Here is a 576716-nt window from a genome sequence, read left to right on the forward strand (position 1 = left end):
ATCTTTTTTTAACTCTCCCATTTTTTAAAATTAAAATTAAATTTTATCCATCCTGTGTCTGCAGTCTTTGGAGAAATGTCTATTCAAGTTAATTGCCCATTCTTAATTGGATTCTCTGTCTTTTTGTAGTAGTTCTTTTTTGTTTGTTTTTTTTTTTTGCGGTACGCAGGCCTCTCACTGTTGTGGCCTCTTCCGTTGCGGAGCACAGGCTCTGGACGCGCAGGCTCAGCAGCCATGGCTCACGGGCCCAGCCACTCCGCGGCATGTGGGATCTTCTCGGACCGGGGCACGAACCCGTGTCCCCTGCATAGGCAGGCGGACTCTCAACCACTGCGCCACCAGGGAAGCCCTGTAGTAGTTCTTTACGTATTCTTGATAAATGATTTGGAAATATTTTCTCCGACGCTTTGGTAATGTTTTTTGATGTACAAAACTTTTTTTTTTTTTTGCCTTCAATGAAGTAAATTTATTTTTATCTTTTGTTGCTTATTCTTTTAGTGTCATATCTAAGATCCACTGCCAAATCTAAGGACATGAATATTTACTCCTATGTTTTCTTTTAAGAATTTTATGGTTTTAGCTTTTATATTTAGGTCATTGATACAATTTTAGTTCACTTGTGGATATGGTGTGAGGTAGGGGTCCAACTTCATTGTTTTGCATGTGGATATTCAGTTTTCCCAGTGCCATTAATTGTGCTTTGCTTATTCTTGTACTTCGTAAAATGGAAAGCATATAGTATGTATTTTTTGTGTCTTGCTTCTTTTGTTCAATACCATTTTTGTGGGATTCATTCATAAAAAGTTGTAGATCATTTGTTCTTTTTGCTGTATAGCATTTCATTGCATTAAGAGGTACCACTTACTTGCCCATGATACTGTTGACGGACATTTGGGGAGTTTCCAACTTTGGTCTATCGTGAATAGTGCTGCTATAAACATTCTAGAACCTGTCTTTTGGTGAACATACATAAGAATTTCTGTTGGTTGTACTTGTAGAAGTGGAATTCCTGGATTTTAGGACCTGCTTATCTTCAGCATTAGATACTGTCATAGCATCTTTTTAATCAAGAAAATACTAAGAGGTAATTGTTTAAATGTCTCTCTTTATGACTGGGTATTCTACCTATTTTTATTGAATATGGGAAGTAAGGCAATGGGGCAGGTAGATATGTGGAAATTGAGTGAGCTAGAAATAAAGGTAACATTTCCCTACCAAGTGCTTTAATTGCCAGCCCAAAGGTTCCCTTCACTGTGGACTTCTTCAGTTACAAAATGAAAATTTTATAAATCAACATTGATCCTTTCCAAAAATGGCATAAGTGATGCTCTCAAAAGCAGCACCTCTGTGGATAAATTGGAATGGTTTAAACACCCTCCTTCCTTTACCTTAGGTAAATTCTGCCTTTATGTCCAGAACTTTTCAGTCTATCCATCACAGAATCACTAACTATAAAAAATGAAAAGGTTCTTAGAAACCTAAATTTCATACTGTTTTTGCAAATGAGTAAAGGGTGATTTCTCAGTAAATGGAGATTTTTTTTCTTTGTCAGTTTTTAAAAATTGAAGTATAGTTGATTTACAATGTTAATTTCTGCTGTACAGCAAAGTGATTCAGTTTTATATATATATATATACACACACACACACACACACACACACATGTTCTTTTTTAAAATATTCGTTTCCATTATGGTTTATCATAGAATATTGAATATAGTTCTCTTTGTTAGTAGGACCTTGTTGTTTATCCATTCTATACATAAAAGTTTATATCTGCTAACCCCAACTTCCCACTCTATCTCTCCCCCAAGCCCCCCCACCCCGCAACTTGGCAACCACCAATCTATTCTCTATGTCCGTGATTCTGTTTTATAGATAGGTTCATTTGTGTCATATTTTATATTCCACATATAAGTAATATCATATGGTATTTGTCTTTCTCTTTTCTGACTTAGTTTGCTAATCTCTAGTTGCATCCATGTTGCTACAAGTGGCATTATTTTGTTCTTTTTTATGGCCGAGTAGTATTCCATTGTATATATTGGGTGGGCCAAAAGGTTGGTTTGTTTTTTTCCATAAGATGGCTCTAGTAGCACTTAGTTGTCTTTAACTTCATTTGAAACAATTTTGTTAGACTGCATGTGACAGTTGTCATATCAGCGCGCATTTAAAAAAAGACTCATCAAAATTGGTGGATTTTTGTGTAGCCATTTTAATATTGAATATGGAAGAAAAAGCAACATTTTTGGCACATTATGCTTTATTATTTCAAGAAAGGTAAAAACACAAGTGAAACACAAAAAAAGATTTGTGCAGCGTACGGAGAAGGTGCTCTGACTAATCGAACATGTCAAAAGTGGTTTGCGAAGTTTCGTGCTGGAGGTTTCTTGTTGGACGGTGCTCCACGGTTGGGTAGACCAGTTGAAGTTGATAGTGAGTAAATTGAGACATCAGTTGAGAACAATCAATGTTATACCATGTGGGAGATAGCCGACCTACTCAAAATATCCAAATCAGGCATTGAAAATCATTTGCACCAGCCTGGTTATGTTAATCGCTTTGATGTTTGGGTTCCACATAAGTTAAGCGAAAACAACCTTCTTGACCATATTTCCACATGTGATTCTCTACTCAAACGTAATGAAAGTGTTCTGTTTTTAAAATAAATTGTGATGGGCAATGAAAAATGGATACAGTATAATAATGTGGAATGGAAGAGATCAGGGGGCAAGCGAAATGAACCACCAGAACCACACCAAAGGCTGGTCTTCATCCAAAGAAGGTGATGTGTATATAGTGGGATTGGAAGGGAGTCCTCTATTATGAGCTCCTTCTGGAAAACCAAACAATTAATTCCAACAAGTACTGCTCCCAGTTAGACCAACTGAAGTCAGCACTCGAGGAAAAGCATCCGGAATTAGTCAACAGAAAACGCATATTCTCCCATCAGGATAACACAAGACCTCATGTTTCTTTGATGACCAGGCAAAAACTGTTACAGCTTGGCTGAGAAGTTCTGATTCATCCAGTGTATTCACCAGACATTGTACCTTCGGATTTCCATTTATTTTGGTCTTTACAAAATTCTCTTAATGGAAAAAAATTCAATTCCCTGGAAGACTGCAAAAGGCACCTGGAACAGTTCTTTGCTCAAAAAGAAAAAAAGTTTTGGGAAGATGGAATTATGAAGTTGCCCAAGATATGGCAGAAGGCAGTGGAACAAAAGGGTGAATACATTGTTCAATAAAGTTCTTGGTGAAAATGAAAAGTGTGTCATTTATTTTTACTTAAAAACCAAAGGCACTTTTTGGCCAATCCAATATATATATCGCATCTTCTTTATCCATTCATCTGTTGATGGACATTTAGGTTGTTTCCATGTCTTGGCTATTGTGAATAGTGCTGCTATGAACATAGGGGAGCCTTGTATCTTCTGAATTATAGTTTTGTCCAGATATATGCCCAGCAGTGGGATTCCTGGATCTTATGGTAACTCTGCTTTTCTGAGGAACCTCCGTACTGTTTTCCACAGTGGCTGCACCAACTTACATTCCCACCAGCAGTGTAGGAGGGCTCCCTTTTCTCCACACCCTCTCCAGCATTTGTTATTTGTAGACTTTTTAATGATGGCCATTCTGACCAGTGTGAGGTAGTACCTCATTGTAGTTTTGATTTTCATTTCTCTAGTAATTAGCAATGTTGAGCATCTTTTCATGTGCCTATTGGCCATCTGTATTTCTTCTTTGGAGAAGTGTCTATTTAGGTCTTGGAGCCTTTTTTTTTTTTTAAAGATTATCATGAGAGTTGTCTTTCCCACACTAACTGGTCAATAGAAGATAGGGTAGTTAGAGAAGTGGACATATTCCGTTCTCCTCATGGGTTTGGAACATGGCCAGTGCCATGCCCAGAACCAAGATTCTGCTAGTCATGGAAGGCAACTTTTGGCAAAAAATGCTCACTTAGCAGCAGTTATGGTACAAATTGTTAACTTGTTCAAGGGAGTGAGGATAGTACAAAGACGATGATATCTCTAATCAGGTTAGACAAGAGGCATTCTGGACAAGAAGGAGAGTACTGGTTAGGGAGGCAGACCTGGGGCTCTGTGGCTGCGTGATGTGTAGCCCTAGAGGATCTCCTCCCCAACCCAATCTTCAGTTTATTGTTTGACAAATAAACTAAACACAGAAAAGCAAATGTAGCATTTATACTGACACTGCCCTTTCCATTTCCATGATGTGCAGCTATGGATGAGGAAAGTTCAGAGAGATGACTTTCCCAAGGTCACATTACCTTTTCTCTGGAGCCTGGATGTGTTATAAAAAACCCTTCTCCTCCCAGCACTGCAATCACTACCAGTCAATATGTGTTGAGATTAAGTTAAAACAATTTCCATCCCTGGAGTATTTAAATAATTGGTTTTGGCTTAAACAAACTTAAGATAATCATGAGAAGAGAGAATCAGTGTAATGTAGTGTTTACACTTCAAAGAGATTGGGACTTGATTTGGGGCCACTCACTCACTATGAACAGTCACTTAAACACTGAGGCTTAGTTTCTTTCACTTGTAAAAATGAGACTCATGATCCCTAGAACAGTACTTTTGTGAGAATTAAAAAGAGAAACTAATCTGCTTCCATGTCTTAAAGAAAGACATCCCTTCCCTACTCTCACTCCTGTTGTTATCCTTTTGAAGTACAAGCTAGAAAGTAGAATAATACTGATTTTGTTTTTTAATTTGTCTTCACCCTGGGCCTGTTCAGTTTCATGGGCGAGTAACTGAGATTTGTCATTTCACAGAGATGGAAGCAAGTTTAATACACTGTACAACCTCAGGCCTGGTGGTGTAAAAGTGATATACATTTTCTCCATGTAAATACTGGAGAACTAGGCTGAGTGTATTGTATCTGTCCCCCTACAACCTCACTTCTCCTGGAGAGTGCTGCTTGCGATGGGAGTCATATTTACCCAAGGATGGGGTGGAGAGGTATACTGAGTGCCTGCTATGTGACAGCCCCCTGCTGGGTTCTTTACTTAAATTATGATATATTTTCCTTAGGACAGCCCTTTTAGGACAGAAATGATGAATCCATTCTATAGACAAGGCTACTGAAATATAAACAGGTAGAGAACTGCCCAGGATAACATAGCATATAAATGGCTGTCGTCCCAGATCCCATCTGACTCTATTCTGATGCCTTCCCCAAAGCCACCTTCTTTGATCTTAAGACATCATCATGACAAAACCACTGAGAGGTCATAAGGAATATTACTTGTATTTCCAGACCTACACACCTGATCACATGGTTTTATATTTTCAGATTTCGTGATAGCTGATCCTAGAAAATAGCTAGATTTCCCTGTCCCAATATATCATTATTTAAAGAGAAACCTAATAGGAACTCTACTTTCTACTCAATTCATCTGTAAACACAAAAATTCTCTAAAAAATAAAGTCTATTGATAGAAAAAAAATTTTAATAGCAGAGTGAATAGTGAATAGCAGAGGTGTGTAATGACTTACTAGAATCACAGAATGTTAGACACTGAAGATCATTTTGTCTAATATCACCATTTAATAGAATGGGTAAAATCCTCTGTCCACCTACTGTCACCACTTTCATCCAAACAGCCACCATTTCTTTCCTGGACTACACATTGTCCTCTGACTCCCTATATCTGTTCCTAGCTCCCTCCATTTTCTTCTTCACACTGCCACTTGAGGGGTCTTTCTCTATACAGCAGTTCCTTATTAGTTATCTATTTTATATATAGTAGTCTGTATATATCAATCCCAATCTCCTAATTTATCCCTTCCCCCCCTTATCCCCTAGTAACCATAAGTTTGTTTTCTACCTCTGTGACTCTATTTCTGTTTTGTAAATAAGTTCATTTGTACCATTTTTTTTAGATTCCACATAAATTATATCATATGATATTTGTCTTTGTCTGACTTATTTAGTATGATAATCTCTATATCCATCCATGTTGCTGCAAATGGCATTATTCCATTCCTTTTTATGGCTGAGTAATATTCCATTGTATATATGCACCACTTCTTCTTTATCTATTCATCTGTTGATGGATACTTAGGTTGCTTCCATGTCTTGGCAACTGTGAATAGTGCTGCTATGAACATTGGGGTGCATGGATTTTTTGAATTAGAGCTTTTATCTTTTCCACATATACTCCCAAGAATGGGATTGCTGAATCTACTTTTAGTTTTTTAAGGAATCTCCATACTATTTTCCACGGTAGCTGCACTAATTTATATTCCCACTAACAGAATAGAAGGCTTTCCTTTTCTCCATATACTCTCCAGCATTTATTATTTGTAGACATTTTGATGATGGTCATTCTGAGCAGTGTGAGGTGATACCTCATTGTAGTTTTGATTTGCATTTCTCTAATAATTAGCTATGTTGAGCATCTTCTTGTTTTCTTTATTTTTTGTGGTATGCAGGCCTCTCACTGTTGTGGCCTCTCCCGTTGCGGAGCACAGGCTCTGGACGCGCAGGCTCAGCGGCCATGGCTCATGGGCCTAGCCGCTCCATGGCATGTGGGATCTTCCCAGACTGGGGCACGAACCCACGTCCCCTGCATCAGCAGGTGGACTCTCAACCACTGTGCCACCAGGGAAGCCCTGTTGAGCATCTTTTAATGTGCCTTTTGGCCATCTGTATGTCTTCTTTGGAGAAATGTCTATTTAGGTCTTCTGCCCATTTTTTGATTGGTTTGTTTTTTTGTTATTGTATGATCTATTTGTATATATTTTGGAAATTAAGCCCTTGTCTGTCACATTGTTTGCAAATATTTTCTCCCATTCCATAGGTTGTCTTTTCATTTTGTTTACTTTGCTGTGCAAAAGCTTCTAAGTTTGATTAGATCCCATTTCTTTATTTTTGCTTTTATTTCTATTGCCTTGGGAGACCGACCTAAGAAAACATCGCTATGATTTATATCAGGGTATGTTTTCCCTATGTTCTCTTCTAGGAATTTTATGGTAGCATGTCTTGTATTTAAGTCTTTAAGTCATTTTGAGTTTATTTTTGTATATGGTGTGAGGGAGTGTTCTAACTTCATTGATTTACATGTGGCTGTCTAGCTTTCCCAGTACCACTTGCTAAAGAGGCTGTCTTTTCTCCATTGTATATTCTTGCCTCCTTTGTCAGAGATTAATTGACTGTAGGTGGGTGGGTTTATTTCTGGGCTCTATATTCTGTTCCATGGATCTGTATGTCCGTTTCTGTGCCAATATCACGCTGTTAGACTTAATTGATATCTACAGGACACTACATCCAAAAAAAAAAAAAAGAAAGAAATTAGAATACACATTCTTTTCATGCGCACATGGAATTTTCTCTAGGATAGACCGACCACATACTGGGATGCAAAACAAACTTTAAGAGGATAGAGATTATTCCAAGCATCTTTTCTGACCACAACAGCATAAAACTAGAAATTAACCACAAAAAGAGAAATGAGAAAAAAGATTACATGGAGACTAAAAAACATGCTACTAAAAAAACAGGTCACAATGAAATCAAAGAGGAAGTAAAAAGTATCTTGAGATAAATGACAATGAAAACACAACCATAGAAAATCTATGGGATGCAGCAAAAGCAGTTCTAAAAGGGAAGTTCATAGTGATACAGGCCTTCCTCAAGAAACAACAAAAATCCCAAATAAATAACCTAATATATGACCTAAAAAAATTAGAAAAAGAACAAACAAAATCTAAAGTCAGAAGAAGGAAGGAAATAATAAAGATCAGAAAGGAAATAAATAAAATAGATTTAAAAATAGAAAAAATCAATAAAACCAAGAGCTGTTTTTTTGAAAGGATAAACAAAATCAACAAACTTCTGGCCAGGTTCAGCAAGAAAAACGAGAGGACCCAAATAAACAAAATAAGAAATGAAAGAGGAGAAATAACAATTGATACTGCAGAAATACAAAATACTATAAGAAAATATGAACAATTATATGCCAACAAAACAGACAACGTAGAAGAAATGGATGAGTTTCTAGAAACATACAGCCTGCCAAAATGGAATCAAGAAGAAACAGATAATTTGAACAGACTAATCACTAGAAGTGAAATAGAATCTGTAATTTAAAAGCTTCCTGAAAGCAAAAATCCAGGACTCGATGGCATCACTGAGGAATTCTAGCAAACTTACAAAGAAGAACTTGTACAGATCCTTCTCAAACTCTTCCATAAGACTGAAGAGGAGGGAACACTCCCAAAGTCATTCTATGAAGCCACCATCACCCTGACACCAAAACCAGACAAAGACATGACCCAAAAAAGAAAATTACAGGCCAATATCTTTGATGAATAAGGTGAAAAAATCCTCAACAAAATATTAGCAAACCGAACCCAACAACACATAAAAAAGATCATACACCATGATCAAGTTGGATTTATTCCAGGGTCACAAGAATGGTTCAACATACACAAATCAATCAGTGTGATATACCACATCAACCAAAGAAAAGCAAAAAACACATGATTGTCTGAATAGATGCATAAAAAGCATTTGATAAAATTCAGCATCTATTCACGATAAAACTCTTGCTAAAGTGGGAATAGAGGGAACATATCTCAACATATAATAAAAGCCATTTATGACAAACCCACAGCCAACATAATACTAAATGGTGAAAAGCTAAAAGACTTCCCACTTATTTCTGGAATAAGAGAAGGATGCCTACTCTCCCCACTTCTATTAAACATAGTATTGGAAGAGCTAGCCACAGCAATCAGACCAGAAAAAGAAATAAATGGCATCCAAATCAGAATATGTAAAATTGTCACATGGTGATGAAGACTCCACACAAAAACTATTAGAACTGCTAAACGAATTCAGCAGGGTAGCAGAATACAAGATTAATGTACTGAAATCAGTTGCATTTCTTTACACCAACAGTGAAATATCAGAAAGAGGAAGTAGAAAAAAAAATAATCCTCTTTAAAATTGCATCAAAACAAACCCTGGGAATAAATCTAGCCAAGGATGTGAAAGACTTATGCAATGAGAACTGTAAAACATTGATAAAGGAAAAGGAAGATGATTGAAGCAAATGGAAGGATATCCCATGCTCTTGGATTGGAAGAATTAATATAGTTAAAATGGCTGTACTGGGCTTCCCTGGTGGCGCAGTGGTTGAGAGTCTGCCTGCCGATGCAGGGGACACGGGTTCGTGCCCCAGTCTGGGAAGATCCCACATGCCGGGGAGCGGCTGGGCCCGTGAGCCATGGCCGCTGAGCCTGCACGTCTGGAGCCTGTGCTCCACGATGGGAGAGGCCACAACAGTGAGAGGCCCGTGTACCGTAAAAAAATAAATAAATAAATAAAAAATGGCTGTACTACCCAAAGCAATCTACAGATTTAATGTGATCCCTATCAAATTACCCATGACATTTTTTCACAGAACAAATTATCCTAAAATATATAGGAAACCACAAAAGACCCAGAATTGCCAAAGCAATCCTGAGGAAAAAGAACAAAGCTGGAAGCATCACTCTTCCAGACTTCAGACAATACTACAAAGCTATGGTAATCAAAACAGCGTGGTACTGGCATACACACACACACAAAAGACTTTCTCTCTTAATCTTTCTATTTGGGAAATATTTGCCTCTTTTCATAACTATTCTTTAAATCTTGTTTCAATCTTCACAGTGAATTGAATTGAACTGAGAAAAACGTTCTCTTTAATAATTTATCTAACTTTAGAAATGGCCTGTTACCTGGTAGAATTTAGCAATGACTCTTGTTTTATTATTTGGTGCCCTCCCTCATGTCTCCCAGTGGCTTGTGTTTGTAAAGAGTCCAAAAAACCTGCTATGGGTAGTTCTTGACTTCTCTCCCCCTGCCCTTTTATGTAATTCACAATGATGTCCCCAAACTACTCTTTTGTGCAGAATTCAACATTTCAAGTATCAGCAGATAAACCTATATTATGGTGGTACTGCCAGCCCATAGCTCAGTGTACAGTGCATGCAGTGCCTGTGCAAGTACTTGAATGCTTTAGTGAATCTTGTTTTTATGCTTCTAAAAAACAAGTAGATATTAGAAAAATTAGTGCATTATTAATATTTGTCATAAGCAGCTGTATCTCATAATAATCATGAGTTAATATAATCTGTGTCTGGCACAGTTCTAAAATCTTTGCGTATCTATCTTAGTTCACTCCAACAACAACTTCATGAGATGGGTACTTTTATTTCCATTTTACAGATAAGAAAACTAAATTTTAAAGCAATTAAATAGCTTTCCAAAGATTGCATAGCTACTAAGTGATCTCATGAAAAATGAGATCCAGTGGGCAGCTCAAAAACAGCAAAACTTTGGTCTCAGCTGCCAGTTCATTTGATAAACTGGATGACTGAGTATTCAATTATCGTATGAAGAAAATAAATGAAAATAATGAATATAGTGAAGTTGATCATTGGAGAGAGCATCAAAAATATTAGACATGACTGGAAGTGATATTCGTTTTAGCTCCCTGGAAACTGAACTTTCTTATAACATGTAAGAATGTTTTTCAGTTTTTGCATATGCAAAGTGTAGATGCCTTCAGGAATTATTTCTGTAGAAGATTGGGTGTATATTAGATTCAACTTCCTGCTACCATTGATCTTCTAATTCTAGGCCCTGGGATTCTCTTCCATGTTAGTGTGTATATGTGAGAGTCTTTTAGATTTCCACAAGAGACAAAAACCACACCACTACTTTTGAAGCATACAAGCTATTATATATTTTCATAATATAGAACTTTAAGGTATAGTAATCAACAGTGGCAAAATATTTCTGTCTTTGACATTATTTTTTTGTGAGACCTAACCTGTAATTGAGACCAGAGAAAACAGTATGGAAAAACAAATCCATGAGAACAGGATAAAAATATCATGAACAGCAAAATATGTCTGAGTATTTAAAACCGTATAGAAAAAATAAATTAGATGAACAATTGTGTAAATATAAATTAAAAAAGATGACATTCTTAATAAATAAAGTTTACTATTTACATTTTTATATATTGCTGAAAGACTTAACTTAGATCCATAAAAACACATAAACAGGAAAAAATAAAACCCAAAACAGGAGCAGCAAATTTATGCGCGTGAGGTACAGAAAAAGGATTGGAATTGTGTTTTGTTTTTGGTGCTTAGATTTTCTTTTTTTCTTTTTTTTCTTTTTTATAGTAGGCCAGTAGAATTCTCTTGAGAACAGATTTTAAGCCCATCAATGGAAAGTCATTTTTTGGTAGTTTCCAGAAGATGTGAAACAGATTTCAACATCGTAATAATTAGAAATATCCATAATAATTATAACAATAATAAAAAGGTATAATATGATACATAAATATGGAAGAGCAGTTTGTAATATGAATACATTTTCTCTAGACGAGATCACAGTTTTATTTTGTAAATATTACATTTAAGTATATATATACACACATATATGTACAACTATATATACATGTGCATATATATGTAAATTTATATTTATATATAATATCTTTATATAGATAGATATCTGCGGACAGGTTATTGATTATAGAGACCCAAGAAAGCAAGTCAATAATTGTTCAAACTTCTCCTCAATGACTGCTGGTGTAGAGTTTAAGAAGCCCCGACTTTGCACTTAGAATGCTGTATCTTTTTTTAATGGAACACTCGATGTGGAATTTTAAGTCTGAGAAGAAAAAGAGATTTTAGGGACTCCCTTCCTCTATAAAGTTGGAAATGGCCCAGAAGTCTTGAACAAGCAGTAAGCTGACTTTTACACTGTAGAAAGTCACTGTTTTCTTTCTTTCTTTTTTTTTTTTTTTTAATCAAATTATAGAACCGGTAAAGGCCAGAATAAGGGGGAGAAAGTCCAATTTATCTACAACTGAAATATTCTCAAATGCAAGCCTCTCTCTTAAGGTGGATTCTAATCTAGGAGCTCCACCTTTATTCCTTGATATATCAAATGAGCACTCCCTGTCTTTCTTAAGTGGCCAGTGGGCCTGTGCATTCTTGAAAAGTAACCCATAGACTTTGTGTCAAGCCTTGGCTCTCACAGATTGCCACAGCCCCTTTAAAACCTCAGGGCCTCACAATCCCCGCCCTCCCACTGTGAGGTAGGTAAGTAGTATTATCCCCATTTTGCAGCTGGAGAAACTGAGGCAAATGGAGAAGCAATATGATGACTTGTTCAAGATCACTGAGCAAACTGCTGCCTGGAGTCAAGGATTCTGTGTTCTTACTCTAGGGACATAATTCCTCTCTTGGCTATTACACATTTCTTTTAAAACAATGGGTAGGAATTTGGCGAAACTTGAGCAAATTACAAGAATAGGCTTTTATTCCTTTGCTTTTTAGTTTTATGTTTGTTGTTTGCTTTGTTTTTTCTGTTTCTCAAAAACCATGGGAATTACCTGTCTGGTCATGTAGCAGCTTTTTAGGAAAGTGGACTGTGCAGTGTGATTCTAAGTGCAGACTTTATAAAGCCCAGTGCTCTAATGGTAAATACAAACATTTTATAATGTGAAAAGTGTGACACAATATGTCCCCTTAATATTTGGAAAAACCAGTTTCAAGCCCTCCCCATTCCCTGCTATCACTGATTGACACCAAACAAATAGACAAAAATGCATCCCCCCCAAACAACAACTACATATTAAGGGGAAGATGCCTTATTTCCTGGACCTACCACAATGTACAGAAAAAAACAGACAGCAATATAAAATCCCACTCTACTCCTGCTAGGGAAACCTTTATGCTTGTGCCTACCTACTGAGTCTGTAGAATAAACAATGTTCTTCAGAAAGCACAAAAATAGGTTTTTAAAAAAATTCTTATTTTTAATCATGCATTTTATTTACTTTTAATCTCCTTATCTTCTATTAATCTCTATCTGTACAGCTCTGTCACCATCAATTTCTTCCTTTTATTTTCCCACTTGAAGTAGTTCCAGAAAAAAAAAAAGAAAAACACAAAACCTCAAAACTGTTCACTTGAATTTATGGTTTCCTTCCTTCCTTTCTCTATCTTTCGTCCTCTCTTTCTTTCCTTCCTTAACACAGGTAAGACCTATAACAAATTGACAGTTAGAACCAAGTTAAATCAAACCTGGAAGGGAGGTAGCCGAAATCTGTCTCAAAGAATTATTTTCAACAAATAGCATTGAAGCATTGGCCAAGGTGGGAAGAAGACCAAGAGAACTGTCTAGGCAGTGACTCAACATGCTGAAGCCAGGAGTAGCAGCTGATACCCTCCATCTTCAGAGCCTTACTATTTACAGTCATTGATCTCTCCCTTTCATAACACCCCAATTCAGCCACCAGAATGGACTTCCCAAGGACAGTCTTCCCTTAAAAGGTGGTTGGCACAGAATCGGGGGGCGGGGTAATGCAAGTCCTCTGGCAGCCAGTAGGGTTGTGGCTTGGAAAGTCTTCCTAAGAGAAGGCTTGGAGAACTGTCCACCTTATCTTTTCTTTCTTGCTGTTAACAGGCTAATACTTCTTCAGAACTTCCAAGTTCTGAAGAAGCTAATACACCTTCAGAACCTCCAAGTGCTTTAGGACCTCTGAGCTGCTGACAGACAACAGTGTTTCAGAGCTTCCTCCTTGTGAGTACTCCACTGTCCTAAACTGGAGATGATGATCAGGGGATGAGATACTGAGTTTATCCCCAGAAAGAAAACGAAACCGAGAATCAGTGCGTTGCATGAACAGAGCTGACTGTCCTCCACTAAGGTTTGAGAAGGGCCTATTAATGACACCTTGCATGTGGGCCCAAGGCTGGCTGTCAATCAAGCAGCCTCTCCCATGTAATATCCTTGGCAAATATGAATTTGTGAGTAACAGGTTTGAATGATGGCAAGGAGGAGACTGGAAGGCTCTTTGCTCATAAGGGCTCGATCAACCTGAGAATCTGAAGGTAGAAGTCAGCCTTCAGGAAACTTTTCTCAGCTGAAGTGTGTGTGCAAGTGAAGGAGGAAAGAGCATGAGAGTCGATCTCAGGGAAGCTGGTGAGGTTCTTCTGTGATTCCTGCCACCCCACCGTTAGACATGTTGTCTTTGGGTCTCCAACGCTTTGCACTACTTATTGATGTAAAAAAAGCAACTGGGAAGGCTGACTGTTATCTTTCTTAGTTTGTTCTTCCTAGCTAGCACCACCCAGGTTGATAACTCAGCTAGGGCAAAAGAGGGGCTTTAAGAGTTCCCAAGAGTTCTAAGATACTGGAGAGGGGTACAAAATGGGATCAATGCTTATATAATATTATTTTGCCAAGGATCGGTAATTAGAGGGAAAAAAAATGCCCTGAATATAAATGAGATATAAGTTTGTAAGAGGAAACATAAAGGATCTGAGCCAGGCCTTAACAGTGGAGAGCCTAGAACTCAATCTCAGAGTTTGTAATATGGTACAAGCCACACAAAACTACCTAAGCACTGCATCCTTATTTGTGGGCACCTGTGCAAAAAGCACCTTGATATATGTCTTAATATAACAGACCACAGATGGCCAATAGATATCTTCTCAAGTGTTCTTGATCAGTAGGTAATTGCTGTTGGGAGTGATACAGTAAGGTTTCTGAAGTTATTTTTGGTCCCTGGAAAAAGGGCTATAGCTGATTCACAATGCCTGCGTCAGATGCAGGAATAAGGAGGGTCAGCCCATGTGCCTAGTATTTTCCATTTCTACGCTAAACTTTGTTTTTGTTGCTTGTCTTCACTAGACTTGAGATGATCTGTAGCAATCTGTACGTGATATATCTAGTTTAGACACTCCCATCACCTCACTTTCTCAGTTTCAAAAATCACGTCAAACTTAAGCATTCTCTCCACCTCATTCTGGATTCATCTCTTCCCATATTAATTCAAAAGGAGTGGACAGGTTAACTGGCTGAACAGAGGCAAAGAGGACCCCAAAGAGGTGGAGGCTTCTATGCATGTTTGGCTAATTTCCTCTTAACTTTTGGAGGCTGAGCACAGGAGAGAGGGAAGGGCTGCCCAACCACAGGTGTGGCTGGGGTACCGGGAGCTGGAAGACTGTGGAAAGCACGATGGCCGTGCTGGGGTGCTGGGGACCGAGGCTGTGAACTCTTTGGCTTCCCTCTGACAGCCCCTCTGGAACACAGTCCAGACAGATCCCATCCGAGACGGCTGTCTGTTCCAGAACTCTAGCTACTCGGGGCAACAGTGAGGTCCTCAGACCCAAAGCCTGCTCTAGCCTGGAGGGGCAGGAAGCCTTGGGTAAGGATGATAACTCGAGTCCCTAAAATGCCAGCAGTCTCTGGAGCGCTCCAACACCATAGAAATTTAACACTGTTCCACCTGGTTATAAAACCTAACACTGGCTTAGACATTCTGGACTCTCAGGGAGGGTTCCAGCATCTTAAGTCCCTCTGCTCCCTTCCAGAATGAGAGGCTCCCCCCCTCCATGGGGGACTTCACTTCTCACCATGTGGGCCTATGAGGGGGTCTTCTCTTGCAGAAGGGCTAAGAGGTGAGGAGCTGTGGAAAAATGTGGGTCACTTTTAAGGCAGACTGTTTGGTTGTGTGGGGTTTTTCCTAACCTAGTCCTACCATCTTGGGGTACTCAATGTATAGGATAGAGCAGCTGGAAAAGTAGCAGCAAATGTGGTCCCAAGGCAAGATTTGGGGAATGGGAGGGATATTATGGCCTCAAGCCTCAAGCAGGGGGCTGTTATAATACCTTGACATTGCAATCCTAAACCATTTCCAGCTTGGCCTCGAACCCTGGAGTTGGGGTAAAAATCCCCCATGGCAGCGGAAGAATTTGGGGGCTTTGCATACCTTGGATTCTTTACCTCTTCCTGGGTCCTACTTCCCTAGAAGGTAGGTGATCAGAGACCATTTCACTTCCAATCCCAAAGGACTGCACACTTGTGCACACCTTAACGTATTTTAAGCCACAGGGTGTGAGCTATCTTAGCATTTCAACACTTGGTCTTGGCAGTTTCTGTAACTCTCTTTCTCCCAAGAACAGTGTTGGCTAGGAGCTTGGGAGAGGAAAGACTGAGTCTGCCCCAGTCTCTCTCTGCTCAGTCTCCAAAACTGCCCTCACGCGGATGTTTGCATGGGTGCGTACGCAGGCATGCCTACCAACCACAGATGGGCACACTCCTAGATACATAACTCCTAGATACATGTTTCTTGCTGTGGTCGTGTGACAAACGGTTAGAATTTTAGGAGGCTCAGGGACTGCACGCCGTATATGCAATCCATCTAAGACTTTGGGATGGGATTCCATTCCATCATTCAACATGGCGAGACTTGGTTCACGTGCCCCCACTACGAGTCCTTCCTGGGTGAAATTAAAGGCAGACCGGTTGGGTGCTAAGGATCCCTGGTGTGGAGAGGCCATTCCGTTGAGCAGCTGACTGTGAAATCAATACCAAAGGGATGCGGGTCCTGGCATTGGGAATTCTTCGACAACTCCTTGTCCTTCCTTAGCCATGGCTGTATCCTCGGAGGTCTTTCCGGCTGTGTTCTTGGGCCTGGGGGTCGCGACAAGCACAGTCACCCTGTAGGTCACAAGACATAGGGAAGGGGGTGACCTGCAGAGAGAAAGGTAGAAGAAGTGAGCCAGGTGGTTGAGGCCGAAGCAGCAAATTCCAGGGAGGCAGTGCAGGGCAGAGGGCAGATCACTGGATTTGGGGAGCAGCAGATTCAAGATCAAGACATGGCTCTGCTTCTTACTAGCCCTGTGATAACTTTTATCAAGGTCACCGTGGTCATTCTCATAGCACTTCCCATTTTCCGGGGCATTTATTACAGGTCAGGCAAAGTGCTAAATGCTTTCCCAACAGGAAAACACTGAATCCTTTGACAACTCTATAAGATAGACACTAAAACAATCACCCTTTTATAGAAGGAGAAACTGAGGCACAGAAGGGGCAGGCATTTGCCCAAAGTAAAGTAATAAGTGACAAATCTAGTATTTAAAGTAGGCCAAGCAACCTCCCCCTGAGCCCCAGGTTCCTAGCTGTGGAATCAGTAGAATAAGACAGACCTTGCACTGTGGACTCTGAGGGCCGAAGGAAATCATGGGTGAAAAATTGTAATGTACTACACCAGAGTTGGTTCATAGACTTGTACAATGGAGTATCTAACTTATAGGGCTGTTGTGGTGATCAAGTGATATAAAGGATGTGACAAGGTCTTTTAAGAAAACATAACTCTCTGCATATATTGGTAATTTTGATTTTGAGAGGCAATGATGAAAACAACAAAAGCATTTGTCAGTAAGCTCAGACGACCTTCTAGGGGGCTGAAATCCTGGTGGGGAACATTTCACAGGGAGACTTTTGCAGAAAATTTGGTTGAAGGATCTCGGGAGCAGATTTCAGCATGAGAAAAAGCGAGAGGCATACAACATGACGATTCGATATATGTATATATTACGAAGGTTGGCAAAAACATTTAAAAAGAAAAAGTGAGAGGCCCAAGTTTCAGTTCCCAGTCCATCCCTTCACACGCGGTGTGACCTCGGGCTGGCTGGCCTTTCTAGAAACCGCGAGAAAGAGCCCAGTAGAGTCAATGTCCTCCCCACCCAGCGGAGGATCTGTCTTTCCAAAGAGCACAGTGCTGTCCCTGCTTGAGCCCCAGCCTGGGCTGACGCGAGTGGATTTCACCTCATTGCATCATGACATTTGCATATAACTTTCCCCAGAGGGTCCCCCATCTGCACAGATGGATTTAATGACCTCTTTTGCCTCCTGCCTGGGGAAGGGTCTCGAGTGCTCCCACAGGCCTGGAGAGCATCTTTGTCTCTCTAGCTTGTGGGCTCATCTCTATCATTCTTCTTCTCTCTGCCCCTGTGCCCACCCTCCCTCTTTCCCTCCCTCCCATCCATCTTTCCCTCCCAACCTCTCTCCACCCTGCAACTTTTCCACAATTTAAAATGTAGGAATGAACAGGAAGATTGAAGTATAAGCCCCAGCTCGCTAACTGACGTGTGACCTTGAGCATGTGACAATTTCTCTGAGCCTCAGTCAACTCCGTCATGAAATGGGAGTGATGAAAGCACACACCTCCACAGGTGGTGACAAGGGGTAGTGAACTAACCAATGAAAAACCCCTAGCAGGCAGTGCGTGCCGCAGGCCTGGCGCTCCGCTCTCTCACTTAGCGAGACGGGGACTGTGTCAGCCTTGTTCATTCTTGTTTCCCCAGGGCCTAAGCCACAGAATACGAATGCAGGCCTGTTTGCTTCTCCATCTCTCTCCGACTCTCTCACCGTGCTCAGGCTAGTGCACTTGTTTCTCTTGTCCATTTAAGCTCACAGGTGCGTGATGCCGTGGTGAGTATCCCCAGAGCTGCTTCCATGCAGAGCCTGCCTTGCTTACAACTGCTCACTGTGCCCTATTCAGGACACTTCCTAGCCTCCATGCCTATGCAGAGGTGGTACCGTCTGATCTAGAGTATTCTTCTGCAATCTCTTCATCTCTAAGAGAAGCAGAGAATGTTAGAATAGGAAGAGACCTAGAGAAAACCCTCCAGTCCACGTGGGGAAACTGAGGGCAGAGCCACGTCCAAATCTAACAGCTGAGGTCCAGTGGGGAGACCACCACCACGTGAGCCGAGAGGCCTGGATTAGCATCCTCATTTGCCTCATACGCGCTGAACAACTTCGGGAAAAACTTTTGGGCAAAACCCCTTCACCGCCATCCCCCTGAGTTTCTGCGTCTACAAAAGGGTGATTGAAAAAAAAATGTATTTCATATGGTCGTGAGCAAAGATGAAAGAGGCAAAAACCCGTCCTCCTGCCCATGCTAACATTAAGATGACCCAGTTACCGCTCATGTCTTCTGCACAGTTAGTTTTCTCTGCAACTAAGTCTTTCCCATTGGGCTCCTCGATTCGTTAGGGACGTGGCTTCACATCTGGTCTCTGTCTTATGCTCCCTGCTGTGCCTCGCACAGGCAAACGTGCAACAGATTCTCTCTCTCAGAATAAGACACAAAGTCCTTAGCAAGAGTTCAAGGCCTTGCATGCTCTCCACACACTTCTCGGACCTCACCTGGTTCCCTTTGCCCCCTCGCTCTCTGTGGCTGTATTTACTGGCTCCTCAGATACTCCCAGTGTTTTCCTGCTTTTTTCAGCCGTTCCTGTTCCTCCCGGCTCCTGCTCTTTCCTGGCCAGCTCCCCTTCCTGTGCCAGGTCTTATCTCAAGCACCACCTCCTCCCTCGTCAGTCTGACCAAAGACGGCACCGTCACGCTCATCCCATATCCCATCCTCCTCTCCTTACACCACGCTTGTATGGAATCACTTCTGCACTCGTATGCCAGGGCAGTCTGGGCAGGGACCATGTCTGTCTGTTGTTGAACTGAGTCTTTATCTACCATATGGCAGGCATTCGGTGGACCCACAGATGGAGCGACATATGAATGCAGAAATATACAGGAAAAATACAAGTCATGGGGCCTCTGTTCTTGCACGCATGTGCTGTGTGACTTTGTACAAGTTACCTCCCCTCTCTGGGCTTCAGGTTCCCTATCTATCTGTACATTAAGAGTTGATTTTAATGATCTCTACCTTCTCTTCTGTCTGAAAATCCTTCACAGTCTGAGAAAGGCAGAAGGCAATGCCCTGGGCAGAAAAGATGGAGAAGTGCAGACTTTCTCCACAGCTTTGTGTCTTACACGTTCCCCTTTCTGCCATCCCCAGTTCCACTGGCTTCTCCAAAGCTACCGGCTGGCAGGGCCCTACACCCGTTAGCTTCTTAGGCCCGTCTGGCCAGTCTGGCTGTGAGAGCATAGTGTGACCATTTGCTTTCCTCCCTGCGCCAGCCCAGGGAGTTTCAGCGTTTCCCTAAAGAAATGGATCTGGAACCTAAGGGAAGAAATTTCAGTCAGAACACAACGAAGTCTAGAAGGTTTGGTCTCAGGGAAAAGAAAGATCCAGGTTCTCCTTGTGGCCCCCCCACACGCTTGTAAACGCAGCTGCGTCTACTGAGCCCTCACTAGGGGCCTGGGAGGCAGCACTGGTGGAGGTCCCCGTGCAGAGGACCCGCACCGGCACCTTGCCCTTCCTCTCGCTTCTCCGTGAACTGCCTGTTCAGGGCCTGCCTCGGTGGGGTGGGGGGGCGGGCCTCCTCTCCTCCCAGGCATCTTCACCGAGGGCCTACAATGGGGAAGAGAGGGTGGAGATCGCCAGCCCCGCCCACTCCCCCAGGTGCTCCCAGATCTGACCTGGAAGAGACGGGGAAGCCTGTCTGTCCAGGTTCGAGGCTGTGAACACCACGGTACACACACACACACACACACACACGCGGGCACCTCCGGAGGCTGTCCGCGTCTTGGGTGATTCCCATGTGCTAGCTCATGGGTTCCACACAGCCTCGGAAGGCTTACAGATGGGAAAATAGAGGCTTCAGAATGTTTAAAAAGAAAGGAACTTGCCCCGGGCCTCACTTAGTAGATGCTGCAGGATTCTAACCCCCGCTCCAAACACTGAGAGCTTGTCAGCAAGTGAGCGTAAGGGGAAGGCACCTCTTCACACCCCGGCCAGGCTGACTGCCCCGTGGTCTGTTTAACAGCCACTGGCCTTTTATCCCTTATTTAGTGCCCAGCACCCAGTTACTCTTCCCAGCAACACTAATAAGGCAGCTATTCTTACTATCCTTGTTTTATGTCTTTTAGAGGAAACGAAGATGCAAAGCGGTGAGTCACTGGCTTGGCAGGGGGCTTGGGATCTGCACCCATTTGTAACCGCCCCTCGGCACCACCCCCACAAGGCAGGTAGAACAGGAGTCACAGGGTCCCCTTTTCATAGAGGGAGAAACTGATATGGAGAGAAGAGTCCCATCCCGATAAAGCCGGCTCTCAGCCCGATTCCCAGATTCCCCAAGCAGCTTCCCACCTTATCCCCCAGACGGCCTCCCAAGAAAACCTACCACCCACAGCACCGATGCCACGGTGGCCAGTTTGCATCTGGGATTCCCAGCACCATGCGGCCAGGCTGTCCCATAAATGGCTTGGCCACCCACTCTGGGATTCTGTCAACAAGCCCAGGTCGGTGACTAAAGGCCAGGATTCTCTCTTTTTCCTCTAGGCTGGAGATGGTGCTCAGCACAGGGGTTTCTCCCAGTGGGTGAGCTGCCCAGGATAACACCTCCACCCGCGTGTGTGAGCGGCTCAGGAATGCAGCCTGGCAAACGCCACAGGGCCCTGGCTGAAGGTCTGTCTGAGGCTGGATTCTGACTCAGACTCAACAGGGAGGTCACAGGCAGAGACAGTGCCGTGCGGGGCAGCAGGAGGCGTCCTGCGCTGACGGTCAGAAAGCCTGGCTGTCCACCCACCCACCGTGGGGTTCTGCGTGAGTCACTTTACCACAGTGAGTCTGGGGGTCTTCATAGTGTTGGTGGAAAGACTTGATGACATCAAGTAGACCAAGGCCTGATGCTGAGGATGAGGGCTCCCCTGCAAGCTCCTTTGGCGTAGGGTAGATCTGTGCCTGGCACGGGGCATGCAGCAGTCAGTGAACACAGAAGCTTGTTTAAACGTGGATAAGTGGAGGAGAGAATGGAGAAAAAGCATGGGTAAAGTGGAGGAACACACCAGGCTAGATGAGAAGGAGACTTGGGTTTGATTCCTTGCACTGTTAGTCATGTAGTAGTGTATGCTAGTAGGCAAGTTACTTCTTTTGGCCGGGGGGGGAAGGGGGGGACTTCAGTTTGTCTGTCTGTAAAATGGGGGAAATAACAGTCCTGCCACAGAGAAGTATTTTGGATAAAGTATAAAATTCAAGTAAAAGCACTTGCACAGTGCATGGTGTATAGTATGTGCTCAGTAAATAATGCTAGTGGTGGTGATGGCATTGACAATGGATAATAATTTGGGGGGGGGGGATAGAAAGGTCTGATTCCTTTCATAGGATCAAGTTGAAATAAGTGTTTAATTCACCCACAGGAAAAAGTCAAAGCTACACCCCAAATGGGGGAAATCATAATACTCCAGAAAGCAGTGAATTTTGGACAAGGAGATTAGTCTACTTTGCTTAGTCATTTGCCTGTTATCTCTTAGTAATCTTACAAGTTGAGCACAACCGTCCCCTCTTCCAGGAAGCCTTTTAGGATCCTCTAGGCTGGTTCAGTGCTTAAAATCACTGAATACCCCCACTGCTCCCCGGATATGGTTCAAATTCCCCAGCATGGTGTATAAAAGCCTTGCTCATGCCCCTAGTCTCACCTCTCACCCGTTCCCCTCTTGCAGTGTGCTCTAGCCACATTCAGGGATTAGGGTTTCCTTAATGTGTTCCCTTGTTCTGGGTTTTTCACAGCCTCTGCCCTCTACCAGAAATACTCTTTTCTCTCATCTTTATCTCTGGCTCTCCTCCTCCTCCTTTTACCTGAGTAAGACCTACTGCACCTTCCATGTCTCACCTCTGATGCTGCCTTCTCTAGGAAGCTACGTTGACGCTCCTCAATTGCTGTGTCTCCATTAGCATTTACTGTGCTCTTAACGCCTGGCCACTGGTCCCCAAGATATGAACACAGCATGGATAGGCCCAGGTCCATCTTGCTCATGGCCTAGCACAGTATCTGTCACACAGCAGGTTCTCAACAGTGGGGTACACCAGAACTTGGGATATAACAGTGATCAAAATAAATGCACCTTCTTGCTCTCATGAAATTTTCATGCCAGCAGCAAGAGGTATAGAGATTGCCAGACAATAAATAATAAATACCTTTTACAGTATGTGCCCAAGTGATGTGTTATGGAAGGAAGAAAGCATGGAAGCCAAGGTAAATGGGTGTGGGAGTGCCAGAGGTGATGTAAGGTGGGTGGTCAGGGTGGGGCACATTGAGATCACAACACTTGGGCAAAGACTTGGAGTGAGTCATGAGGATGAATGGAGAAGAATGTTCTCGGCCAAAAGAACAGCTAATGGTGAAGACTGGAAGGTAGGAGGATGCCTGGCCTGTGTGCGGGACGGCAAGGAGTCCAGAGGGTTGGGGTGAGGTGGAGCAAGGCACCCGTGGTGGGGGGTGAGGGCAGAGAGGTCTGGGGGTGGGCAGGCCATCAGGAGGACTGGTTTTCACTCCGGTAAAACGGAGGGGCACGGAAGGGCTGTGCATAGAGGCGTGAGGCTGCCTGACTTCTTTTCTGATGACCATTCTGGCTGCTAAGCTGAGATGTTAGAGCTGTTGACGTATATCCCCAACTCTGCAACTCAACATCCAACCCTTTATCAGCTCTGCTAAGACGGCTGCTTTCCATCTGATGCTTTTGATTATCTTCCCATATGTTATAGGATCGCTAGCCTCCTTGGACCAATGGGCTACGTTTGGGTTTCATGCCCTTTCTCAAGAAACCAGGTTTTCACTCAGATTAGCAAAGGCACGTGGCAACCCTCCATTTAATGTCACCAGTTGGGTGTGCCGTCCTGTGCTGAAACATGCTCCTGGGCTTATTTCCTTCATTCTGCCCCGATCAGCCCTCAGGCTCCTGTTCACTCACCACCTCACCCAGGAAGCCCTGTGGAGGGTCCTTAGACATGAATCTAATCCAAACATCAAGAGAGAAAAACCTAAGGTGAACCTGGCCTGCCCAAGGCCTCAGAGCTAAGTTGTCGAACTGGGGCTGCATCCCGACTCCCCAGACATCTTCCAGAATCAGTCTCTGCAGCCGCCCAAGACATGACCGTAACCAGCGTTCCAGGCCACCACGCCTTAGAAAGCCCTGGTATGTCCAATATTTTAAGGTTGTCTCTCCTTCCTCCCTTACACCCCCCAACACATGCTTACTTAGAATGATTCCAATTAGAAATGAATATGTTTTTGTTATTGTTACGAGGGGAAACTGTTGAAGCAACCGTTCTGGAAATGTGCTCTGTATTCTAGACTCGGGGCTCCAACAGGAAAATAATAAGCTGGCATGTGAGCAGCTGAGTCCCTCCTCTTCCTGCCTGCCTTGAGCTGCACACAGGTGTCTGGGCAGGAAGCTGGTCACCCCTGTCGGATGGAGTTTCCTGCACTGTCTTGCTCTTGTCGGCTAGCGGGGCCCAGGTCACCCCACAAGGCAGACGTGGGGAACAGCTGGTGTCTATACAGACAAACAAGGGGAGGAAGGCTGGAGAGAGCAGACAGACATCATTCTGGCCCAAGTGACAGGGAGGAGGCCCCAGCTCTGGGGACTGGGGAGAGGTTTAGGGGGAGAGGAGGCAGGAAGGAAGTCCAGGAGAAAGTGCTTAGCTCTGGGGCTGCAGTTCATACCTAGGACCCAGGCCAGGAGGACCAGGAAGCAAGAGGCCCATCCACTGAAGGAAGGGCACGGTGCAAGCCCATTGCAACTAGATGCTCAGAACGGGGGTTAGAGGCAGGTGCTGTGCGGCGCGGAGTCCCGAGCTTTGTGTCTCAGCTCTACCACTTACTGGCTGTATGGCCTCAACCCTTCTAAGCCTCAGCTGCATCATCTATAAGGTGAAGGTAAAAAAGACCACACCTACGACAGGGTTACTGTAGTGATGAAATGAAATGACACACGTAAGAAGAGATGACACTATGCTTGGTAAACAGTAAGCTCTCGAAAAACAGTAACTGCTGTTATTTGCTTGGAGGCAGGAAATCCTAAATCCTACACAGAGATCTGCCACCTGTACCAGTGATTCCACCTGAGTCTCAAATGTGTACTTTGTTGGATGGTTCTGGAGTCTAAAGGGAATAATATGCACAGAGGTTCTAACCCATGGCCCAGCACATGGTAAGTGCTCCATTACTGTCATTTGGGAAGGTGCATGAAGTCAGCCTGTGCTGTCAATGAGATTCTGAGCACCAGGCTCGGAGTTTACGGGCAGGGAACTTCCCACAATATGGAACTGGGGCCAAGGGTACAGGTGGGAATTGAACAGGCTAGCAGGTGAAGGGCAGGGGGAGGAGAGGAAGGAAGCCTGCCTGGGGCCCCTCTCCTGCCCTGAGAGGCTTCCTGCTCTGGAAGCGGGAGACAGAAACCAGGACTTTTTTGTGTTCAGGGGAAACTCCTATCTGGGTAGTCAGGATTGATTGGTAAGGCTGGGAGCCTCAGCTATTCCACCACCCTGTCGCTGCTGCTGCTGAGAAAAGCTGCTTTCTCCTTCTCAAGGGGAGGGGTCCCACACCCAGGGCTCCCTGGCTGTCTGGGTCCACAGTGAAATGTCTCCAACTGGAACAGGCAGGGTCACGCCCAGGCGCCCTAAGGACAAGGTTCTGTCCCCACCTGCTTTCCTCTTCTGAGACTCAGCCCCGTGCAGGAGAAAGAAAGAGCTGGGCTTGTGAGTCAGACAGAACTGGGTTCGAATCGGGGCCTTGGCACTTGCAGCCAATGAACTCAAAAAGTCCTGTAAGTAGTCTGAGCCCGAACTGGCTCCCCTGTGCAATGGGGCTAACAGCACCCTGCTGGGGTTGACATGAGCATTAAGAAGATAACAGAGGATGTGTGTCTGGCAGTGTCTGACGTGCGGCCGCTCACGTAGGGGTGTTCCATTTTATTATCTACTATCTACCTCTGTACAGCAGCTCACCGCAAGGAGAGTTGGTTGTGGATGAGAGAGTAGCAAGGTTCCAAGAAGTTGGAGTTTATGTAGACGTTAGATTGGGAAATTTAAATCGTAGGAGTATGACTATAATTCGAATCACCTTTCTCCTCCAGAAGTCAGATTTCCAGGAGCCTTGAATCTGAAGAAAGTTCCAAACACTTCTGAACAACAGCTAACTATGACAAAGCCACATGCACCATGAGAGAGGTCATCAGCCTAATACACAGGTCACACATAGTTCCAACAGCTGTCTCCACTCTGCCCCTAACCACTACTCCCCTTCACCAGCAAAGTTCCTACTCATTCTTTAGGTCTCAATGTAAATGTCTCCTCCTCAGGGAAGCTTTCTCTGACCTTCACACTGTTCTCCAAAAGATCCCACACCTCTCCTTCATTGTCCCTTCTGCAAAGGTAATTAAGTACATAGCTGTACACCTCACTGCTTAAAATCTGGCTCCCAAAACATACTGCGAGCTGTACAAGGGTAGGTATGGTGTCTGTCTGGACTCTACCAACCATGTGCACACAACCTGGTCCAGTGCTCAGCCCATAGAGATACTCCATGAACACACATCTCCTTTCACGGAGGGAGCCTGGTCACCGGCACTCTGAGGCCTAGGCCGACAGGAAGAAGCAACAATTTAAAGTGGGAGAAGGTAATCTTTTAACACAAAAATCCAAAATTGCATTTATAATGTGAGTCGAAAAGAAAAGGGGGGGAAAAAAAAAGACTAGGGAGCATATTCAGAACTAGCAAAAAGCTAACTAACTCTGGGTCCCTTAGTAAAGAGACAGCACTCATCTCAGGGCCCTGGAGCCTGAAATTGCTGCAGCTGAACCCAGTATAGAAGTAGAGTCAAAATGGCCATTTGAGAGCTATATCTATATCTATATATTCAAATGACCGTAATAATTTGGAATCTGCACCTGAACCTCAAGCATGACTTCATGTCCCTACCACATACTCCCTAGAAAGAACAATCCATTTAAGGAAGTTCCCCACTAAAATTAAATTAGTTTTATTTTTTAATGTCTTAGCATGTAAGTTATAGTTGGTAGGAAAATTCTTTTCATTGGAGCTGCTCTTTCTCCAGCCGATGGTGTCAGGTGAATAACATTTCATAATTCTACACAAACTTCTTTTTAAAACACAAACCCCATTCATTGTCTGTTCACTGTTAAAGTGGCTGACTCCAAGGGAGTGAAAGAGACACACTGTGTTCCTTTGGTAACAGGTATCAAGGGCCTTAAAAATGCTCACACCTGGAGGGGGGATGGAGACAGTGGAAGAGCAGGACGTGGAGCTCACCTTCTCCCACAAAACATTAAAAAATACATCTACAAGTAGAACAATTCTCACAGAACAGCTACCAAATGTTGACGGAAGACCTCAGACTTCCAAAAAGACAAGAAAACCTCCACATAACCAGGTAGGACAAAAGAAACAAGAAAAAGAAGGAATCTGGATGGGGCCTGAGCCCCAGGGAGGGAGCTGTGAAGGAGGAAAGGTTTCCACATGCTGGGAAGTATCCTCCCCAGCGGGGAGAGCAGACTGGATGGAGGGGGTGGTTCAGAGCCTAGGAGGAGAGCACAGCAACTAGTTTGCAGAAGGCAAAATGGAGCATAAGCTGCACAGAAGGTCAGCACCACCGCCTTGTGATCCGTAGCCTAAAACACCTCTCTGTTAGTGCAGGTGGGGGCTGGGTGCAGAAGCTCAGGCTTCAGAGGTCAGACCCAAGGAGAGAACCAGGGCTGGCTGTCTGGAAACAGCCTGAAGGAGCTGGACTGTGGCAACCAAGGGTATACTCAGAAGAAGACTGGGCCCACCAGAGAATCAAGGCACCATTATTGGGGGGGGGGGCGCATGAGGAGAGGGGTGGGACCACCATAAGAGCTTCTTTCCCTGTGAGCATTCCCAGGCAACAGGACACCACCTACAGGAACTCTGGGGGCAGGTGTGATTCACTGCCACCATCACGGGCTCCAGAGGCAGGCACAGGCCACCACTACGAGACCTGCACGCAGGAGCCTGGCCCTGTCCCCGATGTCCCAGGAGAACTCAGCACCCGCCCTTAGGAAATCTGCGAGCAGGCACCAGGCCCTACTGCCAGTGTCCCAGGAACGTACAAGGGCCGCTGTACCTGCATACCCGATATCAAGGGAATAACGGATAGCATATTCTGAGGAAAGAGGCACCAAGCATCCAAACTAAAAGCAGTCCCTCGACTCTGGAAAAGAGGGTGGAGTAGAAGGACTTGAGCTCACCTCCTCTCATGAAAACACCAACATCACAACTAACTGCTGGACAACCATCGATAAAGAAAGACTGGAACCTACCAAAAGAAGATATTTTACATTCAAAGACAAGCCACAATGAGACAGCAGGAGGGGCAGTTTCACAAGATAATCAAATCCCATACCTGCCAGGTGGGTGACCTACAAACTGGAAGGTAACTATATTGTAGAGGTTCTCCCACAAGAGAATCCTGAGCCTCACATCAAACTTCCCAGCCTGGGGGTCTGGCATCAAGAGGAAGAATCCCCAAAGCATTTGGCTTTGAAGGCCAGTGGGACTTGAGTGCAGGAGCTCCACAGGACTGGGGGAAACAGAGACTCCCCTTGGAGGGTACACACAAAGTTTCATGTACACTGGGACCCAGCACAAAGCAGTAACCCCATAGGAGCTGGGACTGGACCTTCCTTCGAGTCTTAGAGGGTCTCCTGGGGAGGCAGGGGTTCGCTGTGGCTCACTGGGCGGGGGTGGGGGGGAGAATAATATTGGTGGCAGAAGCCCCAGAGAATACTGATTGGTGTGAGCTCTCCCGGAGGTCCCCATTTTGGCATCACATCCTGGCCCTACCCAACAGCCTACAGTCTTCAGTGCTGGAACACATCAGGCCAAACAACCAGCAGGATAGGAACACAGACCCACCCATCAGCAGACAGGGTGCCTAGAGCCACCTATAAACACACCACTTGACACAGCCCTGCCCACCAGAGGAACAAGACCCAGCTCCACCCACCAGTGGGGAGACACCAGTTCCTCCCACCAGGAAGCCTGCACAAGCCTCAGGATCAATCTCAACCACCAGAGGGCACACAACAGAAGAGGAGCTGTAATCCTCCAACCAGCAGAAAGGAGACCACAAACACCCAAAGTTAGACAAAATGAGATGGCAGAGAAATGTTTCAGATGAAGGAACAAGATACAAACCTACAAGAACAACTAAATGAACAGGAGATAGATAGATAGGCAACCTACCTGAAAAACAGTTTAGAGTAATGACAGTAAAGATGATCCAAGATCTCAGAAAAAGAATGGAGGAACAGACAAAGAAGTTATGAGAGTGATTAACAAAGCGCTAGAAGGTTTAAAGAACAGACGAACAGAGATGAACAATACAATAACTGGAGTGAAAAACACACCAGAAGAAATCAACAGCAGAATAACTGAGGCAGAAGAACAAATAAGTGACCTGGAAGAAAGAATGATGGGAATCACTGCCATGGAACAGAATAAAGAAAAAGATGAAAAGAAATGAGAACTGTCTCAGAGACCTCTGGGACAACATTAAACACACCAACATTCACAGTATAGGGGGTCCCAGAAGGAGAAGAGAGAGAGAGAAAGGGCCTGGTAAAATATCTGAAGAGATTATAGCTGAAAACTTCCCTAACATGAGAAAGGAAACACTCAAGTCCAGAAAGTGCAGAGAGTCCTGAACAAGATAAACCCAAGGAGGAACACTCTGGGACATATTAATCAAACTGACAAAAATTAAAGACAAAGAATAAATATTAAAAGCAACAAATAACATACAAGGGAACCCCCATAAGGTTATCAGCTGATTTTTCAGCAGAAACTCTGCAAGCCAGAAGGGATTGGCAGGATATATTTAAAGTGATGAAAGGGAAGATCCTACAACCAAGATTATTCTACCCAGCAAGGATCTCATTCACATTCGACAGAGAAATCAAAAGTTTTACAGACAAGCAAAAGCTAAGAGAATTCACCACAAAAATCAGCTTTACAACAAATCCTAAACAAATTTCTCTAGGCAGAAAAGAAAAGGCCACAAAAAGATACAAGAAAATTACGAATGGGGAAGCTCCTGAGTAAACGCAAACATAAAGTAAAGGTAGGAAATCATCCACACACAAATATGATATAAAAATCAGCAGTCATGAGAAGAGAAGAGTACAAATGCAGGATATAGGAAATGCATTTGAAATTAAGAGAGCAGCAACTAAAAACAATCTTGTACATATAAAGACTGCTCTATCAAAACCTCATGGGAACCACAAACCAAAAATCTACAATAGATACACATACAAAAAAGAAAAAGCAATCCAAACACATCACTAAAGATGGTCATCAAATCACAAGACAAGAGAACAGAAGAGGAAGGGAGGAAAAAAGACCTTCAAAAACAAATCCAAAACAATTATCAAAATGTCAATAAGAACATTTATATTGAAAATTAATTTAAATGTAAATGGATTAAATGCTCCAACCAAAAGACATAGACTGGCTGAATGGATACAAAACCAAAACCTGCACATAAGCTGTCTACAAAAGACCCACTTCAGACCTAGGGACACATACAGACTGAAAGTGAGGGGATGGAAAAAGGTATTCCATGCAAATGGAAATCAAAAGAAAGCTGAAGTAGCAATACTTATATCAGACAAAACAGACTTTAAAATAAAGACTGTTACAAGAGACAAAGAAGGACACTACATAATGATCAAGGGATCAATCTAAGAAGAAGATATAACAATTGTAAATATATATGCACCCAACATAGGAGCACCTCAATATATAAGCCAGTGCTAACAGCCATAAAAGGAGAAATCAACAATAACACAGTAATAGTGGGGGACTTTAATACCCCACTCTCATCAATGGACAGATCATCCAGACAGAAAATCAATAAGGAAGCACAGGCCTTAAATGACACACATTAGAACAAATGGCCTTAACTGATATTTATGGAACATTCCATCTGAAAGCAGTAAAATACACTTTCTTCTCAAGTGCATATGGACGACTCCCCAGGATAGATAACATTTTGGGCCACAAATTAAGCCTTGGTAAATTTAAGAAAATTGAAATCATATCAAGCATCTTTTCCAACCACAACACTACTGGATTAGAAATCAAGTACAGGGAAAAAAACCTGTAAAAAACACAAACACATGGAAGCTAAACAATATGTTACTAAACAACCAATGGATCACTGGAGAAATCAAAGAGGAAATTAAAAAAAAAAAAAACCTAGAGACAAATGACAACAAAACACGATGGTGCAAAACCTTTGGGCTGCAGTAAAAGCAGTTCTAGGAGAGACGTTTAGAGCAATACAATCTTATCTCAGGAAACAAGAAAAATCTCAAGTAAGCAACCTAACCTTACACCTAAATTAACTACAGAAAGAGGGACAAGCAAAACCCAAAGCTAGTAGAAGGGAAGAAATCATAAAGATCAGAGCAGAAATAAATGAAATACAGATGAAGAAAACAATAGCAAAGATCAGTGAAACTAAAAGCTGGTTCTTTGAGAAGATGATAAACAAAATTGATAAACCTTGAGCCAGACTCATCAAGGAAAAAAAGGAGAGGACTCAAATCAATAAATTAGAAATGAAAAAGAAGTTACAACTGGCACCACAGAAATACAAAGGGTCATAAGAGACTACTACAAGCAACTATATGGCAATAAAATGGACAGCCTAGAAGAAATGGATAAATTCTTAGAAAGATACAACCTTCTAAGACTGAACCAGGAAGAAATAGAAAATATGAACAGACCAATCACAAGTACTGAAATTGAAACACTGATTAAAAAACTTCCAACAAACAGAAGTCCAGGACCAGAGAGCTTCACAGGCAAATTCTATCAAACATTTAGATAAGAATTAACGCCTATTATTCTGAAACTCTTCCAAAAAAATTGCAGAGGAAGGAACAATCCAAAGCTCATTCTATGAGGCCACCATCACCCTGATACCAAACTCAGACAAAGATACCACCAAAAAAGAAAATTACAGGCCAATATCACTGATGAACATAGATGCAAAAATACTCAACAAAATACTAACAAACAAAATCCAACAATACATTAAAAGGATCATACACCGGGATCAAGTGGGATTTATCCCAGGGATGCAAGGATTCTTCAATATCCATAAATCAATCAGTGTGATACACCACATTAACAGACTGAAGAATAAAAACCATATGATCATCTCAATAGATGCAGAAAAAGCTTTTGACAAAATTTAACACCCATTTAAGATCATGCTCTCCAGAAAAGCGGGAATAGAGGAAACTTAACATAATAAAGGCTATATATGACAAACCCACAGATAACATCATTCTCAACAGTGAAAATCTGAAAGCATTCCCTCTAAGATCAGGATGTCCATTGTCACTACTTCTATTCAACATAGTTTTGGAAGTCCTAGCCATGGCAATCAGAGAAGAAAAAGAAATAACAGGAATCCAAATTGGAAAGGAAGAAGTAAAACTGTCACTGTTTGCAGATGACATGATACTATACATAGAAAATCCTAAAGATGCTATCAGAAAGCTACTATATAGCTCATCAATGAATTGGGTAAAGTTGCAGGATACAAAATTAATACACAGATATCTCTTGCATTCCTATACACGAACAATGAAATCTCAGGAAGAGAAATTAAGGAAACAATCCCATTTACCATCGCACCAAAAAGAATAAAATACCTAGGAATAAACCTACCTAAGGAGACAAAAGACCTCTGCTCTGAAAGCTATTAAGATGCTGATAAAAGAAATCAAAGAGGACACAAACAGATGGAAGAATGTACCACATTCTTGGATTGGAAGGATCAATATATTCAAAATGACTATACTACTGAAGGCAATCTACAGATTCAGTGCAATCCCTCTCAAATTACCAATGGCATTTTTCACACAAGTAGAACAAAATTGTTTTTTTTTTTTTTAATTTATATGGAAACACCAAATAGCCAAAGCAACCCTCAGAAAGAAAAACAGAGCTGGAGGAATCAGGCTCCCTGACTTCATACTATACTACAAAGCTACAGTCATCAAAACAGTATGGTACGGACACAAAAACAGAAATATAGATCAACAGAATGGGATAGAAAGCCCAGAAGTAAACTCACACACCTCTGGTCAATTAATCTACGACAAAGGAGGCAAGACTATACAATGGAGGAAAGACAGTCTCTTCAATAAGTGGTGCTGAGAAAACTGGACAGCTATATGTAAAAGAATGAAAGTAGAACACTCCCTAACACCATACAGAAAAATAAACTCCAAATGGATTAAAGACCTAAATGTAAGACCGGATACTATAAAACTCTTAGAGGACAACATGGGCAGACCACTCCTTGACATAAATCGCAGCAAGATCTTTTTAGATCCACCTCCTAGAGTAATGAAAATAAAAACAAAAATAAACAAATGGGACCTAATTAAACTTAAAAGCTTCTGCACAGCAAAGGAAACCATAAACGAAATGAAAAGACAACCCACAGAATGGGAGAAAATATTTGCAAACGAAGTGACTGACAAGGGATCAATCTCCAAAATATACAAGGAGCTCATGCAGCTCTATGTCAAAAAAACAAGCAACCCAATCAAAAAATGGGCAGAAGAGCTAAATAGATATTTCTCCAAAGAAGACATACTGATGGCCAAAAAGCACATGAAAAGATGTTCAACATTACTAATTATCAGAGAAATGCAAATCAAAACTACAATGAGGTATCCTCACACTGGTCAGAATGGCCATCATCAAAAAGTCTACAAAAAATAAATGCTGGAGAAGGTGTGGAGAAAAGGGAACCCTCCCATACTGTTGGTGGGAATATAAATTGGTACAACCACTATGGAGAACAGTATGGAGCTTCCTTAAAAAAATTAAAAATAGAACTATCATATGATCCAGCAATCCTACTCCTGGGCATACAGCTGAAGAAAACCATAATCGGAAAGGGTACATGCACCCCAATTTTCATTGCAGCACTATTTACAATAGCCAAGACATGGAAGCAACCTAAATGTTCATTGACAGAGGAATGGATAAAGAAGATGTGGTACATATATACAATGGAATATTACTCAGCCATAAAAAAGAATGAACTAATGCCATTTGCAGCAATATGGATGGACCTATAGATTATTATACTAAGTGAAGTAAGACAGAGAAAGACAAATATCATGATATCACTCATATATGGAATCTAATTTTGAAAGATACAAATGAACTTATTTACAAAACAGCAACAGACTTACATATACTGAAAGCCAACTTATGGTTACCAAAGGTGAAATGTGGGGGGAAGCAATAAATCAGGAGCTTGGGATGAACACACACACATTACTATATATAAGACAGATAACCAACAAGGACCTACTGTATAGCACAGTGAACTCTATGCAATATTCTGTGATAACCTATATGAGAAAAGAATCTAAAGAAGAATGAATATATGTATATGTATAACTGAATCGCTTTGCTGTACACATGAAACTAATACAACCTTGTAAATCAACCTTGCCAATAAAATTAAAATATTACAAAAATGCTCACACCTTTTATCCTACTCATGTTAATTCCAAGAATCAGTTGTAAATGAATAATTAGATCTATAAAATATTTCTGTGTAAAGATGTTCATTAGCATCATTATCATTGTGAGAAAATGAAATAACCTAAAAGTTAAAATCAAAGTTGGAGATAAATGATTACATAAATTATTGTACATCACAACCATATACAAAGTATACTAACTATGTACAGCAAAAAATGCAACCAAAGAACACTGGAGCCAACCAGGAGATACAGTTACCGTTTTCCAATTTGAGTGTGTTTCTTGGGTCTTTCCCTGTTCACCCCTGTATTTTAGAATAGAGCATCTTTCTTGAAGGAACAAATTCTCTTAAGGACGCTACAGTATAAAGGGACTAGGATAGGAAGCCAGGAACCTTGCTCTATTTCTATCACTCACTATGCTACCTTGGACAAATCATTCCTCCTTTACGGGCCTCAGAGCCCCCATTAAGGAAACAAAAAGTTGGGACTAGATCATCACAGAGCCTATAGCCAAAATGACTGTGATTCTTTGCCCTTCACATCTCAAAACCAGTTTCCCCTCTTTAAAATGAGAGATAAGGTCAAATGTTTTTTCAGCTTAGAATATATATGAATATAAAAATAGAAATAGTTCAGAGACCTTCAAGATGATGGAGAAGTAAGACGTGAAGATCACCTTCCTCCCCACAAATACATCAGAAATACATCTACATGTGGAACAACTCCTACAGAACACCTACTGAATGCTGGCAGAAGACCTCAGACTTCCCAAAAGGCAAGAAACTCCCCACGTACCTGGGTAGGGCAAAAGAAAAAAGAAAAAAACAGAGACAAAAGGATAGGGATGGGACCTACACCAGTGGGAGGGAGCTGTGAAGGAGGAAAAGTTTCCACATACTAGGAAGGCCCTTCACTGGTGGAGACGGCAGTGGGTGGGGACAGGGTGGGGGGGGGGAAGCTTCCGAGCCAAGGAGGAGAGCACAGCAACAGGGGTGCAAAGGGCAAAGAGAGATTCCGGCACAGAGGATCAGTACTGACCAGCACTCACCAGCCTGAGGGGCTTGTCTGCTCACCTGCCAGGGCGCATGGAGGCTGGGAGCTGAGGCTCGGGCTTCAGAGGTCAGATCCCAGGGAGAGGACTGGGGTTGGCAGCGTGAACACAGCCTGAAGGGGCTAGTGTGCCACAGCTAGCCGGAGGGAGTCCGGGAAAAAATCTGGACCTGCCTAAGAGGCAAGAGACCATTGTTTCAGGGTGCACGAGGAGAGGGTATTCAGAGCACCACCTAAACGAGCTCCAGAGATGGGCACGAGCTGCGGCTATCAGCACGGACACCAGACACAGTCATGACACGCTAAGGCTGCTGCTGCCGCCACCAAGAAGCCTGTGTGCAAGCACAGATCCCTATCCACACCTCCCATCCCAGGAGCCTGTGCAGCCCGCCACTGCCAGGGTCCCGTGATCCAGGGACAACTTCCCTGGGAGAACACAAGGTGCACCTCAGACTGGTGCAACATCATGCCAGCTTCTGCAGCTGCAGGCTCACCCCGCATTCTGTACCCCTACCTCACCCAGCCTGAGTTAGCCAGAGACCCCTCATCAGCTGCTCCTTTAACCCCGTCCTGTCTGGGTGGGAACAGACGCCCTCAGGCGACCTACACGCAGAGGCAGGGCCAAAACCAAAGCTGAACCCAGGAGCTGTGCGAACAAAGAAGAGAAAGAGAAATTTCTCCCAGCAGCCTCAGGAGCAGTGGATTAAATCTCCACAATCAACTTGGCGCACTCTGCGTCTCTGGAATATCTGAATAGACAACGAATCATCCCAAAACTGAGGCAGTGGACTTTAGGAGCTACTGTAGACTTGGGGTTTGCTTTCTGCATCTAATTTTTTTCTGGTTTTACATTTATCTTAGTTTAGTATTTAGAGTTTATTATCATTGGTAGATTTGTTTACTGATTTCGTTGCTCTCTTCCTGCTTTTATATATATATATATATATATATATTTCTTTTTTCTTTTTCCTTTTTCTCTTTTTGTGAGTGTGTATGTGTATGCTTCTTTGTGCAATTTTGTCTGTATAGCTTTGCTTCTACCATTTGTCCTAGGATTCTGTCTGTCCGTTGTTTTGGGGTTTTTTTTTGTATAGTTTTTAGCGCTTGTTATCATTTTTGGATTTGTTTTTTGGTTTGGTTCCTCTTTTTTTATTACTTTTTAATTTTTTTTACAATTAAAAATTTTTTTATGTTAATAACTTTATTTTATTTTATTTATTTATTTTTTCTCCCTTTTCTTCTGAGCTGTGTGACTGACAGGGTCTTGGTGCTCAGGCCTGTGTCTCTGAGGTGGGAGAGCAAAGTTCAGGATATTGGTCCACCAGAGACCTCCTGGCTCCACATAATATCAAATGGCAAAAGCTCTCCCAGAGATCTCCATCTCAACGCTAAGACCCAGCTCCACTCAACGACCAGCAAGCTACAGTGCTGGACACCCTATGCCAAACAACTAGTAAGATAGGAACACAACCCCACCCATTAGCAGAGAGGCTGCCTAAAATCATAATAAGATCACAGACACCCCCAAACACACCACCAGATGCAGTCCTGCCCACCACAAAGACAAGATCCAGCTTCATCCACCAGAACACAGGCACCAGTCCCCTCCACCAGGAAGCCTACAAAACCCACTGAACCAACCATACTCACTGGGGGCAGACACCATAAACAATGGGAACTACAAACCTGCAGCCTGTGAAAAGGAGACCTCAAACACAGTAAGATAAGCAAAATGAGAAGACAGGGAAATACACAGCAGATGAAGGAGCTAGGTAAAAACCCACCAGACCAAACAAATGAAGAGGAAACAGGCAGTCTACCTGAAAAAGAATTCAGAGGAATGATAGTAAAGATGATCCAAAATCTTGGAAAAAGAATGGAGAAAATACAAGAAACGTTTAACAAGGACCTAGAAGAACTAAAGAGCAAACAAACAATGATGACCAACACAATAAATGAAGTTAAAAATTCTCTAGAAGGAATCAATAGCAGAATAACTGAGGCAGAAGAACGGATAAGTGACCTGGAAGATAAAATAGTGGAAATAACTAACACAGAGCAGAATAAAGAAAAAAGAATGAAAAGAATTGAGGACAGTCACAGAGACCTCTGGGACAACATTACACGCACCAACATTCGAATTACAGGGGTCTCAGAAGAAGAAGAGAAAAAGAAAGGGACTGAGAAAATATTAGAAGAGATTATAGCTGAAAACTTCCCTAATATGGGAAAGGAAATAGTCAATCAAGGGCAGGAAGCACAGAGAGCCCCATATAGGATAAATCCAAGAAGAAACACGCCAAGACACATATTAATCAAACTATCAAAAACTAAATACAAAGAAAAAATATTAAAAGCAGCAAAGGAAAAACAACAAATAACATACTAGGGAATCCCCATAAGGTTAACAGCTGATCTTTCAGCAGAAACTCTGCAAGCCAGAAGGGAGTAGCAGGACATATTTAAAGTGATGATAGGGAAAAACCTACAACCAAGATTACTCTACCCATCAAGGATCTCATTCAGATTTGATGGAGAAATTAAAACCTTTACAGACAAGCAAAAGTTAAGAGAATTCAGCACCACCAAACCAGCTTTACAACAAATGCTAAAAGAACTTCTCCAGGCAGGAAACACAAGAGAAGGAAAAGACCTACAATAACAAACCCAAAACAATTAAGAAAATAGTAATAGGAACATACATATCGATAACTACCTTAAATGTAAATGGATTAAATGCTCCAACCAAAAGACACCGGTTCGCTGAATGGATACAAAAACAAGACCTGTATATATGGTATCTACAGGAGACCCACTTCAGACCTAGGGACACATACAGACTGAAAGTGAGGGGATGGAAAACAAAAGAAAGCTGGAGTAGCAATTCTCAGATAAGATAGACTTTAAAATAGAGACTATTACAAGAGACAAAGAAGGACACTACATAATGATCAAGAGACCAATCCAAGAAGAAGATATAACAATTGTAAATATTAATGGCCCCAACACAGGAGCACCTCAATACATAAGGCAAATGCTAACAGCCATAAAAGGAGAAATCGACAGTAACACAATCATAGTAGGGGACTTTAACACCCCAATTTCACCAATGGACAGATGATCCAAAATGAAAATAAATAAGGAAACACAAGCTTTATATGATACATTAAACAAGATGGACTTAATTGATATTTATAGGACATTCCATCCAAAAACAACAGAATACACTTTCTTCTCAAGTGCTCATGGAACATTCTCCAGGATAGATCACATCTTGGGTCACAAATCAAGCCTTGGTAAATTTAAGAAAATTGAAATTGTATCAAGTAACTTTTCTGACCACAACGCTATGAGACTAGATATCAATTAAAGGAAAACACCTGTAAAAAATACAAACACATGGAGGCTAAACAATACACTACTAAATAACCAAGAGATCACTGAAAAAATCAAAGAGGAAATCAGAAAATACCCAAAAACAAATGACAATGAAAACACGATGCCCCAAAACCCATGGAATGCAGCAAAAGCAGTTCTAACAGGGAAGTGTATAGCAGTACAATCTTACCTCAAGAAACAAGAAAACATCTCAAACAAACTAACCTTACACCTAAAGCAATTAGAGAAAGAACAACAACAACAACAACAACAAACCCAATGTTAGCAGAAGGAAAGAAATCATAAAGATCAGATCAGAAATAAATGAAAAAGAAATGAAGGAAACAATAGCAAAGATCAATGAAACTAAAAGCTGGTTCTTTGAGAAGATAAACAAAATTGATAAACCATTAGTCAGACTCATCAAGAAAAAAAGGGAGAAGACTCAAATCTACAGAATAAGAAATGAAAAAGGAGATGTAACAACTGACAATGCAGAAATACAAAGGATCATGAGAGATTACTACAAGCAACTATATGCCAATAAAATGGACACCAGGAAGAAATGGACAAATACTTAGAAAAGCACAACATCCTGAGACTGAACCAGGAAGAAATAGAAAATATAAACAGACCAATCCCAAACACTGAAATTGAGACTGTGATTAAAAATCTTCCAACAAACAAAAGCCCAGGACCAGATGGCTTCACAGGCGAATTCTATCAAGCATTTAGAGAAGAGCTAACACCTATCCTCAAACTCTTCCAAAATATAGCAGAGGGAGGAACACTCCCAAACTCATTCTACGAGGCCGCCATCACCCTGACACCAAAACCAGACAAAGATGTCACAAAGAAAGAAAACTACAGGCCAATATCACTGATGAACATAGATGCAAAAATCCTCAACAAACTACTAGCACACAGAATCCAACAGCACATTAAACGGGTCATACACCATGATCAAGTGGGGTTTATCCCAGGAATGCAAGGATTCCTCAATATATGCAAATCAATGTGATAAACCATATTAACAAACTGAAGGAGAAAAACCATATGATTATCTCAATAGATGCAGAAAAAGCTTTCGACAAAATTCAACACCCATTTATGATAAAAACCTTCCAGAAAGTAGGCATAGAGGGAACTTGCCTCAACATAATAAAGGCCATATATGACAAACCCACAGCCAACATCGTCCTCAGTGGTGAAAAACTGAAACCATTTCCACTAAGATCAGGAAGAAGACAAGGCTGTCCACTCTCACTACTATTATTCAACACAGTTCCAAAGTTTTGGAACTTTCAGCCAGAGCAATCAGAGAAGAAAAAGAAATAAAAGGAATCCAAATCAGAAAAGAAGAAGTAAAGCTATAAGTGTTTGCAGATGACATGATACTATACATGGATAATCCTAAAGATGCTACCAGAAAACTACTAGAGCTAATCAATGAATTTGGTAAAGTAGCAGGATACAAAGTTAATGCACAGAAATCTCTTGCATTCCTATACACTAATGATGAAAAATCTGAAAGAGAAATTAAGGAAACACTTGCATTTACCATTGCAACAAAAAGAATAAAATGCCTAGGAATAAACCTACCTAAGGAGACAAAAGACCTGTATGCAGAAAACAATAAGACACTGATGAAAGAAATTAAACATGATACAAACAGATGGAGAGATATACCATGTTCTTGGATTGGAAGAATCAACATTGTGAAAATGACTATACTACCCAAAGCAATCTACGGATTCAATGCAATCCTTATCAAACTACCAATGGCATTTTTCACAGAAGTAGAACAAAAAATTTCACAATTTGTGTGGAAACATAAAAGACCCCGAATACCCAAAGCAATCTTGAGCAAGAAAAACAGAGCTGGAGGAATCAGGCTCCCGGACTTCAGACTATACTACAAAGCCACAGTAATCAAGACAGTATAGTACTGGCACAAAAACAGAAATATAGATCAATGGAACAGTATAGAAAGCCCAGAGAATTACCCATGCACATATAGTCACCTTATTTTTGATAAAGGAGGTAAGAGTATACAATGGAGAAAAGACAGCCTCTTCAATAAGTGGTGCTGGGAAAACTGGACAGCTACATGTAAAAGAATGAAATTAGAACACGCCCTAACACCATATACAAAAATAAACTCAAAGTGGATTAAAGACCTAAATGTAAGGCCAGACACTATAAAACCCTTAGAGGAAAACACAGGCAGAACACTCTATGACATAAATCACAGCAAGATCCTTTTTGACCCACCTCCTAGGGAAATGGAAATAAAAACAAAAATAAATAAATGGGACCAATGAAACTTAAAAGCTTTTGCACAGCAAAGGAAACCATAAACAAGACGAAAAGACAACCCTCAGAATGGGAGAAAATAGTTGCAAATGAAGCAACTGACAAAGGAACAATCTCCAAAATTTACAAGCAGCTCATGCAGCTCAACATCAAAAAAACAAACAACCCAATCCAAAAATGGGCAGAAGACCTAAACAGACACTTCTCAAAGAAGATATACAGATTGCCAACAAACACGTGAAAGAATGCTCAACATCACTAATCATTAGAGAAATGCACATCAAAAGTACAATGAGGTATCACCTCACACCAGTCAGAATGGCCATCATCAAAAAATCTACAAACAATAAATGCTGGAGAGGGTGTGATTACATTCCCACTGTTGGTGGGAATGTAAATTGATACAGCCACTATGGAGAACAGTATGGAGGTTCCTTAAAAAACTAAAAATAGAACTACCATACGACCCAGCGATCCCACTACTGGGCATATTCCCTGAGAAGACCATGGTTCAAAAAGAGTCATGTACCACAGTGTCCATTGCAGCTCTATTTACAGTAGCCAGGACATGGAAGCAACCTAAGTGTCCATCAACAGATGAATCGATAAAGAAGATGTGGCACATATATACAGTGGAATATTACTCAGTTATAAAAAGAAATGAAATTGAGCCATTTGTGGTGAGGTGGGTGGACCTAGAGTCTGTCATACAGAGTGAAGTAAGTCAGAAAGAGGAAAACAAATACCGTATGCTAGCACATATATATGGAATCTAAAAAAAAAAAAAAGGTCCTGAAGAACCTAGGGGCAGGACAGGAATAAAGACACAGACTTAGTAGAGAATGGACTTGAGGACATGGGGAGGGGGAAGGGTAAGCTGAGACGAAATGAGAGAGTGGCATGGACATATATACACTACCAAATGTAAAATAGATAGCTAGTGGGAAGCAGCTGCAGGGCACAGGGAGATCAGTTCAGTGCTTTGTGACCACCTAGAGGGGTGGGACAGGGAGGGTGGGAGGGAGACACAAGAGCGAGGGGATATGGGGATATATGTATACATATAGCTGATTCACTGTGTTATACAGTAGCAACTAACAGGACATTGTAAAGAAATTATACTCCAATAAAGATGTGAAAAGAAAAGAAAAGAAAGAAGAAGAAGTAGCCCCCTGTGCGCTCGTTCGTCACAGGAAATACTTTTCAACTCACATTGGCCAGGTTGGCCACCTCTCTCCCAACTCTTGGCTCGGGCCCCAAACTCTGGTCCCAGCTCTCATCAGGAGGAAAGTGGAGGTGGCCACTCTTCTGTGGGTGGGTGAGATGCATCTCAGCTGGATGTTCCAGTTTCACTATAAATACTCGAATCACTCCTGTAACATCCTAATACACTAAGGAAGACAATGGCAACCAAGACCACACCCCCTAATTCTCCAGGTGTAAACAACAAAAGAGATTATAAAATGCGTACAGGCCATAACTGACCTCGCTGGGAATGTCCCATCTTCCATCTTCCCCTAGACTTTAGCCATACCCCCTGAACGTGTGTGTTCTCTCTCGGATTTTACATGCCAGTCTCCTGCCCCAGACACTTTTCCTGGCCACCTCTCTGCCCCTTCTCCTCATCCCTCAAGTTTCAGCGTTGATGCAAATCCCTCTGCAGAGCTTTCTCCAACCCTTTGCCTGGGCCCTCAGAGAACTCAGTCTTTTCCTTTAAAAAGTATTGCACTTTAGTTTGTCTGCTTCCATAGCTGACTCTAAGCTTTGAGGACAAGGGACTACATCTACAAAGATCATTCATGAACCTCCACATCTAGTTCAGGGATTAGCACATGATCCTAGCTCAACTACTGACTAAAAGAATGAAAAATACAATGGAACGTAATACAATAAAGCTTGTAGGTGAGTGTTGACACAACCAGGGCAATGGGTTGTCTAGCACGTAGGGGTGATCCTGGCCCAGTAAGCTGGAGAGGCCTGCATAGGGGGGCACGCTGGCCTACCTTTTTGGTCTTCACTGTAGAAGCGCAGCAATCCCCACCGTCATAGTTGCAGAAAGCTCGGTTGTTGATGGCATCACAGTAATTGTCTCCCATGAAGGGCTGTACATGAGGAGAGAGGCAGGAAGGAAAGGAGGCCTGGTTAGCATCCTGGAGTAAACGGGGGCTGGCCTCTGTAGATATTTAGCTGTATCTCATCTTCTCACAAACCTCCACAGTCAGCCTACCTGGCTTCAAATCCCTATACCCTTCTGGACAAATTACCAGTCCTAACATTTTTTTTTAAATTTATTTTTTGCTGTGTTGGGTCTTCGTTGCTGCATGCGGGCTTCTCATTGCAGTGGCTTCTCTTGTTGCAGAGCACAGGCTCTAGGAGCACGGGCTTTGGTAGTTGTGGCTCACGGGCTCTAGAGCGCAGGCTCAGTAGTTGTGGCGCACGGGCTTAGTTGCTCTGCGGCATGTGGGATCTTCCCGGACCAGGGCTCGAACCTGTGTCCCCTGCATTGGCAGGCGGACTCTTAACCACTGTGCCACCAGGGAAGCCCACTCCTACCATTTTTAAAGACTCTTACCTAGCCAAGTTTTTCCCAACTAAACTATGGTTATGCTAGGAGACATACTCTTATATGCTGGGTATGCAAAGGCAGCAGGATAGACCACTGTGTCCTCCTGAAGCAGGGGGCTCATTTCACTTGAAGAAATGGTAAGAAAATTTGAGCCTCCTTTCCCCCACTTTTCCTGGTAGTAGGTAACTACAAACATAATTTACAATAAATATATATGCAAATATATTAGGAAGCTGAATGTAAACTACTCAAGAATTGTAAAGACTGAACGTAAGAATCCATAGGAACTTGGCATGATGGTTGGTGTATGATTATGGGTGCTTTCTTCTCTAACACAGGAGTACAGATATACTCGATGTCACACACTTTCCATGTTTGCTTTCTTCTTCTGTTCTCAAAACACATAAGGTAGGCATTGCTCTTCCCACTTCACACATGAAGACCCTGAGGCTCAGAGCAAGAAAGGGACTTGGCCAAGAGCAACTGGCAGAAGCAGAGTAGTGATTTCAATCTAAGTTGGTTTCTCATTTTTCTTTACCCTTCTAGGCTATACCTAGCATATGCTGATTTCTTTCTTTTCTTCCCTGTGTTCCTCCAACTCTGTGATGCTTGAAAGATGAGGAAAAGATGATGGAGTTAAATTATTACCGATCTGAACCCAGAGTCATCTTAGGGAAAGTCAGGGGTCTCTGCAACCCCCCAGCACTTGCATTTCCCACCTGAACACTTAGCATGCTGTCTTCTACAGTTTATGAACCTGTAGTTGGTGCAAGACTGTGAGCTCCTCAAAGACAAGGCCAATATCCGGTTCGTCTCTGTCTCCCAACCGCCTGGGAGTTTAATGCTGGGCACAACTTGGCTCTTAAAGATGTTTTAGGGACAGATCATAATCGCACTGGTGTAGTGGAAAGGCAGTTGGCAGGGCTTTAGAAAACCTGGGTTCTAGTCTTCCAAACCTCAGCCACTGGTTGGTTACTTGGTAATTTTGACTAAGTGACTTATCTTCTCTGGGTCTCAGGACTCACAGTGGTGAAATAAAGAGGCAGAATTAGACCACTGATTTCTCAAAGCAATGAACATACCCCTCCCCTCATCAAAGGTAATGTTGTGTGACCCTTTAATATAAAAAGCAGATGAAAGTGAAGCCCCTTTGATTAAAGTTCGGGTTGGGGGTCTCTAATGCTCAGTGACTCGTCAACTTTTTGTGGGCTCCCATGAAAAACCCTTTTGTGGGTTTTTATGGGGAGAGCCAAGTTCACGAGGAGTCCGTCCTATGTGGCATCCCTGTCTCTTGCATCTATGCTCCAGATTCACAGAGTCTTTGTGCCCCCAGCTCATGATGCTTGATGCCATTCCATCACTGCCCTATTAGGGTCTAAAAAAGATTTTAGGAAGGCAGGGCCAAGAACAGAGAGAGAGCTGTTCTCAACTGTAGGTACACATGCACATGGCCGTGAGCACAGGTGTGACTCTGCCGTCTGACTGCCATAATGAATACGTTACCACATTCGTATTAAAGCAGAGAGGCACAAACAACTAAAGGATAAAACCCTTTGCTCTTTCTGGGCCTTAGAAGATTTGTCTGTGGGCTCTGTTCCCTATGTTCTTTCTCACATTATATATAAAGACTAATAAAGGAAACCAAATGTGCTTTTTTTTTAAATAAAAGGAACTGGCTTGGTAAAGGAGTAGCTGGAGAAGAAGAGAAAGAAGAAAAATAAAATAAAAAAGATTCTTTTTCTATTTGGTCACTGAAAAATATCTCCAGTCTCATTACTAGCTACTTTCTTCTCTGTACCCTTTCCTGCTGCCACATCCATGCATCCATCCTCCCTTCTATCCATCCACCTCTCTTTAACCCTATCTGTTGAATGCCTACTATGTGTTACACATTGTGCTAAAAAAAAAAAAAAAAAGGATGTAATAGTGAGTCAATATAGACAGAGCTCCTGCTACTTTAAGACCTTACATTCTAGTAAGGAGGCAAACTTTATTCAAATGATCACTTATCCTATTGGCCAATTTCAACTCTGATAAGAGTTATAGAGGAAAGGTATGTGATGCTGTTACAGTTAAGAGTAGGAGGATGTGACCTAATCAGAGGGCTCCATGCAGAAGTCCCTGAGGAGATGACGTTTCAGCTGACATTATGAGTAGGAGTTAATTAGGTGGGGGGTGGAGAAGGGAGACTTTCTAGAGGGAGAGAATAACACGTGAAAAGCTCTACAGCCTAGAGATTGCTCCCGTCTCTGGTATTTCTTATGTTGCTACTTCTACTAATAGTGTGTTTTGGAAAACAATTCATCCTTCAAGATCGAGTTCAAACATCACCTCTCCAAAATGTCTTCCCTACAACCCCTGAGATGCCACGTACTTCTGCAGCTTCTTATACCTGCTTTGGTTATACCTCTTGGTATATCAGTTTAGGATTCTTCTTTAACCGTTATCTCTTTTACTATACTGTAAGTTCCTTATGGACAGGGAATGTACGTCATCCATTTTTATATCTTAGACTTCTTAGCAAAATGCTGGCAATGTGAGCAAAACTTTATTAAATATAGCTTCCTTAAATGTTTATCTAGTAAAATGATGGGTAGATGGATGGATGGTTGGATGGATGGATGAAGGGCAAGAAGATATCCAGATGAGTCAGGGAGAACACAGTACTGTTTTCTCTTGACTAAAACCATTGTACTCTCAGTACCTAGGGTAGTGCTGGGCACATAATAGGCACCCAGCGGAGCTTTGACGAACAAGTAAGTAAATGACTACTTTGAACACAGCTTGGGGCAGAGAGCAGAGGCCTAAAGGGCCCCAAGACCCTTTATCAATCTTGGCTCCTGCAGACATTCCAGGTTGATGGCTCCTCCCTGGACCCAGCAGTTGTATCTCTTCTAAGCATACTTTTCAGCCCCAGATAAGAGAGAAACTATTAGCTCTAAGTTAAGCAGGAAAGGAGACGAGGGGGCACCTGCAAGGGCAAAGGCGATAAGCATCACTGGCAGAGCTCAGAGCCTGACAGGTGTGGGTCTCTTAGGCCTTAGTGCTGAGTCAAAGAAGGGATTGAATTCTGCTGTCACACTGGTTGCCCAGACCGCCGACTCAGCAGAACGAGTGCCCAGGTAATCCAAGCTTCCTTTTTCTGAAATCCTGGACTGATCCAGAGAGATGTAAGGAAGCAACTGCCTCGGGTCCTTGGCTTTGGTTTTGTCACTCCTGCTGAATCTTGAGAGAATGGGAGCTTTTAAAGACTGCAGTGTCCTGTGCCCTGAGAAGATGCCCCTGGGGATTCCCTAACCAATACACAGAAAGAAATGTGACCCAGGGACTGTCCTGTGACATTTACAGGTCAGGGGATGGTTCATGGGCAGAAGGTGGCCTAGTGGAGGAGAGAGATCACGGGCCTGGAAGTCAGGAGACTTGGGTTCATGCTCTGGCTCTGTGTCTAGTATGCTGTGCAACCTTGGGCCAGTGCATCCCCCCTCTGGCCCTCTTTTTCCAGTCTACACAACGAATGAGGATGGTAGATCGCCTTAAGAGCCGTGCCAGTTGGCATTCTGTCAAATGTTAGACCCGGCTGCTGGCTGGGTGTCAGTTTCCCCATCATCTAGAAGAACAGTCTGGTTGTGACAGTTTAAGAATTTCATCAAATACAAAGTTTTCTAGAGCACAATCTAGTCCTTTTCACCTGGATTTTCCTGAGGGGGGCCTGGGGGCACCACAGAGATTTGGACATCCACCTGGATGTGATTTGGGACCTCCTTTTCATGCCAGCTAAAAAGATTCACAGTGGGCACAGGGGTGCACAGAATGTCTCTGAGTTCCATGGACAGCAGCATGCCCTTGAGAACACAGGTGACATGCCAAGTGCCCTGGCCCTCCCCCTCCCCAAGCCTATCACTGATACCCAGGGACAGAGCTCCAAAATGCCAAGTTCCAAGGAATGGCTCCACTGCCAAGTGAGAGAACTGAAGGGTCAGAGGGGATCTTCCACCTTCAGCTCAGTGGCTGAGTCTAAGGTGTCCAAATGACCTCTGGAGTTGAAGAACGCGTGAATGACAAAGACGTGTGGCAGAAGGAAATGATGTGCAACTAATGGTTGCAGGAAGAGTAGAAATGAAAAAACAGAAACTGCCTCATGTGGTTCTGTAAGAGTTAAATAAGGCAATGTTGGTAAAACACCGGGCATACTGTAGCTGCTAAATGAATACGGCCTCGGCCCTCCCATCCTCCCTTACAGATGCAATATGATGCTGAACACAGGCTTCGGAGCCAGAAACACCTGGCTTGGAATCCCGACTCTGTTAGCCATTAAATGTATGTTTGAGTGTGTTTGTTGATATCTCTGTGCATCAGTTCCATGACCTATAAAGTGGGATTGCTGATTCCTGTCCAAGAAGTCTGTTAAAGGGATATTTATAGCACTTAGTAGGTACAGTAAATGGAAGTCATGATTAACATAACAATAACAGTAATGGTTGTAGCACCATTTGAGGGACTCACCTCGCAGCCTTTGACACAGTGAATCAGAGTAGGGTGAGGATACCACTTCAGACCAGCTGTGCAGACAACTCTCTGCAGAGAGAGGAAGAAAGAGGTCAGATGGGTTTGGGGCTGGCAACACATTCAACCATCCACCCCTCTTCTTGGATCTTCCAAGTCCTGGCCTCACCCTGGCATTTCCACGGAGAATTTGCCCAGGTACCTGCAATAACAGGATCCATAAGACTAAAATAATGTTTGTGTTCACGGTAGGTGTCACGATTCTGTATTTCCCTGGCAGGAAGAAGGTCTGAGGAGAAGAATTGGGGGACCGAGACATGATCAGAAAGGCACTTCAGAAAATTCCTGGCTGACGTCTGCCCCATGGACAGAGTCGGGGATAAGGTGGGAGGAAGGAGGAAGGGTAGAGTGCGTGTGTGTGCACACGTGAGTGCGTGCACGTGCATGTGTGTGTGCACGCGTGTGTGTGTGGCTACAGCAGGAAGATGGAAGAATGGTGTGGGACAGGGCTTCCCAAAGTAGGCGCTGAGGACCACTCTAATCACGATCACATGGGAGCACACAGAAAAGGCAGATCCTTCAGCGCCGCCTTGGGTCTAAAGAGCCCGAATCTCTGAGGCCAGGGCCTGGGACTCTGCATTGTAAAAACAAGCCTCCCAGATGATGCTGATACACATTACAGTTTGAGAGCAGTGGCCTGGAGGATGCATGAACTAACCTTTGGTTCGGAACCCTGGAGATGCAGAGAACCCTTTCTGCATCCACCTGCCACCAGGCCATGCGGGCTAGGCTCACGGTTCCTGAGGCTGCCCCCACTCGTATCTCTGTGACTTTGTTCCCGCCGTTCTCCTTCACTGAAAGCCCTTCCTCATCTTGTCCCCTGGAGAATCTTTACTTATCTTTTACATTTCTGTTCAAGACTACCTTCCTCAATACTCTGTCATTGTCTATATGGGAAAAGAATCTCAAGAAGAGTGGATACATGTGTATGTACAACTGATTCACTTTGCTGTACACCTGAAATGATCACAACATTGTAAATCAACTATACCCCAATAAAAATTTAAAAAGAAATACATAATATATAAACTTAGAATTATAAAAGAAAAGACTACCTTCCTTTGTGGTGATTTCCCCAGCCCTCTCAGGCAGAGCTTAAGGTATACATATATGTATTTACTTACAGCCTCCCGTAATAAAATGATAATTATTATTATTATACTAAAATGTATTGAGTGCATTCATGGTGCTAATTACTTTATTCATTATCTTATTTATTGCTCACCACCATGCAGTGGGGTGGGCATTAATCTTGTATCATAAGGAGAATAAATTCCCCAAGCTCCATAGCTGTTAAGCAAAGGAACCAAGATTTGAAACCAAGCAATTGTTTTGGGAAGGATGTAAGGCAGCTCATAACATAAAATCCAACACAATAATTTCTTTTTAAGTGGGTGAAAAAAGAAAGATAAACAAAACTAGGAAGATAAAATAGCATCAGGACTAGGGCTAACATAACAATCTTAGAAGCTCCCTTTTCTATTCTGCCCTAGATGCCTTACTTTTCATGCCATATTACAATGATTTCTTAAAAAAAATAATAAAAGCAAATTCAAATAACCTGGAGGCAAATGCTTAGATTTGCGATGACAGGTAACTGTGCCAGGGAGCAGCCATGGAAGTCTCTATGATCAGGGCTCTCTATGCTGGCTAAATGCCAGTTGATTAATTTTAATTAAGAAATGAACATTCACATGGGCTAGAATGTGGAAAATCCATGTGACCAGCCCATTTCCTCCCCAAGGGCAGACCTATATGGGAGCAAAACTGTAATTAGGTTTCTTGGTGAACTTGGAATCCCGTGACTCCAAGATCTGGCTGGGTTGGGTACCTTTCTTCTCTGCCCCACAGCATCTCTGGTTCACCCTTGGGTTTTCCATGCCTAGAATGGTGCCTGGGACAAGGAAGATGACCAGCAAATATTTATGTTATAAATGAATGGATCCATTTCAAGACAGAGATGACTTTACCAAGGGACAATTATTTTCTTTACCTGCCCTCCTCTCTTCTAGAGCATCAGAAGAGCATTTATGATGCCTAGCAAAGCATCTAGTTTAGAGGACCAGTTTAGTGTGGATTGAATTAATTAAAGATCTTGGACAAACAACTTAATTTGAAGATCTGCCAACCAGTCTCACAATGTGAAATTTACTCTTTAGCCCCTACTGCCTCTGTTGACACTGTCTACCTTCTCCTAAAACACAAGAAGGTGATGTATGGGAAAGACTGAGCAATGAGGCATGACAGACATGGTTGCAATTCTGACTTGAAATTTCCACTCTGAGGTTAGGTTTTCCCATCTGTGAAATGGGTACTGAAAATGTCACAGGCCTGCTGTGATGAAGCACTGAGATAAATGATGTAGAAATGGTCCACCCAGGACTAACTCCTACAGGTAAGAGGGCAGGCCCTGGTTTTAGACATCTGTCTCCCCCCAGATTCAGGACGGAGCACAGCAAACAAATACATATTGACCAAGTGAAGGAATGTGAGAACTCTAGTGTCGCTTCCTTCCAGCTCAGCTACTGTCTTGCCCCTCTGCTTCCCAGCCATGGGGCCCAGAAGCAGAGGGCATCACCTGCTTTCATCCTCTGAGAAGCTTTAACCAGACTTCCATCTCTGGGTCTGAGCGTCTGTTCCTGGCCAAAATTCAGGGATGTTGGAGGGGCACTTAGGTAATGGTTCAAGTAGTAGAAAACATCAGAATTAGGATCCACGAGGGACTCGATGCCCATCCGTCCCCCCTGTTTATTTGAGAGCTAATTTAATCCATCCGTAGGAGTGTCTTGGTGTGGTTGCACAAGTTTCTGTCAGTTGAGGTTTACCTGACGTGAGTTCAGAAAAAGGACTTTTATACTATCTGCATGAGCCTATTTATCTTTCCAAGTCTTTTGGATTTTCCACTATTCCTCAGGGCTGCACGCCCCACCTGTCTCACTACAGGGCCCCTCTGTCTGCAAGGAGGACTGGGAAAGGGGACAGGCAGCAGGGGCTGAAGGAAAGACTAGGCTGTTTACACCGTATGTTGGGAGATCCCAGTGGGGCCCCTCAAATGCCAGCCTTATTCCTCTTGATGCTCGTGGGACCTCTAGCCCAGTCAGAGCCCTTTCAGACCAGGTTTTGTAAGACAGCTTTCTTTTCTGCCTTGCTGCATAGGAAGAATAGACCGTCTTTTCTTCCTGGCTGTAATGACCAGCAGCATCAACACCATCTGCACCACCACCACCATCGTCATCAATAACACCAGGACCAGCATCATCACCACCGTGACCACCGCCACCATCGTCATCAATAACACCAGGACCAGCATCATCACCACCACGAGTACCACCACCACTATCCTTATTGTCACGGTACCACTAACAACCCATCATCATTATCCTTCTCATCAACACAAAACCCTCTATTAAGGGTATATTATGCTCCAAGCCTTGTGCTTGGCACTTTTATCTCATTTCATTTTTACCATAACTATGAGATAGGTACTTTTTTTCAGGTGTACAACAAAATGATTCAGTTATTTTTTTTTGTTTTGCGGTACGCGGGCCTCTCACTGTTGTGGCCTCTCCCGCTGCGGAGCACAGGCTCCGGACGCGCAGGCTCAGCGGCCATGGCTCACGGGCCCAGCCGCTCCGCGGCATGTGGGATCTTCCCGGACCGGGGCACGAACCCACGTCCCCTGCATCAGCACACGGACTCTCAACCACTGTGCCACCAGGGAAGCCCTGATTCAGTTATTCTTTTCAGATTATGTTCCATTATAGGTTATTATACTGAATATAACTCCTTGTGCTATACAGTACATCCTTGTTGCTTATCTATTTTACGTATAGTAGTTCGTATCTGTTAATCCCATACTCCTATGTGTCCCTCCCTCCCTCTCCTGTTTAGTAACCATAAGTTTGTTTTCTATGTCTGTGGGTCCGTTTCTGTTTTGAATATAGATTCATCTGTGTTATTGTTCGGTTCCACATATAAGTGATTACCATACAGTATTTACACATGGTGTTTGACTCGGGTTTACACAAGAGGAAACTGAGGCACAGAGAAGTTAAATAACCTGCCCCAAATCATACACATAGGTAACGACAGTCAGGAATTAAACTCACATCTGTCTTATTTCCACGTCTATACTTTGAAAACTATATTCTCCTTCAAATTCCTCCAGCACTCGAACTGGTAAAAGCATAAAAAAAGGTTACTCTTTTGACCGCTGGAAAGACCAAGGTTCAGATAGGTCGAGAGGCTTTGAGACAAATGTAGTAGAGGCAGAGTGTCTAAAAGCTGAAGCCCAGACAAGTCTGGCCCCAGGCAGAGCCAAAGACATGAGAAAGTATCTTCAAAGGACCCCCTCATCCTAAGGCCCAGACCTGACTCCCCTTCTGATGTCTTCTGGGATGAGTCCTCTTTTCCCCTTTATTTTTCCTTGATTTATAGGACCTTCTATGAGTGAATTATGTAATTTATTTTTGCTTTTGTTATCTGTTACGGAGTTTCTGGCTTTCTTCTGGGTAAGCTTTTTAAAAACCTAGGCATTTTCCACTCTGTATCCTTTGTTTGAAGAATACCTACCATTTGGAGGTGCATAATCGATATTCATTGAATGAGTTAATGACCAAATGACCAAATGAGTGAATGTCTGAGTGTGTCCAGGAGTGAACAAGGAATCGCTGGTCTCTGCACACACCCCTCCGTCTACGGGCTTCCCCTCCAGGGCACAGGACAGCTCCTTCAGCACAGTGGACAGGCTGGACTTCGTATGCAATCAGAACCATTCTACCTCGGACCTTTAGACTCTCAGCAGGGTTTTCCATACCGATGCCTTCTCTTCAAGGAATGAATTTCACATCCTTTGTCTGATGTATTGCATACGTTTATTATTTATAATGTGTAAGGCAGTTTCCTTGCAGAACAGAATGCATGAGATTTAGCCCTGGGTTCTAATCCTGATTCAATCACATGAGTTATGTGAATTGGGCAGTGACAACCTCAGAACCTCAGCTTCTTCATCTGTAAAATGGTGACAATACTTATCTCCTTGGAGCGTGAAGACACATGAAGGTCATATATGGAACTGCCTCACAAACAGTGCCTACATGTCACAGAGAGTCAATAAATGGTACTTTCCTCTCCTTTCCTTAATTCCCTCTCTTCCTCCTCCTCCCTCCTTCCCTTTCTTCTTCTCTTGTTTTTTTTCTTTATACATTTATTTATTTATTCATTTATTTAATTTTTGGCTGCACTGGGTCTTCACTGCTGCACGCGGGCTTTCTCTAGTTGCAGTGAGCGGGAACTACTCTTTGTTGCGGGGCGCAGGCTTCTCATTGCAGTGGCTTCTCTTGTTGCGGAGCACAGGCTCTAGGCACGCAGGCTTCAGTAGTTGTGGCGCACAGGCTTAGTTGCTCCACGGCATGTGGGATCTTCCCGGACCAGGGCTCAAACCCGTGTCCCCTGCACTGCCAGGCAGATTCCTAACCATTGCGCCACCAGGGAAGCCCTCTTCTCTTCTTTTCTTTCCTCCTTCCATCCCCCTTTTCAGAAGCTCTTTAAAAAGCCAGGACCCCAGCTACCTAAAGGCACGATAAGCCTCTGAGGTTGTGAGTGGCACTTCCTGTTGGGAAGCCTTCTCGGCACCCTGAGCAGGGGCAGTGCAGGGCAGATTGGAGGTGCTCCTTAGGAGCTGATAGAAGAGAAGCTGCCCCCCTAAATTCTGGATGTCCAGCCTGGAAGAGTCTGTCTCATCCAGAGGTTGTAAGCCAACAGCTTCCGGGCTATACAGCCCACAGAAATGTTTGGTTTGGCACACAGAGTGCTTAACAAAAGTCAAAATCAGTTGCCAATATATAAAACATGAGAGACTTCGTATTTTAAAAACTCCAGATTTCTTGTACTCAAGGAAAAAAGAAAAATCTGGCCACACTGAATCCACATTTCCACACTGTCACACTCAGCTAGAGGCTCCCCCTTTGGCAGCCAGCGTGTTTTCCACAGTTGACCACAGTCTCCACCATTCCCTGCAGTCTCTCCAGCATTGAGCCTGAGGGGTGTTTCCAGCTATCATTGAGAGTTTGCACTGTCTTGCTTATTAGATTAGAGGAAGGTTTCTCTGTATCTCTACTTCTTTCAAAACTGCATACGTGGGAGGGGGCTTTAAAGGGGGGAGAACTTAAAGGAAATAAAGGACAGAGTCTTTTTCTTTATGAAGGTAAAACATATGCCTAAAAAGAATTTCATCAGATATATACTCTAAGATTCCAGTAACATGAAGTTCAAAAATAAGCAAAACCAATATCTTGGTGGTGTGGGTACTGCCTGCCATGGAGAAGGGAAGGCCTCTCTGGGGAGTTGGAAAGGTCCCCACCCTGATCTGGGTTTCACGAGTGGACACAAACATAAAAATGGATCAAGCCTAATGCTTAAGATTAGCATGTGAGCTTAATCTCAACAGGAAAAACTTGAACTGCATTTGTAATATCTCATTTCTTAAGCTGGGCAGTATGCACATGGGCAGTTGTTTTATTTTCTTTAAGTCCCTCTGTGTCTGTCTGATGTATTTATAGTAAATACTACTGCTACTGCTACTGCTACTGCTATGGGTTGGCCAAAAATTTCGTTTGGGTTTTTCCATAACATCTTATAGAAAAACCCGACCAAGGTTTTTGGCCAGCCCTATACTATGCCTCAGTATTTAAAATACAAAATCACATGCTTGGGCTGCTTCACCCAGTTATCGCACCTGTCTGGTTCCCATCGGTGTGTGAGTTTGTGACTCTTGATTTCAGTCTAGCTGTTGTTTCACAGATGGGGCAACTCTGGCACATATAGCAAGCAGGTGTTGAACCCTGGTCACCTGACTCAGCCACCATAAACATTTAGGGAGCATCTACTGTGTGCTGGGCACTTGGGGGGTGCACCAGGGTAAATAAGGTGGGCACGGGCCCGCCTTCACGCAGGCCACCCATCCTGCACGCGATCTCAGTGCTGACATTCCACTCATCTAGGTGGTCCTCGTTCTCGTCATATGTGCCAATACCCGTAAGGTGCTTAAAACAGAGCCTGTCACACGGTAAGTGCCAGTGGTGGGTCGCAGCAGGCTTGCGTGGGCTTACGAGAGGCAACAGTGTTGATCTCGTGCTACTTGTGTTGAGCGACAGCCATGTGGAAAACCAGAAATCTGCTATGCTGAGAATATTTACGCCTCAGAAATTGGCAAGTGCTACAAATCAGAGGGCGTATTTTTGTGGAGAGCCAGTTGTGAATTATTTACCGTCTGGTAAGCGATCGTAAACATTTTGCCTTTATTATTATTATCGTAGAGGCAGCACGGGTAGCTGGAGGAGTCAACGGCAGCATCAGACTGACCTGGTCTCTTTTCAATTCCTCGTAGGCAAGTGGCTTCTATCTCTGAGATTCCATTTCCTCTACTGGAAAAATGGAGTCTAATTCCCACCTCACAGGTGTGTGTGTGTGTGTGTGTGTGTGTGTGTGTGTGCAAATCAAGGTGGGAAGGTGTCTGATCCAATACCCGATTCACAGCAGGCATCCATTAAACGTCAGCTGTCATCTCTCACTCTCTTATGCTGGGGACAAATGTGACAGTAGCTGGAGCAGAACCTCGGCCCCGACCGTCTACCTTGTGCTGGCGCTCAGAGGTGAACCCTCGGAAAGCAGATTAGCGATCCAGGGCCTGCTCTGGCCTGGCAGCGCCTGCACCAGCAGCTCTGTTTCTGCAGCGCTCACCACAGAAGGGGCAGGGGTGCAGCAGAGGCCAGCTTTTCTGCCTGATTCCTGGAAATCATCAATCTCTGCCTTTCGCCCTCCTCCCTTTTTCTAGCACATTTTTTCCTCCTGGATAATGAGGCCTCCGGAGACCAGTGGAGGTCTGAGCCTCGTTATGGCTCTCTGGGTAGGCCGGCATCAATAAAGGCCGGCGGACCAGGGAACTGGGTGGGGGGCTGGAGCAGGCAGGCAGCGGGTGGGCGACTGACGAGGGGGGCGCTTTGCAGACTTTCAAATCCCTGGATTTATTTCACAGTGAATTATAACTGAACTCTTTAGTGCCCAGGGCTCACAGAGGGAAGGGTGGGGATTCACCCGGGGGCAGCGAGGGAAGGTCTGAGGGGGAGACGGGTCGGGGAACCCGGTGTGGGTCCCAGGCACACGGGATGTGAGCGGGGTCTCCTGTGCTCTGTGTAGAGTGTAGGTCCCTGCCTTTGCTGGGTGGAAGTCAGGGTGGACTAGAGGCAGGGCGGGATGGAGCGCAAGGAGCTCACGGTCAAGATCCTGGCTCTGCTTCCTGGGGTGACCTGGCCCAGTCCCCTCCCTCTCTGAGCCTCAGTTTCTCCATCTGTACAATGAGGGGCGTGTATCTGATGATCTCCAACTTCCCTGAGACTCTGACATACAGCCTCTGTATGCGTGCGCCTGGGCGTGTACAGCCCATCGGAGTACATGGGTGCTTGGGGAGAATCTATCTGGGGACTCTGGGTCAGGAGTGGGGAGAGGCAGGCTGAGTGCATGAGGTCAGGGAAGCAGGGTGCGCTCGTGCAGGTCTGGGAGAGTCAGGCAGAGAGAGAGACGGAGAGAGACGGAGAGAACAGCGGGGATGGAGGGAAAGAACGCGGGCAGGAGGGAGGCAGAGCCAGGTCACAGAGGTATCGGGGAGAAGGGAGAGAAAGAGCGTGAAGAAAGCGGCAGGAGAAGGAATGAAGCTGGAGACGGGCAGAGAGCGGTAGCGGAGGAGGACGAGGAAGCAGGGGCGGAGAGCCCTGGGGCGCACGGGGGAGCAGGGGGATGCTGGCCAGGCCCAGCGCCAGGTCCACAGGTGCAGAGTGCTGCGTAAGCCCTCAGAGCCGTGCTCTCGGCTCATCGGGGAACCAGTGCACCCGGCATCGGGATCTGCAGCGGGCGGGCAGACGGCAAGGCCTCCAGCGCCCCGGCAGAAAGGCTGAACCCGCCCTGCAGCCCTGCCTCTCTCACTTCCTCCAGCGTGAGGGGCCAGTGCCCAGAGCTGGCACATGAGGCCTGGGATCGTGCTGCCCCGGAGGACAAGAGTGGGGCCCCGACTGATCGGGTGACACCCAGGAACGTGGGAGCGGCCAGCCCCAATGTGAACATGGCCTTCCAGCCGGGGCCACGGCAGCCTGGCACCGTGGGAAGAGCACAGCCCTTGGATGCAGGCTTGGGGTCGAGCCCTCACCCCGGGCCATCGCCCGCTCCTGAGGTCTCAGTGTCCACAAGGGGAGAATGCAGACAGTGGCCCTCACTCCTCATAAACATCCTGAGAGACCAGTGGAGGTCTGAACCTCGTTCGGACCTCGTATGCTAAGCTCCGGGTGCACAAACACGGTAGGTGCTTCGTACACAATTGGTGTTACTAGTTCCCCGTATCACATATTCATTGCTTTCCACCAAATAAGCAAAAGGCACGAGAAAGATACCAGAAGCCCAGGCTATGGAATATCCGAGAGCTTGTATTAGAGAAGCCAAGAGCACCATCCTGACAAGTGAGGACTTTCCAGTCAGGCAGACACAGGTTTGTGACCTGACTCTGCTCTTTCTACCTAGGTGTTCTCGGGGCCTCAGTTTCCTCATCTGTAAACTGGGCACATTAGTCCTCTGACTCCTAGGCTGTCATCAGGATTCAGTGGGACAGTAAATAAAAGATCCGTAGCACAGGGCCTGTCAGAGGGAAGGTATTAAACACTCAAGGGCTGGAAAAATGATGGTGAACAAGTCTGCACTCCACAGAGCAGGTGTGACCGTTAGATGCTTTCACGTATGTAGAGGGACTGAATCAGGACCAGAGCGTATAAGTGGTCAACAAGGTCATTTCCCTCCCTGAGCCGCAGGTGGGCGGCCCCAGTCACTCACCTCCACCCGTGTGGGGTTCAGCCAGTGGGGGATGTCACGGACGGTCACGTTCGCTGGCAGGATGATGGACTCGCTGTTGTGGTCCAGGCACGAGGTGGCACACTCCGACCCTGAGGGGAAGCCGAGAGTGAGGTGGCGGCTCAGCCCACGTCTCCTGATGCCAGGGGCTGCCCCACCCCCACAGTGGACCCTGCCGCTCTCTGGTCCCCAGTGAGTGGGGACGCCCACCCTCAAGGGCAGTGGGCAGGAGTGAACGCCCCAGCAGCGCCATCTCTGGTCTCCCTGACCGTTCTCTTGTCTCCAGTGCAGCTGGCACGCACCACCGCGCTCAGCAGCCCTCAGCCCAGGTTTGTCTTGCTCCTCCTCTGCTCAGAAACCTTTCGAAGGCTCCCCACATCCAGGACGAAGTCCAAATCCCTTTGCTCAGCATCCATGGCCTCCCACGGTCTGGTCAACCTTATCTCCCACGAACCACCTTCACACCCTCCCACTAACCGGACTGTGCTTGGTTTCGCGTCGGAGTTCCACTTCCTCGCCTCTTTTGTTCCTGTTCATCCTGTCTCCCGAATCGGCCCCCCGATCTGCCTCTGCAGGGTCAAATCCTACCAGTTCTTCAAAGTCCAGTTCAAATCCTCCAAGAAGCCTGCCCTGATTTCTGCAGCTGAGTGAGAGCAGCGCTTGGCACTGAGGAATCTCACTCCAGTGCTGGTCTCACCCCGTCCCTCCTTTCCCCGGTAACAGGGATGCCCTGGGAGGGCAGGGATGGGATCGGTTCCTCTCTGAGCCTAACCCAGTGCCTGACACACAGGGTCTGCTCAGCAGGCGTCAACCCAATGAACGGTGAGCCTGTGAATGCAGCATCCATGTCTCAGCCCCACACCTCCTCCTCCCACACAGCTTGCATTCACGCCCTCCTCTGTGCCCTCAAGACCATCCCCGCTCCTCTTCAACTAGCGTATGACCAGTTAATGACCCTTCAGACCTCAATCCACGTGTCGCTTGCTCGGAGAAAACCCCCATTCCTGACAGGCCAAACCCTCTCATGGGCACCCATCACTGATTTGTCACATTGGCTTGGTGACTGCTGTACCAATAGCTCTCTTCCCTGCTCGACTGTCAGTCCGTGAGGCCAGCACTGTCTGTGCTCCCCCTTCTAGGCCCAGAGCCTGGCACTGTGCATGGTGGATGGTAGGCGCTCAGTAAGCATCTGCGAAGCGAGTGAAAGGGACAAGAGTGCACGGGTGCACAGATGGTTGAGGAAATGAAAGCGTGAATGCATCAACGGGTGACTGGCGCAATGAGTGAACGATGAATGAGGCACCTCGTGGTGGAGGAAGTGGGTACCGAGATGGATGAGTGAATGGATACACGACTGGGTAAGTGGATAAAGGGATGAAAACGTGAATCAGGCAGTGAGTCGGTGAAGGCGCCACGACCAACAGCGACGCGGTGAGTACACAGAAGCCCTTGGTCCAGGGACGTCTTCAGTTGACTTTCAAGCTGTGGGTTAGCACGATGACTGTAATGGAACTCATACGTTCTCTGTCCTGACCTCACTGATTCTGAAGTCTCCTAAAAATCAAGCTCATCCCCTGGGATGTCCCCAGGACTCCAAAAAAGGTGCTCATTCATATGGACAAAGAACTGATGTGTCAGAATCTGACCAGGGGCCTAAGGAGGTCATCCCCCTGCCTTAGTGCCAAGACCCCCTTGAACACTAAATGGTTTACAAGAGTCAACTCTCTCTTTTTTTTTTTTTTTGCGGTACGCGGGCCTCTCACTGTTGTGGCCTCTCCCGTTGCGGAGCACAGGCTCCGGACGCGCAGGCTCAGCGGCCATGGCTCACGGGCCCAGCCGCTCCGCGTCATGTGGGATCTTCCCGGACCGGGGCACGAACCCGTGTCCCCTGCATCGGCAGGCGGACTCTCAACCACTGCGCCACCAGGGAAGCCCAAGAGTCAACTCTCTTGAAAAATATCCTATGCTGTGAGCCATTCTAAAGGCTCCCTTCCAAACGTGTGTGTGGGTGTGTGCATACACACAGTATGTATACATGTTTATGCATACGTGCGGCTATATGTACACAGACGCTTGTATATGTAGATATAGCTTATCCAGTGCCCTTCCTGTTGCCACCTTGTCATCCTCTTCAATCTAAGAGACTCACAGAATCTGAAGAGGTAGCAAGGGTGGGTGGCGGGTCCAGGACAATCTCTGGAACCTCTTTAATGTAAACATGGGGCCACTGAGCCCAGAAGGTGGGCACGGGGGTCCTCCCGGTCTTGCCAGGTGGTTTTCACCCGTCACTCGTTCCCCTGCACACCCAGTGTCATCGCATCCGTCTCAGAGGGGACAGCGTGCAGTGTGCGGGCTCGGGTCACAGAGCTGGCGAGAGGGGGCCGTGAATGAAAGCCCGCGCCTCTCCTCTCTGAATTCCAAGCCCAGCGATGGATACGGCGGAGACACAGAGGGAAGAGAAAAGAAAGCAGCAGTGGAAGGGGACAGAGAGGGGTGGAGGGTCAGAAGAAAGAAAAGAAATGGGGGACACACAAAAAGACAAAAAAGATGAGTGATGAGAATAGGGGGATCCCTAAGCAGTCAGAGAGGCTCAGTGGTGCGTGTCTGTCACGAGATCAGTTCTGAAGATTTTAGGGAGCAAGGATGGAACAAGGCTGCGAAGATAAGACCCTTTTGAGAAAAGAAGACGCAGCCTCTGAGAAGCAGACGACGGTTATTTATCCCAAAAGGGGGAAAGAAAAGATCTGGTCAACACAGGAGGCCACCGCCGCCTTACGCAGCAGTCACATCCTAACTTCTCTTTCCCCGCACCTTCCCCCTCAGCACTTCCCTCCCCCTCGGCACTTCCCTCCCCCTCGGCACTTCCCTCCCCCGTGCCGCTGCTCTGGGCCTCAGGACCAGGCTGCTGTGTTGTGATATATGAGCCCTAACCGGCATCACTACAGAGTGGTGACCTCGGCACCCCACCCTCCCCTTCCCGGGAGGAGCACCGATGGTGGCAGCGGCCTTGGTGGCAGTAATAAATTTCTGAGGACCCCTCACTGCCACAGAAGCCTCCCCAGGCTGCTCCGGGAGGGACCCTGGAAGAGCTGCTCTGGGTGGCTCCAGCACGTGGCCCCCAGCCACCAAGCTGGACACATGCGTCACCCCTGCCCTGCTTACCAGGCCCTTAGGCGAGTCCCTCTCCTTGGTGAGGTGGGCTCTCCCCAGGGAGGGGCTCAGCCTGGGGACGGGGGAAGAGAAGCCTCTCCCCTCCGTCCGCTGGCCACCCCGCTCAGTGCCCCAGGCCGCTCTTACTCTCTCAGCTCTCCCCGTGTGCCCTCACCTGCCCACCACCCATCCCGGGTCACCGTGTTCATAAAACTGGCATCTGCATGGCCGTGGGAGCAGGAGGAAGGGAAGGAGATTCAGGTTCCGATGTCAGACAGCTTGCTTTCCCTTTCTGCTCTGACCATGCAAAAGCTCAGTGGGTAAAGCAAATGCTACCGTCACCCCCTCCCACTACCTCTTGACCATTCTGCGGGCCAGCAGAGAGCCAGGCATTCTGGCTCATTTTCATGTGCCTGTGACAGGTACACACAATACAGGTACAAAGGGGCCACGAGGTGTGTTTGTGTATGTGTGTGCGAGCTACACGTAGGTTTATGGGTGACGAATTTGTGTGGTGTCTCGCTGAAGTGTACGTGCTAGGCATGGGCTCACCACGTGATGTGTGTGTTTGCATCTGGTTGTTAAGCATTTGTGCATATATGAATATATGTGCTTGAATGTGTCAGCGGATGCAGACATGCAGGAGGTCTGTTTATCATCAGAATTTTTTCTCCCAGGGTTGCTCAAGGCCAGTCGTGAGTGTGACTGAGTATTCACGTGCATGCCCTGACTGAGTTGGGGACAGGGACCCCATCACAGACAGAAGTGTCCAGAGCCATGAACACCCCTCAGGGATAATGGAGGAGAAAGCCTTGGCCTTGGGATGGAACAGCCAAAGCTACTGGCCATTGCTACACCTGTTGCCCCAACTTTCTAGAAAGCTTATACTGGCAGGCCCTATAAACCCCACCTCTCTGCAACCCTCCTGGTCAGGGTCCTTTGGATCGGTGGCTCGGCAAGATCTTAAAATACCTCTGGAATCAGCAGGGACAGCAACCATGCCCGTGGGTGTTTTCTGAGCCGTCCTGGACTAACACAGGAGGGTTGATCCCTACTCTAAGTTCAGGTGAAGAACCTCTGTACTTGGAGGCTACATGTTTCCATCTTTAAGAGGAAGGGGTCAGGCCCCCTCACGCCTCTGCTCTCCAGCCATGGCCCGCCCTTCTGGACATGAAACGATAACTCGTTTTACTAGGTGAGGGACACATTGACTCTGTGGCTGGGAGTGAGTGTCTGCACAGATAACCTTCTGCTCCAGACATCCCTGGTGACTGTCCCAGGATTGGCCATGAGAAAGGACATCCAATACCCTGGGCTCTTCATCATGGTCAATTAGGGAATCAGCCCAAGAGGTCAGTATCACTGACCTCAACTGAGATTAGACTCAATGCACACCCAGCTCCCCAGAAAGCCGCGGGCCTGTGATTAATGCATCTGTCCAGACACCTGGTTTCAACCAGGCAAACTCCTGGCATCAAACCCCAGGTTGTCTCCCTTCACTTGGCAAGCTGGCCTATCACCAAGCAAAGAGTATTCTGAAAACACTATTCATCCTTATTTAGGAGGCAACTGGAATGCCATGGAAAGAACTCAGGCTTTGGGGAAGGAGAGGTTGCAAAGATCCCTTTGAGTCTCAATTTCCTCATCTGTTAAAGGTTATCGAGAGGCTGCGAGATAATGCCTCTAAAGTGCTTGGTGCAGCACTGACCCACGGTCGGTACTACGAATGGTCAGCATTACGTAAACTTTAAGATTAATAACAAAGGCCGCCACACTGGACCACTACTGCTTCCCTAAACAGGATGCATGTTTTCATACCTCCCTCCCTCTGCCACATGATTCCTTCTGCCTGGAATGCCATTTCTTGCCCCACAAGCTCTTGCAAATCCCTGTATAAGAATCCCTTCCTCTGGGAGCCTTCTGTGTCCCCGGAGGCACCGGTCAGCTGTTCTGTACTCCAGAGTAACTGTGCACGCTCACCCAACACTGCTTTGCCAACATCCATGCCCTGAACTCTCTCTCTCTGGGAGGACAGGGTCTGGTCTCATTCCTCTCCATTTCCCCAGTGCCTCATGCAAGGTCTCACATAGTACGGCTGCCCAAGTCCTCGGCAGGGGGTGAGCCCCGAGCTCCTGGAAGGACGTGCCCTCCCACCGCTCAACCCGACACGCCCGTCGTACCGATGGCATAGCCTTCAGGGCACTGCAGCTTCAGGTTGCTGTTGAGCAGGTCCGGGGCTGAGCACTGGCCTTGCATCTCCTGGCAGACGTGGAAGGAGCCGCTCCAGGTGCCATCTTTCCGGCAGTGGATGACGTTGCTCCCGTGCCCCTGAACGCCACAGAAGCACAGTCAGGACCAAGAGAGACCCCACCCTCCACAGAAGAAGCCTCTGAGTGTTGCATCTCCCCAGAGCTCTGAAAATGTTAAAAAAACAAGTTCTTAACAGTGGTGGAAACCCAACCACCCTCAGACAGAGGAACTGTAATATCTCCATTTTACAGACAGGAAAACTGAGGACTCAGTGTGGGAACAAACTTGCTCAGAGCATCCTGGAGAGTTTAACTCCCAGGTTTCCTAAATCTCAGTCGTGCTCTTTCAGAGATTTCAATCGGAGAAATTTGTTCTGCTTGTTTGTTTGTTTTTTTTTTTTAACTGAAAAGGTGGGGCCCACGTGCACCCCCAACGTGTACCATGAGTAAACATGGGTCCTGGAGCTGTTTGGAAGGAGACAGACATACACCAAGGCTCGCTTCCTCTCAACTGATGAGAAAGCGTCCCAGGCCAGGGCTCTGCCACGTGCTAAGTACGCAACCTTGGCTCCGCTGAGGAGCTTTCTCTTCCAGGGCTTCCCTCCTCTCCTTCCCCTTCCATTCCTCCCTTCTGCTCCATTCCATTCCAGCAATAATGTCACCAATAGGGTTGGAGGGGGATACTTCCATCTGTGCCCGCCCCCCTGATTCTTTAAAATAGGCAACGTTTCCCATTTCTCAATCTTCTGCAAAGTCACGGGCAAAGGCAGCCTGCAGACGTGGTCCTTCCCCCAAACCGCTTTGCACATCTAAGATTCTAACGGGAGGTGTCCAGCTTTGTCGAAATTTCAGAACCACCCCTAAATCCAAAGACCGTTTCTTAGTGTCCACTCTGGGTTCAGGACCGTGGGGTCGTGAGATGAAGTGAGCCAGCGTGTGCCCCAGGAAGCTGGGAGGGAAGACACTCCCGTGAGCCGCCAGCCACGCCAGCATGACCGTGCTCAGTGACTGCGCTGTGTGCACCCGGCGAGAATAACCGGATGTGAGGGGCAAGCTGGGAGGGCCTCTGAGAGGAGATGACATACGGAAAAGAGTTTTCAAGATTCTGTGTGGAATCAGGCAGAACAGGGAGGGAAGGACAGCTGTGGGCACGTGCAAGTTCGAGAGGGAGGGAGTCGGGAGGAGCTGGTACGGCAGGTAAGGTGTGGAGCCTTAAACAGCCACTTATGGAGGCTGGACTCTACCCCGTGGAATTGCAGAACCACGGGTCGTCTCTGCACAGTGGGGCCTCCTGTGTGAGAACGAGCTGTACAGCGTCTCTCTCTTTCACGTTTAGGATGAGAAGAGAAACTCTACATGAGGCCAGAGCAGCTGGCCACGCTCCACCGATGAAAATGTCTGCAGAATGGCTCCCATGCTCTTCAGCTGCCACTCAAGCCCCTGCGTCTGGCCTCCAGAGCGCTCAGAGCCTTAACTCTGCCTGATTCTCCAGCTCCCTGCTACTCCGTCAATTGCCTGCATTTTTTTTTTTTTTTTTTTTTTGCGGTACGCGGGCCTCTCGCTGTTGTGGCCTCTCCCGTTGCGGAGCACAGGCTCCGGACGCGCAGGCTCCGCGGCCATGGCTCACGGGCCCAGCCGCTCCGCGGCATGTGGGATCTTCCCGGACCGGGGCACGAACCCGTGTCCCCTGCGTCGGCAGGCGGACTCTCAACCACCGCGCCACCGGGGAAGCCCTGCCTGCATTCTTGAATGCACCACGTGAGGTGTCACGCGGCCGTGCTTCTCCTTCTGTCTGCGCTGTCCCCCTCCCCTGCCCTCTTGCCCAAACACTGGCACAGACCTTTTCTGGCACAAGCCATCCTGTCCTAATGCCACCCCGGTCCTGCAGAGAACAGTACCTGAAGGTCTCTGACACCCACTGCCTCTCTATCATCTGCTCCCGCCTAGACGGTGAGCTCCTTAGTCATCCCTGCATCCCCGGGGCCTTCCACGACACTTAATAGGTCCTGGCCTCTGGTCCATTCATTCGTCACTCAGTATTTTTGTTCACTCAAGAACTGTTTAACAAAATATGGAGTCAACAGGTGACAGTTATGGAAGGAATTGGTTTAAAACACAAGAAGAGAAATGAATGCGTGAATCAAGAAATGAGGAAATGAAGAAATGAATGAATATGAGAATAAATGAATGAGTGCACATATGAAAAAAATAAACTCTTGGAAAGGGTTGATGCAGGCTGAAGCTCCCCTGTCTGAGGAAACAGCTGCAAGGAGAGGGGGTTTAGAGAGAAAGGGGGCCCCTCTCTGGGCCTCACGTGGACCAGCATGAGGAGGGTCCAGTTGTGGTGGAAGCCTCTGTGGCCATCGAGAAGGGTGGCCCATCCCGAGCACGCAGCTGTGGGATGATTGCTGAGTCCACCCAGAGGTTCCATGTGAACTCAGGGAAAGTGTAGGCAGCTTCATGTGGCTTCAGAGAACCCCGACTCTCCCTCCCAGAGCCCCAGGCCCCGTGATTCTGCTGGGCCCTCGTGGGAGTAGGAAACTGACCCCAATTTCCTGGAGCCTTGGCCTGGGCCTATGATGCATTTGGCCTCCAGCCCCTGAAGGGCTGCAGACCTCAGCACTATGTGGGCCAGAGCTGGCTGGAGAGCTCGGTTTGCAACAGAGAATGTATCAGAACTGACTGGAATCTGCTCAGGGCATTGCAGACTGGGGAGGCTCCACTATAGAAGGTGGGGTTATAAAGGTACTGGTCTTGCTACCTCTTGACTCTCTCCCTCCTGCCCAGTTCATCGGGCACTTTCTGCTGCTGACCAACTCAGCGTTACAGAGGACGGGGTCCTTCTGGACTGGACTTTCAAACAAGGCTTACTTGGGGGCTGGCAGTCCAGGGCGGGCTTCTACAGTGGAACCCAGATGACACGTCCAGCCCCATCTCTTGCTACACACATGTCCTCCCTGCTACTCTGTGGTCACCTGTCTCTCCTGAGCACTTCTCTTGCTTCCCACCACCATACCTTTGCCCCTACTGTGCCCTCTGCACGGCAGACCTTCTGGAGCCTCTCCAGATTTTCGAATCCTCCTTTGGGAATAGATCTCGGTGCACTCAGGGCTGCCTACCACCTGGTGCAGACCCTCAAGTAGATCCATGATGCTGAGTCCAGTTTGATCAGAGATGACCTGACATTGAGGACCCCATGTGGGAAGACCAGAGACCACGGGCAGGGGACCCACTGTGCGTACGTGGCTCCAAATGCACAGTGCTGCATGCCAGGGTGAAAATTCTCACCAGGGGGCTGAGCATCCCTCAGCAAAGCATTGTGCCTCTCTGCGCCTGTGCATCCATCTGTAAAAAAGCATACTGTGCTCTCTCGACCCCTCTTTAGCTACACAGGTCCCCAAAGGGCCGAGCCGAAGGCATAATATAGTATCAAATACCTAGTAGGTGCCAAGTGTTCTATGCACATTTAAAAATGCTTTTAACAATGTAGTTAGTGTAGAAATTATGTCCCTTTTACAGATTTGGAAACTGAGGCTCAGCTAGGAAGTGAAAGATGAGTTTTTAAATGATATTGGTGTAATGGTTAAGAGTATGGACTTAAGCCAGCTGCCCAGGTTCAAATCCCATCTCTGCAACTTTGCCACTGTGTAGACTTGGGGAAGTTCCTTAACTTCTCTCTGCCTCAGTTTCCTCAACGGTTAAATAAGCCTGCAGTTCACGGCCTGAGAAAGTCACCACGAGGATTAGGTGAGTTAGGTTATGTGAAGCATTTAGAGCTTAACACACACATCAAGCTCTCTAAGGGTTAGCTGAGTTCTTAACCACCCTGTTGCACTGTCTCTAAGGGAACTTCAGAATCAGCCCAAGCATCACCCACATTTTAGAAATGGCAGCCACCAAAATAGGGAGACAGCAGGCCCAAGTCACGCAGGTCATCGGGGCCAGAGCCAGACCTCTTCCTGTAAGCCTCTGAGCTTTACTACAATGCAGGGGAGGGGAGGTGGCGAGGAGAGGCTGGGGGGTGAGTGGAGAGGGAGACCTAGACTTTTTCTACTTAGCAGAAATGAAAATAAACATAACAACGGCAGAGAGAAACATGGCAACATCAGAGCAAGGCAGAACCGCAAGGTGCAGTGCAGGATATAAACAGTTAAGCTTTGGAGGCAGCCTGACCTAACAACTGGAGTCTCATTTCTACCTGGACTTCCTAGTTGTATAAGGTGGGCAAGCCACTTTACCCCACTGAACCACACCTTCCTCATCTTCAAAACGGAACAGTAATGCCAGATGATGCGGGGCTTAAATGAAGTAGTCTGTGTAAAGCACTTAGCCCAGACTGAAATGTAGTAAATGCTCAATAAATCACAGCTGCTGTTCACTCTTTGCCTATGTGTCCAGTCAATGCCCTTACATGCATTTTGCTTCCTCCCAGTGAGATACAGGGGTGACACGCAGCTCCAGGAGTAAGGATGGGCAGAAAATGTGGCTTGTGCAACGACTTGGTTAGGAGATCTGAGACTCTGTGTCAGATGTGACTCTGCTGGTATCAATAACTTGCTGTGTGACTTGAGGTACGTTGCCTTCCCCTCTCTGGGCTCCAGTGGTCCCATCTATAAGGTAAGTGGGTTGCAGTAGAAAATCTCTGAGGTCTGGCCCACCTCCAACATCACATGGGCCTGGGATGTCTCTGACTTCCTCTAGGAAGCCCTGCGTTCTCGGGCAAGCATGTGACAACCCTGAAACTAGAAGCTGCCCCTGCTCTGGGAGGCATTATACATATGAGAGCTGTGCTGTGTCCAGAGGAGACCCAGAAAGGCAGGGCCATCTGCACATCACTAGTGGCAGAAAGGCTTTTACATCCTTCCTCTGTGATCCGTGCAAAGAACTGGGTGCATTCCTGGCTCCACTCCCACCCTTCCTCTCTGGCTCCTGCTGCGTTGCTAAAGTCCACCACTGAGTGCATTACTTCATTCCGAAAGCACCTTTAGCTTCTTCCTCTCCTGCTGAAGCCCCTGTGCATGCATCTCCCACAGACCCTGTCTCCATCCCAAGACAGCCCACTCCCCTAATCACCTACAAAGCCCCCCACAGTGCTTTTCACTGTGTTATCACCTCGGACAGCTCAGGAGCATCTGAGTCAGATTAAATGCTGAGACAATTAGCACTTCTCCCCAGTGGCCTGGAGATGGAATCCCTGTCCTTTGCCACTTGGCTGCCCTGGAAATGTCTGGAGACAGTGGGAAAAGCAGGGCCCTGGAGTCAGTCAACACCACCTACTAACTCATAACCGTGGGCAAGAGCTTGGCTTCAGAAGCTTTCTTCCCTTATCTGCAAAATGGGCATATTGCTTCTTTTTCAGAAGTTTATTATGAGGTGTTAAAGTGAGAGAAAATCTGTGGCTTCAGTGTGGCAGTCAGGAAATACTTAAAAAATTTTTTTAAAGCTGTTATTGTTAAGGTTCTCTGTCTTGGTTTACAGGGATAATAACACTACAAATTCTAGAGCTGAACTGTTCAATATGGTAGCCACTATACAAGTGTGGCTGTTTACATTTAAATTTGAATGATTTAAAATTAAGTGAAATGTAATATTTAGCCGTTCAGTCACTTAGCCGTGTTTCAAGCGGTCCATAGCCACACATGGCTGGAGGCCACCCTATTGCACAGCACAGACATGGAACATTTCCATCATAGCAGAAGGTTCTACAGGGTAGTGCTCATCTAGAGAGTCTATATATTCTACAGGTTTACGTGAGCTAGAGGTCAGGTTCCTGTGCTTCCTATTGGTCTCCCCAACCTATATCCTGGCCTCATGCATGACGGTTGACTTTCTGGGGCTAGCTGCCGACAGAGGGCTAACTTTCAAGCCACTGCCTTTGTTTCCAGGGTCTGTAGGAGCCCACGTGGCACACTGTGATGCATGTGGCATCTCTCCACTAGAAGTGACCTTAAAGGCAGGCTAGTTCATTTGTGCCTTCCCCAAGGCTGCCATGCACGGTGGCATAGGTTGTACACTCTACAATTCCAGGGGTTACTCATAGACATGCCTTACCTTCATTACCTCATTTAACCCTCACAAATAAGCTATAAGGTAGGTAGTATTATTTCCCCTCCCCCATTTTATGAATGAGTAAACTAAAGCTTAAAGGGCTAATAAACAACTTGCCCAAGTCCTCCAGCTAGTAAGTGGTGAAGCCAGGATTCACACTCAGAGTCCAGATCCAGCATCATACTGGCTCCCAAGGCATGAATGAAGCTGAGGATTGATTTGCTCATTTGCTTTTAGTGGTCGTGGGAAGGAGTCTGTGAACCTCCCCTGCAACAGTCCCTGTCCTCTCTCGCCAGGATCTGGAACTTGTTTGGAAAGCAAAGAGTTCTCGCTCCATACAAGCTGTTTGATTCAAGATACTCTGTGCCGTACGTTTCAGCTGTGCTTACAGGCAGCAAGAGGGGATCTGAGGTGAATACTCGATTTGGCTCTCAGGCCCCTGGTCTGAGGGTAGAGGAAATTCATTTGCAGTACAAACTAGAAACGTCAATTGTATTAGGAGCCCATTTGGCATGCGTTCCCTCATTCTTTTAGCCGGCAAGCAATACCCTCTGCTCTTTGTGTCTGGCCTCTCTGCCAGTTGCCAAACAGAACTGCTTGAGTCGTCTGATAAATTTACATTTTCCTCTCCTTTAAATACAAACTGGCCATGAAAGGTACTTGGCAGGCCACAGGCAGACTGGGTTTCGGTTTGATAACGTGACCACGGCCAGAATATTATTCGGCTCAGTAGTTCTGGTAACTGTTAGCAACAGTTTTACGTAAGGGAGGGAGAGGGAAGTTGATCGGCTGCGTGAGGCCATGGTAATCTCTGGCCTTTGCTTGTTCTCGGCACTGGCTTCTGCTTCCCTGGCAGCCGGGGATGGGAATGACTCGGGTACACAGACATCCCTGAGTTTTTCAGGTACTGCCTATTGGATTCAGCCTGTCCACAGTTGGGGGTGGGGTGGGGGACCTGGGTTCCGATTCTGACTCAGCCGACACCAGCTATGTCACCTTGGGTGGGTGAGTGACTTTCTCATCTGGAAAATGAGGAGATTGGCCTGGATGTTCACTGCAGCTCTTTCTCATGCCCTGTCACTTCCTGAGCACCTATTAGGTGCTTGGCACTGTCCCAAGTGCTGAAAACACAGGGAAGATTAAAGCTGTGGTCAGGCATTTCAGAACCTGGCGGGGGGGGAATGTGAAATGAATTACAATGCAGTGTGGTCGATGCTGTGAATGGGGGGACCCCTAGGAGGGGCACGGAGCCCACAGTGGAAGGGTCAGGAAAAGGTCCTTGGAAGGAGGGCTACCTGGGCTGAATGGTAAAGGATGGTTAGGAGTGAAGTGGCTGGAAAAGGTGACAGGGACTTTTTCACAGAGAATGCCCAGGTGAAGGGGAGATCCGTCTTACTGGTGATGGGGGAGACGTCCTGAATGCACAAGTAGGATTTATCCTAAGGGAGATGGGGATCGCTGGTTCACAAAGGGCTTTGAGCAGGGGAACTGTTATGATCACATTTGTGCTCTAAACAAACCACTCTGGCTGAAATGCGAACAGTACACTGGAGAGAGGCGAGGAGAAAGCAGGGAGATGGTCAGCAAGCTGCATGGCAGCCCAGGAGAGTGAGGCTGGTGGCCTGAGTCAGGGTGGTGGCACTGGAGCCAGATGAGAACAGTTCAGGAGCTGACTGAGAGAGAGAATGGGTAGGACTTGGTGGCTATTTGGATGTGGGAGCGGGAGTGAGACGAGGTGAGGATGCTGCTTTGACAGTGTCTGGTATTTGGTAGATGCTAATAAAGACTAAGGACTGACAGGGGGAGAAACTTGCACTGGGGCCCCGTGGGCTGAACCCTGGCCTTGCACACCTGTGAGTCATGGGGCTTGAGGTGTCAACCCTAAGTGGTTGGTTCTCTCAGGGTTGGAGCTCCATGTGGACTTAAGTCTTCCCTGGAGCCAGCTGGCTCACCATTCTCTTTCCCACTCTTGATTCCCTACCCATCTTAGTGGGTGGAGGCGGCGGGGGCGTGTGTGTCAGGAGGAAGGAAAATGCATTCACAGAACTCCTTCCGCAGGGCCGGCGGGAGTGTTGGGCTTTGTCTCAGTTACATGTGGATTGAGAGAAAATGCCATCTCCCTCTGTCCTTCCTTCTTCCATAGTATTCTCAACGCTGTACATCTAGTCTAAATATGGTTCCCTTTCTCTTTATGCTCGAGGAGCCAGTTGATGTCTCAAGATAGTGAAAGTCATGATTTTAAGTACTTCAGGGACCAACATAAGTGGTGATGGTGGTAGAAAGTTGGCCAAGCAGCCCTGGTCACTCCTTAACTCAGATCGACTTCATACCCTGGGATTCCACATGTGATTTCTTTCATAGGGGTTCAGAGCTAAGAATCTCTGAACCGGTAAAATGCAGTGATACAGGTAGGACAACGAGGCTCAGAGAGATTACAGAGAAAGATGGCGAGAACCCAGCTCCTTACGTCTGCGTTGCTGATGTTGCTATTATACAATTCTGCCATCCGTAGAGAGTCTCCTAGAGGACGTGGGCCTTAAAACACTGGCCGGTCTTTGGTAAGCAGAGAGGAGCGGGACCTAAGTATAGACCTCGAGTTCAAGGAGTCTCACCTGGGTGCCATCGCTGTCTTCACACTTGACCCTGCACTCGCTGTTGAACTGGAAGCCATTAGTGCACTGGTAGAGCCCGTGGAATTTCGGTGGAGGAGGGTCACAAGTCACAGGAACACAAGCCCCCTCCTGCCAGCTGCCATCTTGGGTGCACTGGGTCTTGAAGGCCCGTCTTCAAGGAAGAGATAAAAGAAGAGACATCTCAAGGACCAAATGGCTGGAGCCACGCTCTGCACCCACGTTTCTCTGGAGCTGGCTGGCCTCACGTCTCCCTTTCCCCTTCCTGATTCCCTGCCTGTCCTGTTGGGTGGTAGGGGTTAAGGTAAACGTTCCTTTCTCAGGGCCAAGCAAGAGTTACCTGTGGACTGAAATAAAACTCAAGCCCTGCTGGCCCATCTCCTCTGATGGATCCTGGCACAAGGACGGTATCAATATCCACCATCTACTATATACCAAGCACTTTGCAAGCACTTTACATATACATCCTCATTCATTTTTCACAGCAATCTTATGTGGTAACTGTTATTATCATCCCCATCTTATTGCTGAAAAATAGAGGCCCAGAGAAGTGAAGTCACTTGCCTGAGGGCACACAGCCAGCAGGCAGTTGTTAACAATATCCTTCTAGAGTCCCACCAAAGAGGATGGGAGGAATGGTGGGTACTGTCTCTAGCAGAGAAGTGAGCACTTCCTTCTAACCAGACAGCCAGACCTGGCTCTCCTCCCCCCAAGCACATGTGAGTTTGCCTTTGCAGCCCCACTTACTTCTTTGACTTCCGGGAGGAGCCGGGCACGTGGTATCCAGGTCTGCACTTGTACTTGCAGAAAGAGCCCACCTTGTGCTTGTTCTCCCGGCAGCGGGCCGTCTGGAGGTCTGCGTTGGGCACCGGGGGTGGGGCCAGGCACAGGAGCTCGCACAGGGCCTCTGGGAAGGACCACAGCCCGTCCTCCATGCAGGTCAGGAGACTGTTGTTGCCTGGAGGACACAGGCAGGCAGGGTTAGCGGGGCGGCGGGGGCGGAGGGTGGTCTCTGATAGCCCAATTCAGGCACTGCCTGGACTGAAACCAACTTGAAGAACCAGAGGATCTTTCACATGTAATTCCAGACCCTTCCACTTACAACTGAGGAACCTAGGGAGAGAAAGAGCTGCCACAAAAAAAAAGGAGATGCAACCTGGGGAGTGACGTACCCCATGTCTACAGTGAATTAAAATTCAAGGCTCCTGACTTGATTCTGAAACCTCTTATACTGCATAGAAAAGAGAACTCCATAATCCTTTAATCCACCCTCCCTCCTTCGCCATGGACATTTGAGCCCAGAGGGGAAGGCACTTGCCCTCTCATAATTGGCAGAGCAAGCTCCTATCAGAATCATCTCCGACCTCTGGGATCAGTGTGCTGTGTGACCTCTAGCTGCCGCTCCCTCTCTGAGCCCTGTACCCCTGTATTTGTCCTAGGCCCCCCTTATGCCTGGAAGTGAGAGCGCTGTGGTATCTGGAGGTTTGATTTTCTTTTCAGGCCCCAGTATTCAGTGAAGCTTTGCCAAAGCGGCTGAGAGATGAGCACGTCCCCCATAGCCCGTGCCAGCTCCAACAGACGTGCTGATTGCCATCAGGAAGCTGGCCTGATGGGGAACGTTACACATAAAAGTAAAACACGGGGAGTCAGGCTTTTCACTGCCAGGTCATATATTATCGATGCACAGCCTGCCCCAAACCTCCCCAGGACAATTAGAGATGGACCTGAAACTTGAATCTCTCAACCAAATTCTCCTCTTCACCGTTATTCTTGAAAGGTGTTGACAAGCAGGACTGGAATCACATGGGAGGCTCCGGGATTTGGAGGTTGGAGAGGGGTGATAGGGATGAAACTGATATTTACTGATCATTTACGACGTACTGAGTACTTCTGCTATGTGATCTCATTTATTCTCACCACAGTGCTCTTAGTAGGATGACTCCCATTTGGAAACAGAGACTTAAGAGAGACAAGTGACTTGACCAAGTTCTCCTGGTTAGTAAAAGACTAAAGTCGGGTTTAAAGCTGAGTTTGTGTTTGTTTGTTTGTTTGTTTTTTGCGGTACGTGGGCCTCTCACTGTTGTGGCCTCTCCCGCTGCGGAGCACAGGCTCCGGACGCGCAGGCTCAGCGGCCATGGCTCACGGGCCCAGCCGCTCCGCAGCATGTGGTATCTTCCCGGACCGGGGTACGAACCTGTGTCCCCTGCATCGGCAGGCGGACTCTCAACCGCTGCGCCACCAGGGAAGCCCTGATTTTGTGGGTTTTAATGGCAAGTTGGCTATACTTGCTCAGCAGAGCTCTCAGGGTCTATTCTGACAGAGCCAAGCCCCAGGTCTCCTATCTACAGAGAGAAAGCAATTGCTCCTGCCTTTCAGGGTGATGAGAAGATAAGATGAAACAACATTTACGAACTGCGCTGCCAAAGAAAAAGTGCCGTCAAATTCCTTATTCGCTGCTTCTCTCCCTCCTTTTCTTCCTCACCGGCCCCGTCTCCCTCCTAACCTTTGCCTTCAGTAGCAGACCTGAAAGGACCATAGGGGTCGCACGGAAGCCTTCATTCATTCAACAAGCATCTATTGAGTGCCTATTATGTGCCAGCTACCCTTGTCTACGTTGGGATGACGCAGTGAACAGAACAAAACCCAAACCCTGCCCTCTTGGAGCTTATGTTCTAGTGGAATAGGGAGGAACGCATAAAAATATCCTAAAAAAGCAAAGTATTTAGTAGGCTGGAAGGTGGGAAGTACTATGGAGAGAAATAAAGCATGAAAAAGGAGAAAGGTGGGAGGGTATGTAGGCTCCTCTCTTGCTTCTCTCCCTGTTCACTTTCTTCTTTCTCCTCCTGTGTCTGTGTGAGTCATCTGGGGAGTACAAGACAGTTTAGGGTCTGCAAGCCCCACAGAGGATTCCACGTTGATAAACTGTGACACTGCAAACTACAGATGTTTCTACATCAAGTAAAAAGAAAAAAGGGTGTGAAAGGATGACTCATTTGGCTTCCACAGAAGCAGAGAGGGCTCCAGAATACCAGAGACCATAAACTGCTTTTTCGCTTGGCCCTTGTGACGGGGGCAGTTTGCGAGAGCCCCGGCTTAGCAAGCACTTAGTGGGGAGGACAGTCACAAAAGATAAGGGAAGCATACCCTCTCTAAATTTCCCAAGAAGGATCAAATACCTCTGGAGAAAGGGTTGAGGTGCTTTAAAAATATACCCTACCAGCTATGCAAATCATAGATCGCGAAGCGGAAGTCATGGTTCCTTTGTGGCAAACTAACATAAAAATCGCAAAATGTTAATCAAGAGAGAAAATGCAAACCAGAAATGTACATTCTGGGAGAGGGTAAATAGGAGTTAGCCGTGCACCACAGTCAAAAGAAGCAGCACGCTAAAGCAGGAACCGGTGCTTCAGGACCATGGACATGCCCCACCTCACAGCCAGCACTGAACTGTGCAGAATCAGCATTTCCACGCCCTAGCTGTGGCCGCCACCCTGCAGCCACCCTGGGGCTTTGAGGAAAGTAGGTAGGACACCGCTATCCGTGCCCTGCCCTCGTCCCCTTGGCTCTGACCTCTATACATTGAAGGATGCTTACTGCACCCGCAGCCATCTGTCTCTGGAGGCCTTTTGTTCTGACCAGGGAGGCTCTGCTGCACACAGGGCAAGCTCACAGCACTGAGGTGTCAGTGCTCCCGGACGTAGCACTCAACCAGTGAAGGAGCTGGGGCATTAACAAGACGGTTTCCAGAGGAATGTTCTACCCTGTCTCCCACTCTTCCCCAGCGGGATTAAGCTCCAGCTGCCCACAGAGGTAACTGGCTTTAGAAGAGATCCTGACGCTTCTATCATTTCCATGCCTCCTTTTCTCATTCCTCTCCCTGTGTTTCCTGGGAGAACATGACTCAGGACACGAGGTGAAGGCATTTCTGCGCCTGGAATCCCTGGTTAAGGGGAAGAGTGCCGATGTCAGAGACGGTGTCAGAAAGTTATGTGACCCTGTACTTTTGTTTGTTCATCTTTTAAAGTCAGGAAAATGAATCTTGCTCAGCCTGTCTACAGTCTAAGGAAATTTCAATCTCCAGTGAGTATTAAAATAATTATAAATGTACTGTCAAAAGAAATATATCTATTTTTATTATTGTATTTTAAAGAGTATCTAGAAGACCCCATTTCTTTGAGAGTGCCTTTAAGATTGAAATTAACCTAGGGTAGAATACAAGGAGGGAAATGCCAGGAGACCTATGTCTGGTTTTCTTAATGCCTTGTATACGGTGTTGGCATTGCCCACATCCTAAGGTCTGGGACTTGGTCTTGTTCATTCTTTTATTCCCAGAACCTACCCTGTGTCAAGCACATCGTAAGCCCTCAGTATCCATTTGTTAAATGCGTGGAGTGTTATGAATGTACGTGTGACCTTGAACAAGTCACCTAACCTCTCTGTCCCTAAACCAAAGCCGTCTTTAAGTTCTTGTCCAGCTCTAATATTTTAGGATGTGGAAGGATATTAGCCACTGTATTAAGAAAACAAAAATGCAGCTAGCTGGACCAGGATAAGAACAAACCAGCACTCAGGAGGTTGCATTAGCCAAAGGTAGAAGTGGGAGGAGATTCAGCTTCATTGCTCCTGTTAAGAAACGGACCTTGACAGGAGTGATAGTGCAAGAAGAAGAAGAAGAAGAAAAAGGGAGACAAATAGAGAAGAAGCCTCACCCAGCGCTAGAGCTGCATCAAGTCAGGGAGACGCTGAGGCAGGAGAAATGGAGGTACCAAGAGAAGCATGCCATCATCTGCCGATTTCAGTCCTGAAAGCACATTTCTAGGCTCCTGGAATCCCAAGGAGTTAAAGAGAAGATCTGAGCTGGGCTTGACAGTGCCAGAAAGCATCATTTGCTCAGTAAAACTGGGCTCTCTCAGCTCCAGCCTGGGTGAGTCAGATCACATTTTGATTATTTAATTGTCCATCTCCCCCCCTAAAGGTCTGAAAGGAATCCTACCAATAGCTGTCTGTTTTTGAGTCTACAAGGCAGGCCTAGGAAGAATTACTGGCGCCATCGCCTTGATCTTCCTAGTAACCCAATTTGTCATTAATCCCATTTTGTAGGTGAGAAAAGTGAGTCCCTGAGTGGGAAAGTGAGCTGCTCAAACTACAGCTGGGGCTCACTCCAGGGCTGTCTGACTGCTACATGCTCACTTGACCCTGCTACAGAGCCTGCACCCAAGAGCATGGCCAAAGAGGAACTGCTGTCTAGAGAAAACCTCATGGAATCAGGACTGTGGACGAGTGGAGTATCCCAAAACCAAAACTAGTCCTAGAGTAAGATTTCACCACTCCCTCCCCCTCCCCGCTGTCCAGAATTGTGTCGCTCACTTCCGAATGTCTTTACCAAGAGGCCCCATGTGTTAGACACAAAGAAAAAGAATGCGCTAAGACGCAGTCACAAACACGGATAATTGATGGAGAATGTCCTAAGAAGAGGGAGCAAAGAGCCTGGACTGTTGGACACCTGCCATATAGGAGGGGCTGGGGAATGCAAAAGTGGGGTGATTTCACCAGGTTGGTGGGAATGGTGCACCTAGCAAGAGGGCACCATTTCTAGGGTCAGGACCCCTGGGTGACCTTCTGGCCCCAGTGCTGATGGTAACTCATACGTGACCTTGCATAAATGCCTTCCTGTCTTGGACCTCAGTTTCTGCATTGCACAATGAAATGATTAGCATTGGTGACCTCTAGGCTTCTCCCAGCTCTGCCCTCTGTTTCAGGGTTTGATGGGAGTTCTGGATTGAGGGGCATGGTTTAGAAAAGGCCAAAGGGATTCTGGGGCAGCAGCTAAGAACCCTGAAGTAAGACTAGGCTTGACTCCCGAAGCCTGAGCGACCATTCAGAGTGGAGTGGGGGTGAGGGAGTGAGGGAGACAGGAAGAATTATCTAAGAGACAAAACTGCTGCTTGGTCTGTATTCTTATCACTGCTCATATCTGAAGGCGGCTTCCTAAGCAGCTGTGTGATCTTGAACACGTTTCTTCTCCACAGTGCTCAGGCCCCCAGGAAGGGTTTGAGTCATGCTTTATCATTAGCACCTAGTGGTGCTTTGGACCCAGTGACATCCTAGACCCTGTTATCTCCAAAGTAGGAGGATGATAAGAAGAAGAAAGCAGCATTCTCTTAGGAGTGGTATGAGAATTCCTCTTTGGGGGTGACCCTGTTTTTATGAGGAAGATGCCCCAATGAGATCCTTGGGATAAAGCAGAATCCTCCAGGGCTGGCTATCTGCTTCTGAGAAAGATGAAAGGGTCTCTGCCTGAGAGAGGATGTGAAATTCCTAGAGGAAGGGAGGTCAGGACAGGATTCTGACGGAGAGGGTAAGGGGTGAGGAACAGAGCGGAGGTTGGGTGGGAACCTGGACACTGCAGGTTGTGGGCACTCACCTCACGTCCCTATCTTCAGGAGAGTCTAAGAGATCAGAAGATGCTCGATGGTATGAGGTATCTTCTGCAAACTAGTGAATAGACTGAGTTGAAATCTGAGGTTAGACAGAAGTAGACAGTGGGCCTTTTAGAAAGATTTTTTTTTTGGGGGGCCGTGTCATGCATCACGCCGGATCTTAGTTCCCCCACCAGGGATCGAACACATGCCCCCTGCAGTGGAAGCACAGAGTCTTAACTACTGGACCACCAGGGAAGTCCCTAGAAAGATTTTTGTAGGATGAGCACATGCTTGCTTCAGAAGCCCCACTCCAGAATCGATATCCAGGGCACCCCACATGGTTGAGGTGAGGCGGACGAGGTCATGGAAGTAACGTTGCAATTTTAGCCATTTAATTAAACATTTATGATTTTGATTTTGAAGTTATTTTTTTTTAACTTGAGACTATTTTTTCCCTCGTGCATGTCTGTAGGTTTGGTCTGCGCTTTTAGTGGTCATTTGATAAAGGACCTTGGCGGGAGTGATTCTAGGGCTGTGAGTTCGCAGGGTATTTTGTGGACACCTGGATTCTAAGGGGGCAAGTGAGTCTGTGGTGCTACCTGCATTATAGCAGTTTTAGGGCCACACTCAGTGCTTCTCCTGGGCGGTGGCTGTTTGACTGAGGACACTAACCTCCAGGTCCTGAGAGGAGCATGGAGGATGGATCGCATCTCCACAGCTCCCAGGACTAAGGCCTCGTGGGACAAAGAGGTCAGTGGCCGAGAGGGTAGCCACAGCCGGGATTCTCATAAGGATGCCCCTTGGAGATGAGTGTTTACTAAGCACTTTCTCTGGCCCTGGCATTCTGTACACACCATTTCTTTTAACTCTCAACATGACACTTCAACGTGGCTGCTCTTACAGCCATCTTACAAATGAGAGTATTGTGGCTCAAGGATGTGAAATTGCTTTCCTAAGATCAAACAGCTGGGGCAGAACCAGGAGTGGAATCCCCGTCTGTCTGACGAAAGCTCACATTCTTTTTTGCTTAAATCACGCTGCAGGGAAAGGAAAAACGAAGGGAGGAAAGGGAAGCAAACAAGAAATGTGGTAAAATTTTGTTTTGATCACCTCTTTATCTTCTGGCTTAAGAAGGGAGGCATCATTAACAAGCTCAAGAGAGAGGTAAAAGGACCTCTGCCCAGTTTTCACTGACAGAAGATCCAAGCCAAAGCATCAAAACCTGGAATCTGAACATCAGGTGATGCTGAGAACCAAGGTCATGGTATGCCAGTGGGTCCTGGTGGGTCAGTGTGGCCCCTGGCGAGATGCTGCCCTGTGTTTTCAAGGGAAGAGCAAAGTGGGTATCAACAACTATCAAAATGGGGGTCCTCCTGGGGCCATGTCTACATGGTAGGGTCACCCCCTCCCCCAGAGCCAAGCAGGGGAGCAATGGCAGAAGGGCCCGAATCATTTTGATTAAGGATTATCATTAGCCACAATGAGGGCTGTACTAATCAATGCTAATTTATACACCTCCCTTTCCCAAGGGCCTCTGATTGAGAGGTGAAGTGTGATTTCCTAGTCTGGAGTTATTAACAGGTCTCACTTCTGGGCAAAAAGGGAAGGGCTCAGGTAACCTGAAAGATGGAGGGTTTACAGTTTCCACTGGTCTCTTCACCTCTTTCAGATCTCCATCTCTATAGCAGCTCAAATAAAATGATTTTACATTCAAATCTTCTTGGGTTAAAAAAAAAAATGAGGGGACCTAAAGGATGTATCCCAGAAGTGTTTCCTGCTTTTCTTTTGGGGCAGTTTAGTGAGATTGCCGGGTCCCTCATTCATTTCTTTAAAGAAACATTTCTTATGGTATTACTTTCATCAATTTATCCAGCCACTCAGTCTATACACTTCATTGAGTCTTACTATGTGTAGTAATCTTTTGAAGTTCTATATTTCCTTGAAAATGTGGGGACACTATTGACTTTCTCTAATCATCAAAATGCCTGAACCTCATGAATTTGCAATATGACATCTAAGTTAAAGGGGATTTACACACCTCCCTCCAAACTACCCCCCCCACTCCACAGAAGTCCACTCATTCCCACTCTACAAAATGATGAACCCCAAGGTAGGACACCTGCTTAGTGAGATATCATTTGGGGTGTCTGATAAAGGGGCAATGTTTCCTCCGATAAACCAAGCAAAGGAGAGAGTCCTGGCACCTGTGAGAATTGAGTACAATGTCCAAACCCAATACGCAACTAGAAGCCCAGAGCGTCGTTCGGATAATGCCGCTAACTTGCTCTGCGATTTTGTACGAGGTCCTTCCTTCCTCTCACTGGACCTCAGTTCCACCATCTTGCCAATAATCAGTTATCCCTGACTCGTTTGAAGAGCCCTTTAGTCTTGACAGTCTAGGTCACCCAGGCCAGCCTCTCACCCATTTCCAGCATAAGTCCTCTTCTCCAGTTCGCCAGGCTCTGTCTTACTCACCCAAATACCCCTAGCACGCTGCCCACGAGATCCCTGTAAGCACTTTCCGCCCAGAACCACTCCTCTCTGAGCTAGCCCTCCCTAAGGAGAAGCCGTGGCCTTTGGAAAAAGACAGACCTGGGCCCCATGCTGGAGCCCCCCACTAACAGCATGATCTTGGACAAGTTCTTTCACCTCTCTGAGCCTGGATCTCCTCCTCTGTGCAAACGAGACTAGTAATACTACTTACCTTCCTAGGCTTACTGGGCCCTAAACCTACCCAGTGAACTAGTCACATCACTTCCAAATGTTACTTTCTTAGAATCCTTTCCTTCCTTCTACCCTCCTTCCCTTCCTTCTTGTCTCTTTCCTCTTTTGCAAGATTTGAAAGATCTTACAGATGCCATACGTATCCATACTCCACTTTCCCCTCAGCTGCGCAGCAAGGCTGTCTACATAAATACAATGGGCAGAAAGGCATCAGAGGCACAGATGAAACCCTGTCCACCCCTTGGTGTTTTTTTTTTTTTGCGGTACGCAGGCCTCTCACTGTTGTGGCCTCCCCCGTTGCGGAGCACAGGCTCCGGACACGCAGGCTCAGTGGCCATGGCTCACGGGCCCAGCCGCTCTGCGGCATGTGGGATCTTCCCGGACCAGGGCACGAACCCGTGTCCCCTGCATCGGCAGGCGGACTCTCAACCACTGCGCCACCTGGAAAGCCCCACCCCTTGGTGTTTGAGCCCCAGGTGGAGGACCTGGGAGCAGCCTCCAGGTCTCCCAAGGGAAGGGCGGTACCTTTCAGCTGCGCTGGGTGGCGGCATTGGAAGGAGCACTTGCTGCCGAACGTGGTGCCCTCAAGGCAGGAGAACGAGGCAGCGTAGACGTGGTGCTGGTCCGGGACGCCGCAGTCCACCGGCTCACACACCACCTGCTTGTTCCACTTGCCCTCCGTGCAGGTCACCGTGACGCTGGGTCCTGTCTGAAAGGCGGGGGGTGGGCACAGTGAGCAGCGGCAGATGGAACCCCCCAAACGTGGCGAAACCCCCTTCTCCCCCAGGCTACGGCGCAGGCTCTTGCCAGGCGCCCAGAGATCAACGTTTAGCGTTTAGCTCCCTTTCCATGATCCCAACGACTGTTTGAAGGAGGTGTTTCAGTTCCGACTTTACAGCTGCAGAAACTGAGGCTGAGAGACGTTAAGTGATTAGCTCCAAGGTACACAGCTGGAAAAAGGATGAGTGGGAACTGAGCCCAGGCTCTTCACTGCTGTCTGGAGAGTCTCTCAGATCATTATTTCCATTCTGTGGCTGAGAACCTTAAGACTCAGACCTCTCGAGGCCTGAGGGCTTCTTTCACGAAATAGCCTCTGACACACGGCACAGCAGTGGGACACTGGCTGTTGATCTTTGTATCTTTTCTTGGCCCTGGAGGGGATTGTGTGTTTCATCCTCTAGCGCTTGGCACAGAGTGGGCACCGCCAGGGGAGAACGGAGAGCTGGATTTGGTCCTTTGTGCTATGAGATCGTGGGCAGGTCCCTTTCCTTGAGTTGTCCCTTTGGTGTTGAACCCAAGGATTGCTCTAAGAGCCACTCCTTACCCTGAGACGTGATGGTTCAATAGCTGGGAGAGGTAGACGTGAAGAAGGAACGAGCCTGGGAAAATGAAAGGGTCGACAGGGATTTGACCCAAACTAGAACATGGCAGGGCTAGGGGTGGAAGGGGGAGGCCACGCTCCAGAGCCAAGGGAGGGACTGGCATCGGCAGCCGGCACGGAGGCCTCCATTCAAGGAGGGAGCTGCCAAATCCCAGGGGACCGGGGATGCCAAATGTTGAGTTGGGATTTTAAAAGCATAGGACACGTTTCCCCTCTTAAGCACACATCCAAGGGAGGAGAGGCCCCTCACTGCCAAAACCTGCTTAATTGTTTCCACAGGACTTCAGACCTGCCGTGTCTGACACACAGAAGCAGGTGTCTAAGACAAGCAACTGAGGGTCCAAGAGGTCCCACGGGGACTGTGCAAACAGGTGTTCCCAGCAACAAGGAACGTGCCCTGTGTACCTGGAGCACGAAGTGGGAGTCCGCTGGCAGGCCCCCCAAGAGGCTGCACCTGGAATCCCCAAATCTCAGGACTTAACTAACTGCCACTCCCCTCACGCACCTGAGACCCCGGAGCCACACTGGCCGAAGCAACGTTCTGCTACATCTCAAGTCCACTCACTGCCACTACCCTCATACAGGACTCAACCCCCTTCCACACGCTCTTCTGATGACTTCCCGATGGCTCTCCCTGCGGCCAGTCTTCTGCCAGACTCCAAGCCACACGCAGGTGGGCCACTGGAAGGACCTTTATAAACCATGATCTGACCACGCCACTTCCTTCAACAGCTCCCTGCTGCCCTAAAGATGACCCTCAAACTTCTGACCAAGCTAACAGGGCCTTGCACCAGCGCAACCTGCTTGCCCCTCCAGCCTCGTTGCTTGGGTGAGTTCAGTAAAAGAAACATCTGTCTGTGGCGTGCTCCTCTTACCAATGGGCATCCACAAACCATTCCTGCCTGTGCCCAGAGCCTGCCTCCTTCCCTCCCCACAACACGCGCCCCTCTGTCTGTCTCTCTAGTTCTCAGTTTTCATGTCGCTTCTTCCAGGGAGCTTTCCTTGACTCCCCCTGTGCTTCCACAAGACCCTGCACTTCCCCTTACAGTGTTTTGCACACTGTGAGGCCATCCCTCACTCATCTTCTGCTCGGGGTCACTAGTCACTAAGCTCCTTGAGAGGAGGAACTGGGTTTATCTCAGTGACCTTTTTTCTCTAGCACCTACTATAGTATCTGGTTCCCAGTGTGCAGATGTTTGAATGAATGAATGAGCACCTCACTGACAGAGGGTTCACCTCTTCTGAAAGCAGCCCATTCGACTGTAGCAGAGTTCTGACTGTGACGGTTTCAGTCCAAAATTCATGCTCAGCCCATGGTTTTCCAGATTTGCAACCTATATGGGGACTCTGGTACACGTTGTATGCTCCTCTGCACAGGAACCACTGTCTCAGAAATCCCAGATTGACTCCCTCATTCATTCAATCCACACCTATTTATTGAGCATCTACTATGGGGCAGCAGTACTTTAAGTGCTGAGAATTCAGCAGGGAGCAGGTTCCACATCTGCTCAGCCTTTCCTGGGCTGGAGAGGAGCCCTGAGCCCGGCACCTGCACACACCTGGCTTTTGATCAGCTCATCATCCCGCTGTATCTGGAGAACATAGCCCGTCCGGCAGCTCACAGTGCACTGGGCACCGTGGTAGCGGTCACTGCTGGAGCAGTTGAGAGAAGCATTCTCCACAGCCAGCTTCGGGCAGTCAGCGGCCTCACAGGCGAAGTGCACGCAGCTGAGGAGGAAAGAAACAAGAGGGTGAGTGGGCGCTTTTTTGCAGGACGACTTGCACTCCAGCTGGAAGACAAAACCTCATGGGCTTCCTCTCCAAATCTCCGGAGGCTAAAACTGGAGACACAGAGAGTGGACAAGACTCTGGAGGCAGTGGTCAAAGTTTATCGCTAAAAGCACAGGTTATGGAAACAGACAAACCAGAGTTCAAATCCTACAGCTTGAAAACTTTATATGTTATGAATCTTCAAACCTTGCAGAACCTCAGTTTTTCCGTCTGCAAAATGGGGATCATTATGATTACGGCAAGTATTCTTTGAGTCTCTTATCTGCCAGGCACTGAGTTGAATGAAAGCCTCTTCATATTTTATAATAGTACTCACTTCCGAGGGTCGCTGTGAGAATTAAATCAGATAGTTCGGCAAAAGCACAGAGTGGGATTCCTGGCACATAAAAGCACTCAATAAATGGTAGCTAATGGTATGAATAAATCTATGCTCTATTACCTAGAAGCTGTCTAACTTAGGCAAAGTACATCATGTCTCTGAGCTTCACTGTCCTCTCAAATTCGGCCAACCTATAGGTCCATGAGATTCAACTGAGGTACTGAAAGTAGAAGTCTTTTATAAACTGTAAAGTGACTTGTGAATTGTTAGAAAAGTTGTGCAGAGATCATGCTATTCATCTTCAAGTCCGAGCTCCATGTAAGTTTCTACAGGAAGCTTCCTCGTGTCCCAGGCAAGCTCCTCTGCCGTACTGGGCCCTCCTTTCTCTAAAAGCCTGGTCTCTTGCTTCATGCATTGAAAACACAGGTCCTGGGTGCCCACCATGTGCTGGAATGTGTGCTAACCCTTAAGGAAACGGAAAAAACATAAAACCCCTGTGCTTAGGTGATCTTTCCCCTCATATTACTGTCATGCAGACGCTTAATAACATTAGTGACTATTCACCGACTGCTTATATACATGAGCTCACCCATCCTCGCGGCAACCCTATGAGCTAAGTGTTATTCATTTTACAGTTGGAAAAATCGGGGACCTGCAAGATCAAGTTACTCGTTTAAGTTCCCATCCAGATGTGTGACTCCAAAGTCCTTGCTGTTAACCTCACCTCACACCTGGACTAGAACTTCCCTGAGGGTAGAGATGATGCCTGTTTCATCTCAGTATACTTCGCACTGCCAATAAAAATGCCTTGCATGAAATAGCTGTTTCCTAAATAGCAAGAAACAAATGGTGCCAGTGTCTTGCAATAACTCTTAAGCACTTTGCAGACGCTGAGATGTTGATTTTGAACACTGAAAGCTTCCAGGAGGCAGTTCTCTCTAACTTGCCCCTCTGACTCTAACACAACGCCTGGCATACAGTATGCACAGACAGCTAGACTGCCATCCAGAGCCCCAAAGCTTCCTTTTTCCTGTTTCTATCTAGGACCCAAGGAGCGGTGGGTGGTCAAACCAACTTAAGAAGAAATTCCCAACTTTTTTCTTGGTGCCAGTTTCCAGGATACCCCACTGAGGATTTTATAGGAACATGGTTACTCAGCCCCACTCTCTATCCCCTGCTCAAAAGTATGGTAAGAATTAAAGTGGGATAAGTGGGGTGGGTGGTGCGGGGGCGGGTGTGAGGCGCTAACATCTCTAAAACTTATCACAAACAAATTCACTTTTAAGATACCCAGACAAGGGCAAGCCTTAGCTTCAGGTCTCAGACCCGCACCGATGTGAGCTCTGCAGTCTCCACATACCGCTCCCCCCCCTTTCAGAAATGCAGGGTGAGTGGGATTAAGTGACACTTGCTGAGCTGTACTGATTCTCCGCCCTTTTTCCTGCCCCTGACAGCCTCTGCGGGGCTCCATGTGGAGACTGTAGCTGTGGAGTCAACGCAGGGTCTTTGACACCAAACAATGCATCTGTTCACGTTGTGTAAGCGCTGGGGGAAAGAGCCACATGGTTCCAATTTAAATAGATTTACTCTGTAAGCTACCAGCTTCCAAGCCAGTCTTCTGAACTTTACCTTACAGTTTGGCCATTCTCGCTCTGCACTCCCAGGAGGTCCCTGGGCTCCCATCTGATGACCACCAGGGGGGCTCTGGGAACCCTTTTTGAAAGACAATGGCTCTGGGCTTCTCTGGGGCCATTAAGATAAAAACAGCACCCTCCCTCCTTCTGTGCTTATTAAGGTTCTTCTTTGTAGGAAAAGGATAAACTGGAAAACTTGGTTTCCTAGAATGGAAAGAACCTACAGCTTAGCAAGTGGGCAAATCTGGGAGCCCCAGCTTGCCCTTTATCAGTTGTTTGATCTTGGAAAGTTATGTAACACCCTGAGCCTCAGTTTCCTCCTCTGTCAAGTGGAGGTGATAAAACGATCCACCTCTCAAGACTGTCAAAACCAGGGGACATGTGAGCCACTGGCTCATCCATTCAACACACTTGCCTGGGGCTCTCGCTGTGCAGCAGACACTGTTCTAAACACTAGGGCTACCGTGGAAGAGTCCTGTCACCGTGTGTATTTGAGGAGGGAGGACATGTGCCCCAAAAAAGTAATCGATAAGCTTGTTTTAGATAGTGATGCATATCGTAAGGGCACTAAACCCAGGTGACTTTATAGAGGGTGACTGTTAGGGGAGGGGTGGTCAGGGCACCACGCACAGAGGGGTCAGGGGAAGCCTCCTCGGGGACACCTGAACTAAGACCTGCATGAGATGAAGGGATTAGCCATACAAAGGTTTGGGGCAGGGCTTCCCTGGTGGCGCAGTGGTTGAGAGTCCGCCTGCCGATGCAGGGAACACGGGTTCGTGCCCCGGTCCGGGCAGATCCCACATGCTGTGGAGCGGCTGGGCCCGTGAGCCATGGTCGCTGAGCCTGTGCGTCCGGAGCCTGTGCCCCGCAACAGGAGAGGCCACAACAGTGAGAGGCCCGCGTACCGCAAAAAAAAAGGTTTGAGGCAGAAGGAATTCCAGGCAGAGGAAGGGCATGTGCAAAGGTCCAGCACGGGTTGGAGGTCAGCGTGTTTGCAGAGCTGAAAGGTCAAGGCATGAGAAATGCTTTAGCAGCTATGACGCTCCACGAGAAGGCGATCTCTCTCCTCTGGCTCTTTCTACTATGAAGGAAAACATTCACTGGTCAGATGAGTTACCTGACCAAACAGGTCTATGCTCTAACGGGGAGGGCAGCTTTGGGTCAATGAGACCAGTCAGTTTTCTTCATTGCAGGACTTCTCAGAACCTTGAACGTTCTACTGCACATGGTGGGTTTTCAGAAGGGACTCGTGTGCGCATCGTTTTCCAAGCTCGGATAGCCTTTCTTCGCGGCATGTTTCTTAGGACTAGTGTCCTCCAGAACACACGTTAGGGAATGTGGAGTCCCTGCTTTTTCAGCACATTTGTCTAAACCTGGCCTACAGGAACACGAAGGAAAGGGGAAAAGGAATTAAGAGTAACAGGTATCGGCAGCTGTGTTTTACCTCCATTATCTTCTCTGCATCCTCACCATAACTCCATGAGGTAGTGTTACTATTCCCATTTTTGAGAAGAAGAGATTAAGACTGAGCGAGTTTAAATTGCTTGTCCAAAGGCACTCGGCGTGGACAGAATTCCAGCACGGATCTGCCTGTCTGTCCCTAAGTCCCTGCTCTTCCCTTCGCTGTCCCATTAGTTGGAAAGGGTTGTGTGAACACATTGTCCAAAAATGATAAACATTACCCCAACCACCCATCCCAGATAACTCCCTGACGCAGCTCTGTCATTTCTGAAACACAAAAACAAAAATCAAAACAAGGAAAACAAAACAAAACAAGAGGCTCTGCCTTCATTAAAAAAAAGTGGGGGGAGGATTTCATACCAGTGATGGGCTGTCACTAAAAATAACAAAAGAAGGGGAAAAAAGAAGACATTCCTCAGAAGGGAGGAAAGTGGCTGATGCCAGTGGGGGAAGGAACCCAGGTAAATTTTACCCAAAAAATTCTCACAACCTGGGTGAAGGTGGAAACACCCCCTTCTCCCCATGCAGAGATCATCAGATACTTATGAATTTTCTTTTCTTCTTATATATATTTAATTCATTTACTTAGAGACTCAAGTTCCATGTAGAGGTAGGTCCTTAAGTGATCCCACAGTCAGCCCTCCAACTGCTGCCCCTGTGGTCAACTGAAAGGGCCCCCAGTCGTGCATAACGGGGGACAGTATGTACCCCTCAACCCCAGGACAGAGAAGGCCAGAGGTTAAAGGGCTGGTGGGGGCTCCTCTCCTGGCTCTGTCTCCTGACCCACGGCTTAACTTCTGTGGCTGCTTAGCTGCAATCATGCCATGGGCTGTGGAGATAATAACAGGCAGATTGTTTATAAATCCTTCTGAGCTGCTCACATGGGGACAGCCAGAAAGACAGCACGCTCGACACTGGAAAACGAAGGGAAAACTACTCTTGGCACACCAGCTTCGGGATCGCTAGAGAAGCGAGGCTGAGAGAATGATCAAGATAAGACTCGTTTTCCTGCCCAGCAACGAGGCTCCTGCGGGAAGGGACCCTAAAAGGCTCTTCTACCTTGCAGTTCTAGAAGCGAGCCGGTGATGTGGTGGGTGCAGCCCTGGGAGGCAAAGTCAGCAGCTGCGGGTCCGGCTGACCATTCGAAGGGCCAGGTGAGCCGAGAGGGGTGCGGCCAGTGGGAGGCCACCTGCCGGCCAGAGCAGGTTCTCTCGTCCCACATTGCCAAGCGGGACCGAGGGCCTGGTGTTTCCAAATCCTCCGATGTGTTTAAGAGGAGGAAGAACTGTGGTCTTTAATACTTACTCTTCTGATAGTTAAATGCTACAACTAATTAAAGAAGAGGCCGGATGAGGGCCAAACAAACACAAGTTGTTGGTGGCCTAGTCTGGCCTCCGGGACACAGCTCTGTTTTGACACCTCTGATGGGGAGGGAAGAGCTTTGACCTGCAAGTCCTGAGAACTGGATTCCAATGCCATTGGGTTCTGCATCCTAACCCACTGGGTGATGCTGGGAAACACTTCCTCCACCTGGACCTTTGGTTTCCCATCCTCCAATGAGGACACAGAACAAAAGAATCTCTTCCAGCCTCGCAGCTTTCGGGGATCAGGTTAGCGTCAGGACAAAACAATATATATAATATGTAATTCCAGAGCCCCTTGGAATGAGAACACATAGACTTTGATAATCCCAAGATGGCTGCATCTCCATCACTTAGCTCAATCTCACTGACTAAATGCTCACCAGTGAACAGCCAGGAAAAATCCCTTTCTCTCCTGGATGTGCCTGGTCCTGGTGGGCAGGGTGTGGCTCTTAGGGGCAGACAAAGTGGGATTTTACCTCCCATTGCCTGGATGGCCTTGACACGCTCCCTCTGTCCATACCTCACTGGACAGGGGTGATCATGAAGCCAGTGTGGGTCCCTTCCTCTTCCCTCTCATCCCTCCTAGTTCTTGAGAATCACAGACTGTTTGAACTGAAAGGAACCACAGAGAACACGGACCCATCGCCATCGTTATTTCACACGCGGGGAGACTGAAGCCCAGAGAGGAGGAGGGCCTGGAACGTTCCGCCCCAGTTCAATGGTTTTCCATAGCAGGGCAAAGAACTCAGCACATACTTATTGACGGACTTGCTTCCAAGGTTAGACACGTCTTACTGTTTACTTCGGGCACGGGAACTGCTAATTAAGGATTCAGAGAAGCCAGTGCTGGGCTCAGTGAACTCGGGGATGGTCTGGGTGGCTGGCTGAGGATGAGAAAGCATTGCAGAGAAGGTCTGATGGATTTGCATTTTCCGTCGACATTGTTTCCCTGGGTTCTGAGAATTAACTTACTTTTACAGCCTGGGGAGCCAGGGATGAAAAAGCCCTCTCAGGGTGAAATACAACAACGAGTGATATTTAAGGAGCTCTTTTGCCTCTGAAGGATTGCGACAGACTTTGCACAACAGAAGCTAGAGACAGTGGGTGCAAAACGATGTGGGTTTTGCAACCACCTTTTGTGTCCTCTGTGGTAGCAGGGGCATGGGAAAGGCTGAGGTCCTCCTCCCCACTCCTCCTTCCTCTCCTCCCAGGTATACAGGTCAGGGCTGAATTACCTTTCAGAGGGCCTCGCTCGGCGGGGAGCCCACAGAGACCCCAACTCTTTAAACAAATGTCAGAGATGATGTGGGACCCTGAACCAGTCCTTCCGCTTGTGAAAACCCAGAGGGTAACATGGAAGTTTGGACACTGTGGATGTACCAGATGAGCTCTGGGGCTTCTCCCAGCTCAACTCTAAGAACTTTATGCGGAATTCTGTGCAGAAAAGCACCACCATCGCATCAGAAAGTGGTGATAAATACTCTCTATCAATACATCATCTTTGCACAGTGCTTAATAGTTCGTAAGAGCACTTCTGCCTGCAGTGCACCATGTAATCCTCACGACCACGCTATGGGGTAGATATTATCACCCGTTTTTATTCCAAAACAGACAACTGAGACTCAGAGAAGTGAAGTGCCTGGTCCAAGGACACAGTCAGGAGGGGCAGATTCAAACCCAGGTACGAGTATCATTAAAGCTCATATTCTTTCTAGGAAACAGCATCCTCTCTTAGCTCCAAACTAGGTGCATGAACAGATGCCAGATCAAAGGTACTGATGGAGCAATGTCACGCAGTTAAAAGACAGACGCCGACGGGCTTCCCTGGTGGCGCAGTGGTTGAGAGTCCGCCTGCTGATGCAGGGGACACGGGTTCATGCCCCGGTCCGGGAGGATCCTATGCCACAGAGCGGCTGGGCCCGTGAGCCATGGCCGCTGAGCCTGTGCGTGTGCTCCACAACAGGAGAGGCCACAGCAGTGAGAGGCCCGTGTACAACACACACACACACACACACACACACACACACACACACCGAGACCACGGGGAGAATCTCTCAGGAGCTAGGTGTGGGGAAGACATAGAGGTTTACCCAACCCTGAAATATACAGTGCAGTGGCGTGAAGCAAATAGTAGTCCCCCGGCATCCCCCCCCTAAATGTAGGAGGGTTATGACGCTTGCCTGTGCTACTTAGGAAGCAGAACACATTCCAGTATTTCAGAGCTGAAAGAGAGCTAAACCACCTCTCCTCTCTTCATTCAAATGAGGATGCTGAGGCCCAGAGAGGGAAAGCGATGTCCCCAGGTCATCCTGCGGGCCACCGTCAGCTCCGGGACTGCGAGCCAGGTGAAGGAGGGCTTCTTTCCACAACATGTTCCTGCTGCCCTCCCTCACCCCTGGAATTCAGAGACGTGTGGGCCTCCCGAGCCCAAAGGCAGGGTTGACCAGAGGCCAGAGGGTAGGGAAGGGAGAAACACACAGACTTTTTACTGCAACACATATGGCTGCCCGGTTCCAGAATCCCTTCTTCTCCACTTGGCTACAAAACGGCCCAGGGCGAGCCGACCCAGGGTGTCTTACCTCTGCTCGGCAGAGCTGTAGGTCTCCCCTCTCTGGCAGCTGCTCAGGGTGACGGGGTCAAAGTTGTCGAAGGAACGGAGGGCCACCCCCGAGATGGCGACCAAGGGTGAACTGAAGCTCACACGTACCGCCTGGCTGTGGTAGAAGGGCTGGCTGAGGTCGTGGACCACAGGGATAATCAGGGGATTGTTCCTGCAGCTCAGAACATGGAGGCCTGTCAGGGGAGACAGAGGGCCGAGGGGCCAGGCTCATTACTCACGGCCAGTCACGCCCTCCCCAACGGGCCCTTCCCGAAGCCCCCAGACCCTTTCATGTCACTGCACAAAAGCACCATTGGGTGGCCGGTGGGGATTTTGAGTTTGATTGAAAGTTTCTTTGTCTGCCTTTTTCTCTTGGTTCCAAATCTTTCCAAGCCCCTTGCCTCACTGCCCCCTAAGCTTTCCCTTCACCTAGGGCTCACAGCCCCTCCCCCTCCCCCCAAATGGCCACCCCTTGGCCAAGCACCACTGGCCCTCACTTCCCTCCCACATTGCATGAGGGCTTGCTGGTCTGAGTTGCTAGTTTTCAGGCTGCCTTCCCGGTCTGTCATATAAATGATGGAAATAATTCACAGAAATAAGTCATTCCTGGGGTAAAAAGCCTACCCTCATTTTTAATCTAGGAATCTGGGAGCAGTTCTTGTGAGGTAAGGACCTCTGTACCCCTTCTGCAAAGAGGAGACAGAGAATCGTGACCAGGAGGTGGCTGTCCAGAGGGAAACAGAAAAGCAAGCCATATAAAGTCCAAGGAAAGTCCAAACTTGCTTCACTCAGAAGCTCTCAGTTCTTTCTAGAAGTCCCCAGGCTTCAAAAAGGAAGTGGGGAGGGAGAGGGACAGGGAGAAAAGGTACATCAGAAGGGGAGGGAAGGGAATGACGGGGTGGGTTGGAGTTCAGTAAAACTGAAGCTGGCCTTGGTGTTTGATGGACGTCAGTTCAATTTTTGGCTTAGCCATTTCTTTACTATGTGAATCCACTGAAGCCCTAACACGCACTCACTCAGTGCCTGCATCTAAAGAATGGGATGATCCTAACCGTGTCCTGGGAGGCCTGATCTTTTGGGACGTGAGGCTCCCAGTCCAGCAGGTCCCCTTCTGTGGTCTACTGTCTTAGAGCTGCAGAGCCTCTGCAAGGGGTGCCAGGATGCTGAGGACACAGGACAGGAGACCCAGTGGGGAGGGACATGTGGACACCCCAGGCATCAACTAGCAGGGTCTCAGGACCTTCGCTGGAACGTGACTCTTCCCCACTCCTCTGAAAGTCTCTCCGCAGAGCCCTTTGTGATGCCAGGACAGCTATGAAAATATTTGCTTCTCACTTAGGGACATTTCCCAGGAATCCAGATAAATCCAGAAGGGTTTTCTTCTTCTTGCTTATTAACGTGTTCCCCCTTGCCTTGAAAACTAACCAAATAAGTAAACATAAAAACAAAACAAAACCCTTCCTCCTGCCTTGGCTTCTGCTTGACCCTGAAGTGACCCCTTGCATGCTTGCTTCCTACGGGTCTTTGAAATGAGCTCCCTGTGGAATGGTGCGGGCACAGCTTTGAAGCCTGGACTTCAGCACTGGCTTGGAATTCCAAACTCCTGGCCTGGCTGCCCAGAGGTAGACGGGGCAGGGTGTCTGGGAAGTGTGGGAGGGGGTGATGGGACTTCCTGAGCGCTGGGTGCTGTGCTCTGCACGGGTCACAATGTCTCAAGTAACGGCTCGTTTACTATCACGGACACCACGGCTATAGGGTAAATAGCAGCAGGCGATGATTCTGAAAACCTGGCTCCCCGGCTGTCCTGCTGGCTCCTCCCATGTGGCCCGGGCCTCTCGAAGCCTCTCTTTGGGTCTCGGGTGATGACACACATAATGGGAAAGAACCTTTATTCAGTCTCCTTCCCAGGGTCTTTTGAGGATCTCACGGGATGCCTGAGGGTAAAGGCGCTGGGTAGAAGGCAGCTATTGAAAGGAGGACTTGGACATGAACCCCTGATGCCCATACCTGTCAGATTCGGGCTTCTCTGGATACACAAACACATCCTGATTTGAAGGCAACCAGAATGGCAAATAGAGAAGCAGGAAAGAGGAAAGGGGAGGAAAGAACTCATCCTCAGCCGATTCTTACAACCACCCGCAGGCATATGCAGAAGCAGGTACCGAGAGCACGCCGCACCTGAGGGCAACGCTCACCTAGATCGTGGCTCTGGTCTTTGGTATCAAGCAGCTGGACGCTGATGGTTTCCTGCTTTTGATCCCCATAATAGGTCCCATCGGTCACCAGGTGGACAATGACAGCTGCAGCAACCATTGGCTGAGAAAAGTACGCCTGAAATGCAGACAACATAGGAGGCTCACTCGTGCAGCCAGGCACGCGGTGCGGAGGCAGCCACGGGGCGGGGCTTTTGAGGAGAATCTTCCATTTCAGGAGCTGGACTACTTATCACGGTCCCATGATGGGAACAGGGGGGCAGTGAAACCTCAGAGTGAAGAGCACAGGCTCTGAGGTCAGAGATGGTTCTAACGTTGGCTCTGCTCTTTCCAGGCTGTGTGACGTCCACTGGTGGCTGTGCTGCTCTGGGCCTAAGTTCCCTCGCCTCCAAGTGATGGATACGTCAATAGCTACATCACAGGATGGCTGGGAGGCTCCAGTAAGATACTGATAATAAGGGGTCTGGCAAACATTAAAACCGCGCAAAATCGTACTTATTATTATTCATCACTTCTCCATGCTAACTAACCTCTGTACTACGTGCCGAGCAGACAAAGGTAAATAAGATATATGCCCTTGCATTTCTGTGGACGGTGGAGTTCAATGCAGGTCAGTAACACACAAATCAAAACTTGAAACAATCACAATCCACTGTCAGGAAGATGGGCCCATAGACAGCTATGGAATACCATGGCACTTGACAAGAGCCATCCAATAGATGACCACACATGGAGGACTAGAAGGGAAAGGACAGTCCCTTCTCTCTGTGGGGGTCAGCGAAAACTTCAAGGAGAAGGCAATTTAAAAGGCCTTGAACAATGATGGTCTTCCAGGCAGATAAATGGTATCTAAACTCTTGGCCAAAATAAGAGTGAATGAAGGTATCCCATGAGCAATTAAGGGATTCCACTCCAGGAAGCATCCCGCTGCTAAGTGTTTTCTTCTCTGTCCTTACAATTAACACCCTCAGTGGGTAGACAAAGCCATCTTGAGAAAGGGTCACAAGAGGCAGTGCCTCCTGGGGGCCACTGCTGGAGAATCTAAGGCTCTGAAAGCTTTGACTTACCCGGAGCCAGAAAGTGGTCTGAGCCAGCTGGGAGTACGGGTAGCTGATGGTGCAAGGGTACCAGGCATGCTGGGAAATGCCTTCACTGAGATCTATCACCTTGGTTCGACACACCTGGAAAAAGATAAAGGGAAACAAATGTTTTAGGGGGTCTCAGAGGTTGAGTTAAATTCAACTCGACAAAACTTTACTATCCACCTAGTTTGTTCTTGACACTGCAGGAAGAAATAGGGATGAACTGACAAGAGTCTATTCCAGGAGCTCACATTCTAATGTAGAAGAGAAAATCTTCAATGTTATTAAGGAAAGAACAGGTAACACATTTTGGTGGTAGAGATGTCAGAGACATTCTCGTGGGGACGAGTCCTGGAAGAGTTGACATTTGAGTTGGGTCTGGAAGAATAGGGTAGCTACGAAAGGAAGGGCATTGCACATGCAGGGAATAGAAGCAAGGGCTCAGAGGAAAGCAGAAGCCCAGAATGATTAGTGACTAGCTGCCTGGTATAACAGAGCTTGGGGAAAGTGGCATCAAAGGCAGGCCTGAGGGCTTGGATCTCACAGACTCTTGAATGTCAAGCAGACCACTTTAGAGCAAATCCGTAAACTGTGCTCAGAGCTATATTAATGACAGAACAAAGACTATGACAATGTGAGCATTTGCTTTCCCCAAAGAAAATCAGCTCTACCATTTGTATAGATTTGCACATACACACACACACATTCATTCTCAATGATAGATATTTCAAATGGTATTAAAAGAAACATGAAGCATGTATAGACAAGTAGTATTGCTCAAACTGAGGAGTATCTTGTGTATCCAAATGTCATCTCATTCCATTGGTTCAATCATTCATTCCAATAACATTTATTGAGTAACTGCTATTTGCCGAGCACTCTGGGACAAGATGGCAGACGGGTCAGATGCTACGGAGCTTAGAGTGACACTGTGTACAGACATTCATCAAGTAATCACATATGCATACATTACTATAAATTGTAGACTAGAAAAGAGCTATGATGGAAAAGGAGAGGAACAGCTGAGATGTTCTTGAAATCGGTCAGACTTTTTGCAGAAGGTCATCCCAAGTTAGAGCTTTTCCTTGGCCCTCTGATGTGGCTCCTCTCTCCAATCTTCCCCAGGAATTTGGGCCTGTCATTCCACACCTGCAGGTCTCAGGCTATGGATCTAAAAAGTAAGGCCAACCTAAAGAACTCTAAGGTCTTATAAGCTATGAAAAAAAGTGAGATCATCTAATCTCAATCATGTAAAAGAAACATACACGTGTAAAACAAAAAAAAGAAAGGGAAAAAAATATATATACAAGGATCAAGACTATCCGTTCCAGCCATATCTATAGTAGCAAAAGATTAGGGAGAGTTTATATGTTCACCTGTTGAAGAAGGGATGAATAAAATATGATATATTTATATGATAGGATTCTGTAAGCAAAAGAATATTAAAGAGGACTGAATGGGATTCAAATGTAGCAATGATCCTAACAATACGTAACACCTGGTTCAGTACAGACCCCGGCCAGGCAACATGGAAGCCCTATTTGTGAGTTCATAGATCCCAACATGGGGAGACTGCAAAAGCATAACACTGAGTCACTAAAAAAGAACAAGGTGTAAGTGCATTATGACTCTATTTATAAAAATCATGCAGGGCTTCCCTGGTGGCTCAGTGGTTGAGAGTCCGCCTGCCGATGCAGGGGACACGGGTTCATGCCCCGGTCCGGGAGGATCCCGCATGCCGCGGAGCAGCTGCGCCCGTGAGCCATGGCCGCTGAGCCTGCACGTCTGGAGCCTGTGCTCCGTAATGGGAGAGGCCACAACAGTGAGAGGTCCGCGTACCACAAAAAAAAAAAAAAAAAAAAAAAAATCATGCAAAGCGAGACTATACCCAGGGATTCATATACATGAGTGTAGAAGAATTAAAACTAGCATGGAAAAGTTACACATCAAATTCACTTATCAAAGTCAAGCTGAAACACATGGCTGCACTGTAATCCACACTTGGAAGATGCAATGCTTTTTTTTTAAATAAACTTTTTGTTTTGGAGTAATTTTATATTTACAGGAAACTCGCAAAGGTAATACCAAGAGCTCCATATATGCTTTACTCAATTTCCCTTAAAGTTAACATCTTCAGTTTATTCTTGAAACCTCAAATGGAAGAAGAAAAGTTTTTTGTCACCTGGGAAGTTCTGCAATGGTGAGCTGGATTAGAGACTTGGTTCTTGTTCACACTCCCTCACAATTTGATGTGTGATTATGGACTAGTTATCTCCGCTCTGTGGACCTCGGTTTACCTTTCACATCTGAATGTTGGATTGGGTCATAGGTTTTCAAGGTGTTGCCTATGGATTCCTAGGGTTGCTTGGAGGTGTCAGTCTAAGGGTCAGGATGTGAGAAGATGTACTTAGCTTCTGCTCCATTGTTTCAACCAGAGCATCTTCACTCAACTGTTTTATATATCAAGCTGCCTTGTAATGTTTCATGAGAGCTTCGCTGCTTTAAAAACATTGAAAAGTACTGAAACTTGTTCATTGCCAAAGTTTCCCTCCCCCCTCCCCAAGGTGTCAGTGGGTCCTGGGAATACAGTATTAGTTTCCTGAACGTCACAGGTAACGTCCTAAGGAGAGTAAAAGTGCCAAGAATCAGCCATCTCACTGGCCAGGAATTAGGTGTCGGCTTTGGTTACTCACATCTCTAGAAGCCTAATACCGAAGAGACTACGGGTAAAACAAGCCACTTTAATGGGCTGGAAGACGTTTTTCAAGTTTATTTATTTTTTCTCGAAAACAACTGAGACTGAGCTCATGCAGCTCTGCCAGGGGATTGTGTTACATTTTTACAACAGTGCGAGACTTTGCATAAACTATCTATGGCATTTGAAATCCAGGCCAGCAATTTGACATGTAGCATTTTGGAATTCTTTCCCCTTGTGTACTTAGCTGCCTGTCCCCCAGTAGAGAGTGGTGGAGCACATCTCTGGAGTGCTAGAGCAGGGGGCTTATCTCTGCATCTACAGCATTCACAGTCAGAGAAGTCTGGGACTTGAACAAAGCCCTCTCGCTACTTAAACACAGTTTCCTCTTATCTTGTCAGCTCTATCAACACCAGACAGGACTTCAGAGGAACGTGCTGCTGTTATTTTATTCTCCTGGTTTCCTATTTAGCTTTGTGTTTGTTTCAGGCTGGCTGCGATCCTGACCAGGGACAGTCAAAGTAGATCAGAGAGGAACAAACAAATCCAGCTGAACCTTTGCCCAAAGCCCCAGCTGATCTTAAAACCATCTGTGCTCCTGGGGAGGTACGGGGAGGCTGCAAACACTCACAAGCCCCCAGCTTTTACAGACCTTGCATGAATTTGCTCATTCAGCAGCCATTTATGGAAGACGTATGGCACACCAGGCTCTCTCTGAGAGGAAAAGAGCCTTGCCTTTGGCCAAAAGGATGGTCACATACCTGAGTGTCATCCCAAGGTACCTGATTCTGTGGGGATGCCCCGCTTTCATCCACCCACTTTTGTGCACCTTCTAAAAAAACAAATCCAATTCCATAAAATATTACTGAGCAGCGTAGACTTGACTGAACATTTTGTGGGGGAGCGAGCAGGAGAGTTACATCGCGCACCCCACGTGGACTCAAGCTCTCACACCATCACCCCAGGTTCCCCCTCACTCACCATCACCTTTGCCCAGTTTCTTCAGTGACCTTTCCAAGCTCTCCCACTCCCTCTCCCTTCCCGATCCGCACTTCTCTCAAATCCCAGGCAGAGCTGTTCAGCTCTCCCTCCCATTCTCTGACACACAAATCCTTCACACGATGCCAAGGGCTGTACCTTGCCGCCCCCAGCCCCAGAGAGGTCAGGGGGGTGATAAGAGGAACCTTTTTAGCCTCTCTGTCATGCTGCTGTGAACAAGATCTGCTCCTTCCCTATACATCACGGAGGCTCTAGAAACATATTGGCAGCCTCTAGGCTTCAGGTTCTTCTAGAAAGGTAAGGAGGGGGTCTCCTCTAGCTGAAACTGATCTTTCTGCACTGCGTACTCCCATGTTCACTGCAGCATTATTCACAATAGCCAAGATGTGGGAACAACCTAAATGTCATCAGCAGATAAATGGATAAACTAAATTTGGTATATGCATGCAACGGAATAGTATTCAGCCTTTAAAAAGAAGGAAACCCTGCCATATATGACCACAGAGATGAATCCTGAGGTTATTCTGCTAAGTGCAACAAGGCAGCCACAAAAGGACAAATACTGCATGATTCCACTTATATGAGGTACCGAAAATAGTCAAACCCATTGAATCAAACAGTGGAAGGGTAGCTGCCAGGGGCTGTGGGGAGAGGAAAAAAGGAGTCGCTAGTCAATGTATAAATCAACAAAAAGTTTCAGTTAAGCAAGATGATTAAATTTTAAAGATCTGCTCTACAACACTGTACCTATGGTCAATAATATTGTATTGTACACATAAAAACTTAAGAGGGTAGATTTCTTTTAAAGTGTTCTCATCACAATAAAATGAAATAAAACAAATATTGTTTTGAATGACTCAGCTACTGACATTTACTGAATTATTGAATACATTAATAAATAAATGATCCAGTGAAGGGGCAAAAAGAGAAATTCATAGAACATTGCTAGGCCAAGAGCAGATGTGTGGCTGGGCTTGCCAGCATCCTCACTTAGGTCTTTTCAGGGTTGGAGGAGGAATGATCCAGCATCTTCTTGATTACTTCATGGACAGAGAACTCACTTCCATTTACAAACAGCCCAGTTTACCTTTGGGCAGGTTCTTCCCAACAGCCAGGGGAATATGTCTGGCTGCACTTTCTCCTACTCTTTTCTCTAAGCAGCAACACTTACACGCTTCCTTATTTTAGAGTTTTAGAGTTAGAAGGACTTCAGTAGGTTATCTGCTGAGACCATTCCCTTTTCAGTGGTCAAGGGAGGGCAGGTGTCTTGCACAATATAAGACAGCTAGTAAGTGGCAAAATTGATATGAAAGTACAAATTTTTCTGGTCCCCAGAACTGATGCCCTGCCCTCACCTATGTTCTGCACCCTCTACATCGTACCTTTGCTGTGCAGAAATATCTCCAGTGAGATTTCTACCCCTCCCCCAAGAATTCATGGCAGGAATTCAGGTGCCCATGTTGCTCTCTTCTGCAGGAAGCCCAGCCCTATGTCTTGGACGGAAGCGGAGAAGGTCACCACCTTTCATCCCTATCTTAGGGCCTGCAGGAACCAAGGGGTGAGCAACCCCGTTTTCCCCTTGACCTTGAGGGGGAAGGTCTCGTCTTTAGCACACTCCCTTAGATTCTCTGTCATCTTCAGAGATATCTGTGCTTACTTCAAATACCAAACAAGAGACACAGGGGACCTGGGCTGTTTCTGGCTGTCACTTATTAGCTGGACATCCCTCCCACCCTGTCTCCCCATCTGTGAGGTGTAGTGGTTGCCCCCGGTGCTTAAGGACACCCACAGTAATACTATCCACCAAGGTCTCACGGTCACAGTATCATTTAATCCTCTCAACTACTCTGTGAAGTTGGAATGATCCCGTTTTTCTGATGAGGAAATGAGGCAAAGAAGCTTTAACGAACTCTTTCAAGGTCATATATCCAGTTGTGTATGAGCACTGATGCTGGACTCTGATCCCTGCGATTCCACGTTCTGTGTACTCAATCACATGGCCCCACGGCTGCTGTTGTCTTGGTTAAAACCTCCGCTTCCGCTGATGGAGAAGAGGGTACCGATTGCCACCCTCTTCGTCTCTAGTCACTCCACACACTGCACTCTCCCTGCTCCAAAGGTCCCCATAATTAACTTTCCAGAGTGAAAAATTCATCACATCGCCTTGTTACTTATCACACCCTCCACGGCGGTCCATGGACCACAGGATGGAACATTTCCTAGACACGGCTTACAGAGGCCTTCGGGAGCTGGTTCCAGCCGTATCCTCACGTTCACGGCCAGCTGCGCTCCTGCCTCACGCGGCGGGCAGGCATCCATGCAGCTACACCGTGGTGCTCACTTCCCGCTGGAGGACCCTTCCCCCCAACACGCCGTGGACTCCACCAGTGTGATGCCGTGCCCAGATTTCCACCCCACTGCAGTGGACGGCCCATTCCGTGAAATACTACACACACTTCAAAGCCAGTCTCAAATATCAGCCCTCCTCAGAAAGCCTTGGCTCACCCCCCAGGCAGAATTAATCGCTCCCTCTGATGTGTCCATATAGTTCTTTATATATACCTCAGTTACAGCACTTGTCAAGTTGGATTATAGTTGTTTAGAGCCTAGTCTTATCCCTTTAAACCCTGAAGGCTTCAAGGTGAGAACCATGTTTTATTTATCCTCAAATAAATCCTAGCAGATTGCCCAGCACACAGGACACAAGAGGTACCCAGTGAACAACAATAACAATAGCAGTGTATATACCGTACTGACTGGCTGTTCTATGCTGGCCACTGCTTCCAGGACTCCATATGCACGAGATCACGCAACCTTCAACTCTGTGAGATAGTACTGCTATTATACCCATTAAATAGATAAGGAAATATGAATATAATATATTTATAATATAAATATAATATACCTATATTTATAATATAAATGTAATATATTTATAATATAAATATATTACAAATATAATATATTTATATTATATAAATATAATACCCATTTAATAGATAAGGAAATATAAATATAAAAATATACTTGTATTTATAATATAAATATATGCTTATACTTATAAATATTATACTTATATTTATACTATAAATATATATTATAAATATATTACAAATATATTTATATAAATATAGTATAAATATTATACCCATTTAATAGATAAGGAAACTGAAGCCCAATAGTTCACCTAAGGTCACACAACTAGTTAGTAGAACCAGGATTCAAATCCAGGCGCAAACTCCACTCTTACCTGTAGATCCAACCTGAAAAGGGTCTGTCTACACATTGCTCAGGGCTGTTCCGGAAGATGGACTTGGGAATTTTTTTTGTTGCTTCTCCGGGAAGCCTCTTCAGCAGACAAAAGCAGGGCCTTACAGCTCTGCCCTGGGGTGGGGCTGTTGGCTGAAAGAGCCCAAGATGGCCAGGCTCCGGGGACCTGCCTCCTAGAGCTGACTCAATGGCTGGCTTCCTCTGACACTCATCCTCCCCACTTGTAGAAGGACAGAGTAAGATGGATCCCCAAAGGGCTTTTCTGTTCTGACATTCTGCCAGTTTCTGATGTCCAGCTTCTTCCAGCGAGAGCTGCTGAAGAGAGTTGATTCTGCAGTGAAGTGTGATCCTCCTGTGGGCCTGAGCTGACTCATGGATCCCATGTCTCTGGTCCTCTGAGGCCAAAAGCCAGCTAATATCACAGCCGCCTTTTCTGTCTAAGACAACTGGAGAAGTAACCTAAAAGTTTACTGCAGCCATTCCAGCAATGTGTTTCCTGTTTTTTGTTTTCTTTTCTTTTTGTGCATGCTGCAAAAGAGCTGGAGGGTCTTCTCCCAAAGTTTTGACATCATTGGATGTTTGAGCCGGGAAGCTCCTCGGGGATCTGATTCTGCCATCACATCTGACAGACAGGTGGGGGATAGAGCTCAGTGGGGAACAGAGAGACTGGCTTGAAAGAACGCTGTAGGGTCCTCTGGGACGGGCCTCGGCTGACAGCAGCAGAGGCCTCTGCGGCCCCAGGACGTGGGCCCTTTCGTCCAGGCCAGGCACCGCCAGCCACTACAGCCAGCACCCACCTCCAAACCTCCTCCCTTGCAGAAGACTGCTTTCAATTAGAGGAGTTAACGATGTCTTGCTTTCAAAGGGTTTTTAAAATCCAGTTTATCTTCCACCCACACACGATGTACACAAAGGCGGGGGACGGAGAGAGAAGAGGGGGAGTGGGAGTTCTGGTATTTTCCCACACAGGGGAGATGCCTTGAGGTTTCTATTGAATTTCACTTTTACAGATTTACATGCCCTTTTGTCAATCACAGGAGGGAGGAAGTGCCCGTCAAACCTCTAGCCCATCCTCTCCAATTTCCTCTTTCAATTCAAAGGGACCTGGGAATGGGCCTCACAGAAAAAGAGAGGAAAAGGAATAGGGAGCGGGGAGGGTGGGGTGCGTGCTGACAATAACAATACACGTTAGCGTAGAAGCGCATGCACACGCGCGCACACACACACGGTCCCCGGGCAGCCTTTCCAAATATTTCTACTTAGGCCACATTTTAACCTCAGGTTTACAGGTTCAATGCCAAGTTATTTCCCCAAGAATTGCAAGGTTGCAGAGGTGGGCAGGGTTCCTTGATATGAAAACTGCAGGAGGGAAAGCCTGCCTCAGGAGACCTGGACACAGAGGGGTCCAGGTGAAATAAAGCCACCTCTGTAAAGCTGGCTTGGCAGTTCCTTCAAGAACGTACTGCCCCCTCCTCAGAGCTCCTGTGGGGGAGGGAAAGGGCACCAACTCTTAAGGACAGCCTCCCAGTACTGGCGCTGCCCGTGTATTATCTCCTCTGGCCCTCATAATAACCCTGAGGAACAGGCGTTTTTTGTCCCTCTTGTAGAGATAAGGACTCTGCGGTTTGGAAGGCACTGGTCACTCCCCTATGGCTGAGAGGTCAAAGTCAAGTGGGCTGCCTCCAAGCCCGTCCTCTTCCCACCCTGCGGCTGGACTTTCCGAGAACTCTCCGTCACAGCCTTTGTGCAACACACTGCATTGTGGTTTCTCGTCTGTCCGTGTGTCTACAGGCATGAGCTTCGAGGACAGTGCCTTCCTTAGTGACAGCTAAAGGAAGTACAATGGCCCTTGAGTCCAGCGGACCGGTTGAGGCAAACGCATGGGATCATTGCTGCCGTTCCCCCGTCTCTTGCCCAGCACAGATATCATTAAACAGTGCCTGCGGTTCCCCTGGGTGTAGACCTCTGAAACCATCTTAACAAAACGATAAGCCGCTCATGATGGGTTCGGATTGCCCTATCTGCAATCCTTGAACTTGGCTGTTAGCTCATTGAGGGCAAGAATGAGGTCTTACTTGTTATATCTTCAACACTAAGAGCAGAGGAAGGTCTGGAGTAGGCGCTAAGCCTATTTAGTTGAATGAACTAACAAAAACCACAATAAATGTTATTGATCCTTTACTATATATCAGGCTTCTAACATGTGCTCCACATACCTGGTCTCCATTAAGGTGACAGGGACACAGGCACCCAAATGCTCCGACTCCGGCTCAGGGCCTCTCTCACCAGCTGGGAGTCCTGTAGTCCTCTCCCACCTGGGTTCTTCTCCCCACCCCTCTGCCCATCCTGACCTCCTTCCTATGCCCCTTACTCCAAACTGACCCTCTGAATATGACGACAACAAAAATAATTTTAAGGGCGGGCTTCCCTGGTGGCGCAGTGGTTGAGAGTCCGCCTGCCGATGCAGGGGACACGGGTTCGTGCCCCGGTCCGGGAGGATCCCACATGCCGCGGAGCGGCTGGGCCCGTGAGCCATGGCTGCTGAGCCTGTGCGTCCGGAGCCTGTGCTCCGCAACGGGAGAGGCCACAACAGTGAGAGGCCCGCGTACCACAAAAAAAAATCCAAAAACTTTAAGGGCAACCGAGGGTCAACATCACATAACACATGTGTGTGAGTGGGCGCACACACACACTTTCAATCCCCTCTTCCAACCTCCTTTTTACACACTTAATAGTGAGAGAGACAGACAGACAGAGAGAAAGGAAGGAAGAAAAGCCAGGCTTTCTTTACTGACCATTAGAAACAATGATCACTTTCCCTAGGCCCCTAGAGCAGTTTCCCCTTTGATACCTGCCTTAAAAAGATAGAAGGGAGGGGGAGGGCTGGATTGCCTCTTTCAATTTCAGGATTTATTACTTGGCATGGACAATCAAGCAAAGAGGTATTTCCTGTGCACAGGGCCGGTGCATGGAATGTAGGGATACCTCCTCCTCTCACCCAGTGATCTGGAAATAGTAGCAGACCTCAGGGCCTCCACCCAGGAGACACTTCCAGATAAGATAACACGGCATTAGATGCCCTCCAGCCTTGGGGCTCAGCTCTGGGGTGATTAGTACCTCATTGCTCCCAGGGTCTGTCCCTAACACATCAGGCATTTCACACTCCTTAGGGGTCTAATACCCTCCTGGCCTGCACCTCCCCACACGTCTGGAATCCTGTGGTTTGGGGTTCAAACTCCTGGCCTGATCAAATGGTCATGGAAAAGAAGCCTAGGCTCTCAAGGCGAAAGGAGCAAAGAAATCATTTAAGAAACCACTGTTCCACAGCATACTGACATTTTTACAGGTGGAGAAACTAAATTTCTTAGAAAAGAAATAGGATGGATGGGGACTGCTCATTCAATGGCTTAATTTTATAGACAGAAGCTCAGGATTTCTAGGGGACAGAAATTGGATGTTCCAACCCTGTTCTAAGGGAAACATTTATGCAAGGGGCCTGAGAAAGCATCCATGATAAACGGCAAAGACAAAGTGTGTTTCTTTGCCAACACACTTAAACCAGTAACTATGACCAGCAACTATGTTCCAAGTACAGAGCCTCTCCTTCTTGTGTAAGGCAGGAACTGCCATCCTCACTTACCCTACAGGTAACGAGCCCAAGGTCCAAAGGGGATAAATGGCACCCCAAAGCCGCACCTGTCAGGAATGTGAAGTCCGGGTCTGATTCCTGCCTGTGTTACTATAAGCCTACCTCCTATGACACAGATGAGGAAACAGGCCCACCTAGCGTAAGTGGTGATGCTGAGAACTGCAACAGTAACAGTGGTGACGGTGAGCACCCAGCTGCCTTCATCTCCATCAATTCCATCCTTGTGTCCTTTGTGAAAGGGAGATTCCTATTACCCATTTATGGGTGGGAAAACTGAAGCCAAGGGAGAGGAAGAAATAATCACCACCATGGCAGTGGTAGCCATAATTAAAATAAGGACACAGGTCAGCCACTGACTTTGTATGAAACGCAGAGTTCTCACCACTCCACCCCATGGGGTCAGCATCATCTCCGATCTCACAGACGGCACAGCCGGGCATCGGGCCGTGCACATCACCGGAACCCAGACACCCGTTCTGAGGAGGCACTGGGCAGGGGGCTCAGACTCCTCCAGCTAGTAAATCCTCTAACAGGGGAGAGTGATTAGTGTCGGATGTGGCGGTCGGCTTTTGTGCTGCTGACAACTCGTCCCTTTAAAGGCCTGGCTGGGCTCATTTCACACGGGCCCTCCGCAGGCCTGTTCCCCATCTCCCCGTAATTACGCCATTCACTAGTCACCCAGGCCCGCCTCTGAACTCCTGACCCAGCACTGAAAGACTTGGGATCTCATTACTAATCTCTTAAACCACCTAGTCCTCCAAAATACATCCATTTAAGTTGGAGGCCAAGGCTTTGGGGGTGGGAGCCAGAGAGAGGGAAAGTCCAGCACGGGCCCTTCTCATGACACGGCCATGTACCCACTCTGGGGTCTGGGGCCCTAGCCACAGGGCAGCTGGCCTGGCTGTCCAGCTCAGGGCAGTGCAGGCCTTGCCAAGGCTCGGGACTGGACTTAAGAGACCAGGCCTTTGGACGGGAAGGGCATCTGGGCCCACCTGTTTGTAATTTCAGGGGTGCGGGGAGGGGGTGAGGCCTGTGTTTGTTTTAATTATTATTATTGTTGCTGAAAAGGGAGGAAAGAAATGAGCAGAAACTGCTAACATCTGGAGGCTGCTGTCCAGCTTACGTAATCTCCCGCAGCAGAGGAGGGACACGGGATCCCCGGCCAGATGGTCCGTGGGTGACTTCATGGCACATGCGTCTCCTCCGACAGTAAGATGCTGACAGGGTTAGAAGAGTGGGTTGCAGGACCTTCTTAAAATTCTTTAGGGGTGAGGGACAGGGGTTTGGGGGTTCCCAGAGATCTCAGTTTTCTTGTGGAAGACAAATTCTCTTCCAGCCAAAGCTCAACTTTTTCTTATATTTATCTCTCATTAACGCATTCATCCATTCATGTACTCATTCAATGTACACTTACATAGCACTTATTACGAGCTAGGTTCTTTATCTCCCATGGTCTATATGAGGAAAATGGATCCCAGAGGGAGAAAAAAGGCAATAAAGATAAAACCCCTTCTCCCAAAGAGCTCCCAGACCCCTGGCGGGATGTGATGGAGAGTGAAGGATTGTCCCAGCAAACACCCACACAACAGCGTGGTGGGTTCTGTATTCGAGGTCCGTTCAGGTTGAGAGGGGCATGGAAAAGGAGGGACAGTCCATGCCCAAGGGCCGGGCCTGAAATGCAGAATCTTAATGTCAAGTGGGCTCTGAAGAGCAGGGGCTGGAGAAAAAAAGGCAAGAGAAGAAGAAAAACTGGGCCACAGCTGAGCCATGACAAACCCAGTTTCCCAGATGATGTCAATAACAGAGGCATGAAGGATAAAGTTCAAGATGTAGAATCTTGCTGCAAACACAGTTCTGAGCACATTATATTTTAAAAAACATATTGCTAACCTTCTGTGTTTCCAAATCTCTTTTTTAAAAAAATCTGTACTGAAAGCAATTAACAACATTTCACGAATTCTAGGTCAGGATGTAAAAGCAGCGTTGACTCTGGATCAGATCAAGAGGGTGCTGTTAGCTTCAGCCAGAATGTTCACTCAACTCTGGATCAAAACCCAAAGATACTGCCAGCACAAGATGAAAATCTTGCGGCATTGCCAGCTTCAGATATGAATCCTGAAGCATCGTGATTTGTAGTTCAGAGCCCAGAGGCATTGTCAGTTCTAAAACAGGACGCTGAGCATGGAAACACTTCCGGTTCTAGACCAGAATACCAGGATATCATAATTCTAGAATAGGAGCAACCAATGCTTTCTGCTCTAAATCCAGCACCCCAAAACTTCCTGTTTAGAAAACCAGATACCGAAGACTGAGAACACAAATCCAGTTAGTTTCACTCTAAAATGCCCTTGTTACTGGCTCTAGAGTGGAATTAGGAGACACGGCCAACTCAGGAGCAAAGCACTGAAGCACGGAAATCTCCAACACTCAGCTCAGAGCTACTCAACTGAAGCAGGATGTTTTAAGAAACCACCAGACCTCTTCTTTGCCTACTCTGGGAGCCCTGAGATGTCTATGGGTTAATCAGGAAAGTGGTGACCACATCCAAGCTTGGTGCCTGGTCACCGAAACCCTTGGTTAAGGATAGCTGAGCAGTGGTTAATGGCAGTCTTGACCACGCTGGCCTATTCAAGAAAGGTCAAAGGAGTGATTTTTCACTTAAAAACATCTGTGTGTTAAAAGAACAAGACTCTCAAGTTCATAAAACTAGGAGTTTCCAGGTTGTTTTTGTGTTTTTTCTCCCTTCTTCCCCTTTTCCTCTTCTCCTGCTTTCCTAATCAATACCTGTGCGTTCCAAGCTGTGACCAAGATGAAATATGAGTCACACTGCCTGCAGGGAAGCCCACTTGATGCCAAGGTGCCTTGTCCTTGGGTTCTGCCTTTCACTGCAGACCTCAGGGTTTTCTGATCCCCTCCTATCATCCTGGAAACCACTGAGTGATTGCCTCTCCTCTTTCCTTTTCGAAGAGCAGGCGGTCATCTTGCCAGGGCTGCCTTCAGTTTGCTTTCTCCTAGGAAGAGCCTCCAAAGGATGCAGTGTTCTGACGCATGCAAGGAACAAGAGGACAGGGATCACCTATGCTTTTATCGGTGTCCTGCTGACCTTCCAGCTCAAAGAAGAGCTCTCATTCTTAAGGAGAAGGGTGGCATTTCTCTCTGGCCTCCCTCTCCAGATTTCAGAGGTAGGGATAGTGACCCTGATATGCAAACTGGGGGCTTTGGCCATCAAAGGCCCAATAGATACTGCTGACGTAAGTGTCCACCACCCCACCAGCAGATTCCTCTGAGGCACAGAGACTATCTGCAGTGATGCTTTCCCCTAGTGGTGCCCTTGGACAAGGCGGCACACATCTGCAAAAAAGGCAGGGTGTTGAAGCAGCTGTTCTGAGACACTGTTCACGGGAACCATCCCAGCATGATCGGGGATCCACGATGTGATCTCCTCAACAATCCTACACCTGCCACTTTCCTGAACTTTCCACAAGCAGTGGAAGTACACGCATTGAAGAGATGTGGGCTGAAATCTCAGATTCTGCCATTTATTGACAGCATGACCTTGAACGCTTCAAGGAGCCTAAATTCCTCCACTGCAAAATCAGATGACGGCACCTACTGTGAAGGGTTGTTTCAGGATTGAAAGAGCTCTTGCACATGCAAGTGTCTACACACAGCCCTGCACGCCAGAAACACACTTAACATTTCCCTCCTTCGTCCCTTCCTACTTCTTTCCTCCTGGCTCTAGAGGAAGACAGTCTTGGGGTCGAATTCTAGATTTCCTTGCCCCACCCCTAGGCTAGTTGTAGAAACTTGGGTAAGTTACTTAACCTTTGTGAGTCTCAATTTAGTCCTCTGTAAACCAGTGAAAGTTAGCCACTACCTCGTAGAGGGGTTGGTGGGTATAAATGTGCTAAAACAGTGTGAACCTCTGGGTAGAGGTCCTGACACGGAGTAACCGCCTTGAGAGCTGGACCATTCACACTGCTCCTATCATTATTATCAACTATTGTTAGTACTATTATGTCATTGGTATTACTGTCATTTATTATTGTTTAGTCATTCCTTTTCAGCTCTCCCTTCATTATTTTTATTATCAAGCAACATTCCATTATATGTATATACCATAGTTTATTTATCCAATTCACCAGCTGATGGACATTTGGTTTATTTTCAGTTTTTGTCTATTACGAATAAAACTGCTATGAATATACATATACATATATACATATATATGTATATATCTCGACCCTTAGTATGGACATGTTTTCTTTTAATACCTAGGAATACAATGGCTGGATTACACTGCCAAATTGTTTTCCAAAGTTATTGTACTTTTTAAATTACTACCAGCAGTGTATGAGAGTTCCAGTTCCTCCATATCCTAACCAACACTTGATATGGTCAGCTGTTTTAATTTTAGCCATTTTAATAGATGTACAGCAATATCTCACTATGGTTTTAATTTTTTTTTTTTTTTTTTGCGGTACGCGGGCCTCTCCCCGTTGCGGCCCCTCCCGTTGCGGAGCACAGGCTCCGGATGCGCAGGCTCAGCGGCCATGGCTCACGGGCCCAGCCGCTCCGCGGCATGTGGGATCCTCCCAGACCGGGGCACGAACCCGCGTCCCCTGCATCGGGAGGCAGACTCCCAACCACTGCGCCACCAGGGAAGCCCCTGGTTTTAATTTTTACTTCTCTCATGACTAATGATATGGAGCATCTTCTTCGGTGAAGTGTCTGTTCAAATATTTTGTCCATTTGTCAAAATCAGTTTTCTTTATGTTAGGAGGTCTATTTTCTGGACTCTCTATTCTGTTCCATTGATCTGTTTGTCTATCTTTATACCAATACCATGCTGTTTTGATTACTGTAGCTTTGTAATAGTTTTTTTTTTAAAGTATAGTTGATGTCAATACAACGTTGTGTTAGTTTCAGGTGTACAGCAAAGTGATTCAGTTATACGTACATATATATATATTTTTTTCAGATTCTTTTCCCTTATAGGCTATTACAAAATATTGAGTATAGTTCCCTTAATTTTGTATTCCTCTTCCCTTCTCCCCCACCTCTCCTTCCTCCCTTCTTTCTCTTGCTCTTTCACACCTTCCTTGGCTGGGCCTCTCACTGGGAGGCCTGTCTGAAGGCGAACCATACATTCTCAAGCCAGACAGACAGCCCTTTATGTTTCCATCAATATCCATAGAAATCTAGTCACGAGAACATCCCTAAGACCAGAATAATAAGAGGCAAAAGGGTAGAGCCTTTTTCCTGGGGCCTGGCCTCCAGTAGCTGTTTCCTACTTTCTGTGCAAAGCTGTTAACAGAACAAAGCGCAGATTTAGTTGTAAGTATTTATCACATGCCTACTGTGTGCCAGGCCTTGTTCTTCATCTTGTAACACACAGCAGTGACCACACATTTAAAAAAAATTCTTGGGGAAAGTGGTGTGTATCCTGGAAAGTGCATGGGCTGTGGAGCCTGAAAGCACTGGCTTTCCTCCTGTTCCACCACTTGGGGGAGGGGACCCTGTGTGGAGCTTTGCTTCCCTATCTGTGAAATGGGAACACAGTTCTTACTACACAGATTGGTCATAAAGGTTTAACGCAATAACTGAATAGAATACATGTAGATAGCCGTTATTATATGCCAAGCAATGTTCCAAGTGTTTTATGTGTGCAAATTTCTGGAATACTCACAATTGCCACTTGATTTTCCTATTTTACAGATGAGGAGACTGAGGCCGAGAGACCATGTAACTTGCCCTAGATCTCACTATAGGTGGCAGCACTGGGATGTGATAGACTCTAGACCTGCTCCCGTAGGGTAGCTCAGTATCTCCCTGTGACTATTTAATTTTAAACTAATTAAAATTAAAAATTCAGTTCCTCACTTTCCGGAGCCACATTTCAAGGGTTCAAAACAATAGGTGGCTAGAGGCTACAGTGCCAATATAGACTACTTCCATCGTCACTGAAAGTCCTATCAGACAGCTGAGCTGGAGCCCGGGCTCTCAACACTGACACAGTTCTGCCTTCTCTGGAATATAAACTCCTGACCATAGCTCCCTGATGCATGTCGGTTTATCTCCTTCCTTACATTGCTCTGCATTGCTTTCCTCTTCCTGGACCCCTTGCCCCAGGAGGCTACATTGCAGACCTGGGCATCACCCAAGCAGCATCCACATTCCTGAGAGCAGTATCCTCCCAGCAGACCAGATCTCTCCCAAAATCATGCTCTTTCCCAGGATGGAGAGAAATGCAGGCATCAGCCAAGCATCCCCTTCAACCAGCTGCATACATAGGTCCAGTTTGGGTAAAGGGTTCCGGGGTGGGCAGGAGCCCCAGGGAAGTCTTTGTTGGACCACCCTGGCAGAGAAGCATACCTCTCAGCACGGGTACCTTTCACTTGCCTCTCTCAGTCCATCTCTCCCTGAAAAATGAACACGCACCAATATATCCAGGAGCATCTGGCACTTGGATCTGGCTGAAGAATCAGGTGCGTTTTAAGAAATCCGTGCCTAGGGTGGCAGAGAGGGTAGAAAGCCCTTTTTGGTCTGGTTCTATAGATAGCATATACAGGTTAATTTAAAAAGTAAGGATGTTGGGATGGAGAGTAGGGGGTAAGGGGTTTGAAGAACAAACACAAACAAATGAACATACACACACACACACACAACAAAAGCAAAATCCTATGCACAATCAACATCCAACTCCCCTTGGAACCTCATCCTTTGGGCCTGGCTTGAGAAAGTTTACTTCCAGACTTAGAGAAATGAGCATGTGGTTTGGGGGCCAGAATCCAATACCGCCGAAGCAGCGGGCTCAGCAAGCTCGACCGGCTGCTGCTTCCTACGCGCATTACAGTGTCTGAGAGCGAACGCTGTTTACATATTTTACATGTTTCTTGGGTACAGGACACGAAACTAAATTACACAGCAAAGGCCATGCTGGCTAAACACCGGTGCCCCTGCTTAAAACAACAACAATAATTTAAAAAAAGAAAAGGAAAGGAAAGGAAAGACAAGGATGGGAAGGGTCTTGAGGGAGCCTGAGTGGATGGCAGGGATGGAAGGCAGGAGTCTGGTCCTGAATGGATCAGGAGGGAGAGATGACGTGGACGATACAGACAGTGAGATGGGAGTGGGTCAGGCTTGGAGAAGCAGGGAACACAAAGGCCTAGGGGTCTTCCTAGAGGGGCTGTGGAGTAAACTGGCCCAGCTGTGTCTGCTCTCCGTGAAGAGCCAGTGGAAGCAGCCCTGAACCACAAAGTCTTGCTTGTTCCTGGGCTGCAAGACAAGAGTCAACTGGCAAGTGAGAGCCTTCCCTGCTCCATGTGGCACCTTCCCTGGTAACGCATGCATGTCTGCTGCAAACGCCAGGCGTTGTATTCATGCACACCCATCCCCCTCAACCTATGTCCCTCTAAGGGTTATTCCATGTGTCCATGTATCACAGCAGTTTGCCCAAGTTTTTCTTTTCTTCTTAGAGGTAACTATTCCTGTGTTCCCTTTCCTCCGTGGGCACTACAGACGGCTTGAGGGCAGCAGTTGAATTATTCATCTCAACCCCAATCCCTTGCTGAAGAGGATGCTTTGGACATAGTAGGTTCACAAGAAGATTACAGTGGGTTTTGAATCCAAATATCAGAATCCTTTCATAACAGATAGGGGATGGAGGGCTTTAGGGAAGTTATTTAATCAAAGCCAAATCTTAATTAAGTGAAGTAAGACCAAGAGACTTTCAAAGTCTCTCTCTCTGCTTAGATTTCTATGTCCCAAAGAGTGTTCCTTTAAAAATCACAACAAAAAACTCAATTGTTCCTAATTGGATCCCACAGTTGTTAAGCTTCATGGACAGAAAGAAACATTTCTTTAAAAAGTTTTCAGCTGCCATCAGAAGGAAAACCACATTTGTGGATCAACTGTCTCATCCTTGACAAGCATCTGCCATATGGATGCTATCGCTCCTGTTTTATAGATAAGAGATTGGGCAGAAACAGAACCGGCTTGCCCAAAGTGACAGAGCTGGCGACCCTAGAACTGGAAGCCAGGCTGAGCTGATCCTAAAGCTCATTTTTTTCTATAAAACTCTCATCACTCCAAGTTTTCAGGGGGCCAATCATAGCATCTGACATTTCGTAAGTTTGAATAAATATCGAAAGAGTGAAGGAGTTAAGGAGGCAGAGAAGAAGAGGGGGTGGAGGAGAGTCTGTTAGAGTCCTTTGCTGGGGTCCTGAACAGTTTAGTAGATTTAAAGGCCCTCCCAGCCCACGTTTCCAGGACAAGTTCGGGGAGTTACAGCCACCAGTGCCGGGGGCTCCTTTCTGATGCAGGAGCTGGCTTTTGCTTTCTTGGAGGGATTTCTGGGTGCCCCACACCAATGGGACAGACTGTAACAGACCATGGGACTTTCTGTTCCGTCTCCTTAGATGACTCACACATGTGCTCTTGAAAAATTATTCAGAAACCACCAGAAGAAAGCAGATCCCTTGGGTATTTGGGAAAACTGCTTGGAATCTTCTCTGACATTTTGGCACATCCCCTTGGCCTCCCTCCTCTCCCTCCACTGGCAGATGCTGTCCCATTTCACCAGTGCGAAGACCTGCATACACCGGTGAACGGGCACGTTTCAGCAGTGACCTCAGCACTGGGTGCTGAGACCACGATTGCCCCCTGCCCTTTGCCAATACAATCATCTGAAGAGCATCGGAGAATTGCTCGTCCGTGCAAACTTTCCACGTGGGGCTGTTTCAATGCAATACCAGTAGCGGGTGCAAGAGAAGAAAGAAGTAGAAGAAAGAGCGGCACAGGGGAGATCCTTCACCTCCCGCACTGAAGGCAGTTCTTCCTCCTGAGAGACGAGAAGCAAAACTTCTCAGTTTCAAACTGTGCTTCGACGCACTCGTCCAGGGTCTGACACCCAGGAGGTGTTCATAGATGTCAGTCTTCATCCTCAAATGAACATCTGATCTGTTGGCCCCCTGCTTAGAACCTCTGAGAAGCTCCCCCTCGAGCTCGGGATAAAGGCTAAATTTCAAGCATCTGAAGGACATCCCTGCATCATTTTCATAGCCCATGTCTCTTGACTTCCCCTGAATTTCTTATTGGCCTTTTGTTGGATGTCTGTATGTCTATCTGTCTGTCTGTCTCCTTCTGTCTGCCTCTATCTCTCTCTCTGACATGCTCTTCCTTGCACACCCCTCTCCTACCCCCAGCTTAACCTTCCAGTCACAGCTCAGCAATCACTCCCAATGGAAATATCTCCCCACCCTCCCCGCGGTTCCCCTGTCCCAGCACTTCCTACACTGCGTTGTGGGTGCTTGTGGAAAGACTTCTTACCCTTATGTCCAGAGAACCCGGTGGATTTCTACTCCCTTCCTCTGGACACAAGGATGCAGAAGACACACATAAATGGTCCCTGCTCTCCAGGCGAGCCATCAAGGAATGCACACATCTTGCGATTCCCTTTCTGACATCTCAAGGTTTCCTGGGTACAGCACATGGTTTGTGACAAACCTGTAAATGGAGCAAAGTTTCTTCTTCCATCTACAATTGTCCCGTTTGTGCTTTTCTTCATTTTCTCTCCCAAAGCCCAGAAGTAATTAGACATGGATTGGATCCAAAATCTAAGAAATCTTTTGTTTTTAACACTCAGGGTTTGGCAACTTAAAACATTGCCTATGTTTCTCCCATATTTTCATGTACGCTTTTTTTTTTTTTTTTTTTTTTTTTTTTGCGGGCCTCTCACTGTTGTGGCCTCTCCCGTTGCGGAGCACAGGCTCCGGACGCGCAGGCTCAGCGGCCATGGCTCACGGGCCCAGCCGCTCCGCGGCATGTGGGATCTTCCCAGACTGGGGCACGAACCCGTGTCCCCCGCATCAGCAGGCGGACTCTCAACCACTGCGCCACCAGGGAAGCCCTCATGTACGCTTTTTAAATGACTTTCTGGAGAGGGCAATACTTAACCCAAAAGAACGACTGCCCTTAGACAGAGATGTAGGAAGCATGGCAGAAACAGCATGGCAGTATTTGGGGTCCTGGAGATGGGGGCTCCCACTTTCCTTGTGTTCCTTGAAAGCACACTACGTAAGAAAAGATGCAAAAGACAACTCTCCTCTCTTATTTTCCTGTGTCAGCCATGGCAGCAGGCGTGAGCTGCCTCGTCCTGCACCTGGGCTCCTATGATGAACACAGTGGCCTGAATCCGGGTTCTGCCTTTGCCTCTTAGAAGTGTGAACCCCCAAACTTGTCAGTCACTCCACTCCCTGAGCCTTACAGTCCCAATCTGTAAAGTGAGAACAGTGATTCCTATTCTTGTAACAGTTTAAGTAGGATTCAAGGAATGTGATGCAGAGCCTGGATGAACTTGGTAAATGTTATTTTTATAATTTGTCCAGGACCTTCTGAAAGTGGGCAAAGGACTTTTCCATCCCTGCATGCTGGCTTTCATCCCTGCTGGCTGAGTAAGCTGATAGCAGTGTGGTTTCTTCCTCAGGGAAACTCCCTCTAAATCTCATACTCTTGGGTCTTGGCTGCTATTTGCAGTTGGACACACCCCTCCCATGCAATAGTGAGCACTTTGAGGGCTACAAAAGGACCAGCCCTTCTTTGGAGTTTCTCAAAATGCCTGGTACAGTCCTGAGCACGCAGGAAGCATTTGTTAATGCAACTGTGCTTATTCACTCAACCAGATGTTGACTGAGCTTCTGTGCTGTGTGGGTCACCGTGGGTGGCTCTCGGGTGAGGGTGTGCAGCGGCGTGCCTAATGTGAATGGAAGAGGGAATTAACATTTGCACTACCCAGTGAGTGGAAAACCAACAACAACAGAACAGTTTTCTCTGCATTTACTCCCTTAATCCCCACCAAGTAGAGGCTATCATTCCCCCTTTCTAGAGGAGAAAACTGAGGTCCCTGAAGGAGTGATTTGCTCAAGATTCCCAAGTAAGAGGAAAAGCTATGAGGGCAAAGCCACATTTGCACGATTTCCACTTGACCCCATGAATGCCCATGTTCTCTACCTGCTCACATTTCTCAGCAGAGGATTCATATATATTTCCATTTAATCAAATGAATAAGTGAATTAATCCCTAAAGGCAAATTATGATTTGCATTTCAATAGAGGCACACAATCTTACGGACATGCCAAGGAACAGGCAATAGCGACTCAAAGTGAGGTGGCAAAGAACTGATATGCCTCACCATGGGTTGGTGGATACAAAGTCAGAATCAATCACAAAGCAAGGAGAGATGCTCAGGCCTTGTCCTCCTCCTAATGCAGGAATCTCCTGTGCAATCACCAGCTCAGCATGAGTGCCTCGTGATGGGGAGTTTACTGTATCACAAGGCACTTCATCTCACTGTGGATAGCTCTCATTCTTAGAAAGGTTTTCTTAACTGTGGCCCTTAAACTACAGTCCTGGAAATGCTTAGTCTAAATGTTACCCTCAAAGGATCAACCAAATACATTGGTTGGTTGACTGAAGGTCTGTAATCCCTGGGAGAGCACTGTGTCTTCTGATAGTCTTCATGCTTCCAATGCCGCCATAGGCCATTGCAGGAGGAGGGAGGGGCCTGTTTGGACCGGAGGAAATGGGCTTGGGTGGAAATGCAGGCGGTGGGGGCAGCATGAAGGAATATCTACAACTCACTTTGGCAGCCTATGGTGTAAAGCACCGGAGAAAGGTGAGACGTGGAGACAAAATGAGAACAAGATGAGATCTTTGCAAACACTTAAACCAAATAGGGCTGAGGTTCCCAGAAGAGAGATAACTCAGTACTTTCGACTCGTTTCCATTTTTGTTCTGTCTCAGGGACCTCTTGAATTCCAGTTGTGCCAGAAAGGTGCAGGGCCAGAATATCCAAAGAATGTCTCTTATTATAGAATGGTCAGCTCACTGTGCAGAGCTGGGAAGTTTTGATACTTCTGATAACATCTGGATATAAGACTCAATGTTCGGGGTGGAGGAGCTTGGCTCTAACCAGATTTGGGAATCTTGTTTCAGGAGAATGGACAAGAGAGACCGGGAACTTTGAGAAGTGGAGGGCTCACACAAAAATGAAAACGGAAGTTTTAACCATTTTCTAGACCCATCCATCACAAAGAGTGAGGTGTCTCTTCAGTAGTCACAGTGATCACTTGCCCTCTTATTCTGACAGGGCTACTCCTCTCGATAGCATCCTCACACTTATGTCTTGCAATGCTAACAAGGTCAGAGTTGGGTCTTTTACTTCTTTGGTTTCTTCCGCGGGCTCCAGCCCAGACCTCGGCACAGACCTCCAATAAACACCTGCACTTATCATTTTTGCAGCATCAGGGAAAGACAGAGAGTGGGACAAAACTGTTTTGTAAAAAGGAAACGGACACAACTGAGGTCATTTCATCACTCCCCAACCTGATGGAACATCCTAGCGAACACCAGGGTACCAGGAACAGGGCCACTGAGACAGGGCAAGGGAGCGTCCTGAACTCAAGGTGTGGGCAGTGCCCGGGAAGTCTGTAGGAGGAGAATTCAAGCACTTCATGGAGTGTGCACAGTACCACCAACACAAAGATCTGTCCATCCACGACTCTTTCTGCTTGATTCACAGTGATATTTTGCAGGAATCCAGTTACTTGCAGCTCTTGGACAGGACCGCATATTCCCAAGCTCCCAATGTCACCTTCCATGAGATCCTTTTAATCCTAGATTTTCCACTACGGGCTGTGTGACCCTGGAGAAAACACTCCACCCCTTAGTTTCTCAGAGGTAGGTAATAATTCTTTCCTTGAAGAATGGCGAGAGGGGGCTTCCCTGGTGGCGCAGTGGTTGAGAGTCCACCTGCCGATGCAGGGGACACGGGTTCGTGCCCTGGTCCGGGAAGATCCCACATGCCGCGGAGCGGCTGGGCCCGTGAGCCATGGCCGCTGAGCCTGCGCGTCCGGAGCCTGTGCTCCGCAACGGGAGAGGCCACAACAGTGAGAGGCCCACGTACCACAAAAAAAAAACAACAAAAAAAAGAATGGCGAGGGGGCTGGCTATGAAGTGTGTATGAGGGCCCAGTACAGTGGCTGGTGGACCTCGACAACCACTGGTTCCCTGTCCCACTCTCCACCCTGTGCTTTGGGACTCACTCTCTGGATAGGGGCCCCTGCATCTACACGGCCTGTTCCTGTAGGGTGTTCATGTGTTTGTGCATGTGTGTGCCTGTCTGTACATGTGTAAAAGAAACAGAAAGAGAAAGCGAGAGAGGAGGGAGGTGGAGGACGAGTGTATAATTGTGTTGAGGGAAGTTAGGGGCACACGGTGCGTCTAAAACCCCCCAACTCCCCCTCTCAAGCCATCAACCTCTTCACTGGAGGCCCTGACAGGGTGAAAATTAACCACCAGCCTCCTCTAATCACTGCACAGGGTAATGAAGGCCACGGTTAGACTCCTTCCTCTTCTCTGTTGTCAGAAGGGAGCTATGTTTACACTCCAGGAAGAGCCTTTACTCAGAGTTATGCAGGTCGCGTGTGTGTGCGCACATGTTGGCTTGTGCATGACGGGGGTGGTGTGTGAATGACTTCTAGGTACTTGCTTTGAGACAGGGAACTGGGGGGACTTTTGTTCTGCAGGCCTCTAGGCCGCCCTACCCAGCCCTCCACCCAGACGGCACACACATCCCCTACCCTGACCCTGTATTCTCCAGTGAGTTGATCTCATTATGGCAAATTTAGTTACAGCTGAAGTCTCCTTGTAACAAAGATTATGTCCAAGCCCAGAGTAATGGAACCTAGTCGATTTCATTAAAATAAAATTGGTTACAATGAATAATTCAATAGGATGATTTTGTTTCCTCATCTCCTCTTTGTAGATCGAAGAGCTAGTATTTATAATGATTTTTTTTTAATTGGATTTTTGTTTAGGAAGAGATAATCACCCATGATTCCTGACAGCCCCCTCCTTAGGAGACTGGAATAATTGCCCCGCAAAGTCTCTTTTCAAATGCTAAGACTGGAAAATTCTTTTCTCACATTAGTAGCAATAAACTTTGGGTGGTTTTTAAGCACAGCTGCTACCTCAACACCTGCTCATGTGAGATTCTGAGTGTGTTCATAATACCCTTGGTTTGAATGATGTTTTTTAAACATTTCTAGGAACTGGATGGAGGTGTTGAATTTGGAATTCCTGGCTCTATTGCTGGCCAGCCCTGCTGTTCCTGAAGCAGGACACTCTGTGTGAGAGAGGTAGCAATATGCGTGCGTCTCTGTGTGTGTGCGTGTGTGTGTATCTACAGTAAATGAAATACACATCTCCTGAACTCCTAGTCTTATCTAGACCTGTGCTTGAAGATGGCAGAACAAAGTGAATAAACCCTCAAAACTGTTTTCACAAAACTAGCAGTCGAAAGGGGGAGCCAGACACAGAAACAGGTAACTAGAGTTCAGAGCACGGGTGTAACCAGAGATGGATACAGCAAATACAGAGGTGGCACGGGGGCAGGATGAGGCCTACACAAGCACTCATTTATTCATTCATTCGTTTGTTTGTTCGTTTGTTCGTTCATTCATTCATGCACCCGGCTGGCACTACACATGGGAAACGTCAGGGGATACCACGCTTCCATTTCTTTCTATCCTCCTTGGGGCAGTGAGAAGCAAATGAATAAATAAAGAATCTAATGCAGGTAAACACAATCAGATAAATGAAAAAATGATCAAATAAACACTATAAGTGAGGTTGGACTCCTTTTGTACCTCTTCCGATGATTTTCACTGGGCCCCAGAAGGTCACATTTCTCTTTCATCTAGAAACCAGGCCTTCCCCCAACTCCCCCACCGACCCTGAGTCAGGGAAGCAATATTAGAGAGGAATGGCTAGGAGGAATGGCTCATCTGCAAGGCCAGGAGGGAGGCCGGCCTCAGAAACGGCTATGGGGCCAGGCAGTAGGAAGCACTGAGTCGTGTCTCTGGGAAACAGGAATCTCGGAAGAAGGCAGGTGCTTGTTCAGCAGGGTAATTGGAAAGGGGGCTCTGGGGACAGTATGGCCATCCCTAGAATCACATCAGCTCTGGTGGCCCCAACACTCTTGCCCCCTCAACTAACCTGACAGTCCCTTGGGGAAGAACCTTGGGACATAAATAGTGCATTCGGGGACTAAGGAACGAGTCACAGCTTTTTAGAGTTGGGAAGGTCCTTGGAGGTCATCCAGCTCAACTACTCTCTAACTTAAAGATGGGGAAAATGGGGCCCAGAGAGGTGGGAAGACTAGCCCAAAGCCACACAGCAAATTCACGGCAGAGGCGCTGTTAATTCACGGGAGAGTGCTCAAGGAGCACACAACTTGACACTCTGCCCCCCTCAAAAGTGAGACTCTCCCCAAGAATTTGTTCTTATCCCATTGAATTCCAGTGGTATATCCAAAATGGAGAGCTTTCCCCAAATACAACTTACAATAGGTAGGGACACAGGAGGACAGTCATTACCCCTACTATGCTGATGTTTCTTGCCCTTAACCCTTCCATGTCCAGTCTCTGACAAACAGGTCTCATGAGACCTTAGAATTGCATTTGGCCATTAGCAGCAACATGGATGGACCTAGGGATTATCACACTAAGTGAAGTAAGTCAGAAAGAGAAAGACAAATACCATATGATATCACTTCTATGAAACAGAAACAGAATCACAGACATAAAGAGCAGACTTGTGGTTACCAAGGGGGAGGAAGGTAGGGAAGGAAAAGATTGAGAGTTTGGGATTAACAGATGCAAACTAGTATATATAGAATAGAGAAACAACAAGGTCCTACTGTATAGCACAGGGAACTATATTCAATATCCCGTGAAAAACCATAATGGAAAATATTATGAAAAAGAATATATATGCGTAGAACTGAGTCACTCTGCTGTACAGCAGAAATTAACACACCATTGTAAATCAACTACATATCAATAACATTTTTTTAAAAAATGACTTTATAAAACATTTTGATAAAAGCATTATAAGCAAAGTCAAAAGAAAAATTGCAGACTGGGCGAAAATATTTTCAACATAGATCACAAACAAGAGCTCATCTCACTGGTCTATAAACCACTTTTAACTATCAAGAAGAAAAAGACCAAAGTCCCAATAGAAAAATGGGATAAAGAGACTGCTCATAGAAAAAGAAAGGAACATGACCATGACCATACCTACAAAAAGAGTCTCAATTTCACTATAGTAAAAGAAATGCAAATTAAAACAACATGAGATGACATTTTCTTACCTATGGAGACAGTAAAAATCCAAAAGTTGACAATACACTCTGTTGTTAAAATTGAAGAGAAACAAACACTTTCATACATTCCTGATAAGAATATAAAATGGTACAGTCCTATGGAGGAATATTTGATAAAAATATGATAAAGTTATATAGGCATTTTTTTTTTTTTTTTTGGCCACGCTGCGCAGCTTACAGGATCTCGGTTCCTCCACTAGGGATCGAACCTGTACCCTTGGCAGTGAAAGCGTGGAGTCCTAACCACTGGACTGCTAGAGAATTCCCTATATATGCATTTTAAAAAAATTATATTTGGCTAGAGATATGATCAAGTGGCCATGTCCAATGACACTGCCTTTGTGATGGGCAACCTTCAGGGACAGAGCAGAGAGTCAGAATGTCTGCAGGAAATGTTACATGTGGCTGGGAGCTTACCTGGGATGCTGCTGGTTGGCCGATGATGACCCAGCCTGGGCACTGCTGGTCTTGATGGGATACGGAAGCATTGGATGCCCATTGATCCAGGAACCCCTGGGGCGTGTAGACACCACAGTCTTTGATGCTAGTTTTTTGTTCAAACTCCTCACATACCCCATCACCATCATGGAAGTAGCACCGGCTGGGTTCATCTACAGGAGATAGACATAGAAAGGAGAGACCAGATCAATGTTTGTTCTTTGGCCTCATCTATCATCAGCAGCTACGGAATCAGATCAGAAGAATCAACAGCATGGTCAAGCCCATCACTGAGAGTCACAGTTGAATATTATTCAGTCTCTAAAAAGAAGGAGATCTTGCCATATGTGACAACATCAATGAACCTGGAGGACATTACATGAGGGACAAATACTGTATGATTCCACTTATATGATGTATGTAAAACAAACTCATAGAAGGAGAGAGTAGAATGGTGGTTGCCAGGGGCTGGCAGGAGGGGGTTGAGATTTCAGAGTTACTGTTCAATGGGTATAAAGTTTTAGTTATGCAAGATGAATAGGTTTTAGAGATCTGCTGTACAACATTGTGATTACAGGTAACAAAACTGTATGTACACTTAAAGATTTGTTAAGAAGGTAGACCTTGTATTATGTGATTTTTACTACATACACACAAACAAAAGTTGACAAACATTTCCACCTTCATTACCCCAAACAAGCCCCACAGCAAGCTTGTGAGAAAGATGGTATTATTTAAATTATGAGTTTAGTCTTCCAGATTAGGAAACTGAGATCCCACATAGCTTTAATTATTTGCCCAAGGTCATTCAGTGTGTTCATGCCAGATCCTAGTTTTAAACTCAGGCTTTCCACTGTCCAAGTTCTGGGTACATTATCTGCCACCACAGAACTTCATAGTCTCAAACTGAGGTTTATTTAACTCTAAAGAGGATTACAGTTGGACATAAAGAGTGCACTGATACACGAGAGACTCTGGCTTCAGTCCCAGGACTGTAACTAAATTGTTCTGTTCCTTTAGACAAATCTCTTTCCCTCTCTGGGCTCAAACATCACTGAAGGGGATGAAACTTCTGAGACTCCAGGAGCCCTTCCTGTCTAATGTGCTAGGCTTCTAGGGCCTTGTAGGATGTATTAGGTGTTTCAGTTAAAGGCCAAGTGAGTTCTTAAGCTCCCATGTAATTCAAATCCCAGCAAGGAGTTCTGATTGGGACAATTTAAAGCTGCAGCTGGCTGCAGTGATGCTCACTTAGCTGCGAGAACAAAGATCAGAGAAGCACAGAATTAACTGGATGCCTTCTAAGTAAGTAGGACATATACAGGACATGTTTCTTGGTGTTGCAATACAGAACCACACAAGGAGAAATCTGGAGGTAGCCGTCCAAAAGAGATCACCCTGCCCAACTTTTAATAACTTGAATGTCAGGTATTCTGTGATACTTCCCCAATTCTTCCAGGAAAAGCTAAGTGCCCCCTCCTATGTGGGTTCCTGGTTTACAAAGATCCCCATCTTTACACTTATCACACTGTGCGGCCATCATGTTTACATACAGCAGCTCCTTCAAAAGGCAGTGAGCTCCTCAAAATCTAGTTCCTATCCAGTGTTTTGGAGTGACCTTATAATTTATCATCCAAATAATGCACTTTGAGAGTGAGAGAGAATGCTAGTAAAAACTGTCCAGGCAATAGGCACATATCCTGAGAAAATCTAAATACCGCAGAACATATGGTCACCCTGAGGATACTGCTTGATCTAGGCCATCCTTCCCCTACTTACTACAAAATAATGGAGTGAAGCCCCATTTCTAACCAGGGTTTGGCTTCTGCCCCTTATATTAGCTACGTAACTTTGCACAATTAGCGTCACTTCTCAGCTTCTGGCTTCCCATCTGTAATACAGAAATCACTGTCCCAGCCAGGACAACCTCTCAAGACAGCCATACAACTTTCATTAGAAACGGACAGGAATGAGCTTTATTCTAAAATAATGGTCAAGGGACTTCCCTGTCGATCCAATGGTTAAGACTTTGTCTTCCAATGCAGGGGGTGTGGGTTCAATCCCTGGTCGGGGAGCTAAGATCTCACATGCCTTGCGGCCAAAAAACCAAAACTTAAAACAGAAGCAATATTGAAACAAATTCAATAAAGACTTTAAAAATGGTCCACATCAAAAAAAAAAAAAAACCCTTTAAAAAAAAATAATGGTCAAGAGAAAAAAATACTCTTCTCCTAAGGGTTCAATTTATTCCTAAGTGGCTGAATTGAATCAGCTTATAAAATCAGTACTCACTTGAAACCCTTTCAAGCAGCATTCCCCCAAATAGAAAGAGCCCGGGTCAAGTAGAAATAAGACTTGGATTTCTGTGATGCTGACTATCTGAAAAAAGGAATCATTGAATTCAGGGGCAGCAGAATGTTGAGCCCCTTCCAAGCTCCAAAATCCCTTGTTTATTTCTGCAAACAGTTTACATAGTGAAATACTATCAAAAGAGCCAGAATAAATCAATCCATTATAATTCAATTATTTAAGGATGAGTTTGAGCCAGCTGAGGACTCCAGTGACCAGTAGCATGCCTGGCAGTTCAAGCATGGAAAGAATACAGGCTCAGCACTTCTCAGTAGCTCCAACCTCTTGGTGAATGTAGCCAACTTACATATAATAAAACTCAGGCCCAATCCAAGAGGGATGAGCCATCAATCCAGACTTTACTCTTTAGAAACCCAATACAGGGAACTGCATAGGGCATAGGTTTTGGCATCAGACAAAACTAGGTTCAAATCCTAATTCTGCCATATACAAGCAGCACAGGGCTTACATAACCTCACCTCTCTGAACTTCATTTCCCTCATTAAAAAAAAAAAATGGAGATAATATTTATCCAGCATTGTTGCAGTGGTTTCATGAGATGATGTGTACAATCCCAGCCCCTTCACCTATTTTATCAAATGGAAAACTAAGAGCCATAGGAGGTAAGGCACCTGCTTCCAGACAACAGAGAGAGTTGGTGGTAGGGCTAGAAGTAGGATCCTGGACTTTTGATATCTAGCAGAGAGGTCTTCCCCCTGCACACAGAGGGGGAATTCTACAGAATGATGAAGGCACACCCTCTTGAGGATAAGGTCACGGGGTTGCCGGACTCCTGGTACCACCTTTCTTTTCCTCGAATATGAAGACAAATAGGGTTCAGATGATCATAAGATCACCCAGGATCTGCTCTCTAAGATAAGTTGATTCGTTTCCTCATCAAAGAGACCTCAGAGTGGCAGGAACTGGGGCTAGAGTTGAGTTCTTGTGAAGGCTAACTTCTTCCTGATTACGTTGAAGACCTCAATCTATCTGTCTGCTTAGAGCCAGTGGACCCTGGAGGTTCTGGAGGAGAGACAGAGGTAGACATAGGTAGGTAAATATGTACTTAGATAGGCAGTTATATGTAGTATGTAGTTGATATATAGATAGATAGGCAGAGGGAGGGTTAAAAGAGGGATAGGAAATTGGGGGAAAGGGGAGAGGGAGGGAGGAAGGAAGGGGGGAGGGGGAGAGAGAGAGAGAGAACTGTTTTCTCCCCCAAGATTCTGCTGACAAAGCTACTGTGAGTCCCTTTTTTTGAATAACATTCCTGCACTCTGCTATTCAGTTACTCTTGCTACTAGAGTCCCAGGCGCCCTTGAGCTGCATCTGCCAGTCTTCATCTGGGGAATTCTCTCTCCCACTCTACTCCCATGCCCCCAGGACTGAAGAAAGGAGGGTGAGGAATGGAATACAAATGTGTGGCCAGGAAAAACAAAGGCAGCAACAACAAAACAATAAAACAAAACCAGGCTTCCTGTTTTCATTACACCATTTTATTTGGTGCTTCTTGAATGCTTTATGCTGGGAGCTGAGCAGGTTTCAGGGAAAAGAGTTTGAAGTCAATACCAAGGTCCACTGAGCATCCTGCCCCCTGCCTTCTCAGGTAGTAGCTAGGTGGCACTGGTAATAATACATCCCACAGGGAGGGGTATTGTGAAAACAAATACTTGTTGAATGAATGAATGAGGAAAATTCAGCACCCTCGATGCACATACTCTCGTCCAAATATAGTTTAGGCTCTGTACCCTTTGAAACGTTTCTTTAGACTGGGTCTCGGGGTGAAGGGAAAGGAATTGGGACACCAGTGGTGACCAGCTTACAGTGGAATTCCACCGGGCAGTCCAATTTCTCCATCTTACCCCACCTTCCCCTGATACGAGGGTACTCCTCATTTCAGATTCGCTCTCTTTCACGTAGTGAGACACTTAGAAATCTGCTCTAACCAGCTAGGAGACTTGATGTAGGTGGAGAGACACTGCCAGGTCTGTCTTCCCTGGTTGAGCTTTCAGTTGCCAGAGGTGAGCTCAGCTCCAAGAGCCCAAGGCAGATGGACACTCTGTAACTGGGCAGACACAGCTGATGCCGATTCTCAATGACTTAATTTTCAATTTCCATCTGTCTGGAGCATCAGGATGAACTGCCATGCCTCTGCACTCCTGAAGCATGTCTGAAGGACACTATCTGAGATAAGCAGGGATTGTCACCCCTGTTTGAAAGCTTGGAAAGCCAAGTCTCAGGGAGATGAAACAAGTTTGCTTTTAAGTATAAGCAAAGGCTGGCATTTGAGCTATTGTTAAGAGTTCTCATCCTTGAAGTTAGAAGCCTTGGATTCAAGCTCCTTATCTGTCCCTGATTACTGGATAAGCATGGGCATGTTATGTCATCTCCCTGTGCCTCAGTTTCCCCATCTGTAAAATGAAAACAAGATTACCTTTTAGACTGCCTCGACAAAGTGCTGGGTATGTTCAAACAGCATAATAGACTTAGAGATGGAAAGTGATACAAGTCTTAAAGGAACAGGGCTTATTCTTAACCATGATGATACTGGGGTGAGGTAGGGGTTGGAGGAGAAGTCTTCTTAATTAGAAATGTCTACTTTTGTTTACCCAGCCCTAGATCCTAAGGAATCTTCAAGAATAGAAATGATTGAAGAGAGTGCATGGGCTATTTTCAATATAAATACAAGGAACCAAGTAAACCAAAAAAAAAGGGGGCGGTGGGGGAGCAACAACCTGAGGAAAAAGAAAATAATTACTTACAGTGGAACTATTTCAACCCAACTGGGGGACGCTGATTAACTTACCTTGATTAGAAACTTTGGTAATTTGTGATACCACTGGAATCCTGAGGATCCCACAGAACTTATAGACTAACGGTAAATGCAGGTAAAGCATTTAATAATATAACAGGTGATCAATAAATGGTCTATGATGACGATGATCATGATGATGATGATGATTTTGGAGCCGAGCGCGATTATTTCATGTTATGTATGGGGAAACTGAGGTTCACAAAGTTGAAGTAATTTTCTGAAGGCTTTAGAAGAAAAGTTGCCAGAACGTTGGTTCTTAAGCCCATAATACAATGCCTTTTCTACTGCACCGTGCCACCTTACCAGATCGGGTTTCCAGTATATAATTCTGGAACAAAATAGTTTGTTATCTTTAACCAAGTTTCAGTACTACTTTTGGGAATCTCTGATTTCACTTTTCACAACAGCCCCTGGTATGGGCTAAGTATAACAAGTCTGAGAAGCTAATGGGGCTACTAAGTCAAGAGCCCACTGAGAAAAAAATAAGACTACCTGCAGGTGGAGAGATGAGAGTTATAAGTAACAGGAGATGGATTTGGTTTAGAACTCAAGGAGGACACACAGAACTTGAACACACGCTTGTTTTAGTGGCCTGCCTTCCAAAGGATGGATAGATTTACCTATCTTTCTAAACTTCTTGTTTATGAAGATGGGTCAGCTTTTGAGAAGTTAGCATCTGTTTCTATTTCCAGCTGAGAGAACAGGACTGGCATTAGGATATTCTCTTTTCGTCCAATGATTACTATTTTTTTCTATTTTTTAAACACCAGAAAAAATAGTATTTTTTAAGTTCAGTTGTTTGTTGAGGATGGGTCCAACCACAACAAACTTCATGTCGTGTAACAATTCATCCAAACAGCAACAAAAAGAGACCAAAAAAATGCACAATCTTTGGGTCCAAATAATAGCTTCTTGGAACAGGGGAAACTGGGTGGAGTGCTTAAGCCCTGAAGGTTTATAAAGGGGAAGCTTGAGGCAGGGTGGCGGCTGTACTGGTAAATGTTTCCTCTGGAACAGAATATCTGGATTTTACATTGCCTATCTTTTAAAGGCTTCAAGGCAAACCCACATCGCTGACCTCACTTAGTTCTATTCAAACCAAGGTTTGTTCTTAACCTCCGCCACCGGATCAGCCTGCCCAGAGTACAAAAGACAGGGTGGTGAAGGGCTTCTAAAGAACCATGAATCCGCTAACAAGCTTCAGATGTCGATTAGGTCTGCTGAATCTGAGGAGTTTAAGTGGGCTTCTGGTTCCGTCAAGGGCTGGCCACATACCAAAGTGGGCCAGAAATTCCTTCTTGTGCTTCAGTGTGACAACCAGGTGCCACCTAGCAAACCCAAAGCACTAGGAAAAGAAGAGTGAATCTGGACGTAGTCTCAAATGATCGCTCCAACTCCACGTCCACAGAGAGCATCCTCAGGACAGCCTCTCCTCTGTCCACTTGCCCCCTACAACCCTCTCATAATTGGCTTTGGGTCTTCCCCACTTCAACACCTTCTCATAAAGCAGCCTATGAGTGATTAACCTAAATCTGACCATGTCTGAAATTCTTAATTGACTCCTGCAAAATCGGAGCTTCCCCATCTAGCACTCAAGTCCTTCTGTAATCCAGCTCCAACTTCCCTGTCTATTCTCATTTCCAACCACACCTCCACTCTAAAAGCCTAGAGTTCCTTCCCAGAACTCACGCCTCAGAGCTCTCCACTCCCCTCTTATTTCCTTAGCCTGAAAGGCTAGTAGTCCTCACCTTTGCGTCTTCCATCAAGATTTAACTCTAGCATCTTCAGCCCCGTGAAGCCTGACCTGTCACTCTTTTGCATCACTACTTGTCTAGCACAGACCATTTCCCTTTATTCCCTGAGTCACGATTCTCTTTTTCCAAACCAGCAAAGCAGGATATGGCCTATGTAAAAATTGTTAATTAACAAAGTGAGCAATGTATATTTTAAAAATTAAAAAACTTAAAGCCTCCCTTCAGTTCACATATCCTTACCATTCTGTCTTCTACTTCACATTTCCCTTTCCATGATTCATAGTGAAATTTACTGAGGGTTATCTAAATTTGCATTTCCCACTTTCCCTCCGACAATTCACTCTTCAGTTCACTCCCATCTAGCTTCTGAACTCACCACCCCACAGAAATCAATCTTGGCAAGGTCACCATTGACCTCAGCATTGCTAAAACTAACTATGACGTCCAACAGTCCTGAAACATGTGAGGAAATCGCCCATTCCTTTCCTCCTGAAGTACTCCCCTCCTGGATTCCACACCACCACGCCATCCTAGTCCCTTCTGGCTCTCAGCTCTTCCCACACAGACTCATTTGCTGTCTTCTGCTTCCCTCTGCTAAATGCTGCCAGCTTTCAGGGTGAGGTCTTGGGCCCTCTTTTCCTTATCTATCTACAGTCTCTCATCCAGTCCCAATGTTTAAATAAAAATGTTAGAGTATGGATGTGCCCATGACTCAAACATCTCTTTAGGTATGACCTCTTCTCTGAGTCCCAGCTGCCTGCAATGCCATCTCTACTTAAATATCTATTTAAAGTCATCACAAAATCAACATGTCTAAAACGTAAAATAGATAGCTAGTGGGAAGCAGCCGCACAGCACAGGGAGATCAGCTCGGTGCTTTGTGACCACCTAGAGGGGTGGGATAGGGAGGGTGGGACGGAGGGAGACGCAAGAGGGAAGAGATATGGGAACATATGTGTATGTATAACTGATTCACTTTGTTATAGAGCAGAAACTAACACACCATTGTAAAGCAATTATACTCCAATAAAGATGTAAAAAAAAAAAAAAATAATAATAAAATTAAATTAAAAAAAAAGAATTCTATCACCCAGTCATAAACTTACATGAAACCTCTTTCAAAAAGAAAAAAAAAATCAACATGTCTAAAATAAAAGTAATGGTTTCTTCCCACAGTCCTTTCTTCCCCATCTTAGTAAATGATAACATTGCCTGACAATGGCCAGACTGAAACCTTCTGAGTCATCTCTATTTTTTCCAGTTCGTCCTCCAATACCACATAAAGTCCATGAGCCCATCCTGTAGACTCTTTTATCTCAGGATATTCCCAAAAGATCCACTTTTGCTCCATCACTACCACCCTAATCCAAGCCACCATCACTATGGCAATGCTTATTTCACCAGTCTCTCTTCTGTGTCTGCTCCCAACCCTCCCTCCTCCAGAGCACAGCTAGAGCGCTCTTTTAACAACATAAACTACATCAGGCCACTCTCCGACCTAAAACTCCTCGCATGGAACAAAATCCAAAGACTGTATCCCAGCCAAGTCCCCACTTTATCTGACCATCTCCTACTATTATCCTTCTTACTCACTGCCTTCCATTCATTTACTCATCCGTCCATCCAACCATTCAACAAGGATCTATTCCTTAAATAAGCCAAACCTGTTATTGTTCCAGAAAACTCGAACTTGATATTTACTTTCCCTGAAATACTTTTTTTCCCCTGGCTTTTTTCACAATCTCTTCTTTTCTGCACTTAGGGTTTAGTTCAAACATTACTTCCTCAAATAACAACCCTGCCTACTTACAGTAAGCTCACATCTTATTCTTCCATCCCCATTAGAAAGTAGCACACAATCTTATTTTATTTCTTCACAGTATTATTCACTATCTAAAAATAAATTGTATTTATTATTGTTCTCCTCCTTCTAGATGACATATGTTTCATGGAAGCTTATCTCAAAATGTACTCCTTTCTTTAGGATCAAGATAACTGCCTCCCCATATTATGTAATTGATATTTAAGAATAAACAACTGAGGGACTTCCCTGGCGGTCCAGTGGTTAAGACTCCGCACTCCCACTACAGGGGGTGTGGGTTCGATCCCTGGACAGGGAACTAAGATCCCTCATGCAGCACAGTGTGGCCAAAAAAAAAAAAAAAAAAAAAGAACGAACAAATGAATGAGTGAATGGGTGATTGTGTATAGCTCTTGGATTGTAAGATATTTCTGGGCTGGCCCCAATCACACTTCTATTTGCACCCCTAATTCTTAAGACAATGCCAGTCTCATAGCAGGTACTCAGTAAATGATGAATGAACAAAGTTCTTTCGAGTTTCAGAATCTCTGTTATTGATTGTATTGAAGAAATCTCAAACCTGATTTGAATCTGTTTCAGTAGATTGTACTGTAGAAAGATTTTAATGAAAATATTAATTATAATGATATCATATTATAAATCCTAGCACATACTGAGGAGGAAAATCCAATTCTATATAAAGCATCCCATGTTATTTTTTTCCCATAAGACATCTCACCATCTGTCCTACATATTGTTTTATTTTCTTTCTTGACTGAATCTGCAAAGAAATGGAATATCTGGAGAGAAAAGGCGGTGCACACTAGACTGAAATTTAATAAAGAGATTTGATGGCCTTATGAATTGAAACTTGAAGATACATTTACATCACCTTGAATTTAGTATATTTTTTTGAATGGCCTAAAAAGATTGTAAGCAAAGATAATGATCCTAATAAATGAAAATACATCCAATGTGCAGAATGTTCAAAGCCCTGAATGATTTTCAGCTGGGTCTATTTTGGTTGCCAGCGCGATCTCATAATATGAAAGAGGAGTAAAATTCAGTACGGCAGTGAATGACACAGTGGCCATGAAATAGGCATTCTAAGCATGGACAGGAGGAAGGGTGATACCTAGGACCCAAAGGCCTTTAAAAGTATGAGCAGGAAAGTAACAAAATGAGATTTGTTCTGCATGATATAAGCTAATAATAAATGCAGAAGAATAATCTGAAACATTCATATGCAGAAAGTAGGCAAAAAATGGTTTTAAAAAAAGGTGATAAAAGATAGCAAACTACAAATGGAGTATCAGTGGTTTTAATGTGATCTCATCAGTCCACACCAAACAGAGAGAGAGAGAGAGAGAGAGAGAGAGAGAGAGAAAGGAAGGGAAGAAGGAAGGAAAGAAGGAAGGAAGGAAGGAAGGAAGGAAGGAAGGAGGGAGTGAGGGAGTGAGGGAGGGAGGGAGGGAGGGAAGGAAGGAAGGAGGGAGGGAGGGAGGGAGGGAGGGAGGATGGAAGGAGGGAAGGAAGGAAGGAAGGAAGGAAGGAAGGAGGGAGGGAGTGAGGGAGGGAGGGAGGAAGGAAGGAGGGAAGGAAGGGAGGGAGAGAGGGAGGGAGGGAGGGAGGAGGGAAGGAGGGAAGGAAGGAGGGAAGGAAGGAAGGAGGGAGGGAGGGAGGGAGGGAGGATGGAAGGAGGGAAGGAAGGAGGGAAGGAAGGAAGGAAGGAGGGAGGGAGGGAGGGAGGATGGAAGGAGGGAAGGAAGGAGGGAAGGAAGGAAGGAAGGAAGGAAGGGAGGGAGGGAGGGAGGGAGGGAGAAAGAATGGGACACTTCCTCAAGGTCAGCAGCCTGGTCAAGGGAACTGGAGTCTAAAATAAATGTCCACTAATATACCCATAGCTTTGACCAAGTCATTTCCCTCTCTGGGCTACAGTTTCCCCTTGAGTAAAAAAGAAAGTTAAATCAAACTTTTATGATTCCCTTCAATTGATTCATTCTAAAATGTATTTGCGGGCTTCCCTTATGGCGCAGTGGCTAAGAATCCGCCTGTCAACGCAGGGGACACGGGTTCGAGCCCTGATCCGGGAAGATCCCACATACCTCGGAGCAACTAAACCTGTGTGCCACAACTACTGAGCCTGCACTCTAGAGCCTGTGAGCCACAACTACTGAGCCCACGTGCCACAACTACTGAAGCCCGCGCACCTAGTGCCCGAGCTCTGCAGCAAGAGAAGCCACTGCAATGAGAAGCCTGTGCACCACAACGAAGAGTAGTCCCCGCTCGCCGCAACTAGAGAAAGCCCACGAGCAGCAAAGAAGACCCAGAACAGCCAAAAATAAATAAATTTAAAAAACAACCAAATGTATTTGCTTCTTGATTTTTGTACCTTTCCTTTAATCATTAAATTCATTTTTCAGTCTGAAGATGGGGAAATGGGTTCAGCAAAATTAAAACAGAGAAGGGTACAGAAGAACTCTCCGAAGAATGTAGAAGAGAACTATAACAAAAAGCAGATGGAACAAATCAACATCTGAAGCTCAGCTTTGTCACCAGATTATGTTTGGTGCCGGGCAACATACATCATCACTGTGGGGTTCATTCTTTTTGTCTATTAAAAAAAAATGACAATACCACTTTTCCTACCCATTAGAGAAAGTGGTTGTAACGATCAGATAAAATAGTGTTATGGAAAACACTCAAGCATGTTGTTGTTCTACATTTTATTATCACTGGTACAATCTAGAACTCATCTCTCAAATCATCACATGGGCTTTCCAATTCACTGAGTCAGTCTCAGCTCGATTATCACCTGCCTAATGAGGTCTTCTCTAACCATGCTAACTTCACTCCAGTCTCTCTCTACTCTACTAGTCTATTTTATTTTCTACATAGTGTTATATTGCTTCTTCAAAGTTTCCTTGATCATTGCATTCTCTCTAAAGCAAAATGGCAGCTCCAAGAGAGCAGAAACACGGTCTGTTTTGCCCACTAATGCATTCCAATCCCGGAACATAGAAGACAGTCAGGAAATATTTGCTGAATGAATGAATGAATGAATAAAGGTTTAGCACTGCAAAAGTCTTCAGAAATTATCTAGTCTACATGCTTCCTTTTGCAAATACAGCAAGTGAAAGTTTCAGAGTTTCAGAAAGGTTAAGTAACTCGCCGGATGCTGCACAGTTCATTGTTATGGGCCAAGGGTTTGACTGGCTAATTAAGGCTCATTCTATAAATATTGGGAATACACGATATTAAACAGAAATTGGTCTGTGAGAAATCCATGTATGTGAGCATAAAGCAAAAGAGTGCATTCAAATAAAAGTCAGTATATGCACATATGCGTATCTATTCTTCAATCCTGCAAAACAAGCAGCCCACCAGTCTGTTAAGGCATCCTCAAGATGTCAGAGAAGACAGACTTTTGGACAAGCGGATGCTATGTTAACAGTAGCCAAGGAATCGAAGGCACCACAAGAAAACCAAGCCAGTTACCCCAGTCTGGCATAACTGTAGTGACGAACGTGACCACAGTGTGCTGGGTTCTTGGTGGGCTTCCCATGCAAGAAACTGGAGTGTCAACGTGGATCCCTCTCACCCTGAGCCCTGGTCGGTTTGGCCAGCCTTGAAGACCGTCCTCCTGCCAGATGGTTAAGATAAGACCAAAAAGATGAGGCCTTCAAGCCACAGTTTCCTTATTCTCCAAGTTCTAACACATGCTGCAGTGCTCTAAAGAGCCGAAGCCCAGTCAAGAGGCAGAACTGCGCTGAGGTAGGTTTTCTTTATCTTGCACGATGGGGTAGAGGCCACTCTTCAGTTCCTGGAGAAGATTTTACGTTAATTTGAATCTATATGTTTGGTTTGTATTATTGAACTGTATTTTTTTTTGTTTTTTATAGAAATGTGTGTATATGTCTTTCCCTTTCCTCCCAATAAGGAAAGAAGAGAGGAAAGAAGGAAGGAAAGATGGAAGAGAGAGAAGGAGAAAGAAAGCAAAGAAGGGGAATTGGTCCTAAATCTTAAGAGTTAACCTGGAATATTTGAAAATATCAATCAAAACCACTGTTGTTTTTCATCAGAGGTGACAGATAAGGGTCAGCATAACTATTCATGCTCAAAAAAAGTCCCAGAGAGTAGCAGTCTCGGGCTTCCCTGGTGGCGCAGTGGTTGGGAGTCCACCTGCCAGTGCAGGGGATGCGGGTTCGTGCCCGGGTCCGGGAGGATCCCGCATGCCGCAGAGCGGCTGGGCCCGTGAGCCATGGCCACTGAGCCTGTGCGTCCGGAGCCTGTGCTCCGCAATGGGAGAGGCCACAGCAGTGAGAAGCCCGCATACCGCAAAAAAAAAAAAAAAAAAAAAAAAAGAGTAGCAGTCTCTCTGAGATCAGTTTCTACCAACTGGAGAAGGTGTTGGCCCAAACAAGAATGTGAGATTGCAGATTACGTTACTGAAAAGACAGTCGATCCTAGGTCAGAGAAGCCCCCTCTGATCCTAGAGATGGCTGGACAGATCAGTTCTGGGCCACCGATGAACTAGGATATGGTCAGAGGATGGGGCCCAAGGTAGGCGCCATCACTAAGCAATGCTCATAGAGGTATGGAGTTGCTTAACCTGAGGGAGAGAAGGCTCAGAGGGGACACAGCGAAAAACTCTTCTAACAAACTACAGTTGGCCTGAAAATGAAATTGGCCACCTCAGAAGGCACTGAGTTATTCATTCAGCATTTTCTGACAGAGGCTTGATGACAATTAACAAGGCATCATCTGGTCCTTGTCTGCTTCTGCAGCCTTCTTTCTAATGTAATCTAATTTCAGCTCCAGGCAGGCTGAACGGACCATGTTCCCTCTCACCTCCCCACCTGTGCAGAAGCTCCCCCCAGATTCACAACCCTGCTTTTCCTATGACTAGTCTCCATTCATCCTTTATCCATATTTAACCAGACACTACTCTGGAAAATCCCTCTAGCAATCCACTCAGGAGGGCTACTTAACCCTCTCTTTGTCTTCCAACAGAAGACTACTTCTACTGTACTTCTCTACTTCTCTAATTAAAATGATAGTTACCGGGCTTCCCTGGTGGCACAGTGGTTGAGAGTCTGCCTGCCGATGCAGGGAACACGGGTTCGTGCCCCGGTCCGGGAAGATCCCACATGCCACGGAGCGGCTGGGCCCGTGAGCCATGGCCGCTGAGCCTGCGCGTCCGGAGCCTGTGCTCCGCAACGGGAGAGGCCACGACAGTGAGAGGCCCGCATACCGCAAAAAAAAAAAAAAAAAAAAAGATAGCTACCATGCAGATGTAAGCTATTATATATAGAATGGATAAACAAGGTCCTACTGTATAGCACAGGGAACTATATCCAATATCCTGTGATAAACCATAATAGAAAAGAATATAAGTAAAAAATATATATATATATATATATATATGAATCACTTTGCTGTACAGCAGAAATTAACACATTATAAATCAACTATACTTCAATAAAAACAAACAAACAAAAATGATAGCTACCATGCAATAAGGGTATTTGCTAAGTGAATGAATGGATGACCTGGTCCGTGCCATGCACAATGTTAAATGTTTTTAAATATGTAATGTCATTTAATCCTAGAAGAGTCCTATGTATTTGCTGCTATTATTATCCTCATTTAACAGACAAGGAAATTGATGTGTAAAGAGGGTAAGGCATCACCTAAGGTTTCAGGAATCAAACCCTGGCTACTGTGATTCCAAAATCCATACCCTCCCATCCACCCCTGCTGCCCAGTTCATGTCTTTTGTGTGGATGTGGATGCTGAGGAGGAGCTAATGAGACAAGCTGATCTGATTCTCTCTGAGATGCCCTGCGATTTTGTGGTACTTGGGGGCTCAGGGGTCTGATGGAACTGCGGGCACATCCCTGCTCTTCACTAATTAGCCGGGTGTTGATGAGCAGCGCACTTCATCTCTGAGTCCCAGTTTCTTCTTTGGCAACCGGTGAAATAATGACTCTTCCCAGACATTAGGGGGATGAAAATGAGAAGCGGTACAGAAAACGCCTAGCACGGCGGGCATCTAACATGAAAAAAGATTCTGTGAAGTATCAGGAGTCTCCCTTCCCTAAAGGAAACAATCTGTCTCGGCTACCTTGTGCCAGTTAAATTGCACGGGCTCAGTAACTCATGTTTTGGTTAAACCTTTAAAAATTTTTTTTCAAGGGGAATCTGAGTTTTTGTTGGCAAGGGATCGAACAGGCGTGGGCCCAGCCTCTGGGCCCACAGTCCATTAGGGAATTTATGAGGGGAGATGAGGGACCGTCAACTCAAGTACTCCCTTCAGAGGCAGTACTTACAAAGCCATCAATTTCCTTAACAAAGACCATTGGCTTAAATGCCCCTTAAAGCAGTGTTATTTACACAGTTCTCCACTTCCCTTTGAATTCTCTGCCTGGGGGGTGGCCTACCTGCAGTTCTTTCCAGCTACTAGTTAATTAGGCTCCCGCCCAGAAAGGAAGCCAGCGGAAACTGGGACTTGGTTTTGAAAAGCAGCTCGATTTGGGGGTTATCACAGAGTTCACCCAAGCCACTGGTACTGCCTGCCGCTTCTGCTAAAGTTCTAAAACGTGTGGACCTCATCAGAGTTAGGACCATGGGTGGTATTGTGAGATAGAGAAGGAGTGACCATTCCAGCTGTCTCTGCTTTGCAAGAGAGTAAAATAAAGCTCAAAGAGCATTAATGGCAAACACTCCTAGGGTGCTTTCTAGCTCTGTAGCATATCAATATGGTAATACTGCCGTTTTATAGGTGAGGAAACTAAAGTAGCCCACACCCCTTTTTGTGGCACAACTGGGATTTGAACCAAGCAACCAAGCTCCAGAGCCTGGGCACAGAACCACCATACTGAGCTACTCAAACTGAGACGTCTGGCCCGAGATGACAGCTAGGAAGTGGAAAGGCTGTGAGTCCAACTGAGGTTTGTCTGACTCTAAAGACCAACAAAGCTCTACCATGCTTTGTTGCCTGAAGAATAAAATTGTCTCTTAAGAAATATATCCTTCTTTCACTCATTTATTCTATATTTACTGAGCTGCAAATTATGTGCCAGGTCCTGGACTGAATCCCGGGAAGTCGGATGAATTAAACTGGGACTCAGCACTCCAGGAGCTCAGGGGCTACTAAGAGAGGCAAGTAAGTAAGTTGCTGACTGCACAGTAGTTTGCTCTGAGGTAGGAGATGCTGCAGGATCACAGAGGAGGGACCCCCACCCCCACCCCACCGACCCAATCTTACCCAGATTTGAGAAGGCTTCCCTTAGAAGGCAACTCCTGGGCTAAGTCTCTGGGAGGAGGAATGGGGGTGGGGCATACATTCCAGGTTGGGGCGGGGGGCCTCTCTGAGCAAGTGAGAGGAAGCTGGAAACAGGATGGCAGGTGCAAAGCACAGAAGTTGCTGAATGCCACAGTAAGGAATTGAGACTTATCTCAAGGGCAATGCAGAGCCACTTGATGCTTTTAAAAGGAGGTGGACAAAACGACATTTGCATGTTAGGACGCTTGCTCGCATTATACTGGAGGACGGATTGGTGCAAGCAAAGATGGGGAGGCAGGAACCTGTTCGAGTTCTCGTACAGTAGTCCAGGCAGGAGCTCAAGTGAGGGGAGTTGGGGGACTCAGGTAGGGAGAGAGAAGCAGGACTGATTCGGGGGGGAAAAAGTGTTCCAAGTAAAATGGGCAGAATGGCGACTGTTCAGATGTGGGAAATGACAGAGAGGGAAGGGTGGAGGAGGTTTCCCAAGCTTCTAGTTCAAACGTCTGCTTGGCTAGTGGCATCAGCAGTCGAGATGGAGAAAAACAGGAGTTGCAGCAGGTCTGGGGAGAAAATGGTAAGCCTTGTATCAGATATGCTGGGTTTGAGTGCCTGCAGGGCATCGGATAGAATCATTCGATATACAAGTCCATAGGTCAGGAAAAAGGCCTCAGACTTCAGACAGAGATTTTGGAGACTTTGGTTTTGAATGATGGGGTCAGGGAGAGGGTGTGTAGAAGGGGTAGCGAGCTCATCATGGAACTTTGGAGAAAGAATATTTAAAAGGTAGGCAGAACATGTCTGTGTAGGGATGGCCAGAGAGGTGAAGGAAAACTGGAAGAAGGTAACATTTCAGAGGCCTTGGAAGTTAAGTTCGAGAAAGAACCAGGTAAGCTGAGGGAGGAAAAATACTGGAGTGTGTCTATTTAATCGTCTGTTTAATAGAAGCCCCTTCATGGCCTCCCTGAGTGATGGCTCTGAACTTTCTGCTTGATCTCTTCCAGGGACGGGGTGCTCTCTACTTGTAAGAACTAGGTTATTATTTTTAATAACCATAAGAATCGATACATATATTGATCACTTTCTGAAGAACAGGATCTGTCCCAAGCCCAGCATATCTGGCACCCTCAGTGCCTTAGCGTGAACCTGACACATAAGAGGTGCTCGACAAATATGTGATGAATAAATTCATAAATGTATGAAAGACTGCATCACAGCCACCGTATAAAGTAAGGAACATAGCTCCCACTCCACAGCTGGCAAAAGATGCTTGGGGACCAAGCCTGGAGCTAGAAGCGGTCCCCTGTGCTGCTGCGTCAGGTCAACGGGTCTACTCACAGTACTGCAGAAAAACCCTCATCCTGGACCTTTATATCAGCAGAGACCCCGCACCTGATCTTACTGAGCGCAGCTGTCCAGGAAGCTTTCACAGACTCACCACCCCCAACCAGGGGTTTTCCCACTCCTTCTGGGGGCCCCTCACACCGATCCCTGCACATCTTTAAGGACCACTGCCCTCTGGAGTCCTCCAATGAAGGACTTCTTCTTAGGCCAATTGCCACTCCCATCTGCATCCTGCCTAGTACATAGCTTTGTATGCAGCAGGAGCTTAACAGAGACAAACACTAGTGTGAGGTGGATCACATTTGCTTCCAGCTGTCTTTCCAGGACCCCTGAGGCTGTTGCCCTGAGGCCAGAGAAGGCAACCCTAGAGTTTGTAAGGGGAGCTGCAGACACTGGGTGTGGAATATTTTATCTTTCTTCCTGGCAAATTAAAATTGAAAATCCAGTCCCTTAAAAATTATTATAATTTCAGATTTTCTTTATCTTAATTTCTCCTTGGTACTTAATCAGTAGCAGCCAAGAAAAAAATCGCTTTTAGTTCGTTCTTCCTCTGTTGAGGAGTTAATGATCTGTAAACAAACACTTCAGACAGCGTCTCTTAAAGAGACCCTCGGATCCTTTTGTCATGTGAAATTCCTTTTGCACCTTGCGCTGTTTCCCCTTCTCATTATCTGTTTGCTGGTAGGCTCTTCAGCTCTTGAGAGTACACATTTTTATTAGATAATCTTAATGATGAAGAGGTAGCATAAATTAGTGGTTCAACCTGAGGGGTTTTTTTTGTGTGTGTGTGTGTATAATTTATTTATTTATTATTATTTTTTTAACGTCTTTATTGGAGTATAATTGCTTTACAGTGGTGTGTTAGTTTCTGCTTTATAACAAAGTGAATCAGCCATACATACACATATGTTCCCATATCTCTTCCCTCTTGCGTCTCCCTCCCTCCCACCCTCCCTATCCCACCCCTCTAGGTGGTCACAAAGCACCGAGCTGATCTCCCTGTGCTATGCGGCTGCTTCCCACTAGCTATTCGTTTTACATCTGGTAGTATATATATGTCCATGCCACTCTCTCACTTTGTCACAGCTTACCCTTCCCCCTCCCCGTATCCTCAAGTCCATGCTCTAGTAGGTCTGTGTCTTTATTCCCGTCTTACAACCTGAGGGTTTAAGAGCCAGACTTCCAGGGCTGGAATCCCTTACTGGGAGCCTTGGTTAATTACTTAACATCTCTCTGCTTTTTCCTTATCTATAGGGTCAACACAGTTAGTCAAAGGAGTTAACAGAGGAAAAGCATTAAATTCATAACGAGCAATTTCTACTGTTATGACTACTATTTGAGATGAAGAGATGGAAGAGGGCTGGAAGCACATATCCATATATCATCACTTCTACTGGTTCAGAAGGTCTGGTATTTTGGAGGAGGGCGCTGGCTCCTCTAGTTTTGAAGTCGGGCAGTTCTTGGTCCAGATCCCAGCTCTACCACTTAATAATCACCTGCTTTAAAGAAGTCATTTCATCTCCCTGAGCCTCAGTTTCTCTTTGCGTAAAATGGGAGTAATAATCCCTGCCTTCCAGCAGCCCCGAGAAGATTGAAAGAGGAGAGAGGAGAGCCCCGTGTGTGGCACACTGCTGGCATGGGATGGGACACTTGCAAAAGTCTGTGTCCTCTTGTGTTGGTTTTCCAGCTCAATAAACATTTACTGAATGGAGGTCACTTTCTCAAAAGTCACTTAAACACTGGGGGCTCTGCTGTGTCATCTGGAAAGCAGCGATGAGAATGCCTGGTTGTCAGGGATGCTGTGGGTTTGAAATGAGACAACGTCGTGGGTTCTTAATAAACATGAACGTGCCCCCTTCTACAGCCCAGGGAGGATCCAGGCCACTGTCTGAAGCTTTAGGCAGTAAGCTGCCTGGGCTCCTCCAGCCACTCTTTTCCGCTTTGAAGTATCATTTGATTCAGTGCATCAGACAATGCCTGGCTCTAGCTGGATGCTGGGAACACAGGGGTGGGCAGGATGACTTCTTTCAAGGGTGAGGGAAACTGACGTGTACACAAAAAATGTGCGGAGTGAATATAATTACGGCTATGCTGCTACAGGCTGAGGGGCGAGATGGATGAGGTGATATTCTCACCTCTCTGTCTCATCTGCCTTGACCTCCCTAATTGGCTATTCTTTCGCCCACCTACAGACTCATCCATCTATGCCAGCGGTTGGTCAGCAACTCTTCCTGTACGAGGCCAGATAGTAAATATTTTGGCTTTGTGGGCCGTACAGGGTCTCTAGGAACTACCCAACTCTGTCTCGTTAGTAGCAAATTTCTAAACCAAGGGGCACAGTTGTGTTTCAGTCAAACCCGATCTACCCAAATAGGCAGCACCTGGGGTTTGGCCACGGGCAGTAGTTTTCTGACCCCTGATCTAGGCAAGCATGCATTTGCATCCTGTGCCCAGTACAGGGTGTGGCTGCAAGTACAGACAGCACACAGAGGACATGCCTTCTCCTCCTTTCACGCTGGAGGCAGCAGCCTCCCTGGGGTCCTCAGGGACCGGAGGAGTCGAGCTTGCGGGGTCCAGCCTCTTCTCTCCCCTCCCTCACTACCCTCCAGCCACGATGACTTTCTCTGACCCCCTCGAAAGCTCGTTCCTGCCTCGAGGATGTAACGGTCTGCGCTTCTTGCAATCCTCACTCCATCACCCCGCTCCCCATCACCCTCATTGGTCCACTTCCTATTCAACCTTCAAGTCTCAGCTTGAATGTCTTGTCTCCAAGCAGGCCTCTCCTAGCCCTTCGACGTGAGGAGGTCCCTCACTTACAAACCCGCATGTATTTCCACTTAGTGGCATTTCCAACAGTTACATTTAAATAATCATTAGTGTCATTTCCTTGGCCTCCCTGGCCTTCCTTGTTCACCGCCATTTCCCTTGCAACTAGAGCACAGTGCTCGGCACACAGCAGCCATCAATAAACGTGAAATAAATGGCATGACGTGACCCAGCAGCCAATCTGCACCGTCCTCTGCCTGGTTCTGATGGCATATGTTAGAGCACACAGCCGCTTTATCCTGCAGACCACAGCAGTGGGGTTTCACAGGGTCCTGACTGCCCATCCATCATTTTATTTTAAGCACATTACTTCTCCGTCCAAAAAAGAAAAGGAGGCTACAATTAGGCCTACATCCCTCACTTGCTTAATATTTCAATTTCCCCCAGGGCACTCCCTTCAAGTGGAGATCACAGCTCATGAATATTGAATGTCTCTTCCAACCCACCACGGTCCCCAAGAAAGAGCAGAGAGTCAGGGTCTAGGAAAGGCCCCTGCCCCCCAGGCCTCTCCCCTCTCCTGCGCTACCTCGGTCGTGACTGCACAGATGCAGATGCACATCAAGGCACCTGAATGGGCAGGTGGATTTCTGGTCACTTTAAATGCCACAAAGAAGCCCCAGTTCTTGGCTACCCAGATTCACCTGCCTTGGACGCTGTGTTTCAAATGCGCACATCAAAGTTTGGTCTTGATTCCTTGAATTCAGGAAAGCTCCGAGCCCTCCTGAGCCTGACCCCTCCCTGGGAGTCAGGAGGCCAACCCGGACGGAGGGCGAGAATTCCTCCCTTCTGGCATCTGAGGCCATCCTGTTTCTTTTCATTCCTGACTGGCCTCTCTGTGGGGTAGGCCTCCCGGGCTTCTAAAGGAGGTGGTAAGCCGTGGTCTGAGGCTGGATGGCAGGCTTGATCCTAACTGGTGCTGACTCAAGGGTGTTTGAATGCGTCCATCAGACCTCCCGGTTGAGGACGGCAGACCTTTGGGCCCACCCTGCACAGCAGCCTTCCGCCCTATCACCTCCCTTCCCGGCGTCTTTGTCCCCTCGGTGACCCCCTCTGACCCTCCGGGGGTAAAGGAATTCCTTTCTCCTCCCCAAGCCCTCATTTCTTTTAAAATGCACAGTTTAAAAACAATAACGATCTGGGATTTAAATTCTGGCAGTCGGGGCTGGAAGGGCCTGGGGGAGCTCATCTAGCTCACCCCCATCACGTTACAGCTGGGGAGACTGAGATCAAGGGGCCTCAGCCACTTCTCATGATGGCAAGATGTAGGCTCAGGACCATTTTTCCCGGAGATGGACAGGAGGCCTTTGCATCCCCCACAACTGAGATGGGAAATGAGGAAGGGGAAGATAGCAGAAGTGTCTACTAACTGCCAGGCACCGTGTTAGACACTCTATAGGTGCTATTTCCATCTTTCTCTAAACATAACTGTGTTGTGATTACGTCCGTTTCCCAGAAGAGAAGACTGAGACTCAGTGAGTGGGTGGGAGATGCCCAAGATGACCCAGGTAGTAATTACAACCAATAGACCTTTGAACTCAGGCTCCTCTGTCGCCAACACATTGCCATGACAACGGGACAAAGTGTCAAACTCCTCCTAGGCTAAAAAACAGTGTGGCCATATTCAGTGGAGGGTGAGCTCTTAAAAACAAAAATACAACCCAAAACACAGAATGGCGCTAGGTCAAGGGCATGGGCTTTGGGCAGCGGAATGTTCATAGGGGGTTAATAACTGAGAATTGTCTTCATGACTCATGAAAAGGCACAGGAAGGATATATGCATTCACTTTTGTTTCCTGCTGTGTCAATGGCAACAAAGCAGGAATAGTGAAAAAGAGAGGCTATCTACTGCTTTTGGGAGGGTTCATCTGGATACTGGACACGGTCTTTAGAAGCAGGCAGACGGGATTTAAGGTCTCCTTCTCTGAGCCTTTTGCCTGTATGAGTTAGGGCAATTCACCTCAGTGTCCCAGTTTCCTCATCAGCAAAATGGGCATTCTTATTCTGACCAAATGGAGTTGCTGGAAGGGTAAATGGGATCATTTGAAAAAAGAGTTCTAAGCACAGAAGTTGGTACAGTTGGGTGCCTGATAAGTGAAATAACTTCATGGTTAAGTGCGCAGACTTTGCCTAGGTACTGTGAATCCCATCTCTGCTGTGTGACCTTAGGCAAATTATTTAACCTCTCTGAGCCTCATTTTCGTTCCTCTACACTCCTGGGATAATAACATTATTTATCTCATAGGGTTCCTGGGAAGATTGATATAGCTTTCAAATGAATGATATTAATAACAATACTAATCACAGCATTAGCAAACACATATATGACACCTACTAGGTGCCACTGTTTTAAAATGCTTTACCTACAGAGCCTCATTTCACCTTCACAACAACTGTGAGAAGCAGAAACTATTACTAACCCATTTCACTGATGAGAAAACTGAGGCACAGATAAAATGGGTTTGGGCCTGGCTTCTCACCCCAAATCCATGTTCTTAATCATTACGGAATGTGTCACCATGCCAGTACTAAGCATGTCACCCATGCTAGCTGACAGATCACCACCAACATCACCTTCATCACCACTCCCATGATTACCACTAACATTTCTCTTTTCTCCTTTCAAGACCTGTCTTCATGTTAAAAGAAGCTTTATTTCAAGAAGGTATTTTGGTGAAAGTCACTATATTTTCCACAGAGGGAGGTCTGAAGGATTATGTGCAGCCAGGAGAAGTTTTATTTTATTTTTTTCAATTTCAATTTTTTTTTTTAAGGTGAGAGGTGGATCATCTATTATGGTTTCATGTTGTTAGAAAGAAAAATAATAATAAACGCAACTCCCAGCAGAGCCCATTCTTCCTCCGCTTCCACTCCCCCTCCCCCTACCAGATGCTGTTTTCCTTTTCAGTCACTGTTGTTCTAAAGTCTCATCAGAACATCCACCAAGAAGACATGGCGATCCATCTTCTTGTTTTCCTTTCTCGCCTTGGCTCAGAGCAGGCCAGGGCAGCCTGACAGAGGGGCCACAAGGCTCGGTGACCCCCGCCCCTCCCAGTGACTGGTGGGGAAGTGGATTGATCCCTCCTCCTCCCCCTTATCTGCTCACAGATAATTGAGTTATTGGCCCTGGCTCTAGGACAGGGCTGGAGATGCTGTGTCAGACCAGAGACAAAGTAATGCTAATGGCAGGGAATGGGGGAGAGGAGGGGAGAGGAGAGGGAGTGGGAAAAAGAGACAGGCAGGGAGTACGTGTGTGTCTGGGAAAGACAACGTGGGGGTCCGGCTGCTTTGTTTTCTTAACTATATATCAGCATCAAGCAGGATTTGAAACCCCAAAGCCCTTAAATGGATGTTTGACAGATGGAGGATTCCTCGCTGTCAGACACGGAAAGAAGCCTTAGGGCCCTCAGCACGATCACTCTCAAGTCACAAAGGGAGAAACTGAGGCTCCGAGGTGAGATGCAAAGCTGCAACCCAGGCTCTCAAGTCTGAGCTGAGACCTGGACCCAGCTCTCCTGAAAGACACAGGGTGCTAAATCAACACAGCATGAGAAGTCCTCCACAATCGCATCTCCTGTAATGGATTAAACGCCATCTCTGAGGGTAGCACGTTTCCAGCACCCGCTCAAGATATATTACTGAGTATAACCCCTTTTGGGGATGCTTCACATTTTGTCTGACTAATTTGACCATTACCTTCCCTCCTTCAGCTTTTATCAGCAGCCTGTCTGTAGTTTATGACTCAGTGCTTTAGAAACAGAATTCCCAACGCTGCGAACAATGCCTCCAGCCAGAGCCTGTTGGGATGGGGTGTGGGGAGTTATCATTTCACTGATACCACATTTTTTAACTGAAACTTCAGGCCTGGTGTATGTTATATTTTAAAAAGGGGGGAAAAGGACAAGATAAGTTCCACATTGCCGGGGATGCAGCCTCATTGCCTAAGAGGTCTTGTGGGTGGTGTTCCTTTTAACAAGCAACTTATTATGTGTTGGGGATGAGGGCTCTGGGGGTGGGAAAGTGGGAAAGGGAAGTCCCAGGGTGTTGCATAATAACACATTGGCACCTTGGGAATACTTCCGGATGTGTGGGCTCCTGCGAAGTGAATGAGAATGCCACCATAAATCTGTCACCCACCCTCACACTGGTGTTACCAAAGCCAGGGAAAACATCAGCCCGACTACATGGTCGGTGACAAAAAAATAAAAAAGAAGAAAAGGAAGGGATGAAGAAAACACGGAAGGACGGATGGAAGGGAATCATTCAGCTGGGGAGGCCGAGTTGCAGGGTAGAAAATGCTGAGGCTCTCCGTCTGGAGATGGGCTCATAGCTCTATGAACTGTGTGACCTTGGGCAAATTCAGGCATCCTAGTAGGTCTCAGATCCCTCATCTGGACATAAGAGACCTCACATAGGCTCACATTAAACAAAGGTGCATGACATAAGGCATGCCACCTGGTGGGTATCCATACATGGTGGTTGTGGCCGATACTCACCCCCCCCCACCTCAACACACACTGAGGGAAGTAATGGTTAGTGTGCAGTAAGCACACGCAACTTGCTAGGTATGGGGCTAAACCTCATAGCATCTTATGACAACAATCTTCAGTAGGGATTCTGAGTGACAGTCAACAGAAACCAACTTCGGCTAACTTAAGCAAAACAAGCAAACAAGCAAAATCTATTCAAAGCATATTGGATACTTATGGAAGACTCCCTAGGAGGGTTGGAGAGTGTTTTGAAGCCTGATTCCAAGCTCAGGATTAGCCCCCAGGACTGCTCTCGTGAAGACATCTCGGAGCTGTGGCCACACAAAGTCATTTCAGCACTAATGCTAGATGCTGTCATTGGTACTTTGGAAACACAGGGGTTGTGGCCACTCCCGCCATCTTCCATCAAAATGATTTCTGCAGGGTCCCTATGTCTTCCGATTCAGTCTTGGGTTCGTGTGTATGATTGGGGTTCAGGGGGGAAGTGTAGGTCACATGCCCACATTCAGCTACAAGGGAGACTGGGAGGAGGAGATGCTTGCATGACCAACTTCTGTCGTGGGGCTCTGACTCACTGTTATTACAACAAGGAGAGTTCTTTCCTAAATCTAGGAAAGGGATTCAGATAATAAGTGTCCACAAATGTTGGTAAATATCTTCCACAATTAAGTCCCAGGACTGTTAACATTTTCTGGATGAGAACACTAAAGCTTAGCCAAGGTCACATGTCTAAGCCATGGTATCAACCCAAGTCAGTCTCATTCAAGCCTGTTCTCTTGGCTACCATCTTGATCACCGTCTTGACACATGCAGTGATGAGAACAACATCCGCCCCAGCAAAGCCTCCCACACTCCAGTCTCATTTCTCTGACTCACTAAACCTGGATCTTCTGGGAGCCACAGATTCACTGTCTAGTTTTCAACTATTCTTCTTTAAGGAAGATGCCTTTCTAGACTCAAAGCCATGGAGTTCGTCCTTGGAATATAGTTCCTAGGCACTGGGATCTCTGGACAGACTTCTTTCTTCCTGGAATGTCCTGAATCTCTGTGTCTCTAAAATGGAATTCTAAATGGTGAGCTGGGGGGTGCATAGCTGAGGTCCTTCCTCTAACACAACCAAACTCAATACGCAGGGGGAACAGACAGCCTTCCCTGGACACCATCCACACCACCGACAGTTCTGTATTCCATTCCATTAATTCATTACACGAATTGTGCCACAGTAGTATGTTCCTCACTCACCGCCAAAGCCCTACAAGACCAAGAGCTGTCCTGTAAAAACTATCTTGCAGGAAGCTCACCGCAGCAAGCTCTGGAGTCAGACTCTCTGGGTGAAAGTCCCAGCTCTACCACTTCACTGCATATCCTTAGTTCACTTCCCCATGCCTCAGCCTCCTCTTTTGAAAAGCAGGCACTAAAAGAGTCGCTAGGAGAATGAGAGTTATAAATGTGCTCGGCATACAATAGGTGTTCAGTACATATCAGCAGCAGCGGCAGAACACTTATAGGATGTACTACAGAATAACAGTATGTAAAGTGGACCTATGAGGCTCCAAGTCTCATCCTCTTGGTAACTCCCTCATCTTCACTCCTCTCCTCTTAAGCCTTTCAGTTAACACAGCTTGAAAATCATGATCTATTCCAGTCATTCTGGCCAAAGTGTAGGTGGGGAAGGAATCCCCAAAGAGCTAAAGCAAGATAGGATTGGACTCACTGTCTCCTAAGCCTTACCACTCTATGTATAGAATTCAGTTATTTTCCTAAGAAATGGTGAACCATGTCGTAACTTTCACCTCCTCTTTGCACTAGGCTCCAGCAACCAATAGTATCAATGACCCCCAAATCCATGGACCAGCAAATGTTGTCTGTAAAGGGCCAGCTAGTAAATATTTAAGGCTCTTTGGTCCATAGGGTCTCTGCTGCAACCCCTCAATTCTAGGGTCGTAGCAAAAAAGCAGCCATAGCTAATAAGAGATGGGTGTGCTGTGTTCTAGAAAACTTTATTTACAAATATAGGCAGGAGGCCAGTTCTGGCCCAAGGATTGTAATTTGCAGATCTGTTCCATGGACAGTACCATATCCTAACTTAACCACATCGTACCTTCTTCCCATAAGCGCTTAAGTCACATGCCATCTTAGGGCCAGTAAAATAGGTGGACATCTTCCAGCAAGATCTGACAGTAATGTTGGGTGTCATGAGGATGAAGGGCAGGAGTTGGTTCAAGCAGAACTCACGATTATGAGAAATCGTCACTCACTTTGGAAACCGTACAACAAAAGTGCAGATAAGGCTCTGAGAGACCACCTAACCCAATCCTTTCAATTTACGGGAGGTAAGCTGAGGTCCAGTCTAGGGGAGTGACTTGGCCAGCTTCAAGCAGCAAGTTCTCAGCACAGCTGGGACCAGAGATCCTGGTTTTCTTAAATTTAGTCCAAGGCTCTTTCCACCCCTACCACTAGGCTCATAGCAAGGTTTTATTAGGAATCATTCTCAAATCAACAAAGAAGAGAAAAAAAAAATCTTCTGCCCTTTAAAAACCCAAGGCCCTGACGGGAAACTGCCTGTTCTTCCTCCCTCCATATCTTCCTTTCTTTCCAGCCACGAACAGTTTCGGGACACCTCTATTGTGCTGCTCAGCCCACACTTGGTGCCAAGGAGATAGTAGGTGCTCAATAAATGTGTCTGAGAATGGAATACAAGGTAAATGATACATGGTAAAAAAAAAACCTCACAGAGCTCACAATAGACCAGGGGAAGAAAGGTCTAAAAGCTCGCCTGCAATGTGCTGCAAACGCGAGGAACCGATGACATTTCCTCCCCTTTAGTCCTCCTAGAAAATTGCCTTTCAGTGAGAAATCTTCCCACTGACGTTTTCATCCCTTCCTTAGATGGAACACCTCTCTCTTTTGTACTTGCAAATGAATTGTGATTAGTTTTCACCTCCAGCCCAGGGGATTAGCCAGGGGACCTTTGATCTTCAGGTATCGATTTGCATCTTAAAGGAAGCATGATCTCATCTGGGCCAGCTCAAAATTCCATCCCTGCCCCCCAGCCCCCCGTCTGTTTACCAGCCCCGGGCTGACCAGGGCCTCCCAAGTGGGGCTAAAACAACAAGATCAGCCAGACTCCTAGGGAAGGCAGAGGAAAACAAATTTCCCATCTGACTCCATAAAGGTGGGAAAAGGACATTTGCTTTCTAAACACAGGCTGGTCTGCTGGTCTGCTATTTCTCTTTCCTCAACTCAGAGAGACTAGATCCTGGCTAGAGGTTGTATAGCAAAATGAACTGAGCTTGTGTGTGAGAATCGGACAAAATCAGGTTTCGAGTCCTGGTTCTGTCTTCAATCCTAACCTGTGTGATTCTGGACATATTTTATAATCTCTCTGGCTTTTGATTTTTCTCATCTCTAAAGTAAGAATAAAAGCCTTAAAAATCTATGCTAATAATTATCCTGGAAGTTGGCATGAAGAAGAGCCATAATGTATGTAAGGTAAAGCTTGATCAAAAGGGTTGCCCAGGGCTTCCCTGGTGACGCAGTGGTTCAGAGTCCGCCTGCCGATGCAGGGGACACGGGTTCGTGCCCCGGTCCGGGAAGATCCCACATGCCGCGGAGCAGCGAGGCCCATGAGCCACGGCCGCTGGGCCTGTGCGTCCGGAGCCTGTGCTCCGCAACGGGAGAGGCCACAACAGTGAGAGGCCCGCGTACCGCAAAAGAAAAAAAAAAAAAAAAAAGGGTTGCCCATCATCACCATCATCTAGGAGGTCATAAGCTCCATGAGGGCAGGGATACCTGCCATTTGTTTGTTTCCACTGCTGTATTCACTAGTACCTAAAACAGTGCCTGGCCCCCTAGGAGGTACTCAATACATATGTGTCATATAAAGGAGGGAATTATCATTTAGTTATAACTATTGCTGTTACTGTAACTGACTAGCCATTCTGCACTGTCCACTTCTCCAGCCAGGCCCAGAGAAAGGACAAAGACTTACCGATGCAATTGAAGGAAACTTCCTGTCGGCAGAAAAGGGAGCAGCCATCTCCGTTGATCTTATTCATGTCATCACATTCTTCACCTTGGCTTCTGCAGAAGGGATATAGAGGGGAAATTTGTCAGATCAGCTTCAGACCCACAGCTGGACATGGAAAAGTCCCTCTCCGGGGCCATGAACTTTCTGGTGAGGCCTCGGGCAAGTCCCTTTCCCTGTCTGAGTCTCCTGTTTCTTCCAAATGAGATGCGTACAAGGTGAATTTGTGAGATTCTATTATGTTTGCCTTACTGTGTTTCTGGTGACAAAGTAGAATTCCTGCTTCAAACCCATTTGCTGAGATCTCCTTAGTTAAGTTAGCAAGTCAGATGGGAGTAACGGGAGGATGACTGAATGAACAAACGGATGCACAGACTTTGCTCCAGTGTATCTGGGAAATCTCACTTCCATTTTATTTTTTTAATTTATTTATTTTAAATATTTTATTTATTTCTTTTTGGCTGTGTTGGGTCTTTGTTGCTGCACGTGGGCTTCCTCTAGTTGCATTGAGCAGGGGCTACTCTTCGTTGTGGTGCGTGGGCTTCTCATTGTGGTGGCTTCTCTTGTTGCGGAGCATGGGCTCTAGGCACGCGGACTTCAGTAGTTGTGACACACGGGCTCAGTAGTTGTGGTGCATGGGCTTAGCTGCTCCGCGGCATGTGGGATCTTCCTGGACCGGGGTTCAAACCCAAGTCCCCTGCATTGGCAGGTGGATTCTTAACCACTGTGCCACCAGGGAAGACCCATCACTTCCACTTTAAAATTGAGGATTTGAAGGAAATTTTGGAGTCTCTAAAGTATAAATGCTGTTCTTCACTATGCCCTGCCTTAGCCCTATCCCCATACCCCCAGTGCACTTAAAGGTAAAGATTTTTTCCATCCACGTGTTCAGGTTTGATCTTCCTTAGATCAGAAAACACTGCCTTCTCCATTGGGTGTGTCATTTCATAGTGTCAAGAACTCTAAGGCCTGTGTCCTATGCTGTTAAGAAATAAAAATGCCTCCTCTCGTTTTTTTTTTTAGGAATTATTTCCATCACCTAAGGATGATTCTGCAGTGGTTAGGATCGGCAGAAAATGAGCAATGCTCTCTGAATTGGACCTAGGGAAAGAGAAGGAGGAGTAACAACTGAAAGTTTGGATGGGTTACCACTTTCTGGAAAACTCCCATCCATTAATTAATTTATTTATTTAACTGCATTTTGTCTGCGTTGGGTCTTTGTTGCTGCATGCGGGCTTTCTCTAGTTGTGGTGAGCGGGGGCTACTCTCCGTTGCGGTGCATGGGCTTCTCATTGCGGTGGCTTCTCTTGTTGCGGAGCACGGGCTCTAGAGCGCAGGCTCAGTAGTTGTGGCGCACGGGCTTAGTTGCTCTGCGGCATGTGGGATCTTCCCAGACCAGGGCTCGAACCCGTGTTCCTTGCATTGGCAGGTGGACTCTTAACCGCTGAGCCACCAGGGAAGTCCCTCCCATCCTTTTAGTGACAGAAACTTGGGTTTAGAGCCCCATGTTCCAAACTGTGTGATCTCGGACAAGTCCCTTAATCTCTCTCTCTCTCTCTCTCTCTCTCTCTCTCTCTGATATTTCTATCTTTGACAATTTACATCAATTAAAATAAAAAATAATTAAACTTTCCATTCCTTAGTCACAGTAACCACATTTCAAGTCCTCCATAGCTGGATGTAGGGAGTGGCAAATATATTGGACAGCACAGAACCTATTTCCAGTATTGTAGAAAAATCCATTGGACAGTGCTGTTCGGGGCATTGAATCTCAGTCTTCTCATGGGCTAAAATGGAGATAATTACACCTACTCCTTAGCGTTGGTACAAAAATGGAATGTAACTTAATGCGGCTGGCCCGGCGTGCGACATACAGTAGATGCTCAGAGAGTCACAGTTCCCATGCCCACCCACCTGTCCTGGGAGGTCTCCGTAGAGTGTGTGGCAGTTGCCCCTTCATCCCCAGAGACCAGCTGGGACCTGTCCCAGCATGGAAGAAGCCTCAGACTTTGCCTTTCACCCGGGCAATTACACTGGGAAATGTTTGTTGCTTTTAGGAGGTGTCAGAGTAGCAGGATGGTGCCTTGTAATCAATCCTTACAATGACTAGGACATTGCATTGATCTCTGAAGAGCCACCCAATTTCTCTCCTGTCTGCAAACCCATGAGAAAAGAATTCTGTTGATATATTCCAAGCTGGGCCCATATTCTAGTCTCTGCCAGTAAACCTTGCACAATGGAAACTGGTGGTGGCCTTGTGCTTCTTAGCTATTTCATGGGTTATCTGGGGAGCTTTTTTTTTTTTTAATTTTTTTAACCTGGGCTGGCTTCCCTAAGCCACAAAGAACACTTCTAACCCGTTCCCTCACCACCCAAACAATATGTTCTATTGGTTTAAGCAAAACATTAGGGTCACCACAAATATCTTCTAGGCATGACAGATCTGTCATTAGATAGACAGGTTCTGAGAAACCTTCTCTGACCTCCCAGGCTGGAGTGGGTGGCCATCTTCTGAGTCCAAAGACAAGGGGCTCCATCTATCAGAGCACCTGTCAAACTGACTGCCTTTGCCTGTTACTTGAGAGCACTCTATCCTAGGCTTGAAGATGCCAAAGGATGTGACAGAGTCTTTGTCATCCTAGCACCCTGACTCCTGGCACAGTGTCTGGGACAGAGCCGATAGCACGTGGTTACTCCTTTACTTGTTAGTTTTGTAGGGCTGTCAGTCACAGCAAGGCAATGGTAAATCCAGATGTGAACCTGGGCCCTGGGCTCACATCTTGGTCTTGCTCCTTACTGGGTGTGTAAGCTTCAGAAAACCATTTTAGTCTTTGTGTGCAAGGTGTCTCTTTCGTAAAGTATGGTAATAAGACCTATCTCACGTGGTTGTTGGAAGGACCCAAGGAGATCATAATGTAGCACAGTGCCTCCTGCCTAGTAGAGTCTCAATAAATATTTATAATTATCATTATAAGACTCATCCAGTGCTTTCATTCATCAGGGCCCTCACTGAGTGTTGAGTCTATCTGTATTTATTTGTAAATTCCTTTGCATATGTACAGTAAATTAGCATGTATCATCCCATGAAAAATCCAGTTAGCGAAGACGGCATCCTTTCTTTCCTTCAAAGTTATTTATTTATTTATTTATTTGCCTAGGGAATCATCCAGAAGCTGCATTCAGTTTTCTGCAAAGTACGTCAACAACTATTTGGTACCTGCAGGCCATTCAACACGTATTTGATGTCTATGCAGGATAGTAATTCTAGGTAAAAAAATACTAAAAATCTTTGTTAAGAATACTATTTAAATTACTACTACTAGTACTACTAGTAGTAGTTTTAGATCAGTGAGAAGAATAGTATTGTTTGCAGTGTTTTACCAGTGCACCTATATCTGATTCGAAAATGGATAGACTGAACCATAGATCAGTTCCTACATCTAGTGAGTTTCTTTTTTTATTCCTCGTGCTAAATTAGAAAATCCCAAATCACAATCATGCGTTGTCAGCAATGACCGTGACTGTTCCCTGGATATTCTGGATATGCAGCTCAATCTTGTACCCACAAATGATAGGGCACTTTCCCTGGAGACTGTCTTGCTCAGGGTTCCATCAGACAACAGCTGCATCAAAAGCTAGACGTCAATGTCTTAATGTGGGAGAAAACAGTGACTATCTTCCCTTTGCCCACTTTTGTTACATTAAGCACCAGAAACCATATCTTCATGTTTGCTTGTTGCATTTGGAGGAGGATCTTAAGTACACATGACAGCACGCCATCAATTTCATTCTCTGACAAGCGAGGAGTTTTATCTTCTATGCTTGAGGAGTCAAATTCTTGGCTATCAGGTGGTTTGCATCACAATTCAACCCTTAAAAATCCTTATATTATCTCCTCCGTATGGAAAATTTAGATAATTCAGCTTTGAAATTATGGATGCAGGACATTTAAGACATGAATATATATCCCTGAGATACATCACTTCAGCAAGCCACTTGAAATTGTGCAAATAATCATTACTGGCCTTTATCGATGTCAACATTAAAAAAAAGTCATTCGTTATTTCAGAAACTTGACTTAGTACCTTTCTTGTAACAGCTGGCATACTTCAGTGTGTATGGGGGTGCAGAATCTTACACATACTGTTATCTTTTTGCACAGTAAGTTGTGCAGTTGTAACTCACTGGCCCGCATCTGATCATATTCTCGACATCTACTTTTCCCTTCAATGCTGAGTCACGATCAGAAAGCAAACTGCTGGCCAATAACAGATGTCTGTGCAGATGGGTATTCTTGTACAAACTCTCTCCTTGCATCACTGTGTCATCCTTGCTGTGTTCCTATCTGGTCCTTTCATTCCATAGCAGGTTTCCAGTGTATATTACACACCACAAAATCTTCAGCACCAAATTAAATTGCTCTTGACCTCAAGCACTAGTGTCAATGATAAACTAAAAGAAATAGTCACCAAGCCCTTCTCTTTCATATATGAACTATACCTATGAGCCGATTCATGTTCTGTACATCAGTGGTTTCATCCAACTGTGAAACAAATTCTCTTTAAGTGCCCCTCCCCCTACAGAAATAGTCATTGCAATTCCATGTTGCATAGATATTATGTGACACCCAACAGTGCCATTTAATAAAGGAATTTTGCCAATAGCTTGTTGTGTCATCTCCATACGTAACGTTTATCATTAAATCTGCCAATAGTTTTAAAAGTCCCTTAGCAATAGTGTGACTAGTAACTATATTCACAATAAAGAACACAATTTTAGCAATAAGGAACTTAATTGTGCATGATTCTTGGTCTCTTTTTCATCTCTAGGGAGAAAACCATTCAATTTAGTGACCGAAAATACTTTTGTGCTTATTCTGGAGGAAAAAAACCTCAAAGATTTACTTTTTTTTTTTCCAACAATGCAAAAGTCTTGATGGCTTCTTGCAACTATTTCTCAGTTGCATAACATCTTGCCCTGTGGACAGGGGATGGATGGACTGATGATCCAATAAAATCCATTTTTTAGACACACAGCTTTATATCTTCTAATCACACTCTTCCTTTTTTGGCTGCTCGTGTGGAATCTTTACACTTGCCTCCCTGAACTTATAATCACATTCAATATTCACTCTGGAGTACTGTTTACTATTACGGTTTCAACATTATAGAGAGTTGAAATATTTTGCTGTTTTTATAAGGCTCTGACCCAGTTTGTAAATTGTTGATATAACACAACAGAAATAATAAATAAGCATGCAGTTTTAAGAAATGTAAATGGTAACCAGCAAAGAATGTAAAAGTGTTTTAACCTAGGTGCACTGTGTCCTGTTAAGTGAATGTGGCCTGGGGTGGAAAAAACTAATAGAATCCTTGTAGTACACATAAAACAACTAGGAACAAGAGCATACTGGTAGTAAGTGCATAATGGTAGCTCTACGGAAATCTTATATTGTATTACATGCTTGAGAAACGTGTTTGTTCAAAAAAGAATCATTGCTTTTTCTCTGAGGCCAGCGAACTGCTTGCAGACAAATTGGCAGACTGCTGAGGATCCCTCGAAACTCACAGCTCAACCCTGAAGAGTATCCCATAAGCTCTTCTATTTGGCACCCTGACCATGTCTTGGCCTACTTAACATCACTCCCACTCCTCTCTTTAGTTAGGCCTACTTACTTCTGGATGATGCCATCACCGCAGTACCCACTTCCATGGATGTAAGTGGCAGCAGGTGATGGCTCACTCTCTTCGTTTCCTGAAATAGTGATGACCCAGTACTGGTACACACTGCCAAGATTTAGATCCCTGGAAAACATAAAGAAGACTATTAACTATACAGATGCAAGGCTGGGGACAGACAAAATGGATCCCCTTGAGTACATGTCTACCAGTCTTGCTTGTTTTTGATATCACATGCACATTTAATTATCCAATAATTTTATTTTATTTTTTAAAATTTTACTGAGGTATAGTTGATTTACAATGTTGTGTTAATTTCTGCTGGACAGCAAAGTGACTCAGTTATACATATATATATTCTTTTTCATATTCTTTTCCATTATGATTTATCACAGGAGATTGAATAGAGTTCCCTGTGCTATACAGTAGGACGTTGTTGTTTATCCATCCTATGTATACTAGTTTGCATCTGCTAATCCCAAACTCCTAATCCTTACCTCCCCCACCCCCCTCCCCCTTGGCAATCACAAGGCTGTTCTCTATGTCTGTGAGTCTGTTCCTGTTTCATAGATATGTTCATTTATGTCGTATTTTAGATTCCACATATAAGTTAGTTATTCAATAATTTTTAATGTCTACTGTGATTAAGGCACTCTCCCATGCATGATGGACTACACTAAAATGTAGTATCTAAATGTCACTAAAATGACATAGTACCGTGAATATTACTAGGTACTTTTTAATCTTTAATTTAACCCTTACACTAACCCTGGTGGATAAGAACTGTATGGTATGTGGCCCATAATGAAGGTGTTTGGGAGAACGCCATCCAGGAAAAAATAAATGGGAGAAGCAAAGGCACAGAGGTAGGAAAGCACCATGTGAGATTCTGTGGGCACTGTCTGATCTATTGCCCTCTTTTTAAGATCTGAGCAGAAACCCCATTACAAGCAAGCAAGCCCTTTCCTTACGTTTCACATCCAGTGATTCTCCACCTCCCTGCCACTTGCTTCTCCCTGTGCCTCTCACTCTTGACTAAAATAATAATAATAGCAGCGTCTATTAATTGAATGTCAGGACTGGGGCTAAGCACTTTCCATGTGTTTTCTCATTTGAGAACCAAAACAATACTACATGTGTACTAGTCGTTTCATGTTTATTTTACAGATGATGGATCTGAGGCAGAGAGAGATTAAGCAAAATGCTTACAACCATATGACATTAAATTACATCCTGCGGTCTGCCTCCCTAATCCCTAGTTCAGGTTTAACAATCTCACTCCTTACAAAGGGGCATCTTGTCCTGGAACCGCAATTCCAGGCATTGGTTCCTGCTAGCTTTCCAATCTGCCTAGATTGCATCTCTCCTTTGCTCTCAAGACCTCCTAGAGCAATGCCTGTTCTACCTTCCTCACACTCAACCTTACACCAGATTACCTCCCTCCCCGTCTTATCCCCTCTCATCTCCCTGCTTGAATTCCCCTGCCATCAAAGGAATCTGGCTACTGCCAATTATCTTCCAAGGCAAAGATACATTTATCCACATGACCAGATCACCATCCTCATTTCCTTTTTGACCATTTTCAAAAGGAAATGCTATTCTCTTTCATCTCCCTCTACACCAATTATTTACTTTTTACTAATAAACATGTGTCATGGGAAAAAACACAAAATGGTCATCAAGAGAATTCCTATCAGATTCCAGAGTTGAGGTGAGGGGGGATTCCATAAACAAAAGGACAGTGTCAACAGCATCTCAAGTTCTCCTGCCCATCTGTTGTTTCAGCTGCTCTGAGGGCTAGGGCTGTCTGGATAAGTCCAATAAGAGAGCAGGTGCAGCGACAACAGTCAGACAACGTCTCCTGACTCTCAACACAAGGATGAGCTGGAGTTTATGAGCACTGAACGAGGCTGGTGAGGAGCACAGCCTTCCTGAGAATGTTGGGCTTATTACCCAAAGGAGAGTTTGTTTTAGCAGTGCTGGAGCAGACAGGAATATTGAGGGTAGACCAGAAGTCCCTGGGGATTCCAGCAGCACTCTGTCAATGAAAACTAAGTGGATGAAATGCATAAAAATCTTGAGATACTGTACGTATGAATGATGAATAACCGGTGCCTTGTAAACCTCCGACATGCTAATTTGTTGATATAATTATAGGCCTTTAAAAAAGTTTACTGGATATTTTAACCACCTCTAGACTAATGAATGTATACATGTTCAGATAATGCTTCTAAAGCTGGAACATTGTGGCAGGGGGAAGAGTGATTTTCCCAGAGACACATGAAGGTACAAGATAAAGATGACATGTATTCTACTGTACATTAATTTTCTCTAAAATATGGAGGTACATTTTATATTAAACAGTCATGGCCGTGTTATGGAATAAAATAAAGACGTTTCTTCAGGCTACCTCCCAGGCCACTGGGGGCATATGGTCACTGTCTGAAGCCGACGGAGCACTTCTGTGGAAAAGCGTGAGAGTGTGAAAATTACTTCTCTACATTGCGCTTCTCATTTGTGGTGTGTGTCCAAATGATTTATGGATGATAATATTTAGGTGCTCTGCTAATATTTGTGAATGCTCTCCTCCTCCCCATACCTTGCCCTCCCTCCTCTCCCTCCTCCTCCGTCTCAATAAACACCACTGTGAGGCAAGCAAACATGTGTTTCCATCCTGGCTTCATCATTTGCCAGCTGAGAAGTCATAGGCAGGAGCCTATTTCAAATTAGTCATAAACCTAGTTTCACAGCATTTTCCCACAGATTGAATGTAAGAACATACACAAAGCACCTATGTGCCCAGCCAATGACAGATAGTTAACAAATGTTAACCCGTTACAATTATTGCTGTATTATCAACATTCTCACTCACTGGAATTATGCCAGGCTCTCTTTCCTAGAAGGGAAGAAGTGACAGATAACTATCTATAAACTTGGTTTGGTAAACCCATGAAGATGGATGAGGCCACCATCTAGCATGTGTGCCATAGCTTGATGGAAAGTCTCTTTTCTACCATATCGTTTGGCTAGAACACTCTCATTGCCTGCAGCTTGCTCTCTCTCTAGGTGGCTACTCTCAACGTCTGCAATTTCTGGATCCCAGAAGGTTTGTCTTTACCCTGGGGCAAAATCTGTCCCCCAATAACTTCCACTACTGTCTTCCTTGTTACCCACCAGCATCATATAGAACATATCTGATTGGTAGAGAAACCTTAATAACCCTCCTTACAAACTGTGTGTGCATGGCACATGCATCATTATCTCACAGAAGCCTGAGAGTGGCTCTTTGAAGCAGGGGTTGTTATCCCAAGTTTTCACATAGGAAAACAGAAGCCCAAGTCACTCCCTTCATAAAAAACTAGGGAAGAAAGAACAGGATACAAATGTTATTAAAAAGATTATATTTTTCCACTGAAGAATTCTTGTGATAAAACTACATGTTCTCCAAGTTCAAGTTACCATTAATGCTAAACTAGGGCTCTTTTCTCAAGAGCCTAAGGTAGAAGAGAGTTCTTTCAGAAGGACAGGGTAGTGGCTTCTGAAGGCTTTGCTGGAGGTTAAGACCTATTTCATGGTTGGTCTAAAAGTAGGACATTTATGTCAAGTTGTTCCTTTCAGCTGCTCTGAAAACCATCTGGAAAGTCTTATGCTGTCACTTGAACTCCTTCCCCTCCTGAGCCTCCCACATCCAGGCAGACCCTAAGCCTTGTCAATTTCCCCCACCCAACAGCTTCCATGTCATTCCCTCTGCACCCGTGCTGCCACCTACATCCCAAACTTGATGGCTGAAGCAGCCTCTGGCCTGCCCTCCTGCCTCTAGCATCTCCCTTTCCAGTCTTTCCAGAACCATCAGAATATTCTTAGATCCAAAGCTACTCTCCAGCTCAATATCTCCCCATTTAGTGCAGTGATGGGAGCATGCTACCAAGCTGAAACTTCCTATTTACTCTGTTTGGAACTAAAATTTTACCACTTCATCTGAAACATGATTAGTTTCATCACTTCTAATTTCTCTCATAGAATTCTGAGGGCCATTTTATTTTATCTTTATTTAAAAAGCTAACCTCCACTAGTATGTAATCATTAATTCTTCACACTGCATCTCACATTAATTTCATGTTTTTAGCTAGTAAATTTAAATGACAGTATTTAAATGTGATGAGATTATTTTGAAGGGTTGTTTTTTTGCAGCCTTGGTATGACTTCTTTTTTTTAAATGTTTTTAATGTTTAACCATCATTGTTTCACAAATGTCTCAAATGACATATCTGCCTTAGGTTTGCATTTCTGGCAATTAGAAACAAAAATACTGCCATTCCTAAGTGGTATGATTTTTCAGTATTTCTCCTCAGAAAATGTATTGATGGTAATATGTATCAAATTTGGAGCACAACCTTATAGAAAATTTAGTTACATATTATAAAATCATTATCTTAAGAATATGTATGTTATTAAGGAGCCTAAGTACCCCATGACTTAGCTTTTGGCAAAAACATCTATTTCTTAAAATTATGGTGTGTAATTAATATCATGATAGGTCAATTAAAAACCCCTCTGAAATCTACAGGCAAGTCACTTTACTTCTTTCAGTCTGTTTTTCTATCTTTTAATTAAGATATATGATTCTTCTCCCATACCAATGTGAAGATAAAATGAGAGCTATGAAAGTACAATAGGAGAAGGAGGGAGAACCTCACTGCACAATGGAAATATTCCATTTTGCTTCTTCTAGGAAACTCTCTCTGAGCCTCTTGATTACTCCTTATTGGCCTCCTATTGTTTCCATATTATAGCATTCATTTATCACACTCTATGTCTCCAAATAGTCTGTGTAACTGAACTGTGTTATACTTTTTTGATATTCCACCTTCTGCAATAATTATAGCAATTGTAGTTTCCATTTGTTTCCTATTTATCATATGCAAGGCACTATGCCTTCATATGAATACTATCATTTAATCAAAACAACAGTCCTTTGAATAATTACTATGAAAAGTTTTCAGATAAGGAAACTAACACTTAGGAAGGTTAAGCTATCTGCCTATAGTCACACTGCTTTTGTCAGAGGGCAGGGACTTGAGCCAAGTCTAATTCCATCCCAAGACAGTGCTCTCTGGAGATGGAAGCCACAGCTGTTATAAACTGGAAAATACAGCAGAATAGAAGTTAAAAGACCTAGTTTTGGAATCAAGTAGAGTATCCATACAAAGGCCAGTTGGAAAGTTCTAGAAGTCAGGAGAGACACACATCCTTTTAAACACCACCACTGACTCACTAACCATGGGCAAGCCATTTCTTCTCTCTGAGCATCCATTTCTTCATCTACAAAATGGGAATCTGGGAAGAATGTGACGAGCAGCTCTAATTTAATGAGGAATGTAGTGCTGCATCTTTCTGCCGTGAGATTTTCTACAAGCTAGAAGCTGCCTCAGCAGTTAAAATTCTGCACTGAGAATGGGTGTCGTTCAAGATCTACCACCCAGATTGACTGAGCTGGGAGACACAGTAGGGGGACCACCTAGGATGCCTCTGGCTTAGGAAGAGCCCAAGTATTCCAGTGCTGCCTTGGACTAAGGGTGAGAGGGTAATGCCTGGGCACTTTGTATACCACCAGCCAAGAATGGGAAGAGAAGGAAACGATCACTTTTTGAGCCTGAGATGATGTGCTAAGGGACTTTATACATGCCGTTACAATTGTTTTAAATAGAAAATATATTAATCGCATAGAAGAGTACAAAGAACACTATAACAAATGTCTGTACGCTTACTCCCCAGCTTTGTCAAATTGTAACCTTTTGCGATATTTTCTCCATATCTTTTATTTTTGGTGTAAAAGAAATAAAATATACTGTTTTATATATTTGTTTTCAACCTACCCGTGTGCTCTTCCTGTATCCCATTTCCCTCTCTCCCATGAACGTTTTTATACTTCTTGAACGTACGTATTGTCTTGCATGTTTTGAACTTCCTAGATGTTTTAATACTACATTTATTATTATGCATCTGGCTTTATTTTTTCTTAACCAAGCATTGCTTTTGAGATCATACATATTGATCACGTAGATGATCAATAGATCTGCACGTGGATCTAGCTCATTATTTTCACTGACATAAGTCTTTTACTGTATGATCATAACATACTACATCTGACCATTCTTTCCTGAGAGGCACCTGGGTTATATCTCTCTTATTAGTAGTATCATTATTATGTAATCTTTTTTGTTATTTCCAATAATGTTGCCTTAAACATTTGTGTTCATGTTCCTTTGCATATAAAGCAAGAGTTTCTGAAGGAAATATATCTAAAGTGGTACTGCTAGGTTGAAGATAATTGCATCTTCAGCTTTATTAGATATTGCCAAATTATTATCCAAAATCATTGTACCAATTAACACACCTACCAGCAGATTTCCCATTGCTCCAGGTCCCTGGCTGCACTTGATTCCACCAAACATTTGATTTTGGGCCAATCTGAGGGGTATTAAATGGTATTTAATTACTATTTTACTTTGTGTTTCCCTGATTACCAACAAGCCTGGGTATCATTTCATGTGTTTGCTGACCACATATGTTTCTAGCATGCTGATTGCTTGTTCATCACTTTGGCCTATTTTAAATCGGGTTCTTTTTCTTTATTGATATGTCATACATTTACAGTTACTGGATACTAATCCTTTGTAATGAAAAGTTCTGCAAATACCATTTCTAAGTCTGTGACTCCTAGTTTTGTTTTGTTTTTTTCATTCTGTTTAGGTTGTTTTGTTGAATAAAATTTTTTAATCATTTCCTTCTTGATTTGTCTTTTTCATGGCTTGTTGAATAAATGTTTCTTCACTCCAAGGTATTAAAATAGTCTCCCCTATTTCCTTTCAATAGCTTTAAGTTTTTATTTTTATATGTATGGCTTCAATCAACTACAAATAGTTTTTAAAATGATGTGTGATAAGGATTGTTTTCCCCCCAAATAGGGATGAATCATTTGTCTGACGTTATTTATGTGAAAGTTAATCCTTTCACTACTGAATTGTGATGCTGCCTTTGCCATATATCATTCAGAACTTAGATAAGTTTTTTTTTTCTGGGTTATCTTGTTTCATTAGTCTATTTTTTTCCTATTATCTTATCAATAGCAGTCTGTCTTAATTTCCATAGTTTTAAACAAGTCGATTTATGCTACAAGTCCATTCTATACTTTGGTTTTCTCCATCAAAAGACCCTTTTTGCTCTCTCATGTGAAATTTTAGTTTCATTTTTTGAAATGCCTGTTGGGATTTTAATTCCAATTTCATTGAGTTTATAGATGCATTTGAGGATAAAAGACTTCTTTATGACATTGTATCCCCCATTTATACACACAGTTTATCTATTTATTTAGGTCTTCTTTTATGATTTCAGTGAAGTTTTAAAGCTTTCTTCATAAAAATTGTGATGATCTTTTATTAGGGATATATTCCTAACTCTAAGCATTTTATAGATGTCAGTACTACAGTAAATGAGAGCTTTAATCTATTTATCCATCCACACACATGTACGCACACATGTGCATGTATATCTATATTTGTATCCTCATGTCTTACAGCTGACAAAAAATAATTTATAAATTGATATTCTATTCATATGTTCTCATAGACTGGTTTATTCATTCCAGTAATTTGTTGATTCTTATTTTCTTTGTAGTCTCTTACAGATGAGGATAATGATAGTTTTGTTTATTTACCTATCTATCTATTTATTTATTTATGGTTGTGATGGGTCTTCATTGCTGCCTGCGGGCTTTCTCTAGTTGCGGCGAGCGGGGGGCTACTCTCCCTTGCGGTGCACGGGCTTCTCATTGCGTTGGCGTCTCTTGCCGCGGAGCACAGGCTCTAGGAGCGTGGGCTTCAGTAGTTGTGGCGTGTGGGCTCAGTAGCTGTGGCTCGCGGGCTATAGAGTGCAGGCTCAGTAGTTGTGGCTCAAGGGCTTAGCTGCTCCACGGCATGTGGGATCTTCCTGGACCAAGGATCAAACCTGTTTTCCCCTGCATTGGCAGGCGGATTCTTAACCACTGAGCCACCAGGGAAGTCCCAAGTTTCTCCCTTTTCAATCCTCAGAAATTTTGTTGGTATTTCTCACCAAGCTGGTTTAGGTAGAACCAATGGTGTTACTAGTTTTGTTTTGTTTTCTATCATGAAGGGAACTGATTTTATTAAGAGTTTTAAAATTCTGCATCTAGTAAGACAATTTTATTTTAAAACATCATTTCATATGCTGGTATTGTGAATTACATTCATAGACCATCTAACTTTAAAGTCTCATCTTATTCTAGGAAAATCCAGCTTTGACACAATGCGTGTGTTTGTTTGAGTGTGTGGGTTTTAATACATTGATAAATTCTGTCTGCTATTAACTTGTGTAAGATTTTTGCTTTTCTGTCATACGTTTAATTGACCAAAAATTTTTATCTTCTTCATTTATTTACTTGTCCACTTGTTTACTTGTTTATATATTTATGTGCTGTGTTGTGGACAGAAATACTGTTCTATGTGATACTGATTCTTTGATATTTGCTGAGATCCATTTTTTGGCCTGGGACATGGTAAATTAAAAAAAAATGTTCTACATATCCTAGAAGAAAATATTTATATTTAATTCAGTAGCAGGGTTCTACATATTTTTATCAGATGACATATTTTTTGTGTTGTTCAAAATCATCTATATCATTGTTTTAGTTTGCTTGTTCTATTAATTATGGAGAAAGGTATGTTAAAATATCATAATATTATGGGTTTATCACTTTCTTTTAGGTAAGAGTCATGTTTGATTTATATATTTTCAGGTCATGTTATTTGGTATATCCAAGCTCAAAATCATTATATAACTTCCTTTTATCTTTATATGGTGAACTCTTTATCTTAGAATTTTTTTTTGTCTTAATGTTTCCTTTGCCTGATAATAATATTAATGTAACATTTTGGTTAGTATTTGTCTGGCAAATATTTTGCATTCCTTTACTTTTTATCTTTCAGTGAACTTAGCTTTAGTTAAATCCAACCTGAGAGTCTTCATTTTCATAGTAGACTTTAATCTGATTAGTGTAATGACTAGTATATTAGATTTCTTTCTCCCATCTTCTTTGTGCTTTCCATTTATCATTATTTTTCTCTGCTTATTTATTTTCCCCCTTTCTCACTTTCATTTGGGTGTATTGGACTTCTTTATTTCTACTCTTTAGCCCTTCTTAGTCCATCCATCTAATTTTTGCAGACTATATTTTCTAATTATATTTCTTTTTTTGGTTATACTAAAATACAAATATGCATACTTATTATCAAAATCAAAATTTAATAAAAACTCTGATGTTGATTTCTGACCCTTACTCTTATATTTTTATGTTTTTTTAATTTTGACATGTCAACTCATGTTCATTGGGTTTTAATCTGTGACAATCATGTGTCCCCAAGGTCAAGTCTATATCCTCCCTCAGAGGATAACTTCTAGGTACCCTTGGAACATTACTTGTCTAGAACAATTTCTTCTTCTTCTTCTTCTTTTTTTTTTTTTTTCCAGTTAGCTTTTCAGTTTAGGCATTCCCAGACCATACGAAGCAGTGTAAACTCAAACCTCAAATCTTTCTGAGGTACAGGACATAGACATAGATATGTTTTCCCTAGTATACTCTTTCACTAAGCATGTAGACTTTCAGAGGTCCTAACCTTATTTTGAAGCCTTTAGTTATAAGTCCCCACCCTGCAGAGTTTCAGGGCCAAATCTCCACTCCTAGAATAAGCAAGCATATTCAATCCACTCAGTTGCCAAAACTGATGGCTCTCCCTTATCCAAACTACATCAATAAAACTAGATTCAGGGCTTACCTGTCTAGTTCTCAGTTCCATTTTTTTTTGCCTTTAGCAACACATTTTTTGACTTCTCTGATCTCAGTCATGCATTTTAAGGGATGCTAGTTATATCAGTTGTATTTTATCTGGAATAGAGGTTTGTACTGGAAATATTTTTAGTTTGTTAGTCTACCATATTTCCACATACAATTTCTAAAATATACCTGTAAGGTAGAAATCATTTGCATTGTGCACTTGAGGTTCAGTGTAGTTCAGTGATCTGCCCAAGGTCAGGGAGATAATAATTATAAAGCAGAATTTAAATCACGCTGTTTGACTCTAGAACTCTTGACCTTTCCATGATATTGAGATGACTCCTTGGCTAAGTACATGCTACTGAGCAATGCATTAATATCCAGTCAAGTACAGAACACTGCAACTATCTGAAGATAAGGCAAGCTCCCCCTTATAGTCCTAAAGTCTTTTAGGAAGCTGCACCTCAGACTAAAGTAGATTTTATTTCTTATGTAGAATTATAGAGCAAAATAGCTTAAGCACTAACATATTGTTAGGTGACAGCCGATATTTTTTTTTAATTAAGAAGGGATAGTATATTATCCCAACTGCTTTATTTTTTTTCTATCCATAAAGGTTACCTATACTTGCTTTAACAAATTAAAGCACTATGTAAAATAATTAAAATAAAGTAAAATTATATCAAATTCCATCACCTTGAGGCAGCTATCAAGAACATTCTGGTCAGCAACCCTTCATGTATCTTTTTATGTATAATCATACACAAACACATATAATTTTCTATGAATATAAGATCACAAATATGTCAATATCACTTCATCTTTAGTGTTCATGAAAAAAGGAGCATAGGAGAAGTAAACCCAGCTAGTTAGCTTTATGCTAGCTAATTACTTTCATGGCTTTGACTACTTTTTCAAATTCTGGATAAATATATTTATATCATTTCATTTGTTCATCCATTCATTCATCCAAATAGCATTCACTGGGTTGTCCCAGCTTTTCCTAGGTTTCTTGGATTCAAAGATCAGTAAAATATAGTCCTGCCTTTAGGATGCTCATAGGCTTTTGGGGAAGAAAAGACATTAAAATGAATGGCTTTAACGCAGCCTAATATATACAATGGAATATTACTCAGCCATAAAAAGAAACGAAATTGAGTTATTTGTAGTGAGGTGGATGGACCTAGAGTCTGTTATACAGAGTGAAGTAAGTCAGAAAGAGAAAGACAAATACCAGATGCTAACACATATATATGGAATCTAAGAAAAAAAAATGTCATGAAGAACCTAGGGGTAAGATGGGAATAAAGACACAGACCTACTAGAGAATGGACTTGAGGATATGGGGAGGGGGAAGGTTAAGGTGTGACAAGGTGAGAGAGTGGCATGGACATATATACACTACCAGATGTAAAATAGATAGCTAGTGGGAAGCAGCCACATAGCACAGGGAGATCAGCTCGGTGCTTTGTGACCACCTAGAGGGGTGGGATAGGGAGGGTGGGAGGGAGGGAGACGCAAGAGGGAGGAGATATAGGAACATATGTATATGTATAGCTGATTCACGTTGTTATAAAGCAGAAACTAACACACTATTGTAAAGCAATTATACTCCAATAAAGACGTAAAAAAAGAAAAAAAACGTGTAGGGGTCTGTAGGGAGCACGAGTAATATCAGACACAGGCTGAGGAGTCTGAACTTCTCAAAGAAGGTATACTGGCTTGACAGGAGGGGTAAGGAGAAGCCAAGCCATGAGAAGGGGGACAGAAATGGCTTTTGAGTCAAAGGGCATAATAATATTTGTTTTGTGGAAGACCATTTTGGTAGCAGTATAGATAACTGGTTTGGGGGAAAAGCAGAAAGACCAAATATCTGCCCATGGGATGGACTGATGCAGGAATACATTGAGTTCCTACCAAGTTTTGGCACTATGCTAGACGTTGTCATATTCTATTTTGATTAAAAAGAACTAAAACTTACAACAAAATATCCTTCCTCACTGAATGACTGAAGCTGTGTGTAGTCTTCTCCAAAGAATTTCTTAACATTCATACATTAAGGTTACATACACTGCTTTTTCCTACATGTGATAACAATATACTCCTTAATTCCAATTTTGTTTGGGTATCACCCTGAATTCTTAAGAGAACACTGTACTTTTGTTCTAGGTTGAGAGGTACTTTGGTCTTATGTTTTATTGGAAGAGGGCTGTTGTTGATTATTTGAAGGAGAGAATATCCTCTGCCCTTGGGAAGGGACAACACGAAAGGCAGTTTGACATCACTGTGGATGTCACCTGGACCACATCAGGCAAAATGACTATGGTTATTCCATTAACTTTGGTTGTGATTTTTGATGAATTAGTTCTCCTCTCTGGACCTTGCTTTCCTTGTGCAATTCAAATAAAAAGCATGTATGGAGCTTCTGGCAGGAGTCATTCCAAAGATGAAGAAGATACCACCATCACTGATCTCAAATAGTTCAATGGGCAAAAGAGAAGGATAAGCCAAGTACAGTTTGACTGTAATTCAAGGCAGAGCTTGAAGAGCACCAACAGAGAGGAGAGCCCAATAGTGGTTAGAAGGATGAGAAAGGGAGAGTCCTGACACCTAGATTAGGTTGATTCCTTGTACAAGTGTCCATATCCCCCCATACTTTATTATAAAACTCACACCCTTTGTTGTAATCAGATGCCTGTCTTCCATGGTGTACATTAAGCGCTCTAAGGACAGAAAAAACCATTAGCCTTTCATTGCTACATCTCTCTACGTAGCACAGCGCTTGGCACAGGCTAGGTTTCCAACAATATCTGTTGAAGGAATTCATAGTCTGAGACAGTGCACATGGGGAAAATGTCAAGACATAAGTGATAAGCATGGCATTCTGGGCAGTAGGAACAGCACAGAACAGGACACAGGTTAACCTTCTGAGATAAAGAACAGTGCATTAAGACTGGCCTGCAGGGTAAGCCAAAGGAAGTGCTAAAGTTTTACGAGAATGGTCAGTTGAGAGTGTAAGGTAGATGGTGGAAAGTTCTGAGGTGAGATATCAGGGCTTGAGTCATTGAGGGATGGAAACCCACTGTTGTAAAAGCAGGGGACTGGATGCAGTGATTTCCCAAGTCCCACACCTCCAGCTGTAGAAGTCAGAACTTAGATGTGTTAGCAGTAGTCGAGACACTGAACCAGCACCCAGGTCTTTAGACAGCCTGGCTTCCCTCCACTGCCACCTACCCTCCTACCGGACCGGCACTCAGTAGACTGCGGCCCTTTCCATTCACGTGGAAATCAAAGCTTTGCTTTAATAAAATCTTCATCTCAGAATGGTGAGATTCCATTGCCAAGAAAAGAATCTTTGTTTGGGAAAATGGACTTTGGTCTTACAATATCCATCCACTATTATTCCTGGTGACCACTGTGAGCTCCAACCCATGGTCTGGATTAAATGAATGAAGAATGAGAAGGCAGGGATCTGAGAATCCACTGGGCATGTGTATCCCTCCCAATGGGACGAGGGTCCACCCCTCTCACACAGGTAACACACAGCTCATTCTTTTCAGACTGACAGTGCTGCCCTCACTCTGTAGAAGGCTCAGGAAGGAGCAAATGTATACATGCAACTGATTAATTCCAGCAGCCTTGGATATAATTGTACAAAGATTTGCCCTGGTACCAATTTAAAACTCAGTAGCACATTTAATAAAACTAACAGTTTGCAGCCAAGGCCTTTGTTATTTTGTTTTAATCATCTTTTACCACCAACTGAAATGATTTTCTACTTTCTTGGTGCAGTGAAATAAAATACAAGAGAAAGAATGGGGGGACAATGTGGAAATTATAAAAGATTCAGAGTTTCAAATCCTGGGATAAGGTCACAGCAGCCCTGAGAGTTAACGGGTTGGTTGTGTCAGGCTGAGATTTGAAGGGAAGACATTTACCAGTTTGGGGGAAACGCCACACCTGTATAGCATTAAAGAAAGGAGAGAGGAAAAGAACTACAAGGGACTCTTGTTTTTCCTGAATGCAACCAAAGGTGATGTGTGACAGCTTCCCCAAACACCCCTGCTGGTGATGGACGGGTCTCTTGATTGCAGAGCAGGGGCTTGTGACAAACTGACCGGTCGCCAAGACCCCTGGGAGCCAAAACACCAGATATAGTCGGAGGTAAACAAGGCATGCAGCACCGTGTGAAAATGGAGGCCACACGGGGGCCAGGAGTCAACAGAGGGACCCAGTGACAGCTGGTGATTGAGCGGCACTAAGTGAACACAGTTGTTGAGGACCAGGGGCCAGTGGAGAAAGCAGCCTCCCTTCTCCTTCCTGTGGCCTCTCTGGGTGGCCAGCGATTTTATTACTGGCAGAGGGTGAGCCCAACAGCATTTTTGAATTTGGCATCACATCTAAAACCATTTGGGGGCTGGGCATCTCTTTCTTCGCCCCCCTAGCCCCACCCTCCCCACGAATGCTTTGGATTCGGTGAAAGTCGGCATGCAGTTAGCAAACTACACTTCCCCTCGAATTTTGAAACCCATGTGCGCTTGGGGAAAATGTAATCCTTATGTTTCTGATTCATTTACACTTAACTCATCAAAACGCTATTTTGTAAGAGCTATTTGATGTCCGCGAAGTCTTCTGAGCCCTTTTGTAAGCCTGGCTTCTTAGAAGCAGGAAGTCACGTTTCTGACGAGAGGGGAGAACTTGAACTTAAAAGATTGAGTTTGTTTTGAAATGAGGGCTCTTGGAGGGTCACGTGGACCCGGAGCTTGGCCAAATGCGTTCTCTCATTTCCTATACCACCCCCCTCACCAGCACCAGCTGCCATGACGTTACTAATGTCAGCGCGCTATGATTTCACCCTGAGCAGCCAACGAGACGACTTCATGATCAGAGAGAACTGAGCTCAAAGCTGAATCCCAAGGTCTGGCCAAACTCCAGCACTCCGCGATGTTGGGGGATGCGCACCTGGATTGGGAATCAGGAGCCCTAGGTTCAGTTCCCTCTTCTGGCATCAAAGGGCTGTGTGACTGATGAAGTGGGCTCCCCTTTCTGGGCTCAATTCTCTCATTTGTAGAGTGTCAGTGCTTCAATGTTCCTTCCAGGTCTGAGAGGTTTTGAGTCTAATTCCTAGACAGGAGGAGGTGTGAGCACCTCAAAATTCTCTCTGCTAAAAGCTTTTGGGGACTGAGTTTGTATATGAGGAGCTTAGCTCAAGAAGGAAACACAAAAATGTAGAAATCAGGCGTTGGATATTGGTGGCTCAGTGTCTCATTGTGGGATGGATGCTAGAGCCCAGAGAAGGAGGGAATACGTTGCCCCAAGTCATGCAGAAAGTTCATGGCAGAGTCCAGCTTTCCTGGCATTTTGTGACTAACATCCTTGGATGGAAGAATTCAAACTTTTCCATTTATAGGATATTGAAGCTGAGGCAAAAAACCTACTTCCCACTCTGACAACAAGAACGTGAAAGCAGCACTAAAATGGAAGGGGCCACTGGCATTGTTTTGCATGAGGCACAGTGACATGGTGTCTGGCTTGTATTAAAGTCCATGAGTGAATGATTAATCCTGGGTAGAAAACAAAGCCCATGCCTTGTAATGTTATAGGTATTAGTATGGCAGAAGATTAACCCCACGACCCCAACAGGGGACCTTGAAGAACACTGGACAACACTTTGAGAATCGATGCATGATGAAAACAGGTGGTCTCACAGGTCTCGTGTGCCCACCCCCCAAAACACACACACACACACACACACACACATACACACACGTGCACATGCACAAGCTCGCCTCACCTGCTCCTGAATCTGTACACAGAAATGTTATGGCTCAAAGCAAACTGTAGCTGTCTGCCCCCACCAATCCGCAGACTGATAACGGGAAGACAGCTTTGAACTCCTCCTCCTCTCATCCCAAACCAAACATCCCTCTATCTCCACATTATGCGTTTCAGTGACTCCAACAACATAGGCACTTCTAGGACCCACTCACTTCCCTCCTCCCTCTGACCCGTCATGGGGCACATCCATCCCATCAATACTGCTCAGCCCCATCCAGTTCTCTCCATTCCCACCTTGACTACCCTAGACCAGGGCCATCTTCTACTTCAGTGCTGGCAACACTGTCTTACCTGCCTCATCACTGACAGTCTGTGCCTCTATCCCTACATCTGCCCAGATAGCCACACAGCCAAAGAGCTGTCCTAAAACCAAACCTGATCAGGATTCTCTCTTACCCCTAACAGCCCCTCACCACCCTCAGGATGAAGTCCAGACCCTTCAGCATGGCCCTCTAGAACCGACGTTGCTGGCCTCCTCTCAACCCCTCTGGCCTCTTTGCTCAGACTCTCCTCCTCAGAATTGACCCCTCAACCGCCATGAGCAAACAGTCCCCCTTCCCTGGCTAAATGGTCTGGCCTTAGTGTAGACGCCACCTTTCCCAGGAGGATCTCACTGACCTTTTAGCTGAGTGAGGATTTCCTAGTCCTTGTGCTTCTCTTATCATAACACCTTTCTCACTTTTGTTACCACTTAGGGGTCCCCTTCTCATATGAATTAGATGAAGCTCCCAGAGGGTCGGGACTGTTCTTCATTGCCCAGCACGGGGCCCATTACAAAGACAGTACTAAATAAATGCCTGTGGAGTGAATGGTAGACTGACGGACATTGTCTGGCCCCATCCCTTCCCTTTAGGGGGATTGTGGTCCCAAGAGGAGAAGAGACCATGCTGTAAGATTTTCTTTGATCCTTTTGCCCCTCTGGTAACTAATCCATTTCAGACGTTTAAAGGAAGACCTCCAACATACCAGCTATCATCTGTATTACCACAAATTTCTGACCACTTATTGATCTGCCAAAGCATTTACTCATTCATTCATTCATGCCTTTATTGACCTGTTTATTGACCATCTACTTCATGCCTGTCCTTGCAAAGAAGCTGAAGATAATATGGCAAATGTTACCTAGTTCCCATCTCTGGTATCTCACTGTCAGGTCAAAATGCCGCTGAACAGGAAAAATACACCAGTACATTGTGAAATTGTCCCAAATGGAAACAATCGGTAAGCCCTATGAGAGAGAGAAAGTAGGTCAAGAAGGAGCTCTGAGGGCCCCAGTGCACCTGGAAGGCTTTCTTTACAGATGGCCAGTCTCTGAGCTCGCACGGGACATGTAGCCTGGTCCCTCTACTCTTACTGAATTAGACATACTCGGGGCAGGTAAGAACTCCAGGAGGGTCTGAATAGAATGTCAGAGCTGGAAATGACTTTCAGAGTCATTTACCTAGGCCTTCATTTTATAGAAGGGGGACTTGTGCCCACAGATGGGGAATCATGAGCCAGTAATATAGCAAAATCTCAGGAGATCGGTACTTGAAGCCATGTCTCCTGATTCCAGGGCCAGCACTTTGATGGGTTTTCTCTCTTTTTCTTTAGCTCAGCTACAGAGATTAAAGTGCAATGGCCTTTTCTTTCTTCTAATCCAGCACTGAACTCTGCGTAGAGTTGAACGGGAAACTGTTTCATGAGTGTGTCTGTGCATGTCTGTGTGTTTGTCTTTCACACATACTCTCCGGCCTGGCCAAGAACAAGCCTAATGAAAACCAAACAATAGGAAGAATCATGAACATTTCAATCTTTATAGTTCTCCCACATTGCATCATGTTCTTGCAAGTCCATTAGCTCATTAGTTTTTCAGGACACCCTTTGTGAGACTGTATGGATAGGAATCATCACCCACTTTGTTCCAGGGATAGGAGCTGAGGTTCGAAGCATTGAAGGAATCTGCTCAGGGTCATGCAGCAAGACAGTTGTGTGCTGGCCTGAGAATCAGATCTCCTGATCCCCAATTCAGCATCTCCTAAGTAATGTCTGAGGTTCCTGCTTTAACAGATACAACATCAACCCACTATGTCCTGTCCTGAGGATTCTCATCATCTCTGAGCACAGACTGAATGGATTTTGTCCACTCCTCTTGCCAATGCCCATGGTGAGATCAATTCCTCCATTATTCCCACATCTGTAATTACTCCGACGGCTGTTATTTTCCTTCTCGTTCCTATTCATCTACTTGTTTTCTTAAAAATCAGGAATCGGTGCCCATACAACCAAGTCCAGTCCATCCTACCCACCCACAGGGAGAAAGGCAAAAGAACAAAGAAGCAGGTGACATCAGGACACCCACTGCAAGCCGACTTCACTAACTCATTGTTTTCCAAAGGAGCTCTTGATCTACCCCACCCACTAACAAAACACTAAATTAAAGTCTATTCCTCCATTTCAGGAAATAACATTTCCCTCATTCCAGACACTCAAACCAGAAACCCGGGAGTCATTGGACAGCTCCTTCTCAGAACCCTTGCATCCAATACATCTCCAAGTCCTGCTGGTTCTACTTGTAAAACATTCCTCCAATTCATCCACTTCTCCTGCAGACAGATAATCATAATCTCTGGCTTGCACTTGAGCAATAACCTCTAAATGGACTTTCTTACTCTTCCTCGATCCTCTCTTTACTGAGCACCAAGAGCCATTTCATAGAAACACAGATCTGATTGGTTTAGTCCTCTAATCCCAATGAACAAATCCAAACTCCATAACAGAAACTCCCTTCACAATATGGCCCCTGCCTACAACTCCAGTCTCGTCTTCTGTATGTCCCCCCTTAATTTGAGGGGGAATTATGCTCTATTATAACCTCACATAATAATAAATCTTCAGGTTGTAATTATATTTTTATTTGGGCTATTATTCAGACCAGCCCTCCTATCCAGTTATAAGATTCACAATTACAGTGCCAGCATGGAGACTGACATGCAGAAGGCACTTATTCTTAAAAGACTGAACAAATGAATGAATAAATTTATCAACAGAGGCTTGGGTCCATCACTTAACTTCTGTGAGTCTTAACTAATATCTGTAGAAGAGACACTATCATGTAGAAGAGACACTATCATGGGCCAGTAATGCACCTGACTGATCCACAGAAATTTAGATAAGTGATCTCAGTAGTGTTAGCACCAACCAGGGGCCCTTCACACTTTCAAAATCGTGAAGGTACCTGGAGACAGTCAGCACTTCTACGGCTACTGCTGACCCCAGAGATCTGTGGATTTTGCTAAACCCTTTTGTTTACCCTAATGTTCCCAGAACCTGTATTTCATTCTGAGAGGTACTTGGCCTAAGACTGATGAGAGGGAGTTGTAGGTGGATGATGCCCGGCTTCCAAAAATAGAGGAAGACTGTGCTGACTCTGTACACTGCTAGCCTGGGCTAGGAACAGAAGTATTTGTTCGGGACTTGGAGAAACAGCTATCAGTCCTGATGCTGCTCATGTGTCCTGGTGGACATCAGAACACAGGCAAGGCCACGTTGGAAAGGTGTGGGGAAAGGCCCTGCTCAGAGAGGGGTCCAGCCTGGAGCATGCATTTCAACAACAAGTTCCTGGAAACCATGCTGGTCTGACCAGGCCCACACTGTGCAAAGCTCTTCCTCCTCATCTGCTTAAATGTCCAAAACCTAATGAAAAAAAAAAAAAAAGTTCTCTTCTGTGTGTTTATTCTGTTGCTTCTTGGAAACAAGAAAAGCTACTTTTTTTTTTTTTTTTTTTGCAGTACGCGGGCTCTCTCACTGCTGTGGCCTCTCCCGTTGCGGAGCACAGGCTCCGGACACGCAGGCTCAGCGGCCATGGCTCACGGGCCCAGCTGCTCCACGGCATGTGGGATCCTCCCGGACCGGGGCACTAACCCGCGTCCCCTGCATCGGCAGGCAGACTCTCAACCACTGTGCCACCAGGGAAGCCCAAGAAAAGCTAGTTTTAACATCTACTTTCTCCATCCATCAAGGTGCCACCTTGTCCTTTTCCTGTCATAGCAATGATTATACTCTATAGTTGGCCAGGCATGTCCTTTGGGGTCAGGCAAGGAGATGTAAAACTTGACTCGAGCATCTATTAACTGTGGGACCTTAAATGAACTTTACCTTTTTGAGTCTGACCTTCCCCATCTAAAAATAAAGCATACTGATAACTACACCTCATTGGTAGGCTTATAAAAATACTGAGCATATATGAAGTATTTACTACACGGTAATTATTAGCAGTAGGGGTGCTAGTATGGCTAGTAGTAAATGCTACCTGCATAAGTGATGGTGGCTAACACAGTGATGAAATTTACACTCCACTGAGGTCAGAAACTGGGTTGGTTTTTGGTAACCATTGTATCTTCAGAAATGTGGCATGGTTCCCATCCAAGGAACATTTGAGAAATATATCAATGAATAAATGATTACTAAGAGTAACTTCTTCATAAATGCTAGTTCCCTCTTGACTACCCATTTTACCCTAGATTCCAGTAACACTGATGGATATGCAGGAGGGCTGACATTAAAATCCCAATTTAGCAGATGGGAAAACTGAGGTGTGAAAAGATGAACAACCAGACACCACTTAAAGATATTAATAGACAAGTAACAGAAGAGGGAATGTAAATAGCCAGTCAATATTTGAAAAGATGCTCATTCATGACGCTCAATCCCAGGAACACCAATGAGAAGTCATGTTTTACCCATCAAATGGGCAAAGACAAAGCACTTCCATTTTGTTGAGTAGTCATGACCATGGATACACCTAAATAACCTGCAGCAAATTCCTATTGTGGAATGTTATATAGCAGTTAAAAGGAATGAAGTAGATTTAAGGACCAAAATGGATAGATAGCCCAGATTACTACATTTCTACATTCGATCTGAGACTGAACATGCTCTTCTGCCATGAAGTAGAGTAGGTTGGTTCATTCATTCTTTCGTTTATGCATTCATTCATTTATCAATTTTTGTTAAGCATCCACTTGGTTTCAACCCTCCATCCTATGGCAAACTTTTTCAGTGATCAACTTTTATTCATTCTTCAGGTCTCAGCTTAGACATGACTTCTTCCAAGAAACCTTCCTAAACCATCTCAAGCTGGGTTAGATACCCTTCTTGTGTTTTAGATACCCTTCTTATGATCCTCACACCATACACCTTTCATGCTGCAGTATAATCACCTGATTTCTTTGTCCGTTTCCCCCTTTAAGCTGTGTGCTCATGAGACTAGGGATGTCTAGTTCCAGCACAGAGCATGGCACAGAACAGACACCTAGTAAATATCTGTGAAATAAAGAAAGTATCACTGAAGATTATTAAATTAGATTTTCACTATTTGGTTGATGAATGAATGAAAAAATGAACACCTACAAGAACAAAGAATGCATGACTAGGTGACATACAGAAAGAGCCAGGAAAAGAAATGTGGCTGAGACAAAAAATGAAATGGTGACTCACCTGGAGAGCCATAGAAACAGCATGAAGGAGCCACCTGTGCTTCAGTTGACCCCGATTTGGTCTAACCTTTCCCAACCCTCTGAGGCTTACTATGGCATCGTGTGTCAATACTATGGCTAAGATGTGGAAGCAAGAGACCCTTTTTCTGAGAGGTTCTACTGCTGACTCACTCTTCACTCATTTATCTGAAAAGCATTCATGGACCCTTGACCTTGTTACGAATGGGCATGCTAAATTTTGTATTTAAGAATCTGAACCAGGTGAGAGAAAAAAACGCAGGCCCAGTTAAATCTAAGGTAAGCCAAACAGTGATCAAGGACCAAGGCTCACGTTATAAGACATCTATGTTCCAAATAGGCTAGGATCTCAATGATGGCAGGTCACCCAGCCTTTATTATGAGTCACTAGGAGACTCTTCTAGTCTCTGTTCAAATGTCACCTCATCACAGAGGCCTTTCCTGACCACCTATCTAAAGTTACTAAATCCTACCCAGTTGAGATATTATGTAGTGTTTTCTGGTTTGTCTCTTCCAACTACATCACAGGGATCAATGAGAGCAAGGATCTTCTCTGCTCTGTTCACTACTGTGTCGCTAGTGCCTTCAAAGTACTTGGGTTCATGGTGGAAATCAAAAAATATTCACTGAGAAAATGAACTGATGAGTGAACTAGAAAGTTTTTGAGCTGATTGATTGGGGTTTCTGAGTATGTGGAATCCAGAGGAAGAGATCTGAGATCTGATTTGTAAAATGTGGGCTCATATTCGCAACAATTTCCACCCTGATCATATGAATATGTCCTTCCTTTATGTTTATTCATTTACCTCAAGACTTATATTGAGAATACTGAGGAGGTGAGGTGAAATAGAGATTATGTTGGCAGCTTAACAGGTCTGAATGTGAAAGAAGAATCAATAGATTAATTAATTGGGACACACAAAGAAGCTCGTTGGGAGAGATGACTTCTAAGAATATTTCTAGCTCTAAATCAACGATTCTAAGAACAGAGAAGCACAAACCAAGTAGGCAACACAAACATAGTTGTCCAACTAGAGAATGAATAAGAGCACTAGGTTTGGAGCTGATGGATCTATGTGCAAACCCCAGTTATAGTTACACAGTTTGATAGTCATGTAGTCTCTGAGTTTCAGGTTCTTCTCTGTAATTTGGTGATAGGACCACCTATGCTGCAGAGTCGTTGTACAGGTTAAGTCAAATGAGATTACTTAAATAAAGCCCTTAGTTAAGCATTTGACACATAGTAGGTACTTAGTAAATTACCGCTTCTCCATTTCTCTTCAACTGCTAAACTCCTTCCCATTCTTTACTCAAGAGCCATTCAAAAATATTTACTGAGTGCCTACTTTGTGCCTGGAATTGTTCTAGGCACTGGGACTGCACCAGCAGATAAACCAGCAAAAATCCAGTCCTCAAGGAGATTATATTCCTCATTTACAGCTCAATTCTTCCAAGTTAGAAACCACTGACTTTCTGTTTCTGTTTTCTCCGTCAGGGCATTTACTATACTGCAGTGCTACTGCTTTCCTAACCCCCTCTCTTCCCAAAGAGTGGGCACACCATGTGGGCAGACTCCACGCCTGTCCTGGCACCACTGTATCATCATTTCCTAACATGGTGCATAGTGTGTAATAAGACATCCAGTAAATATTTGCTGAATGAATCAACGATGGATAGACGAACAGATGAATAGATGAATATTGAAAGTGAGCTGCTATTCACTGTTCCTGGTTTGCTTTATATCTCACTTCCTCTAAGCCAAAAAAAAGGGCTTAGTTTTATCCAGAGCCTTTACTTCTTAGAGAAATCTGGAGATTCCGTACAGACCCAAGTAGCATGGTGCCCAGTACAGAAGCACTTGGCAGTCAATTTAGAAACAGAAGCATCCTTGCTCCTTCTTCCCAGCCAGACACAAAAAGACCTGACCATATACCTCATGTTGCCGGACTTCCAAGAGTGGGTCTCAGGAACGGATTGTGGGTTGGTGGCCTGTGAGTTGTAATCCTGCCTTCTACCTCCTGTATCTTGAACTGTAGCCAGCTTGGATGCATGTCTGAGCTCTAAAATTCTGCCTTTGCATTATTACAGCAGGAGGTGGTATGGTATTGTGGTTGAGAAGGTGGAATTTGCAATTAGACCTGGGTTTTAAACCTGGCTCTGCCACTACCAGCTGTATTAGGTTGGATAAGTCACTCTTCTGAGCTTCAGCTTTTTCTCTGAGCTTCACCTGCCTCAGAAATATGTGTCAGGCACTTAAAACAGAGTCAATGTTCAGTAAATGGTTATTGGTATTGTTATTAGTATCATTATCATCGTTATTCACAAACTACACCTTTCACTAGGCCATCCAGAACGGGTGAGGTCCACGCTGGGTACTGACTCAGAGATAAACAATCTCTGCTGAGTCCCTTTTACTACCAAAAAAAAAAAAAAAAAAAAGAGGTCACCTAAGAACAACTCCTATCCACAGAGAAAAGCTTCATATGTTGTCTCCTCATTTTACAGATAGAAAAAATAAAGCCCCAAAAGGTGATGCAATGTGTCTTCATGTCACATAGTGAGTTAGAAGCAGAGTCAGCACTGGTTCCATTTTCCTCTGTTAGTATCATTCCTCACTCAATGCAGAGGCTTCCACTTAAGGGAGACAGTCCCCATTTTTCCCTTGTACCGGCCAAAAGCAATCAGTCTGCGAGAAGCATCCATTGGGTAAGCACAGAAGCCTCTCCCTTCATCAATGTCATACCTTGGGAAACTATCTCCAGTATAGATAACGGAAAGAATAAATATTTTTGTTGAGAGAAAAAATGAAGACAAAGGTCAAAGGGAATCATGTAATGGGTAGAGTCGGGGAAGAAAAAGAAAGCATTTTTTTTCTCTCTCCTCTTTTTCTCCAAAACAGTCTTTATATAGAACTTGTCTAAGAGCCAATTTATTTGATATGGAAAAAATGTGAGAGCAGTAAAATACACACACACACACACACACACACACACAAAGAGGTATTTGTGTTGGAGTTTAGAACTCGAATTACCAAGAGATAAAGGAGCTGAAATGATAGGTTGACTTGGAATGATGTTTTATTTTTTCAGAGTCTCAGAGAACTTTCAAGTCAGGAAGTGGAGCCTGGCCCAGCCCAGGTCTCCAATAAATTCCTTGGGACTCAAGAAAGACAAAGAGGAAGGTCAATGAAGGCCTCAGTCTAGACCTTGTGCTTGCAACACAGTGGGGACCAAAGAAACATCTGTTGAGAATGAAAGAACAAATGGTACACAATGCAGACCTGAATAGTGGTGGTTTTGGAAGCAAACTGGCATAGGAATTGGCATTTTTACCAAGTGGTTAAGGTCTTCAGCACTCAAGTGTGAGTGTCTACAGGAAAGGGGCAAAAGGGCTGAGTCATCCCTGAAATCTACAGCTCTCAGCACAGACTCTGGCACACAGAATGCTCTCAATGCAAACTTGTAAATTGAATGAGTAGTCACTCGTATGAGTAAAGAGACCTTGGAGATTCCTGGGCCTCAGAGATCATTTAGAGCAGTAACTATTAAACTTCAACCACCATCAGAATCATCTGGAAAGGTCCTGTACTCAGAGTTTCGGATTCAGTTGTCTGGGCTGGGGCCTAAAAACATGGCCTTTCTAAATTCTCAGATGCTGCCAGTCCGGGGCCACACTGTGAGAGCCTGATTTAGTGCAGTGGTTCTTAAACTTGGCTGCATGTTAGAATCATCCAGTGAGATTTTAAAGTCCTAATGGTTAGGCCTTATCTTCCTTACCAATTAGATCAATACCTGGGGCAGGGCCAGGAGGAGGAAGGAGGCGGGGATGCAAGTGAGCCGGAGGTGATTTTAAAATGCCCCCAATTTTTGTAGCATGCAACTGACTTTGAGAACCACTAGTCTAGTACAACTTCCTCCTTATAGATATAAGGCCTCTGAGCACCAGAAAGAGTAAGTGACTAGCCTAAGAATGCACAGCAAGTTAGTGACTTAGCTGAGAACAGAATTCAGGGTGCTTTTCCTTCTTCAGTTTAATTTCCACAATTCCATACTTCTCAACCTGTGTCACCTCTCACAGGCTCACAACTCAAGGCTAAAAAAAAAAAAGCTGGGTTTAAGCTGAGGTTTCAAGACATCTATTATTTCTTCATCTCATTGTTTTATACAGAAATGTTAAGTGGATGCATATTTATAGAACTTTACCATTCTAGACAAGTGAGGAGATGAAAGAGACAGGGTTATAGAATATTTTCAAGGCAAGACGATCTTTTAAGCACATTCTCAAACACAAACCAAGTGCTCCCTCTGAGTTCTTAAACAGGTGTTCTTCATCTCTGAGTCAATGAATGGGTAAGGGCTTGCTTGCGATGTGCACGTTAATTGCCAGCATTGTAAAAGGAAGTGCTGGTAAAGTGTTTGAAAGTGGTTCTGTCTTTTAAAAAGATTAAAAGTTTCTTCCAGAACTTGGTTTCTATTAATAATATTTGGCTTAGCAAATATTTTCAAGTAGACAGAGCAGAGATTGTGTCTTGTATCACCTTAGAACCAAAGAAAGTGCCACAAAAGGCCCACAGAAACCATTGACTTCAGCATTTTCATCACACGGAAGAGGAAATTAAAGCTCAAAGAGATGGACTGATTTATCTAACATTAGTAAGTGGGCTGGCTGGGGCTAGACACAAGGTGTCTGACTCTTGAGCTATTGTTCTTCTCAATACTCAGAGTGTTCCCCACCCATGTCCCTTGTACATAGAAGAGGTTCAACCAATGTTTGGTGGTTGACTTCATAGACTCTTGGTACCCAAATTAGGTGTAGCTAAGGCTCCCTCATTTGTTAGATTAAAGCAGAAATTGGAATCACGTCTTTAATTGAACAGTGGTTAAGTGCACTGGCTTAGGAGTCAGGATGAATTCCAATCCTGATCTCACCACTTCCTAAGTATGTGATCTTGGACAAGTGACTTCATATCTCTAAGCTACAGTTTCTTTCTTTGTAAAATTAGAAGGAGACTAGGGGTGGTTGTGGGGAGGATGAAATAAGTAAAAGATGCAAAGACCTTAGCCCGTTGTCTGGCATATAGGAAAAGCACTAATGACTTCAAAGGAAGGCAGCCCCTCTCATAAAACATAAATCCTCAGGATATTTGAGGAAGAGGTGATAGACAGGTGGGCTGAGAAAGGAATATTAAGGACAAACAGTATCTCACATCAAAGCAATGAGTACCCGAAAAGAATCATGGAGACCTAGAGCCGCAAAGGCTCCTAAGGATCCAATGGGTATGAGCCTCTCTTCCACACTGGAAAACAGGGACTGTTACTGGTTATGTTCACCTTCCAGCAATATTCTCATGCAAATATCCAGGAACATGCCCAATTCCCAGCCAACCTGCTATAACTTCACCCCCTTCTCACCCACTGGAAAAGCAATCACAGTGCATGAATACTCTTCAATTTAATATAAGAGGGAAATCATTAGCAAACTTCGGTTCTTGTACTTTCATTAGTAATACATGACTTTCTCATTGCTACTCTCATCCAGCCTCCTTCATTTTACTGTTGGGAAAACTAAGCTGCAGAGACGTCAGAGAGGCTTAGAGTTACATGGAACGGCTGCCACCAAGATTCAGGACTCCTGGTTCTTTGTCCCTTGTTCTTTCCACCGTATCAACTCTGCCTTGTTAAGACAATTCTACACCCAACACCAGGTTACAAATCCCTAGACGTGAGTCTGGCTGTGATGAACCGCCTTCCAGTGCAGGCCTTACATCCCTCTACAGACCACCCACTTGATCCAGAGAGCGCACTTACATGTCTGTGAATCTTCTGCTGAAGTGTAGGGTGGAGGCCACGTCCATCTGGAGAGGAGGATCCCGGACCACCTTGTACTGCAAGGGCTTACACTCCAGGCAGAGTGGGCTGTCTGCAACAGAGGTCAACATGGCTGCATCTATCTCCAAGTGCTCATCCAACGTGTAGATCTGGATGCCGTACACCTTCTCGCTCACATCCCGGAGTTTGATGGTCAGTGGGACATCACAGAAGACGTTCTGAGGGCCCAGGGAGATGTTCTTCCCACTGACGGTCAATAGTTTGATGTCATTGACAGCCCCACTGGAGTCCCAGTCAGTGGAGACAAAGGTCACCCAGATGGTCAAAGACTCAGGGACCAAGGGGTAGTGGAATTCCAGTTCAAGGTAGCAGCCTTGTGGCTCAGGGCAGGCTGGAGGGACTGTGTGTGGGTTGACAGCTGAATTGGGGCTCCAGGTGCGGACACTGGACTTACAGGGTTGTTCAACATCTGGATGACCTGTGGACAAGAGATGAGGGGGTGAGTTCTGGAAAGTCCTCAGAGTTTCCTGCAGACCTCAGGCGACACTGGCCTGACTAGAACTCACAGAGAGGGTAAAAAGAGAGGGAAGATTCTCAGTGTCTTGGTGAACCTGCTGTGTGCACAGCACCCAGCTCATCCCCACACCTGCGATACAGATCTGGACGAATCACCAGACATCTGGTCAAAACTACATTCAAATAAGTGTCTTATGATTGTGTCGGTGCCCAAACTGTCCCGCCTCGTTTATTACTTGTAGGCTTTTCTGCCTCAGATGGAAAGAAAGAAGGAACGCACATTTGCTAAACATTCACTATGTCCTCTGAACCTGTTTAATTCTTGCAAGGACTCATTTCTGAGATGAGGCAACTAAGGCTCAGAAACGTGCAGTGAACTAACCAGAGTCTCACAGCTTGGAGTGTAACAGTCAGCATTAGAGCCTAGTTTTGTCTCGTCCTGAAGTGCCTCGTTGTTCTCCAGACTGAATACAAGAGCCACTACAATAAACTAGCATCCCCGTGGCACTGCCTTTGGTACAACCTGCTTGGAATGACAGAAGGGCCAGAAACCTCCAGTGAAGAGGAGGTAAGTAACGATAGCTTCTGCCCCTTGGGCTGAGTATTCTGGGAGGAAACTGTCTAGAACCATGAATGACAGAGCTGGAAGACAGCCCTGGAGCCATCTTATCTCTTTTCCTCCCCTTCTCCACATGAGGTCATTCCATACCACTGAGCTTCTCTGAGCTCTGTCCAGTCTGACTCAGGAAGGGGAGGGATGGTTAGGAGGGAGGGAGAAGGAAGGAGAGATTCTTCTACTCTTTCCCCAGGGAGACGATGCCTCATCCCCACTGATCTCAGCCTGCAGCGACTTCTGAATTTTTCTCTGCTGAGATCATTAGGCCTAGACCCTCAGAGAGCTCTCCTTTGCACTGCTGAGAAAAGTAATCAGGACTCAATGCAGTGATTGGCTCTAATTTATTTAAGGGTGTCTAGTAAGAGATCAGCTGGTGAGGGTAGGATGAAGGATCTCAGGTTGTCCTATCAGCCACATTCTTTAGCATCAGTGGTTGATGGGGGGTGGAGATGCTGGACATTTCTAAAGCAGAAGGGAAAAAAATCAATCTTTGTCCGGAAAGGTTTTGATAATGTTACAGCATAATAGGAATCACCGCAGTATGAAAACTAGAAAGCCATTTTGGGTGGAAACGCCATTCCAGTGAAAGCTGTAAATGCCTCCCATCTCCTTGCCTCTGCCCAGCCAAGGGAGAAGAGAGAAGATGTCCAGCGGAGATGGAAAAGAGAAGAGAAAAAGAGATGGAAGCAAGGGGGCTGGGGGGCGGAGAACAAGGAAAATTCAAAAGACTTTTTAGATATAACACATCAGAACAAGAAGAGCTGGATGTCACTACAAGATTCCCTCCACCTCTCCTTGGTCAGGTTCATTTATTACTTGCAGCAAACGCTGGATAGAAGAGACCGGTTGTTTAAGTCAAAGGCACAAACAAGACTCCCTACCTAGGCTGAAGCCTTTCTTCTTATCGATTCTCCAACCCAAAGAGTTCCTGATTCTTTTGACTCTGTGGGTTGTTGGTACTCATATATCACTTATTCATTCAAAAAGCTTTATTGAGGGCAGCGTTTTAACACATACAGAGCACATTCCCTAGCCATTAATTTATTGATCTGATTCTTACCCAAATCCTGTAAGATAGCTGCCATTTTTGTCTCTGTTTTGTAGCTCTGTTCCACTCAATAACATATTCAGTCTTTAATACAGTGCCTGGCACACAAATAGTGAACACAGTGGACATTCAATCAATATTTGTTAAGTGAAGAATCTTCTATCTTGTTCAAATATGGAGCTAAAAAAGAAAGTGAAGGCCCCATGGAGTATTAGAGCCTGCTGTGCCATGGCAGGTGCCAGGTGAACACCCCACCCCCCCCGCCCTCCACCATGGGCTCTCCTGGAACTGGCAAGTGATGGAGCAATCTTCCTCCCTTCCTCGGAGAAAATGATTGTCAGAGGTGGGGAGCCACAGGAGAGCAAAGATGACAAATCTGTCTGGCTCACGCTTTCATCCCTGGTTTACTGTTAATCGACAGAGGGACCAAATGCTTTCCAAAGGACAAGAAAGTGAGCTTGGTCATTATGCTCAAGTAAGTAAACGGGACTAGAAATATTTGCAGAGTGTGTGCTTGTCTGGTTATCAGAGACCAACTTTTAGATGCACAAAAGAGCCTCAAGGGGCACTGAGTCCAAGCCATCAAAAAAGCAGCAATCCCTTTAATAATACCAGTCTTCATGCACTGACCATTCTCTGTGTGCTGGGCACTGTGCCAGGCACGTTACATGCCTCAGCTCTTTTCATCCTGGCCATAAGTCTATGACGTTGGTCTTATGAAACTCATTTTACGGAAGAGGAAACAGAGCCTGAGATGTTTAAGTAATTCCTTGGTGGGGAGTAGAATACTATGTGATACTGTTGGTCCAGGGATCATGCCAAGCTTTGAAGGAATGAAAGATGGGTTAAAGTATCAATTATACAGTTTCTCACTGTATCACCTACTCTAATGATGCCTACCCAACAGGGGTGCTATAATACTCAAATGGGATGAGATATTTGACAGAGGAACATAGTCACAAGTACATTAGCTCTGTTTTGAAACATAAGGAAGAATTAACAAGGCAAAGCTTGGGAAAAGGAGATATTCCAAGCAAAGAGAACAGTTGAGAGAGAATGTGAAATAAGATGACTGTGGTTTTGAGTGCAACAGGAAAGCAGTAAGTGGTGGTAAGGCTGGCATGCTAAGCCGAACCCAGATTATGAAGGGTCTTGTACATCACTTTAAGGAAACTGAACTTTAGGCTGAGAGAGCTGGAGAGCAACTGAAGAATTTGAAGCAAGCAAATGAAAGTTGTCTTTCAGAAAAACCAATGTTTAGAGTCACAGATACTCTCCATCCATCCATCCATCCATCCAGGGAATAATTGTTGACTGTCTGGTCTGTGTCCAGTGTCAGGCTATAGTCCCTGGAAAAACAGGTTTTGCAGACATGGTCTCTGCCCTCATGGAGCTTCTAGTCCAGTGAAAAGAGTTAAGAAACTGCTGTACTAATTCAGATAATACACAACTGCTACTTGTACAAAGGGAACATCAGAGATGAGGACAAATCAGTGTCCCTACGGAAGAAAAATGGATGCAGCTGGGAAACTAATTGGATGTGTGGTGATAAATCTGGGAGAAGGGTTGAGAAAAGGGAAGGGGAGGGGAGGGGGGGGGAGGGGAGGGGGAGGGAGGGGAGGGGAAGGGGAGGGGAGGGGGAGGGAGGGGAGGGGGAGGGAGGGGAGGGGAGGGGAGGGGAGGGGGAGGGAGGGGAGGGGAGGGGAGGGGAGGGGAGGGGGAGGGAGGGGAGGGGAGGGGAGGGGAGGGGGAGGGGAGGGGAGGGGGAGGGGAGGGGAGGGGGAGGGGAGGGGAGGGGGAGGGGAGGGAGGGGAGAGGAGGGGGAGGGAGGGGAGGGGGAGGGAGGGGAGGGGGAGGGGAGGGGAAGGGGAGGGGAGGGGAGGGGGAGGGGAGGGAGGGGAGAGGAGGGGGAGGGAGGGGAGGGGGAGGGAGGGGAGGGGGAGGGGAGGGGAAGGGGAGGGGAGGGGAGGGGAGGGGGAGGGAGGGGAGGGGAGGGGAGGGAAGGGAAGGAAAGGAAAGGAAAGGGATGAGGGAAGAAAGGAAGGGGGAAGGAAGGAAAGTACAAAGGAACTGTTGCTTCATTACCAATACACATCTGTTTGTATATATGCTGACAAAATGAAAAGTTACATGTTTATATAAGCTGTCCACTAGAGATGAGGCCATATAGGTATGTGAAATATATTTATACATACCTATGCTGATTTAAATTTACATTTATGATGATCTATACAGACATCTATTACATATCTTTGTGTATATACACCGTAGCTGTTGACACAAATATAACAACTTGGTGTCAGGTTTTTTCTAGATGAATACTTTAGCACACCTGAAATATTCTGGGCAGAAAAATGGGGAAAATATTCATACAAGTAAGAATGAAAACAGCCAGTGCCATGTGTTAAATCTCTCATGAAAAACCCAGGAGTTGCAATGTATTATAGGCTTGCATAAGTGATCTTCACTGAAATTTGAGTCGATCAGATCTAGCTATCTAATTCCTGAGCTACAAGCGTATCATGGTATTGAATACCTCAGAAAATATTCATCTATGAAATATAGTTTTTGCTCAAGAGAAGAGAAAATAGGTTTCTTCTTGGTACAACCATGTTCTGTGGCCAAAGGCAAGAATCTCTGTGATTATATTTACCTGAAGTTCACGAAATGGAGTTAACGGAACATAGTGAACGTGCCGTAAATATCTGTTAAACGAAGAATTTTCTATCATGTTAATATGGAGTTAAAATAATGTTAAAACATTAATAATAACATTAATATGGAGTTAATATCATGTTAATATGGAGTTAAAATATCACAGCTGGAAAGGCCGTTTGTTCTACGGATAAGATGCTATCTTCGGAGAAGCAAAGTGACTCACTCAAGGGCACAGAGCACACTGATGGCCAGACACAGACCAAAATCCCATCCTCGTCATCCCCCCCACACCCATGCTCTTTCCCCAACCCCAAAGATACTCTGGCATCGTTCACAGACTGGGGAGTTTTATGTTAGTTTGGGAAGTCCAAAAACTTAAACACGCAAAGATAAATAGGATGAAAATGAGTTGAGAAATAAATTGCAGAGTTTGGCTCATGGAAAAGTTTATTTCTTTAAGAATATTAAAAGGGTCTGAGCCAAATGGATCACAGAGCCTGTAATAGGATGCTCTAAAAAAAGAACAGAGCCTTTTCCTGGCCTGCCTGTACTAAATTTGCATATCCTGAAGGAACACCCGGGGCTTCTGGGTTTCCTTGGAGGCCTCAGTCAACTCAGGGTACAGGGGGCGCTCAGCACTTCAGTGGGACTCCGCTCTGCATATCATGCTTGAAGAGGGTCAGGGATGAACCAGGAACAGACCTAACCAACTGACAGTTTGGTTGGATGCAGGTGTGGGGAGATACCAGGAAGTTATTTCTTTCGTTCAAGTGGTAGAACAAACCAAGATGATTTTAGCCAGAAAAGTCTCAGGGTAGAGTCTTGCTACTTCTTCCTCCCAAATCTCTCTCAATTCCATTGATTCTTCTCCAGTATCACCGCCATTGACCTCATCCAGGCCACCGCCATCCGCCTGCTGGATTCCTGAAACAGCCACCTGGATGCGCCCTTTCCTCCATCCACTCCTCCCCCAATCTCTTCGCCACAGAGCAGCCCAAGACGATCTTTCTAACAAGCACACACCTCACCATACTGGCACCTGCCAAGGCACGCGGCATCTCCTCACTGCCCTCAGAATAAACCAAACCCATCCTCATCCGGACATTACACATATCACCCCAGTCCAACCTCTCCCTCACCCACACCTTCCTTTTCATACTCCAGACCCATTTAAGTTCTTACCCCATTATTGAAGAGCTTTTGTTTATGTACGTTATATCTATGAGTCGTTACCACATTGTGGATTAAAACGGAGAAACTTTAAAACACAAGAACACATAAATATGTGTCCCATTAGCTGTCAGAGCAGTAAAACATCGCATGCCATGCAGCTGCTGGGAAGCTCCACTGTACACTCAGGAAAGAATGAGCGTGAAAAAGGTCAACAGTGGCATAGCATTATTATGAAAATACCTTTGGGCTTTGAGGACACACTACAAAGGCTTAGGAACCCCGTAAGCCTCCAGATCACACTGAGAAAACCAGTGCTCTAAACATATCCAACTTCTCTCACATTCTTAAATGTACCTCGTTCACTGGTGTGTTAACATTTCCTGGGAGGCATGAGTCTCAATTCGGGACGAGGTCCCCTACGCAGCACAAGCCTCATCACAACTCCGATGGTGATCGCCCGCGTACTCATCTGACTCCCCTATTAGACAGTCAGCTCTGCCCAGTCCGTGTGCCCAGCACAGTCCCTACGGTGGGCAGAGATGAGATGGGTTCACTCCTTGCGTGGAAGAGACCCATACCTTCTTCTGTGAGAACCCAACGTGGGTTCGGTTTGGGTGAAACAGTTACCACTGCAGATTTCAGGAAGAACTTTCTAACAGATGGAGCTAGAATGGGAAGGCCAAGGATATACACGAGCTGGTGCTGGGAGAGCCTCGGAGAGGAAGGGCACAAAGGGGATTCCTGCCCGGGGTGGGCCCTGGGGCTGGATGACCCCAGGCGTCCCTTCCACGTCTGACAGCCTGTGATTCTGTGAGGCTGAGCTAAGGGTTTCTCCCAGGCATCCCTCTGGCTTTACATTCCGGATGAATTTGTTTAGAGTTCCCCAGTTCGACTCTCATTTTTATTTTAAGCTCTTTTAGAAGATAACAGAGCACAGCGCTGTCATTTTTCTCCCTCACTTTTCTCTCTGATCCCTCTCCCTTGCTTTATTCTATCTCTGGCTTTTTCTTTTTCAACCTTCTTTCTAAAAATATAAAGGGAGACGGGGGAGTTCTCACCGAACCTCGGTGAGGAATCAGATTCTGCTCCCTCTGGTGGACTGGGGTCCCCACCCAAAGACAGCTGGCAGGAGCTGACCTGCATAGCAGAATGAAGGACAGAGAGGGGGCTTCTAAGTGCAAGTCTCTGAAGGCAACGGAGGGTGAGACAGAGGACTGAGCGATCTCCGCCAGCCTGGCTCCAGGGACTAGACCTGGGCCCCAAAGAAAGAGACACTGCAGGAGGAAACGGAATAGGCAATTTTCCATGAGATTCTCTAAGTTGCAAGCTCTCTTCCTCCTGGGCCAAGCGACAGTGCAACAGAGCATTGGGTGAAAAGCAGTTTCTTAATTTCTCTAGAAAACTGAGGGGCAGTGAGCTGTACTGTAAGGTAGCACAGAGATTGTTGGCTCCTGGGGAGGCCTGGGAGACGTCCCTGTGCAGGGAAGGTCTGGTCATGGGTGGAGCCGCACCCGTGGCAGTCATGAGGTGCTTCCTTCTAGTGCCTTGCGGATAAATGGATCCTGAAAAGGAGGTTTCACGGAAGGAAACCGAGAGGAAGAGTTGTGACACATGTAAGAAGGCCCTGGGTACCCAAGAAGTAACTGTAGAAGAATCAAAGGCTAGTGATGTGTATTGATTCTAACGTGACCTTGTTTATGTATGCCCTCACAGGCTGTCAGGGTCTGGGGCATATATAAACATACACATACTGTGTCTTATCAGGTGTGTGGCCTTGGGCACTTATTTAATACCTCAGGGAATTTGTTTCTTCATATGTAAAGTGGCATGACAGGCTTAGTTAGGACAGTGCAGGTGCTCAAAAGCCTTGTGTTGAACAAATGCATGAATACTGGCCTTGATGTAGGGGAAAGGGTACAAACTCCTACTGATACAATGAATAAATTCTGGAGTTCTAATATACAGCATGGTGACTATAGTTAACAATACTGTATTGAAAATTGCTTAGAGAGGAAATCTTAAATGTTCTCACCAAAAAAAAAATAAAAAACAGAAGTGTCAGGTGATGGATGTGTTAACTAACCTTACTGTGGTGAATTTGAAATACATACATGTATCAAATCATCACATTGCACTCCTTAAACTTACACAGTGTTATATGTCAATTATACCTCAATAAAGCTGAGGGAAAAAAAAGACAAAAAAAAAAATACTGGCCTTGTAGGGCGATCTTCAGATCAAATGAGATAGTACATGAAAAAGACCATTAAAATCATAAAACTCCAACTACATCGAAAGTGTTCTTTGCACACCCAACCAGCAAAAGAGCTTCCAGGCTGGCTTACCTTCTGCTTCCCGAGGACTCCAGTGTCCTGACGGGCCACAGGGCATCGGGGAGGAGGCGTTGAAGGCATATTGCACCAGGATTCTCCCTTCCAGGCAAAGGTCACATGCTGATCCCAATTCTCTAGGAGGCCAAGGAAAGAAGGAAAATGCACCGACTTAGGAACAGTTGAATGAGTCTCTGGCTTGACTAAGCCAAAGGCAGAGGTTACAACCAATCTATGTTCTCCAATCTTCCCTATCTTTCCCAGAGCTTCCAGAATATGACCATGAGTGAAATTCTTCCCCATTGCCCACGAGGGCCTTGTTTGGGCCTAAGTGGCTTCTGTTCTGATGGGGGATACACTTTAATTCTAAGCAGCCCAGAACCAACAGAATCAACTTACTACCTGCACTAATCTTCATTTCATCAATCATTTAAAGTTCCCTTGAAGATTTGATGTGTGGTTGTGAGAAAATCTTTTGCCCCATTGGACCTCAAATTTTATTCTTTTAACAATATCTGTCAGGTACCTACCATATGCAGGAACCATCCAGTATCCTAGGTATTAAATAGGAAGAAGGCGTGGTTCAGTTCCTTCATCTGAAAATGAGTGGGCTGAACTAGATGATGCCTAAAGAATCTTCTAGCCCTGACATTCTGGGGCTGGATGAGTCACTCTTTGATTTTACAGTCAAAGACGGTTTCCTAACCATGCCATCTAATTCATTTTAGCAGCTTTCCAAGGGGCAAGCCAATCCCTCAATGGGACCAGCCCAGCCCCAGAAGTAGAATATTACGGTGGCTTTCCCTATCATCTAGTGTCTTATGTGTCTGGATTCAATCTCCCTTTAGCCACAACAGCCTCTGGGATCCTACTTGTTCTCCAGACTTGGCTCCTGATTAGGAGACAGTTGCTGGGAAGGGAGGGGGATAAGCTCTCTCCTCATGCACGAGGGTGAGCAAGCCCAAAACTCTGTAAATCTGAGCAACTCCTACAGAGGGACTGGAAAGGGAAAATGTCAAGAAATGTCATAGCCCAACCCATTATTTCTCAAAATGCAATGGTCCTTCCAATACCTCTTTCCTAGAAGAATCACTATATTCTGGCTACCTGAAAGATACAGTGGAGGAACCCTATCTCAAGCCTTAGGGCTTCTGCTTCATAGGGAACCTCCGTAGCCCCAGGACTCACATGCTTGTCAACATCACAGTCTGCTGGTGGTCCTTATTCCTCCTCCACCCAGCTGCCAGGGAGCTCAACCCCAAACCTAAATCTGAACACTTCACGTCCCTGCTTATCTGCTTACATGGTGGTCAACATATGTAGTTTAATGTATGTATGTATGTGTGGACGGATAAATACCAGTCATTCCAATATGTTGCTAAGACCCATGATTAACTTAGTCTAGACCCTCAAACTGCAGATTCTGCATCCTCAGCTTTATCACTGTAAATATGAAGCCATACATAGGTAGAAATGTTATAAGCACACTAATATTCAGTGATAAGAGAATGATTAAATGGCCTAAGGTTAATCTGCTCAGTGGAATGGTAAGCAGTTTTTATAAAAAATACTTATAAAGACTACTAAATTTTGTGGAAAAATGCATTAGCTATCACGTTAAGTGAAAGAGTCATATTCAAAACTGTATCTATAGCAGCATCTCAATGCTGTTCTAATAATCTTAATGCAACAAAATATTATCAGCAGCAATTTCTAGGTGGTAGAACACAGGATGATTCCTCCCTCCCTACTTTTATTCCTTCTCGTTTTCTATATATTTGCAGTATGTATAAGGTACTCCTGGACTAGCAATAATGATGATTATACAAATATGCTTGCAGGCAGGGGATGAGGAGTGGAGAGAGAGGTGCTCAGCACCACTCTGGTTCCATTACAATGACCACAATCCATGCATAGCAACTCAGAGTCACGGGACTGGCTTTATGACGACAGTGAGATTACAAACGTCCTTGTATGGAATCAGGAGTCGCACCGACCTTTATGGTAATTGAGCCTTTCTACTTCTTTAGATGCTTTGTTTTAGATGACACACATATAGTCACCTGCACTTCACTGAGTTCCTGACACAGTGTAGGTTCCCAGTAAATACTTTGATGAGTGAATAAGCCATCATCCACCTGACAATAAATGTGCTTAATTTACACAGAGCTCTACCAACATGAGTGCATTCCCTCATGTTCAATCACTGGTTCATGTGTTCATTCAATATTTCATCTATTCATTCAGTGGATACTCATTGAACAGCCTCTGGTTGTTAGCACCGTACAACTACCAGACATTCACCATCCAAGGGTGAGTACATTTGGTGTGGTACCTGCCCTCACAAGAGCTTTCCATCCAGCAGAGGCAACGGTCCCTAAACAAACAGATAAATAGATATAAAAGTACAGATTCATCATTTCTAGAAGGAAAGTTGATAGATGATGTAGGAGAGAATAATGGGGTGGAGGGTGCTGGGCTTATTTAGATTGGCACAATCATAGGAGATCTTAGTCAAGGTATGGTGAAGAATGACACAGAGTGGGAGTAAAGCATTCCAGGTTCAGTCTGAAGGTATGTAAAGGACCTAAGCAAGAAAAAAGGGCTTGGTCCATAGGGGTCCTGAAAGAAACCTGAGGGGCAAGAGTCACAGATGAAGGAACGAGCAGTAGGAGAAGCAAAGGCCAGATCGTGGAAGGTGCTGTAGACTATGTGTTAGATTACACATAAAGTAATGGGAAACCACTGGAAGGTTATAACACGTGGGTGACGTGACCTAATTCACATTTTAAAATGATCAGTCTGAATGATGAATGAAGAATAAAGTGGGCACAAGTAAAAGCAAAGTCAGTAACTACATAGCAAAGGTGGGTGATCCTGAGTATGGTGGGTGACGTTCCCATTTTATAGTTAAGGAAACTGAGAATCATGAGTACAAAGTAACCACACCAAAATCATAGCTCAGAAAGTCATAGAGTCAAAATGGGCTTTACCAAAATCAGGCAGTATCTTACACACATTCAGGGAATGTACAATATGTGTTTCTAATCTTTGGCATTTCTTTGATTTCAATGGGCACCTGTATCTACTCAGACACACACACACACACACACGCACACACACTGAAATCATAGAAATACAGGATGCTAACACTGGAAGAGATCATCTTTCTTACCCAGGTTCCATGAGAATCAAAGTTTAAAGCTCCAAATCTGTGCTGTCTAATACAGCAGCCCCTAATCACGTGTGGCTATTTAAATTTAAATGAATTAAAATCAAATAAATGTAGAATTCACTTCAGTTCCTCATTTAAACTTGTCACATTTCAATTACTCCACAGCCACAGTTGACTAATGGCCACCATATTGGACACTGTAGAATGTTCTATTGAACAGTGTTTCTCTAAGGCATCCACTGTACATAATGAATTAACCTCTCTCCTATGCATCTAAGATGGTACTAGTTATGTACCATCCTGAGGAGAACTGAGAAAACAGGTACTCAAGTCATTTTCTGTGTTCTGAGATTTGGAAAAGGAACCTTGGTTGAGCAAGGCTAGATCCCCTTGAGCTTACAGATCAGAAAAGTGAGGCTGAAGAGGAAGAAGAAATGGATGAGGTTGCAAAGACTTCAGACCCAGGTCTCTTGGTCCCCAGTCCAGCATTCTTTCCAATACACCACAGCCCATTGTTCAGAAAAATGCAACCATCTAGTCAACACATGTTTGCAAGACAGATAAAAATAAAGGAGTTAAAAAAGCCAGGGGTGGCCTTGAATTATTTATTCAGTTGCCCATGTGTGAGGACACAGGCTGTGGGAGGATCTGAATATGTTTTTTTAAGGAAAACCCTTGTATTCGCTTAGGCCACAGATGTGAGGAACAGCAGGAGGACATGAGGATGGCCAGGGGCGAGAGGTTGGCATTGATGAATGTAGTGGAAAACACCAGAGATTTTGCAGGGAAAGAGAACTTTTCAAGTAGCTCAACAGCTCTGGAAAACTGTACAAGAAGGGAGCTTGTATTTCCTGAACAGAGAGCGTGTGTGCTAGGCATAGCACAGAGGTCATCCTGTTGAATTCCCCACAAAAGCCAGGTGAAGTGAGCATGGTTAGCACCTTTTATGGAACAAGACTCAGAGGGCCAGAGAGGATCAGAGAAGGGAGATGACTTGCCCAAGGTCCCATAGGCTGGGAGTGGTGAAGCTGAGACTGGAACACAGACAACTTGACATCAAAGCTCGTGCACTTTGTACTAAGCCAATTTCCACCAGTATGAACTCTGTGTGTATGGGAGAGTGATAGTTCCATTCCTTTACAACAATTTATTGAACTTGTTGACCTACTTCCTTTAGCCATAGACTATGGTCTACATAGCTGTTAACCCTAATTAGACATGTTTCTAAAATGTCAGTTTTAATTTAACATATGATAACTCCGTTGTGAAATCTTAGACTGAACAGAATAGCTATTGTATGAGCCTCAAGTACCAACTGACTATAGGTTATTAAAAACATATTGATTGAAGCTGAGGGCACTATGTAATAGAGACATATCTCATTACACAACAATTAACCCTCCAATAGGTTTCCAACAATCAGATGGTATTTATTTAATGGACAAAAACTGCTTTATGAAATACAAATTGAATACATACACAGGAAGATTCATTTACAAAACTTCCATTTTTAAGTGGAATCGAGGCCAAGCCTTGACCAAAAGTCTGATACTCTTCATTGCCACAGAAAAAAATAAATAAATCTATGGGCTGCTGGAAAGCCTGCTCTGAAGTGTCACATGAGGTTTCCCAACCCCAGCTCTAAGCTCCCAGTGAGGATGGCTGGGGAAGAGGAAGGGGGGGTTTCTACAGAGGGCCTAGGGAGTGCATTTCCTTTCCCCGTGATCACATCCATCCGGCTGTCAAATGAAGGTTCTAGATTCAGGGACTGATAGTAGTGTGGAAAACTGGAGCCCGAATTTAATGTGATGCCATGATCTAATAATATATGTTTTACACACACACATGCACATGCACACGTATACACCCATACTTGTGAGAGTTCCTTGCCACATTTTGTGGCCTTTTTTGAGGGGAGGGGTCACACCTCCTTCATAATTCAAAGTTTGGAAAGACTTAATGGAAGAACATGAGAGCCTCAGATAAGACACTGCAAAATGTGAGTCGAAGCCCAGCTCCCACCACCTGCTATGGGCTTTTGGTCAAATCTCTCCACCTCTTTGTGCGCCAGTCCCTACCTCATCTGGCAAATGCAGAAGTTGACTTCCCTGTTATAGAATTACTGGAAAGATTAAATGAGACTGTATAGAAAGCATTTAGTACAGAATCCAGTGCAGAGTAAGCACTTGATAAATGCTGACAACCACAACCATAGAGTAATAATTAATCATTAGCTGGTTATTATTTCCACCATCATCAGTGTTGTATCATCATTATTGGATAAAACATCCCCAAGAAGGGCTGGAAGGGGGGCAATATACTAATCTACCCTAAATTATAGCCGAGTTCCAAACAAAATAGAGGTCAACATCGCAGTATGTTTCATGACCCTTTAAAATCCCCTAAAGCTTGAGCTCCTCAGAGAGTCCCAATGCTGAAAGGCAGCAAAAGAAACCGTTTGATTCAGGTTTCCACCTTCAGGCCATGGAGGCATCATTAGACCCACCTTTTCAGCTGAGAATAAGACTCAGGGAGGGAAAGTGACTTGCCCAAGGCCATACCACTAGTGAGTGGCAGACAGGAGCTGAACTGAGGTATCGTGTGCCTCAGTTTATCATCCTCTGATCTTCTAAAAATTCTACCTTCAGTTCTATAAAACAACACTAGGCACAGGCACAGATTCTAATTCTACAAAAATATATGTGGGACTTCCCTGGTGGCGCAGTGGTTAAGAATCCACCTGCCAACGCAGGGGACACGGGTTCGATCCCTGGTCCGGGAAGATCCCACATGCCGCGGAGCAACTAAGTCCGTGCGCCACAACGACTGAGCCTGCGCTCCAGAGCCCGCGAGACACAACTACCGAGCCCGCGTGCCACAACTACTGAAGCCCATGCGCCTAGAGCCCATGCTCCACAACAAGAGAAGCCACCGCATTGAGAAGCCCACACATCGCAACGAACAGTAGCCCCTGCTCACCACAATTAGGGAAAGCCCATGCAGCAACGAAGACCCAATGCAGCCAAAAAAAAAAAAAAAAAATCTGTGTTGAGCCCTGCTCAGCTTAACGCTGATTCAAGAGAAAGCTAAAAGCCTTAAAAAAATTATATATATGTGTATATATATGCCTGTATATTCATGTATAATGTACCCTTCATATACTACACGTATAGGAAGGTGTTAGCCCATTAACCAGAGGCAACTTCAACTCCCGAGCTCACAGAGATGAGACCAGCACCTCCATCGCAGAGGAGGTTCTGGCGACAGAGGTTTCCATGTTTTTAATAATAAAATGAAGCTAAATATTCACCACTTAAAATATGCATCATTACTCATTAATTTCTGTTAGCGATCATTCATGTATTCCCTGACCCCCAAATCTACATCGTGCCTCTATGGACCAGTCACTGTGCTAGTGGCGGGCCCTCGTTAAACAAGATCAAGAACAAACATCACAGCGAAATCCCTCTCCAAGGCTGCTTCTCTTCCAAGTTTCCCTCTTCTTGGCAGGAGAGAGAGAGGGGCATCAACACTTCACAGGCCACACTCACCTTTCAAAGAAGTGGCCGTCGATGGGCGGGAACCACTCCAGCATCACGGAGTCGGTCGTGTGGCCCACGATCTGGGGGGCAAGGGCGACAGGCGCCGGCTTCCTGGAGGGCTGCCAGCTCTGGTACACCAGGTCCAGGTAACAGTGCATTCTGGCGACTTGATTGGGCGTGAAGGAGTCAGTGCAGTCGTCATCTGCAAGCGGGCAGAGGGAGAGATAAGAACCTCGCTGCACGGGCGGGCAGGCAAGAGAATGATGATGTCTCCTGGTGGACCGAGAGCCAGCACCCCAGCCCTTGCCAACTCAGAGCTGGCCTCTTCCAGTGCTCAAGAGTTAATGGTCTGTGAACAAATTAGTGCAGTCATCACTTCTGGAGACAGGTGAGAGGGAACAGGAGGAAGGGGAGGGCGGATAGAACTGAAAAGGCACGTCTGAGCCTGGAGAGGGAGGTCATGGATAAGGACAAGGGCAAGACAAGCTGCTTTCCACGGGGCCCAGATCCACTGGTCAGTCAGTCACACATTCCCTTGTCCGCTCCCTCCCCACCAGTCATTCAACCTCTCTCACTCATCCACTCATTTCCTTGTGTATTCACTCATTCATCCCCTCACTCCTTCTTTTACGCACTCCCTTGTTCCTTCACTCACGCCTTCACATTCATTCATCCACTCATTCATTAATTGTGCTATTTACTGATGCAGTGATACTGGCCTTCCAACAAGCTTTCTGAGCATCGATTCCATAGTCTCTGCTCTAAGCCAAGGGCCAAGGGAACGTAAAACATTCCTGCCCTCAAGGAGCTACCTGCCTAGTTATAGAGTGAAGGTCAGTTCGCTGTGTGGGTCAAGGTGGTTATAAGGCTGTTCAGGTCTGTGACCCTGACTGCTGATGAAGACGAGTCGGCATGTTGAGGAAGGTGGATGAACCGGAGAGGTTGCTGGAGGTGGAACTGGAGGGTCAACCAGGTTGCACAGCTAAGACTGAGAAAGAAAGCTGAGGCATGGCGGCAGGGGGAGCTCAGGCCTGCAGAGCCGACGTGTCCTGTGCAGCAAGCACCGGCCAGGAGTCAGGCAGACGCAGAAGCAGTCCAGGCTCAGTGTCCACGGCGGGAACACAAGGACAATGACGCCTTCTGCACAGTGCTATCCCCGGGAAATTCCCAGGCACGGGGCACTGTGCTTTGGACACGTATAACCCTCCCACTAGTTTTGGAGTAAATACTGTGATTTCTGCATTGTACAGAGGGGGAAATTGAGGCTGAGAGAGGTCTACCTGCTTTTTAAAGAGCACAGAGCTAGGGGCAGATCTGAGATTCGAACCCAGGCAGTCTGGACTCCAAGGCCACGTCTCTAATCAATATGAGAACTTCTTCCTGAGGGTACATGAGACCTTGTCTGGGCAAAGCACCCTGCAGGTGCTTGATAAACAGGAGTTGAGCCTGAGTCTGGGGGGGCTGGAATCCAATCTCTGAATGTCTTTAGATCTAACGACCTTCAATTCTAGTCTCTCTTTTCTAGGATGCGGAATGAAGGCCACGACCCGAGACTAATCCACACCCGCCCCCAACCCCCCACCCCAAGGAAGAAGCTGGACTCCCATCTCTCCCTCCAACAGCTTTATTCAGCTGCCCCAGGGGCGGAGCAAGGCGCTGTTTTGGCTTGGTTTCCAAAAACACCACTTCCCAGAGGTGTCCGCCTGGTCAGGGTTTCTGCAGCTGGGCCCCAGACGGAGGAGCACGGGGATCGCCAGATCTTAAAACAAACCCGCCACTGGGAATCTCGCAGCATAAACTCACTTCCCCTTATCAAACAAACAGAAAATAACTTTGGGCAGGTGCTGGGCAGTTGGACATGACCTTGAGAATCCAGCTTTGAGAAGGGACGGGGTACAAGGAGGTTATACACAGAAGCTGCCTCGGATCCCCTTAGCAATTTTTGACAGTCTCCTTTCCAGCACCCTGGGGAAGTCTTTCATACACTGGGTGTCCTTTGGAAAACACTGTAAAAGAGTGACTAGTTACACAAATCACTCTCAAGCCCAGACACCCCCATGTAAATCCTTGGATACCAAACGTTCTATGGGGTCCCCACTGCCTGGAGAATAGAGTCCAAATGCACTTGATGGTCTAAGAAGGGTTAGGTCATCAGGTGCATTTTCCTTTGTTACTATGAACTTTGCACTTCATCCTGAAAGCTTTGGAAAAGCCGCTGGATAGGTTACAGGCAGGAGAAGGACATGATGGCTAAGGAAGTAGGGGTTCTGTAGTTAGATTCATGCATGAGGAACCTGGAATCAGGAATCTGGAGTCAAATGATTTTATGCCCTCAGTGCTTCGGTTTTCCCATCTGTAAAGTGGAGATGATGATGATAACAAGAGTGCTTATGTCAGAACACTGCTGAGGGTTATGAAAAGTGCAACATCAAGAGGTATGACCAATGCTCAGTGAACGCTCACTGCCTCGGGACCGGGAATGGTGCCTGTGTGTGTGCGCGCATGCATATGCACTAAGTGCATATGAGGGCTGGTGAGTGCCGGAAAACTAGAAGCAGGAAAAAATAACAGAATGTAAAATATTCATTCTCTTTGATCTCACAACATCCCATTTAGGAATTCAACAGATCGATACTCATGCACAAACACGAGGGAAAACATACATACAAGGCTGTCTTTTGAAGCATCATTTACATAGTAAAAATATTAGAAATAACACATCCATCTGTCAATAGGGGGATGACTCTGTACCTTGAGGCACATGCACAGAAGAGAATTCTAATCAGTCATTTCCAAACCAAGGAAGTAACTTTAAAACTCAGGTCCCTTGTGTGTAAATTGGGGACATTTAAATCAACCCACTACTTAAGAGTTGTGGTGTGGACTCCACCAGCTGGAACGTATAAAGCATTTATCAAGATGAATGAAGAAGAAAAACTGCAATTTTTTTCCTCTCTACATTCTGATTTGTCTGCTTTTCTTCCCCCAAAGAAGCATATTTTCCTTTTATAACTTAAACATTAGCCGTTTCCATGTCTGTCAATAAAAAAGTTTGAAAAATGGATAGGTGATAGAACCTGGTAGGAGAACAGAACTGTATCTGAACTTTAAAGCTGAAGTCGGAAAATGTCCCTCCCAGGGTAGATCGCTTAGAGACTGAACTGCTACCAGAATCTTGGGTGAGGCAAGGGTTTCTGTTTATCATAAAGGCTCTGCCTCCATTAGCTAACGTCTCGGGTCAGCCCCTCTTAGCTTTCTGCCATCACAGGTTTTCCCTCCTGATATCCGTGGCCACTTGATCCTGGTCTCTAGGACCAGCCAACCCATCCTGTTCTTCTGTCCCCACGTTGTCCCCAAGCAGAAAGGACTTTGGGGGATTTCAGTATTCTGGGGGCCTGCACCAGTCCCCATGCTGTTGAAGTTGTGGCCTGAGTTTTCTAATCAAACTCTGCTCTCAAGAACAATTTCCGGGCTTCCCTGGTGGCGCAGTGGTTGAGAGTCCACCTGCCGATGTAAGGGACACGGGTTCGTGCCCCGGTCCGGGAAGATCCCACATGCCGTGGGGCGGCTGGGCCCGTGAGCCATGGCCGCTGGGCCTGCGCGTCCGGAGCTTGTGCTCCACAGCGGGAGAGGCCACAACAGTGAGAGGCCCACCTACCGCAAAAAAAAAAAAAAAAAAAAAGAACAACTTCCATCCGTAGCTGGAAGGGCACAGAGCATGGAGGTTCAGGGCCTCCACTCCCTGTGGAGCCTTGGGCACAATGCTGACCCCTGACAGCCTCATTTCTACCTGCTGTAAAATAAGGAATCATGATGCTAATGGCTTCCTGCAGCTGATGAAAGCATTTAACAAGCTAACCCATTTCTAGTGCGTGAATAACTGAGTTGCCCTTTGTAAAAGTCTCTGCCTTTTTGTTGTTTTAAAAATAATGATAATAATAGCAACAGCAATAAGTGATTATATTCACTGTAGAGCATTTGGAATGTGCTTAGAATATTGTAGAGAAATAAACGTTACCGTAAACATTACCTAGAGATAATACAATTAATATCTAGTATATACACATATGTATGTGTAGATGGATGTGAATATCTACAGTGAATTTCTGTAATTCTTATCATCACAAACATCATATATACACTTGTGATGATATATGATATATATTCCAGGTCTTACACTATACATTAGGCTCTGGGCTGTTTTCACGCTAAACAGTGAACAAAAAATCCTACTAATTGTCACTTATTGAGCACGAGTTATAGTACCAAGGACAGATCAAAAGCCTTCACCTGTACAATCACACCTACTGTCATGCAAGGTAAGGGTGATTAACCTCCATGGTATCCATGAAGTAACAGGCCCAGAGAGAAGTAACTTGCCTGAGGTCAAAGGCTAGCACACAGAGGATTCAAGTTGGTCCCCACACTCCACACTTCACACTCTGAACCACTGTGTTACTCTGCTTTGTGCCTCTCAACCATCTGCTACGCATCTTCAGCGATCACATAATGTTCTATCGTATAGGTACCTCGTGATTTACTTCAGCAACCCATTCTCTTTGGACTTGTAGGAAGCTTCTGTTTTTTTCACACGTATAAACGCACTTCTTTTCTATGCTTGGCAGACAGTAGATGCCTAATTAATAGTTGGAGAATAAACATTGCTAAGAACATTTTTAGGACTAAATCTTTAAACACATCAACTGATTTATTTCCTTAGGATATACTTCTTAGAGGTGGGACTTCTGGACAAAACGTATGTGCATATTAAAAGAGACACACAGAACAACGAGACAAGACACTTGCTCCCAAAGGCTGGGGAAGGCCTGGTTTCCACACTCTTGAGGAGGCAAGGCCTGGAGGGTCCTCTTGGTTGGCTCCCTATGGCCTATTACCTTCAGGAAGGAAAATCTGCCTTCTATCTGCCTGGGGATTATCCAACAGCTCAACGTGACCGCACTCACCCGGTGCTCGACCTGGCTTGCCCCATCACCTGCCTGGTGTCTGCTTAATCTGAGCAGGTGGGACTCTCTGAAACTTCCTCAGTATCAGAAAGGGAGCCAAATAATTCTTGCTTAAATGCAGGCTCTGCAATAGAAGGCATGCCTTGTTTTTGCTGTGTGACCCTGGGAAAGTGACTTAGACTCCCTAAGCCACACTTTCTGCATCTGTAAAATGGGTGCAATAGTAATAGCACTTACTCCATTGGGTTATTTTGAGGATTCAATGAGACAAGCCTAAGAAGTGTTTCCCACAGTGTCTGGCATGCCACAGGTACTCAGTAATTTCTGCAGACCTGCCACCAGCCATGTTCAATTAATTAAAATTACTTAGGACTAACAATTCATTTCCTCAGCCTCACTTGCCGTGCTTCAAGTGCTCAATAGTCACAAACGGCTAATGGCTACCATACAGGGCAGCACAGACACAGAACACATACAGCTTTGCAGCAAGTTGGAGGACCCAGGAAGGAAGGAACTCGGCGCAGCTGAGCCGGCAAGGTCTCCACCCTCTTGCCTTGACTGCAAACCCCCTGTGCATTGCTCTCCCCAGCCCTGAGAACCCGATCCTGGTCTGCATTTTGAATTTCATCCAGCTGCTTTTGTCACCTCATCTATCAGAGATCCTAAGGAAAACAAACATTTCAAAGTTCGTGGTTGCCTTGAATATGCTTTTGCGGGTGTAAGTTTGTTATCGTAGCTCAGTGAATTAGTTCTGCTGTTAATGGGTCACTGAGCTGAGGGGTTCCTTTAAAAAAACAACATTAAATCAATCACCCTTTAGATCTGTACAAAGGGGAACAAAAAAAGATTTAGTTTTTGGGGGTCTGGTAGCTAGTGGCAGCTCCTGACCCCTAAGAGGCCGGCAAACTTCCAAACTCATGTTATTGTTTATTTTCCATGTGCATTGAGCTGGCCAAGGAAAGGTGCTATAGAAATGGAACGTAAGCAGGGCCCTGTGAGAGGACAGGGCACCGGATGTGAGATGCAGGCTTGGCTGGGAATGGGAGCCCAGTAGGAATCTGCTTTTGAGGAAATACCCAGTACTCGGGTCTTTTTTAGAGACTCAAACCTAAGGACCGTTTATGGTGCCAAGGCTGGGTACTGACCCTTCAAGAGACCTCAGGTGTGAACTGTAGGAACCTTAAACTGGAGAAGCCCCCAGAGGTCATCAGCCCAAATGGGAAACCAGGAAGACCCACGGGCAATCATCGAATTCATTGGGTTTCAGGAGGGAAATCCTCTCTTCAAATGCAATCTGAGGCAAAACTCCAACAGAAATGGAAAACTGTTGGAAGGGGGCTCCCCTGGTTCAAGCAGAGATGGAGGCCTAGAGTCACACAGCCACTCAGGGCGGCCCCCCAAAGCATCTCTGTGGGACAGAGATCGAAAGCCACCCAAAATGCTCAATATCCCACTCAGCCATCAGCTAGGTCTCATTTGAAGAGAGGCATGAGAGTAAACGAGAAAACAAAATACTTGAAGTCATCAAAATATACAAGCAGCTCATGCAGCTCAATATTAAAAAAACAAACAACCCAATCCAAAAATGGGCAGAAGACCTAAATAGACATTTCTCCAAAGAAGATATACAGATTGCCAACAAACACATGAAAGGATGCTCAACATCACTAATCATTAGAGAAATGCAAATCAAAACTATAAGAAGGTATCACCTCACACCAGTCAGAATGGCCATCATCAAAAAATCTACAAAGATATATACAATGGAACATTACTCAGCCACAGAAAGGAACGAAATTGGGTCATTTGTTGAGACGTGGATGGATCTAGAGACTGTCATACAGAGTGAAGTAAGTCAGAAAGAGAAAAACAAATATCGTATATTAACGTGTATACGTGGAACCTAGAAAAATGGTACAGATGAACCAGTTTGCAGGGCAGAAATTGAGACAGATGTAGAGAACAAACGTATAGACACCAAGGGGGGAAAGCAGCGGGGGTGGTGGTGGTGGTGTGATGAATTGGGTGATTGGGATTGACACGTATACACTGATGTGTATAAAATTGATGACTAATAAGGACCTGCTGTATAAAAAATATAAATAAAATTAAATTAAAAAATTAGAAAAAATCTACAAACAATAAATGCTGGAGAGGGTGTGGAGAAAAGGGAACCTTCTTGCACTGTTGGTGGGAATGTAAATTGATACAGCCACTATGGAGAACAGTATGGAGGTTCCTTAAAAAACTACAAATAGAACTACCATACGACCCAGCAATCCCACTACTGGGCATATACCCTGAGAAAACCATAATTCAAAAAGAGTCATGTACCACAGTGTTCATTGCAACTCTATTTAACAATAGCTAGGACGTGGAAGCAACCTAAGTGTCCATCGACAGATGAATGGATAAAGAAGATGTGGCACATATATACAATGGAATATTACTCAGCCATAAAAAAGAAATGAAACTGAGTTATCTGTAGTGAGGTGGATGGACCTAGAGTCTGTCATACAGAGTGAAGTAAGTCAGAAAGAGAAAAACAAATACCATGTGCTAACACATACATATGGAATCTAAAAAAAAAAAAAAAAAGTGGTTCTGAAGAACCTAGGGGCAGGACAGGAATAAAGATGCAGACGTAGAGAATGGACTTGAGGACATGGGGAGGGGGAAGGGTAAGCTGGGACAAAGTGAGAGAGTGGCATGGACATATACACACTACCAAATGTAAAATAGATAGCTAGTGGGAAGCAGCGGCATAGCACAGGGAGATCAGCTCGGTGCTCTGTGACCACCTAGAAGGGTGGAATAGGGATGGTGGGAGGGAGATGCAAGAGGGAGGAGATATGGGGATATATGTATACGTATAGCTGACTCACTTTGCTGTACAGCAGCAACTAACACAACAATGTAAAGCAATTATACTCCAATAAAGATGTTAAAAAATAAAATAAAATCAAATTAGAGATTTAACTAAGCAATTCCATTGTAAAAAAAAAAAAGAAGAAAAATACTTTGAGTCAGATGTGCCACCTGGAGCCAAAGACTTCAGTCAGCCTATGGCTTGTACTGTCACCTGTGAAATGGTGATAGTTCCTACCTCATAGGTTTCTTGTGAGAATTAAATAAGATGGTGTATATTACAGTCCTTTATGAACAGTAAGCTTTTTTACAAGTAGAAATATTGTTATTGATAAGAATCAATTATATATGCCTGTTATTAGAGAATTTATTCATTTTCTTCCCTCCCTGCCTTTCTCTTTCCCTTCTTCCCTCCTTCCTCCCTTTCTTCTTAACAAACATTTTTAAAGCACAAGGCCCTGTGCTAGGTACGGAGAATACAGTGATGTATTAGAGGCAAGCTCCGCCTTCACAGAGCTCGCTTGTTTTGGTTAGTGGAAAGGAACACTTAAGTTGAATATTATAATAGAATTGGATGCTGGGCTACCATGTGCAATTTTGCAGGTGGTGCCTTACCCAAAAGCTCTTGGTTAGGTGGCCAGTAGTGAGAGCTGTGACTGCCCTAAGGAAGGAATATCTTGTTCTGATTTGCCAAAGATGTTATAAGGGCTGGAAGTGGCCTTGATATACACTAAAAGGAAGTACAGGGCATCCTAGAATCCAAAGAATGAGTCTTTAACGCTGTTACTGATGGTATGAAAAAGGGCTTTGAAAGGATATATGCAGTTAGGAGAAAAACATAACCAACTTATGTAATAATTTCATATTTGCAAAACCAAAAGCATTCTATTTTTTTCTATAATAAAACGCTAAAGGAGCATGTGAGAGTTCTGTGTTTTAAAAAAAGTTTCAAATAAATAAATAAATAAAGTTTTAACCACCACCAGGTTAGAAAACTGCAGCTGCAAAACTAGGAGGAACCCTGGAGGTGAGTTCCAAAGATTCCATTTTCTTGAGAAAAGCGGGACCCATAGAGAGCATGTGACAGACCTCAAGGCATTAGGTGATCCTGTGGCAGAGCTGGGCCTTCTATGCAGGTTTCCCTACTTTCAGTCCTGGTGAGCTGCCTGAAGTATCTTTCTGAGGAGCCCTCAGATACAACATCTTCCTTGTATCCACGAGGTGCTCACGGAAGGAATATTATCTTGATTATTTGGGATGAGGAATTGTTGGGATGAAGAAATCTTAGAAAAGGCAAGCAGCTTGCTCGAGGCTTCTCTGATCCAGGACCAGAGGCCACGTCTGACACCCAGCCCCGTGCACCCTGCAGAGTGTGGCCATTACCTGCATAGCTCATGAAGTTGCTGTAAGGAGTGTTGAAGAAGCTGTTTAAGCCACAGGTGTCGTTCCCTGGCCCCGGGTCGCCGCAGAACTTGTGTTTTGGGGCTGGGTTGGTGTCACTGCAGAGGTCTCCAGTCTCAAAGGAGGGCTCTGTCTCCATGCAGGGGTCACTGCAAGATTGGATTTCTGAGATGCCTCGGAAGATGTGATAGAGGCCCAGGCTGTGCCCGATCTCATGGATCATGGTGTGGGTGTGCCCAGGAATGCCATAGAAAGATGGATTCAAGACAATGCCACCTGCAAGGGGAAAGCCAGAGGATTAGGCAAACTGGGCACTCTGCTTCCTGATGCAGGGATCCCCAAATCAATCAAGGGTAAATGGGGTGCTGCCCAAAGTAACCACAGGCTTCTCCACCCTATGACTCCACTGCTGAGAGCTGTTACGACTTGAGGTGTTAATCACTGATTGGGTAGGAAAGAGTCTCAAAAGTCATTTTGTGCAAATCCCTTCATTTTTCAGTTGAAAACACCGATGCCTAAAAAAGTGAGGCAACGTAACCTAGGGGATTTCAAACGACTTAGAAGAAGTGGCATAATTAGAATTCAAGGACTTTGATTTCTGGGCTGGCCAACATTTCAGTTGCGACTTCTTAGGAAGCGTGGCACGCCCTGGTTCACAAACACTCTACACGCATTTGCTTAAATGAAGCCCTCATGGCCAGACACCTTGGTTCTGGTTCTCATTTTGCCTTCACTAACTCTGTGAAGTTGAGCAAGTTCATTGCCATCTCTGAATCCCATTTCTGCAGCTCTGTACCCTTTGAGAGTGAATATTCATAAAGTCCAGCACCATGGTGTGCTCACTATTGTAACACTGGTCAAAATAGCCACTGTTTCTTGAGCATTCATTATGTATCCTCAGGCCCTGTGCTCAGTGTTTAATGTGTATAATCACATTGAATCATCTCACAACCCAGTAAGAGGGGCACTGACTCACAGAGAGGTGAAGTAACTGGCCCATGATCAAATTAGTAAATGGGGAGCTGGAATTTGAACCCAAGATCCTTGGGTTCCAAAGCCGGGGGTCTTAATCTGAGTTCTACTGCTAATGCTCACCACAGGGTCCAGAATATGGCATCTCATTAAATGTATGCTGAATATTTGCTGAATGCCGACCCAATTAAAGATGTTTTGTGAGGCCTAAGTAATCACGCGTAGGCAGCCAGCATAGCACCTGACACACAGCAAGTGCCCTACTTACTGTCTAACCAATTGCTACTCCAGGTGTAGCTCAAGGACAAGCAGCACAGCATCACCTGGAGGGTGACTAAAAATGCAGAGTCTTGGGCCCCACCCCAGACCTACAGAATCAGAATAAGTATTTTAACAACAGCCCCAGAGGACTTGCCTGTGCGTTCCAGTTTGAGAAGCAATAATCTACCCCACGTCTTAAAAGATTGAGCTTTGCTTCACTTGGGCAGATAGATGGACCAGATGTCAGGAAAATCAATGGATAGCATGGCTCCATGTTCCTTTTTAGGCACTGGAGAAATATATACAGGCTGGCAGAGAGATATTTCAACTGGAAAATCCAAGTGTGGGGAATTTCCTGGCGGTCCAGCGGTTAAGCCTCAGTGCTTTCATTGCTGGGGGCGCAGGTTCCGATCCCTGTTCGGGGAACTGAGATCTCACGAGCCACGCGGAGCGGCCAAAGAAAAAGGAAGGAAATCCAAGTGTGTTTAAGGGAGGGTTAAGATGCAAGTCTGAGCAACCTGCAAGCAGTGACTGTGTGCAGAGCAGGATCTTATGAAAGAATGGACAGGAGCCAGGGCCTTGCTGGTTTGTGCTGGCAAGCCTGGCGCAGGCATGGGGGTAGTTTTATCTCGGACTGAACTGCTGGGAGGGTGAGCCTGCTCAGCCATGGGGCTCATGGAGTCTATTGATTCTGAACTGCTCAGAGCCTTCCAGCACAAAGATAAAGATGTATGAGAGGATGTGTGGGGCTGTGTGCACGCGCGTGTGTATGTGGGGGGGCAGGCAGAGGCGGGGAGGAAGGGAAATTGAGACAGGAAATCTCTCTCAATTATTTTCTGTCAATCATAATATGAAACATAATCGCCTTCCCACCCAAGGCTTTTTCCAGGGATCAGGGCATACCAGCAGGAAAAGAGAGTAAAAAAAAATATATATATATATATGTGTGTATATATATATACACACATATATATATGGTTCTAATAAATTGGGTTTGATTGGGCCTACTGCAGAGGAGTTGCTTATGAGCGAGATGTCTCAGGATGGGGAGGTGGCAGGCTGAGGCCAGCTGGAGTTAGCCTGACATGGACTGCCACCTTCATTCTGTCTTGCACTGGCTGTGTCATCTTGGGAAAGTGACTTTGCATCTCTGGCGTGCTCTAAAATAAACAGCTACGATAGATAGCGCCAATGATGCTCTGTCTTTCTATGAAGCTTTAACACTGAGGTAAATGGGGAATGGGAGGCTGGCAGGACCCCTCAGGTATTTCCAGGGATAATGACAGGACTGCAGACTTAATGTCCAGCCTGGCTCTGTCTGTTTCACCTCATCCCCTCCCAACTCTCCCCTTTTCACAGAGCGACAGCACAGAGCTTGCGTCCTGTTCCACTGCTTCTCTTAAAAGGTGAAATAGCTTGAGGCTGACATCATCCTGAAATACTATAACATGCTATGGATTTATAGCCTTCTGTATTCCTGGTCCTGAGCCAGTCTCTGAAATTCACGGTATCATCAGGAGTATTTTTCTCTAATTTTAGAAGCCTGCTGTTCAACCCTCCTAAAACTCTGATCATGACCCTTTTGGTTGATTTTCCAAGAGGACAGAATTTCAGCACTGAGAAGGGTCCTTGGAGACCCTCTAAGTCTAACCTATTCCTTTAAAATCTGAAGAAATTGAGACCTGGAGAAGGAGAGTCTTGCCTAAGGCCATCCTGTTAAGTCACAGCTAAGAACAACCATGTCTTTTGGCCCTGAACCAGCAAGATTACCATACACCCTGTTAGGCATGTGACATAAGCTAATCAGCTTCAGCTTGCCTAAGCTGCACACTCTCTTTTGCCTCGCCCCTGTCTGTCTAGGTCTGCCTGTCTATCTGTCTACCCACCCATCATCTATCTCGGGGTTTCTCAACAACAGCACTACTGGTATTTGGGGCTGGATAATTCTTTACTGTGGGTATTGTAGGAGATGTAGCAGCATCGCTGGCCTCTACCCACGAGATGCCAGTAGCATTCCCCCATTTGTAAAATCCAAAATTTTCTCTAGACACTGTCAAATGTCTCCTAGGGTGTAAAAATCCACCCAGTTAGAACCACCAGATATTTATTTTTATTTCTGTCTATTTACACAACCACACATATGTGTGTGTGCACACACACAGGCACACAAATTGGTTTCACTCTCTTAAAAACAACTAGGAAAAGACAGTGGTCTGGAGGGAACTAAGTCTAGAGTTTGACTCAACACAACTTTATTGTTTGAAGTTGCAGAGTCCCTTATCTCCAAGGTATTGTGGATTTAGAGCAACTACTGGACTCTGGCTGTATCACCAGGAGACCAGACAGGCCTGAGGAAAGATCCAGCACCATCACTCTGCTGAGCCCTAACATTCTCAGATGAAGGTACTCACTGAGTCATCACTATTCACTGGTGTAAATAATAGGAACATTCTAACAAGGGGAAAATAGCCAAATAAATTGCAGTGCCCTCAGTGAATGGAATATAATGTGGCTATTAAAAAATATCTTGTCTTTAGAGAACTGGACATAACCTAGAGAGAGGTTTTCCTCTTGTGAGGTTAAATGAAAAAAAGTTGGGTGGGAAGTAATTCTGAAGACTGTTTCAACATGGGAAAATGTAGATAGCATAATATTAAGTGAAAAAAAGAATATTATGTGAAAAAGAACACAGGCATGTATGCTGTGATTTCAAATATGCACAAGTTGAAAAACGCATGTCTACCTATAGACGTGTACTGGAAGAGAGCATGGAAAAATTAAAATTAAAGAACAACGTTTGCTTACAGGGCCTGGTTCAGAAACCACTGTCATTTCTGACTTTTGGTGACTGGTTTGTGTAAACGTATGTCTTTTTTTTGGCTCTGCATAATTTGAATGTAAGAAGAGTTCCTGGTGGTGTTGGTGGGTGGAATATGGAGGAACAGGGAGTTCTTACGAACTCTCCCTTGCCACTTTGGCATCTTTCAAGTCAACCCATCACTGGCTGGGCCAGCACTATGTGGTTACTAGGCAGAGAAGATATTTGCATGAACTAAGAGGCAGGAGGTATAAGGACAAAGTAACAGATGAAGAGAGTTGGAAATTTAAATTCCAGTTGTGGTTCTGCCGCTGATTTGTTTGTGACCTTGGATAAGTCCCATTCCCTCTCTGGATCTTAAGTTTCTCTATTGGTAGAACAGGATTAATACCATTGTGATATTTCTCAAAGCATCACTTGATGGGTGAAAGATAAGGAATGCTAAAGAGTTTTGAAAAATTGAAAAGTGATAAGTAGGGCTTCCCTGGTGGTGCAGTGGTTGAGAGTCCGCCTGCCGATGCAGGGGACACGGGTTCGTGCCCCGGTCCGGGAAGATCCCACATGCCGCAGAGCGGCTGGGCCCGTGAGCCATGGCCGCTGAGCCTGCGCGTCCGGAGCCTGTGCTCCGCAACGGGAGAGGCCACAACAGTGAGAGGCCCACGTACCGCAAAAAAAAAAAAAAAAAAAAGTGATAAGTAAATAGGTTGTTCGCCGTCATCACTACCAAGATCCCCATCATCATCATGCTCACTACTAAATGTATTCCTGCACTAATCCAATTTCTTCCTGAAGAAGTTTCTAATTCTCACCTAAATGCATTAGGGCCTCCTTGTCCCACGGCCAAGTTGCTACTCCTGCCAATTCCTCCTCCGAGGAGTTTGCAAAGAAGATATTGAGGTGTGTTGATCCATCCAGTCTAAGAATGTTCTTCAGCTCATTAACATCCAAGTATGCTCTGTAAGAGAAAACAGAACCTTGGCTGTCATCACCATCCAAAAAAGGTAGTATTCAAATAACAGGTACTCCCAAATTAATTGAGTCATGATGTGCCAGGCACTTGGCTAAGCATTTTATAAACATCGCCTCACTGACTGCCTCCAATAATCTTCTATGGTAAGTGAGATAATCCCATTTTACAGATGAAAAAATTAAGTCCTTGTGAGTTTAAGAAACTTGAAGACTGCTCAGCTTATAAACAATAGCAGAGTTCAGTTTAAAACCTAGATTTATCTAAAGTCAACATCTGTGCCCCTAAGGACTCTGCTATATGGACTGATGATAGGGCAACATAATATGGATATAGATTGAGAACAGACCATGGAAGAGATAACGTGTATTCTAGCCTTGGCGTCTTCTCTACTTCATTCATTCACTATGGACCTCGGACCATGTATTTCGCAAATACGAAGCTGTCCTAGGAGGCTTACTTTGCATCTCTACTCAAATCTTGCAAGGAGGTGTTATTACTCTGTTCTCAAGATAAGCAACATGTGGTCCAAAGTGATTAAACAGGTTGCCCGAAGTTGCAGAACTGGGTTTCAAGGCCAATTCTGTCTAGATTGGAAACTTATGCTCTTTACGCTGGGGCATTATCTGCCTCCCACAGATGATTCTGCATTCTGTAAGCCTCTATTTCTTTGTCCATAAAATAGGCTAAGGGATATGGCATTTGGGGTAGCTGCCATTGTAGATATTTAGACTATAGACTGACATGTTCGGAAAGTAAATTAATTCCCCAGGCTACGATCATCAGCTCTGTAATACACCGAACAAACATATGTTGGAGAGAGAAAGAAATGGCCTTTGGAAAGAGACTGGCATATCCTAGGTGTGCAATAAATAAGAACGCTTCCCTTGTGGAGTATGATTCTCCCATCAGAATAGGAATGATAAAGCTTTGGGTCAGTCACAGGCATATTATTATTATTTTTTAACCTCTTTATTGGAGTATAATTGCTTTACAACAGTGTGTTAGTTTCTGCTGTATAACAAAGTGAATCAGCTATACGTATACATATATCCCCATATCTCCTCCCTCTTGAGTCTCCCTCTCACACTCCCTATCCCACCCCTCTAGGTGGACACAAAACACCGAGTTGATCTCCCTGAGCTATGTGGCTGCTTCCCACTAGCTATCCATTTTACATTTGGTAGTGTGTATATGTCCATGTCACTCTCTCACTTCGTCCCAGCTTACCCTTCCCTCTCCCCGTGTCCTCAAGTCCATTCTCTACATCTGCGTCTTTATTCCTGTCCTGCCCCTAGGTTCTTCAGAACCATTTTTTTTCTTTTTTTTTAGATTCCATATATGTGTTAGCACACGGTATTTGTTTTTCTCTTTCTGACTTACTTCACTCTGTATGACAGACTCTAGGTCCATCCACCTCACTACAAATAACTCAGTTTTGTTTCTTTTTTATGGCTGAGTAATATTCCATTGTATGTATGTGCCACGTCTTCTTTAACCATTCACCTGTCGATGGACACTTAGGTTGCTTCCATGTCCTGGCTATTGTTAAACAGAGTTGCAATGAACACCGTGGTACATGACTCTTTTTGAATTATGGTTTTCTCAGGGTATATGCCCAGTAGTGGGACTGCTGGGTCATATGGTAGTTCTATTTTTAGTTTTTTAAGGAACCTCCATACTGTTCTCCATAGTGGTTGTATCAATTTACATTCCCACCAACAGTGCAAGAGGGTCCATACCCTCTCCAGCATTTATTGTTGGTAGATTTTTTGATGATGGCCATTCTGACTGGTGTGAGGTGATATCTCACTGTAGTTTTGATTTGCAATTCTCTAACAATTAGTGATGTTGAGCAGCCTTTCATATGTTTGTTGGCAATCTGTATATCTTCTTTGGAGAAATGTCTATTTAGGTCTTCTGCTCATTTTTGGATTGGGCTGTTTGTTTTTTTTAATATTGAGCTGCATGAGCTGCTTGTACATTTTGGAGATTAATCCTTTGCCAGTTGCCTCATTTGCAAATATTTTCTCCCATTCTGAGGGTTGTCTTTTCATCTTGTTTATGTTTTCCTTTGCTGTGCAAAAGCTTTTAAGTTTCATTAGGTCCCATTTGTTTATTTTTGTTTTTATTTCCATTTCTCTAGGAGGTGGGTCAAAAAGGATCTTGCTGTGATTTATGTCATAGAGTGTTCTGCCTATGTTTTCCTCTAAGAGTTTTATAGTGTCTGGCCTTACATTTAGGTCTTTAATCCATTTGGAGTTTATTTTTGTGTATGGTGTGAGGGAGTGTTCTAATTTCATTCTTTTACACGTAGCTGTCCAGTTTTCCGAGCACCACGTATTGAAGAGGCTGCCTTTTCTCTGTTGTATATTCTTGGAAGCATATTATTTAATGGATCATCTTCTAAATTGAGAGAGGGATCCTGCTCACCCTCATGCTTCTTTCAGTCCCATTTTGTCTGCCATCTTCTTTCTTAGGGATCCTTGTGAACAGCTGGTAAGCCTTTCTTGAGTAAAGTTGGAAATGAGTCAATGACTAAAAACATACATAAATAAGCAAGCAGGCAGCCTGATGTGGTAGGTGAGATCAAGTCTCTGAATAATGATATTGAATGTGTGTTGGGCCCTTCCACGTGGTCTGACTTTACACGGATTATCACCTTTAATCTTCTCAAGAACACCGAGGTAGGTGGTATTATTATCCCCATTTTCCAGAGGAGGAAAAAGAGGCTTGCAGAGCCTTCGTACCTCGCTCAGGTCACACAGCTCGTTGGAAGAGTTCCCCTTTCTCCCCGTGTGGTTTCTCACGGGCGTTTGGTGCAGAGCCTGGCCAGTAGGACACTAAGGATGCTACCCTTCTCTTTCCCTCCTGGAATCACAGAAGGGGATCCCACATGTGCAACAGTGAAGTCAGAGATCCCCAGCAGGGCCTGCGAGACCCTGTTTCCCCCTTTAGCTTCTTCTCCCTCGGTTCCCTCTCTTGAATTTCCCACTGTGTGTTGTCAGCACCCACCGCCAGCCCCCCAAGATGCGGTGCCTTTAGCCTCGGTGCCTTGCCTCATGCTGTTCCCTCTGTCAGGGACTTTGCTCCCGTTTTATCCCCTGATGAACAAATCTGAAGTCCATTCTGGTACCACTCCTCCAGGAAGACTTCCCTGAGTCCCATCTCACCTCCACCCCCTTTACCATCTCTGTACTCATCTACCTCCTAGGAGTACTCGTTCTCACACCATTCCAAATACTCTACCTGTCTGTATCTACCACTGTTTGTGGCTCCCAGGGGGCAGGGAATGTGCCTACTTCATCTCTGTTTACCCAGTTCTCTGCACAGGGCCTGACACTGGGCAAGCACTCAGGAGATGTTGATGGAGCTGAATTTACATTGGGAAAGAGAAAATCTAAAATATTTAGGGCCCAGTCTCCGCTTCAAGCACTTCCTTCCTATGAGGCCTCAGTTTCCTTATCAATATACTGGGATTATTAACGGCTGCCTGGTGCTTCCCAGGGCATTTCTATGGGTCACAAACCTGCACCTCTACTCTGACGGCAATAGGATAGGTCTGAGACCTACAGTGCCCTCCTGGCCACCCGTGTGATCAAGAGCCCATGATAGTCAGGTGACCATAATTTTTGCAGCTTTTCCAAAAAAGGTGAGCGTGAGCTAGAGACACAAGCAAGGCCTAGAAAGGGCACATCTGTGTATAGGTTGAGCTGACCAGTAATTCCAAGGACAGCCACAGAAGCTGAAATATTGACCTGAAATTTTGCTGCTATACCTCCTCTCCCCAGAGATCCCTACTTCAGCTTTTTAGGCTAGAAGCCTCATAAGGAGTTTGAATGAGTTTTCTGATCCAAGTACGGATGAGGAATGTCAAAGACAGCACGCAGTAAGCTCCTGCTGTGTGCCAGCCCCTGTGCTAGCTACACCTGTTGTCCCATCTCTTTGCAGTATTTGACGTCACGTAGCACAGTGGGTAGGATGGCTCATTCTCAAGCCAGAGTCCTGGGTTTGAATCCAGCTCTTCCACTGGATGTCTGGGTCACCTTGGGCTATTTACTTAACTTCCTGCACCTCAGTTCCTTTATACACAAAACAAGGATGATAACAGTATCTACTTCATAGAGTTGTTCTGAGGATTTAGGATGTTAATAAGAAAGTGTAGAGGGGCTTAGAATAATACCTGGCACGTAGAAACCCTCGGGAAATGTTTAGCAATTCCTATCATTTATCCCCATCTTGCAGATGAAGGAACAGGGGTTCAGAGATCACACAAATACAGACAAGGCCAAGTCCAAATCTAGATGTGTCCAATTCTTCCCTCAACCTCACCCTCAAGTCCAAGCTCACTCAGGGCCACTGTGAAAGGAAACAATGTGTGGGAGGAGAATGAAAACAGAGAGAAGCCAAGATTTTCCTGGATCGGCCCTTTCCACATTATTTATTATTTTCTAATTGATTTGTCCATTTCCATCAAGCGTTCTCTCAGGCAGAGAACACAAATGCTATTAGAGAAAGTCACCTCTTTGCCCCCTTGCTCCAGGCTGAGAAAGCTTCAGGAGAGGAAGACAGGGGTGGCGCAGGGGCAGGGAGATGTTTTAATTGGTTGTTTATTCTCATGTAATTGCAGAAACCAATCTTTTCAGGAGGTGCTATTCATTCTGGCCCAAGGCAGAGATGTGGGATATTGAGGCCTCTCCCTTGCTTGTATGTGGGTGTTTTTTTTTTCTTCACACTTTGAGAAGCCCCCATTTCCCAAAAGAGGGGCCACTCAGGCCCCTGATCCCACTGGCCCCTCTCCTCTCTGGCTCTTTTTTAGGGGGGGGGGACCCACACAAAGGAAAACAGCTCTGTGGCCAAAAGATTTCCTTCTGCTGGCTGAGGTCTTCTCACCAGTTCAGAGCCAAGCTGGGTGTCTCCCAAAAGTATCAGGGGAAAATCCTAGGGACAGGAATCCATGCATTTACCTTCCTCCCCCATCTCTTTAAGGTTTGTTTATTCCCTCTGTTGATGGATGGAGGAGAAAGCAGAGAAGGTCAGAGAAGGATCATTAGAGTTTAGGGAGATGGGTTGATAAGAGGAGGAAAAGGGTTTGCTCAGGGCCACTTGCTTTCCATTTTGCCACCGCCGGGAGGTTGGCCCCCTGTGTATACTATAAATGGGCGAAATCTCTTTAAAAAAAAAAAAAAAACTACCACCCCCAAATCAATCCAAATCCAAAACTGTGTGTCTTTATTAATTTATGCACAGGTACTACTCAGTTGGACAGACAGACCGACCTAGATCCATGGGCAAGTTGCCCTGCCTCCCTGAGTCTCAGCTAGCTCATGGGGATACCAGAGGGATGAAATGAGCACCATCCTGGCACAAAGTCCCCTCCATATTCTGGTCTCCTATTTCCTCCTACTGGGAAGAAACCTAAACTGACAGTCTGCCTTCCGGGTGGCTCTCCCCGTCTCGGCTTTCAGTGTCTCATCCCTACCAACCAATCTTCTTCTCCCTCCCACAAACTCCAACTCAAGTTACTACGGTTTCCTCATCCCGAGAGCCTCTGGTTTTCCCCAATCATGCCCATTCATGAAGCATGTCCATCAGTTTCTCTTCTCTGCCTTATGAGCTCTCTTCCTGAGTCTCAGCCTTTTAAAATCTTACCCTCCCTGCTAAGCTCAGCTTACATGTAATGTATACCATGTGTCCACTCCTGACCACCCTCCCCTGTACAATGGGGCGATGATGTCCACCCTTCAGGGGTGTCAGGAGGACTAGAGGCGGTGCAGAAAAAGTTCCTCGCACAGTGTCTGGAACATCTGAAGACACTCATTGACTAGCCTAGGCTATTTTTATTGCATTATTATTATATTAATTACAATGAAGATTATTAGCAACACCAAAATCATCAATACCACCTCTAGCTGAAGATGACTTCTCCCTCCCCAGAGTCCCCTACTTTGGATTCTAGTACCTATCACCCTGCTCTGTGTTATCGTCACTGTCTTCTCCATCAGGCTGCGTAAGCTTCCAGCAGGTAGAAGTCAAGTCTTTATCATCTCTGTGTCTCCCCAAAACTTTCCTTCAAGAGACAGATCTACCTCTGGTTGGCAGCTTTTGAGCACCTATCTCTCCTGTAAATTGTACAACTTCAAAACAGGATGAGGAAGCCCAGGACTCAAGCAAATGAAGCGACTTTCCCAAGGTATCAAATCAGGGGTGTAGACCTCTCTTCACTAGCCTGTATGTGACAGCACCTTTGCACCAACTAATAAAGTCACCTCTCCCATCGGGGGGTGGGGGTGGGACATAGCTCCTTGCAAGGGGGCACAGCTTGGAGAGTTAGACATGGGAAGGATTGTAGCATCCACCCTCCTCCTCAGCTGGACACCCTGTGCAGAATCTACATTGCCTGGATTTCTGGCTCATTCCCATGATGCTCAGCTGCCTAGTCTGAAGCTCAGAGTCCCCATCTATTCAGTGAGCATGTGAACTACGCATGTTTTCCAAATCACGGTCTATAGAAGGCTAAATCTACAAGAAGCAGAGGCATATTTAAAGGAAAAGGGTTTTCAAGTCAGATGGCTTTGGACATCCTCTGTGAAACAAGGTTAAATACGTATATTTTTTAATTGCAAGAATTTTCAGAGCCTTTAATATACAAAATGGGAATAAGACAGAGAGCGTATGAAGTATTCCCAGGCATTTGACCATAATCCTTTCCCCGCATCCCACCTCTGCCTTTGCCAAAAATCAAATAACAGCATAACCAATAGAGTTCAGGAAACGTTGGGCTAAGTTGGAAAGCCCCTCCTCACTTAGATCCTCTCCCCAATTGCCTGTCAAGAGAGATGTCTTGGTGTCTCTTTTCTTCCTGCCCAGCTCTTGTACCTGGCTCCTCCTGCGAAGGTTGTGGGTCCCCTGGAATGTCAGTTTCAGGGGGGCCCAGCCAAGGTGCCCAGACTTTACCCCTCTGCCAAAACTGCATTTCAAAGCCATGAGAGCAGTTCTGGACGGGGATCAAAGCTCTCTCAACTCAACTGTCATTAGAATATTTTCTTTATGCATCTCACTCGCTGGTGAGTGCCAACAACATATTTCCGAAATGCACTGGCCTGAGATGGCACAACTGTAATAATCTCAATGAGAGGGCTGTCAGGGCCTGTTTTATTGAATGAGAAGCAAAAGGGAACTACATTCAAAATGCAGAACAACAACAACAATCCCTCAAATGGAATCATGAAAGGCTCAAGTTTTTCCAATTCTAGAAGCATAATACACTGGCTCTCCCATTTTAAAGATGGTTGGTCAGAGGTACGCATTCCAGTGAGACCAGATCAAGACTGACCAGCACCTATTTCTATTCCCACTCAGAGCAAACTGACTCCCCACTGCAGAAGTGATAGCTGAGATCTTTGAGAGGTGCCCTGCCAAAGTCCTGCTCCCTGGGCCCTTGATAGGTGCAGCTGGGTTACAGGGATGGTGTCAGCCATATGCCGATGCCCTCAATTTGAGGAGGGTCTGTGTGAGCTGCTCCTAGCTGAGAACAGGCCATTTCCAAGCCAGAGGCTGGAAACAACTCTTTCAAGTTAAGGGAAAGGGTAGCAGAGTGTTACAGAAAAAGCCACATCTTTTTTTTTAAGGGAAATTTATTTAAATATGACAGTGTAACATTTAAATAGAATACCTTGGACCCTTATTCTCCTTGTAGCCCATGTAGAGAACAGTCTTACACAGAAGACTCTCTGTTACTTTCATAATTAAATGTTCTTGGATAGAATTCTAGATAGAAAGGTTCTGGACTTAAGTCTATTCTTCAATCAATGATATGAAAGTGGGGGCATACCTATGTCAAAGTTTGTTACACATATTTTTGTATTTACTATTTTCTTCTGGAATTACACACCAAGACCTATCTGACTGCTGTCATCCTTGGCCTTACCTTTCTTTTGGAAAAAAGCCACATCTTAAGAGACAGGCAGACTAGGGTTCAAATCCTCCCTCTTCTACCAAGTGGCCCTGTGACCTTGGAGAAGGGACTCAATCTCTCTGAACCTCAATTTCCTCATCTGTAAATGGGGATGATAAAATTCAACCTAGAAAGTGGAATATAAAAATCCAAGGAAGTAATACACAAGAAAGTCCCTAAAAGAGTGCCCAACTCGCGCTTCCCTGGTGGCGCAGTGGTTCAGAGTCCGCCTGCCGATGCAGGGGACACGGGTTTGTGCCCCGGTCCGGGAAGATCCCACATGCCGCGGAGCGGCTGGGCCTGTGAGCCATGGCTGCTGAGCCTGCGCGTCCAGAGCCTGTGCTACGCAACGGCAGAGGCCACAACAGTGAGAGGCCCACATACCGCAAAAAAGTAAATAAATAAATTTTAAAAAGAGTAAAAAAAGAGTGCCCAACTCATGAAAGACCCCAAGATGCACAATTCTATTTAGCTTGCCCATGGAGCTAGAGGAAACTGATCTTAGGTCCCAGTGCTCACGGTGTCTCCCTTCCATCAGTGAACCCTGGTTCCCATCACTGGACCAGTGTGTTTATCTTCCTCATAGGCAGTTACCCTGTTTCTACAAGTCATAGAGAAAGTCCTGTAACACTGCCTCCTTCCCAGTTCTGATTGCCGTCTGTCATTCCTGAGGAGGATCTCAAGTCCGTGAACCACACTCCTCCACTCTTCCAGAACACACCAGACCATTTGAAAGTGATTATCAAATATAAAGATCAAAGCCACTCAAAGCAAGTCATTAAAGCAAGATAAACCTCAGAATGTTTATTGCATCCATATCCTTGTTCCAAATAACAAGATTTCTCCAAACTGTGACCAGTTCTAAAACCTGGATTTTGTACTTTTATCCCAAGGGCCCTAATGATCTGGACTTTATTCCCCTGCTTAGTTTCACTGTCAGAAATGCCTGACGCTGCCTCTCTTGTAAGAAGAGGCACAGGAAAAAAAAAAAAAATGCTTGGAGAGTTTACTAAATTCTCGGAATCCTGAATGATTGGTTTCAAAAATAACAGCTTTTATATGGAAGCTTGACATGCAATCTCAGAAAAATGTAACAGAACCAATGAAGGATCAACTGAAAAATTGACCATTCTTACATTATTTTACTGAATAAGTCATTCTTTCATTACCTTTCCTCTACCCTCCCTCCCTGCCTGCCCGCGTTCATTCTTTCCTTTTTAACTTCCTTTCTCCTTACATATTATTTATTCAGTCTTTTCCTCTTTCATTCTCCAATACTTATTGAGATTATATCATATACCATCCTTTAAGCTAGAAACTGGGCATAAAATATGAATGAGAAACACTTTTCACTATCAAAGAGTTAGCAGTTTTAGGAAGGAAGCAAGACAAATTATCCGATGATCACAACACAATGTGATAATACTAATAAAACCTGCCATTTGGGGGAGTTTACTATACACTGGCACTGCTGAAGTCCTTTTTTTAATATTATCTCTTTGAAGCTTTACAAAAACCTTATGTGTTAAGTATGAGTATCCCCAACTTGCAGGGGAAGAAACCAGGGCTCAGTGGGGTGACACCACTTTTCCAAGGTCCTCCGTCACTCATAGATGTCAAATTCAGGATATGGTCCCCAGTCTGTTGGATCCCACAGACTATAACTATTATTCTCTTACCTTCTCTTACGATATGTGTTATAACAGAGAGAGTGCTGAATGTGATGGAAGCACAGAGGAATGACACCTATCCAGGTGAAGGAGGATAAGATATCACTGAGGAAGAATAAACACTGGACCAAGTGTACGAAACAGGGAAAACGGCAAAAGCTCCAGAAAGCCAAAAGGCCTGAAAATGCATAAGAAGACTGAGACACTACAAGTCTTCTGGTGTGGTTTCAAAGTTGGGAGCATGGGAGCAACTTCACAAGATAAGGCTGGAGGGGTCAGCAATGGCCATATCAGGAAGGACCCTGTATACCAGGTTATGGAAGATGGGCAACATCCTGAAAGCTTCAAGTAGACCCTGGCAGATTTTTATGGAAGAGAATAAAATGATCTGGTTCGTTTTTTCCAAAGAGCTTTCTGGAGGAATGTGGAAGGTGGACTAGAAGAGGGATAAAAGTAAAGGCATTGGCAGTGGCTTGCAGAAAAGGGGGTGGATATGAGAATATCTGAGAAGGAGGGGCATTTACGCACGAGGAACAATTTGACGTTCAGTCGGGGTGGGGGGTGAGAGGAGGTGAAACGATGGGTCTGGCTTCTGATGAGGTCCTACTGGACTGTCCTTCCTTCATGATTCTCAGACTCTATACATCAACTCCGCTCTCCCCACCCCTACCACTGCTGCCCTAAACTCTAGGCCCATCAGCTCTGTCACTCTGGGGCTGTGCCCTCTGCCACGTCACGTGGAAGGTCAAGGTCAACCCTTAGGAAAATCACTGGCCTGAAGCTCTCTGCACAATAGGATCATAATGGAGATGGGGGGATTGAGAACCCTGAGGATTTGGACTGGAGGAGAGGAAGGTGCTGATTCAGAGAGGCAGGGTGGGCTAATGGAGAGGTCCTCAGATCTTTGGATCATCTTAAAAAATTGAGGTGAGGGCTTCCCTGGTGGCGCAGTGGTTGGGGGTCCGCCTGCCGATGCAGGGGACACGGGTTCGTGCCCCGGTCCGGGAAGATCCCACATGCCGCGGAGCGGCTGGGCCCGTGAGCCATGGCCGCTGAGCCTGCGTGTCCGGAGCCTGTGCTCCGCAACGGGAGAGACCACAACAGTGAGAGGCCCGCGTACCGCAAAAAACAACAACAAAAAAAAAATTGAGGTGAAAGTAGCAATTTCTAATTTTGACAAATAAATAAAGCATTCAAAAGGTGAAACCCTCATATATGTTGACCCTCATGTAATAAAATAAAGGGTACTGGAGTAGGACTCCGGAGAGAATAAAATAATCTCAGAGTAAAGGATACCAATTTAAAATGAATACCTTTCACTAGGAACTACTCAGTCCTATTTTTTCATTTGTCTTTTGAAAATGGCTTTTAGAGACTTCTGGGGCAGAAGGCAAAGTGTCAGAACACTTGGATCCTGGAAAGCTCAGCTCCACTCACTTGGTTAACATGACCCATCCTTCCGGACCCAGCCTAGAAGCGACTCTGACCCCTAATGAGTCAAGTACCCATCCTCTCTTCCCTCAGCACCCTGGACTTCTCCACAGCAGCACTTATCCAATTAGCTACTTATTTACCTGCAGGAAATTCCAGGAGGGCAGAATCACACCTATCTTGTGAAATGCTGACTGTTGTACCACTAGCACCTAGCACTGTGCCTGCACATGGTAGACATGCCTGTGCACACGTGTGCGTGCGTGCACACACACACACACACGCACGAATGAACAGTCACTCTCCTAACATCTTTTCCTGGGGGCTCTACAGTCTCTGCTTTGATAGCCCCAAGGACTCCAAGTTTACTTGTTTTCAGAGAAGCCATTAAACTTGAAGAATCCCCTGATAAGTAAGGAAGACCAATAGTTGAAGTGTGATGGTGTGTTCAAAAGTATCAGGACGGTAACGTGATAATTGCATGTCGAATTATTGCTTTCACAACAGAAGCATGCAGTTCCAGGGCCCTCAGCTATTTCTTTCCACCTCCTGGCTTTCTTCTTGGAGGATCAAAACCACAATTGATAAATAATACAACTGACCACACTAAGAAGAATATACACAGCTTGCTGACAGCCCTGTGGTTGGTCTTACACTTGATGTGCAGTTAAATAAAGACAAATCACCTCGATGTTGTAAGTTGTAGCAGCCACAGAGTTCTAGGTACAGGCATATCTCAGCAGACCATGTAGTTTCGCTCTAAGTTTTAGCCATGTAAAACTTAAGTGATGTGAAGATTGACCCAACAATTTTATATTTGGGGAGGGTAGAGCAAGAATTACAACGTTATCATCAATACGAGTCAATATGGCAACTTGTGGATTTCAGTCTGGGCCCATACAAATCGCCTAGCCTTCAGCAAATCACAGAGGTAGCTAAAGTGAGAACTACACAGGTGTTATAAGAGATGTAGCGCTCTCTGGATGATCTTGAACAAGTCTAGTGACTGCCACAAATTTGGGTCTCTTGAGGGGTTAACAAAGAGACAGCTCTCAAAGGGTCATGTGACAGTCAGAGGTCACATATGGGGAAATAATGCTGGACAGTAGGACACTGTATGTCAGGCTGTCGAAAGTAGAATTAAATTCAAATTGATTTTTGGAAAGAGGATGCCACAGTCAGGGCTTGAGGGAAAAGAAAACAGCAGACATGCAGACTGCCCAAGGTGGGGCTCCTTCCTTAGGCTACTGCTAGGACTTGAGTGACAGGAGTAGGATTTTTTTTCAACTTGTCACAGAGTAAAATTGTTCCTTCAGTGTTACTGCATACACGTCGTACTCAATTAGATACAGGGGCTGGCAAACACTTTGAAGGCAGGGACCGTCTTATTGCCCTAATATGCCTCCAGTGTCAACGCATTTGTACCGTTTTCAATATTAAGCCCCCGCCTTTTTTTTTTTTTTTTTTTTTTTGTGGTACGCGGGCCTCTCACTCTTGTGGCCTCTCCCGTTGCGAAGCACAGGCTCCGGACGCGCAGGCTCAGCGGCCATGGCTCAGGGGCCCAGCCGCTCCACGGCACGTGGGATCTTCCCGGACCAGGGCACGACCCCGTGTCCCCTGCATCGGCAGGCAGACTCTCAACCACTGCGCCACCAAGGAAGCCCCAAGCCCTCGCCTTTTTTTACTCTAGCTCCAGTCCCACAAGCCTGGTACCAGGATTATAATGTCTGAGCAGGAACAGACCTCAGAACTCTTCTATCCCAACTCTCCCATTTTACAGATGCAGAATTTGAAGTCATAGAAGTGACTTACTCCATGCTGGCTACGAAGTTACTGGAAGGATCTAGTCACTTCCTTCCTCGTGCCGTGCCAAGCCACAGGCAAACTCCCTCATGTCGCTCTTCCACCCTCTGTACGATTCTGAGATACTCCAGGCTTTGGTGGAGTGGCAGTCACCATTGCCCTGGGTGGCTGTAAACATAGTTCAGCAGTGAGAAGCCAAGCTCAAGGCTGACAGCTGTGGCTGGTTGTCTGAGCTCAAAAAAGGCTGGAATCACAAACATCAGAAGCTCGAAACAGAGACACTAATCCTCTCACTCTCCACCCTCCACCACCAGACCGACAAAACAACCTAGAACCTGGAAAAGAGAGAGAAAGAGAAGCAGAGAGGGAGGGAGAAAGAAAACGTCCCTCCATAAAAATGGGTAAACGGGAGCCTGTTCAAGGTCTGCAGACAAACCCGTGAGCAACACGCACTGCTGTCCACACAGTGGTTTTGTGTCTGCAGAAAGGGAGAGCGGAGGTGTGAGGGGTTCCCTCTTAGGAGGTGGAAAATCGGCCAGCGGTGAGTGTGAAGGTACCAGCCAGGCCGAAATCAATTTAGGGAAATGCGTTTCACGGAAACAAAATGTACCGGTGTCTGTTCAACCCACCCTCACACCCCCAACCACTCTGCTTCCTAACCTGGAAGGGCGTCTGACTGAGCGCTGAGGCTGTCATGAGCGGTCAGTGTCACCAGTGGATGCGGAAAGGAAAATGAGGGTGCTGACCGAGCCAAACCCAGAGAGGAAAAAAAACCCAGCTGCCTCCCTCTGAGGCCCTCGAAAGGGCGCCGCGAGCTCCATCCCTCTGTCCAGGGAACTGGGGGTGGAAACACACCTCTAGGAAAGGCACGAGAGAGGGAGCAGCTCCAATCCTGGCATGTTGGGGGCCTCCCTGGTGTGTCCTGGAGAAAAGGTTCCAACTCTCACCTGTAAACTCTGAGATGGGTGTGCTGTGGCCAGGGTCCCAGGCGCTAGTGGAAAACGAGCCCCATCCTACACTGCCCAGAGGGTCCTGAGCACGCTGTGGGCACCTGCCTGGCTTCCAGCTCCCTCCCTAGGACGTGTGCATGTAAACTACTCTATGGGATCCTGGGACCCCGGACGTGCCTTTGCTTTTTGTTGGAAATGCATACACTTCACGTGGCCTGCTGCTTATCTCTTCGGAAAATGAATACATTAGCATTTAGCATTTAGCATGGCTTTCGGAGGAAAGAAAATCTTTTAAAAATGGAACCTACAGGAGCCAAAATCAAAGGGCCCTTGGTAATACAGAGTGATGAGGTCATATCCAACTCCCACTCCGACCTGGAGGTTCTAGTGAGGGGCTCAGGATCTGAGAGGGGCTGGGAGTGTGGGGATGTGCATGTCAGAGGTCAGAAGATTTCCCAGAGACAGAAAATCCCCAAACAACCACTGTTATCTGAGTGTTCACTAAGTGCCAGGTGCTGTCCTAAAGGGTTGACTGGGTGTAATTTCACTGCATCCTCTAAACCACCGAATGTTCCTTTAATTCCCGATTTTACCAAGGAGGCAACTGAGTCTCTGCTAAAGGAAGAGACTCATTCAAGGTCACAGAAACGTTAAGTGGCTTGGTTCACATCCACTGTCTCTCTGAAACTTGTATTCTTATTTATTTGCTGGACTGCCTGATCTCCCTTTCTTCCCCACAGATCGCTGTCGTGAGCACCTCATTAAACACAACTTTAGGGGCCATAAGCAGTTCTTCTCCTGCTCTCCATCACCCCTCTCATCTGCTCTCAAAGACCAAAGTCACATGTGCACAAGGGTCACAGATGGAACCTGTGAGTCAAGGTAGACTTTGTTCAGAAGGGAAGCAGGAGGGAAACCCAGGCCGAATCAAAGAAAACGGGACCATGTGGACAACGGAGGCCTGGATAGGGTGTTTGTGTATCTACACTCAAGCACACATGTGGGCTGGACGTGGTCAAAAAAATCTAGTCACTTTAACCAAATCAGCATACCACCCACTATGACCAATCCCAACACTGCCTGGGACCGTTCCATGCTGCGGAACTGCATCCTCTAACACAGTTAGACACTTGGGGTGTTTTCAAAGTAAACTAGTGTGCAAGCTCAATGAGCTTGATATAAGTTATGTGGTCTTCATTTAAAAAGACCAATTCTGTGGCCAGTCCTTAAAAAAAAAGTTAGCATTTTAAGAATGGAAGTAATCTGGGTAAATGCCCTCAGTGTTTGGATTGCAGTTTCAGCCAGACCTTCTTTATCAGCCTGCAGTCTCTGTAAAACCAAGCTGGCAGAGAGGAGCCCACGTGTGCATGCGAGCAGGGAGGGAAATTTCCCCAGCACCTACTATGTGCCAGGCACTGTCCCAGGTGTTTCACACACCACGGCTCCATTTAAATTTCATGACATGCCACAGGATAGCTGTTCTCACCCAACTGTTACCGATGAGAACTCAGCAACTGTTATTGAAAGACAGGCCAAGGTCAGACAAGGAACCAAGACCCAAACCCTGGTCAGTCTCCAACACCCATCATTTCTCCACCACACCAGGCCTGACTCCTGCTATTGCTTTAATGAACGTTAGTCACGTTAAATAAACTCAGATATTCTGATTATAAAATTCCAAGTAATTTCTCTTACATGATTACTGGAAAAGAATGAACAAAGTTACTGAAAAAATAACAATGCCTTCTTTCATCTGCGTGCTGGTTAACTCTTCCCAGAACTCCTTCTGGGATATTTTTTTTTTATGTGACCCTCAAGGCAATTGTGTGATCCTGGCGGTCAGATATCATTATCATTCCCTTTCAACAGATGTAGAAATGGAGGCTCAGGGAGATTAAGAGATTTGCCCAAGACTGCATAGCTAAGAAGCTGCCAAGTCAGGGCTCGAATCTATTTCCCCTGAATTCTTCTTTCATTCCACATCAGTCTGACTGTGGGAGCTCTACAACCTGATGATCAAAAGGGAGCATCTACCTGCATGAAGTCCCAAGCAGACCCGCCTCTTTCTTCTGTCTTCCCCACAGCTTCCCACCTCAATCCCTCTGCTCTCACCTTGCTCTTTTCTATCATTCCAAAGCCTACGAACGCTGGAAACTTCTCCGCCAGAAAACCTTTCCTAATCTCTCCAAACCACGGTGAACCTGCCTTTTCTCAGAGCTCACCTAAGCCTTATCATCTGTATGGTTCATTTGGAATTGAATCATCTGATCTCTTGCCATCTCTTGAATGACTGTAACAAAATGTAATTAAACCACAGCATACAAGTACCTCTAGGACACAGATTCTATCTTGGATCCCTAGGGCATTTATCACAGTACCTTGGATATCGAAGTGCCTTAACAAAATATGGATGATGAGTAAGAACATGATCATCCTAAATAGATCTTCTCCAAGTTTCAAGCTGCCGGCTAAGACATCAAGGCAATGGAGTGGATTGAAATGCCTTGGGAGTGGGAGATGAGACCCCGGGGCCCCACTCTTTCTGTGAAGTGTGGGTCGGTGCTGCCCCTTTCGGGAGCTCACTCTCCGCATCTACAGCAAGATGGGCTGGACCACTCCACTGCTCCTTTCGGCACAGAGTCCTGGATTCCACTCGACTTTGCCAGATTTGGAGGGACCAGGGGAGAAGGAAGTGTATGTTCCATGTGATCATTCCAGAAAAGAAGTGAGAGACCCCAACAGAGTTTCTCATTAGAAGGCAAATCATCTAATGGCTTCTGATAAGGGGCAGGGGAAGAGACCGAGGACTACCGACGCCAGCAGAGGGGTCAAGGAGGCTGCCTCAAGGCGTATTCCAGCCCTTTCCAAAGATTCCAGCAATGCCAACTTGGGTCCAAAAAAAAAATTAGCATGGCCCCAGGGGAATGCCCTTGCTACATTAAAAATAATAATAAGGAGAAGGCAAAGAAGAGGTTTCCCTGTGAGCCATCAGGGTGTAAGGGAAGTCTCTTTTTTTCTATCTGCCCTACGCCGTATTGAACAGATATTCAAGGACAAAGGTGAAGTTCACCTAACGGTGCCAGGGCTTGCAGTTTGGAGGGGTCCACGCAGGAACTTGGTGGGTGTTTTGCAACACCTTCCCACAGTGGGGTGTGTACAGCCCAAAGAGTCAGCTGCCCCTGGATTTCCTGATACTGGGGATTTCTATTAATATCCGGGTTTTCCATTTCATTTATAAAAAGACGTGTGAAGTACACTCTCACTTGTCTGCAGACATTTCTAATGGCTGCAGATGAAGTTCTGCCTACCTGGCTCCTCTCCACTACTTTAGAGAATGGCCAAGATTCACTGGAATGTCTTTTTCGAACTGTCCAGTCTGATAAAAAGACCTGTACTCCCCCCACCAAGAGCTCCTCTTGGCTGAGACTGGGGGTCCTTCTTTCATACCAGCGATGGCAGTGGTGTGTTTATTCATCTGTCTTATCCACTAGATGGTGAGCTCCCAAAGCGCAGGGACTGGGCTGGTGCAAAAGGAACATTCAACCGATATTTACAGAGGAAAGAAAAGAAGAAAAAAAGGAAGGAAGGAAGGAGGGAGGGAAGGAAGAAAATAAGAAGGAAATGAAGGAAGGGAGAGAGGCTGGCTAGAGTTTCCCCTGAGATAAATTGAACCCTTCTCTGCTTATGGTCTGGTCCCAGCCATACTGAATGACTCCTTATTCTCCAAGCCCCTCCTCGTCCCATTCCGCCCCCTCCTCCTTGCTCAGGCTGCAACCTCTGCATGGACTGGCTTTCTCTGTGTTCTGGTCGTGTTCTGGTCGCTCACCCACATCCATTCCCTACCCCTCTCCACCCTGCTCTGTGCCCTTGGGAGGCTGGCCTCCTGGTGTTGCATCGACAGATGCCTCTGCCTCATGACTGCCAGTGTGGTTCCCCGATGGGAAGCGCTGGCAGGAGACTAGAAGGTGGAAGAGAATGATCACGTGAAATTTACGTCTCTGGCTCCCTTCTGGCCCGGGGGGCTGAAGTTTGTCGCTTCTTCTCTGCTGAGAGTCCCAGCTGCCGCCAGGACACCCTCGCCATTCAGCCACTCTCTTTGGGTTCTGTAACTACTTCCTCCTCTTGCCAAGGATGGAAATGGGTCCCCACTGTACTTGTCCCTTGCCTTGCTGGCTGTCCTGAACGCTGCCTGCACTGTTGTAAATAGCCTCTCCTCCCAAATAGCCCCTCCTTCAACTCTACTGAATTATTCCGTTTGAATATGCCATCTGTTTCCTGCTAGGACCCTGACTGGTGCAGACTGTGTGTGTCTCTCTCTCTTTCTCTCGGTGCTGTCTGTTCCCAGATGACTACTCAAATCATGCCTCCTCCAGCCGATTTGCCTTGTCTTCCCTCGTCAGCATACACCTCTGCTTTCTAGGTCTCCTGATCCACTGTGTGTCTCTAAAACCACAGATCAGAGTTTCTCTTGTTTGAATATGAGTCCCCTATGAACGTGGAAGCCTCTCAATGGTGAGAAACATGGCCCACTTGTTGCAACATCTCCGGTGAACAGGAGAGAGGCCCGCAGGGCTATACATACCCAATAAATGCCTGTTAGAGAGGATAGAAACAGTCGCCATTTAATTCCCTAACATGACTTGGAAGAAGACAGCAGCAAAAAGTTGGGCTGTGCAGTGGTCAACCTTAAGACCATCAAGGCCACCTTCTCTACCTTTGCTGTAATCCTGGCTACAACCTCACTGTGCATGCCTCAGGTGGAGGGAAAATCATTCACCTGCAGAGAAGCACTCCCCAGGCAGGACCATTCTGATCAGGGGTGACATTAGCTGCTACTCAGCTGCCTCCTGTAATTGCATCACTTTGGTCCCAGCCATGGCTTAGAAACCATATAGTATGATTCTGTTCCCTTTTCCATAGGACAGGCCTTTGGAGACTTGAAGTGCATGTGTTACGGCCCTATGGTCATGGCCTTGAGAGAATTTTCTCATCCAAGCCAAACATCTTCAAGAGGTTATACAATACAGCTCCTGGGGCCCTCGCAGTCCCAGTCCCCTTCTTTGCACACATCCTCACTTGGCTGCCCTTAATAAGAAAAACTCATGGCCAGTGTAGCTCTAATAGTTCTGCAGTGGCTCATGAAAACCCAAGGCCCTTATCTGATTCGCTTCCAAACTCACTCACTCAGCACTTCATAATCCCAAATGCTCAGGGAGGGCTTCCCTGGTGGCGCAGTGGCTGAGAGTCCGCCTGCCGATGCAGGGGACGCGGGTTCATGCCCCGGTGCAGGAGGATTCCACATGCCGCGGAGCGGCTGGGCCTGTGAGCCATGGCCGCTGAGCCTGCGCGTCCGGAGCCTGTGCTCCGCAACGGGAGAGGCCACAACAGTGAGAGGCCCGCGTACCGCAGAAACAAACAAACAAAAAAACCCCAAATGCTCAGGGATATTAGGGAAGAAGAGAGCAAGGACAGACCACGAGGCGGGCAGGTATCTGGGAAGGGCAAGAATGTCAGGGTAGTTCTGAGAAGCTGCGCCATGACAGACGACCGGGACTTAGAAATCTAGAGCATCCTCAGCCCCAGTTTGACCACTAATGAACCATGTGAGCTTCGGCCTCAGCTTCCCTCTATGGGGGAAAACGGATTTGGACCCACTGATCCCTGAGGATGTTTCTAGGTCTGACATTAGACACCATTTCGATGTCTTCTGCAGCCTTCTGCTAGGACTGGGTACTCCCCTGTAACACATGAGCTCCTGAGAACGGGGACTAAGGGGCCCAAGGACTAGTAGATAAAGAATGCGCTCACATGTGTTAGAAGAAACGGTCATTCTCTGATGGAGTCTGCCAATCTGCCCAGCTGCATTACTGGTGGATCTTATTTTACTCAAGCGAACCGTTACATAAATTTTCAGAATGGTGAATCTTAATCAGTGCTACTCAAAGTAAGCAGTGCACGAACTGCTTCTTACTAGTCTATGTCACAATAAGTATAGAAGTGGAGAGAAGGCATTTAGGAACTTTTGGATAACTCTGACGATGCTTCACCATACTTGGGGTGAAGAATTCATTTTATAGCAATTCATCTTTTCTGTATATTACAAAAGTATTGGTTTGCAGCGTATAGGAAACAAAGCTGGTTCTTCACCATAGATTGAGAAGTAGGAACTGAATTACTGTCTTTATTGTCTTTACCCACTGAGGGGGGCGGGCAACGCAGGAGCACATCTTGGGTAAAAGATAAGTTCAGCTCTTCATTAAAAATCACCCAGACAATGTCAATCTAATTTTCTATTACAGGTGTCTTCCTTCCTTCCTCCCTCCCTCCTCCCCTCCCTCTTTTTGTTTTTGAAGTCACAAAGCAAGTATTTCTCCACAAACTTCCACAGGTTTCTCTCTGCACACGGGAGGGCTGATTCAGCCAGAACGCTGTCACCCCAGCTGCATCAGGAGATGACACATTCCCAGTGGGGCTCACCCAGGACACATGACTTTCCAGCCAGCAAACAAACAGGCCCTGGCGTAGTGGTCACAGCGCTGGCACATGGCTGCTCAGGGACATTCTAGGCGTGGGGTCCCGTGACTTAGAAACGAGGAGGCCGTTGGTGCCTGCCAGCTCTGTCTGCTGATTATGAGCTATCTGGGACCTGGGGTCCCGTGGCCCCTGCACCCAAGCACAGAGTGCCCGCCACAAAGGCCAGCTGCCCTTGGTCCTGACTCAGTCATACTCAGCAGTTTTCTCCCAAGGCTTTAGGAAAGCCACCCTGCCCGTCAGCCCTGTCCTTTGACTCTCCCTCTTACTGTTCCTTGGACTTAAAAATACCACCCCCACCCTTCAGTGGGAGCTTTGGCGTCAACAGACCAAGATTCAAATCCAAGCTCTCTGCTTATTAGCTGAGTGACCTGGGGTAAATCCCTTCCATGTTCTGAATCCTGGATTTCCTTCAGCAAAGCAGGGGTAAGGGTACCCACCTTCCCGGTACTTGGTAGGTGCTGAATAAACATTTGTTGCATGAACGAATGAATGAATAAATGTACAAATAAGTGAATGACTGCCAGTACCCCTGGCCCCTAGGCCTCCCCCATGCCCACTCTGCCTGGGCACACCAGTTAACTCCTGGGGTCTAGCTCAGTAGTGCACACACTGCATTAATCTCGGAAGGCTTGCATTTGTGATTTAGCCAAATGACTTTCCTGACCTGGGACCGTGGCCGAGTCATTTCACTCTCTAAGGCCCTCTATTTCCCCATCAGTCAAATGCAAATGCTAACCCTGTCTAGTCTTCCTCATCAAATTCTGTCAAAGCCCAAATGAGAGCAGAGATGAAAGTGCATTGTGACCTCGAAGGAACTGGCCACACACCAAGGCTTCTTCCCACATGGGCTGCTCCTGTCTCTGAGCCAAGGTGAGAGTCCAGGGGCCCGCCCGGTGCCAGGAGGCTGAGCTGACGTGCTCTGTGGCTTGGTGCCAGGCACGACATTCTCCTGCCAGCATCGTCATTCCTTTGCACATAGGTATTTTGTCTATGCATGGGAGGCCCTTGCTCTTGTGAGAGAGACATAAAGAGAAGAGTCAGCAGAAAACCTGCAGAGGTCGGCAAATGTGCTCGAGCCATCAGCAAGTCCAGGGTCCTGCGAGTTGGACAGGATGGAAAAGTTCAGCTTGAATCTGGGAAATCAGGAAACTTGATATGGACTGTCTCTCTGGCTTAGAACTAGTTCCCCTGAGTCCCACACCAAATACAGATCACCCATGGCTCCCCCTTGGGTCTTTCTTTGGGGTTGCTGGTCCGAGTTGTGTCACAAGGCAGAGGCTAAGTCAGGCATTAGATAGAAGACTCCCCTTTCTGCCCTCTTCTCAGCAATATATGAAATTCCTCTGCCTGAGTGTCCTCCTCTCTCCCCCAACTTGATCTCCGATGTCCAACTGTACCTAAGCTTTCCCCAACATATTCAGGCTGCAAACCAGCTGTTCCTCTTTGACCCCCTGTACACATGGCACATGCTCCCTTTCATTGTTCAAGAAACGACAAACACGCCTATCAAGAGGTAATAACCTGCTAGCCCCTAGAAGAGACCTGTGCTTTACGCACCCTGATTCAACCTTCAAAGCAGCTTCAAAGTAGATACCATTGATTCCCATGTTACAGATGAGGAAATACCTTGTAAGACGTCACAAAGTGAGGAAATAGACCTGAACCCAGTCCGTCTGACTCCAGCCAATCCCAACTCGATCAGCACTGCCCAACAGAACCTTCTGCGGTCATGGAAGCGGTCCTATCCCTCTGTCCAGTGTGGTAGCCACTATCCCCGGGCGGCTACTGGGTTCTTGAAACGTGGCTGGTGTGACTCAGGAACTGGATTTTAAACTGCATTTCATCTTCACTAATTTAAATTTAAACAGTCACACGTGGCCAGTGACTACAGCATTGGACAGCACAGCTCTTTATGATGCAGGTATTTGTCCTCAGCCCAGGTGGCCCGGTTCAGACCCTGAGCCCCTTGCAAAGACAGGGTCCTAAGAGTTCCCTCAGCCCCCAGGAGGCGCTCCATAAATATTCTGGTAAGGGGTACAGTCCCCGTGATTACTTGATCCATCTTCTGGGTGAACTGGAAGATTCCCGCAAGCCCACTGGGCGTCAGGAGCCGCGCAGGGATCAAAAGAGGGAGGAGTCCAGCTCTTACCTGTGCGGAGAGTCGGGATCGAAGCAGGTCTTGGTGACATCGGTGATCTCGGGGTCACAGCACTCCCCACCGTCGAAGTTGAACCGCTCGTAATTGCAGTCCATGTCGCACACCCCGTTCTGCTGCTTCTTGGTGAAGGCAGGGTGACGCAGGGGGCGGCAGTCCCCGCCGTCATGGCCGGTCAGCGTGTGGTTGCACTCGGGGTCGCAGTTCTCGTCCCCGATCTTGCTGATGTCGCAGTTGGCCAGGATGAGACGACGGCGCAGGGAGGAGTTGCTCACCTCCAGCACCTCCAGCTCCCAGGAGATGTTGTAATGCTTGAAGGCCTCGGCCAGCTGCCGGTGCTGGAACTCGATCTGCTGGCGGCTCACCGTGGGGTTCTCGTGGCCATCGTCGTGGAGGTTGACCACGCGGTAGCGCACCGCCTTGGGCCGGCGGAAACGCGGCAGCTGGTTGTAGCTGGAGATGACCTTGGGGTTGTCACACAGCGTCTGCCCGCACAGCGGAGGCTCCAGACTCGTGTCCAGCAGGAAGCCATGGGCGCCGCTGGCCTCCACGCGGGGGATGCTGCCGTCCTTCATGGGGGACCAGGTGCGCTTCACGTTGTCCCAGTTCTCCTGGAGGAGGAGGTGAGGTAGAGGAGCGTGGAGGCCACGGGTCCCCATGTCCAGCAGGACCTCGCGCTGCGTCCTGGCCACCTTCCACAGGCTGAAGCGCTCCACGTAGCCCCGGTAGTTGTGGTTCAGGGCGCTGCCTCCCAGCATGAGGACTTTACACTTCTGGGTCAGTGGGCTGAAGATGCCACCCACCTGCTCCCCAGAGGTTGCCACCTGGGCACCATTCACATAAAGCTTCATCAGCCGCCCGTCGTAGGTGGCAGCCAGGTGTACCCACTGGCCTGGGAGGTAGCTGCGGTGGGCATTGATGGTGGTCACTTGCCGGGCCCGGTCTGTCTTCAAGGAGAAAAAGTAGCGTGGGTCTCTGTTGCCTTGGTCACTGACGGTGTGAATGCCCACGACCCATCCTCGGTCACGCGAGGCATAAGAACATTTGTCATATAGCCCTATGTGGCCCCAAAAGAGAAAGATGAATAAATAAAGGATGGAGGAAGGAGGAGGGTAAGTTATTTCTCTCTGATCAAATTTATATCAGGATGTCCTAGACCAGGAAGTTTTCAAACCGTGCTCAGTGGGATCCTGGCAGTGACTAGCCAAGCCTCTGGGACCACCTCTAGGGCAAGGCAAGGGCTAGAGGAAGGGAGAACACAGGTGAGTTGCCTTTGGGAGGTTCTCACCACAACTTTAACCCATGTGGTTTCACTTTTTTTGGTTCTGAGTATGGGGCATACAAGAAAGATATTTGTTTGCAGAATGGGTACTTGAGCTAAAGAGAACAACAGTGATAATAACTAAAATCTGAAAACCTTTGATTTTGCAAACCTGTTGGATGGGGAAGAGGACTTTTTAAATTAAAAGCATATTTTAAGTGTAGAATGACATAGGTGGTGAGAGGAAGAGGCGAGAGGACAATCAAAGAGATGATGATGAATAGAAGATGCTCATTTAGAAGGACAGCTCTGACTACGGTCACTGTAACTTCGGGCGTACATCAGCCACCAGCACTCATCATTGATCGGCGGTGGTGGATTGTTGGGAAGGTTCCCTGGAGAAGTGAGGGTCAAGGGCTGCAAAGCTACTAGTAAAGCTTCTATCTGTAACAGGAGTCCTGGCTAGCCCCGACACTCATCCCCAAAGAAAGGCGGACATGCTTACTATCTGAGCTGGAATTCCAGTTTTTAAATACTTCCAGCTCCTTCACTTGAAAGGTAAGGAAGTTGAGACCCAGCGAACGGAAGGCATTTGTTAGGTTACATAGAGTCATTGGCAAATTTCCTGAGAGCCAATTCAAGCTTGCTTTTCTCTAACACTAATGCTAATATTTCAAAAAATAAAAAGCATCCTCTTAACATAAAAAGATGTTGGGGCTGCCTTCATTAAGTAAAAATCTTCCGAGCCTCTATCGCAGGTCAGGCATTGTGCTAAGGTCTGTGTGTGCATTAATTTATTTAATCCGTGTAGCACCCACAAGGTGCTGGCATTAAGTTAACAGAGGAGGAAGCAGAAATTGAAGGAAGTCAAGAGATGGATGGGTTTGAGGTCAACTGGTTGGGAAGTGGATCCCAGATCCATCAGATCCTGGGTCCACTGTCCTAGGGACTAACTCTACGGTACGCCCCTCTCCCTCATCAGTGCCACCAGGGATCTATCTGGATCAAACCACCTGCCTGGGGGTGTCCCAAGGTTTAATTGGGTGTTTGGGAAAGTTCCAAGCCAGACATCTCTAGACCTACTCTGGGAACCTCAGGAAGTCACTTAGCAGATTCTCTCTGGATCTAATTGTTTTTATACTCACCAACCCCCATTCCCAGTCTTTCTGGAATATACTCAGTGTCCTTGGCATGGACAGCCAGTTGGATGGGGAAGAAGACTTTCTAATTAAGAGTGTATTTTAAGTGTCGGATGACGTATGAGGCCAGGTGGGAGGAGAAAGAGAGGAATAGGAGAATGAATAAAAGATGCTCATTTAGAAGCACAGTCCCTACTTTCGGCTGGAGAATTGTTGCGGTCACCATAACTTTGAGGGTGCATCTGCCATCAGCACTCATGAAATGAGCACAGAGGGCTTCCAGCAACATCGGTAGAGGAGGCCCACACAGTCTGTACTCCTCTGTGGTCACTGGGGCCTTAGAATTTGTGTAAACCTCTCTGTTAGCAGCTGACATAGATGGTAGTTTGGGCCAGGCATCTAAGTCTGCCTACACCTCTCCTACCACCACTCCTGTCCTATAATCCTTCACGTAATGGCCAGGGTCTCCTACAACGTCAACCTGCTCTCACACCTTGATGAAGCACCAAGTACCTCCTCTGGGTCTTGGTTCTCTACCTGGAAAAGGAGGGGACTGAATGAGGTTCCCCCCCACATGCTTGGTCAAGTCTGATTTTCTGTGTTCCCAAGTTTCCCAATGGCTAAAACAGAAACCACCTCTACCAAGAAGCTTTCCCCAATGGTCCTCTGAGGAGCAATCATTCTCTCCTCTGAATTCAATTTACTTTTCGGAAACTAGACACTTGTTCTCTGGTTTTGGAGTCTCCCCTAGACTGGACGCTTCTTGAGAGTGATGGCTCTGTCTGGGTCATCTGTACCCTGTCCAGCACCTTGCACTATGCCCTGTACACAGCAGGCGCTCAGCAAGTGTCTCACGAATGAGCACATGAATGATTCTAAATGGAGTGGGAGAAAAGGAAAGGACAAACAGAAGCAAAGGCACTGATTTATGTCTCCCTGGATAAAGGACAGAGAGAATCAGAAGACAGAGTGTGTTCTTGGTCAGGTAGAAAGAGCAGGCTCTTTGGACTCTGGGTAATTCTGATGACAGCGATTACTGGCTGTACATCTGGGGCATATCGCTTCACCTCTGTGGATCTTAATTCCCTCATCTGTACCTCTCTTTACGTATGCTGTCGTACTTAAAAGACACAGTGGCTCTACTACCCTTGGTGTACAGTGGCTGCCCAAATGGGAGTTCATTTTTAAGATGCTGGAGTGTCTGGGAGTGATGTCAAGGATGAAAAGTAGAAAATGACTAAAAACAAAACACGGAAACACCAGAGACAGAGGGTACCCTAAAGGCATCTTGACTGACGTATCAAGAGCTGGTAGGACGAGGGCTCAAAAAAGCACAAGTGATCCTCAAATCCACTGGCAAACTCTACTTAGATATCACAAATCCCCTTTGGCTTTGCTACTGTTATGAGGCTTGCATGTTAAAAGCTACCTGCCCACTGACCGAGGCCAGAGCTCTGACTCCAGGTTTGGAATGAGTTCCCCCAGGTCTGCTGCTGGCTACGGGAAGCAGAAGCGCACAGGCCCCTGGAGCACCCCCCTCTTGGGCCCCCCATCCCACCTCTCAGCTCACCTTCTCTTCCTCCCCTGGCCAACCCCTCCCCCTTAAACAGAAACTTCTTCTAATGAGAAAATTCACATTTGAAACAGGATCCTTTTCTCTCTCTCTCTCTCTCTCTCTCTGCAGGTTTTTATTTTGCCAGGGGCTCTCAGTCCTGGTTTTCCTGTTGCCTTTGGAAGGCGGCTGGCTGGGTTAGCAAGGTAAACTGTTTACACATCTGTAGGGTGCCCTCCGTTCAGGACCTTCCCGGAGCTGGGGACCCGGGCTCTGGCCACCTCCGTTTGCAGTTGAGAGAGAAGAGGGTAGCAGTGAGGAAGGCTAGACTCTGTGACACGGAGCAAAGGACCAAGAGGTGGCTTAGCCCCAGGAAGCAGAGAGGAAGGGCAAAGAGAACCCTCTCTTTTTCTCTTTTCAGTGGAACCAAGAGGAAGCACGTTAAGGGAAATGAGGACCTTGAGGCAGTGGCTTCAGAAGTTCAGAGGGAAACATTTACCTGGAGTGTTAGTGGTGAAAGGAAATCACTGAACTCTAATAGGGATGGGGGTGGGGTGTAGTGCTGAATGGGAGTTATTTCTGTACAAAAATAACGTAATCAACAGTAGTCACATTTCAGAGGGCTGGAAGGGAGGCACTGATGTATCACCAGCCCAGAACCGGGTATCTGGGACCAGAGATCTGGGCTCAGCTTGCTGGACGACCTTGCCTGGGGACAAGTCACACCACCTCTTATGCTGCCAGGTCTCATTTCCCTTCTCTGAAAAAGGAGGGGTTAGGAGTAAATGATCCCCCCGCTACAATTTAAGAGCTCTTTTGTTCACTGCTAGAATGGTTCCCTGTAAGTAGGAGATGCTTCAAAAACACGTGTTGATTTGAACTGGACGCCTCATGTCATTGCCGGTTTTTGCACGCTTGGAGGATCGTCCTCTGTGTGTCTCCATACCGGACAAGGAACAGTGTTTGTCCTCGGGAAGACACAGGTGAAGCCCACCACGCCTCCATGCCATCCTTCCCCACGGTTCTCCAGGAAGACAGAGAGACACAGTGGAAGAAACAGTGAGAGTTGGTCTGAAGTCGACACCATCTGTGTGGTACTAGAGGTTGATCTCGGGATGCATCGGCAGGGGGCAAGACATGGAAGGCCACAGGCGATCCTGCACACCATCTACATCGAATTAGCATAAACCTGCCTCAAAGCTATAAGCACACGGAAGCAGCAGGCAGTGAAAGTGCCAGAGGCCATTCAACAGCCAATGAGGTGACTGGGGCACCTGCACAGATGGAGAAGTAGAGGCCCAGACCAGGAAAGGGGCTGCCCTGGGTCTCATGACCATCACCTGTCGCTTGAACCCTGGTCAGCTGGCCTCTCTAATGTGCCCCTATCTTCCTGCAGCTAGGTTTGCTGGGAAAAGGGCTTCATATTCCAGCAGAAGCTTGATGTTTATTTATTCTTATTGCCTCTTTTTTGTCTCATCTCACCCCAGACACGAAGAGCATGTATGAAGGAGGCAAGTCCAAAGGCAGGAGGCTTGTAGGCAGTCTCCCAAAACCTATGCCAGGGCCACACTGGGAGAAACCCACGGGCTGTGGGGTCACCCTCTCAGGGCCACTGTAATGTCACTACCCCAGGGCAGTGCTGTGTGAGCGCAGCACTCCAGCCCGGGTACAGACAAATCTTCCTCCTCCCTGTCCAAACACTCATCACTTCCCTAATTACGCATTCAATGTCTGTTTCCTGAGTATGTCTGTTCGGTTCATTTCTAAATGCCCAGCATCCAACACAGCATCTGGTACCTTGCAGGTGCCCCAGAGAGTCTGTCATTGAAAGTATAAAATAAAGGAAGGGAGGAAAGGAAGGACACTTCTCTATTGCTGTGTTCCTTCTAAGAGCACATTACCCTTTGTTTAGAAACTTACTAAGCACCACGTGCTTACTAAGTGCTTAATTCTCTTACTTAATCCTCACAACAAAACGATCAACGCAGCCCATTCTGCAGAGAAAACATGGGCTCAACAAGGCAGTGGCTTGTCCAAAGCAACACAGCTTAGAATCCGTGTCCATAGGGTTCCCAGGCCCAGGTTCTTAATCACATCACTGCATTAAGTGCCAAGTGCCCAACACTTGACTGTGGGCTGTTTGAGGACATGCCCCCCCCCCAAAAAATATTTCTGTAAGTTCAGCAGCGCCAACACAAGCAAGTTGAATTGAACTGCAAGCCAGCTTTCTGTGTCGTTCTTCTGCCTGGACCTAAAAGAAATGGACTGAGAATCAGTGGTTCTTTATTACCAGTGCTTCATCTGTTCTACCCGGCTTGTCGCACTTCACTGGGACCCAAGATTCGCCTGGGCCTGGTTGTCTATCTGGAGTTTGAGATGCCTTCCTGGCCTTGTCTTTCAGCAACTGAACCTCCATCACTAGCCTCCTTGCTTGTTGGTTTCTGACCCAGCTCTGTTCCAAGGTCCGGGCTCTATGCTGCAATGTTCTTTTTCTTCATTTTTTCTTCGAGGTTGCCGTCACACGCCTGGCTGCCTGCCATCTTCTTTTCCATCTGTTATGGGCTGAAACATGTCCCCCCGCCACCCCCCGAAACTCATATGTTGGAAGTCTAGCCCCTAGTACCTCAGAATATGAACTGGTTTAGAGACAGGGTCTTTAGTGAGATAGTTAGGTTAAAATGAGGTCACTTAGGGTGGGCCCTAATCCATTATGACTGCTGTCCCTGTAAGATGAGGAAATTCAGATACAAGGGGAAGACAATATGAAGACATAGGATGGAGAAGATGGGCATCTACAAGCCAAGGACAGAGGCCTCAGAAGAATCCAAGCCTGCAGGCACTTTGATGTCAGACTCCTAGCCTCTAGAATTGCGAGAAGATAAATCTCTGCTATTTAAGCCACCCAGTATGTGGTGCTTTGTTATGGTAACCTTAGCGAACTATAATACAACCATTCAACAAGTTTTTTAAGCTCTCCCATTGACATTTCTCTAAAATCTTTCACTGCCTCGTGCCCAGTTCAGAATCCGTCTTGGTTACAACACATTGCCTCAACTTAACTCGATTCCTATTGCGAGCAGGGCAAAGTGGATTAGGAGGATACCAAAACGGGTGGTGTCGTCACCACACAGGAAACTTTCCTCACAAGAGAGGGATGCTTCTGTATTCCAGCTTGAATGCGCACTTCTGAAGCCCCTGCTGTGTGTTGAGCATGTACATAGCTGCTTCTGGGCCAAGGTGTCTTACATAACCCTCACAGTACCTTGTATAACAGGTGCTGTTTACAGATGAGAAAACTGAGACTCAGAGGGGTTTGGTCACCTGTCCAAGGTCACACAGCACTAAGTGCTAGGAAAGACTGAAATTCAAGACTCCTGATGTCAAGTTCAGTTCCCCCACAGATGAGCAGGACCTCAGCTATGGGGACCTCGCCGTGCACTGGCATTTACATTGCATAAGGTATTATAAGTAACCTAGAGAGGATGTAAAGTATACAGGGGGGTGTGTGTAGAGTATATGCAAATGCTATGCCATTTTATATAAGGGACTTGAGCATCTGCAGATTTTGGTATCTGTGGTGGGTCTTGGAACCAATCCACTGTGGGTACCAAGGGACAACTGTAATGATAGTAATATAAAGAGAATTTGCTAAAAACGCCTTTAGGTAGCAGTCTCTCTGCTAAGCACAGACACCCCATTTAGTGCTCATAATAAACCAGTGAAGTGGGCTTTACTGATATTCTTTTGACAGAGAAAGAAACAGGTGCAGAGAAGCTAAGTGATTTCCCTCCAAGGATCCCAGCTAGAGAGCACTGGAATCACAGACAGGCTGACGCTAAAGCCAGAGCTCTCTTCCAGGATGCTTTCCTTCAAAGGGAAAAACTCTTAGCCTACGATCAAGGTTCTTGTGTTGCAGCTCTGCCACTTCACTGCTGTGGGTCGACGGGCAAGCAGCAACACCCACTCCCCACCCCCGCCCAGGGCATCGTCAAACCCTGCCTGTGAAATAGGAGGGTTTTGCATCAGATGGCCCCAAAGGTCCCTTCCATCTCAGACTCCCTGTGACTCTGAGATCGCAAGTCCTTCAGACGTCCCAGCCTTGGTTCCTGCTGTGGGAGATGGAAGGTAATGGACGAGCAGGGGGAGGAGGGAAAGGAAGGCCATTTCAGGCCCTCCAACTTAAGGATGTCCACTAGCTGTGGAACATCGGCCAGGGGGATACGAGCAGAGGTGAGAGGATGTGGGGATGAAAGGGGGGAATTTAGGTCAACAATCTGGTTTCTTTCAGGAGGCTAAAAAAAATTAAAAGCTAAAGGTTGGAGCTGGTCCTTTTTTTGTTTTGTTTCATTTTGTTTTCCCTTCCATAATTTAATGGCTGGTATCAAAGCCACAGAGAAATGCTTGAGAGAGCAATCCTATGGAAAGCTTTTATCTGTCTAGAGGAGGGTGATTAAAACAGACAGATTTGGGTTAAGTACACCCATGGTCCCCACACTTGGTTCAGTTGTGGGGGAGGACCACCAAAACGACCCTGGAGGACTCGGCAGCACCAGGCATTCAGAGGAGGGCTGTGACGTCACCGAGGTGGGCACCTGAGGGGCTACTCCTCAGCATCCTCATCCCTCCAGGCCCACCTTGGCTCAAAGGACTGCTCTTAGGAAGGAGGGGGCTTGGAATAAATCATATCAACGCCTGGCTGGAGGCTTATCCACACTCTACTGAGTTCTGGACATCCCTGTCTCCAGGTGTGAGAGAGGCTGAAGCATCAAGAGTGACCCTTTGGAGCAACTCACAAGGTCAGGATTAGCTCAGGCGCCTCCTGTGTGTTGGCCGTGCAGGTGAATAGGTGGGGCCACATTTGCCTTTGCAGGACCAAGAGGAACAGCGTGACCAGCATCCATGGTAGCATCCGTGTCTGCTCTCTGCCTGTGTTCTTTTTTTTTCCCTGCTGGGAACCATTACCTGAAAAGCCCCTGACACTCACTTTTCTACTAGCTGTGTGACCTTGGATGAGCTCATTCAGCTCTCTGAGCCTGTTTTCCCATGTGTATTCCAGGGATTGAAAAGTCTTATCCTATATACTTCAAAGGTCTTTTTTGAGAGAGAAAGGAGATAAATGTACACATACTTCCTTGCAAACTATTTAAGGCCATTCAGATGTAAGGCAAGGTTAACAAGAACATGTCCAAGGGTTCCTAAAAATCCATTTGCTGTATTAATACACAGACTTATGTAATGTGCTTAGGATGGCAAAGTGCTCTTAAGGGCTCAAGGTGCACCTGTGTTTCCCTCTGGATCTTTCCTCGCCAGTCGGCCTCCTTTGCTCACATGGAATCAGGCTCTGTGTAAACAGAATGGTCAGGGTTTTAGAGACCAATGAATGTACATTCAAATGCTGGCTCTGCCATTCACTAGCTGTGTGACTTGGGACAGTCAAGGCGTCTCTCCTTGTATTAGTCTTCTCATCTGTAAAATGGGGATGATACTATCTACCTCTGCTGGCTGTAGGGGTAACTAATGAGATAATGAATGTACCAGACTTGGCACATGGGCTCTGGCAACATAACAAGCATTAAGCACTTGTACTGTGGAGTCCCCAGCTCTGTTGCTTGTTAGCTATGTAGCCTCGGGCAAAATCCCTTCACCTCCCTGATAATTTCCTCAACTGTAAACTGATAATAACAGTACTTAAGGCATAGTGACATTTTAAGGCTTTAGTACGAGCATACAAATACTCATTTGCATAGCACATGATAAATGTTAGCTACACTTTTCTAATTGGTATTAATAATAAACAGCCATTCCTTTTCCTCAGAATTGGGAACATTTTTCCCCCTTCTTCTGTGCTGTTAAACGTTAACCTTTCTGACACTGTCCTCTGAAATAGAGACCTGTTCATCGCTCTCTTTTTCACACAATGTCATCGAAATTGGTGCATATCAACTTAAAAAAAGGAAGTGGGAGGAGGAGAGGGAGAAAAAGACAAAGAAGAAAGAGGAGGAGGTGGGGTAGAGGATGAAGAGGACAGGAAGAGAGGAGGAGGAGGAAGAGTCACGCATTTTCATCTGTTCACCCTCAAAAAAGTTACGGTCACACGAATCAGCCCCTGGTGGACTCAGCGGTGCTGATGTTGGAGCTGCCCTGGAGAAGAGCGCCTACCTTCGGTCTTTTCAATGATTTGAGGACCTCCAAGCCCTCCCTGCTCACTCACCAACCCTAAGAGGCAATGGCACTGCTTCCCAGAAAACTGTCAAGACCGAAGCCTCCTGCCACCCTCACACCTCACAGCAGCCCCAAACCCTTACTCTTCACATTCAGGGAATCAGGCATAGTCAGGACTGGAGGTTCCCTTAAAAGTCATTACATGACCTTTACCACCCAACCTCCTGCTTGAATCACCTGTACATCTCTACAAGCGACTGTGCATTATTTCCAGAATCAGAGAACTTCTGATCACCTGAAGAAGGCCTTTGCACCTTTGGGCATTTCTCAGAGCTCACCTAGGGTGAGCCAAAATCAGCTCCCTTTCCTTTCCACCCAGTGGTATAGGATCTGGATTGCAGGAACCCACAGAGTTCTTCAGTACCCTTTACCCCAAGAGAGCCTAGAGGTGTCTGAGGCTTTCCATCGTGCAATCCTTGGCTCTTCTTTTCCATAAGTCAACATCCCCGAGTCCTGCCTGATTTATTAATCTATCCATTCACCGATTCTTTCAACACATATTCACCGGGCATCCACTGTATCAAGCCCTGGCTAGACATTCGAGGCATTGAGCTATACTCTCTGGTGAGAGACCTGCTGTTCCCTAATGCTAATGCCAGTCCTTCTGTTGAGGCAACATAGATACAATAAGAGTTGATACTATGCAATTAGGAAGACCTATTATTACCACACCTGCTTCTTTACATTACCCCCAGGATCATTACTCTGATTTGTTCTAATGCCACTCCAAGCCACATGAACCTACTGAGAAATAAATAGAGCCACCATCGATGATGTGCCATGTTCAAAGCCAAGAACTTTATGTGCATCATCTCACTGGATTATTATAACTACTCTACGAGATAAGTTCTCTTGGTCCCATTTTATGGGTGAGGAAACTGAGACTCAGAGTTGCATTGACTGGGCAAAGGTCATTTGACTTGTAATAACACAAACAGGATTAGAACCCAGCTCTCTGACTCCAAAGCCAGATGCTTAACCAATGTCTTATGTTGTGTGTGGATAAGCATAAGCAGAAATTATTTTTTAATTAAATATTTATTTCCTCATACAGCCAATGTTTTAATCTTCTCCATATTAATTATACACTCTGTCAATTATAACAATACAGGAAGCATTCTTAACACTCTTTGGAGTTTTAAAGTGTACAAAGGATCTTAATTATTTCATTTGCTTCTCCCAGAACTCTCTAAGAAACTGTGATTCTTTTCACACAAGTGGGGAAAGTGAGGCTCTGAGAGGGTAAAGAGTACACATCTGTTTGCCACTCTGAATCTAGAGCCTTCACAGGGTGCTTAGGACATTAGTCTTCAATAAACATTTGTTGAATGGATGAATGAGGGAGTGAATGAACCAATTAATGAACAAATACGCCAAGACTTGTGAAGAAACCCAATTTGAAGATTTTGAGGTTCGGACCCATCTTTATAGTACTGGAATAACAGTCCTGACTTGGAGGCAGGATAGGAATCCTTGTGCCACTGGGTAAGGCCTTCTACTTCCTGGCCCTCAAATTTTCCATCCGTCTAACAGGAGGTTGGCATGGGTGGGCATTAGGTTGGCTGTGTAAAATACTAAAAAGAGCAACAAGAAGTCAGGAAAGGGGAGTTCCCTGGTGGTTCAGTGGTAAAGAATCCACCTTCCAATGCAGGGGACGCGGGTTCCATCCCTGCTCGGGGAACTAAGATCCCACATGCAGTGGGGCAACTAAGCCTGCGTGCCACAACTACTGAGCCTCAACTAGAGAGCGTCAACTAGAGAGCCTGCGTGCGGCAAACTACAGAGCCCATGTGCCCTGGAACCCACGCGTCACAACTAGAGAGAAGCCCACGCCAGAACGAAAGATCCCGACATGCCGCAACTAAGACCCGATGCACCCCCAAAAATAAAAAGTATAAAAAAAAAGTCGGGAAAGCCATTTGCCATATGACTAAGCTGTGTGACCTGAGTCAAGTCGTGCTTTCTCTGGCCTCCTTTTCTTATCTGTGAAAGAAGACTGTGGTGAAATCACTTCCAGGGCTTTTCTTAAACACAGGGAAAAGATTTCTAAATTGGGAGTGATGAGACATGAACATTTGTCCTGATTTGCCACTAAGGTACTGTTGATCTCGGGCAAATTCCTTTCATTCAGGGTGGGATCATGACTGATGGGCCCTGGGGACTTTTTCCTTCCTCTCTAAATATACATAATTATATTTTATCATTGTATTGGTATATAAAGATATATATAATCAAGAGGGTGGATTCGTTGTTACATATATATTATTATTATATTAGCTTTTTTCTTCTGATCTTAAAAGAAATTAAGCCATTTTTATGGGCCCCTTGAAAGTACTGTGGACCTCAGGCACTGTGCCAATTGCAGCTAATGGATGAGTCGGCCTTGGGTCCATCTCTACAAAAGATGGGTCTGCATCTACAGAATAGCATGGGAGGAGGCATGGAGCACCTGCGGCCAATCCAAGGAGCTCAAAGGGATGGGGAAGATTCCCACATGGGAGAGTCAAATGATGTAAATTTCGTAAGTGACAGAGGCCCACAGCAAGTTATGTAAAAACGCACCCCAGACAGTATGGGTTGAGCTCTGGAAACAAAAGCTCCTCTCTGGTGCGAGCCTGCCATCCCCTCATCCGGCCACCCAGCCAGGGGTGAGCCTTTCAGGGAGAGAGATGGCGAAGGGAGATAAGGAAGGGACGCGGCCAGACAGGCAGATCCCTGCTTTGCCGGGCTGGTGCCATCCGGAATTACTCTCCAAAGCAGGGAGGGCAGTGATCGCTGATGTTTGCTAAGCACTTGCTGCGTGCCAGGCACTGTGCTTAGCTCTTTGCGTGGAGTAGCTCAGGTACCCTTCACAGTAACCCGAGCAGGGAGGTACTGTCATCTCCATTTTACAGATGAGAAAAATGATACTCAGAGAAGCCCAACTAACTTGCCCAAGCCTGAGTAACTCACTGGCAAATGACAGAGATGGGATTCAAACCCAGGCAATTAGTCTCAAGGGTTCACACACTTCAGTTCTGAATTATGCTGCCCAGCCGGGGAAAACTGACTACATGAGGACGAGAAGGAGTTTTTAATTATAAATAAAGAAAACATAATCGAGTAAGTTCTAGTAGAGGTATAAGCCAAAGAGCTCAGCGGAGGGAACACTTGAATCAGACAAGGAGGCTCCGGGAAGTTTTCTTGGACGCGTGACACAAGAACTGAGCTTGCACAAGGAACAGGAATTTGGTGGCGGCGGGGAGGAGGCTGGGCAAAGACCTTCTAACAGAAGATGAAGGATGAGCAAGGGCAAGAGCTGTGAAGTCACCGGAAGACGGCTCTGGAGACGAAGAAGACATCTGCTTTTGATGGAACTGAGGGTGCACATAAAGGGAAATGGGATAGTGAGGGGCGTCTAAGGCTCGATTGTAAAGGGCTGTGAATGCCATGCCAAGAGATCTGAAGCTTATTCCATAGACAATAGGGAATCATTGGTGGGTTTTGAGAAAGAGAGTCCATGGGGGTAGGGATCATTAGCTAGGGATTTCATGATGCTCTTATCGATAGGGCCACAGAGCTGAAAGAACGAGGACTCCTATCTCAGGACTCCCTGGCCAGTGCTCATTGGCAATCTGGAGCCATTCAGCCTTAAAGACTTACCAAGAAAAGCATGGAATGTAAGCAAAATTTTGAAAAGAAGGCTGATAGACTTTTCAGATATGAATTTTCTATTGTTTTGATATCTGCTAGAAAATCATAAATTATGACTCAAAGGAGCTCTTTAAAACTCCAGATGGATAAATGGTATTTAGATGCTGCCTGGTACTTCAGAATTTAAATTTTATTCCGCTAGGTGGAGAATGATCTAGCTCAGCCTTGAGCTTGGTCTCTAATTGACCTTGATGACATATCATCTACCTTCTGGGGCTTGGTTCCCTCATCTGCTCAACTAGGAGAGAGTGGAGAGTGAATCTCTAAGTTCTTCTCCACCTCTGATAGCCTATCACATAAACTCTTGAGGCGCAGGTATTGTATCTCCTGTGAATTCATACTCTGAGTGCTTAGCCTGGGACCTGACACAAGGTAGAGCCAATAAACAATTGTTGAATGCATGGAATGAACTGAGCTTTTAATTCAAGACTCCTGTGGAATCTTTAGGGGATTTTAAATAGAAAGTTTGGAATCGGTGACAATTTTTTTAAACAGAAAACCATAAAAACAAGCAGATCAATAACCCAGACAGGTTAGTACTTCCTCTCTGGCTGTAAAAGATGTTGAGGAACTGAAAGACTCTGGAATAGAGAAGACTGATGGTGAGGTGGCCAAGGACCCTGCGAAGTCAAGGGGAAAACTAAATGTGAAAAAGCACGGAGGTGGGAAGAGTGTTCTAAGAACACCAGATAATTCTGTTTAATCAGAAGAGTCCACGTAAGACAACTGTTCTCAACCAGTGAATATGTGGTCATGTTTCTGCAGACATTTTTGATCACCACAGCTGGGGCTGGTGGGGAGTTGCTTCTGCATCTAGTGGGTCGAGGCCAGGGATGCCGCTAAACGTCTTACGACGTACAGGACAAACTCCCACAACAAAGAACAATCCATTCCAAAATGTCACCTGTGCTGAGGTTGAGGACCCCTGACATAAGGAACTAGGAAATGTTATGGTAGGAAACAATGTCTGAGGAGGAAATTCAATGTGAGGCTAAGGAATTCCGACCTGATCTAGAGAGGTTTGTGGAGGAATGGTTAGAACCTGGATTCTGGGGATGAATTCTACCCAGTACTTGCTGTATGACCTTCGGCAAGTCACTTAACTTTCCCATATCTCAGTTCTCTTATATGGAAAACTGGGATCTATATCCAAGGGTCCTCGTGAGGATTAAAGAGTTAATACATGCAAACTCCTCAGAACAGTGTCTGGCACATATTACGTGCCAAGTATGTTAGCTATTATCGTTACCACGTGTAGGTAATAGGGAGCTATAGTAGACTCAAGTTCGAGAGAGTAACAAAAGAATTGCTTCAGTTGCTGATAATCCTAGAAAAATGATCTAGAGCTGTATGATCGTCATGTGACTATTATATCCACCCAATTGACAATCCTTCTTCAATCAGCTTCTGCTTCAGATGACACGGCAGGCTGGATGTGTGTGGGTCTGCCTTGCTGTTCTCAAGCCACTCCCTGTCGGGGCTCTGTTTTCCAAATCTCCATGAGGCCCAAACCAGCATCCAACTGCCTCTGCAGTCCAGGATCCTCACGGTTTTAATGAATAAGTGGAAGGAGACAGAGGAAGCCAGACATGAAGACAGATGGAAAGATGGAAAGGCAGGAAGCCTTCCACAAAAGCTGCTGCCAGGGATATACCCTGTTCACAGGGATTCCAAGGACAGAGTTGGGGGCGTGTTTTAGAGGTTTGTTGGAGCTACTGATACTATTTTCTGGGAACCCTTGTTTGTAAACAGATATTTCTGCTGACGCTGGGCTTTGTAAGGGCGGACAGAGTCGGGTGGGGGGGAGAGTGTTAGAGAAAAAGGCAGGTTGTGTCCGCGAGCCTTAGACCATGTGTTTGTTGTTGAGAATACAAAGACCTCACTGTATTAAACGAAAATGCTTGTTTTACAAGGCGAGTGGGAATATGATAGGTACATGTCGAATGCTTCGGAAACTGAAACAACCCCATGCCACGAGGGCTTCCTGCTACATCATGCGTCCAGGGGCACACGCGGATCACGAAGGCTCAGAATCACTATACCAGGGCTTTGGGGTTTGTGGGCAAAGAGAGTTCCAGGAGCTAGATGACGGTTAGCTCCCTTTTCTGCTCCCTTTATAAAGCCTGTCCTTTCCCAAGGAACCCTGCCTCTATTGCACACTCTCTATTGGTTTCCCACTACCTGCTGACCCAAGGGTAGAATCTGTTATTGATCTAACATATTAGTGTTGATAAAGAAGCCTCCAGGAGTCTAGACGCAGACTCGAAGCACTACTGGAAATACTTATAATTATGTAACTAAGCAGGCATAGCTAATTTTTCTCAAAGCAGTTTTCAGCTTCTGAAGTGAGGTTTTCAAAATGTACTCTAGTAGAAGTGAAGGGTGCAAGGGAGGTTTCTCAGGAGATTTTTTTCAAGGACTCACAGTGGCAGAAGAATAAGAATTGGAGTCTCCTAACTCTTGCCCTAGCCCTAGCATAGAGCCTGGTAATAGAAGGTTACATGGATGGAAGGATAGATTGGTGAGGGTATGGGTTGATGGAGAGATCAAAGTATGGAGGAGGTAAAGAGGGAGAGAGGGAGGGAGGGAGAAGAGGGAGAGAAAGACGAAGGGAAAAGGAAGGAAGCGAGGGAGGGAAGAAGGGTAGGTGGGTGGATGGTTGGATGATGATTGGATGGATGGACGAGTAGATGGATATTTGGATTCACAGATTCACGGGTAAAATCCACAGTGAATAATTACGATCAGGACCACCTAAGGCCACATTTGAAGTGAACTTGCCTAGTTTAAAACTCAGAGAAACTCAGAGACCCGAGTTTGAATAAACAAAGTTGTAGATTATATTTCTAAGGAATAAACTACTCCTCAGAGGGGAAAAAAAAAAAAGTCCCCAATTCTATTTACTCCAGCAAGGGTACAGATGAAGGAAAGTGCAATTCCTCAGTCTGATATGACAACTCCACATCAACATTCTCATTTTCACAGATCTCCTAGAATGTTCAGATTTTAGAGCTGGGACCAGGCTTCAGGAAGTGACTTCATATGCCCCCTTCTTTTAGGCATTTAAGTCATCATTTGGGGACCAGAGACCCCTTTTAGAAAGTGATGAAAACTTTCGACCCTCTCCCCAGAAAATTCCGCAGAGCCTCAAATTTTTACAGAAAATGTCTTGGGTTCACAAATCTCTTCAAGTCCTCCTGGAACAAAGTGCAAGGAACCCCCCCACCTCCTCTACTGATCTCAAATATTAGTGCTATTCAGGTATTGTAGTTGGTAATGATACTAGTAAGGAAATGGTAATGATATCAATCAAAACACTAAGTCATAACTAAAGTAATAAGATCAACGATCAATTCACACTGCAATAGTGGTATAATTGAGATTCTACTCTTGGTCTCATGCCATTCATTTTCCACATAGAGGTCAGAGTGATCTTTGGAAAACATACACCAGATCCTGTAACTTCTTTGTTCGAAACTCTGATAACTGCCTAGTTCATCTAGATTATAATCCACGTTCTATAACCTGGGCTGCCTTTAGTTCCAGACACACATGACTCCCAATGGCTTGAATATCTGCTCCTTCAACATCCTGAGCTTGTCCTGCCTCATGGTCTATGTGTTAGTTCTTCCGGCGCTCTCTCTGGAACTCTGGAACTCTGGAACTCTGGAACTCTCTTCACTTGTCTTTTCATATGGCTTGTTCCTCCCCATCTGTCATTCAAGCTTCAGCTTGGTCACCTGCAGCAATGTTCTTCAACTCCAGTCATTCTCCATAGCACCCACTTCTATCACTTGTCACTATTAACATACAAGCCCTTACAGTTGTTTTCCTGTTTACTGTCTTTCTCTCCTCACAAGAATAGAAAGTCCATGAGGGCAGGGACCTGCTCTGTCTTGCTCAGTGCTGCAACTCTAAGAGTACTGGGCACATACTACATATTTGTTGACTCTATGGAGACACATAGAGTTAAAAAAAAATTTTTTTTGGAAGCCTTGGGGTGGTCTAATCTCTTCCACTCTTTGGACTTTAGACTTCCCAGCTGTAAAAAGGATATTTTGGGCCCTATCCAACTACAGGATTCAATGATCTGAAATCTTTGTGACCAAGTTCAAGAGAGCTGGGCCCAAATTCCAGGACAATATGGCAGGACAGAAGGAATGGTCAGGAGGACTGGACTCCAGTCCTTCTCTGTCCGGAATCTGGAATGGAACTTGGGATCATTTCCTTGCCTCCTCTGGAAATCAGATTCTCTCCATCTGTGAACTGAGCAGACGGGACCAGATGCATTGCAAATTTACAGCATCTATGCATCCAGAAGTTCACTCAAGTATCTGCTGAACCCCAGCAATGTGCCAGGCCCTGGGAAGGTGCACTGAGCATGGCAGACATGATTCTCGCCGTCACTCTGCTCTCATATCCTCTGGGAGGTCTCCAAGGCACAGGTGAGGGTTGCAGGAACAGCATGGGCACATCCCACACAATTGCACCTGGTTCTTTAGCAGCTCTCTCCAGGGATGGGATTGGAGAAGCTGAGAGAAAACCATGGGGAAAAGGACTTAAAACCAACAGAATGGTACACTGGCTGGCTCAGCAGGAAGAAGGGAGGCTCAGGAATAGGCAAAGGTGGGAAGAATATATACAGGTAATGGGTCAGCTCAGAGAAACCAGAGCCATATCGAATGGCTAATATCCTTCATAACATATTTGCCCACATTGCTTGGTCCTTCCTAAGGCTCATATCATTCCTCAAAGCACCTTTCCTTCACAGCACCCACTTTCAATCACACTCGTTTCTCCCTTATTTGGAGCCATCTCCAATTCATTTAACAAAGTTTACCAAGCACCACTGGCATGGCTGGTACTGTGTGACAGGTAGGAATAAGGCAGGGATGAAGACAGAAATGGTCTCTACTCCTAAGGAGCTTGGAGACAATTGGAGAAAGACAGACAAGTATGAAGGCACCACAACAGAGTGATGAATGCAACAAGGGGCTGTTGGATTTGATTCGGGTGGTGACAGATTGAATTGTCCAATCATTTCCTAGTGTCATACTCCTAAAAGCTACTCTAAGTCAAGGTCCTCAGCTGAGACATGAACCAAAAAGTGTTTATTGTTCTACTTTGATCTGTGTCTCTACATTTAAAATGGCATGCATGGTGTATCCACATGCAGGGCAAGGCACACACTACACGTACATGAACGTGTTCATTGTTTGTGAACAATTCTCCAACAGTTCCAGGTGGAAGGGATCTCTTATGCCTCTGAAATCTCAGAGCATGTTATAGCCCCCATAATAAACACGGGTGTGCAACAACACAGTTTTTCTGCCTCTGTGCTCTTCCAGGACTCTATTAATTGCTTAGTTATAGCAGTTACCATGTCATGTATCTGTTTACCAGTCTGCTTCTGCCACTAGGATTGGGAATTCCTCAAGGGATGGAACTGTGCCCCGTTCTTCTTTTTAATCCCCATTTCCTTGCTTGATGTGTAACACACAAAGACATAAAGATTGCTCAATAATTATCTATCAAATAGATGGATGGATGGATGGATGGATGGATGGATAAATGGGTGGGTGGAAGGAAGGAAAGAAAGAAGGGAGGTTTACCTCTCTAAATAAGCCGCCATTTACTATTGAACTTCACAGAATGCCTAGGACAGAGGTTTGTCACATAAGAAATACTTAAGAAAAGTTAATAAACAGCTGTACGACATTTTCTAATAAGCTCGCTGCTGTGAACCCACAGATATAACCATAATCCAACACTGTAGAGGAAAACAAATTGGTCCAGTGGAAAAAGTACTGATTTGGGAGTCAAGAGATCTGAATTCTACTTTCAATTTTGCTACCAGTTTGCTACTTAACCTTACTCAACTCAATTTGGCTTAATTTAACAAGTGAACTTGCCTGGATCTCAGTTTCTCCATCTATAAACTGAGCAGATTTTAAAAAGCAAACTAATGTCTTGGGAAAGGGATGAACAAGATACCATATTTGTTTCTAGCAGATCAGCTCTAATCAGCCCGGCGGGGCTGTTCTGTAAAGGGGTCATCCTGAGAGCTTACCACTGGCTCTACAGAGGCCTAATCGGCTCCAATGAGAGCACATCACAAATCGGCCTTGTTAACTCCAGAGTCATTCTTCTGCTCAGAACCCCATAGTTCATGCAGCATGATTACCTGCATAGGTCCCACACTGGTTCAGAATGTATCAGGTCCATCCTCAAAGGGTGACAGTGTATTTCCCTTGAGAATATTTGGAGGAATATGACCCAGGCTTTGATTCCCGAAACAGGAATCCAGAAATGTTTTTGGCAGAGAGAATCTTTGAAAATGTATTATCTCCTGGTAGACTGGGAAATGCTCTGGTGGACATAAATGGTCTGTCTGCTCAAAAGTCACTGGCAAATAAAATATATGCTGCACAACAAAGAGATTTCTTAGCCAATCTCTTTAAAGTCTTATAATGTTCCTTCCAATTTTTCTTCCATGTCTCGCTCCCTCCATTCCTTCCCTTTTTGTTCTACAATCTCTAGATGTTTGCATTAGCCACTGGGGGTACCATCACCCATCCATCCAACCATCCATCTATCCATTCATCATTCACTCCTATATTCATCCTCTCATGGAACACTTACTGAACAGCTACTGTATTCTAAGCAATGCACTAGGCCCTGTGGATAGAGATAAAATTAAACTGGCCTTGACTTGAACCCCAGCTCCACCATCCTTAAGCTGTGGGGCCTTCAGCAAGTTATGTCACTTTCTAAACCTAATTCGACGGGTCCAAAGTGTAGCACTCAGCACGGTGCCAGAACATAGTAAGTGCTCATTATAAGCTAGCTGCTTTTATTACTCTTATGACTGCTGAGAATGCGTGCTCTCCCCCAAGGGTACATAAACAGCGGATAGAGGATTCCAGATCCCGAGGTCACCACAAGGTCTCACAAGATCAAGGGAAGCAGAGTGGAAGAAGGCCCGCTGATCAGAAAGGAGGGAAATGGATGAAAACGCAGGCAACAGATATGACTGCCAGGACACTCGAGCCCTGAAAAGAACCTGATAAGGGGAGAGGGGTGAAATCTGAGAGGAGAGCAAAGCTTGGGATTATGTGCTGCAGTTCACACACAAAACAAATGCTTTGCAAACAGGCGAAGGGCTGAGAGGGCAAGACCAAGGCTAAAACGTGGCTTGGATTAGAAAGGCCAAAATGTGAGTTGAGGAGGCATTTAAATACACTGCCCCCCCGGCCCCCACCCGTTTGGAAGGCCGGATATCTTTTCCCTTCTGACTGCTCTGCTCAAGGGGAAATGGAATTAACCACTGTGTAACGTTTTTGGGTGTGACGCACGGGCCAGGTCATGTGCTTTGGGTTACGTAATGCAACATGCCCAAGCTCTTTCTCCCAGAATCATTAGAAACTTAGCTGGTTCTCTTATCCGGTCATGCATTCATTAAACAAAAATACCTATAGTTCCTTTATAAGCCAGGCACTTGTTTAGGCAGTGGAGAAATTGAGAGGACCCCAAATATGCAGAGAATGAAATGTGATAAAGAATTCCAGGTGTTTCGATAAACGTGTGCAGAAGGTGTAGTAGAGACAGATGGATAAGGGAGTGGGGGGGAACCAGCTATACTTGAGGAAGAGTCAGAAAGGGCTTCCCAGGGCTTCCTTGGTGGCGCAACGGTTGAGAGTCCGCCTGCCGATGCAGGGACGCGGGTTCGTGCCCCGGTCCGGGAAGATCCCGCATGCCGCGGAGCGGCTGGGCCCGTGAGCCATGGCCGCTGAGCCTGCGTGTCCGGAGCCTGTGCTCCGCAATGGGAGAGGCCACAACAGTGAGAGGCCCGCGTACCACAAAAAAAAAAAAAAAAAAAAAAAAAAAGAAAGGGCTTCCCAGAAGAGGGGAACATTGAGCAGAATCCTACAGAGGCTTAAGTGTCCTGCAAAATGGTGCCTGGGGATTTAGGAGGTATGTTATATAAGGAAAATGATGGGAAAAAAGCCTAAGGCATCTATCTGGTGGAACTGTAGATAATTCCAGTGCTCCTGAAAGGCCTATAGCTACAGGCAGTAGAGTCAGATTTGCATTTTAGAAAGATTTGACTGTGGGAAGTTGAAGGATGTGTAGTTGAGGCTCAGAGAAGTGGGCATTTACAATACTAAGGAAGTAGTCAAAGCAAGAGATGAAGAGGGCCTAAGCTAAGAAGGGGGAAGGTTGGCTATAAAAATGTTAAGAAGACAGGATAGACAGGAATTGATGACTGAATAAACATGGTGGGAGATATATCTAGAGCAGATGACACGAGATGAGGATGGAAGAAATTTTGGAGGAAAGACAATTCCATTTTGGATATGTTGAGTCTGAAGTGCAGGCTGACATTTCCAGTAGACAGCTGGATCTGTGAGTCCGGAGTCCAGCAGAGTCTGGAGATAAATGATGATCATCAGCGGAGAGATGGTACTTGTTCCACGGGAAAGTAGGCCAAGTCAGGAGAGAAGCAGACCTCGCCCTGGCCTAAGACTCAGAAGATAGAGGATCTTACCCAGCAAGGTCACTGGTTTGGACAAGTCACTTCTTCACCACCCCTTGGTTTCTCATCTTTGAAATAAATGGTTTAGATTCTGACTCTCACACACCTTGGTTCTTTGGACTTACATGAATATTTCTTTACCAAACAGAGTATATATTTCCTTTTTACGTTTTCTGTGTACTCTGCATCTCTTAGGGCAAGGCCACCTTGTTCCTGATTGGCCTGTTATCATACCTTTCTCTGTACTCTCATCAGCCTCTGTAGCTGAAAGATCTCCAATCTCATGGGGGGAAATAACCCCCTCTTTACAAACACCTCTGGTTATATTCTGCTCAGCCACATTTCATGTTTATAGAGCAAAAAGAATTAAGAAGAGATGGAAGTGGGACAGATATAGGAAAAGTTTCTTGATTACCAAGGTGAAAGGTACAGGTTAGACCACCAGTTTCTTGAAGGCAAAAGATTAGATCAGGGATCTGCAATTAGTCATATGCTCCCCCTTCCCAGATACTCTTATCCCAAGCTGTGACCACCCTCCCCCCCACCTCCTAGAGTTTCTGTCTCTGTTCCCTTCAAATGGACTAGAACCTGGGAACTAGAAGCTTTTATTACTCTTATGACTGCTGAGAATGCGTGCTCTCCCCCAAGGGTACATAAACAGCGGATAGAGGATTCCAGATCCCGAGGTCACCGCAAGGTCTCACAAGATCAAGGGAAGCAGAGGGGAAGGAGGCCTGCTGATCAGGAAGGAGGGAAATGGATGCAAACCTTCTCAGCTTCTGCAAAACTGAAACAGGGTCGCCTCTCCTACTCTTCCAGGTTCTATGGACCCTGGGTTTGTGACAAATGAGACTGGGAAACATTTTCTTTCTCTTGTTGGAAGAAAAATCTGGGGATGACAGTGCTAGGGATTCCCAGAAGTACAACAGGCAAACAGATGGCTACAGACTCAAGAGTTTCAGTATTTTAATCACAAAGTGATGTGATTAAAATGATAAGCATGACTAAAAGGCCAGTGGCTTACACCAGTGTCCAGGAACTTGCCTGGAACGGCTTCAATAGAGTAAGAAATTATGAAATTTGAGTACTCTAGCCATTAGCCAAGATGTGATCACTGGGAAGGTCACTTAGTGAGTTTTTAAAAAAACATTTATGGCAGCTATTATTAGCAATATTATTAACGACATGGCTTCCAGCTCTTGGGAAGTACCACTATTCCCTACATAAGGTCTTCAGTCAGTCTTTGACTGAAATGTTACCCATTGGTACTTTGCTTTTGGATAGGAAGCTTTTTGAGGAGACATTAAAGTATATATGTCCATGGAAGAGCAACATTCTAGGTTGGTATCAGTCAATGATGCCTTAGTAAGACGGGATACCATGTCCTTTTTCAAGAATGAGTGTAGCTGGGGGAGAGGAAGCAGGAAGTGTGTGGGCACTTGGTCCCTGAGGGGCACAGGCACCACTGGGAGGAAGAAGCTGCACTCAAAAAGGAAGAGCACTAGAACTACTGCTAACACTGCAGTTTTTTGTTTTTGTTTTTGTTTTTGTTTTGCGGTACGCGGGCCTCTCACTGTTGTGGTCTCTCCCGTTGCGGAGCACAGGCTCCAGACGCGCAGGCTCAGCGGCCATGGCTCACGGGCCCAGCCGCTCCGCGGCATGTGGGATCTTCCCGGACCGGGGCACGAACCCGTGTCCCCTGCATCGGCAGGCGGACTCTCAACCACTGCGCCACCAGGGAAGCCCCTGACCACCCTATTTAAATCCTCCTCATCCTACAACCCGGCCCCGCACAACTCCTTTTTCTACTTTATTTTTCTTCATAAACATTCACCTGACATTATGTGATATAGTCGCTTACTCATTTATCTTCTGTCTCCTCCTCCTCAACCCCCCACTCCAGAATATAAACTCCCTGAGGTCAGAGATATTTCCTTCTGTTCCTTGCTCTGAACTGAGGACCTAAAACTGTACCTGGCATGTAGCAGAAACTCACCAAATACCTGTTGGATGCCTGGGCAGGGATGGACACATTTTACTTTGTCCTTTGTTTCTAATCTGTATTTCTTAGGTTCTCTACAATGAACACACATTGCTTTTGTAATAGGAAACAATGAAATGTTTATGCTGTTTGCCTTTCATTTTAGTTTTTGTTTTACGTTAAGATAATAGGAATAAGCCTTTCCTGAGTGGTGAGGGAGGGAAAGGCAATTCCTGGCTCTGCTAAAGGAGATAAACATGTCTAATTTATAGAGTTATTGAGAGAATTAGAAATAATATGCAGCGAGGCTGGACACATAAAACCAATATGAGTTAACGTTTACTGGGTGCTTACCCATCGTCTAGATTCCATTACTAAGCATTTTCCACATGGAGGCCCAGTTAATCTTCAAAATAACCCTATGAAGTAGGTGCCAGTATCATCCGCCTTTTACAGAGGGGAAAGCGAAGCTTGGCGATATTAAGTAACTTGCCCAGGGCCATACAACTGGCAGGTGGGAAAATCAGGAAATCAAACGCAGGCGCTCTGACTCTTGAGTTCTACCGTCAATCACTACAAAATACTTCCTCAGTAAACATATGCTCCTTTCCCCTGTTGCCTGAGCGTGTCAATTCTTTCCGAGATCAGTCAACTGCAGCTCACCACCCCCCATGCCCCCACCAGGCTTTACAAGGTTCTAGAAGGCTTTCAGGGCAATGGGAGATGCAAAGAAATAAGGAGCCAGAAAAATGAGAAATAGGGGTATGTGGAAATGTGAGTGTGTGTATGTGTGTGCCTGTGCGTGTCAATGGTCACAATGTGGTTTGGACTGTCACAATGATTAGGAGATCCTAGGCGATTCTTATGCACAAAACCAAGGACGTGAAATGCTTCACAGTGTGTGGGAGGGTTCCACACAGCAAGGAATGCCCTCACTCAGAAACTTCTTATCGCGTTGCAAGGCTCCACTGGCCCCTCCTACATGCCCCTCCTAAGACTCCCGTCCTTCCTTTACTTCCCCTCAAGCTCTCCCAGGATGGCCAGTCACCTGAGTTTGCAGCTGTGCAGAGGGACAGGCAGAGGGAGCTCCTAGTGTCAGAAGCCTGGACTGCACGCTGACTTTCAGTTATTCTCTGTGTGACCTTGGGAGAGTCCCTAACCTGCTCCAAGTTGCAGAAATGCATTGGGAGGCCTATCAGCTCACAGAACACGCAGGGATCTAAGACTTCAGCTCCTCCTGTGGCTCTCAAACTCTTGTAAACTTTTTAGGATGGAATTCTTCAAGCACACACAGAGGGACAGGCAAAAAAGTATTGAAGCCTGTCGTTTCTGTCACCTGGTTTCAACAACCATCAGTCTGCCAATCTTCTTTCATCTACCACTCTTCCTCCCAACATCCTTTTTTTTTTTTTTTTTTCTGGAACACTTTAAACAAACAAGATAGACATAACGTCATTTTACCCATAAATACATCAGTACACATTTCTAACAGATTAGGACCTTTCAAAATATATAATCACAATGCTGTTATGATGCCTAACGTAGTTCACGATGTCAGTCCAGGTCCATTCAAACTCTATCACTGGGAAACTTGCACATTCCTTCAAAAGAAATCTGGAGGAAGCACACAGTTTAGGCAGATAGGTGAAGGGACGATGCGGACAGACAGAGTGTTCCCCTTCAGCCTCTCCCCAGGGCATCCCTAAGATCGTGGGGCACAGTTTGAAAGCCCCTATTCCACCGCTACCCCTCAGTGTGCACCCTGAGAACACTGAGGCACAGACAGGAGCAGTTAAGGTGTCAAGGTCACACAGCAAGTAAGGCAGACCTGTTAAGTTCCAACATCAAAGGACTCCAGTGAGGTCACGCTAATTCGATCACCGTTTATCATTTGCAGTGTGAATACTGATAATAAAGGTGCCTTTCCAGGAGTGACCTTGATTGTACAAACCCCTCACATCTCTCACTTTCTGGATCCTCCAACCACTGTCGACCTACGGACTGGGCTCTGATCTTGGCTTAGAGCTTTTCCTGTCATCGTCTCACCTGGTTCCCGTGACAACCCGCAAGATACGGATGTTGAATGTAGCCACTGAAACTCTCTCCCCAGAGGCCCCAGGTCACACAGCTCACAGGAGACCAAGCCAGGACTTGAGCCCAGAGCTCCTAGGTCCCAGTTCCAGGTTTTCAAAGGAGCCAAGGGGCCAAGACCCCCAAGTCAGCTCTGAGTTGAGCATTTCCAGTAAATGCATCAAGGCATGAAGGAGAATCCTCCGTGCAGCAAGAAAAAAGATAAGAGACACTGAGGGAAAGGAAATTAAATTCCAGAGAAAGGGCAGCAGGTGAGGGGAGAACCAGGCACCCGCTAGATTCCTAAGTCCTGGGCGCTAGGTAGACGAGGAACAAGCTGCTTGTATAGGGGGTCCTCCTCCCTGGGGTCCTTGGGGATCATCTCGCTTCCTCATCTAAGACACCTTGCAGCCAGTGCTGGTTTCACAGTGATCTCAAGGTGAGGGGGTTTGAAATAATAGGAACAGTTGCCTGCCTTCCATAGGACTAGCCCAGGGCAAAGTGGGGAATGCCTCACAGCTGGGCTTCCCTCCTTCCTTTACACTCCTTATTCCTGCTCAGAAAGAAACTCCCCTCTCAAGCACGGTGAGACATCCATTTGAAATCAGATGCATGGAACTCCATGTGTTACCCCCTTCTAGGACTGTCTGCACTTTAGAGGAGGCACCAGAAGGAGAGGGTGTAGCTTCCTATAGGACCAGCTTTGGAAAAATGGAATGTCAGTGCCACCCCCCACCCCCTGCCCCCCCGCTCCTAGGCAATTAGGGCCAGCGGGGGAATTGGGAATGGAATAAAGGTCCTTTCTGGTGTCTGGCCAATCAGAATTGGGACAGCTAAAGTTCTCTCAACGCTCTGCCACCAACCAGCTGGATAAGCAGGAAATGCCGCTCCCCCACCTTGGGCCTCAGTTTCTCCACCTGCAGAGCAGGGAGACATCAGACTGGATCAGTGATTCTCCCCACTGGTGGCCCTTCCACATCACCTGAGAAGGCTTTGAAAAACACCGGTGCCCAGGCCAACCCCAGACCCACGACGTCAGAATCCCTGGGATGCAGCCTGGGCAGCAGGATGTTTAAAAGGCTGATGATTCTCAGTGCTACGAGGGATGGGAGCTGCTGGACTAAACAATCTCCCAGGCTACCTTGAGAGGGGCAGTTTGTGAATACAGTTTAGTTCTCAGCCCCTTCACGACACTGGTCCTCAGTTTCCCTGTTGTACCATGAGCTGCCTGATTCAGTCCATTCCCAGCTGACCACGCAAATCCCGTGTTCCTGAGCCCCGCACCTCTGAGCCTCAAGTTTGCCTTCCTCTGTGTAGAGAGGCAAGGGCAATGCAGCCTCCATTACCCCATTTGTCCACGTGAATGGCTGACTGGGGGAACGTGAAAGTAGGAGGGCATCTGGGGAAGGAGCAAGAGGTATGTGACAACACAGCTGTGACCTGGACCCCACTGTGACCACTGTCTGGCTTCTGTTCCTGAGGGTGCATTCTCCCTCTGGATGCTAACTGGTTTTCCTATTCATTGGTCCAGTGGTTTTGGACCTCCTCTGGCTCTTATCACCAAGGGGTCATCCAAGTAGGTCAAAGAAGAGGAAATCAAAGTTCAAGGAAGGGATTTGAAGGGGTCCAACTGTTCCCCAAGATACACTGTCTACTCTAGATAGACTCCCCAGCAACTTAAGAGGGAAAGCCCTAACAGTGCACAAACAGGTCCTACTTTCTGAAGGTCAAGCTGGCAAACTGGGAAAGGGAAGGTGGTTACTTACTGGATCCAGCTACCATTGACTGAATCCCTAATATGAGCTGGCTCTGTGCCAGGTACTTTCTGCCCGTTTATTCCACTTCAGTGTCCTGATATCATTATGCCCGTTTTACAGAGGAGGAAAGCAAGGGATAGAGAGAGAAAGTGACTCGACTCAAATCACACAGCAAGTCACTGGCAACAGAAATTCCAAGCCCAGTCTGCCTGATAATTTGACGTGAAAAGAAACACAGATCTGCTAGGTCAAACCCAGAGCTCCACGTGAGACTTAGATTCATGTTTTAACCCCTTTCATCTGTAGGCGTATGGTCAGCACAAAGAGATGCAGGCAAGAGTGGCGACATTCTGCAGCAGGTCTAAAGAAGGGAATGGGGGTCATTCCTTCTCATTCCTTCTCTCTCCAAAAAGACTGCTGAGGAAGAAACAGGCACTGAAGACTCGAGTTCATATCTGGGCTCTGTCCACTGGAAGAGCCCGTGGGACTTTGGACTAAGTCGCTTCAACTTTCCGAGACTTTGTTTCCTCCTTTGGAAAACAGAGGTAACAACGTCCACCTTCCAGGGCGGTTGTGAGGATGAAACTCGCAGACACAAGGCAAGCGCAGTACCCGGCACCTCGGAGGCACCCAGGAAGAGTTGCTTTCCTTCCTGCCTTTAAGTGTCCTCAGTCCATAAAGCCAAGACTGAGGTCACTGGAAAATCATGTCCAATAATAAGATCAAAGTCTATTGAGTGCTTACTATCCACCAAGTCCAGTTCTAAGCACTTGCCACGTATGAGCTCATGTCACGCGTCAGGCTCACTTTGCAGATGAAGAAGCTGACGCCCAGAGGAATCAGTTAACTTGCCCAAGGTCACACAACCAGTTAGGGGCAGAGGTAGATTCACGCAGAGGTAACCCAGCTACTAAAACTGGCTTCTGACCATTGCCATATCCTAGACCCCAGGTGTCACTATGAATGTTGTGGGGAAAACCATGTTACTACATGAACTTCTTGAAATCTAGCCTTCCCTGTTACAATTCTGAAGTTGGGGAAATGCAGGCACTCTTTTGGGGGGGTTGGTTGGGTTGCGGGAAGTAGGGGCTGCAGAAGGGAGGAAATAAAAAGTCTCTTCTGGGTAGTCGCTAAACTCAACAGTCCAACATTTAGAACAAAAGAAGAAAGCATGGAAAGCGGAGGTGCTGGAGGGGATTCAGGTAAATCCCTTTCTCCTTCTGAGCAGGGATTCTGGATCACTGAGGGATGGGGGTGGGAGGAGGGCAGCGCTTGTGGGGTCCACATTTCACTTATCTAACAGGTCAGGAGAAACTTTAACAAGATTAACTGCTGCTCAGGGGCCGCTGCTCCATGGAGCAGCAAATTGAGTCTATTGTTTTCTTTTTCTTCCTCTTTTCTCTTTCTGTCAAACTGGAGGGGTACGGTGGGGGAGGGCAGCTGGGGATGAGGGGCAAGGGTCTGGATCCTGCCTGGTGTGGTACAAAGGCGAAGGGATGTGTCAGGAAGCCCCCCGCCCCCAGACTTGAAAGGGAGCCCAAATTGCCGAGCACCGAGGCTGAGGGCTGTGCCTGGGTGGTGGGTCTGTGAGGGGTCGGAGGTGACAGTGTTTCTCAGACACATTCTCTCAGCAGTGTAGCGGGTGAGGTCTGGAAGTGGGGATGCCCAGGATCAAATCCTAGCTCCTGGCATTGGGGAGCTGTGTCATCCAGCACACATCCCTCCCCTCTCCGCGTCTCTGTCTCCCTCTTCGGCCAAAGAGAGAAGAACTGGACTGGGTAACCTCCAAGGACCCTCTTCACAATAGCCTTAAAGGACTCTTCAACCCTCAGACCATCCATCGCTGGTGGGCTCTTCAACCCTCAGACTCCTGCACACAGGCACTTTCTCACTTTAGCTTTGTTTTTGCCTGCATAAGCCTTCCCATTTTTATTTGTTAATATATATATATATATATATATATATATATATATATATATGTATATATGTATTTATATATATATTTCTCTCCTTCCCTTTTGGAAAAAATAAAAGGCATGTTTTCTGAGCTTCAGAAGCAAACTGCTCCTTCACTCCTTCCCTCTGCCTCTCCGAGCGCCTGTCTGAACTGGTGTCAGTGAAGTTTGAACCGGGGCAGAAATAGCATCCCAGGCGGATCTGGGAGCATAGCCCGCCTACCAGGAGCGGCAAGGCCTGCCTCTGCCAGACGACAAACCCGGTTAACAGCACCATAAAATTAGACCTTTACGAAACCCAATTGAATCCTGCAGCAAAGAGTGATGTAAGGCAGCCTGGCCTGACAGCAAGGCAGCAACCCTCTGCCTGAAATAGCAGCGCGGTCCCTGCTGAGAGATGCCTGCTCTCTCAAGATAGGTGACCAGGGATTCCTACGAAAGTGGTGACGCCCAGCCAGAGAGAGCCAGCAGAGGTCAGGCGGCAAACTGGGCACCCGAGGTCGCAGCGGGAGGCCACGGTTTGGCACCGGCATCCAAACTGCCCACCTCGGCCCGGCCTCTCCCAGCCTGAACTTACACGAAGGAAGGAGCTGAAAAAGTGCTTCTGCAGAGAACCTCTGTTTGTTTGCTTTTTAATTCAAGGAGAAGCAGGTTCTTTTTAGTCCAACAGTCTGTACCGTGTGGAGGATACGCAGAATGAGTCTTTTCTGGCTCAAGGCCAGGTGTTTACACACCGCAAATCTGGCTCAGACTCAACTAGGGGAGGGAAAAAAAAAAATCCACCAGAACCCTCAGGAGAAAAGCTCTGAGCTTTCTGGTGCTACACGGCAGCAGTGACTTTTTTTTTTTTTTTCCCCTCGTTTTGAGAAGAATGTTACTTCCACACATAAAATGGACCAGGCATTTTATACAAGCAATAATAACCTAACGTCCCCCATCCAATTAAAGGATTTTACTGCACTATCTTTGTGTGAGAGAGCGAATGCGTCCTCAAAAGAGCGTGTGTGAAGAGAGGCTCCTTGTCTGAATTACAGACATTTATAAAGCAGGCTCCTGTGGAATCCCAGGTGCTATATATTTTTTTTTTTGAAAAAAATGCATTTACTACCTTTTCATTGATGATACCTATATAACCCTGCACTCTCCCCTCTGGAGGAGAAGCCTTCCAAATCACTGGTATGGCAGGTAAAGACTAGGAAAAATCAGATCTACTCATTTAAAAAAAAACAAACAAAACCCTCCAATCTGCAGGCTCTGTGTTTTTCCTATGTTCCGAAAGAGAAGTAAACATACCACAGCCCTGAATTATAATCATCATCATTATTATTATAAATAACAGCTCCCCTTTACTCTACATTATAACCCCCTCTGGCTGACTAGGGCTTGAGGGCTAAAGGTGAATAAGCTCAGTTTCCCTCTCCTTCCTGAGGGGGGAGGGTAAAAAAAAAAAAAAAGAAAAAAAGAAGCATGTGATGACGTCAGGTATGGGGGAAAGTCACTTTCTAGCTCTCGGCTTGGTAGCGGGAGTGTGGGAGCTTGGGGGGCATATTCTTGGTATAGCAGCAGAGTTTGGGTCCCCTAAATGGACTTGATGTAAATAGGACAGTGAGCGCAGCGGTTGAGAAAGTCCACGCCAAAACAGAAAGAAGCGGACTGCCGGAAGAACTCAGAGCTTTCCCTTCTAAGAAAGTGTGTGTAAGGGGGTGGGATCGCAGAACGCCTCCACACGTTTCCTGGCTGCAGCGAAAGGGGAACCCCTACTCTCACTTTGAGACGTCCTAGGACATGGCAAGACTGTTTGTGCAGGAAGGGAATCTCCCAGCCAGAAGAGGCAAAACTTTCCTTCTCCCCTCCAGCGCCGCCCCCCTCCGCCCCCCAGTTTTATGAAAGGCATTGCCACAGATTCATTAGGACGGGGGAAAAATGGATGTTGGTGCATTTCTAAGGTTTGCAACCCTCCCAAAGTGTCCGGTTTCACTACGGGCTGTGCTGTAGAACGGTGTGTGTGTGTGTGTGTGTGTGTGTGTGTGTGTGTGTGTGTGTGTGTTGGGCGGGGGGCCGGGGTGGGGGGTGAGGAGGGAGAACTCACATTCATTACGGGCTCGTAAAAGTCCCAAATGAGAAAAGCGCCCCGTTTCTCAGCCTCGTCGGGGGAGGACTGGCGGGGTGTGCCTGAGGAAAGTCTCACCCCAGCCCCGAGTGACAGGCTTGGAAAGCGAGGACACGGGATGGCAGTATGCGTGCGCGTGTCTGTGTGTGCCTGGGGTAAGGGGGTGAATCCCAGAGGCAGGCAGCAACCACAGAGCAACTTTGGGGGCACTTCGAGGACTTCTAAGTCTTGGCGATCACAACAACCTTGTCCTTGTAGGCTTTCAGGGTAACGGGGCCAAGTAACGGGGGAGGGTCACCTCCATTAAAAAGCCAAAGAAATCAACGGTCCCCTAGCCACTTTTCACATGCATCCCAACTGGGTCCTTCCTCCATCCCAAACGGAGACAGTACCTCTGACCATCCAAAACACGGCTCAAGCGCACGAGGCTCCCTGGAGACCAGCCCTCACCAACTGCGGGTCTCCAGGAGGCCGGGAGCGCTCCCTGCGCTCTTCCAGCGGGGCTAGGCGGAGACGCCTTCCGAGTGCGCCCATTCCGCAGATGGGGCAAAGTGAGGCTCGCAGCTCGCCCCGGAGCCGCTGCGCCGCCGGCACAGCGGCTCCCGCACAGGAACACCCGCCAGCCCCCAACGATCCCGCCACCAGCGCCCAAGCACCCGCGCGCCCCTGGGGCCGCAGGGCCGGTGCAGCGCCCGCCTGGGCGCCCTCGCCTACCTGTGATCACCGCCGGAGAGCTCTGGCCCCCCTCCGCTCGCAGCCACACTTGCAGCGTGAACGCGTCCCGGGGCAGCTCGAGGTCGGCCCGCAGGCGCAGCTGCTCGCCTCGCCCGCTGAAATAGAGCGCCCGGCTCGGCGGGCTCGGCTCCTCCGCGGCGCCCCTCGTCTCCCGCTGCTGCCGCCGCCGGGGGACGCGCACGGCTTCCCAGGCACCGCCCGGCGGCGGCGGCGGCGGCGGCGGCGGCGAGGCGCGGCGGCCGCGGGCCGCCCGGGTGGCGCAGGTGGCCGGGCCGGCGGCGGGGCGCGGGGGGCGGCCGGCCCGCGGGTCTCTCCGGGCCCGGCGGGGGCGCTCGGCCAGCCCGCAGCCCAGCGCGGCGCTCAGCAGCCCCAGGCGCAGCACCCAACTCCAGAGCCGCATGTCCGACGGTCCCCCCCGCCCCCCCTTCGCCCCTGCACCGCCGCCCGGAGCTGCCAGCTTTAGGAGCCTCGGCGCCTCGACTTTCTTCGCTTCTTCACCCTTCTTGGGCGAGCCCCCCCGTCCACTTGCTTTTTTCTTTTCTTTCTCGCTTTCCTCCTCAAGGTGTGTGCTCCACTCCCCCCACCTTTGAAAAATACAGCCCAACTCCTCCTGGTTGGCAATTAATTTCTCTCCCCGCTCCTGTATCTGCCTTATTTCCCCCCTCTAACAGCTGGTTGCCTTCCTCCTTGTTTTATTTCATTTTATTTTATATGATTTCTCGCTCTTAAAAAAAAAAAAAAAAAAGCTCCTCTAAGACACTGATCCGCTGAATTCCCTCCCCCCAAAAGATGCTCTAATTTATTTATTTTTTGCGTCCTTTATAACACAAGCCACAGCCCCCTTCTCCCCCCCCGTCCCCCCTCCCCTCCCTCCTTCTTCACAAAATGAAAGGAAAGAGGGGGGAAAGATCCCTCAGAAGATGAGTAAACAAGCGTATGCTAATCTGCTCCCGAGCGCTCCACCTTCCCAATTGAATGAGTCCCAGTTAAAACTGCGGGGATCATGACTAATCAATCAGTTTGGAGAGGCCGAGCTACCCAGCCTTCCTCCACTTTCCCGTTTGCCTCCTTCGCTCCGCTTCTCCACCCCCTCCCTTCTTCTTCTTCTTCTTTTTTTTTTTTAAGAAGACAATCTTAAAGTAACAATTTAATGAAATTCTGTACACACCCCCTTATGGTCCTCCCAGCTCTCCTCATTCCTGCTCAAAACACACATTCCTGTTTTTGTTTTGGTTTGCTTGCTTTTTTCCCTCCTTCACTCCCCCCACCCCACCTTTTTTTTTCCTCCTGGCGGGAGAAAAATCTATCTCTTCTCTCAGGATCCCCTTTGCACTTTGCTGGTAAACCTCATCCTTCTCTATAGCACATAAAGAGTCTTGAAACTTGATTCTCAGATTTTGTTGTAATGCTGTCTCCTTCTCTCTCTCCCTCTTTCCCTCTTCTTTCCCTTCTCTTGCCTTACCTCTCCTGTTCTCCTTTTCCCTCTCAGAATTCCCTTAAAGTTATACAATGATGAACGTCCCCCTCTTCTCTGAGCCCCGGGTGCTTCTGGCTTCAGCTAGTCCAAATGTCCCAAAGTCCTCACTGAATCATCAGAAGCAACCAGGAAAGGCATTTTCTGAGGCATTTGCTTTCCCGAAGCGGTACACTCAGCACAACTAGGTCTCTGAATACTCCTGAATACTCTTAAAAATATTCTGTTGGTTAGAAATTATTTTATTTTTATATAAAAATGAAAAAAAACTATTATTTTGCCTTCTTTTTTCGACCTAAGAAATTCAGGTGCTCTGACATTGTTCAAGTCACAGGTAAGGATCTAACCATTGGCTGCTTTGTAGATCTGTTTTGAACTGGGACATATATGTAATATATTTTTGTTCTTTTTTTTTCCCCCTCTTTGTAGAACTCAAAGGCTCCCCCTTATGGCAAAACAGTTCTTTTTTTTTTTTGCTTTTTTTTTTTGTTTTTGTTTTTCCCTTCCAAGTGTTTAATAAGTTAAAATGAGTTAGCAGTGGTGGATTACAAATTATTAGTTACCGGTCTGTTCAAATAATGTAGTGATAAAAATATGCTGCGTGAGGTCTGCATGGGGATAGTGAGCTGGAAGAATTAATTCGACTTTCCTCCCATCTATGTGTTCCTGTCCTCAGGGCTGCTCCAGACCCTGCCCGAGAGCTGGGGTCATTCTTGCATGCTTCAAGGGAGAGTGAACACCGGTGGAGAATATGTGTTGGTGAAAGTATGCGGATTTGTAGAATGAGCAAATGACTCAGACATCCCCTATAAAAGCCGGAATGTGGTGTGCAGGGATTATGGCACCATTCTGAAGACGGGAGATCCCAGATTCAGATCTTGGTTTGGGAAGAACTTGCCCTATAGTCTTAGACTAAGAATGTGTGAAATCAGCTTCTCCAGTTATAAAATGAAAATGGCGTTATATCCTAAATATGTTTCCAGAGACTGGCTGAAAGAAGATGATCTTTGGTGCATAATGCCATGGATAAGGAATTTGCCTAGGCAAATCTTTCACTTTCTGCAACTCCAAGTCACTTATAAAAGTCATAAGATTGACATTCAATAATAATAATAAGATCTATATTGAACTACATATATTATATCCTGCAAAATCCCCCTGTTTTCTCAATAGAGATTGGAACCTGACTACTAATTCACTTCAATTGTGGCTACTAGGTATTTGGAAACTGTATTCCTTCCAAGGGCTTCTAAGTCATTTTATACAATAGTTTTGAATATTCCTAGACATTTGGGACTTTGTCAACTCTCTCACCAAGAGTGAAAACACGGGACTTATAGTTCTAAGTCCCACTCACTCCACCATGTATCTGGAGCAAGTCGTTTAGCTAGCCCTGCACTTCCGAACCTTTAAAATGGGATATGTGTTTCACAAATGTGTTTTGAGGTTAAAATATACTTCGGGGCATAATATTTTGTAAACTATAAAAACGCTATATAAATCCATTTTATTCCACTGTTGCTGTCAAGAACCAAGTGCGCCTTAGGTTCTTAAAGACAAACAAAAATCTGGGAGGCCAAGTCACCCTTTCTGTCCTGTGGCAGGCATGATGGGAAGGAATGGACAAGTCCAAGTCCCATAGCTCCCTGAGCTTCTGGACCTCAGCCCCTAAATGTGTTGGAAGCTACTGGCTGGCAAGGCCTTTCGCTGGTCTTTTCATGGAACATACATTTATTATTCTATCCCACCTGTCTTGGAAGCCACACTTACTTTTATGCCTGTATGTATCTATGTACGCATGTATGTGTTTGTTTTTAACTGAGCAAATAGAACTGGATGAAATGTAACCCTTGGTTCATGACGCACCCTTATCATTGGCTTATGCATGACATTCTTATTTATTTATATATAACAAATAATGTATCAAGTGCTGCCATCCCTCTTTTACTCCATCCCTTAATGTCTCGTGGATTTGGCCCGTTTCCTTTCATCATTGGTGCTCAAACAGCAATCATCTGGGAGTTAGGAGACTTGAGTTCTAATTCTGACTGTGAATTCTTTGACCTCACTTTACTCCTATGTAAAATGAAAGAGCAGGAGTCCAAGATTCCTAAGATCACTTCCAAAGCTGAAATGTAATGGAGCCCCTAATTATTGGAATATGGCAATAATTCCCATCTAATCATCTCATATGTGGTCAATTCCCTCCCACCCCCCAAAAGGCCCCTTGTTTCTGGGGAATTTCATTCTAAAAACTACTTTTTAGAACAAAAAGAACTGTTCCTCTAATCTTAGGATATACTCCTTCAATATTCATTTTATTTGGTAATAACTAAAAGCAAGGCATTTTGCCAAGGAGGTATAAGGGTTCACTGGAAATTTGGAGGGCAACGTCTAAGTGGAGTCGTAAAGTTTGAGAAGGGCTTGAATGAGTGAGGCTGGTTCAAAGTATGCATTTCAGAGTCACCCTGTCCTGGGTTCCTATGGCCTTCAGCAAGTCACTCAATTTCTCTGATCTCAGTGACCTTATCCTGGAGCTGTCCTGAGGATGCTGTGCTGTGTGATACACTGTAGGAGCTCATTAAATGAGCAACCTTTCTTCCTTTCCAAGGATCTAAATTTCATGGCCCCTGAGGCTTTTGTCAGCTTTCATCTATAGCCTGAGCCCCACCTATTTCTTACTCCAAGGCAGAAGGATTATTCTTACCTCAGAATTCTGAGGCAAGCATTGTCTGTCTGGTAGAATCTGGAACTTGATTAGATAGGATCCTCCTTTGTTCCTGGTGTCCTGTTTATGTTTTCTTTCTACAAGATTAGAACCCATCTAGGGTAAGGATCTTCAAGGGCCAGTTAGATCACCACGCCCCTCCCCCACCATCCTGAAGGGGGCTCCCTCCTCTGGTCACTCATAAAACTTCCTCTGAATTTCTCTGGGCACATCCCCAAAGCCAACTATCACACTTAATTATTTATCTGCTTGTCTCCCTTTTCGTGTGGGACAGAGTCTGTTGCATTCATATTTGTGTTTCCCCAAATGCCTAGTCCAGCACTTTGCACATAACTATAGCTGCTGGTTCAGGAAAAAAAAAAAATACACACACACACACACACATACACACACACACAGAGACTTGTAAATCCATAAACATGTGTAGATGTATGTATGTATATATTCTCGCTTCTCTATGCTTCTTTAGTTCTTCCTATGATGCCAATATGGTCAGTGCTATGAACACATTAAGCTCTTAGTAAATGCATAATTTCTTTATTTTGCCAGCCTCCCCTTCCCCAGATGATGCATCTGTGGACACCCAGACAGATATACTGAAGTTCACTGGCTGCCCATGTGATGGTCACTAAAAAGAATGTGGGCTTTGGAGAAGAAAGTGGATTCACGTCTTACCTTTGCTAAAGAACAATTCTAATAACAGCTTACATTTATTGAGTATGCACTATGTTCCCAGCAATATTTAAATGCCTTTCATAGGAATGAGTCCATCTAATCCTCAGAACAAGCTGACAGAGGAAGTCCGATAATCATCCCATTTTACAGGAGGAAAAGAAAAACAATCCTGAATCACAGAGGCTAAGTAAATAGTAGAGAGCTCAGCCAATCTGGATCTAGCACTCTGTGCTCTAGCTCTGGGGGCTAAGAAGAATCACTTAACCTTTTGAATCTCATTTTTCATTTTCACAGATTTCATGGGGTTATCTGGGAGATTAAATGAGACGATAGGGACGGGTATCCTATTGCCTAGTGACGAGTACATATGTCAGTGGGTGCTGGAGAAACATTAGCTTCTTTACTTCCTCCCGTACAGTAGTTTAATTATGCTAATTTAACACATGAACTAGAGTTGACAATTGTAAGAATCATGCCAGCAGTAATAACAACTCGTCTGCACTGAGCACCCGCTATGTGTCAGGCACTGTACTGAGTTTTAACTTTCCACAAAACTAGGAGGTAGGTTTGAACCTAATTTATCTGAATTGCTCAGCAGTTTTCTGCCTATCCTTCTATCTTCTTAAATCATGTTAAAAAACACATTTTATTTTCAGCCCCGAGTATTTTTTTTAGCATCTCCAAGCTCCATCTGAAAAAAATAAATTAATCTCAGGATTTAATAATTGCCTGTTCTACAAAGCCACAAAGAAAAGAGAACTGATGGTCACACTGTCATGCCTGAGGTGGGGATGGCTAGATGGGGATTAGGGACCACTCTGGCTGGAGGTGCAGCTGGCGAGCTCCAGATGCTTTCCTCTGTAGTTTTTGAAACTTGTGTGTCCCCGAGTGGTGGCCCTGGAATGAACTGGAGTTCTCGTCTAGGCTTCCTGCAGATTTATGACCAGGAAGCTGAAACAGCAACTTCTAGACTCCAACCCTGGTCCTTTGGCTCACGCACACCAAAGAGCTTCATTTTATTCAACTCAGATGCCCGAGGCATTTCTTAAGCTGAGAATTTTAGTTGAAGACGATCACTGCTTGACACTGCATTTTTTTTTCTATTTGTAGAAAAACATATAATTTTATGAATTCTATCCTTTATTCTCTTCACTAATAAGAATTACCTAGAATTTATTATGAGAGATACTATCTTGAGTGGTTACATAGATGATTTCATTTAATCCTCAAAACTACAATCTGTAGCTTTTCTTATTCCCATTTTGCTGATTAAAAAAAAAAAAATGAGGCTCAGTAAAGTTGGTTGGATTTTATGACATTTGAACCCAAGTCTATCTCACTTCAAAGTCCACATTCTTAACTGCTTGGCGGGTGCCTGCCCCAATCTACCTTTAATCTTTGTATATTTTAAATTGGAATCAGAATATCTCCATAATCTTGCAGAAGAGGAAGCTTTGTGAGAAATAAAAAATGGGCAATGGTGGGAGTTTTCTTCATTTGGTATGTTTCACCTTTTTTTGTTGAATGGAAAATAAACTGTGTGATACACCCTTCCGCTTAATTCCAGGACAAATGTATCCTGTGGCTTATTTGAGAAGAGGCCTTAAGTCACATAATGGACGATGCTTTCAACTCTGTTTTTTTCCAGAAGTTGCAGAATCACTGTCCAATTGCCCACTTTTTATATCATCTGAGATTGAAGGCATGCAATTAATTGTTGTTCAGTGAAGACCTTTCCATGGGAAACTAATCCAGCAATGCTTTCTGATGAAATCCATCTATACCAATTAAGAATAGCATTACTTGTTGAGTGGCTTCTGTATGCCATGCATGGACCTGTTGGCACATATTCTCACAACTCAATTAGGTTGGTTTTGCTCTGCTTGTTTTAAAAGAGGAGGAAATCCAAGTTCAGAAAAAGGGAGCAGTGTACCCCAAATCACCTGGCTAGAAGATGTATGTCCAAACCAAAACTCTAACCTACGTGCTTTTCTCCAATCTAGTGCAAATGTCACCTTCTCCCTAACATTATTCTTTATTAAATATTAAAATAAATCATTCCCAGAGGATTATTTAGCTTTGTTTCCTCTCCTGTACTGTTGGATTTATGTCCTTGTCTTGCTTTCTGTGACAGGTCTTAAGCTTCTTAAAGATGAGCCCGAGTTTTCTGCCTTTTGAGATCCCCCATGGGGTTAACTCTCTATGGTTTATGCTGAATAGGAGATCAGTGAACACTGGGTGAACTCTCTGGGAACCTCTGTAACTCCTGCCTACGTGTGACTTCCAGAATAATGCCCTGCTTCCTTCATCTTACCTCAGCTTGAGTCCTTCAAATTCTTTTCTGTTGTTGCTGTTGTTTTCTATTTGTTTGCATGTACCTTTTATTTATTTTTTAAAAAAATTTCATTGGAGTACAGTTGATTTACAATGCTGTTACTTTCAGGTGTACAGCTAAGTGAATCAGTTATACATATTTATATATCCACTCTTTTTCAGAGTCTTTTCCCATATAAGCCATTACAGAGTATTGAGTAGAGTTCCCTGTGCTATACAGCAGGTCCTTATTAGTTATCTATTTTATATATAGTAGTATGTATATGTCAATCCCAATCTCCCAGTTTATCCCTTCCCCCTTTTCCTCCTTGGTAACCATAAGTTTGTTTTCTACATTTGTGACTCTATTTCTCTTTTGTAAATAAGTTCATTTGTACCACTTTGCATCAACATGGATGGACCTAGAGACTGTCATACTGAGTGAAGCAAGTAAGACAGAGAAAGACAAATACCATATGATATCACTTATATGTGGAGTCCTTCAAATTCTTAAAACCCAGGTGAAGAAAGCTGTAGCTCTTTCAGGAGAGCTCACTCAGACCCTCCACCAATCAGTTAATCTTCAAACCATTCAGCCAGCACTATCATGCATTACCTTGTATTGCTACTTACCTTGTCATGTGGACATAACTCTACCTAGATCGCATATGAGGATGATAGTATGTGCTGCATCAGCCCATTGACATATATATATATAATATATATATTATATATATATATATATTTTTAATTAAAAGTGCCTTGTCTCCTGTTAAGTCTAGCACTCTCACTTTGCAGATGAAGACTCACAGAGAGGAAGAGATTCTCCCAAAGTCACACATCTAAACCACTCCAAAGAGTTAATTGTCTGGTTTTCTCATTCCCAAGCCAATATTTTTTCCACTATAATACTGCCTTTCTTAATGCAGATGATGATCATTTACTTATTCATTCAACAATTATTTATCAATTATCAACTATATGCCTGGCAGTGTGCCAAGGTCTGGCTAGCTTTCTAACACGATTTTTCACTTTCAAATGATCATCTTTGTCTCTAATAGTTGAAATTTATTGTCTGCTTATAGGTGGTGAGTGCTTATATATAAACATCATTTAATCTTTGTAACAACACTAAGAGGCAGGTAATATGACTACCTCCATTTTACAGAGAAGAAAAGGAGCTTTAGAACACCCAGGAATTGGTAACAACAAAAAACCAGGTATGCTTGCCTCCAAAGCCCAAGTTTTTAACCTTTAGGATAAATGACATCAATGAGAAATTTAAAAGTTCCTTTCAAACAGCTGGAGATTTACTGTGCAGTGCCCCAAGCCTGTCCTTAAATCCACAGATACAGAGAACCAGCAGTGGCCAGCCCTCCGCAGTGAAATCAATGGGCAACACCACTGAAATGAACATTGAGAGAGAACACCACTCAATCCTGAGAGAAGACAGACCATCGACTGACTTGGACCGAATATGAAAGCACTAACTTCCAACACTTAATAGATACCAACACCAACAACAATAACAATAGCCTTAGGCAATGGCCCTAGTATATGTGGAGAGCTTTGTGTTCTTCAGAAGAAAGGGGCATGTAAAGTTAACGTGCAGGGTCATGCTGAGAAGTGATCAGTTTGTGCTTGGACCTGTTTCTGTGGTGTTCAGTGACGACCATGAGGTAGACTAGACGGACTGAAGACTTCTTGTAAGAGCCAAGAATCTGGGCTGTGTTCTCATTTTTGCCACTAAATTTCTGTGTTGCCTTAGACAAGTCCTTTCCCTTTCCTTTTGAGAATCTATCAAAAGGAAAACTTGATAGATTTTGGAGGTAGAAGATTACCCAGCCCGCAGTCTGATAGCCAACACACATGCACGGGTACAGCTGTGCTCTAGGACCACTGTCCATTCTGTTCTCTAGGGCCAATGTTCTTTCTGATTGATTGATGTCTGTCGTTACTCCCTGTTGATAATTTATGTCTGATCTTAGAGGGCTGACCATCATCATCCTGATTCCAATGGGAATCCTGTTAAGACCCCTGGATGATGTGCCCCCTAAGAGTCCCTTCCACTTGATTCTTCCCTCATTCTCATCGGCACTCCATGTTACTGTTGGCACAGTTCAGAATGGTGGGCTAGGTCTTCAAGTCCAATGGGCTCTGTTTTTTTCTAGAAATTGCAGAATCACTGTCCAATTGGCCACTTTTTATATCATCTGAGATTGAAGGCATGCAATTAATTGTTGTTCAGTGAAGACATGGGAAACCAATCCAGCAATGCTTTCTGATGAGATCAATCTGTACCCATTAAGAATAGCATTACTTGTTGAGTGGCTTCTGTATGCCATGCATGGACCTGCGGGCACATATTCTCACAACAACTCAATTAGGTTGGTTTTGCTCTGCTTGTTTTAAAAGATGAGGAAATCCAAGTTCAGAAAAAGGGAGCAGTTTACCCCAAATCACCTGGCTAGAAGATATGTGTCCAAACCAAAACTCTAACCTACGTGCTTTTCGCCAAGCTAGTGTTTGCTAAGATAATGCGTTCGGCTAAGCTTGAACTCATCAAATCTTCTCAATGTCCATTTGAAATAAGCACGATTCATAGTCCTTCTTTTCGGATGCGGAGCCTGAGGCTTACCAGGAGAGGCTAACTGACTTTTTGGGGTCTGTGTGGGATTTCAGCCAAAGGCACTGACCCGAAGACTTTGATCTTAATTACTCTCCATTAAATGCTTCCATTTTTAGTCATCAGAAGGAGAAAAGAGACCCTCATCGCCTCACCTTCAGGGCCAACCCCATAGGAAAAGTTCTCTGAACACCTGAGCAGCCATCCCGCCACTATTCTTCTGACAATCACTCTAACCATCTGCATCTCAGTTTCACCATCTGAGAAATGGAAATAACAATGCCTCCTTCACTTCAGAGTGTGGTTATAAAAATGAGACGATACCATGTATCCACAGAGCCTGCTCATGGGAGTATCTCCTGCAGAAGCAGCTTCCTAGCTTTGCAGTCTTATGTGAATGCCCTCTCCAGCTAAGCAGGATGCAAGGATCTGGGGAGGGTTCGTGTCTTGGAAACAGGCTTTGGAGCATGACAAGCATGGCTTTAATTCCTGGCTCTGTCCATTACAAGATGCATGCTCCTGGGCAAATGACCTCACCTCTCCCTGGGTCTCTGTTTCCTCATCTGTAAATGGGCTTAAAATTGCCTACTTCGCAGTGTTGTGAGGCAAGGCACGAATGAGATAGTGCACTAAAGCCCCTGGCACAGCGCCTGGACCAGAGTATGTGCTCAGTGATGTGGCTGTCTGCCTTTGGTGTCTGTATCTCACGCCGCAGCCAGCCTGTTGCCAATGCCTGGAACCCATGGAATGATAGACGGAGAGTTACGCAACTTTTAAAGGAGCAATTTCAACCACAGATATGTGTTCCAAGGGATCCCATTCTATCCAAATGGACTCATTCATTCTCAGTCTACAGTTCATGAGGGAATTAAGAGAAATGACATTCTTTATTTTCATTGCAACTTTTTTTTTTCTCTCTCTCTTTTTTCTTTTTTAAAAAATTTCAGACTCCTGAGGAACTAGGGAAGGTAACCTGGGAACCTAGAATTTGATGCAAATAAATACATAATTTCTGCATTTCCACCTGTCATTTTCTCTGTGCCACATCTTGTGTGTCTGACCTGCCAGGAGAGCAGAAAAGAAACTGAGACACCCCCTTAGCAAGCGAACTTGAGGTGTGAACTTGATTGGTCCACTAACATGGCTCCCAAACTCTCTGCCCAGGTATCATACTCTGCTATAAATACAGGTTGGTCCTTTTGTCTGTTACCAGGGAGGCTAAACATTAGTTCGATAATGGCAATAGAACCTTTGCAGGAGGTGCTGACATTCAGATCTGTAGAATGAAACGCTGCTTACTTGGGACCACCAGCAAGGAATGCTACTGGACTCATTTTTCTTTCTTTTCTTCCTTTCTCTCTCTCTCTCTCTCTCTCTCACACACACCTTCCCTCTTTCTTCTTAAGTAACATGCCATTATAGGAACAAAACATGGATTCAGGAGTAAGGAGAAGTGGCCTAAAGCAAACTTGGTCAGTGGGCCACTCGGGACATGAATGTAACTGTTCCACCTCCTGCCTGCCTCACAGGTCACATGTAAATGACAGCAGTTAATCCCACATTTACCAAGCACTCACTTTATGCCAGACGCTGTGCTGTAAGCTTCACAACTATTATCCCTTGAAATCACACAGCTAGTATCTGTCAGAAGAGGACTCAGCCCTGCGTAGCTTGCTCTCTTTATCCACTAAGAAATACCACGTGTGAATTGAAAAGTCTTCTGAACATAATACAGAGACAGACAGGAATTATCATTGTCAGTATTAGCAATCTGAGTACCGATCCAGGCCACAATGGCAACTAGTTAGTCTGCTTAAGTACAGTTTGTGTACTTGATTTGATCCCTTACAGTCACAGTAGTTGTATAATAGATATTTTCTATCACCTGCTTGACATGGTTGCCATTACTTTCGGGAACGATTCAAACACTTTAATGAACATCAGACTTCACTGAAGTGGACTGTAGGGTCTAAGTGCCACAGAACTCAGAGCTATATATTCCTGGTCTCATCAGTATGAAAATTCTGATGTTCTAATGAAATTCCTCTGAACATTTCCTTACAATATTTTATTATACTATCACTGTTGAGTAAGATGCAACCGAGTTAAGAAAACCCGTGGAAACAGATGCCAAGGGAGGCAGAACTAGAAAGAAGCTTATCTTGTCCAATAGCTCCCATCCCCATTTTAGAGACGGGAAAATAGAGGAAGGGGGGGGATGTCAACTAACCATGGGCTTCACTGAGACAAGATCCCAGGATTCCTGAGTCCTACAAAAGTGCCCCGTCTACTCTACCTTAATTCCTGTAGATAGCACTAGGCCAGCTGAATCTTTTTTTGTGAGATATGCTCATGAAACACTTTTAAAGCCTAGAATTTTTTTTAGGATAATGAATAAGCCCAACTGGTTGTCAGTCATAATAATGACACTAGGAATGATATTAGGAATTCTATGACTTCTGCAAATGGTGTGGTTCTGATCCAAGGAGTTACACATCTCTACAACGCAGAAGAAAGCCCGCCACACAGATTAACATGCCATTTACAAAATACTCGTTAGTATTCCTTGTCCTTGCAGAACGGCTATTATGCCCCTCACATGGTTCTCAATGAAGAACCACCTGCTCACAGAAGTTATGCGTGGGTATTGCAACGTTCACCCCACCCAGATAAAATTTTGAGGTGATTCTGTATTTTGTTGTTGTTGTTTTTCTGAATTAATAAGCTCCAAACAACACCTTTATTTCCCGGGGGAAAGAAATCTGACAGCTCCAGATGGTGACCCATCCAAGGCTGGATATGCTCCTGGAATCCTTCTCCTTCATGACGATAGGGTCCCTGGTGGGGCAAAGTGCTACTGGCTTGCGACTTCCACAGAGGAGGATAGAAGCACTGGCTACTGCCCATATGCCTGCCATCTGAAACCTGATGGGGAGAGTCGAGATCTTGTTAAAGATCAGCAGCTCATCCTTAACCTGTGTCCTCATCCCACAGAAACATAAATGGGACTATCTCTTGCTGAAGAAATGTTTTGTTCATGATGTGGCTTCCGACAGTCAGGCTTTCCGTGCCCTCAGGTGGCACAGGAAAATGAAAAATCTCACCTCACTTGATTATTCTTCAGATCTCCATGATGACACTAATTACATAGTCTAATTAGCAGGTTCCTGTCCGGAGATTATGAGCTACTTGAAGAAAGAGGGTAAATCTTAGAATGTGCTTGATTTTATCTTTGGCTCAATGCTCAGTGTCTGGAACTTCTTATAGAATGAAAAAAGCCTAAGAATGAATATGTAAGTTTGCTGATTATTTTTTAACATCAAGTGGTAGTTGGGCAGTTTCACTTCTTCATTGAAAAACACTATGTCAGGCAACTAGGAATGCAGTCTTTGGCTTCAGAGACATCACGGTGTAGAGAGAAAGATACTTTTGTAAAGAAATGAATGCAATGAAGCATTTAAACTGCTCCAGTAGAGGTGCACGTGGAGTATTGGAATTCCTCAAGGGATAAATGGTTAATTCTAACTTAGATGAGGGGTGAAGAGGGCAAAGGTTAGGGAAAGTTTGAAAGAGGAAGAAAACACAAGTTTAAACATATAGGGAGAGGGCTGACATTTCCCAATGGAGGAAACAGCACGTGCAGAGATCTTGTGCAAGGTCTCAGACAGACAATTTGAAAGGTACTGTTGGTTTGGCTGACCAGGGCATAGTGTGCATGTTGATCAAAAGCCCTTATGAGATGTCCAGCAAGCTTGAACTTGATCCTGGGGCCAATGGGAGATAACGAATGGTTTCATATAAGGGACTGATGTTACGAGATTTGCATTTCTAAAGGATCACTCTGGCTATTGTTCAAAGAATATGGTGGATGCTGGAAGTGAAGAGATAAGACTAAACACCAAAGGACTCATGTGAGAGATGATGAGGTCTGAACAAAGGTAATGCCTGGAGGATGATCAAAATATGTTTAGGAAGTAAAATCATCAGGACTTGGTGATGAGAGAAGGATAAGACAGAAGGAGGAGTTGCAGAAATTTTAGAAAAAGGAACTTTGGAAGTAGATCAAGAGGCACTGGAGAATGAAGAGGGAAATTGCCCTTCCTCCTTGCTGGTGGTCTAGGATGAAATATTCCTAATCAGGAAGTCAAGGCCAGCGCGGGGTCAGGGGTGACCCTCTTGATCCTACTGGTCAGGGTAGATTATTCTTCAGTGTCAGATGGCTGCTGGCTTCCTGACTTTGACACACTTTCTATGTTCTAGAACCAGAATCAAATTCGCTAATCTTATTTACAACCAGGTGCTGTAAATAAGAGATCCTCAGGCATTTATAGGCTTCTCCCCAGTGCAGGAATTTCCCTTTAAACATTCCTTATCCAGGAAGCCATCTGGCTTCCTTAAATACTTCTAATGACCAGAAGCTCAACAACGTACAAGATTGCCCTGTGTGAATCTGGTAAAGTTTAATGGTGGACATTAACCCCGATAAATCGATTGCAAGTTTACAAAATGCTGTTGCCTATATTAAATCCTTTTAGGTCCACTCTCATCATGCCAGGTAGGTTATGAGATTTACTCAAGATCACTTCATCAGTAAGTGGTAGTACCATGTCTGAAACCCCAAAAAGATGCCTTGATTCTCTGCTCCCATGATGCACATGTGTGTCGTTGCACGTAAACACTGCATCTTCTGGGTTTTTGTCCATTTTCCTCCATTTCACTGTAACCTCCTAGAGAGCAAGAACTCTGTCTTATAACTGCTCTTCACGTGCCTCTTTGAGGGACAGGCCCAGAATACATAGGTGTATAGTAAATGTTTGTTGAAAAACAACAATAAAAATATCTTCTGATTCAGTCCTTTTTGTTGAAAAGATAGTCTAAGATCATCTTCCCTGAAACTTTTGATCACAACTTCATTCTCTAAAGTCACGGAGGAGAAATATTTGCCTTTCACCTGAGAATCCTCCGTCATGCCGTGTGAATCCAGCCTTCACTGCCCACAGCTTTTACATATGGCTTCCAATTCTTCCTCCCAGTCAGAAGCTTTCCTTTTTCCCTTTACTGGTTCCACTTTTTAAGATGTTACTAATTAATAGTGGGTGCAACAAATAGATCCCCCACCACAACCAGCTGTTCCCTGATTAAAAAAGCCTTGCGCATGTATACAAGTCTTTGATGATTTCAAGAGACAAGAGGAAAATTGTCACGGCATCAGGGATTCAGTGCCCAACCTTCAGCAGTCCTAACTACTGCCAAACCATGTGGATGAAAAGAAAACCAAGATGAGTCAGTTGCCCAGATGTTTTGTTTTCAGGTCACCAAGGATCTGGGTGATTGGAGGCCCGGATGCCAGGATTGGTGTGGCCATGTTTAGCCATGGCTTCTAAGTGAACACAAGTCTAGCACAGCAAAGACTGGCTCCAAAACTGATGGGAGGTAAAACAGAAGGAGAGAAAGAAAGATTTGTGCAGAAGGAGAGGGTCACGGTGGAGGGGAATTTGGCTCTCAGGTCAGTGGTGGGGGACAGAGAGATTGGTATTGGGGCGCTCACTGGTCATGGCCTTGGGTTGCCATTCCCAGACAGAAAGGCACAGCACCAAACATTTTCTGAGCACTGACTCTGTGCTAGAGACTCTGGGATATGCTGGGAGCAAGTGGTGGACGAGACAGCCATGGTAGGTGCACGTGTGTAGCTTAGTGTTTAGGGGAGACAAGGGACATTAGAAAGTCTTATGATAAGTGTTCCAAGAGGGAGGTACAGGGCACTGAGGGGTCTCAGAGGAGGGTCACCTAATCTAGATCTGTGAGTGTGTGTGTGTGTACATATATCAGAGGGCATCCCAGAAGTCTTCCTGGAGGAAGTGAAATCTAAGCCAAGGCTTGAAGGATGAGCAGGATTTAGCCAGGGTGTGTCAGGGGAAGCCTGCTGCCATCAAGTGAACAGTACTGTGAAAGCCTGGAGGTAAGCTGTGAGAGGTTCAAGAACGGGAAGAAAGTGCGGGGAGGGGGGTGGGGATGGAGAGGCAAGAAGTGCACCAGGACCAGATGCTGTGAGATCCCGTAGGCCACGGCGACACTAAATAAACAGCGGAGTGGCATGGACCTGCATCGTCTAGAGCCCTCTGCTATGCAATGAGGAGAGGGGGTGAGGAAGGACAGGATGCGAGGCAAGGAGGTCAGTCGGGAGGCTGTTACGGGAATTCAAATGAGAGATGACAGAGACCTGGATGCATCCCAGGTGGCACTGATGGCACATTTCCATTCTACTTCAGTCTCTCCCAATTTCCTCTAGCGCTAGTGCTTTCACTGCATCTTAATCCTTCCTGTACCCCTGCATCTAGGGCAACGCCAGGCACATAGAAGATGATCACAGAATGGTCGTTGAATGAACAAACAAACTAGTTCTGGTCCTCCAGACTGGAAATTTTCATCACTTGTCTCCTCTTATCTCTTCCTTTCTCCCTCTCTCTCTCTCCCTCCCTATCTCTCTCTCCTGTTCTTATGAACGATTCGTAACTTCTAAAAAGGACGGGGAAAGCATCATTGAATCCACCAGGTGGATTCCTGATCACTAGAGTTGTTTTTAACGTTTTCATTTGTTTTCACCATCCCCTCATCCCCACTGCAAATGCATATATAGGCCTTCTGATTTAATGATCTCCCTGTGGAATCATGTCATCCCAGAATTGGAAGGGACTTCAAAGATCACTGAATCCAACCTCTATAATAGTTATAGGTGTGACTATATTAAATGACTACCAGGTACCAGGCACCGTTCTAAGTGCTTTTTGCAATTTTACAGTCTAATCTTTACAACAACCCTACAATCAGGTACTATTATGATTCCCATTTTATAAGGAGAAAACTGAAGCACAGAAAAGGGTAAGAAGAACTCACCCAAGAACACACAAACTAGTTAAGCGGTAGAGCTAGGCATCACACACCAACGGTTTGGTTCCAAAGTCTGTTCTCCCAAAAAGCTGTCAACCAGGACAGCATTTTGAATCCCACTTGGAGACGGAGTTCATTCAATGCCATCCCCAGCAAATGGGCTTTCAGTTTCTTCAATGTATTTAATGACAGGAAGGCTGGAAATAAACTGTGTGTTGCCTCTTCCCAAAACACAAAGCTGGAATTTATTAAAATGCCACCTATTGGGATGGTCAAATGATGACTTCCCTCTTCCCCTTGGGAATGTGTGGTTTGGTTACAGACTCCAGGGAATGCTGTCCTTGTTGTCATCCATCAATCCATCACTCTCCTCTGTAACTCTTCCTCAGGCTTGGAAGGCTTTTTGTGACCACTAGGCTGAGTTATGCTCCCCACCTCTGTGTTCTCATGAATCCTTTCACTTGCCAACCCAGCTCTTATCACATCATTGTACAACTGCCTGAATATGTGACTTTCCCTTCCTGGCCTTGGCGGACATTTAAGTTCACCACCTCTGGCCCAAATGATCTCAAAGGTCTTCTCCACATTTAAAATCCTTGAAAGCCAGTCCCTGGTTATTGGACTTAATCAGGAGCAAATATCATCTACTGATTGTTTCTTCCCCCAAAGAATAAACATTTTCTAAATGCACATTTAAAAATTATCTTTGAAGGCATCACTTAAAGAAATCGTCAAGAGGGAGTCAGAATCATTTGGAGAAATGAAATGGTGATCTTTTTTTTTTTTTTTTTTTTTGCGGTACGTGGGCCTCTCACTGCTGTGGCCTCTCCCATTGCGGAGCACAGGCTCTGGACGCGCAGGCTCAGCGGCCATGGCTCACGGGCCCAGCCACTCCGTGGCATGTGGGATCTTCCCGGACCGGGGCACGAACCTGTGTCCCCCGCATCGGCAGGCGGACTCTCAACCACTGCGCCACCAGGGAAGCCCATGATGGTCATTTTGTCAGACTGTTAAGGCCCTGGCTAGTCCTCCACCCCATATGATGCCCTTAGCAGATAAGTAAGTGTAGTGAGTAGCATGAAAATTTAATCTGCAAGCCCACTTAGGAACGAGTAAGGAAAGGAAGACCTCTAGGAGACCTGACCTGTGAGCACCTATTTGGTGCTAGCCATAGTCAGTACTTCAATGACAATTTTTCTTCCAAGGTATGGTTCAAAACCTCCAAGACAAGATGGATTTGAAAGAAGAAGTCAGAGGGAAATCCCAAAAGCAATTCATGAATTGAAAGTAAAGGCAGTAGTGTCCCTCAGTCTGCTGCTCCTAGGCCTGCACCCTACAAAACTTCATCTTGCACTTCTCTCCAGCGGGAGCCTGTTCCCCCTGCTGTGACTAAGCACCAGTCCCCACCCAAGCTCCAAACCCCATTTCTACTCCAAGACTTCAGCAAGCAACAAATTCCATGGAGGGAACCCAATGTTCCTGAGACAGTATAGTCAAAGCCCATCGAACAAGAGGAGAGGCCAGAGCGGGAGGCCATGAAGAGGCGGGCTCGACAGGAACGTGAGAAGGCTGCCAAATACACCTCTTTGGGGAAACTGCAATTTTTCATTGAGAGGGAAAAACAAATGGAAATTGCTGACTACTACGGATATGTAAAGTAAGAGCTGCTAGGATTGTTGGTGCCACCTTGGGTACCAGCTGTTCTTCCATATATAGATAAGATAGGTATAAATTTCTCTATTTATTTTGATATATTTTAAAACAATAAAACGGAATAAATAAATGTAATAGAATCAACAGATGAGTAATAAACCTTTTGAATTTTGAAAAAAAGAAAAGTAAAGGCAAGAATGAGGGGGCTTCCCCGGTGGCGCAGTGGTTGAGAGTCCGCCTGCCGATGCGGGGGACGCGGGTTCATGCCCCAGTCCGGGAAGATCCCACATGCCGTGGAGCGGCTGGGCCCGTGAGCCATGGATGCTGGGCCTGCACGTCTGGAGCCTGTGCTTCGCAACGGGAGAGGCCACAGCAGTGAGAGGTCCGCGTACCGCAAAAAAAAAAAAAAAAAAAAAAAAAAAAGAATGAGATCTAAGATGTGCAGTCAGCATGACATCTAGCACACAGTAGGCATTCAGCAATACAGTGACATACATGGGGAAAATGTGTGATATTAGCTTTTGCAAGAGAGATGCACAGATGTGTGTTAAGGAGAGACCTGCACATAACGTAGAGCTGACCACCTCTTGCTAGCGTACCCGAAGGATCATCTCATTTCCTATGTGTGTAACTCTGTAATGTGTTCATTTTACAAGTAAGGCTCCTATGGCTCAGAGAGGTGAAGATAACTGCCCCAAATCAAAGGGCAGATTGTACCCAGGACACCTGGCTCCAGTTTAGCATTCTTTCTGTGGCACTTGGGCTGCTCTACCTTCCTCTAATTCTTCATGACATTTATGTCTGACAACACCTTCCATTTATTCACTTGGTTTGTCTTCTGGTGTCATCTCAGCAGGCATTAGGTTCCTGGAGTCCTACTCTGCAGCAAACATCCTCCCTGGTTTCCAACCAAGAGTGGTCCAGACAGGTCTCGGGGCTGGTTCCATTCGCAGACATTCCCTCTCCCTCTCTTCGAAGATGTCTGAGCTCCTGGTCTCTTGCCAAGTACGAGGGAGACTTCTGGCAGACTGTCCATTTACCTGAGGCCCTAGGAGTATGATCACACGCAACGAGAGAGATGGAATTTCCCTGATTCAACAGAATGAAATGGACAAGAGTTGGCCCAATTGTGTCTCCTGGTACAAATAAATATGTGGGTTGTATGAAGTGATCTCACAGACCTTCTGGTCATTTGGGTTTGACAAACAGTAGAACAGGTCTCTGTTTGATATGAACCAGAAGAGGACAGGTATATCATTTTTTAAGAGGAGAAATGCAGCTGAGAAGTAATCCAGAGGAAGATGGAACCAAGACAGTGACTGACAGGTTGGACAGTGTGGAAATTTACCCCAGAATTCTGTCCGAACTGGATTTGAATTCTGCCTCTTGTTTACATATTATAGAATTTTTAAATGTGATAAAATATGCATAACACAAAATTTACCATTTTAACCATTTTCAAATGTACGGTTCTGTGGCATTAATACATTCACATTGCTGTGCGACCATCGCCACGATCCATCTCCAGAGCTTTTTATTTTCTACAACTGAAACTCAGTGTCTCTTAAACAACAGCTTCCCATTTTCTCCTCCTCCAGCCCCTGGCAACCACCATTCATTCTCCTTTCTGTCTCTTCGAATTTGATGACTCTAGGTACCTCATCTAAATGGAATCATACCATATTTGTCCTTTTGTGAATGGCTTATTTTACTCAGCATAATGTCCTCAAGGTTCAACTATGCTGTAACATGTATCAGAATTTCCTTCCTTTTTAAGGTTGCATATTATTGCTTTGTATGTATATATCGCATTTTGTTTATTCATCCATCTGTCGATGGATACTCGGGTTGCTTTTTGGCGACTGTGAATAATGCTACTTTGAATATGAATGTGCAAATATTATAAAAATTGTTTAATCACCACTGATTATATATATATATATATATATATATATATATATATATATATATAGTTTGAAAACTAGTAGCTTACATTATGTAGCCAAAAGAGGAGCCCACTGAACATACTGTAATGAGTGGAATAATTTTTTGTATAATATAAAATTGGATGTTACTATGGGGATTATGGGAAATTGGTCTTCCTCATTTGTAACAGAAGTCTTTTTCTAAAAGCAAAATATCACCATGTCCTTTCCTTCCTTTAAAAATACCCCCTAATGCACATTAGTTTCAGAATAAAATACAAGTTCCTCAACATGGCATGCATAGTCTCAGCCAAACTTCCCATCCACATCTGCTGTCAGTCCATCCTTAAGCTTCCTGTGCAACAATCAAACTGTATGTGGGGCATGACCTTTCCTGATGCCTCAGGACTCTGCACTTCCTCTTCCCTTCACCTTGGAGAGTCCCACACTATAGCACTTATGACACAGCATGGTACAGGGGTCCCTTCCCATGTCATTACTCTATGAAGCTACTAGAGGGTGAGGGTTTTATCTTGTTCATTTCTATAATGCTTATATTTAACATGGAAGGAACGAAAGTTTTCAACTGAGTGAATAAATGAAGGTTGGAATCCCTTTCAGTAGGTAAAATAGGATTTGAATATCTTGATTGGACTTCATTAAGCATCTTGATTTGCTGTAGAAACACCTTTTCAAGACACAGTACAAACGGAAATAGAAGTCCCAGATGTATGTGAAGCCTGGGGATTTTTATTTGAGGGGTCCGACAAGAACTGGAACTCCTGTAAGTTTTTTGTGTGTTTGTTTTGCTTTTTAAAGCATATGAGCAGTAGGATTAGGTCACTGTAAATGTACCATGAGCTAGAGTCCGAATTAGAGAGAAGGGGAAGGTATGACAATTCCTGAAGAGCTGCAGCGTGTTCTCTGAGATGGTCTTTCCCACAGGCCTTTCATAATCCCATAAAACAGGTCATTTAAACAGAATTTCGTCGTGGCAAAAGGCTGAAGGTCACGTGACAAGTCGTGCTCTCTGGGCTTTGGATCACTCATTGATAAAATGAGAATGTTGGCCCAAGATTCTGAAGTGATCCAACTTCTGCCAGTTTGGCAGGTCTCTCCCAGCACAACATCCCCAGTCTAAGTACTTCCTAAGGCAGCACTGAACAACGTTTATGATTAGCACTTTTTTTCTCTGGGCCCTAAGCTGTCCAGCATATGTACCCATCAGTTTAATTTTTCTTCCCTGATGCCAAAATAAGTCTGTTTCCTTGTTTGCCTGAACCTATAAACATTTCCCTCCCCTGAGCTCCCTTCTCTCTAGGCAAAATGATCATTTCCTTCTTTTTCATAATCTTCAGGCTCTTTCCCATGTTGAACACTTCCCACCTGTCCTTTCCATCTTCAAATGTGGTACCAGACATTGGTCCCAACACTCCAGGGGAACTCAACCTGGTACATCTAAGAGCTTGATTTTGCTGTCTCTGTGCATAAGGACAGGTCAGTAACATCACCTGAGATTTCATCCAGAAGTTGGGACTAATTTGAATTTTAAGATCAGTTTTACTTGAGACAAGAATAAAAAGTTCTAAGAATGGAAAATCAGGCATAAGAGATGGAAGACTGAGGATCTCCTTCTTCATGGACACCTCTTAGATGAGTTCTGTCTCTTATGTTAGTCTTCTATTGCTGCTGTTAAAAAAAAAAACATGATGCCATTAGTGGCTTAAAAAACTGCAATGTATTATCTCCCAATTCTGTACATCAGAAGTCCAGTTTGGCTTGGCTGAGGCTCGCAAAAAGTCCAGTGGGCTCTGCTTAAGGTCTTACAATGTCGAAATTCAGATGTCAGCAGGGCTGTGTTCCTTCTTGGGTCTCTTGGGTGACAATCCACTTCCAGGCTCATTTCAGTTACTGGACAAATTCAGTTCCATGTAGTTGTAAGATGGAAGTTGCTGTTTCCTTGTTGGCTTCCAGTCTGGGAGGATGGTGGGAGGTGAAGCTGACGGTGAAAGCAAGGGCCAGATTTTGCCTTGTAGGTGTTTGAATTCTATTCTGTTCAATGGATAATGCAAACACAATGTCATCTGTGTTTACAGACATCACTCTGGACTCTATCTGGGGAATAAATTGTAGGAACACAGAGCAGAAGCAGGAATATCAAGTCCGGATCTACTGCAGTGGTCCAGGCAAAAGATCATGGTGTCTTGGAGTCCAGTGATGGATTCCAATAGCTAACCTCTCAAGCAGTGCCGCTTCAAGTTTTGCGTTACAGTTTGAGAACCTCAGGATTGACTCATTTTGTTTTTGCGTTAGAGTCCTAAAGAACATTTAGTACAACTTTGCATTTCAGAGACAAATAGACAAGAAAACTAAACTCCAGCCTGGAGTAACTTGTCCAAGTTCACCAAGTCAGTTGAGGCAGAGCTGTGATTAGAACTGGTGCCTCCTGACTCCTAGCCCAGTGCTCCTTTTACTGCACTTACATGCTCAGAATTGGTCCTTGTATTTCACAAGCTCATTGCTTGTGATTTGAAATTGCTCATGAAGTGCAGAGGCTACTTTTTCTCCTGGCTTACAGAATTAAGGTCTGCTGTTCTTGATGTTGATTGTAATACATAGAATAAAACTATAGATCAAAGGAAAAGAGGGCCTGTCTGCAGGTATCAGGGAAATTAAAATAACTTCCTGGAAACAGGCAAGCAGAAGCAGGACTCATTTACTTTGATGCCACTAGGATGGCTTGGCAAATCTGGGGCTGTTCCCCTACTAGGTACCAAGAATGGATTCCTGGAAGGTCAAAACTTCTCAGGTATACTTGGCAAAATTATAAGGGAAGATGCAGGCACAAAACCATTGTTAATTATTATCCTGCTAATTTAGAATCATTAAGAAAAATTATGAAGGGATGTGGGATGTTAATGTATGACAGTGGCCAAATTAGTAGTGACACCTGCTCTCAGAAGTAACAATGTGTTTCTGCGTAATGCAATCTTCTCTGACTTTCATCTTCACAATCTCCTTTGCTTATTCTTAGTGATTTAATCTTCCTGTGTCTGTGTAATTCCTACAAGTCACATCTGTGTGTATGTATGATATACTAGTATATATCAATTATATTTACATATATTTCTTTATTCTGTTGTGAGATCCTGGCTTAGCCTAAAGGGAATTTAGCCTTGTCTATGTATGCCTAATGAAGTGATAGATTTGGTAGACCCATAGGCAACTATGTGCATGAATTAATTTATCTGAGTGCTTTGTATTTCATTTTTTTTTCCCTCTTAGTGAAGGAGGAGCAAGTACCCTGGTTGGTACCCTGGTGAATGCGGGAAAGAGAGAGACAGGGAAAGAGGAGAAAGGGAGAAGGGAGAAAAGTAAAGAATAGAAGGGTAGAATGGGTAACAGGTCATCTGCTTCCTGATAGCACCAGAGGTTAGTTTCATATGCAGATCTCTGGGGAAAAAGGTGGAGAAAGGGTGGGCAGTACAGGAGGTGCAAAGTAGAGGATGACGCTTCTTTCTCAGATGGGTTCTGACCCTTTAGAGAGAAATGTTGGTGGCAAGAGCTATGCAATCTGTTTTCAAGAAAAATGTGAGACATAACTCATAGTAAATAAATAAGTTAGCTATAACTACATAACAAACCACTGCAAAAAAGTGGTGGTTTTAAATAAACATGTTATTTTTCACAAGTCTGAGTTGACTGGGCAGTTCTCCGGATCTTCACGGGATTCAGGTGATCAGCTGAGTGCTGGCAAATCTACAATAGTCTTAGCTGGGCCAACTACCTCTGCTTCACACGTCTCCTTCTCCAGCAGTCTGTTCCAGGCATGTTCTTGCAAGCACTTTTTCAAGCCTCTGCTTACATCAAGTTTGTCATTATCTCGTTGGTCAGTCCCATGGCCCAACCCAGAGTTAGTGGGTTTACCCTAAAAGGATATTGATGCGGGGGGAGTGAAAACTTTTGCAGTCAATCTATTGCAATACAAGCAAACTTCCTTCAGGCTCAGGTGATGGAGCCATGCAGAGTTGAGGAGTGGAGTATCCTCCTTATTTCTAACTGGAGCACAGCTTGGCTCTGATGTAAGTAAGGTGCACTGTAGACAAAACAGCCGGGTTTGGCAACTCGAGGAGCTCCTACTGATTGCTGAGACGGTGGTGAAGACATGTGATGAGTCAGTTACTTCAGGTGCAGAGCCTCCCTGGTGACCCACCTTGGGCATGCTGTGGAATTAGAGTGTTAGTCTTTGGCGATGTATTCTGTGGGCCCCTGGGATACGCTATCCTCAGCGGGAGCACATTATTCCCTTTCAGGGTCATGAATGCCATGTTAATGGTGAGCAACTACCCCAAGTGACTTTGTGCAGAAGACACCAACAAAGGGACCAGAATAGAGGAACAGGAGTTAACTAACTACTGAGCATATGTTGATGCCAAAAAAAACCTAGAAAGACCCTGCAGCTGGATGACGTGGGGTCCTTCAATCATGCAGGTAGAAGCCTGTAACAGTAAAATATGGGTGTTCATGATTTCTAAAGTTCATGCAATGCAAAATACATTACAACCTAGATTTCCTACCAATTGTGATTTCTTTTTTTGAATTAGGAAGGTTGTAATCTCATCAACTGGAAATGAATACCTAATGTTTTGGGGTTTTTTTATTCATAAATTTTTGCAGAAAGAGACATGGAAGAGTAGGAAAATATTCTGTACTGGCATCAGGCAGACCTGAATCAGCATCTTAATTTTACCTCTAAGTGGTGTTTAATATTAGCAAACTGCCTAATCTCTCTATGCCTCTGTTTCTCATCTGTAAAATGGGAATAACCATATCTTTGTTATGAGGTCGGAGGAAGGATTAACAAAAAAGCATGCAAAATATCTGACACATCACAGGTGTTCTAATAAATGTCGTTGTTTTCATCATTGGATATTTACTGCATGTCAACTAGAGACCAGGCATGGTCCTACATGTTATAGATTCAAAACTAGTCAAAAGTCCCAGCACTTCACATAGGGATTCAAAGAATAAACGAATGAGTAATGACCTATCTCCCCCTACATAACAATGTATTTCTTGAGGTCACAGTCAGTGCCGTGTTCTTCTTTTTAGACCCAGTATCTCCAGCATCTAGCACAGAGCTTCTTGATGAGGCCAATGTCTTTTCAACTGAGTTGTATGGTATCTTAGAACTCTGGTCTTATCATCATTAATAGAGAATCTCACACAAAATAGCTGCTTAGTACATTCTGGAAGAGGGATCAAGGGAGAGAATGCAAAAAAGGAGGAAGAAAGCAAAGAAAGAAGGGAGGGAGGAAGGAAGTGAGGAGGGAGAATGGGAAACGGGAGGGAAGGAAAGAAGGAAGGAGGAGAAATAAAAGAGGTTGAAAGAGAAAGAAACAAAGGAAGACAGAAAAGTTTCCTCTTTGCGTCTTTGCTGCCAGAGTTCTTGACTATTTGCTCTAGAGGAATACCACTGACCACCTCTGAGGGAGATGCAGCTGCAGGAGTAAAGGGGCAAGCAACAAACCATAATTACGGCCCCCAGCCAGCAGGCGAGCTAGGAGACTGCCTAATTCTCCCGTTCCCTATCTTCTTGGAATACAGTTGCCTTTTTTTTCCTTCTATTTTCTTTAACCTTCTGATGGACGGCCGACCACCCCCCGCCCCCAGCACTCATGTGTGCTCATCTCAGATACCAAGCTCTCCCCCAGTCTTTCTCTCTCAACACCGAGCACAGGGGTAATTTATCTTCCCCCGGCTACACCCCTCCAGGGAGCTCCAGTCTCCCACTGCCCTCGTCCCCTGCTATACCTTAACCTCTCACCACCAAACCGCTGCCCGCCTCAGCTCGTGCTCCTACCCCTCGGTTGTCAGAATGTGTGGAAATTAATTGATTTGGGAAAATAGAATTCAGGGGGCCTGTAGTAAATCAAAACATTCCATTCATTCTGCCCCAGCTTTCAAGGAGAACAGGGAGTCTTCAAAAAAATAAGGAGGAGAAACTAGCGCGGAGGGGACTTGGGGGGTGGGGGGAGGAAAATCAGAGGAAGAGGAGGGGCTCTGAAAAATTGGGTTTAGGGTTCACGTACTAGAAATTTGGCCTGTGTGCCTCTTGGGGCAATGTCGCTGCATGAAATAAATAGTGTCTTGAGCTTTCAGCAAAACTACTGCCATATGTTGTGGGACTGGAGAGTCGCAACCCCTCCTATGCACCCCTAACTCCCTTCTTACCCCCACCCCTGTTGATTCGCTTAAGGCTCTGATTAAGTTTGGTGAAATCCATATCTTTGCCATCACTTTCCTATGTGTTACAGAGGGACTGGAGGGGAAAGGCTTGCTGCCAGCCAATGGGGGAGAAGGGGGACCCTCTCCTCACTGGGTGTCAAAGGTACAAGAGTTCAAATCCTTGCAAGGGTTCTTGCCTGCTTGTATGAGAACACTGGGCCACCCCAACAAGGTCTGGAGGCTGCCTTGAAAGAGTGAGCAGACAAGATCTTTCCTAGATGGAAGAGTGGAAGTTGCAGGGAGGCAGATTTCAACAGGAGGGAAAAACAGGAACCTTCATGGCAATCAGAAATATCTTAAAATAAAGCAGACTTTCCCAGGAGGTAGATGCTTTCTTGAACTTGTCATGTTTCAGCACACATGTCAAGAAGTTGGGGAGGGAAATTATAAACTGTATGAGGACTTGACCTAGATCTATGGTTTATAAACTTTTATGGCTATGGAAAGCTTACTGGTTGTTGGTTAATGTTTAATCAAACTATATTCGAACCCCCAGCATATACCTAAGAAAAAAACAGCAATTTGTGTTTTTTTCCTGGAAATGATTTCATATTTTCATTGTCTTGATTAATATAAAAATCAAGAAATTTGGAGCTATCACATGGTGATACAGTATTGATAAAGTCCTGATTGACAAAGATATGTGGATAAAAAACCCACCAAACTTGCCTTGGAGATTCTGGATATTTTCCAATAGAGATAACTGGAGAAACTGTGACCAGAGTGCTGTACCAAAAGCAATATACATGTGTAGAGTCCCCCCCACACTGGGGAATCTATGGAACATAGTTTTAAAACAACTGCTCTGTAGTTCTGTGAGCTCCCACTTAGCTCTGAAGTTGTGCAGTTTTATGAGTTTTGAGTATACCAGAGAAAGGAAGGTTTCTTATCTATGGGATAGAGTGAAAGAATCCTGTATTTCTTTAAGAGTCTAGATTATGTTCATGGATTATGTTCATAGTATTTAGGAAGTTACTGACCCCAGACTGCTTGTGGGGACAGGTAATCTTTTGTAAAACTAAGGTTGAGAAGCAACTTAGTCTAACATAACTGATCAAGGTAGGTGGTGCCAAGCAGTACTATAAAGGATAAAACATAATCTCACGTATGTTCAAGATTCCCAGAAATAGACCCTGAGGTGAGAATTTGAGTGGAAACTGTTTATTTGGGAGGTAATATGAGGAAACACCAGTAGACGAGCAGGGAAGTATGACAAGGAAGGGAAGGAAATGAATAAGCAAGTTACCACTGCGTGTGGGCAACTGGCATTATTATCCCGCTAGGGGACTCTGGGAGCCAGTCTTGAACATGCACTAAAAATTATCTAATGGTACCTACCTCATTCATTAGGATGGCTACTGTCAAAAACAAAACAAAACAGAAAATAATTGTAGAGAAAGTAGAGAAATTGGACACCTTGCTCACTGTTGATGGGAATGTAAAAGGTGGAAAATAGTACGGCAATTCCTTAAAAAGTTACAACTAGAATTATCATATGATTCAGAAATTCTACTTTTGTATATATATACCCAAAATAGTTGAAAACAGGGACCCAAATAGATATCTGTACGCTCATGTTCACAATCGCATTATTCACAATAGCCAAAAAGTGGAAGCAACACAAATGCCCATCTACAGATAAATGGATAAAGAAAACATGACATATATATAATGGAGTATTATTCAGCCTTAAAAAAGAAGGGAACCCTACCATTTGGGATATGGATGAACCTGGAGGACATTATGCTAAGTGAAATAAGCCAGGCACATCTGTAATGGTCTCATTTATATGTGGAATTTGAATAGTCAAACTCAAAGAAGCAAAGGGTAGAATGGTGGTTGCCAGGGGCTCCAGGAGGAAATGGAGGTCAAAGGGTACAAAATTTCAGTTATATAAGCAATAAGTTCTGGAGGTCTACAATACAGCATAGAGACTACAGTTAACGGTACAGTAGTGTACACTTAAAGTTTCTAAGACGGCAGCTTTTATGTTAAGTGTTCTTACCATAATAACAATAATAATATAATAGTCATGATACTGTGGGAGTAAACTTTGGGAGGGGATGGTTATGTTTCTGGCTTTGATGGCAGTGATGGTTGCATGGCTGTAAACTTATCCCCAAACTCACTGAGTTGTATACATTAAATATGTACAACTTCGTACATGTCAATCATATATCTATAAAGTGTTTTTTAAAAAACTAGCTATGTAGTCTTTGGGCAATTTTTATACTTCTCTGAGACTCGGTGCTTTCATCTATAAAATTAGTATGATAGTACCTACAGTAATTATCATTTGGTCTACCATTGATATACAATTGTTCCCAATTTTAGGGACCTCATTGTGAGTCTTAGAGGGAAGTAAGGAAGCCAGTGTGGGGATATGCATCCCTTTAGGTGTCCTGGTCTGGAGGGCATAACCTGGATCTGGCTGACTGGAAGCTCCCACCTTGGAGTTTGGAGGCTGAGTGAGTGGTTCACATACGAAGGAATGAGGGAGAGAGGATGTTCAGGTGAAGCAGAGATGTACAGGAGTAGAGTCTGCATCCATAGGTGGTAGAGGCCCACAGAGGACTCTGTGTCTGCTGCCCAGCAAAGGTCTGTTGCTTAAGACAGCAGAGGTGACTTCTGTTGTTGCTGACACAAGTCCCGCTTCCGAGGGTTCTTGTGGGGATTAAATGAAATTCGACATGTAAGGCATTCTGTACAGCCTCTGGCAGGGAATTGTATGGTTGCTTTCCCTCCTTGACCAAGCGGAAACTTCAACAGAGCTACAGACTCTTACTGCTGAGATCAGGCCGCTGGCTTTTTCTCCATCCTGCATCCATCCATCATGCCTTCTCTCCCATGTATCCTTCAAATACTCTTCCAGGAAAAACAAAAAGGTGAATGCTCACAGAAGTTTTTTCCATGACTTAATTCTATCCAGAAGGAGGCACAGAACGATGAATGTTTCAAGTTTTGCTGTAGTTCACTGACGTCATCTATCACAGTGGGTTTTGGTCTTTTTTTCCCCCAGTTTTTTACCAGTGGATACATCTATTTTCTTCCAGTGAAATTCTGCATAGAACTCCAATATATGAATTAAAACTTATTGCTACTTTGAACCTGCTCTGCAATATATTTTTCTCCTTGCCAAGAATGACTTTCTGTTTTGTATAATAATAATTTGTGTTCTGTCTTATTCCACTTCCTTGGCTCTTCATCTGGATAAATGATTCTATACCTTTATTCCCGTCTTTACACATACTGTGACATTATGCACATAATAGACACTCCGTGAAGATTTATCAAAGGAGAGGATCTACTATTGACAGGGAGCAGTGCTCTTACTGTTAGCTTAGTTACTAGTACATTTTTATCCAAAGTAGCACTTTTTTGTTGTTGTTAAAGACTTTCTCTGTGACAGCTGGGCAAAGGGAGAGAGGAACTGCTGAGACTATTGGAAGACAGTAGCTTATGGTCTCATTGGAGGAGGGTAAAAAGGGAAAAAAAATCAATTAGAGTTAAAGGACAATGAGTAAGATATTCAAGTTTCTTTTTTTCTTGTATTTTAGGAGTTTCAAAAACAGTAGAGAGAGTTCCAACATGCCATTCACCCTTCTTCCCTCAATGGTAACCTCTTACATAGTGACAGTACATTAAAATAACTAGGAAATTGACACTGGCATAACACTTCTAAACTACTGACCTTATTCACACTGCATCAGTTTTTTACACGCACTTTTTTGGATTGTATAGTTTCATGAAATTTTATAATAGGTATAGATTTGTATAATCACTACCACAATCAAGACACAGAACTATTTCATCATCCCCCCCCCAAAACTCCCCCATTCCTTCCCCTTAGTTGTCACACTAACCTCCCCAACCCTGACTACGGCAACTACTGACCTGTTGTCTATTACTATAATTTTGTCACTCCAAAAATGTTATATAAATGGAATCATACAGCATGTAATAATTTAAGATTTGTTTTTTACATTCAGCCTAACGACTTTAAGATTCGTCCAAGTTGTTGGCTGTATCAATCATTTGTGCTTCTTATTGCTGTATAGTATTCCATTGCATAAATGTATTACAGTTTGCTTATTCATTCTGTTGTTTGTCCATTGAATTGTTTCCAGTGCTTTGAAATTGCAGAGGGCTTCCCTGGTGGCGCAGTGGTTGAGGGTCCGCCTGCCGATGCAGGGGACGTGGGTTCGTGCCCCGGTCTGGGAGGATCCCACATGCCGCGGAGCGGCTGGGCCCGTGAGCCGTGGCCGCTGAGCCTGTGCTCCGGAGCCTGTGCTCCGCAGGGGGAGAGGCCACAACAGTGAGAGGCCCGCCTACCGCAAAAAAAAAAAAAATAGAAATTGCAGATAAACATGCTATGAACATTCACATACAGGCTTTTGTGTAACACTAGGACATTTCTCTAGGGTACATACCCAGAAGGGCCATTACTGAGTCACATGGTAAGTGTATGTTTAACTTTGTAAGAAACTGCTCGGCAGTCTTCCAGAGTGACTATAACAATTTACACTTTCTCCAGCAATGTATGTGCTACCTTCACCAGCATTATTATTACCGGACTTTGTACTTTAGTCATTTTATTAAGTGTGCAGTGGCATCTCATTGTGATTTTATTTATTTATTTATTTAAAAAATATTTATTTGATTGTGCCGGGTCTTAGTTGTGGCACACGGGGTCCGTTTCCGAGTGCAGGATCTTCGTTGCAGGGTGGTGGATCTTTAGTTGTGGCATGCAGGATCTTTAGTTGCGGCATGCGGGATCTAGTTCCCTGACCGAGGATCGAATCCAGGCTCCCTGTATTGGGAGCGTACAGTCATAACCACTGGACCACCAGGGAAGTCCCTCATTGTGATTTCAATGTGCATTTTTCTAATGGCAAATGATGCTGAACATCTTTTTATGTGCTTATTTGACTTCTACATATTCCATCTGGTGGAGCAACTGCGTAAGTCTTTTGTCATCTTCTAGTAGGATGGCTTGTTTTCTTATCTTTGCGTATAAAGCTTTTTTTAATATATTCTGGGCACAAATTCCTTGTTAGATAAGTGACTTACAAATATTTTATCCTAGTCTATGGCTGGTCTTTTCATTCTCTTAATAATGTCTAACATTTTTAATTTTTATCAAGTCTAATTTAAGTTCTTTTTTCTGTTGTGGATCATGCTTTTGAAATCACACAAGAATTTTTCAGTTGACTTAGGTAACAGGAGTTTTCTCCTATGCATTCTTTTAAGAGATTTATAGTTGCATGCTTTACATTTAGATCTATGATCCATTTGAGTTAATTTTTGTGTAAGATCTGAGGCTTAGTTCAAGACTCCTTCCTTTCTTCCTACTGTTTTTCCTCCCTCCCTCCCTCTCTCCCCCGCTTCTTGTATCCAATTGTTCCAGAACCATTTGTTGAAAAGGATATCTTTTCTCTATGAAGTTGCTTTTGCACTTTTTTCCAAAATAAGTTGAGCATATTTGTGTTGATCTATATCTAGTTTCTCTATTCTGTTCTATTGATCTATGTGGCTATCCCTCCACCAGCACTACACTGCATAGGTTATTGTAACCTTAACGTAAGTTTTAAAATCAAGTAGTGTAATTTCTCCAACTTTATCCTTCTTTTTCAACATCATTTGAGCTATTCTAGTTACTCTGGCTTTTCATATAAGTTTTCGAATCAGTTTGTCTGTACCTACAAAAATCCTCAGAGGATTTGATAGAAAAGGCATTAAACCTATAGATCAATTTGGGATGTACTGACATTTTTACTTTGCGGAGCTTTCCAATCCATGAACGTAGTATGTTTCTCCATTGACGGTATTTTCTAAAAATTTATTTTACAAGTGTTTTGTAGATTCCAGCTATGTACTAACAGAGATTCTGTACAAGTTTTGTTAGATTTATACCTAAAACTTCAGGTTTTTTAGAACTATTAAAAATAATATTTTTTAAATTTGGGGTTCTTATTACTCAGTTAGAATATAGAAATATGATTGATTTTCTTCTGTTGACTTTGTATCCTGCAACCTTGCTAAACTCACCTAAGTTCAAGAAGTTCTTTTGTAGAGTCACTGGGATTTTCTACATAGACAATTCTTTTGTCCTTTTCTTAATGTCCTCATTTATTAAATTTCTTAGGGAAGTGAGGATTGAATAGGGCCTGATGCCATCACTATACATAACCCCTTGAAGGAGCAGAGAAATAAGATTCAGGGTCTTGGGGTTCATATGGCAGAAAAAGACAGCTATCAAGACTGGGAGAAATACCTAACTACTAGAATACTTTGTATTTAGAGTGTGTATGAGAAAAAGAAATAAGATCAGTAACACCTCAATTCATTAAAAAAATTTTTTTAAAGCAATGAAAGAAAATTTCCAGCTTTTACAATTTATTATATTCAGTGTGCTGGTTTCTAAGTTGGGTCATGAGGCAAGCAGCTATCACACTGCATTTAAATACTACAATGTAAAGCCGCTGACATTTATTGTTCTCAGAGAGAATACAGTATTTGGTACTGTACTGTTAACTCTTGACTGCAACCTTACATTTTAAAATGTGTCTTTCATTTTATATGTATATTTCATAGATCCTCAGGAAGCAGTGAGGTAAATGTCAGTCCCAATTTTACCAATGAAGGCCCCCTGACTAGAGGGTTGACTGATGACCTTGCTCAAGATCACGCTACAAATAACAGGCCAAGAGGAGACTTGTATCTGAGAGCTATCGAGCTCTAAAGCCCATGTGTTTAACTATTAAACTATAGAAGGTCCCAAGTGACAAAATAAAGAAGCTAATAGACTTTAGTGGGGTCACAGAGGAGAGATGAGAGCAACCATGCACTACAAGGCCACAGTCTAGCCTTCGAGGAGGGACAATTACCTGACAAGAGAAGCTTATTGATTCACTGCAATTACCTTGTAAATGTGACCATTAACAGTGGGACGATACAAAGGCATCTTAGTGTATTTAAAAAACAAATATTATCGATGTATTTTAATTTAATTTTAGGGGTCATATATAGTACTGGATTTTTTCAAACATCTTTATTGGACTATAATTGCTTTGCAATGGTGTGTTAGTTTCTGCTGTATAACAAAGTGAATCAGCTATACGTATACATATATCCCCATATTCCCATATCCCCTCCCTCTTGCATCTCCCTCCCACCCTCCCTATTCCACCCCTCTAGGTGGTCACAAAGCACTGAGCTGATCTCCCTGTGCCATGTGGCTGCTTCCCACTAGCTATCTATTTTACATTTGGTAGTATATATAAGTCCATGCCACTCTCTCACTTGTCCCAGCTTACCCTCCCCACTCCCCAAGTCCTCAAGTCCATTCTCTACATCTGCGTCTTTGTTCCTGTCCTGGCCCTAGGTTTTTCAGAACCTTTTTTTTTTTTTTTTTTTTTTTTTAGATTCCATATATATGTGTTAGCATATGGTATTTGTTTTTCTCTTTCTGACTTACTTCTCTGTATGACAGTCTCTACATCCATCCACCTCGCTATAAATAACTCAATTTCGTTTCTTTTTATGGCTGAGTAATATTCCATTGTATATATGTGCCACATCTTCTTTATCCATTCATCTGTTGATGGACACTTAGGTTGCTTCCATGTCCTCGTTATTGTAAATAGTGCTGCAGTGAACATTGTGGTGCATGACTCTTTTTGAATTATGGTTTTCTCAGGGTATATGCCCAGTAGTGGGATTGCTGGGTCATATGGTAGTTCTATTTTTAGTTTTTTGAGGAACCTCCATACTGTTCTCCATAGTGGCTGTATCAATTTACATTCCCACCAACAGTGCAGGAGGGTTCCCTTTTCTCCACACCCTCTCCAGAATTTATTGTTTGTAGATTTTTTGATGATAGACATAGAATTGGATTTTTAATTAGAGAGATAGTTTTCCCCAAACTGCTAACAAAAATTTCCACTGAAAAATAATGATGATAGACATAAGGATCCAGGAGAAGAAGGAAAATGAAAATTTCATGTGTTTCTTTGAGAAGTAGACATGGTGCTAAATTAAGAGACACTGCAACTACCTTCAATTTTTTTAACCATATTTTTAGCCATATTTTAAGGAGAACCAAAAAAGAAAACAATTGAGTGAATAATGTATGCAGCCAACAATCCTATCAAGTAGGTGCTGATCTCACCTTGAAGATAAAGCTCAAAGAGGTGAATGGACTTCTTTCCAGTTGCTCAGTCAGTAAACCATAGACTTGGTACCCAATTCCAGGCTCCCGTGATTCTAAAGATTTGCTCTGTCCAATGCTTCATATTGACTCTTAAAGAATAAACAACATTTCTCCTGATTTTGATTCTGAGGTGTGACTTACTAATATTTCAAAGGAATTGTATAATGGGTACACTGTGGCAATATCACCACTGGCAGAGCCGATGAATCATTAACATCTCTAACTGGGTGGTGTAACTGTTCCTGCCATGGTTATCTTGTCCGCTTTCCAACCGGAGTTTTGGATTAAATATTTATTCGCCATTAAAATATTAATGCAGCCCCACTGTTTCTGTAACAAATATTAATTTCTTATGGCATTTCCAGGCAATGCCTAAGTTATATATTTCATATCCCACAGGAAATTGCTCATCTTCTGGGCCCTTTTGTTCAGTTCTCTTCACTCCTCTTGGTTGCAGGAGTCTGGAAGGGAGCAGGAGGGAAGAGGCAATTGATCTGTCAACCAAGCCCCTGACCAGTCACTGCTTTCCCTCTTTCTTGCCACTGTGCTGTCTCTGGTCCAAGGAATGCTCCAATTAGCAATGCACGAAGCCAGTAGGACAAAGGAAAGTAAGATCACTCTGATAAGAACCCACTGTCTAAGGTAAACTAGAAATCACTGAGTGTCATGATTTCAGGAAAGATAATTTCCTCCTTCAGTATCCTAACCTCACTCACTTTTCCTCTCTCTGGATATGGATATTTTGTTTGTTTTGTTTCCGTTTTTCAGCCTTTTTTTTTTTTTTTTTAATTAGAAGGAGACCACCTTCACATTTTGGGGAAAGGAGAAAATTCATACCAAGAAAGGGCTCTCTTTATAGTCTCAAAAAGTTTTCTTTGCAAATATAGTGCTCAGAATTACCTGGTGGTGCTTGTCAAAATATAGATACCATGGCTGACATAGACCCACTAAATCGGAATCTGAACTGGGGTGTGTGTTTAAAGCCTAGATTACAATACATTTCAAAGTCTGAGAAGCCTCAGGTTAAATATTGGGTTAACTAGGCTTTCATTTCAGACAGATTCGGTTTGAATTTTGGTCCCTCTCCTTATTTACTCTGGGAATCTGGGCCAGTTGGCTTTGTAGTTTCCTTATAGATAAAAATGGGAATAATAATTCTTATTTCAATCAAGATACTAATGTTAACCATCACCTCCAAAAGCTTCCGCCCGCTCCTTTGTGATTTGTCGTTGTCGCTATTGTTTTAAAGATGTTTAAAATGACAATAATAAAACTTGAAAATATGATTTGATCATTGGGTGATGTGCATGGCACATAAGCATTCAATAAATGGTATATCTTTATATGGCTGACAGTATCAAGAATAGCTTGGCCAACCCCAACCTGTACACAGGAAAACTACACCAGCAAGCCCTATGTAGCTCCTCCATCACGGCAGGGGTAACCCCAGGATCAGAGGAACTTAAAAGAAGGTACAAGAGAATATCAAAAGTATAGTTCAAGGTAGCCTAATAGGAGGCCTCCAACATGTTCTCTATAAGGCTTTTGATTTTCAGAATTAATTCATGCTGGGGGAACCGAGGGACAGTTTCTTTTTGGCAGGCTGTGAAGGGGGTTGATTTACTGGACAATTGCTCATGGCTATTTCAGGTCTCTGTAAGTTGCGCTTTGCCCAGGACCACACGCCCCGCCCTCCGCCCTTGGCTCACTGACTGTTGCTTCTCTTTCCCAGCACCACTGGGATTCACCTAGGGGTTTTGAGGAAAATGTCGTAGAATTATAGAATTCTAGGGCTTTAGGATCAAATATACTTAGGCAGAAATCTTGACTCTAACCTACCAGCTGATTAGAACTGGACAAGTCTTTGACTTCTCAAATCCTCAGTTTCTGCACATTTAAACTAGGGATTATATTCTCTTTTAGGTTATGTTTAAAAGAGGAGACCTGCAAAACATTAGTTATACCCTCTTCTTACTCTTATTTTTAATTATTTTCTTTTGGTGTATACCTTAATTTTTTTTTCTTTCCTGCGAAATTTGCCAAAATAATTCCTATAATTATCCTTTACTCTTATGTCTTCCCCCAGACCACACCCCCACCCCCCACCCCTTAACTTATCGACTTCTTAAGAATAGAGAGATGTCTTTAGGCTAGCAAAATATTCCTTTGGGGTCAGAAACATACTGACAAAAACTTCATAATCACTTATATATCTGCTTTCTTCAGAAGTTGCCACTGTCAACAGCCTCCCTCTCCCCTGCTCCCACAAAGTAATAGCTATTTAGGAGGCTGAATTGTTAATGCCTAGTGTGCTGCAGCTGCAAAACCAAAATTGTCCCAAACTAGGGTGTGTCGACAGAAATGGAATGTTTAGAGTGAGGGAAAGTCTGGTTCCGTCCTCACCTATGCTGATCAGCCCACATCTGGAAAGGAGTGTACAGTTCTAGGTATCACACTGTAATGACAAGACAGACCATGAGTAACACACTAAAGAGAGAATCATTCTGAGGATGAGGCAATGAGAAAAACAAAACACCCAGATAAGAGCAGGTGAAAAACTTGGACCTTGAAGTGTAGGGATAAGATGATGAGAGGGATGGACCAAGATGTGACCACTGGCTTCAGAAATCCGAAGGGGTAAGCAGCATTCAATACACTATGTGAAACTACAGATGGGTAAGATTAGAGTCAGTGATCACCTGTCACAGGGATATGTCGGTTTAATACACAAGACACAATTCTCTAACAACGGGAGTGTCTTAAGATGAAAATGGCTGGCCGGCAAAGGTTGGAGGCCATGTCAATCTTTCAGTGCAGGTGATGTTTATCACCATTCAAAAACTCCTGAGATTCCATGGATAAGTCATAAAGATACTGGACAATGAACACAGCATTTTTCAAAGTGTGTTCCTCAGAACAGACAGGTTTTAATTTAAGCGTTCTATAAGTAAATACGTTTGAGAAATGCTTACTTGGCTTGGTAAAACCTTCTTCCAGAGGATTTATCTAGTTAATGAATATTGTGAATTTTCAAAAATGTACAGACTATATAAAATGTTTCCCAAAATTGTTTGGTCATTGAACCCTTTCATTTATTATGCAGTTTTCCCTAGTGGAACACATAACACTAGTGTATGGCAAACCCTTGGGTACAGGTGAAGTGGAAGAGTGGGCTTTGGAGTATGAAAGAAAAGGGCGCAAATCCTGGCTCTGCCATTCACTAGCCTTGTATCTTTGCGCAAGTTACTTTTACTTCTCTGAGCCTCCTTTATCTCATGTGTAACACACCCAAGGTTTCAAAGGTACAGAGTAAAACCTGGTACACTGTAAGAATATGATAATTGTTAACCATCATCAGTATTCTTGACAGGATCTAACAGGGATTTTGCTTCTACAATAGTCTTCAGTTCTTTGAGATTTAATACAGTAAACTTTTTATGACATTAACTTTTTGGAGGTAAGTTTGGCAGCACTGATTTAATTTTAAAATATGCATGTGCCCCGACTCCTCCAGTATTCCTTAAGGAAGCTACCTCCAAAAGTATTTGCACATATATATTTGCACAAATATATCAATACACTAGAGCACTGTGTATAATATCTAAGACTAAAAATAACCTCAGTGTCTATCACTAGAGGACTTGTTACCAAACGAAACAGAACAAAACAAAACAGAACTTTCCACTGAGGAATTTGATGTGGTCATTAAAAAGAATGATATAGATCTGTTGGTGTTGACATGGAAAGATTCTTCATGGCTGTTTTCCAGTGCCTGTAGCATAGTGCCTGACTCATTGCAGGCAATCACTAAATATTTCTGAAATACAATGAATCAATATCACTATTTATTTCTGAGTGAAAAAGCAACTTGCAAAACAGTAGTACATATATATATATTTGTGTGTGTGTATATATTATATGCACACATACATGTGTAAACATGCATATGCATATATATACACGTATAATACAGCATATCGGCAGCTGAGAACCCTTGATTCTTTTTTTTTTTACAGTTCTATTTTATTTTAATTAGTTTTCATTGGAGTACAGTTGCTCCTCAATGCCGTGTCAGTTTCCACTGTACAGCAAAGCAAATCAGCCACACACATACATACATCCCCCCTTTCCTGGATTTCCCTCCCATTCAGGTCACCACAGAGCACCGAGTAGAGTTCCCTGTGCTATACAGTAGGCCCCCACCAGCTACCTATTCTATACATAGTATCAACAGTGAATACATGTCAATCCCAATCTCCCAACCTATCCCACCCCGCCTCCCTGCTAGAACCCTTGATTCCTGAAGCACAGTTAATGTTGGTCCTAATCTAAATTCCATGTCTTAATATTTAAAAATCTTCCCCATGGCTTCTGCAAATTTCAGGACTTCTCCCCATGTTTTGTTCCATATGCATGTTTCTACATATACTCATGCTGCTTCCATTTTACACCATTTGAACTTGGGATACAAAACTCCATCTTTTTACCTATATCTCTAAGAATCAACTCATAACCAAGTCTCTTCTTGTTTAGGGTTGATGTTGCTAAAGATTTGTGAGTTATTATTGAGCCTAGAGGGTGGCACTGAAACAAGTATGGCTTTCTGCCATCTTTCTGGCTTCAATGTCACTTCAATGTCACTTCCTTCCCTTCCTCCAGCCCTCTCCCAGCCCGTCCTCCACCTTCAGGGTAGCAGCCTAACTCCTGAGTTTATATGTTTCCTCCCAAACTCTTCTAGCCACACCAGGGGCTCCTATTTTCTGTCTTACATATTCCCAAACAAATGTCCTTTATACAATGAATCCTACCAAATACAGCAGCATTTTTCCCCTCATCTAATTACAATTATAAATTTATAGACAAAAGTGTGGAAGGTTACACATTATACCATTAATAGTCACAATCTTTGGGGTTATGGGCTTGTAGAGGTTGGGGTATATGGTTGGGTAAGGAATTTTACACTTTCATGGGTAAATCTGTACGTTGCTTGAATTTTCTTATATAGTATGTTTTATGTTGATAACCAAATAAAAAAAGGAGACACACAGTCCCAGTTCACTGTTTCTACCATCTGAATAGAAGGATATGAGACAAGTAAGAAACTGAGCCTGTTTGGCAATAAAATGCTGCAAAATGAAAGGAGAGACCAACCAAAAGAGACTTGACTCTGTTCCATCTGATAGTATGTAAGCACCCCAGTGTGTTAGAGAAGCGGAGCTTAGATCTTCTTGGGTGATCTACCAGCAGACACATATGGGCAGCTGAAAACCAGCATTTCCATATTAAGCAGCCATTGTTCCCTGAAAGTAAAAGCCCTTCCATTTAGGCATGAGAAGAGCATGTTGTTCAAATAAAATCCTAGCTAATACCGTGGTTGTACACCTGCAAGTGAGAGCTCTGCTGAGAAGCTTGTCAGCAACTCCCCATCACGTTAAATAGCTGTGGAAGTGCCGGGTACCTGGCTGCTGAGATAATAACATTGATGGCGTCTGAACAATTTAAGGCTGTGACTAATCTTTGTTTCCTTCTTTTTTCCTATGCTTAAAATTAAATACTTCTCTCTTTGGGGGAGTTACTTTCCAAAGAAAGTATTATTAATCGATAGGCCCGAGGATGGAAAATATCCATTTTTCTTGGAGGCCCAAGAAGTCCAAAGGGATGCTATTTTGCTTCACATCTTTCTCTGTCCTCAGAGGCTCATGGGGCAGCAGAAAAGGTATAATGATCAGAATAAAGACAATGCTCCACTGGATATATGTACCACATCTTCTTTATCTATTCATCAGTTGTTGGACATTTAGGTGGCTTCCATGTCCTGGATATTGTAAATTGACATATACACACTATTATATGTAAAATAGATAACTAATAAAAACCTATTGTATAGCACAGGGGACTCTACTCAATACTCTATGATGACCTATACGGAAAGGACTCTAAAAAAGAGTGGATATACGTATATGTATAAGTGATTCACTTTGCTGTACAGCCGAAACTAGCACAACATTGTAAATCAACTATACTCCAATAAAAATTAATTAATCAAAGAATGAAGACTGCAAATCATGATAACAATGGCAGCTAAAATCTGAGTACTTGGTGCTAAGTTCTGCAATAAAGAATTTTATGTGTAAGAACGGACTCTATCCTTTTAACAGTCTAGGAGCTAAGTGGCATTATTTCATGCTTATCTTACAGATGAAGAAATAGCCTCAGTTAGACCAATCTGCTCAAGGTTAGTGATACAACTAGCCTGTCTCACCCAAAGGAGCCCTGACAAGAGCTGTTCACTTTACTAAGTGACTGAAATCCATTCAAAGGATGTGCAGGGACAAGAGATCCACCTCCTTGGTTTACAGACGGGAATCTGACCTCCAGAATAGTAATGGCCATCACGACATTACAGATGTGAGCTGGCTGTGATGAGGCCAGGAAACTGTATCTAGGACATCTCTGCTGCTCTCGTGTATTAACAATGGGTCCAAAAGGAGGGAAGTCCCTAAGATTCTTACTGCCTCACTGAGTCCCACCAACCTCTGTGCAAATCAGGTCCCAGCATTCACACTGAGCTTCTCAGAAGAAACCTTTCTCCACCTTCTAGGAAAAACCCTCCTTTGCCCCCAGTAAGACTGCCCAAATGGATCAGGCAGACAGGAAGAGTGCTGGCTTGGTGGCATCTGGTTTGAGAATGGGAACAGATTGCTGGCATGTTCTGAAAGCCCATTAAATTTCACTGAATTATTAAGTCCCTTCCTTGCTCCTTCATCAGAGTGATCTGTCTTCTAGGGTTCCATTCAGTTCTTTCCAACTCTCCAATCCTCAGGAAAAAAGCCATGCTTTAAAGTGTTCCTGCAGAGCTGAGTGTAGAAGCAAATGCCTTGATTAGACCAGCTTTGATCCCATTTTATCTTACTGCATCACAGCCACTGGGGTAGAGAGGTGGCTGGACTGGGATGGAAAAACACTGGTGTCAGTGCATTCAATGTCCAGTTATGTTTTTTAAACCACTTTACTGAAGTATGATTGACAGCTCTCCGATGTTTAACTCAATAAATTGGGCATGCTGCTTCAGCCCTCTGAGTCCAACTTCTTCACCTCTAGCTTTACAAATGAGCTACAGTATCACTTTAACTGTCACACAGTGTCGAGAGGGCTAAGTAAGAAAGAAGTAAACACAAACCTGCTTGTAAATAAAAAGGCACAAAACAAATATAAGAAAGATGTTGATTTACCTATTATTACAGTATTGTGGAACATGAAACACCTGAGGCAGAGTCTCATGATTTGTCTAGATTCTGTCTTTAACTTTTGTGGGTTTTGATACATCTCAAAAAGTAAGAAAGCTATCATACATGTAAAATTGACTTCAAAGAATTTTAGATCATGAGGGTTTGAACTAACTGACCTCCTTAGCACCATGGTCCAGGCTGCTGTGTTTACTATTCAGAAACTGAGTCCAGAGATCAAGGACTCACTGTTTTGTCTCCCTAGGTTTTTTGGATATTATCCTAAGTTACCATTCCTTGTAGCTCATATCCACTTTTGCATAAGAGGAAGAAAGACACTTAAGGGACCCAAATACATCACTTATGTTCCACATTACCCCTCTGAGCTAGAAAGGTCATCCTGGAATCAGGCATGTAGAATAGAAAAGGCTTATACTTTTGGAAGACAAACACGTAATGAATAACAGAGACATAAATGTGATAAAGACTGAACAGGAGAGAGCTGAGCAATCGACTAACATGACTCATTCTTACCTCATTTGTATTTATTAACAAAAACAACAATAATGGCCTGCAGGATGGCTCCTATGTGTTAGAGCTTTATTTGCATCATCTCATTTAATCTTTCTAATAAATCTGCGGTGTGAAGGTTAATACCCACTTCTAAGGGATGAAGAAACTGAGGATCAAACATATTATGCAATTTGCTCAAGATCGCAAAATGAGCAAGGGATAGAAACGTGATTAGAAATCAGTGTTGCCGAAATCCAAACACTCGTATACAACACCACAGTGTTTCTCCTAAGGTGGACAGACTTCTCATGCCTTCCATTTTTTAATTATGCTTGGCAGGTAGTCAACATCCATTAGGTATTCCTTGATTATACTCGGTTAGCATTGCTGCACAACAGAATGAAAAGCTGGAGAAATGTGAGAAACTGCAGAATAGATGAGGTTGAATGATAAGAGGATTGAACTATTGCTGGTCTATCAGTCACAAATCCTTAGTTTTCTTTTCATCTTGAACATCATTGTATTCATGTGACCTTGAGCAATCCACTAAAATCTCTCCACGCCTCGGTTTTGATGCCTGTAAATAGGGACTATTGTACCTGCCTCACATATCCATCAGGGTGGTTCCAGAAATCAAATGAGCTGTCAGGACAAGTACTTGGCAATAAAAAGACATTGGTATTTTTATTGCTATTTATGACTAAGCATAAAGGTTTATAGTATCTCTCTCTGAAAAATAACTATGATAAACTCACATAAGCAAAAGGCTGGGAGGAGTGGGGCAAAGACATGAGTGGAGGGGAGTAGGAGGTGTGTGGGTGAGCAAAATGAGTACTATGGGCACTTCAGGGCATGGGAAGTATTACAAGAGCTCATGAATTCAACCCAGGATAATGCGTCTGTGGGGTGAACTGGAGGTGAGACAGGTGAGCCATGGAAGTGGGTGCTGGGAGAAGTCAGAGATGGGAATGAATGATTCATCGTCCCTCTTCTGGCCCCATCTCCTGGAAACACAAAGTAGGTGCTAACCCCACGTAATAGCTTGGGGCAGGAACAAAAGGTTCACATAAGAGATTTTTATTGGGCACCTACTAAGTGCATGGGAATGGGAAGACAGGGAAGAGTAATAATTATAAATAGAATAGCTGCAAGGACAAGGTGATACATTGAAAAGTGATTAAAACAGAACCTGGAATGAGTTGGACATTTGATAAATGGTAGTGATGACAGTGCTGGTGTTGTTCATTTGATGCTCAGGAAATGTGGAACATAGAGATGTATCATATGTCGTGCCTGCCTTCAAGAAGCTCACAATCAGTTGGACCAGAACTAGAGCAGGACAGGAAAGACGAGAGGGGAAGAAAGAAGATGGGACTGCTTGCTAAAACAGCTATGTCTCACTCATTCCTGTATCAACACCTTTTGTGATGCTACTTGACAGCTTCCCCCATCAAGAGGTGGAGTCTACCTTGCCAACCCTTGAATTTGGGCTAGTCTTGGGACTTGCTTTGCCAAAAGAATGTGGCAGAAATGACCTTGTGCCAGTTTTGGACTTAGGTTCGAGAGGCCTTGCACACTTCTACTTTCTGTCTTGAATCCTTGCCAGCTGCTATGAAGACGAGTGCAGGCTAGCCTGCTTGATGATGAAAGACACATGATCACGTCTCCCCTGTTGTCCAAGTCAACAGTTGGCCAACTGCTAAACGATGAGTGAGGCTGTCCTAGACCAGCCAGACCCAGTGGACCCACCTGCAGACTATAAACACAAGTGTGAGCCCTCTTGAGGTTCTCCAGGCCTGGCCAGATCAGAAATTTCCAGTGGATCTAAAGACTTGGGGAAAACAGTAAGTTGTTTTTATTTTGAGCCACTAAGTTTTTGTATTGTTTGGTACACAGTGATAGTCAGCTGATACAGGACCTGATAATTGTGCACTACCATCTTCTCCTAAGATCGTCACAACTGGTCTGTGATGTTTTGTGTCATTGACCCTGTTTTACAGATGAGGAAAGGAAGATTCACGAGGGGAGAAGTAACTCACCCAAGGTCAAAGGGATAGAAGTGGAAGAGCCAGGATTTTACTCAGTATATCTGACTCCAAATTCTGTGGGCTACACTGTATCATGTTACCTTAACTAAGGTGAAAAAATTGGCTTCTGTGTTGATCAGGGTGGTTGGCGTGGGATAAGACAGCAGGACAGGTCATCCACTAGTCAGGGGTGGGGCTCCTGGAAGGCATGTACTAAAGTCTGAGCAAGAGAACACCAGGAGTGAAACCCACAAAGGTCAAATGGGATGATTCTTGTCTAACTTCCTTAAACCATGAGAAAAAGGAAAAGCTGATTAACTAGAAACAGTTCATGAAAGGGGAGGGATTTCAGGAAGAAAGAGTGACACAGGTGAGGACTCAGGACATGGTGAATCAACACCTCCATCCAAAAAGATGTGACCTTAAATGGGAAGAAGAAATGGTGAAAAGTTAGAATATCATAGCCAAACTTAGACCACACAGAATTTCCAGTAATCCCTGTTGCCCTTTCCAAGGAGAAAGAAATTTGAAAGAAAAGCTTGGAAAGAGTGTTTTAACATCAGAGCCCAAGAAAATCTGTTTCTTGAATTATGCTCGGAAATCCTTCACTCTACCTCTCTCATTATCCCTTTGTTCAAGATTCTTACTCTTCGTCTATACGAAGAGAAATTCCTCAAGGTTTTTTCCTTGGGATTGATGTTACTGGTGCTCACCAAATAATTCTAATCCTATGGTAGGATAAGCCTTCTGAGCACAGAGTAGGATCACATTCCCAATCTTCTTGTGGTCAAGTGGAACATAAGACTAGTCCTGGACAATGAGTTGTAAAGATAAGTAATATATGCCTCTTCCATGCCAGAGAATTTAACGGATGAACTTGAGACCAACCAGAGGTCTTTTTTCCTCTGATGCAAAGACCAATAACATTAAAGATGGTGGCTGCTTTACCAATCTGGATCCCTGAGTGACAGCAATTAGTAAAGTTCCTCTGCCAACTGATGATGAATAAGCAATACATAAACCTTTGTTATTTTAAACCCCTGAGAATTGGACGTTGCTTGTTACTGGAGCAAAACCTAGTTTGTCTTCATCAATAGAGTACCTTCTCTTTGCTGGTCTAGGTCAGAATTTCTTAAAGTATGTTCTATGGAACACTAATTCTGAAAGGTTCTCTGTTGAAAGGATTCTGTGATGAATAAACTCTGGGATACACTACCTACCCTATTTTCATCTTAGGAAATCCCCAGTAAAGATTGTGGAGCATACTGGAATATACTATTCTAGACCCTACCCTATCCATGGCAAACCCATCTATTCTTAAGATCTCAAACACCACAACCATGTAGCTTATTTCTAAATATATTACTCCTATATCCTAGATATCCCCACATAGAATCTTCTTCTGGCATTTCAAATATGGTATGGCAGTACCCAAATTCACGATCTTCCTATAACTCAGTTTGCTCCTCCTGTTTGTTTACCATTACTCTCCTAAGACATTAAATTACCTTCCATTTTCTTTACGGATACACATTTAAAAGCTCTCTGAAGTCATGGAATTTATCTAGTCTATCACTACCTGTGCTTATACCAAGTACAAACAGTGGCACATAATAGATGCTAATAATGTTTGTTGAATGACTGTCACCTGGGAAGCACCTTAGAATCTTGAAGGTGTTTATTAATGTCCTTTGAAACATTACACTCATAAAAATATACAGGCTTTGCAGTCGAAGAAAGTTAGGTATGAATTTCAGCTCCCCCATTCATATTTTGCAAAACTGGTATGTTTTCAAACTTATCTGTAAACTTGAGCTTACAACATCTACCACATAATGTTATAGTAAATATTAAATGAAGTTCATTGTATTGCCTCACGGAGCATGAAAGATGTACTCAAAAATTTGATCTCTCTTGCCTCTCCTCCTGAACAAGTAACTATCATTGCCAACATTTAAGTCCTGCTGATAAAATCTCAGTTGTTATTTTGGGAAAATTACACAAGTTTTATGAAGATTGCCTTCAACCTATCTTAGAAAATCTCTCTGTGATCAACACTTGATTGTGATTCTATCTTCTTAATGCCTTCTTGCTCTATTCACATCTTTCTTGCTCTCTCCTTGGTATGTTTGCCTTGTTTCTGGCCACCATCATCCATCACCCACCTCCATGATTTTGACTATCCCTTAACTATTCTCTGGCCTGTAGCCTTTTCACTAACTCATTCTCCACATTTCTCCCTGAATGATCTTCTAAAATGAAAGGAATTACTCCCCTCCTCAGAATCTTTGAATGCCACTCCATTGCTCTTAGAATAAAGACCAAGCTCCCTACTTGGCTTGACTTATCTGAAAGGTCCTTCAGATTATGCCCATTTTTACCATTTTAGCCTTATCTCCTACCAGTGTTCATTTCAGATCCAATGCTTCAACTGAACTGAACTACTTTTGGTTATGCAAACAGGCCTTGCTCACTCTCCTGGCCATGCCTTTGGCAATGCTGAGGCTCTGTCTGGGACACTGTATCTCAGCCCTTCACCTACCTAGCTCCAATTTATCCTTCAAGGTTTAGTTCATGTATTACCCTGTCCAGGAAACCTTCCCTGGCCTTACTTTATGGCCAGTCATTTACTCTTCCCAATGACCCTAAAGATAGGTATCATTTGTGTCAAATTTTACAGATAAAAGAGTGAAGACTCAAAGAGATTTAGTGACTTTCCAAAGGTCCCACAGTAAAGAAATGGTGGAGTCAGAACAAGAATGTGAGCAAAAGGACTTCAGAGCTGCATTCTAGACTACTTACTTCATTATAGTGTCTCCCCAAGGAATGAACGTGTGCTAAGTTTCTCCTTCGTGTTCAGCATTGTGCTAGATCCTTTATAGCGTTTTCACATTTAACTCTCTTAACCCAAACCATGTAGGAGTTAAAGATGCTTATTCCTTGGAAAACTAATTTTCAGAGAGAAGAATTATCTTGTTAAGGTCCCCAGGTGGTAGAGACTTCTCTAGGTTCTTTCACTGAGCTGCTTCCCCTGGAATCCACTCCCTCCTACTGATCTGGCGGGAAGTTCACCTAATCCTTCTCTTAATGGCCAGCCCCAGATGATTTTCCAAACTCACCAAGTTAAGCTTCTTTGGAAGGCCATCTATTATTCACTCACTCAACAAGCATTTATTGAGATTCTACAACATACCAGGCCCTGTTTAGATGATGATGTAGGACACTGAACAAAACAAAGCCCCTGCCCTCATGCAGCTTACATTCTACGGAGGAGAGACAAAAAGTAAATGCACCAAGAAGTAATATAAGTAACGTATGATAAGGTAAGGGCTAGAGAGAAAAATAAAGCAGGATGAAGGGATGGAGAATAATGATAGATGAGCTTTTGAATAGAATGGTTCAAGATATAATCTGGGAAGACCTGACATCTGAGTGAATATATGAATCAGTCCTTTAGACACAGGATTGTCTTTTCTTTCCTCTCCCCAGAGTCTTTTAGCACCGCACACGCACACGCATGCACACACACTCACACTCAGGCATGCATGCACTCCCACCCCTCACGTACTTACACACACAAACACACGCATACGCATAAACACACACTCACACACATTTATGCATATGTGCATATTTTACCTTCCTCCATGGCCCCAGTGATTAATCTTGGTTACTTCTGTGTTCACAGCATGAGGCTACCGATTTTCCATTCACTATTCCTTTCACAAAGTGCTTTTATAAGATCAGTGTTCATAAGCATCATGCAAAAAGCTCATTAAAACACATATTTCTGGGACACAACCCAGGCTACTCTAAAGAGGTCGGCCTGTGGTGGGACCTGGAAATTTTACGGCTAATCTAAGCCCCGGATGACTCTGATGCAGTGTCAGGGGCTCAGTTTCTCATCATTCAGAACTGTTCTACCTCTGAGGCTTTAGAAGGAAATTCTCCTCTTCCAGAGTTGGGTGGGGGGGTTGGATCAACAACTGACTTTGGAGTCAATAAGACTTGAATTTCAAATCCTTTTATTCAGTTTTCATAAATCTTGTTTATCTAATCTATAGAATGGGGAAATGATACCTACCTCATTGGGTTGCTGAAAAGATCAGATGAGATAATATATGTGAAAGATGCGATACGAAGCTTTGGGGGGGGGCCCTACTAAGCGCTATATTAGTTCCTCTTCGTTTCTCTCATGGCATTATCTAACTGGTTCCACCCCTACCCCTTCACAGACCCTACAGAAGTTCAGGAGTTCCCCAGTATTCTCCTTACATTTTGAAAAATCTGACAAGACTGAGAGTCAAGAAAGAATGACTTGGAATAAAATACTTATATACAGGGAAAAAAAAATGAATGAATGACTTGCCCCAGTTACGCAAACATCTAGTTTCTGAACCAGAATAAAAGCTGAGGTTGCTGAACTCCCAGATATTCTTTTCACTACTTAGTCATCTCTATTCTGGTTTGGAGTTATGCTTTCCTGATTTCCCAAGGAAAGAGAGGATGTTCTATTTAGAGGCATCACAGTAGTGTGAATATAGGTTAGGTCTCTTCAATCAGATTGCCTGGGTCAAATCTTTGCTTCTATCATCTGGTTATCTAGTTGTTGGGTGGCCTTGGGCTAATCTATATAAATATAGATTGTGTTATATGTATTTCTGTGTTTAATACATTTTATTATATGTATGTATTTATTTATGTATGTATTTTTGGAGATGTTAAGTTAAACAGTATAGCCTAGAAATTATCATAATAAACATCTAGTTTCAATCCCCTGTTTGTTAGTTCTATGACTTTGGACAAGTAGTCTAAACTTCTTGAGCCTCAGTTTTTTTCATATCTAAAATGGAACCACGATATCTAATTCTTAAGTTGTGTATGTGTGTGTTTTAAGACTGATAATGCGGGACTTCCCTGGTGGTCCAGTGCTCCCAATGCAGGGGGCCCGGGTTTGATCGCTGGTCAGGGAACTAGATCCCACATGCCTCAACTAAGAGTTCTCATGCCACAACTAAAGATCCCTCCTGGTGCAGCCAAATCAATAAATGAATAAATAAATATATATTTTTTTAAAAAGATAGATAATGCATGTTTAACATATAGCACAAAATCTGATATTTAGTGGATATTGAATAAGGGTTGACATCCCCATGCCATATATCTCTCTCAGAGTTTGAAAGACAGTAGACAACAGACCTGATAAGAAGTTGACTATTTATTTCATGAATTCAAGGAGCACCAAACGCAATACTTTGCTAGGTAGTATCTGATAGCACTCCCCTCCGGCCCCCAGATAGAAATGCAAACATCTACTTCAGAAGAGAAAATTAAGTTTTATTCTAGTGTCTGTACCATTTTTATTGGCAAGGGTCTCTCATACAGTGCCTGTTTTCCATTTGATGATAACTATTTTAGGTTCCTGTTGGCTGCCCTGTGAATCTATACCTGGGTACTGGATCATCACTTGCTTCCTGAGCTGAAATATTTAAATCTGCTCTCCAGCTTTAAATATTTAAATATCTTCACATTTAATATCTAAATATTTTAAATATCTTCACAACTTACGTCCTGTCTGAACCCATTTCACAGTCAAAAGATCAATATTTTAAAACTTGTGTCTAATAAGCAGAGGTGCCATTTGAGGCTTTCCTGCATGAGGGCTCTATTTCAGGCATTTTTTATTTAATTTATTTTTACATGTAATCTTACATAATCCTGATAAAAAATCCTTGCAGAAGATCTAGTTATCACCATCTTAATATGAGGAAATTAAGACTCAGAGAGAGTGAAGGGGTGAAAACTTAGCCAAAATCACAGATCTAATGAATGCTTTGAGTCCAGGCATACGTGACTCCAAATTTCACAAGAGGAAATATTTTCTTGCTTTACTTTTTTCTGTTTATGTTCTATAGATTGAGGAACTCTCCCTATTACTGAATTCAATACTTGGCTAAGATGAATTTTCAATTTTCTAGTTAGAGTCTCAGGGAATTACTAAATTGGATATTTTATTCTTTTAATTGAAAAATATAATGCAAATAACAGAAAACCACACAGAACAAATGTACAGCTTAATTCATCATTATAAAGCCAACACCTTTGTGACCAGAACCCAGTTCAAGAAAATGAATTTTACCCACTGCTTCAGAAGCCCTACATTGTTTTGTCCCAAATCAACCCTCTCTCTCTCCCCTACAAAATAACAACTAACCTGACTTCCTTCGAGTCACTTCCTTCTGTTTCTTTATAGTTTTGTCTCCCAAGTGTGCATCCCAAGAGATTATGATTTAGTTTTGCCTATTATTTTTTAAAAATTTAATGAGGCTTTTAATCTATAGTTCACCTTTTACCTCTTGATTTTCCTTACATTTCATCTGTGGGAAAATCTATGGCATTTGAGAAGTGTCACATAGTCTGGATTTTGTTAGCTGCACACTCATGGCACAAAACATCCTGTTCCCTTGTCCTCTGGATTTCCTGCAAGATGGCAGCTGGATCCCAACAACTGATAAGCCTCAGTTCAATCCCTTTGGTAACACTGTACGTGGTGATGAGTTCTTCCATTAGCAAATATACCTAATATGTATATGAGATACTCCTTTCTTCAGAAATATTCCTACTTCCCAAAGGAGGATACTTTCATACTCCTGACAGGTGAAGAATTTCAGGTAATAAAAAACGGAATTAGAAAGTGTTTTGTAGAACATGAGTAATTGTGTACAATTTTTCTACTTCTAATCTTTCTTTTTTCTCCCTCTCTTCCTTCTCCTTTTCCTCCTTGACTATTGGGAATTTACTGGGTTTAATCTTATTTAAACTCCAAAGTAATAGATAGAGGAGAAGTTGGTCAGTTCTCGTAGGGGGCATCAAAATAACCAACCTCTACATTTTTGGGGGTTCAGATTCAGAGAGACAAAAAAAAAATGCTTGGCTTGTCAAGCAGGCACTGATAGGTCATGTAGACACTGTTTAGAATCCAAGTCTCCATGAAACTAAGGATAGATAATGTGGGTCCTTCTGAAATTTAGAGTTAAATATGTTTGTTTCTCTTTTCTTTAACAATCCTATTGGTATTTATGTTCTTGGTTTGCTCAGTGACAGAAGTTGAATATAATTGTGTCCTTGGATTTGGGTCAAGATCTCTTTGCCTCTAAATCCTACACAGGACCACTTATTTTATGGCTGGGTAATTTTGGGGAAATTCCTGAAACTCTTTGAGCCTTGTGTTCTTTAACTGTTAAACAGGAACATGCCAGTCTCCTTCCCAGGGTCATCATAAGCATTCAATAAGGTAAGATCTGTAAAGTATATGGCATAATGCCAGGCACAGTTCAAGTGCTCCAAACATGTTGGTTTCCTGCATTCTTGCCATTTGTCTCTCAGTAAATCTTAAAAATGCCCTTATTTTTTTCCTCATGTTAAAAACAAATGGAATTGGAGAATTAAGATAAACGAATATCTACAGAAATGTTGCAGGTAAAAAGTTATTGAAAAAAACACAAATAAATACAACGTTTTTGTTTTTGTTTTAGAAAGGAGGGAGAATGTGGAAAGATGGAGAGATTTTCTTAGGATGCTCTGAAGGTGAGAAAACCAGAAGGGAGGGAAGACTGACAAAGATATAAAGATGGGATGATAAGAGCCATATACAGGGATCACTGGGCAGCTGGAGGAGCTGCAGCCAAAGGTGGATAGAAGGATGGAGAGGTAATTGAGGCTGAAGAGCTAGACTTAGGGATGGGCGGAGGCACTGATGTGACCCCAAGAAAGGATGACTAAGCCCTCAGTGGGTAATGACACACCTGATTCTAAACATAAAATGTTAAAAAAAAATCAAAATAGGTGTTTGGTGACTCAAACCTACGGAGAGATTCCCCAAACACTGGTGAGAACAAAAACACCAAGGAAGGAAGAATATTTTGAGGAAGATTAATTATGTTTGAATAACGTTGTTTATTTTTATTGCTACAAAACAGCCTAACAATTCAGCTTTCTTCTGGCAAACAGCATCTCCACCAGGAAACACTCATGGATTTCTGTGCCTCACGCTGAGTTCAATCTGTTGCCATATTACTCAATGGCAAACGGCACCCATGTTTTCCCTTGTGGAAGATACATTTATTTACTGGGATGTAAAAAGCATATTTCTTTTGGTTTATTTGATTTTATAAAGGGGTCATCGCAGTTAATTCTAAGTATTTGAAATCTGATTGATTGATTCACTCAGCCATTGCCACAAATGTTTTCATTGAGAAGAGATGCAGATGGAAGAGATTCCTATCTTCAGGGTGGCTATGGTAACCACTCACTACTGGGTAGCTCCTTTATCTGCAGAGGAAGGCAGTGTGGAGTTGTGAAAGAAGAAATGGGTTAGGACTCAACACTTCTGTAATCTTCTCTGAGCTCTGGTGGTAGGCTAGTTGTGTGACCTTGGAGAGGCTAGACTGTCTACATGTTCAAAGGGCATAGATTTTGAAGATACACTGGCTCAGGTTAAACTTCTAACTTTATCACTAACTGTGCTGTGCAAACTTGGGTCCTGCTCTGAGTATCAGTGTCCTCATCTGAAATGTTTAAATAGTATTAACGATCTCCATTACCAGGGATGAGGCACTTTAAATGAAGCATTTACTTGGCGATCAGGCTCACAGATAACACACCTACAAGAGGAGCTTTCCTTTCCTCCTAATTTTTCTGAACTTCTTTAACTAAAAAATGAAGGCAGTGTTTCCCTGCCAGTTCTAGAGAGTTGCAAAATTCAAATAAATACATATTTTTTGCACATAGATGAGAAGCTTTATAAATTGTAATGAAATTAATACTTGACAATGCCTTTACTTTGGCATATTGTTAAATGAATGGGAAGGAAAATAAGATGCAAACAATTGATGCTTATTATGGAGTGCTTATACAGCAACAAGTACTACTAGTTGCTGTAATAAACAATCCCTAAATAAACATTTTTATACTGCTTTTATCACAGTCCAATGTGGCTGGAGCAGCATTCCTCTCTCTCTCAGTGGTACCTTTCATCTCAGCTCTCCTCCAGGACCTCAGAGTCTCCCACTGGGTATTTTTTTACAACTAGCTGGCAACTCATGACGTATCAATGAGTAGAAGGTTCTAAGGTCTAGAGCTGGAACTGGCCCATATCACAACTGCTCCATTCTTCTGACTACATTTAAGCACTAATACTGTCACTTAGATACAGAGGGGCTGGGAAGACTACCTATGTTCCCAGAAAGAAAATGAAACATTTTGCTGAACACATAGTTTTGCCTCTGCTACATTATCTCATTTAATCCCTGCAAAATTGTTCTAAGAGAGGGCTTATTGTACATAATTTGCAAATAGGATAACTGAGGCTTTGAGCTGTTAAATAACTTATGAAAAGCCACATAATTAGCAACAGACAAGCTTGTGTCCCTCAACTTACCTTCAATTACACATGCTTTGAATTGGAAACACAGGCAGATGAACTTGGGGGGAGGTCCTTTGCCTGGTCAGATTGGGTAGATGGGGTGAGGATCACCCAAAAGAAATATTAAAATATTAACGGCTATGGACTGTAGGCTTTCAATGTGTACCTCCAACAGCCCCAAATATATACTATAAGAAATCATCTTCTCTGAAATAAATTTGCAGCAAAATTACAGTGCATAAGAAAAAGTGAGATCTTTCATGTGCCAAGAATTGAGCTAGAAATACAGAGTACAAACAGCACATGAGTGTAATTCCTAGCCCCCGAAAGTCTTGGCTTAGTGGAGGAAATAATACAATTTTTTGCATAATACTTAACAAAAATGACACCATTAGGATAAGAGAACATACTTGCAGAAGGCTATATTAGATAAATTTTAAAATATCAAGCTCTGGGGTGACAGTATCTGGATTTAAACTCCACTTACTAAATATGTGACTTTGGGTGAGTTGCTTCCACTCTCTGAGTCCCAGTTTCCTCATTTGTAGAAGGGGAATTTTAACAACTAATTACATCACAGGGTCATGAAAAGGAAAATATATCCGTATAAAGAGTTTCATATATGTATGGTTTGGTTTAAGGCAGATGTTCAGAAAGTATTTATTGTCTTCTTCCCTTCATGCAGTAATACTATAGAAATAATTTAAAGATACTGCCATTTGTTAGAAGTTTACTATGCCCCACTTGACGTGCTAGGTACTTATATGGATTATCCTACTTAATTCTCACCAGCCTCTTCTTGAAAAGACAGAGTTACATGCCTGACATCACATCAAAGAGGTAGAGCTGACATTGGAACCCTGGTCCTCTGGTTCCAAATCCACTAATACCACCCAGCATCATTCTCTGGCAGTTTAGGTCATTGGGTCCAGTCATAAGTTGTGCTTTGATTCTCTTTTTGACATCTATATTTAGGCAAAAGGTATCTTTTCTTGAATACTTCTGGTGTTAGAGAACTCAATGTCTCTCCAAACTTTACAGCATTTATCAGGCAGCTGGTTAGAAATTTATTTCAGTTGGACAGAAATTTCCTTTCATATAATTTTCACCAGTTGGTTATAGTTCTGCCTTCTGGGTACACAGGACAAGTCTACCTCTTCTGCCTTAAGAATACAACTCAAATGTTTACATATATTTATGATGAGCCTGAAGTCTCTTCTGCTCTGGAAAAAATAGTCCCTGTTTCTTCAACTTCTCTATGACATCTGGGCCCTTCACTCACCAGTATAGTGACCCCCCAGCAGTTTTTAATTTGTTACATCTCTCTAAAAGTGCTGTGCCCAGAAGCAGAGGTGGTTTCCACTTAGAGGCCAGAACACTGCACAGCATACTGTTTTGGGCTCAGCATTTTCATTCCTAAGAGCCTGAGATCTCATTAGCTTTCTTGGCAGCCTTATCCTTTCATTGGCCTCTGCTCTCCTTGCAGTCATCTTATATGATGAGCTGGTGAATTACAGGATGTCAGGGCTAGAAGGAACCTCAAAGATAATTTTTGATAAAGGGTGAAATGAGGTCTAATCACCTTCTCCAGTGGGCAGAAGGACCGTCTACACATTTTTCTTCCCATCTGTCTATCCATCCAACAACTATTACTTGAGTGCCCATTGTGTGTGCATCCCTGTGCTGACTGCCGGGTGTACAGTAGCATACAGAACAGAAATGCTCCCTCCGTCATGGAGCTAACAGTTTGGAGCAGGAACCAGACTTCAGTCATGTAATCTCAAGTAAAACATATTACCATACTCTTTGAAGAGGACAGGGCAAGAAAAGATCAGGGTGTGGAATTCCCTGGCGGTCCAGTAGTTAGGACAAAAAAAGAAAAAAGAAAAGATCAGGGTGCTATGGGAGAGGATAATAAGAGACCTGACCTAGCCCAGAGATGAGCACTATGTAGCCCTACATCAAAGTATATATATTTTTTTTACTGCACAACTTTTGTCATTTAAGCCACTGAATGTAATGAAATAAAGATGGCCACCAATTCTTTGACACTTTTCCCTGAGACACGGTGTCTGTTTCCCCTTTTTGTGGAATCAGGGCTGGCCTGTGACTGCTTTGACCAATGGGACGTGGTAGAAGTAATGTTGTGCCAGTTCTAAGCCTTGCCTTGAAGACGACAGGCAGATTCTACCTTGGTCTCCTAGAGCCCTGAGCTGCCACGTAAGAATTGTAGCTTCTCCATTGGAGAGATCATGTAGAGATGCCTTGAGACTTCGTGAAGAGAGAGAGGGACCTAGCTAAGCCCAGCCTTCCAGACTCTTCCACCAAATTGTCCTCCAGACCAGAACAGGCATCAGCTGAGTACCACCAATGACCCCAGGTGATGCCCCATGGAGTGGAAGGACTGCCCAGCCGAACCGTACAAAATGACCCACAATAACATGAGATAAACAGAAGAGCTGTTTTTTGAGGCTTGTGGGTAGTTTCATATGCGGCAATATATAACCAGAACATTGCATTTCCCGTTTTCCTTTTCCTCTGGAAAGTTTTGTTATTCCAGTACCCAGGAATTCACATGGATTTATTCACTAAATATGCATTTTACATCTACTCTATAGGTAATGGGGATACAGATATGGAAAGACAATATAGCACATTTTTAAGAACACAAGCCTGGGAGACAGATCTTAATTTGGATCCTGTACTTGTCACTTATGTGCTGAATCATGTTAAGAAAGTTTCTTGACTTCTCTGAGCCTCTTTTTCATCATCTTTAATGTGGAGATAAAAATGCCTAATTTTATAAGTTTGTGAACAGTAAAAGATAAAGTATATGTGAAACTCTTATTTTAGCTTTCTGGCATATAGTGAGTGCTCAATACAGTGGCTATTTTTAAATCATTATCTTAGAATACAATACTTATCCTTAAGAATTTTACTTAATAATGAAATTACTGAATGATGGGGGAGAGAGTAAGGATCAGTGAGTGTAATGAACACCATGATGGAGGAAAGTATAGGACACCATTGTACTGTGGTAGAACGGAAGGACATTTATTCCAGACAGTAATGAGGGAAGACTCTCCAGAGCCAAAAACATTGAGATTTACACCTGAAGGGTTAGTAGCAGGCAATTAACCAGAGAAAGGTGAAGGGCTGGGCAGGAAAATAAGTGCCAGACTTCAAAGGGAGAAAAGCAATTGACAAGTTCAGTAAACTGCAGGCAGCTTTTCACAGGCAGAGCACGCATTTTTGTTGTCCTGGAATATCTTGCTGAACTTGACCCAACAGATCTTCTTGGGACCCTGACTCTAGTCCAGTTTATTAACTATGCTTCCAATCCAATCTCCATTTCAGAAACCTGATAACCTCCTTTAAATTGTTGCTGGAAATTCTGAGCAGGACTAGGCTTGACCTCTATGCCCTGAGCACCACAATTAGAACTCTCCCTCTGGACACAAAAACAAAACATCCACAGAGTAGGAGGCCAAAAACAGTATTAATAATCATGTGTAGAAACAGCCCACTACAAAGGACAGCAGATGGAAGAAGAAGCAACTCCAAGTATGCGAGTTAATAAAACAATCTGAATTATACATACATACATACACCCATATATATCTCTCACTATAAAAGCAAAAGAATGTTTCAAAAGAGAACTCAGAGACTGGAAACTAAACTGATAATCTGAAGTGTATAAAGCCAGAAAAGAGTTTTAGACACAACTGAAGAATTGATAAAACAGAAAATAAACTTTGGAATACTGTTCAGAATGTAACACAGAGATTCCAAGGTTTAGAAAACAGGAAAGTAAAGTTGTGGGACAAGGAGGTTGCCTGGTTTGGCCCTTCAGAGAGCATGTGTTCATGATGCTTTCATTGTGAGGCTTAACTCTGAAGGTGGATTGCTTGATAGGACCTGGCCAGCTTCATTATGCAGCAATCTTCTTTCCCACCTAATATCTTTCTCTTTTTGCCATTCTCGTCACCTCATACTGCCTTGACTGCCCTCCTAGTCTATCCTGCCTGCCCCAAAGTGACAGGCCCACAGGAGCTGAGGCACTGATTCCAATGCTTCCAAAAGAAAGACAGGAGAGATTCTGAGAACTACTTGAACGGCTCAAGTAATAATGCATGCCCTAAGAAAGCACACCAGCATGTTTCTAGAATATTCGAAACGACACAGAACTATATAAATCTTTAACTTCAAAGGGTTCCCAGTCCTGTCCTTATACTTAAAAAATAGTATTATTATATTTTTAGCATAGTTAGCAGTTATCCTAGTTAAAGATGATCCAGGTAAATAGTTCTGTCCCTTTCAACCTGCTAGGATCCACCGACAATCTCCTCCAGTAAATTAAACATTTTGTCATCCCTCTGTTAAAGTTATTTCTGGAGTTGTTATAATTTAAATCATTTTTTTTACAAGAAATGATGGGCATTTAAAATTAGGTACTGTCTGTAACTGTGCTTTATGGGCAACATAAATGATTCTGGGCCTTTCTCTTCTTTCCCCACCTGTTCGCATCACAAAACTCATATATCATAAACAGAGATGTCTAGCATATCGTAAATTTTCTTTGCCTGATGCTACAGGTAGAGAACAGATGTAGTCGAAGGTACTGGCATGGTACAGGGACGGATGGCAGGAAGAAGGGATTTTTTTTTTAATCTCTTGCAGGAGCAAGTATTGTCACTTTGTATAAAAGTCCACATAACCTTCTTTGGACATTCTTAACGGTTTCATTACAATTTTTAATTTCCCAAGGTAAAAAACATCTCAGAGAGATCAAACAAGTTATTAGCTCTGGTGCTAGGGGGGGTTTATTATCGGCTGAACTGTGTTCCCCTCCAAATTCATATGTTTAAGTCCTAATCCCTTAGTTCGTAGAATGAGACAGTATTGAGAGACAGGGACTGTAAATAGGTAATTAAGGTAAAATGAGGTCATATGCATAGGCCCTAAATCAGTATGACCTGTGTTCTTATAAGAAAAGGGGATTAGGACACAGACAACACACAGACCAAGCAGCAACCATGTGAAGACCTAGCAAGAAGGCAACCATCTGCAAACCAGGGAGAAAGGCCTCAGGAGAAACCAAAGCTGCTGACACCATGACCTTGGACTACTAGCCTCTGGAACTATTAGAAAATATGTTTTCTATTGTTTTCATCATCCACTCTGGTACTGTGTCATGGCAGACTGAGCTAATACCGGAGCCAATAATACACCTCAGATAGGCTGGAACTGGGGAGTTGAAGGCAAGTAAGGCGCTCACTTCATCATTATAAGGGCCTCATCGAGACTTGCATGGCCCCACAAGCAAACACCTTCTTAACTTTCTACCACAGAACATTCACTCTAGTCCCTGGCCTGCCTCAAGCAACTATCAAGAGACTCCCTAGCACCAAACTCCCCTCCCCTTCTCATCTCACAATAGGGGTATTTGGACTGAGGTGGTAATTTTCTGAAAATTCCCTGGAATTTCTCAAGAAACGTCTCTGTGTTTAGCCTGACAGGGCATTTTTCCATTCATTCGTTTAAAAAAAAATTTTTTTTTTTTGAGTGCCTACTATATTCTCGGCATTGTGTTAACTTCTAAAAGGGAACAGCAATCAAAAGACATTTATTAAGAACCTGCCATGTGCCAGCACCATGCTCGGCCATTGAAAGGAAAACACTTCAATAGATACTTGTTAAATACTTTCCTTGAACAAGATACTGAGCTCATCTTTGTGGGAAGGATGAAGAGCTGAATAAGGCATGGGCTCTGCCCACCACTGGCTTACAATCTTTTCTGCAGGAACAGAAAAATCAAAGGTAACTTTAGCACAGGGCGGGAGTAATGATAGAGAGGCGGTAATATTTCACAGGCACACAGGGAAGGAAAAATAGTTGAACTGAATGGATTTGAGAAGGCTTTTGTTGAAGATGTGGGTTTTCAGTAAAACTGTGAACACTTGAGCAGAACTTCACTGGAGAGGATGGGGCAGACATCTGAGCTACAAGTACTGAAAAAGCACCTACTGTATGCATATCCCTTCTGATAACACAAAGCAAGGAGGAGAGGACTCCTGCCCTTAAGGAGGTGACAGTTTTGCCAGCAGAGTCAGGAGGTAGGGAGTTCTGAGCACTTTGAGAGCTGTGCAAAGTGAGATACCTTACACAGGAGGGGAGTCCTCCTAAACCTGATGGTTGGGCTCATATAATTAACGTCCATGGATCTTTGTCTTCTCTTCCATAAAAAGTGAGGGTTGTGCTAAACCACTTGTTTCTGGATTTCTGGATTTCACAGATGAGCACAATTTAAGAAAATCAAGAGTGGAATACAAAATGTTTTTAATTTTGCCAAGTCAGGACATTAAAATGCCCACTATGCTCTATTATCATTTTGCTAGTCAGTGGACTATACTTGGGAGCAACCCAGTTGTATCCACTGAGTCCAAGGACTGCCCAGCTCTGAGACTCTACCCTCTGGGATGCGCAATGCAAACTATTTTGGAAGATCCTAAAGTTTAAATCATAGCTCGTAAACTGGTGGTCCAGGGGCTGAATTCGACCCGTGGCTGTGTTTTGTTTGGACTGCAATGTGTTTTAAAAGAATTTGAATCACACGCCAACACTTAAAAAGTGGTGAGGTTCATATAAAAATCCAGATTTCTCATTGTTGTTTTTTAAAAATGGTGTATCTGGCAACACTGCCTGCCAGCGATCGATGGGCACTGCTCCTCTTGCAGTGTGGGTCCTCCACCACCCAGCACCACCGCCCAGCATACTGTATTCCATTCAGCTACCTAGAGGGCATTTGGTTTGAGATTCCCAATTTAAATCATTTGCAGTGGGACTTAGATATGGGGACTCCACTTTCATCAATGAATCTCAGTTCTCTCATCAAACAAGTGGGTATAATGTGTGGATTAAGTAAAAAGATGAGTATGAGTATTTTGGAAGCTGTAAGTGCTGGGCCAGGTTATAAGAATTTATAATCAATGGTGATTTGGGGTCACTCAGACTCCATCTCACAAGTTTACTGAGCCAGGGACTTCAGATATTAGAACAAATAGGGTGATTCTGCCTTCAGGGACCTCAGCATCTACTAAGTGGGGTATAGTCGGGAAGTGAGGATAGACAGGATAACACAGTAAAAGTGATAGAAGTTCAGGTAGGGTTTGTCTCCGAGAAGGTGATGAAGGCAGAAACTCTTGAACTGTAAGATAACAGGGGAGTCATAGTCATAAACCTAAGTCATGGTTAACCTTTATTATTACTGACAGTGATTTCCATTATGCACAATTATTCTGTACCACTGACATCAAACAATGTAGCAATCACAACTCCTTTTACTAAAGGCCTGCTCTCTGCCAGGCTTGTGTTCCCCAGCACATTCAACTGTTCAACTTTATTCCAAACAAATTGAAATTTACTGTGGCTCAGCCATGTGCCTAGACCTGGGGATGCATGGTCCCCGTCATCAAAGGTTAAGCGGGGGAGACAGACATTAAACAGTTATATACGTGAAAATATATTTTATGATCAGTGTAGTAAGTGCAGGAAGAGCAAGGCCATGGTGCTATTGTGGTATATGATTGAGGGATCTAGCCTAGACTAGGAGGGTCAAAGAAGACGTTCTTGAGGAAAAGATGTTTAAAATTAAACCTTACAGTGTATAGGAGTTAACAAGGGAGCAGAGGCATGGAGAGCTGTGAAGAGAGAGAACAGACTCCTATGCATTATTCATTTTAAGCCTTACAAGGATTATTTCCATTTAACAGATCAGAAACCTGAAGTTCAGAGGGACTCAGTTAAACCATAAGCAGCAATGTTGGGATTGTACCCGAGGTCAGACATCAAAGCCCCAGACTCTTTCTAACTCAGATCACTTCTCTTCAATTTGTCAATCTTTTATTCTCTAAGGTTTATAGTATTTCTTATAACGATGACCGAGACATTTTCCCCTCTCTCTTCATCTATTCAAGTCTTATCTTTCTCATCTTAGCTGCAATCACATTTTTATGAGTATGTGATTCATATTTATCTTCCCCTCCTCCCCACACCCCAGACTAAAAGCTTCACAAAGGCAGGGGTCAGGTAGGCTTTTGCTCAATGTTATATTCCTCATGACTAGCCCTGTGCCTGGCACATAATAAGTGCTCAATAAATATTTGTGGGGAAAAAAACACAACAGATATAAAACAGAAGTCACTTGCCAGAATCTGTGAGCAAAGATTTGGACTTGAATTTTCCCCAGCACAGACAAGAGGGAACTGTGTATAATTTCCCACAAACAGAAGATCAATTTTTGCTGTGACAGCACAAGTCCATCCTAGTGGGGGAAAATAAAGTCACATGTTTGCCCCTGGCATAAAGTTGTAGATTTTTGGCAGATGCATTCCACCATTTTGGCTGTTAAGCATTTGTGTGCCTGTGTGTGTATTTCTTCTCTGACGGTCTCCTTCTGTTTCAGTGGAAAAAAGCCAAAGGGGTGTGTGTGTGGGGGGGGAGAATCAAAGAAAGAACTAGACATTCAATTTCCATCAGAAGCAATCAAGGGAATTTCTTTATTAGAGGCAGAAGACTTTAGAAGCAGCAACAATAATAGTAGCCGTGGAAACAGCAATAGCAATAATAGCAACAATATCATCATCATTTCATGCTGTTGACAACAATTTAAAGCCACTAGCCATTTACTGAGTACCTGCTGTTTGCCAAGCCCTGTATTAGTTATTTCTTTTTTTACAAAACTGTCCCATTTAATTCTAGTGACTAATTTGTGAGGTAGGAAAGGCCATCTCCATTCTACAGATGAAATAATTAAGCTGAGAGAGAGAGAAAAAAAACATACAACATGATCAAGATCATCCAGCTTGAAGATGAGAAGATATATAATTTAAACTCAGGCCAATCTTTTAAACCCCTGTATCACACTTCTTCTTCCAAAAGATGAGATGATCATTTCTAGGCTGTTTTTCATTGTTTTGGGTTAGAATCTTTGAGAAGGATGACTTGATTTCCCTCTTGACTTGATTCCTCAATGATATTTTTATTTTATTTGGTTGAATTATACAGTAAAGACTAAAATCCTAGTTTCACATACAGAACTGAATTGAAGTATTAAAATCAGACTTGATCAAATTATCAGGTCTACATCTCATCAGCCAAACTCAAAAATACAGATTCCCTGCTAATGTGGTAAGTTCAAGAACAAGAGGTTGGAAGTCTAACAGACTCGAGTTCAAAAACTCACCTGTACCACTTACTAGTTTCATTATTTTGGGGACTAATAATTTATTACCTCTGAGTGTCAGTTTATCCTCTGTAAAGGAGGCTAATAATACTCAGTAAATAATATTAGCAAACCAAATCCAACAACACATAAAAAGGATCATACACCATGATCAGGTTGGATTCATTCCAGGGTCACAAGGATGGTTCAACATATGCAAATCAATCAATGTGATATATCACATCAACAAAAGAAAAGACAAATACCACATGATCATCTCAATAGATGCAGGAAAAGCATCTAATGAAACTCAACATCCATTCATGATAAAAACTCTTGCTAAAGTGGGTATCGAGAGAACGTATCTCAACATAATAAAAACCATTTATGACAAACTCACAGCCAACATAATGTGAAATGGTGAAAATCTGAAAGCCTTTCTGCTAAATTCTAGAACAAGGTTGACTACTCTCACCTCTTCTATTCAACATGGTATTGGAAGTCCTAGCCACAGCAATTAGACAAGAAAAAGAAATAAAATGTATCCAAATCAGAAGGGAAGAGGTAAAATTCTCATATGCAGATGACATGATATTCTGTATAGAAAACCCTAAAGACTCCATACAAAAACTATTAGAACTGATAAATGAATTCAGCAAGGTAGCAGGATACAAGATTAATATACAGAAATCAGTTGTATTTCTTTACAGTAATAGTGAAATAATCAGAAAGAGAAATTTAAAAAAGCAACTCCATTTAAAACTGCATCAAAAGAAAAAAGTACCTAGGAATAAATCTATCCAAGGAGGTGAAAGACTTATACTCTGAGAACTATAAAACATTGATAAAGGAAATCAAAGATGATGCAAGGAAATGGAAAGATATCCAATGCTTTTGGATGGGGAGAATTAATGTAGCTAAAATGGCCATACTACCCAAAGCAATCTACAGATTCAATGCAATCCTTACCAAATTACCCATGGCATTTTTCACAGAACTAGGACAAATAATTATAAAATTTATATGGGACCACAACAGACCCAGAATTGCCAGAGCAATCCCAAGCAGGAGGTATGACCCTTCCAGACTTCAGACAATATTACGAAGCTACAGTAATCAAAACAGCATGGTATTGGTGCAAAAACAAACATATGGATCAATGGAACAGAATAGAGAGCCCAGAAATAAACTCATACACCTATGGTCAATTAATCTACGACAAAGGAGGCAAGAATATACAATGGAGAAAAGAGAGCCTCTTCAGCAAGTGGCACCAGGAAAGCTGGACAGCAGCATGTAAATCAATGAAGTTAGAACATTCTCTCACATCATACACAAAGATAAACTCAAAATGGCTTAAAGCCTTAAATATAAGACACAGCACCATAAAACTCCTAGAAGAGAACATAAGCAGGACACTCTGACATAAATCACAGCAATAGTTTTTTGGATCCATCTCCTAGACTAGTGGAAACAAAAACAAAAATAAACAAATGTGACCTAATTAAACTTAAAAGCTTTCGCACAGCAAAGCAAACCATAAACAAAATGAAAAGACAACCTGCAGACTGAGAGAAAATATTTGCAAATGATGCAACTGACAAGTGTTTAATTTCCAAGATATACAAAGAGCTCATGCAACTCAATAACAAAAAAACAAACAACCAGATCAAAAACTGGGCAGGAGACCTAAAATAGCCAATTCTCCAAAGAAGACATACAGGTGGCCAAAAGGCACATTAAAAGATTCTCAACATCGCTAATTATTAGAGAAATGCAAATCAAAACTAAAATGAGGGACTTCCCTGGTGGCGCAGTGGTTAAGAATCTGCCTGCCAATGCGGGGGACACAGGTTTGAGCCCTGGCCCGGGAAGATCCCACATGCTGCAGAGCAGCTAAGCCCGTGCGCCACAACTGCTGAGCAACCCCTGCTCGCCACAACTAGAGAAAGCCCATACACAGCAACGAAGACCTAATGCAGCCAAAAATAAAAAATTAAAAAAAAACCCCACAAAACTAAAATGAGGTATCACCTCACACCAATTAGAATGGCCATCAGCAAAAAGTGTATATATAATAAATCCTGGAGAGGGTATGGAGAAAAGGGAACTCTCCTACACTGCTGGTGGGAATAGTAAATTGGTGCAGCCAGTATGGAAAACTGTATGAAGCTTCCTTAAACAAGTAAAAATAGAGTTACCATATGATCCAACAATCCCACTTCTGGGTATATATCCAGAAAAGATGAAGAAAGCTCTAATTCTAAAAGATACATGCACCCCAATATTCATAGTGGCACTATTTACAGTGGCTAAGACATGGAAGCAACCTAAGTATCCATCAAGAGATGAATGGATAAAGAAAAAGTGGTACATGTATACAATGGAATATTACTCAGCCATAAAAAGGAATGAAATGGTGCCATTTGCAGCAACATGGATGGACCTAGAGATTATCATACTTAGTGAAGTAAGTCAGAAAGAGAAAGACATATTATATGATATCACTTACATGGGGAATCTAACAAATAGCACAAATGAACTTATTTTCAAACCAGAAACAGATTCATAGACATAGAAAATAAACTTATAGTTACCAAAGGGGAAAGTGGGGGAGGGATAAATTCGGAAGCAAGGGATTAACAAATGTAGACTACCATATATAAAATAAACAATAAGGATTTACTGTATAGAACAGGGAACTATATTCAGTATCTTGTAATAAACTTTAAAGGAAAATAATTGAAAGAATAATATGGACATATACATATATTTTTAAATGAATCACTTTGCTATACACCTGAAACTAACACAATATTGTAAATCAACTATACTTTAATTAAAAAAATACAGATTACCTGCTTATGTGGTAAGTTCATGAACAAGAGGTTGGGAGTCTAACACACCTGAGTTCAAAAACTCACCTGCATTGTTTACTAGTTGTGTTACTTCGGGGACTAATAATTTAACCCTTCTGAATGGAAGTTGCTTTTCCATAAAGGAGACTAATAATATCTCACAATATGACTGTGAATACTAATCTAATCAATGTCCATACACTCTCTCATCTGCAGAAAGGCACTACCTGTTCGTTTCTCTCTCTCCCTTTTTTCTTTGAATTCTGTCTCCAATCACCCGTACCACTTTCCCCTGACATCTCCCAAGAGCTGCTCTCCAAAGGTGCAAACGTTCCTGTTGTTTTCCTTAACTCTTTATCCAACTATGTACTACATAGTTCCTTTAACTATTCTCTTCTCATAAATCAATCACACCAGCTCCTCTTCCCCCACTGGGTGATTTACTTTATTTCTTCCCCTATTGGAGGCAAAGCAGGATGTGAACCTTTGCCACACTCATAGGAGTTGTGGGAGAAGAAAGATGTGGGCTCATGGGAAGATACAAGCAGCTTGACTGTCCCACCAGAGGTGGTGGTGCTTTGTGGGGAGACTTCCCATGACTCAAGGATCTTTCCTTATATTCCCAGCCTCAGGAAGAATTCCAGCAGGCCAGTTTCTGGATCAGCACAGGATATCGTAGTACAGATGAAGACACCTAATCGTTCACCTCTTCTGACATGCTGCCTTCAAATACTAGGGTATTTTCCTCCTTACACTCTGACAAATGTGGTTTCAATCAGCTGCAACCACAAAAAAACAAACTTTAGGATATTTTTTTCAATTTCTGTGCCTGAATAACTTTGCAGGGACCTACAGGAGACTAGTCGGACCCTCTAAGGTACAAATGAGCACATGGAAAACAGGTGTGTTGTGAGCCAGGCACTGGCCATGTGTGTCAGTTTTCACACAGGCAGCATGCCCACTGATGCCAAAAGAGACACAGTATGCGTGGCTGCCCAACTTTTAACTGGAGTCCCAGCTCTGAGCTTGCTGCTGCCAGTGGCCCAAGGTGATGCCAGTGTGAGCTTCTACATATGCAGCTCTGAGTTCTCCCCTGATAAACTCCTTCACTGGCTCCCTGTTGCTTAATGTAAATTCAAGCTTTACTGCACTACTTGGAAGCTCCCTAAATACACCAAATCCTTGATTTCTTATGACTTGATCACTCCATTCCTGCTTCGTTCAAACGACCAAGTCTTACTTGTCCTTCAAAACCCGGCTCAGAATCATCCCTGCCGGGAAGCCTCTGATGCCCTAGATTGGGTTCATCGCCTTCCCTCAGTATTTTCACAGCTTCTCCAGGTTTGCCTTAGGACATTTTTTAATATGCTACTGTATTATAATGGTTTACTTATTTATTCTATTAGACTGTGAGCAATTTGAGGATAGAAATATGATTTTATTTATCTCTGTGTCCCCATAAGTAACACGGGGCCTGACCCATGGGTAAGGACTACATACTACATAGCAAAAAATGAGCAAACATACAAAACACATGGGCTTGCAGTTGGTATGACAGACTTGGATTTGAGTCCACTCACTGCCATTTACTCTCTAGGTCCCTGTGGGAAAGTTACTTCACTTTGCTAAGCCTCAGTGTGCTCATCTGTAAAATAGGGATAACCGTAAGAGCACTCTCCCAGCGCTGTTTTGAGGACTAAATGAGATCATGTCTGCAAAGTGCTTAGCATAGTTCCTGGCACATGATGAACACTCTTATCCTTACTATAAATATGAATTTTAATGCCCTGCCAATGTTTTGTGGGTAAGTGGTTGACATGAACCATGACAGTAAATGGCTCTAACAAAACGGACGGATCCCAGAATTCTGCCTTAAACTCCACTGACCTAGGAATAACTCTGAGGCTTTGAGCTGTTCATTAAGACTTTATTAAAATTATTTTAACCTTTTGTGGTTGCCAGAGCCAGACATGCCAGGGAGCTGAGGTTTGCCACAATGAGCTGTGCCCTCCCACGAATCCCCACCTCTGGCAGAGCCATAGAGGGGCCCAGGCTGAGGACCAAGGGAACACAACTCCTCACTCAAACCTGCACACTGACGTGTGTCTTCAGAAAACTGGAAGAAAGGTTCAGCTGTTTGGCTCTTTTAGTGTCACTGAGTCTTGCAGCTTAAAAATATCTACACACGCCCACCTGACTCCAAAAACCTGGTCTGAACTCAGGCATGGGCCAGTACGACCTTGTGTTGCCCTCTGGAGAAGGCATCCCTGACTTTTATTACCTGCCATGTAGGCGTGGGGGGTGGGTACCATCAGAGCCACGAGTGATCCTACATGCTGGTGAAAGATTGCCCAGGTGTTGCTTCTTGAAGCCACAAACCCAGCCTCGCTGAGTGTTTTATCTTGGAGGGACGTTAGAGGTCTTCTGGTCCCACAGGGATGCTCTCAGCACATCCCTGAGGGGTGCTGAGCTATGTCCTTTTCCATTAAGGGGACCTGATGGGTCTTTTTTTGTAGAGGTTTCTTCCTCTCTTCCCTTGTCCCTACCTGCCTCCAACTAATGCCTCCTCCTGCTCCCTCACCCACAGTTCTGGTTGTCTTAATTCACTGTGATTACAAAGTCAGCCTTCCATGCTCATTAGAACTGCATTTCAGGAAGGTCTGTGGGACTCAGCAATAGGCTCTGCATGAGGACCCACTGTATTAAAAGGTGCGTATTAAAAGGAAGGGATGGTGCAGTGACACAAATTAGGATGGCCTCACAGCTCACGACAACCATCCCAGGGTCCGCGTCTCTGCTGTCCTACCCCATGCCTTCCACTCCTACTCTAAGCAGCCATCCAGCCATTCCTCCTTTCCCCCAGCTGCCACCTTCCCTCCCCTCAATAACGTGTACTCTAGAGGAAACACCGCTCAACACAATGACTGGCTGACACGGAGCCAATAAGTGTTCTAGACTGTGATTTTTGTTTCCCAACTGAAACCAGGAGGAAAAATCTCCCCCTTTCTTTTCTCGGGAAAATTTGATCATTAAGGCTGCCAGTGGCTTCATGGAGAAACCATTCTAGTTTTTCCAGTTTAACTCCTGTCCTTCTCAGTTACATCAGACAAAATCAAACAAACAAACAAACACCTCCTTCCTTTTGCATAAACGAATTCAAGTTGGTTTTCTGTCTCTGGGAACAAAGAGTGTCCTCATTAATGGTGTAGGAGCACTGACCTGGGAATTGAGTAAGGAGAGTCTGTGGTTGTAGAGTGAGTTCTACATGAACAAAGATAGGAGGATGGGCGGGGCTAATAAGGGCAATAGATTTAGGTGTCTCACAGAAACCCCAGAATGGGACAAGCCAGTGGAAGTTATCAGAAAGTCTCAAATGGCCAGCAAAGTCATGAGAAATCCATCCCCCTTCTCTGTCTCACCACTTGCCACCTGTGACTGTGTCTCCTTGCCTTGAATGTTGCTATAATTCACGATGCTGCTTCAAGCTTCTGTGTCTTTGCTCCCGTGGTTTCTATCTTCACAGGTCACCTCCACTGAGAAGCTGTTTTGCATTTATCCTGCCCCTTCTCTATTGCTCCTCAGTGCCATGTTTACACCTTTTGGTTACAATTATCTGTTCCCCGCTTGTCTGCCCCACTGGACTCTGAGATCCTTCAAGCCAGTGATGGCGCTTTATGCCTCCCCATGGCTTGGGAATCAAGCAAGGGACTATGAATGGAGAAGGAACTGAGATGGCTCCCAAGAGCCACTGAAAAATAAAATCTGATCCCAGCATGGCCTGTTCAAATGTAGCCTTTCACGCTTCATCTTCTTAGATTCCAGAAGATTCTATCTTCTGGTTTAATAAAGACCTGGGCAGAAGTAGAAGTAGATGGAAGGACAAAGAAGGAAATGCAAGAGGCCTCAGATATTGTTTGTTTTCTTAGTAAGAATTTAAATTTTAACTTATTTTGGACTTTCTGGTATGTTCTCACTACCACACCAAATTAATTTTATTTATTTGACTTTGCAGAAGTGCTATTATTTTAATTTAAGGAGTTCTTAAAGATATTGAGCCCAACCATCTCATTTAATTGAAAAGGGAATTCAGATCTTAAAATGTGAAAGTGACTTATTCCAGTGACTTTCCCATCAAGGTCAGGCCCCAACTTATTTTGCAGGTGTTCCCTTATCACCACTGATCCACACTGTGCTTGATCAGCCTAGACTACCTGTAGTTCATGCTAAGATTCTTGCCACTAAAACTTTGCAACGCTATTTCCCATCTAGAATACTATTGTATTAGTTTCCTAGGGTTGCTGTAACAAATCACCAAAAAAATTGTATCGCTTACAACAGAAACTTATTCTCTCAGAGTTGAGGACTCCAGAAGTCTAAAGTCAAGGTACTGGCAGGAGGCTCTAAGGGAGGATCCTTTCCATGCCTCACCAGAAGCTCATGCGCCACAAGAGCTTCTGGTGACTGCTAGCAGTCCTTGGCGTTGTTTGGCTTGTAGACAAACACTCCAACTTCTCTGCACTGACTTCATATGGCCTCTCTCTCTGTTGTTGCTGTCTTCCCCTATTCTGTCTCTCAGAAGGACACTTGTCATCGGATTTAGGGCCCACCCTAATCCAGGATAATCTCATCTCAAGATGCTCACCTTAAATATATCTGCAAAGACTCTTATTCCAAATAAGGTCAAATTCTGAGGTTCCAGTGGACATATCTTTTGGGGTGACCACCATTAAATCCTCTATACTTACCCCTCTCTACCCCTGCCTGTCTACCTTGCCTTTCAAGTCTCTGTAGGAATTACTCCCTTTTGTAAGGCTCACCTCACCAGAAGTCCATTAGCTGCCCTTCTGTGCTCCAACAGAGTACCATGTTTCTTTCTGTCACAGCAGAGAATACCCTGCATCGTTCTTCTCTGTTGACTTGTCCTCTTCCTCTACTAGATTGGACACTCCTTGAAAGTAAGTGCCCTGCTTGTCTTATTTATTCTCCTGGACCCTTAACTAAGACAGTGACTAGCATAAAGTAGGCGATCAGTATGTTTTTTTCAAAAAGAAGAAAAGAGTTGCCTTGTCTTCATTTTCAAAAAGAGATCTTCCCAGGACACTTCAGATTGTAGGTATGAGAATCCTGGGTGATAATGCTTACAGAAAGTCTTTCAAAATAATTAGACATTAGTATGTAAGGTGGAACAGGACTAGACAGGTATTTCAAAGCACCACCTGTTATGGGCTGAATCATGTCCTCCTGCCTCCAATTCATATACTAAAGCCTTAATTCTCAGTATCTCAGGATGTGACTGCATTTGATATAAGGTTTTTAAAGAGGTACCTAAGTTTAAAAAAAAGTCCTTAGGGTGAGCCCTATTCCTATATGATTGGTTTTCTTATAAGAAGAGGAAATTTGGATACAGGTACAGGGAGAAGACCATGTGAAGACAAAGGGAGAAGATAACCATCTACAAATCAGACAGGGTTCTCAGAAAAAAAATTTAACCCATCAACACCTTGATTTTGGACTTCTAACCTCTAGCACTCTGAGAAAATAAATTTCTCTTTTTGAAGCTACTTAGTCTGTGGCACTTTGTTATGGCAGCCTTAACAGACTGATACACCACACAAGAGAACTACTTACAATACGTTGAAAAAAGAAGACATGGGATTTAGAATCATTTTCTAACTATTTTCAACCTCTCTGAGTTTGATCTGGAAAATAGAAATAAGTACCTTTTTTTCCAAATATTCTTAGGCCCCAGAACATTCAAGTCTGTTTATTCATGCATATGTTTGTTTATTCCATAATCACACATGAGGTGCCCACTCTGTGACCATGACTATTTCAGGCACTGAGAATAGATCACTGAGTATGATCGACAGGGTCACCACTCATGTGGCAGCCCCATTATAATAGGGGAAACAGACATAATGAAAGAATACACAAGAAACATCAAATATGTAGTGAAAAGTGTGGCAATGAAGATCGAGTGGAGTGATGGGCTGGGGGCCAGGGGCTTCTTGAAGCTGGTGACTGATTTAATTTGCTATCAAAAACTGTCACAGGGCTTCCCTGGTGGCGCAGTGGTTGAGAGTCCGCCTGCCGATGCAGGGGACACGGGTTCGTGCCCCGGTCTGGGAAGATCCCACATGCCGCAGAGCGGCTAGGCCCGTGAGCCATGGCCACTGAGCCTGTGCTCCGGAGCCTGTGCTCCGCAAGGGGAGAGGCCACAACAGTGAGAGGCCCGCCTACCGCAAAAAAAAAAAAAAAAAAAAAAAAAAAAAAAAAAAAAAAAAAAAAAAAAACTGTCACAAATGTTAATCCCCATTAACAGCAATTAACAGCATCCTCAAGCCAAGCTGTGTTTCTTTCAACAAAAACTTATCTCACTGCTGTGTTAACATTTCACAGCTTACAGAGCAGTTCTACAGACAGCATCTCACTAAATCCTGTCAACAACCTTGAGAAGTGTGTGTCAGATAGCAACTCCCATTTCCTAGGTGCACAAATAGAGGCCCACAGGCTTTAATTGTCACACCTCTCATCAATGACCCATCAAGTACAGATCTGGGATCAAATGACTCAGTTAACACTTATTGACTTTAAAAGCGTGAGTATCCTAGAAGAAAACATGGGGGAAAATTCATGACATTGGTCTAGGTAATGATTTCTTGCAGATGATACCAAAAGCACAAGCAACAAAAGCAAAAATAGACAAGTGAGACTATAGCAACCAAAAAACTTCTGCATAGTAAGGAAACAATCAACATAGTAAAAATGCAATCTATGAAATGGGAGGAAATATTTGCAAATCATATATCTAATCAGGGGTTAATATTCAAAATATATAACAAATCCTAACAACTCAACAGAAAAAGAAACAATTTAAAGAATGGGCAAAGGACTTGAATAGACATTCCTCTAAAGAAGACATACAAATCACCAATAAGTGATTTACGAAAAGATGCTCAATATCACCAATCATCAGGAAAATGCAAATCAAAACCACAAGGAAATATCACTTCACTTGTGTTAAGACAGATACTATCAAAACAAAAACAAAAACAAAAGATAACAACTGTTGGCGAGGATGTGGAGGAATTGGAACCCTGGTACGCCGTTGGTTGGTGGGAATGTAAAATGGTGTAGCTTCTATGAAAAACAGTAAGACAACTCCTCAAAATATTAAAAATAGAATTACCATATAATCTAGCAATCTCACTTATGGGTATATATCCAAAAGAATTGAAATCAGGATCACAAAGAGGTATCTGCACTCTCATAGTCATTGCAGCATTATTCAAAATAGTCAATACATGTCCATTAACAGATGGATAAAGAAAATGTGGCTTATATGTACAATGTAATATTATTCAGTGCTAAGAAAATCCTGCCATATGCAACATCATGAATGGACCTGGAGACAATGTGGCAAATGATATAGGCTAGTCACAGAAGGACAAATGTTGCATGACGACTTATATGAAGTACCTAAAATAGGCAAACTCATAGAAACATAGAGTAGAATGGTGGTTTCCAGGGAGGAGGGAGAGTCTAAGAGTATATCAAAAACAACGGTGATAATATATTGGTCCCTGTATGCCCCCAAACCCCACATTCAATGTTGAATAGATTTTTTAAATATGTATCATTAACAATAAATGGGATTAAGAGATACAAACTACTATATAAAACAAATAATACACAACGATGTAATATACAGCACAGGGAATATAGCCAGTATTTTATAATAACTTTATGTTGGGTATAATCTATAAAAATATCAAATCAGTATGTTGTACACCTGAAACTAATATTGTAAGTAAACCATATTTCCATAAAAAAGTTAAAAAAACAAAACCAATAAAGGGCACATTTTATTTCTGACACTGAAAAAATATTGTCTAAATTTATTTTTATCTTCTGATAATCAAAACACATATTTAAGATACTTTTTATAGTATATTATTTTCTTCTGCCAAAGAATAGCTAATGTCACCTTTTTCTTTGTTTTTTAAGAAGCAATGTGGGCCAAATCCAAAGCTGAGACCCAGGAGCTGTGAGAACAAAGAAGAGAAAGGGAAACCTCTCCCAGCAGCCTCAGAAGCAGCGGATTAAAGCTCCACAATCAACTTGATGTACCCTGCATCTGTGGAATACATGAATAGACAACAAATCATCCCAAATTGAGGAGCCAGGAGTCAGTGCTGTGCCTCTGAGGTGGGAGAGCCAACTTCAGGACACTGGTCCACAAGAGACCTTCCAGCTCCACATAATATCAAACGGCGAAAATCTTCCAGAGATCTCCATCTCAACACCAGCACCCAGCTTCACTCAACGACCAGCAAGCTACAGTGCTGGACACCCTATGCCAAACAACTAGCAAGACAGGAACACAACGCCACCCATTAGCAGAGGGGCTGCCTAAAATCATAAAAAGTCCGCAGACACCCCAAAACACACCACCAGACGTGGACCTGCCCACCAGAAAGACAAGATCCAGCCTCATCCACCAGAACACAGGCACTAGTCCCCTCCACCAGGAAGCCTACACAACCCACTAAACCAACCTTAGCCACTGGGGACAGACACCAAAAACAACGGGAACTACGAACCTGCAGCCTGCAAAAAGGAGACCCCAAACACAGTAACATAAGCAAAATGAGAAGACAGAAAAACACACAGCAGGAGAAGGAGCAAGATAAAAACCCACCAGACCTAACAAATGAAGAGTATTAATAGGCAGTCTACCTGAAAAAGAATTCAGAATAATGATGGTAAAGATGATCCGAGATTCTATTTCCAAGATCCAAAATCTTGGAAATAGAATAGACAAAATGCAAGAAACAGTTAACAAGGACCTAGAAGAACTAAAGATGAATCAAGCATCGATTAAAAACACAATAAATGAAATAAAAAATACTCTAGATGGGATCAATAGCAGAATAACTGAGGCAGAAGAACGGATAAGTGAGGTGGAAGATAAAATAGTGGAAATAACTGCTGCAGAGCAAAATAAAGAACAAAGAATGAAAAGAACAGAGGACAGTCTCAGAGACCTCTGGGACAACATTAAACGCACCAACATTCGAATTATAGGGGTTCCAGAAGAAGAAGAGAAAAAGAAAGGGACTGAGAAAATATTTGAAGAGATTATAGTTGAAAACTTCCCTAATATGGGAAAGGAAATAGTTAATCAAGTCCAGGAGGCACAGAGAGTCCCATACAGAATAAATCCAAGGAGAAATACGCCAAGACACATATTAATCAAACTGTCAAAAATTAAACACAAAGAAATCATATTAAAAGCAGCAAGGCAAAAACAACAAATAACACACAAGGGAATCCCCATCAGGTTAACAGCTGATCTCTCAGCAGAAACTCTACAAGCCAGAAGGGAGTGGCAGGACATAATTAAAGTGATGAAGGAGAAAAACCTGCAACCAAGATTACTCTACCCAGCAAGGATCTCATTCAGATTTGATGGAGAAATTAAAACCTTTACAGATAAGCAAAAGCTGAGAGAGTTCAGCACCACCAAACCAGCTCTACAACAAATGCTAAAGGAACTTCTCTAGGCAAGAAACACAGCAGAAGGAATATACCTACAATAACGAACCCAAAGCAATTAAGGAAATGGGAATAGGAACATACATATCAATAATTACCTTAAATGTAAAGGGACTAAATGCTCCCACCAAAAGACACAGAGTGGCTGAATGGATACAAAAACAAGACCCATATATATGCTGTCTACAAGAGACCCACTTCAGACCTAGAGACACATACAGACTGAAAGTAAGGGGATGGAAAAAGATATTCCATGCAAATGGAAACCAAAAGAAAGCTGGAGTAGCAATTCTCATATCAGACAAAATAGACTTTAAAATAAAGACTACTAGAAGGGACAAAGAAGGACACTACATAATGATCAAGGGATCGATCCAAGAAGAAGATATAACAATTGTAAATATTTATGCACCCAACATAGGAGCACCTCAATACATAAGGCAAATACTAACAGCCATAAAAGGGGAAATCGACAGTAACACAATCATAGTAGGGGACTTTAACACCCCACTTTCACCAATGGACAGATGATCCAAAATGAAAATAAATAAGGAAACACAAGCTTTAAATGATACATTAAACAAGATGGACTTAATTGATATTTATAGGACATTCCATCCAAAAACAACAGAATACACATTTTTCTCAAGTGCTCATGGAACATTCTCCAGGATAGATCATATCTTGGGTCACAAATCAAGCCTTGGTAAATTTAAGAAAATTGAAATTGTATGAAGTATCTTTTCCAACCACAATGCTATGAGACTAGATATCAATTACAGGAAAAGAGCTTTAAAAAAATACAAACACATGGAGGCTAAACAATACACTACTTAATAACGAAGTGATCACTGAAGAAATCAAAGAGGAAATTAAAAAATACCTACAAACAAATGACAATGGAGACACGACGACCCAAAACCTATGGGATGCAGCGAAAGCAGTTCTAAGAGGGAAGTTTATAGCAATACAATCCCACCTTAAGAAACAGGAAACATCTCGAATAAACAACCTAACCTTGCACCTAAAGCAATTAGAGAAAGAAGAACAAAAACATCCCAAAGTTAGCAGAAGGAAAGAAATCATAAAAATCAGATCAGAAATAAATGAAAAAGAAATGAAGGAAATGATAGCAAAGATCAATAAAACTAAAAGCTGGTTCTTTGAGAAGATAAACAAAATTGATAAACCATTAGCCAGACTCATCAAGAAAAAAAGGGAGAAGACTCAAATCAATAGAATTAGAAATGAAAAAGGAGAAGTAACAACTGACACTGCAGAAATACAAAAGATCATGAGAGATTACTACAAGCAACTCTATGCCAATAAAATGGACAACCTGGAAGAAATGGACAAATTCTTAGAAATGCACAACCTGCCAAGACTGAATCAGGAAGCAATAGAAAATATGAACAGACCAATCACAAGCACTGAAATTGAAACTGTGATAAAAAATCTTCCAACAAACAAAAGCCCAGGACCAGATGGCTTCACAGGCGAATTCTATCAAGCATTTAGAGAAGAGCTAACACCTATCCTTCTCAAACTCTTCCAAAATATAGCAGAGGGAGGAACACTCCCAAACTCATTCTACGAGGCCACCATCACCTTGATACCAAAACCAGACAAGGATGTCACAAAGAAAGAAAACTACAGGCCAATATCACTGATGAACATAGATGCAAAAATCCTCAACAAAATACTAGCAAACAGAATCCAACAGCACATTAAAAGGATCATAAACCATGATCAAGTGGGGTTTATTCCAGGAATGCAAGGATCCTTCAATATACGCAAATCAATCAACGTGATATACCATATTAACAAATTGAAGGAGAAAAACCATATGATCATCTCAATAGATGCAGAGAAAGCTTTCGACAAAATTCAACACCCATTTATGATAAAAACCCTGCAGAAAGTAGGCATAGAGGGAACTTTCCTCAACATAATAAAGGCCATATATGACAAACCCACAGCCAGCATCGTCCTCAGTGGTGAAAAATTGAAACCATTTCCACTAAGATCAGGAACAAGACAAGGTTGCCCACTCTCACCTCTCTTATTCAACATAGTTTTGGAAGTTTTAGCCACAGCAATCAGAGAAGAAAAGGAAATAAAAGGAATCCAAATCAGAAAAGAAGAAGTAAAGCTGTCACTGTTTGCAGATGACATGATACTATACATAGAGAATCCTAAAGATGCTACCAGAAAACTACTAGAGCTAATCAATGAATTTGGTAAAGTTGCAGGATACAAAATTAATGCACAGGAATCTCTGGCATTCCTATATACTAATGATGAAAAATCTGAAAGTGAAATCAAGGAAACACTCCCATTTACCATTGCAACAAAAAGAATAAAATATCTAGGAATAAACCTACCTAAGGAGACAAAAGACCTGTATGCAGAAAATTATAAGACACTGATGAAAGAAATTAAAGATGATACAAATAGATGGAGAGATGTACCATGTTCTTGGAGTGGAAGAATCAACATTGTGAAAATGACTCTACTACCCAAAGCAATCTACAGATTCAATGCAATCCCTATCAAACTACCACTGGCATTTTTCACAGAACTAGAACAAAAAATTTCACAATTTGTATGGAAACACAAAAGACCCCGAATAGCCAAAGCAATCTTGAGAACGAAAAATGGAGCTGGAGGAATCAGGCTCCCTGACTTCAGACTATATTACAAAGCTACAGTAATCAAGACAGTATGGTACTGGCACAAAAACAGAAAGATAGATCAATGGAACAGGATAGAAAGCCCAGAGATAAACCCAAGCACATATGGTCACCTTATCTTTGATAAAGGAGGCAGGAATGTACAGTGGAGAAAGGACAGTCTTCAATAAGTGGTGCTGGGAAAACTGGATAGGGACATGTAAAAGTATGAGATTAGATCACTCCCTAACACCATACACAAAAATAAGCTCAAAATGGATTAAAGACCTAAATGTAAGGCCAGACACTATCAAACTCTTAGAGGAAAACATAGGTAGAACACTCTAGGACATAAATCACAGCAAGATCCTTTTTGACCCACCTCCTAGAGAAATGGAAATAAAGACAAAAATAAACACATGGGACCTAATGAAACTTAAAAGCTTTTGCACAGCAAAGGAAACCATAAACAAGACAAAAAGACAACCCTCAGAATGGGAGAAAATATTTGCAAATGAAGCAACTGACAAAGGATTAATCTCCAAAATTTATAAGCAGCTCATGCAGCTCAATAACAAAAAAACAAACAACCCAATCCAAAAATGGGCAGAAGACCTAAATAGACATTTCTCCACAGAAGATATACAGACTGCCAACAAACACATGAAAGGATGCTCAACATCTTTACTCATTAGAGAAATGCAAATCAAAACTACAATGAGATATCATCTCACACCAGTCAGAATGGCCATCATCAAAACATCTAGAAACAATAAATGCTGGAGAGGGTGTGGAAAAAAGGGAACACTCTTGCACTGCTGGTGGGAATGTGAATTGGTACAGCCACTATGGAGAACGGTATGGAGGTTCCTTAAAAAACTACAAATAGAACTACCATATGACCCAGCAATCCCACTACTGGGCATATACCCTGAGAAAACCATAATTCAAAAAGAGACATGTACCAAAATGTTCATAGCAGCCCTATTTACAATAGCCTGGAGATGGAAACAACCTAAGTGTCCATCAACGGATGAATGGGTAAAGAAGATGTGGCACATATATACAATGGAATATTACTCAGCCATAAAGGGAAACGAAATTGAGCTATTTGTAATGAGGTGGATGGACCTAGAGTCTGTCATACAGAGTGAAGTAAGTCAGAAAGAGAAAGACAAATACTGTATGCTGACACATATATATGGAATTTAAGAAAAAAAATTGTCATGAAGAACATAGGGGTAAGACAGGAATAAAGACACAGACCTACTAGAGAATGGACTTGAGGATATGGGGAGGGGGAAGGGTAAGCTGTGACAAAGTGAAAGAGCGGCATGGACATATATACACTACCAAACGTAAGGTAGATAGCTAGCGGGAAGCAGCCGCATAGCACAGGGAGATCAGCTCGGTGCTTTGTGACCACCTGGAGGGGTGGGATAGGGAGGGTGGGAGGGAGACGCAAAAGGGAGGGTATATGGGAACATATGTATATGTATAACTGATTAAATTTGTTATAAAGCAAAAAAAACAAAAAAAGAAGCAATGTGGACTTTATGCTAACATCATTCTAAAGAATGGGGGTGGTTTGGGGTGGGGAGACAGCAAGAATTAGAGAATTTTTTTTGGATAGAGAAATTTAAGGCCATTTCCCCACATGTGTTCAAACTGAGTTTTCCAAAGAGAACAATATATACTAAATACATCCAATACAACTGATCACTAATAGCTAAACATTCAGAAGTTTTTGAGATGACCTTGCCCAACTGGGGTAGTCAAGCATGGTGTATGTCAATAAAACGTTCTGGAGGAAATTGGTGCAGGACAATGCCAATTGCAAAAACTACACATTTGTCACAAATTAAAAAGATAGGAAATTCTTCTCCTGATGGAAAAGCCTTCTCTAATCAACATCATGTAAAAAGATTTTATAAAAAATATAAAGTTAACACAGAGAATAATCGAAAGGGAAAGAAATACCACAAAAATGTGGTATGTCAGTATGCATATACCCTTCTTCAACCAAAACTGCATTTTTAGCATTATTTCATGTCAGCAAATCTATCTATATTGTCATGTTAAAAGGCTGAAAATTATTTTATAGGTTAACTATGAGTTTCTATTTGGACATGCAATCTTTACTGTGCTCCTTAAATTTTTTTGTCTTTTTCTACAAGATGCTGAAAGCCTCATACGTAAGTGTCTGAACACTTGTCCTTTTCTCCCATTTCGGTCGCCCATTCCACGTAAGACATTAGAATGAAGACTGTTTTGCTAAAGTACTTACTTGACATAAGAATATCAGCATATTGAAAAAGAATTATTTTAACTACTCTGGGCCAAGTTCTGTTCAGTTTGCCAGTGTTAGTACATTGAAGAATATATATACAGTTCTTGTCTTACAAAGCTAACATTCTAGCAGGGGTAAGATTTGTAAAAGACAATAAAAATACTTTAATATTTTTATTTTCTCTGATCTCTGTGAATGTGTCCAGAGGCTAAGAAGAGATCTTGTTTTACAAAAAAGTAAAATAGAAAAAAACAACAACAACAAAAACTTCCTGAGCTGCTGAATGCAAAATTTTAATATTCATTATTTCAAGGAGGAGGTAGGTGAAGCCTTTCTTCTCTCTCCCTGAAGAATAAGGTTAAATGAACCATTTACAAGTTTGCAAAAACTCATTTTATTTACCCCCGAGTTTCCTATGTAACCCATCATCTGAGTACCGCTATAAGACATCCTGGCAGCTGAATAATCCTAGCAATAACATTTGCTGTATTTTACTTTGCATGCCAAAATTACTTGATTATGCATCTCTGGGGGGTGTTAGTTAGATTTAATAAGCAAGATGGCAAAGTTTATAGCTACTAGCCACATATAAAAGCAGAAATGCCACGCAAGAGTGAAGTCCTAAGAGGTATTTTATAAAGGAGAGAGCATCACACAGTACTAGGGACTACTGTTTATTGTGCACCTACTATGTGTTAGTTGCAGTGCTGAGAATTTTCACATTACTTTCTCTCTCACTTTTCAATAACTAGCCCTGTAATCTACACTTCACTCTAATACAGAGATGAACAGAGAGGGAAATTGAAGTAGCTGCATTCTTATGATCAATGCATGACTGAAGCTGGGTTTGAACACTTATCATTGAGTTCTAAACACAATACTCTTTGTCTCTTCAAAGTTGGGGTGGGATTCTCTCAATAGGAAATATCCAAGCAGAGACTGAAAGACCACATGTAGAGAATTTTATTGAGGAGATTAAAGCATTTGTTGGGGGATACGATAGATGAACTTCAAGTTCTGGTCTAAACAGAAGATTTCCTATTTTTGTAACTGTCAAAAAAACCTTAACAACAGTCCTTGCTACAAATGCTTAAAATAGATAACTAACGAGAACCTACTGTACAGCTCAGGGAACTCTACTCAGTGCTCTGTGGTGACCTAAATGGGAAGGAAATCCAAAAAAGAGGGGATATATGTATACGTATGGCTGATTCACTTTGCCGTACAGCAGAAACTAATATGATATTGTAAAGTAACAATACTCCAATAAAAATTAATTAAAAAAAGAAAGCATGGAAAAAATACTTGATGATCAGATGGAAAATACATTAGAATAAAACTATTTTCCTCAAAATGAAAAAAAAAAAAAAACCAAAAAAACCCACAAATGCTTACACTGTGATCACAGAGCAAGGTTCCAAACTGTTACTGTAGTAAACATGCACTCATCTTGGGCAACCTGTATTTGAACTTGTAAAACCTCTGATACCCAGTTTTTGTCACTGTGCTGCCTGGCTTTGATTATTACAAAGCCAATTTTTTTTTTTTTGGTCAACCACAACTGTTTGCTTTATGCCATCCTCTTCTTTCCAGCCCACCATCCATTGTAGTTATTTATACTCTTATTCCTCTTATATACTCTGACAATTGAAGCAAAAGGATAGTGTTTTATTCTTGATCCCAAATGCCTAGCATAGCACTTATCATGGAGAAGAGACTCAATAATCACTTAATGAATGAATTCAGCACAGAGGTATTAAGAGGATACCAGGATTTGTGCCCCTGGAGAGGGTCCCAAAGCAAAGGCAGAAGCACGTAGAAAGGCAAGGACATCTTTGAGCGAGAAAGCACGACTCATATGAAAAATTAAAGGAGGTTTAGTATGTTTATAGCAGAGAGTGCTTATGGAAGGCAATGCTATCAAAGAGATAGATGGGCTTGTATCTAACAAAAAGAATCACTTGAAATTCTCTTGAGGACAATGAGGAACTTCTTAGTGAAGGATTTAAGCTATAGAGTGGTACTTAAGAAATATCACTCTGGTTACCAAATAGAATAGAAGGGGTATAATAAGTACAGAGGCCAGTTAGGAGGTTACTGTAATTGAACAAATGGTAAAAAAAAAGGCGTAACAGCCGCAAGATGGAGTGGAGGTGCCAGAGATAGGGAAGTTTGAAGAGGTAGCCTTTCTAGGATTCTGGGGATTGTAGGGCTAAGGTGTAAAGGATAAAAGTGTGTCAAGAGGGCTTCCCTGGTGGCACAGTGGTTAAGAGTCCGCCTGCCGATGCAGGGGACATGGATTCGTGCCCCGGTCCGGGAAGATCCCACATGCCGTGGAGTGGCTGGGCCCGTGAGCCATGGCCACTGAGCCTGCGTGTCCGGAGCCTGTGCTCCGCAACGGGGGAGACCACAACAGTGAGAGGCCTGCGTACCGCAAAAAAAAAAAAAAGTGTGTCAAGAATAACTTCCTGGTTTCAGGTTAAGTGATTTGTGGATGGTCCTACCATCCACTGGGATAGAAGCAGAGGGAGAGGAGGATGAGCTCAGTTTTAGGCATGCATGCCAAGTTAGAAACTCCTGTGGAAATCCAAGTTCGAGCTGCCCAGTAAACAGTGGAATATACAGTTAGAGAACCCATGAAAAAGAACAGAGTGAAAAATTTAGACTCAAAAATGATACAAGTGTTCACTAAACATAATTTGGATTTAGATACTTAAAACATTCTTGTGATAAAACCAAATAAATGAGTGTTGCAAGAGGTTATCTCTGGACATACTGGAAAACTATCACTGAGGGTTATATTGGAGTTACCAATGACTTTCATTGTTCTAAGCCTTATGGGATAAGGCATTCATTCATTTTCAGGTCACCAAGACTACCTCAAATGTCACACTTAAGTACTCTAGACCAGACTCAAGTTGATTCATTGTAGCAATGTGGGCTATCTCCAGGGGGAAAATGACTTATATTTATTAAATGCAGCAGGTTTGAGAGAGAAAATTGTTCAGGGCAGAAGAACCATCCAGAGGAGAAAATAATAATTAAACTCATAATAGGGGCTCATTGAATGAATGAATGAATAAAATTTCACATTTAATTAATTTACTTTATAGTAAAAGCAAGGTTAAAGATATCAAGGTTAAAGGTATCAAGATACCAAGTTTACATATAATTAGTTTACTTTATAGTAAAAGCAAGGTTAAAGATATCAAGGTTATAGTAAAAGCAAGGTTATAGTAAAAGCAAGGTTAAAGATCAACTTTTCTAGAAAAATTTGGAGAAAACAGAGGAAAGCTGTAGGATGGAGACTGTAGATCAGGATAGTATGACTTTTTCTTCAGAGAGATCAACTATACCTTCCCCACCTCAATTGCTCTTAAAAATCCAGACACAGAAGACAGCACAAAGTCTGACTGAAAAAGGAAATGGGTTCAAAGAAGTTGAACCCAGAAAACCAAAGGTCTCACAAATCCAATATGGCATATAAGGGGTAAATACAAAAGGTAAATAGTATGAGGATGTTTGTCAAAGGGGGAGGAGAGGAAATTGGGAATATGTGTCCTAACAGATCAACCACATCCAACAAAACAGAGAGAAAACTGGAGGAGGGCTGAGAGAGGTTTCTGTAAAACTCCAAAGTTGCACAAAATAGCTGAAGAATCCCAGGTTCTGTGACCGCTACACACTGAAAGTTCAGAATCACTTAGGAAACCTACTCTTGTTGTATTGCCCTTTTCCCCTCCAGCATCAACAGAAAGCCCCCAGTTAGAAAATGTTAGCTTCTAAAACCATGAGCCAAGCATATTACAGAGACAAAGGACATTTGATGAGCAATGGGTACAGGAAGCTACTGTGACAAGTGGTGTTGAGCTGGGCCCCACAGGAGTGACATTGGAAATGGTAGTTTTTGTTGGCAAAGTTGCGTCTTAAGCTCTTTGTGTCTTGGATGCTAGGGGAGGCTGAAAGATTTCCCAATATGATAGAGTAATGTAAAAGAAACCATATACCTTGGCGGGCCCCAAATATTTTGTATTCCCCTTGAGGCTAACAAGCTTCTGCAAACACACACACACACACACACACACATGCCTAAGCTATTTACATATCACTCTGAACTATTTTGGTCCCTTCTCTCTCCTCTCTCCTCCTCCTCCTCTGGTGTTAAGTCCATAAAGGAACGCTTAAGTATGTGATTCTTTGGAATTCGGATTGTGTGGTCAATGGAAACCACTGTTTTAAATTCTCTGGAAACATGGGTCATGGATACTATATTTAAATAAATTTCAGAGTCATCAGGTGGCTGGATTTTTCCACCAATATTTTCACCTTGTGTTGAGTGATTCACATACACGCCCCTCATTCCTCCCAACATTCTGTAAGCAAACGCATCAGAGTCCCTACACTGTGATCCACACACTGTCCATAATGATGTCAGAAGCCCATGACTTTTCCCTTTTTAAGAGAGAATTTTCCATGTGGGTTGAAAACAAAAATGGAAAAGGAAAAGGAGCAAGGCAAGATGTAGTCACTCAGTCTCTCAACATGGACGGTGTAGGTTGAGATGTGGTTTTAAAATTATCACAGGGGTACAAGCCAGCTTGACCAGTAATGTTGCCAGATGGAAGTGAGGGCTGGAGTAGAGGCCGGGTGGCTGGGTTGAATCCCAAGAAGACTTAAGGGGCAACACCCAGGATGTGGCCATCCCTGATACTGAACATGTTGGATTTCCCTCAGGAGCTGAAGATGTGGTTTTCTTTCCATTTCAAAGCATTAGTAAAAGGTACTTTGTACCTAAGGGGAGGAACCACCACCTGAGGATTGAACTGTTCTTCCTGCCCCTTCCAGGGTTCAGCTACCCAAAGACAGAAGCTGCTTGTGCTCTTCACAAGGCCCCAAGGGACGAGGGTTTTATGAGCCAAGCCCCAGGTCACTCCCTTGTCACCACAGAAGAAAGTGAGCACTCTGGTCTCCAGTTCAGGAGTTTTTAAGGGTCTGTTTGTGGTTCAGCTGCTGAATCATCACCTCCTTGGGCCTCATTACCTCACCTTCCTGTGATCAAACCTATAACCCTTGGTAAAAGGAGCAGCATGAGATTTAGATCTTCTTAGCTCGGGACAATAAGGCAGAATGGTTTTCAAATGCTCTACCTGCTTCCATATATAAAATAAATGAAAGCATGACACTCCTTTTGGAACCATGTCCAAAATTTTCTCTTTCTTAGGAAACACTGTAGTAAAAGATACTTTAAAAAATAATTTACATAGGTAAAAAAGCACATATGCCTAAAAATGCAAGAAACATTTCCTCAGAATCAATATAAAATGAGTCTTCTTTAAATTAAATTTCAACTATAGAAGCAGCGGTAAAAAAATAATTATTATTGCCCACACGATTTTACACAGACCGAGACTTTTACACAGACCCAGGGTTAAGTGTGCTTTATTGGAGAGAGCTACTTTCAGTAGTTCTCTCTGCTATCACTTCCTAGCTACGTAACATAGAACAGATTATTTGAAAGTTCTGGGTCACAAGCGGTTCATCCATAAAATAAAGTTATGCCATCTACACTTCCATGATTATTTTAAGGTGTAAACATTATGTCATGCTGTTTTATCCTCTATAATTGTCAATACCACATAGTTACATCCAAATCTCCAAATCGCTTAAGTTGTAACATTCATATAATCATGGAGTTGGAAATAACCAATACTATGCAACAGTCTTATATTCAGCATCCCTGAATGATGTATGCCCAATGACAGGGAGCTTACCACCTTCCTAAGAAGTCTAGCTTATCTATCCATCCTTCCAACCAGTCACTTATTCATTAAATATTTGTTGAATACATACTATAAGCCAGGGGGCTGTTCTTGGTGCTGAGAATGTGTCAGTGAAAAATAGACAAACATTGCTGACACTCATATTCTAGGGGAAAACCCAAACAAAACACATACTATGTTACTGTTAAAAAACATTAAGGAGAACAAAATAAAACAAGAAAGGAGGACAGGAACTGTCGGAGGTGTGGGAGGTAAATGGCCAGAGAGGGTCAGAACAAGATGATGCCACTGTTAAAACCCAAAGGAAGTCATGAAACTACTTGAAGGAAAAGCATGCAAAGTAGATGGAACGACAAACACAAAGTCTCAAAGGTGATAGGATACTTGAAGTGTGGAGGAATGTGGCTAAAGTAGAGAGCAAAAAAAGAAGAATACTTAGGATAGATGGTCAAAGGGACAAAGGTGATGGGCAGAGCATGTAGTGCCCGATTGGCCATGATCTGGACATTGGCTTTCACTCTCTGAATGGGAGAGGTTACCTAGAGAGGGATCTGAGTAAGGAGTGTCATGCTATGACTTAAGTTTAAAAAGACTAGTTTAGCTGCTACGTTGAACACATTTTGAAGGGAGCAGGAGTGGAGACAGGTTAAACAGATCATGGGCTATTAAAATAATCCATGTGAAAGGATATGGAAGTTTGGACCAAGGAGATAGCAGTGGAAATGGTAAGAAGGTAAAGCCAAAGATGGATGGATTGGAGACAAAGAGAAAAAAAGGGAGGGATGGGGGGACAGAGAGAAAGAGAGAGAGAGAGAAAAACATTATAAGTGCTTTGCCTTAGGAAAGAAAAAGGTGGCCTTTCCATGATCCACAATGTACAAAAGGATGTTATGGGTAGGGCAAGTTTGGTACAGGTATGATGGAGAAATAGTAGAAGTTCCATTTTGGACAGTTCATTTTAAAATACCAAATGAGACATCTGTGTGGAGATGCTGGGTTGACAGTTGGTTATAAAAATCTGGGGTTCAGGGGTTATATCACCAGGCTGCAGGTAAAATCTTGGAGTTATCACAGAGATGGCATTTTAAAGGACTAGAATGGTGCAAGCTTAACCAGTGAGTAAGTAGAGACAGAGAGACACCATCCTGGATTTGAGTCCTAGACATTCGATGCTTAGAAATGAAGAGATGAGGAAGAATCTTTAAAGGAGACTAAGGATCAGCCAGAGGCCAGAGAGGAAGGAAGAAAACTAGGTGAAAGGAATTTCCTGGTAGACAATAAAGTGCTTCAAAGAGGAAAGAGAGATCAACAGTACCAAATGCTGCTGCGAAGTCAAGCAAGACGAGGGCTGAGAATGGACCATTGGCATTAGCAACACAGTAACCACTGATCACTTCGGTAAGAGTGGTTTTGGTGGAGTAGTGTGGGTAAAAGTCTGACTGAAGTGAGTTCAAGGGAGAATGGAAGGAGAGAAATTAGAAACTTTCCAGTTTTTGTATCAAAGGAAAGAGACATACATGGTTGTTGATGGAAAAATAGGGTCAAACATTTTTTGGGTAATGGGAGAAATAATACCAATTTTACATGCTCACAGGAAAGATCCTGAAAATAAGGGAAATTAATGATGCAGGAGAAAGGAGGGGAGAATTGCCAGAGCAATGTCTTTGACTAGATGAGAGAGAAAGGACAGGTCTATTCAAGAGGTAGAAATCTCGGTCTTGGCTAAGAAATCTGAAAACGCCTAGTCTGTAGCAGGTCAGAAAATAGATTACTGGTAGAAATGTGAGGTAGATAGGTGTGAGGGTGGGAGCCTGTGAACATTATCTCCTGATTGGTTGCTTTTTTTTTTTTTTTTTTTTTTTTGGGAACCATCAAGCAAGGCTACCAGCTGAGGGTGAGGCTGGAGGAAGAGGTTTTGGATATTTCAGAAGGCGGGAGAAAATAAGATATAGAGAATTTCTTGTGTTGACTCAAGACCTGTCACTCAAAGTGCCACTAAGTGGTTTTCATAGTTATCTATATAGGTATTTTCCAAACATTTGGAGAGGGCTATCATGTACATCATGAATCATCTGTTCCCGATGGTTAAAAAAACAAAAAAACAAAAAACAAACTTATCCAGCAACTGTGCCAAGCAACAACACTTTGAAAATATTTTTGATCTTACGCAGTCTTCTTTGGGATTCTAGGTTGTCAATACCCCTCTTATAATGAGATGTTCAGAATTAAAGCCAATGCTATTGGTGTGTTCTGACTACATAAATGATTGGACACCCTATTAGACCAACCAGACGGCATGAACTTTGGAAATGTGACTTTGTCTCAGGCTTCTCATTCCACAAATCCATACCTAAATGCAAAGAATCATCCCAACCTTGTGCCACTGATTTGTTTTGGATTAAATTCAGTCTCACACTAACTCTTTCAAAATCCTTCTCTGTTGGTTTCCGATTAGCATTCTAGTCTTTCAAGGTCACTGTGAATGTTGTGTAAGTCTTAGAAAGAAAAACAGGTGCTATTTATTAAGCAAGCACCAAACGCTGGGGTAAGGTCTTTAAATGGACTCACTAATTGAATTCTCTACACCACACTTGAGAGATGTGGTACCATTTTACAGATTAAGAAATCGAGGTCCTGAGAGATGAAGTTATGTTTCAAGTGTCACAGAGTTAACAAGGTACAGAACTGGAATTCAAATTCAGGGATTTAAACGCCAATGCCTCAGCTCTACTTCATGTTTCACAGCCAAGAAACAATGTGCTAAGAAATCTAGTGAAAGAGCTCAAAGTAGAATTCTAATCTCCTGATACTGAAAGCTCTTCCTGAAAATGGTCCCTTTCTTAGGTCTCCTATCTTCCCATCCTCTCACAGACGGCTAGACCTGGAACTTCTATACATCACTTCTTATGTCTAATCCCGAAATGTTTATGCTCTACCACTCATTTCTGAAATATTAGTCACTCCCAGGCTTTTTGCTATCTTCATATTTAAAAAGCATTTAAACCAAATGGACAGGCATTAGAGAGGGTTGGGACACCTGTTGAAAGCTTAAAAGCTATCCCATATGTATCAATTCTATTCATAATAACCACACTTTATTATCTTTTTCTTTTTATATTTGATGGTGTTCTTTTTTTTCCTACAATGACCATTCATATTTAATCACAATGGAAATCTCCCTGCCATCCTTGTCCGCATCATACACGTGCATTTTTCATGTGGTTTCTAAAATAAACAACGCATTTCAAAGGCAATCTCCGGTTCCAAAGACCATGACACACTTAACAAGTTCTTCCAACTTTTAAGCCTCACAAGGAATTCCCAACTGTCCAGTGATTTAACTTGTCAGATTGCTGGAATCAAGTCACTCGTACATATTACCCTTTGACCTCCAACTGGCAGCCACAGCCTTCTCCTTTGCAAAGAATGACACTCCTGCTTGACAATCCAAACTGTCTGCTCACCGTTTGCGCACAGCTGTGGCAGCTGAAAGCATCTGGCACACAACATATGGAATTTAATTTCCTGATATTTACATAGATTGAGACTGTTTTTGCTCCAGACTTCAGACGGTCTTTTGCACCAGACCTTAAGGCAAAAGTTTTCAGACAACTTCATGCCCACCTCCTATACACCCCTGCTGCAATTCACTCAGTGAACAAGATGAGAATCAGAATGTTAAAGTCCGCTGGTGCTTCAGCATGTTGAAAGATTAAGAGTCCGTTCCTTATTGACTTTGCTGTGTTGGTGGTTTCTATGAGTTCTGTTTTCAACTGGGAGAGTCAGGGTTTTAAAATATACATGTTTTCTTGGAATTTTTTAAAACTATTTTTTTAACTTTACAGCAGGTTTAGACTTACAGTAAAATTGTGAAGCTAGTACAGAATGGCAATATACCTCACATCTAGTTTGTTCGATTATTAGCATCTTACATTGGTATGATTGTTATAATGAATGAACCAATATTGATAAACTATTATTCTTAAGAACCAATTTTTTTTAGATTCCATATATATGTGTTAGCATACGATATTTGTTTTTCTTTTTCTGACTTACTTCACTCTGTATGACAGTCTCTAGCTCCATCCACCTCACTGCAAAGAACTCAATCTTGTTTCTTTTTATGGCTGAGTAATATTCCATTGTATATATGTGCCACATCTTCTTTACCCATTCAACTGTCGATGGACACTTAGGTTGCTTCCATGTCCTGGCCACTGTAAATAGTGCTGCAATGAACATTGTGGTACATGACTCTTTTTGAATTACGGTTTTCTCATGGTATATGCCCAGTAGTCGGATTGCTGGGTCATATAGTAGTTCTGTTTTTAGTTTTTTAAGGAACCTCCATACTGTTCTCCATAGTGGCTGTATCAATTTACATTCCCACCAACAGTGCAAGAGGGTTCCCTTTTCTCCACACCCTCTCCAGCATTTATTGTTTGTAGATTTTTTGATGATGGCTATTCTGACCTGTATGAGGTGATACCTCACTGTGGTTTTGATTTGCATTTCTCTAATGATTAGTGATGTTGAGCATCCTTTCATGTGTTTGCTGGCAATTTGTATATCTTCTTTGGAGAAATATCTATTTAGGTCTTCTGCCCATTTTTGGATTGGGTTGTTTGTTTTTTTGATATTGAGCTGCATGAGCTGCTTGTAAATTTTGGAGATTAATCCTTTGTCAGTTGCTTCATTTGCAAGTAGTTGCTCCCATTCTGAGGGTTGTCTTTTCGTCTTGTTTATGGTTTCCTTTGCTGTGCAAAAGCTTTTAAGTTTCATTAGGTCCCATTTGTTTATTTTTGTCTTTATTTCCATTTCTCTGGGAGGTGGGTCAAAAAGGATCTTGCTGTGATTTATGTCCTAGAGTGTTCTGCCTATGCTTTCCTCTAAGGGTTTTATAGTGTCTGGCCTTACATTTAGGTCTTTAATCCATTTGGAGTTTATTTTTGTGTATGGAATTAGGGAGTGTTCTAACTTCATTCTTTTACATGTAGCTTTCCAGCTTTCCCAGCACCACTTACTGAAGAGGCTGTCTTTTCTCCACTGTATATTCTTTGTGTTGGCCATATGTGTGTGGGTTTATCTCTGGGCTTTCTATCCAGTTCCACTGATCAATATTTCTGTTTCTGTGCCAGCACCATACTGTCTTGATTACTGTAGCTTTGTAGTATAGTCTAAAATCAGGGAGCCTAATTCCTCCACCTCCGTTTTTCTTTCTAAAGATTGCTTTGGCTACGTTTGCTTATTTCTTGAGCACTTCTTTACTTTCTGGCACTACAAACTGTTGCCAGATCATCTTGTATATTTCCTTTCCTTGGAATTTGCTCCTGAAATACTCTGTCTGGATCTTAGACATCCAGAACCTCTCAACCTTTACGTGGCTTCTGCATATGAGTAGCTGTTAAAGTTAAGGACTATAAATATGTTTCCCCATAGTTAAATATCGAAGAACAACATTGCTCTGATACACGTTCAGGCAGACTGTATTTTCCAAAGATGGTTGCAATCATCTGTCCCATTCCACAAATTCCTCTCACAATGTAATTTTGACATTGCTCTGATCAAAGCAGTGGGCCTATGTGCTCTCCCCTTAAATTTAAGTGGACTTGCCACTGTGACAAAGTGACATCTGTAACATCTGAGGCGAGGTCACAGAAGGCAAATTCCGTAGCTTCTACCTAAGTCTCCTCTGAGGTATTTACTCCTGGCATCCAGCTGTCGTGCTGAGAGGAAGTCCAAACTAGTCCCTGTGGACAGAGCATGTAGAAAGGCCACGTTTTAAGGGCTGCGCCTGATAGCCCATTTGAGGTCTTGGCTGACACCAACATCAACTTCAAGACATATGAGTGAAGGTAGCCCAAGAGTTTTCCAGCATCCAGCTATCAAGTGATACCTGGCTTATGAGTCTGCTCAGATGATGCCTCAGACATTATAGAGCAAAGACAGGTCATCCTCCCTTTGCTGTGTCCCACAGAATTCATAAGTATAATAAAATTGTTGTTTTATAACACTATTTTATCTGGGGGACATGGGGGAAGAGGTTGTTATGATGCAGTTGTAGTAACTGAAACAGAAATAGCCACCTTCTCACACTCCAAGCAACTGGCTCTTGATAGGAAAGCTAGCCCTGATTTGTAGAAAAGCCTAATATTCTCTCTTATAAGCACTTCTGATACCTGTTTCCTTCCCATCTGTCAACTTAGTTACTTGTTCAATATCTGTTCCCTCTCCTTAGTTGTATACAAGAACAGGAGATTGTGGCTTCTCATTCATTCATTTCTATATACTCAGTGTCTAACACAATGCCAGAAAATCAGTAGACATTCATTAAATATTTGTTGGATGGATGGATGGATGGATGGATGCAAACAGGCATGGCTGGATGAATATGATTGTCTTTTCTGGGAATTCCTGGGAATATGGTAAAACAAAACCTTAGGGGGGAACTTCAAGATGGCGGAGGAGCAAGATGTGGAGATCACCTTCCTCCCCACAAATACATCAAAAATACATCTACACGTGGAACAACTCCTAGAGAACACCTACTGAACGCTGGCAGAAGACCTCAGACTTCCCAAAAAGCAAGAAAATCCCCACGCACATGGGTAGGGCAAAAGAACAAAGAAAAAAACAGAGACAAAAGAATACGGATGGGACCCGCACCTTGGGGAGGGAGCTGTGAAGGACGAAAAGTCTCCACACACTACGGACACCCTTCACTGGCAGAGACAGGGGTAGGCGGGGTGGGGGGGAAGCTTTGGAGCCACAGAGGAGAGCACAGCAACAGGGGTGCAGAGGGCAAAGCAGAGAGATTCCTGCACAGAGCATCGGTGCCAACCGGCACTCACCAGCCTGAGAGGCTTGTCTGCTCACCTGCCGGGTGGGGTGGGGGTTGGGAGCTGAAGCTCGGGCTTTCGAGGTCAGGCCCAAGGGAGAGGACTGGGGTTGGCTGCGTGAACACGGCCTGAAGGGGGCTAGTGTGCCAAGGCAAACAGGGAGGGAGTCCAGGAAAAAATCTGGAACTGCCTAAGAGGCAAGAGACCATTGTTTCAGGGTGTGCGAGGAGAGGGGATTCCTTCCCCGTGTGCCCACAGAAGGCAAAGCACCAACTAAACGAGCTCCAGAGATGGGCACGAGCCGCAGCTATCAGCTTCAACACCAGAGACGGGCATGAAGCACTAACGCTGCTGCTGCAGCCACCAAGAATCCTGTGTGCAAGCACAGGTCACTATCCACATCGCCCCTCCCAGGAGCCTGTGCAGCCCGCCACTGCCAGGGTCCTGTGATACAGGGACAACATCCCCAGGAGAACACATCTCAGGATGTTGCAACATCATGCCAGCCTCTACCACTGCAGGTCCACCCCACATTCCAATTATAACTACCATATGCTTCCCTCCCGCTGGCATGAGTGGGCAAGAGCCCCTTAATCAGCCGCTGCTTTAACCCCTCCTGTCTGGGCAGGGAACAGATACCTGAGGGTGACCTACACACAGAGGTGGGGCCAAAACCAAAGCTGAACCCCAGGAGCTGTGCAAATAAAGAAGAGAAGGAAATCTCTACATGCAGCCTCAGGAGCAGCGGATTAAATCCCGACAATCAACCTGATGTACCCTGCAACTGTGGAATACCTGAATAGACAACGACTCACCCCAAAACTGAGGTGATGGACTTTGGGAGCAACTGCATACTTCGGGTTTGTTGTCTGCGATTGATTTGTTTCTGATTTTTATGTTTACATTAGTATAGTATTTAGCGCTTGTTATCACTGGTGGATATGTTTATTGGTTTGGTTGCTCTCTTCTTTTTTTTATTACCTTTTTATATTAATAATTTTTTAAAATTTATTTTAATTTACTACTTTTTTCTTTTCATTTTTCTTCTTTTTCTTCTGAGCCATGTGGCTGACAGGGTCTTGGTGCTCCAGCCTGGTGTCAGGATTGAGCCTCTGAGGTGGGAGAGCCGAGTTCAGGATGTTGGATCACCAGAGACCTCCTGGACCCAAGTAATAACAATTGGTGAGAGCTCTCCCAGAGATTGCCGTCTCAACGCTAAGACCCAGCTCCACCCAACGGCCAGCAAGCTCCAGTGCTGGATGTCCCATCCCAAACAACTAGCAAGACAGGAACACAAACCCACCCATTAGCAGAGAGGCTGCCTAATATCATACTAAGTTCACAGACACGACAAAACACACCACTGGACATGGCCCTGCCCACCAGAAAGACAAGATCCAGCCTCATCCACCAGAACACAGGCACCAGTCCCGTCCACCAGGAAGCCTACACAACCCACTGAACCAACCTTACCCACTGGGGGCAGACACCAAAAACAACAGGAACTATGAACCTGCAGCCTGCAAAAATGAGACCCCAAACACAGTAAGCTAAACAAAATGAGAAGACAGAGAAATATGCAGCAGATGAAGGAGCAAGGTAAAATCCCACCAGACCAAACAAATGAAGGGGAAATGGGCAGTCTAGCTGAAAAAGAATTCAGAGTAATGATAGTAAAGATGATCCAAAATCTTGGAAAAAGAATGGAGAAAATACAAGAAATGTTTAACAAGGACCTAGAAGAACTAAAGAGCAAACAAAAAATGATGAACAACACAATAAATGAAATTAAAAATCCTCTGGAAGGAAGCAACAGCACAATAACTGAGGCAGAAGAACGGATAAGTGACCTGGAAGATAAAACAGTGGAAATAACTACTGCAGAGCAGAATAAAGAAAAAAGAATGAAAAGAATTGAGGACAGTCTCAGAGACCTCTGGGACAACATTAAATGCATCAACATTCGAATTATAGGGGTCCAAGAAGAAGAAGAGAAAAGAAGGGGACTGAGAAAATATTTGAAGAGATTATAGTTGAAAACTTCCCTATTATGGGAAAGGAAATAGTCAATCAGGTCCTGGAAGCACAGAGAGTCCCATACAGGATAAATCCAAGGAGAAACCCGCCAAGACACATATTAATCAAACTATCAAAAATTAAATACAAAGAAACAATATTAAAAGCAGCAAGGGAAAAATAACAAATAACATACAAGAGAATCCCCTTAAGGTTAACAACTGATCTTTCAGCAGAAACTCTGCAAGCCAGAAGAGAGTGCGAGGACATATTTAAAGTGACGAAAGGGAAAAACCTACAGCTAAGATGACTCTACCCAGCAAGGATCTCATTCAGATTCGACGGACAAATTAAAACCTTTACAGACAAGCAAAAGTAAAGAGAATTCAGCACAACCAAACCAGCTTTACAACAAATGCTAAAGGAACTTCTCTAGGCAGGAAACACAAGAGAAGGAAAAGACCTACAAAAACAAACCCAAAACAATTAAGAAAATGGTAACAGGAACATACATATCGATAATTACCTTAAATGTAAATGGATTAAATGCTCCAACCAAAAGACACAGACTAGCTGAATGGATACAAAAACAAGACCCGTATATATGCTGTCTACAAGAGACCCACTTCAGACCTAGGGACACATACAGACTGAAAGTGAGGGGATAGAAAAGGATATTCCATGCAAATGGAAAGCAAAAGAAAGCTGGAGTAGCAATTCTCCTATGAGACAAAACACTTTAAAATAAAGACTATCACAAGAGACAAAGAAGGACACTACATAATGATCAACAGATCAATCCAAGAAGAAGATATAACAATGGTAAATATTTATGCACCCAACATATGAACACCTCAGTACAGAAGGCAAATGCGAACAGCCATAAAAGGGGAAATCAGCAGTAACACAATCATAGCAGGGGACTTTAATACCCCACCTTCACCAATGGACAGATCATCCAAAATGAAAATAAATAAGGAAACATAAGCTTTAAATGATACATTAAACAAGATGGACTTAATTGGTATTTATAGGACATTCTATCCAATAACAACAGAATACACTTTCTTCTCAAGTGCTTATGGAACATTCTCCAGGATAGATCATATCTTGGGTCACAAATCAAGCCTTGGTAAATTTAAGAAAATTGAAATCGTATCAAGTATCTTTTCCGACCACAACGCTACAAGACTAGATATCAATTACAGGAGAAAAATCTGTAAAACATACAAACACATGGAGGCTAAACAATACACTACTAAATAACCAAGAGATCACTGAAGAAATCAAAGAGGAAATCAAAAAATACCTAGAAAAACATGACAATGAAAACAAGACGACGATCCAAAACCTATGGGATGCAGCAAAAGCAGTTATAAGAGGAAAGTTTATAGCAATACAATCCTACCTCAAGAAACAAGAAAAATTTCACACGAACAACCTAACCCTACACCTGCTAAAGTAATTAGAGAAAGAAGAACAAAAAAACCCCCAAAGTTAGCAGAAGGAAATAAATCATAAAGATCAGATCAGAAATAAGTGAAAAAGAAATGAAGGAAACAATAGCAAAGATCAATAAAACTAAAACCTGGTTTTTTGAGAAGATAAACAAAACTGATAAACCATTAGCCAGACTCATCAAGAATAAAAGGGAGTAGACACAAATCAACTGAATTAGAAATGAAAAAGGAAAGTAACAACTGACACTGCAGAAATACAAAGGATCATGAGAGATTACTACAAGCAACTCTATGCCAATAAAATGGACAACCAGGAAGAAATGGACAAATTCTTTGTAAAGCACAACCTTCCGAGGCTTAACCAGGAAGAAACAGAAAGTATAAGCAGACCAATCACAAGCAATGAAATTGAAACTGTGATTAAAAACCTTCCAAAAACAAAAGCCCAGGACCAGATAGCTTCACAGGCAAATTCTATCAAACACTTAGAGAGGAGCTAACACCTATCCTTCTCAAACTCTTCCAAAATACAGCAGAGGGAGGAACACTCCCAAACTCATTCTATGAGGCCACCATCACCCAAAACCAGACAAAGATGTCACAAAAAGAAGAGAACTACAGCCAAATATCACTGATGAACATAGATGCAAAAATCCTCAACAAAATACTAGCAAACAGAATCCAACAACACATTAAAAGGATCATACACCATGATCAAGCAGGATTTATGCCAGGAATACAAGGATTCTTCAATATATGCAAATCAATCAATGTTATACACCATATTAACAAACTGAAGGAGAAAAACCATATGATCATCTCAATAAATGCAGAAAAAGCGTTCAACAAAATTCAACACCAATTTATGATAATAACTCTCCAGAAAGTGGGCATAGAGGGAACCTCCCTTAACATAATAAAGCCCATATATGACAAACCCACAGCCAACTTCGTTGTCAATGGTGAAAAATTGACAGCATTTCCTCTAAGATCAGGAACAAGAGAAAGATGTCCACTCTCGCCACTATTATTCAACACAGTTTTGGAAGTCCTAGCCATGGCAATCAGAGAAGAAAAGGAAATAAAAGGAATACAAATTGGAAAAGAAGAAGTAAAACTGTCACTGTTTGCAGATGACATGATACTATACATAGAGAATACTAAGGATGCTACCAGAAACCTCTAGAGCTAATCAATGAATTTGGTAAGGTAGCAGGATACAAAATTAATGCATAGAAATCTCTTGCATTCCTATACACTAATGGTAAAAATTCTGAAAGAGAAATTTAGGAAACACTCCCATTTACCATTGCAACAAAAAAGAATAAAATACCTAGGACTAAACCTACCTAAGTAGACAAAAGACCCATATGCAGAAAACTATAAGACACTGATGAAAGAAATTAAAGATGATACAAACTGATGGAGAGATATACCATGTTCTTGGAGTGGAAGAATCAAAATAATTACTACACTGCCCAAGCAATCTACAGACTCAATGGAATCCTTATCAAACTACCAATGGCATTTTTCACAGAACTAGAACAAAAAATTTCACAATTTGTATGGAAACACAAAACACCCCGAATAGCCAAAGCAATTCTGAGAAAGAAACACAGAGCTGGAGGAATCAGGGTCCCTGACTTCAGACTATACTACAAAGGTACAGTAATGAAGACAGTATGGTACTGGCACAAAAGCAGAAATATAATCAGTGGAAAGATAGAAAGCCCAGAGATAAACCTACACACGTATGGTCACCTTACCTTTGATAAAGGAGGCAAGAATATACAATGGAGAAAAGACAGCCTCTTTAATAAGTGGTGCTGGGAAAACTGGACAGCTACATGTAAAAGAATGAAATTAGAACACTCCCTAACATCATACACAAAAATAAACTCCAAACAGATTAAAGACCTAAGTGTAAGGCCAGACACTATAAAACTCTTAGAGGAAAACACAGGCAAAACACTCTAGGACATAAATCACAGCAAGATCCTTTCTGACCCACCTCCTAGAGTAAGGGAAATAAAAACAAAAATAAATATGTGGGACCTAATGAAACTTAAAAGCTTTTGCACAGCAAAGGAAATCATAAACAAGACGAAAAGACAACCCTCAGAATGGGAGAAAAATTTGCAAATGAAGCAACTGACAAGGGATTAATCTCCAAAATATACAAGCAGCTCAAGCAGCTCAATATGAAAAAAACAAACAACCCAATCCAAAAATGGGCAGAAGACCTAAACAGACATTTCTCCAAAGAAGATATACAGATTGCCGGCAAACATATGAAAGGATGCTCAACATCACTAATCATTAGAGAAATGCACATCAGAACTACAATGAGGTATCACTTCACACTGGTCAGAATGGCCATCATCAAAACTCTACAAACAATAACTGCTGGAGAGGGTGTGGAGAAAAGGGAACCCTCTTGCATTGTTGGTTGGGAATGTAAATTGATACAGACACTACGGAAATTACTTAAAAAACTAAAAATAGAACTAACATACGACCCAGCAATCCCACTACTGGGCATATACCCTGAGAAAACCATAATTCAGAGTCATGTACCACAATGTTCATTGCAGCACTATTTACAATGGCCAGGACATGGAAGCAATGTAAATGTGCATCGACAGATGAATTGATAAACAAGACGTGGCACATATATAAAATGTAATATTACTCAGCCATAAAAAGAAACGAAATTGAGTTTTTTGTAGTGAGGTGAATGGACCTAGAGTCTGTCATACAGAGTGAAGTAAGTCAGAAAGAGAGAAACAAATACTGTATGCTAACACATATATACGGAATCTAAAGAAAAAAAAAAACGGTTCTGATAAACCTAGGGACAGGACAGGAATAAAGATGCAGACGTAGAGAATGGACTTAAGGACACGGGGTGGGGGAAGGGTAAGCTGGGACAAAGTGAGAGAGTAGCACTGACATATACACACTACCAAATGTGAAATAGATAGCTAGTGGGAAGCAGCTGCATCGCATGGGGAGATCAACTGGGTGCTTTGTGACCACCTAGAGGGGTGTGAGGGAGACACAAGAGGAAGGGGATATGGGGATATATGTATACATACAGCTGATTCACTTTGCTATACAGCAGCAACTAACACAACTTTGTAAAGCAATTATTTCTAATAAAGCTGTTAAAAATAAATAGAAGCCTTTTTGATATTGTTATTTTTAAATGAATTTTGTCATAGGACATTATAACAAGTGATCTGTGGTTATTTGAATAATTTTTTGGCCTTTTAAAATTTCAGTCATTGTATTCAGGAGATAATGTCAAAGAAAATATGATAAAAGACAAAGTAAAAATTCAGATGTGATGTTCTATTTAGAAGTTGTATTTTCTCTAGAATTAAAGTGCTCATATATATTGCCAAAAAGGAAAAAACAAAACCTTCTATGGCTTTATAAAAAAAAAACAGAAATAACAAAACCTTACTTATAGTTGAGTAAAGTAGAAAAGGCATGCATTTCTTTAGCTATATCAAATTGTAAATAAACAGTATTCTGACACTGCTTCCTTATCTGAGAATTTCAAGTGGTTTTGTCTACCCATTACTATGTGACAATTTATCCTAAATGTTAATGGATTATAACAAAAATTTACTTGCTTATGATTCTGGGTTTCGTTTGGCTGACTGATTATTTTGCTTCACTTGGTATTGGCTGGGGTTGGTCCAAAATGGCCTCACTCACGTGGCTGGCAGTTGGTGTTGGCTGCTGGTTGGAACCTCATTTGGGGCTATCAGCCAAGGGTCATGGGTCTCTTCCATGTGGGTTGTTACATGTGACCCCTTAGACTTCTTCATAGCAATTACACTGCATCAATTCTGCCATATTTTATTGGTCTAATCAAATCAAAGGGCCAATTCAGATTTAAATGAAGGGGAATAAACATTATCTCTTAATGAGAGAATGGCAAATTTACATTACAAGATAGAATTCAGGAGTGGAAGATATTGTTTTAGCCAGAGGAGATTTGATTGATTGATTATGTTTTAATTTACTTGCTTGCAACCTGCCTGTTTGGATTGCTGCTTCAATTCCCAGAAATTTCCATCCTCTGGTTACACACAAAAACATTATATGTCCCACCAAGTCCTTTGAATACAGCATTAAATATCAAGTTGGAAGAAAGCAGTTTGAGCTTGAGATCTATCATGTAACTGCTATGTCTCTTGGGCTTATTACTTAACCTTCTGAAGCAAGTGATCTAGGTTATAAAATAAAACTAATAATCAATATCTTATCAGATGTCCCAGTTGTCTTGAAAATAAAGTAAGTCAATTATCACAAAAATGCTTTGAACTCTCTGATGTACTGTACCATAATAACAGATCCTGGTTGTTCCATGCCTCCTATATGCTCGGCATTGTGACATACACAAACACATATTAGCTATTTTAATCCTCACAAACTGAAGCTTCAGAATTAGTACTCCCACTTTACACAGGCAAAGTAACAAATCCAAAGTCAAACAGCTAGGAATTGTTAATCTTAGATGTTCAAACTCAGAACTGACTCCAAAGCTCATGATCCAAAGGAATAAAAACCCCTTTTCTTTCAGCAACTCATGATCTTAGATAATAAGAATATTTGCAAATAATATATCTCATCAGGGGCTTATATCTATAATATGTAAGGAGCTCTTAAAACTCTATAGTAAAAAGACTAATAACCCAAGTGAAAAATAGGCAAGGGATCTGAATACATAGTTCTCCAAAGAAGATAAACACACAGCAAGTAAACACATGAAAAGATCTTCAACACCATTAGCCATTAGGGAAGTGCAAATCAAATCCCCAGTTAGTTACCACTTCACTCCCACTAAAATGGATAAAATTAGAAGTAGACAATAACAAGTGTTGACAAAGATTGCGGGTAGGAACACAAAATAGTGCAGCTGCTTTGAAAAAATAGTCTAGCACCACCTCAGGAAGTTAAATATAGAGTTACTGTATGCCCCAGCAATTCCCCTTCTGGCTATATATGCAAGAAAAATGAAAACACCTGACCACAAAATCCTTTTACGCAAATGTTCATAGCAGCATTATTTATAGTAGCCAAAAATTGGAAACAACTCATCCGTCAACTGACAAATGGAAAATATCGTATATACACACAATGGAACATTACTCACCTATAAAAAGAAATAAAGTATGATACATGCTACAAGATGAACTGTAAAAACAGTAAGTTAAATGAAAGAACCAGCCACAAAAGACCACGTATTGTATGATTCTATTTTAACGAAACTTCCAGAATAGGCCAATATGTAGAAATAGAAACTGAATTAGTGGTTGTTTAGGGTGAGGGAGTTTGGGGAAATAGGCAGTAACGGCTAATGGACACAGGGTTTCTTTTTAAAATGATGAAAATGTTCTAAAGTTGATTGTAATGATAGTCAACGACTCTGTGAATATACTAAAAACCACTAAATTTTACACTTCAAATGGGTGAACTGTATGGCATATGACCTATATATATCAATATGCCAGTTAAAAATAAGACATGTATATCATTAACTGTGTCAACTAGTCCTCTAAGCTCATTGTATATAGTAACTTAATCTTCACTACAACCCTGTTAGGTAGCAATATTATTATTGTCTCTTTAAATTAAGAGAAAGAATTAGAGGTTAAATAATTTGCCTGACATTATTTGAGATTCCAATCTTGCCAGACTGCTGCAGAATCTCCAAGCTATATTACTATGTTATATAAAATATTATCAGTTATAAACCACACATTATACCTCTATATTTCTCCTTTTCTCCCCTCTTAAATTATGCTTTGTTCATACACTTCCTCCTACCAAATGGTTTGTGCTAGGATTTTTTATTTATTTGAGTGTCAATGTCAGTCTGAAAACTCGTCATAAGTACCCATATATGTTGCTCCACCCCCCAAAAAAAACTTCCAGTTAGCTGTGAACTAATGTCTTCTTTGGGGTAGGTTGGATTGTTCTTTTTAAATTTCTCTTCAGGATGGGAGTGGAGGTGATATTGTCAGGTGGCTTAAAAGAAGAGAGGTTCATATGATGCAGAATTTGAAACATGGCTTCATCTCTGCCGGCTGCATAACCTTGGATGAGTTATTTTGTCTCTCGGAGCCTAAAGATAAGGTTCCCTTATCTTTAAATTGGCGATGAGGAAAGTACCTACCTGTATTGCTGTGATGGCACTGCGGTTGGAATTAACAGGTGTGAAACTCATTGGAGGGCTGCCCATGCTCAGTAAACGGGAGCCAGCCCTCTTTTTATTTACCCTTAGAGCCCACCAGCATTCCAGATTTCCTAGCATGGTGAGCAGAATAGACTGGCAGACAAAAGTCTTCCCCAAGCCCAGAAAGCTCTCTTTTCTCCAAGCCCAGGAATTCTCTCCTCTCCAAATGGCCAACTTAAACCAGATTGAGAACCTAAGGCAAAAAACATGCTATGACTGGGGAGAGAGTGCATGCTGGGAGTTGGCTCCGTCTCCCGGCTTCTCCAGAGAAATCAGAGCGGCTAAGATGTTTAAATCCCCAGCCAGAATCCCTGATTTAATTTGATTTTATAGTTCCAGGGATTGCCTTGTTGTGGTTTCCCTATATCACATACAGAGCTAGCCTCTGCCCCGCCCTGTGGAGGGGAAGCCAATCAGTGTAAACGTGTGCTGGCACAGCTCTCAGCCTCAAAGGCTCTTCTGATGCAGCCACTTCTGCATGGAGACCCAGACATGAGGATCAGAGACAGGACATGGGCTGAATAGGGGAGGCTTTGTGCTGTCCCAGAAGGAGGCTGAGCTCTGATTTACATCCTGACTCCCTGCCTTACTGTACAACCTCAGTCACGTGTCCTTCCTGAGCCTCCATACATCCACATGGAACATGGAAATAATAATCCACACTTCTCGGAACTGGGGTAAGGATGTGAGAGCTGATGAATGATATTAAGTAAGCCCTCGGTCAGTGTTATTAGAGGCCCATCAGGAACAGAAGGAGGTGAATAGCATGCATAGGGCGCTGGACTAGCTCGGCTGACCTCATCTTCACCACTCTGGGCAAACAGAATTGAGAAGAGAGCTGTTTCTTTTTTCTTGGCCTGAAAAGTCATGCTGAACATTTCTTGAGATGTCCTGTTCATTCTACACTTAGCTCTAGAATCCTAGAATTTATCAGCGATGGAAGGAGGAGTAGAGATGATACAGACCTACCCACTCATTTAACAGCTAGGGAGACTGAGGCTCAGAGAGGGAAACTGACCTGCAGAAGAACACACAGCAAGTGAGTTGCAGAACCTGGATTTGATATTTGTATTCTTTTCACTACATCAAATTGTTCCTGGGAAATCATCTGGGACAAATTTAAGGAGAGGCATGATTGCAGTGGCTGTAAAGTACAAGAAGTATCCAGGGAAAGAGAATTCCTTTATTTGGCCAGAGGGTTTGTGAAGGTGAAGCAGAGGCAGCCTGCCAAGGACCTCCTGGGGGTTTGCTTGGAGTTTAAGCTTTAGCCTGAAGGCAGTGGGAAGCCATGCTCACTAGAATATAAATGACTTGAGGACAAAATTCTAGTTCATATCACTTTTGTGAACCACTTCCTGGCATGCAACATATGGCATATAGTAGGGGTTGAGAAGGGATTGCTTGATGATGCTAGATGCTAGATTTTCAAATCTGGGAACCTGCATGGCTGAAGAAACTTCCAAATGCCTTTGGAGCTTGCTCAAGTAAAAGAAATTCTGAAACCTATCAGCAACCATTCACTTTTCTAAGAATTTTTGAACATGGGAAAATAAGTGCAGGAAAAGCCTGCAAATGGCTTCCTTTGGAAATGACATGCCCCTGTCCACCTACTGAGCTAGTAATAAGTAACCATTCCTGATAGCTAGTGTATAGTGCATGACCCTGCATAATGCTGGTTCCAGTGAGTGACGTGAGTAGGTACTACATAAACAAAAATTATTAGCCAAAAAGATTCTCCATCTGGCATCTGCCATAGCCTCAACTTCCACCCTGAATATACATGTGTTCCACTGTTCTTGGCCATCAACACAGGGACATCTAGTGACATGCTGACCTTTGGTCATCCTGTTTTTCTAACTTTGTAATCAATTCTTTAGAAAAAGGAATTAGGGTTATCATGACTGGGGTTTGGAGTGAATTAGTAGCCCCTGAAAGTCTAAGGGAGCAGTGAGGATACCAAAATGCGGATGCATCCCTTCTCCAAGGGGGGATCTATTCTTGAAACTTTTAACTGGGTTGAACTAAGATAGCACTAGCTAAATAAAGAAAAAGATCTTGAGCTGGCCTCATGAAGATGGCTTCACAATGGAAGGGGTAAGTGCTTAACATTTATTGGTCTTTTTCTGTGTACCAGGCACTGAGTTGGTGTTTGTCTCTTGTAACCCTATTTGATCATTATAATCTTTACAACATGAGAATTATTTTGGGTGAGGAACCCAAACTTCAGAGAGACAAGGTTTCATGGAGATAAGAACTGTGCCTGTTTTCTTTACCACTATGGTACATAGTAAGTATGTTAAATGGCTTTCCCATGGTCATAAAGCTGGAATGTTGTAATACAGGACACTGAATGGTGGTCTACGGGGATGTATATGATGCTATGTGTGTATCTGTGTGTGTGTATGTAGAAAGCCCTAGTTTGAATGACCACTCTTTCGCTGATAAACTTCTAATAACTTTCCAATCTGCAAGGCCTTATTCTATATGGTCCAACTTCATCCCTGTCTCCTCCTTTCCACTTCCCAGCTTCCAGTTTCACTGGTTTGGTTTCTATCCCTCCAACCTTCTGAGCTTGCTGTTGTCTTACTCTTGCTGTTCCCATGCCTGAAACAATCTTCTACTATCTTAGCACGACTAGCTTTTCTCATCCTTCTGGCTGCAGCTCAAATGACATTTCTTCAGAGAAGCCTCCTCTGACAACCCAATCGCATTTGCTACTCAGCCCCTTGCTGTCACATTACTCTGTCTATTTTTGCATTGTATTTGTTCCTAGCTGAGGTGAACTCCTTTATTTATGTATTTGTTTGTTGTCTGTTAGACCCCTAATGGAATCCTAGTTCCATGAGAGCAGGAGCTTTACCTTGTTTGTATTCACTGTTGTATTTTTAGCATCTAAAACAATTTCTTGCATACAGTCAATGCTTAATAAATATAATTTAGTGAACAAATTAGAGAATAAATGAACAAATGACCTACTGTCACCTTGTAAATAGAATCCCAGAACACCAGGTCCCAATTTCGTTTTTTTCCCTGTTTTCTGCATGAGGTCTCTCTATGGTCTTGTACCCCTGGCTCCTCCTCCCAGCTGCAGCTTTTCCTGTAACGGATGCGAGTTTCTTCAGCAAACATCGCCCCCACCCCCACTTCCCTTCTGTCTCTGACTAGGGTCCTGGTATTAGGACCCTTACCCCAGGCATCCCTTATCCCACGTTCTAGCAATTCTCAACTCTTCCTAGTTTCCCAAATGCACCAAACCCTTCTCTCCGAGCTGTTCTTGCTGTTCCCTCTCCCTGGACCATCTTTTCCAGTGCACAAGTCCCATAGGACCTGCGGTACTGAGCACAGATATCCCCTTCCTGGGAAGTTTTTTGCTCATATTCCTAAATGGTAGTGTCCTTCCAGTGCCCTTTTAGTGCTTGCTCCATATTTACATTGCTGCATTTATCCCACAATGGAATTAGTTTTTCGGTCATTTTCCTCTCGGAAACAGTTAACCAAAGCAAGAAGGGAAGTCAATTTTTCCTCCATCTCAGTTGCAGCTAGAGTACAAAGGTGAGTACGAGACGGCTGTCCAGTGACCAGGCATGAAGGAGGGAGTGAGGGAATGAACGTGAAGGAGTAGATTAATTGATTCTTAAGAAAATATATCTGTGAATGTCTGACCCAGGATGATCCTGTAGTTACCACTCAGGGTGGTCAACTGTCCTGGTTTTCCTGGAATGAGGGACTCTCAGTGACACAACTGGAGAAGTCCCATGCAAAGGAGGATGCATCTGTCAACCCATATACACCCAACTTTGCAGCCGAGTGAGGACCCCTCCCCCAGCCTCTACAAGGAGACCACTGCTACCCTAACCATCTTCCACGCACCCCAGCGTCTCTGGAGAGTTCTCTCCCCTCACCACGCCAACCTTTTTGAAATTCTTGCTCTTGCATCCATCTTCTTTTTCCTTGCCCTGCCAGTTTTCTGTCAACAATTACCAGTTTTTTTCTGAGTGGATTCCTGGCCCCTTGCCTCACCCCTACCCTCACCTCTGGTTTGTTTTATGTCATTTGGCTCCTTTTTTAGCAGAATAGTCACTGTCCTTGTAGAGTTTTTTAAATCGATAAAGTCAGTGGCCTTTCCAGAAAAAAGAGAGAGAGAGAGAGAATGTGATATTGACAGTTTGGAAAGACCTGTGCAGTGAGGCTTGAGGCTAAACTGTCTCAGTTGAAGTTAACAGAAATGAACAATAGACCTAGGACCAAAACTGAAGTCTAGTTGCAGGAACCTGAGGTCACAGTGGCATTTCCCCTGACAAGTCCAGATAGAGAATTCTTAAATTTTCTGGGTAGTGTGTTGGCATATGGAAGGGGCAAAGTGAAAACAGGCAGGAGTATGCCTCAAACTGACAGCCTCTCACTATCTCTACAACACTGGGTGTCATATAACCTTTCAGTTCCCTATCTGTGAAGTACATTTCCCATCGCCCAATGCAGGGTCACTACAGGACCGAATTTGGTGTGGACATGTACTAATTGCTCAATAAATCGCTATTCCCTTCACCACTCTGTGAACCTGATTGTCTCCAGAATCTGGAGTAGGGTTGTCCCAATGTGTAGGGCTAAGCAGCTATTACATTTTGCTACCATGAATTAGCAAGAATTCTGTTCTGATGAACCACTGGTTTTATATGCAATAAATATTGGGTTATGTGTAATGTGTGTGTCCTAATGCTAGTTTCATGACTTTTAATAGTTCCCTTGCTACAGGAGTATTCCTAATGTGGTGAGGTTACAGAGAGATTTGCAATTTCTCAAAAATGAAAGAAGAAACACCAATATCCACATAAAACACATCATACTCTTTTGACTGTGCAATTCTAATTCTAGGAATTTATCCAAAGGAAATAACCAGAGAATGCATGTACAATGATGTTCATCTCAGCATTGTTTATTACAGTGAAAAATTAGAAACATCTGAAATGCTTGACAATAGAGATTTGGCTAAGTTAATTACATTTCAGACATTCAATTGAATACCACGCAGACATCAAAAAATTGTGTTCCCTAAAAGTATTTAATGACTTGGAAACAAGTTCAAGGCATATTGTTAAATGAAGAAAGCAGATAACAAAACAATATGTTCGGTATGTTTCCAATTCTGTAAAATAAAAATTACGAAGGAAACAATAATAATATTAACTAATACCAGAAGTAGTATCATTAATGGTTAAGAACATGGGCTGTGGAGCTAGAACTCCTGGGTTCAAATTCCAGCTCTGACACTTTCTTGCTATGTGATTTTGGAAATCCTTTACCTCTCTTTATCTCCGTTTCCTCATCATTTCCCATAAAATGGGGACAATCTCATAGGGTTTTTCTGAAGATTAAAATGAGTTTATCTATAAAGCTTTAGAGCAGTACTTGACACAGAGTCAATGTTATAGAAGTGCTGGCTATTAGTTTCATTTCTAAGTGATGTAATTCATAAGTTATTTTAAAGCAAAATTTGAAATAAACAAAAAGATCATATATATATATATATATATATATATATATATATATATATATATATATATGCAAATCCATTCAGCTAATAATTGCTTGAACTGGGATTTGAACCTAAGCCTGTCTGGCTCCAGAATTTGAGCACTTAACCATTATGTAATTCAGAATAAGGAATGTGAGCCATGGTTTTCTCGTATTTGCAGGATGAGGGATAACTTTTACTTTCATCTTTGTGACTTTCTGGATTTTCCAAAATTTTAACAATGGATACATATTGCTTTTATAACTGGAAAGATATTGTTATTTATACACTACACTTTAAGTTGTTTAAAATTAAACAAAACTTCCCACACTCAGCTGCTGTCTTTATCAGCCTACTGGCCAACAACTTTATTTCCGCACCATGACTGAGTGAAGTGTGAGCCTCATGGGAGATGCTTCAAATAGTACCAGGTGTCAAATTAATGGTCAAAGAAAATAGGTCACAGGCACCCTATAGTGTTGGCACAGAACTCCAGAATCAGTATGAGTTCCAGAATCAGACAGAACTGAGTTCGAACCTCAAAGCTATCAACTACAGCCCCCTGGATAAATTTCCTAACTGCTCGGAGTCTATTTCCTCCTCTGAAACAGGACAGTAATACCTCCTCATGGGGTCCCAAGCCATTAGGGCTCTATGTGAAGAGGGCATCACTGTTCCAGGTACACAGTAGGTACTTAACTCCTGGTAATTATAATGACAACTATTGAATTTTGAAATCTTGGAGACACTGAATAGCCCTACACTGACATGGCATTGGGTGGGTCCTACTTCCTAAATACTAACATTAAATAGTGGTAATAAATGCAAAACCACCACCTTCTAGTGGGGCTGACTAACAGCATCAGAAAGCTTTCTGTAACCTATTTCCAGGTTGGAGGAAAATTTTGCCATTGCTGTTGAGTGTATTTCCCCCCTTTAAAGAACAAATAAAGCACCAAGTGCAACAGCTTTTTATAAGATGTTAAAAATACATCAAGGATTAAATCCTGCCTGCCTGTTACTGATTTGGAAATGGGCTTGAATGCATTCCTTACATCCAGATTGGATTACTCTTACTTTTACTCTGCAACCCTGCCAGTATATATATTTTTAATATTATTATCATCACTAGGACTTGTTTTGTGTCCAGAACATGGCAATAGAAATTATCCCTGGCAATTCTGCAGCTCTATCCTCTCACCAGCCCCTAAATCTCAACAAGCATTCTGAATTTCAGCCAGAATTGATTGGAAAATTGGCCTTATAATTCACAAGCGTTCAGATTTGAGATCAGTTAACACCAGACTTCTGGAAATACTGGCTGCCTCCTTGGGCCAATGAGTGGTGAGTTTTTTCTCCTTGAAAACAGAGCTGAAAGTCATTTCTTTCTTCCTCACACCTAGTTATTATCAACTTTGCATCCTGCTCTGGGGTACATGCTGTCTCCTGCAGGCTCTACACAGAACAAGAAAGTTTTTCCTAGAGAAAGGGATATCAGGACCCATGTTCTCAATTTACAGAGGATAAAGCTGAGTCCCAGAGAGGAGGCAGGATCTGCTGAGGTTATACCAGGCGTTATGGAAGACTATCCTTCCAGTTTCCCGAATCTTAGTTTACCATTGTTTTCTTTCTCTACTCGGCCATATCTCATGTATGAAAGCCTTTCCTATCTCTCTAAATGGCAGGTCCTCTAGTTGACTCACCACACCATCTCCTAAATGTGGCCCAAACCTCAGCAGCATACAACTCATCCCACCTAATCAAAGGGAGAACAATGTACATTCACCATCTTTCAAACTGCGGCTTGCTCATGAACTCTTCTGGTCTCTCACTGAGCCATTTTGCCATGTAGAGCAAATACAAATGCCTTTTAGAAGTTGCAAGTCTACTTTGGAATGTATGTTCCTTGTTCCAGTTGGACTGCCTTCTGAACGTGGAACTATTAAAAATCAGAATATTGCTTTCCTGGAAGTGGGAGAAACATATGAGAAGATGCATGCTGGCAGTGCTTTCTGTAATGCAGGCTCCAGCCCATCCTTAAGTTAGCCTTTCAAATCCCATATTCATTTTAAACATGATGGCTGACAGTCTGAGAAGGGCACCTATTTGGAATTAGGGATTGAATCTGCAAGAAGGAGGCAGGAGGAGCCTCATCCAAATTGGACTTCTGACACACACTGAGAGGCCATATAATTGCCTCATCAGTAAGATTTCAAAGAAAGCTTAGAAGGTCACCAATATCATCATGGAATGCAGTCAAATATGATAGAAGGAAAACTGGAGAGCACTGTGTCAAGAGTCTAATCAATAGCCACTGAGTTTTATCTGTGTCAGATTTAAGAACAGTTGACATCTGTGCCAGAAAAGTGTAAAGGCAGTTATGCAAACCATCCAGCTGCTTCCCAGAACCCACAAGTTCACTGAAGATCATCTGTAAGGAATACACAGAAGACGGCTAGCAAAGGGACTCAACAAAGTTACTCATAAAAGCCTGCAAACAAACAGATTTCCACGTTGTCAAGCCAACTTCCAAATGTTGCTTACAGCTGGGTAAATTTGACCTTCCAAGTGTTTGCTCTTCTTTGTCACCCGTTTTAAAAACAAGAGACCTAACTCAGGATTACGTGGAGGAAATTTTAGCATGCCAGGTTGGGTAAGAGATCAGGCTGTAGAGTTAGACTGCCTCAGTTAGAATCCCGTTCCTGTCGCTTACTAACTGCATGACCTTGGGCCAGCTGCTTAGCTTTTCTAAGCCTTTATTTCCTCATCTGTAAAATGGGGAAAACTGCCGTGCCTACCTCATAGGGTGTGGTGAGGAATAAATGTGTTAACTTGTATCAGGTACTCAGCACAGTGCCTGGCACATGGCAAGGACTCCACAAATACAAGGTTATTACTGAAAGTTTCTTGCTTCTCATTAATAAAAGGTTCTGCAAATATTCATAGAACAACACATGGACTACAACTGGGCATATGAGAGCAAAGAAAATGGCCAAGAGGTGAGTAGAAGAAAAGCAGAGATGGCCTAGCATAATCATTATAATCGTTACCTCTTACTGAGAGACTATGAAGTGCCTGGCACTGTGTCAAGTACTTAATGAATATAATCTCATTTAATCATCCTGGGATATTATAAGGTAAGTACTACTATCTTTCATACAAGCAACCAAAGCACAGCAAAGTTAAGTCATTTCTCCAGAGTCAGATACCCAAAAAATAGACTCAAATGTAGAACTTTCTGACTCTACAGCTTTTGCTCTTCTGAAGTCTACTCTGATTACCTGTAACCGCTTGGTGCAGTTATGGCATGACATGCAAAAAACCGCCCTCGATATTGGGAGATATCAGTGTCATACTACACCAGCCTAGTCCTGTAATGTACTCTGGAGCTCCACTGCACACATCTTATGCACTTTCATGGGAAAGGAGGGGCTGGAGATTTCTTTTTTTTTTTTTTTTCATAAGGTTGTGTATTGATTCGATATTAAGTATTAATTGCATGATCATCATAGCACCTCTTTACATCACACAATCACCAGAATTAGAAACTGCTTTGAAAGCTAAAAATAGGGCACAGCTCAATAATCAGAAGTTGCACACTGTTACTAGAGAGAAACCAGGTGCATGGTACAGTGCTGCTGCAAAAATGGAAGCCTGGGGCTTCCCTGGTGGCGCAGTGGTTGGGAGTCCATCTGCCGATGCAGGGGACGTGGGTTCGTGCCCCGGTCCGGGAGGATCCCACGTGTCGTGGAGCGGCTGGGCCTGTGAGCCATGGCCGCTGAGCCTGCGCATCCGGAGCCTGTGCTCTGCAACGGGAGAGGCCACAACAGTGAGAGGCCCGCGTACCGCAAAAAAAAAAAAAAAAAAAAAAAAAAAGGAAGCCTGGCGATTTGACGAGGAAGCCAAATCACGTGTTTTAGACAATTTTAGGAACCTGGCAATACTGTTGAAGCAAAATACTCAACACAGCAGGAAATGGAGCCCCCCCAAAAAAGCGTTCTATAACCAAATAAACATCTGATATTTCCTTTCCCTTTGAGAATAAATACAGTTAAGGTCACTTTTAGCCTTGAAACGGATATATGTTTGCCTATGATGATCTTGCTAACGACTACACGATATCTGATGTCCTCTGCTAGGACTATAGTTTTAAGAAAGCCATAGTTACAAGAGTCATCTACTGTTAATACCTAGAACTTCCTTTTATGGCAACCACTATAGAATTCACTTGTCTTAAAACAGTGAACAAGGGAAGATGGCCTCATGTTTCCTTTGCAATAATAGTATATGTTGAGGATCAAGTGGCTTTCAAGCAGCATGGTGGGTGTGAAAATGTTTGCAGTTTAGATCATTCTGTTGCGTTTATGGGTTGGTGAGTCTGTAATGACATCGCCACACTGGGCTGAGGTATGCTTTCTAGTTCCACCATTGTCCAAGTGGAGTGCCACTTCTTCTGATACGAAAGTGTTCAAATCGACATCACAGAGCCCATTTCTCCTTCGACTAGCATTCGATCCACTGCTTACACGTGTAGGAGAGCCTGGGGTACTCGAACGCACGCTTATACTAGCCATTGCACCACTAAGACCATGCAGAGCTATGGCTTCCCGGAAGGGTTGCAAATCAGTCTCTACAGATGAGCTAGTTTCCGTTGAAGTAGCTCGGTTAGGGGACACTACAGTCAGTCTTGGGGGAGCTCTAGAGTTCCGCGGTGGAGGGACTTTTCCACACAGGAAGCTGATCAAATCTTCTCTACGAATAGTTCTTCTGTGCTTTTTAACCCAAGCCAACACATCCTTATTGCGTCGCTGATAGCCAATTTGAATTCCAATATCAAAACTTCGCTGATGGGTATCCACGCTTTCTCTGTAAAGGCTGGTGATGGCAGTGGCTGCATTTTGGAAGGGAACCCAGAGAGAAAGTCCTGGCTGCTGACACACTCGGTCCCGATGACTGAGGAACGTCGTCGTCGCTACCGCCGTCGTCAACGCCTCTGCGGCTGCTGGTCCCCACCCACATGCTGACGCAGAAGCACTGCCCACTCGGTCCCGCCTCCCTTGCCCGGTTGGGGGGGCTGGAGATTTCTACATGCTCACCAACTTTCAGAAAGGCAGAACAGAGCAAACACGTGGACGAAGCTAAGACACATGGTCTCCTGCCCCATGAAGTTCTCTATCCCCTGATGATGTAAATTGACAGGGCTAGCCTCAAAAATATATTCATGTCATGCGAGTATAGCAAACATTTATAAAAAGAGGCACATCGTAGGTATTGTGTTGGGGGGGGGTCAGTACAGAAAAATGAAATCTTATTGAGTTTGTGCACAAGGAAAGCTCACTGAAAAACAAATAAGCAATTACGAAACTGTATATTAAGGCATAGTGATGGAAAGCTTGGGCTTTAGGAACAGAGACCCTGAATCTGAATCCTGGATCTAAACTTACTCACTATATGGACTCGAAGCAATCATGGTACTTCTGCATCTGTAAAATGGGGCTACTATGCCATCACTACTGCACGTGACTTCTTGAAGAATGAAATGGGATAAAGCACATAGACAACTTAACATTGGCACACAACTATCACTCAACAGTGTTCATTGTTATACTTGAATTAGACCGCTTGCTTGGGTCTAGTCTTAGTTCTACCTCCTACCAGCTTTGTGTCCCTGAGCACGTTACTGAGCTACTCTGTGCCTCAGTTGTCCCATACGTAAGCTGGGATAAGCCTAATACCTGCCTCATAGGGTAGTAACAAGGATAAAGTAAGGTAATATGTATAAAGCATTTAGGAAAGTGTCTGGCATATAGTAAAGACTCAGTGTTAGCTACTACAGTAAGTCCCCTACAAACCAAACTTCGAGTTGCAAACTTTCAAAGACCTTGAACGTGCGTTCCATCAACATCAGACGTGAGTGAAATTGCAGCTGGACCTCCGTCTCCTACTGCTGACGCTCCTTCAGCTCTACCATCTCCCACCTCCTCTCCCTCCTCCAGTCAGTAACTCTCCTTGTCCAGTTCACTTGATGCCAGCCCCTGGATGCCAGCTGCTGTCAAGGCACTGTACTGTAAGATTAAACATGTTTCCTTTATTTTTTGTGTTTGTTTTTAAGGCATCATTTGTGTGAAAAGTATTATAAACCTATTACAGTACAGTACCATATAGCTGACTGTGTTAGTTGGGTACCTAGGCTAACTTTGTTGGATTTACGAACAAATTGGACTTACGAAGGCACACTCTGAACGGAACTCTCAGAACGCACTCTCGAAACGGGGACTAACTACTATTGTTGTGATTATTTTTGATAGAGGTAAGCACAAGATACTGTAAGAAAATGAAGAGGCACTTAAGTAGAGCCGTGGTGGGTGGGTAGGAAAAGCTTCCTAGAAAACAGAGTGAAAGTGAGCATATGCCAGGTAGATGGGTAGGGGTTAGGGGACAATAAGGGCAAAGGCAGGATTTCGAAACAGCATTCCTGGATTTCCTTTACATTCAGTCTTCAGTGGAGACCTTGCTGCTCACATCTCTTGTTTTTGCCCATTACAGTTCATGGGTCCTGAAATTGGTTTGAAGGCAAATTCCAAGCTAGCAATGGAGTGGGAGGGGGTAAGAAGAGAATGCACTACCCCGTTTTGCAAAAGGGCTGTAACCATTTAGCCCATTATTTAACACTGAGGAATGCAGTAAGGTCAGAGCCTGGATCACCTTTCAATGTAGCTATGGCTCCAGCAAGTAAGCTCTGAAATTGCTTGAAGTCATTTATACCAGTGAATGCATATGTATCAGGGCTTGGTTAAAGATTTAGAGGATAAGCTGGTTAATAGAATTAATTTGATATATCCGGTATAATTCAGTGGAACACGTAAGTGCCCTTCAGAGCCCAAAACTGATGGGAGAGGAACAAGTCTTTGTACCAGCCATTAAAGAAGGATTAGTTGGACTTCTGAAAGAATAAGCCCATGACTTTCATTCTTCTCTAGGTGTGTGCATAATAGATTTCTTGATAAATGACTACGCTATAAACAACTTACCAAAAACAACTTGGACTGCTGATGTACGTTTGTGTGTGTGTGTGTGTGTGTGTGTGTGTGTGTGTGTGAGTGAGTGAGTGTATGGGTTTTTTATTTTTTGCCACTTCAGATTCATTCCATAGTCAAAGCTGATCCCTTTGCCTCATTTCTGAAGCCAGGAGGGAATGCGTGAAAGACCAGGGTATCATACGCTCACTAAGAGCATAGCCCTTTGTGAGATGGGGTGGGTAGGAGGTCACCTCCGTCCTTCTCTGGGCAGCTTGCGTAGGGCCCCTGGAAGGAACAGTGGCTAGCTGCCTTGGATTAAAATATGGACTGGCCTGGTACCGAGGCTGCTGGTAGGAGCTGAGAAACAAGGCAGCCGAAAGAATCTAATATTTACTGCAGTTCACCAATATGTAAACGTCCCCATATTTTGCAGTGGAAACACAACTTTGTAGGACCAAATATCCAGTTTTTTGAAGGTGATTCAAAACAGGAGCAGATCATATTTTCTAGGAGAAATAAAAGCTTCCTCCTACATTCCTGTTCATTTTGCGATGCCAAATTAGGGAGAACTTCTGGCTGAGAAATAGGAAAAACAATTGGAGATGTTTTAAGATGATGAGACAGGTTCTTTTCATGCCATTCTCAGTATATATGTTTTTTTTTAAGGTGTCAAATGGGGACAATGATAACTTTTTTCCAATCTGGGAAAAATAACTTGGGAGTAAATGCTGATACTCTTCTAGGGTATGTGTGTCTATGGCCAGTATGATCATTAAAATATTCTGTGTCACTGAGTACATTAGAGGGGAATTTTAACAAAAGGAAGAAAGGAAAGGAGAAAGGAAAATAGTATGCATTTTCTTTTTACCTAAAAGTATTACATGACACGGTTGTTTTGACTTTCAGGGTTCATGCAAAGTGTCCAGCCTAGTGCCTGGTAGATAGGGATCATGTAAAAACAAAGAAGAGGGATGTGCTTAAAGCTGATTTTTACCAAAAAGGTAGAGGTATTGCATCTTATATTAATTTGTGTTCTTACATAAACTATCCTTCCTCATGGAAGACAATCATTGTTTTCCTGCTTCTCTCTCCATCCCTTATTGAGTCAGCTCAAGTGCAAACCTTGGTCCATAGAGAAAGGAAGGCCTGGGCTGATGGACCACTTCTGACTGATCTTGGGCAAGTCCCCTCACCTCCATATGCCTGAGTGTCCTGAACTATAAAATGTGGATAATGATGCTGCCCTTACAGAGTGGTTGTATGGATTCAGTAAGAACCTTTTGATAGCTATTGGCAAGGAAAACATGTATCTCATACTTTCAGTAATTGTCCATCATTTTTCCCTTTTTTCTTCAACAAAGATGCTGCCTAACATATAGGATGTGATCAGTAAGCACGAGCTTTGCATTGAGTTGGTTGACAGACGTTTCTACATCCTTTGCAGCTTCTCTGGTTTGCAATGTAAATGAATGCTAAGAAAGCCAAGGGTCAGCAATGCAGTGGAGCAAGTCCTGGGCACCAACAGCCTTTTCCAAGCCATGACAGATAAAATCCATGCCAAACTCAAGTAGGTCAAGGAAGAAAGAAGGACAGAGGAGCAAGGACAGAAAGCAGGGAGAACAGAGGGATAAAGAGAGAGAGAGAGAAAATAAATGTGGTTTTGAAATACTCTTCTAATTCTTTGGGAAGAAAAGACAGCAATGTTGAGCTAATGCCCTCAAAATAGATCTGAGCAAACATATGCCAACGATCTGGAAAAGAAAAATCTTTTCTGACACTTCTCTTTAAGTAACGCTGGAATGTGGACTCCGGGAAGGGAGGGTAGTACTGAGGCCAGGCAAGGTCTTGCCCACACTGCATCAGGTCCTCTGGAGTAGCACTGCCAATGTTCGGACCTGGCTTGTGACAAGAAAACCTCTGAATGCTGTGGTTTGGATTTTGCTTGTGGCTTTATTCTCATGTGTGATGTCTTCTCATACCCAAGAAACCAGGCCTTGCCTAACTGACATCAGACCAAAAGGCTACCCACACTTGCAAGGATGCACGCCATCTTGCCCTTTACACTTTTCATGGATCTCTCTTAAGAGGAAGGGGAGAGAGTTGGGAATGGGAGTCACAGGTGATCAGTCCTTCTCCTTTCCTTGTATCTACAACATCATTTTATGAACTAAGTATTCCAGGCGTGGTAACTGATATTAACTAGAAAAATATGGTTTGGGCAAATGAATTTGGGAAATACATTCAATAAAGTTAGAGGTCTTTTTTTTTTTTTTTTTTGCAGGGCACATTGATATGGTAATGTGTATTCTATGGGCTCTCAGCCACCTTAGTTGTTCTTAGTTATTCTATCAGCATCATCTGACTCTGTCACTCACTTTCTCTTTGAAATACTTCCTCCAGTTTGCATACAGGTTGCTACTCTCTCTCAGTTTCCTCCTATTTCACTGGCCTCTCTTTCTCAGCATCCTTTACAGGCTTCCTCTTTCTTTTCCACACCTGGGGAGGCTGGGTCTCCGTGTCAGGCCCTCCCCTACTTCAGGAACACTTCCACCACTCAGTGGTCCCATTGACTTTATGGGCCTTCAATGCCATGCGTATGCTGATGAGCCCCACATTTTCTTTTCTCATACTGTGACCTCAACAATTATCTGCAGATTCAACCCTTTAATTACATAAATGATACCTACAGTTGAATATCTAAAGGACATTTCCCATGTGATACGTCCCAAACTGAACTTCTGATTTCCATTGCCCTCCCTCTGTACCACATCCCCATGGCTTCTACATAGTTTTCCACTTTCACCGAAATGGTGCCATGTTCCCCATGGCTCAGGCTCAAAATGTAGGAGTGATTCTTGATTCCTCTTATTCCCTAATAATCTATGTCCAATTCAACCCACATCTTAACTGCATTACTTTCAAAGTATGTCCTGAATCCAACTGTTGTTACCACTACCATGCTATTCCAAACCCTCATCATCTTTCGCATGGACTACTGTAACAGCCTTCTAACCAGTCTCCCTGGGACACTCTCCCTCTCCACCGTCAATTATCAACACTTCATGATTTAAAAAACAGAAATCAGATCATGTTACTCCCCTTCAAAAACCTCCCAAAATTTCTCATCTTACTAAAAATAAACTATGAACTTTTCCCCATATCCTAAAAAGCCCCATAGAAGCAGACTCTTGCTAACCTCTCAGCTCTCATCTATTACCATGATCCCCCTTACTCGGTTCCCTAGAGACACACCAGTGTCTGTGCTACTCTGAACAGGCCAAGGTCAGCCTCAGGGCCCTTGTACTTGCTGCACCACTGGCAAGTACCGTTCTGCCTCAGATTCTCAACCCGTTTTCTGACACCAGTTCACCAAGTCAATAAGTACCTCGCCTCCTCTGAACCTCCATTTTTCTTCGCTGTGAGATACCTTCAAGGGAAATTTGCTGTACTGTTATTACATAAGGGAAGCGGTACATGGACAAGGGTGGCAAGGACCAGGATTTGTAGACTGAAAAGTGTCAGGACATGGAACATTTGGTCCCATGTAATAAAGTTGATTCATGGCGTCCAGACAAAACAAAGGTGCAGTAGAAATGCAGCACTATAATTCACCATGGTCTTTGTCATTTCAGTACAGAATATCTTAGCCATTTAGAAGTGAAGACATAATTTATTATAATTTATTATAAATTTGGCTCTACTTCCATGTTTATTGTGAAGGTGTTCTGTTGCTTGGTTAGAGGCAGAGCTGAAACTGAACAACCGAATCATTTGTATGAACAATGACAACATTTCAGAGCTTTTTCCAGGTAGTTCATGTGTTAATAGATTTTCGTCTCATGACAACCCTCTGAGGGGAGTCTCATTATCCCCATTTTACAGATGAAGAAACTGAGGCTTGGCAAGCGACACTTATTTCCTCATGCACACAGAAGCAACAAGTGACATAGCTTACTTCTGAACCCAGCTTTTGATACCAATTTACCTTGCTTACTTATGAAATATTATATTCCGCTTAGCTATGAGGTTCAAGTATATTGGCAAAGAGGATTTCATCAATTGTAAGGATATTTGAGTTTGTGTGGTATTGTTGAAGGCCCTAGGCTTAATATGAAGAAGGAAAGTTTTAGTTTGCCTTGTTTTTTTTGGTCTCTAAGTCTCTGAGCATTTTTATAAGAAAGAATATATGACATTACAGAAGGATTACAAAAACTAAACTAGGAGTCATGAGAGAATTTCTCAAGGAAGCACATTCTCACTGATAGCTGTCTTACATTAGGATGGTTTGCCTCATGAGACAACGTGAGGAAAGAGTGATTTTCCTATCCCTGGAGGTACATAAGCAGAGACTGCACAACCTCTGCTGAGAGATGTTACAGACTAGACGGCCTTCCTGAATCACAAGTGCTGATCTAGATATTTCTACACAAGTTAGACTGGGTGTTGGTTAGGGTTCTTTCAACGCTGAGGCATGGTTGTTCAGCCAATACCAAATATGGAGTCTCAGCTTGGTTTCCTACAAAGCAGAGTCTAAGATAAGGTCTGGGTGTTAGGCAGTTTATTTGGGAGGTGATCCAGAAAGTAGGATAAAGAGTGGGGAGAGAGAGAGACAGAGAATAAGGAAAAGCTAATCAGTGGGGGTTATTGAGCTGAGGATTATTATAGTCCTGCTGAGACCCTTCTAGAAACCATGTGAATTGAGCCTCCGTCCATGTTCTCCCAGAAGGCTGGGCATTTATTCATCAGCTTCCACCCAGCCAGTGAAGGCTATGTCTGCATTGGAACTGAGCAGGCTTCTGTAGTTCCAGAAAAGGCCATAGGGGAGAAATGTGGAGAAGCTGGTAGTGTACCCTTGAGGCGGGTTGAAATCAAAATGCACAGAACCATCCATCCCAGCCACACTAAGGTAAGAGTTTGAAGGTGTATAATGTGGGGCACCAAAAACATTTCCTATACCTAGTCTTTGGTTTGGTTTATAGGATGGGGTTTGGAGGAATCGGCAGGAGCCACAAGGTGAACGTTCCCTCCACTCGTCTTTTTTTTTAAAACTTTTTATTTTATATTGGATTGTAGTTGATTAACAATGTTGTGATAGTTTCAGGTGTATGGCAAAGTGATTCAGTTATACGTATACGTATGTCTAATCTTTTTCAAATTCTTTTCCCATTTAGGTTGTTACATGATACTGAGCAGAGCTCCCTGTGCTATACAGTAGGTCCTTGTTGGTTATCCATTTTAAATAGAGCAGTGTGTACATGTCAATCCCAAACTCCCTAATTATCCCTTCCCCCACCCCCCCGTAACCATAGGTTCGTTCTCTAAGTCTGTGAGTCTGTTTCTGTTTTGTAAATAAGTTCATTTGTATCATTTCTTTTTAGCACTCTTGTCTTTGTATGAGTACAGGATTAGCAATGGATCCTATGTCAGGCAGAATAATGTCCTCCCTACACCCCCAAACACACTCACCTCCTAATTACTGGAACCTTTGTACATGTTAGGTTATATGGTAAATAGGAATTAATGCTGTAGATGGAATTCAGGTTGCTAATCAGCTGGCCTTGAGATAAGATTATCCTGAATTATCTGCATGGACCTAACATAATCATAATGGTCCTTATAACTTCAAGATGGAGGCAGAAAAAGAGAATCAGAGAGACAACAATGTGACAAGAACATTGCTGTCCTTGAGGATGAAGGAAGGGAGCCACAAGCCAAGGAATGTGGGAAGTCTTTAGAATCTAGAAGAGACAAGGAAATGGATTCTTCCTTAGAGCCTCCTGACAGAATACAGTCTTTCCAACACCTTGATTTTAGCCTTGGGGGATTTATTTCAAACTTCTGACCTCTAGAACTATAAGATAACTGTGTTGTTTAAGCCACTAATATTTGTTACAGCAGCTATAGGAAACTAATACAGTGCACTACTCCACAGCACTGCAGGGCCATCTACGGAGTCTAATCCAAAGAGGATCAGCACACTAGCCAGCTTTTGGCTGAAGTAATGCTGTTCCATAAGAAACAATCCCCATTCTCTGTGGGTTAAAACAATGAAAGCATATTCCAGGCTAACAGGTACACAGTTGATGCAACTCAGTTGCAGTATATACAGTAATCTGTGTACCATCATATGGCAGGGCTTTACTGGGCTCTGCTGGGCTCTAGGCTTAAGGATGGGCTCAGGTCAGCTCCAAAATGTTCATGCCAGGACCCAGACTGAAGAAGCAATGGCTCTCTGGGGCATGCTTATCTCCTGGCAGAGGGAAGAAGCTCCAAAAAGCTGGCATAAATTTGCCATGGTTGAAGCTGACATACTATTACTTCTGCCTACATTCCACTGTCCCCAGTAAGTCATAAAATTTGGCCCAAGACAGTGGGTCCAGGGAGGATACTTCTGGAGAAGGACAGCAAAGTCAGGGAGGGAAGGAAAAATTATAGACAAATAATGCAATCTACCGCAGTCACTGAGGGGTGTCACTCTCTGTGAAGGTGTGGGTTCACCAGCCTCTTGCATAGATAGCTTCCATCATGATCTGGCCAAAATGGTTGACCTTCCAATGAAGGGTCCAAATCTACTGAGATCCATTAGGCTGCAAACGTGTCTAAACAGACTCTTAGAATCCTAAATTTAAGAATCACACGAGAAGGCATAATCCAATTACCATCTTATTAGGGAAAAGTGAGGTCTGGAAAAGGCAATGCCATTTTCTCAAGGCCAGACAGTGAGTGGTAGAGCTGATAATGGAACAAAGGCCTTTAAAATCTCAGGCTGGGGCTCAACCCACAGCTTTCTTAATTCTAGAATCCTGCTCCTGGGCACCCCAACAGCTTTGCTACTGTTCCAAGTCCTTTGGGGTCTATATACTAACAGCACTACTGAATTTAGAAAGGTGAGGTTGATTATTCCAGCATCATACACACAAAGTCTTCATTTTTCTCCTCTAAATCTTAGGTTTGAAAAAGCTTTACTTTGGCTGGGCCTAGGGAAACCCACTCTGCCCCTGCCTGAAGTCCTGCTTGGGTGTTGTAGAGCAGTGATTCAGAGGGAAAGCACCTTCCAAACCCACATGGGTTCCTTCATTTTTTTTTTCCTACAGCAGTAATTTTTGGATTTATGAGAGATGCCCAAATCGAGAGGGCTAGAGACATAGAGGTTCTCTTTTTGGCCATGGGTCAGCTAGGGCATCTTCAAGGGCCTTCTCAGACTCCCTTTTCCAGGAAGCTTCAATCCTCCAGAGAAAGAAGATGAGGTCTGTTTCCTATGGTTGAAAAACTCTTTTGTTATCCTTTTGTTCCTCCTAACCCTTGGGAAACCCCAGGTCAGTGGTCTGCTGCTCCGGGAATCCTCCCCTACTTTCCCTGGGCGGAATTAATTGCTCATTTCTCTCTGCTCACACTGCACTTTATGCCGTATTTCTTCTATCACTGACCATATTGTATTATCCTTTTTCTTTATACAGGTCCCTCCCTCACGAGGGTATGTCCTCTTCTGTTCCTTGGACTCTATTCATCTGACATTATGTCCCGAGGATTTAGGACAATGTCTACTATACAGAAAGCAGTCAGTAAATACTTGCTTGTTTAATAATGGAAATGATTCTATTGATGATTTTATTTTAGCCAACAGTTCATGATAATGTCACGTGGTAAAACACAATAGCTATTTATTAAAGAAACCTGAATAAATCTATGAATGAAAAAGAAGTGACACTTACTAAGTGTCTTCCAGAGCCAATCTCTATTCTACACATGTCCCTTCAACACACAGAAGCACACACATACATGTGCACGTGAACAATAAAGCAGAGCTTGGTAGACGTCATATTATTAATGCTGACAGAAACAGATTAAAGAACACTTATTTAGAAGACATTTTTTCAGAGCTGTAGCTCCAAATGATTTGTGTGTGCCCAGCAGTCAACCAATGAGCTCCACTGTATTGATCTAAAAATAAACAGGGAGTGCTACATTGCCAGAAATGATCTCATCTCACCTCTGGGAGGTAAAGTCTCCACTGGAGGCATTTTTGTTGCTCAGCTGTAGAATAGAGGTAGGCCCTCTGCAGCAATTTCCAATTAGCTAAAGGGGTTTGGGGATGATTTTGGAAAAACTGACCTAGCTTTGAGCCTGAGTTTGTTTCATTCCTTACTGTGCACATCTTGCCACTTCTGAAGGTGTGAGTCAGGCTGATGTCAGCCAAGCAAGTAGCTGAACCAGCATGTCCAAGGAGATTGGAGGTGTCCTTGGCAAGGGTCTTAGATGCTACCTACTAGGGGCAGATGTCCTAGAAGTGATGTCACTTTTTTCCTATTTAGGTCATAACTCTACAATAGCCTTTGTGCAAAGATGTCAAAGTGAAATTATGAGTGCTCTAAGAGTGCTTTCTTAAGGAATGGTTAGGTATGTATGTATCTATGTATTTATATCTGGTTAGTTACGAGAGACCCAAGAGATATGAATTCTAGGTCTTGTTCTGTCATGATTCATTGTGCAACTCTGAGCGAGTCTTCCCTCTTTTCTGGACCTCTGTTCTTCCATCTGCATTACAACTATGTTGGAAAGGTAATCTCTAAGACCCTTTCCAGCAACTGTGTTCTCTTAATTATTAGAGACCAATGGCAACATTTATTTTACTGTATTTAAGGAACTGATACATCCGCTGAGGACCTTTTGCTACCAACTCAATGGTCTTGTTTTGTCTTTCATTACCATTGCCTCAAACACATCCGAAATTCATCAAATGTAACACTCTTGCCAATCTGCAGTGGGATTTAGAAAGGAAGCTGTGTTGCCTTCTGCTGGTTGACTATGGCCAGGTTTAAGCAGCATGGAACTGGAAACCAGGATCCAATGGGTGTAGTGGAGTTTTGAAGGTGGTGAAGCTCCATAATTGAGTTTCAGATCCTAGATTGGAGTCAGGTTAGATCTCTAAGATTTTCTTTAAGTTATAACTAACATCAATGCAAACATTGTAGTGCACAAAGATATTCATGTTAACTCTTTTTTTTTTTTCCATTTATAACCATCACAACATCTTCAGCCTCATCTCTGCTGCTCTTCCTCAAGTATTACTATTGGTCTAAATGTTGAAGTGATCAGAGAAGAATAGAACAAAGGCAGAGGAGCTAACTTTGATTGACTGCTTTCTGTGAACCAGGCCTAATGCACTGTGCTTCAAATATTTTATCCCCTCCAACCTCACACCAGCACGGTGGTTTAGTAATTTTATTGATGAAGAAACCTAGAACTCAAATCACATTCAGGAAGGCTATAACCAATAGTCTTATCATTGGAAAAAATTACTCAAAGGCTTTTGATGAAAATGATATTTTAGTTTCTTGAATTTGTTTAAAAATTTTATTTTTGTGTGTTTAGTTTTAAAATGGAAACCTTGAATATTTTTGCCTAACTTTGACTACAAGAGTTTATGATTACAAGAGTTAATTAACCTTTCTTAGGAATCTTTCTTAACTTCTAAGGAGTGTTAAATTAATCCTGTCTAATGTACAAAATCAGAAAAAATACTACTCATTTTAGCAAATGCCTTAGACATCAACTGGAAAGGAAACTGAACTTAGGAGAGGAAGTGTCATAGGAATTTTTACTTTTTCTCCTTTGCTTATCCTTTTGCCTTTCCCCTGCAACACCTTCCCAGTTGGTTTCCACTCATGAAAACTTGTTTGGGTAAATGATAAGTAGGTTCATCTTTGAGGCCTAAGAGACCTGGGTGTGGGTTGTGCTCCAGCTCCTATCAGCCACATGGCCCGGACCTTGCATGACCACAACACTGAGCTTCATAAGGATGGGATGCAAATAACGAGGAAAACAGGGGTTGCTGTTGGGATTCAGTGAGAAAATGCACTGTACTGTAGTCCCCACTCATCCGAGGTTTTGTTTTCCATGGTTTCAGTTATCCACAGTCAACCAAAGTATGAAAATAGTAAAAGGAAAATCCCAGAAATAAACAATTTATAGGTTTTAATTTGCAATAGTTCTGAATAGCGCAATGAAATCTCAAGCTGTCCTTCTCAGGACCTGAATCACGCCTTTGTTCAGCCTTTCCCACCCATTAGTCACTTAGTAGCCAACTTGGTTATCAGGTTGACTGTCACAGTATCACAGTGCTTGCATTCAAAGTCACCCTTATTTTACCTACTAATGGCCCTAAAGTGCAGAGTAATGCTGGAAAAATATAGTGTACATAGAGTTCGGTACCGTCTGTGGTTTCTGGCATTCACGGGGGTCTTGGAATGTATGTTCCACGGATAAGGGGGAACTACATTGCACATGTCTCAATAACAGGTTAAGAGTTTTCCCCTCAAAATTGTGCCCCATAAAGTAGAATCGCCTTTCACTTGAGGGCTTACAACGTTCTCTCAGCTACTAGATTTTGAATAACCAATTTTGTTTGGGGAAGGCTCATTATCCTGTAACCACCTTGATCAGTGCTAGGGTTGGATCCTTATGAACTCATCTAACAGAAGCAGTTACCAAAAGAAGGCAATTGAATGTAACACATATTTAATAACTGCCCCATCCTGGGAGTGAAGTGTGGGTGGAGAGGACAGGAGGGTGGGAGAATGGGGTGAGAGGGAGGATGTTCCTTTAGGCAAGGTTTGCATATAAACAAGTCCTGTAGACAGCACTTTTAAGAGCAATACACTAAGTGGTTCCACTGTGAAAATCTTGAATAATTTTATCTATAGGAAGAAAAGAGTAACCTTTCATAATCATACATAAATGAGTGCCTTTGGCTTAGAGGAAAAAATATGAGTGAATAGAATTATATATAGTTTAAAAAACTACTACATCTGAAACAACTTAGATGCAAGAAATTTTAAAAGGTGATGTAATGACCGAGCAATATTGAAACATGCGTGTCTAAAGTTTGAATAAAATTGTCTTACGAAATAAAGGAGTATGGGAAAAAAGCATATTTCTAAATTAACATATAATATGTAATTTTAAATATATCTAAATGAATCAACAATGTAAGTAGATATTTAACTATTTACTCTACATCACTAAAATTAATATTTTCGAGTTGGTCAAATGTGTCTTAATCTTCTCACTGGGAATATGGAGAACTGCTATATATCTGGGGTTTATTTCTGGGCACATATGATGAAAGTATCTGGCAAACAGCGGTCTCCCAACAAAAGGTAGCCATTTTGGAAGTATCAGTAGTACTAGTGGTCTGAAAACTAACTTTTACATGAAAAAGGACTCTCACCCACATAGCTAGTTTTTTGTTGTTTTTTTTTTGATGAGATTCGTGGTCTTTCTGTTTCATGCCCCAATTTTGCTCATCATTTACTCATTCATTCATGTAACGACCAGACATTTAATACCTGCTTAAATGTGCAAGACTCTTGGCTAGGCACTGGAGATTCAGAGATAAAGACCGCAGGAGTCCTACACCTAAGGATCTCATATTTTAGTGAACTGATATCAAATCTACATCAGGGTTTCTCAGTTGTGGCACTACTGACATTCTTGGCTGGATAACTCTTTGTTGTGGGAGACCATCCTGGCAATTGCAGGATGCTGGGCAGCATCCCTGGCCTCTAAGTGCTAGAGGCCAGTAGTACCCCTTCTCAAGTGCGACAACCAAAGTAGTCTCCTGACACTGCCAAATGTTCTGGAGGCGGGGGGAGCAAAATCACTGCTGATCTATATCAATATACATTGCAAGATATTGTTTCCCTAACAAGAGTAAACTCTTGAAGATCTAGCACATACTTATATCTCTGCAGTGCCTACACAATGGTACACACATAATAGACATTTTACCACTGTGTTGTGATAAATTTTTTAAAAACGCTGGTTAGTTTTTTAGAACCGAAAATATTGAACTCTAAGATTCGATATGCAACTTCAATTTTTGCTGCTGTTCTTGCAGTTGATGTAGTTTTTGCTCTGTACACCTTCTCTGCTAAATTCAAGCATTCAATTACAGTAAGCAGAGTCATGCATTAGAAACTGGGACACAGAAAAAAAGAGACAGAGAAAAAAGAAAAGAAGCTTGAGATTCTGCAGCCCTTGAACAGACTTCCAAATAGACGGCATTACGTAAACACTCTAAAGCCTTCCTAATTCTGACTAATACATATCTATCGGTATGAATCTGTAATGCTTTGAATCACACAAAGTTTTAAAGTAAATGCAGATTATCTTTTAAAGAAAATACATTAATTTAAACTAGAGTTGCCAAGTAGGTGTCTCTAGGGACATATCTTAGTAAATAAAAGACAAGTGATTTGTAATAAGCTTCTCAGGGGTTGGTATGTAAAGTGCTTGTGAATAGCTTGTTCCCTTTTGGTGTTTAAACGTTCTTTCCAACAATATCAAAGTTATTTATTTGCTAAGCAAATCCTTTCTCTCACAAGAGTGTGGTAGTAAGCTTAATTCATTCACGCATATTTCTTATACATGCAATTTTACAATTCTTCAAACATTTAAAACATTAAGAAACTAAATTCACGAAGTTCTCTTTAAGACGGTTGGGAAGAATATAAACAAGTGAAAAAAGGAAAACTGTCACTTGATTTTTTTAAGTATTTGATTTCTTACCAATTTTAGATATTTCCATAGGAAGAACTTTACTGAGGCGGGTATGGGGGGGTAGGTAGGGGAAAGCTGCAGATGTGGAGAAAGTTTCGCCACATGTTCAACTGAAGTTAAACTTTTCTCCACTAGCCATTTGGCAAGATACTCCAAAGCCAGATATCTCGCTTTTTCTTACAACTTACACCCTGCGTTCTAACATTTCTACATATGAACACACCACCATAACTCAGTTTTTACTGTCAAGAAAATATCAGTGAGAAATATTTTTACACCTTAACCAGAGAGGGAAAAAAACTTCCCTGCACTCCATCACAGAGGACCCCCTTTCTTCTGTGAAACGCTTCTCCACCATGACTTTCCCTCCTTTGTCCAGGAATCACACCCCTGTTCTACATCAACCAAGTATGTCCTCTGAATTGCTGCTTTATTTCCAGGCTGCAGGGAAACTACTTCTAAATAGTCAGAAGATGAGGCCCTATGGTGAAGTGTAAAAGAAACAGATTATGGAGTTGGGCAGACCTGGTTTTGAGTCCAAACTCTGTGACCTCAGGCAAGGCCCTTAGCCTCTCCGAACCTCAGTTTTATCAGCATCTTTGTTAAGGGGTATATGGTCTGTGTGTCCTTGGGCTCCTCAGAATTGAACTCATGACTCTGACTTTCCAGGGTCATGAAACCAGAGCCAAATTGTCTTTTACTCATTCGACAAGCACTTACTGAGCATGTGCTCCTCCCTAGTCTCTGGGACGTGGACAGCCCCGTCCACATCTTACAATCAGTTAGGCAATTGGTCATATAGAAACAAACACTGTTATAAATGGAAAAGGTTCTGTTGAGTGGGAGGAGATGCCAAGGTATTGTGAGAAAGGCTATTATGTGTGTGTGTGAGTGTGCGCGCACGCACACTGATTTTGGTTGAGGGAATGGGTTAAAAGAAGACTTCAGTGACGCGGTAACTTGAGAGCTAAGCATGAATTAGAATTAACCAGGTGTGAGTGAGGATACGCTGGCATTCCAGATGGAAGAAGCAGTAAATGTGAAGTCTTAGAGATGAAAAGAAGCAAGGCATGATGAAGAAAATGAAAAGACAGTGTGGCTGGAGAGAGTGCTCAAGGAAGCCACGGGTCTTTAAGGAAAGATGGGAGAGGCGGACAGATAACAGACCACACAGGGCTTTATGGGCCATTCATGGAAGGATCTTGGACCTTATCTAGGGAGCAGTGGGTAACCATTGAAGTGTTTCGGCAAGAGAGTAACAAAAAACAATTAATACTTTAAAAAACCAAACTGGCTATGGAAAACGTGGTGGAGGGAAGCAAATATGACCATGGGGCCTTCATTATGGCTGCTTTATTTTAATGATCTTTATGATTAGTTTACCTGTAATTCTGATTTTGCTTTTAGTTTAGAAGGTATCAATAATGTCTCTGTTAATTTAACAAAGGCATAGACAAATATAAAATATTCATTTCTGATAAAAGCAAAACCTCTTTTGTGACAAAACGTGTAGAATACCTTTTTGGTACTGTCCAATTAAGCAAATAAAAAGACAACTTTTCTACTACATGTGAATATATTATGCATAAATTAAAAGACTGCTGGAAACCAAAGACAAAAACTATGACTGTGGGGAAACTTTACAAGGTTACTGCAATAGGCCAGGAGAGAGGCGACAGTGGCTTGGACGAAGATGGGAAAAGACAGAAGTGGACTTGCCAGCGCCCAGGTGAGATGGCTGAATCCTGAACGTATGGACCTGCTGGCTGCCAGTCTACCTTTGGGACTAGGAAAGCACTGGAGTTGACATAAAAGACGTGGTGACATGCTTCTTGATTAATTAAATCATCCCAGTGATGCTTACAAACATACACATTTGTTAATTCATTTTCTTATCAAACATGCATAGTTATGAGGATCTGTGAGAATCGCTAGACAGTAGATCATATAAGACCTTGGCTTGGGACTAGATTTGCCACCATAACTGAGCTCTACTGCATTCTAACACTAAGAAAGAAATGAACAATACTTTAAAACAAGACACCCTCGAGTCATTTAAAGCATATGTGAAATAGCCAAGATCAACATAAACATGGTAAGGGATGCAGACTCCAGACCGATCCAGGGAGAAATCACCAGGAACAGATCCTGAAAGGAACAAGAAAGATGGTATGGCCCTACACGGTTAGGGAAAACATTCTCTGTGATCACGTCTTATGATACATGTTCAGTGAGTGGCTGACTTCTGAAAAAAACAAAGCAAGTGTTCTCCCATTTCTCCCCTTTCAAACTAGAAGGGCGTGCTCAGCAGACTCAGAGCAGAGAAGGGCCCGCTGGCCACTCAGCCTGTTCTTTTTTTTTTTTTTTTTTTCAAAGGAAAATATTCATATATTTAGCTACGTGAAACCTTTACATTTCTTTTTTTAATTTTTTTTATTAGTTTCTGCTTTATAACAAAGTGAATCAGTCATACATATACATCCGTTCCCATACCCCTTCCCTCATGCATCTCCCTCCCTCCCACCCTCCCCATCCCACCCCTTCAGCCTGTTCTGATGGGCTGGGGACATCCAGGCTCCTAGAGCCACAGCTCAGTGTGGTTTCTGCTCTGCTCTCTGGATAATCTAATTACCCAGGGAACAGAAAACCATAGGCCAGACAGATTTTAAAAATTCCTCCCTTTAGATTCTGCTGCCACCAGCTCCTTTGACTTATACTGAAATTGTGTCCCATCTCTTTCAGCCACGTTGTTACAAATTTATTATCTAGACTGATGATGACATCATTTGGAGAGGGACCAGGGCTGTGGTCATTCAGCTCCTCTTTCCGTATTACATAGGCAGCTTCTTCTCTCCCCTTTCAGGTCATTAATTTTTTAAAAGAGGGATTGCTTTAAATATCCAAAGTGCTGCTTTCAGCTGTGACACAGAGAAGGTTTCCCCTTTCAGAGCCCACAACACGTGCCTGCTGCTGATGGAAGGCAGCTTGCCCAAGTGGGCATTTGAGATCCCTCAGAGGGTCTCCTGAGCAGTCCTTGGTCAAAGTCATGCTAAAGGTACTTGTTAACTTTGTTTCTCATTTGAAAAGAGCGGGAGAGCTGGCCTGGGGTTGCAGGTAATGGGCTACAAGTTAGGAGATTAGAACAGCTTCTTCACAGATTCACTGCTGGTTGTTAATCATTCCTTTATGGTTGAGCACGCTTCTGTGTGAAATAGGAATGTTTCCATTGCCCATCTCCAACTTCCAGATTGTAGGAAGACTTGGAAGTAGCAGCAAGTTTTTTGTAACAGCATTTTGAAGCTCATACTTTTCACAAGCCTATGTTGCGTGCCAACTGTATGCCAAATACTATGCTAAGCACCGGATATACACTTGTGAATAAAATAGGCTTATCTGCCATTAGGGGGCTTATAATATAGTTGGAAAGACAGATGATAAACAAGGAGGCAAACAAATAAGTATAGAGTTACCAACTGAAAAATGCACTGAAAGAAGGGGTGGGGGAGTATCATGGCATGGGAAAGTATACTGAGGAAAGGGGAGTCCACAGAGTCATTCCTGGGTATCTGCAGGGGATTGGTTCCAGGACCCCCGTAGACAGCAAAATCTGAGGATGCTCAAGTCTTTTCTATGAAATGGTGTAGGATCTGCATATAACCTATGCACATCCTCCCTTATAATTTAAATCATCTCTAGGTTACTTATAATACCTAATACAATGTAAATGTTATGTAAACAGTTGTAAATAAAATGGAAATGCAATAAAAATGGTTGCCTATGTGTGGCAAATTCAAGTTTTCCTTTTGGCACTTTTTGGAATTTTTTTTCTTTGAATATTTTGATCCGAGGTTGGTTGAATCTGCAGGTGAGGACCCTGGGCATTTGAAGGGCTGGCTGTAGAGTGGTCCAGGAAAGTCTCACTGAGCAGTTCACAATTAGGTAAAGGCTTGAAAGCTCAGAAAGACCCGGCTATGCAGGAGGTGTATGTGTGGGGCGTTGTGGTGTGTGTGTGTGTGTGTGTGTGTGTGTGTGTGTCTACACACATGTACCAGGGGGAAAGACTGGTGTTTCAGGCAGAAGAACCAATTTGTGTGCAAGACATTAAGTGGAAAAGAATTTGGTGTGCGTAAGGAACCAAACTGATGTGGCTGGAGGCCAGTAAAGAAGGGGCTGGAAAGTGTTATACACATAGAAGAAATAATAGTTCTACATCTTGCAAGCAACTGAGTGAAAATGGTTAAGCTAAAATGCATCCAAATAATAGATTAGATTTTCCAATCAAATTGCCAAACACTAAGGACATGTTGGCAGGCGCTGCAAAAATGAATGAGGTTGGTGCCTTGTCCTCAGATAGCTCACACTATTCTAAAGTATGTAAGGACTCAAGAAGGAGCCATAAATCACTATAAATACAAGATAAAAGTAAATAAATGCTAAAAAAAAGGGTGGATATAAAGTGTTATGGAAGACAAAAGAGGGAGAGATTGTACCTTTTGTAGTAGGTTTGCATATGAAGGAACGCTTCCTGGAGAAGGTGACATTTAAGCTTGTCCTTAAAGATGGTCCTATTTCTACCCATGATTCTGCCATTTGGAACCATGTCATTGTCTGCTTTTTTACTTTCTATGGAGGCATCTGGTGTGATCGGCGGGAATGTAAGAATAATTAAATGGTATGAGGTAAGGACTACTTTCCAACTCTTGTTTTGTCCTTTTCTCCTGCAGTAAACCAAAGAGTAAGGGAGAAAGAGGAAAACAATCTCTGAGTCTGCTTCTATGCTATCTGCTCATGGGATCCCTTATACCTGGAATGTTACACCTCACCCCACTCTAGTGCCTGCCCATTCTTAAAACTGATAAAGGTGCCTCATTCATTCATTTATTTATCTACTCGTTAAAAACATACTGACACACAATGCCCAGCACAGAGTCTGAAGTAACATAACCATTCAGTAAATACTTGCTAAATGAATAAAAGACACGGGCTAAGGCAAATTTTCGGCAGAGGCAACAACATATGCAGAGTCACAGAAGCATGAAACATGTTACAAGAAATGAAAATTGTACTTGGGCTAGAAGAAAGAACCTAAAGGAGAAGCTTAAGGATGATAACCCTAAAGTAATAGATGGGGATCATATCATGATGGGTCTTGAGTTCCAAGCTAAGGAGTTTGAATGTTGACCTCAAGACTGTGGAGCATCCACTGCTGTTGTTAAAATAACAACAACAGTACCCAGTGAAACAACAAACAAAAAAAAGAAACTAGAAGGAACCACATGATCTGTATGTCATCCTCCTCCAAAGTACACTCATGCAATGAGAGGGAAGGCACTTTCCCTTCTGGATGTATTTTTAACAAAGGTGGAACATGCATACAAGATGGTCTATTTTTTATTTTGAATGCAAATATTTTATAGTTCTTGATATTTATCCTAATTTAAATTTTTCTCTTACCTATTCAAGGCCAATCAAATAAGACTATTTTCAACCAGGATTTTAAGTCAAATACCATTTTTTTTTGGAATATGGATCTGCCAGAAAGGAAACACCTTAAAGCAAGGTGACCACAGAACTCAGTTTGCCTGACACAAATTTTTCTACTGTCCGAGGTTACCATCTACCCAAGGTTTTCCATTTTTAGTAAAGCATTATTGATAGTTGCATTTAAATTAGTTGGAATGGTGTGGAAGGTGTTCACATTGTGTTACGTTTCACCATGGCCTCATCTAATAGAGTGTGAGACACACTGTACACTGACGTCTTCCTTTAAGTTAGAGTTAAGTCTAAATGACAATCATCCATAGCTCATTTTTCTTTTCAGACTCTTTCTACACTTAAAAATAACCAACACTCCCTTTGAGACAGGACTGACTAGGAAAAGCTGTATCCTTCCTGTGTCCAGAGGTGCTGGAAAAACAATTTAGCAGTGTTGTCCCTGTTGGCCACTTGGTGAACCATGCAATAATGCCATGGGCTCTGTCACAGGCTATGAGATAGAGGAAATGGCCAGGCAGGTCAGTGAGAAATAAGTAGATGAGGTATGCATGAAATGTGTGTCAAAAATAAAGACTGAGTGGTCCTCCCATAGAGACTGTTCCAAATTGGACTTGTTACAGGGGGTTTTATAATTTATTATATGGTGTAAACTTACAACTATATAGTGATTTAATTTTCTGTTAATGTTTTTAAAATTTTCAATAAATCCTTTCATTATCAATAAAATTTAAAAAAGAAAGTATATATTTAAAAAAAGAAAAATTAAGTACTGAGTTTCTGACTCTATTTGAAAATACTTTTAAAGATTGTCTTGAGATGGCTGCTAGATGATGATGATTGGCTGTGGACAGTGGCAGAAGGTGTGGTTAAATGTCACTTGGAAGTATTTAGATTTGTAGTGACTTTCCTTCGAAGAGCTGCTCCCTTAGTTAACTGGATAATTTAATATTCTGTACAATACTAGAATCAAATTGAGAAGGTGTACAATTTTGCAGCATCTAAGTTTAGAATCATATTTGATGAGTTTTGTCTTGTAAGAATATTTGTTGAAAAAGCCATTTGGCTAAATTGAGGGGAAAAGATAGTACTTGTAAAAACTATTTGGTTCAACTATTTACACATTTTAATGTGAAAAACAGAGTTCATAATTTCTTCTACTTAGCAGAAATTACTCTGAGCTTCCCAGGTACCTCAGTATCTGCTGAGTATTTTCTCAATTTTATGGTCTATCAAAAAGAGTCAACTGAAGGTGTCAAAAATTTTAAACTTTTTAACCATAAGATTGAGAAGATTTCAAACAATTTAAAGAAAATATCAAAACAAAAAAAGACCATACTAAGAGCAAAAAACATTCTTCTGAAAATATCAGTGATACCAAATTAGATATAGTTATGACAAAGAAAGTCACTATATTATCTAAATATTCACTGATAAAAAATGTTTCCTTTTTTCAGGTAATCAATACATGGAATTTAAAAAAAGAACATTCCTAAAAAAAAAAATAGTTCTGAAGAACCTAGAGGCAGGACAGGAATAAAGACGCAGACGTAGAGAATGGACTTGAGGACATGGGGAGGGGGAAGGGTAAGCTGGGACGAAGTGAGAGAGTGGCATGGACATATATACACGACCAAATGTAAAACAGATATCTAGTGGGAAGCAGTAGCAAAGCACAGGGAGATCAGCTTGGTGATTTCTGTCCACCTAGCGGGGCTGGATAGGGAGGGTGGGAGGGAGAAGCAAGAGGGAGGAGATATGGGGATATATGTATATGTATGGCTGATTCACTCTGTTATACAGCAGAAACTAACACACCATTGTAAAGCAATTATACTCCAATAAAGGTGTTAAGGAAAAAAAAAATTTCTGAAAGTGTATGTGAACTTATGTTAGTTTTTTAAGAAATTTAATTTTTGAAAATAGCTTTTGCATAGTACTATTTTAAGGTCCACCAGTATATTAAAACAAATTTGTTAGGCAAAAACCCCATATATTTCCCAAAAATCTGTAATTATACATTTATTAGCAAACTGACTCCAGCAATTCATTAGAAGGATCATCTACCATGATCAAGTGGGATTTTATAAGGATTTTTCAATATTTAAAAATCAATCAATGTGATACATCACACTAACAAATTGAAGAATTAAAACCATACGATTATCTCAATAGACGAGGAAAAAGCTTTTGATAAAATTCAACATCCACTTATGATATAAAACTCTTAAGAAAGTGGGCATAGAGGGAACATACCTCAAACTAACAAAGCCATATATAACAAACCCACAGCAAACATCATACTCAGGGATGAAAAGCTGAAAGAATTTCTTCTAAGATCAGGAAAAAGACAAGGATGCCCAATCTTGCCACTTTTATTCAACACAGTTTTGGCAGTCCTAGCCATAGCAGTCAGAGAAGAAAAAGGAATGAAAAGAATCCAAACTGGAAAAGACGAAGTGAATCTGTCACTGTTTGCACATGACATGATGCTGTATGTATTAATATAAATTAATTGTATAATTAAAATAATAATGTAATTGTTTTAATACTTTTAGCGCTCCTTTAGTGTCTTAGCATTGTAAATTATATGGTCATTTCCTTTAAAGCTTCTTTTTAAAAAATATCTCTTTGACCAGGCATAGGTTATGCCTTTTATTATTATTGAATTATAATTAACATACAATATTATTTTAGTTTCAAGTGTACAAAATAGTGATTCAATTTTTCTTTTTTTTTTTCGGTACGCGGGCCTCTCACTTATGGCCTCTCCCGCCGCGGAGTACAGGCTCCAGATGCGCAGGCTCAGCGGCCATGGCTCATGGGCCCAGCCACTCCGCGGCATGTGGGATCTTCCCAGACCAGAGAACGAACCCATGTCCCCTGCATCGGCAGGCAGACTCTCAACCACTGCAGCACCAGGGAAGCCTGTGATTCAATATTTTTATACATTATGAAATGATCACTGTAATAAGTCCAGTTACCATCCTTCACTACACAAAGTTGTTACAATATTATTGACTATATCTCTTATGTGTGTACATTATATCTCTGTGACTTTTTTTACTTTATAGCTAGAAGCTTTTTCCTTTTAATTCCCTTCACCTATTTCAACCTTCCCCCCATCCCACTCCCCTCTGGTAACTACCAGTTTCTTTTCTGCATCTACAAGTCTATTTCTGTTTTGTTTTGTTTGTTCATTAGTTTTGTTTTTTAGATTCCACACATAAATGAAATCATACAATATTTGTTTTCCTTTGACTTATTCCACTTAGCATAATACCCTCCAGCTCCATCCATGTTGCCACAAATGACAAGATTTCATTCTTTTTAAAGATATATATTTGTCTTTTTAAAAGTGTGTGTGTGTATATATATATGTATTTATGAAATTTATACCACATTTCTTTCTTCTTTATCCTTTCATCTATGGATAGACATTCATATTGTTCCATGTTTTGGCTATTGTAAATAATAGCTGTAATGAACATTGGAGTACATATATCTTTGCAAATTAGTGGTTTTGTTTTCTTTAGATAAATACTCAGAAGCAGAAGTGCTGGATTGTATGGTAGTTTTATTTCTAGTTTTCTTTTTTTTTTGAATGAAACTCCATCCTGTTTTTCATTGTGGCTGCATCAATTTATATTCTCACCAACAGTGCATAACGGTTCCCTTTCCTAACCAATACTTGTTATTTCATGTCTTTTGGATAATAGCCATTCTGACAGGTGAGGTGGTATCTCACTGTGGTTTCGATTTGCATTTGCCTCATGATTGGTGATGTTGAGTGTCTTTCCACGCAACTACTGGCCATCTGTATGTCTTCTTTGCGAAACTGCCTATTCAGGTCCTCTGCCCATGTTTAAAATTTTTTTTTGTTTTTTGATATTGAGTTAAATGAGTTTCTTATATATTTTTCATATCAATCCCTTATTGGATGTATGTTTGAAAATATCTTCTCCCATTCAGTAGGTTGCCTTTTTGTTTCATTGGTGTTTTCCTTCAAAGTGCAAAAGATTTTTAGCTTGACGTAGTCCCATTTGTTTATTTTTGCTTTTGTTGCCCTTGTCTGAGGAGACATATCCAAAAAAATATCGCTGCGACTGATGTCAAATAGGTTACCACCTATGTTTTCTTCTAGGAGTTTTATGGTTTCATGTCTTATGTTTAAGTCTTTAATACATTTTGAGTTCATTTTTGTATATGGTGTAAGAAAGTGGTCCAGTTTCATTCTTTTGCATGTAGCTGTCAAATTCTCCCAACACCATTTAATGAAGAGACTGTCTTTTCCCCATCGTATATTCTTCCTCCTCTGTCACAGATTAATTGACCACATGAGTGTGGTTTTATTTCTGGATTCTCTATTCTATTTTATTGATCTATGTGTCTGTTTTTGTGCCAGTACAATACTTTTTGATTACTATAGCTTTATAATATAGTTTTAAATTTGGGAGCATGATACCTCCAGCTTTGTTCGCTTTTTAAAGATTGCTTTGGCTAGTTGAGTCTTTTGTAGATCCTTACACATTTTAGGATTATTTGTTCTACTTATGTGAAAAATGCCATGGGTATTTTGATAGGGATTGCATTGACTATAGATTGTTTTGGGTGTATGGACATTTTGACTATATTGATTCTTCTAATCCATGAGCCTGGTATACCTTTCCATTGACTTATGTTATCTTCAATTTCTTTCCTCAATGTCTTACAGTTTTCAGAGTATAGGTCTTTCACCTCCTTGGTTAAATTTATTCTTAAGTATTTTATTCTAGGTATAAGTTATATCTTAAGGCCAGACTTATTTATGCTCCCCTGCTTTAACAAATGTGGGTATAATGAAAGATGTTTTTCCCCAAATCAGTTCTAGATACTGCCTCCCACCCTTCCACACAGTTACTTATATTCGGAGTCTCAATGGATAATCAGGATCTCTGGAATGAGAGTCTCAGTGGATGCTGGCTACAGTGTCCTACATACATAAATAACGTGCTATGGGGGCTTCCTAATAGAGATGGAAGTACCTTTCCAAATTAATCTGTCTTCTTACTCTGGCCATGAACAGAGAAGAGTAATAGTCCTATACTGTTTAGTTTCATCAGAAAACCAAATGCCTTTCCTCCTATATGTACCATAAGGGAATTACTTAAGTTTGTTCTCCTTCCATTCACACTCACAGCATAAGGTATCCAAGGTGGGTCTATATCTTATTTAATGTTTTACTAATATCCTTTGCATCAGTTTTCTTTCACTATAAAACCACTTAAAATTTAGGGGCTTAGGACACCTCTTCATTTTCTCACTATCCTATGGTTCAGAAATTTGGACTGGTTTCTTGTTGGGTGTTTCTTCTGCTGGCCTCATGTGTGGTCACTTTAATGGCTGCAGTTGACTGGAAATTTTATTAGAGCTGGAGGGTCTTGTATGGCCTCACTCAGGTCTGGCAGTTGGAAGGCTGTTAACTGGGATACATCTCCAGCAAGTGAGCTTGAGCTCTAATATAGTGTGGTCTCAGGATTCCAACAGAAACAAAAAAGTATATGCTCTAATGTATAAGCACTTTTCAGGTCTCCACTTTTGTCACATTTGCTAATGTTTTGCTGTCCAAAGTAACTGACATGGCCAAGCCCAAATGCAAAGGGTGGAGAAATAAACTCCACTTTTTTTTTTTTTTTTTTTTTTTGCGGTACGCAGGCCTCTCACTGCTGTGGCCTCTCCCATTGTGGAGCACAGGCTCCGGACGCGCAGGCTCAGCGGCCATGGCTCACGGGCCCAGCCGCTCCGCGGCATGTGGTATCTTCCCGGACCGGGGCGCAAACCCGTGTCCCCTGCATCGGCAGGCGGACTCTCAACCACTGTGCCACCAGGGAAGCCCAACTCCACTTCTTAATAGGAGTAGTGGCAAAGACACATTGACAAATGTGGACATACAACGATAGTAGAATTGTTGTAACCATCTTTGCTAATGATTTACCACATTGTCTAATTTGCTCACATTGAAAACACCTTAAGAATCCAATAATTGCAAAATGCTGATGTAAAGCACAAATAATGTGCAGGGAAGCTCATCTATGGGTGAATCCTTTCAAGAGCCAGTTGCCCCTATTACAGTGGGGGTAATAAATAATCCCTGACAACTTTACTTGCTTGCTGCAAGATAGATTGATATTGTGGATATAGAAATGCCTTCTAAATCATCAAACAGACGAGATGGATTATCATTAATCAAAATCTAGCACACAACCTACCTCACCATTCTTGATATTCCATCCTTACTAATTTCTCGAGACAGCATTTTATTGGCACTTGGAGTCTAAACCACATTTTTTTTTTGGCCTTTGATTTTCTGCTGCTTTGTGAAGTTCATCAACGTCTGTATCCAACAATTCAGAATGCATGTGCTAAGCATCATCTAAGTTGTCAAGTCTAGCTAGTCACTGGAAACATAGGAATGAATCAGGCATAAACCTTGATTTGGGGGAGCTTATACTCTAGTTCTTGACTTTGGCTAGGCAACAATATCAAGCACACTTTGGGGGAGTTTAAAACTGGGTGTCCAGATTGGGTATCTGAGGAGCCAGCCATGACCCTTGGACATCTCTCTTGCCCTGAATCAGGGTCCCCTCATTCCTCACAACTCTCAAGTTCTTATAGACATTATAAATGTACAAGTCAAATTTCTTTATTTACTTTAGCTATTAGTACCCTAAGAGCCACATTTCCAAACCACACTGGCAGAAAGGCAGAGGTCATGTCTTGCTCAACTCTGAATCCTTAGTACTCAGGACAGGTTACTGGTAGATATGTCATTTAGGTTGAATAAATGAAATAACAAATTGATCACTGTCACTAACTCTTCTCTTGAATTAATTCATTTTTCTGGAATTTTATTACTTTTGTTCTCACCTCATGAGAGTGCTTTCAACCAAATATTAGTTCTACTAGTCACACCAGTATAAAAACTGGAAGTTTCACCCCAATATTCATAGCAGCACTATTTACAACAGCCAAGACATGGAAGCAACCTAAGTGTCCATTGACAGATGAATGGATAAAGAAGGTGTGGTGTGTATATATATATATATATATATATATATATAACTCAGCCATAAAAAAGAAACAACGTCATTTGCAGCAACAAGGATGGACCTAGAGGTTATCATACTAAGTGAAGTAAATCAAAGATAAATATCATATGATATCACTTACATGTGGAATCTAAAATGTGATACAAATGAACTTATTTGACAAACAGAAACAGACTCACAGACATAGAAAACAAACTTATGGTTACCAAAGGGGAAAACAGGTGGGAGAGGGATAAATTAGGAGTTTGGGATTAGCAAATACAAACTACTATATATAAAATAAACACTGAGGTCCTACTGTATAGCACAGGGAACTATATTCAATATCCGGTAATAAATCATAATGAAAAAGAATATATATGTCATAGATTAGGTTACCACAGGTGTGCGGGTTTATCTCTAGGCTTTCTAAGGATCATTACCATTGATCTATACTTATGTTTTTGTGCCAGTACCATACTGTCTTCATTACTGTAGCTTTGTAGTATAGTCTGAAGTCAGGGAGCTTGATTCCTCCAGTTCCATTTTTCTTTCTCAAGATTGCTTTGGCTATTCGGGGTCTTTTCTGTTTCCATACAAATTGTAAAATTTTTTGTTCTAATTCTGTGAAAAATGACATTGGTAATTTGATAGGGATTGCACTGAACCTGATAAAGGAGGCAAGAATATACAATGGAGAAAAGGCAGCCCCTTCAATAAGTGGTGCTGGGAAAACTGGACAACTACATGTAAAGAATGACATTAGAACATTACTTAACACCCAACACAAAAATAAACTCAAAATGGATTAAAGACCTAAATGTAAGACTGGACACTATAAAACTCTTAGAGGAAAGCATAGGAAAAACACCCTTTGACATAAATCACAGCAATATCTTTTATGATCCACCTGCTAGAGTAATGAAAATAAAAAAAACAAAAATAAGCAAATGGGACCTAAACTTAAAAGCTTTTGCACAGCAAAGGAAACCATAAACAAGACAAAAAGACAACCCTCAGAATGGGAGAAAATGTTTGCAAATAAAACAATGGACAAAGGATTAATCTCCAAAATATACAAGCAGCTCATGCAGCTCAATATCAAAAAAAACAAACAACCCAACCCAATAATGGGCAGAAGACTTAAACAGACATTTCACCAATGAAGACAAAGAGATGGCTAAGAGGCACATGAAAAGATGCTCAACATCACTAATTGTTAGAGAAATGCAAATCAAAACTACAATGAGGTATCATCTCACACCAGTCAGAATAGCCATCATCAAAAACTCTACAAGACGGCTTCCCTGGTGGCGCGGTGTTTGAGAGTCCACCTGCCGATGCAGGGGACACGGGTTTGTGCCCCGGTCCGGGAGGATCCCACATGCCGCGGAGTGGCTGGGCCCATGAGCCATGGCCGCTGAGCCTGCGCGTCCGGAGCCTGTGCTCTGCAACGGGAGAGGCCACAACAGTGAGAGGCCTGTGTTCCGCAAAAAAAAAAACAAAAACAAAAACTCTACAAGCAATAAATGCGGAGAAAAGGGAACCCTCTTGCACTGTTGGTGGGAATGTAAATTGATACAGCCACTGTGGAGAACAGTATGGAGGTTCCTTAAAAAACTAAAAATAGAATTACCATATGACCCAGCAATCCCACTACTGGGCATATACCCTGAGAAAACCATAATTCAAAAAGACATGTGTACCCCAATGTTCACTGCAGCACTATTTACAATAGCCAGGGTATGGAAACAACCTAAATGTCCATCAACAGATGAATGGATAAAGAAGATGTGGTACATATATATAACGGAATACTACTCAGCCATAAAAAGAAAGGAAATTGGGTCATTTGTAGAGATGTGGATGGACCTAGAGCCTGTCATACAGAGTAAAGTAAGTGAGAAAGAAAAAAACTAATATCGTATATTAACACATATACATGGAATCTAGAAAAATGGTACAGATGAACCTATTTGCAGGGCAAGAATAGAAATGCAGACGATAGAGAACAGATGTGTGGACACAGGGTGGGAAGGGAAGGGTGGGATGAATTGAGAGATTAGGTTTGACATAAGTATACTACCATGTATAAAACAGATAGCTAGTGGGAGCCTGCTGTATAGCACAGGGAGCTCAGCTTGGGGCTCTGTGATGAGCTGGATGGGTGGGATGGAGGGGCAAGGGAGGTCCAAGAGGGAGGGGATGTATGTATACATATGGCTGATTCACTTCACTGTTCAGCAGAAACTAATACAACATTGTAAAGCAATTCTACTCCAATTAAAAAAAAGAATATGTGTGTGTGTGTGTATATATATATATATAAACTGAATCACTTGCTGTACACCAGAAACTAACAACACTGCAAATCAACTATAGATTAATAAAAAATTAAAATTAAAAAAACGGGAAGTTTCAAGTGGGTGTTAAGTTCTGTCACTGGAAGTATGCAAGCAATGCTTAGGTAACCAACATGCAGCAGATGGTGGGTTCTAGTACAGGCTCTGCTGAAACGTAGCTGTTTGAGTTTGTACAAATCACCAACCCTCTGGGCCCCAGTTCTCTCATCTATTAATCTGAAGACAAGGGAGTCATCTAAGGCAGGCAGTGTCCCCTCAGGTCACAGCAGCCTGCATCAGCCTTCCAGTGGGTGAATGAGGGCAACAAGTCTTCCATGGTTTAGATGATCTCATGCCTTCCAAATCACCATTGATGAAACTGACCAGAAGAAAGATATGTCAACTCTCCTCCTAATACAGCTTCCAGTAATAAATTTGGAGATATCTCCAGTAATGGGTGTGAGCTCCGTTTACTGGACCTGTTTTTCTCAGAATAGCTTTATGGAGAACTGCTCTTCACAGGCAGATGCCTGCTTTTATCACACCATGTATCAGTGAGTGAATGTCTGTGAAATCCCTGCCTTACTGTGCCAGCCAAATGGATAAACAGAAAAGTACAGTAATCTCACGGCCAAATCACCACTGGCATGTATATTGCTTAAGGGTGAGAGGGACTACATGCTTGCATATTGTTCCAGGATCCATTCATTCATCCATCAAACATCTTCTTGCATGCTCCCTCCCTTCAGTCACTGTACCTGGGGGATGGTGGGAGGTGGGGTGGAGTGTTGGTGGGCTATGAAGAAAAAGGGATGAATTAGCTCTGAACCAACTCCTCAAGGAGGTTATAGACAGTGGGAGGGATAAGATGTGCACAAGAGAGAGTTTATTTTGTCCTTTGGCAAAGTCATTTTCACATTGTTTGGTATTGAGTTGTTTATTTATCTATTTATCCCTCTGGAAAGCCGTAACTCTTTTAGGGCAAGGATAATGACTTGCTTATTTTCCTCGGCTGTCCTAGTCTAAGTTGGCCGTCTCTACTTCCCAGACCAGAACACTTCTCAGTTGGGTGTTGAATCAAGCCTATCCTCCCAGTGGTTCATGAGAAACAAGAGGGTAAAGGCTAAGCATGTCTTGTTCAACTTCATATTCATTCATTTATTCAATAAATAGTAACAGGACTCCTATCATGTGTAAGGTACTTCCCCACATATGAAGTGTTCAGCAATAAATAGAACACCTAATATTCTAGTGGCAGAATCAGATGATAAATGAATAGCAAAAAATGTATACAGTGAGCCAGAGGACGATAGGCATTAAAGAGGAAAGTAGATCAAGCAAAGGATAAGAAGAGTCAACATGTGAGGTGACTGCAATTTTCTTTATGTAGTGAGACAAGGCCTGACAGAGGAAGGGGCGTTTATGCAAACTTGAAGCAGGAAGAGGCAGCCTTGTATTACAGAAAGACCATTCTGGGAAGATGGAGGAGCAAGTGAAAAACACAGAGGTGGGGACACGTTCAAGGAACAGAAAAGAGGTTACTGAGGCTGGATGCAAGTGGGGGAGGGTTAGAGCAGGGATGAAGACTCAGATCACGTGGGGCTTTAAAGGCCATTCAAAGCCATGGGTTTTTACTTTGAATGAGATCCCTTAGTCATAGCACAGTTCTTGGTGCTCAAGATATGTGTCAAATAAATGTTGAGTCATTCCTGATGCAGGAATAGGAGTCAAAATACCTGGGTCCTATATCCAGTTCCCAGTGTGATCTTTTTTTTGTACTGGGCAGGAAGGGTGCTACAGCTAGATGGAGTATTAAGGCACTCACAGACCCAAACTTTGCATTCTAAGAGCCGTAACAGAGCAAGCAGCCAAGCAGAGGAGTCCAACCAGAGGACTGAGTGATGAAATCATGATGGAATCAATGCAAGGGGCCATCTGAGAGGTAACACTGAGTTTAGGCTTTGGAGGAAAAATGAGAATTGGGAATGAGGGATGAAGACAGGGACATCCCGGGCAAAAGGAATAGCAGCCACAAAAGCATAAAGGATGGAGAACGTGTTCAATGAACATGGAGCAGTCAAGTACTGCTGGAGCCAAGCATAGGCAACAGAGAAAAATAGGTGGACATGATGTACGGTCCACGGCTTGGGGTCAGATAACAAAGATCTTGAGTACCAAGGTCCAGTACCAGTAGGGAAAGAAGAACCATGGATGATTCTGGAACAAATAAGTGGCAAAGTCAAGGAATCAATAGCAACCGACTTTTGTCTAAGAAGGGAGGGAGAAACCAGTCAAAGGGTTGTGATGAGATCTGATCTAGGTCTCTGGCTGAAGCAGCAGAGAAACTGAGTGAAGGGTACACAGGAAATACAGAGGAAGGCAAATCCCCATGCCTTACAAACACATTGTATGGGGGCAAAGGAATTTTCCCAGCCCACCTTCTCTGCAGGTTTTCCCAATAAATGTTTATGTTCAAATATTAATCAGCACGACTCATGCATTTCCTCGGGCTTTTTTTCTTAGGGAAGTGATTTAGAATATTTTTAAAACTCCTACACATTCAGAAATGCACATCAATGTGTGCCATGGCTCAAGCAGATCCTTCCTAAATGCAAACTCCAAGCAAGGATTATTCAAAAGTGGCTGGAGTGTGAACATTTATCAGGAAGGCCCGGGGAAGTGCAAATGTCAAGGCAGCTGAAAGGTGTTTTCAGATGTTAAGTTTCCATTGATTTGTGATCCACAGGAAAAAAGAATGAGGTGCTCATAAGACATTTCACTCAGGATGAGCTGTGTAATATGGAGGTTAGGAGGAAAAGATTCGGAAATAAACCACCTGGGTTCAAATCTCAGTTGTTCCACTTATTAACTGTATGACTTTGGACAAGTTCATTAACCTTTCTGTGTCTCCATTAGCTGATAAGGGAGAATGATCCCTGAAGGGGTATGCACACTCCCACACTCCATCAGGCCCACACACCACGTCCATGACTAGCCACAATTTGGGTGGTCCACATATATAAACACATATGATTATTAACTGTCACTAAAGAAAAGCAGTGTGGTGGGTAGGATATGATCTCATTCATGGTAGCGTGAAGGGCACTGCCATGAGCACCTAAACATGCAGTGAGCCAGGCTGCACTCTTGGCTCACCTTGCAAGGCAGGAGGACTAACTCTAGGATGCTTGGCTAATAAGTGGCACAGCTGGGAGATGAAACCCAATCAAGCTGTTGCCACTGCACTAAGTTATACCTTGGTAATCACCTGGTTCAAACTCTTTGCTTCACAGAGGAAAGAGAAATTCAAAGAGATTAAATGATTTGTCTGAAACCCCAGAGCTAGTTAGTGGCAGACCTGGAACCAGCCTCTGGTGTGTTTGACTGACAGGTGAGGACTCTTTTAATCCAAAACCCTCTCCCCACCCCGCCAAGTTCTCTCCAAAACAACACCACACCCAAACTTACTCCCATAGTCTCTTTGCCTTTACTAAAAGTCATGGCATAACTGAAGAGTCCACTTCTTTCTCTGCATAGTCATTTTTCCCAAAACAGCCCCTGCATTCTCATCCATGACTTCAGTGCGAACTTCATGTACCACTGTTGACAAAATCAAGACAGGGAGGTGCCGCAGCTGCTTCTCAAGTTCCCACCGGATGTGACTCATGAATAACATCCTTCCTGCCAGGCTGAATGCCACCTACTTTCCACCTGGGGCCTGATTTTCCTGGGTAGGGTTTCCTGGTTAGACAAACTGTGTGCAATGTGTGGGATGGATGGGGGAGGGTTAAAATAGCCTTTACGCAAAAGGTTACTTCTGAGCATAGTCTCCTGAAGTTCCAATGCCCTCATTCTTTTGAACTGAAAACCATGCTCTGTCCAGAAAAATCTCCAGAGAGTGGGGTTGCTAGGCTGTGAGAGTAGTTAACCTTTCCAGAATTAATCTGAGGCCAGAAAACACCTTGTTGGGGCCTGGCATGTGATACATCCCTCTTAAATTAGAAGTCCAGCCTCCCAAACTCAGCAAGTGATGGCCATCTTCAACCTGCTCTGGTGAGACCACATTGAAAGTGTGGCATTTCATTTCAAACTCTGCATTTATTTTTCAAAATGAAAGTATATGTATTGATTACTTCTTAATATAAGAAGTAATTTGTGCTTATTTTAAAACCTTTCGGCGTACTAAAATATATAAAGTAGAAACTAAAAGTCCATCACCCATAATTCTGCACCAGAAATAACCACAGTTAATGGATGGAACTTACAGACTTTTTTCTGTGTGTATGTTTGAGTGCATTTATTTTTCCTTAGGAAAATAAGATAATACTAGTATATTTAACGTCTTATAAACTATTTCTGGATTTCAAAGAGGTTGTGCTTTTCCTTCTATGTTAAAGTTTATAAAGTTCCTTTTTAATTTTTTAATAGATTCATTGATTTATCACTTTTTGATTCATTTACTATTTATTCATTTTTCAACGTTTATTGAGAACCTATTATATGCCACACAGAATAGTAGGCTACTGATTGATGCTGTTGTTTTTTATTATAGTAAAACATATATAACATCAAATTACTGTTGTAATCGTTTTTAAATATACAGTTCAGTGACATGAAGCACATTGGCATTGGTGTGTAACCATTACCACCATACATCTCCAGAATTTTTTCATCTTCCTCAACTGAAACTCTGTACCCATTAAACAATAACTCATTTCCCTTTTCTCTGGCCCCTGGCAACCACCATTCCATTTTCTGTCTCTACAGATTTGACTACTCTAGTGAGTGAAATCATACAAGGTTTGTCCTTTTGATTCTGGCTTATTTTACTTAGTGTAAGGCAGTGGTCCCCAACTTTTTTGGCACCAGGGACCAGTTTCGTGAAGACAATTTTTCCACAGACGGGAGCGGTGCGGGGGTGGGAAATGGTTCAGGTGGTAATGCCAGTGATGGGGAGCGATGGGGAACCACTGCAGATGAAGCTTCGCTCACTCGCCCACTGCTCACCTCCTGCTGTGTGGCTCGTTTCCTAACAGGCCGCGGACCGATACTGGTCCACGGCCCAGGGGTTGGGGACCCCTGGTATAAGGCTTCAAGGTTCTTTTATGTTGTAGCATGAACCATAATTTATTTCCTTTTTAAGGATGAATAATATTTCATTGTATGTATATACTACAGTTTGTTTATCCATTCATATGCTTATGGACATGTGGGTTGCTTCCACCTTTTGGCTATGGTGAATAACGCTATGTACATGAATGTACAGATATCTACTTGAGTCTGCTTTCAATTCTTTTGGGTGTATACCCAGAAGTGGAATTGCTGGATCATAAGATAATTCTATGTTTAATTTTTTGAAGAACTGCCACAGTTTTTCATAGCAGCTGAGCTATTTTACATTCCCACCAGCAGTGCACAAGAATTCCAACATATAATAGCTATTGTAATGGGTATGACGTAGTATCTCATTGTGGTTTTGAATTGCATTTCCCTAATGATTAGGGATTGAGCATCTTTACATGTGGTTACTGGCCATTTGTATACCATTTTTGGACAAATGTCTACTCAAGTTCTTTGCCCATTTTTTAATTACGTTGCTTATTTTTTGGTTCAGTTGTGGAAATTCTTTATACATTTGGGATACGAATCCCTTATCAGATATATGATTTGCAAATATTTTATCCCAATCTGTGGATGGCCTTTCACTCTGTTGACACTGTCTTTTGATGCACAAAAAATTTCAATTTTGATAAAGTACAATTTATCTATTCTTTCTGATTGAGTTTTAAATGGGACATAGGTCTGAGCTTTTATAAAAGTTACATTCTAGTAGAGGAGGCATAAATTCAAAAATTAATTACACAAATCCATACGTACTGTGTGGTAATTAAAGGTAGTTCTATGAGTGCCTAGACCAAGCTTATCCAACCTATTTGGTTACAGAAGACTTCTTGAAGACCTGAATAAACAGGAGTTAGGTGGGCAGGAATATTAGGAGGGTTGGGGGAGAGGCTTCTGGAATAAATGCACAGATGTGCGAAGGTCCTCAGGGAGGCAAAAGAAATTGGAAAGGCTGCCAAATTTGGATGGGGCAGAGTAGAATAGACTGGGAACAGATCAGACAGGGTGTTGAAGGCCATGCATTTATAATCAGGGCCAATCTGTTACAAGTGTTTGAAAAAAATACTGTAATTCTCATTTGAATAAGAAAGCGTGTGTGGGACAGGAGTGAGGGGTAGAGCTTGGGGGGGTATAACAAGGGGTGTTTCTGTTCCTATTATTATAAAAAAGAAAAACAGAAGTAACACTAGCTTTGATGATAATTAGATCCAGGGTCTAAAATCACGATGCACAAACTCTCCTTAACTCTTAGGTCTGTTTTCCTCTTTATTTTGGCCACGTTATCTCACCCTGAAGATAGACTCTTTCCAGGTGTTAGGGATTGATAGGTTTTGGCCATTTATGGCTCCAAATTTCTCTGTAGCAATAGATTCCAAAGGAAAGGGAGAACTTTTCTCGCCTGTGTTGAGTACATATGAACTGCTGTGGCTTTTCTCTGGCCTATACTTGACCTTCAGCCTCGATTTTAGCAACAGTATCACCTTGGAACCTGTTACGAACCCAGATTCTCAGGCCCCACCGTAGGCCAACTGAATCAGAAACTCCAAGGTGAGGCCTGGTAATCTGTGTTTTTACAAGCCCTCCAGGTAATTCTGATGCACACTCAGTTTTGAAAACCACTGCTTCAGACAAATCACTGTGACTAAGGAGATGGGGTACAGTAACTGATCACTTCTTAGTCATATGCTCACCCCTGTGGCCTGGAGGGCAAGGTCCTATAATTGATAGAGCCACCATAATCTCCTGAAGTATTTGGTATAGAGGTGCTTTCCAAAGGCAAAGGAGGAGAGCACAGGGTGCTATTGTCAGAGCTGAGAAAGGACACCGGACAGATGGAAATCTCAGGGACAGACTGAAATCTCAGATGTCCACAGCACTAGGGCAAATATTTGGGAAATCATTTGAAAGCGAGGGGACCCTACTGAAGACTTTTGAGCAGGAGAGATACCCAATCAAATATGCATTCAAATGATAACTATGGCTGCCTTGTGTCATTCTGACTGGGGACTCAGCTGTGGACATACAGAGAGAAGTTAGGAGGTCACTACTGTTGTGTAGAAGTGATTGTGGAAAAGTAGAGAGATTGAGAAATATTTAAGAAATGGATTCAAAAGTAGAGAGGTAGGGAAATGTTTAGAAAATGGATCCATCAGTACTCAGTGATCAAGTGGACTTGGGACATGAAGGAAGGGGAAGTGTCTGGTTTGATTCCATCACAAGATCTTATGTATGTTGTTTCTTGTGCCATGAAACTCTCTTCTCTGCTCTCTTTACCTGGCAAAATATTACACTCTGGTCAGATCTCAGTCTAATTGTCTCTTCTCTAGGGAAACTTGATCCTCCAGCCTCACTCCTAATGCTGTTTAATTTTCCTTCATATCACTTATCACATTTTATAACATTATATACATTCACATAATTATCTCTTTAATATTTTAGCTCCTCTAAAATTCTCTATCATCCCTGAAAGCAGGAGCTGTTTCCTCCCAAGAGACAGGAAAGCTTAGTCATTAAGTACACGGACTCTGGAGCCAGACTGCTTGGGTTCAAATCTTGGTCCTGCTAGTGGTCAGCTATGTGATTCCATGCAATTTATTCAACTGCTCTGTGCCTTAGTTTCCTCACCTGTTAAATGGGTGGACGACTAGTCCTACTTCATGGAATGGCTGCTAAGGATAAATTAGGTTATGTGTGCAAAGCCTTGAGAAGAGCTTTACCTAAGCATCAGCTCAGCAACAGCTACCTTAATTGTTCTCTTTGTTGTCCCCACCACATCTCCCAGTGTCTGGCATTGAGCAGGCACCCAAAAAATATCTTAAAAGGGATGAAAAGTAAATGACGACCTTTTAGTGAGTGACCGTGTGAAGGTGGGCACTGAGAATTGAGCAGAGAGAGCACTGGAAAGTGAGCATGGTGAAGAGGGCAGGCAAGGTGGTGAAGTTCCGTTCAACATTTCCAGTGCCACCTGCCTCAGAGCCCATCAAAGAGAGATACTGAGGAACAGTAGGAAATGAGTCTGAGGCGGAGCAGAGAGGCCTGACGGGGGGTTGTATTTAGTTTCCTAGCACTGCCATAACAAAGTACGAAAAACTGGGTGGCTTAAAACAACCAACATTTATTGTATCCCAGTTCTGGAGGCTGGAATTCCAAAATCAAGATGTTGGCAGGGTTATTAAGCTCCCTTAGAAGGCTCTGGGACAGAACCCATCCTTGCCACTTGAAGTTTCTGGTAGCCCTAGGCATTCCATGGCTTGTGGCAGCCTAACTCCAGTCTCAGCCTCCTTCTTCTCATGGGCATCTTCTCTCTATTTATGTCCAAATCTCCCTCTTCTCTTAAGGACACCAGTCATATTTGATTAAGGGTCCACTCAAGTACAGGATGACCTCATCTTAACTAATGACATCTGCAACAATCCTATTTCCAAACAAATTTACATTCTGAGAATGTGAAGCTTGAGTTAAGACTTCATCATATCTTTCTTGGGGATGCAATTCAATCCAAACAGGGCAGATATCCATCTGGGGGTAACTGGCATTGGATGCTCTTTAGAGCCTTGGTAATGGAGAGATTAGCCCAGCGGTTAACAGCACAAGTTATGGAGTCAGACAGACATGGAATTGACTCTTCTCTCCCCTATTTACTAGTTAAGACCTTGGGCAAGTTAAGTTTCCAAAGACTTAGTTTCCTCACCTGTAAAACAGGGATAATGCAAGTATTTACCTCTAGGTTTCTTTATATTAAATGAGGGAATGATTGAAAAGTGCTTAGTGTAGGGCCTATCACAGGGTAAGTGTTCAGTAAATGGTATCTCTTGGCTAAGCTTTTCTATGGAGAGAATCTATCATGAGAAAGAAAGAGGAGCAAGGAGTAAATCCTGAACCAAGAGGAACCACCCCATTTTAGGTTAGAAATGACACAGGAGAGCAAGTGGGAAGACAAAAATACTAGAAATTGTTTCCTGGTGTTTAGGGTACATACTTATCCCTGTGCCTCACCTAGGCCAGCGAGTCAATATGGGTTTGCTGACTAAATTGAATGAATATGAAGGACACTTTTAGCTGGCAGAAGAGGAGTATTAAGAGTAGGTAGGTCGGGAAAGAGGGCTAAAAGTTACGTGTAAATCTCTGTAAGGCTCTCCTTCAAAGGAGAAATTAAACCTATCCTGTTAGTATAGTGCCAGAACTGAAGGATGGAAATGACAGGGAGAACCATTTTTACTCAATACTAGAAACATATGCTGAAGTCCTTATTCCTTGATGCCTGCAAACAGAGATGGACAGCACAAGGCAAATCACCTAGAGAAGGTGTCTTTGTACTGGGCAGACGGTTGGAGTAGAAGCTCCATGAGTTTCTTTCCACCCATGATTCCAATTTGGTAAAGAGGCCATAAACTGTGAAGGACAATCTGGGAGAGGCACTGACAACACTTTAAAAAGATAGCAGGCAGCTTCCCTGGTGGCGCAGTGGTTGAGAGTCCTCCTGCCGATGCGGGGGACGCGGGTTCGTGCCCCGGTCTGGGAAGAACCCACATGCCGCGGAGCGGCTAGGCCCGTGAGCCATGGCCGCTGACCCTGCACGTCCAGAACCTGTGCTCCACAACGGGAGAGACCACAGCAGTGAGAGGCCCGCGTACCGCAAAAAAAAAAAAAAAAAAAAAAGATAGCAGGGAGTCCCATTCTTTTTTTTTTTTTTTTTTTTTTTGCGGTATGTGGGCCTCTCACTGTTGTGGCCTCTCCCGTTGCGGAGCACAGGCTCCGGACACGCAGGCTCAATGGCCATGGCTCATGGGCCAAGCCGCTCCGCGGCATGTGGGATCCTCCCAGACCGGGGCACGAACCCGTGTCCCCTGCATCGGCAGGCGGACTCTCAACCACTGCGCCACCAGGGAAGCCCAGGGAGTCCCATTCTTTAAAGCCCCTTCCAAAGTGAATTCTAGAATGTGTCATTCAGAGCCCATTTTGGGAATGAAAGACTTATTCTTCTAGGCACTGGGAATGTTGCTGATCAACAGCTCTCAGTTTTCATGCGTCTTAAGGAACTGCCTTTGTGGATCAAGGCCACCTTGATCAAGAGAGTCCCTCCTTCCTGGGGCAACCCTCATCCAATGACTGATCAATGAGGGTGTAAATAGGCCTGACCCGCTCGCTTCATCAAAGGATGTCTCTGAAGGGTTATCTCAGCTTCTAAGTTCTCCCTGGATTTGACTGAAGCTTTTGTTAGACTTCTTCTCAGCCAACTTCACCTTCTGTTCAATTTTTCCTTCCCTTCCAAAGATGTTGATTCTGAAAACATGACCTAGTAAACTCTCTTCATGCTAGTCTCCACCTCAGAGTCTACTTCCTGACAAACCAACCTGCTCCACTTTCTTTGACCCCTTGCCTCCTTTCAGTTCCCACCTCACTTTTCTGCTAATCTTCATAGCAAAGCTCAAAATATTCTTTATATTCTTTATCCATCAATCTACCAATGGGCATTTAGATTGTTTCCATGTCCAGGGGGTAGGTCTCATCTTCAGTGTTCTTACCACACACATTCACTGTTTTCACTTCTTCACCTTCCCTTCTCCCTTGGATGCATTCCCATTAGACTTGGTTGCTAGTACTCCACACGAAGGATTCTTGTCAAGGACACTACAGTTCATCTTGCCAAATCCAGTGGCCAAATCTCAGTCCTCACCTTAGTTCACCCCTCAGCAACATCTCTCATAGTTAAACACTCCCTTCTTAAGACACTGTCTTCCTTTGGTTTCTAGGACCTAAGGTTTACCTGGTTTTCCTCTCCTCACTTTCTTTCCAGTGTCTTTTGCTGGATCACCCTTGTCTTCTCAATTTTTAAATGATGGGAAATCCCAGAGCTCATCCTTGACTTTCTTTTCCTTTTTACCTATACTTATTCCCTAGGTCAGGAGTCAACAAGGTTTTTCTGTAAAGTGGCAGCTTGTAAATATTTTAGGTTTTGAGGCCATGCAGTCTCTGTTCCAACTACTTAACTCTGCCATTGTAGCATGAAAGTAGCCACAGACATTACATGAAAAAAATGAGAATGGTTGTGTTCCAATAAAACCTTATTTATAGGGGCTTCCCTGGTGGCACAGTGGTTGAGAATCTGTCTGCTAATGCAGGGGACACGGGTTCAAGCCCTGGTCTGGGAGGATCCCACATGCCGTGGAGCAACTAGGCCCATGAGCCACAACTACTGAGCCTGCGCGTCTAGAGCCTGTGCTCCGCAACAAGAGAAGCCGCGATAGTGAGAGGCCCGTGCACCGCGATGAAGAGTGGCCCCCGCTTGCCACAACTAGAGAAAGCCCTCGCACAGAAACGAAGACCCAACACAGCAAAAATAAATAAATTAATTAATAAACTCCTACCCCAACATCTTCTTAAAAAAACAAAAACAAAAACAAAAACAAAAACCCTTATTTGTAAAAATAGGCAGTGGCTAGGTTTGTTCTACAGGCTGTAGTTTGCTAACTCCCATTCTAGATATTCTCATCCAGTCCCATAGCTTTAAATATCATGTCTGAATTCCAAATTCAGATATCTAAGTTGTTACTTGGCATCTCCTCTCAAAAGTAATGTGTTGTAAAAGAAATCTCTTGATGTTATCCATTTATCACCCCCCCCAACCTACTTCTCTTCCAGTCTTCTTTATATTGGCAAATGGCATCACTCTTCACATCATACTCATACCATCCCACTACCCCCTTCTTCCATTGCTGACCAAGTTTAAGACACAAATTTCTTCTACCTGGATTATATCAACCATGTTCAACAGACCTTTATGATTTACTTCTGACCCCTCTATAGTCTTATCTTTCTATGATGGCAAAAGAACATTTTAAAAAATCAAAATTATATCTTGACATTTTGCTACTCAATACTGTCCAATGGCTTTCCATTTCATTCAGAATAAATTTCAAACTTCTTTTACCAAGGCTGAGAAGGTCCTAAATGATCTGGTCTTTCCTCACCTTTCTGGCCCTGTGGTCTATTATGCTTCTTCTTGCAACCTAAATTTCTATTTGAACATTATCCATAAATGCTTTTTGATGTGAAAACATTTTTAGACATGCATGGTCTTGAACAATTTACCCCCTATTCATCTTTTGTTTTTTCAAGAATCTATTAGAGGATATGCTCCCAAAAAACTGAGGGAGTAAAGCAAGGAAGAGGAAGACTTCCTCTTAAGAAAACTTGGACCAAATGCAGAAGAGAAGAAAAGGAAAATATCAGAATGATGAAGATGAAAAGTCTCAGGATGACAGATAAAAGACCTAGGGAACAACCATTCCACATAGGAGCCAGAAGACAGAGAACACTAGAAGGGCTGTATTCAAGTGAAGAAACAAAAACAAAAACAAACTAGAACTGATTGAACTAAGTACTGTTTTTGTTCACACTGAAAGGAGCTTTGCAGTTCTATTGAAAATACAGATTACTATAATGGCAGGCACTTTAAAAACTAAGCAAATTATGAAAGGAGGCAATTATCAACTCCAATAAAAACAAATAAAAAACTATACAAAAACAGAAATGTAATCACGATGTAAAAACTGGTGGCTCAGCTGAGTACAGTGATTCTGTAACTATACAACTGTATGGGAATGAATGCAATTTTAGCCAAAAGAATAAAGGAAGTTTGATGCAGTGGCAAGATCTTCAATCTAAGTATACCAGGGACCCATTAGAGTGTTTTAGGTATTATTTTGATATAATTATATTTGGAAGGTCATGATTAGAGGATGTATGTGAATGTGTGTGTGTGTGTGTGTGTGTGAAAAAATATAACTCTTATCTTTTGTAAGAAAAAAGTAAAAAAAATAGTAAACAAAATGCTTACAACCATAAAATAATCCAAATTAAAAAATAAAAAGATAAGAATGTTAAAAATGTGGCTGCTCTTTTAATAATAATAATCTAGGGTATAAAAGAGAGCCACTGCCTATGGTATCTCTTTTCTAAATGTTTTGGTCTTTGTAAAATACATAATATATAGTTTTAATAATTTTTAAATTAATCAAGGAAGAACAGAATAAATCTATCAATCAAATAAGATAATTCTGACTTTTCTGGACCAGGCTGAAGTTTCCTCTCCCCCGACTCACCACCTTTTCTTTTTAAATAAGAGTTACATGGTAGAACATCCAAAGTACCTGGTACACAGCTAGCCTCCAGAAAAACGCAGCTAACTCCCTCATCATAACAAACAAGGGGTAAAATTCCAAGTTGGAATTTTCGCTTGGTTCATAGCGTTTAGTTTGGCTATAAAAACAAATTAGTTTACAAAAATGCTTGTTTTCATAAAAGCATTGCTAGACTTCAGGAAGGGCAATAGTTCTTCTGCCAGCTTCAATAAAATGGTGACTAAACTAACACTAGACACTCCCCTCCCCATCCTCAGTCATCAACTTTCTAGCCATCCATCATTTAATGCACTGCTGAGAACCTTGCAGGAGTTCAGAAAACAACTGCCAACTGACTGTCTTGCTAGGATGAGCTATGGCACCACTAGAGACAAGGAAGTGAAATTGATTTGTAGGAGGCCAACTTTTACAAAGCACAATTCCATTGGGCTAGTTACAACTATTCAATTTCCCAAATAAAAATAAAGGGCTTACTAAGTAACAAATTACACTTTCAAAGGAGAAAAAAAAATCTAGCTGTTGGATGATAATGTAATTTTGCTTTATTTTATACATTTATAGAGAGAGACTGTGTTTTCCTAAGATGCTGTATTCTGCTTCCGAAATATGTATCTTCTCTGATGGAATGTATTCTTTCATGAATTAAAGCCATTTTCTCCTTTTCCTCTGGAACTGGTTTGACACTAAAGCCATTCATGACTCACCAAAACATGATAGCTTGTGACTCTTGCTCACAGAAGCCCATATGTCTGAGAAACATACTCTTCCAAATACAGCATATTTGGGTTGTTTCTGTTACTGCTGAGCCTCTCTATTAAACTCAAGGATCAAAGGCTGTGGGTGGCCTTGCTTTAATCCTGTGTTTCTAAGAAAGGGGGTAGGGAGGGCTATTTGCATCCTCAGTCATGATAGGAATGACTTGCCATTAGGAACCAATTATTTTATTCATTAAGAATGTACTGAAGACCTTTTACATAGAGGTACTGGTAGATACAAGGATAAAGTGTCATGATCACTGGCCTAGTGGGGGTACAAGCACATAAACAGATAACTGTAAAACTCTGTGGAAACGATTGTCGTAAAGAGAGGCAATATCGGCCAGACCAAGGTGAGAATCGAACCAAGCCTGAGATCCTCTGTACAGAAAAGGGAGAGAAAGAGTTAATGGGGGCTCCCCGAGGGAGTATCTAGAAGAAATCAGGCCTGTGAGAGGCACACTGAACATCTGCTCACTCATCCCAAGAAAAACCCATCAGGTTATTAGTAGTAGTAGCATATTATTATTATTCCCATTTTTAAAATGTGGAAACATGTTAGAGAGAAGCCACTTATCACATCAGTTACTTTCAAAGCATTAAAGGGCTTTGTAAAAAAACAGCTATAAAATCTCACACACACACACACATTCCCCAGAAGAAGGTATAACACAAATTCCCCCACTGTGATCTCAGCAGTTTCTAAGGAGAAATGGAAAATATTTAATTCAGGACAATGTTTTAATTCATTGGAATTAAAATGTGCATTCTTGTCTGGTTGTAATAAATACTCAGTGCCTGGTTTAGGTCCTTGGGAGTATATAGATGGATAAGCGTATCTTCAGCCTTTGCAAAGATCATAGGCTATTGAGGGCACAGCCTGGAACACTCATCAGGTCTTATCAGTTTTACTTCCACTCTCTTCACTCTATCTCCAATGCCATCAGCCATCCTATTTTATATACACTTTTATAATAGTCTCCTTACAGCTTCTCACCTCATTCCTTGCCTCCTTTCAATCAGTTCAGTGTAGCTAGAAGGATCTTTGAAAACACATAGCTTCATTTTGCTTTTTAAGAAGGAAAATTGAATGTATCTCTAATCCCACTCTTTTCTCTAACACCAACAAAATTCAATAAAAACAAAAAGAATGGGCTTCCCTGGTGGCGCAGTGGTTGAGAGTCCGCCTGCCGATGCAGAGGACACGGGTTCGTGCCCCGGTCCGGGAAGATCCCACATGCCGCAGAGCGGCTGGGCCCATGAGCCATGGCCGCTGAGCCTGCGCGTCCGGAGCCTGTGCTCCGCAACGGGAGAGGCCACAACAGTGAGAGGCCCGCGTATTGCAAAAAAAAAAAACAAAAACAAACAAAAAAAAAAAACAAAAAGAAGCAAAGTTTATACTTCTTTCTCATTTTTACACCCCTATACACACACACACACACACACACAGTACTGTATATTACAAAGGGTTAGACTGTGAGCAAGTGAGTCCTACTGGTGGCACTTCTCTCCCATCACCACTAATTTTCCACAAAAAGCAATAAAGGAAAAACTAACCTTATTCAATGATGATGTTAATACAAGAAAAGTCAACATAGTATCTAAAATAATACCAGCAAGAAGAAAGGGGAAAAGGAAATTTAAGGACTGACAACTGACGAATACACTCAAAAATCTTACCACAGATAAGATAATATTTGTTACCAAATATTTTGCTGCATTTATAAGATGTAAACACAAATTTTTTGTGAATTCAAAGCTCAGAAAAGATTTAGGGACTCAAGGCACAGCAGCAACAACAATAAGATAAGTGAACTACACAAAAAGGTCAGGAATGAAATAAAAGTGAAAAATATAGCCATCACTGAAACCTGCATTAAAAGCACCATCTCTATGGGTAGATGTAATGTTAGAGCTATAGAAGCCTACAGACTTGAGGAAAGTGAGCTAAAGAAATTAAAAGCAATTTTAAAAAAGAATTGGAGGGACTGGTGGTCCAGTGGTTAAAAACCTGCCTTTCAATGAAGGGGACACAGGTTCAATCCCTGGTCGGGGAACTAGGATCCCACATGCCACTGGTCAACTAAGACTATGTGCCACAACTAGAGAGGCTGCGCACCTCAGCTACTGAGCCCATGAGCTCTGGAGCCCGCACACCACAACTGGAGAGTCCGCGTGCTGCAACTGCAGAGCCCACATGCTCTGGGGAGCCCGCGCACCACAACTAGAGAAACCTGCACACTGCAATGAAGATCCCACATGCCGCAACTAAGACCTGACACAGCCAAATAAATATTAAAAAAAAAAAGAATTGGAAAAAAATATTTACAGAAGACATACAAAGGAGATAAAACATACATATTATCAGTGTCACTGAGAATGTGATCAGGACAAATGAAAGAAAAGTAAATCAAATATTTAATTATGTCACTCCTCTGTTTTAAACTTCAAAGTAGTTCCCATTCCTGACAGAAGGATCCAAAGCCTTACTTTGCTGACACATTTCTTCATGGTATACCTCTGTAGATATGGTTGGAGAGGTGAAGTAAAGGCCCAACGATGTAAGCCCTCAAACTTAAATAGGGATTTATTACACTGAGTGTGATGGTAAGCCATTGAGTGTTCCGAGAAGGGTATGGCATGATCATCTTTGTGTTTTAGAATAGAAAGTCTGGCTGCTGGGGTAGAGAGGGAGAAGACAAGTTTAGATTATAGGAGTCTTACTAATTCTGTCCACCTTAGAATGAGACACACAGTAGACATTCAAGACAGGGTTGTTGGTTTGAAAGCAGCTCACCAGCCCTGAAATGTCTTCACCAAGGACTTCCATTAGTCAAAAGAGGGAAGTTTCCTTATAACCCATGTGGAGTTTTGCATTCATTTGTTTAAGAATTCTGAGTTGGCCAAGGGTTCATTTCGTTTCGACTTTGAATGACAAACATCTTCTCAGATGCATTTTAGGATGTTAATTACAACTGTGCAGAACTCTTGGTCCATGACTGTACCCCAAGGCCCAACCTCAAACTTTAGAAATCTAAATTCACTCAGTTAGAGCTTGCATATTTTCAGGCATTCAAACAATTCTTCTCTTGGAAAATAGTAACAGATAATGTTCATCTATGGAGCCAGGGCTCCAGTCTGGGTTGCATTTGTTGCATCCCACTTTTATAAGCTATTTCCTAAATGAAGGCTGGGAGGCCCCCTAATGCTTTGTTCAGCTTGGGCAGAGAATTCACTCTGATCTTAGATGGAATAAAAAGCACCATTTTCCCAGAAGCAACAAAAATTAGACCTGGTGTGCATAAACCCTTCATTTCTATGATCTAGAACACTAGTTTGTTGAAGGTCAAGAGTACCAATTACATAATCAGTCTATACCACTTACTAGCTGTATAACTTTGGGAAATTTTCCTAAACTCTCTGGTTCTCAGTTTCTCCACCTATAAAGTGGAGATAATAATAACATAGTCTTTATAGGGCTATTGGGAGCATTAAATGAGAAAATAGTTGTAAAAGTACCCAATATAGATTCTGATCCATATTTAAGGGTTCAATAAAAGAAAGTAATAATAATAACCTTGTAAATAGTAATGGCTATCTCCTGTGTTACTGTATAACTCAGCATCTTACACTTATAGGACATTATACAAATGTTTGTGAACTTTAATTTTTTTAGTTCTCAATATAAAATAGAAACTATGTTTTATCCAAAACAACAGAGGTGATACAAAATAGGTCACAAACATTTATAATAACAGATGACTGATTAGTTAACATGCAATTCTGATAAGTCAATAGACAAATTATTTATCTATTAATTTTATAAACAAAATATTGGGTAAAGCTATTTGAGTACCTACAATCACAATCCTTAGATGATGTACTAGACTTTCCCTAAATGTTTTTTCAGTAGAATATTAATTTCGTATTTCTTAAAAAAAAGTTTTGGGCTTCCCTGGTGGCGCAGTGGTTGAGAGTCCGCCTGCCGATGCAGGGGACATGGGTTCGTGCCCCGGTCCGGGAAGATCCCACATGCCACGGAGCGGCTGGGCCTGTGAGCCATGGCCGCTGAGCCTGCGCGTCCGGAGCCTGTGCTCCGCAGCGGGAGAGGCCACAGCAGTGAGAGGCCCACATACGGCAAAAAAAAAAGAAAAAAAAAAGTTTTATCGTTTAATAAACGGGGAGTATCTGATTGTTTTCTCTAAAAGAACTCACCAAAGTCCTAAATGTCCTGATGTACAATATGCTTACCTACAAAAGGACTAGAACATGTATAATTTCCCAAACATTTTGGCTTGGAACCATTTTTTTTTCAGCATCTATGAACATTTCTCAGAACAGATGTTCTGCGGAAGTCACTTTGGGAATTACTATACTAGAAAATAGAGAGGATTATGCCCATTATTTTTATGAGGAACTATTGTTCACCTCTGCTAAGTTAAGGGGCCATGAGGAGTGCCTAAGAATAGAAGTGTTGGGGGATTTCTGTCAATTCTACTCCTCTTCCTGATGTAAAACTCATGTAACAGGAAAGAAGCAAGTGGGAGAGAGAACCTAGGTCATGGCAATCATTTGAGCCTGGAAGTCAACTGTCAGCACTCTGTCCTATGGTTATAAATTCCTTCATGCGGTCTTCAGTTCTATAACCATCTCCAACTTCCTTCAGGATGTCTTTAGTTCTATAACCATCTCCATGGCATGTTCTGCCATCCCTCTGGCTAAAACTGATGATCTGGGTGGAAACCAACTTTGAGGTTCCCTGGGACCTTCAGAGTCTATCCATGTTCCATAAGCATAGAATGCTGCCCAGAGTGGAAAGGTATTTGTGAAATTTATGTCTGAAACTTTCCTTTATTCCAGTTACTCTTCTTATTGTCTTGTTCCAACTACAAATAAGCTTTCCTCTAGCCAGATTCTCCTTTTGACTGTCCCCTGGTTCTTACCCTTGCTGAATCATTTTCGAGGTTTAGCTTAGCACTCTCCCTCTTGGAAAAACCCAGAAGGACAGCCATCTCTCTCTTAGTAGAGTCTCATGACCTCCTGAATATGCCTACATTCTTCTCTACCAACATTCCTATGTCCAGTCTCTTAGTTGTGTATCATGAATGCAAAAGAATCCAATCACGTTAATTAACGTGCTCACGTGTATCCCTTTGAGCAACTATACAGACAGGACAGACCTAACACAGGATGCCCACACTTGTTCTTGGCATACTTCATATCAATATTTTAAAGTATTACCAAAACTCAGTGTGTATGAAAAATTTAAATGCTCCGTTTACTACCAGAAGTCCTTATGGGCTGCTTGTAAATTATTGGTGAAAAGCTGCACCAATCCCCCCAGTTCTGTAGATTTTCAAGAGAAGTATATTTAACCCCCAGGAAATGATGAAGATCATTAAAGGTTTAACAGGATGCATTCTGGGGTCTCATTTATTAAGTTAACAAATATTTATTGAGTACCTAAAATATGTCTGACAGTCAACAAGGAATATAATGATCAACAAAACACAAACCTGGTCTTTAGTTTCACAGTTTACGGTGAATGGGGAGGGCAAATTAAGCAGGCAATTATAATGGAGCACTTTAAAATAGATGTCAAAACAGGTGTTCCCATTTTGCCAATGAGTCTGGGAGGAATATTCAGGGAAGGCTTTCCAGAGGAGCCTTCCTCTAATCTTCTAATCAGAGACATGAATAATGAGCAAAACTTAGCCAAGCAACTACAGGAGGGGTTTGGGATGGAAGACATGGGAGCCCACTGACAGGAGAGAAGCCTTAAAGATTATTGCAATTGCAGGGAAGGGTATGGATGAGTATGTGGATGACATAATTTAGTTTGGGAACTGTAGGGGGTGGGTGTGCAAGAAGAGCAGAGGAAGCTGGAGAGATATGTGTGAACCACAACATAAAGAAAGCTTGATACAATGTGCAGGGACCCACTAGGGTGTTTCAAAGCAGAAACTTGATGTGATTGGATTTGCATTTTAGAAAAATCCCCTCTGATTCTCTGGAAATCGGAAGTGGATGTCCAGTTCTCAAAGGAGAATTAAAGAACCAGGGAAGAACTGCAGGAGATGTCTCCTGGGTCCTCCTTCAAGTCTCCGTTTTTCTGAGAGTTGTTTGGTTTCCATCCTCTAGGCGGCTTTTGGCCAGCCTCTCCTGAATGACCAAGCCCACCCACAGCTGCACTGCCCTGGCTTTCTGCAGCCTGGAAGAGACGTTGTCGGGAGCCAACAATTTATCTCTGTACCGTTCTCCAGTGCAGAAGTCAAAAGGCTTACATCACTGGACACACCCCGGGAGGGAAGGTTGGGACCACATTATTTCATGACCAGGAGGAACATGAACTTTTCACTTGGGGAATGGCACAAGCAGTCTCTCTAGGACCCAAAGGGATTCCATGGAGCAAGGAAGGTGGACACCTGTCTGGATTGAGTGACTGATCCACACAGGGGCCTTGTGGCTGAAAAACAAATGCCCTGGATATTAGCTGGCTCTGATCCAAGAGCTCCAAAGCCCTTTCCTATCTGAAGGAGGCCACATCTCTTCCCGGGTGCAGCAATTTCCAATTACTTTAGGGGGAAGAAGGAACAGGGAAAATTTCACAAAACGACAGCCAGTCCCCTCCGGGAGGCTTGTCCTGAAGGCTGCTCACCTCTGAGTGCCTTACACCCTGCCCACCCACATGCTTCTTTATGAAGTTCAGCCAACAGAGCCCCCAGTCCCCAGAGGGAAATGGTCTAATTAAAATCACACCTCTCGCCGCCAAATTGGATATGCTAGTCTCAGCTCCAAGAATGTCTTGGAAAAGTATCCGGAGTTGAGTGAGTCTTTCCCAGAAGGGACTTTTTCTTGTTAAAAAAAAAAAAAAAAAAAGGAGGCAAATACAGCAGCTGGAGAAGGGGGAATCTCAGTTTTAAATTTTCTGCTGGTCCAAGGCTCACTCCTCTTGCTTTCCCTCTGTGCCCCTGTTTCTTGTTATGTGTTATGGGACTTCCATCTCCCCTCTGCACATGAATCTTGTAAGAATCATGAGGGGGAAAATTCCTCATCTAGCATGACAGTTGGTGTAATGCAGTGAAAGAAGGTAAGAACATCAGGAACAGCAAGATTGTGTTTGTTTTCTGACTTTTACCTTTTAATAATGGGGCAGGGTATTTCATCGTTTGAAACCATGGTTCTCCTACGTATGAAACAGGGATAGCAAATACCTCAGGGGGATGAAAAGTGCTTGACACATTCTAAGTATTTGAAAACTAAGATAGCTGCCTTCATTATGCTTAGCAGATTCCATTGCATTGCAATTACTGGAGCACGGCATAAAGCGATTGAAAAGAATTCTGGAATGCCTGCTCAGCAGCCATTAGACCTTCGAAAAGTAATCTGCCTCCATGAGCCCCAGTATTGTCCTCTATAAAAGAGGAATTTGGAACAGCCAATCTCTAAGATCCTCTCTAGGTCTAATAGCTGAGAATTTTTTAAATTGATTTTACTGTTCATTTACACACTCATTCAATGAATATTTCAAATAAAATTCAGTCTTTACTCAGCCCTTACTGTATGCCATATACTGTATGTGAGAATATAGCATGTCAGCTATCATAGCTCCTTTGCAAGGGGAGTTTGACAAGTTTGCCTTTATGGCCAACTACCTCTGGTTGGGTTTGGATGCTTCCCGCCTCTTGGATCTGGCCAGCAGCTTCCCCAGGAAGGTCAGCCTCCCACCCTTGGTTTGCCCCTGCAAAGCCAGACTGACCTGCTGCAGGTTCTGACTTTCAAGTTTCCTTTACTACTTCCAGACTTGGGTGAAATGCATAGCACAGGGTAGGAGATCAGATTTTCTGAGCAGTTGTCAAAAGAGCCAAATGCAGCAGTCCAGAAGCATGGGATATTAACTGTGAGAAACCACATGCAGAAGGGGAGGTTGAGACCCATTTCCTTCCTCTGTCATATCGACCATTCTGAGGAATGAATTCTCTATACTAACTGCCTAGAGATGGCCCAAAAGACCAAGTGGATCCACCTCTCATGATACAGCCATGTCTCCTCATGGTTGATCATCAAACAGTGGACAGCAGTGTGGTGTATCACCCTGTATTTATGTCCATCCCTCCATGGCTCACTCTACTTTTCTCACATTCTTGCTACCCTGAGATGGCACCTGCCGAAACCGAGCATTTGTGCTTAGTCCTTGCATCAAACTCTGTTTTCTGGGGAACCTGGGCTAAGACCATACAATATCCTATTTACTTCTCACAACAACTCTATGGCATAGGAAATCTTTTTATTCCCAATTTACAGAGGAGAAGAAACATTTAAAGATGTAAAATGAATTGGCCAATATCACAAAGCAAAAATGAAAAGACAAGTTAACATTTAAACCAAAGACTATCTTACTTCCAAGCCAACAGTCTTAACCAATGTCTCGTATCTACGATAAAATAATTTTTAGGGCTTCTCTGGTGGCGCAGTGGTTGGGAGTCTGCCTGCCGATGCAGGGGACACGGGTTCCTGCCCCGGTCCGGGAAGATCCCACATGCCGCGGAGCGGCTGGGCCCGTGAGCCATGGCCGCTGAGCCTGTGCATCTGGAGCCTGTGCTCCGCAACAGGAGAGGCCACAACAGTGAGAGGCCCGCGTACCACAAAAAAACAAAAATAAATAAATAAAAATAATAATTTTTAATGAAACATGCAATCAGTAAATATCTACTGAGTACCTCCTATGAGTCAAGTGTTCTTCTAGGCATTAGAAAATTAAGGGTAAATAAAACTCACACAAGCCTAATCCATAAGATGCTCAATATTGTTTGAACGCATATATTAGAGTAAGCAACTTTAGTTACTATGAGAAACACCATAATCTCAGCGGATTAATACAATAAAACGCATTTTTCATTCACGTAACAGTGTAATGAGAATATTCCTAGTCATCAACCTTATAAGGATGATAACAGAGTTAAGAATAAGTTCAGGGTGGTATGAAACCATCTAGAAGGGATCTAAGCTATTAGAGGAACAGAGAAAAATGCTCTGTTTAAACTGATATTCTGAAAAATGAGTAAGACTTGACCAGATGAAAGGGCTGGGTAAAAGTGGTGGGGATGTCTTTTTGTTTTGTTCTGTTTTTTTAGATTTTCTTAAAATTGCATATTTTTAAAGAGCAATTTTAGGTTTACATAAAACTTGAGCATAAAGTACAGAAAATTTCCATATACCTCCTCAAAGTACAGAAAATTGCCATATATTTCCTCTTTCTCTCCCCATTCCCTTCCTTTCCCCTATTATTAATATCTTGCATTCCTGCGGTACATTTGTTGCAATTGATAAACCAATATTTGTAAATTATTGTTAATTAAGGTCCCTAGTTTACATTAAGGTTCACTATTCGTGTTGAAGTGTTCTAACAACCCCATGACAGTTAACCATATGTCAGGCAGGATTGTCATGTAGTTTACTTTAGTCTCTTCTAGCTTTTCCTGCTTCAGTCTTTGCCTTCTGCATTGCCAAATTTACCCTCCCACTGGACTGCTCTAATTATGAATTTTTACTCTTCAGAATTCATTCATAGCTACCCAGTGTTTTGAAGATCAAGTTCTCAAATCCTCTTCTGCCTAGATTTGAAGGTCTGCCTACTTCTCCACGCTCATGTCCCACTGCTTCCCTATATTTCACCTGCTATTCTGGCAAAACTTCACTATTTGGCAATCACGTAGCACAATTTATGTGAAACTAAATTTTCCCTCTACCTTTACTTAAGCCATTCCTTCTGTTTGGAACACCTTCTCCCCCACTGACGTGTGCTCATATTCTGCCTGCCCACCCTTTAAGAGTCAGCTCCAATGTCAATTCTTAGATTCCCATGATTTCTGCAGTTGATGATCTCTCTTTCATCTGGGTCCTTCCGTACTTAAACTTCCTGCTTCTTATGAGACACTGAGTACATCACGCCTTGTATTTTATGAAGCCCTTTTCACTCATTACCTTCCCCAAAGTGAAAGCCACACTTACACAACCTTGTTGCCTCCATGATACAAGGCGTAGGACTGCTCACTTAGCAGGTGCACAAGTATGTTTAAGTGTTGTCTTGTCATCAGGACTTTATGTGTCCTTCTTCTCCCCTTTATTAGATTCTAAGGCAGAATTCTTACCCCGATTATACTAGGATGCAGAATACACAATGGCTGCCTCTGGTCTTTGTATTCCTGGTACATAGCAGTTGTACCAGTGGAATGGATGGATGCTTAATCAATGTATCAGTAGAATAAAAGAACCAGTTCCTCTGTCTCTGAATTTACAGCACTCTATGATTCTAACTTGTCCCTCTATGGATGTCAACCCCGATATAGTAGTTGCTGTCGATGCCCACACAGATTCCCTTCAATCCCTCAGCAGTTGTGAGTCACAAACAGATCATTGCACTCACGGCTAAAGACCTTCCCTTGGCCAAGGGTGAGTTACTCAGACAGCCTAGGAGGTAGCCCTTACCTTCAAACCCCTTGGAAACCCTGCAGGCACAAGAATTAACTGATACAGGATCATAAAACTGGATCCTCCTGCCTCAAGATGGGGCAACTCTGTGGCATCAGTGGTGCTTCAGAGTAGCCCATTAGACAAGACTGAAGCTTCGCCTAGCTTCTTCCTTTGCTCTATTAGCAGAGGTCTTTTTTCCTTTTTTAAATGAGTGCCTCTACTACTGATGAATTTTAGAAAGCAAGGGAAATTGCTGATACATACATACATACAGATATACATACACATACACATTTTCATGCATCTCCAACACAAACAAAAACGTCTATAACCCAATCTCTGTGTGTTATCAACCTGGAAGTCCAGCAATATCCTCCCACTGCTGTACCCTTTTTGCTCTCTACATCTCCAAAGAACAAGTACAATCTCTGATTTGTTCCAATCATAATTTCTCATTCCTCTTAGAATCAGAAGTTTGGTCTAAGTCCTTGTCCATTCATTTGCAACCCAAGGCCATAACACTACACATTCTGCATTTTTCCAAGAGTTAACTTCTTCATATCATAGCTTCCATATTTTTTTTCCTTTATATTTCTTTTTTCCCCCTGAGATCACAGCTGAATCTCTACTGGCTCTCAGGGACCATGTAGCAATAATTCGAAGTGGCTTGGTAGAGAGTTCCATGGCAGAGGGCCAGTTCTCCCTTCCAACAACTCAACCCAAAGAGAAAGGAGGAGAAAAATAGAGCACCCTGGAGGCAAGAATCCTTGAAAAGTCCCTTCTCACTTAGTGAGAATGAAAAAGTTCTATTCATGACTTTTACCACCAGGTTTAGGCCTCTGCTGAAAAACAACAAGGAATTTGGAATATCTGTTTAAAATGAGTGTAAATATTTACCCACATATGCTGAAATATTCTAGTGACATTTAGTCTGATGCACACTGCCAGGAGAGAAGCAAGCTTCTGAGCCAAACACAAGAATATTTTTTTTAATCTTCCCTGGGAGTAGGAGCAAACATTTGCAATGATATAAAATGTATTAAATTCACTGACCCTGGAATTCATAACTGGTTATGCATCAAGTATTATCATCTTGTTCAGAACCCCAGTGTTTACAAACTCTGCATTCCTTACACTTCTCGTTAGTCTTCAAGAGCATGAAAAGGGTTATTCATATTATTATCATGATTATAATTAAACAAGCAGCAACGTAGGCACATATTTGTCTTGATGTTGTAATAATCTCATTATGATTATTAAATATATGCCTCTTTTTGTAGAGTGCTTAATCATCGGCAAAGAATGTTTACGCTTCTGATCTAGGACACAGTAGGCACTCAAATGTTTGTTAACCAATCACTCCCACAGACTTTATGGTAGACTCTTTGCTAAGCACCATACATGCCTGTTATCATTTAATAGGAGGATGGATGAACTAAGTAGGGTATCATTTTTCATTTCCACAGGTGAAAACTCTGAGGCTCAGAGAGGACAAATGATTAGAAAAGGCATGTGATGAACAAACATGCATTAAATGCCCATTATGTGCAATCAGACACTGCACTAGGTGTTGGGGAAACACACACACACACACACACACACACACACACAATCGACGCCTGCCAGGGAACTTACATGGATTTGTGAGAGAGGAAGGCACACAAATAATTAGAAAATATCTCAACAACTGCTACCAGTGGCTTAAGCACAGCAATAGGAACACAGGGAATAAGGCAAATACAAGATAAAAGTTAAATGATAGAGATTGAAATCCACTGCACTAGGTGTTGGGGAAACACACACACACACACACACAATCGACCCCTGCCAGGGAACTTAACATGGATTAGTGAGAGAGGAAGGCACACAAATAATTAGAAAATATCTCAACAACTGCTACCAGTGGCTTAAGCACAGCAATAGGAACACAGGGAATATGGCAAATACAAGATAAAAGTTAAATGACAGAGATTGAAATCCATGTTAATACTGAGCAGGAGTGTGTGGGGAAGAGGGTGGAGACAGAGGCTGTGCTTATGGAGAGCCTCTCAGGTGGCATATGCTCACATCGTGTATAAAACAGTGGATGCACAAGATCCATCAGGGACCTGAGATGCTTGCTCTGGTTGTAACTGAGGGCACATGCAGGGAAGAATGGTGGAAGGTGCTGAGCCCTCAGATGTTGGTACCACGAGGGGCTTTGAATGCAGTGTTAATGAGTTTGGATCACACAACAAGCAAATGGCAGAGCCAGGACATAAAATCCTTAGGTCTACTTTGTAGAACTCTCCATCACCCCCAGTAATACTCCCCTACTCTGTGTATGCCTGTGTGTATGTGTGTGTGCTTAGGCATCCACATGTGCACACTATTTCTGCATTTTTACTTCACTTTTTAAAGTTATTATTTTTGACATACGAAAAGCTGTACATAATTAATGTATACAACTTGATACGTCTGGAGCTAAGTATACACCCATGAAACCATTAACACAATCTAAGCCGTAAACCTATCTATCACCTTCAGACGTTTCCTCCTGACTTCCTATTTATTATTATTATTCTGTGAGAAGAACATCTAAGATAAGATATTTCTGCATTTTGAGGGGTGTTGGAAGAACTGGTGAGGAGTGGATATACAGCCAAGAAGAGCAGGACAAATCACAAAAATATTTCTATTTTGAACACATGCAGTGACTGGAATCAAGCTGAGAAAAGTGATGTACAGAAAGACTTGTTGAAGATTTCAAAGAAGAGAAAAGGACGTTTGTAATTGCATAAAAACATTTGTAAGTTCCTTGGAGCTGCTAAAGTGTTTGGATGTTGTGTATTCTTTGTAAATTGCTAATGTACTTTGTGGACAAACTTACCAGGATGCTTTTATTTATTTGTATTTTTAAACTGATGATTCTTTGGAACATTCCATCAGGTCTGCTATCAGAGCTGAATGATCCCCAGGACTGAGGGAGTGAGATCCGAAAGAAGAGGCTCATGTCTGTTCCCCCTGCTTAAAATCTCTCCTCCATTTATTCATTTGGCCAATTTCCATTCATTCTGTAGGTCTCAGAGAAGCCTTGCTTAACCTACAGCCTAGGCTGGTCCTCTAGGTATGCACTTTTTTGGTACTCTGTACTTCTCTGTCATGTAACTTATCACAATTACAATTTAAATAACCATGTATGTAATTGTTTGCATAGTGTTCATGTCCTTTCTCTCCACCATTCCACGTAATGCTTGGGCAAAGGGAGAGTGTGGTTCACTGCTGGTACTCAGTAGTCATTCAACAAGTGAGTTGAATGAATGAATGAAAATCAGACTAAAATCAGGATAGATCATCAAGATAGCCAATCTGGTATTTAAATAAGTCATTAGCATCCAAAGGATTCCACTAGTGTTTACAAAGAATGAAATTAACCTTGTGGTGTTAAGAAGCATGGCTTCAGTTAACATTTATTGATCAGATGCTATGTACCAGGCTCTGCACTAAGCATTCGATGTGCATTTTCTCATTTAATCTTCACAGCAACTTTATGAAAGTAATGGTGGCTGAGACAGAGATTTGCACTCTCCTTTCATAATGTAAAGTTGGTGGTAGCAAGTGAGTGCTTGCCAGGGACTTTATTCAAGCCCCTGTTGCATCTACATGGAGCAGAGTGAGCAGCTCTGGTCAGTGAAGCATGAGCAGAAGAGATGTGTCACTTTTGCATTGAGACACTTGAGTGTCTGGCATTCTGTCTCCCTGGTCTCCCTTCTCTTTCTGCAGTGACCTTGACAACAACGTGTTAAAGATGGGAGCCACAAAGTGGAAGGAGACTGAGTCACTGAAAATCTGCATGGATAAAAATCTCCCAAACCTGGCTAGTTCTTACTTGACTAAGATGTGAGTAGACAATAATCTTTCACTTTAATAAGGATGCACTAGGATTTCAAGGTTTATCTGTTACAACAGTTAGCATCACTTATTCTAATAAAGGTACAGTTAGTATGGCCATTGTGCAGAGGAGGAAAGTGATGCTTAGAGAGGCTAAGTGACCTCCTCAAAGTTACATAAATGTTAAACAGGTAAATAGTTATGGAGTGAGAACTCCATAGTTTATTTGGGGTGGGGGCACTTAAGTAACTATCTGTTTAGAAAGGGGTAACTTAGGAACCTGAAACTTGCATGACATATTACACATGATAGAGAAAATGTCAGTTGTCCAACATCAAATAATGGGGGCGTGGCTAAGGAAGGTTATGAGAGGCTTTAGCAGTTCCACTTCAAGCCAGCTTGTGTCATCATCATTGATTTCATGTATTAGTATTCATACGTGCCAAATACATTACGTAAGTATCTCTAATACAGTAACCACAAGAGGCAGATGGTTTATGCCCATTTCACAGATGACAAATTCGAGGCTGAGGGAGGCTAAGTGACTTGCCTAAGCCTCTGTAGCTAAAAAGCAATGTGGCTGAGAGTCAAGTCCAGGTCTGCCCAATGCTTTGTATCTCAGTCAACCTGCCTTTGAGCTCAAAAAGGTTTGACTTTATGAGTCTCAAATTGAGGCACAGATAATACCCAATCCTTCTTTTACATTCTCCAAAGTTATGCACGTTTCAAGTCCATGACCAATAGTATTGGTTCTTTACCAGGTCCTCATGTTTTCATATTCTGCCTAATTGTTCAGGATCTTATAAGAACATAGCCTGGTAGACTTTGTTTTGTTCATTTTGCAAATCAGGAGAAAGGGGTTTGGAGAAAGAATTCAGAGCTTGCTGAAAGCCCCTCGAACATGGGTTTGTTAAACCCAAGGTCAGAGGTGTTTCCACTATCACATAGAAGCAGGGAACTGAGGAAGATCTCACAGAGTACTAGACGGAGATTGAAATTTGCAGCAGTGGTCTTCAAACATCACTGTGCATAAGAGTCAGTTAGGAACTTGTTAAAAATACTAAGCTCTAGGCTCAAATTCAGAGATTCTGATTCACTATGTCTGAAATCACAACTAGGAATCCAGATTTTTACCAGCTTCCCAGCTTAATGTGTTGCAGATAGACTTCTATTTTAGACCCTACTAACCATCAGGCAGGGCCTCCAGTTTGGCCTTTAGTGAAGGTCAGCTTTTTAAATCCTTTACTGCTGTTCCCAGCACTGAGGGAGAAAATGACACATCTCCTTCTGGAAGGAGGCGGAGGCCCGGTGCTTCCAGTTTTGAGCATTCTGCTCTTGGCTTCCGTTCTCTGTGTCGATTAGGCCTTTCAAACCAATTATCATTATATATTGTTGAGATTTATAGTCCTTGGTATTTGAGGTTACAGGACTTCCGTTCTCAGGAAGAAGCTCCATGCCATCACTTCTAATCAGCTCAGCACAATGTCTGATTTCCCCTCTGTAAGAGGGCACGCAGTTCCATTAGAGTATTAATAGCCAGGCAGAGCAGCCTCAACTGCAGTGCTTGGGGAAACATAAAAATTGGCTTTGGGGGGGATCCAAAGTTTTAAAGAATTGTCCTCCTTATTAAAATCAACTCAGTGATTCAACAAAAATGACTAAGGAAAAAAAAATAGCTGGCTTCCAATATGTAGGGTGTCCTACATTAAAAGTTACTCTCTCCACGGGGTAGGCAAGATGGTCTTCCCTGGGCTTATGTCGAGAGGAGAATTGCTGTCAGGTTCAAGGCACAAACAGCAGGCAGCACAGCTTCTGAAACATCTGTTTATTTAATATGGACTAAATACTGAAGGAATGAATGAATGAATAAACAAGCAGATGAGTACAAGGCAGCTGGGTGCACATCTTCCAGAACTGCTATTTAATTCATCTATTCCTCTATCCACCCATCCACCCACTCTTCACTTAAACAATAATTGAGTGCTATTTGCCAGTCATTACATTAAGATCATGAGAAATTCAGACACAAAACTAAATATTCTATCCGTACCGAATTTACAGTCCATTCAAAAAAGGCATGTGATGCTTTCCCACTGCCTATAAAATTAAGAATTTCTGAAGACCTTCTGCGTGTGCTCCTAGCCTACATTTTCAGCCTCATTTCTCAGTCCTCTTGTCACATGTAACGAGTCCATATGTTTCTCTGCACTTCCTTCTTCCTCACACTAGAATATCCATCTTCCTTCATTCATATGTGTGTGTGTCCATAGCCCATGCATTCTTCCAAGGCTGTTGAAAACCTCCCTTTTATGAAGTCTGCTCTGACCCTCCCCTTAGGTAAAATAATCCCCTCCTTTGAAAGGCCACAACAGCTTTTAACAATTAATGGGTGTAATTACTCTTTGCTCTGTCTCATGGATAGTTTTGTTAACTGGCATCTCATGAATTTTGATCTTCTGTGACTGAAAAAAACTGGAAAGTCTCAGTAATCCTTATAACCCTTATAATGCCTTGCCAATATTAAGAGCTCAGAAATTTTAGTGAATTGAATGGAGACATCCTCTGGTAGGATGGATTACCCCTGAGGTCCTCCTGTCAAATTTCTATCCTAACGTTGTAGGCAATAGCCAGCCTAATAACAATAGTATTGATGTTAACAATTTATTGACTACTTCCTCTTGCTTAGTACTGGTCTAATTATTTTTCATTTTTTATTTCACATCTTAATGCCTCCTTGTTGAGAAAGCTACGGCCACCTTCATTTTATTTTATTTATTTTTTTAACATCTTTATTGGAGTATAACTGCTTTACAATGGTGTGTTAGTTTCTGCTTTATAACAAAGTGAATCAGCTATACATATACATGTGTCCCCATATCTCTTCCCTCTTGTGTCTCCCTCCCTCCCACCCTCCCTATCCCACCCCTCTAAGTGGTCACAAAGCACAGAGCTGATCTCCCTGTGCTATGCGGCTGCTTCCCACTAGCTATCTATTTTACGTTTGGTAGTGTATATATGTCCTTCATTTTAGAAAAGAGTATCTGTTGCCTAAAGTGACCCCAGGTTTGCCTGAGGTCCAGGTGTGTATGTTCCAGGACTTATCCTCTTGACCATTAGGAGATTCCCCTCCTCCCTCCCGGCCCCGACACCTTTGGCTGGATTTCACAGAGTGTAAGCAGCACCTAGAAAAGCATTATCTCTTATGAGAAGCAATTCCTGAAGTTATCCTGGTCCTGGAAGAACAGTTGAGGAAGAGGAAACTCATTCTTAATTCCCTGCTGGGGAAATACACACTGTACAATGCCTATACAACTATATATTAATGGTCTATATATATATATTTCTTGATCTGAGCAAATGCCACCTATGAATGGAAAAATGCTCTGGGATCCATGTTCCATAAAGAATATACTGCTTTCCTAGGAAGGGAATCCTCCTTCAGCCCCACTACAATTTCTATTCCATTTTAAGATTTGGTTCTCTACATCCACAATCCTTTACTCACTCCAATAAGAAAACAGCTGGTCTGGCTGAGATATGAAATTTTATGTATGGCTCCTATACCCAGAAAAGAATATAAACTCTGGGTCAGTGAACTTAGAATATCCAGTCCAGCAATCCTGTTTATGTACCATGCTACTTTACGTAACCTAAAGTCCCTATTCTTTAGAATCTTCAGAGTGGAAAAGACATAACCACATTAAATCTGGCTTCCAATCCAACAAAGCTTATCAGAAAACAATATTGGTCTCTTCTGCCATTTTCCCCTGTACTCTCTTCCCCACCACAATAATTCTTGACTTCTTCGAGGGTTGTCTATTATGCCTATTAATCAGCGTTGGCGCCCTACCATGAACCACTGGTACCTACCATAAAAAAACTGTGATAAATCATTGTCTCTAGCCTCTGCACTGTGGAGTTTGCACAAAGCTGTCTACATGGACATCTTCTCTGCCACGGACTACACTTAGTCATCTGGTATACCATGCCCCCAATCCTATGTGGCAACTCATCATTTTCCTGCTAAGGGAGGAGATTTTTTCCTCCTTCACTTGGTGAAGTCCCACAGTAGGGCTGCTTGGGTTCCTAAGTGATAAAGAGCTTATTTAGACAGCTCTTCCCATTCTACCCACCTTTTACTCCCCAAGCTCCTTCTTTTATGACACATTCTTTCTCAGCAAACCCATTGTCCAACTGGATTGTATACTCCAGTTTTCAGCTCTCCTCTGCTCATCCTTCCACACACAGAGTATTATGAAATGTATCTGCATATGTCTGTACCTACTTTTACTAAGTAGTCTCCTCAGTTCCCAGTTTGTTAGATTATGCAAATAGGGGCTTGGGACAAGCTTAACATCTTAGACCAGATCCGAGGTCCATCATCAGCACCTTTGCTATATTTACGAAGTATTTTCACACTCAACATTTCATCCGATGCTTATAGAAGCCTTATAAGTGTGACATGTATCATTATCCTCATTTTAAAGATTAATAAAATCTGGCCAGCACACATTACTTGAGTAGTTATGATATGCTAATGCCAATACTCGGAATTGAGGGTAAAGATATGAGTACGCCACAGGTGCCCCTTAGGAACTAACAGGCTGATGAAGAGGGCATGGCTAACACTATTTCCTTTCCTCCTCCATCACTTCTTCTTCCCTTCTACCTATCCACCTTTATTTCTTCCTTCCTGTTTTTCTTTCTTTCCTCTCTTCCTCTTTTCTTTCTCTCTCCCTCTTTCCCTTCCTTCCTTCCTTTTATCTTTCCCTCCCTCTCCCTTCTCCCTTCTTTTCTCTTGCTCTGTTTCACTCTCTCTCTTTTTTTCTTTCCAAAATGAATTTTTGGAATACCCACTATATGCCAGGCTTATGCTACATATTAAGGAAACTTAAGGAAACTAAGATTTACTGTATCTTAAGACTATACCTAAGTAGGCATTTTTATATGTGCTCTGATTTTTAAAAATTGAAGTAGAGTTGATTTACAATACTGTGTTAGTTTCAGGTATACAGCAAAGTGATTCCGTTATATAGGTATATTTTTTCAAATTATTTTCCATTATAGGCTATCGCAAGACATTACAAGAATGTGCTCTAACTTTTAGCCTTCAAAAGAACCTTAGTAAGTAGACATTATCATCACCATGTTTTGTTTTCCTCCCTTTATAAAATTAAGCATGGAGAAATGGCTTGCTTAAGGTCATACATCTGAGGGGGTGGAGCCAGGATTTTAAGCCACATCTGCCTCTAAAGCTCAGATTCTCTCACCTCACATTAGCAGACCAAGCATATAATCACAGTCCAATGCAGCAGGAACAATCAGGCAATTGAATTGAATACAAAGTTCTGTAGGAACAAGTGCTATTATGGGACAAAGAGGCTGGATGGCAGAGAACATTTATAGAGGAGGAACTCAGGCCCAGAAAAGACAATAATTTTCCCAAGAACATGCAGTTTGTGTGCGTGCGCGTGTGGGTGGGTGTGGGTGTGTGTGGGTGTGTGTGTGAGAGAAAGACAGACAGACCGACAGTGACAGAGACAGACAGACAGGGCTAGTGTTCAGATCTTCTAAAATTAAGTCCAACCCATCTGGCACATCCCTGGGCTGCTTACTCTCTACTCTTTGAATTTTATTTTCTAAACCTTTAGGATGTGTTTCTGTTCAGGTCTAGGTGACACTAGCCTCCCCTTCTTGGAAAACACAGTGGATCCTAGAAACTGGCGTTGAAACTCAGCTGTTTATATTCTTTGTATTAGATGTTTATTTCTGTCCACACATGTTTGTGGGGCTGTGTGTTTCCCTAGAAGTCTAGGGAATTAGTGAGGGAAAGCTCAAAGCCATTTGGTTCAAATCCTACTAAGGAGAAAAAGGGGATAAGAGACTGAGAGACAGAAAGTATGGGCAGCTTTCTGTCCATCTGTGGCTCTGAAACACTCAGAAGGCTTTGTTTGGACGGGATCAGCTGGAAGAACTAAAAAGTGGAGGAGAGGATTCTGTTCCTTAACCAACCCTCCTCAGCACATCTGTCCAACACTGCTCACGTCGCTGGAGTCTCTTCCCATATGCTACAAGCATGTTTAGCCTGGCTGATTCTTCCCTGCATTTAGGCAGGGCTCTTCTTTCTAAAATTCTCCTTTATGTAATATAGAACCAGGCAGGCTCAAGGGGGAAAAAAAAAAACAAAAACAGCTGCCCACAACCCCACAGACGAATAAAAATCTGGGCCTTGTTTACTCTCTTTGCAGACAAACATCAATTAGAGAAAGGCAGGAAAGGCTGGGCTTTTCCTTCTAACTTGAGAACATCTATGAGGAATCCAAACGTTCTTCCAATGGAGTAGCTAGAGTTGAGATGCCATGACAAGGCCACATGGAGGTCTAGGGGCCCCATCTGAGACCTTTTTTTTTGGATGGGAAGAGACCTTATTTCACTAATAGTTTTGTTTTTGCTTCAAGTTAAAAAACACATGGAGAAACTGATGGGCGGTAGTGTGCCTCTTCTCTATCAACTGGAAGATAACAGGTCTGAAGTCATCCCAGCATGATAAAAAGTCATGTTAAGAGAAGCCCATAAATGTAGGTTGTGCACCTGGATGACACCTACCTAGTCACCATTACCTTCTGACTTTAGAGAGTGACTGCATTAGATCAGATCATCGATGGCTTATGTCTGACCTGTGTGCTGCCACCAACACCTTCCAAGCTCATGGCAGACATCACCAATCTACGTGATCTTCTCTTGTGATTTGCAAGAGCTTAGCTTCAGGATCCTCAACACATTCCACTAGAGAGCAGCTGACTACTCAACCTATTTACTGTTCATCTCCAGAATAGATCACCTTTATATTCTTTCTTGATTAAAAAACAAATTCTATTTCCAGGAACTATTTCTCTTCATTCTACTTAAACATTTTTCTTACACATTTGGGAAGGCAAATCCCAGCCCCACCCAACAAGTGAAACCTACTTCAGCTGTGTCTTTTTCAGGCATGTATGAACTTATCCACAATAAACTTTCAGCTGCTTTAGAAAATTTGGAATTAGCATAGATAAGAAACCAAATGTTTGGATACTGAGCTGAAGACCATTTGAAGTGTTGCATGTGATCCATCTGAATTCAAACACTCAGTTGGCAACCGCACAACAGACTCTGAAGACACCCTTTCTTCTGGTATTTCAGATCCAGACATACACATGAGCAAGAAGTCTGCTCCACACACGATGCAGACCTCTTCGGCCTCACTGATCACCATAAAATTTGTCACTAATATGGATCAAGACTCAAGCGGTAGAAGATACAAATATTTTTTTCTTAAACAAACTTCCCTTTCACATACTCAGATGGGACAGGATAGATTGCGGTGACCTGGAGATGGAGAGGACCTGGCGTACAGACAAAGCAGGAGTCCCAGGGTGGACTGGGAGTCAGGAACTTGAATTTTGGTCCCCATTCTACCCCTATCTTGTTTTGAGACTTTGGACCTCTCTCCTCTCTTCTTCAGATGTGCAGCCCTGGGTGACGCTGAGAACCCAATCTAGCTCCTCCGTTCTCTAATTCCGTGAATCTGTTCCTTGGCTTCTGAAGAGTGAATGGATAATCCTGGGGCTCCTAGAGCTACTTCTGTTTCCAGCTGCTGTATCTTCAATTGTTAAAACTTTGAGGAGGGAGAGGAATGCTTCAAATATCACCCTTGTTTTTCCCTTTAATATTCTAAGAAATTAACTCTTCATTCTATGCTCAGTGAGTCTCAACTGTATAAACAGAAACTTTCTGAATTTTTAACTTTTCATTGTAGTACTTACTCTGGTGCTTTTGTTCATAAACTTACAATCAGGTCTGCCTGCTTTAGTTTTTTTCAATTCATTCTTTCCTACCAAAGTCTCACCCATCCAAAACATCCTCTTTGTAGTCTTCATGTATGTAAATCCTCTGCATCCTTTAAAGCCCAGTATTTTATTTTCTCTATGAAGTCATCCAAGATCAAGTTCTTATCATCCGTTACACAAATTGATCGTGGGCAATCTTGCTGCCTTCATTATTATTCTCCCTTTTATCATTTGTCCGTACATGTATTCCCCACTTTCCAATAGGATTTGAGAAGGCAACAAACATAATTGAAAAGACTCACATCTCAAGGACTGCAGTAAGTATTCTTATATTATATATTTTCACATATAATATTTATAACCACACCTAGATGGCATTATGTTTTGGTTTTCAAGTTGAGATAACTGAGAATATGGGAAATTGAGGTTATACATCTAATAACGAACAGAGCCAACCTTGAAACTCAGTACTGTGTGACTTTAAAATGCATGCTTTTTCTACTACCACACACCTCTCTTGGCGATAAATCCTGCTAGTAGTTGGAAAAAGTCACATTTTAAAATCTGGAAAAGAGGCAGGGGAGTTAGTAATGGAACGAGAAAATAAAAGTATATTTAAAAAAAATCTTGGTTAACTTATAGTAATTGAGGGTCAAGAGCATTGAGTTTCCTGGAAGCCTAAGCAAAGAGAGAAACAGGATGGGTATCAATCCATTGGCATTTAATAGAAGAAAACATAGGTTACATATAGTGTCCTGGGTTTTACTTCTGAGATGAACTTGTCACAAAAGACACTGAGCAATACATTGGAAGATGTTCTCAGTAGCACTTTGATCAAGAGTCCAAAAGATGTGCTGCAAACATCTGTTTTTTATAATAGCAGCAGCATGGATGAACGCTGACAACAGTGTTAAATCATAATTCCATAAAGACAATTCTTTAGGGGACCCAAAGAATACAGTCCAGGGATGTGATTTTCTCCTGATCTGGCTTAACGTAGGAATAAAACGTGGAGCATTTAAAGGTCTGAATAGTTTGCATGCTTTTAGTCCAGCATTACCTTGAGATGGTAAAGATTTTGTTTGGTTTCTGCATGAAAAACAAAATACATGTCATTTTTCTTAATTTGTAGTATGAGAAAAACTGTTGTTTTATAGTTTTACAACTATGTGGTTGTTTTGCAAAAGTTTGCTCATAAGGTTCAGTGAACTGTATTTGTAAATAGCAAGAAGTCATAGGAGAAATAATTTGGTGTAGAAATTCATGGCTTTGGGGTTCTTTGGGGGTAGGGAGTGGTCAAGAAAGCCTTCTCTGAGGAGGTGACATCTGACCTGAAAACTAATGAATAATTAAGAGAAACAAAGAGTAGTAGATTCAAGGTATAGAGATAGTTCGGAAGATGAAGTGATCAACGCTCTGAGAATGGGTCACAGTAGAGGTGACATTTGAAATAAATATTGAAGAGTGAGTTTTCCCAGTAGGCAGAGAGGAAGGGCCTTCTGAAACGAGGAAACTGTATGTGGGAAGGCTTGGAAGCATAAAACGTGAAATAGCAAATGCATATTCGGGTCATTTTAAGTGGCTTCTTGGGTCAGAGCCTGCTCATGTAGGAAAGCAGCCAAAAATCAGGCTAGAGGCCAATGGAGTCAAATGATGTAAGACCTCATATGAAATGTCAAGGAGTCTGAGTTTTGTTCTGAGCAGGATAAGGTTTGTATTCGAGAAACACATTTGTGCCTGACTGGAGAGTAGCTGGCAGGAGTGTGAAGCTGGAACCGAGAAAAATAGTGAAGATGCTGCTGTGGTGATACAGGCAAGAGATGATGAAACTAGAATTGAGGATGAGTGAGAGTGAGAGTGAGATGGAGTGAGAGAAGCTGATGGGATGGAGAGGTATTTAAGCAGTAGAATCAATTGAATTTAGTCACTTGTTGGCTGGGGGAAGGGTATCAGAGAGGAAGAAGTCCAAGATGACTCTGCAAATGGTAAGAACCCTGGGAGGAAGAAACGCATCTGAAACACAATTTGCACAGTGCCCGACTCATGATAGGACTTTGATGACCCCTTGTTTATGAATAAACATTTCTGGCTTGCATGACTGGGAAAACAGCCATGTTGTCACAAAGATTCAACTAATGATGTAGAACTGAGGACACTAGCTTATTTATATAAGGCTTCTCTAGGACTAGGACATACTTATATAATTATTATAATAATGGAACATTTATTGAGCTCTTATAATGTGCTAGGCACTTGGTTAAGCATTGTGTATTATGGTATTGCAATTAATGGTCATGATGCCTCTATGAGGAATGAACAGTTATTGCAATAGTCATTTTAGGGATGTAGAAACTCAGGCTCTAAAAGGTTAAGAAAATCATCCAAGGTCAAAAAACTAGTGAGTGGCAAAGCTAGGATCTGGACCCAGGTCAGTGTGATTCAAAGCCTGCACTGCTAATCATGATCTTAGAGACTGAGCAACAACAACTTTCTCAAGGTCATTCAGTAAGCAAGAGTTTTACAGGGACTGGAGTTACACAGCACATGTTTTGGCTGAGAAGGCTAGGTAACCCCCGGTGATGTTCCACTATAGGACTTATGTATAGATATACGCAAGCCATTTTGGAGAAAATACGAAACTACAATTCACTGGGAAGATACCAGTAAATCCTCTATTTCTGTTAAGTCTTCACCCAATGAAGTGTCTAGTTCTCTGACCTCAGTACTAAAGATGGGAAGGTGCTAAAAGAAGAAGAAAGAGGGGACGACGGGTTGGGTTTCCTTAGTAAGTTTCAGAATAAAAGAAGTTATTTTATTCTTTTTGTCATTTGCTGACAACAAAAGACCTGGGAGCTGCAAATTATTTTAGTAAACAAGAGTTTTCACAGAACACTGGCATTTGCACACTCCCAGTCAACTACTAAGATAGTAAGAATGTTGGGGTTAATTTTCTCTCATAATTGCCCATGAATGCCCAAGGCCAAGTTTCTGTATCAGTGGAGAAGGAGATGGAGAGGCATGGTCTTAGAAGCTATTGGAAAATTCTTCCTTTAAATGCCTCTGTTAGTGACAAGCAAAACACAGGTGCACTGATAGAGAAATTTAAGCATCAAGAACAGTTCAGAGCTGATATTATCCAGAGTCAAATTTTACCTATGCCTGTCCTTCTAGCCTCTTCAGGTGTGTACTGCTTCATGATGAACCTCAATATTTGCTGGACAGATCTAGCTTGGAGAGCCAAGTTCCTTTATTCCCCAGGGTCTGTTAAACTGTAACTTTAGTTCTTTCCTAAATGCACCCCCTTCATTCACAAAATGATTCCTCACATACTGGAGGACAATTCTTGTATCTCATGATATCCTTTCTCCTCAAGGTTTCATAATGAGCAGCTGAAGTCACCAACATGACAAGAATGTAGATAAAAATAGCTTTCATTTATGGAACACATTAGACCCTGCTCTACATGTGCTCAATAAAATAACCCTGCCTGGTACTTTATTTAATCCTAACTGCAACTCAGAAAGGGGAGCAATGATTATCTCCATTCTATACATGAGGGCGTTGAGTCTCACTGAGGTATTAAGAGATGTCCCTGGTTGCTCAGTCAGTAAACAGTGGTTCTAGAATTCGAATTCAGATAGGTCTGATTCGAGGGACCAAGAACTTTCTCATATACCAAACTGTCTTTTAAGTTTTACCTACTTTTACTTTTTTCATCTTTTACTTGCCCCCTTCACACATATAGTTATAAGCAGAGAGAAGGAAGCTCAGTTATGGGGAAAAACCTGCTTACTCTTCAGAGAGTTTATATATATATATATATATATATATATAACTTTTCTTTTTAATTAATTTATTCATTTATTTTTGGCTGTGTTGGGTTTTCATTGCTGCATGCGGGCTTTCTGTAGTCATAGTGTGTGGGCTTCTCATTGCGGTGGCTTCTCTTGTTGCGGAACACAGGCACTAGGCGTGTGGACTTCAGTAGTTGTGGAACATGGGCTCAGTAGTTGTGGTGCGTGAACTCTATAGCTCAGGCTCAGTAGTTGTGGTGCACAGGCTTAGTTGCTCTGCAGCGTGTGGGATCCTCCCAGACCAGGGCTCGAACCCGTGTCCCCTGCGTTGGCAGGCAGATTCTCAACCACTGTGCCACCAGGGAAGTCCCTTCAGAGAATTTTATATTACACTTATTTTGAGTCATTTTCTAGGGAAAGTTATAATGAGATGAACTATCTAATGTACTTCTTTCCTAACCAATAGCACTTTTAAGAACATCATTTTGTGGAGATGTTAAGAAAATAAACATGAAGGAAATCTGGGTACATCAAATTAAAACTATCTCCTTTAATTTTCTGCTAGTGAGAGCAGAGGTAAGATATACTTTTTTTGAAGGTCCATTCGGCAACAGACATCTAAAACTTTAATATTCTGCATACACTCTAATAGAATAATAATTCATTCCTTCATCTATACATTCAATTTGTATTTATTTATTGAACATCTAGTAAGGCAGGTTATTTTTTTCTAGTTTTTGGGGGGCACAGTGATGAAGGATTCATGAAGCTAAAATTCTAGTGTGGGGGGCTTCCCTGGTGGTGCAGTGGTTGAGAGTCTGCCTGCCGATGCAGGGGACACCGGTTCGTGCCCCGGTCCGGGAAGGTCCGCATGCTGTGGGGCGGCTGGGCCTGTGAGCCATGGCTGCTGAGCCTGTGCGTCCGGAGCCTGTCCTCCGCAACGGGAGAGGCCACAACAGTGAGAGGCCCGTGTACCGCAAAAAAAAAAAAAAAAAAAAAAAAATTCTAGTGTGGGGAGACAGTAAAGTACACTTATAATATAATAAGAGGACTTATGCTATGGTGAAAATAAAGTAGGGTGTTGACAGGGTAATTCTGGAGGTGGGGGAGGAGGGAGAGTGATGGGTGGTCAACTATTTTAGAATGAATTAATGGAGGGGCTCATATAAAGATCAGGATAAAGAGCTTTCTGGAGGAGAAAAAGCTAGTCTTGAGGCAGTAATGGAGCATGTTTCATTCAAGGAACAGTAGGAGGGCCAGTTTAGCTGGAGAGGAATGTGCCTGTGGGGAGGGCATAGCAGGGAGAGGAGACCTTAGGCACAGGAAGGGGCTACATCTTACAGAACTTTGATGCATTGAAGGCCATGACGGGGGATTGAATCTGTGTTCTAGGAGTAGGAGATGGACATGGTCTGCCTTTACATTTAAAAGATTTCTCATTCTGATAGGTGGGAAAAAAACCCTAAAGGAGTCAATGTAGAGACAGGGAAACCAACTGTCAAACTATGGCAGTAAAGAGGAGGAGAGATAGACTACAGTGATGGACTAGTGGAAGACAGACCAGGATGATGGACTAGGGGAAGATGGACTGGGGGAGATATTCTAGGGGGGTGGACTAGGGGGGATGGACTAGGGGGGATGGACTAGGGGGAGATATTCTAGGGGGGTGGACTAGGGGGGATGGACTAGGGGGAGACAGACCAGGATGATGGATTAGGGGGAGGTGAACGAGAGTGGTACACTAGGGAGAGAAGTTCTAGGGTGATGGACTGCAGGAAGATGGACTAGGGTGATGGATTAGCGGGAAGTGGACCAGGAGGAAGAGGACATAGAGTAGAAGAATAGAAGTGGAACTGGTGAACAGTTCTGGGATTTGGGATAAATATGAAGTTGGAGTTGGCATAACTTGCCAAATGGAATATACTGTGGAGGTCTGTGGCACTAATTTCACTTCTGGAAATGTATTCTAAGGTAATAATCATGGATCTCCTCAAAGATACGATTATAAGAGCGTTCATGGTTGACAACGGCAAAATGTTAGAAATAACTTGTACTTCTCAAACTTCTGACCTAGTTAAATAAATTATGAAAAGTTCTGGAATGACAAAAATCAAAAATTAGCAGATATCTTGCCTGGATCGTGAGATTTTTCAGTCATTATTTTTCTTTCATTTTTGTTTGAATTTTTAAATGCTTAAAATGAGACTGTTTTATTTTGTAGAAAAAAAAAAGTCAAAGTTATGTTTTAAGAGTAAACTTGTCCTGATTTGACTGCATTTCTGCACAGCAGGGTCCACTGATTTTTCCATCTAAAATGTATCCCAAGAACTCAGTTCAGTTGGACATCCTGTAAGGACTTCACAAATACTCGTGATAGATTTACTATGTAGCAGTATGAGCCCAAACTGAGGCTGACACTGGGATTCATACATGTCTGGAGAGCTGGCCAGGTGTGTGTTTATTTATATGTGTAGTTTGCACTGGTTAGAGGGGGTGGAGTGGGGAAGGCTGCAGAGAAAGAGGAAAGAGGAATGGTGAGAACAACTGGGTGCCTATGATGTGTCTGGCATGGCCCAGGGACTGAAGTTGAAGGAGCTATTTATTCAAAGGTTCTGTGGGGCACAAAAGTACAAAGAGGGCATCTGCAGTGCCCAGGAGAGGAGACACGGCACAGAATGGGTGCAAATATCCTCCTCCTCGCTCTGAGGGAGACCACAGTCAAACTGGGGGATTTTGAAGATGCCTGAAAATGCAGAGCATCTGGAAGTACCAGTCCTGGGAGCACGCTAATACAACAGTACCCTTGGAAGTGCTGAGAGCCCCTCCTCTCCAAGTGGACTCATCATCACCCACCATAAACGAGGGGGCACTGAGAAAGTAAAGGACGTGCATGGTGACACCATAAAGTACCACAAAGAGTAATTGGGTTTGTTTGTCACCCATGTATGACATCTCCTGCTGTCTTCAGAGAGTCAACATGTAGAGATTTGCAGTTGGAATTCCTTGTTATGCAGAAGAAAATAGGTGTTATCATCTTTAATGTGACCCTGTTTGTATACAAAGGGCAGTGTAATCTGGGGGGAATTGAGGTTACCATAGAAGAGCGTCTCAGCCCCCAAACCCTCAAGATGGAGAGAGCACTGGAGGTTTTCTCACGCCTTCGTTCACCGTCACAGCCACCCAGAGAGATGGTTTCACTCCCTGCATGCCCTTGATGACACCTACTGACTCCTTTTTTGGTGTATCAAGGTAAACTCATCTCTCTCCTCTCCCAGTCATGTTGTTTGGAAACATGGGCAGGGCTGTCATGTCATCCTCGCCTGAGAGTATGAGTGGGGACTGAAATCCAATCTGTACCCTACTCCCCAAGCTGCGTGTCTGGGCTTGATGAAATGAGGGGTTTTTTTGGTTTTTGTTTTTAACCTGCCGAGAGAGATCAATCTAAAAAATTAATTTGCCCTAAAAGACGTTTTTTATCATTCAGTCAAAGCCATCACGTGTGCTCAAGGGCAGTGCTGATCATGCACCAGGTTCAACAACAGTCCTCACCTTTGTCTCTGGGGTACCGAGCATGTTGCCAAACAAGTTCAGCCTCAACAATCCTAGAAAAGTTCTCGATGCTGCAACACAGCCATCTTTATGATTTTATAGAATCTGTCCTTGTGGCAATCCCTTCCAGCTCTAAAGCCATGATGTTATCATTCAACTCCTCCACATAGTCTAAGACATTTTAACAACTGCCTAACATAATCCTTTCCTCCTTTCAAAAAAGCCTTCTTTTGTCCCTCCACTAGTACATGGCCCTGGGTGTATCCAATATTTATTTACAGCCTCATTTCTCTCCAGAAATCCCAATCAAATCCTGATTCTACATCTCTTTGGCAGACAGACACACAAACAGACCTTTTGCTTGCTTCTCCCTCTACAGCTGGTCTCCAGTTATTTTTTGAGCTTTTGTTTTCTTCCTTCATCTTGACTATAAACTCCTTGATGGTGACGCTCTGTACACAGAAGTCATGCAATAACTGTGTGCTGATTGATTTAATTATTTTGTTACTCAGTACCCGCTGCCCACTCGCTGCCTCTCCCTCTCCTGGTCACCTGGTTAAATAGACTTTTGATAAATACTTACTGAATGAAATAATGAACCAGCACTAACTAAATATAAGGTGTTATTGTAATAATTGGCTGGGTCAGACAGATACTTGGATACCATGTGGAATTCTGTGGCAGCGTTGGAATGCCACTGGATATATGGCGGTCTGGCAGAGAGCAAACTGTGGTTGGATTTGGGCACAAGAGGGTGAGGGTGGGAGCGGGAAAAACTGAGCAGGAGTCATTATGTCTGGGATGAAATGGAAGGTCTGAGCTGGGAAGAAAGCAGCTCAATAGCAGACTGGCCCTTAGTGTTAAAAAAAAAACAGGTGTGAAAATCAACAATAGCAGTAACAACAACAACAATAATAAAATGATAATATTAAAAGTAAAACATCCCATGGTTTGAGGTTAGTTTAATTATTTTCTGAGGTTGTCAAATGTTCATCCCAGATATGGAACCTAAAACACATTTTGGAAAAGAAAAAAAATCATAAAGTATATTAAATTCTAATGAATGGTATGCATACTGCAGAATTTGAGTGAAGTATGGTGATGAGTACAGCTCATTTTGAAATGTATCACAAACCAGACGGAATGACAGAGGGAGAGAGGTCTAGAGACAGCTAGGTATATGATAGTCAAGTATAGTAAAATGTTAATTGTAGAATCTAGATGGTAGGTATATACGTTGACTGTAAAATATTTCAACGTGTCTGTATGTTTGAACATTTTCACAATAAACTGTTGGGAAAAAATGCATTGTAGAGCAATTGTTTCAGTTGCCTTAAAAAGAATCATGTTGGGTGCTACAATCATAGAAGCAAAATGTAGTTCATTAGGTAGAATTTTCCAGAGTTTAATAATAAATCTCCATATTTATGTTGGGTTTTATAGTCCACCTAATACAAAATGTGATGACTGAGAGAAAAGACTCTGGAGCCAGACTGGCTGCTTTCTGATTGGTAGCTATGGACAAGTCATTTAACTTCTATGTCCTTGGTCCTTTCATTTGTAAAATTTGTAAAATAATTCTTCCTAGAGCTGTTGCAAAGTTTCAATAAAGCAGTAAATTTGAAATGCTTAGAAACTGCTAGGAAACTAATAAGCTCTATATTAACACTAGCTATAATAATAATAATAATAATAACTACTATTATTATTGTCCCATTTGCTCTGTGGAATAGGAATAATTAATCTGCTTTACAGTGGAGGAAACAGGTTTAGAAAGAAGTCTCTTGTCTAAAACCACGTAGATAGTCAGAGGTGATAATGGCATGAAACTCAAGCCTTCTTTGCCTCTTTCGAAATATGCTTCTCCCTGTCTCCCAACTCCCATTCAAATGTTCAACCAACTTTAAGGTGGAAAATGATGCTAAGGGAAGGGCCCAGCAGAGTGCTTGGTACATGGTAGGTGCTTATAAAGCAAGTGAATGATAAAAGTTCATTTATAGCACTTACTGTGTCTGTTCCTCTGCTAAAGCACTACACATTATCTCAAAGCATCCTCATAAAAACTCTGAGTTTAGTTTTACTACCCTTACTTTCCAGATGAGAGAATTTAGAAAGGGTATATTGCCCAAGATCCCACAGCTAGTAAGTTTGAGCCACAGATCCATCTGGTTCCAAAGCCCATGCATTTTAAACAACACTGCAACACTTTCATGAATGAAGGGAACGCTGCTTCAAAGCTGAGCCAAATGGTAGAAATTAGGAGTCATGAGCCATTTTACCCTCAATCCACAGAGCTCCCCTTGGGTCCTTCTCATCATAGATGCATTGTATTACTAGCAAATGTGAATGTTTTGATGAATTAGGCAAACACTCCAATTGCCTGTACATTGCAACATCTTCCCTTCAAAGGCCAGGAAATGTAGACTGTACGTTCTTTGTCCAGCTTGTCTGAATGCGTCAACGCTGTCTGGGAGGCACAGAGGTGGACGCTTTCCTAGCAGGGGTGAGGCCCCTCCTGCATGTCCAGCTCCTGTATTTGTACCATTGCCATGTGCTGTACCACTGGGCCAAGGAATGAAGGGGCCCATGGTCCCAGCCACCTCAGATTACGCAAGCCAAGAAAAATTTGCAAATCGCATGAGAAAAGCAGGCAGTCCCCAAACATCTTTATTTGTTCATTTCTGTGCCCTGACACTTTGATTGCAGTCTTGCACTTAGAAATTTCAAGATAAGTGTCAGCAGCTGGACACTGGGTAAATCAGAGGCACAGAGTCTGTGTAAATACTGAAGTTTCGAAAGCACGAACTTATGTCCAACAGCTTGGAGCACAGGACCCAGTGGGAAGGGAGGGGAAGTGGCGTTCTGGCTTTGGCAAAGTCAACCTTCTGAGAAACTCGTGGACATGTCTGTACTTGCCTGAACTTGTCTGACAAAGCCAAGCAGAGATTTCAGAATCTGCCAGATCCAGATACAAGTGGCCTGTTTGCTCGGAACCAAAAAGGAACAGTCAGAGGAAGTGAAGGATTAGGATGAAGAAACAAAAGATTAGTGGGCTGAAATCTGTTAACAGAACGGAGGTTGCAGGCTGGGTAATCACAATAATGCTAGTAAGCTAAGCTGCCATCTACTGAGTGGCTACCATTGATAAGATCCAGGGTTAGGCTTTTCACATCCATTCACATAGCTCTACCAATCATCTTGAATTTGGACTGAATTTGCCCCATTTTATAAATACATTTTAAAAAACGAAACTGGGATTAAGTGGTGAAAAAACTATATCAAAATCAGGGGCTAGCAAGTAAGAGAAAAAAGGGTTACAACACATGCTAGTCAGACCCAGACCACTGTGTATTACCTTGAGATGCCCCCATGATCATTGCACGTGGATTTAAACTAATAAGGAACCCAGGACCTAAACTCCCCCCGAGTTAAAATAAAGAATAACCATCATACTTGATTTTACAATTTTCAGAGGGGTTATATAATCTACACATACTGGATGCAGAAGAGTTAAAAGTGCCTAAAAGGGTTTTGCCTCAAGGACAATAGAATTTCATATACTAGATGTACATTTTCTCTAGTAAATATTCATATTTTTCCTCTCCTTGGAGAAGTGATCAGAAGGGGAATTCTATTTGAGAAGAGAGAAAAAAAGAGTGAGTGAGACAGAGAGAAACTTTCTCTTCAGGGGTTGAAATAACGGGTGGTACCAATCTCTTAGCATAGTATAAGCAGAGATGAAAGAGTTTTGCTCATAAGAGGACACACCAAGAAGATGGAACAGAAAAGCATGGACAATAGTGGGTGTCTCAGCAGCCTGGTCAGTTCAGCTTAAGAGTATGGAAACACTGATGAGTGAAGTTAGAATAATGAGTAAAACAAGGTTTCAGATGCTGCAGCTACACTGAGAAGCTTAGCATGTTATTTAGGATCCTTTGATTCCAAGCAACAGGATCTAACTCAAGGTAGCATAAGCCAAAAAAAAAAAAAAAAAAGTGAGAACTAACAAAAGCACAAAGGATTTCTCTTGCAATAGCTTGTGCAAAGTATAATGGGAAAGAAAGTTTAAGATGGCTGGGAGAATAGGGAGAGATGATACTGGAGAAGATGACAGAATCCAAATCCCGAAGTTCTTTGTAGACCCCATTAAGCATTAAGGCACTCGGATTCAATTCTAAATGTGACAAGGAGCCAGAAAAGAAGTAACATGATCAAGAAGCACAAAAATGGGATGATCAAATAAAATGATCATTTGATTTGCTGGAGGGGTTAAAGAAAGGAAGGTGTCAAGGGTAACTTAGTTTTCTTGGCTGTGTATATACCATAGTGCCAGATATGAGGTAGGAGAAAAAGCTTAATGATGCATTTAGTTTGGGACAGATTGGGTTTGAGATGCCTGTAGGTCCTCCAAGGTTCTGATAGACAGAGGTATGAGTGTGCTGTTCAGAGCGAGTATTTGGGCTGGAGTTACAAAAGTGGAGTTGCTAGCACTGAGATGCTAAGTGAAGCCACAGCAATGGATCAGGACATCTGAGAATATGATAAAAGTCGTGAGAGCAGGAAAGAGAGTCCAATACAGAAACCTGAAAAATAAACAAAAACAATAGTAATGGGTCAGGCCCATTAAGAGGGATGCCTTCAAATTTCATAACAGTAGCCAGAAAGATGAGAGGAAATTAGGAGGAGGATCACTTCCAGAATGGCAGAGCAGAGACTTCTGAAAATCCACTCCTCCACCAAAGCAAGGAGAATACTGGGAAAACTGTCAAAATCAACCTTTTCAGAATTCTAGAAATTAACCAAGAGCTTGCAATAATCTGAAGTGTTTGTTGAAGAAAAACAGCTGAATCTCAGTAACAATAGCAAGGGGCTTTGTGGCATTTTAACATATCCTTTGTCTATTTCCTTCTTCCCACACAGTAGCCATGAAAACCAACAGCCTCATAATCATGGTAGCTGTGAAAAGCACAGCCTAGTAGGCACAGAGTTTAGAGATCTCCCAAAAGTCCCATTCTCAGAGAATTATTACTATTTGCTCTGTCTGGAAGCTCCCTGGAATACCCCAGTCACAGAGCTTGTCTTTATTTGATCTGACTCAAAGACTCCAGAAATATAAGGTTATTTTAATATCTAAAAAAATCAATCAAGGTAATATATCATATTAATAAAGGACAAAAACCACACTGTCATCTCAAGACACACTTAAAATGACTTGACAAAATTCAAGACTCTTTCATCATAAAACAACTCAACAAACTATGAATAGAAGGGAAATTTTTCAACCTGTTAAAAGGCATTTAAGAAAAACCAACAGCTAATATCATGCTTAACAGTGAAAGACTGAAATCTTAGGATCAAAAACAAGACAAGGGCATCCATTCTGTCCATTTCTATTTGACTTTTGCTATAGAGTCTAACTAGGACAACTGGTCAAGGAAAAGAAATAAAAGTCATCCAGATTAGAAAGAATAGTATGAAACTATCTCTATTTGTAGATGACATGATTATTTATATAGAAAATTCTAAGGAATCCACAAAAAAGTTTTAAAAACTAATAAGTGAGTTCAGCAAGGCTACAGGATACAGTATCAATATGCAAAAATCAATTGTATTTTATATACTAGCAATAAATATTTCAAAAAGAAAATTAAGAAAACAATTCCATTTATTATAGCATCAAAATAATAAAAATCAAGGAATAAATGTCTTAAAGAAGTATAAGATGTATACTGAGACAACAAAACATTGTTGAAAAAATCAAAGAAGACCTAAGTAAATAGAAATACATTCCACATTCATGTACTGTAAGACTTAATATTGTTAAGATGGCAATACTCCTAAACGTAACTACAGATTCAATGTAATCACTATCAAAATCTCAGCTGCCTTTTTTCACAGAAAAATAGGTGATCCTAAAACTCCTAAGGATGTACAAGTAACACAGGAGAACAAAAAAAATCTTGAAAAAGACACCAGGGCTTTCCTGGTGGCGCAGTGGTTGAGAGTCCACCTGCCGATGCAGGGGACACGGGTTCATGCCCCGGTCTGGGAAGATCCCACATGTCGCGGAGCGGCTGCGCCCGTGGGCCATGGCTGCCGAGCCTGCGCGTCCGGAGCCTGTGCTCTGCAACGGGAGAGGCCACAACAGTGAGAGGCCCGCATACCGCAAAAAAAAAAAAAAAAAAAGACAACAAAGCCAAAGAACTCATATTTCTTGATTTCATACCTTACAACAAAGATACAATATTCAAGACAATGTGGTACTGATATAAGGATAGGCCTATAGCTCAATGAAATAGAATTGAGTGTCCAGAAATAAATTCTTACATTTACAGTTAACTGATTTTTAATAAGGTTGCTCAGACAAACCAAAAGGAGAAGAAAAGTCTTTTCAACAAACAGTGCTGGGACAACTGTATATCCATGTGGAAAAGAATGAAGTTGGACCCTTCACAATACAGAAAAATTAACTCATCTGGGTCATGGACCTGAATATCAGAAATAAAACTACAAAATTCTTAAAAGTAAACATAGAATTAATCTTCATGCCTTTGAGTTAGGCAAACCTTTCTTAGATATGATACCAAAAGTATAAATGAAAAGAGAATAACTACATAAACTGGACTTCATCAAGTTTAAAATATTTTTGCTTCAAAAGCACCATCAAGAAAATAAAAAGTGGACTTCCCTGGTGGCACAGTGGTTGACAGTCCGTCTGATGATGCAGAGGACACAGGTTCGTGCCCTGGTCTGGGAAGATCCCACATGCCGCGGAGCGGCTAGGCCCGTGAGCCGAGGCCGCTGAACCTGCGCATCTGGAGCCTGTGCTCCGCAACGGGAGAGGCCACAACAGTGAGAGGCCCGCATACCGCAAAAAAAAAAAAAAAAAAAAAAAAAGAAAGGAAAAGAAAAAGACAATCCACAGACTAGGAGGAAATATTTGGAAATTATACCTCTGATAAAGGACTTATATCCAAAATATATAAAAGTTATTATAACTCATTGGTAAAAAAACAAGTAACGTGGGCTTCCCTGGTGGCGCAGTGGGTGAGAGTCCACCTGCCGATGCAGGGGACACGGGTTCGTGCCCCGGTCCGGGAATATCCCACATGCCGTGGAACGGCTGGGCCCGTGAGCCATGGCCGCTGAGCCTGCGCGTCCGGAGCCTGTGCTCTGCAACGGGGGAGGCCACAACAGTGAGAGGCCTGCGTACCGCAAAAAAAAAACAAAAAACAAGTAACACAATTTAAAAAAGGGCAAAAGATCTGAATGCACATTTATCTCTTAGGAATATACCCAAGAAAACTGAAAATATATTCCCACACAAAAACTTGTACACAAATATTCATAACAGAATTATTCATAGTAGCCAAAAAGTAGGAAAAAAAAACAACTGCCAACAAACAAACACATGAAAGGATGCTCAATATCACTAATCATTAGAGAAATGCAAATCAAAACTACAATGAGGTATCACTTCACACCAGTCAGAATGACCATCATCAAAAAATCTACAAACAATAAATGCTGGAAAAGGTGTGGAGAAAAGGGAACCCTCTTGCACTGTTGGTGGGAATGTAAATTGATACAGCCACTATGCAGAACAGTACGGAGGTTCCTTAAAAAACTAAAAATAGAACTACCATACGACCCAGCAATCCCACTACTGGGCATATATCCTGAGAAAACCATAATTCAAAAGAGTCATGTAGACTTCCGGGGAAGATGGCGGAAGAGTAAGACGCGGAGATCACCTTCCTCCCCAAAGATACACCAGAAATACAGCTACACGTGGAACAACTCCTACAGAACACCTACTGTACAGTGGCAGAAGACCTCAGACCTCCCAAAAGGCAAGAAACTCCCCACGTACCTGGGTAGGGCAAAGCGGAGAGATTCCCGCACAGAGGATCGGTGCCAACCGGCACTCACCAGCCCGAGAGGCTTGTCTGCTCGCCCACCGGGGCGGGCGGCGCTGGGAGCTGAGGCTCGGGCTTCCGTCGGAGCACAGGGAGAGGACTGGGGTTGGCGGCGTGAACACAGCCTGAAGGGGCTAATGCACCACAGCTAGCCAGGAGGGAGTCCGGGAAAAAGTGTGGACCTGCCGAAGAGGCAAGAGACTTTTTCTTCCCTCTTTGTTTCCTGGTGCGCGAGGAGAGGGGATTAAGAGCGCTGCTTGGAGGAGCTCCAGAAACGGGCGCGAGCGCGGCTGAAAGCACGGACCCCAGAGACGGGCGTGGGACACTGGGGCTGCCGCCGCCTAAGCGAGGCCTGTGTGCGAGCGCAGGTCACTGTCCACGCCCCGCTTCTGGGGAGCCTGTGCAGCCCGTCACTGCCAGGGTCCCGGGATCCAGGGACAGCTTCCCTGGGAGAACGCACGGCACACCTCGGGCTGGTGCAACGTCACGCCGGCCTCTGCCGCTGGAGGCTCCCCGAGCCCCTCCCTGCCCCCCAGCCTCAGTGAGCCAGAGTCCCCGAAGTGGCTGCTCCTTTAACCCTGTCCTGTCGGAGCGAAGAACAGACGCCCTCCGGCGACCTACACGCAGAGGCGGGGCCTAATCCAAAGCTGAGACCCGGGAGCTGTGAGAACAAAGAAGAGAAAGGTAAATCTCTCCCAGCAGCCTCAGAAGCAGCGGATTAAAGCTCCACAATCAACTTGATGTACCCTGCATCTGTGGAATACATGAATAGACAACGAATCATCCCAAATTGAGGAGCCAGGAGTCAGTGCTGTGCCTCTGAGGTGGGAGAACCAACTTCAGGACACTGGTCCACAAGAGACCTCCCAGCTCCACATAATATCAAACGGCGAAAATCTTCCAGAGATCTCCATCTCAACACCAGCACCCAGCTTCACTCAACGACCAGCAAGCTACAGTGCTGGACACCCTATGCCAAACAACTAGCAAGACAGGAACACAACGCCACCCATTAGCAGAGGGGCTGCCTAAAATCATAAAAAGTCCACAGACACCCCAAAACACACCACCAGACGTGGACCTGCCCACCAGAAAGACAAGATCCAGCCTCATCCACCAGAACACAGGCACTAGTCCCCTCCAACAGGAAGCCGACACAACCCACTGAACAAACCTTAGCCACTGGGGACAGACACCAAAAACAACGGGAACTACGAACCTGCAGCCTGCAAAAAGGAGACCCCAAACACAGTAACATAAGCAAAATGAGAAGACAGAAAAACACACAGCAGGAGAAGGAGCAAGATAAAAACCCACCAGACCTAACAAATGAAGAGGTAATAGGCAGTCTACCTGAAAAAGAATTCAGAATAATGATGGTAAAGATGATCCGAGATTCTATTTCCAAGATCCAAAATCTTAGAAATAGAATAGACAAAATGCAAGAAACAGTTAACAAGGACCTAGAAGAACTAAAGATGAATCAAGCATCGATTAAAAACACAATAAATGAAATAAAAAATACTCTAGATGGGATCAATAGCAGAATGACTGAGGCAGAAGAACGGATAAGTGAGGTGGAAGATAAAATAGTGGAAATAACTGCTGCAGAGCAAAATAAAGAAAAAAGAATGAAAAGAACAGAGGACAGTCTCAGAGACCTCTGGGACAACATTAAACGCACCAACATTCGAATTATAGGGGTTCCAGAAGAAGAAGAGAAAAAGAAAGGGACTGAGAAAATATTTGAAGAGATTATAGTTGAAAACTTCCCTAATATGGGAAAGGAAATAGTTAATCAAGTCCAGGAGGCACAGAGAGTCCCATACAGAATAAATCCAAGGAGAAATACGCCAAGACACATATTAATCAAACTGTCAAAAATTAAACACAAAGAAATCATATTAAAAGCAGCAAGGGAAAAAAAAACAAATAACACACAAGGGAATCCCCATCAGGTTAACAGCAGATCTCTCAGCAGAAACTCTACAAGCCAGAAGGGAGTGGCAGGACATAATTAAAGTGATGAAGGAGAAAAACCTGCAACCAAGATTACTCTACCCAGCAAGGATCTCATTCAGATTTGATGAACAAATTAAAATGTTTACAGACAAGCAAAAGCTGAGAGAGTTCAGCACCACCAAACCAGCTTTACAACAAATGCTAAAGGAACTTCTCTAGGCAAGAAACACAACAGAAGGAAAAGACCTACAATAACGAACCCAAAACAATTAAGGAAATGGGAATAGGAACATACATATCAATAATTACCTTAAATGTAAATGGACTAAATGCTCCCACCAAAAGACACAGATTGGCTGAATGGATACAAAAACAAGACCCATATATATGCTGTCTACAACAGACCCACTTCAGACCTAGAGACACATACAGATTGAAAGTAAGGGGATGGAAAAAGATATTCCATGCAAATGGAAATCAAAAGAAAGCTGGAGTAGCAATTCTTATATCAGACAAAATAGACTTTAAAATAAAGACTAGTACAAGAGACAAAGAAGGACACTACATAATGATAAAGGGATCGATCCAAGAAGAAGATATAACAATTGTAAATATTTATGCACCCAACATAGGAGCACCTCGATACATAAGGCAAATACTAACAGCCATAAAAGGGGAAATCGACAGTAACACAATCATAGTAGGGGACTTTAACACCCCACTTTCACCAATGGACAGATCATCCAAAATGAAAATAAATAAGGAAACACAAGCTTTAAATGATACATTAAACAAGATGGACTTAATTGATATTTATAGGACATTCCATCCAAAAACAACAGAATACACATTTTTCTCAAGTGCTCATGGAACATTCTCCAGGATAGATCATATCTTGGGTCACAAATCAAGCCTTGGTAAATTTGAAATTGGAAAATTGGAAATTGTATCAAGTATCTTTTCCGACCACAATGATATGAGACTAGACATCAATTACAGGAAAAGATCTGTAAACAATACAAACACATGGAGGCTAAACAATACACTACTCAACAATGAAGTGATCACTGAAGAAATCAAAGAGGAAATAAAAAAATACCTAGAAACAAATGACAATGGAGACACGACGACGCAAAACCTATGGGACGCAGCAAAAGCAGTTCTAAGGGGGAAGTTTATAACAATACAATCCCACCTTAAGAAACAGTAAACATCTCGAGTAAACAACCTGACCCTGCACCTAAAGCAATTAGAGAAAGAAGAACAAAAAACCCCCAAAGTTAGAAGAAGGAAAGAAATCATAAAGATCAGATCAGAAATAAATGAAAAAGAAATGAAGGAAACGATAGCAAAGATCAATAAAAGTAAAAGCTGGTTCTTTGAGAAGATAAACAAAATTGATAAACCATTAGCCAGACTCATCAAGAAAAAAAGGGAGAAGACTCAAATCAATAGAATTAGAAATGAAAAAGGAGAAGTAACAACTGACACTGCAGAAATACAAAAGATCATGAGAGATTACTACAAGCAACTCTATGCCAATAAAATGGACAACCTGGAAGAAATAGACAAATTCTTAGAAATGCAGAACCTGCCAAGACTGCATCAGGAAGAAATAGAAAATATGAATAGACCAATCACAAGCACTGAAATTGAAATTGTGATTAAAAATCTTCCAACAAACAAAAGCCCAGGACCAGATGGCTTCACAGGCGAATTCTATCAAACATTTAGAGAAGAGCTAACACCTATCCTTCTCAAACTCTTCCAAAATATAGCAGAGGGAGGAACACTCCCAAACTCATTCTACGAGGCCACCATCACCTTGATACCAAAACCAGACAAGGATGTCACAAAGAAAGAAAACTACAGGCCAATATCACTGATGAACATAGATGCAAAAATCCTCAACAAAATACTAGCAAACAGAATCCAACAGCACATTAAAAGGATCATACACCATGATCAAGTGGGGTTTATTCCAGGAATGCAAGGATTCTTCAATATACACAAATCAATCAATGTGATACACCATATTAAGAAATTGAAGAAGAAAAACCATATGATCATCTCAATAGATGCAGAGAAAGCTTTCGACAAAATTCAACACCCATTTATGATAAAAACCCTGCAGAAAGTAGGCATAGAGGGAACTTTCCTCAACATAATAAAGGCCATATATGACAAACCCACAGCCAACATCGTCCTCAATGGTGAAAAACTGAAACCATTTCCACTAAGATCAGGAACAAGACAAGGCTGCCCACTCTCACCACTCTTATTCAACTTAGTTTTGGAAGTTTTAGCCACAGCAATCAGAGAAGAAAAGGAAATAAAAGGAATCCAAATTGGAAAAGAAGAAGTAAAGCTGTCACTGTTTGCAGATGACATGATACTATACATAGAGAATCCTAAAGATGCTACCAGAAAGCTACTAGAGCTAATCAATGAATTTGGTAAAGTTGCAGGATACAAAATTAATGCACAGAAATCTCTGGCATTCCTGTACACTAATGATGAAAAATCTGAAAATGAAATCAAGAAAACACTCCCATTTACCACTGCAACAAAAAGAATAAAATATCTAGGAATAAACCTACCTAAGGAGACAAAAGACCTGTATGCAGAAAATTATAAGACACCGATGAAAGAAATTAAAGATGATACAAATAGATGGAGAGATATACCATGCTCCTGGATTGGAAGAATCAATATTGTGAAAATGACTCTACTACCCAAAGCAATCTACAGATTCAATGCAATCCCTATCAAACTACCACTGGCATTTTTCACAGAACTAGAACAAAAAATTTCAAAATTTGTTTGGAAAAACAAAAGACCCCGAATAGCCAAAGCAATCTGGAGAACGAAACACGGAGCTGGAGGAATCAGGCTCCCTGACTTCAGACTATACTACAAAGCTACAGTAATCAAGACAGTGTAGTACTGGCACAAAAACAGAAAGATAGATCAATGGAACAGGATAGAAAGCCCAGAGATAAACCCACGCACATATGGCCAACTTATCTTTGATAAAGGAGGCAGGAACGTACAGTGGAGAAAGGACAGCCTCTTCAATAAGTGGTGCTGGGAAAACTGGACAGGGACATGTAAAAGTATGAGATTAGATCATTCCCTAACACCATACACAAAAATAAGCTCAAAATGGATTAAAGACCTAAATGTAAGGCCAGAAACTATCAAACTCTTAGAGGAAAACATAGGCAGAACACTCCAGGACATAAATCACAGGAAGATCCTTTTGGACCCACCTCCTAGAGAAATGGGAATAAAAACAAAGATAAACAAATGGGACCTAATGAAACTTCAAAGCTTTTGCACAGCAAAGGAAACCATAAACAAGACCAAAAGACAACCCTCAGAATGGGAGAAGATATTTGCAAATGAAGCAACTGACAAAGGATTAATCTCCAAAATTTATAAGCAGCTCATGCAGCTCAATAGCAAAAAAACAAACAACCCAATCCAAAAATGGGCAGACTTAAATAGGCATTTCTCCAAAGAAGATATACAGACTGCCAACAAACACATGAAAGAATGCTCAACATCATTAATCATTAGAGAAATGCAAATCAAAACTACAATGAGATATCATCTCACACCAGTTAGAATGGCCATCATCAAGAAATCTAGAAACAATAAATGCTGGAGAGGGTGTGGAGAAAAGGGAACACTCTTGCACTGCTGGTGGGAATGTGAATTGGTATAGCCACTATAGAAAACAGTATGGAGGTTCCTTAAAAAACTACAAATAGAACTACCATATGACCCAGCAATCCCACTACTAGGCATATACCCTGAGAAAACCATAATTCAAAAAGAGACATGTACCAAAATGTTCATTGCAGCTCTATTCACAATAGCCCAGAGATGGAAACAACCTAAGTGTCCATCATCGGATGAATGGATAAAGAAGATGTGGCACATATATACAATGGAATATTACTCAGCCATAAAAAGAAACGAAACTGAGCTATTTGTAATGAGGTGAATAGACCTAGAGTCTGTCATACAGAGTGAAGTAAGTCAGAAAGAGAAAGACAAATACCGTATGCTAACACATATATGTGGAATTTAAGAAAAAAAAATGTCATGAAGAACCTAGGGGTAAAACAGGAATAAAGACACAGACCTACTTGAGAATGGACTTCAGGATATGGGGAGGGGGAAGGGTAAGCTGTGACAAAGCAAAAGAGAGGCATGGACATATATACAGTACCAAACATAAGGTAGATAGGTAGTGGGAAGCAGCCGCATAGCACAGGGAGATCAGCTCAGTGCTTTGTGACCGCCTGGAGGGGTGGGATAGGGATGGTGGGAGGGAGGGAGACGCAAGAGGGAAGGGATGGGGAAACAGATATATATGTATGACTGATTCACTTTGTTATAAAGGAGAAACTAATAAAAAAAAAAAGAGTCATGTACCAAAATGTTCAATGCAGCTCGATTTACAATAGCCAGGACATGGAAGCAACCTAAGGGTCCATCGACAGATGAACGGATAAAGAAGATGTGGCACATATATACAATGGAATATTACTCAGCCATAAAAAGAAATGAAATTGAGTCATTTGTAGTGAGGTGGATGGACCTAGAGTGTGTCATACAGTGTGAAGTAAGTCAGAAACAGAAAAACAAAAATTGTATGCTAACACATATATATGGAATCTAAAAAAAAAAAAGTGGTTTTGAAGAACCTAGGGGCAGGACAGGAGCAAACACACAGATGTAGAGAATGGACTTGAAGACATGGGGTGGGGGGAAGGGTAAGCTGAGACGAAGTGAGAGTGGCATGGACATATATACACTACCAAATGTAAAATAGATAGCTAGTGGGAAGCAGCCGCATAGCACAAGGAAAGCAGCTAGGTGCTGTGTGTTTACCTAGGCGTGGGATAGGGAGGGTGAGAGGGAGACTCAAGAGGGAGGAGATATGGGGATATATGTATATGTACAGCTGATTCACTTTGTTATACAGCAGAAACTAACACACCATGGCAAAGCAATTATACTCCAATAAAGATGTTAAAAAACAAACAAAAAAAATCCATCAACAGATAAATGAATAAACTAATGTGGTATATCCATACAATGGAATATTATTTAGCCATGAAAGAATGATACACTGAAACAGGCTACGGTATGAATTAACCTTGAAAATACTATTCTACGTGAAAGGTGCCAGTAACAAATACCACACTGATTTGCTTCACTTGCTTAAAGTGTCCAGAATAGACAGAAAAAAAGGAAAAGTAGATTAGTGGTTGCCATGGAATGAGTAGAAGGTAGTTAAAAGTGACTCTGCTACAGGATAGGAAATTTCTTTCAAGTGACGTAAATGTTCTGGAATTAGATAGTGGTTAGTGTTGCACAGCTCTGTAAATATACTAAAAAAACAATGAATTGTACTATTTTTTTTTTTTTTTTTGGTGGTACGCGGGCCTCTCCCTGTTGTGGCCTCTCCCGTTGCGGAGCACAGGCTCCAGACGCGCAGGCTCAGTGGCCATAGCTCACGGGCCCAGCCGCTCCGTGGCACGTGGGATCTTCCCAGACCGGGGCATGAACCTGTGTCCCCTGCATCGGCAGGCAGACTCTCAACCACTGCGCCACCAGGGAAGCCAGGGAAGCCCTGAATTGTACTCTTAAAAGGTAAATTTTATGGTGTGTGAATTGTATCTCAATAGAGCTGTTATAGAAAGAAAAGAGAACACCAGGAGACATGGGGACAGCAGTGTCATATGCTGTGAATTACCATTTATATAAGGAATGAGAAACATTTATGGGATTTAGCAACAGTGAAGTCTTTGATGAATTGGCTAATTACCTAGTGGAGAGGTGGGGCAAAGCAAGTTTGATTCATCAACTGATATTTACAAATTGCACATTACATGTTGGCGTATACCATTCAGATGAAGAATGAATGAAGGGAAGAAAGTCAGATGGTAATGGCTAGAATTGAAAATGGAGGATGAGAAAGGAGGAGATTGGAAGAATAGACAATGTTTAAAGAAGTCTGACTTCAAAGGGCAGAAAAAATTATGTTACTATTTGAAAGGAGACATAAAGATTTAGGTTTCTTTGTAGTTTGTTAATCTGAGAGAAACTTCAATATCTTAACATGGGTGAACTAAACTCTACAGCTGATGGGAACAGTTCATGGGAGAAAGAGGAGTGAGGTTGATGACACATGAGGAGTTGGTAAAAGGACAAAGTACTGGAGAAGTTCACCAGAGCTCTGATGAAGGAATTATCTTTAGAGAATAAGGAAGAGACATAGACACATGTTTGCTGTGATAGGAGGAACACAGGACAGAGGATGGATAGGCAGCTTATCTTGAAGACTTGGGGGAGAATGTTGAAGGAATTCCCCTGTGCTGGCTTCTATTATAAAGGAGAGTTTATCTGTGGAGGGCCAAGAAAGAACTGATGGAGCTTCCAGACCAAGAGGAGGTGGTGAAATAGCTGCAAAGGAGGAAGCCTGAGAGGAGCAGTGTGATTGGGAACATGAAAGACTGCTTTCCGTGTTGAGTGCTAAAGTGAGGTTTGGGACTATGAATTTACTGTAGCTTCAATCCACAGGACTGGGCAATTATTTATTCTCCCAGTGCTCAGCAGCAGAGTTCAGATGGCAACACCAATAAGGAAGATCTTTGGATTTATTCAGGATAGTTCTCCCAGAGAGGTCAGTGAATGTTCCATGGTGAAGGAAATGAAAACAGTTTATGGATAAAGGAATCCTTTAAAGTGGGCATCCAGAATCTAAGCTGAGGAAGGAAGAAGGAAGTGAAGTCTGGGCATGATGGATAGGGAGAAACTAGAGGGGTCCAAGAACTGGAGGTGTTTCCCTTTCCTGATATGTTTTTATCTCCCCTCACCCCTCTTCCCACCAGCCTTCTCCTTCTACTTCTCCTTCTTAAAGAGATGCTTGTTTAAAATTGCTTTTCTGCTCAGTTGGTTACATTCTTGATGGATGAGTTCATCAGTTCTTGGAGAACCTTTAACGTACTGGCACTTGGATGAGAGTTAGGCCAATTTAGGATACTACATGGTCAACTCAATGGCTAAGCATGAACAGAGGTGTCTTATTAGATCTTCACAACAACTCTGTCCCATAAGTGAGGCAAAGAGAAGAATCTACTTCAGTGTCCCAGGGTAAATTTGAAGGAAGTTCCAAGTACAGGGTCGGAATACAAGCCTGTCTTCGGCTCTTCTCCATTCCTTGCTGACAGAAAATTTAATATAAAAGTGGGAATACATACATTCAATGCGGTAAAGAGCCCTACTTCTTTGGAAGGGTGATATTAATCATAGAAAACACTTAAAACCATAATGAACCACACATTTGAAATATAATTATTACTTTATCAATGTAGTTCTTCCTTGGCTTTCTAGGCCATCTTTTCAATGTATTCATTCATTGCCCCTCCTCCTTGCAAGCATTTTCTTTAAATTATGGCCCAAATATGAGCTAGGCAACATCCTACATGTGATATGAGAAGCATCACTACTTTCAAGGGCCTTAAAATCCAATGGGAATACAAAATATATCTGCATAAATGCATGTTTTAGTATATAACATATGTCATGTTGGAATGAGTTAATTATTTATGCTAACTTTTTAATTAACTTTCATGTGATGACACAGTTTTCCTAGCAAATTCATTTGAACATCTGTTCCTTCTAGTAATTTAGAGATCAACACAATTTTACTTAACATTATTATATCCAGCCAATATTTAGATAAAAATTTCAACTAGTCTCTGAAAATTTGATGGCAGTAATTGTGCCACTTGGGTCTCTCCAAACTTAGTGTCCATGCTTAACAAACATTTGCTGATTTTAACTGAAATGTTAAACCGAAACAAATAATCTTAGCACAAATGGATATATATATATATATATATATATATATATATATATATATATATATATATATATATATATATATATATATATACTGGCTTCATATATAGACCTGCTAACTTTCTAGTGCTGAGACACGAAAATCTTCACTACCTAATATCTTTGTGATTCTAAGCAAGTCATGGAATTCCCGGGTATCAGTTTGCTTTCTTGTTAAATGGGGACAATATTGATATTTTCTGCTCTTCTTACCTTACAGGGGTGCTCTGAGGATGAACTAAGATAAGTGAAAATTTTATGAATCCTGGTAAATATGCAACAGTTGTAAGAGGCTATGGACACTGTCATTTCCCCAGCATAAAATACTATTCTATAGTTTCATAGGCCTGTTATGATCTTTCACAAACTATTATTTTATAGGTAAAACCAAAAAGTATTCAAAGAGGATGCTGAACACACATGCACACGCATGTACACATATGCACATGAACAAACGCTTTCTTCGGAAAAGCCAATACATCAAGGAATCAAATATCTTCACCCCTGATATGGATGCATCGAAAGAGAATACGAGATGGATCTAATCACTGGTGACTATTACTGGTTGATCATGTGGGGAAAAAAAATCCCCTTGAGTGTTTTCATTCAGATACTACCTTTAAACTGTGGAGAAGACAATTAGTATAGATCAACTTTAAATGAGGATTTCTCAACCCATGCAATTTGGGTCTGGACATGTATCTTTTGGGAGGTGATAGAGGCTGCCTTGTGTATTGTAGGATGCTGAGTAGCATCCCTGCCCTCTACCCCCTGGATGCCGATAGCACACTGCCCCTCTCCCCAAGTATGACAACCGCAAATGCCTCCGGATGTTGCCAAATGCCCACCAGGAGGAGAGTGAAATTACCACCAGTTGACAGCTACTGCTTTAAATAATACAAACCAAAACATTCATGCAGTACTTTGCAAAGCTCTTTTACACAGGTTATATATTAAATTCCCCATTAAGACTTTGAGGAAGTAAATGACTTGCCCAAGATCACACAGCTGGGGATCATGGGAAGCCAGGACTCAAGCGTAGTCACCTGGTGTCTCAAATTCATGCCGATGTCACAGCTCATCTTAGATGGAGACTTGGAAGAGACATAGTGTCCTAACCAAGAAATCTACTTCCTAGTTCCTCAGACACGGGTGAAGGGACTTCTTGAAGGGAAAAACATGCCAGACCCTCTTTCCTTCTCTCACTCATTCCCACTCTTACCCATTCTTCCCTGATTAATGAAGACACTAGGAGTCTGGCTTCTGATGAGCCTTGTTCTTCTAGTGGACAATCAGGGTGTTAAAAATTGCTGTTTCCATCTGGCCTGGAAGTTCCCCCTTTTTTGGATTAACTTAATCTTAGGATATGCTTGCTCTTCTCAGCTGTTGCTGTCATGTGGTAAGTTCTGAAGTGGGTTTTGTTCCCTATAGGACACTTGAGTCTATTTTTCAACTGGGCCAAAGCTAGGAAGTACTGTGACCAACTTATCCCAGTTTGTCTGGGACTTTCCTGATTTTATCATTAAAAGTCCCTAATCCCAGGAATCCTTCAGGCCAGAGGTAGAAATATATCCCCTATGTAACTGACTGGTGCTCTCAGAAACATGGAAAACTTAGGAGGTGAAAATAGAGTCTTCAAGTGGTATAGAACAATCGATTCCCTGACATTAGCCCAGAAAGAGAATCTTGGAAGGGAACAATCACTTATCTTTAATAAAGTATACTTAAATGCAGAAAGAGAGAGAGATGGAAATGTCTGAATATGTTGACATGGTAGTATGTTGGCATGACTTGTATGGATAGATGAGTGATTTCTTTAATGCAGATTCTAACCCAGAGTCTAAAATATTTATGTATTTGATTCTCACAATACATCATAATATCTAAAAAATAAGTATCAATATCTTCAGTTTATAGGCAAGAAGGTGAAGACGCATTTGAATAAGTCCTTTGAATAAGTCCTCTGAGAAGACACAGAGATTTAATGGCATAATTGGAATTTGAACCCAGATCTGTTTGACTGTCATCTCTCCTCTCTCCCATCTCACTTCTTTCCCTCCTCTGTACCTGACATAGAAATTTTCATTATTGAAAGGTAATAGGCAGCTATTAGTGCTCCCTAAATTGCTCTGAGGAAAAAAAATCATTAATAGGTTTTCTACTTAATTCAATTCACATTCAATTAATATTTATCGAGGGTCTTCAGAGGACTGGAAACTGCACAGTGTTCTTAATGAGATGAAGTTTGAAAATTCCAATCTTTCCTGGTATGAGAAAGTTGGAAGTTTTTTTTTTTCCCCTGCTTGCTTTTGGGAGACTCTCCTTCTCTCAGTGAATATCAAAGTGCATTCAAGGGCAAGAGGCCTTCTTTTCTGTTATCTAAAATACTTACAGTATTTTATGGTGGGGCTAATAATGCAGTATTAATCCAGCCAGCTCTAACACTTCCAGGGAGATGTGTGACATGCTTAGAGCACATCTGCTGAGTTTCCCACTGCATTCAGGCACTATAACTTCTGTTTTCAGGAAGCAAGAGTCCAATAAGGAGGGTGTGAATACTGGTGACTTGAACATGAGCTGCAGTTCCCTCTATGTTAGCCTTTGTATATTTCAAATTTCCAAGAACCTTTGGAGAACAAGGGAAACAGTGGGACTGGATTCTAATTTCCATGATAACCAACCCTGAATCTCTCTCATCTGTTTCTTATTTATTGCTTCATTCATTCAACAAATAAAATGGAGGTAGGGAAAGGGGACATAGTGAGAAGCACAGTCCTTGCTCTAATAGAACAGACAACCTGGTGAGGCAGATAAAGAAATAAAAACATGGACATAGGGGCTTCCCTGGTGGCACAGTGGTTGAGAGGCCACCTGCCGATGCAGGGGACACGGGTTCGTGCCCCGGTCCGGGAAGATCCCACATGCCGCGAAGCGGCTGGGCCCGTGAGCCATGGCCGCTGAGCCTGCGCATCCGGAGCCTGTGCTCCGCGACGGGAGAGGCCACAACAGTGAGAGGCCCGCGTACCGCAAAAAAAAAAAAAAAGGACATAGGAGAGAAGGTATAACCAGGTCTGTGCATCTTGTGGTGGAAGTACATAGGATGCCACCTAAATCTGGATAAGGACAATCAGGGGAGTCATCCTGTAGTGGTGACATCCATGGCAGCATAGCTACCAGTGAAGGATAAAGAGGAATTATTGAGGTGGGGTGCATTGGGGATGGAGCACAATCAGACTGAAGGACCAGCACATGCTAAGTTACAAGGTCATGGGAAAATTATGCCACTTAGTAGAAGCAGCAGAAACTTACTCTGAGTAGAGAATAAAGTATATTTTAAAAAGGGGCAAGGGGTGAGGCTGGAGGAAGACAGAGGACTGGAACGGGAAAGATTTGTTTTGCATGTAAAAGGGGCTACGCGACTGAAGAGTTTAGGTAAGGGTTAGATCAGGGACCAGTGTTGCTTTTAAGAAATATCCCACATGCTTCATCATGGAAGATGAGTGGGTAAGAATACCTACTTTAGATGAGAAAGAAAATTGCCTTGGACCAGGGCGCTGTTGCCAGGATAGAGAGAAGAAAGCAGATATAAAAAAAATTTCTATTGAGGGAAAGAGCCATTTTTTAGACACGGAAAAGTGAGGCCAGTGGATAAAAACTGTCTTGTCATACACAGACCTCATAAGTGGGATGTCATATAAAACTGCAGTACAGGGCAGAGATTTTGGAGATGGACAAAAATTCAATCTCAGCTCGGCCACTTACTAGATATGTGACCTTGGATGACTTACTGCAACTCTGTGTGCCTCAGTTTCCTCATGTGTAAAATAAGGATAATAATGTAACTACCTCATAGTGTCATTTCAAGAATTAAAAGGAATGGCATATAAAACACTTAGACCAGTAATTAGCACATAGTAGATACTCAAAAAATAATCACTATGATCGGGACTTCCCTGGTGGCGCAGTGGTTAAGAATCCGCCTGCCAACGGAGGGGACACGGGTTCGAGCCCTGGTCCGGGAAGATCCCATATGCTGTGGAGCAACTAAGCCTGTCCACCACAACTACTGAGCCTGAACTCTAGAGCCCGCGAGCCACAACTACTGAGCCCGTGTACCACAACTACTGATGCCCGTGTGCCTAGAGCCTGTACTGCGCAACAAGAGAAGCCACTGCAGTGAGAAGCCTGTGCATCGCAACGAAGAGTAGCCCGCACTTGCCTCAACTAGAGAGAGCCCGTGCATGGCAACGAAGACCCAACACAGACAATAATTAATTAATTAATTAACTAAATTTTTAAAAAAATCACTATGATCTATATACACTACCAAACGTAAGGTAGATAGATAGTGGGAAGCAGCCGCAGAGCACAGGGAGATCAGCTCGGTGCTTTGTGACCGCCTGGAGGGGTGGGATGGGGAGGGTGGGAGGGAGGGAGACACAGGAGGGAAGGGATGTGGGAACAGATGTATATGTATGACTGATTCACTTTGTTATAAAGCAGAAACTAATTTTAAAAAATCACTATGATCATCATCATACCTTTTCCTTCTCTCACCCTAACTTGGCCTCAGATACGAGGGAGGCCAGTACTGAACTAAGCGGACGGGCTATTTTGAACACACCGCGTGCTCCTTCTTCCCCACTCTTCACCCTCTCCCAGTGGGAAGCATGGAAGTGCCAAGTTCTGCACCTCAGGCAGGGCTCCCCCTGGGACTTCTGGTGACTCTCTGCTTACATACAGATGGAACCAAAATCTGGTGTTGCCTCATTACAGTTTGCCTGGGCAAGACCAGAGACACACCTGGTTCTCTCTGAAGCTGGTTTTAGTTTTGACTGAAGACAGAGTGAAGATGGTACCCAGGAGGACATGAGTGGTGTCATGTCACCAACAAGAAGCATGAATCACTCCTCTGGGGGATGAACTGGGATAAAATGAAACCACGCAGAGGTGAGGTGGGCACAGGGAAGCAGGGCTTGTCCTCCCCGTGCCTCCTAGACTAGTCCTCAAGGCACCATGAGGTTTATTTAAGGATCCTCCCCTGCCTTTCTGCCCTTACAGACCTTGAGATAGAGGAAGAGAATGGACTGAAGCATGTCAGCCTGGGAAGACTCTAAAGGACCATGTCATTCAATGACCCTCCTCTATTTTCAGAAGTGGGACTGAGGCCCAACGAAAATAAGGAGCTTTCTCAAGGCCTTACATCAATTTCATGATTAAAAAAAATTAAAAACTGCTTTCTTCTTGAATAAAAACAATTAACTGTACCTGCTATACACCAGCTTCTCTTAGCAATTCATCTACTTTCCCTTGCAGTATATTTCTTTCCTGCCTGGTTGTGCAAATATGCACACAATTTTCTTTTTCTCGCCAGTAGCCTGGTAAATCCTGGCAGGGGCGGGGTGAGGTTCACTCTTTCACAACTGCATTATACACAGTGCCAAACACAGAACTTTGCACCTAGCAAACTCTCAATAATTACTAATTATTAGTAATGGGGAATAGATGCATCAATTAGAATGCTGCCTCCTAAGCCACACAAAGTTCACATCTGAAGAAAGTACACCTGAGAACATGCCTCCTAAACAGAACCAAGAGCACTGCATTAATCACTTCATCCATATTATTTTATTTAAACCCCACTGGGAATTTAGGGAGTCTCCCAAGTTCTGAAGTTGTGTAACCAAGTGACACAAAGGACTGGGCTGATAGAGAGCAAAATGTTGGCTTTATTACTGAGAGAGCTGTTTAAGAATGGACAGTGGAGTTCTTTCAGAATTAGACAGAGGCATCCACCTGGTCACAGAAGCCCTGGATATCCCCAGGCCTCGCAGGCATGTGCAGGACCATTACTGCCTAGTTTACTGCATGACAGAGGGCAAAGCAGATCACAGGTTCTCAGAAGACAGGAAGATTCTAGAGAGGAAAGGGATGGTGCTGAACTATGAATTCCTTGTTCTTCATCCCAATTACACAAATGGGGGTCAGTGAGAACCTACAAGGAAGTGTTTGCTTATGGGCCTCCTTCCACAGGGAAACACACAACCTTCTCCCTAACAACGTTCCCAACTATCATAGGAAATAGCTGCAATTAATTTGCCTTTTTTACATATGAGAAAGCTGAGACTCAGAGAGTGAGGGACTCACTCTAGGACACATGGCAAGTAAACAACTGGGCCAGATTCGAAAGTAGGCCTGTCAGCAGGTCCCAAAGGTCTAGACAATAGGCTGTATTACATCATTGCCGCTTTCTCAAAGGTGGTCATTCCAATTCTCTGTGTCAGTTAAAAGAAAAAACATCTTAAAGGATGCTGCTTCGTTAACTCACTACCTTTAACCATGGGGTCATTTTGCTGGAATTTGAATGGAGACTGATGTGGGCAGGGTATAGGCAGGACTTTGCTGCTTGAAGTGCAGGAGGGGTTTTTCTTTGTAGCTGAGGAGAGATAGAGAATGTAAATTGTGAAATCAAGGAGATTAATTGACAACACTCGCCTGGAGAGAGTGTGCCCTTATTATGTGTTACTGAACCAGATGATCTAGGTGAAAACTCTTCCACTAAGAGTCTTCTTCTCTGACTCACCTTAAAAGTAAAATTAGTGCTTTGTGCAGAAAAAATAAGTAGAAAGCAATACATTTTTTGATTGCTTAGGAGTCAGGAGTTATAACTAAACCAATCTGCCTGACATTTTCAATACTTTTCTGAAAATATTCTCTGCCCATAAGAAGGCAGGAACATAAGAACCTCTGTTCTCTGTTCATGTCAACCAGTGTTATATCTGATAGAACAGAACACAATACAGTTTTAGCCAGAAGGGGCTGAGCATATGGCACCTTATGTCAAAAGACTCGTGGGAACCTAGGAAATGCATTTCACCTTTCAGAGCTTCTTTTCCCTCATTGATAAAATCAGTTGATTTCTACCTTAACCACTCATATTGAAAACCATGTTTACAAAACAGTAGGTTGAACTGTGGAGCAAAGTAGCACTAAATGCACAGACCTTGGAGGTGAGTAGGCTTCCTGGCCATATGCTTATTAGTGGTTTGACCTTGGGTGGTCATCCAGCCTGTTGGAACCTCAGATTCACCATATGGAAAGTGTGGATAATAATTCTTGCCCTCTCCCTTCTTCTGGGGATGCATGAAAACAATGTAAATAAAAATATTTTGCACAGTGCTTGACACACAATAAATGCTCGCTAAATGGTGGCTGATTTCATTATTATGGTAATATTAGACACTATTATTATCATCTGATCCCTAGTAAATATGTATTTATGGAGTAGTATAAACAGAGAGACTTTACAAGGAGGAAGCTCATAAAACTAATTTTAAAAAGCATTTTAGAGATACTGAAGAGGACACCTCCCATTACATCACACATGAATTCTTCAGTGAGGACCCAGGAAAGAAACTGATTTCAGCTTTAAAACCAGCAAATAACTATTTTCTCTTGAGAAATGGTATTTGAATCTTGTGACTGACTGCACTTCCATTTTCAATGGTAGGAATCTCACATTTAAAGTAGAACAGAGAGACCTTCAAAATGGTGGAAGAGTAAGACGTGGAGATCACCTTCCTCCCCACAAATACATCAGAAATACATCTACACATGGAACAACTCCTACAGAACACCTACTGAACGCTGGAAGAAGACCTCAGACCTCTCAAAAGGCAAGAAACTCCCCATGTACCTGGGTAGGGCAAAAGAAAAAAGAAAACACAGAGACAAAAGAATAGGGACGGGACCTGCACCAGTGGGAGGGAGCTGTGAAGGAGGAAAAGTTTCCACACACTAGGAAGCCCCTTCACTGGTGGAGATGGGAGGTGGTGGGGGGGAAGCTTCAGAGCCACGGAGGAGAGCACAGCAACAGGGGTGCGGAGGGCAAAGCGGAGATATTCCTGCACAGAGCATCGGTGCCAACCAGAATTCACCAGCCCGAGAGGCTTGTCTGTTCTCCCACCGGGGCAGGTGAGGGCTGAGAGCTGAGGCTCAGGGTTCGGAGGTCAGAACCCAGGGAGAGGACTGGGGTTGGCTGCGTGAACAGAGCCTGAAGGGGGCTAGTGAGCCACAGCTAGCTGGGAAGGAGTCCGGGAAAATGTCTGGACCTGCCTAAGAGGCAAGCGACCATTGTTTCGGGGTGCACAAGGAGAGGGGGTTCAGAGCATCGCCTAAACGAGCTCCAGAGATGGGCGAGAGCTGTGACTCTCAGTGCAGACCCCAGAGACGGGCATGAAACGCTAAGGCTGCTGGTGCAGCCACCAAGAAGCTTGTGTGCAAGCACAGGTCACTCTCCACACTTCCCCTCCCAGAAGCCTGTGCAGTCCGCCACTGCCAGGGGCCTGTGATCCAGGGACAACTTCCCCAGGAGAACGCAGGGCACGCCTCAGGCTGGTGCAATGTCATGCTGGTCGCTGCCGCCGCAGGCTCACCCCGCATCTGTACCCCTCCCTCCCCCTGGCCTGAGTGAGCCAGAGCCCCCATATCAGCTGCTCCTTTAACCCCGTCCTGTCTGAGGGAAGAACAGAGGCCCCTCAGGCGACCTATACGCACAGGCGACACTAAATCCAAAGCTGAACCCCAGGAGCTGTGCGAACAAAGAAGAGAAAGGGAAATTTCTCCCAGAGCCTCAGGGGCAGAGTATTAAATCTCCACCATCAACTTGATATACCTGCATCTCTGGAATACCTGAACAGACAACGAATCATACCAAAATTGAGGCGGTAGACTTTGGGAGCAATGATATATATATATTATTTTCCTTTTTCTATTTTTATGAGCATGTATGTATGCTTCTTTGTGTGATTTTGTCTGTATAGCTTTGCTTTTACCATTTGGCCTAAGGTTCTATCTGCCCGTTTTTTGTTTGTTTGTTTTTTTAGTATAGTTTTAAGCACTTGTTATCATTGGTGGATTTGTTTTTTGGTTTGGTTGCTCTCTTCTTTCTTGCTTTCCTTTTTTTTTTCTTTTTTTAATTACATTTTAATTTTTTCTTTTAATAATTATTTTTTATTTTTTATTATAACAACTTTATTACATTTTATTTTTTTCTTTCTTTCATAATTTTTTCTCCCTTTTCTTCTCAGCTGTGTCGCTGGCAGGGTCTTGGTGCTATGGCCGGTTGTCACGCCTGTGCCTCTGAGGTGGGAGAGCCAAGTTCAGGACACTGGGCCACCAGAGACTGCCCAGCTCCATGTAATATCAAATGGCAAAAGGTCTCCCAGAGATCTCCATCTCAACGTTAAGACCCAGCTCCACTCAATGACCAGCAAGCTTCACTGCTGGACACCCTATACCAAACAACTAGCAAGCCAGAAACACAACCCCACCCATTAGCAGAAAGGCTGCTTAAAATAATAATAAGGTCACAGACACCCCAAAACACACCAGTGGACGCAGTCCTACCCACCAGAAAGACAAGATCCTGCCTCATCCACCAGAACACAGGCACCAGTCCCCTCCACCAAGAAGCCTACACAACCCACTGAACCAACCTTAGCCACTGGGGGCAGACACCAAAAACAATGGGAACTACAAAAGTGCAGCCTGTGAAAAGGAGACGCAAAACACAGTAAGTTAAGCAAAATGAAAAAACAGGGAAACACAGCAGACGAAGGAGCTAGGTAAAAACCCAGCAGACCAAACAAATGAAGAGGAAATAGGCAGTCTACCTGAAAAAGAATTCAGAGTAATGATAGTAAAGATGATCCAAAATCTTGGAAAAAGAATGGAGAAAATACAAGAAACGTTTAACAAGGACCTAGAAGAACTAAAGAGCAAACAAACAATGATGAACAACACAGTACATGAAGTTAAAAATTCTCTAGAAGGAATCAATAGCAGAATAACTGAGGCAGAAGAACAGATAAGTGACCTGGAAGATAAAATACTGGAAATAACTAACACAGAGAAGAATAAAGAAAAAAGAATGAAAAGAATTGAGGACAGTCTCAGAGACCTCTGGAACAACATTACACACACCAACATTCGAATTACAGGGGTCTCAGAAGAAGAAGAGAAAAAGAAAGGGACTGAGAAAATATTTGAAGAGATTATAGTTGAAAACTTCCCTAATATGGGAAAGGATATAGTTCATCAAGTCCAGGAAGCGCAGAGAGTCCCATACAGGATAAATCCAAGGAGAAACCCACCAAGACACATATTAATCAAACTATCAAAAATTAAACACAAAGAAAAAATATTAAAAGCAACAAGAGAACAAACAACAAATAACATACAATGGAATCCCCATAAGGTTAACAGCTGATCTCTCAGCAGAAACTCTGCAAGCCAGAAGGGAGTGGCAGGACATATTTAAAGTGATGAAAGGGAAAAACCTACAACCAAGATTACTCTACCCACCAAGGATCTCAATCAGATTCGAAGGAGAAATTAAAACCTTTACAGACAAGCAAATGCTAAGGGAATTCAGCATCACGAAACCAGCTTTACAACAAATGCTAAAGGAACTTCTCTAGGCAGGAAACACAAGAGAAGGAAAGACCTACAATAACAAACCCAAAACAATTAAGGAAATTGTAATAGAAACATACATATTGTTAATTACCTTAAATGTAAATGGATTAACTATTCCAACTGAAAGACACAGACTGGCTGAATGGATACAAAAACAATACCCACATATACGCTGTTTACAAGAGACCCACTTCAGACCTAGGGACACACAGAGACTGAAAGTGAAGGGATGGAAAAGGATATTCCATGCAAATGGAAAACAAAAGAAAGCTGGAGTAGCAATTCTCATATCAGACAAAATAGACTTTAAAATAAAGACTAGTACAAGAGACAAAGAAGGACACTACATAATGATAAAGGGATCAATCCAAGAAGAAGATATAACAATTGTAAATATTTATGCACCCTACATAGGAGCACCTCGATACATAAGGCAAATGCTAACAGCCATAAAAGGGGAAATCGACAGTAACACAATCATAGTAGGGGACTTTAACACCCCACTTTCACCAAAGGACATATCATCCAAAATGAAAATAAATAAGGAAACACAAGCTTTAAATGACACATTAAACAAGATGGACTTAATTGATATTTATAGGACATTCCATCCCAAAACAACAGAATACACTTTCTTCTCAAGTGCTCATGGAACATTCTCCAGGATAGATCATATCTTGGGTCACAAATCAAGCCCTGATAAATTTAAGAAAATTGAAATTGTATCAAGTATCTTTTCCTACAACAACACTATGAGACTAGATATCAATTACAGGAAAAAATCTGTAAAAAATACAAACACATGGAGACTAAAAATACACTACTTAATAACCAAGAGATCACTGAAGAAATCAAGAGGAAATAAAAAAATATCTAGAAACAAATAACAATGGAAACATGATGACCCAAAAATGCTGGGGTGCAGCAAAAGCAGTTCTAGGAGGGAAGTTTATAGCAATACAATTCTACCTCAAGAAACAAGAAACATCTCAAATAAACAACCTAATCTTACACCTAAACCAATTAGAGAAAGAAGAACAAAAGAACACCAAAGTTAGCAGAAGGAAAGAAATCATAAAGATCAGATCAGAAATAAATGAAAAAGAAATGAAGGAAACGATAGCAAAGATCAATAAAACTAAAAGCTGGTTCTTTGAGAAGATAAACAAAATTGATAAACCATTAGCCAGACTCATCAAGAAAAAAAGAGAGAAGACTCAAATCAATAGAATTAGAAGTGAAAAAGAACAAATGACACTGCAGAAATACAAAGGATCATGAGATATTACTACAAGCAACTATATGCCAATAAAGTAGACAACATGGAAGAAATGGACAAATTCTTAGATAAGCACAACCTTCTGAGACTGAATCAGGAAAAAACAGAAATATAAACAGACAAATCCCAAGCACTGAAATTGAGACTGTGATTAAAAATGTTCCAACAAACAAAAGCCCGGGACAAGAGGGCTTCACAGGCGAATTCTATCAAACATTTAGAGAACAGCTAACACCTATCCTTCTCAAACTCTTCCAAAATATAGCAGAGGGAGGAACACTCCCAAACTCATTCTACGAGGCCACCATCACCCCGATACCAAAACCAGACAAACATGTCAGAAAGAAAGAAAACTATAGGCCAATATCACTGATGAACACAGATGCAAAAATCCTCAACAAAATACTAGCAAACAGAACCCAACAGCACATTAAAAGGGTCATACACCACGATCAAGTGGGTTTTATCCCAGGAATGCAAGGATTCTTCAATATATGCAAATCAATCTATGTGATACACCATATTAACAAATTGAAGGAGAAAAACCATATGATATTCTCAATAGATGCAGAAAAAGCTTCTGACAAAATTTAACACTGATTTATGATAAAAAACCCTCCAGAAAGTAGGCACAGAGGGAACTTACCTCAACACGATAAAGGCCATATATGACAAACCCACAGCCAACATCACTCTCAATGGTGAAAAACTGAAACCATTTTCACTAAGATCAGGAACAAGACAAGGTTGCCCACTCTCACCGCTATTATTCAACATAGTTTTGGAACTTTTGGCCACAGCAATCATAGAAGAAAAAGAAATAAAAGGACTCCAAATCGGAAAAGAAGAAGTAAAGCTGTCACTGTTTGCAGATGACATGATACTATACATAGAGAACACTAAGGATGCTACCAGAGAACTACTAGAGCTAATCAGTGAATTTGGTAAAGTAGCAGGATACAAAATTAATGCACAGAAATCTCTTGCATACCTATACACCAATTATGAAAAATCTGAAAGAGAAATTAAGGAAACACTCCTATTTACCATTGCAATAAAAAGAATAAAATACCTAGGAATAAACCTACCTACGGAGGCAAAAGACCTGTATGCAGGAAACTATAAGACACTGACGAAAGAAATTAAAGATGATACAAACAGATGGAGAGATATACCATGTTTCTGGAGTGGAAGAATCAATAAAATGACTATACTACCCTAAGCAATCTACAGATTCAATGGAATCCTCATCAAACTACCAATGGCATTTTTCACAGAACTAGAACAAAAAATTTCACAATTTGTATGGAAACACACAGGACCCTGAATAGCCAAAGCAATTCTGAGAAAGAAACACGGAGCTGGAGGAATCAGGCTCCCTGACTTCAGACTATACTACAAACCTACAGTAATCAACAGTACGGTACTGGCACAAAAACAGAAATATAGATCAATGGAACAGGATAGAAAGCCCAGAGATAAACCCACGCATATATGGTCACCTTATTTTTGATAAAAGAGGCAAGAATATACAATGGAGAAAAGACAGCCTCTTCAATAAGTGGTGCTCAGAAAACTGGACAGCTGCACATAAAAGAATAAAATTAGAACGCTCCCTTACACCATACACAAAAATCAACTCCAAATGGATTAAAGACCTAAATGTAAGGCCAGACACTATCAAACTCTTAGAGGAAAACATAGGCAGAACACTCTAGGACATAAATCACAGCAAGATCCCTTTTGACCCACCTCATAGAGAAATGGAAATAAAAACAAAAATAAACAAATGGGACCTAATGAAACTTAAAGGCTTTTGCACAGCAAAGGAAACCATAAACAAGACAAAAAGACAACCCTCAGAATGGGAGAAAATATTTGCAAATGAAGCAACTGACAAAGGATTAATCTCCAAGATTTATAAGCAGCTCATGCAGCTCAATATTAAAAAAACAAACAACCCAATCCAAAAATGAGCAGAAGACCTAAATAGACATTTCTCCAAAGGAGATACACAGATTGCCAACCAACACATGAAAGAATGCTCAACATCACTAATCATTAGAGAAATGCAAATCAAAACTATAATGAGGTATCACTTCACACCAGTCAGAATGGCCATCATCAAGAAATCTACAAGCAATAAATGCTGAAGAGGGTTTGGAGAAAAGGGAACCCTCTTGCACTGTTGGTGGGAATGTAAATTGATACAGCCACTCAGGAGGACAGTATGGAGATTCCTTAAAAAACTAAAAATAGAACTACCATAAGACACAGCAATCCCACTACTGGGCATATACCCTGAGAAAACCATAATTCAAAAAGAGTCATGTACCACAATGTTCACTGCAAGTCTATTTACAATAACCAGGACATGGAAGCAACCTAAGTTTCCATCGACAGACGAATGGATAAAGAAGATGTGGCACATATATACAATGGAATATTACTCAGCCAGAAAAGGAAATGAAATTGAGTTATTTGTAGTGAGGTGGATGGACCTAGAGTCTGTCAAACAGAGTGAAGTAAGTCAGAAAGAGAAAAACAAATACTATATGCTAACACATATATATGGAATCTGAAAAAAAAAATGGTTCTTAAGAACCTAGGGGCAGGACAGGAATAAGGACACACATGTACAGAATGGACTTGAGGACACGGGGAGGGGGAAGGGTAAGCTGGGACCAAGTGAGAGAGTGGCATGGACATATATACACTACCAAATATAAAACAGATAACTTGTGGGAAGCACCCACATAGCACAGGGAGATCAGCTCAGTGCTTTGTGACCACCTAGAGGGGTGGGATAGGAAGGGTGGGAGGGAGGGAGACGCAAGAGGGAAGACATATGGTGATATATGTATATGTACAGCTGATTCACTTTGTTATAAAGCAGCAACTAACACACCATTTTAAAGCAATTATACTCCAATAAAATGTTTAAAAAACTAAATAAGGTAGGACAATAAATTAATAGTTATGTAATTATCCTTTATTCGAGGGCTCATTATACTAGTGAGAACACTGTGGTCCCAAATGATTTATTTTATGTACTTCACACAGTTGATCTTTTCCTCAAATTTGGGACTCTTTTGTTCCTTGACAAAATACTCTTTTGAAAATTTGTTCCCTTTTTTCTCTTCTGGCTTTTTTGCACTTTGATGCCTCCTATATCCCACATTTTTAATGTGCTTTACCTGTATTATCGTATTTAACTCTCCAAGAAATGTTCTGAAGCATGATTTACCATTATCTTCACTTTCTAGAGAAGGAAACTGAGGTTCAAAATGATCTGCCTGTACCTGCTATACTAGTCCTTCACCCATTCCTTTCACTTTACTTTCCCTCCAAATGATATGATACATTTATGTGGCCACATACATTTATATGCCAACAATAACATTAGCACCAAACAGTACCAAATTTGTACCTATAGTTCTGAACTACCTCTTGAAAACTAAAGTATTACTTCCAAATGACTATTCGATATCCTACAGACACTCTTAAGTCCGGTATGTTGAGATCCAAACTTAGTACCCCTCATCTGGAAACCATTCCTTTTCCCATAGACTCATTTTTGCCTAAAAGAATTAAATAAATAAATGAAATAAAAATTTCATTGTCCCTGGCACCACGCTCTGTGTTTTAAATGCATTATCTCATTTAATCCCCACAGTACTTTTATAAGGTAAGTTTACCATTTTCTATAGCTGAGACATGTGTCATTTGCCCAAAGCTACTCATCAAGTACTAGCTGTAGCCAGTCTGATTCTTTAGAAAAGTCACTGAAACAATAGCCTTTCTTTAAGCCATGTGGGCTGGAAAACCTTACCTTTCTGTCTTCCTTCTTCTTTCTTGGTCATATCCAATTAGTCATCCATACCAGTAATTCATAAACCAGTGGTTCTCCAACTTGGTTATGCATTGAAATCATCTGGGGAGCTTCATAAACTATTGTAAATCCTAGAAATTCTGATTCATTTGAGTTGGGCTGTGTCCAAGGTAGCAGAATTGTTTAATCTTCCCAGGAAATTTAATGAACAGCTGATTTTAACACTCTAAATGTGTATACCCACATCATCATCATCCATCATTCCCACTTCTCCTGCCCCAGCACTGGTTTCATCATTTCTCCCCAGATTTTGCTAGGCCCCCTATCCTAGCATCCTGTCCCCAGTTTGTTTCCTTGCCACCCATCCTCCATGATGAGAGTCAGAGTGATCTCAACTAAGCACAGACCTGAAAAGGCCACTTCCCAGATTAAATCTTGCAATGGCTTCCTATTGCCCTTAGGGAGAAGTCCCAGACCCACCTTCTTCTTCTTCTTCTTCTTTTTTTTTTACTTTTTATTTTATATATTGGAGTATAGTTGATTAGCAATGTTGTGTTAGTTTCAGGTATACAGCAAAGTGATTCAGTTATACACATACACCTTCTCTTTATTGTACCTAAGCTCTTTCCCACTCTGCCATGGCTCCATCCTTTGCTTCTACTGCAACCCTGCCTGGACTACAAAGTCTTCCCTGTCCTGTAGGATTAAGTTTAGATGTCCTCTTTCTCTGAGGTCTTCCTTGTCTGACTCCATCCTCGTGAAATCAATTGTTCCCTCCTCTGTGCTCCTAAAGCACAAAGCTATTAAAATACTTTTATTTTTGTGTGAATGTCAGCTTTTCTAGATTGTGATCTCACTGAGGGCAGGGAATATTTTGTTCATTCTTCTCCCCTAAGGACATAGCACATACTGTAATAGAGTTATTATATGAATTAAATCATAATAGTTATTGAAAAAAATAAACAATATTAACATTAATGAAAACTTTTTAATATATGCCTTCCTTTAATTTTTTTCCTTCCTTTAATGTAAGTAGGATAGCCCCACCCCCATGAGAGATTTCTAAAATTGTATCCCATGGTTGGGAACCAGAAAGAAAAGGAGCTGACTTCTGGATGTCTATACAAATTGCTGTAGTGACCTTGAGAAGGTGAATTAGCCTTTTGACATTACAGTGTTCTATTCTGTAAAATGGAAACAACAACAATACTTCACAGGGTTGTAGGAGGATTTAATGAGATAATGGATGTAAGAATATTAACTTAGTACCTGGCACACAGTAAGTACTCAACAAACTTTTTTCCTTCTCCATGAAGCCTCCCTTGTCTATATTAAACCTTACTGATGCCTCCCTTCCCTTACTTGTTGGGATTTATTTACTCAATAAATATTAATTGAAGGCCCAATATATCATACACACTTCTCTAAAGTGCTTTACATAGAGCAGTGGAAAACCAGCAGAAAAACCTGCACTCAAGGGGCTTACTTTCTAGTGTGGAGAGAAGAGAAAGAGAGGAAAACCACAAAACAAATAAGCTGTGTGAAATAATAGATGATGGTGAGCCTTATGGAGAAAAATAAAGCAAAGGAGGGGGACAGAAAATGCTGGGGTGGGGTTACAATTTTAAGTAGAGTGGTCAATTACATCCCTTCTGAAAAAGTTATATTGAGGTGAAGATCCGAAGGCGTTGGGGAAATCAGCCATGTAGATGTCTAGGGGACAGAATTCCAGGAATGGGGGAATAGCAAGGAAGCCAGTGGGACTGGAGCAGAGTGAGTGCACGTGGAGCGGGATGAGTGGGTGATGCGTTCAGGGTGGGACATGAGACCAGATGGAGTGGGGCCCTGTCGGTCATTTTAAGAACTTTGGATTTCACTCTGAGTGAGATGAAGACTTTGGAGAGTTATAAAGGGGGAACTGATAGGTTTTTCAGGACCACCCTGGACACCAAGCTGAGACCAAGCTTTTAGGGCAAAGGCAAAGGGAGGGAGACCACACAGTAATCTGGGTGACAGACAATGGAGGCTTGCATCAGGCTGGTGACCGTGGAGATGACCAGGATGTATTTTGAAGGTAACTCAAACTAGATATCCTGTAATACTGGGTATGGGGTATGAGTGAAATAGAAGGGGTTTGTTGTTGTTGCTGTTCTGAGCAATGGGAAAGATGGAGCTTCCAGAACTGAGATTGGGAGTCCATCACAGGAGTGGGTTTAACGGGTAAGATAAGGAGTTTAATGTTGAAAGTAAGTCCGAGACATCCAAGGAGATATATCAAGTACCTGGTTGTCTATACCAATCTGAAGTTCAGAGAAATGATCCAGAATGGATGGAAAAAGAGCTGTTGGTGTGCAGATGATATCTGAAGCAATGAGAAAGCATGAGATCACCCAGGGAGTGAATGTAGACAGAGAACAGAGGCAGTCCAAGGACTGAGTTCTGAGACACTCCAATATCAAGACACCAGGTTGATAAGCAGAAGTCAGCTGAGAGTAAGAAAGAGGGGCAGGGAGGCATCAGCAGAACCAGGAGAGTGTGTACGTCTTGGAAGACAAGTGAAGAAAGTGTTTCAAGGAGGAGGGGGTGATGAAGTGTCTTATATGCTGCTAATAGGTGATGGACCTCAAAATGAGGGCTGATAATTGACTACTTGGTATAGCCCTGTGGATGTCGATGATGACCTTGATAAGAACAACTTTGAGGGAGATGTGAAGGTGAAAGCTTGATTAGAGGTGATGGAGGAAAATGGGTGGAGAGCCGATTCACCAGGTGTCAGGAGTTGTGCACGTTACAGAGCTTCCAATTCTTCATCCCTCCATTTTCTTCCCTTCCTCCCTACTTTACTGCTTCCCTCTCTCCCTTCTTTCTGCTCTTCCTTCCTCTTTCCTTGATCTGTAAAGTGGGATAACAATATCTATTTCACAAGAATTGTACAATGTCTTGTGTGGAAAGCAGGGTAGTATGTGGCATGTCCTTCATCAAAGGTAGTCCCTTCCTGCTCTTTTAGGATTCTATGTCTTGTGCCCTCAGTGACTGGGATAAGATCTGCCCAAATAGGTGCCCATTAGATGCTCTCTGATGGAGATTAATTAGGTCTACCATTCTCTATCTGGTCCAGGTACCTGGTTATTTGTTTGGATCAAACAGGAATGCATTCTTGTTAAATGTAAGAATGGAATGCTGGAGGCCACTACTGGCTTTTCAGGAAAGAAGGCTTTTGGCTCGGAACACCATGGAGCTTCTGACTGTAAATAAGAATTGCAATTCTGCTTGGAAATGGGGATAGAAGGTCTGAGAATAAGTGCACTCTGTCCAGGGCAGCCTCCTGAGGAAATGATTTCCGGAGCAAGGTGCCAAAGTGCTTTCGTAAATGACTCTGGCTCACCCCTTTCCCTATCTCCTGCCCTTGTATATGCAACATTTATACAAATAAACATTTGCAGGAGGCGTTTGGGAGGAGGCCAAGGTGGAGCACCCAGCAAAAGAAACAGTAACACCAGAGAACTTAGAACTCCCAAGAAGAATATTCTTTTTCAGAGCAAGGAATTGAAGCACCAGGGAGGGTGGTGGGAGGAGAGGAATGTGTGAGCTTCAGAGCTCCAACTCTTCTCTCGGCTTCTCCTCTCATTCGCCACCACGTACCTCACCCTCTTTTCCACTAGAATGCATGATCTTGAGGGAAAGGACCACTTTTTACTCATTTTTGGATTTGGCTTAGTTATCCAGAATGGCATGCTTACCAAGCAACCACTTTGTGCCAGGAACTGTGCTCCTACAGCCACATCTATCGTGCATTAGATATCGCATAACTAAATAAGCATCCCTTCATCCTTAAAAGTTAGTACTGCATTTGCTCTACTCAGGTTACCAAAAATGTCACCTCCTCATAGAAGTCCCTTCTTCCTCTTGCATGCTTCTTATCTCTTTGGATACCCCTCACTTGTAACTCTGTAATAGAAGCTCCCTGAACACAGAACCTCACTGCCTAGAACAGGGCCTGGCATATAGTAGATATTCAATTAATATGAATATATGATTAGTACTCATTTCACGGTCATCTTAGTCAAGTATTTCTTGTCTGTCTCCTTTGCTACACTGAATTTCTTGATGGAAGAGATGGTGTCATTTTCTTCTTGATTTCTCCATTTTCTGGCACTTAAAAGGTACTCAGTAAATGTTAATGGGACAAACATACAACCAAAAGTCTCTCATTTTTTATGACTCTCTTTTAAATTATTCTCTACTTTATTAAATAAAATATGTAATTTTATTAAACAAATGTGTATTACATAAAATATGGAATAAAGCTGAAAACAGATGAAAAGAGACACGTAAAACAAGGGAGGTATAACCATTATGTTCATTATTAGCAACAAATGCTTGCTGCTATATTCACCAATTCCAATGTGTTTATTAAGCACCTACTATGTGTTGACACCATGCAAGGCACTGTAGAAAAGATGGAGATCAAAGCATATAGTCTTTACACTCAAAGTCAAAGGCTAGTGCTCAGATAAGGGTACCAGTGGGGATCATGGAAGAGTATAGTCCAAGTCAGACTGATGTCATCAGAGAAAAACTCCCAGAGGAAGGACCAGGAAAGCTAAAGAATAAGTTGAAATGCGCCATGTATTCAAGTGATAAGTGGCCTGGGATTGGGCAAGGGACAGAGAATGAGGTGAGTAGGGTAGGGAGAAGTTTGCCAGGCAGAGGGAACAGTATTTATCACAGCCTATAAGGAACAGAGTGAAAGGACATTCAGGAAAGTTACAGAAGTTACCAAAATGGCCAAAGAAGTAAATGGCCAGTGGCCAGGGGCAGCAGGAGGAGGAGAGAGAGCACAAGGTTGAGGAAGGCATGTCAAGGTGGGTCCTGTATTTATGAACAGTTCAGACTTTCTTTTCTGAAACTGAATCCTATATTTTCTCACCTTTGATTTTCATAAACACACAGAGGCATGCAGAAGATGATTAATCCACTGGAAAGCCTAGTGAACCGATGTCCAAAGAGCCTGTCAGATGGAAACCTCTGGTTGCCTGAAGACCTGGACCTAAATCCCAAATCTGCACACTCTTAAATCCAAATCACTGCACTGGGAATGCATATTAGGTAACCTCTCTCATACCAATGATAATGAACTGGTAATGGATGTCTGGAGTCAGTGTTTATAGAAGGATTCTGTGGTTCCATCTGCCTCTATAGGAAAGAGAGCTAGGCTAGATTCAAGCTGTCTGCCTTGTGGGGGTGAGAGGAGAATTCAATCCCACCTGTCACATATCTGGCATTTCCTGTAACCACATGGTGCAACGCCTCACTTACACCACGGAGACCTCTATTTCTTGGTGAATTCTTTCTAAATGATTATGATTCTTCATTTACCCCTTTTCCTTGTTTGAACATTTCCTTACCATGACACACACCAGAGACTTTTCCTAGAAATCCAGAAAACTGCTAGCATGGGCCAGTCTGACCGATGATTGTGAAATTCTCCAAATTCAAAAATGGTTCACTTGAGTCAGGCAAACCGGAGGGAACTCTTACTACTGCCTTCCTCCCAACCCCAGATTTGTGAACTGAAGGGAATTAGGATGATCCAAACACAAAGGTCTTAGCAGTGATTACCACCTCCAGATGTGCGTTTGTTCATTGCCATAGGAAGCATTTTAATTAACCAAGCCTTAAAGTTTGCAAAACGTATGGAAGCTAAGATGCCAACCCTCCCACAGGGTTGGGATTTCCATGTAAGGTACTTCTCATATATTTCCTTATTTATCATTTTGATAGCACATTTCATTTAGTAAGTATTTATTAAATAAATGAAGGGATGAATTCATTGATGAAATAAATAGGTAAGGGCTTCCCTGGTGGCGCAGTGGTTGAGAATCCGCCTGCCGATGCAGGGGACACGGGTTCGTGCCCCGATCCCGGAAGATCCCACATGCCGCGGAGCGGCTGGGCCCGCGAGCCATGGCCGCGGAGCCTGTGCGCCCGGAGCCTGTGCTCCGCAACGGGAGAGGCCACAGCAGTGAGAGGCCCGTGTACAGCAAAAAAAAAAAAAAAAAAAAAAAAAAAAAAAAGGTGAAGAAATTAATGACTTTTATCTAGTTCTAATTAAGCTTTTTGAGGAGAGGACCCAAGAATTTTTCATCTTCATCCTTCCATGGAGCTTATCATAGTATCTGACACATAATGGTTTCTCAGTAAATGTATATACTATGGACTATATTCCATAAGTACAGAATACATATGTACGTGTGTGTGCACACACACTTTATAGAGCCCACCGCAGCACATTCCTCAGTAAGAACAGATCGGACAATGCATGTTCAGTGAATATTTTATATCATTTTCAGGATTTAGGTTTCTCCACAAGTGGTCCATGAACGATTTGTATCAGAATATAAAAATTAAGTAGGAGTAATTCTTGGTCCCCATTCCAAGATCAGTCATGGGCATTTTTAGCAAGTTCTTAAGAGGTTCTGATGTACAACCATTAGAGAATCACTTTCTAAACCAAGAGCTACTTGAGAGCAGGAACTGGGTCTATGCATCTTTGATTCTCTCAAGTGCAATGCAACTTAAGGCCCAGCACACAGTGGGCTTTACTTATTGAATGAAGGAGCTTTCAGGGCAAGTTCTTACCAGATGTGATGACTGTCAAACTGGTGACATTTCAAATCAAGCTAATTGAAAAACAGATGATCCCACAAGGGTCAAATTGTGTACCACAGTTGTTTCCTCCAACATGCTTCTGGAAGTTAAGAGGAGTGCCTCAAGCTTCGTGGAACCATGGGTTCCAACATGCCCTACTATCTGAGACTGGATTTAAGGCATGTGCTACTGGCGTTCTTAGTGCAAATGTCTGAACTCAGCAGTACTACCTAATAAACTGACTCTGATCAGATTCTTTGGAAACAGACTCTGGCAGAGATTTGCATGTCCAGATGTTTATTAGAAAGTGCTTTTGGGAGATATACCTGTGGGGAGTGAAGGTACTAGAACTGAGCAGACAGAGGGATTGGGCTGCGATGCAGTCACAAGAGAGGCCTCAGCTGATCCCACTGGGGAGCTCTGGAACTAGGATGACCCCTCAGAGTTGCTCCACATGAGGCAAGTGGGCCAGACCTTTGAACCCCACATGGAAGAATCATTGGATGTGGGCTGACCCTGCAACCTTCCATGGAGGATGACTGGTAGCTGGAGAGCTGACAGTGACCAGCAATCTCAACGTCTGGGCACACGAGTCCTTTAGTACTAATGGAGGATATCTGTCTGGTACACTACCACATCCAACACCCCAATTACCTATGACTATCATCTCTAGAGAATTCATAGTTTGAAGATGGTGTAGTGTGTTGCTAGTTAACTATAGGCTTTGGGGTCAGGAAAAACAAATCTGATGTCTCTTCCTTTTACTAGCTGTATGACCTGCATAAGAAACTTCTTTTAAAAATCTCAACATTATTTATTAAACAGTTTCTTTCTCATTAACTGGTGGTGCTCATTTTGTCATACACTGAATTTAGATTCCCTTTCTATATGAGTTCATAAAGTCCTATGCCCATTTGTATCCATTTCTTTTTTTTTAATTTAATTTAATTTTTTTAATACAGCATTTTCTTATTAGTTATCTATTTTATACATATCGGTGTATACATGTCAATCCCAATCTCCCAATTCATCCCACCACCACCACCACCCTGTGGCTTTCCCCCCTCGGTGTCCATACATTTGTTCTCTACATCTGTGTCTCTATTTCTGCCTTGCAAACCAGTTCATCTGTACCGTTTTTTCAAACTTCAGGTTTTCCCTTGCAAAATGGTACATGACAATGTCTGGCTCCTGGGACGTAATATGTGCAAAGCACCTCTGCCTCCTCACTCTTTCTCCTTAAAGGTTATTTAACATCAGTTTAACATTTATTCATTCGTCAAACATGTTGGTTGGACTCATTATGTATGTGTAAAATGAAAATGACTTGGGGGCAGGTATAGTTGCATCCCCTGAGCCTGTTCTCAAAATCAGTGACTTTAAAAAAAATACAATTTAAAAGCGCAATAAAAAGTAATTTACAGTCATAATGAAAACATAATGGTTTCACAAACATAATGAAAAGTAATTGAAGGAAACAATGTAAAATAAACATGGATGGAGCTAGAGATTGTCATACTGAGTGAAGTAAGTTAGACAGAAAGTGACATATTGTATGATATTGTTTATATGTGGAGTCTAAAGAAAAAAATGATACAGATGAACTTACTTACAAAACAGAAACAGACTCACAGACTTAGAGAACAAACTTATGGTTACTAGAGGGAAGGGTTGGGATAGTTAGGGAATAAAAAGAAAATAAATAAAAATAAATAAATAAACAATTATTTCTTTGACAAATATTTGAGCGCCTACAGCCCGTGCCAAGCCTATCCTGTGTGCTTGGGATTCATTGGTGAACAAAGTAGATGAAGCTCTTCTCTCTTTCAGAGTACATCTTCTAAAAGGCATTTGTGTGTGCATTTATTTATTTGCTTAAATATTTATTTATTTTAACCAAATAAATACATGCACATTCCTTTTATTTATTTATTTACACATAGATAAACAGATAGATAAACAGATAGGTAGGTAGGTAGGTAGATAGGTAGATAGGTAGATAGATAGATAGATAGATAGATATACAGATATATAGATATGTTAGAAAGTTATAAGTGCTATGGGGAAAAATAAGGAAATTTTGAGGAAGGATGCAAGATGCATTTTAAAATAAGATGGTCAGGGTGAGCTTCACTGAGTAAATGAAAATGACCTTTCAATGAGAGTTGAGGAAGGTGTGGGAGCCACTTAGTGGAAAATTATTTCAAAGAGAAATAATAACCAGTGCAAAGGCCCCGAGGCAGCAGCATGCTGGTCATATCTGAGGAGCAACAAGGAGTCAGAATGTATGACACGTAGAAAAATAATCGAGGCGTGTCACCTTGACTGTCCTAGCCTTTGTACTGACCCACAATGCAGGTCCTCCCCTGCCCAGCCCACCACTGAGCCTCTGCTCAGATGGAGGAGCCCTGTGCTATTTTATGTCCCTCTTCACTTTCCAACCCCCCACACAGAATAGCAAACTACACATACCATGGCATTTTATTCCAGCTATCCTCTTTCTCTATAGAAACCACAATAGTGAATTCAGTCTGGAAAAAATCACCGGCATAGAATAAGAAACATACACGCACACACACAAAATCTAGGTTACAAACAAACCTGGAACAGACATCCCAAACAAGCTTCCATGAGAAAGCTCAGGGCTAGGTCTTCATCTTATTTCAGCCTAGCAATGGCAGTCACCAAGAGAAACTGATCTCTTGTATTTCCACAACTTGAATGCTTCATCCTGGACTGGAATTTACAAAATAGGAAGAAAAAATAATAATCTGTGGTATAAATAATGCTGCCTCTCAGACTTCTTCCCCTATGATCTGGATTCTATTTGGACTGAAAATTTGGGTAGATATACTCACACAGAGTGGTTCCTGCTGTTTGAATTCACACATAAAGTTCAACTTTAACAGTTAGAAAAGATTTAGTGATGGATCTAAGAATCTTGTAGAGAAAACTGCACAAGATTAAAATCTTAACTCTCATATCTTCTGGGATCTCATTTCTGAGTATTTATGAGGAAGGGAAATTCTGGATCCTTTCCCCATGTCCAGGAAGAGCTACATGATATCAGTCCTTCAGCCAGAGTTTCATCATTTACATCTTTGCTGATCATGGTTTGGTGCATGTAACAGCATTCAATTCTCTTGAAAGGCTGGAATGGTGTTATATTTCTGATGAACTACTCAAAGCACATTTTTTTGCTCTGATTTTTACCCAGTGTCTCTGACAATAGCTTTGAATCTGTCACCAAATGACTGTGATTTTGGCCAAGGCACTTAAAATCTCTCGAACTCTTTTCTTATTTGCAAAAAAAAGAGTCCTGTACCTAGAACATGAAGACAAAGATTTGGTTCCTGGCTCTGCTACTTATTAATTCTGTGACGTAAGGCAAGACATTTAAACTTTCTCTGCTGAAGGCTCCTCATCTGGGTGAGCTACCTCACAAAATATCATGGCACTAGATGAGCTCTGCGAAATAACTATGAAGTGATACTGAAATAAAAGAGGCATTAATATGTGTTGCCAGGGATCACTGAGGTCTGCTCTCTGCTGCAAGGTTCTACGACATCTAGAGAGGTCACTTACATCTTCCTAACCCATTAAAAAAAAAGAAACTCAAAGGCACTCACATACACATTTTCTTATTCTACTAATAGGATAGGTGTTTCCTCTTATAGGATTAACCCCTCTGAGGCCCAAATTTATGGTCTTATGGTGCTTGAATCATCATTCTGTTCTTCACTAAGACTATCAGTTTATGTTAATAATTAAGAATTCAGCCTCCAGGTCAGAAAGTTTCCAGACTTTTTCACTTACTAACTGCAACCTTGGGCAAATTCCCTTCCTTCTCTAAGCCCAGATTCTGCAAAGTAGGAATAATAATAGTACTTTTTAATAGAATGCTGGTTAGATTTAATGAAATAATATATATGCTTGCTTTAGCATGTTATCTGGCACACAGAAAGCGCTTAACACTGATTGTTACTAATACTGCTGTTGTTAATTTTACAATATAACTATACACACACACACAACTATATTTTTAAAGTTAGGTGCTGGAATCAGCCTGTCAAGGAAAATGGTTCTGTGGGTCATTAAGGTTGTAATTTCAACATGATTATGACATTGTTCATATATTTTGCTTGCAGATCACCTTTTTTTTTTAAAAAAAGAAAGTCATTTCAATGCATTATTCTGATCTGTATGTTAAAAAGAGGATGGGGGTAGAGGATGACAGAGAACTGAACCAACAGGCTTAACTGAGAATCCACTGTAATTAAAGTGCTGGGCTAAGAACAGAATGGAGGTATTTGGACTCTAATCAATACGAACTTAAAAGAAAGAGGATGTTCAAGTGGATGCTAAAAGAATTCTCTGCCAGCAACCATTCTACTACCATGCACATTACTCCCTCCAATCCTGCTAACAAAACACACACATAGAAATAACCAGAAACTTCTAGATCCAGCTTGCTTTTACTTGCTACTCCCAGTTTGCCATGCCCCCATTACTGCCTGATGACTTTTCCCCCAAAGTTTAAGAAAAAAAAAAGCTTGAGATTTACACAGGTACTTGGTGGTGATGCAGAACCTCACGGAATTTATAGGCTTACAGACTTCTGTTTGAATCTCAGCTCTGCCATTTACATTAGCTGTGTGACCTTGAGAAGATTCTTAACATCTCTTAACATTTTTTCCTTTAATCTGGCATGATGATTAAAGAAGACAACTGGAATTACTGTCCTTTGATTCCCCACCAGACACCAGATGAGGTGAGAGATACAGACATTTATACATGGAATCTAAATTTAGGAGATATTGTGGGGTAAGATCTATCTCCACGAATCAACAGCAACACAAGGAATACAAGCATTAAATGGTTAGATTTAGAGCAGGATAGAAGACTCAGACACCAAATGAAAGTCTGGCCTCAGCCACTGAAAGTTCCGTTATCATTTTTCCTCTGTTTCAGTCCATATCCATAAAAGGAGGGGGGGATTAGAACCTATCCACAGGACAGGTGTGAGGAATAAATGACATATGGATGTAAATCACACTGCATTGTCTTGAGCATAATCATTAGTTAATAAATGACAGTTTTAAAATTATTGTTATTATAGCATCAGTAGGAGCAGTCGTATGATCATGGTTATCTGTTACTGAAGGGAGTAGGGCAGGAAAAAGGTGCATAGGTTTTCTAGATAATGAGAGCAACCTGAGCAACTGTGTTTGGGCTGGAACCCAAAACGTAATGTGGTGGGTGGGCAGTGAATACACAGGTGAAGTGACAGCACTTTATAAATGGGAGAACCAGAAAGTAAATCCTGGGACTGGGGCCCACCCACTACCCCCTCCCCTACACCAATAAAGACAAACCAAAGATAGGAGAAGATTCTGATTCCCCTCATGTAAGCCCTTTTCCCTCCATCCCTACAGATAAGACTTTAAGCTAATCCTCTCTCTGGAGTAGAAGTTCTAGTAACCAGAAAAGGATGGCGGGGTGGGGCGGGGAGCGTTCAAAGAAAGCATCCCTGAATACCCCTAGGAAGTTTCTACAGGTTTCTTTCTCCCTTGGTATGGGAAATGATGGTGTATAGGGTACAGCCTTCCAGTAAAACAACAGGGGAGAGTGGAATAGGATGCCAGAACATCAAAACAGAGCTCAGTAAGCTTGCTTGGTTCCTTCTTTATCTTAATTTACATTTTGGGAAACTGAGGCTCAGGAAGGGGGTAACTTGGGTGACATCTTACAGCCAGAAGGCAGTAAAGACTGTAGAGATGAGAACCCAGGGTGAGTGGCTCCAACCTGAAAGCTGTGTTCCCATATCACACAGTTGTTCCCTTCCACAGAGCATAATAATGCAGGCTTACAAAAGAACTAAGCGATGCCTTAGAAACTCAAGCCTCCTCAATTTAGAGAAAGGGATTCTGAGCCCCATAGAGAAAAATCGACTTACCTCAGGTAGTCGTGGATGGGTGGCTGAATTAGAATTATAATTCAAGTCCCTGTACTCAGACAGTGTACCTTCTAGTGCCCACTCCCACACTTCTGCAGAAAGCCCATGGGCTGGAGTATCTTGGAAGAGGTCTCCATTCCTCAAGGTTTTCTGTGTATAGACCAGGAGTCAGCCCATGAAGGTTTTAAGTCCCCTGTCTATGGCTGGCCAGGCCCCAGGTTGGCTCTGTGTAGCTCTCAAGTAGCAATTCCCATGAAATATCTCACAAAAACGTAGTGGAAAGGAATGAGGTCTCTTATTAAATCTGTTTTAGGCTTGTTGCCTGCTGTCCTATCTTGGCCAGTTCAACATCTTCCTCAGTCTCCTGGCTCTAACACATAAGGTACAGGTGCTGAGCCTGGGGATCCAGAGGGCTCCAGAACACTGACCCCAGGGTGAACAATCACCCACGTGCTTTTTTCACCTAGAGCACACATCAGCTGAGTGTTCCTGGCCAGAGCTGCTGAGAGAGACAAGCCATTCAGCTCCTTGGCCAGGTAGTATTGAAAGAACCACAACAAACAGCAGCATCTGGAAACGTGTAATCAGAATTGGCACAATTGCAGGGGAAATGCAGTGTAGTATATTAAATTATTTCTGCAACTGTGGCTCTGTCTTTAAAAGGGAAAAAAATAATCACACACAATGTTTCATATTTCAATTTTAAAAGAGGGAGGCTCGGTTTTTAAAGTCAAATACATACTTCAGAGCAAGGCATGCATTTGGGTTTGTAATTCATTTTCATGTGCTTATTTATTTATTTATTTATGGTTAGCTGAGTTCCAAAAAGGATTTGAAGCAAAAGATTTGTAATTCTTTTCTTCTCCAAGTTTGGTCGGCCAAAAGTTTTCTTTGAGAGGCTTATTGTTGTGCTGGAAATTGGGGGAACAGATAAAGGAAAAAGTGTGATCCTTGGCCTCAAGGTCTCAATCACATGAAATGAAGATGGAGTAATAATAATAATAATAATATACAATGTTATGGTTTATCAAAATATTACTTTTTTAAACTTTTTTTAACTTAAGACTTAACTTAATTAAGTCTTTTCAAATGAAACTGTGAGCAAACAGAATTTTTTCTAGCTTATTCTTGATTAAACTGATACTAAGAGAGGCAAGATGGTCAAATCAGGTTCACCTGGCTGGTAGCCGGTAGAACCAAACTTGGAATCTCAGCACGTCTGAATCTGAAATCAAGTCTTGATTGACCAGTATGGGTCAGAAAGAAGAGAGGAGGAAAGGCTGAACTAGTTTGGGAAGGCTTTATGAAAGAGTAACATATGCACTGGGTATGAAAGATGAGTAAGAAGAGCTTGGGATGGCCAAAAAGCACATGGAAAGATGCTCAACATCACTAATTATTAGAGAAATGCAAATCAAAACTACAATGAGGTATCACCTCACACCGGTCAGAATGGCCATCAACAAAAAGTCAACAAACAATAAAGCTGGAGAGGGTGTGGAGAAAAGGGAACCCTCCTATACTGTTGGTGGGAATGTAAACTAGTACAGCCACCATACAGAACAGTATGGAGGTTCCTTAAGAAACTAAAAATAGAGCTACCATATGATCGAGCAAACCCACTCCTGGGTATATATCCAGAGGAAACCATAATTCGAAAGGATATGTGTACCCCAATGTTCGTTGCAGCACTATTTACAATAGCCAGGACATGGAAGCAACCTAAATGTCCATCAACAGAAGAATGGATAAAGAAGATGTGGTACGTATATACAATGGCATATTACTCAGCCATAAAAAAAGAATGAAATAATGCCATTTGCAGCAACGTGGATGGACCTAGAGATTGTCAGAGTGAAGTCAGACAAAGACAAATATCATGCGATATAGCTTATATGTGGAATCTAAAAAAAAGGGTACAAATGAACTTAAATACAAAACAGAAATAGAGTTACAGATGCAGAAAACAAACTTATGGTTTCCAGGAATTAAGGGGGGAGGGATAAATTGGGAGACTTTGATTGACATACACACACTACTACCTATAAGACAGATAACTAATAAGGGCCTACTGTATAGCACAGGGAACTTTACTCAGTACTCTGTAATGGCCTATATGGGAAAAGAATCTAAAACAGAATGGATGTATGTATAACTGATTCACTTTGCTGTACATCTGAAACTAACACAACATTGTTAATTAACTATAGTCCAATACAAATTTTTTTTAAAAAGAGTTTGGTTTTAGTAGAATTGAGAAAGGCAAAGCAACGTAACGGAGGACTTCCTATCCCTTCACAAAACGCACTAACCCAGTGTATGCCTACTGATACATGGTGAAGAATACCTCCTGAAACTCAGCCACTTGCCTTGCTTCCTAGCCACAGAGGTCCTGCTGATATTCATAACATCCTTATGGTTACAGAGTCCAGCTATGACCTCTCCCCAGCTGAGAGCTTGGCTTTGGTCATAACCTCCATTGGGTCCGCCATAGTTAGAGCCACAGGAGCTTAAGCTATGATAGGATCCACAAAGCCTTTGGCTCCATAGACAGGCTGGTCCGCCATAGTTAGAGCCACAGGAGCTTAAGCTATGATAGGATCCACAAAGCCTTTGGCTCCATAGACAGGCTGGGTGGTCCAACCCAGAGGTAATGCCCACAGGAAGGATTTTTATCAATGGAAAACAGAAGGCTGCAAGGCTGCCAGTAGATAAACGCCTTTTTTCCATTCTACCTTTGACAGGCTATTCTGAGATGCACTGGTTCCATGTGGAACCTCTCTGGAGAGGTCCTAAGTGACAAAGCAATCAGCTGCACTTTCATGAGAAGCTGTGACCAACTTGTTAATACACTACCCTGTAAAAACTTTCCCTTGAAATACCTACTTTGCTTGTTTCTAGAATATCAAACTCTCCTTGACCTTTCTTGTCCTTTTGATTCACATCTTCTCAGTCTCCTTTGCTAGGTTCTCCTCATTAGAACTTCTGAACATCGAAATGCCCAGGTTTCAGCCTTTGAGACTTTTCTCATCCAGACTCAATTATTTTTTTTGGTGGCTGGGGGGGATATTCCTATTGCTAATGAATCTCAAGCATACTTCTCCAGTCCAGACCTGCTTTGTAGACTTCGGACTTGTGTATTCAGCCAACTGTCTGATCAGTATCTCCACATGGACATCCAATCAGCATCACTAATTTAACATGTCTAAAACTAAATTATCTGTCTTCTCCACATACACTCCACAAGCAAACAAATCTCTCCTGTGCTTTCCCCATCTCAGAAAATAACCTTTTCAACCTGCTGATACTAGAGTCATTTTTGACACTTTTCCCCCTCACCTTTTCTCTGCACCCCTATCCCCATTTCTAATCCATCAGCTAATACAGAATGAATTCACTTCTTTTCCTTCTTCAGCTTTTATTCTGCAGAACAGTCCAAGGTGCCATTTTCTCTCGCTGAATTATTACAGTAGCTTCCTAGCTAGTCTCTTTGCTGCCACCCTGTCCCCCTATTTTCAACTCAGCAGACTGAGTGGTTCTTTTAGAACATAAATCATATGACATCTCTCCTTAGCTTAAAAAACATCTTAAATTTTCCATCCTACGCAGAGCAGAAGCCAGTCCTCAAAATGACCTACAAAGCTCTCTTTGATCAGCCTCCCCAAGACTTCAATATCTTTTTCTTTTCTCTCTCCACCACAGTTCCCTTGGTCTCCTTGACTGCCCTCAAACATGGCCCCCTTGCTTTCATCTCAGGGCCTTTGCACTTGCCATTCCTCAGCTAGAGGAAATGTACCCTAGATATATGCCTGGCTCACTTTCCCACCTCCTCAGGGCTCTGCTCAAAGACCTCTTCTCAACAAGGCCCATCGTGACCACCCCACTTAACATTGCCATAGAATCCTTTTCCCTTTCCCAGCTTTGTTTTTCTGTATAACACTTCTCTGAACCGACATGCTATGTATTTTACTTATTTCTGTGGTTTACTGTCTATATCCAACCCCTAATAGTAAGCATCCTGAATCTGGGGTCCCCCATCACTCTTATATTCCCAGCCCTGTAACAGAAAGGTGCTTGATAGACATTTGTGGAATAAGTGAGCACCTAGTTACCCTGCATCCTCTGTGATTTTCTTCCCTTTGGGATCAGTGTTTCCCGCCTGCTGAGGTCATGAGAAGGGTGTAGAAAAAGGCTTTGTGGTCATCACTTGCGGCTTAAAGCCCAGGCAGAAGATGCGTCTCTCATGTGTAGGAAAATACAGCACATCCTCTGCAACAACAACCATGACTCTCACCAAGGAGGGAAAAAGAGCATTAACGTGGGCATAGCTTGCAGACTCACAGGGTAGGCAAGGCCTTCCCAAGTAGCCACTCTAGTGTGCTGGTTGCCATGAATTACAGAGTGCCATTTGTGCATGCAAGAGGAAAGGAGCAGTAGTTGGGAGAGGCTTTAATTTTTCATTTGAGCCAAGTCTTAATGTGGTATTTCAATAAGCAAAAATGAGATGGAAAGGGGGGCATTCCATGTGAGAAAAATAAATAAAAGGATTATTGCCCTGGGAAGAGGGGACCTGGCAGGGATGGATCTGGGAAGCCATGGTTGAGCAGCGGGCTTTTATTCAGGTTCTAAGGGCAGCGCTATGTGTGGGCCCCAGGATGAACAAAGGCCTCATAGAGCTGAGTACTGGGCAACAGGCTGTGGGAAGATCACAATCCAAAATTCAGCATCTATTGCCCCTGTCAGCATTCCAGAAGTCTCTTCACTCTGAGAAAAAAATATATAGAGAAAAAAATATATAGAGAAAAAAATATAGGAAAAAATATGTGTTTGAGAGAAGTGAACATTATGGCTATGTACCTGTGCTGGTTAGGGAAGATGGAAAAAAAAAAGCAAGCTTTATTATTATCATTATTATTATTATTACTAATATTTAAATGGAAATTCCTGGCTGTGTTGAGCAAAGGATTTTTGTATGAATGGCCTTCAATAATTATAGATACACATCTGGGCTTTTCTGCCTGACATTAGTTTATAGTGAATTGCACTTATAATTTACTGATCACTGCTCCCATCCCCTCCCCCTTTAAAGTTTGGGAAAGTTAATGCAGTTTCCATAGGACAAACAATTTACCAAAAATATACACTGTGTGGCTCTGTTAGTGAACTGATGCACTAGCGGAAGCAGAGTACACACAGTTCATCAAAACACAGCCTCTGCCCTCAACAGACAAAAGGATCTAGAACTAGAAGATCTGAATTTTGAACCTCAGCCCTGTTGATTTTTAGCTCTGTGAACACAGGCACCCTTCCTAATCTCAATTTGCCCTCCTGTAAAAATGCGGATCACACTAAGACAATTACTAGGAAGACCCAAAGATGAAAAAGTGCTTTGCAAATTGTTTATCTCAGGTTGTGTTCTTGTGGAGGTGCTCCTTATGCTTCAGTTTTTCTGTCTCCTCCCAACTGCTCCCACTGAGAGAGGGTGGATTTAATGTAGGCTCTGGTTTGAGTTCCCTCTGTCTCCCTCCCAAAAGCTGCAGCAACCTGCAGTCCTCAAAGAAAGAAGAGGAGAAGATGAGGGAGGTGCCTAGAACCACATCTCCAGCTCTTCCTTCAGTGAAAACAGTGGATGTTTGCAGGCACATCCATTCATGGAGACTGCAAGGATAAGACCTACATAATCCACATGCTATGTATACCTCCTCATCCTCTTCTTCAAGAACCAAACATAGTAACAACCTAATACACCTCTGGGGGAAAATAAATATTTTCACGGGCTTGATACAGCTGCCTTTAAAAAAAATATTTAATTATAAAAAATTCATAGATAAACAGATAAAAGATTGATATCCATAACATACAAAGAACAAGAAAAATTAATAAAAATAAGTCAATTAAAATGGGCAAAGGTTATGAATAGCTACTTCACAAAGAGAAAAACTTAATAGCCAATAATGGCCTAAAATTTAGGGAAATATGCTCCACCTCACCAGTAATAAGGGAAAAGTAAAACAAAAACAGAAACAAACATCTATAACAACATCAGAACAGACCACTTTACATTCATCAGCTCATCAAAAATCAAAACGTCTGACATATTCTTTTGATAATTCAATAGAGTCTAATCATCCTGAGTCCTATGTATTTTAGTCACTTTAAAAAACAATCTCGGAATCTTTTGTGGTAAAAGAGGTCAGGGGGCACTATGATTTTGTTTACATAAAGTTTTTCACTTACTTGCAAAGTCTTGCCCTTTACTTTGTAAATTATTCACTCCACAGCCAGCTGTGAGCACAGTCAAATTAAAAACTTTGCTGATCCCATGTTTGCTTACCAAAGGTTTCTTCTTTCCCCACCCTCAACCTCATGGATCACTCTGGATATTTGTAGGTTAGGAAAACCTAACCGGGGTGTTACCAGTTGCTATGGACTCTGAGGTTTGCCTATTCCATGCATTGAGACAAAAATAAACTTTTCATTAATAATAATTGATTTTGTTCACATCTCTTCAATTTTCCATGTTTTAGGGTACTTTTTAAAAGGATTGTTTTCCCTGCATTAAGAGACATTGGGCTCAGTGACCTCTTAGATTTCTTGCAACTTTATGAGCCTATGACTCCATAGCTTTCCAAATGCTCTTTTATTATTTTAAACATAGTATTTAATGAGAAGTTAGAGGACTTGGGGGGAGGATTGGCAGAGAGGGAGAGAAGGGTGGAGAAGGTCAAGTGGTCCCAATTGTGTGCTGGAATCCTGTAAAAGCAGCCTTGGGTCCCAGATGAAACCTATAGAGGGTTTAAATAGTAGCATGTGCTTTGCCAGAACACATATCTCAGTCTCCACATCAGGCCTGCAGCCTTGGGAGGTGGGGCCGTTGTCAAAGCCCTAGATGCATATGTAGACTTTCTTCCAGAGTCCCCTGGGAATCTGTGCTACAGGATCAACCATCCTGTCCCAACATGGGACATCCCCTCAAAGTCCTGTCTCCCTGGTGTTAGAATGGGTACCACCTGCACAGCCATGCCGTGATACCATTCCCTGCTGCTTAGAAGAGGCTGCTGGGACACACATTTTGCTCCGTGCACATCTGGGGGTTGTGTCAGAGCCCTGGGAGGAAAGATCAAGCTCTTTGAAAATGGGATTATATTTGTGTCTGTTTCCCCAGCTTCCCAGGGAGTGGGTAGGATGGAAATGGGGAGAGGGAAGACATGGCCAAAGCCAGAATTACTGGATGGGAGTCAGAAGAATTCCTTATTTCAGTGAAAAAAATGGGAATAACAAAAGGCTCATCACAATTCCTGGTACACAGTAATAGCTCAATAAATAGTAGTTATTTTAAAATACCAAGTGGTAGGTAAATCCATGAGGGCAAGGCTGTACCTTACACATTATCCTTCCCACTGTTATAGGCACTTAATAACTATTTATTGAACAGCTAAATGAAAAAACAAAAGAGTATGAATTCTGGACTTCTCTCTGCCAATTAAGTCAACGTGAGACTTGGAGAAAGTAACTTTCTCTTCCTGGGACTCAGCTTCCTCCTCTGTATACTAAAGGAGGACATTATTGATCTCATGGCTCCAGACCACAGTCCCATCAAAATGCTCCCTGCCGCACTAGTCCAAACAATTCAGTCCTGATTTCTTAGTCTCACTGACAGAACCTTCTACATGTCGCTCTGTTATATTTTCCATTTTATTTCTCACTAGCCTCCTACAAGGCCAGTCGATCTAATCACAACCTTCTAAATTTCTTATGCATTTCTTTCTTTTTTTTTTTTTTTTTTTGCGGTACGCAGGCCTCTCACTGTTGTGGCCTTTCCCGTTGCAGAGCACAGGCTCCAGACGTGCAGGCTCAGCGGCCATGGCTCACGGGCCCAGCTGCTCCGTGGCATGTGGGATCCTCCCGGACTGGGGCACAAACCCGTGTCCCCTGCATCGGCAGGCGGACCCTCAACCACTGTGCCACCAGGGAAGCCCTCCTATGCATTTCTTGCCCCTAGACCTTTGGCTCACAGTACTTATCCTAAGGGCTTTCTTCTCTTTTCTTCACACAGCTGACTTTTTCTCATTATTCAAGTTTCAGCATCAATCACTTTCTTCAGGGAATACCATTCACCACCCTCTCCCATCCTGCATACGTAGGGTGGGATAGAGACCCCTCTACTGTGCTGGCAAAGATCCTGGAGCTTACCCCTAATCTGGCATGGTCCACTTTAACTGTGATTCTCTTTTTGTGTATTTCTTCCTTTTGAGACCAGTGACTATTTTATCCTCCTCTGTGTCCCCAAAGACTTCCCAGTGCCTTTATCATAATAGATGCTCAATAAAGTTTTCCTGAACTGAACTGTTATCTTCTGCATGCCACTGGGAAGAAATTTCCAGTCATTATTTTAGAATGAGTTCACATGAATCTCCACAAGAATGAGTTATTTTTACAAAGTCTTGGAAGACAGCTATAAAATATAAAAGACTTCACACATTGTCCAGATAAAGAAACACATAGGGAATGTTTCAAAGTCTGGATGTTAAAAATAATCTATCATTCCATGGTAAGCTGAAATGATATCTCAAAGAAATGTCAATGCATTAAAGTGGGAAGTCAATTATACTTGACATAAATGTGTCTTAAACACAAGCTCTGCCACTTAATTTAGGTCCCTGACTTCTCTTGGAGGCAGTACTATCCAGTAGAAATAATACTGATTTCGGCATGATGCAAATCCGGTTTCACTTCCTATATGCATCTTCGTGTAACTCTGTGAACACGTGAAATGTACTTATATTCTTTAAGCTCAGTTCTCTCATCTATATCATGGCCTGATTCAATGTAACACATGGGGTGTTCTAATATTTTATGAAGTCCTGTAAAGAATTTAGCATAGTATACCTCATATGAAATTCATATTGGCCCCTCCCCGTTTTTTAAATTGATTTGTTTGTTTGCTTATTTATTTATTTATGTTTGGCTGCATTGAGTCTTCGTTGCTGCATGTGGACTTTCTCTAGTTGCAGCAAGCACGGGCTACTCTTTTTTTTTTTTTTTTTTTTTTTTTGCAGTATGCGGGCCTCTCACTGTTGTGGCCTCTCCCGTTGCGGAGCACAGGCTCCGGATGCGCAGGCTCAGCGGCCATGGCTCACGGGCCCAGCCGCTCCGCAGCATGTGGGATCTTCCCGGACCGGGGCACGAACCCGTGTCCCCTGCATCGGCTGGCAGACTCTCAACCACTGCGCCACCAGGGAAGCCCACGGGCTACTCTTTGTTGCAGTGCTTGGGCTTCTCATTGTGGTGGCTTCTCTTGTTGGGGAGCACAGGCTCTAGGTGCGTGGGCTTCAGTAGTTGTGGCACGTGGGCTCAGTAGTTGTGGCTTGCGGGCTCCAGAGCACAGGCTCAGTAGTTGTGGTGCACGGGCTTAGTTGCTCCACGGCATGCGGGATCCCCCCAGACCAGGGCTCAAACCCGGGTCCCCTGCATTGGCAGGTGGATTTTTAACCACTGCATCACCAGGGAAGTCCCCCGCTCCACCCCAACGTTTATAAAATGAAGATCTTGGGGCAGAATGCATCTAAGGCTTTAGCCATGTCTATGAAGATGGTATGCCCAATTACTGGCAATAGATGACATTCTATATACACCTGTTAATGAAAATGGTGGCACTGGAGGTGGTGGTGGTGGCATTGGTGGTGGTTGCAGAGGAGGAGGAGGAGGAGGAAGAGAACAATTAAATTGTTATAGAAAGATGAAAAAATGTAAGGATTTTTTTTAAGGAGCATAAAATGTGATACCCATGTTGCTGAGACAAAGCAAGTGCTATCACTGGGAAATATTTCTTAGTGTTTACAGCCCAGAACAGTCCTAGTGGATTTTGTCTGTACCAAAGGATACCATAAGAGGAAGTGAGATGAGGTTGCTTTCATCATGATTTAAAAAGGTGGGTCAACATCTCTTAGGATGAAGTGCTCTCTACTTGTGAATTTCATGGAATTCCAAGGTGGCCATGGCTTTTCTTTCTGTGACCCAAGGCAGCATAATTGCAAGGGTCTCAACTAGATTTCCTGATTTAGGTTCAAAGTCTGATTTTTTTTAAATAGCTCATGAAAGTTTAAAATAGCCAAGACTTGACTTCAGGGAATCACCCTTTAAAAAGTATTATTTCTTTAGAAAGTGTCACATGTCTTGGTTTTCTCCATGTCATCACTGGCATGACCATTTTTGAAGGCTTAGTAATAACACTCCTTTTAAACTTTAGTCTCAGTGATGAGGCTCCTTTAGGAGAGAACGGAAGACTCCTTATTTAATTCTTAAACTGAAGAGCATGGGGAAAAAGTTTTGCTTGATATATGCTACAGAATCAGCTAATGGTGCAGCAAAAACTAGCCTTGAGAGGCAGTCAAGTCTGCTTGTGCACTGGTTTTTAGAACTGGGGAATATGCATGTCAACAATTTAGGACTTTGCTTTGCCTTGACTATTTGGTTTAATAATTTCATCAGCCATTTTCTTTGTCTGTTTGATCTCTTCTAATTCATTTTGTGTTTCTTTCACATGTTATGACATTAAAAACCAACATGTCAAAATGGACTATAGATGCCTTAGGCACAAATTTTTCTTTTTCAGTTTTTTTTCTCGTTTCTGATTATGTAAGGAACAAAGGCTTAATGGAGAAAATGTGAAAAATAAAGGGAAATTTAAGATAAATATAAAACATCCATATATCACCAACCACAAGCATGTGTACACATATGTACACACCCACCCCTGCTACACACACACAATATTATAAGTATATTGGTCTATTTCTTCCTAGTTTTTATTCTGTGTTTTTTTTCCCTCTTTACATACTGCTAGTATAATTTTATATTCAGATTTGTCTGCTTGCATTGTATTGGGGTTTTTTTTCTAACCTCAGATGACGCATATAATTGAGTCAATATTACTCTTTATTTCATGGTAATTATCACTGATTCTTTCAAGGCTTCATACTTGTTTTATTTTACTTTATATTTTATGTTCCATTCATTTCCTCTCCTTCCTCCTATTCCCTTTCTTCCCCAAGGCACACAGACTATTGTATTTGATGTTTCCTTAGATATAGAGTCAATCTTGAAAAATATTTTGTGTATACATTTTTCATTTACATAAATAAAATTATGAATTTCCTGTTTATTTTATTTTATTGTATTTCTTAATTTATTCAATAAATACTATGTTTTCAATAGCTAACATCATTCCTCTAAGGGCATCTAATTTATTTCTTCTGACTGTAACTACTCCATCATGAGTACCCTCTCCTTTTTAATTTATCCAGTCTGCTGGTAATTGACATTTAACTTGGCTCTACTTGCCCACAACCACAGATATTTTATGAATAAGTTTGTCATGTATGTGCCTTGACTGACCTGTGTATTTAGTAGTACTTGTGACCTCTTACATGTTAATTTTTGAGACTGTTCCCTGTGAAAAAATTCATATTCTTTCTTGGATATAGGTTCTACATATATCTTTTAGTTTACACATACTAAGTATATTTTTAATAACTTAAAAATATTTTTTCTTATTTTTAAAGTCTACTTGATCTATTAGAGGAATATGTTAAAATCTCAACCTACAAAGTATTCCCACATTTATTTCTCCGTATAGTTCTGCTAGTGCTACTTTATTAATTTTGAGTCAACCTTAGGTGCATTTATGTTTAAAAATATTGTACCTGTTTGAAATGTTGTTCTTTTAAGTAGCTTTTTCTTGAACTCTTATGTCCACTTTTATCTCAAATTGTATTTATCTATTATAAAACTGCTATCTCATCCTCCTGTGGTACCCATCTTCCTCATATGCATGTTTCTGTACCTTTGTGCACACTCTTTATATCCCTTTGTTTAAAAATTTTCTCTGAAAGATAACAAATTGGTGGATCTTGGCATAAGAAATATAATCAGAAAATCTCTGGCTTTTAAGCAGTGAATTTAAACCATACACATTTAATCTATCATCATTATATTGATACACTGCCACTTATTTTTGCTACTTTATTTCGTACTTATTTATTTGCCATGTTTTATTTTCCTTTTAATTTCCCCTTTCAAACTGTCCAATGATGGATTTTGAAAGTTTTTTTTTCTGTTTTTGAAAGTTATACATTTTGCTGTTTTTGAAAGTTACACATTCTATTGAATTTTTTCAGATAGTTAGAATTGGTTTATTAAAATTTGTAATTATTTTGTTTTCATTTTCTCGTCAATTCTTAAGAATTTCGATGTGTATATCTTCCTTTGATCAAGACAAACACTTTAGCCCATTCTCTTCTTCCTTGAGCTTGCCCTCTTTACTCCCTCACCGAATCATATTGAGTTTTAGTCTGAATTCCTATATATTTCCCTTTTTCTTCTATTTTTATATGTGAGAGAGTTTTCACTAAGAACTTTTGCTAATGTAATTAATATTGTTCCCCAGTCCTTCTGCAGATAAGTAATTATCTACTTGTTGTAATACTGCCTATAAAAGTGTCTTCCAAAAAAAAAAAGTGTCTTCAAAGATAGTATTTTTGCATTAAAATTCTAAGCCTTTGTATGCCTAAGATTAAGTGTATTTTATTTCTGCATTTGAATTTGATATACAGATGCTTTTTTAAAAAACACTTTGAAAATGTTTCTCCACTCTCCTCTTGAATCTAGTACTACACACAGAATGTTGATTTCAACCTGATTTCCTATTCCCTTGTAAGTCATGTATTTTTATTCTAGAATTGGATAGAATTCTCTCTTCTTCTGAAGTTTTTATTTGTATTGTACTATAATTAGTTATTTCTTTGTTTCTCCTTTGTGTTGATTTCTTTACCCACGTTATTTAGTACTCAGAATTTTCTATTTGAAATACTTCTTTAAAAAATTGGATTTTTTTTTCACAGAACTAGAACAAATAATCCTAAAATTTATATGAGACCACAGAAGACCCAGAGTTGCCAAAGCAATCCTGAGGAAAAAGAACAAAGCATGAGGCATAAGCCTCCCAGACTTCAGACAATACTGTTAAGCTACAGTAATCAAAACAGCATGGTATTGGCACAAAAACAAACACATGGATCAATGGAACAATATAGAAAGCCCAGAAATAAACCCACACACCTACAGTCAATTAATCTTCGACAAAGGAGGCAAGAACATACAATGGAGAAAAAACACCTCTTCAGCAAGTGGTGTTGGGAAAGCTAGACAGCTGCATGTAAATCACTGAAGTTAGAACACACCCTCACACCATACACAAAAATAAACTCAAGATGGCTTAAAGACTTAACTGTAAGATTTGACACCATAAAACTCCTAGAAGAGAACATAGGCAGGCCACTCTTTGACATAAATCACAGCAATATTTTTTTGGATCCAGCTCCTACCATAATGGAAACAAAAACAAAAATAAACAAATGTGACTTAATTAAACTTATAAGCTTTTGCATATTAAAGGAAACCATAAACAAAATGAAAAGACAACCTACAGAATGGGAGAAAATATTTGCAAATGATGTGACCATAAACGGATTAATTTCCAAAATATACAAATAGCTCATACAGCTCAATATCAAAAAAACAAACCACCCAAGCAAAAAACGGGTAGAAGACCGAAATAGAAATTTCTCCAAAGAAGGCATACAGATGGCCAACAGGCACATGAAAAGATGCTCAACATCACTAATTATTAGAGAAATGAAAATCAAAACAATAATGAGGTATCACCTCACACCGGTCAGAATGGCCATCATCAACTCTACAAATAATAAATGCTGGAGAATAAATGCTGGAGACAGTGTGGAGAAAAGGGAACTCTCCTACACTGTTAGTGGGAATATAAATTGGTGCAGCCAATGTGGAAAACTGTATGAAGGTTCCTTAAAAAACTAAAGATAGAACTACCATATGACCCAGCAATCATACTACCGGGCATATATCTGGAAAAACTCTTAACTGAAAAAGATACATGCACCCCAATGTTCATAGCAGCTCTATTTACAATAGCCAATACACACATACACACACACACACACACACACACAATGGAATATTACTCAGCCATAAAAAAGAATGAAATAGGGCTTCACTGGTGGCACAGAGGTTAGGAATCCACTTGCCAATGCAGGGGACACGGGTTCAAGCCCTGGTCCAGGAAGATCCCACATGCCGCGGAGCACCTAAGCCCAAGCACCACAACTACTGAGCCTATGCTCTACAGCCCGTGAGCCACAACTACAGAGCCCACATGCCACAATTACTGAAGCCCGTGTGCCTAGAACACGTGCTCCGCAACAAGAGAAGCCACTGCAATGAGAAGCCTGTGCACCGCAACCAAGAGTAGCCCCCGCTCGCCACAACTAGAGAAGTCTGCGCACGGTGACAAAGACCCAATGCAGCCAGAAATAAATAAATATAGATTTTTTTAAAAAATGAAATAATGTCAATTTCTATGAACCTAGAAATTACCATACTAAGTGAAGTAAGACAGAGAAAGATAAATATCATATGATATCGCTTGTATGTGGAATCTAAAAAATGATACAAATGAACTTATTTACAAAACGGAAATGTACTCATAGACATAGAAAACAAACTCATGGCTACAAAAGGGGAAAGGTGGGGGAGGAATAAATTAGGCGTTTGGAATTAGCAGATATACACTACTGTATATAAAATAAACAGCAAGGTTCTACTGTATAGCACAGGGAACTATATTCAATATCTTGCTATAGACTATAATGGAAAAGAATCTGAATCACCTTGCTGCACACCAGAAACTAACACAACATTGTAAACAAACTGTACTTCGATTAAAAAAATGGGAGACATTCTCAATTGTTATTTCTTCAAATATGACATCCTCTCCATTTTCCTTCCTTCCTGGTACTCCTATTATGTGAATATTAATACTCTTTTTTTTCCTTCACATTTCTTCACTTAAAATAATATTTTTTATCTTTTATCATTTTCTATGCCTTCTAGGAATTGTCTTTGATCTGATTTTCCAATGAACTACTTTACTCTTCACTGCATCCATTCTGTCATTCCCTCATTATGAGAATTCTATTTCAATTATTTTATTTTGTCCACCTGATATCTCAGTTTTTAAAAAGACTTTATTTTCTTGCTTTTGTTCCTAATAGACTTTCTTTTTACTCTGGGTATGGTGTTTTACGCTCATGTCTATATTTCCAAGCAGCTCCAAGCTTCATGAAGGTAGAGGCCATGTCTTATTCACCCACTTCTATATCCCAGTGCCTGATAAACACAAGAAATTCAAACAGTATATCCTAAATTAGCTAAATTTCTGACTGAAAGAAAAGATAAATTGTATTCATTATGTAGCTTTTCAAATGTTTGGATGAATCTTTAGCATTTTCAAATCACATTTATTAATGAGTGGCAGAGTGTTCTAAAATTTATTCTACTAAAATTTTATCTGTTGATGAGTCTGTTGTACCTAGAATAGTGCCTGACATATAGTGGTGGCTCAAAAGATATTTTCTCAGTGATATATGAATGAACAAAAGATAATTCCATGAAATTGTTCCATGGTATACTAGGCTGAATGGTGGCCCTTCCTCACCCCTGGAACCTGTGAATGTTACCTTATAAGGTTAAAAAAAATGAATACTAACTTATATCACAAAAGATGTAACTAAGTTAAGAATTGGGGAAGGAGGAGCTTGTCCTGGATTATTTTGGTGGGCCCTAAATCCAGTGACAAATATACGAGTGAGTCAGAGGGACATTCAACAGACACACACACAGGAGGTGGCAATGGGACCAGGAAAAGCAGGATTGGAGTGATGCAGCCACACACCAAGAAATACAAACAGCCACCAGAAGCTGGAAGAGGTAAAGAACAGATTCCCCCCTACAGGTTCCATAGGAAAGTTGGCTCTGCCGATACACTGATTTTAGACTTTTAGATACCAGAATTGTGTGAGAATCATTTTCTATTGTTATAAGCCACTAAGCCTGTGGTAATGTGTTGCAGCCACAGGACACTAATAAGCATGCTAAAATGTTTGGGGAGTCCTTTATACAATGGTCCCTCTCCCCATCATTTTGAAATTTTTTATAATACACATTAACATACTTAAATATCTCTGAAGTCCTCTGAGTTGAAGTCAATGATACCAAAACTTTTTTAAAACTGCAGTGTTTTCCTTCCCTCTTTCCTTATAACATTTACAGCCTGTGTGACTATGGTTTTGCAGAATTCACTTTGAAGAATACTGAATTAAATATTCTTTGCCCTAAGAATAGGTCAAAAATAGTTGCAAAGAAATTGCATATTTTTTCTTATTCTTAAAACAACTGGTACATTGTTAGTGATAATCATTATTGTGGAATTCATGTTTTCAATAGCAAAATGGACTTTGTAAGATATCATACATAAATTGGGACAAAATGAATTAATAATCTGAAAATTTTAGGTGAATTCCATTACCGCTACCTGAAATTTCACAAACATTAATAACATTCTGTATAGCATATAGGTCTGCACATTTCTTATACACTGCTCCAACAAACAAATACTTTTATTACTGCCATTTACCTAAAGACATCAGACTGTTACTCCAAAAAGCAGCTGACTGAAAAGTGCACTTAATCTACGTATCCATTACAGTTCACAATAAATTAAGTAGGGTTAAGTATTTAAGTAAGGACAAAAACTTCTAATCCCTATTCATTGCATTTTGGGAAGAAGGCATATTTTAAAGCCAGAAATGTAAAGGATGAAATACAGCAGAGTGCTGTCAAGCATCTCTTAAATCAAAACAACCGCTTATTCATTCATTTAATATTTTTTGGACAAATCTTTGTTGAGATGCCCTTCTATATGACAGGCATTGTGCAAGGGTCTGGCTTCATAAACAAATAGTGGAAAATAATTGAAGAAAACATTGTCTAGTTAATACCAAACATTAAGGTTCGGGAAAACTGAGGTTTAGACATACAGAGAAACTTGCCAACAGTCACACAGTGAGTTAATAGAGTAACAGGCTTTAATTGTAATAATATTAATGTATTAATCCTACTGACATAATGCAGATATAATCAGTTTATGTTAAGGCTAAGAACAGATCTAAATGCTACCCTTGGTTTTTACCCAGTCATTTAAAATGTATTGATGCTTTTTTATTGTCCAGTAAATGGCTTATCTTGGTGAACGTCTATGTACACATGAAAAGAATGTGTTTTCTGTTGTTGTTGGGTGGAGTGGTCTATAAATGCCAATTAGAATGACTGTTAATAGTGTTGTTTGAGTCAAAATCTCCCGCATGGATTTGTATGTTTCTCTCTTCATTCCTATCAGTTGATCCCGTGCATATTAAAACTGTTATTTCGAGAACACATTTAGGATTGTTAAGTCATCTAGGTGAACTGACTTGACTGCCTTTATTATTATGAAGTGTCCCTCTTTATCTTTAGAAATTTCCATTTTTCTACAGTCTATTTTGACCGATATTAGCATAGACACCCTAGTTTTCTTTTCGTAAATGTTCGCTTTGTATATATTTTTATACTTTAACTTTTATACATTTTACTTATACTTTTATGTTTTATACTTTTAGTTTTTGGCCTATATATTTTTTTAAACTTAAGTGGGTTACTTGTTCAATAAACTCACAGGACTGGTAGTCAGCAATTGGCTGGATCTTACTTGTTCTAATACGACGATCTCCAATTTTTTATTGGAGTGTTTTTATCTTTAGATCATTCATGTTTAATGTAACTATTGATATGTTTGGGTTTAAGTCTACCATGTTGGAATGTGTCTAATTTGTTCTTCACTCCTTTTTTTTTTTTTTCCCTTTTCTGCCTTATCTTGGAGTAAATGAGTACTTTTTAGGATTACTTTTTGTCTCCAGTATTGGCTACATCATATCCCTCATTTTATTTTCTTTAGTCCTTGCTCTAAGGTTTACAGTATGCCTCTACCTTATTACAGTCACCATCAAATAGTTATTATACCAAGGCACAGTCTCTAGTATCCTTTTCCCTTCTTTACCTGGCTACTTCCTAGCTTCCCTTAAAAACTCAGTTCAGGTATCACTTATTCCTTTCTCCTAAATAGAGTCATTTCTCCTCCTCTGTTTACCCAAATCTTCTTGTACTTGTACTCATAATTCTAGTTCCTTTGTTTACTGGACATAACCTTGGGTAAATCCTCAATCTCTGCATAGTTGGTTCCTTTCACATCTTTAAAACAAGAACACACCCACCTTTGGGGGTTATTACATGTATTGAGGTCAATACAAGATATTCCACTTTAAATATGTTAGCTATTATTATTATCCTATATTGTTATAGACTCTGTTGCATGTACTGTAATTCTATTTACTGCTCTGTTGTCTACTTGATCTGGACTGCAGTTCTGTGACTTAATTTTGTTGTATCCTTAGTACCAAAACGGGATGGGGTTCAGTAAATCTCACTTCGTAACTCAAGGAAAAGGTCTTCATTAGGAATCAAGAGATCCAGCCTTGTAACTGACCTGCCATGGGATCTTAGTCAAATCACTTCCCTTTCTAGGAATGTTTGGATCGGAAGATGGTTAAGGTGCCTTCTAATTATATGACGCTGTTAAATACATCAAACTATACAGGATGAGATGCTTTGGTGATTTCATATTTTTTTTCAAAGCATTCATTCCAACTCCAGGGTCTGCTGTCACCCAAGTACAGGCTTTCAGAAGTTTCCTGGTAAGTCTGGGAACCCCACATGCTGAGTGGAGTGAACGTTACTTAAGCTAATAACTCTAACAGTCTCAGTCCTAACTACTTAGCAGTTCAAAACTTGGAAGTACATTGTTCCTGCTGTTTCAGCAAAACCTGAGAGGACTGTTTATGATTTAGGGTTTCGAAGTCACAGATAGAGAAACTGTCATCTGTATTTTTTACATGTAAAAGTGACCACAAATTGAGCTGACAGAATGAATAAAGCTCCATTTCTCAGTTATTTTGTGTCCCATCTCCAGCAACCTGAGTTTGTTTGTTTGTTTGTTTAATTAAGAACTTCCCTGAACTAAAACTGTTGAGACACTGACAACTGCCGGCAGAAGGAGTATTTTCCAGTGACAGTGGAGCAAAAGATGCAGTTGCCCCTTGTGGAAAATTCCAAGAACTTGTGCATGATATTTTGAATCAAGCAGACCTGACCAAGTTCTGCATGACTGAGATCTGTCACTCAGCGGTTGGGAAATTTATGATCATCTCTATGCCTCGGTTACCAGGTCTGTAAAGTGGAGATAATATCTACCTTGTATGATTGCTAGAGGAATTAAATAAAACATATTCAAAAGCTCTTGTCCAATTGTAAATTACCAACAAACATAAATTATAGTTAACTGAGAGAGTCAAACTTTGATTTGCATATTTAGCATCTTTACAAACCACATAATTCCAGTTTTTACTCATGGGATATAGATTATATTGAAATAATGTAAATTTTGTTTAAACATTTTAGAGCTGGCTTTGGGAACATTTTTGTGAATGGAAATTTTCACTGTCCTGGAATGAAGACAAGCAGAGGGGATTAGGTTTATTCTAGTTTTTTGCTCCACTGTGTTTTCTAGAACTTGAGGTGGGGAGGAGAGCTGTGTTGATTAAACCCCCACACACACTCACACAAACACACACATACACACACAATTCCATCCTTCAATTTTATACAGTTGTCCTATTTCTCCTAAACATGAAGGGAAGAAAATCAAAGAAAGCTCTGTGCCTTGGTTGTAAAGCAGAGACGGTCATCTCAATCCCATATGGTGGTTGTGAGGAATAAATGAGCTGGGTTCATGTGACTAGAGCTTTGTCAACAGTCACATTATGCACAACAGTGCATAGGTTGTGGAGGCAGGTACAGGGCATGAAGACTCATCAAAGCTGTGAGGTAAAAACCCCGAGTTCACATCAGCCTCTGCTTCTCTGCCTGATCTTTCCTGCATGATCCAGGACCTACCTCTTACAGTCTCACAGTTTCAGTCCCTGTGGCTATAAACTGTGATATTCTCCCTTGCCTTGCAGGGCTGTCATGAGGAGGAAGCAAGAAGATGAATATAACCTTGCCCTGCAACTGGCAGGATGTCCTGCAAACGTACGGTAAAGAGTGGGCTCTATGCTAATTACAAGAAAAGCAGAGGGCCCCCTGAAATTAGTTGGGGAATTATTCTCCCCTGTACTGAAGCCCTGAAGAGCCAACAGCAGGGCTCTGCCACCAAAGACACAGAGGCGGAGCCCATCACTAAGCAGCAGCTTTCACACCCTGTCTCCAGAGCACTGCGTTTCTCAGCCTGACGATCTCACAAGTGCAATCAGCCACGAAGAAGAAACAAGCATTGCTGCAAAGATGAGTTCCTCTGCAAGAAGAATCCAGCACTGTTGGTCCATCCTGGACTGAGGGCAAGCACCATTCCCTCCCCGAGTCTCAGCTGTGTCAATTCACACAAAAGAAAGGGAGAAATGAGACAAAATTTCTGCTCTGAGTCCTCAGCCATCCCTGACTTAAAAAAGAGGAAAGGAGGCAAACAAAAGGAAGGATGTAACTAGCCTCTCTGCTGGGAATGCAGCTCTCTTTAATATTCATACGGGTGACATTCACTGGCAATAAATGCAGACACCCATTTTAATGAAATATTAGGAACAGAATAAGAACACCCAGAAACTTGACAATACAAATGACGTGCTAAGGACTCTGTGTCTGTTATATGGGCTATTTTCTGTCCCATCCATGGAAAACAACTTTAAACCTCTTGCCTTTTGTTTTTGTTTTCTGTGTTTATAGACACATGATACCTTTGTTTTGTACAATGAGCTCTTCAAAGACAGAGTCCAGGTCTTCTTCACCTCGTTATTGCCACAGGAAAGGGTACGAAGAACTTGCATGGGGGCTGCTACGGGGGACCATACAGTTCTGGCCGCCACTCTTCAGAAAGGACACTGGGACACTGGAGTAAATGGATTTGTGCCTGAAAACCATGTCGTGTGAGCAACTAGTGAAAGAATGGAAAAGGCTCTCAACTAGGAGAATGGAAGGTGGGGTGGGGATGACAGGCAGCATGAGAACTGGTCAGCGAAGCTCCTTGTGGCTGGAGAGACCTAACCTAGAGTACAGTCAGAGGAAGGAAGGATTCTGCACCCATACCTTGTAAATGGACAATTGAATTTAGCACCCTCTCCAAGTTTGGTGGGTTTTCATACTGTGGGGTTTTTACCCGTAGGGATTTTTAAATTTTGGATCAGAAAATCTGATCTCCTGTTCAACATCACTCTAAGAAATGTGGGGTCCCAAGTGAGGCCCTTTGGCTTATATGAGCATTAAAATATACAACAGCAACGAAGCTTCATCTGGGCACAGGATATTTTTTTTCATTTTTCCTCCTGAGAATCACTGAATTTTCCTCTGATGGAAGATAATTTTTCTAAAACAGCATGCTGGCATTTCTTTCTCCCTCAAGTCCCAACCTCAGAGCTTTCCAAAGAATACACATTCCAGATTCAGTCATCAGGGACCCCTCACTGGACAGCCAATGTTTTGGTACAAAGGAACCCAAACAGAAGCAATGGGGGAGAAGTTTCAATTGCTAACAAGTCTCATGAGGGGACGGTGTTAGATGATCTAGAACTATAGGATGTTAGGCTTTGAGTGAATTTTAGACACAGGGACCTGAGACCTAAAGAAAAATGAATTTCCCAAGGTGCCACAGAGAGTGAGGGGACGAGGGGTAGTCCCCGTGTAATATAACAGTAGTGATGTCACAAGTCCCATCCAGGGGAATGGGCTCTGCCACTGGACTTCAGAAGCCACTTGGCTTCCCCAAGGATCAGAAACAAAGCTGGACCCTGAATTCTGGGGAGGAACCAAAGACGGGGGAAGGAGGAAGGAATGTCAAACATCCCTGTTCAAACCCCACAGTTTCCCTAAGTCAGTGAGTGAGGTAACAGTAAATCCATGAAAGCAGAGCATATACTCAGTACCAAACAAAAGGCCAGGCTCACAGCAGATGCACAGCCCAGCCTCTGGACCTGGTAGGGTCTCAATAACCATGTGTTAACTGAATAAATGAGAGATCAAGAGAAAAGTAATTTTTGCCCATTAACTTCTAGAAATCTAGTCTGAAGATGGAAAAACTATAAAGAGGAAGGAACCTAACATGTATTAGGAATCATAAATCAATACTCTATAAACTGATTCCAGGATCTTGTATGTGGCAAGTAAAGTAGGTACAAAATCCCTGCCCTTGAGGCATTTACATTCTAATTTCTTTTACCCACTTGAATCAAGGAAATTATTCTTTAGAAAATCACATTGATATATGTCATACTTTGTGAAATTGAAGGGATATATTTCATTATCTGGGTACCTAACAATGGGTCATGCATTTTCCTGCCTGATTAGCACTTGAGAGACTTACATTCTACTCTGTAACTCCCCAAGCAGGTTACGCCTTGTCTCTGAGCCTCAGTGTGACCATCTGTAGAATGAGTAGATGGGGATGTATGTCGTCTTAATTCCCAGGTGTGGAGTGACAGAGCCTCACCTGGGAGCGGGAAGGAGGTTTGCGGTATTTCACTTTAATCTGCAATGCCACCTTGTGGTTATCAACAAGGACGGCACTAGGGACAGGCAGGAGGCTGTGTGTCAGAAGATGACCAAGGGCAGGGAGCGCTTACCCTTCCCTCCCCATGAGACTGGATCCAATGAATGGGATACAGGAGTTTTCTTTCAAGTTCAAGTCCCAGAGCCCCTGGAAGCCTCATCCAGCTTAGAAATACTAAGACTGTCCTCTCATAACAGTTTGGGGCTGCCTGGAGGCTTGGAAAACGTGTCTGCCCCCATCACTCCACACTTACATGCCCTTCCTTATGTCTGCAGGACAATGACAGATGAAATGAGGCCGGGGCAAGACACTGGAGACAGAGACGGAAAGGAGATGAGCCAGTTTTCCAGGCCAGGCTCCTCTCACTCAGGCTATGGGGAAGGTATGTCATTGTTGTTTCCAGGGTCCAGGAGGTCTGAACATTTGCAAGCTTCTGATTCCATTTATTTCTTCTTATAACCACTTTTTTTTTTCTCATGGATTCATTATAGAATGGAATTGTCATATCCCAGGAAGGCCACATATCAAGTCCCTGGCCTCAGTCACATACCAGTCAACCCTAAATCTGCGATATCCGAGTTCCAAACACCATGCTGCAGATTAGAAGGTACTACAAATGAAACTCTCAGTTGAGTGAACTCAAGTATATCTGCACATGGATAGCAAAGAGACTAGGCTTGGAGGAGGAGAGAGAGCCAGTTTGAAACTATCTGGTCCCTAAAAGAACCAAGAACTCCGAGCGTTCATACTTCAGGATGGGAAGTGATATATTGCACAACAAAACAACAACGATGATAACAAAACAACAGTGAAGGAATCCTCACTCTGTGCTTGGCACCGAGCTAAGCGTTTAACATGCATTCTTTTACTTAATCCCCATATTACCATTATGAGGTAACCAGTTTTATCATTCTGATTTTTATAGTGGAAAAAAAACAAGGTTTAGTAAGGAGAAAGTGACTTACAGTTTTGCAGCTTGGAAGTGGTGTCACCAGGATTTCAAGTGCTGTCTCTTCTAACTCCAGCTCTTAAGCTCTGACAATACCCAGAAGAGCATGAGGCAGGGAATACAAAGACTTCTGTTCTGGTTCTCCTCTATCACCTTGAGAGCTGGGGCAATTACTCAACATCTCCAGCCTCTGGTTTCCTTAGATCTAGAAAAGAGATGATGCAACAATAACAGATTAAAGGCAAAGCTCTGGATCAGATCATGCTATCAAGTTCTTCCTAAAATCTAGCATCCAACGTGATACATTGGTGGGAACTGAGTAAACCAGCACCCTATAAGGGAATTCAGGTTACCAATGTGTTCTGTTTGTTCTGAAATCTGTTAAATATTTGAATTCGAAACACTGACCCTCCATTTCATCCTGGCTCCCATCTCCCTGTACTGTCTTGTGCCAGGTCAGTTGCCTACCTGAACTTGGTGGACACGTGAGCCTGTGACTCCTGGTTTAAGCCAAATTCCAGGTTTCATATGTTGGTAATGAGAGGGCAGCCCATTGTAGAGGATAACCTCACTGCCAAGCTGCCTCTAGTACTGTGTTTTATTATTATTATTATGAATTATTATTATTAAGGGCATGTCTCAAACTCTGTTTCTGCTCTGGGTAGCTTATGAGCAACTCAGGCTGAGTTTATAGTACTGCAGAAAATATTCTGACCTAGATTTCAGAAGACCTGAAATCTACTCTAAATTGTGTGATTCTGGACAAACCTAGGAATCTCCCTGAGCTTCAACTTGCCCATTCATGGGAGGTGTAGAGTAAATCTTGCAATTTTCTGTGTCCCTGAAAAACTGATCCTTTCATTCTGATTGGTTAAGCACTAGCTGTCTACTCTCACTCTACATTTGGGTTGTATTTTTCAAATACCTAGGTCCCACATTTAGGCGTTTAATTGACTCATGCATCTGTATTTTTTTTTAAAGCTCCCCAGGAGATTCTGATATGTAGCCAAGATTGAGAACCACAGCACTAAAGGGTGCATTTTCAAACAGTTTACCTTTCTCATACAGGACATAGAAAGGTTACAAATAAAACTACCCAAAGTTAAAAAAAATTAAGTGATATGTTCAAAATCAAACCTAGGGCTGTCTAACTCCAAACCAAGGTTCTTTTCCATTATACCCGCCATGGTATAGTACTTAAAGCACCCAATCTTTCCTTAGAACAAACACTTAAAATACTTTTAAAAATACTCAACAGTATAAACAATTTGTAGCTTGTAAAAATAGTTATGCTGTGGCCTTTCTTATTTTTCTAGCTCCCAGCAGAAATATAGATGATATTCTCTCAGTCAGTCTTTCTAATCCCCTAGGTTTCAGGACTTTATATCCATTTGCTAGACAGTCCTCAAAGTAAAGAGAGAGGCTACAACTAGGTGGATAGAGTGAAGGAAAGGCCTGCTGACTTCCAACAGTTAGCTGATTCTTACATACAAACTGAAAACACAAGAGCACCTTTTAGATTTTCTAATCAATTAAAAAGTCCAGATTATCACCATCCAAGGAAAGAGAAATGGCTCAGAAGTCAGCTTCTGCCAACATCTGCAGCTTTCAGCCACTCTATTCCCAGCTTTGGGTTCCAAATCCATCCGTCAAGTCACACCAGCCCATTTGCAAGTGCTACCTGGCTTCACAAGAACACTTTTCTTCATCACATTTACTAAGTAACAGAAAATGAGTTATAGTCATTAGAGAATATAAAAATTATTTTCACTCAGGTGTCCAAATGAGCCTCTTTGGCTAGAACATGAAAAAGGAACCCTGGCTGACTTCTCTCTGTGCCCGACAACTGTGCCAGAAGGTAGGGCGTGTTGGGCAGTCCTTTCTAGAAGATTAGCTCAGCACTTAAGATAATTAAGTTTTACTCCTTAAGATTTCTTTGTTGAGCGTCAAATATATGTCTTGCCCTGTGCGAAAGAACGGTGTGACTTTGGACCAGGTACCTAATGTGTGTGCCTCTTTTTCCTCATCTTTGAGATGGGTATAATAATGTCTATATCACAATGATGTGAGTGACAAATATTAAAGCTTTGTCAAATGTAAAACAATTTTTGCAAAGTATCTTTCACTTATTATACCTTTTCTGTCCCTAGAACTATATTTTAGATGGAGTCATTTTTATGCAATGGACAATTGTCTATCTGATGCAATCCAAAGTTCCTAACTCACAAGGGGGCCTTAAATTTCCCCCTTGCCATTATGATTGATGTTTTGTCCTATATGGCCCTGATACAGGCACTAAACTTCTATTCTTTTATCTAATCCCTTAGAATCTTGGGCTCCTTTCTTCATCTCCTTATGTTAATTCTCAGTGCAACATTAATGAACCTTAGGGATATAAATCTTTCCAAGGAAGTGGTTTGTATTCACATGGAATTACAGATCTTAGACTTGGGTGACTCTTTAGAGTAACCTGGTCTAATTTTCCACCTGCTCTGGAAGAAACTTGGATTATTTAGCTGGAGAGATAGTCCATTGGAACTATTTGCATATATTTCAAATTTTGATGTAGAAGAGACATCACACCCATTGTCTGAGATGAATGGATTAAAGACTAAGTGACAGATTGTAATCATTAGAACTGATATGTTGGCATGGGCTGTTTGGGAATTCATTGGGTCCTCTGTCTCTGCAAATACTTAAGTGAAAGTTATATTAAATTATTAAATTATGTTGGGCATGTTATACGCTGGGCTGAATTGATTCATTTGTAACTCACAGCGCTCCATATACATATCTTTGGTTTGTCCTTCCAGATACACTTTCCGCTCTTCTCCACCCTTATGTGTGCCCCAAGTGTCTTATCTCTCTGGGATTCCTTTCCTTGTCTTCTCGCTTTAGGGTAGATTCATCCAGATTAGAGGGGGAAAGAAGCATGAAATCAGGGAATTGATTCCTCCCTGCTTACAGGCATGGGCTGGCTGTGTTCTCTGGATGATGGCCACAGCTCCTTTCTGACAGCCTTCCCCCTCTGTGGGGGCATCTGTGTCTTAAGGACACCCCAAGTACTCTGTCCTCCCACCCCTTCAGTTCTAGGTGTGATGCAGGCACCCTGCTGGCACTAGACCCAGAGGGCTGCACTAAAGCTTGGGATTTCCCTATACCCCATCCTCACCTTTGTCAGAAGTTTCTTTATCATATTCTCCTCAAATTACCCATCCTTCTTTCTACCGGGACTCTGATAAAGTACAATAAAAATAAAAGGGGAGAACATAGAATCTAAGACATAAGAAGACCTCAAAAGTTTCCCCCTTTCCTTTTAGCATTTTCTCTAAGCCCCATAGGTTACAAGTGAGACCCAGAGAAGAAAAGTGACACAGGAAATCCATGGCAGGGCCAGGATTAAGAATTTATATTTCCTGACCTGAGATCAGATACCTCAAACCTCTCCCCCGATGCCTCTCTGAATACTAAAGAAGAATTTGTTGAAAAGTAATACACTTCCAACCTTGTAAATGCTATGTAGGCTGGGTCATCAAGGTTAACACCCTCTGTGATAAATCATGTTGATGGCATGCACCCTTTACATGACACGATGAGAATGGCACTTCATCTCTGAGGTCTTCCTCTCCAAAGCCCCAAACCCCAGTTTAACCATGAGAAAAATATGAGACAAATCCACATTGAGGGACATTCTACAAAATGCCTGACTAGTATTCCTCAAAAGTGTCAAGGTCATCAAAAACAAGGAAAGTCTGAGAAATTGTCACAGGACAGAGTCATCTAAAGAGACTTGCCAACTAAATGTGATGTGGTATCCTGAATGGAATTCTCAAACAGGAAAAGGATATTAAAGAAAACTGATGAAATCTAAATAAAGGGTGGCATTTAATTAATAATAATGTACCAATATTAGTTTCTTATTTGTGACAAATGAATCCTAGTAACAGAAGATGTTAATAATAGGAGAAAATGGGCAAATGACATGCAGGAGCTGTCTGTACCATTTTTGAAATTTTTATGTAAATCTAAAACTATTCTTTAAAAAAGTAAGTTACCACTGTTCTCTGAAATAGGACCTTGATGTGAAGTGCCTGAACACCTCCCTTCCCCACCAAATCGATAAAAGACTATGCAGGGGGCTTCCCTGGTGGCGCAGTGGTTGAGAATCTGCCTGCTAATGCAGGGAACACAGGTTCGAGCCCTGGTCTGGGAGGATGCCGCGGAGCAACTAGGCCTGTGAGCCACAACTACTGAGCCTGCACGTCTGGAGCCTGTGCTCCGCAACAAGAGAGGCCGTGAAAGTGAGAGGCCCGCGCACCGCGATGAAAAGTGTCCCCCGCTTGCCACAACTAGAGAAAGCCCTCGCACAGAAACAAAGACCCAACACAGCAAAAATAAATATAAATAAATAAACTCCTACCCCCAACATCTTCTATAAAAAAAAAAACATACACTATGCAGGAAAAAAGTCAATTTCAAGGTTTAAGTAGGAAAAAATATTTTAGAGTACAAATTCTGAAAAAAATTCTATTTCAGAAGATATGAGACACAAAGAATGTAAAAACTCTTTCTAAAGCATAGATCTTTACAAACCATGGATCTAAAATAATGTCACATGTAATTAGTTTTCACTGTTTGGTAATAGTATTATTTTTTCGTAAACTGAAGATGGAGAATTGGGGGGATGGCAGAGAAATAAAACATATCCAAACCCAGATAACATATGTGTCTGTACCGCAGCCTACGAAGGTCAAATATATTTTTATCCATATTTTGAATTCTCAGAATTTGGGGTTTGCATTCTTTAAACCAAAACCTATCAACGCTAACCTTCTGGTGTTTGAAAGGAAAGAAAATAAATTTTAATGTATATTTTTAAAAGAAAATATCAAATATCCTATAGAAAAATCACATTTTGTGAATTAAATCTAGGGATTCAGTTTTCCTTAAATTGCACCTGGGATTTAAACAATCAAGAGAGAGTGTTTGGCCAAATACATTTGGGATTATATAGAATCTGAAATGAAACCAACCCCAAATTCTTCAAGATGTAGATACAGTTCTGAAACTAGTCTGAATTTCCTTATTTGCCTCTGGCATGAGAAGGTCTAAGAATCCTACAGTTCACCTGCTTGTCTGGGCAAGGAGCGGGGTTTCTATAAATCCAAAAGCATGGAAGAACGTTGGGAGGAGAAAAGACAAAGGATGGAGGGAGGAATTGTGAAGGAGAGGAACAAAGAGGAGAGGAGAGAGACAGAATACAACTCTAATGCCTGACTTGGCAATATGTTATTCAGGTATTTGATGAGTACCTGATATGCCTCTAGGGTTCTGATAAAGGCTAAAGGCGTGTTAAGGAGGGTGGCTATATAATCTATCTCTAAAGGAGGAGGCTTTTGAGAGTGAAAGAGAAAGCTACTCACAATTACACTATGACAAAGATGTAAAACCAAAACCTTCTGGAGAAAAGCAAGACATACAGACCCTCTAGGTATAAGAAACAATATATTAGTATTCCTCAAAATGTGAAATAAAAGAGTGCCATTAGGTTTAAAAACACCACTTTGTCATACTCATCACAGCACTAGCCTAGTGGTTATCAGAAAACCTTTTTCTTTTCCCTTTGATGAAATGCTTTTGACAGCTCATCCACGTTCCTCACGTAAACTTTGATGGTTTGTGCCATAACGTGTATGTCTCATATACGGTGCAGCATCTGGGCAAGCCACTTGCCTTGATGAGTTTCAGTTTCCTCTTCTATAAAATGGAACAATAAATTTCTCCTTCTCAGGGTGGCTCTGAGGACTAGTAGCAGTGTCCGTAAAGTTTTCAGCGTACTAGGAGGCATGTCGTAATTGAGAGTTCCCAAGGTTTTTGACAAAGTTGTCACCAAAATCAGTCTCTTCTTTTCATTCATTGATTCATTCATTCACTCATTCATTCCTTCACTTATCCATTCATTCAATGAATATTTACTGGATACATTCTGTGTTTCAGGGACTATGGTAGATAATGGTGACAAAATGGTGAGTGGCACCATCACAGTTCGCCCGCTGGAGCTCATGTTGTAGACTTGCAAGTTACTCACTCACTTCATAGGGCTATGAAAGAAAATTAGAGAGCTATGGGACTTTGTGTCAGAGAAACCTGCCTTAGGCTATGAGAGAACTCTTCCTGGAGGTAAGGAAGACTAAACTAAGATCTGGAAGATAAGAAGGACTTATCTGGGTGAAGTGGGTACAAGGAGAGAGGGATTTCCCTGTCTATAGAACCACTTGGACAAAAGCATGGTAGGAGAGCTTGGTGTCCTCCACCACATTCAATCCTCCGCCTCTCTGAACCAGCTAACTGGTTATCCAGCAAATCTACCTTAGTAAAAGAGGATTAAGTCACAAAACTGTAGAATTCTAGAAATGAGAAATTCTGTGTTTCAGAATGGCTATTTAAGTTCCTTGTAATCTTGGAAGGAATTAAAAGACAAAAATGCAATAGGTGAGAAAATTACATGATGGCCATGACGTTTTGAGGATTTCAGTCTAACAGTAAAGATGTTACCTCTGAGATGAAGGTAAGGGAGCGACTGCAGGTGGAGAGAATGACTTGGAAGCCGCCGTGATACTGTGAGCATGAAAAGACAAAGGTTTCATCTAGTTCTATGATATTGGAAAGGAGAAGGGAACCACAACTAAAAATATCAAATACGGGGGGCTTCCCTGGTGGCGCAGTGGTTGAGAATCTGCCTGCCAGTGCAGGGGACACGGGTTCGAGTCCTGGTCTGGGAAGATCCCACATGCCACGGAGCAACTAGGCCCGTGAGCCACAACTACTGAGCCTGCGCGTCTGGAGCCTGTGCTCCGCAACAAGAGAGGCCGCGACAGTGAGAGGCCCACGCACCGCGATGAGGAGTGGCCCCCGCTCGCCACAACTAGAGAAAGCGCTCGCACAGAACCGAAGACCCAACACAGCCAAAAAAATTAATTAATTAATTTTTAAAAATCAAATATGAAGACAATACCATGCTATATACTGTCTAAAACCTTGAGTAGTAACTCTTTATCCTCACTGTAAAATGGAGATATTACTTATCTCATAGTTTTTTAAACATTTAACGAGATAACACAAAATAATATGATTTAAAATAACCCCTGGCACATAGAAGTTACCTAAACGTACTAGCAATTGCAATTTAATATTTAACACAGGACTTTACAGTTTTCAATATATTTACTCCATATAATGCAGCCTTTAATCGTTACTATCAAAAGAGTATCAGGCCATTTTACAGGTGGGAAATATGAGACCCAGGTAATCAATAACTTACTTGTGCAGCCTTTAAATGTTATGGCTAAGACCTATACGGCAGCCCCCCCTTATCCTCAGGAGCTTTATTTCAAGACCCCCAGTGGATGCCTGAAACCATGAATAGTATCCTGTATATACTGTTATTACTGTTATATTACTGTTATCCTGTATATACTGTTATTTCCTATACACAAAACAAAGTTTAATTTATGAATTAGGAACAGAAAGAAATTAACAAGCAGAATAAAAACATAGAACAATTATAACGATATACTATGATAAAAGTTGTGTGAAGGTGGTCTCTCTCTCTCAAAATGTCTTACTGTGTTATATTGGTACTGGCCCTGATGATGATGATGATGATGATGGTGATAATGGTGTGAGATGCCACATAATGTAAGAGTTCACCTGTCCTCTCAGGTCTCAGGCTCTGGTGCCTCCTTTGCAGTTTTATGAATGAAGGTTCTGATTTCATCACAACTGAAGACTTGGTTTGGATGGTATCCTCTCTCCTTAATTAACTTCAACATGGTGGCAGCAGCTTCTTCCTAGACACACATAGCTTCTCCAGTAATTTTTTAGGTTTCCAGTCCAAACCTATTTCTGAATCTACATAACCATCCTTAAAGGCTTGGTGCCACTTGTTTCAGGCAAAACATGTCGCTGTCAATTGGGACTTGTTTTCCATTTATGTTTTCCATCCACAAATTGCACTCGTTTCCCATCTTAACTAAGCACTTATCATGCATTGTGGCCATAACTTTTTTTTTTTTTTTTTTGTGGTACGTGGGCCTCTCACTGTTGTGGCCTCTCCCATTGTGGAGCACAGGCTCCAGACGCGCAGGCTCAGCGGCCATGGCTCACGGGCCCAGCCGCTCCACTGCATGTGGGATCTTCCCAGACCGGGGCACGAACCCGCGTTCTCTGCATCGGCAGGCGGACTCTCAACCACTGCGCCACCAGGGAAGCCCCCTGTGGCCATAACTTTTGTAGTTTGAGGTATGACAGCCAAACTAGCACAAATTTATTTTTCCTTCTTCACACTTTCATTGATAGAAGATTCATTCTTACTGTAGGTCTTAGCAACCTCAGCATACACATTTTTTCTTTCCTTATTAAGTCGAGGATTTTAATCTTTTCACTTAATGAAAGCACTTTACAACTTGTCTTTGGCATATTCAAATTGCCAGCATCATTACTCATGTGCTTCAGGGCCATTATTAAATGAAATAAGTGTTACTTGAGCACTGCGATACCTCACAGTTGATCTGATAACCTAGATGGCTACTAAGTGACTAATGGACAGGATACTCTGGATAAAGGGATACTCCGGATGGAGCAGGATGGCCCGATGTTTCATCACACTACTCAGAATGGTGCAAAATTTAAAACTTATGAGTTGTTTATTTCTGGAATTTTTCATGTAATGTTGTCAAATCACGGTTGATCATGGGTAACTGAAACCTCAGAAAGCAAAACCTCAGATAAGGGAGGACTATTGCAATTCCAAATGTTTTTTCCACTATGCCATTCTGCCTCCCCCAGATGAGAGACATGGGAGCTGAGAATTCTCAAGAATGCCACCATATTAGTATATGTTCTCTGGGAACTACATTTAGAGTTTTACAATTGAATGTATATCGAATTTAATTAATCTCAAATAATCTGCATTACAGTCAAATTTGATTCACATTCAATTCAAGGTTAGTTGAATTCTTGGATGAGCAACCTAGGAATACGATACAAAGGGCTGACCACTATCCAGATTTAGAACATTTCAATCACTCCAAAAATATCCCTTGTGTCTCTCTCTGTAGGCTTAACTTTTCTGGACATTTCATATAAATTGAACATACAATAGGTGGTCTTTTATGTCCAGCTGTTTTCACATAGCATAATTTTTTTTTTATAGTTTGACACTTTATGAAGTTAAATATACAACTGCCATATGACCCTCCAGTTCCACTCCTGGGCATTTACCCTAGAGAAATAAAAATTTAAGTTCACACAAAAACCTGTTACATGAATAGTTATGGCAGCTCCATACAGTGAATGGATAAACAAATTGTTGCACATTCATACAGTGAAATACTACTCAGCAATAAAAGGAATGAACTTCACACATTCATCAACTTGGATGAATCTCCAAGGCATTATGCCAAGTGAAAAAAAGCCAGTCTCAAACGTTAAACACTGTGTGACTCCTTTGCTGGTGGCACTCTCACCAAGACAAAACTATGTTGACAGATCAGTGGTGGCCAGGGGTAGAGGAGGGGGTGTGACTGTGAAGGGATAGCCCAAGGGAGATATTCTGGGGTGATGAAGCTCTTCCATATCCTGACTGTGATGGTGGTTACACAAATCTATCTCTATGTGTATCATAGAGATACATGACATCGTATGTCATTGAACTGTACACTAATAAAGGTCAATTTTACTGCATGTTAGATTGAAAATGCAATAAAAACAACGATGTCATCACACACTCACTAGAATGGCTAAAATTTAAAAACCTGTTTGGAGTCAGGTATTTGGATAATGTCCTTCAATTTAGGCTTGTGTAATGTTTTTCCCATACTTAGACTGAGATTACAGGTTTGGGGGAAGAAAGTCCAGAGGTAAAGTGCACGTTTCATCACATCTTATCAGGGAGTACACCAGGTCAACATGATTTGTCACTAGTAATGTTAACCTTGATCACCTGGCCAAGGGACTGCTGGCTTTTCCTGGGGAGGGCTCGGACCCTCTACCCCAGCTGGCTGGCGGGGAACAGGAGAGGTCCCCAGCTCAGCCCTGACACAGCCAGAAAGCGGACAGACCGGAGCCAGTCAGGCCTCATCTCAGAGAATACTCCTGTGAAGCTCGGAAGTGGGGCCCCTCACTGACACCTGCTCTGCTCACCCCCGCGCCCAGCTTCTGCTTTGCGGGGGGTTGAGGTTCCTGGCAAGTCAAGGGCCTGCTGCCTCCCACTCTCCATCCTGCTCTGGGCAGCCACAGCTGCTCCACAATCTAAATCACATCCCATCTCTCTCAGATCGACATCCTCCGACAGGTTCCCGTGGCTCTTAGGATGAAATCCAAATCTCTCACTCAGATGTGCAAGCCCTGCCTGGTCCGCTTCTGCCCCCCTCACGCCCTCCCTCATGCCTCCCCGACTCCAGCCACAGTGCTCTCCCTCCTGCTGCTGGAACACACAAGCCTCTCTCCCAGCTCAGGGCCTCTGCACTTGTTGCTCCCCTGCCTGCAACTCTTTCGTTTCCCGCAGATCTCCTCATGGCTAACTCATCCTGCAAATCTCAGCTCCAGTGGCCCCTCTGCAGAGAGCTTTCTCTTTTCCCACTTCTCCTAGGTGCCTCTCCTTCCTTCTAGTTATTCCCTTCATCGTCATTGGTCCACTCTGAAGTCACCTAGTTTATCTGGTTGTTGATCCTCCATCTCCCCTGTGAATTGTGAGCTCCAGGAGAGCCACAGTCTTGTCTGCCTTGGTCACCACTTGTTCCCTGGGGGCTGAACACAGGGCCCAGCACACAGTAAGTTGCGAAATTCAAATATGTTCAGTGAATTAATAAATCCTGCCTTCTGCATGCCTGGAACCAGAGGTTCAATCAGGAATATAGTATACTTGCAGCATAATGTTTCTGAAGTTATCTACTTGGTAGAATATATATCAATGGTTTGTTCCTTTTTATTGCTGAATAATATTCCATTATATAGATATATCACATTTTGTTTACTCATTCACCAGTTTATAGACATTTCCATTGCTTCCATGCCTGGGCTGTTATTAATAATGCTATTATGGGGCTTCCCTGGTGGCGCAGTGGTTAAGAATCCGCCTGCCAATACAGGGAACATGGGTTCGAGCCCTGGCCCGGGAAGATCCCACATGCCGCGGAGCAAATAAGGCCGTGCGCCACAACTACTGAGCCTGAGCTCTAGAGCCCACAAGCCACAACTACTGAGCCCACGTGCCACAACTACTGAAGCCTGCGCACCTAGAGCCCATGCTCCGCAACAAGAGAAACCACAGCAATGAGAAGCCCGCACACCACAATGAAGAGTAGCCCTGGCTCACTGCAACTAGAGAAAGCCCATACACAGCAACAAAGACCCAACGCAGCCAAAAGTAAATAAATAAAATAAATAAATAAATTTATATTAAAAAATGCTATTATGAATGTTCACATGCAAGTCTGTGTGACAGATATCTGTATTTCTTTTGGGTATTTGAGCCAGAGTAGAATTGCTGGGTTGTCAGAGTAGAATTGCTGGGTCATCAGAGTAGAATTGCTGGGTCATACAGTAAGTTTATGTATAACTTAAGAAACTGCCATACTGGTTTACAAAGTGACTGCACCACTCGACATTACTAGCAATACAGGAAGATTTCCATTTTTCCACATCCTCACTGACACCTATTATTGTCTGTCTTTTTGATTATAGACATTGTAGTGGATGTATAGTGGTATCTCATTACAATTTCCATTTGTGTTTCCCTAATGACTAACAATGTTAAGCATATTTCCTGTGCTTATTGGCCACTTGTTTATTTTATTTGATAAAACGTCTATTCAAATATTTTGCCCATTTTAATTGGATTGTTTGTCATCTTATTATTGAGTTCCATAAGTTCTTTATATATTCTGGAAAAAAAGTCCTTTATCAGATATCAGATTGCAAATATTTTCCCCAAGTCCATAACTTGCATTTTCATTTTCATAATCTTTTCTTGCTGTAAAAATATTTTAACTTTTATGAAGTCTAATTTATTAATTTTATTTTATTTTATGGATCATGCTTTTGATGTCATATCTATGAACTTTTTACTCAATCCAAGGTCATGAAAATTTCTCCCTAGGTTTTCTTTTAGAACTTTTATAGTTTTAGCTCTTATATTTGTCTATCTATTTCAAGTTGTTTCTTGTGTGTGATATAAGAAAAGGGTTGAAATTTGTCATTTAGTGGTTAGAGTTATATACATTTTTTTCCCTCTTTTCTTGAGTCAGCTTGGTTTCATTGTGTTAGTCCTTTCAAGAATACAATTACATCGTTTCTTTGTTTTCATTTTCCTTATGTTTTGCTTTTATTTTCTTTCTTCTACACTTTTTCTTTTTCTAATTTTTTTAATTCAATGCTGTCTCATTCATTGTTTTCAGTTTTACTGAGGTATAATTTTAAAAACTGTATATATTTAAGGTGTACAACTTGATGTTGTGATAGATGTATATACATCGTGAAATAATCACCACAATCATGCTAATTAACATATCCATCACCATACCTAATTACCACTTTCTTTCCTTTCCTTCCTTCCTTCCTTCCCTCCCTCCCTCCTTCCTTTCTTTCTTTTTTGTGGGAACAATTAATAACCACCCTCTAAGCAAATACAACATTGTATCGTTAACCACAGTTATCATGGTATACATTAGATCCACAGAACTTATTTATAACTGAAAGTTTATATCTTCTGACCAACATCTCTCTTTCTCCCAACCCCTAGTCCCTGGGCAACCACCATTCTATTCTCTGCTTCTATTTTGACCATTTTAAATTCCATGTATAAGTAAGATCATGCAGTGTTTGTCTTTCTGTATCTGGCTCATTTCACTCTGCATGATGTCCTCCAGGGTCTTCTATGTTGTCATAAATGGCAGGAGTTCCTTCTATTGCATTTATTTATAATCTTCTTTTCTTAATGATGACTATAAATTTTCCCCTGATCACTGCTTTAGCCATATCACACAAGATTGAATAATGCATGTTACCACTGTGGTTTAGTTCTCAGTGTCCTGGTTTCCATTATGCTTTCTTAACTGATAATTTAATTAATTTTAGTTTCCTAAATGTATAAGAAGGACTTTGATTACCTTTTTGTTACTGATTTCTATTTTGCTTGCAGTGTGGTCACATAATATGGTTTTTTGATATCAGGTCTTTGGACTTGCTTAGAACTCTTGAGTGCACTAGTTTATGAAACATTCTTTAAGGACATTTCATATGCTTATTTATTCTTGTTATTTTCTTTGCTTGCCAGTTTCTGAGAGAAGTAAATTAAAATCTCCCACTATAATTATGAATGTATCATACTGTCATTATTATGTTAATTATTACTTTATATATTTTAAAGTTCTGATGTTAAGGACATACATGTTCAAGAGTCTTATTCTGGGGAATTATCACTTTATTATTAACTAATGCACTTTTTAATCCCTAAAAAGCCTTTTTGCCTTAAAGCTCTTTCTGTGTAAAACTAATTTCCTTATTCCAGCTTTCTTTTGGCTCTATGTGCCTGTGTATCTCATTCTATCTTTTTATTACTGACATTTCTCTATTTTTTGTATTTTACTTGAATTTCTTATATACAACATTTAGCTGTCATTTTAAAAAATCCAATCTGAGAATTTCTGTCCTTAATCAGGTAAAATAAATATTGTCACGTTAATGGTGATTACTGACTTTTTGAGTTCACGTCTGTTATTCTACTATGTGTTCTGTATGTAATATGTATTTCCTTTGTTTTTCTTTTCTTGCTTCCTGCCTTCATTTGGGTTGATGAAATTTTGTTTATTCTCTTATTTCCTCTAATAGTTTTTTTTTTTTTTTTTTTTGCGGTACGCGGGCCTCTCACTGTTGTGGCCTCTCCCATTGTGGAGCACTGGCTCCGGATGCGCAGGCTCAGCGGCCATGGCTCACGGGCCCAGCCGCTCTGTGGCATGTGGGATCTTCCCGGACCAGGGCACGAACCCGTGTCCCCTGCATCGGCAGGCGGACTCTCAACCACTGCGCCACCAGGGAAGCCCCCTCCTCTAATAGTTTTGAAGGTACGTGTGTGAAGGTACATATACACTATATGTATGCATAAACACTATCTACATGGCATTTCTATTTTTTGGCATTTACTTTTAAAATTTAAGATGCATATATAACAACAGTCTAAGGTTTATCAATGTCTTTAAACTCCCACTAAATGATTCAAAGACCTTGGAATATTTCATCTTGTTCATATTATTACCCCAATCTTTCATGTTATTGTTTTGGAATAGTTTGTTTTCACCTTATTTCTAATTACCTCAATTAAGTTAACATTGTTTCTGTTTCTTTTTATTTAGATTTACTTACATATCAAGTAACTTCTTTATTCATTATGATTTTTTGTCATCTCTAATTCCTTCTCTATACAACTTGCAACTTTCTGAACTACAACCTTTAGCAACACTTTTTTGTGATGATTTGTGAGTCTTCAGTCTTTGCTGAAAATATATTCAATTTATTATCAATCTTGAATAACTTTGAGGTCTTATAGGATCATTGGCTTAAAATTACTATCCTTTGGCATGTCAAATATATTATTTCATTCTAGTATCTATTGTTGCTGCTAAGTCTACTGAACATCTAGTTTCTGCTTTTGTTTTTGAGATTTTTTTTTCCTTTGTTTGCTTTGTAAGACTTTTACTGTGTCTATGGTTTTTAAGTGTATGTTTATTTCAGTTTTTCCTCTTTAGGACTCACTGTATTTCTTTAACTTACATCTTATACCTCTCTCTGATTCTGAAAAATTTAGAGTTATTATCTCTTAATTTTCACTTTTTTTCTTGCCATGGATTATCTGTCTTCTTTTTCTGGGATTTCTATTCATTCATTCATCCTTTCAGCAAATATTTCTAGAGTACCTTCTATGTGCCACATATTATTTGAGGCTGTTAATAGTATATTCCTAATATAAAATACTGAAACTTCTAATTTTCTGATCCATAACTCTTAACCTCTTTTCTCTTTACTTACATCTGCTTATATCTCTGTGCTTCCATCTAGGTAACTTGACCTTTTTTATCTTCCAGGTCTTTACTTCTTTCACTATGACTAATCTGTTTAACCCAGACATTGACTTTTTTAAAATTTAAGATTACATAAATTTTTTTGTTTTACAATATCTATTTTTTAATTCTAATTATTCATTTTTGATAAGTTCTTGTTGTATTTTAATTTGCTTCCTTCTATGTTCTCTTTAATCATTTAAAATGTGTTTATTTGATAGCCTCTTTCTTATGTTCTGTAATTTCAGTGTCTTGGGGTATTAATTTTATGCTTTGTTGTTTCTGTTGATCTCCCATGTGGTAGATCATTTCCTCAAGTAATTTGTATTTTTGGATTATGTGTTTATTTTTCGTGGTGGTCTATCCCCTCTGTCAATGGGAGACACATGTCCTCTGGGTCTTGGAAGCATCTTCACAGTGTGGTTTCTTTTACTTGTTTCTGCCAAAACCATGGGGTTTATGGTCTTAGAGTGTCTTTTGCATTATTTCCCTCCTTATGATCCCTCCTCCATGTGAATAACGTATATTCTGACCCAAAATCCACGCATGGCACGTGCTAGATTTTTCAATTTCTCAATGTAGATGCATTTTTTTCCTCCATGAGCACAGGCAGAAGATGAGTTCTCCTGCTACTTTATTGGACTTGTTGGAAGATTTTTGTCCCCTTATTACATGGATTCTACAATCTTTCAGGGCCCTGGCTTTATTTACAGCACATAAAGTTCCCAGTTTCCTGCAGTCATAACTCCATCCTTCCTGTTTCTACAGAGAGTTCAATTCCTATCTTGTCTGTTACCTTTTTAAGCCACCATTGCATTAACTTGAAAGCATATGCATTTGGCTTAGATCTACCTCTTAATTCTTATCCTTCAGAATTTATTTCTTTGATCTTAGTTATTGATTAGCATATTACTGTTGTTGTTATAATTAATGCAGCATCTCTATGTGTTCAGAGTAACTGTGGGTCTCTGAAGGCTCAGCCCATGATATTGCAAGAGGTGGGAAGTCAGGCCAGAAGGAAAAACAAAAAACAAAAGAAAACCACTAAGTTTTTAGCACTCTCATCACAGAGCCAGGTCTCCTGGCTCTTGGCTTAGTGTTGGTAATTCCACCATAGAATGAATGAATATCCACATGCCTTATTTACTTTATACTTCCTTCCCCAACAACTTACATTTACTGATGCTTTACATTTCTGCCTTTGTCACCACATTCCTTCCAATTAGTTTTTTCAAATGAATGTTTCTTAAGCCAATGCTTTATAAAATTGCAGTTCATAACATTTCATCTTTAAAGCAGTGGTCACAGCTCTGCAGGGTGCTGTGTAATAATGTAATAGTCAGTAATATATACAGTACAATAAGAAATCCCCCAGCTCAGTTCCGGGATGGCACTTGAAAATCTAGGAGAATAAATTTCCAGAAGGCATAGACTATTTGATATGTAATCTTACAAAAAGAGAACTACATTGTCCAATGTAGTAGCCATTATTTGAACATTTAAGCTACTAAGACTGAGGAACTCATTTTAAAATGGTAATTAATTTTAATTAATTTAAATTTAAAGTTAACAATGGATGTTCAATTCAATTATTGAAAATGTTCAATGTTTCAAAGTATTTTAAAAAGAATGCAAAATATTTGACATACTGACATACTATTTTAGATATAGTGAGTTAATATGTGTTATTAAAATAATTTTGTTTACTCGTTACTTATTTCGCTTGTTTCTTTTTGCTTTTTTTTAATGTGGATACTAGAAAATGTAAAATGATATATGTAGTATGCATTATATTTCTAATGGACAGAGTTGATGTAGAACATAGGCCACTTACAGTTATTTTTATCTATCTATCTAAGTATCATCTATCTATTTATCCAACTATCTATCAATCCATCTATTTCCTTGAGCACTCAAAGTTTAATACCAGGACTTGTAAAATCCTTGAATAAATCATACAATTTTTAATTGATTTTATATTCCCAGTGTCTAACAATTATAATTGTTCATAATTGTCATCTTTTGAGCAGTTGCTACATTTTAGCCACTTTGCTTTACTATTTTCCTTAATTCTATGTATTCAAGTAGCACTGAACCTTTAAGATAGCCCACTGATATAGGAAACTTTAGTATATCTCAATTTTATATACAAGAAAATTAAGGCACATATGGAAAAAAACCTCTTCAGTCATCATTTTTCTAGTCAGTGATAGAGCTCAGGTCTCCAACCCTGAATGATAATTTTCACCCAGGTGACAGGTGCTCTTTAACACAGGTGTCACCTGGGCTCTGCATGGGCATTTATGGGACGGGAGTTTATAGTAACACACAGGGGCAGAAGTGAGAACAAGGAACAGTGGGTCATCTGGACAAGTGTTTTCAATCAATAAGTGCCAATAAGTTAAACACTCAATATTGTTTTCTTTTTACTTTGAATCTTACATTTAGTGTTTGTGGCGACCTAGCTTGTGTCTAGAGAAGATGCTGGTCTTTCTAATAGATTGCTGCATCTTGGGGTTTGCTGTGATCAAGGAAAACAAAACAAAACAAAACAGTGACTTTCCTGGTGGTCCAGTGGTAAAGAATCCGCTTTCCAATGCTGGGGACGTGGGTTCGATCCCTGGTCGGGGAGCTAAGATCCCACATGCCGCAGGGCAACCAAGCCCTTGCGCCACAACTACTGAGCCCATGCACCTCAACAAGGGAGCCCGCTTGCTGCAAACTACATAGCCCATGCGCTCTGGAGCCCACGTGCCACAACTAGAGAGAGAAAACCTGCACACCACAACAAAAGATCCCACATGCCTCAACAAAAGATCCCACATGCCGCAACTAAGACCCGACACAGCCCCCAAAAAAGAAGTTAATATGTTCCTGATACATAATACATGCCAAAAATCTATGCTAAGTGCTGAGCATGCGTTATTTCATCTCATCTTGACCTAAGACTTGTGGTATTATTATTATCAGCTCCCTTTTATACACAAGAATATTGAAGCCCAGAAGTTCAGCAACATATTGAAGACTGTATTATTCCAGGTAGAAGCAGGGTATTAATCTAGTTTCATCCCCTTCTAGAACAAAAATTTTTCTGCTCTCTGATATAGTGAAGATGTACCAGATGCTCTCAAAATTCTGGGTGCAATGCGTCTGAAACTTGTTTAACAGAGTGTAGCCCAATGTTGATTTAATAAATTGCATCTCCTGGAGGGGGATGTTGCTGATAAATTGAGGTTCACCCTGTATTAATTTCCTACTAATGCTGTTATAAATTATTACAAACTTGGTAGCTTAAAACAACACACATTTATTCTTTTTATAGTTCTAGGATTCAGAAGTCTGAAATCAGTTTCACTGGGTCAAAACCAAGATGCCAGCATGGTTTTGCCACCTTGGGAAGTTCTCTGGGGAGAATCCATTTCCTTGGTTACTCCAACCTGTAGAGCTGCATTTCTGGGTTCATGACCCATTCCTCCAGCTTCAAAGCCGGCAGCATAGCATCTTTACATCTCTATTTCATCATCACATCACTTTCTCCTCTTCTGTCTCTGAGGTCAAATCTCCTTTTGCCTCCTTCTTACAGAACCATTGTGATTACATTTAGAGCACACCTGGCTAATGTGGGATACTCTCTCCATCTCAAGATCCTGAACCACATGGATCAAATCCCTGCTACCATACGAAGTAACGTTCATAGGTTTTGGGGGTTAGGACATGGACATCTGGGGGAGCTGTTATCTAGCCTACTACATACACCTATAAATAGTACCTATCTGTGCAAGCCCATGATTTCCAAAATAGTCATAAAAGTGAGCATAGAAGGATCTTTTAGACAAGGCTAGATTCTAAGTAGCTGTGCAGAAGTCCATCTATTATATGTCCAAAATACTGCTAAACATCTATGTAAAGTGAAGTTTCACAGGAGAACCAGAGATGTTGACAGTATTAAATCTGAATCTTATTGTTTCCTGTCAACTCTTAAAATATATATCCAAGGATGTTTCCATTTTGGCTGTCTTCATCATAAAATGTAAAAGTGTGCTACATCAGAGTGCATATGACATAAACCAACTAAAAAGAGAATGGATGAGACTAAAACCAATTAAAAAGTGTATGGATGATTTCATGTGACTATTTCATCTGCTTGGATATAGTCAGTGTACTTTTGTTCTGGTGAGCAGCTTTTTAAGAAAAAAAAACTATGAACCTATATAATGTGAAATTTCTTTAGTAGAGGAGCTTCTGTACTTGTAACAGTAAACTTGTAGTAAGACACTTATTGAAAAGATGTAGACTGATTATAACACTTAAGATCTTGTCAGGCAAATAAGACATTATGTTTATTCAATCTTGCTTAAACCATCTTGCTTCCACATAGGACTTTTACATGTTTCATGGTATAGTTATGCTATACCCAAATGATCCTCACAAATATCTTTGGTATAGGTAGAACAAATATTATCCAAGTTTTGGAAAAAAAAAAAAAGGCTACTGAGAGACAGACAAATTCAAGTTAGTTTTCACCCAAGGTTTCTAGGCTAGTTACACCCAGAGTGAGAACAGAACACAGATCTTGCGGTTTCTAGTTCCTAGTTCTATATGTGTTCTTTTAAACTTTCCTCCTACTTAAGCCATACTGATGTAACTTAATTTATCACATTTATCATTTTATCAAATTTTCATCAGAAAATTTATCATTTTCTCTAGTGTAATTTAAACATTCTGTTTACTTGTCTTCAAGGAATGGGAAGTTCTATTATTAGGGAGAAACAGAGACTCATAGAATTCAATGTATTCAACACAGATATTCACTTGGTCTTTTAATTAATATCTTTATATATTCAGGGGATTCAACTCATTTAAGTCTTGGCTCAAATATAACCTTCTCAGGAAATCTTATTCCATTTCTTTTCCATCAAACTTATAGTACTATACGCTATGTAGTTTTTGTGTGTGTGCATAAATAGGTTATATATGTATATATACATATACAGATATGTATAATTTATCTGTTGTCTGTGCCCCTATGCTAGAATGCAATCTCCATGAAGGCAGTGGTTTTTGTATCTTTAGTTTAATAATTTATTCCAGTGTCTAGAATTGAACTTGATCCATAATAGGCACTCAATAAAAATTTGTTTAAAAATGAATTAACAAATTCAATTTCTACTACAGATTCAATGCAATCCCTATCAAATTACCAATGGCATTTTTCACCGAACTAGAACAAAAAATCTTAAAATTTGTATGGAGACACAAAAGACCTCAAAAAGCCAAAATGATCTTGAGAAAGAAAAATGGAGCTAGAGCAATCAAGCACCCAGACTTCAGGCTACGCTACAAAGCTACAGTCATCAAAACAGTATGGTACTGTCACAAAAACAGAAATATAGATCACTGCAACAGGACAGAGAACCCAGAAATATACCCAATCACCTATGGTCAATTAATCTATGACAAAGGAGGCAAGACTATACAATGGAGAAAAGACAGTCTCTTCAGTAGTGGTGCTGGGAAAACTGGACAGCTACATGTAAAAAAATGAAATTAGAACATTCTTTTACATACACAAAAATAAGCTCAAAATGGATTAAAGACCTAAAATTAAGACCAGATACTATAAAACTCTTAGAGCAAAGCATAGGCAGGACATTCTTTGACATAAATCGCAGCAATATCTTATTCAATCCACCTCTTACAGTAATGGAAACTTTAAAAAAGTAAACAAATCGGTGGGACCTAATTAAACTCAAAAGCTTTTGCATAGCAAAGGAAACCATAAACAAAATGATAAAACAACCCACAGAATGGGAGAAAATATTTGCAAACAATGTGACCAAAAAGGGATTAATCGCCAAACTTACAAACAGCTCATGCAGCTCAATATCAAAAAACCCCAAAAATCCCAATCAAAAAATGGGCAGAAGCCTAAATAGACGTTTCTCCAAAGAAGACATACAGATGGCCAAGAGGCACGTGAAAGGATGCTCAACATCACTAATTATTAGAGAAATGCAGAAATGCAAATCAAAACTACAATGAGATATCACCTCACACCAGTCCCAACGGCCATAATCAAAAAGTCAACAAGTAATAAATGCTGGAGAGGGTGTGGAGAAAAGAGAACCTTTCTACACTGTTGGTGGGAATGTAAATTGGTGCAGCCACTATGGAAAACAGTATGGAGGTTCCTTAAGAAACTAAAAATAGAGCTCCCATATAATCCAGCAATCCTACCGCTGGGCATATAGCCAGAGAAAAACATGGTTTGAAAAAAAAAAATCTACAGACAGTTAATGTGGATGAGAACTAACTGCTGATTGTTGAATAAAGTTATAGAACTGCAAAAAACAAACAACAACAAAAAAAAGATACATGCACCCCAATGTTCATTGCAGCGCTGTTTACAATAGCCAAGATGTGGAAGCAACCTAAAGGTCCATCAACAGAGGAATGGATAAAGAAAATGTGGTACATATCTACAATGGAACATTACTCAGCCATTAAAAAGAATGAAATAATGCCATTCCATGTTGCAGTAACATGGAACATGGATGGACCTGGAGATTATCATACTCAGTGAAGTAAATCAGACAGAGAAACACAAACATCATATGATATCACTTATATGTGGAATTAAAAAAAAAATGATACAAATGAACTTATTTACAAAACAGAAACAGACTCTGATTTAGAGAAAGAACTCATATGGTTATCAGAGGGAAAGGTGGGGAGGGAAGGGCAGATTGGGAGTCTGGGATTGATATGTACACACTGCTGTATTTAAAATAGATAAACAACAAGGACCTACTGTATAGCACAGGGAATTCTGCTCAATACTCTCTAATAACCTAAATGGGAAAAGAATTTGAAAAATAGAAACATGTGTATGTATAACTGAATCACATTGCTGTACACCTGAAACTAACCCAACATTGTTAATCAACTATACTCCAATATAAAATAAAAACTTTTTAAAATAAAATAAATTCAAATTCTTATCCAAATAAATGAGTGTGTCTTTGACAGAAATAATAGTTATGCAAATTGTGTCTTAAATTTTAGAGTATTTTACCCTTAAATGACAATTTTCATATAATTTATTCCCACTGTACAAATAAGAAAACTTTTGCTCATAGAAATGAAATGATGATTTCAGCATGGTCACTCTGTCACTCAATAGTTTGGATATTATGTATAATATTTATGATATATAATACATATGATATGGATATGGATATAATATATACAATAATACATTTAGATATGAATATAAATGGCCCCTCTTTCTCCAACTGTCCTTGATGAATGATTAAAAAAATTCACAGTTGTAGAAGGATCTTTTACCTCTTCTACATACAGGGCAGGATTCATTCTTTTATTGAAATTTAAGAAATAAAAGGTAATAGTAGTCTAGGGGGCTGGTTTTGATAGCATAAAATGGGTATTTCTATTAATATTTACCATGGAATAATATGAACTTACAAACTTTCTTTGGATCTTTCTCACCTCCATCACCCCAGCTATGCTTAACTGTTTAGATTCTTTTGGGATCATTATTTGAAATAGAACAGAGATAATTCAGCCAATCCTCATCTTGACCCCACTCATACAGTTGAACTGAGACTCAACATCAGACACGAATTCTTATCTTCTCAGGAAGGACATAGTGAAATGCTCCATTTGCCAACAATGTCCACATTGATTAATCTCCACTCATGTTGTGGTTAGGTCTGGAGAAAAACATACAGCCATATTTGCATAATTGTTTGTAAACTCATCCTACTCCTCAGTGGGTGCATATTTACACCAAGGCTTCATTCAGCTGAGATTAATACTCTCCAGATTGACAGCAAAAGAACTGCAATTACCCATGTAGAGCAACTGTGTTCTTCAAGGGGCGACAAAAAGACCCAGCTCCTTCATTTGACTACATTTCAAGTAAACGCCACTTTTGTGGAATCTTGTGGCTGATGAAGAGAAATGACAATTATTGAATTCCCAAGGATTCAATAAACTCATTTACATCCTTCAATAACCGAGCAAAAAAACAAAGCAGGTATTATGTGTCTTATTGTACTACTGAGGAAATTGTGGCTCAGAGAGGTCAAATAATTTGTCAACCTCACACAGCTACTATGTGTTGAACCAAGACTTGAGTGCAGATCAAACTCCAAAATATTTATACTACATCTCAATGCCAATCTGTTATTTTCTTTTTTTCCCCTAAATCCACATATTCTTTTAAAGAAGGGAAAAGGGTCTGGAGGAATTAACATATGCAGTCTCTGCCTAAGAGTAAATATTCAGTAAACATAGCACTGAAAAGTTTTAAAAGAACTTCAAATTTTGGGGGTACCTGTATTTATTAAGCATTCACGGTGCTTCTACGTATTTCCTACAATACACAGCAGGCAGCAAACTGTCATCTCTCAATGCTGTTGGGAGTACTTGGGTTCCTCGGGATTAGAATACAAATAAAAAAAACCAAACAAATACAAAGCACCAAAAAGGTGTTTTTATTTTATCCAAGATATACTATGCAAGGGAGAAGTTAATTGACTGGAACTCAGCTATTGGTGTTCATGTTAATGTTCTAGAAATCTGCTAAGAATATTCTTCCTTTTGAGAGAATTCTGTGCTCAGATCATACTAAAGCCTGTAAATAAGAGAGAGAAATTTGTAAAGTTCTCATTCTCAAATCAAGCTGGGAAATGGCTTTACCCAGTGAGTGGAAGCCAGTGTATATGATCATGTTGGAATGAGAGATGAAGAGAGGAAGGTATCTGAGGCCATACTCCTTTTATTACCCACATGGATTCCTCTGACTGGATCATGGAGTTACTGAATTCAACCATGAGAAGGAGTAATGAAAACCCAGACCACAGAAAAACTGTTATTGACTAGCCACTCCCTGTACCACCAATACCACTGGCATCACCTGTAAGCCACATCAACAACCTTCACTGAAACATTCACATCAAAAACCATGTAAACACAAGAAAGTAAGGCACATAAATGAGGTCAGTGAAAACTGCTATAAAGAATATATAATAAGGTGATGTGGTAGTAATTTGGGTGAGGTAAATGTTACTTTAGCTAGGCTGGTCTTGGGCAAACCTCTCTCAGTAGGCGATAGCTGGACTTGAATGATTATAAGGGGCTATCCAGGAAATGTTCTGGGAGAATTTTCTAATAGGGGGCTTGGCATGTACAAACTCCCTGAGTTGGGTATAAGCATAATGAATACGAGAAACAGAAATAAGGTGGCCATTGTAACAAAGGGAGAGGATGAGAGTAGGTGAATACTGAGACGGGTCATGGGAGACCTGGTAAGTCAAGGTGATGACTCATGTTTTATTCCAATTCCATTGGACTTTGTTGGAGGGATTTAAACACAGAAGACAGGACATGATTTACACTTTTTAAAAAGGTTTTCTGCTGAACAGAAACTGCAGGAAATTATTGCAAGGGTGTAAGGGCAGTCCCCATGACCAAGAGGAAAAAAAAAATTTATTTAGGAGACTTGATCTATCCTGGTGAGAGGGGTGGTCAAGGCAGTAGGCTGGCTGAGGAGTGAAGGATTCACAGTACTTCAGTCCAAATAGAACATGTCAAATGAGCCTTAGGACGCTATTACCTTTCTTTACACACTATGAAATATCTGTGCCATGACATATTTGTGCCTTGAATTCAGCAATGAATCTACATGGGACTGTAACATGCACACACAAAATACAGGAGAGTGATATATTGAGAGAGTGAGATATAAAGAGAAAATTTTAGCCACTTCTTTTTGTCTTGAAAGAGCTTTAGAAGGTGTCAGTGGGGGGTCTTAGAGAACCACAGAAAGATCAAAAGCAACCAAGATGGAAGCACTGGGAGAAAGGAAAAATAAAAAATGAATAGCAAGGAGGTTGGGAAGAGGAATAGAAGAAAGAAAGAAGAAAGAACCAAAAGGTATGTGATAGGGGACATGATAGAAACCTAGAGCAACAGATTTAGGAATTCCTATCTAATCTTAAAATAATGTACCTCAAAGGAACCCTGGATGTCAGAGTTTGGAATACAACACACAAGAACTACCATTTTCCATGTATTTTTAATATAAAACACATTGTGTTAAGTGTTTTCTATGCCAGATGGGGAAACTGAGACTTTGAGAGGAAATTCAACATGCCCAAAACCCCACAGCCATTAATTTTCCAGTACGAGATTCCAATCCAGGTCTGTTCAATCCCAAACCACTTTTCTCATTATGAATTAGATTTGCCTATTTTTGAACTATACACGAATGGCATCGCATAGCATGAAATCTTTTGTGCCTGGCACATTTCCTCAACATTTCCATGGCTTTGCGCATTCCTTTTCACTGCTATATAGTATTCTATTTTATAAGTATAACACGTTTTAGGGTTGATGGACACTTGGGATACTCCCAGTTTTATTATTACAAGTCATACTGATATGAACATGGCTGTGCGTATCTTTTGGTGCACACGTTCACTTGTTTCTGTTGGTACACACTTAGGAGTACAATTGCTGAATCATAGGGAATACGTATAATCAGCTGTAGGAGATACTGCCACAGGATGTTCCAAAGTGATGTACAAAATCCCTTCATTTTTACAGATGGCACAAGTGAGGTTCTTTGAGAGGAAGGACTTGCCAAACAAGAGTGAGCTGGGCCCCGGCTGCCAGCCTTCCAAAACTTAGTTCTGTTTCCAGCACAATGGCTCACTCCCTTTCCCCGTTCTGAACCAGTCCAATAAAAACTTGCTCATTCATGTCTATCATTGGTCTTCTGCCTAAATGTTTTCCTTCCTCTTCTCTAAAAATTCAGCATAAAATTCTCTAAGTAATTAATTTAAAAACAACAAAACAAAACGAAAACAGTGTAGCCATTTGTGGAAAGGCTTGCTAATAGAAAACCCAGACAGTTATTGCCATAGGTCTTCAATATACCTTTGAGTCAGCTGGGATTCCTTAGCAAGTTTTGTTATAAAGATGACTCATTGGCTTTTGACCACACTTGACGATAAGTATCATTGTATTAAAGAAGGAGTAGCGTCATGTCCCCAAAATCGTATTTCCCCGCCACTCTCTTTTTTCTGGACACCATGATTTCTGTATTCACCTCAATGTGAGAGAAGCAGCCAATTCCACTCATTGCCATAACAAGTCAAAACTTTTATCTCAGCATATTACAGTATAATAAACATATATAGTTCAAAGCCCTACAAAGAGGAACAAAACACAGTGGATAATTTCATTTCCCAGTGTTTTATTGATTACAGAGAAAACAATTCAATGTGCAAGATCCTAAGTGTGGGTGTGCATGTGCTTTCATTTTAGAAACTGTTCTAAGGGTTATTAACTATTAAAAATCCCAAAAATCACATTGATTTTTATGGACAAGTAGGTAGATACAAGTTTTATGGGATCCCCATCCCTGCTCAAATGTCTGACATTTTAATTTTATTCTACTAAAAAGTCTACATACTATTCTGTTTTTATTACAACCAAATGAAATCCTTGCCCAGTTGTTCCCTCTCTCTCTGAATCTCTTGATCTTCCCTTTGATCAGTAATGTCCCTTTTATAACCAAGATCCTCTAGAAGAGTGATTGTTACTTGGGAAAGTGGGTCTAACACTTACCACATTTATTCAGTTGTTTCAGCCTTTCGTTCAACAAATAACTGTTGAGCACTTTCTATGTGCCAAACCTCTAGATGCATCGTTACACTAGATTCACATTTGTATGTGTGTGTAAGTTTGCTTTGAAGGAGAACATTGCCTAGTGGAGGTCCACCTTTCTTTGTGATAGCACAGTGAGTAGCTTTGGAAATGTTCCCCACATGTGTTCACTGTTTAGAAGACGGTATTAAGAAAATATTTTAGGCAACTTTCAGAGTCAGTGAGTACAGGGCCAGACTCAGTGATCAGCATTATCTGCTAAGAGAAGTGAGTGGATGGAAGTATGTATTTGCAGCACTGTGTAACTGAATTCTTGTAAAGAAGGATTCAAAAGATCACAGCAGATGAAGAGAGAAAAGCCATGTGTGGGTAGTTTAGCAGCCAGGGATCAGACTGCATGTGTCCAAGAATCCAGAAAAATCCTCAGCATGTGAAGATATTGGGTGGGTCTTGGAGGGATTTGGGACACGCTCACCATCACTTTCATTCCATTCCCATCCTATAACTCTCAAGGAAAAAATATCAGCAAACACTTTACTGAGTATAGCACATTGCAAATCGGAACTGTGTCAGATTAAAGAAAAAGAGATCTGGATGTCTGTCTGTGAGACCTTGGGGGAAGTCACACCTCCCCTCCCTGAAACCAGTTTTGCTAAAAGAGGGATTGGAACTTGATGAGCTCTAAAGATTCTGGAAAAAAGCTGCCTGCTTCTTTAATACAGTCTGCTAAATAACTGGAATGAGGGCTTGAGACACACCTTGAGAGCAAACAAACTTTCCTCTTTCCAAGAGATGATCTGTAGAAGTTCTCATGGGCCCCTTTTGGGGGGAGTGGTTGGCCCTGCTCAGCAGATGGACCCAGATTGCAGTCAGGGGTTGGTGAGTCATTTGCAACACACTTTAGTCATTCAGGTGCATTTGCATTGGACTCCACAGCTGGGAACGGGCCCCAGACTCAGAGTTTGTTTATTTCCATGGACGATGGATGTCCCAGAGCTTGTTGTGAAATAAGAAATTTATAAATTGTTATGTTCTACTGCTGACAGCCTTCTCCGTTCTCTTGATGATCAGTAGCCTTTCAGACAGTCCCTTGTTCCATTCTAGAGGAAGAAAATTTATTGGACTGAACACTGACCAGGCTGTCCTGTCCTAAACTGGAAGCTTAATATCAATTATCTCGTTTTACCTTCATAACAGCCCTGTTAGAAAGACATAATTATCCTCATCTTAGAGATGTAAGAATAGAGGCCGAGAAAGTGTAACAGGCCTGGAAAAGTTCCACAGTGAGGAAGTGTGGAACTAAGATTCAAATCCAGGACTGTCTTTTCCAAACCAACATTCTTTATCCTAGATTATATAACTTTTGCCCTGGAAAAGATCACACATTCACACGTTATTTCATGTTGGTTCATTCTGGTTCTCACAATTACCTTCTGAAATTTAGAGGCAATACGAACTTAAATCTGAAGGCTGGAGAAATTGCAATGAAAGTTAATATTCCCATTTCCTTTTCATTCTGTTTCTTTCTGTGGAGAGAAACCACTACTGTTTATGTTTGTAACTTAGGGTCAAAAATACAGTAGGGCTTCAAAAATGTTTGTGGAACCGAACTAAATTAAATTTGCATCCAATAAGACGATCATGTTAGAGTTTCTGTTGGTGTCCATTATTGGGGTAATTTGATGTATGGTAATATACAGAAGCAGGGACATGCTTAGGCGATAATTCAAGGAATGTAGAAATAAAAGAAATACAAAGTAGTCATATCACAGTAACATAAAATTTTCAAAAATTCAGCAATCTCATAGTCCCCATTTTTTACAGGAAATAATTACTGAAATCTTGAGCTACTATGTGAAAATTACATTCAACAGAAGACTTGCTCTCCAGGATACTGAGGCTCATGACATCTAGAATCCTTATTGGCGCTAAGAAATGACAACTTGTTCAAGCAACTATCTGCACTTACCCCAAGACAGCTAGATCTAGGTATATACTGACCTGTCTACCTATCATCCATCTACCTACTGTGGAAGGTGTTGACGATATTTTTCACTCAAGGTATCTACAATGTTTTTTTAGCAGTCCCATGAATGGAAAAAAAGAAAGAAAGAAAAGGACAGTTTGAGGACAGGCAGTACTAGAACAAGGTTATATGTATTTGGAAACATGGAGTGTAACTCTGTGACAGAAAACTGCTACTGATGAGGCCCCTGAAGGGAAACAGATGTCTTCATGTCTCTGGCTCACATGACCTCAAAAGAAGTGAGCTCTGAGGCAAAGCATCAGCAATATTTGCATTCTGAAAAAACGCCAGCTCATAGCAGTCTTAGTATCAAGTAGTGTTTGTCTACCATACTTTTTTTTTTTTTAATTATTTTAGCTATTCTAGGTCTTTTGCTTTTTCATTTGAATTTCAGAAACAGTTTGTTAATTTCTACAAAAATCCATGCTAGTGTTCTGTATATTGCATTGAATCTATAGGTCAAGTTTGGAAGAATTAACGTCCTAACAATATTGAGCTAAAAAAAATTGAGGGACACGCCTCTGCATACGTTTAGAGAACTCTCTCTATGCAGCTAATTCTCTGTGACTTTGTATTGTAAATTCTAGCTACCTTGGTCTTCTGGGATTCTGAGCTCCATCTGAACTCAAGAGAGTCTCTTTGGCTCAGACTGTGTTCCATTTTCTTGCTGCTAGGTCTGGAAACTCTCTCAAGGCAGCAAGCTGTGACAATTACAGGGCTCACATTATTTGTTTGCTGTCTCTGAAGGACCACTGCCCCTCACTGCCTGATGTCTTCAAAACCATTGGTTCATATTTTCTGCTTGCTTTTAGTTTCAATGGAGTAAGGTAAATGTTACTCCTTCCTGGTGGGAAACCAAAGTCATTTAATTATATTTGAATTAAATTTAATAAAATTGGATACAAATATTTATTGTTACACATATATTTACCACCTCCAATATTGTCTATTCCTTTGTATAGAGGCAAATTTCCCTTTGGCATTATTTTCTGCTCAAAGGATTTTTTAAAGACATTTTTTTAAAGACATTCCTTTTAAAGACAAATCCTCAAAGGATTTTTTAAAGACATGAGTACGTTCAGCTTTCTTTTTGTTTGTATAATACTCCATTTTCCTTTAAATTTTAAAATATTTTTTCTGGTTATAAAATTCCAGATTGAAGATTGGCTTCTTTTTTTCATTCAATACTTAATAATGTTGATTTGTTACGTTCAGAGCTCCACTTTTCCTGAGGAGTTGTCAGTGTTATACTTGTCTTTGACACTCTGTTTATAATGTGTTTTTTTTCCCTCTGTTGCTCTTCAGATTTTTTTTTTTTTAACACTGATTTAAGAAATTTGATGGTGATATGCTTTGGTGTAGTTTTCTTCATATTTCTTCCGCTAAGGGTTTGTTGTGCTTCTTAGATATGTGGTTTATAGTTTTCATCAAATGTGGATAATTTTCAGTCATTTCTTTGAATACATTTTTGGTCTCTCTCCTTGCCTTTGGGAACTCCAATTATACATATATAGCTCACTAGTCACTTGATTATGGTGGTATCTGCCATGTTTATGCATGGAAAGTAACTCCATTTGCAATTAGTAAGTAACATGTGGGGAGACCCTTTGAAACTATTCAAATGTTCTGTTTCTTATCATCCCTAACTATATAGTATCCACGGATGCATACAATAATTATCACTATAGTTTTGCCAAATAGTAATTTTCTATTTACATCATTCCTTTGACATTTATTAAGTGTAATTGTATGGGATACACAGAATAATAACTCCCTCCCCCAAAGACATTTACATAGTAAACCCCTGTGAATTATAATGTTACATGGCAAGGAAGAAATAAGAGTGCATATGGAATTATAGTTGCTAATAAGGAGATTATCCTGAATTATCTAGGTGGTCCAGTGTAATCACATAGGTCCTTTAAGTGAGGAAGAAGGAGGCAGAAGAGTTAATGTCAGAATCATGTGATGTGAGAAAGATTCTACTGGCCATTCCTGACTTTAATGACATTGTGGGGGGGATTGGTACTCCCCCCTAAGGATGCTGGAAGTCTGTAGAACATGGAAAAGGCAAGAAAACAGATTGCCCCACAGAGCCTCCAGAAAGGAATGCGCTCTTGGCAACAACTTGATTTTAGCCCACTGAAACCCATTTCAGATTTCTGACCTCCAGAATTATAAACTTTTAAATTTTAAAATAAATTTGTGTTTTTTAACCTTTTAAATATGTGGCAATTTGTTACAGTCACAGCCACTATGGAGAACAGTATAGAGGTTCCTTAAGAACCTAAAAATAGAGCTACCATACGATCTAGCAATCCCACTCCTGGGCTTATATCCAGAGAAAAACATGGCTTGAAAGGATACATGCACCCCAATGTTCATTGCAGCACTGTTTACAATAGCCAAGACATAAAAGCAACCTAAATGTCCATCAACAGATGAATGGATAAAGAAGATGTGGTACATATATACAATGGAATATTACTCAGCCATTAAAATACTGAAATAATGCCATTTGTAGCAACATGGATGGACCTGGAGATTATCATACAAAGTATATCAGACAGAGAAATACAAGTATCATATGATATCGCTTATATGTGGAATCTTAAAAAAATGATAAAATGAACTTATGTACAAAACAGAAACAGACTCACAGACTTAGAGAATGAATTTATGGTTACCAGGGGGAAGGGGTGGGGAGGATAGATTAGGAGTTTGGGATTGACGTATACATACTGCTGTATTTAAAATAGATAACCAACAAGGACCTACTGTATAGCACAGGGAACTCTGCTCAATATTCTGTAATAACCTAAATGAGAAAAGAATTTGAAAAATAGATACAAGCATACATATAACCAAATCACTCTACTGTACCCTGAAACTAACAAAACACTGTTAACCAACTATACTCCAATATAAAAAAAAAATCTGAAAACAAATTAACACTCAGAGGCCAACATATCTGCATGCTCTATCTGGCCTAAGGGTCCCCAGAATGTGACCACTATGTTAGACTGACATGGTTTAAAAATATTCCCTCCCTTCTGGACTCTTTTTGTATCAGTAGCTTAGTTATGCCTTATAGTTGAAAAAAGAAAAAGACAAGAAACAAAGTTATGAGAACAGGAAAGCTGGAAATTGGGGAGACTCAATGTTTCTTAGGTGTCTCTTGGCCAGAGACAGTGAAATTGTGTGTTTGACATGGACAATTCCATCACAATAGGACTGGGCCTGATAGGAAAAGTGATTGATATCGCTCATGTATGTATATGGTTTCTATCTATATATGGGTTTAGACATCAATAAAGCATTTATAAAGACAGAAAAAATAGAAAATAATGCATTCCTTCACCATAAGGAAGAGTGACCCCTTTCCTCCATTTATTTATGAACTCACTCATTCATTCATTCACTTTTTCATTTGTTATATTAGCACTGACTTACGGACATTTATTTTCTTTCATGGCTTATAATTCAATAATCTCATCTTCTATTTTGTTGCCCAAGTCATCCCAGATTTGGCCACTGGGAACTTCTTTAAATTGACTCCTATGTCCTTTCTACAGCTCCATCATTTGATGGAGGCATGTTCTTCCCCTCTAGTTTTGCACCTTTTTTAAAAAAATTTATTTAATTTTGGCTGTGTTGGGTCTTCATTGATGCCTGCGGGCTTTCTCTAGTTGCAGTGAGCACGGTCTACTCTTTGTTGCGGTGTGCGGGCCTCTCATTGCAGTGGCTTCTCCTTGTTGCGGAGCACGGGCTCTAGGCGCATGGGCTTCAGTAGTTGGGGCATGTGGGCTCAGCAGTTGTGGTTCACGGGCTTAGTTGCTCTGTGGCATGTGGGATCTTCCTAGATCAGGGCTTGAACCCATGTCCCCTGCGCTGGCAGGCAGATTCTTAACCACTGCATCACTAGGGAAGTCCCTAGTTTTGCACTTTTAACCCAATGTTACACTGACTTTTGTGAATAAGATTTTAGATATTTAGTTGCTTTTCAGGATTACTGGTAAAATTGATACTGCCAGAAAAACAGTGTAGTCCACAAAAAGGAAAGATATCAAAAGCCATATAAATTCTCACATCTTTAAAAGCATGATTAAAGCTGTTCACAGTCATTTATCTCTAATGTTTGGAATTGACATAAAAGGTAACCATGAGTTCTTGAAATGTCCTTACTTCACAATTGGAATTGACATCTTGCACCCATAATTTTGTCTCACAATGCCCTCATGTCAATTTACTTATGTCTTTATTTATCCCGAAAGGAAATCAAAATACTGTACTGACTACTGTACTGAAAGTGAATAACAGAATGGTTGCATTAGTCCAGAATGGCATTCGGGGATTGGTTGGCTGCTCTCATGACCGCGTGCCTGATGGGGGGCTGCGGCTGCTCTGACTGCCCAATATCACGAGAGAGCATATTCCTAGACCAGGAAAAGTTCAAAATTTAAAATTCAAAGTACAGTTTCTACTGAATACATACCGCTTTCGCACCATCCTTAAGTCAACAAATCATGAGTGAAACCACTGTTAAGTCAGGGACGATCTGTATGTATTGACAGTTTATTGATGAGTTGACAAGGAGCTGAGATATTAGAGGTGACTAAAAATATTTTTAAAATTCATACAGTTCATTTCTATAATTAAAATGTATGTAAATGAGAATATGATATTTGATTTACAAATGGCTTTGCAGAAATACAGGTGTTCTGCAGAACAAGATTTACTTGCAAATGAGAGGAAAATATATACTAATACCTCATACGTATGGTGAATTGTAACTTTCGTACCCTGCCTTCGTTAGTTTTTATGCATTCAAGTAATAATGTATAGGTTATTAGCTTATAATTCTTTGACTATTCCTTTGAAAAAATAAGAAGCCCTCCAGATTTTCCAAAATTTTAGCTCAAAAATTTCACTCAGTAGGGTTTAGGTATTTAAATAAGAGGTGACATCACTGACCTAAAGAGAAATGTCCCAAAACAAAGCACTGGTACTTTCTTGGATAAGAAAATGAAAGACAGAGAGCAGGTCCTTTAAGAAACTAGAAAGAGACAAAGAAACAAGACAGTATTAGCCACCCTCTGAGGACAGGACAGCTCCAGCAGGCAAGTCCAAATTGGATGATGGCAAATTCAGTGTTTTTTACTCCACTACAGCTGAAGAGAGAGGGAGGAAAATATCACAGGATCCATGAGGAGAGGGCATTCAAGGTGGGTCTAAAAGGATAGGTAGGGTTCTCTGTGGCAAAGAATGGCAGGAGCTTGGCATGCCACATAGAAAGTCAACCTGGAGCAAAAGCACAGATGGAAACTTGGGGCAGTTAATTCAGTCTGACAAGAGTAATATAAGAATAGAAATGATGGGAACTTGGAATTGTGGATTGAAGCTAGACTGTGACAGGTCTTGAATGACATCCTCAGGGGGTGGGGGGTAGCATCATTGTTTGCCTTTCTGGTATCTATTGCACCCTCTATTGCATCCACATGGTTTATGTTGTTTGGCAAGGGGTTTGTACTGATTCCCCTAAACTAACAGAATACAGTAACCCCACATGCCTTCCTACAGTGTTCAACTCAGAGATGCCCTTAATCTCAAATCTAAGGCAATGAGCCTATGACATCTCTTTAGAGTCAGTGATTGCTTCCTAGGTGGGTCCACAGCTTAAGATGGAGCAATTGGAAGAAATCCTTGACTTGTGTGTGTCTCTTTCTAGCTGGATAGTGTGATGTGGATTTAGGATACCTATGACGGCTTTAAACATGTTACCAGCATAAAAGAAGCCAGCTAGAGAATAAGACCGACATTTGGACAGGAACCAAGAGAGTAACCAAGAAAGAGAGCTAAAGTCCTGATCAAATTGTGCCCAAAGCTCAAATCACCTCCGGGTTTTTCAGGTAAGTGAAGCAATATATTCTCATTACCTTTTAATTTGATAGGTTTGTTACTGTTCCTGGCAGTGGAAGGTGTCCTGATAGACTTACTATTCAGAAAACAGAACATCTTTGAAGGTTTTCAAACATGAATATATAGTGATCAGTGTGATATTATAGGAAGAACATTCTGATATTTCAGTTGAAGCTGGACTGGAACAGGCCAGTTTGGAAGGAGAGAAGGGGGAGGGGGGAAGTGGGGGAGAGGAAGAGGGAGAGTGTCAGAGAGAAAGAGAAAGGGAAAGAAAGAGCACATTGCGGATGATCTCACACTAGTTTGGATGAGAGATGAATCCTAACTTCAGATATGGCAGTATGAATATGGAAATGCAGAGAAATTGAGAAACATTACCAAAGTTAAATGGAAACATCTCTTCAATGTTGACAGCTAAGTGAGAAATATTATTTTACCCATAATTTATGCTCTGCTCATTTTCCCTCATAAGTGGTAGAGCATGCTAACGTGAATTTCCAACTGAACTATGCATAGAAATTGTTCTTAGCATGGTCCTAGCATGAAGCTAATAATACACAGGAATCCATTATTTTATATTACCCATTGTCCAGTTCCTGGGGCCCAACCATGGTGGGGTGTCAACCATAGGAGTGAGAAGGTGAGGAAAAGGAAAAGAAAAAGAAAGATGGAGAGGGAAGAAGAGAAGACTGGTAGACAGGGGATCCAGGGTTGGCTAGCTTCCAGAAACATGTTGATCCCAAATCACCTGACTTGAGGGGACAACAATAACCAAAAAACAGTGGAAAAGATAATGAAGGCACAGTGAAGATGAGATAATAATACATAATAATGATGATAATCACAACACAACCTATTATTTGTCAAGCTGTTACCACGTGTCAGCTGGTGTGTACACAATGTACATGTTCTAACTTATTCAACCTTTACATCCACCCTATGAACTAACAATGACTAATAATGACAGTCAGTCGTAGATAGGTTCAGCAATTTGCTCAAGATCAAACAGCTTTGATGAGTTGGAGCTGGTGTTGAGCACAAGTATGTCTGACCATATGGTTGTAGAAGCCAGATTTTTAAAAGATACCATCTAGCTCCTTACCTCCCTAGCTGAATATCTCACCAAATGTTATTCCAGCTCCAACCTGGGACATTGGTCCTCCCTGGGCTAGTCTCCTCCATCCATTCCTCTTTCCTCAGCTTGAATAGCACGTCTCCTGGCATAATTCCATGACTTCCTGGAACCAGATAGTACCCCCTTTTGTAGAGTTTCCTCCCCCCACCCCCATGATGGTAGTAACTGCTGCACCGTTTGCTTTCTACGTCAGACTGTGGTCTCTGTGAGGGCAGAGACTTGCCTGTTTTGCTCACTGCTGGGCACACCATGAATATTCAATAATTGTGTTGAATGAATGAATGAGGTCAGAAGGGAGTGAGTTGAGGACAGAATGCTACATGGAATAAGGAATGTGTGTGTATGTTTGTGTGGGAAGCTTGGTTTCAAAACTAAGATCTGAACAACAGCAGGGATGTGCTTGGGTTGTTTTTTTTTTTTTTCTTCCAGCATCCTGGAGCCTGGCTGGGAGAAGGGGATTTCTGCATTGTGCGGTAAGGTACGTTTATCTTTAGGATTCCCACATCTCCTTTCAAAAGGCTAGATTTAGCATGAAGATTTCAACTTCAAATGGTCTCCAAACACACTGCTGGTGATGAGAGCAAGAATTTTCTCCACGAAAGGGAGTGAATGAAAGCGAGACAAGAAATGGTCAAGGAGAGAACGGGCCAGACAACTCGGTCTCCTTCCACAGGCACTCAAGTAGTTAAAATAAAAACAATTACTCATATACACACAGAACAGGTCAGCACATTTTTTCACAGAACAAGGGAAATGCACAACTCCTAAGAGGCAATGATATAAATATTTCAGCTGATAGTACGTCCAGGACCAAGAAGGTAAAATAAACTAGATTTAAACAAACAATTTGACACAGAACTGCAAAAAGGCATTGTGAAATTCTGCAAAATTGCAGATCCGATTTCTCTGGAATATACTTTGGCCTAGCAAAACCTTGACAATTATTCATGTTGGAGGACTAGGCAGAAATGCAGACAATGGGAAAACAAACACTCAATCATCAGGTTTCAGAATGCTGCAGTGTCCAGAAAATGCCTATGTTTGCCTCTTTTTCTCTGAAGTCTAGAACTGGCCTCCTGATCCCTATACCTCCCTATATATATCTTGCCACTAACAATAAATATGGGTTCACGGGAGTGAGGCTAGAAGGACTCCCTGGTTGCAATAAGCCTTCTGGCCTCCTATTGGTGAGAATAGAGTCTACGCACTCTTGAACCTTATACTGAGTTTGCATTCTGATTTTCCTTGTTGAGAAGCTGCTATGTGCCAGGCCCACAGCCACTCAAAGTTTTAAAACATTTTTAATGAGACCCTGAGTTATGAAGTTGTATTTCTCTCTATCTACTGGTCAAACATTCAGCTCATACGTTGAAATTGCACATCTGGTTCACGCCACTGCTTGCCATCCTTCTATGACCTCCCGTTGTCTCAAGGAGGAAGTACAGACTGCTGAGCCTACACAAGAAATTCTCATGCCTCTATCCCTGCTTAAGTCTTTAAGCTCATTTCTCAAAACTGTGTGGAGATTCTCAGCTGGCTGGATTGCTGTACACCTGTAGCATTATTGTGACTAATTTCCCACCAATCACACCAGCTCTAATACCTGCCTACCCCATTCCCCTTGTCCATCTAGCCAGTTCTGTCTAACCCTTTAGTCTGAGCTCAAGAATTATCTTTTTTCTGAAACCTTTTTCTCACTCTACAGGCAGACCTTGGAAGTCTTCTGTATATAACCAACTTGAGGTTGTTCAGACCTCCACTGATCACCTAGGATACCATATCGTTCCTTTCTACTTACAAGTCAATTTCTTTCCCAAGGCTGTGCCTCCTAGGCAAAGGCTGTATATTATTCTTTACTGTGGTCCCAGGGCTCAGCACCCTGCCTAATGCAAAATCAGTGTTCAGCAAACAGTTGTTGACTTCAGAGGCTGGAAGTCCTGCTTTACTTTCCTGATAATTGCAACTTTTGTTCAGTTTTCAATCATTAATTGAATAAATGTTTATTGAGTTTCTACCATGCCAGGTACAGAGGACATAATGGTAAATAAAAATAGGCAACGTCCTGTTTCTATGAAGTACACTGCCTGGAGGGGAAGTCAGAAACTATTCCGATGATGCCAATGATGAACACACGGCTACAAATACAGCCCTAAAGGAAAGGGTTATTACAGCACTGTGATTGGTGGATCAGTATAGGCTCCATGGAGGAAGTAATGATTGCACTTGCACGGAAGCAATGATTAGACATTAATAATCTGGCATAGGGGTGGGGAGAGGGAGATTATTTCAGAGAAAGGAAGTGGTGATTTCAGAAGTCTTGTCATGAGAGGAAGCATGGTACATTTGAATGAACAGGTACCTGGAAAAGAAAGGTCTAGACCAGTAGTTCTCAACCAGGGGAATTTCCCCCAACCCCAGGGACATTAGGCAAGCTGGAGAAATTTTTAGTTGTCATAACTGGGAGTGAGTACTATCTAGTGGGTAGAGACCAGGGATGCTACTAAGTATCCTAGGGCAGCCCCAAAGAATTATCCAGTCTGACAAGTCAATAGTACCAACGCTGAGACACTCTAATGTAGGGGAATCTGAGAGCAAATGAGGCTGAGGAGACAAGACATGGGCAAAACATGAAAGTCTCTGCAGCCCATGTGAAATAGTTTGGTCATGAAGAATCACAGGGAGCTATTAAAGTACTGAGGGTAGAGAGATGGCATCACCTGGTTTCCCTTTCGTTCAAATTACCCAGGCTTCAGTACAGGGACATGACAGATGTCTGTATGATCTCAGATCAGAGAGAAACAAGAATAAATGGGAGAGAACAGTTAAGAGACTTTTGAGTATTCAGGCAGGATAAAATGTTTTGGACTAGCTTTCTCTCCCCTACTCTTGTTACCATCCATTCCAGTGCTGATGTTAAGCATCTTCCACTGCTCCTACACCTCATTGTATCTTTATTTTTATTTCTTCTTTTTCATTCTCATCTCATCCACAAGAGTGAGGTCTGGTTTGAAAGGCCACCATGCCTAAATAGATATCATAGAATATCTATCTTATAGCTGGAGAAAGATCTTTGAAGTCATATAAATTTTAGTCTGATGCTTAAGAACCTTGAATACTGACCCCCATAGGGAGCTTAACATTCCCCAAAGCAGCTCTGTCGCTGTGGAGGAGTGCAACTTACACCGCATTCTTGCCAGTTAGTGGCTTACAGGAAGCAGAGGGAATGTCTTCACATGGCATGTAAGTGGTTCGTGAGACATCACCCAGGTACCTCTCCATTATTCAACAATTCTCTTTGTGTTTCAACTCTGAGCACAAGCACTGACTTGTAGCTCTCTTCATATATCCCCCTGCTACACTGCTCTGCAGTTTGCATATGCTTTTCCTCTGCCAGGAATGCCCTCATTCTGCTAACCATGTCTGCGTGGTAAACCACAAAACATCCTCCACAATGATACTCAGGCATGGCCTACTCTGAAGAGCTTCACCAGAAATCTTTTGTTAATCAACTCATAACACTGTTCCTTGTACCTATGTAACAAAGCAGAATGTGATTTCTTGAAAGTAGGACTATTTTTTTCCTTATTTATCTCTGGTTCTCAGTGCTCTTCACATAGGCTCAGTCATCTGAGAGCAACTTTCAGGGCTGGCATAGATTTAAGAAAGTCTCCTTCCTCCTGTGTGCCTTCAGCCTAAGAAATCTCCCCCAATTCTGCCTCTTATTCTTTGCTCCTGACCACGAGGACTGACCTGTTATTGCTAGGGTGGCAGCTGCCTCTTTTTGTCCCATGGAACTTCATGCTGTGGATGGTCACTATTTTCTGGAGGAAATGCCATCCAGGACTCAGGCTTCAGTTTCCCTTTGGTTTATCACCTGCTCCTGAGACCACTGTAGAGGCCCAGCATCAACTGTCATTTGCCAAGGAGGGAAAACTAGAGAAGAAGCTAGCATAATCCTTAGGACAAAGTAGGTTATCTATATGTACCTGTAGACCTAGGCTAAAATCCCACTTGTACTTTTTGAAAATGCATAGAATCCTGTGTTATTCTGTATCCTGTGTGTTTCTGTATCCGGACATGATCTTGAGAGACCAGAACATCAAGAGTTATGTGATCATTACAGTTTACATTGTGGAGTTCTTGAGCAACAGGCTAAATAAACTCTGTGAATTTTGGAAAGACTCTTACCTCTGCTGGTTTCCATTTTGCTACCTGCAAAATGGAAAAGAGGGGTCTGTGTTCCTGGATTGTTTCTCAATTAGGTCTATTGAAAGAGCTACTGGGTGAGAGCTTCTAAGGATGCTCAAGCCACTGTGATCTAGTGAATCAGAATCTTCACAGGTGGGACCTAATCATTTATATTTGGAGAAACATCTCCAAGTCACGCTGGTGGTCAGCCCTGGCAGAAAGCCAGTAAGCAAGAGTATCTCCAGGGTTTCTGTGATGGGCACCTAAGAACAAAGTCCAAACAGTCCTAGAGCTGACGCATGAATAGAGCACGGAGAACATTCATATTGCAGGGCCACTGCTGTAAAATTCCACATCCAAAGGATGTAGAAGTGAGACTAATGCCTCAAATTTCTGCATACAGCTTGGATTATCTGTTAAAATTCTATCTTAATTGATTATCATTTCTTATTTGCTTCTCAGTCACCTAAATATTGTGCTGTTTCCCATAAGTTTCTCCAATTAAATTTTTTTTCCAGGGAATGCAAACATGCTAAAGAAGTAAAATATTATAGCAAAGAAAATGGGCAAAACACAGCTGAAAAATTATTGAACTCAAACTCAGTTCAAATTCTGGATCCTGTGGTTACATGCAAAGTGTTTTGTGGAAAATCAATTTACCTCTATGGGCTTCAAGTTTTCATCCGTAAACTGGAAGGATTACCATAGCTCACAGGTTCTTAACTAATATATGGGTTTCAAAGTATCAATGAATGTAGTGAATTTTTTACATGATTTTATGAATAGTGACGCATGTGCTTGTCTCACTTCAGTTCTATCTGCAGGAGAAGGTTCATAGGTAAAGTTAATTAAAATTAGGGTCTCAATGAAGACATGAGTTATAGCATTGCTTATTCTATTATATTCTATAGTTACATTAACCTATTGGGTGCTAATTCAGAAAGATTTGTACTCTGGATTTGATACATATTGTAGTTATGCAATGCACAACGATGGGAAGATTTCAAAGCTGTACAAAGTCATTTTGGGATATTAAATTATACAATTCAAACTAAAAGTCATCTTTGGCGCCTAAAATATTCTATATTTTTGTTCCTATCAACTTATATCACACCAACCATATTTTTGTCGAGTCTCCATAGCATTTGCTACAGTGACGATAACAGATCAGCATTAGCTCAGTAACAGAATGAATACATGAAAATAAAAACACTTCTTTTGACAATAATCCCACGTAAGCTGGGAACATCCCCAATTCTTGGAACAGCCTTAAAGATGGAGTGAGTCATGCCTTGTTAGCTCCTTTTAGGATGAAAGAATCCAGGGGCATTGAGAAAGACGGGCTCCAAGTCACACAGAACAGCAACACTGGAGCAGTTAGTTTCTGACCCCACAGCACCGTTAAGGCCAACAGATCAATGCCATTCTCTGTATCCTTCTCCATCACGCCAGTAATATCTCTCAGAAAGGAAAAATGTCACATCTTTTCAGGATTCATTGTGTCATAGGCAGAAGAAAAAACTAATTCATGAAAACACTGCCCTCCCCGTCCTTTCTTCTAGTCAGACTCTCTGGGATAGTCTAGTTCTTACTTTCTAGGTGAGAACCATCCATTGAACCTCTTTCAAGTTCAGTTTTTCTTACTTATAAATGGGGGATGGCTGTAGCTACCTTTTATGTTGTTGGAAAGTTCACTTAGGGCAATGTAAAGTCTTTCTACAGATTGACCTCCAGCAATGGGTAGGGCACCTTCCACATAACAAGTCTGAGTAATTCTCGTCTGACTACATCCTTTGTCCATCCTCAATGACCAGCTGCCTGTAGGAGCCAGTATCAACTCGAGTGTTATCGAGAGGATACGCGAGAATATGCACTCATGCAATCCTAAAATTCCACACCAAACTGCCTTTTCTTCCCAATTCTCTCAAGTTTGTTACCCTCCTAGAGACCTGCTTATCCTCACAGCCACGTCAACCCTTCCTTCTCACTTTCTCTTAGTACCTTCAGCTGTTTTTCCTCATTTCCTATTTGGCTTCCACGTTCTCCGTTGCACCTGAAGAAGTCCCCAGTTCATTGGTCATAGAATTTCTCAGGTCATTAGTCCCAGTTTGTGAAGGGTTTCCCACCTAATCTGGTTTTGAGAACCCACAGTTACCTTATAGGAGGATGAGACCAAGTAGCTCTCAATAGATTCAAAAAGCTAGTAGAGAATAGAGGGAAAACACCAGGATTTCTCAGCTCTTCCAGGCCTGACCCCAGTGACTATCCAGTCAAAGTACTTTCTGGCCGCATAACTGGAAACGCTGTGAGTCATTTCTCCCTAAGGATTAATAGATAAATGCTTAGAGTTGATCAACAGTAAAACCATCAGACCATATTATATTTTTAATAGTGAAATTCATAATGGATGAGTAATAATGAGTAAAAGGTCTTCTGCACCTTTCCAAGAAGCTGAAAATATTACTCTGCTCAAAAATACCAGAACACATGATTTTTTTTAATACCTTAGCTGAACCTGACCCAATTTCTCTACTTTGATTCATTCTTTTCATTTTTTTAATCACTGTTCATGTATGTGCACATTAAAAAAAACTGGAGGAAGGGGAGACATCTATTTAAACAGACAGTGTTTACAAATAATAAGATATAGTTTTTCTCCAAGGAAGACAGAATTAGTAGGTGCACACAAATGAATATCAACAGTGAAATATGTATAATAAGAGACGTGTGCATGATACAAAAATGATATTAATGAGTAGGTGGCCATTTCTTATGGCAGACAGTAAGGAAGGAGTTCCTAATTAGGTGATTTGACTGGTGTTTTAAAGATACAATAATCAAATGATGGAGGAAATTGTGCTGGAGAAGCCACCTGAGACACCACTGTGAAACAAGGTGCATTATGGAGTTTAGACTTGATCTTCTAGGGGACGGGCAGCTATTGGAAAATATTAAACAGGAAAGAAGCCATTCAGAATGTTCACTCTAACAACGAGTTGGGGACACAGATTAATGGGAAAGATCTAAGAGGCAACAAAAATGGTGTAGGAGTGGTAGCAATAGCTCAGGTTAGGGATGACGGGAGTCAGAACCAGGGAAATGGCAGTAGGTATAAAGAGAAGCTGGTGAAATTTAGGGAATGACATTGATAGGATGTACTGATTAACACATTTGAGAGGTGAGGCAAGGTAAAACAGAGTATGGATCCCATCCTTACGACTGAAGTGTGGTTCTTAGATACAAGCATGGCTCACAAGGCCCCATTAAGCTGTTTTTAGTATCTGACAACATTCCCCAACAGACAAAATAGTATCTTTTCTGAGCTGTAACTCCTTATCTTGTCTTGCTTTGGTCATTGGTGATCTTCCCAAAATAACATTTTTAAAAAATTAATCTGTCCAGTTTACTTCCATCTGTAAATCCCTTCTTTGCCACTCCTTTGCCCTCAGAATTAAGTCCAAGATCCTTAACACGGATTACACATTGCATGATTTGGTCTCTGCCTGTCTTCCCAGCCTCATTTACCCAGTATTTCCCCATTCCCACTCCCATCTCCTTGTACACTATGATCCAACCACAGCGAACTACCGTTTTGTTTCACTTCTGTATCATGGAAAATGCAGTTTCCTTTACCAGGAACCAATACACACATACATACACACACACACACACACACACACACACACACACAGAGTTGCCTGGCAAACTCCTACTAATGTTCAAAGCACATCTGACATGTCATGTCCTTTGTGCATCCTCCCCATCACTCCCACCCCTCAGATGCTGAATTTCTTCCACATCTTCTGTCCCTAGACCCTTTGCATCTACTCAATTACAACACACGCTACTCTTATATCTGTGAAAAATATTCATGTAGCCAAACACTATGCCAGTGGCTAGGGATATATTGATGAATAACACCATCTAAGTTGCTATCATCATAGAACTTACTCCTGCTGGGGGTCAGGACATCCTACCCCAAGATATGCCTCAATGGCATTCTGACACCAGTTACAGCTGGTGTGGGGTGAAATGCTATTAAAAACAGCAACAACAACAATACTCTGAACCTCTTCTTTGCCCCTGAAAGCAGGAAATAAATCTCCCATCTGAAGGTACCCTCCCTACACCAGGAGGATAGAAAGCATCCTTATCACCAGAGTTAGGGAATTCAAGGCTAAGAAAACTGTATAAACAAACTTTGTTACTTCTTCATTAGTTTGCAACCCTGAGCACAAACCCCTGTGTTTGGTTAAATCTTCACAAATAATTGTTAAAATAGTTTATATAAATAGCCTGCTTTGGTCACTTTGGAGGTCCTATTTCTCTGACACCTCCATACATACAAATTAAATTTGTTTTTTTCACCTGTTAACCTGTCTTGTGTCAATTTAATTAATCACAGCCAAAGAACCAAGACGGGTAGAGGAGAAATTTTCCCCTCCTGACACTCCCTAGCAGTAAAGACAAATAGTAAACAATTACCAGTTGTGTGGGTTATTAAGAAAAATACTTTGCACTTGGAGAGTATAGACTTAAGCTTAAACAAGCCAATTGTCATTTGTACTGGATTATAACATAATATATTAATTATAATCATGGAGGAGGGAGTTAGGGTAAACATTCTTCTTTTGACATAGATCAATTGAAGGCTAAGAAAATACTCGAACTCAGGGACTACACAGCCACCACCAAGGTCATGATCAAGACCCACTCATTTAAGGCAGGGGCAAGAGCCCTGTGAGGCTGTGATATTTTGATTTATAACAAGAAATATATATATATATATATATATATATATATATATATATATATATATATATATATATTCGGTCTTAAACCCTCTTATTGGCACAGAGCTCCTAAAACCCTTGGACTTTCCTGTGATTAGAGCCATAAAGATTTATTTTGTTATGTTAATAAGGTGACTTTCCAAAATCCCTTAGGTTACCTAAGGAAGGGGGCTGGCTTCCAGGGCAACAAACCACAAGGTTAGAGGGTTGGAAGTTTCAGTACCTCCCACCCCTCAATCTCTAAGCGGGAGGAGCGGGGCTGGAGGTTGAATCAATCATCAATGTCCAATGAGTTAATCAATCATGCCTATGTAAGGCAGGCTCCATAAAAAAAACAAAATGACAAGGGTCAGAGAGCATGGGGGTTGCAGAACGCATACACACTGGGAGGGTGATGCACCCCAACTCCACAGCAACAGAAGCTCCTGCACTGGGGACCCTCCGAGACCTCACCCTATATATGTCTTCATCTGGCTGTTCATCTGTATCCTTTATGATATCCCGTATTAAACTGGAAAGCGTAAGTGTTTCCCGGAGTTCTGTGAGCTGCTCTAGCAAATTAATCAAATGGAAACTCCCACCTATAGCCAACTGGTCAGAAGCACAGGTGATAAACTGGGCTTACAATGGGTGTCTGAAGTGTATGGGTGTCAGGGAAGGCAGTCTTGTGGGACTGAGCCCTTAATCTGTGGGATCTGAAGCCATCTCCAGATAAATAATGTCAGAACTGAATTAAATTGCAGGACACCAAGCTGGTGTTGCAGAGAATTGCTTGGTGTGGGCAAAAGTCTCCACACATTTGGTGGTGAGAAGTGTCAGAAGTGAAGTGTTTTATGTGAGTAGAAGAGACTCACAGGGAGGTAACACACAGCAGTAAGGAACTGGGCTTTCCCTAAATAGGAAGGAAAAACCTGAGCCCTAAAACTAGGTTGAAGTTTCTGGGCTGATTAATGTCTGATGCGAAGAAACAGAATTTTGACCCAAGTCTGGCCTGACTGACATCTAGAAGCTGCTAAAAATGTTGTCCCTGGGTATGAACTAAGAAACCTGTAGCTACAGAATGGACTCTCCAGTGCATTCTCTAGGTGGAGATCTGGGAAAGACAAAGCCAAAGGAAATAATTCAAAGCTTGAGAAGGAGTCACAGGTGCATTGCTTATCTCTGCTTGTGGCTCTAGCAGAGAGGAAACTTGCACGAAGATATTGTGTGTGTGTGTGTGTGTGTGTGTGTGTGTGTGTGTGTTAAATGAATGAGGAAATGAATTAAAAGATGTGAACAAATACATGAACTGGAGAATCAAAGGATGAGAAAACTGAAAAACAATACAAGTGAAAACAAATGATCAAGTGGTTGAGAGTCAGGAATTAGTTAATGACTGACTTGATAAAATATAAGTTGATACAGGAATATGTGAATGAATACAAATGAATGAATACATATGGGTGAGGAAGGAGAAGTGAATATGAAAGTAAATGAATATGTGATTGATTAAAGGAAGAAATGTATTACACAAGAAATGTATTAAAATCAATTTTTCCACAAGAAAAAAAAATCCTGCATTTTGTAGGAATTAGTGCTCAGAGAAAGGATTCAATTTATCTGTCTGTATCAAAGTCATAAATTCTGAAGTGTATTCTCCCCTGAAGAAGCGTTTAGTTCTGTGAATGTCTGAGGTTTGACTCTTCTATATCTCCTGAGATTGGGACTTGGGGGCTTCAATAAGATGGCCTTGATTTACTAGCAGAACCTCCTTTCCTACCCAGTCCTGCTGAAATGAGAAAAATGGCAGGAACTGTGGGCTGGGTATCACCAGGTGAGACCAGGTGGGCTGCCTCCCATGAGGTATTAGACTCACAGACATTAACTAGCAAATGTACACAGGTCTGTTGTTTTAAGCCAAGAAATCCTTTTTTTTTTTTTTTTTTCATTGTGAAGAGTAATGTCTTATTCAAATGAATGTCCACTCTTTTTTCTTTTCTCAAATTTTGCTGGAGATTGAGATATAAACCAAGCACCTCGGTAGTCATTTGTATTGAGAAATAGTACTGCCGGGGAACTTCAGTATTCTCATGCAGAATAGTGACTATCAAATGTGGTCTTCAAGTCTTTCACTTTATTATCTCTTGGGATTTGTGATAAAAACACCCCTACTGAGTCAGTATGTTTGGAAGTATAATCTTGAGTCCTACATTTGAGAACTATGGATGTAGGCTGATCTCTTTGGCAAGTTTTAACTGGAAGATTTATATTGTTTATATTCTTAAGAACTGGTCCTCAGCTACGAGAGCTTGGAAGCCCCATTGCACAGAATTCTTTCAAAGGGAGGTCTGTTAGTCAATATGCTATCTTCCTTGAATGGCTTCTGAATGGATAAGTTCTCCTCTGTAGATTCCTGTTGATTACAGAGCATCCTTTTGCCTTACTTATCCTTGCTCTGGCCTGAGAATCTTACTCTCTTGTTTTGGTAGATTTTGTTTTTGGCTTGTTTGCTTTATTTTGGGGATTTAAACATATGTGCTCTAATTTAATCTCCTCTTTCTAGTGTTTCAGTGGTTTTGCTAATAATTACATACATAATTTACACTAAGCCCTCAGTTAACACATATTTTCGTTCCCAGGCTGAATAACGCAATGGACTTTAAAATACTTTTACTCTTCCCACGCCTTCCCAATACATGTGTTATTGTTGTCCAGTATTTAAGTTGCATCTTGGATGGTTTTTATTTTTTCACCTCAAATTAGACACTATTACTGTTTTTCAGATACTCAGTGTTTGTTTGGGTATGACCAAATGTTTGCTGTTTCTGTGCATCATGGTCCTTATTACTGGGAATATGTTTTTCCATATGTACATCCTTTCCAAGTTTCTTTTATGAGAATTTATTCATAATCTATTCATTGTTTACATAAAATGTCTTTATTTCAGCCTGATTCTTAAAGGATGGTTTTGCTGACAATACAATCTAGCCAACCAATTTTTTTCAGCACTTTGAAAATATTTTCCCATTTTCTTCAATTACTCTAGTCCTAGTTGATTTCTATTTCTTGTCATTATAATTTAAGTGCCAGCATCCATAGATTTATTGATTTGAATTCAAAAATAATTTTTGATTGAAAGCGTCTACCACATTGGAAAAAACTTAGGATTTTGTTACATAAACTCTCTGATCTGGTTTGCTTTCTCTATAAACTGGAGTTATTAATATATTTTTGATAGAGTTGTGAAAGTTAAATTAGGTGAGTTACTGTAGGTATAATAGTTCCTCAACAAATTATATTTATTATTAATAGAGAACATTGCATATTTCATTGTAATTATTTCGTAGTGTCTCTGCAAGAGTGAGTTCATACAAGGTGTTGAATAAGCACTCAGTGATGTAATGTTCGAGGAATCCCAAATTAGTACAAAAATATAAGCAATTTCAACTCTGAAGTGGCTGGACATTCCAGATGCTCCGACACAGGGTAAGAGGACAGGCAAGAATGATACATGTAATGCTCACTGCACTGTAAAAACCTGGCCTATTTGAGTAAAGACATCTGTCAGCTTTTGGCTAACCTTTAGCATGAAAAATTACCCAGGAGTCCTCTCAAAAACACTACACAAATACATTAGGTTGTATTGCAAATATTAAGTAAAATAAACAAGCTGGTGTTTTTTTGAGAGCTTTTTTGGTGTTTTCATAAATCACAACATGCCTTTATTGTTTTTAAATTTAGCAAGTATAACTCCCCTTGGCTTTGGAGGATAATGATGCAATGGTAGTGATTAATACCATAATTATGGCTTAAGTTTCTACAATTTCTTATCCCCTAAAGGTTTCAAAAATCTTGGCTTGCTATCATCTACAGATATTCTGACTACCACATACTTCAAAGATCTATAAAGCTAAAGAACAGCTGCTAATAACTGTGCTTTAATGGAGGCCAGAAACAGAAGAGTCAACTTTACCCAAACACAACTGGAGGCCAGAATTTTGGAGCCAGTACATAATTACCTTTGGACTCCTGGCCCAAGGCTCAAGTTTCAGAAAGAATAATTCTCTTATAAAACATGGAACCATGTATATTTAAGGGCTGGAAATAATGCCATTCCAATCCCTCCTCTCACAAATGGTGCCACTGAGACTTAGTGAAGAAAACGGGCTTATAATAAATTAGTGGCAAAGCTGGGAGGTGGAGTCTAGGTAGTCTTATTGTTTTCCTGTTTAATTCTTGATTTCTCTGGACTCCACTGACAGCACCCTTCTTATTGACCCCTGCTCTTTGAAGGCTGGTGCAAGGGATTAGATAAGCCATTTATTCAGTTCACACTGACAGGTGCTCGCAATATGTATCAGAAACAATACACATACTGAGAATCAGAGATGAGTTGAACAGAGGCTCTGCCTTCAAGGATTGGAATAATAATAGTTGAAATGTACTGAGGGTTTATTCTATGCTGAGCAGCACTCTAACTGTATTACTTACACACACACGTATATGTATATATCCATTCAATGTTCACAGTTACCCTAAAAAGGTGACGCACATACCGAGTACTCAATGCATACTTTCAGAATAATACTGTAGTGTTTCAATTACACTTTTTGAGAGAACTGTAGATTCACACACACTTGTAAGAAATAATGCAGTTTGATCCCGTGTACTATTTACCTAGTCTCCCTCAATGGTAGCATCTTGCAATATCACAACCATGAAACTGCATTGATACAATCCATCTATATTATTCAGAGGTCCAAAGATTTATAGGTATTCATTTTGTCACCAGCAAAGGCCATTCACAATTCCCAGGGAAACAAAAATAGAATCCAGGCAATAAAAGAAAGTCTAACCTTTTTTTTGCTCGTTTGTTTTCCTTTGTGCTTCATCTAGTTTCACTTGCTCAGAGGATGCTGCAGGCAGAGGCCTCCACCCGGCACTTCAGACCCGAGTTCCAAATGTGAAACGCTGCGGCCGGACGCTGCCGCTTGGGCTGCTTGCAGAAACTGCGCGCAGAAACGCTGTACGCGGCACTGCAATTCAAGATGGCGGCAGTGGGCCGTGTGCAGAGACCCTGCACCCGGCCCCGTGGTCTGCAGCGTGAGCAGCTCAGCTGCGCAGGATTGCAAGGGGAGAACTCCACCCCCTCCCCCGCTGATGAGACCTCCTACAAAGCTGATCCCTATAAAGCAGCCCCACCTGCGTGCGCCCTGGCAGGGAGAGCGTGGACTCTACAGGGGGAGCTGGCAACTCAGCCTTCTTCAATCAAAGAATCAAGCTTTCCTTTGCTTCTGAACCAAACTCCAGCTCGTTCCATTGGTGTGAGCATCACCTGGCAGGAGGACGCTTGTTGCGGGCCAACTCGAAAGGGTCAGTAACAATTTGTGTGTGTTTAGATGTATGTAATTTTATCACATACATAGGTTTGCATATATACCACCACAGTCAAACAGCAATTTGATACTATGTGTTCCTTATATTGTTCTTTTTTTCCCATTATATTGTCCTTTAATAAACACGTCTACTTGCCTTCTCCACCATCTCCATCCCTAGTCCCTGGAAACCAGTAATCAATTCTTCATCTCCTTAAGTTTACCACTTGAGAATATTATATAAATGGAATCATACGGTATATAGACTTTGGGGATTCGTTTTTTGTTGTTGTTGTTTTTGCTTGTTTGTTTTTTATTTTGAAATTCATCTGAGTTGTATCAACAGTTACTTTTTTAAATTGCTGAGTCATATTCCATGGTATGGAGATGTACCACAGCTGTTACGAATATCCGTGTAGAGTTGTTGTTTTTTTTAATGTGAACATAAGTTTTCATTCTCAGGGATAAATGCCCAAAGCTACAATTGCTGGGTCATATGGTTATTGCATGTTTAGTTTAATAAGAAACTGCCAAACTGTTTTCCAGAGTGGCTGTGTCATTTCAGATTTTCACCAGTAACATCTGAGTGATCAGTTTCTCCACATCCTCACCAGCATACAACATTTATTATACTGGTTTTGATCATGTAACTGAGACACAGGATGGTCAAGTAACCCCAGTTATTCATTCAATAAATATTTGTTGAGCCAAATACCACTCTATGTGCTAAGGATACAGCAGCAAATAAAACAAAAATCCCTGTCCTTGTGGAACAGATATTCCAGTGAGAAAGTCAAGCAATGTATAAAAGAAAGGCAAATAGTGAAAACCACAGAATGTTACACAGCAACCAGCTCTAAGGACAATAACCAAGTAGGGGAAGGGGAATGGGACATTTTGGGTAGCCTTTAAATTTTAAAAAGGGTTTGCTGTGAAGGTGACATTGTAGTAAAGATAAGAGGAAGTGGGACTTCCCTGGTGGCACAGTGGTTAAGAATCCGCCTGCCAATGCAGGGGACACAGGTTCGAGCCCTGGTCTGGGAAGATCCCACATGCCGCAGAGCAACTAAGCCCGTGCGCCACAACTACTGAGCCTGCGCTCTAGAGCCCGCGAGGCACAACTACTGAAGACCATGCTCCTAGAGCTGGTGGTCTGCAACAAGAGAAACCACCACAGTGAGAAGCCCATGCACCACAAGGTAGAGTAGCCCCTGCTTGCCGCAGCAATGAAGGCACAACTCAGCCAAAAATAAATAAACTTATTTTTTAAAATGTTAAAAAAAAAAAAAAAAGATGAGAGGAAGTAAGGGGACCAGCCTCCTGGATATCTGAAGGAAGCACAGGAGGCTGGAGGAATAGCAAGTATAGTAGCCACCCCCCTAACTGTAGGGGATATGGTTGAAGACCCCCAGTGGAGGCCTGAAACCTTGGCTAGTAGCAAACCCTAAATATACTCTGTTTTCTCCTATACATACGTACCTATGATAAAGTTTAATTTATAAATTAGGCACAATAAAAGATTAACACCAACAGTAATAAAATAGAACAATTATAACAATACACTCTGATAAAAGTTATGTGTCTCTTTTTTCAAAATACTGTACTCACACTTCTGGTGATGATGTAAGATGATAAAAAGCCTGTGTGATGAGATAAGTTAGGTGAAGGATGTAGGGTTGCTATTGACCTTCTGATGATACGTCAGGAGAATCATCTGCTTCAGGTGATTTCTTTTTTCTTCTTCACAATTTCACAGGTGGAAGGTTTGCTATAATGGTAGATCTTAGCAGCCTCAGCATACGATGTTTTTCTTTCCTTATTAAGTCAAGAACTTTCATCTTTTCACCTAATGGAAGCACTTGACGGCTTCTCTTTGGCAGATCTGAATTTTCAGCATCACTCCTCTTGCGCTTTAGGTCATCATTAAGTAAAATAAAGGTTACATAAACACAAGCACTGTGATACCACGATAGTCGATCTGATAACCAAGAGGGCTACTAACTAAGGGGCAGGATATGTTG

General features: G+C 42.7%; 2 protein-coding genes across 2 annotated transcripts; both read right to left on the reverse strand.

Annotated features, from left to right (window-relative positions):
- Positions 1-16477: 16477 nt before the first annotated feature.
- PAPPA (pappalysin 1) lies at positions 16478-268855 on the reverse strand (the record flags this gene model as incomplete). Its single annotated transcript, XM_079706315.1, has 22 exons — positions 16478-16585; positions 42899-42997; positions 47965-48036; positions 57898-58007; positions 63246-63393; positions 71975-72146; positions 72740-72950; positions 81664-81847; positions 84079-84247; positions 91668-91881; positions 93883-94018; positions 94968-95081; positions 122241-122434; positions 150911-151002; positions 156622-156750; positions 183615-184113; positions 191992-192113; positions 198703-198895; positions 207909-208202; positions 212787-212932; positions 235439-236501; positions 268435-268855. 22 exons carry the CDS (start codon positions 268853-268855, stop codon positions 16478-16480), a joined length of 4890 nt encoding a protein of 1629 aa, XP_079562441.1.
- Positions 268856-381231: 112376 nt separating this feature from the next.
- Positions 381232-385957, reverse strand: LOC307054776 (HUWE1-associated protein modifying stress responses 1-like; the record flags this gene model as incomplete). Its single annotated transcript, XM_079706670.1, has 2 exons — positions 381232-381972; positions 385937-385957. 2 exons carry the CDS (start codon positions 385955-385957, stop codon positions 381232-381234), a joined length of 762 nt encoding a protein of 253 aa, XP_079562796.1.
- Positions 385958-576716: the final 190759 nt, after the last annotated feature.

The sequence above is a fragment of the Hyperoodon ampullatus genome (assembly GCF_949752795.1).
Source record: "Hyperoodon ampullatus genome assembly, chromosome: 6".
NCBI lineage: Eukaryota > Metazoa > Chordata > Mammalia > Artiodactyla > Ziphiidae > Hyperoodon > Hyperoodon ampullatus.